We start from the raw sequence: 541,964 nt of genomic DNA on the forward strand, positions 1-541,964 counted from the left end.
CAAACGATTAATCGTGATTAGTCGCATACAAAACAAAAGTTTGAGTTTGCCTAATAAATGTGTGTGCACTTTGTGTAATTATTATGTATATATAAATACTCACAAATTAATGTATATATTTAAGAGAAATATGTGTTTCATGTACAAAATATTTTTATTTATATATAATATATAAAAATTATAATAAATACACATACTTGTAAATGTTACTTAAATATATACATTAATGTGTTTGTATTTATATATACATAATAATTACACACAGTACAAACAGTACATACATTAGGCAAACTCAAACTTTAATTTTATATGCGATTAATCACGATTAATCGTTTGACATTTCTATTTTGGACATACTTCTAATTTCGAAGTACAGTGAATTTCCGCACTAGTACGTTGACTCACCCACACATATCAAAACATTAGATTCATCCGCGCTGAGGACCCATGCCGACGCACACCCCATGTAAAGAAAATAATTCCGCAAATAACCACAATTGCAGGTTTCAAACAGACAAAGAGGCAAAACTTACGTAATGCAGTTTTAACCCTCTATGGTACCGTGTTGCCTCCAGGCAACACAGCCTATTTTTATTTATTTATTTATTTTTTTAGATAAAATGAGAAACCCATTTAATTGATCAGTGCTATCTCATTAAAGAAGAAGTCAAATACTAATAAATGAAATTACAAAAAAGTGGTCACATGACCCATAGGGGTCCACTGTGTTTCCACATTAAGGACATGTGCACGTCACATGACTCCTTATTTTCTCCAAGGAAAGGTGCGTTTTTCATTAATTTTCATCCATATAACTGCAGACAAAAAATCTTCAAAGAGTCACCTTCACTGGTTAGTAAAGAAGTATTTTCAAAAACTTTACAAAATATATCATCAGACATATCATAGGAAAAAACGACATGTTGCATGATGGTACAGTGTTGCCTGAAAGCAACATGTGGGTATGAAATCTTACTTTTTGTTAAATATGAGATTTTCAATACATCAAAAATGTGATAAATCAGTTTGTTTAAACTGATGTTTTAAATAAATTTACTTATTTTTTTCTGCATGAAAATATCAATGTTGCCTTGAGGCAACAAACTTAAAAATAAATAAATAATATGTTTATTTGTTACAAATTTTTATTGATATTGTTATAGTGTCCAATTTTAAGCAGGAAAAACATCATTATTTTTTCCTCATTAATATCATATTGTGTACCGTAGAGGGTTAAGTTGGTTTAAAAAAAATACTATTTCAGTCTTTCTACTTTAAAATATGTTTAATTCAGTGTTTAAATAGTTATTTATGCATATAATGTGACCCTGGATCACATTTATGTAATAAATTGAAATTGTTTGTTAGGATAGGACAATATTTGGCCAAGATACAGCTATTTGAAAATCTGAGGGTGCAGAAAAATCTAAATATTGAGAAAATCACCTTTAACGTTGTTCAAATGAAGTATTTAACAATGCATTTTACTAATCAAAAATTAGGTTTTGATATATTTATGTTAGGAAATTTACTAAATATCTTCATAAAAACATAATCTTTACTTAATGATTTTTGGCATAAAAGAAAAATTGATCATTTTGACCCATACAGTGTATTTTTGGCTATTGCTACAAATATACCTGTGCTGGTTTTGTGGTCCAAGGTCACACATTATAATTTAAACAGCTTTATATTTCATATAATATTAATAATGTGCTTTTCATATTTTTTAAGGAGCCATGTCCACTCACTTTTTTTTTTTTTTTTTTTTTTTTGGAAAACATACCAATTGAGTTTATTTGTGTTTTTGTGTGACATTCAGAGTTTTTTTTCCACCTGATGAAGTGGTTAACTGCTTTCTGGCCACTCTCAGTCTCTTTCTCTCTAATCGTGCCTTCACTCAGCGGCCGCTGAGCTTTAAATAAAGAGCTGATCAGATCATACGATGAGGTCAGTGGGACAGAGCGGAGGGAGGTGGGGGCTCGTCTGTATTGATCTGCTGTCTGTTAGACTTGTTCTACCGTCTAAACATTATTGATTACACTGTCCTCAAACACAAGCTCCCTGTTCAATTTTCATTTTAAAGCTATTTGTTCCTCTTTAGAAAGGCTTTAGTCCACTTGTAAGTCAATACACATGAAAGAAAAAGATAGTAACACATTGTTTTACATCATGTGCTGTGGATGTGTGTCTCTGTGTGTGAGTATATCTGTCTGAGCTTCAAAGAGAGTCAATGGATACGTTTTAAAAGAGCGCTGAAGCCACTAAGCCGTTTAATTCTTATTACTTAATCACTGAACCAGTAAAATACCTATATTTGTACATTATTTAAGGGTTACTATCTATTTAATAGAAATAAATGTTATGTAATATTGACCACCAGTACATATTTGTGACCCTGGACCACAAAACCAGTCATAAGTAGCATGGGTCAAAATTATAGATTTATCTTTTATGCCAAAAATCGTTAGGATTTTAAGTAAAGATCATGTTCCATGAAGATATTCTGTAAATTTCCTACTGTAAATATATTTAAAAAAGATTTAAAAAAAACAAAAAACTAATTTTTGATTAGTAATATACATAGCTAAGAACTTTAAAGGCAATTTTGTCCATTTTTTTTTTTTTTTTTTTTTTTTTTTTTTGCACCCTCAGATTTCAGATTTTCAAATAGTTTTATCTCTGCCAGATATTGCCTAATAAACCATATATCAGTGGAAAGCTTATTTATTCAGATGTATAAATTTCAGTTTTTAAACACGGACCCTTATGACTTGTTTTGTAGTCCAGGGTCACTTTTTCCAGCCAGCTGATACATACATTTGTACATATTTAATAATTCTTATTGCCACTGCATATTGGTATTATTACATTACACTGTAACCCTCTGCTGGTGCAATCACTAAACTGCACTTTGCTGTCTCTGAAAAACACTTCAAATATAAACCTTCAGAAGAATTAAAAACCTAAAAAAGCTCTGAAATTTAAATAAATAAAAATGGATAAACTGTACATTTTCAACAAGTAAAATTCTTAATCATATGTGTATAGGCTATATGTATGAATGTGTGTTTGTGTGTGTATATATATATATATATATATATATACATTAATGTATGCTTAAATGTGTATATTAATTTTTAAAAATATTCATATATTTTACATTAAAATATTATATTTTTATATATATTTTTTTTTAATATATATTATACAAATATATATTTTTAAATGTGAAACTTTTTTGGGGATACACTGTCATTTCTTTCCTTATTGATTATTGACAAATAAATGGATGAATTATATTTTTTCAATATAAGTCAAAAGTAATCGTGTGTCTGTATTTTTTAGTAGGAGGGAGAACAGAGATAATTACAAAAAATATATATATTTTTGAAATATCTGGTTAGTGTTTCAATAAATGCTCCTGATTGATTCGCTCTCATATGTTTGGATTAACACGTGCCTCACTGAGGGGGAGGAGCATCTGCAAGATGCTCGACCAGGATTGGTCAGGCGTCTCATTTAGCACCGCCTCTCTAAAGTCACTGGAGATGCTGTTACGTACTCACCATGCTTCTTCTACTAAAGTTTTTTTGTAGTTAATGTAATTAATCAACTCATCATTAAATCCATTTTCGATAATGAAACAAACGGATGTGATATACACAAAAGTAAGGCGGAATTGATGAAGTTATAATCGGTTATGAAACCCCCGCAGCAGCAGCTTGTGTAACCTGTCAACTCATCATTCATTCATTCGTTTTGTAACACAGCTTCGGGGAAACATTGTGTCTGTCAGTGTATGTTTACGACGCAAACTCTTACAAATTATTTTTATATATTATATATGATTATTGTATGTAATTTGTATGTTTACTGCGTTGAAAAGTGACGTGTTTCCTCGAAGAGAATGTCTGTAAGTAGCGACATGAGGTCCGTGTCTCGGGTCCGTGAGCTGTTGAAAGAGCTGATGTTGGGTCGTGAGGATCCGGACGGGTTTTTCTGTCTGTGCTTATCTATGCTTGGAGACACAGACACCCGAACACACTTTCTGGACCTTGTCGAACCCCTTTTATCTGGACATGAACGTCTACACAGTCAGCTGACTGCAATCTTTCTGGAGTACTTCTCTAAGGTGGTGTGGATTTAATATTTTATAGATAGATATATATATATAGATATGCATGAACTACCAGTCAAAAATTTTTGAACAGTAAGATTTTTAATGTTTTTTTTTTAATATATAAAACAAAAGTCTCTTCTGCTCACCAATCGTGCGTTTATTTGATCCAAAACACAGCAAAAACAGTAACATTTTGAAATATTTTACTATTTAAAATAACTGTTTTATATTTAAATATATTTTAAAATGTAATTTATTCTTGTTATTTCAAAGCTGGATTTTTAGCATCATTACTCCTGTCACATGATCCTTCAGAAATAATTCTAATAGTCTAATAATTTGCATTTTTTTGTTATTTTTTTTTTTTTTTTTTTTTTTTTTTTTTTTTTTTTGCATTTTTTATTATTTTTGCATATTTTATTTATTTTGCATATTTTATTATTTTTATTTAGCGTTTTTTATTATCATTATGTTGAAAACAGCCGAGCAGATTTTTTTTTAGGTTTCTTTGATGAATAGAAAGTTAAGAAGAACAGCATTTATCTGAATTGGAAATCTTTTGTAACATTATGAATGGCTTTATCATCACTTTTCACCAATTTAAAGCATCCTTGCTTAATAAAAGTATTAATTTCTGTAATTTCTTTACAATATATATATATATATATAAATTCTGACTCCAAGCTTTTGAATGCTGTAGTGTATTATGTTTCAAAAGCTTTTCTGATAAATGCTGATCTTTGGATCTTTTTGTTCATCAAAAAATGTACTTAACTGCTTTAAATATTGATAATGATAATAATTTAAAAAAATGTTTCTTGCAAATCAGCATATTAGAATGATTTCTGAAGAATCATGTGACAGGAAGGTTGGAGTAATGATGCTGAAATTTTAGCTTTGAACACAGGAATAAATTACATTTTAAAATACATTCAAATAGAATTGTGTATTCAGATTAAAATGCTTGTGACACAGTATATTAAAAACATATTTTGTATGTTACTTTTTCAGGATGAAGCAGATGAATTAGATTTGGCCTTGACACTCTCTGTTTATGAAACCAAACAAACCAAACCAGATCATCAGCGTCATGTGCCTCCCTGTTACAAAAGCTATGCCGACACAACTACAGAAACTTCAGGTGTTGATCAGGCAAATGTCAATGATGCTGTAGTACCAGAGAACCAGGCTGTTGCAAAATGGACACTAGATACTAATGTTCATAAAAACACATGTGCCATTAAAAACACAAATAAACACAATGACGATCTCAAGGTCACAAAGTCAACGAGGTCACAAAAGCGTCGTCAGCGTAAACAACAGCATTTGTTAAAAAGCCCATTGGGACCACGACCAGTTCTCCTCTGGTTCAGAAGGGACCTCCGCATGTGGGATAACCCTGCTCTGATTGGCTGCCTAGAGCTTGGTGCACCTATCATTCCTGTCTTCTTATGGAATGCAGTGGAGGAGGAGGGTCAAGGGGTTACTGTGGCAGCCGGTGGGGCGTCTAAATACTGGCTGCATCAGGCACTAGTGAGTCTGAACTGCTCTCTGGAGCAGCGTGGAAGCCACTTGGTGACCCTAAAGGCAGAGGCCTCATCTTTGATAGTGCTGCAAGAGCTGATCGCTGAGACGGGGGCAGCGTCAGTTGTGGCAACGGCCCTGTATGAGCCGTGGCTGAAGGAAAGAGATGATAGTGTGTGGGAGAAACTGGAGAAACAAGGTGTTAAGTGCCATATCTACCACTCATACTGCCTTAGAGACCCCTATACGGTCAGCACACGGGGCGTTGGACTACGAGGTGGGTAATGCAGTGCAGATAAGGGCTGATGAGGTGGAAATTTTGGGGATTAAAGGGATACCCCAAAATAAAAAATGCTGTCATTAATTACTCACCCTCATGTCGTTCCAAACCCATAAGACCTTTGTTCATATTCAGAAGACAAATTAAGATATTTTTGATGAAATCCAAGAGCTTAGTGACCCTGCATAGACAGTAATGCAACTGAAACGTTCAAGGCCCAGAAAGGTAGTACTGACATCATTAAAATAGTCCATGTGACAACAGTGGTTGAACCGTAATATTACGAAGCTGCGAGAATACTTTTTGTGAGAAAAGATAACAATTAACAATTCAACAATTTCTTCTCTTCCGTGTCAAAGGTCGAAGGTCTTACAGGTTTGGAACAACACAAGGGTAATTAATGACAGAATTTTCATTTTGGGGTGAACTAACCATTTAATTTTTTTTTGCAGTGGATTAGTAATTGTTCATAAATTCTTCTACAAAATGTAAAAAACTTTTGAATGTAACATGGACATTAATATACAGAGTACAGAGTGTTAAATTGTTAGATATTGCCATACTTCCCCAGTTAAATCCTTGACAGTAAGTTACAATGGTTAATTGTATCAGAATGTTCTGAAATGTTATGTTTAATTATGCAAATGACACATTTCTGAAATGTTATGTTTAAACTTGCAAATGAGGCATTGTCTAATTAAATTTGCACCAATTTGCATACATTTCCTGAACAGAAACCTGAATATTGGATAAAGCAGAGAGGGTTTTGAATATCTTTTTTTATCATTTCACAAATCAAAAAATAATGTCTAGGGCAATTAAACATTCACCGCAGACACCAGTAGCAGTGCCCTGACAGCCACTTACTATAACCTAGCATGATGGTGGCAACATTTGCATGGGCAAACACTATTAAAATCTTTTAAATTGCTAGTTTTTAAAGGTTTCTATTTGTTTGCAGGTATCGGTTCTGTCTCTCACTTCATGAGCTGCTGCCAGCAGAATCCTGGGAGTGGACTGACTGCTCCGCTGGATGCTCCCGCTGCCCTGCCTGCTCCCTCAACATGGCCACAGGGATGCCCACTTGTTGATCTGGGACTGGCACGCATGCCACGCAGGAAAGATGGCACAGAGGTGAAATATTCAAACCAACACTAATGCACAATGGTTATGTTCATCTTAATTTTGTAAAAGACATGTCAGTGTTATTTTAGTATCACTGAGATTCTATTATAGTATTTATTTAAATTTTGAATCTGTTTTTATTTTAATATTTTCATTTTAATTTAGTAAAAGTTTTAGTAATTTTGTTTTTTATATATCTATACACTGTTTTTTTTTTATTTATTTTTGTTTGTTTGTTTTAATTGTTTTAGTACATCAAGTTAAACTAAAAAAAATTTTATATTTTAGTTTATTTCAAGCAACAAAAGTGTTTTTAATAGTTTGAAATTTTAGTTTTAGTTTCAGCTTTAGTGTTAGATAACTATAATAACTCTGAACCAGGTCTAATATTTTAATTTTTAATATACTCATTTTTGCAGTTTGTGAAACTAAAAATTGTGAAGATTTATGATAATTATGTTAAGTAATTAATTTGACTATTTTTTAAAGTATTTCTTTTTATTATGATGGTACGCTTTATAATAAGGTTCCAACTGGTAACTATGTTTAATGCATTAACTAACATTAATTAACAATGTTACCTCAGGATTTTTTATTTGAATAATGTATTAATAAATGTTGGAATCAACATTAAATAAGATGCTTTAGTATTTTTCATTGTTAGTTTATGAATTCATACTGATGTTGAAATGTGTATCACAATTGTCCTGTAAAAAATCCTTTAATAAAAATTTGTTTACTATGATGAATTTTTTTTTTATTATGAAAGCATCAGAAAGACCTGTCTTTAAGTTATTGCATTCACACAGAGTGCCTTTTTCACACTTAAGCAATAGACAGAAATAAAAATGCAAGGTCTTCAGATGTGTTTTAAAAGATGAACACTGTTTTTTAGAATAGTGTGTCGTGCAAGACGCTGTAGAAGATGCAAGGTGTATTCAAAACAGTCAAAGAATTCCATCTAACTGGAAAAGTATGCAGTCAAATGCAAAAATGTTCTGAGTGAATTGTTTCTAAGACTGTATGTTGCCATTTTACCTAATCAAAGTGATGTTGTGATGTGGTATTCACAGATTGACTGGGCTGCAAACATTCGAAAATCATGGGACTTCAGTGAGGAAGCAGCTCAGGCTCATCTTGAGGCCTTCCTGCGAGATGGTAAGATATATTCCCGGGGCGTATGTTTTAATATTAGCAGCATTACAAGCCCATCCATCATTTTGCACTCATTAACTGACTTCACTGTAGGTGTGTACCGTTACGAGAAGGAGTCAAGTCGTGCGGATGAGCCCAACACCAGCTCTCTATCTCCTTATCTGCACTTTGGGCAGCTGAGTGCACGCAGCCTATTATGGGATGCCCGTGGAGCTCGCTGCAGACCTCCTAAATTCCAGCGCAAACTGGCCTGGAGGGACCTGGCGTACTGGCAGCTGTGTCTTTTCCCAGACCTGCCCTGGGAGTCCCTCAGGCCACCGTACAAGGCAAGATTCAAAAATTGCAAGATTTAAAATGCCACCCTGCATCATATTTGCTGACTGAAATCCAATACTGGTTTCTTACTAATTTTGGGGTGCTAATACATCCCGCAAAATGTGATGCATTTCATAGCATCTTTTCAACAACCATTTGTAAGGTGAAGAAGTCTTATATGGTTGTTTAATTAGCAGAAAAAATGCCACAGTTTTCCTGTCTTCCCCCTGAGCTAGGATAAAACTTTTCACATTTGAATGATTCTAAAGACATTATTTTATGCCCAATCTTTCTATTTGTCTTTAAAATCAAACCAATGTTGTGAGCGTCCTTTTTTGCAAATCAGACGTTTTTTTTAAAGTGCAAAATAATGTCTAAACAATATAATTTTTTTTCAATCAGAATGGAATTTTAGCTTCAGATTATGTGACTTGCTGCGGAGAGAAGTGCTATTTCTTGATCAGATTTATGATTTTTGTCGGATAATAAAACGTGAAAAATACCATAGATATACTGTCAATCAGAGACTTACACGCTAGCAACCACCCACAGCATCCAAGAATCTTGGTAGCAATTTTTATCATCAAGGTTACATTTGCATACTCAAATGTTGACCCATGTGCAGGCTCTGCGCTGGAGCTCAGATCATGTCCATCTGAAGGCATGGCAGCGTGGAAGGACAGGATATCCACTGGTAGATGCAGCAATGAGACAGCTGTGGCAAACTGGCTGGATGAACAACTACATGAGACACGTGGTGGCTTCCTTCCTCATTGCTTATCTGCATATTCCTTGGCAGGAAGGATACCGCTGGTTTCAGGTGAGACATGCAGAAGACACGAAATCTTTATTCTTCTAATGATTTAGTGATTTTTTTTTTTTTTGCAATTACGAGATTGTATCTCACAATTCTGACTTTTTCCTTATAATTGCAACTTTATGTCTTGCAGTTGCATTTATTAATTCTGAGAAAAGTCATAATTGTGAGATGGAAACAAGTTTACAAACTTAAACTGTGTGAAACACTACCAGTCAAAAGTTTTTGGACAGTATGATTTTTAATGTTTTTTTTTTATAGTATTTTTTTTAATATATTTTAAAATGTCATTTATTCTTGTGATTTCAAAGCTGATTTTTTTTGCATCGTTACTCCAGTCACATGATCCTTCAGAAGTCATTATAATATTCTAATTTGCTGCTTAAAAAAACATTTTTTTTAATAATTATTATGTTGAAAACAGATAAATGCTGAATCTTTGGATCTTTCCGTTCATCAAAGAATCCTAAAAAAAAATGTACTCAACTGTGTTAAATGTTGATAATAATAATAAAACATGTTCTTGGACAGCAAATCAGCATATTAGAATGAAGAGTGGAGTAATGATAAATTTAGATGAAAATTTAGCTTTGATCACAGGAATAAATTGCATTTTAAAATACATTCAAATAGAAAACAGTTATTTTAAATAGTAAAAATATTTCAAAAGTTTACTGTTTTTGCTGTACTTTGGATCAAATAAATGCAGGCTTGGTGAGAAGAGACTTCTTTAAAAAAAAAAAAACATTAAAAATCTTACTGTCAAAAATCTATTCTGAGATATAATCATGCAATTCTGAGAAAAGAAGTATATAGATTTATTAGTATATAGATATTTAGATTTTTATTTCTTGGCCAAAATAAGCTTCCATAACAATGTCATGCACAGCTAATGCAAAACCCCTTGCCGTAACTATAAACCTTCTGTGCATAACTCATCCTGCAATTCAAATTGTGTTTAATTGTGTCATATTTTTTCACATGAAATTATCAAATAGCATCCACTTGGGATTGGGCTATTTTGACTTTAGTCCAGTAAGAAACCACCTAACAAGGCATAGTAATCAGACAGAATACCTTAGACCAAATAGCAACACCCTGGCAACCACCTGCAACATTAGGTTTCTGATTTGTTCATAGATAACGTGCCAACTTTGACACAAAGGTCCTGTAATGACCATTCAACACAGCATTTCAACATGCTTTCTCTATTTAACAGGACACACTGGTAGATGCTGATGTTGCCATAGATGCCATGATGTGGCAGAATGGAGGAATGTGTGGACTGGATCACTGGAACTTCGTCATGCACCCTGTTGATGCAGCACTGACCTGTGACCCCTATGGCGCCTATGTGCGGCAATGGTGTCCTGAACTGAAGGCACTTCCTGATGACCTCATCCATAAACCCTGGAAGTGTCCAGCATCAATGCTGCGTAGAGCAGGTCTGTTATACTACTAATCTGTTCATGGTTATTGTGGACTGAAACAGATCAAATGACATACTGTCATAATATCACATGCAAATGGATCAAGGTCATTTTATAAAGTTTTGCTTGGAGTTTCATATTTATATTGAAAATGCAGGAGAATTCAGCTATAATGTGTTCCGCTCTATGTGCCTTTTTTGCATTTTATTGCACTTGGTGTCAAATAGGTTTAAAAAGTCATTTTCATGCTTTTTAAGCCAATGTTTGAATGATTTCAAACCATTTAAGCGCAATAAGACAAAAGAGAACTCAAATCACTGTTTCACACTCTCTTATGATGGAAAGTTTTAATCATGTAGGCACCTTATTTCCAGCAAAAATAACTATATCATAAAATAAAATTATTTATATCACAATATACAGTGGTGCGAAAAACTATTTGCCCCCTTCCTGATTTCTTATTCTTTTGCATGTTTGTCACACTTAAATGTTTCTGCTCATCAAAAACCGTTAACTATTAGTCAAAGATAACATAATTGAACACAAAATGCAGTTTTTAAATGAAGGTTTACGTTATTAAGGGAGAAAAAAAACTCCAAATCTACATGGCCCTGTGTGAAAAAGTGATTGCCCCCCTTGTTAAAAAATAACTTAACTGTGGTTTATCACACCTGAGTTCAATTTCTGTAGCCACCCACAGGCCTGATTACTGCCACACCTGTTTCAGTCAAGAAATCACTTAAATAGGAGCTACCTGACACAGAGAAGTAGACCAAAAGCGCCTCAAAAGCTAGACATCATACCAAGATCCAAAGAAATTCAGGAACAAATGAGAACAAAAGTAATTGAGATCTATCAGTCTGGTAAAGGTTATAAAGCCATTTCTAAAGCTTTGGGACTCCAGCGAACCACAGTGAGAGCCATTATCCACAAATGGCAAAAACATGGAACAGTGGTGAACCTTCCCAGGAGTGGCCGGCCGACCAAAATTACCCCAAGAGCGCAGAGACAACTCATCCGAGAGGCCACAAAAGACCCCAGGACAACATCTAAAGAACTGCAGGCCTCACTTGCCTCAATTAAGGTCAGTGTTCACGACTCCACCATAAGAAAGAGACGCAAAAATGGCCTGCATGGCATATTTCCAAGACGCAAACCACTGTTAAGCAAAAAGAACATTAAGGCTCGTCTCAATTTTGCTAAAAAACATCTCAATGATTGCCAAGACTTTTGGGAAAATACCTTGTGGACTGACAAGACAAAAGTTGAACTTTTTGGAAGGCGCGTGTCCCGTTACATCTGGCGTAAAAGTAACACAGCATTTCAGAAAAAGAACATCATACCAACAGTAAAATATGGTGGTGGTAGTGTGATGGTCTGGGGTTGTTTTGCTGCTTCAGGACCTGGAAGGCTTGCTGTGATAGATGGAACCATGAATTCTACTGTCTACCAAAAAATCCTGAAGGAGAATGTCCGGCCATCTGTTCGTCAACTCAAGCTGAAGCGATCTTGGGTGCTGCAGCAGGACAATGACCCAAAACACACCAGCAAATCCACCTCTGAACGGCTGAAGAAAAACAAAATGAAGACTTTGGAGTGGCCTAGTCAAAGTCCTGACCTGAATCCTACTGAGATGCTGTGGCATGACCTTAAAAAGGTGGTTCATGCTAGAAAACCCTCAAATAAAGCTGAATTACAACCAGGCCCAACCAGTTATTAGGTTCAGGGGGCAATTACTTTTTCACACAGGGCCATGTAGGTTTGGATTTTTTTTTTCTCGCTAAATAATAAAAACCATCATTTAAAAACTGCATTTTGTGTTTACTTGTGTTATCTTTGACTAATAGTTAAATGTGTTTGATGATCAGAAACATTTTCTGTGACAAACATGCAAAAGAATAAGAAATCAGGAAGGGGGCAAATAGTTTTTCACACCACTGTAAGTTTTTGAATTATATCGTCCACCCCATTCTCAATAAAATCAAGCCCTGTACATATTTTTTCCCTAACAAGACACTCTGTTTCACTTGGAAAGACGTCACATTATGCAGATAAAATATGTTAGCTTTAACTAAAAAATAAATCACACACATTATACTATCTAGCGTCACTTTCTGTTCACAGGTGTGGTTTTAGGCACCAGTTACCCAGAGCGGATCGTTGTTGACCTTGAGGAGCGACGTGCACAGTCTCTACAGGATGTTGCGGCGGTAAGAAGGCGTTTTAGGCAGTTTGTTGACCAGCGATCAGGCTGTGACATGGTGCCTGTTCCTGCAAGGCTGGTTCAAGAAGCTCTGGGCAGTATGGAGGATGTTGTGAGTCATGAAGGAACTGGCTTTCTCCTCCCAGTCATCACCCGCATGGAGTTTAAACACCAGTCGGAGGATCCAGACAGGCAAGATAACCCATACAACGCTGTGCTGAAGGGCTACATCAGCCGCAAACGGGATGAAACCGTTGCCTTCCTAAACGAGCGAGACTTCACAGCCAGCGTGATGTGTGAGAGCGCACAGCGTAGAGAGAGGTTAGAGAAGGACCGGTGTCTTCTGGAGGGCCTGCCTCAGCCCACAGTTTCACACAGCCGGGCGAGACGTACCCAAATCAGAGACCCTTACAGCAAAGTGCCTGGAGGTGTCGCTGTTCCCCACAGATAACAGCCTGACATGTTAAGGTTGTAATTTAGTACTGACCTGAATAATATAGTTTACATAAAAGACATTTACATATAGTCCACATGAGAAAATAGTTGAATTTATAAAAATTACCCGTTCAAAAGTTTACATACACTTGATTCTTAATACTGTGGTAGCATATTCTGTAGCTTCTGAAAGGCAGTACTAAATTAAGAAAATATGATATTTAGGCAAAATAAGAAAAATGTAAAGTTTATACCAATGCACACAATGCATTGTTTTTCCTTCTGGAGCATCAGTGAATGTTTGAACCTTCAGTTGTCCTTAGTGTGAAAAGATGGATCTCAAAATCATCCAGTCATTTTTGGAAAGGGTTCAAATACACAGAAATGCTGAAAAACTAAAGAATTTGTAGGACCTTGAAGGATTTTTCTGAAAAACAGCAGGCAGTTTAACTGTTCAGGTCAAACAAGGGACTACCACTAAACAAAAAAAAAAAAACACCAGCTGTGTATTAAGAATCAAGTGTATGTAAACTTTTGAACGGGGTCATTTTTATAAATTCAACTATTTTTTTCATGTGGTACTAAATTTTCTCAGTACTAAATAAATAACATGCAGTTTGTATGATCCCTCTTATTTTGATAAAATAACATTTTGCAGATTCTGCAAGGTGTATGTAAACTTTTGACCTCAACTGTACTTCTCTAAGTTCTTTTAATACATCTAGACATCAGAACAACATACTTTTGACATTATTTAGACTTATAAGCAACTACATTAGAAAAAGTATGGTCTGTTTTGATTTCAGTTAACTACAAATGCAGCATAAGCAAATTTCCTATCCTGTACAAACAAATCCATCATGATTTGGAAACTGTTAAATATTTAACATATTTATGACTTAACTTCGTTTTCTTTAAAGGTATTTTATAAAACAATAATACTTAAAATAATTAATTTGCAGGCACTGGGTTTTTATTTTGTAAATTAGATCCCTGTCAGAAGCACAACTGGCATCAAAAAGCAACATGTCTAATGCAATAAAACCATTTAAAGCAGACAAGTGTTTTAAATAGATGTTTAATGTTGTTAATTAATTATGTTAATCACTTTAAGTCAGTTACGAGTCGTTAAAACTAACACAGATTTCACCAGGTTTCATAGCTGTCCTCAGACTGGACATTGGGTGTTATTCGTACTTCCACATTTTATTTGTAGCTTATTCCAAGCAATGACAAGCTTTTACAGAAACAGTGTAACATCTACAAAAGAGATGAAACTGTTACATAATCTGTGTCTCTGTGGCTACATACAATAATTGGCTCAATCCAATCAGGTTTGCTTGTTGCTTTCCAAGCGAAGTGCATAATGTTGTGTCCATGTGGTCCCCTCCTGTGCCTGGGTGTGGGTGGATGGGAAAATGCAATTTAGGAGAATATCTAAACTAAGTCAACTTCTATAAACATTCCTTAATTGATTGTTTTTTAATTCTCATATGCATGTCCCATACACAACATGCCAGCAGCACGCTCTAGTCCTCTATAGATTTGATGTATCTTTCATAAGCAGCTTCATCCATCAGTCCATCCAGTTCCTCAGGAACAGATACAGTCATCTTCATCAGCCATCCTGTGAACAAAACACACTTATTGATGACAAAATATACATTTTTTGAGACTATTCCTTAAATCTGGTCACAAGAATGAAATTTACTTACCGTCAGGCCATCCAAGATGTAGATGAGTGTTTCTTCATGTGAACAAATTTGAGCAAGTGATGTAATGCTAAACTTCTCCAAATTTGTTCTGATGAAGAAACAAACTTATCTACATCTTGAATGGCTTGAGGGTGAGTACATATTCATTTTTGGGTGAACTGTTCCTTTAATTTATAAGATTCCAGGCTAGTTTGAGTCAAAATGAGTTTGATGTAATGTCTCACCATCTTTATAGCACGACTTGTTGACCAGTCCTGGGTTGTCCGCCAAGGCGTCATTGACATCCGTCACTTCCCCCGTCAGAGGAGAGTACAACTCACTCGCTGCTTTAACACTCTCCAGAGCACCAAATTCATCTACGGTACAGATATCACAAACAAAATCATAATTGTTCATAATGTTTGCTTAATTTACTGCTAACAAATAACTGTATTTTGTGCTCTTTACAGAACAAGTTTCTCAAAAGCAGTCAGAATAGTTACCAGACTGTGATAACTGTGTGCCAATTTCAGGGAGCCCACAGTAGACCACGTCCCCCAGTGCCTCCTAAGAACATTACATTAGAAACACATGACAATACATACTATATAGTCAAAAAAACACCTCTTCCTATAAAAATTAAGCCTTAATAACAAGTCTAACCTGTGCAAAATTACTGATGCCCACTGTTGCCACACCACTATCCACGCGAACCCACTCGTGTTTGTCTGTGAACTTCAATGCTGCAGAATGACAGAAAGTAAAACGAATTATAACTGTGCACATAAAGATATATTCAAATGTGCATGACTATAGCTCATTGCTAAAGTTGTTATCACTACCATAGCATTTGAAAATGATTGCAACGTCAGTACACTGATTCAAACTTTTACGCGAGTCGCCTGTAAACACTCATAAGTTTGAATACCTGCGCAAAATCGAGTGGTTGTGCTCAGGGGTCTTTTAAAGCATGTCCTCGTCAGCAGTCTAGCTGCAGTCACAGCGTTTCTGTTTGACAGTCGAGGCAGAGAGGAGGTCAAACTAACAGAAGCACATCGTAATATTGTGCACATCGCCATTATTCCACGTACGCAAACATTAATGGACACCGGCGCGCCTTGATGATGTCATTATTCGAATGGCCTGTGCGCGCCAAAGCGGTGCTTTGAATAGTAGGGAAAATGTATCTAGTGAATTTGTCTTATGTATGTCTATATCAGTATCTATTCCTTAAAATTGACAAATAACATGAGCATTAACGGTTTAGGCAACAACATCAAGATTTTGCGTTAAATATATGTGTATATTTATATGGTAAAGTGTCTATTTCTACATTTTGTAGCTGGGTACTATTTTAATCACATTATGGTTTTGTTAAATTCACATAAAAGTCCTTTTATAGTACAAATAAACAATGTAGTCTCTCGAATATATAAGAATTCATAAAACTTTAGGCCTACATATTGATGTTAACAAACATTTATTATTAAAAATTACAAATATTTTAAAAATAGCACTAATTGCCTAATGAAGTACAGCATGTCACCTTGTTTAAGTACGAGGAAGTAATCCGATTTTGACAAATTTGTAGCCATAGCTAAATAAATTATTTTTTACTTCAGTCGGCCTACCCATTTATCACAGGATTAGAAAGGATAATAACTATTTTAAGTATTTATAGCAGATCTCTTATCTGAAAGATTTATGGGTCTGTAAGTCAACAGTTGCGCCAGCTTGTTTAAGAATAGCAGGAAATATATTTGATCTGGAATTATACAATGAATTAGAATAAAGAAGAACAAATAATAAACTCTTAAATAGGCACCAAAGACATGTGTTGGTGTGAGGATCAAACCCGATTTTTCCCCGAAAATTATAATGACAGAAATTTCCTTAAAGTGTTCACCCTTTGAAAATCATTTTAAAACTTGCTTTAATAAATTCTTAAATAGTTTAAACAAATAGGCACCAAAGATATTTGTTTGCACTAGACGGATCAAAACCGTTTTTCCCCCCGAAAACTATAATGACAGAAATTTTCTTAAAGTGTTAACCCTTTGAAAATCATTTCAAAACAAGTTTCGTTAATAAACTCTTAAATAGTTTAAACTCTTAAATAGGCGCCAAAGTATTTGCTGGCACTAGATGGATCAAAACCGATTTTCCCGCCAAAAATTATAAAGACAGAAATTTTCTTAAAGTGTTAACCCTTCGAAAATCATTTCAAAACAACTTTCGTTAATAAACTCTTAAATAGTTTAAACTCTTAAATAGGCGCCAAAGTATTTGCTGGCACTAGATGGATCAAAACCGTTTTCCCCCCCGAAAATTATAATGACAGAAATGTTCTTAAAATGTCGACCCTTTGAAAATCATTCAATAATTCGTAATATAATTTAAAGAACTTTACCTTTAAAGATTGCGTTTGGCGCGCTAGCTAACAAAAGTCACGTTCGCCTCAGCACGTAACCATAGCAACAGCAGTCTATCTGTAACTGCAGCAGAGGATCTGTAACGGACGAAATGTAAGTAACGTTACTCTCATTATTTATATAGCATATTTCTATATCGCAAGTATATCTTATCACAAAACAGGGACACTACGGTTGAACAAATCTCGAGAGTGAAACCCCCTCCTCCCGCTTGAAAGTCACTGAATGGCTTTGAAAGGATGTAACGTAACGTTAGCGCAAATGAATTATCTTTAGCTGTGAAAATTTGTAGGTTTACTATTTCCCACCGGTGTTTCATCACCATTGTGACACTGAGCAAGACAATATCCCCATACTCGATAAAGATTAAAATATGAAAATAGATAATCATATCCATAGACTGTGTTGTAAACTGTCTAAACCGTTGTAAGCTTTAATTAAACATGTTTCCTGTGATTGTAATATCATCTGATCTATATGTCGTTCGTCCATCAGGTAGATGCGTGCTTGTGCGCTCTTACCTGCGCGCAGGTGCGCTCCGTCCTCCTGATGCCGCAGGTGCGCGCAGGTACATCATCCTCCTCTGACTGTACAGAAGATGGACGTTTATCCTTCACTACTCTGGGACAAATCACTGTAGTTTGTAAATCGTACCTCAGAGATTTTAACTTGATTGATTTTATAAGAATCTTTTCCTGAAGGAGAATTTCAATCGATCCTCCTAAAATGAAACTCGTCATTTCATGATCGTTGAAGGACGCCCGTCGCTCTGAGATGAACGAACAGCGGGACATTCAACTGTTTTCACTCTGTGTTTTCATTTTCAAGCTATTTGTTCTGCAAGGTGAGTATAATTTTAATTTTAAACCATTTTTACAAAATAATTTCCTTGAAATACCAATATTTATTTATACCTATACAGTAGTAAAATTGTGGTAATATTGTTTTAATCATAATGCATTCAACAAAAAGATTATGAAAGCTTCATACACTTTTTAAAGGAGATCCGAAATGAATTCATCAATGGTATATTGACAGAGAAATTGTTTACAACGGTACAATTTAGCATGGGAAGTTTGCTATTTATGTAATCTGTGAATTATATATTATATAAAACTATCTTAAGCCTTGAAAAACTTAAACATAAATACATTTTAAATAAGTTTTACATGTACTAAGCAGTATAGACTATACACTGCTTGTTATAGAGCAGCTCTCTAATGTATTTAGAAATTAATATTATATATTACATATAATTTTCTTTTTGGCAGGATTTATTTGCCAGGAATCAAACTCAGAAAATAAACTACCCAGGTATGTGCTTTTATGCATATCCAACCTCTTGTTTTAATGCTAATTTGGTGATGCTGATGGCTAGATGTATGATCATAATAGTTTTAGATTTTTAAACAGATTGCAGTTTGATTATACCTTTAAAAACTGCTGAACCCTATCAAACATCCGCTATTACAAGGAGAGAGACAGTGTCAAGTTCTACATGCAATCACTGATAAGATGTTAAGTGTTTGGTCTAATGTTTTGCAGTAACCATTAAACCAGTTCCTTGAGAATCATGCCGTCCATCAGCGTGACTGTGTCTGTATGGCATCTTAAGTGTTTCTGAACCTTTAGTCTCACAGTCGCCGCACTTTTAATACTGCTCTCTTTGTGCCACTTTTAAAAGGAGGGTTAATGCACTGCGGCAGAAACGGGATCTCTTCCGTGAAGAGGTGAGTATACCTAAGAGAAAGCGACAAGGGACAGAGTGGAGTAACCACACACACATACACACACACACTCACAAATACTGAGATACACTCTCAGTGCTGACAAAGCTGTCTTTGTGGAGTTTACACAAATGCTACAGCCACTGAAAGCTCCACTCCCAAATGTCTGCAGTGAAAACCATGTGAAGGAGCGCCAGGACAGGTTCACCAACGTGGCTTAGTGGCTAGATGTGGTACTGTTGCCACTATAAGACCCAAGGACTTGGCTAATTCTTATTACTGATAAGCTTTTTTCTTTGCAGCCCCTTAGCACAGTGCTGTCTGATTCAGCTCTCCCACGAAGAGTTCTTCATAATTATACAGCGAGAGATGCATCAACAGGTATTGTATACTGTGCACTCACAAATACATGCAATGAAATTATAGAAATTAATATTTCTTTTATTTACCAAGGGTGCTTTGATCAAAAGACATTTATAATGTTAAAAAAGATTTCTATTTCAGATAAATGCTGTTCCTCTAAACTTTCTGTTCATACTCAGCTGTTTTCAACATAGTAATAATAGTAAAAAAAATTTGAGCAGCAAATCAGAATATTAGAATGATTTCTGAAGGATCATGTAACATGGAGTAATGATGCTATAAATTCAGCTTTGAAATCACATGAATACATTACATTTTAAAATATATTCAAATAGAAAACTGTTATTTTAAATTGTAAAAATATTTTAGAATTGTACTGTTTTTGCTGTACTTTGGATCAAATAAATGCAGGCTTGGTGAGCAGAAGAGACTTCTTTAAAAAACTTTAAAAGTCTTACTGTCCAAAAACTTTGACTGGTAGTGCACTGTATGTACAGTTTCATCTTGAGTTTGCATGCTAGAAACATCAATTATGAAGTTATACTTCAATAAAACAATGTTTTGTGAAGGTACACCACTGTCAGCTTCATTGTGAATGAAGCTTTATATGGTTTAGTCATTTAAAGGCAAATTTGGTTGATTTATTTTAACCAATAATTAATACAATTTATATAACAAATATAGTTAACTAAAACCATAAAAATGTTAATTGAAGTGAATGCTTAAATAAAAATAAAAACTAAAAATATAAAAAACTATTAATATAAAAAACAACTAATAAAAACAACGAAAACACAAGCAAAATCACTCAAATTAAATGAAAATTAAAACAGAAAAATACAAATTAATTTAAAAAGAAAATCATAATAGTAAGTACTATTATGATTCTTTTAGTATCTCAATGATAGTAAAATATATTCAACAACTAGTGATTAATCTAATGGCTAGACATTTAATTCAAAGGTTTTGCTTAAGTCTGCATGAGTAAAAAACAAAAACAAAAGGAACAAGAAACTGTTTCTAGGCCAAAGGGTTCAAAAGAAGAATTAAATTCAAGCAGTTGGAGGACAGTAGAAGACCCCAAAATTGGTCAGTGAACTATACTGTATGGTTCTTTAGGTTGTTTTAGACTGCCAGGCAAAGGAACAAAAACACTGAAGCTATTCACCTTCAGTGCTTGGCCCATCTGCTTTATTATTAATGCTTTATGAAATTTGCCTCTTGTGTTTGTGTGTGTCGTAGAATATTGTGGGTGTCTTAATGGGGGCTGGTGCCAGGAGGAAGGACGCTGTGATTGTGCTCAGTTCCAGGGTCTCGGGGATCGCTGTCAAATTAGTAAGAAGCACACACACACGCACAAGTTATATTAAATTCAAAATGAAACTTGTCTCCATGTAATTATAGTAAGGTACGCTCTGATATTATCATCTGCCACCCAGTGCTGACCATTAAATGTGGATGAAGGAACCCTGAATTTAATTACTAGAATTCAAGTGACATTACTCACTGGTTCCAGTTAATCTACGTGACTATGTCTTACTGCATTTGGTAGCATTGGATTACAGTTGTGCTGGGAATAGATTGCTTGTCACAAAGAGCTCTGTATGTGTGTTTAATTAACCACGCACTATAAAGCCAGGCTTATTTGACCAACAGAATAACAGGTTACTACATATACAGTATTCATATAAGCCATACTGATTACATGCCCAATGGGGCATTGATTACATGGAGCACAAATATTGAACTAAATGGTTGAATAATCACTAACAAAAAAATAATAAGAATTACAGTACCTTGACACTCTTACCATGGATTTTTAGACATGGTTGCATGATAACACCATGTTTTGGGCATGTGCCGTGACAATATTATGTTTTTGGCCATATGTATTCTTTTATTCAACAAGGATGTATTAAATTAATCAAATTTGACACTTATAATGTTAAAATGTTTCTATTTCAAACAAATGCTCTTCATTTGAATTTTCTATCCATCAAAAAATCCTGAAAAAAAGTATAACAGTTTACAATAATTAATTCCACAGTAACAGTTTCCACAGAATATTAAGCACAACTGTTTTCAGCATTGATAATAACACGTAATATTTACTTGAGCAGCAAATCAGCATATTAGAATATTTCTAAAGGATCATGTGACACTGAAGACTGGAGTTCTATATTATTTCTACAGTATTATAAGCATTTACATCACAATATGATTTTTTTTTTTTTGTCAGTTCCCAACCATGGTCAGGACAGGGATGGGATTTGCCGTTCATGGGGTCAGCATCATTTTGAGACCTTTGATGGAATGTATTACTACTTCCCTGGAACCTGTTCATATATCCTGGCCAAAGACTGCCATGCCACAGAGCCCCAGTATACGGTTTGGGTAAGTTAAAGCTGCGCCAGAACTGTTTACTATGTGTTTTACTTCTGAAACTGCACACTAGTTTGTTTTTCTCTTTGACAGGTTCATAACAGTCGTTCATGTAGAGGTTCAGTGTATTCATGTCCACGTGGTCTGAGTCTGTTCTTCCCGAATGAAGAGGAAATCTATATTAGTGGTTATCAGGTGCTAAAGGGAGGACATAGGTGAGTTTTCTTGAGCAGCAAATCAGCATATTAGACTAGTTTCTGAAGGATCATGTGTTGCTGAAGACTGGAGTAATGATGCTGAAAATTTTGCTTTGCATCACAGAAATAAATTACATTTTAAAATATATTAAAATAGAAAACTGTTATTTAAATTATAATCATATTTAAAGGTATATCTGTTTAAACTGTATTTTTGATCAAATAAATGCACCCTTGGTAAGCAGAAGAGACGTCTTTGAAACCAATACTTTCTGAACAGTAGTGAATGTTGTAATTAAAGAAATTAAAGAATTCCATTTGATGTGTATGTTTTGTTCGAGAACATCTGAAACCTTGGCCACCTACGGGATGATAGCATGATGGTGCCAAAGTCTCAGGCACTTTAATATCAAACTGATCGAATTCTTGTTTTTTCTGTTTCTTGTGCGTGTTTTCAGACTGAGTCTGCCGCAGACAGTGCGTAATGTTTTCATCGAGCGCTTGGCTGACTACATCCTGGTGAAGAGCACGTTTGGCTTCTCTCTGGCGTGGGACGGGAGCTCTGGAGTCTACCTCAAAATGACCGAAGCACACAAAGGAAGGCCTTGTGGTCTGTGTGGAAACTATAATGATGACGGATCGGATGATCTCAGCAGCAGCCGCGGTGAGACAAACAGGCCCGGACACACACTCATCATCTCAGTCAGCAGCAAATTCAGGACAATTATATCAAAGCTGAGCAGAGCTGCATACTCAGTCTGAACACTGCCATCCCACTTTTGTCTATTTAGAGATGAGTTGTAAAAAAAAACAGTGCTAAAATATCAAGAATTTAAAATCTGTGTTGCAACAAGTGTATTTTAGTGTCTTTATTGCTTTGCGTTTTGTTTTGTCAGGTATAGTCTCTGACGACATTGCTGAATTTGGAAACAGCTGGGCTGTAGATTTGCCCCAAGAGAGACCCTGTCCTGAGGTTGATGATGATTTCCCTGGACCTTGCTCATCTGAGTCTGATATGGATGTACGCTTTGATGCACTACCTACTGGGTTTGAACTGAGCTAAATGGGTCTTAGTATATATGATAGTTTAAAACAAATGTTTTAAAAGCAGTCATGCATGCTTTAGTGTGAGTGTGCATTCTCAATGGTTTATAAAATCCTATTTTTGATTATTTAACTTAAAATGACTTTTAGAAACTATGTCTGTTTGTGTGTTATCTGAGCAGGATGCCATTGAGAAGTGCAGCGCGTTGCTTTTCTTTCCTTTCATCTCCTGCCATGAGAACATTGACCCAAATCCATTTGTCGCCAGCTGTGTTTCGGACATGTGTGTGTAAGTCAAGTGTGGTGCTTTGTCTAAATGGTGTAACTGAAGTTGAACCCTGCTGAAAAAAAAACAAGGTAAAGGTGGATTGCTGATCTTAGCTGGATTAAGCGGTTCTAACTGGTCTCAAAGCCAGACCAAGCTGGTGTTTAACTGGTCTCAAAACCACTCTAAAACCATCTAAACTTATAGGCCAAATTTGAGAGATCAGCTTAGACTAGTTTTGATTTTTTTTTTCCCATCAGTTTTATCTAAAGTGTTGTTTTAGTATTATTTAGTAATATTTATTTAGTAATTTTGTTTTTAGTTTTAATTTAATTTTTAGAGTTTTTTAATTTAAGTAATTTATAATGTTTTTTAATATTAATCAAATTTAGTTTTATTTCCATTTTTCAGCTGAAACCTATTTAACTTTAGTTGCCAAAGCAAGATTTTCATGATATTTTATTTTTATTTTAGCTTTATTTAGTTAACAAATATGTGAATCAATGAGTGTAAACATGAATGTTTTTAATAGTTTATTTTTAGTTAACATTAATAACACTGATATAAATCAAATTCTTAAACCTTCTTTTTAATGTTTTAGAAATTCTTTTGTAAATATTTGCTTAAAAATGTAAGAACATGATTGTTAGTTAACATTAAGTCAGATGACTAAATATAGCATACTAACAGTATTAATATTAACCTTTGTACTAGTAGTAATATTAAACCTTTCTGTTTCTACATTTAGGATTTTAATTAGATAAGCATTTCTCTCTCTCCCTCTCCCTTCCTGAATGTTTTTTTCCTCCCTAACTTATTTCCAGCATTCCACACCTCTCAATTCCAGCAGGATTATGTTAATTATAGTAATGAAAATACCTTGCATATGGCAACAGCCGCAGAAAGAGTATATGTGAATACATGTAGCCTGTACTATAGGTATGTGTGTAATGTGCATGTACGTATTTGTGCTTGTACTAGTCAGAGTGCGTGTGTGTGTGCGCAAGTGTGTATTGATTACAGTGTTGAAATAGCTGCTAGAGTTTATGAACAGATTGAGACTCAACTGTTGATTGAAGAGGTAGTAAGAGTATCAGATTGCAAGAGCATGTTGAACTTGCAGCTGTACTGCCCTTATAGTCTCATATCGTCATACTAAAACTATTGACCTTTCCCCACGTTCTTTTTTAGAACTATTTGTACTTTTATCTTTTTTGTGTTTATTAAATTTGAAATAATTAATGTATTGTTTACAGATCAGATGATCAGGAGACATTTTGTCGGACTCTGGTTGAGTACACCAGGGCCTGTTCTCATGTGGGATACCCCGTCAGAGAATGGAGGGACAGTTTTCCTACATGCTGTCAGTAGGCTTTCATATCATAAAGGAAATGCATGACATAAACTTTGCAGCTTTTGATGTGATATGTTTGTGTTTTTAGCGGACGGATGTGAGGATAGTTTTGTCCACAGAGACTGTATCAGCTGCTGCCCACCTACATGCACATTTGAGAAGGAGTGTTTGGGAACCAATCTACACTGTCTGGATGGATGCTACTGCCCAGATGGTAAGACCACTAATCAGATGCTTAAATTGGAATAAAGGTTGTAATATTGTGTATAGTGCATGTGAATAAGCAGTTTAGGGCACTTCAGAATGCATGTTGCAGTAACATTTTAACTTTAGATTTTAGTGACTTTTTTTAATAGTGAACTGCAGTTAACTTCTTTCTCTCTGGGTTTTCTCAGGTCTGATCTTACAGAATGGCACCTGTATAGCAGTGTCTCAGTGCCCCTGTGTGTACCATGGTACAGCATATCCACTTGGTCATGTATTGGAGCAAGGCTGCACTGTCTGGTTAGAAAAAAATCTAATTTTTACACTTTTACACACCTAAAACAACAAACAAAACATGTTTTTCTAATTTTTAACCTCTAGTTAGCCATAGTAGCCAATAATAGAAAACTGTTCCATTACAAATAAAGTTGTCATGTGTTACATTCATTGGTGAATCAATCTAATGTGAATTACATTTTCAGTGTCTGTATGGGAGGAGTGTGGAACTGCACCGAAAACAATTGCACTGGTAAATAAAAACCTTTGTACCCCTAATTTTTACAGAATAGCATACCAGGCATCTTTGTATTTTAAGTATTACACAACTGCTAAGTTCTTTTTACCACATTGTTTTGATATTGTGTACTACAGAGGCATTTGCATTCACTTTCTTGGCTAATGCTAAACTTTTTTAGCAAATGCAAAGATTTTCAGGCAAACACAAAAATTTTGCATTTTTTGGTGGAGTGCAAAAGTTTTTTGGTGGAGTGCAAAAACTTTTGTGAGTAAACGCAAAGTTTCTTGGGCAACTGCAAAAGTTTTTTGAGCAAACACAAAAGTTTTGCAACTGAACACAAAGTTATTGGGGAATGCAAAACTTTTGTGAGCAAACACAAAGCTTCTTGGGGGAATGCAATGTTTATGCTGACTTTTGTGTCTATGACTTTTACACAAAGTCTTTTTTTTTCCATCACCACGTTTCCTTAGGGGCTCCATGTCTTACAAAGTTCATGTGTTCTCAAAAATTATTTTGGAATTAAACTTTATTTTTAACCCCCAGCTGAATGCACAGTAATGGGTGACGCACATGTGACCACTTTCGATGGGCGAATCTTCATGCACATGGGCTCTTGCCAGTATGTGCTGGTGAAGAGCCGCGGCAGCACAAAGTTTACTGTCACACTACAGTACACAGGCTGTGGAGAGGTAACAAGAGTGTTTCTGAGTGTGTTTGTCATCAAAGATGTTTTGTATGTGTTTAATGGAGGCTCTCTCATCTCTCAGTCTCAGGAACACTCCTGTATCCATTCAGTTGCTCTGGTGGTGGATGAAGACGTCAACAGGCAGGTCACTCTCACCCGAGAGGGGGAAGTTGTTATTGGGGCCACTATGGCTGTCAATTTGCCTTACTCAGATGGTAAGGTTCTCAGTTTTACATCAGTATTGGGTTACTTTAATAGTAAATGTATTCGTTTGGTAGATGGCATATTTATTTAGATGAAAACAAGGCTGAGAGGGACAATCCTAACATCTAATTTTCTAATTCTTACCAAGGTTCATTTCCTTTTATTTCACATTTCTAGGTTCATATAATATGTGACACTGGACCACAAAACCAGTCATTAGGGTCAATTTTCCAAAATTGAGATTTATACATCATCTAAAAGCTGAATAAATATGCTTCCATTGATTTATGGTTTGTTAGAATAGGACAAATATTTGGCCAAGATACAACTATTTGAAAATCTGGAATCTGAGGGTGCAAAAAAATCTAAATATTGAGAAAATCGTCCTTTGAAGTTGTCCAAATGAAGTTCTTAGCAATGCATATTACTAATCAAAAATTATGTTTTGATATATTTACAGTAGGAAATTTACAAAATATCTTTTTTGACCTGTACAATGTATTGTTAGCTATTGCTACAAATATACCTGTGATACTTATGACTGGTTTTGTGGTCACGGGGCACATGTATGAGTTTAGTTAAAATGATGATAAAGAATAAAATATGGTAATTTATAATTAATAATAGTAAAAAGAATAGTAATAAAATTAAGAATGGTTAAGAAAAATAAAGAAAAGCTATTAGTAGAGCAACTAAGAAAATGGAAAGCAAAACAAATGAATAATTATTTAGAAAATGATTAAATAAAAATTAATTTGAATTAATTAAAAAATAACAAAAAATGTTACAATTACACATTTAAAAAATGAAAAAAAAATAATATTGAATTGAGATTTGTTAAATTGTATTTTCTGTTTGTTTTTTCTGTTTGTTTGTTAGACATGGTGAACGTTCGCCGACTGACGTCTATGTTTGTGGGTCTGCGGTCTGTTTTTGGCCTGAGGTTTCAGTATGATTGGCAAGGTGGACGAATCTACCTTCAGCTGGACAGCACCTGGATGGGCTCCACGCTTGGCCTCTGTGGAACTCTAAACGGAAACTTACGGGATGATTTCCTGTGAGAAACAGCTGATCCTCTAAATTTCTTTTTTTTTTTTTTAGCAAAACATTTTAAATTTCTCTCAGCATCTCTCTGGGTTGCATTATGCAGTCTCCCATATTAATGAGTGTGTGCTTGACATGAGTGTGTGCTTGGCTAGAAATGCCGAAGTCATGGGTTCAATTCTTAGGGAATGCATGAACTCATAAAATATGTATGTTAAATGCAATGTTAAGTCCTTCTAAATAAAGTGTCTGACAACTGCATAAATTTAAATGCCTGCTGTGCAATAAATGTGTTTTTATCATCCAGTTCTCCTGCCGGAATGATTGAAGGAACTCCACAGCTGCACGTCAATGCCTGGAAAGTGTCTTCAGCATGCATAAGCCCTGTCAACATACCCATTATCGACCCTTGTGAAATGAATCAACAAAATGGTACATATGTTATCCCTTTGCTTATCACAGTTAAAATATCCAAAGGTCCCAAAAGTCAACTTTGAGGTTACAAAAAACAGCAAAATATAGATGCAGATGCTTTTTAATTTTTTTTTTTTAATGTACAAAATTGCATTAACTTTTTAAAAATTCAACTTATTTAATTATTTCTCTGTATTTTCTTGTGAATTTCTGTATGCATGGTAAGTACCTAGAGCTCCTGGAAACCATGCCAAATTTTTTGTGTGTTTGCACACACTTGGCGAATAAAGCACATTCATGGCTTTAAATCAAGTTCAAATTAATTTATCTGTCTGTATGTTTGAATTTAATGTGTTATTTGATTTCCACAATTTCATGTGATGCTAAAAAGGTTTTTATTTCAGTGTTTTATTCTGCCCGGTGTGATGTGCTTTTGGAGGACGTGTTTGCACCCTGCCATGCCTATGTGAGTCCCAGCATGTACCACCAGCAGTGCCGCTACCAGGCCTGTCGATGTGGCAGTGCCTGCCTCTGCACTGCTCTGTCCCACTACGCATACATCTGCAACAAACATCACGTCACCATCAACTTCAGAGGACATGTCTCTGAGTGCGGTTCGTTGGTCATCCCTACATCTATCTGTTTGTCTGGCTATCTATCTGTCTATTGCACAAGTATGTTAATGAGGTAATCTGTGAATGCGTGTGTATGTAGGTATGGTGTGTTTAGGAGGGATGATGTATCACCCGTGCACATCAGCATGCGGGAAGACGTGTCAGTCAATCAGCAGTGGTGAAGTGTGTGATGGCGACTGTGCTGAAGGATGCAGCTGCAGCGAGGGAACATTCTACGATCATGCTCGGCAGCGCTGTGTGCAGCTGTATGTCTGAATGCACCAAACGCCAAACTGAATACTAGCATATAAAAGGGCATAGTTCCTCCTTTTCTAACTGGGTTTTGTTTCCTTTCAGCGCCCAGTGTCACTGTTATTTCATGGGTTCAGTCTTTCAGCCTGGTGAAGTGTCCTTCAGCTCATCTGGACCATGGTGAGTGTATGAACGTGGAGAATTTAAAATCTAAACACATAATTTCACAATATTTCACAATATTACTGTTTTTACTGTATTTTGATTATATAGAGTTAAAGTCAAAAGTTTACATACACCTTGCAGAATCTGCAAAATGTTATTTAACCAAAAAAAAAAGGGATCATGCAAAATGCATGTTATTTTTTATTTAGTACTGACTTGAATAAGATATTTCACATAAAAGACATTTACATAGAGTCCACAAGAGAAAATAATAGTTACTAAAAATGACTTTCACTCCCGGCTCTTAATGCATCGTTTTTCCTTCTGGAGCATCAGTGAGTGTTTGAACCTTCTGTAATAGTTGCATATGAGTCCCTCAGTTGTCCTCAGTGTGAAAAGATGGATCTCAAAATCATACAGTTATTGTCGGAAAGGGTTAGAATATGCAAAAATGCTGAAAAACCAAATAATTTGTGGGACCTCAAGGATTTTTCTAAAGAACAGCAGGCAGTTTAACTGTCACTACTGTCACAACTATTACAAAAAAACAAAAAACAAAACACAGCTGTGGATCATTCAGGTAAGGCAAGTATTAAGAATGAAATTAATGTAAACGTTTTATAAATTCAACTATTTATAACATTTTCCTGTGGACTACATGCAAATGTGTTTTATGTCAAATATCTTATTCTGGTCAATACTAAATAAAAAATATATATGCATTTTGTATGATCCTCTTATTTTGGTAAAATAATTAACATTTTGCAGATTCAGGTGTATGTGAACTTTTTGACTTCAACTGTAAATGCAGGCTTGGTGAGCACAGGAAACTAATTATCCATACATAAGAACATAACACATAATACATAAGAATGTGTCTTATTTATTTATAGTATTATTATATTTTTTATTTAACATGTATATCATTTTGTAATTTATTTTTGGATATTGCTGTTTGTTTAAATTTTATAATGATTTTTCTTTAGTCTCTGCACAAATGGTCGTATGGAGTGTGTGCCTGAAGAGAGAGGTAAACTTTCATTTTTTACTTTTTCTTTGCTCCATTTCTCCTATTCACACTAACCTCTATTTTCCCCAAGAAAAAGTGTTTTCATCTTAGAGGGTCAGCAGTACATTCCTCAGAGGTAACACATTGAGCGGACTGAATGCAGGACAGATCTGATCCTCAGATACACATGCACAAAGAAAGAGGGAGACTTAGGGAGTTGGAGATAGCAAATTCCACCTTTTGCTTTTTTTCTTGTCTATTTGACTTTTTTCCAGACTTTCTCAAATGACAAAATAGTAAGACATTGCTCATTTGCAAGATTTGGCTGTGATTTAAAATCTTCAACAGTATTCAGGTGGCTTCATTATTAATGTGTGTCCATTTTTGTTTTTCAATTCAATAAATTCCAACTATTTAGATTGAACTGATTGCTTGTTAAGCCTAATTCCTTTTGTTAAATATTAGTAGTGCAATCATCACTATTACTCATGCTAATGACTATAGATTTAAACACAGCCCTAACTCAAATTGCAAAACATAACTCTTTTCGCATTTTTTTAAAAGACACTTGACGTCATGTGTCTTGTTGAGGAGAGTGGATAATTTAGTCAGAATGAAGCCAGGAGTCATATCTAGAGACCAGAAAATCATAGAGTTTTTTTTTTTTTAAGAAAATGTCCCAGCAACTAAGAGTTTTAATGTTTTTTCTGCTCACCAGTCTCTTCTGCTCACCAAGCCTGCATTTATTTGATCCAAAGTACAGCAAAAACAATAGAATTTTAAAATATTTTTACTATTTAAAATAAATCTTTTCTGTTTTAATATATTTTAAAATGTAATTTATTTATGTGATTTCAAAGCTAAAATTTTAGCATTATTACTCCAGTCACATGATCCTTCAGAAATCATTCTGATTTTGCTGCTCAAAAAACATTTATTATTATTATTAGTTTGTTGAAAAGAGCTGAATAGATTTTTTTCAGTTTTCTTTGATGAACAGAAAGTTCAGAAAGCAGCATCTATCTAAAATAGAAATCTTTTGTTACATTAAAATGTCTTTATAATCACTTTTGAGCAATTTAAAGCATCCTTGCTAAATAAAAGTATTACTTTCTATAACTTTCTATAATATATTTCACAATATTACAGATTTTTTCAAATAAATGCAGGCTTTGTGAGCAGAAGAGATTTCTTTAAAAAACATTAAAAATCTTACTGTACAAAAACTTTTGAGTGGTAGTGTAAATAAAAACTACTTAAAAACTACTTTTGCTTGAACTAGCACCCCTTTAGTTTGCTATTATATTCTTTCTTTCAAAAATTCTCTTTCCATCCATTTTTTTAGAGCCTGAGAGAGGAGACTGTCCCAATGGAAAAGTCTACTATAGCTGTACAGGTCAGAGTGGCCGTGGACCTTCAGGTGTGGGCGTGGCCTGTGAGCTGACCTGCCGAAACCTGATGCTGAACCTGACCTGCCCTCCCATGACCCCGTGTGTACCAGGATGTGGATGTCCTGCTGGGTAATCACTGTTGTCTTTGCAATCGGAACAAATGTTTTGAAATGTATGGGTGTCCACTGACACCAGAGCATGTAATGTTACACCATCTTCTTTAATTGTTGCAGGCTAGTGGCTCATAATGGAGAATGCTATTACCCAGAGAACTGCCCCTGTGCATGGCTCGGTCTAGAGTATCTCCCTGGAGAGACAGTGGACACTCCGTGCTACCGCTGGTCAGTTTGTTTTTGTGCTTAGCTTACATAATACCTGTTAATGATTGATTCTTCAATTAATGGAACATTTTTGTTTCCGTCTGTGTCTTTCATGAGGGATCATACAAAATGCTTGTTATTGTTTATTTAGTACTGACATGAATATGATATTTCACATAAAATATGTCTATGTATAGTTCACAAGAGAAAGTAATAGCTGAATGTCTAAAAATTACCCGGTTCAAAAGTTTACGTCCCCTTGATTTCTAATACTTTGTTGTTATGTGAATGATCCACAGCTATGTTTTTTTGTTTAGTGATAGTTATTCATGAGTCCCTTGTTTGTCCTGAACAGTTAAACTGCTGCTGTTCTTCAGAAAAATCCTTTAGGTCCCACAAATTCTTTGGTTTTCCAGCATTTTTGTGTATTTGAACCTTTTCCAACAATGACTGTATGATTTTAAGATCCATCTTTTCACACTGAGGACAACTGAGGGATTCATATGCAACTATTACAGAAGGTTCAAACACTCAGTGATGCTCCGGAAGGAAAAACGATGCATTAAGAGCCAGGGGGTGAAAACTTTTTGAATTTGAAGATCAGGGTAAATTTAACTTATTTGTTATCTGGGAAACATGTAACTATATTCTGCCGCCTCTGAATGGCAGTACTAAATGAAAAAATATGATATTTAGGCAAAATAAGAAAAGCGTACACATCTCCATTCTGTTCAAAAGTTTTCTCTTTGCTCTTAATGCATGGCTTTTCCTTCTGGAGCATCGGTGAGCATTTGAACTATTATTTTCTCTTGTGGACTATATGTAAACATCTTTTATGTGAAATATCTTATTCAGGTCAGTACTATTTTGGTAAAATAATCAAAAGTTTCAATGATTCTGAAAGGGGGATTCTGAAAGGGGAAAGTTTTTTACCTCAACTGTAGAAAATGTAAAACATTAAATAAACGTTGCGTATATTTAATAATACTTTACTTGGTTTCTCTCTGTCTCTTTCCAGTGTGTGTCATCGTGGGTTCTTTAACTGCACGTATTCGCCATGTCCAGCGGTGTGCACCATTTACAGCGACCGACATTACCACACATTTGACGGGCTGGAGTATGATTATGTCAGCGACTGCCAGGTCTACCTGGTCAAGGTACTTCCTGAGCGTGCATGTTTGTGACTTTGGGTACACTAGAGAAAAAATTAAAAAGCCAGTGTGTTGACAGATGTGTTGACCAGACTTGAAAATCTGATATTTATCTATTAGAGACAAACCTGAAAGTTTGTGGTCAGAAGAAAATTCAAAAGAACAGCATTTTAAAAAAAAGAAATCTTTTGTAATCAATACAAATGTTTTTATTGTCGCTTTATACCAATTTATTGCACATAATACTTAAGTTTACAGACATTGCTGTATATTGCCCACCCTCCACTGTAGATATAACCATCAGTCTGACAGTTTTACCATGGTTTCTGGACATCTATCATAGTAATAGTGCTTTTTTGTGTGGGTAAGCTTAAATGTAAGAGTAAGCGTATCTTTGTGTACAAGTGCAGTAAAACGGTGACGATCGTTTGCCTTGTGCGCTGGTCTTAGGACCAAGTGGAGAGGCGCTTACCGGCTTGCCTTCAACAAAGGGTGTGTTTCACCAGTTGAACGTGTTGCACCTTTAAAGCGAAGAATTTTTAACGAAGGGCCAAAGAGTGTGTGCGTGTGTGTGCTCTCACACGTTGCGGACTTCAGTACGGACGGATAAAGTAGCAGGAAAAGAGATCTGCTTCTACCGCCTCTAATCTTGGGAAAATCAGAGGGGATTTTTAATTAGAACAGGGCTGTGGTAATGGAGCCAGAGTTAATGTCAGTCCCAGCACAGAAACTCAGCAAAGAGCCGCACATAACAAAGAGCAATCTGTTCCCTATCAGCCTACGCAATGCAACCTGCTACTGCCCTTAATGACTGAGAAAGTGTGTATGCATTTGTGCGTCGTTTGTGTGTGTGTGTGTGTGTGGATGCTTAAGATGCAGGTGAATAGACTTTGGTGTCTCCTAAAGGCCAGTGATTCTCTGAGGAGTCTACTGATCTACCCGGGGGACAGACTTTTCCATCACGACAAAAAGAAATGGCTTTAGTCGCACACACACACACACACACACATACACGCACACACTTATAACAACACACTAGGTTTTGTTACATTTAATATGATACTGCCAATGAGCTGATGCATGAGCAATGCACTAATTATTTAAATATGATGTGTCACTTTTAAATGTTAAATTATTTTCCTAAAGAGTGTGAACAAAGTGGCTCTGTGGCACTTTCAAAACATTGTTTGTTTGAGAGGTCTGACGTATCAGCTTCTTTTCAACCAATGGGATGAGACTGGGGCGGGATTAAGTTAAAAAGATTGGGGTCAGTATGATTTTTTTTTAAAAATGTTAAGTACTTACCAAGGCTGCATTTATTTGATCAAAAATAGAGTGATATTGTGAAATATTTTTATAATTAAAAAAAGAGTTGTTTTCTATTTGGATATATTTTAAAATTTAATCCTGTGATGCAAAGCTTAATTTTCAGCATTATTACTCCAGTCTCCAGTGTCACATGATCCTTCAGAAATCATTCTAATATGCTGATTTGCTCAAAAAACATTTCTTATTATTATCTATGTTGAAAACATAGTTTAAATTTCAAAAGAACACTATTTACTTAAAATAGATATCTTATTATAAATGTCTTTACTGTCACTTTTGATCAATTTAATGCATCCTTGCTGAATTAAAAAAAAAAATAAAAAAAAAATCTTACTGGGACCCACATTTTTGTAGTTTTGTTTAGTTGATGCTAGTGACACAAAAATCTCACACTTTGCCTTTGTGGTGGAGATGATAAATAAAGTGTCATGTATTGATTGCTTACTTGTGTTAATCTTGTTTCTAAATGTAGAGTATCGGTGATACAGAGGTGTCGATCATGGCTCAAAATAAAGATTGCTATGAAAGTGGGATTGTTTGCATGAAGTACCTGCTCATTTATGTTGGCCTTACTAAAATCTACTTCAGTGATAACTCTGGTAAACCTGTGAGTACAAAGACATAACCTCATCTTCAGCTGATTAATGCCACATTTGTCTATTGGTCCTAATTGTTTCTATGTTGTCTTTTAGTCTGTATTTACTGCACTCTGTGTTTGTCCTCCAGAGCTCATCTACTGTTGTGGGAAGAGGATATGAGTTCCAGCTTTGGGGTGCGGGATACTACACCGTGGTCCACTTTCCTGCTCAAGATCTGACTGTTTTGTGGGACCGCAAGACCACTGTGCATATACGTGCTGGACCCCAGTGGAAGGTCAGAGATTGTTCTCTCTAAACGAGCTGTGTAATTTTATACTGTGTTAACCGTATTTCTTACTATAATGTATTTGACTGTGTTTTTAGGGTCAGATGAGTGGTTTGTGTGGAAACTTTGACATGGTAACAGTAAATGACATGACCACAGCTGGACATATGGAGGTCAGTAACGCACAGGCCTTTGGAGACAGCTGGGCTGTTGGACAGGTATGACACTTACTGTGAGACTGGAGTACACTACATGTACAAAAATTTTGGGTCAGATTTTACTTAAAAGAAATTAGTATTTGTTTTTAGCAAGAATGCTTTCAATGGATCACAGTTTCCACAAAAAAATTAAGCAGCACAACTGTTTTTAACCCTCATATGAGTAATTAATATTTCCGAAACAGCAAATCAGCATAGTAGATTGCTTTCTGAAGGATCATGTGACACTAAAGACTTGAGTAATGATGCTGAAAATTCAGCTTTGCATCACAGGAATAAATTAAATTTTTAAATATATTAAAATAGAAACTGTTATTTTAAATTGTAATTTCACAATATAAGTCTACTTACTGTATTTTTGCATTAAACACATTAAAGTCTTATTTTAAATACATTTAAAAAAAATCACACTGACCCAAATTTCTGACCCTGGACCACAAAACCAGTCATAAGTAGCACAGGTACATTTGTAGCAATACCCAACAATACACTGTATGGGTCAAAATGATCAATCTTTCTTTTATGCAAAAATTCATTAGAATGTTAAGTAAAGATCATGTATTTTCAAGATATTTTGTACCGTATTATTTCCTACCGTAAATATATCAAAATGTAATTTTTGATTAGTGATATGCATTGCTAAGAACTTCATTTGTAGCTTGGCCAAATATTGTTCTATCCTAACAAACCATACATTAAGGCTTATTTGTCTATTATTTCAGCTTTCAGATGATGTATAAAACTCAATTTCAGAAAATTGACCTTTATGACAGGTTTTGACTCCAGGGTCATATTTTTGAATAGTAGTGTATTGTTAAACATTTTCATGTTAACCAATGTTTGTGCCATAGTTTTATTGTCAGTGTAAAATCATAGTAAACTGTACTGAGTTGCACTTCGAGTTTAGATTGACTAAACAGCTTTTAACGTGTTTATGTGTGTGCAGTGTGAGAGCGACTTTGTTGTTCGCAGACCGTGTGAAGGAGATCTCAGCCGGCAGCCGTATGCTAAGCGGGAATGCGGCCTCCTCTACAGTGACGTATTTGCTCCATGTCACAATGTGGTGAGCAGCTCTCTGGGGTTTAACAACACGTTTGGCCTACAGATAAAAAGGCCACGTCTTACCCACAGCCACACACAGACTGGCAGACGGCATCAGATAGAAACACAAACTGTTTGCGATGAACCATCTGACAGAAACTTTGAGATGGTTTGCCGTTCTAAATCTGGCCACTAGAGGGCTGCATAGGTTTGAAAAGCTAGAAAGTTCCACCAACACATTCAGGTGGAAGTCAATAGTCCTGAGTGTGTGTTGCATAACCAATTGTGTGTTTGTGACAGGCTAATTGGGATTTTAGATAGCCAGGTATTGTGCGTAACTAATCCTTGTGGTCCCTCAGGTGGATGTGACCTGGTTTTATAAGAACTGTCTAACGGACACCTGCAACTGCAACCGTGGGGGTGACTGTGAATGTCTGTGCACCAGTATTGCAGCATATGCACATAAATGCTGTCAAAATGGTGTCACTGTGAACTGGAGATCCCCCACCGTGTGTCGTGAGTACAAGCACATACATGAGAAAGCAAATGACCTTTTGACCCGTTTGTGCTGTCTGACATTGTAGGTTAATGGGTCAAAGATGAAAAGGAGTTTTTAAGCATCAAAACAGTAAAATTTGAATATAACTTTAATCTTTTGTTTCCTCATACATTAGAATGTGTCCTGTTTAATCAATGTTTTTTTATCTAAGCAAAAAAATAATGACTGTCATACATTTTTGCCATGATTTACAGAAGATGCCCACTAAAATGTCATTCAGTGTAACAACAGTTAATATACCATGAAATCTTGTCAGGCATATTTAGAACAAGAATCATTAGATGACAAAAAGAGTGCATGCAGCCCCCAAAAACTAATTAATAATTTTTTTTTCAACTTTGCCTCTATCCTTCAAGCCACTAGGTTTTACCAACTTGTCAAGAAGTTTTTAATCCTTTAAATATAATAAAATTTTGTATGATCACATTTTCTTGATCACAACGAAGGTCAGAATATTAAGTATGTTGTTTCATTTTCAAATAAATATATCTGTTACGCTTATTGATGGTGGAGCATTATCTCACCCATATTTTGGCATTTTATATTTACAAAAGTTTTTTAAAACATTAAAGCAGACACTATACTTACGTTTAATATTCTTTCTACGTATGTAAAATTTACATTTGTAAATTTAATTTGATGTGGATTCCAAAATTAGACATTTTGTCTTTGACCCTGATGTGCATAGACATACTAACATTTATAATGCAAAACTAACCCAGCATTCACTTTGTACTTTTTTAAAACAGCTCCTCTTTGCTTTCATGATCTGTTTATGTAATCAGACTTTGATTCTGTATTCTGTTTCAGTTGTAGATTTGTCTTATGAAAAAGTTAAATGTGCAGCTAATCCTGTTTTATGTTTTTCAAGCTGGTAATGTTGTATTAACACATTCAAACTATAATACAGCTTCATTGGGGCTAATATAAGATTATTTCATTTAACAGCATATGACTGTGAATATTACAACCAAGGTAAGAATGATTTACTGTATTCTGTTTATTTGCCTAGAATACTTCTGTAAGTCTAGAAGATTTTGCCCTAACCTTTTTATCTATGTATGCTTGTTTAGAGTTGGGAGAGGGTCCGTTCACTCTGTCCAGTGCAGAGCAGAATGACTCTGCATGTGTGTTTGGGGCAAACGTGAGCAGTGGTGAAGTGTTTCCCCTCCTGAAGACCAACGCTCAACCCAGCACCATTTTTCATTTCATGATTACAACTGGGCTATATAAGGACCGAGCTTCCAGTGAGCACATATTCTTAACTTCAACAGCAAAACAAAAAAGTGAAAGAAAAAAAGACTAAAACTAATATGCAATCAAACACGTTTAAATGCAAAATGTAAGGTGATCATATGTGACCCTGGACCACAAAACCAGTCATAAGTAGCATGGTATGTTTGTAGCAGTATCCAATATTACATTGTATGGGACAAAATTATTGATTTTTCTTTTATGCCAAAAAATCATTATATAAAGATTATGTTCAATGAAGATACTTTGTAAATTTTCTACCGTCAATATATTAAAACTTAATTTTTGATTAGTAGTATGCATTGCTAAAAACTTCATTTCGACACCTTTAAAGGTGTTTTTTTTAATATTTAGATTCCAGATTTTTAAGTAGTTCTATCTTGGCCAAATATTGTCCTATCCTAACAAACCATACATCAATGGAAATTCAGCTTTTAGATGATGTATAAATATCAAATTCCCTTATGACTGGTTTTGTGGTCTAGGGTTACATGCCTGTATCTTATTAAACGACTGAACTAAATCTACTATTTATACATGGTTTATCTCTACCATTTATTTATGTTAAATTTGGTATTTTGCACTGTTTCAGGACTTCCTGCTGTCTCACTGGAGTCTGCAGAGAGGCCAAACTACTTTCTGTGTGTTACTTGGAACCGTGGGTTACGTTTGGAACACTGGCAGCCTGGGGAAGAGTTCCGACGGAAGGCGACCTTTATTCACCACCAGGGCCTGTGGTTACCTGGTCAATCGTCCTTTGAGTTACACAGCCACAAGGGTGTTTTCCTCACTCTCTCTCATACACATGCACGTGCTCAGAACTACGACAACACGTACACCTTCAAAATCAGCAGCAGTTTTATCATTGAGGGTAAGACCGGTCTGCAAATATTTATATATCAAATATACTGTGCAAATATAATTTATCTTATCATCAGGCCCATATTACCTACTGTAGAATGGATATAAATATAGTGCAGTGCATTAAAAGGAGCAGACACACTTACTGGAAGTGTGGAGTTCTGCTGATGCATGTCATATAAGCCTATATTACACCAAAAATACACTCCTATAAAACATCAAGCTTGCCAACCCCATTTCCAGTGCTTTCTCTAATGTCTCCTATGTTTATGATGGTTGTGTTTCTGAAATTTAGAGAGCAGTTTTGTGATCCCCTACCGCTTGATGTGCGAGTGGAAATATCATACATGTGCCAGTCCATGTGTGAAAACATGCAACGACCCCGATGCCACACGCTGCCAGTTTTTACCTCCGTAAGATCATGTGCATAAGCTAATGTAATAACATATGTGACAGTTACACTACCAGTCAAAAGTTTTTGAACAGTAAGATTTGTAATGTTTTTAAAGAGTCTCTTCTGCTCACTAAGCCTGCATTTATTTGATCTAAAGTACAGCAAAAACAGTACAATTTTGATTAATTTATAGCATTGCTAAATAAAAGTATTCATTTCTATAATTTCTTTCCCCAAAACATACAAAAAAAATGATACTAACTCCAAGCTTTTGAATGGTAGTGTGTAATGTTACAAAAGCTTTTAATTTCAGATAAATGCTGGTCTTTGGATCTTTCTGTTCATCAAAGAATCCTGAAAAAATGTACTCAACTGTTTTAAATATTGATAATAATAATAATAATAATAAACTGTCATGATTAATATGTCATGATTGACATACATTGTCATTTTTCACTATAAAATCAAAAATAAGATATTTATTAAGTCTTTTGGACAGTGGTTCTCAACAAGGGGGGGCTTAGGATGACAAAAAGGGATTTAAATTGATAAATCGTTAATACATTAAAATAATCAAACTAATTTAAAATGCTAAAAAATACTTGAAATTTAGTTTAAAGCTGGAATGTATTTTCATATAATGTTATATAATATGAATAAAATATATAATATTTTATAAAAGTAAAATAACTTTATGTGTTTGTCATGAAAATCATGTCACAATGCAAAAGAAAATGTTAAAGAGGCTTCACATTCTTAATGACCAAGACATAATGTTATAAGACACACCCTCACAATTTCCTCAGAAAAAGTAATCTGAAAATCTGTTCTCTTTCACTCTCTGATCTGGTTTAGGGTTGAAGGTTGTTTTCCACGTTGTCCCAAGTCTATGCTGTTGGATGAAGTGACCAGGCGATGTGTCTACAAAGAAGACTGTACGTGCCATACAACCATAATTTGCATCACTTTCATCATCCTCTCTTTTGTCATGTGTCTTAGTACCTGTGCTGTTTCTGATGTGCTTGCAGGTGTGATACTATCCCCAACTCCGACTCCATACATGTTCGTGACCAGATCAAACAGAACCACAGCGGCTCCTACCGCTGCTCCTACAACTACAACCACAACAACTCCCTCCACAACGGCAACACCAAGCACATCTCCGAGCACAACTGCTAGTACTACAATCATAACTACACCTTTGGAAGCAGATGATTTAATTGGGAGCCCAACTACACCCACATTACCACCAACCACACGTTCTTCGACCTTGGCCATCACCACCTCCACTGAAACTCCCACAACTCCTTCTCCGCCAACCACAGAACCACCTCTAGTCAGCACGGCCCCGCCCACCACCACAGCCACGCCCACTACAGAGCCTGTAACAACAGTTTTTACCACTGTATTATCTACCACAGAGGTGTTGACCACACCCGAGCCTACCACTGAACCAGAGACGACTTCTCCGACAACCACCGTCCCGCCTGTTACAACCACCACTGTCATTACAACTGAAACGACAACTTCAGAACCAACAACAACCATGACCACGGAGACAACATCTGTCTCCACGACAACCGAGGAGCCCTCAACTACAGCAGCAGTACCAACGACCTCTGAGATAATGCCGTCACCCTCTCCTTCACCTGAGACTGCAGGAATAACAACAGTTCTTCCTCCGTTCCTTCTACCCACAGGGCCCTGCACGGTAAGAGTTTGTGTTAGGGTTGGTCATTCTTATTAAAAGTCCACTGAAGTGCTCTGAAACACACAGGCTTATTCTATGTGTTGATGTAATTTCAACTGAAACAGGAAGACAGGACCGTACATTTCCAGCAGCCCCGCCCCCTTTTTTAAATATCCAAAAGCGTTTCGTTTATATCACAGTATGGGACAGTCGTTGAGCTCAGAAAAGATGCATTTGACAGCCGCAATCTCATCCATATCTCATTATCTTTATATAAAATAGCATTTTGTGTAGAATTCAAATGTGTCCGATATATTTGGTGGCCTGCGGTGACCTGCGCATATGATCTGTCTGTGCTATCGTCTCTCTGGACCGGAGCAAAGTGTGTGCGTTTCGTGTGACACAACACGAAACCAGACCATTCGCCCCAACGGGAATGCATATTTACACAATTTTAATCATTCCCTATCCCCTACATAGTGCAGTATGTGCCATTAAACATACAGAAAATACAAATTCTGTAAACAAGTGATTGATTTCAGCCGCAGCTTCAGCATCTATTTAGAGTGAAGCGGGCGGGACGCATCGGATTCTAGAGACTATTTGATTGGACAGAAAGTTCAGATGTTAGAATCTGTCAGTTTTGAATGCTTATATCTTGTAAATGCGAATTTTGTCGTTGTTTTGGAGCACACTAGCTTACAGGTAACTTAGTGCAAATAGCCACTGCCTAAAATATATTGTATATATGGAATGGAACATTGTTTGTAGTGTTCAGTTCTGTTAATAGTTTTTGAATAAACAATGAATGAATAATAGCTGTATTACAATACATTTCATGGACAAGACATCTTTCTAATGTTGTTATTGTTAACTAAAACTATTAAAAATCACTTTTGTTAATTTAAATAAAGCTGAAATAAAAAAAACCTCAAATTCAAATGATAACTGAACATATAAAAATAAAAGCTAAATATTAATAAATACTACAATAATTATATAAATAATACTAAAATCACACTGTTGCATGCAGCAGTAAACACTGTGGCCAGTGTAGTTAAAGGGATAGTTCACCCTTAAAATAAAAATTCTGTAATTAATTACTCACCCTTATGTTGTTCCTAACCCGTAAGACCTTTGTTCGTCTTCGAAACACAAATTAAGATATTTTTCATAAAATTCAAGAGCTTTCTGACTCTGCATAGACAGCAATGCAACTACCACGTCCAAGGCCCGGTAAGGTAGGGTGGACATTTATAAAATAGTGGTAATAAATAGCAGAATTTTCATTTTTGGGTGAATTATCCCTTTAAATTGTCAAAAAAACACAAATCAGTCTTGATCTCATAGGTTGATTTTGTTTGAATTGGTTGAATCACTTACTAACTAAATAAGAGAATCGTTTGTTTACTCACTCCTTGAATTTGAAGTCATTAAAATGAACAAATGAAACTGAAAAATATCTACCTCATGAGACTCAAATTAAGAATCAAAGAATTGTCAAAATTTCATTCCTAGAATGCCCGTCTGCTCTAAGAAAAATATGTTTTGCCTCTGATGTTTTGAAAAATATATTTTGATTCATCTTCCCTGAGATAACAGTGATGGATTCAACAGTACTAAGTGAGACTTGACATCTTCCATATCCCTCCCTGACCTGGATTAACACACATGCTCATAAATATTCACATCTTCAAAATTAGTCATTAATCCACATAGAGTGAACACTACTACCAGTCTTAACTCATTGTTCTTGAGTCATTCCTGTCTACTTGCCAGGATGTTGATGCCCTGAGGGAAGAATCATGGGTTCAGATCTAGTACAGTGAATAACTGATTAATCTGTCATAATATAATTCAAGAACAGGCATCAAAAACGATAATTAATCAATGCATGCTACCTGAAATCATGCCAAGGTGCCTTAGTTTTTGGTGGTGAAGGGTTTATATGCTGTCTGTCTCATGAACATCTCTGTTTTGTTTCCATACAGCCTCCATATTCATTACGTGTGGATGAGTGCAGTGAGTACATCTGCTTTAATGGACAGCTGATGCTGCATAATTCCTCTCAGCACTGCAGATACAACATCAGCCAGCCACAATGCAACCTGCTGGGCACACCGATCCAGACCAATACAGACCCCTGCTGCCCACTGTGGCAGTGCCCGTGTAAGAAATACTGTACTCACATGACCTTTCAGATTAGCTCTAAATGGGAGGTGTTTGTATCTGTGGTATTTTAGTATTATTAATATAGTATTATAGTATTTATTGATATTTTAAATAAGCATTATATTTTATACTTTTAGTTTTCTTTTTTATTGTAAATAATTTTTAGTAATTTAGTAATTTTTTAGTGTATACAGTTGAGGTTAAAAGTTTGCATACACCTTGCAGGATCTGTGAAATGTTAATTATTTTACTAAAATAATAGGGATCATACAAAATGCATGTTATTTTTTATTTAGTACTGACCTGAATAAGATGTTTCACACAAAACCCGTTTACATATAGTCCATAAGAGAAAATAAGTTTATTTATAAAAATGGTTTATTTAGGTAATTTATAAAAATGACCCTGTTCAAAAGTTTACATATGCTTGATTCTTAATACTGTGTTGTTACCCGAATTATCCACATCTGTGTTTTTTTGTTTGTTTGTTTAGTGACAGTTGTTAATGAGTCCCTTGTTTGTCCTAAACAGTTAAACTGCCTGCTGTTTTTCAGAAAAATCATTCAGGTCCCACAAATTCTTTGTTTTTTTTCAGCATTTTTGTGTATTTGAACCCTTTCCAACAATGACTGTATGATTTTGAGATCCATCTATTCACACTGAGGACAACTGAGTGACTCATATGCAACTATTACAGAAGGTTCAAACACTCACTGATGCTCCGGAAGGAAACACAATGCATTAAGAGACAGGGGTGTAAACTTTTGAACAGAATGAAGATGTGTACATTTTTCTTATTTTGCCTAAATATCATATTTCTTTTATTTAGTACTGCCATTTAGAAGCTACAAAAGATCCTTACATGTTTCCTGTAAGACAAAATAAGTTAAATTTATCCTGATCTTCAAATTCAAGAAGTTTTCACCCCTGGCTCCTAATGCATTGTGTTTCATACTGAAGCAAAACTTCTGCACACACTTATAATAAACAAAACATTATGCATTGGAGTGAACAGTAATAAAATAATCTTTATAGTTATTATTCTTGGTGTAAACAGGCCTTCAGTTCTGTTTCATCTACTGAAAACAGTTTTTAATAGTTTGTCTTTAATAGTTAATTTATCATGTTATTGATTTTTAATGTTTGACTTTCTTTGTGTACCGTCAGGTCGCTGCTCTATAATCTCTGACCTGCGTGTGATCACATTTGACGGGAATAATGTGGCTCTGTATGATATTGGTTCTTATATTCTGGTCCACCTGCCCAGAGAAAAAATAGTCGGCCACATTGAGAAATGCCCAACCAGTGAGGTAAACCCATGCTAACATTCTACCAAGAAGAAATGTTCTTCTATAAATGCTTTTTACATTTTTTTAAATGTTTGACTTTTGTTTCCAGAGTGTAAACTACATCAGAAGACCTGTGAGTGTATTATTAGCTCATTTATGTTTAAATGTTATCTATTATTATTATCTTAATGAGGATCACAAGCTCATTTATTTTCTCTCTTAACATTAGACTCCCTCTGGTGGAACCTCTGGTCTGTGTTTTAAGAAGTTGAACATTACAACTCAATCGTACAGAATTATGGTCAACCGCTTGGACCGGAAGGTAACGCCTGCAAAATTTAACCTGTTTATTTGTGTTGTTCTAAACATAATTATTAAAGAAGTGTATTACTTGTTTTATAAAAAGGAATTATCACTGTTGTATACACTACTGTTCAAAAGTTTGGGGCAAGACTGCATTTAATCAAAAAGACAGCAAAAAATATGGAAGCCTGTTTCTGCAACTGAATAAAAAAATATGTAAATTAAAAAAAATGTTTTTGTAACTTTTTATCTCACAAGCCTTTTTTTCCTCAGAATTGCATGATATAAACTCGCAATTTTGACTTTTTTCTCAGAATTGTGTGATATAAACTATAAATTATAAAGTCAGAATTGTGAAAAATAAAGTCAGAATTGCGAGATAAAAACATGTTTTTTTCTTTGTGAATTTTTAGATATAAACTCTAGTAATGAAGTCCAGTTTTGAGGGGGGAAAACACTGATATGTTCTCAGAATTGCGAGTTTGCATCTTGCAATTTAGATTTTTATAACTTGCAATTGCGAGTTTATATCTCACAATTCTGAGAAAACATCAAAAGTCAAAGTTTGTAATATACAATTTTGAGAAAAAAAGTCAGAATTATGAGTTGCAATTATTTTTGAAAAATGTTTATTCAGTGGCAGAAACGGGCTTTCGTAAAAACAGTAATATTGTGAAATTTATTACAATTTAAATTATCTGGGGTTTCTTTTTGTATTTGAAAATGTAATTTATTCATGTGATGGCAAAACTGAATTTTTAGCAGCCATTATTTGAGTAGCCATTAAATAATATAAATTGTTTGCTAACTGAGCAGAATCCAAGAAAATGGCAGTTTAATCAGGTATTAAAAAAAAACATTTCTTTTATTTAAAAGTCAAAATGGTATCATAATTCATCCATCTTGTATCTCCACTTAGTCATGGCTTTTAAAAGTAATTTATGTTGTTGTGTAACAATGGTTTGACCTGACACAGGTGTCGGTGAATCAGATTACGGCCCGGCTTCCTCTCACCAGACAGAACCTCCATATTGATGACACCGGGACCATGTACATCATTAATACACCTGGTGGGATCAACATAAAGTGGTACCACAGCACTGGCATCATGGTTCTACAGTACACGGTTCCTGATAACACCTCCACTAGGGGGCTCTGTGGTCAGTGTTTTGTACTTTCGCATTTTGTAGACAACTACAACCATGAAATTAAACATGACCTTGTTTAGTTTCTTAATCAGTATCTTATTATGGACAAATCAGCAGTGCATGTTTGTGCTAAAGAAAAAAAAATGTTTTTATTATCTTTCATCAAAATGTAAACTTTTCTGCTGATGTAATCAGGTTTCATGGATGGAGAAAATATTTGTAAACAATATCATTCTGACTTTTCACAATATGTCCAAATCCAGATAAAAAATGTCCCACCGTGCCTTAATATTTATTTTGTTTCAATCCGAAATATGTCACATTCTGGAAGCTAAATATGTTTTTTCATGTTGCCCTAATAATTTAACAGCCTTCGGTCATTTGTGGTCATGTAAGGGTGTTTGATGTATTTTGTTACCATCGTATTTTGTTTTTTTTTTCAGGATGTTGTGATGGAAATCCAGCTGATGACCTGCGGCTGCCCAACGGTACAGTGGTCCGGGATGTTGAGGACATCCCAGTGTTTTTGCATGGATGGATGGTGGATACGTCAGAGGATACAGATTACTTCCGCAGAGTGGGAGACAACTGCACCACCGGCAACTGCTCCAAATGTTTCACCATGCTCAACCAGAGACCTTTCTCTAAATGTCACCATAAGGTACTACACACAAACTTGAATACATATTCATGTGTAGACATCCTATTTCCATCTATTGCTTTTAATAAGCTATTTGTAAATACTAGTGATTAACGTTAGCTATAAAATCTTATTTTGCTTGTTCACATTTTAAATAAATAATTACATTATCGTTGCATTTTTGATATATAATTTGGCCTGTATAATATAAATATTAAACTACCAGTCAAAATTTTTTTAAGACATTAATATTTTTTATATCTTCTGCTCACAAAGCCTGCATTTATTTGATCCACAGTACAGCAAAAACAGTAAAACTGTGAAATATTTTAACTATTTAAAATAGCTTCTGTTTGAAAATATTTAATTTATTCCTGTGATTTCAAAGCTAAATTTGTAGCATCATTACTCCAGTCACATGATCCTTCAGAAATCATTCTAATATGCTCAAAAATCATTTATTATTATTGTTATTATGTTGAAAACAGCTGAGTAGAATTTTTTTCATCAGGTTTCTCAGAGGAGCGGCATTTATCTGAAATAGAAATCTTTTGTAACATTATAAATGTCTTTATCATCACGCAAGCATCCTTGCTAAACAAAAGCATTCATTTCTATAATTTCTTAATTTCTTTTCTATAATTTTTTTACTTGGTGAGCAGACTTCTTTGAAAAACCTTTGACTGGTAGAGTGGATTAAAAAAATTAAATGTTGCCTTGACAAGTGAAAAAAAAAAAAGTTTAAATACTAAAAAATAGTAAAATCAAAGTAAATCAAAGCAAAATTTAACAAAGGGCCATAACAAAATTACTAAATCAAACAAATGAAACCTGAAATATACAATATAAGCTAATTCTAAATATTAATAAATACTATAGTAACATATAATAGTATATTTTTCCTTTAATTTAACATTTTGCTAATATTTTGGAGAAATTTAAAGAAATTTCATCCCCACTTCCTTGTGAAAGTTCATATTTGTGACTTGACCATTTTATATCGGATTATTTTTCCAAATGTTGTTTTGAAGGTTTCTCCAGAAAACTTCTGTGATAAGATATGGGCCGGCGACCTACATTATAAAGAGCATGAGTGTGACTTCCTGGCTGCTTATGTGGCCATTTGCTACACACATCAGATCTGCTTCAGCTGGAGGAAAAGCAACTTCTGCCGTGAGTGTGTTTATGGATACTGTACCACTCAGATGTTTGGACACATTTACATAAAAACCAATCTGCAGGCTTATGCATAAATGCTTAACCTATGACTAGTAGCATATTTATTCACTTTTGCATGTTTGTGTGTGTTTGCACATGCAGCACTCAAATGTCCTCCTGGTAAAGAATATAAACCCTGTGTGAATACATGTAAGACTCGAACGTGTCAAAACCGAGATTACTATGAGGAAAGCACCTGTTCTTCTATCAGAGAGGAGTGCGTTTGTAAAAGTGGTACCATCCTGCACCGAGCAGACTCTGCCTTTTGTGTCACCGAGGACCAATGCGGTGAGAATGCCACACTATACATTTGCGTGCATGCAATGTAAAGTGCTTTTGCAATAACGGCCTGTTATTTCCATGTGATCAGTGTGTACGGATAACGACGGTGCTCCACGCGCCCCGGGTGAGGTGTGGAATGGCTCTCTGCGTGGCTGCTGTTTGTTCAAGTGTCTGGAGAATGGTAGTGTGGTTCCTGTGGAGCCCGAGTGCAGTTATGAACCTGCTCCTCTGTGTGAGAGAGAGGGAGAGTATGCAGTCGATGTTCTGGAGGAAGGAGTCTGCTGTCCTAAGAAGATTTGTGGTATAAACACACATGGATGTATATTTCACAAATCATCAGAAGTATTATACAATCCTGGCACATGTGGTGTACTATTTTTGATGTACTATGAGCTGGAAAACATAGTTCTTTTTTTATTAATACTTTAATACTTTTACTCCACAGTTATGCATTAAATTACTCTGAAGTGACAGTAAAGACATTTATATAGTATCAGAAGATTTCAAATACATTCTGCTATTTTGAACATTCTGTTCATCAGACAGTTATAAGAAAAGTATCACGTTTTCCACAAACATATTGAGAAACACATTCAACATTGATTATAATAAGAAATGTTTCTTGAGCAACAAATGAGCATGTTAGATACTCAAGACCATGTGATACTGGGGCAATGATGCTGAAAACTCAGCTTTGCATCACAAGAATAAATTCTATTTTAAAATATATTGAAACAGAAAACAGTTATTTAAATTCTAATAATATTTCACAATATTACTGTTTATACTGTATTTTTAAAATTAAATCAAATCAAATGGTGAGCATATGAGACTTAAAATACATTTAAAAAATTGAATATAAATTGAATTTAGAGTTGTTTTCCAAACAAAGAGTATAAACTAAAAATAGGCATGTCTAATGCTTTTATCTTTGTGTGTAGAATGTAACCTCACCATCTGTCAGAGTGAAGTGCCCAGCTGTGAGAATGGAGACAAGCTGGTGATTGGCTACAGCGCTCTGTCCTGCTGTCCCGAATACAGATGTGGTAAGAGCTCATGTAATCCTCACTCTGATTGGCTGTTTATTTGATCAGTGGAGAAAGGTCAATCTTCTGATTGGTCTCTGTTAGAATGTGATCCGCTGGCATGCCAGAGTGTTCCTGCCCCCATCTGCAGAGAAGATCAATTCCTGGTGGAGGTCAGAGGGGCACACGCTTGCTGCTACAGCTACATGTGTGGTAATAATATATTATAAATACTTGAATACTACAGCTGACATTCTCATCTCTATGCTGACAATACCTTCATTTCTATATTAAATTATAATTAATAATAAAGTAATTGTCAGAAGGTTATGTTTTATTATTAAATAATATATAGAATTGAGGTCAAAAGTTTACATACACCTTGCAGAATCTACAAAATGTGTATTTTTTTTTTTACCAAAATAAGAGGGATGTTATTTTTTATTTAGTACTGACCTGAATATTTGACAGAAAAGGCATCCCTTGTTTGTCCTGAACAGTACAACTGCCTGCTGTTCTTCAGAAAAATCTGTCAATTCTTTGGTTTTTCAGCATTTTTGTGTATTTATACCCTTTCCGACAATGACTGTATGATTTTGAGTTCCATCTTTTCACACTGAGGACATCTGAGGGACTCATATGCAACTATTACAAAAGGTTCAAACACTCACTGATGCTTTAGAAGGAAACTTGATGCATTAAGAGCCAGGGATGTAAACATTCGAACAGAATAAAGATGTCAATTTTTCTTATTTTACCTAAATATCATAAATATCATATCATATTTAACAGCATAAGTTTTCACCCCATCTCTTAATGCATTGTGTTTCCTTCTGAAGCATCAGTGAGCGTTTGAACCTTCTATAATAGCTGCATATGAGTCCCTCAGTTGTCCTCAGTGTGAAAAGATGGATCTCAAATTCATACAGTCATTGTCGGTAAGGGTTCAAATACACAAAAATGCCTAAAACCAAAGAATTTGTGGGACCTGAAGGATTTTACTGTAGAAAAGTGGGCAGTTTAGCTGTTTAGGACAAACAAGGGACTCATTAACAACTAAAAAAAAACAGGATCATTCAGGTAACAACACAGTATTAAGAATCAAGTGTATGTACTTTTTTGAACAGGGTCATTTTTATTAATTCAGTTTATTCAACTGTTATTTTCTCTTGTGGACTATGTGTAAATGTCTTTTTTACTACTTTTTTATAAAACATAAAATTTTAAATAATTAAAGTATGTATATAGTATATATAAATCACACAAAGATTATAATGTAAAAAATATTTATTTTGCATATGTTTTCCAGTGTGCGAGTCCTGCATTGAACCTATACCAGTGTGTCTGCCTGGAGAGATACTGGCTGTGGATGTGAACACCACTAATCACTGCTGTCCACAGTATCATTGTGGTAGTTATAACAACACACAAGCAGTCACTGTACTAAAGTGCCCAGTTATTTTGTGTTTCGTAATGAAAGGAGAAACATGACGTGTCTTGATTTTTCAGTGTGTGATATGAGTCTGTGTCCTGAGCCCAGTGTGAGTTGTGCTCCTGGAGCTGTGCTGGTGAAGAGACCCGTGCCAGACAGCTGCTGCCCAGAGACACACTGCGGTAATTTTTACACATGTACACCTAGACAGTCACTTCCCTGTGACTTCTTTTTGTTTTTAAGATAATCAAGATAATTATACTTACTACAGAATAACCCTTACTCAAACTCTCAAATTCACCTTTTGACATTTTAAAAGGCATTATTTTGTCCCTTAATGCACCATTATTCCTTTTGTGGATGTTTATTATTTTTTTGTAGGTTTAGAACATTTCTGTAAACAGTTCTCTCCTAAATAAAGCCAAACTTAAACACACAGATACAGAAATATTACACTAAAAATTACAGTGCCTTTGCTGTGTATTTTGGAGATGAGTACAGTATAAATCACATGATCAGTACATTACCATTTCAAATTTTGGAGTCTGCTTTTTTTTTTTTTTTAAAGGAATTAATATTATTATTTAGTAAGGAAAAGTGACAGTAAAGAAATGTGTAATGTTACAGAAGATTCTTTTTATAAACTTTCTGAACATTAAATAATCCTGAAAGCACAACTCTTTGCAACATTTTAGCAAATCAGCATATTAGATTTCTGAAGGATCGTGTGGCGACTAGAGTAATGATGCTGAAAATTCAGCTTTGCATCACAAGAATGAATTCAATTTAAATATATATATATATTTAAATATAGAAAAGAATATTTCACAATACTACTGTATTTACTGTATTTTTTTTTATCAAATATATGCAGCCTTGGTGAGTAGAAGAGACTTTTATCAAAAAAATTAAAAAATCTTACCCACCCAAAACTTTTGAATGATCTTTTATGAATCAAAGTATCATGTAATTCTATTACTTTACAATGGTATTGTATACCAAAGTATTTTTTGTATACTTATTGTTACAATTGTAACATTTGTTCTTTTTAGAATGTCAGTGTCACAACGTTACACTTCCTGTCTGCACTGCGGTGAGTGTTCTAAAATGTATTCTGTTTGTGTGAATTCTGTGTATGTAGTGCATTTTGTTGCCATAGTAAATTCTCTTGTGACCAGTGCATTATACCATGACCTTTGTGTTAAAGGGTGAAGTGAGAGTGGAGGAACCAGACCCCGGCGGCCCGTGTGGATGCCCACTGCATCACTGCAGTAAGACTCAAAGAAACGCACACACTCAAAATGCCACACTATTCAATGAAACTAAAACGTGTTTATGTGTCTCTCTGTGTGTAGAGAAGGCAGAAGTCTGTCTGTTTCAGGGTGTGACGATATTGAACCCTGGCCAGTCTATGGTGCAATACTTTGAGGGGGAACTGTGTTACACAGTTCAGTGCCTCACACATAAAGACCCCAGCACTGGGTTCTATGCAATGGAGGTCACCACTGCCAACTGCTCTGAGAAGTGTGAACCTGTAAGTCAGATGAAAAATGAAATATTTCAGTATACAAATACGGACTTTGAGCTTGTCAGTCGTAACAGAGGTGATCTACATAGAGAGACAGTGGAAGACAGTCATGTAAAAATAAATTATAGATGGCTTTGGCTTCATGGCCCATTTATATGTACATTATAACATTATTTTCCCAATATTATGTGTGGGGTTTTTTTGTATTTAAAAATATATATATATATATTTTGTTTTACATTTGTGTTACTGTAGCATCAGGTTTATGTCCCATCATCCGATCCACATGTGTGCTGTGGCTCCTGCAAAAACAGCTCATGCTCATATCCCAGTGAAAACGGGACTACAGAAGTGTTTATGGTAATCTGCACTCACCGTTTGGTACTTTTTGCTAACCTTGTATAGCCTGACATATAAAATCATAGTCAGAAAAGTCAGAAAAATCAAATTTTTTGAAATGGAACAGTTTATTTAACCTATTTAAATCTGTTTGTTGTATTATCTTTGATACATCAGGCATTTATGGCTCATATAATATGATATAGTAGAACATGGAGCCCATTGTCGAGGAGGAAACACCTCAGTTTTATTCAAGAGCAAAAATATGCAATTTAGTGCAGTTGCTGATACTGATATGACCAAAAAGTAAGATGAATTTATGATAGCTTGTAATGTGAATCAGTGAGATCTTTATAACAGTATAGCAGACTACTGTAATAAATTTCATATAAATATTAGTTGTCACTCCATATCTTCCAATAATATGTCTTAGTAAGATAATATTTAAAGGAGTTCACTTCAAAAATTTACAGATAATTTACTCACCCCTCTATCATCCAAGATGTTCATTTCTTTCTTTCTTCAGTCGTGAAGAAACTGTTTTTTGAGGCAAGCATTTCAGGCCTTTTCTCCATATAGTGGATTCAATGGTGCCCGCGAGTTTGAACTTCCAAAATGCAGTTTAAATGCAGCTTCAGAGGGCTCTTATCTAGCGAAACGATTGGTTATTTTCTAAAAAAATGTACAATTTATGTACATTTTAACCTCAAATGCTCGTCTTTTCTAGCTCTGCGTGAACTCTTTGCATTCTAGTTTGATACATTTAGGGTATGTCAAAAAATTTCAACTTCAAAATCATCCTACATCGCTGCAGAAGTACTGACCCAGTGTCTACAAAGTGAACGCACAAGGAGGGTCAAACACCCTTTATAAACAAAAAAGCTAAAACAGCGATGTCGGACGATTTTGACGTTGGAGGAGAAAATGAGATGGGAGATTTTCGACATAACCTACCCGAAATGCACAGAGTTAGACAAGATGAGCATTTGAGGTTAAAAACATGTAGAAATTTTCAATTTTTTTGGAAAATAACTGATTCTTTCGCTAGATAAGACCCTTCTTCCTTGGTTGGGATCGTTTAGAGCCCTTAGAAGCTGCATTTAAACTGCATTTTAGAACTTCAAACTCACGGGCACCATAGAAGTCCACTATATGGAGAACATTGATTATTTTCCTCAAAAAACATAATTTCTTTACGACTGAAGAAAGAAAGACATAAATATCTCGGCTGATATTTGTTTCGGCTTCAATGTAATTTTTGATGCATCTAAATGTGATTTCTCTGAAAAATTATGAACCGAAGTTGCTTCAGTCCAGTAAGTGTTCATCTTGAAATATAACTAACAATCTAAAAGTTATTCTTATGTTAACTTTAGAACAATGAGTAAATAACCGCAACCTGAAGGGGGACATTTTTACAATTGTACTAAAGCTGCTACTTGCTAAAGAAGTATGAACTATATACAGATTTTGATTATGTGGAGAATTTCGAGTCCAGTAGGCTGTATAGGGTTAATTTGCCCTTGAAAGAAACTTCCTGCATTATTCACTGTATTTGTGAACATTTTCCCCTTTGAGGATGTGCACAAATGGATGTTTTGTCAGATTTTCTGGAGGCATTTTCTTTAGCAAATTTATCTACAAAAGTATTGCTACTGCAGGTCAAAAACTCTCACACAAAACCACATCATTGTTTTTGAGAAATACAAAAAGCCTCAACCTCATATGCATTAACCTGATAGTGTATTTTGATGTGGTTTGCAGGCAGGAAGCTCATGGGTGGCAAACTGCACACGCTTTGACTGTATGGAGACTGCGGTAGGCGCAGTAGTTTTGGCCTCTGGAGTGGTCTGTCCTCCTTTCAATGACACAGAATGTATTCAGGTCTGACTAAAATCAATACATTCCTTCTGCTTTTCTGTAACAGTTTGTGTTGTTGTTCTTCTGACCTCTGTCCTTTGCTTTGTTTCAGAATGGAGGCGTAGTTCAGACATATGTGGACGGTTGTTGTAAGACATGTAAGTATGTTTGTCTTGGGCTGGCTGTGCTTTCTGGGAATGCTGGGGGCTGTTTGGAACACTGGAGAAGCAGTGCTGGGCTTTACTAGCTGCTGGTTGCGTTGTGGTTAGATGCTCCCTGTTGTCCCGGGGAAAAAATGAGCGCTGCTGTACAGATCTAACGGGCCTCTTTCTTTCTTTTCTTTCAGTTTCAATTCAGTTTCATGTGCTTTTCCTTGTTTTCAATTCTCTCTACAATACAATGACTGTATACACCATGATCTAGGAAGAAATGTATAGATTTCAAAGGGTTTTTTGTGATGAAATACTAATGAAAGCCAGATTGATATACTATTCTCCTCTCTGCGTTCTTAACTTTATCTTTGTCTTTTGTTTAATCTGTGGATTTTGTGCTGTGGGATTGGTGTTTGTGGATTTTAACTGCCTCTTGTCAAATCTTGGTGCTTTACTTCCAGTATGAACAGGTTGAGATGAATAACCTTAGCAAAGCCTAATAATCAGTACAGTAATAATTTGTTTTTGAGTTATTGATATGGGTTTTTCAGTGGCCCATGGTTCAGTTTTTGATCAGCTTAATGATGTCAAATGATATTTATGCAAAATCTGGTTCTTACAGTTTTGTACAGTCAAAATACAGTCAATTTTGATATCTAGTCCTAAAAAAATGGAAATTAATAAAATTTGATAAAGTTATAGAAACATAATAAACATTTTCATAGTCAATATGAAATTTTGCTTGTTTTAGCTCTAAAATATTTAATAGGCTTAAAATTAAGTGAGTGAATTTGTTAATGAATTATTTTTAAAAATCCTTATCCAGTTGTCTTTAATAGCTACTACAAACAACATTAAAAAGTCATTGGAATTAATAAGTTAAACCATATGTTTTGCACATTTATTGGCTTGGGTTGCATTTTGTAAAAGCGCAAACCTAAGTAGATTGATATATTAGTCTATCACTAATAATAACAAAAGCATTTTATACATTTTTAATATATATTAATATACACTTTGTTCAAAAATTGGGGTCAGTAATCGTCTCTTATTCTCACCAAGGCTGCATTTATTAGATAAAAAAAATACAGTAAAACAGTAAAATTGTGAAATATTATTGCAATTGAGAATAACTGTTTTCTATTTTAATATAATAAAAACATTACATTTATTCCTGATGCAAAGCTGAATTTTCAGCATCATTCAGTGTCATATGATCCTTCAGAAATCAGTCTGATATTTAATTTAAATTATTATCAGTGTTTGAAAACTGTTCAAACTTTTTAATATCTATTAATATATTAATCATGATCCATTTTTAACATGATTCTTTGATTAGTAGAAAGTTGTAAAAAAGCATTTATTTGAAATAGAAATCTTTTGAAACATTATGAATGTCTTTACTATTACTTTTAATAAATTTAATGCATCCTTGCTGAATAAAAGTATATGTATCTTACTGTTCCCAAAACCTTTGAATGGTAGTGTATGTATTTTTTTGCATTACCTATAAACCAAGGAAAGCATTGGAAAATGCAGCATGAATCTGTTTTTAATAAACTCTTAGATAAGAACTGGTGGTCTTACTTATATTGGCATGGCATGCTAGAGGGATTCAGAGGTGATTTTGAGGAAAAACTCATCATGTCTGGCATGTGCCTTTGCTGGCTATGTGCTATATTTGCTTCCAACAAACTGGTATTTATTTTTTGTGTAAGCGGCGGGTCTGTGCATCTTTTTATGCTTGAGGGCGCAGGTTTGTGTGTGTGGTCGCATTGGTTTGGGGGCTCTTGCGTTTGTGCTACGTGCTGGAAGCTTTTCCGAGCGACTTCAACCATCGATTGTTATCGATTTGTGAGTTTGTGAACCTGCCCCTGTGTGTTTCTCAGGTGCTGGACTTGGTTTGTTGCCTTTTTCCGTTAGTCCAGTAACACCCACTGCTAGTACTAACTGTGATACAGGTACTCACTCATCTACTGAATTATCTTTATCTGTGTCTCATAACATTGTGTGTTTTTCAAAGAAAATATTTTACACTTATCTCTTTCAGTCTTGACTTTATTTTCTTTTAGTTTGAGTGAACTGATTGATTAAGTGTGTGAGACATTTGGCCTGTAATGGAAATTCTGTCATTATTTACTTATCCTCATGTTATTTCAAATCCTTGCACTAATCCTTTTTTTTTTTTTTTTTTGGAAAACAAAATTAATAGTTTTGAAGACTAAATATAATATGTTAATTTTTATTTTATTATATTTTCTTAAAATAAGCTTCAGGTTTTTCCTTTGATTTTACTAAATAAAAGTCTTTTTGGCTTTTTATTCCTTAAAAATATTTGTTTATTATTTTAATAATTTTTATTTTTTATTGTTTTGGGGGGGAGGGGCTTGACAACAATGAAAAAAACATCAGTATTGGTTTGGAATGACATAGGGGTGAGTTAATAATGGCAGATTGTTGTTATTTTTATTAACTGTTCCTTTAATACTCAAACTCATGAACATCCTGGTAACATTCAAAGATTCAGACACAAACACAGACACAACTGCACTTCATACACACTCATCCGCTGTCTCTCCCACCATCTCAGACACACAGCTGTGAAGTCTTGATTTATTTTTTCCTGAAACCCCCTGATAAATCTTCAAAACCTGTCCTCCGTTTGAACCTCCAGAATCCCTGTGTCAAAATTAATGAACCTGAAATTTATTACACTCACACACTGCCTTCAAAAGAGTTAAATGTCTTTCATTTTATCATTGTTATATGAACAAAAATTACATCTGGGTGAAAAGTTCAGCTCTCAATGGTACCACTCGATCATTGTCAGACAAATGTCACCATGGTAACTAACATGTCAATCAAGTGGAGCCCCCAAGGTGCAGCAATAATAGTCACTGAGCCTGCTGTTTTAATGTGTTTGGATGTGTGTGTGTATGTGTGTTTGAGTGTTACAGCCACATTTAGAAAGATTAAACTGTACTTGGTTTAGCTGTAAAACAGACCTCAGCTGACTATGTATCATAGATAAGTACGCTTGTGAAAATGTACTACTAAACATGTACTTTGTTAATAATGTTACTGCCCAAAATATCACATCAATTGTAAAATGCTGTATCAGTATGTTTAAAGTCAACATGAAATTACTTGCAGGATTATTTCACCTCCAGAATAAAAATTTCCTGATAATTTACTCATCCCCATGTCATCCAAGATGTTCATGTATTTCTTTCTTCAGGTTTTTGAGGAAAACATTACAGGATTATTCTCCATATAATGGACTTTAATGATGGCCAGTGGGTCAAAGCAGCTTCCAAGGGCTTAACATGATCCCAGTCGAGGAATAAGCGTCTTATCTAGCATAATGGGCTGTCATTTTCTAAAAAAAATGCCATTTTCTCTGGTAAAAAAAAAAAAAAAAAAAATTCAAACCTCATTTACTCATCCAACTTCAAATTGTCTGACATTGTTGTTTTACAGTATCTTTTTTTGTTAACTGTGTTTGACTTTCTTTGCACGTTTGCTTTGTAAAGCAAGTGTTTGTGTAGAGCAGTTTGAAGCTGCATGGAAACTGCAGTTTGGAGCTTGGACCCGTTGGCCACTAATGAAGTCCACTATATGGAGAAAAATCCTAGAATGTTTTCCTCAAAAACCTTCATTTCTTTTTGACTAAAGATAGAAAGACATGAGCATCTTGGATGACATGGGGTTGAGTAAATTATCAGGAAATTTTTAGTCTGAAAGTTTTATACAGATGGATAAAAAATAGACTAAAGAAATCTTAATGACATGTTTTCTAATTAAAAAAAATATATATATTTTAATATATTTAAAATGATTCATTTAATGTTTTAAAAAGTTTTTTTTATTTTTTTCAACACTGTCACATTACAGAAGTATATTGGCTTCTAAATATTGTTTCATGTTGACTTTAAACAACAAATTTCATGTTTGTGTTTATTTGTAAGTAACATAGCTTCTGTGTGTGTGTGTGTGTGTGTGTGTGTAGGCAAAGAAGATGGTAAAACCTGTAAGAGAGTCGCCATCAGGACCACCATCAGAAAAGATGACTGTAGAAGTAACGCACCTGTGAGTGTGAAAGAACACTATGAACACTACAAAAACTTTGATTCTTATTGTTTAAGTGATACATTCTATTCTCTTCTGTTCTTTTCTATTTTATTCTAGTTTTTTTTGTACAATACCAGTCAAAAGTTTTTGAACAATAAGATTTTTAATGTTTTTAAAGAAGTCGCTTCTGCTTACCAGATTTATTTGATCTAAAGTACAGCAAAAACAGTAACATTTTAAAATATATTTTTACTATTTAAAATAACTGTTTTCTATTTGAATATATTTTGAAATGTAATTTATTCCAGTGATTTCAAAGCTAAATTTTTCTGATCCTTTAGAAATCATTCTAATATTCTGATTTTGCTGCTTTATTATTGTTATTATTATGTTGAAAACAGGTGGGTAGATTTTTTTCAGGTTTCTTTGTGGAAAAGAAAGTTCAGAAGAACAGCATTTATTTGAAATAGAAATCTTTTGTAACATTATAAATGTCTTTATCATCACTTTTAATCAATTTAAAGCATTGCTAAATAGAAGTATACATTTCTATAATTTCTTTCCCCCAAAAAATTATACTCCAAGACTCCAAGCTTTTGAATGGTATAGTGTATAATGTTACAAAACTTTTTATTTCAGATAAATGCTGAATCTTTGAATCTTTCTATTCATCAAAGAATCCTGAAAAAATGTCCTCAGGTGTTTTAAATATTGATAATAAATAATAATAAATGTTTCTTGAACAGCAAATCAGCATATTAGAATGCAGGATCATGTGACCCTGAAAACTGGAATAATTATGCTGAAAATTTAGCTTTGATCACAGAAATAAATTACATTTTAAAACATATTCAAATAGAAAACAGTTATTTTAAATAGTAAAATTATTTTAAAATTTTACAGTTTGTGCTGTACTTTGGATCAAATAAATGCAGACTTGGTGAACAGAAAGAACAGTCTTTAAAAACATTAAAATCTTACTGTTCAAAAACTTTTGACTGATAGTGTAATTTGTGTTAATTTCTGTTCTCTATCCTGTTCTGTTCTATTATGTATGAAATACAGTAGAGTGTAATTCATCTTCTGGCGTGTCTACTGTTAACATCATCTTTCTTGATTTTTATCATCAGGTGACAGTGTACTCATGCGATGGAAAATGTCCGTCTGCCACCATCTTCAATTTCAACATTAACAGTCACGCACGTTTCTGCAAGTGCTGCCGTGAGAACGGCCTCCAAAACCGTATCATTCAGCTGTACTGCACTCGAAATGCCACGACGGTGGACTATTACTACCAGGAGCCGATGGACTGCTCATGCCAGTGGAACTGATTCCTTGCGGACTGTGTGCAGTAAAGTTAAGATCTCTAGCTTTACGCAAACAGGCCCGACTTCGACTGCATATACAGTACAGTATCGCAAACTACTAACACCATCGCTGTATCTGTTGTATCTTTGATATCTATAATTTATCTGTAAGTACAGTAGGTTAATCAAACAATTATTTGATCTGCTGTTAAATTGGTGTATTGTTTAGATTTTAGTATTAACATTTGTTAAATGATGGAATGACGCGGGGAAGAGTATTATTAGAATCAATATTTTCCATTAACATTTTAAATACATTTATACGATCTTAACTTTTAACCAAATGCTTTATTTAAATGACATCTTTGTGCTTTTTCTAACAAAAAATGCATTTCTTATTACATTTATTAATTACGGAGAAAATAAACAAGCTTGTCTTAAGCCCTGTTCACATTAAGACGATAATGATAAAGATAACTATATTAGCGTTGACACCAACACACAATTTCAACATTATGCTTATTATAAGCACACACTGTAGTTTTGTCGTTTGCTACTTTAAATGCTCAAGCTCTTCAAAATAGACTGGATTCTGATTGGCTGCCGTGTTGTTTCTCTGCAGTTGTCGTTATAGTTCAGGTTTTAATTTGTAACAATTTTTAGAACTTTATCGTTACAGTTATCGTTCTTTGTGTGAACAGGCCTTTAAGCAGGCCTTTGATATTTAAAGAGAAATCCCACACAGTTGCTTGACAGGTGCATCCATCACTCACAAGTTCTGTTGACACTTTCAGTGTGCTCTGTCTGTCTCTTAAAAAACGTAACGTGATGAACTTGAATTACCATACTATAGCCATAATGCCAAAAATATGATTTCTGCTGCAAGTGAATTAAATTGTATAAGTCTAAATATACTTAGCATATAGTATATTATCTATAAACCTGCATGTTATTGTCACATTTTTTTAAAATAATAAAATAAAAATACAAAAACCATATTTTTCCATATTCATTGTCCAAATCAATCATTTTAATGATTTACTAAGATTTTTTTTTTAATATTAGCCACAAATAAATCATATAGAAAAGCTTCATGTTTCACTATAAAAAACAAAACAAAACAAAACAAAACAAATCACTAAAAATCAATTGGCATTTAGGCATTCATCACCGGAAGTGTAGGATCTTCACCCTGATCTAATTCCAGCAGTGATTTATTAACTAGATCAGCCCACACATGACTTGAGTTATATCCTGCTGAGTTGTGTTTTGCTTTCAAGTCATGTAATTAAATGTTGGAGAAGTTCATTTCCTCCCTCGCAAACATCTGCTGAATCAGAATTTAAAGGAATGTTGCGATACAGTGAACTCTTCATTTCCACAGAGAATAACGTTGACTTATTATCGATTTATTTGTAAAAGCAGTAGTGCATTGACAATGAAAGTCCGACACTGTGATATTAAGTTTAAATAGCCTTTTTCGAAAGCTGAAGGAATAGAAATTTCATAAAGCTGTATAGCTTAAATAGCATTAATGTAAGTTCTTCAACAAAAAGCTACAAGCTGCACATTTTTGCTTTCACATTTGCCCCGGTGCAAGAGCTGTGTATACAACTTGTATTGACTCTGAAACATTCCAAACATTACATAATGTGTGTTAATGACTTATTCTTGATAGCTAATATAAATTGTTTTGAGTTTTACGCTCAGTGATGTAATGCATGTAGGAGTGTGGTGCTAGTGCGGGATTTTATTTTCTAAACTTTTAAAGTATTTCTGCGACTGACCCTGCGTGTCTCCCACGTGCTTGACAACCTGCTTATTTCGATTAGGTAAAAAAAAGAAAACTATGGGGTGGAGAGACTATCTGATCTGAATGAATGAGACGCAGAGCTGCTTTTGGGAAGAGGTGTGGTTCAATCCTCTAGTGTGTGGTTTTGTAATGTTGTAAGATGCTGGCATGGGCATCTGGAGTGGCAGGGGAGGCGTGTCCTTCAAGGAATGTGGGGTATTTTTTGTGTAAACTGAACTGAGCCAAATTTTTTGCTCTAAGATGCCACGGAGTGCTCTTATGACCACAAAGGCTGTTTTAGGATGCTGCTGAAGTTTGACTGACCATACTATTGTAGTGTAGGTTGTTATTACAGTGCAAGCTGCAAGGCTAAAGAGCTCAGTGTTTTGCTTTAAGGATATGGTGTCGTCTATAGACACTTTAATTATGGGATGGAGCTCCATGGACAAAGTTCTGGCATTGTTCTGGCAACTTCTGCACTTCTTTCAGGTAATAATTCATTCAAACTTATTCATTAGATTGCAATGCATCATCTTCCAGTTAAGGAAAATGCATTTATCTGTTGTAAATTGCTGTGAAGGAAAAAAGATACATGGCTTTCTGAGAAAAGTTGAAGAGTTATTTACGAAATGTTGTTTGTGTTAGAAGCTTTGATAACATAAACATGAAATCAGAAGTTCCTGTGCCATTATCATCAATGCATGTTGTTCAAAAGAGAAAATGTTTGTCTTTGCAATGTTTTATCACAATCCGGTAACTTGTTTCACATCTGAAATTATTTTTTAGGCCAGAAATGTCAATCATTAGCCAAATACTGAAGCTTTTTATCATTGTTTTAGACAGTGCAGCCTTTGCAAAGGCTGAAAAAGTAATTCAGTGACGACAAACTGAAATGTACTATTGCAATATTATGTTTTACCGTTGGAATGCTAGTCTCTTTTTTTGATCGCTTATCATCAAACGAATCACTCAGAAATGCAATACATGCAAAAAATGTTTGTGAACGTCATTTCATGTTGATTTAAAAGACAGCTGTCATATTAAAGCTTGATAGAAAGAGTTTAATCTGCACTCAACATAGATTTTTCTTTCCACTTGTTGTTCCACAGGCTTTCGGTCTTCAGTGTTCCAGAAGTCCATCTTCTGTTCATGTTCAGGTGGCGTTTCAGTGTTTTCCATCTCGGACAGATCATTTTTACACACTTTTATTGGGAAACAAGGTGAGAAGCAAACAGAGTCCCTCTTCACGTACTTTTAAAAATGAAGATTCTATGAAGAACTTCTAAAAGCCGGAGAATTTTTCCATTCCACAAAAGTTTCTTGAAAGTTCCAAAAAGTTCTTTAGATTATCAAAAGTTCTTCACGCTAATAAAAAATGGTTCTTTTTAGAAACTGTTTATTGAAAGGTTCTTTGGGGAAACCATAAATGCTCTTCTATGGCATCTCTGTGAGAACCCTCTTTGGAACTTTTATTTTTAAGAGTGTACATGATAATATGTTTAATTAATTGGGTTTCTCCCCCTCTGTCAGCTGTTGAGCAGTACTGCAGTGTGTGATAACGTGTGTGAGTGTGTGACGGAGTTCAGAGCACCGCAGACGTCTGAGATGCTGGAATTCAGTCTACAATCATACAATGACACAGAACTGCTGGATACCAAGACATTCCACTTTGGTAACACTAAAAACAGAAGCTCCAATGACACAAATGCACATATCGTTTTGTTTTTAAGTATAATTATATTCTTTGTTCTTGAGATTCTTTGTTTTGGCTGTGTTTTAATACTCTTTTGTTTTTAGTTCCTCTTCTGAGCTCTTCTTTATGCGTGAATGTCTCATCCACGACTGCCGTGTTCAGCTGGCCAACGTTAGATGATGGAAATGTCTTGGATGTGTGTTTGGATGAGCAGTGTTGGGTTACTTCCCATTTTCAGCCATTTCACCAGATGACGGGGTTACAGCCTGGACGTCATTACAGTGTCAATGTGACAAAGAAAACATTCATCCCTCGTCTCCAAATTAATGTTACACAAAGCCTACAACTTGCCATAAAGACAGGTATGTGCACAAACACATATGCTCAGTAGTGTATGTAAAGGTAAATGTCTTCAATTTAAAAAATTACAATATTTATGAATTAAACTGTCATGAGATTTTTAGTGAATAATTTACTTTCAGACTGTTTCTCAGACCAAGACTGTACATGTTGATAGGACAAATGGTTGCCCGGTTATAGCCATTTTTATGTTTTTCCCCTCTTATAGCACCACCAATTGGCCAAGCTAATATTTGTGCTAATTTTATGGTCATTATGAATATCATTTTGAATTTTTTGAGACCATATAATACATTTGATTAAATAAATCACATAAATCACTTTTGTTTTATGAAAAAGTGTCAGTTGTATTGATTTGGAAAGACAATCATTTTAAGAAGATAGATCTAAATAGTAGGGCTGTCAGTTGATTAAAAGGTTTAATCTAATTATTTACATGATGTGTCGATTAATTAATCACAAAATAAATTTGACTGTGAAAATACGCAAAAGATATGTTAAAAGAAAAAGTATCAAGTAGCCATTATAAATAGTAGCTTTAGAAAGAATTATTTATCATTATTAAATCATTGATTCACACGATTCGTTCAAAACGCGGATTCATTCGGAAACACTGCTGTACTCTGAGATGCACAACAGTTCAGCTATGGCTTTAAAGGTAATATATTCTCTGCAAAATTAAGCAAAAGCACAATATTGTGTTTAAAATATAACACAATATCAACTTCTTATTTACTGAACTGTCATAAACTCACATCTATTACAGCTTGTGATAGATCGGGACAAAATCAGCACTTCTGTCATATTGCTCTTGCTGCCCGTGTGATATGTGAAATATATAAAATATGAGACAAAACACATACAGGGGCATTTATTTTTTGCACTAATTTCTTACATTTCATGGTGCAACTGCATTCAACAGTCAACTATATGAAATATAAAATGTCATATGGGTCTGGCGGCGGGGCCAGTGCCTTAACTGCACCTTATTTTTTTTAAAACTGGCTAATTAAGTTAAAGTGTTAAACTGACAGCCCTAATAAAAACATATAAAGACACACATGAACACTTATAATGTAACTTCCTCCTGCAGGTCAGTGTCCCGTTGGCTGGCTTGCTGTGGGATGGAGCTGTTATAAGGTAAACCCAGGATTCATGTCATGGTCTGGAGCACAGCAAGCCTGTGAAAGCTCGACCCCAGGGTCACATCTGGCCAACATAAAGACAAAAGCAGAGTTTCTGTCCATCATATCCTTCTTAGAGTCCTATAACCATCTTCTGCTGTTGTGGACAGCTTTGAATGACCATAAGGTACATGGCAAACACGCATAGACACTGTTTGAATAGTTTTTTGTTGCATACTGAAACGTTTAATATCCACAGACAGAAGGTGACTTCCGCTGGGCGGATGGCTCTACCTACAACTTAAATATTGAAATGACATCATCGCTTGCTCCCAGTCAAACAGGCTGTGTTGCAATGCAGAAGAATGCGACCGGAGCGGGATACTTCTTCACCACTGTCCCGTGTTACCAGCAGCTCCCCTACATATGTCAAGAAGAATGTGAGTGTAGGAGATGCAGAGTGCAGTTACGCTCACTGAGATAAGTGGGGTATGATTTACACAAGCAGGACATGTTCCTCGATCAACATCTACTGTTGTTACTGGAAAAAGAGGTTGGGTTGGAGTCAGGATTCATTGGGTTGATAGGAATGTTGTTCCTGGACCAGCAAAGCATGTTGGTCCAGGAATATGTCCTGTTTTGATAAATCAAGCTGTGCGATAAGCATTGCCTGGTCAGGACTGAGCATTTTCAGAGAAACGCTCTAACAAATACTGTATAGCTTGGAGGTCGCTCTTTTATCGCTCTGGAGGTTTGGAGTTTGTAAGGTGTGGTGGAATACGATTAAAGATGTGCCAATTGGAAGTTCTTAGTCTCCATTTTCTCTCTATTTATTTGGATTTTTTGAAATATTTGAAATCTTGACAAGATGTTATTTGAGAGTTGTGTTTATATTAATTGTGTGTTTCTGTTACAGTGGTGCAGAACAGCAGTGAACGGCTGTATCTGGAGAGTGTGTGCGAGACAGAAGCAGCATTTATCTGGTCTAACGTATCTCACCTGGATTTATCTGCTGGATTTAAGCTTGCTCTACATTTAAAAGATAAATCAAAGGATGAAACCATCTCGTATATGGCACTCACAAACACTAAAGACACAGTGAGAGTACAAAATCTCTCTCCTGGCCACGTCTATCATTTCTCACTCGTTCTTACGCGCCCCAGCGGGGCGTCTCAAACACTTGGACCCATTTTTATTGTCAGTACAAGTGAGTCTCTACCTGTATAGTATCAAAATACATTAAAGTAATAGTTTACCCAGACATTAACTGTTTTGTTATTGTGTTGCAGAGCCAAATCCTCCTCGGAATCTCTCAGTGACAGCTGTCACATCCACTCAGATTGCATTGTATTGGACTGCCCCTGATTCTACCCATAGTGCTCAGTTTGAGCAATACATCCTGGACTGGGTGGATCTAGCCTCTGGCAGAGGCCATGCCATTCGCTTGGACAAGATGAATCAGAGCGCTGTGATTGGTGGGTTGAAGGCGTATCACGCTCACAGGATCACAGTTTTGTCTGTCACAGCTCAAGGTGTGGAAAGCTCTGACAGTTTGTCTGTGACTGTTATTACAGGTATGTTTGGCAACAAATTAAGTGTGTAGGAGATATTGAAGGGTGAAATCACTTTTGCGTACAATATATCTGTCCAAAACCATATTTCTTATCAACATATGGCTAATATTCAAACATATGGCTAATATGCAAACAAACTTACAGTGAGGGTAATGGGACATTTCTTCGAAGTATCTGGTTTTTAATAATGTTCACAAAACATTAGCCCGAAAACATAATTTATAGATCATTCATGGAACGCTTTTTTCCTGAAACATTTTTTGTTGGAAGTTTGTCTAATGTTTCTATTTTACTACTTGTACAAGTAACTTGTTTTAAATTTTATTACTAAAGAACAATTCCATAATGTTTGCAAAATAGATTGATTTGATAAAGATAAAAAAAAAAAAAATTAAGAATTGGGAGATATAAGGATATATCTCACAATTCTGACTTTATAAGACGCAATTACAAGTTATTAAAAAACATCAGCCCCACCCCCCCTTAAAATTGGACTTTCTAACTCACAATTGCGAGTTTGTATCTCAAAATTCGGAGAAAAAAGTCAAAATTGCAAGAAAGTAAGCCAGAATTGTGAGATACAAACTCGCAATTGTGAGAAAAACAATCAGATTTGCAAGATTAAAATTCACAATTCTGACTTTATAGCTCACAATTGTGAGTTTATACCATACAATTCTGATTTTATAACTTGCATTTGTGAGTTTATATTGTACAGTTCTGAGAAAAATGTCAGAATTGTGAGATAAAAGGTTGCAATTAATTTTTTTTATTAGTTTATTATTTTTTCACTGGCAGAAACAGTGTTCCATAATTTAATGTTCTGATGTTTGCATGTGAAATTTTTTTTTCTAAAACATTTTTTAAAAAAGTGATGTTTTGTTTAGAGAACATTCAGAAATAATGTTTTTAAGATAATAAGAATGTTACCAAAACAATCTTATAACATATTTATGTTAACTGTACCAACCACAGTTCAAATGATATCAACAGAATATATTAATTATATATCAAATATCAAAATATCAAATATATTAATTATATCATATATATGTGCAATTGTGCACATATATTTTTCATATTTTAATATTTTGATTAACTTAGCCATAATGTTTGCTTAATACTTTATCTGATGTTATTTAATGGCATTTAAAAAACACTAATAAACCTAATATGAACACTACATAACACTATGTAATCCTTAGCAAAAATTAAAATGATGAAATTTTTACATGGTACATTATGTGATGCCATAGTTCACTTGCCAAACAATTGATTTGTAGTGTTTTTTTTTTTTATTTAGACAAAAGCGTATAGAATTTTTTATATTAGCCATTTATAAGTATCAGACAAAATGTTAATAAAAAAAAACCATTTAAACGTATTAAAAGAAAGAAAGGAAAAAAAGGTTTGGCAAATTTCGTTTGTACCCTTTGCTAATTGCTCATGCAGATTATAATCAGCATTAATTCTGACATCTTATTTTGCATAATTACCTTATTAATTATTTATTTATTTTAATACTGAATGTAGTGATATAGCAATGTAGACAATGCATGCAAATTCTGAGTGAATTCCCCCTCAATTGGGTTTTAATCATTTGGGTTTTCACTTGGCAGGTTATTGAGATCCACATATGTTTTTTGTGTTGATGTGTGTGTATTTCAGAGGTTAGTCCTCCACGCATGGTCTCAGTTAACACTGTGGGCCTGGACAACATGACTGTGTGCTGGTGGCCTTTACTGGATGAGGAAGTTGATAAATATTACATCCGGCTCCTCCCACAAACAAATCAGGCTCAAACTAGAGAATTCTGGGTGAATGGCTCCACCTGCATCTCTCTTACACAGCTCAAACCAGGTGGGACATATGAAGTGGGCGTGGCTGCAGTGAAGGGCAGGAACATGAGTGTCCTGACAACCATACAACACACTCTAAGTATGATTCATTTCTGGTTTTATCTTTCATGTCTCCCCCATATCAGTTGATAATATGTATTTTTGATTCTTCTTTCAGAACCTGATAGCATCCATATAGCTATTCCATACACAGTTGGCACACACTCTGTGGAGCTCTTTGTGCAGATGCCCAGAAACAGCATTTATGACGGCATCACCGTTACTTACCAGAATAATCGATCCTGGACGCCAGTGTCCAAAGACAGTACCAAATTCTTAGTCGACAACCTGAGCCCAGGAACGCAGTATGACTTTAATGTGTTTGTGACCAGCAGAGACACAAGCAGTGAAGGCTTTGCTGTGCCACCTGTGAGGACCTGTGAGAAAACATTTAAGAAACTTGTACTCTTATTGCTAAAATAAGTTTTATACTGGTCAAAAGTGTAGAATTATTGGTCAGATTTTTTTATGTTTTTGAAAAACGTCTTTGGCGAGCATAAGATACTTCTTTCAAAAACATTCAAAAATCTTAATGATTCCAAATTTTTGCTGTGTGTAAAATATATATATATATATATATATATATATATTATAATAATAATAACCCTACTTTTACACATAACCTGATTACATTACATTACATATTTATTGCAGCAAATCCAGAAAATAATAATCTTGAAAACTAATGAAGCACTGAATTTGAATGTCTGTTTATTTACTGACAGGTTTGGCTCCTCCCACTTATGTGCGTGCTGGTTTTGTGACTGACAGCTCCATAGAGCTCCTGTGGGACGGGGCTGAGGGGGACGGCCACCATTATGAGGCACTGTGTATGAACTGCGCTGATACTGTCATGGTACGATCCTGTGTGTGAGTACACATCCTGTGTATGATGTCTGTGTTTCTATAAAATTTTTGTGGTAGTCAGATAGTAGCTTCTGGACTGAACAAGTGCAAATGTTGACCTCATACAGTGTAAAGTTTGATGAAAGAAATACATTTCCTAATTCCATTCCACCACCAGTGGGATCACCATTAGCATTTTTATGAAACAGAATATTTTGAAGTCAATATTTTATGTTGTCTATAAATAATAGATACTGAAATGAGGAGGAAATAGTTTGTTTACTACATTGTTGTGTGTGTCTTTCTAGGTGCAGAAAGTAATGGACACTAGAGTAGTTTTTAAAGATGTGATTGGAGGAAAGCTATGCAACTTTTCAGTCCGAAGCGAGAAAGAGTTTTTCAGAGACAGTCCAGCTGTGACCATCACTATCAGAGCAGGTACACATACATTTACACAAGCTCACCTACTTTGCCGTTCAAAAGTTTGGGGTCAGTGAAATTTTAATTTAATTTAATTTAATTTAATTTAATTTTATTTTATTTTATTTTATTTTCATTGAAAAATCACTTTAAAAATGTATTTAAAAAATTTAAATACTATGTGTAATATATTTTCTATTCATCATAAAAAAATCACAATTTCCAAAATCGTTCAAAAAGTTTTCAACACTAAGAAGAAATGGGAAGAAATGTTTATTGAGCAGCATATCAGCATATTAGAATGATTTCTAAAGGATCATGTGACACTGACAACTGAAGTAATGATGCTGAAAATTCAGGTGTGCATCACAGGAATAAATTACATTTTAAAATACATTCAAATGAAAAACAGCTATTTTAAAGTACAAAAATATTTCACAGTATTACTGTAGTTTTGATCAAATAAAGGCAGCTTTGGCGATTATAAGAGACCTCTTGCAAGGCATTAAATTATCTTGACCCAAAACTTTTGAATGGTAGTATACTTGCACTCACTAGCGCATTTTGACCAATACTTTTCAAAACGTTGTTTAAGATGTGCTGAGCATAGCTAGAAAAATGTATGACATTTCTGTTGATTTTCTGGAAATCACAGTTTTGTGTGTTTCATGACCATAGGAGCCTGTTCTAACTTTTACCTTTTAACCGATAACTTTGTGTTCAATTCCCTTGAGTGTTTTTGTAGCTCCCAGTCCGGTCACCTTGTTGCCAGTGCAGAGGACATCAGCGTCTCTCTGCGTGCGCTGGAGGGCCGGCCGGGGGGTCTGTGACTCATTCATCCTGTCCATCAGAAACTCAACCTTTATCCTGCAGACCAATCAAAGTGCGTCTGATGACAGGTGCGGATTTAGATCAGTTATCTACCCTGAAGTTTCATTTTTTATATGAAAGAGGTTTGAACTGTGGCTTTCTCTCTTTTTAGAACATATCACTTTGACAACCTGATGCCTGGAAGTGTGTATACTGTTGAAGTGAGCAGTGTTAGCGGAGACAGGCAAAGTCTACCTGCTACTGTAAATGCAAACACACGTGAGTGTGATTACAATTATAGATTAGTACTAAACTTACTGACTCACACAAATCCACATACAGTTGAGGTCAAAAGTATACAATCCCCCTTTCAGAATCTGCAAAATGCTAATTATTTTACCAAAATAAGAGGGATCATACAAACTGCATGTTGTTGTTTATTTAGTACTGACCTGAATAAGATATTTCACATAAAAGATGTTTAGTCTACACGAGAAAATAATAGTTGTAAAATAATAGTAATTTATAAAAATTACCCTGTTCAAAAGTTTACATACACTTGACTCGTAATACTATGTTGTTACCCGAATGATCCACATCTGTTTTTTTGTTTAGTGATAGTTTTTCATGAGTCCCTTGTTTCTCCTGAACAGTTAATCTGCCTGCTGTTCTTCAGAAAAATCCTTCAGGTCCCACAAATTCTTTGGTTTTGCAGCATTTTTGTGAATTTGAACCCTTTCCAACAGTGACTGTATGATTTTAAGATCCATCTTTTCACACTGAGGACAACTGAGGGACTCATATGCAACTATTACAGAAGGTTCAAACGCTCAGTGACACTCCAGAAGAAAAAAATAAGGCATGAAAACTTTTGAACAGAATGTGTACGTTTTTCTTATTTTGCCGAAATATCATATTTTGTTTCGTTTAGTGCTGCCCATTAGAGGCTACAGAAGATAGCTGCATGTTTCCCAGAAGACAAAATAAGTTAAATTTACTCTGATCTTCAAATTCAAAAAGTTTTCACCCCCCGGCTCTTAATGCATGCTGTTGTTGGTGTTTATTTAATCTGGAGCATCAGTAGTAGCCCATGAGGGTGAGTTATTAATGACAAAATTTTCATTTTTGGATGAACTATCCCTTTAAATGTCATCTCTATAGGCAGCTCAGCGGGAATTGGAACAGAGCCGTAAACTCATACACTTGTTTTTAAAATTGTCTTTTTTATACTTCAGTTCCAGAACCTCCTGACGAGCTCACTTTCATTGAACAGGAAGTGAGCAGCATGTATGTGATGTGGACACACCCACCGGGCAAAGTGGATGGTTACAGGGTAGGGTGACTTTTTGATCATCCAATCAGCTTCGAGATCCACATTGTGTAGGGATTTGGTAGTTGCGTATTATTTTAGTATTAGGTTTTTGCTTGTTTATTTGTTTTTAACAACTGACTTGGCTAGAAGGTTGATGCCGTTATGTGGAATGAATTACTACATGTTTGTGTGTATTCTAAACATGACTAGACTGGTGTTAGGGCCTTTACACACCTGTTAAAACTTTCATACTGACTGTCTCAGCTGAAATGTAGCCTAGCAACACCCTGTAGCCCCGTGTGCTCGGGTTTCTGCCTTTCTCATAATACATGAGCGCCAATCCTTCATTATACTGTAGCTTACAAAGATAAGGAAGGTATTTGAGTGTATGATGTAAAGATGCTTTTTGTACAATGTAAATCCCCTGGAATATCCTGGGCAAAAGTGACTTTGTAATGATCTTACAACTTCCATTGTCACCTTGTTTTAGATTGGCCTTGCTAGCGTTCTAGATCTTAATTTGACTAAGCTACTTACACAATTTGTTTATTTTATTTAAACTACTATTCACATGTTTGGGGTTGGTAAGATTTGTTCATGTTTTTTAAAGAAGTAGTTTTTATGCTTACCAAAGTTGTTCAAAAATACAGTAAAAAAAGCAATATTGTGAAACGTTTTACCATTTAAATATGAACTATTTTGTATTTTAATATATTTTAAAGTGTAATTTATTTTTTGACGCAAAGCTGAATTTTCAGCATCATTACTCCAGTCTTCACTGTCACATGATCCTTCAGAAATCATTGTAATATTTTGTAATATTTGTTTAAAACGGTTGTGCTGCTTAATATTTTTGTGCAAACCATGATACTTTGTTTTGAAAATTCAAAACAGTACTTGAAATAGAAATCTTTTGTAACATAAATTATTAAATTTAATGCGTTCTTCCTTATTTTATTTCTGTTGCTTACTTGTTTTCTTCTCATTCAATCCTCTTTAGCTTCGATATGGCCTTGCGGGTGACGTCCCTCTGCGGCGCCAGGTTGATCTTCATGGCAATAGTGTCAGGATTCATGACCTGACCCCAGGAAGTGATTACAGGTTTGAGATCCAGTCCTTCCTGGGGTCAGATTTCAGCCAGACCACATCCCAAAACATCTCAACTAGTAAGAATCTTCTAGTCAATATTTTTGAAGCAATGCCCCTGAATTATGTTCAAATACAAATACAAACACATATTAACAATTAAGGTCATTCTTGTTTTTCTCATCTAATTTTTGTATTCCAGGGCCAGCAGGTGTGTGTTCAATCTCAGTGTCTTACATCAACGGGACGTCCGCCACTGTGTCATGGGAACCAGTCGCTGGTCATTTTGATTTTTACAGAGTGATGATCAGTAATAGCTCTCAGATCTGGACATTAGATGTGAGTCCAGACTTGCAGAAAGTCACTGTCAATGGCCTGTGGAACGGCTGCTCCTACAACACCACTGTAAAACGATTCAGAAACAACAGCAGTGGAACTGCCGCCACAATCACAATACATACAGGTTAGACTGTTACCCACAATGCACTTTGCACAATTAAAGGTACTAATACCTGTAAAACTGACATTTGAAGCTTTCATTGAATCAGTCTGAATCAATTTGAATTGAACAAGACTGATTCACATTGCATTGAATTTATGAATATCTGAAATTCATTTAATTGAACTGTATTGAACCAAACTAAAATTAACTGTAAATGAAATTTAAATTCAGTTAATTGAACCAGGGTTGTTTAAGCATCATTGATACACTATTATAGTTTTGTTATATTTTTAAGTAGATTTTTTAAATTTAGTTTTCACTTTAATTTTAGTGAAAGTTTACTAATTTTATTGTCTTTTTTTGTTAGTTGTATTAGTTTCATTTTTTAAATTTCATTTATTTTTATTTATTAGTTTTAGTTGTTTTGGTACTTTAAATGAAAGTGAGAAAAAAAGCTGAAATAAAATAAGATTTTAAATATATTTTAAAGTATATTTAATAGTTAATAGTTTTTAAATATATTTTAAAATATAATTTTATTTAAGGAATGTTTTATAGGATAATAATGATAATAACCCTGAATTCAACTGAAATATTTATTTTATAAAATTATTTTTATAATTTTTTAATCTGAATTATCCTGTTAGTTTGGTTGCTTAGTTAAGTTTGGTTTGGTTTAGCTGCATTGAAGTGAACTGAATCAAACTGAATTGAACCAAAATTAATTGGAAACACTTGACAATAAGGTTCATTTGTTAATATTAGTTAACTACATTAGTTAACATGAACTAAGAATGAACAATACTTCTACAGCATTTATTAATCTTAGTTAATGTTAATTTCAGGATTTACTAATGCATTGTTAAAAAAAAAAAAAGGTGTTTTTGTTAACATTAGTTAATGCACTGTGAGCTAACATTAACTAGCAATGAACGACTGTATTTTTGTTAACTAAGCATTAAGAAAGATTAATAAATAGTGTAATAAATGTATTATTCATTGTTCATTCATGTTATTATAATGTTAACAAATGACACCTTATTGTAAAGTGTTACCAGTGAATCAATTTTTAAAATTACTTAGTACATATTATCAACGTTTTTACTGTTAAGCTTGTATTATGTCACTTTCTTGTTTACACTTGTAAAGCACTTTGAATTTCATTAAAGGTGCTATATAAATAATGTTTGGTTGAGTGATTGAGCAAAACTGAACCGTTCTGCACTAACTATAATATAACTAAAGTGTACTGAACTGAATGAAATTTTGAGCAGATGTCTGCCTATACTGTGTGCATGCATTTGCATGTTTATTTTTATTGTGCAAAACCAAAATCTGTGTGTTTCAGTCCCTGCCAGTCCTGAGGGGTTGCGAGTGATAAGCGTGTCACCTCGTGCTTTCTCACTCCACTGGTTGGCATCACCTGGATGTGATAAGAAATACCGGGTCCAACTGCATCCTGACCATGGCAATATCAACATCACCACCTCAGCAGACAGCAGCATCCAGGTATACACACACCCACACACACACACCTGAGTCACTGCTCTCCCGCAGCCGTATGCCAGGTGTCAGGTAGAAGAGTATCTGTGTCAGCTGGGCGGAGTGTGTGGAGGGAGGCTGGAGAACAAGGGAGAGAGTAAAAGAAAGAGAGAAGACCATTAATAGTGGTGGAAGGTATTTCTGATCACCCACATACCACTGGTTAGGTACCCCGTTCACCCATCCAGCAGCTCTCTCTTAGTGAGGGGCCATCATGCCATTTTGTCTGCCCCTGCTGGTTATTCTGTACACGGGCCTTGCTAACGTCCAGGTAGGCTTTAATTGCATATTTGCATTGCATGGGTTTTGCATTACATGACATGCACAATGCAGGCTTTTTAACCATGTAGCAAATTAAATAGTCAAGTTGTGTCATTCAGAAATTGAATTTGAAATGCATGTTGTAAAAAAAATTTTTTTTGAAGTTCTTTGAAGATTATTGGACTACATTTTACAAGAAAATACTATTTTGGCTATTCTAACCGCAGAATTTACATTCACATTTAATTTGGTGTGTTACTTGAAATTTCTTTGTAATTATTTGTGAAATTTACTAGCAATTTTTAAGTGAAATTTGTTTCAAAGTAAATTCTGCACAATTTTTGCTGTGCAGCAAATAGAAATGTTTAAAGAAATAAGTTAAAAAGGATGGTTGTAATCAATGTTTGAAATGCCATTATAGAATTTTTTTGATTTCTATTAACATTAAGAAAGTCAGAATTATTTCCCAGAATTAAATTTAACCCAAATGCTTTTAAATGAAGTTTTTATTTTATTTTATTTTATTTTATTTTAATCTTGGAATTGCAATTTTAGTAAAATCATCCTGTCCTTCAAATTCCATTTAAAATTCAAATCAATTTCAGTGATATGAATGATTTCAAAGGAAAATTCAAACACAGGAACTTAAAGGGTGAAAATTTTGTCATTTTCTGAAATGTTCAACCCTGCAAGGTTGATTTCTTCTGCTAAAACAAACAGAATGTGTTCTGTTAGAGACACAGGTGGTAGCTGGTGAGATGGTGAGACGCCACACGACCTTAGAGGAATTTTTGAACTGGCTTGCATTTCTTAGAATGAAGGAACACGACAATACTGGCACACAAACAAAGACTTGAGTGTGTGATAAATATCACTGTGTATTGACTGGTTTGTGCGGGACCGTGTGTTTGGAAAGCATTTCCATTTGACATTTTATTCACTAAGGCATTATTTTGTAGAACATTCATTAAAAGTTGCCATTTACTTAAATTTAGATGCTTTTTGTGAATTTTCTGCATCTTGGGATCGGCTAGTTAAACTGCACACTGACTCAGAAGGGTGAAATTAGTTCTGAGGAAAGCTTTGTCAGCAAATGCCACTTGGTTTATATAGTTGACATTTTAGTATTTATTGGTAGTGAAATTCATGTGGCTTATGCATATATACAGGTTATGTAATGCGTGTAAGCGTGAATTCGATTTTGCAGTCTTATCTTGTTTTACCTGGTGTTGTAAGGCTATTTTATCCTCAGATCTGATAAGACTATAGTCTTTCTGGAACAAATGGTGTGACATCACATACGGTAATTTAGCCTGTAACTCAACAAACCTTGTGTTTTGAACATGTGACACGTGACAGAAAACCACAAGAGATGCTTTTGTTCTATGATGTTTATGAACAAATGATTTCAAACTTTTGTCAACAATGCATATCATTTAAAGTGCATGCTAACGAATCATGCTATGATTTTTTGTGGGAGTGTCTGAGGTGCATGTATTATTAATGGTATATAGATGCTTTTGAAGGCAGTTTGATGCATGATGGTATTTTAGGGAAGTATTGCGATGTGTTTGATTAATGTTAGTCATTGTCTTCAGCCAGGCATAGCCAGTGCTATTAGAGTCACATTTATATATCCGATCAAATTCAAATTGGGGTTCGTTGATTATCTTGTGCTGACATTTACCTGAGGTTTATTGTATAGTGTATTATGCTTCAGTCTTCACAGAAGAGACGTGACTCAGCAAGCTTTGTCATGCCCTTAAAATGAGCCTTTGCTGGCTATATTATTTGTGACCCTGGACCACAAAACCAGTCAGAAGTTGCACGGGTGTATTTGTAGTTATAGCCAACAATACATTGTATACGTCAAATTTTTTACAGATTTTTCTTTAATGCCAAAAATCATCAGGATATTAAGTTTCATGAGGAATCATGTTTCATGAAGATATTTTGCGAATTTCCTACTGTAAATATATCTAAACTTTCTGTTTAGTAATATGGCAATTCTCAGAACTTCATTTGGACAACTTTAAGGCGATTTTCTCAATATTTTGATTTTTTTTGCACCCTCAGATTCCAGATTTTCAAATAGTTGTATCTCGGCCAAATATTGTCCTATCCTAACAAACCATACATCAATGGAAAGCTTATTTATATTCAGCTTTCATAGGTATGAATCTCAGTTTCAAAAAATGGACCCCATTGATTGGTTTTGTGGTCCAGGGTCACATTTTAAAAATGTATACTTTATTCAATAATATAAAATGCAATAATTAAATCAAAATAAGCTTTTTTTAATGTATTTCTAGAAAAAAAAATTATTTTTTTGAAAACCCTGAGCTTTAAGGTGCAAACTAAACACCATCAACAAAACACATAACAACAAAACATGATTTTATCATTGCGCAGGTCAGCTGCATATTTGTTTGGTATGGGATTTGTTTTGCATTACATGCATTATGCAGGCTTTTTAAACCATGTGAATGCTAATAAAATACCAAATTAAATTCTCAAGATTAGCAGAATTGTGTGCCATTTATAATTGCATTTAGAATTAAAATGGAATATTTTATTCAGTGTTCGAAATGCCACCTGCCAATTTTTTATAGATTTAATATGTGACCCTGGACCACAAAACCAGTCATTTTTTTTAAAATTGAGATTTATACATAATCTGAAAGATGAAAAAATAATCTTTGTTTGTTTGAATATTTGAATATCTGGAATGTGATGGTGCAACAAAAAAAAAATAAAAATTGGGAAAATCACCTTTTAAAGTTGTCCAAATGAAGTTCTTCACAATGCATATTACTAATCAAAAATTAAGTTTTGATATATTTATGGTAGGAAATTTACAAAATATCTTTATGGACTATGATCTTTACTTAATATCCTAATGATTTTTAGCATAAAAGGCATAAAAGAAGCCAATGTATTTTCGGCTATTTCTACAAAAATACCTGTGCTACTTAAGACTGGTTTTGTGGTGCAAGGTCACATACATTGTATCCTGTATATACATTGTGTATATTCTGTGTTTTAGGCTCAAGTGTCCAGTGTAACCCCTGGAACATCATACACTGTGACGGTCAATTCAGTGGCCTCGTCAGGGTTCAGCTCACCTGTCAGCCGAATACTCGTCACCACTAATGAGTCTTGTAAGTCTGTGTGTTGCATTCTTAAACCACTGTCCTCTTTAAATAAAAAATATGATTTCTCCATTATTTATGTGCATTTCCCCATAGCTCATATATATTTCTCTGGACTGCCTCCTGAGATTTTTACCAGTCAAGTAAAAGCATCAGATTATTTTCATGGAAACACTCTTTAAAATAAGAGCTACAAACGGAGGTTTTCACAGTGATGCTTTAGAAAAACTATTATGGGTTTCCCAAAAGCACCTTTCAGTGAAAAGTTCTTAAAAGAACCATTTTTTTCTTTTAATAATCTATAGAACCTTTTAGGAACAATAGAAAGATTCCATGAATGTTAAAAGCTCTTCATGGAACCACAGTGGCCAATAAATAAGTGCTGTTTTTAAGAAAAAAATGCCCCAAACTACAAATTTAAGATAGAAAATGTTATGCTGTAATATTACTGTGATATTATTATGAATACAGTAAGCATACATTACCATGTTATACATAAAAAGTACCATCCGACACCATCTCTGTACTACAGTTTTGTTTTGTAAGCGTAGAACCAGTGACGGAAATTGAAAGGCGAAACCCTTTGAGATGTTGTACATGAATCCATATGCATGTTGTTCCATTTGTGTTCCAGTGTGTGTGTGTGTGTGTGTGTATATTTATGTTTGCATAATTGATGCTGATTCCAGTTAGCAGGCTTTGATAGGTCGGTATCAGATTCCCAGGGTGCTTGTTGCTCGTCCCTCTGAGAATGGCATGGTCGGGTCACGCTTTCTGATGGCTTTATATTGTTATTCTCCTAAATGGCTAACACCTCCACAACAACGGATAGCTGTTAGCGACCCAAACGCCTTCTGAAAGACCTCTAAATTTGATAATGACCTGGATGATACCAAATCTAAGTCAGCGCAACAATATCCGTCCTGCTTCATTGCAGAAGAAGAGAATATAATGGCAGCATAAATGCAAGAAGTGACAATGAATTAAAATTAATTGTGTGTAAAAACTGTAAAAAAGTAACTGCTGTAATTAACCAATTAGATTTGAGCTGTCATAAAGTAGGATAACATGTTGAATGCATTTTTTATTATTATTATTATTTCTGTGTTTTTATTTATGTGTATGCAGTACCTGCAGCCCCCTCTAAGCCAGAAGGTGAGCGGGTCGGTTCCACTGGGATCCTGCTGTCCTGGCGGATGCCTCTCGACCCCTCAATTCACTCATTTGTCATCAGATATAAGGAGATGTGTCCATATCCTGACCCTACCTTCACTGAGGTCACCAAGACCCTAGACATCCCAGAAACCCTGCTGAACACACTCACCCCTGGAGCCACGTACAACATCAAGGTGCACGCTTGAGCCTTTCAGTTATTTATTTAAAAACAAAAATGAGGAAAAAGCACAAAAAATACATAATGGTCTTTGCCCACAGCATGGATTTTCTAATATTATTGGAACAGAATATCAAGCTTCCTAGAGTGTATGCATAACACATTTGACTACAATATGTTTTTCGGAAACTGTGAAAAGGAACTGAAGTACAATAACTTCTGCAAAGAGGTATCATATTATATAGCAGTATGCGGCAGCTGTGAGAAATATTATACACTACCGTTTAAAAATTAGGGGTTAGGATTGTGAAATACTATTACGATTTAAGAGAACTGTTTTTCTATTTGAATATTTTTTAATATGTCATTTATTATTTTGATGGTAAAGCTAAATTTTCAGTCTTCAGTGTTACATGATTCTTCAGAAATCCTTCTAATATGCTGATTTCTGTTCAAGAAACATTTCCTCTTATTATTAATGATTACCTAATATTTTTGAGAGAACTGATTTTTCAGCATTCTTTGATGAATAGGAAGTTCAAAAGAACAGCATTTTTGTAATATAAATTGTACAATAAAATATATTTATAATTGACATTTTACTAAATTTTGATGTAATCCTCAATAAAATATTCTCTGAGCTCATCACGATGCTTTCTAGTATTGCCAGACCCATTTTACCCGAAATTACATTACCCTTTAAAGGTTTGGGGTCAGTAAAAAATTTTTTCAAGGATGCATTAAATTAACCAAAACTGACAGTAAATGCATGTATGATTGTACCAACTTTTTTCAAATGTGAAAATAAGAAATGTTTCTTGAGCAGCAAATCATATTAGAATGATTTCTGAAAGATCATGTGAAACTGAAGATGTAATGAAGCTAAAAGTTCAGCTTTGAATCAGAGGATTTAATTACATTTTAAATATGTTAAAATAGAAAACAGTTGTTTTAAATTGCAATAATATTCCAGAATGTTGAAAACCTAATATATGTTTTAGAAAACTAAGATTTTTCAGGATTCTTTGGTGAATAGAAAGTTCAAAAGAACAGCATTTTTGTAATATAAATCTATTGTAACATTATAAAAGTCTTAACTGTCACTTTTGATCAATGTAATGCATCCTTGCTGAAAAAAACTATACATTTTTGAGTAAAGAAAAAAGTTTTTGAATGGTAGTGTACATATAAAATAACAGAATTACAAATGCATTGATAGCAAAAGCTACAATGTAATAAAATAATAATAATGTCAGTGAGCATAGTTGTAATAGAAGGAAACATTTGTTCAAGGAGCGAATTTGCAATAAAGGTTGAAAACAGACCCTAGTGAAAAATAAATATGCTAAAATGTGTTTAAAATACATTTATTTCATGCTAAGTATACTACAAATACATTTACATATTACATACAACTAAACTGTTTTACTTACAGTCTGCTAAATTGGAACAACTAATTTTATACTTAATGCACTTTAATTGTGCGAAAGTAGTGCTGAAGTCCAACTAAAGATATACTTAAGTATATTTGATTGTGCTAAAGTGGAACTATTGCAAGTGTACTTTAGCTAAATATTTTGCACTGAAAGGCCGATATTATTTAAAGATCATACAATCCTCATCAATAGTACCATTAAAACATATTTTAGGCTAAATATTAAGAAATGTACATTGTGCGCAAGTAGTACTTCAAATAAAGTTTAATTACAACTTTTTTATAATTTTTATACCAGTAAGTCTCGAGCGATATGTCAGCAAATGTGTTAATAGACTTGAACTATACTTAGTATAAAATAAACACATTTTAAATCTATTACTTTTTTACTAGGGGAGTTTGAAGCACTCGAAGAGACAAGACACTTTAATTTTAAAAAACTACCTTTAATCATGGCAGGTATAGGAGCACAAATGACTATGACAAAAATAAAAATGCCTCACAGTATGTGTCTTTTACCTTTTTTAAAGAAAAACAGATTGCAACTTCATTATGTATCATGATTCCACTATGAGAGTATAATGGCCAAAGAATATGAACGTGAACGTGTGTTTTCTTATAATATGCTTATAATCCAAAGCAGAATTGTCCTAGTGCACACTTCTAAACAAATTCAGATGTGACGTCATGAGAAAATTTGTTTCTTAAAGATTCCTGGTGAGAAATTCTAGAGATGTTAGATCCTCCTTTGTGTGTTTTCCGTAATTTAACGTCATTGTGGTGTATTGTGTCACCTCTAATGAAACAGCAGCCAGTAAAAAATTTCCTGAAAATGCTTTTCAACTCTATAGGGAAGGTCCAGCGTTCAGCAGACACTACTGGATTAACTGTCCATGGGAAAGTTGCCAGTGGCCTCTATTCCATTGATCCCACTCAATAATTTATCAGCCATGAATTATTCATCTCCTACAGAGAACTCTGGATCCACGAGGGATCTCTGTTTTCCCTCATTTGTCTCGTGAATTCATTGGCTGAGTACACCGTGAACTCTGAATTGACTCTCTGAGCTTTTGTGCGAGCGTGTGTTTGTACGTTTGACAGTATTTGATGGATCTCTTGTCTGGAGAAGATCATCTTGCATTGGAATCTTCATTCACAGTGTTTATATAACCACCTCTGCTAAGTCATGGTGATAAATCAAGCAGATGTTCTTATGCGGTGTGCATTGCTTTTAAAAGCTTTTCTTCTGTCTTTTTTCTACAGGTTGCAGCAATAAACAAAGCAGGAATTGGACCTTTTAGCCAGTCTCTGTACTACAAAACTGCAGAGGCCCGTAAGCAACATATATTTCACATAAGCTTTTTCAATGCCCTAGTGAGCCTCTTCGCTGTCTTCAAAGGCGGCATCTTAAGTAACTGATTCAAAATTCTCTTCATGGACAGCAGCTTTGTTAATGCTCACTCGTTTGTAAAACACTAATAGCACTCCTCCCGTGAAGTGCATTTTGATACTCTAATAAGCAAAAAATACACAAAGCATACCAGTATTGGGTGAAAATGTACAATTTAATTTAATGGAACATTTAAATAAAGAATAGAATTTATTTAAAATTAACATTTCCCTCAACATTACTAGTAATGTAACAGTATTATAGATATCGTGGTACCGCGATAGCAAAATCTCGATATCACCGTGGTCACATGACGATATGAAAAGATGGGTTTAAAGTTGTGTTTATGCTTTAACAGTATCTGTCAAACGAGCTAAAACCAAAAGCACAATATGGCTTAATCCCTTCATCATGTTTTCGCTGCACATTTCAAAGCGAAGTGATTAGATGCAAAGTGACAGTAAATATATGTAAGATTGTAGCAACTATTTTAAACAGTAAAAATAATAAATGTTTCTTGAGCAGCAAATCATAAGATTACAATAATTTCTCAAAGATCATGTGAAACTAAAGACTGGAGTATTGGTGCTGAAAACTCAGCTTTGCATCACAGGAATAATTTACATTTTAAAAAAATGGAAAATAGGAAAAAGTTATTTTATATTGTAATAATATTTCACAATATTACTGTTTTTACTGTATTTTTGACCAAATAAGTACAGTCTTCGTAAGCATAACAGACTAAAAAACAAAATATCTTACCGACCCCACATTTCTGAATGGTAGTGTAAATGCTATCTTAAATCTTCTGCTTCTAATATGTTGCCTAAAAGTGATGCATGCTGTAAGTGTGGTTGTATTTGCATACAGTATGCTTAAATGTATGTGTTCTGATTCATGTGTTTATGTTCAATCTCACAGCTCCTGGTCTGGTGTCAAACCTCACAGCATTTGCTGAGGATCACACATCGGTGTTAGTGACATGGTTTCTCCCTGTACGCATTAATGGTCTCATCACTAAGTTTGCTGTAAAAGTCAAACATGCTCGAACAGGCCAGACCGTTCGCACACTGGAGCTCAACGCAGAAGACATCATGAATGGAGCCCTGCCTCACTGCAACGTGTGTTTGTACTTGCATTAATGAATATTTTAATGGTATATGCATTGGTCTGCCAATCTTTACAGTTAGTTTCCAAATGTTTATGTGCACGTATGTGTCTTCTAGGATGCAGCAGACATCTTATCTCGTGGAACTCCAAGCCCGTCCGAGTCTTCGCAGTTGACCTCTGCTGTGTTGCCCACGGTTACGCTCTCAGCCGTACCGCCCGCCTCCATCTGGAGCGTTCCAATCAGTGTGAAGATTGATGAGCTCCGCCCCTACACTCCCTACGTGTTTGAAGTCTCCGCCTTTACCAGTGATGGGGAGGGACAGATCGCCAGCACTATGGTCCGCATGCCAGAGGCTGGTATGCTATCACACACACACACACACATTCTTAATTCTCAGATACTGTATATCTACGCTGCTGTTCACAAGATTGGCAGTAAGATTTTATTTATATTGCATTGTAAAGGTATTCATAGTGTATGTTGTAATTCATTATATCTTTTCATAGATGTAACCCTGGACCACAAAACCAGTCTTAAGTAGCATGGATATATTTGTAGCAATAGCCAAAAATACACTGTATGGGTCAAAATTATTGATTTTTCTTTTATGCCAAAAATCATTAGGATGTTAAGTAAAGATCATGTTCCATGAACATATTTTGTACATTTCCTACCATAAATATATAAAAACTTAATTTTTGATTAGTAATATGCATTGCTAAGAACTTCATTTGGACAAATATAAAGGTGATTTTCTCAATATTTAGATTTTTTTGCACCCTCGGATTTTCAAATAAATATTGTCTTATCCTAACAAATCATACATCAGTGGAAAGCTTATTTATTCAGCATTCAGGTGATGTATAATTCTTCATTTAAGACCCCTGCCTACTGATTCGGTGGTCCAGGGTCACAAATAATTGTAACCAAAGTTAAAATGCCTGATAGTATTTTCAGATTCTAAAAATTGGTGGTTTGTGATGTGTTTTAATGCATTATGGTTTCTGAAGGTGTAAAATATATATAGATAAGTATTATAAATGTGGTTACTTATGTGGTTATTTATGAGATCATACAATGCATTGCAATTTTTCAAAAAAAAAATTTTAATGAAAGTAATGCTTTTATTCAGCAAGGGTGCATTAAATGGATCAGAAGTTCTGTAAAAATATATTAGAATTTGCATATATTATCATATAAGAATGATTGCATATTAGAATTTTATTTTCTAAAGGGTCATGTGACACTGAAGATTAGAGTAATGGCTGCTGAAAATTCAGCTTTGCATCACAGGAATAAATTACATTTTAAAATTTATTTAAAAGACAAAACAGTTATTTTAAATTGTTTAATTTTAAGTCAAAATAATACAGTTTAACTTTATTTTAAATCAAATAAATGCAGCCTTGGTGAGCATAAGAAAATTTTAAGTCTATTCAAAAGTCTATTTACTTAAATGTCTCTGATGTGTTTGTGCATGATTCAGTAATACGTGTTATACATAATTTCTATTGCAAATGACATTTTAATGTTGTGTTATCTAAATAATTACAATTTTTACAATAATACAGAATCTCAATTTTCTGTAACAAATGTGACACAGGTATTTGTAGCAGTAGTCAAAAATACATTGTATGGGTCAAAATTATCGATTTTCTATGCCACAAATCATTCGGATATTAAATAAAGATCATGTTCCATGAAGAAATGTTTTAAATTTCCTACCGTAAATATATCAAAATTTAATTTTTAACCATACATCAATGAAAAGCTTATTTATTCACCTTTCAGAGGATGTATAAATATCAAAATATTGACCCTTATGACTGCTTTTGTGGTCCAGGTCACAAATCAAAAATGTTAAAAAAAAAAAAAAAATTTAAAAAAGTGTGAATGTGTGTTGCAGCCCCTGAAGACCCACCTCAAAACGTGGTTTTCAGAAACATCACTTCTAAATCTCTATCTCTGACTTGGGAGCCTCCGAAGATCACCACAGGACGGTTCAGTTACATCATCCAGCTTCATAGCTCTGAAGGTAACATTTGCTAACACCTCTTGACTATCAAACCAATGCCTTAACCTTTCATATTATCAGACAGACACCACACTGTGACAGGAGCTTTATATAACAAAAACTAGGGAGTATGTGAAGCTGTATGACCTTGCTTTTAGCACACATGCTCCTGACATGCTCCAGACTACTTAATGCAAAGCACATCCTTTCATTGTTTGTGTACTAATGTGGTGCATGTATGTGTGTATTTCAGGGTTAATTAGTGAGAACAGCACAATCGAACAGGCATTTATGTACACTGGACTGACTCCATACACACGATACTACATCCACGTGATGGCCAGATCAGCAGGGGCCATAGGACCGGCAGCAGTGATCAACATTACAACACTAGCAGAAGGTAAAAACATAAGTTTACTAGCTAACTAAATGAGGACTTACCCTTACCCAAATCGTATCTTCTAAAAAAGAGCGTTTCAGCTTTGCTAAGATATTTTTTGTTTTGTTTTGTTTTGTTTTGTTTTATTCAATGTCCCCATATTATCCCAAAGGGAGGTTTCATAAGATTTAGCCAGTTTCTGAGGACAAAATTACTTTGTTACTATAGTTAGATAAATCTAGTTTATTTTATTTTATTTTATTTTATACTTTATTGTTTATTTTATTGTTTATTTTATTTATTTATTGTATTTTGTTTTTAATTTAATTTAGTTGTATTTAATTTTATTCAATGTCCCCATATTATCCCAAAGAGAGGTTTTATGAGATTTAGCCAACTTCTGAGGACAAAATTACTTCTTTAATATAGCTAGATAAACCTATTTTATTTTATTTTATTTTATTTTATACTTTATTATTTTATACTTTATTATTTTATTTTTATTGTATTTTATTTTATTGTATTTTTTATTTTATTCAATTTAATTTATTTCATTTCATTTTTTATTTTATTTTATTTTATTTTATTTTTTTGATGTCCCCATATTATCCCAAAGGGAGGTTTTATAAGATTTAGCCAACTTCTGAGGACAAAAATTACTGCTTTACTATAGTTAGTTAAACCTGTTTTATTTTATTTTACACTTTATTTTTATTTTTTATTTTATTTATTGTATTTTATTATTTATTTTATTATTATTTATTACTATTTATTATTTTTTTTATTTAATTTAATTTAATTTTGTTTTATTTTATTTTATTTGTCCACATATTTTTATCAGGTTTTATTTTATCAGATTTAGCCAACATCTGAAGACAAAATTATTTCTTTACTATAGTTAGATAAACGTAACCTGTGGAATGTCATCTGCACTGTTGCTGATTTTGTCTTTCATTGGTTTTTATTTGTCACAGTGGATGTTTCAAACCTTCAGACATGATATAATATTAGAAAAAGTGAACCTGAGTGATCAAAGTATATACTTCAGCTGATTTTATTCAATAAAGACTGAAATAATAAACAAAACCCACATTCCCTGTATGAAATATCATACACAATAACCAACTGTAACTTAAAGAATCACTTTAGATACTGCTGATGTGGAATTTCTTTTGTTTTTCTCTCCATTTTCTTTCTGCATGACCCAGCTACACTTTAGTTGTGGTTCATGGATGAATTGCCACAAATTCGTCTTGTGTATTTTCCGCTACAATGGAGAATTAATGGTTTCTTCAGACATCCAGGCTGTCATCACATGACCTCCACCATGATTGATCGCTGGTGTCATGTGTTTTCGTAAACTGTGTCTGTGTATGCTTGATGGTGACATATTGGGAGCCATGTCATACAGAACAATTTAATTTTTGATTCATCTGCTTGGAGAAAGCGTTTGCGACTTCTGTAAGTGTTCAGACTCAGGGGTCAAAGTAAGTGAGTGTTATAAATGAGCTTTATATTTAGCTGGTCTGGTTGTAATTAAGTATGTCTGTGAAATCAGCTATCTCTAATTCTACCTTTAATTGGGTTAATTTAGCTGGAGGAAATAGCTTTTTCATACAGAGCCAATTGGTGCTGAATAAGAAAATGCTCATTAAATGTGTGGAAAAACAAGAAAGGTTATTTGTTCACTTAGGGTTGCTTTTATCTAAAATTAGATTTTGGTTCAAGGCCTCAAAGCATACAATGCTGGATATGGGTGATAAATAAAGGCCTGCATTTTTCTCAGGGCTGTAAAAATGGGAAAATATATCAGCTGTTCCCTGTAATGGACATTAATAATCCAACCCTGACTTTACATGGGCATACACTAGCCTTCAAGAGATTTTTTAAAAGAAATTGATACTTTTATTTAGCAAGGATGCACTAAATTGATCAAAAGTGACAATAAAAATATTTATAATGCTACAAAAAAAAATCTTTATTTCAAATGCTGTTCTTTTAGATTTTAAATTCATCAAAGAATCCTGAAAAAAAAAATTAATCACAGTTTGCTTAAATATATTAAGAATATTAAAAAGCAGCCTTATATTAACATTATTTCACAGAATTGCTGTAATAAAGCTGTTTTATTTACAAAAACTAAATCACAATTTAAATTAATTAAATTAAATTTTTAAGTATTTATGTAAATATTATAAATAGATTTTATAATATTTTTTTATTAAAATAATTAAATAAAAAGTAAACTGTGAAAAACAGAAGTTAAGTAACTGAACATTATATTTTATATTTTTTATTAGAAATAAATTTACCTGACTTTTCTAGTCTTTTTAATCATGTTTTGCTCTTAAGTTAATTTTAATTTAAAGTCATCATGCAGGCTTGGAACTGTACTGAGGCCCCTGGTAAATGGCAAAGCGTGTTGTTAACTATATGTGTTTGCATTTATTTCCATTATAGCCCCGAGTGCTGTGTCTCGTCTGACAGCAGAAGCTGTTGACTCCACCTCGGTCCGTCTGTCCTGGAGTCCCCCGAGCCAACCGAACGGACTAATCACACATTATCGGATTCTAGTGTTATACCGCAGTACCCTTGTACAGGACATCACCCTGCGAGGACAGGTAAAATGCACTAAACTCCACAAACACACATGTGTTGTATTTGGTTTAGCTTGAATATATATCTTTGTGTTACAGAACGCTCCACTTCGTCGTAATGCGAGGTCGCTTGACATCACCACAGCATCTGCTTTCGCTCTTACCTCACATGGAACATTTCCCGCTCTGGGTCGTGGTTTTACCAACACCGATACGACTGACACTGACCTTCCTCTGACCCCGAGCACCCCCCACACACCTCCACCCTGGCTCACAGTGACCCGCGACAGAACCGATGCATCTGTTCAGTCTGAGACTGAGGCTGTTACCGAGGAGCTTTCGACTGAACTTTCCGCTCTCACTCGAGGAACTGACCAACCACAATTGGTTAACCTAAGCCCCTCCCAGCCCCGTCGCTTCACTAGGGCGATCGCCACAGACTCCACCCAGCAGCAGACAAACCCCCCAACGAGGCCTGCCACCACTATTGGAATAGAAGGTAAATAACTCCTCCCCCTGACTCCACCCACTATAACCTCATTTTAAGGTTGTGATTTGGATACACAGTCAAATTAACAAATCATAATAAGTTATTTATACTATATTTCCATAAAGTTTAGGAGTCTCTATTTACACTAAGTGCAAATAGCCCGCCTATTTGCCTCCAACGTGTAATTTGGCTAATCAACACTGCAAAAGATGAGCACCAAATGTCAGCTCCAGTCGCACAGATGGTAAAGCACGTGCCATAGTCCTTTCGACGCAATTGACCGAGTTTGATTGCGCCTTTTGACAAACTTTTTTTTCTCCCTTTTCTAAACTCTAATCACATCGGAAAGGCATCCATTTTCAATGAAAAAAGTTGAAAATAAATTATCGGGTAGGGTTAGGGTAGGCGTAGGGAGGGATTTATTGTCCCAGTAAGGTGGCATCCATTTAATAATCTAAATGGAAATTATAATTTACACTCAATATGTTATTACTGCATACTCTTTTATAATGTAGTACAACATCCTAGTAATATGCATGCTAATAAGCAACTAGTTAATAGTGAGAATTGGTTCTTACCATAAAGTAATACCGGAGTTTATAATGTTGTTGTGCTAATTCTTAATTGAAGAATTTTTTAAAATCCCAATAAAAAAATTATTTTTAGTGATCATGGGCGCTGAAAAGGTGGGTAGTCACTGTTGCTCTCTGTTGCTTCTGCTTTCTGTATTGTGATTGGTTGTGCTTTTTGATTGACAGTCCTGCCTCCCACTGAGGAGACAGCAGACTTGTCGTCTAATAACATCATGTATGTGGTGAGAAGACTGAGTCCTTTCACCGAGTACACATTTAGCGTGACAGCAAGAAACATCATTGGAGAAGGTCCTTTCACAGAAGTTACAGTCAAGACAACTGAACAAGGTAAAATTGAAGTTCAAGTACAGTAGTTGTAACATACAACCCCTGTATAAAGTAACCCCAGTGTTTCCCAACAGTGCCCAGCTCTGTTCAGAATGTGTCCTATCAGAACATGACATCCACCTCTATACATGTTACTTGGGATCCACCGCTCAACCCTAACGGCAAGATTACTCACTACACTGTGTATGCAGAAAATCTCCTTACAAACCAGCAATTACGACAGATGACGAACACCACTACTGCAGTGCTCACAGGTAACACACTAAGTACACTACCATTCAAAAGTGTTTTTTTGTTTGTTTATTTGTGTTTTTTGTTAAAGAAATTAGTACAGTGGCACCAAAAAGGACACCAAAAATGAACAAATCTTTATTCTGTTCAAAAGTTTTCACCCCCGGCTCTTAATGCATCATGTTTCCTTATGAAGCATCAGTGAGCGTTTGAACCTTCTGTAATAGTTGCATATGAGTCCCTCTGAAAACATGGATCTCATACAGTCATACACTCTATGCTAAAAACTAAGAATTTTTCTGAACAACAGCGGGCAGTTTAACTGTTCAAACACGAGACTCATGAACAACTATCACTAAACAAAACAAACAAACAAACAAACAAACAAAAAAAAACAGCTGTGGATCATTCAGGTAACCACACAGTATTAGGAATCAAATGTACAAATGCACCAGGTCACATTTTCATAAATTCAACTATTATTTTCCCTTGTGTACTGTAAACGTCTTTTATGTGAAATATCTTATTCAGCTCAGTACTAAATAAAAAAAATAACATGATTTTGTATAATCCCTCTTATTTTGGTAAAATAAATAACATTTTGGAGATTCTGCAAGGTGTATGTAAACTTTTCACTTCAACTGTATATGCTCATATCCATAGGTCTGGAGAAGTACAGCAGTTACAAGGTGCGCGTGGCGGCGTCTACCGCCGTGGGGGAAAGTCCACTGACCGATGAAGACTACATCTTCGTTATGACACTAGAGGATGGTATTGAGCCAGTTATTTTTCATACCCTACAGAAGCACCCTTAAACCCTTGTGAAATCTCTTAGCATGCCTCCATGTGTCTTTCAGAGCCAGATTCACCCCCTCGGAATCTGTCCGTAGTGAAAACCACCTCCTCCACTGCAACCCTCACCTGGTCTCCACCAGAGAAACCCAACGGCATCATCCGCCAGTACAAGGTCTCTTACACCAACGGCACATACAGCAACACAGTCAACAGCACATCGCCCAGTGCCACACTGCGCTACCTGAAGCCGTACACACACTACAATGTGACTGTCCGGGCGTTTACACTACACGGACATGGGAACCAGATTTCTGATACTCTTCAGATGCTGTCAGGGGAGGATGGTGAGTCATTGTGTGTGCGTTCATGTTTAATTGAAAAACTAGAAGTTGCATAAAACTTTAATCCAACCTCATACTGAAATCCCACACTCTACCCCTTTCAAAGGGTTTCTACAATTAAGGCGCATTCACACATACAGCGATTAAAGCCTTGGTGCTGTTTGCTTTCTAGTAGACATTCCCACCCTCTTTAGTTACTGTTGCTATGTCCAAAAAACAATGCTGCTCTCACACTACACATCATGTTCTCACACAGTGATAAAAACATTGCGAAGCAAAGAGGAAACTGACAAGATGACGACTGAAGTTGATCTACTCTCCTGTCTGAATTGTTTGTCGGACAGGATGGTGGATTCGGCATTATGATTGGTCAGATCGCCTGTCAATCAAGCCGTTTGCGAACGGGTCAATTCTATCAGGCATCAAAATGTGAACTCTTGTTTTTAACCCAGTCGCTATCCACTCATTGCATCTCTACTTCAATTTGGATAAAGTGGAATGTAAATCACCCTCTCTCATTAATAAAGATGAGTGACTTTCAGATTTTTTGTTGCAGCAAACATACTTTTAATCAGCAAGAACACATTAAATGTATCAAAAGTGAATGTTACAAAAGTTTTCTATTTTAAATAAAATCTGTTCTTTTGAACATTTTTTTTAATCAAAGAATTCTAAAAAAGCATCACAGTTTGCACAAAAATAACTGTTTTCAACATTGATAATAATATGAAATATTCTTAAGTAGCAAATCAGCATTTTAGAGTGATTTTTGAAGGATCATGTGACACTGAAGACTGGAGTAATGGTGCTGCAAAATTCAGCTTTGCATCACAGAAATAAATTACATTTTAATATATATTCAAATAGAAAACAGGTATTTTAAATTGTAATAATATTTCACATTATTCTTGTTTTTACTATATTTTTAAACAAATAAATGCGGCCTTGGTGAGCATAACTTCTTTCAGAACCGTTTTACCGACCTCAAACTTCTGAGCGTTAGTGTGTGAATACACCTTTATTCATAAAATCTCACTTCCCAGCACACCTGCTCTTACATATTAAGCCATAGTGCTTATTCAGGTGATTCAAGTTTATATCTTTACCCTTTCTTTGTCTTCTACCTATAGTTTCCTGTCCTCTTTGTACTGTTAAATATGTAAAAAATTCAAAAACAGCAACAAATTGGCAAAAAAAAAGGACCATGGCCTGGTGGTTACTACACGAGCATTTTGAGTTATGGTACTCGTGTCTACTTCTTTTTATTATTTCAGCATATTGAGCTGGTTATGTGGGAAATGCAGATTCTAATCTCGTTCTCCCTCTCCACTGTTTCCAAAATAAATTTAATTAATTAAAAAGCCCACTTTATGTTCTAATATTATTTATCGCATGAATGGGAGAACTGTGTATTGAATATCAGCAGTTTGCAGGCTGATATATTTTTGCACTAAGTGCTGACTTCATCCTAATGTGCCGTTTAATTGTTTCTTTGCAGTACCTGGCAGCCCACCTTATGACTTGACCTATGAGAACATCGGTTCCAGCGAGGTCAACGTGTCATGGTCACCCCCGCTTCTCGCAAATGGCATCATCCTGTTCTACAACGTGGAATACTGGAACGCCACACACAGTCTGAACCAAACCACACATGTGCCTTATGTCATTCTGTCCAACCTGCGAAAATATGCACGCTACCGTGTCAGCGTACAGGCTGCCACACAGGTCGGCATGGGAAACCACACGAGCGAGATCCTGAACATCACCACACTGGAGGACGGTGAGTCTTTGGTTTTAACAAACGGACCTTGTGGTGTTTAATTAAGCTGTTTTTCCTTTTTAGTGTCAGTCTGGCTAAACATGCCGAAATCATCAAGGTCACACATCAACATTTTTTCTTTTTACAGCTTTTCGGTGATCTGCGTGCAAGAAATGGGTGTGCTTTGTTATTTTTAACTCTTTTTATTTCTTCCACAGAACATTTCTGAAAGCATTCTGGTGTTATGGATCAATTTAGCCTTTAAACCAAGTTTAATCTTTCTCAGGAGACAGAACCTGCCGACAAAGTTTGTGTTTGTTTCTCTGTGTTTGGTTGGTTAGTTTTTCCATTAGCAGCTGTCAGGAAGGACAAATGTGAATGCCACTCATGGCATGGGAGACATTCTCTTACATTTACTAACTCAAATCACTGTCATGTTCGAGAGTAAACTCCTTTTCCACAGTTTTGGGTCTATAATAGCTGTTTTTCCTAAATGACAGTACCCAGTTCCCCTCCAAAATTCTTAATCGCTAGGAAATTGTCTGATACTGAGGTAGAGTTGTCCTGGAAAGCTCCCGAGGAGGCCAACTCTGAGATTTTATACTACATAGTGAGAGTGTGGTAAGTAAAGATGATTTAAAATCTGTTTTTAGCAAAGACCTGGCTGTACTAGATTGAAACTATATTCATGTGTGTGTATTAGGAATCTGAGCTCTGAGTTTGTCGCTAATGTGACGGAAACGTCAGTGGTGGTGAGTGTGGATGGATTGGGTCAATATAATGCATCTGTGAGGAGCTGGACTCGACTCGGAGATGGAGGAATGCTGATTTACATCACATTTAGTACTATAGAATCAGGTAAATATGAACACATTTTGTTAGACAACATCTCTAATCATTATAAGCATGTTTCTAATGGTAATATCAGATAAATAAATTACAATACAGTAATAAATTAAATATTCAAATATATTCAAATAGTAATACGTTATCTGGAGTTGTGATCAAATGCTCAAATAAATACAGCCTTGGTGAGCATAAGAGAAAAGTGGTCAACCCTGAAATTTTGAAAGATTGAAAGAGTCTATTTTACTTATACTAAAAATATTAATAGAAATGAATAACAGGACATTTAACTTCTGTCTGGACATTTCAGTGCAGTCAGTTATAAGGCCTAGAGGCAGCTCACTAGGTTTTGAATATCACACAATATCATGAAACAGCATTGCCCTCATAGTTATAATGGTAAATAATTTCTCTGTTTTGCAGCCCCCTCTGACCCTCCACAAAATGTATCATATACACTCCTCACCACCACTACAGTGCGTCTCAGCTGGAGTCCTCCGAATGAACCCAACGGCATCATCCAATACTACACCATCTACTATATGCACAATTATACAGAGTATAACCAGGTATATACACTCACACAGATGAGTATTGATCTTTTTGGAGACACTAAACATGGTGGTGTTCTATTTTCTGTCTGTGACCCTGGACCACAAAACCAGTCATAAGTTGCACGGATATATTTTGCAGCAGTAGCCAACAATACATCGTATGGGTCAAAATGATTAATTTTTCTTTTATGCCAAAAATCATTAGGATATCAAGTAAAGATCATGTTCCATTAAGATATTTTGTAAATTTCCTACCATAAATATATCAAAACAAATTTTTGATTAGTAATATGCATTGCTAAGAACTTCATTTGGACAACTTTAAAGGTGATTTTGAATTAGTTGTCTCTCGGCCAAATAATGTCCTATCCTAACAAACCATACATCAATGGAAAGCTTTTTATTTATTCAGCTTTTAGATGATGTATAAATTCTTCTGAAAATGGATCCTTTTGTGGTCCAGGGTTACATTTAAATATATTTCAAAATGTAATTCATTCCTGCGATGCAAAGATGAATTCTCAGCACCATTACTCCAGTCGTGTCACATGATCCTTCAGAAATCATTCTTATATGCTGATTTGCTGATTATTATCATTCTAATATGCTGATTTCCTATTATTATCGCTGTTGAAAACTGTGATACTTGTTTCAGGATTCCTTGATGAATGCAAAGTTCAAAAGAAGTCTTTAGTGTCACGTCTGATCAGCCTGATCCAAAATCTTACTTTTTTTTAAAAAAAAAGAACATGTTTTAATGTGTTTTCTAATTAGCTGTTAACTAAATCGACTGGAAGCTTATCACACTTAATTAGCAGACAGTGTAGTCTTAACTGCAGTTTACTGTAGATATGAATTAAAAAGTTATTTACCTTTAAGGTAGCTTTTCTTGTGTTGATGTCCTCACTAGATAAAATACATTTGACAGGTTTTACAATTCCGATTAGTTGCACAGAAATCACAAAGAAATAAATAGACATGTTTTTGGACATGTATATTTTAAGGAATAGTTTCTCACAAAAATGAAAATTCTGTCATCATCGCCATCACCATCAAGTTGGTCCAAACTTGTTTGAGATTCTTTCTTCTGTTAAGCATAAAATAAGATGATCTAAAGAATGTTTGTAACCAAACAGTTGGCGGTAGCCATTGACTTCCATAGTATGGGGGGAAAAATATTGAAGACTGTGGCTACTGTTAGCTGTTTGGTTAGCAAAATGTTTAGTGATAGTTGTTCATAAGTCCTTTGTTTGTCCTGAACAGTTAAACTGCCTGCTGTTCTTCAGAAAAATCCTTTAGCTCCCACAAATTCTGTTTTTTCAGCATTTTGTGTAGTTGAACCCTTTCCAACGATGACTGTATTATTTTGAGATCCATCTTTTTACACTGAGGACAACTGAGGGACTCATATGCAACTATTACAGAAGGTTCAAACACTCACTGATGGTCAAGAAGAAAAAAAAACATGCATTAAGAGCCAGGGGGTGAAAACTTTTGAACAGAGTGGAGATGTGTACATTTTTTCTTATTTTGCCTAAATATCATATTTTTTTTTCATTTAGTTAATCCCTTCAGAGGCTACAGAAGATACGTACTGTACATGTTTCCCAGAAGACAAAATAAGTTTAATTTACCCTGATCTTCAAATTCATAAAGTTAATGCATCTTAATGCATTGTTGTTGTTGTTTTTTTTCTGGAGCATCAGTGAGCATTTGAACCTTCTGTAATAGTTTTAAATGAGTCCCTCAGTTGTCCTCAGTGTGAAAAGATGGATCTAAAAGTCATGTTGGAAAGGGTTCAGATACACAAAAATGCTGGAAAACCAACAAATTTGTGGGTCCCAAAGGATTTTTCTGAAGAACAGCGGGCAGTTTAACTGTTCAGGACAAACAAGGGACTCATGAACAACTATCACTAAAACAAAAACACACAGCTGTGGATCATTCAGGTAACAACACAGTATTAAGAATCAAAGGGACGTAAACTTTTGAAAGAGGTAATTTTCTCTTGTGGACTATGTAAACATCTTTTATGTGAAATATCTTATTCAGATCAGTACTAAATAAACATTAACGTGTATTTTGTATGATTCTTCTTATTTTTTTTAGACATTCAAACTTGAAATTAAATGCTGATTCAGTCAGGCAGTGAATGACCATGTTCTCTCTCTCTCTCTGTAGACGGTTCCCGGTTCAGAGCACTGGTTGGTGTTGTCTGATCTGAGGGCAGGACACGAGTACAGTGTATGGATGAGTTCCAGCACTTCTGTTGGTGATGGGGCAGTGTTCAGTCCCCATCTAAACTTCACCACCCTAGAGGACGGTCAGTCTCCTCACACACTCAGAGGAGAATCGCAGCTCTGCACCACTTTTCCAACTGATTACGCTCCAAAAAAATCACACTGAAACTCATAAACACACCCACATGCACGAACACAGCAAAGATTCAGCACATTTTGTGAAAGGAGACAACTTCCTTCAAGCTGCAAACTGGGATTGTTGAGGCCTCACCATGAGACCGAGCGCATCTGATCTCGAAGCCTTTTATTTGTCGGTCTCTAGACTATCCCAGCTTGCATTTCCTCTCACAGGATTTGTTGAAAATAGAAAATAGCGCGTTGATGTAAGTTTCTGGGTACATTATGTAACGTGTTATATATTTGTGTTCGAAAATATCGAAATGTGTCGATTTCACTTAAGAAATGTAGCAAAACCTCCTGTTTGAGAGCAACTGGGGACTTTTTTGCTTAAATCTTCTGCTTCTCAGATGTTTGACAGACAGATGTCTGCATTTCTCATGAAAGCAAATGATTTGAGAAGCTATTGAGGTTTTAATAGCTCTAAGTTTTTACTATATGTCAACAGTTGCCTCATTTGTGCTCTTCTAAAGTCTTTTAGGAGTAAAGAAAAAAATAATTGAGAACTACATTTGGTCTACTGAGCTATTAATGTGCAACCTTAAAACACTTAAATTAGTTATTTCATACTTTATATGTTTATATGAATATGTTGACTTGGTTTCAGAATTTATGTTAGAGTCACAAACAGTTTTGGTGTGATTTTGGGAAAAACGGTGCAGAGGTGACCTTCTGAGACAGATGAAGGTTTTTCTCCCCTGGTGTCTGAGATTTTGAAAGTGTTCTATATGAATAAATAACGCCATGGTCCTGTTTGGTTCTTTGTGAGTGATTGCGTCTGATCGGTTTGCAGTTACTGGAGAATCACCCAGCTTCGGCAGCTCAGTTCAGCCCAAAGCAATATCTCGGATACAGAACGTGCTCCAGACGGATTTTCCTACTAACACAATCAGCCTGTCTTGCTCTGCTTCTCTCTCCTTTCCTATATCTGTAATCTTGACTCTGGATTTTGCAGACGCGGTGCCGGAGTTTATTTACCATTTTTCATTTCCACAGACTCACAGATGTGTGTAATTGCTGAATATCATGTTCAAGTGTGTGCTGTATGTGTGCTTTTGTATTTTTAATGAATATTGTAATCTCTTATTTTAAGATCGATCATTTATCTTCACTGCTTTAATCATTAATCATTATAATTGTTGACTGGTTTGAATCACTGACTGGTTTGATGTTGCAGTGTGCTATTTATGTTTTATTTAAGCATAAATTTATAAATTAAATATTAATTAAAAGAATAATTAATAGGATAGAGCTTTGTACTGATGGGTGAATCTCAATTGTGTGGTCATATTTCACTCCAAGATTTTTTGAAGTATATTATATAAAAGTATAATATATATATATAATTTATATCAAGATGAGCATTTTTAAAAATATTTATTTATTTATTCCATAAAGTCAGTTTTTGGACCTTTATGGGCTTTTTTGTGTTTGTGCTTTTTTGACAATTAAGCTCATTCTCATTCCCAAAATTTCATTTTTATCATGATGAGTATTTAAAAAAATATATTATTTTTATTAACATTTATTTATTTATTTTTTGCATAAAGTCAGTTTTAGGACCTGCTTTTTTGACAATTAAGCTCATTCTTATTTCCCAAAATCTCATTTATATCATGATGAGTAATTTAAAATTTAAAAAAATATATTAACATTTATTTTTTTTATTTATTTTATTTTATTAAAGGTCATTTTCATTCCCGAAATCTCATTATTGTAATGTTAAAAAAGTTACCCTTACATATCAGCCTTCGGTCATTAAATTAAATTAATAAAGGAAATATTATCTTAAATATATATAGTACTTTAAAGTAAAACAAAAAAATAATAAGGCTAAATGTGCTTAACTGACATGACAACCTCTTAAAAGTCTTGTAATAAGCTTAATTTCTTTGTAAATGTAAATATATGTAGTTTTGAGGTGAAATATGTCCTGATATTGCAAGCTTTCATGAGATGAGCCCTAATTTTATTACTTTAGATTGGGGAACAAATTCTCATTGCACTTCATGGTTGCACTTTGGATGAACATCTTTCACTTAGACTGGAGTGATTTGTTCCCTGTTCTAAAGTGTATCTGTTGGCCATTCTTCACGTTATTAATTGCATATCTTCCACACCTTCCCCCTGCTGCAGTGCCGAGTGGTCCGGTGCACAACCTCACCGCTACGATCTACAGCTCTACGGCTGTAGTGATCAGCTGGGACCCTCCTCTAGAGCCCAACGGGAGAGTCTTCTACCAGCTGAGCCTCCAAGAGGCAGGAACAACCCACTCGTCCATCAACCGCACGGTCAACATCACCATCACCAAAACTACCACAGACAACATCTACCTCTTCACCAAGCTCAGGAAGTATTTTCCCTACATCATAAAAGTCACACCTGCAACCAGTGCAGGATCGGCTGTAAACCACACTGCGGTGCAAAACCTGCGAACAGATGAAGATGGTACGCATCGCTTTCTGTATTTTACTTGTGCATGTATATAAAGCATACTTATTGATTGAAAACTCTTGTGTGTCTGTTTTGACAGTTCCAAGTTCTTCTCCATTGCCTGGGGCTAGTAGGAATCTCTCCAGCACTTCCATCCATGTGTCGTGGTTCCCCCCAGTGGAGGCCAATGGAGAAATTATAGATTATGCTCTAGTTTTACAGGGTCCTGGGACTGTGAACAAAACCTATACCACTGAAACACATCTAATACTCTCAGAACTCACTTCATTTACACCTTACAATCTCTCCATCGCTGCGGTCACCCGCATAGGTGTTGGTCCCTCCGTGATTATTCCACTTCATACTGATGAAGCAGGTCAGAGACATTCCTTTATTGCTGTTCTAGGGGAACTGATCTGTTTAAAAGATTTTTAAAATTTAAATATTTAAATTTGAATTTGGAGTTTGTCTGATATTTGAATATTTAAAACAGAAAATTTGAAAATTTGTCTGTTGTTTAATGTTTGAAAATGTAAACTTTTGTTGAACTTTAAATCTTTAAGACATGGCTTTGAAATTTGTTTGATGTTTGAAATTTAAAAACTGAAATTTAAAGTAACACTTTTTGTTAGAAACTTTTTTATTAAATGTTAAAATGCAGACATCCATTTTGTTATATGCACCATGCATATTTATGCAATATAAGAAAACACTTTATACGATTTTTAATGTTTTTTAAAGAAGTCTCTTCTGCTTACCAAGCCTGCATTTATTTAATCCAAAGAATAGCAAAAAACAGTAACATTTTGAAATATTTTTACTATTTAAAACAGTTTTTTATTTTAATATATTTTACAGTGTAAGTTAAGCCTATCCTTGGATCTTTCTATTCATCAAATATTTAAAAAAAATGTACTCAGCTGTTTAAAATGTTGATAATTATAATAATAATAATAATAATAATAAATGTTTCTTGATTTTGCTGTACTTTGGATCAAATAATGCAGGCTTGGTGAGCAGAAGAGACTTCTTTAAAAAACATAAAAAAATCGTTCTGTTCAAAAACTTTTGACTGGTAGTGCAATTATATGAAGAGTTCAGATGCAAAAGCAGCTAAAAGTCGGTCTCGGTCAAAAATGAGATAATGATACTGAGTGAATGCGTTTGACACATAGTATACATCCATCAAATACTTTTACTTCAGACTCGCTAAATTCCAGCCTCAGCCCAATCAGAAGTACCAGTACTTACATAGAAACCTATACAAAGTAGCCAGAAAGAAATGCTAATTTTAAAGAAATACGTCAGATGGATATAGCTGGTTTTGCATCTGAACACTTCATATATAATTATACAAATTATATTACAAATGAAGAAAAAATATATACATTTTTAAATTAAGAAATAAAATAAAATAAAATATATATATATATATATATATATATATATATGTATGTATATATAGTATTGAATATATAATAAAATGTATGTAAAAACAATTTGCTAAATTGTAAAAAAAAAAAAAAAAAGGAAAAAAAGAATGTTTCAAAAGTGCACCAAGTTTATCCCAAGCCCCTGTAGTGGAGGTCTGTTGTTTTTTAACTGATGGGAGCCCAAGGGAAGACCCCTACTTATTAAGTCTTGCCCTAAAAAGTTAGAAATAAAGTCTGATATTTGAAATTTGTAATTTGAAATCTTAAGTCTGAAATTTAAAATCTGAAAATTCCACTTTGCAAATTCATAGAATTATAAACTTGCAAGCTTATTGTATCTAATGTGTCATGGCCTTTTTTTGTGTCCAGCCCCAATGTCTCCACCACGTGACCTGATTATTTTTAACCACACTGTGAATTCAGTGTGGCTTCAGTGGGAACCTAGTCCAGAACCCAATGGAATCGTCCAGCACTACGGATTCCGAATACTTGAACTGAACACATACACTTTCAGATATCAGGTAATACATTCATATGACTAAGTACACAGTATATGTAATTATGTTTTCACAGCTTTCTGTGTGTGTAAATTAAACTGCATATGCCTCTGTTTACCCAAGAACTCATCAGATGCATCCACACAAGCAGAACTGAGTGGCTTCAGACCTCATAATTCATACGAAATCAGTGTGTGTACGTTCACTAGAGCAGGAAATGGGGATCAGTACAGCCTGCCTGTCATATTCACCACCAATGAATCAGGTAATCCATTCATGTCACGTGATCCTTCAGAAATTATTCTCATATGCTCATTTGGTGTTCAGGAAACATTTATTATTGTTAATGTTAAAAAAAAGATGTTCTGAAATTCAAATCTGAATTTGATAGTTGAAATTTAAAAACCTTCCAAAACATTCAAAGAAGAAATAAAGCTACATCTGTGGTGTTGGTGTGTATGTTTCAGTGTCAGATGCTGTTGGGAATCTGACCTGCTCTGGATTGGATTGGAATTCAGTTTACATGGAATGGGAGCTTCCGATTCATCCTAATGGAGAGATTCTGTACTACCTTATACGCTCTGAAGATCTGGAGGAGGAGGCTCATCCTCTCACACTCACACACACGGTGGCACACACTTTCGTCGGCCTGTCACCTGACGTTTTCTATGTCATCAGCGTGGCTGCAGTTAATTCAGCCGGAATAGGGGAGGAAGCCAACTGCACCGCACACACTCCATCAGAGTCGGGTATGATGTCTTAAAGGAATAGTTTACTCAAAAATAAAAATTTACTAAAAGTTGTAGATGAGTTTGTTTCTTCATCACAACAGATTTAGAGAAATTACTTGCGTCACTTACTCCGCTGCAGTGAATGGGTGCCGTCAGAATGAGAGTCCAAACAACTGATAAAAACATCACAAAATTCCTCCAGTCCACCAGTTAATGTCTTGTGAAGTGAAAAACTTCATGTTTGTGAGAAACAAATCCATAATTAAGATGTTTTAACTTTAAACCGGCCAAAATACCCATAATCCATAATAATGCTTCCTCCACTGAAAAAGTTCATACCCCGTTGTCCTGTAACATCAAAATCCACCAACATACAGTATTTGTTCAGAACTGTTTTTGCTTGTAAACGGTGCTTGATCTGTGCATATTTGTCTCTTAATTCGGAGAAAATGACTTCTTCACTGGAGAAAGTGATATTATGAATAAAAGACTCATATTTTAGCTGAAAACAGTGGTTATAAAGTTAAAAATGTCTCAATTTCTTTATTTTGAACACTTCACAAGATGTTAATTGATGGACTGGAGTGGTGTGGATTACTTGTGATGTTTTTATCAGCTGTTTGGACTCTCATTCCGACGGCACCCATTCACTGTTGAGAATCCATTGGTGAGCAAGTGATGCAATGTTACATTTCTCCAAAGCTGTGTCAAAAACTTTGGCATATAACTAATTCTGCACCATTTGAGGTACAGGACATGATCATGCAGATTGTTTCTTTCTCTTTCTGCAGTTCCTGGTCCGCCCCATTCGTTGACCATAATGGACATTACCTCTGACAGTGTGTCTCTAAGCTGGCAGCGTCCCGTCCATGTTCCTGGTCTGTTGCAGGGTTATAATGTAAAGATTCAGCGACTGGCAAGAAATTGTGAGCCAAAGCAGCACATGGAGTCCTGCGTGGAGAGTGAGGATGTAGAGTGGGTTGAAGGAGAAACTAGAAGAGTCACACTTTCCCCTCTGCTAAAATATAGAGACTATCGTATCAGACTGGTGGCGTCCACCAGGGCAGGACCCGGAGAGCCCTCCAACTGGATTCACACGCAGACACTCGCAGGAAGTACGTTACACATGTGCATAAACGCATACAGTAAGAAAGAAAACTCACAAATGAGAGCTCTTTAATGTCTCATGTGTTTGTCCTAGACCTTCTAGAACTTCTCAGATGTTTCCCCTGAGAAAAAGTTCCTAGTCTCTTTTCTCAAGTTTTAGAAGAGATCTTAACAATGTCAGATCTCAATTGGAATTTAAACATTTTTCGTTTATTTTTTTTTACTATCCACTTTAATTTTGACTCTATACTCGCACTGTATGTCTACAATTCAGTTTTGTCTGTGTTATTGCTCCTAAGAAAATTCTGAGGTAAGGTTAGTACTTCAAATTAGGATATTAAGTACAGATCATGTTCAATGAAGATATTTTGTCAATTTTCTACAGTGAATATATCAAAACTTAATTTTTGGTTAATAATATGCATAGCTAAGAACTTCATTTGGACAACTTTAAAGGCGATTTTCTCAATATTTAGATTTTTTTGCACCCTCAGATTCCAGATTTCAAATAGTTGTCTCTCAACCAATATTGTCCGATCCTAACAAACCATACATCAATAGAAAGCTTATTTATTCAGCTTTCAGATGATGTATAAATCTCAATTTAAAAAAAATGTACCCTTATGAGGTATTTAAGAGTAAGGTATTTAAGGTATAGTTACCTAAAAACTAAAAAAAAAAAATCTAGAAAAATATTGTATAAATATATATTTATTGGCTAATATAAATAAATTAATAAATATATATATATATATATATATATATATATATATATAATGTAATAATTAATTTATAAAATGTATAAAAATTCATAATAATTAAAAATTATAAATATTACATTTTAAAAATTCTAAAAATATAAAATCTAGAAATATATTCTAGAAATGTATATAAAATTAAGAATATATATGTATATATATTAATGTTCAGTATAGTATATACTGAATTAAGATTTATACATGTATGGTTTGTTAAGATAGGATAATATTTAGCTGAGATACAACAATTTGAATATATGGAATCTGAGGGTGCAAGAAAATCAAAATATTGAGAAAATCACCTTTAAAGTTGTCCAAATGACGTTCTTAATAATGCATATTACTAATCAAAAATAAGTTTTGATATTTTTCCAGTAGGAATTTTACAAAAATATCTTCATGGAACATGATCTTTACTTAATATTCTAATGATTTTTGGCATAAAATAAAAATGTAGAATTTTGACCCATACAATGTATTTTTGGGTACTGCTGCAAATATACCCCAGCGACTTACGGCTGGTTTTGTGGTCCAGGGTCACAAATAGTACAGTATAGTTTATTCTGTTCAGTATAGTATAGTATATATAGTAATGTTCAGATTAGAAGAGAAAGCAAGACAGGAAAGTAATAATGCATGGCCGCACTGTGTTTGTAATATGCCATTTGTCTTTCAGTTCTGTTTGACACTGCTGTGAAATCTCTGCAATGTTCAGGGATCTTGTGAATCAGAGCTGCATTCTCACGATTTTAGTTCCATACTGAAAATTGATAGGCAATGTTACTGAAACGCTGCCCAATCCATTAGCTTTGATTCAAGAACTCTCAAGATGAACATTTTTTCCCACACATTTTGGAGCATTTACCTTTTGCAGAGAGCATTCTTTGGTCTGCGTGGGAGCAATATGAGAAGTGCAGCTTAGGAAACATTTATTTTCTTTCTCTTCCACTCTATCTTTTTATCTTAGACCCTGATGCCCCTCCTGGTGACATATCAGTGTTTCCTTCTGCCACTGGGTTAAAGATCGAGTGGGACGAACCATCGGTCATCTCGGGGCCCACCTCATACATCATTGACATCACTGCAGTGAGTTCATAAACTTGGGAAATCTTGTTCATCTATTGATTTTCTGAAAGGTTCTTCTTCAATTTGTCTTCGTACTCTTTCAGTTGGACGGTTCAGGATATAACATAAGCCTAGTGTGGTATTCAGAAGAGATCAGGGTGGTGGTTGTCGGAAACTTGACTGCATTTACCCTGTACTCTATTACCATCACCGCCTTCACGGGGGAGTTTTCCAATGCCCGCACAGACGGCAAAGCATCTGAACCAGTCCTCGCCAGAACCCTGGAGGACGGTGAGGATGTTTGTGCATGCTTGATTATCAGATATCCATTGAATGCATGCATGCATAACTTAATCGTGACATTCACGGTCATGTTTTCCCAGAGCCCAAAGATCCTCCCAAAAACGTGACATTGATGGTGATCCCAGAGGAAGTAACACGTGTTTATGTAACCTTCTCTCCACCGGATGAGCCAAATGGAAACATCAGTGCCTACCATGTCGCCATCTATCGTAACGGACAACTGGACTTCTACATTGATAGCCTGTCTGTGGTCAGCAACCCTAATAATACCATGACGGCCGTCATAGGTGGACTGAAGGGTGGATTCAATTACAGCATAAGGGTAGGAAACTAAAATCTGATAATTTTAAGGGTGTTCACACCAACTTTTTACTCCAAAGTGCATCTCCAGCTTCTTTCCATACATGCAAAGTATGTAAAGCTACATTTTTATACCTGATTTACCCCTAAATACTACATATTATAACCTTAACGGTACATAATAGTAACTAAAGTGTACATATTAAAAAACAGCTTTTGTACCTCTTTTCTGGTGTGTACTGAACTGTGGTATGTTTGCATCATCCGATACCACTGTGAGCACTAGCAGCAGCTATTTAAAACCGTATCTAGGTAACAACAGAGAAGGCAGCTCCAAAAATGGAAAGCAATATTTGCATCAGTCTTTTAATTCATGTTTTTATTCCTTTTGGTTTCAACACTAAAACTTCACCTGCACAAAGTGGTATTTATAGTTGTTTGGTGACTTCCACAGTTAGGCCAAATGCATTTGTTTTGTGCTTGTTGCAGATAGCAGCCATGAATGGAGCTGGTTTAGGACCAAGTTCAGAGGTTCAGGTTACCACAGGTGTGAAAGGTATGAGAAAACATAAGTCAGCTATACTAATTTGCTGAAGTGAATGTCATTTTAAGACTCTTATGGGTTTGTTTAGCACCACCCAAACCGAAGAAGATGCCACGGGCTGCTCTGAACAATGCAGGTGTCATTATTTCTACTTCCAGCACCATCACCATTGAGATGCCTGAATGTTTCTTCACTGATGACCATGGACCAATCCAAAAAGTCCAGGTCATTGTTTCTGAACCAGCAGGTATAAAGGAATGACATTTAACACTAGCAATAATGGCGGTAAACTTGTTAAGTTGACCAAAAATGACAGTAAAAACATTTATAATGTTACAAAAGATTTAGATTCCAAATAAATCATATTATTTTGAACTTTCTATTCATCAAGCAGTCTTGAAAAAAGTTTTGAACATTGATCAAAATAAGAAACGATTCTACAGTATAAGTCATTTTTAGTGACTGATGAAAATTTAGCTTTGCATCACAGGAATAAATGACATAAGAAAAATTTATTTAGAATAGAAAACTATGGAAGCCCGTTTCCACTATTGAATAAAAAGTGAAAAAAAAGTGTTGTTGTGACTTTATCTCACAATTCTGACTTTTTGTTTTCAGAATTGTGAAATATAAACTTGCAATTGCAAGTTATAAAGCCAAAATTGCATGAGGTAAACTTGCAACTGCAAGTTATGAAGTCAGAATTGTGAGATATAAACACATTTGTAAGAAATAAAGGCAGAATTGAGAGAATAAAAAACCTTGCAATTCTGACTTTTTTTCTCGCAGTTGTGAGTTTGTCCAGTTTTGGGGGAAAAAGAATTGTAATTGTTTGTTAGAAAGTCAGAATTGCTAGATAGTTTATATCTCGACTTTATTTCTCAAAGTTGTGTTTATATCACAATTCTGAGAAAGAAGTCATATTTGTGAGTTTGTATCTCACAATTCTGACTTCATAACTTACAATTGCGAGGTAATATCTTACAATTCTATGAAAAAAAAAGTCAGAATTGTGAGATAAGTCGCAACTACCTTTTTTTTAAATTTTTATTCAGTGGTGGAAACAGGCTTCCATAGAAAACGGTTATTTTAAATTGTAATTTTACAGTTTTTACAGTTTTAGATTTTTTTTCAAATAAATGCAGCCTTGGTAACCAAATGAGACTTCTTTCAAAACATTAGAAGTGTTTGTTATTTTGTTGTTCCAATATTGATGCAGTGATGGACTACGGTAATCTTTCCAACTGGAAGAGTGTTTTCCTCCACCCCTCCGCGCCGTACCTGACCGACGAGGGCTTCTTGAACCCAAAGTGCTCGGAGAACGCAGACCGCATGAGCACAAACACTAACACGTACGTTATAGGAGCAGATGAGGGCTGTCTGTCTGAAGATGCCAAGACACTTTGTAATGGACCTCTCAAACCCAAAACATACTATGTGTAAGAGACAAATGCACACACAATTGATCTGTGTTGTAAATGTTTTAATCCAGGAATCTTTTTAACCCATTTTTACGATTTATTTTTGTTTTGTAGGTTCAAATTTCGGGCAACAAACATCCGTGGGCAGTACACAGACTCAGAGTACTCAGATAGGGTCAGAACCGCAGGTATGGACACAAGTAGCACACGAAGACTGTTACAATATTAATGCACCCAGACCAGCTGTGATGTCTCACTCACATTTTCCCTCTTTCGCTTTCAGATTTTTATACTTTCAGTATTGCTTTTATATATATATATATATACTTTCAATATTTTTCACAGTGAGATAATGTAAAATAAATATATTAAAATGTATTTAAAATACATTTATTTCATGCTAAGTTTACTACGAATACATTTACATGTTATGCATATAATAAAAATACCCTGGAATTGCACATTTAGCATACTAAATGGATATATTTAAAGTCTGCTAAACTGTAACAACTAATTTTGTACTTAATGCACTTTAATTGTACAGAAGTAGTGCTAAAGTCCAACTAAAGATATACTTGCATATATTTGATTGTGCAAAAGTGGAACTGTTGCAACGGAACATATACTTTAGGTACACTTGAAATAAAATCAGTCTTTAAATGCAAAATATTTGAAGACCATACAATCCTCAAGAATGGTGACAATAAAATATATTTTAAGCTTAGTATTAAGAAATGCACATTGTGCACAAATAGTACTCCAAATAAATGTAATTACATTTTTTATAAATAAAATAACAATTCTGACCCAAAAATAACAGTTCTGTCATTAGTTGTATGGACAACTAATTTTTTATTATTTTGGAACTTAGCAGCCCCAGTCCTTATTCATTTTCATTATATTACATAAAAAAAAAATAATAATATATATATATATATATACATATATGTTATTTTTTACTTCTTTTTACTTTTTATTATACACAGTTTCCCCTGAATTTCAAATAGAAACAATTTTAAATTGTATTATGATATTTTGGATAATATTTCTCCTTTTTATGCACACTACCATTTCTTCTGACTTATTTCAGGACACATAAAATTGATCAAAAACTTGTTACAAAAGAAAAAAAAAGTTTTCAAATAAATTATTTTGAACTTTATATTCATCATGGTTTCCACAAAAATATGAAGCAGCACAGCTATCCTCAACACTGGCAATAATAAGAAATGTTTCCTGAGCAGCAAATCAGCATATTAGAATGATTTCTGAAGGATCATGTGACACTCAAGACTGGAGTAATGATGCTGGAAATTCCAAAACATTGTACAAATATTTGACCATTTTACTGTTTATACTGCCTTTCTGATCAAATAAATGTAGCTTTGGTAAGCATTTCTTCAAGACATTTCTTTTAAATCCATTAAAAATGAACTTATGTTCTTATATATGTAGCTTCTATAATTCTGGGCTTCTAGAACAACACATTTCAATGTGAACAAGTACTGCTTCTGCTGTGTATAAATATCGACTTTTATTTCAGATGACCGCCTGTTGACCAGAGACGAGCAGATCATTCTTGGAGTCCTGCTGTCATTTTTCCTGGCATTGTTTTTAATTCTGATTATATATGGATCTGTGAAGTAAGTTGAGTGTTGTTGTAAATAGGTATTCAACAACATACCCAAATAGTATTTCCAAAAAAAAGACTCACTTTCTCCAATCCCAGGATCCACCGCAGGCAGAAGGAAGGTGGGACGTACTCGCCACGTGAGGCTGAGATCATCGAGACAAAGTTCAAGCTGGATCAGCTCATTGCAGTGGCCGACCTGGAGCTCAAAGAGGAGAAGATTAACCGGTGAGGCATCGTACACATACAGTATACTGTACATGAGCAGTGGCCTTTAGTTATCTGTTTATATGCCATTTTGTCTTCTGCTCTCTCTCCCTATTTCACTCATTGACTCACTCACTCTTTCATCCTTTCATTCATTCACTCTCACTAATCCATTCAAACACTTGCACTATCCTCTGTTCTCAGGTATTCCTCCTTTTTCTTTAGAAGGAAGGAGATTTTTGTCATCCAGTAAGTAGACGGAGATGTTGGTGTTCAGATGATGCATGATCCCATATGTAGTATCAGTCGTTTTAAAGATTAAACGTTTTATTTTCCCAGTTGCATGTTGTGTTGTTAGTACCTGGCGTTGAATCTGATGTATTATGAATGAATATGCCACACTAAATTATCTGCCTTGCCATAATTTGGGGCTGTTCAGTTTCATAATGCTGCTCTGCTTTGTGTATTTGCGCCTGAAAGATCACATAGAGTGAATATCCGATTCGTTTTATGTTTGTGTGTCTTCCTCTAATTAGATCGTGTAGTGAACTTCACATAGATTCATTTCTTATTTATCACTGGAAGTGAAAAAGTAACCTAATTTTTCAGTACAAGCCCAATTTCATAATAATTCTCTACTGTCTAATGTTCCAGGCTGCTAAGTTACAGGAAATCTCTCAAGTAAGTGAAGGAGGCTTGATGGATCGATTGATATTTTATTCCTTTTCTCATAACCACCTGCTCTCAAGTGGTGTTCTTTAGAAATAATGCTTGCTGTAGTGGTAATAATGCTAAAGATGATGATTACTTTTGGGTTTGTGGGTATTTTCATGCTCCGTTTATCTCTCTCTAACACATTTGCAGGCCAATTAGTAAGAAATCATTTCTTCAGCATGTGGAAGATCTTTGTGCCAACGACAATGCCAAGTTTCAAGAGGAGTTTGCTGTAAGTTTTAGCATAAAATGTGTGAAGGTGGGTGAGAGAGACAGAAAGTACTAGTGAACTGTAAAATGAGTTTCAGTGACACCTCATTCTGATTGGACACGTAGAGTTATGTGCTCAGTGGCGTATGACTTTGCTGAATATTTTCCATGGCTGATTGATTTTCTTCATGGTTTGCTTTATAATTGGACATTTTCTATGTTTCAGGAGCTGCCGAAGCTGCTTCAGGATCTGGCCACATCGGACGCTGACCTGCCGTGGAATCGCGCCAAAAATCGTTTTACAAACATTAAACCCTGTACGAAAAAACTGAATTCTGTCATTGTTTACTAGCTCTCGTGTAGTTTCAAACCTGTATGACTTAAGGACATAAAACCACCTCAGAAGTGTCCCATATGACTTCCATTCAAAAGTAAAATACAGTAAAAACAGGAAAATTGTGAAATTATATTTTAATTTAAAATACCTGTTTGCTTTTTGAATCTAATTTAACATAGAATTTATTCCTGTGATGCAAAGCTTAATTTTCAGCATCATTACTCCAGTCTTCAGTGTCACATGATCCTTCAGAAATCATTCTAATATGCTGATTTGCTACTGAAGAAGCATTTCTTGATACAATTAGACATATTTTATAAAAAGTAACAAACAAAAGAATAAAAGTAATAATTCTCCACTTTTTTAAGCTTTTTTGTCATTTGGAGTGCAATATGTTTAATACAAGGAAAAGGGCAGTTCTGTTATTCAGAATGTTTTTATTTCTGTTCCAAAAAAAGTCATGCAGGTTCTGAGCGAGATCACGGTGAGAACATATTTTTTTAAAACATACCAGGGTTTCTTTATATAAACATTGTTAACACATATTTTGTCTTTTTTTTTAGATAACAACAACCGAGTGAAGTTACTGTCTGAGCCAGGAATGCCAGGGTCTGACTACATCAATGCCAGCTTCGTCTCTGTAAGCGCTCAAAATCAGCCCACATATCAGCTGCCTTTCTCTTTTATACTGCGGCACAACTTTAATTGAATCGGCCTATGCTCCTGTTCTGTGTCTTGTCTCTGTGTCTCAGGGCTATCTGTGTCCTAATGAGTTTATAGCCACTCAGGGTCCTCTGCCTAGCACCGTCGCAGACTTCTGGAGGATGATATGGGAGACGGGCACCAAAACCATCGTCATGCTCACTCAGTGCTTTGAGAAGGGCCGGGTATGTATGTGTGTGTTTAAACAAAACAATATAGCCAATAAGATGTTTTTATATACTCTTATATGTGATTCTGGACCACAAAACCAGTCTTAAGTAGCATGGGTATACTGTATTTGTAGCGATAGCCAAAAATACATTGTATGGGTCAAAATTATCAGTCTTTTTTTATGCCCAAAAAAATTTGGATATTAAGTAAAGATCATGTTCCATGAAGATATGCTGTAAATTTCCTACCGTAAATATATAAAAACATATTTTTTTATTAGTAATATGCATTGCTAAGAACTTAATTTGAACAACTTTAAATGTGATTTTCTCAATATTTTGATCACAGATTTTCAAATAGTTGTATCTTGAACAAGATTGAACAATCTTTATGATGATGCATAAATCTCAGTTTCAAAAAATTGGCCCTTAAGACTGGTTTTGTGGTCCATGGTCACATCCCTCACAAAATCTTAAAAATACACTCCAAGGTTTTATAGTCAGTGGTCAGTTGCATAAGCTATTTTTAGTAGTCTTAAAATGTTAGTGATCTAATTTTTTTTTCTTCAAGACTGGTCAAGACTCTAATATGAGTCTTATTTTGAGATATTCTCACATAGTTTTCTGAGGGACTCGTATGCAACTATTACAGAAGGTTCAAACACACACTGATGCTTCAGAAGGAAACAATGCATTAAGAGACGGGGGTGAAAACTTTTGAAATTTAAAGATCAGGGTAAATTTAACATTTGTCATCTTCTGGGAAACATGTAAGTATCTTCTATAGCTTCTGAAAATACGATATTTAGGCAAAATAGGAAAAATGTACACATCTGCATTCTGTTCAAAAGTTTTCACCCCCTGGCTCGTTTTTTTCTTCTGAAGCATCAGTGAGCAATTGAACCTTTTGTAATAGTTGCATATGAGTCCCTCAGTTGCTGGAAAGATGGATCAAATACACAAAAATGCTAAAAAAAACAAAAAACAAAAAACAAAGAATTTGTGAAACTTGAAGGATTTTCCTGAAGAACAACAGGCAGTTCTGAATGGGGTAAATTGGTAAATTCAACTATTATTTAATACTATGTAAACGTCTTTTATGTGAAATATTTTATTCATGTCAGTGCTGAATAAAAAAATCATGCATTTTGTATGATCCCTCTTAGTTTGGTAAAACAATTAACATTTTGCAGATTCTGACTTTTGACCTCAACTGTATATGCGTTATAGTAATAAACTGTAAATATGATGTGGCTGTATGTTTCAGATCCGCTGTCATCAGTACTGGCCAGAGGACAATAAACCGGTCACTGTTTTTGCTGACATTATAATCACTAAACTCACAGAGGACGTGCATCCTGATTGGACGGTCCGGGCGCTCAGAGTGGAGAGGGTAAAACAGTTTACAGTGACATACATTATCATTTTTATTGTTGTAATTTAGGTCAACTACTGTCAGCAGAGCAATAGTTGAAGAGAATTTTGTTGTTTATTGCTAGCTAGCTGCATTTACTTGTTCAGTTGAATGGCCAGTTTAATTTAAAGAAACCTCTTCTTAATGCCACGGAAATGTATGTATCATGGATCCACAAGCTTGCATGTGCTGATTGTGTAGTCTGGTTTGCATATGCATACTTGAGTATGTCTGTGGCCTTATATGAGTCCAAAAATGCACAATAACCCATACAGATGGATAGATAATTAGTCCCCAAAGACACATTCAGCCCTTCCTCTCTCTCTTTCTCTCTCCAGCATGGAAGCTACATGATTGTTCATCATTTTAACTACACCTCATGGCCAGAACATGGCGTTCCGGAGTCCAGCTCCACACTCATCCAGTTTGTGAAAGCAGTTCGCTCACACAGAGGCCATGACAACACAACCATCGTGGTCCACTGCAGGTGCGTATATCTGCTTGTTAGATTACATTGCATGGCTGTGTATGAGTTTGAGTTGCATGGAAGTCAATTTTTGCCTCAGAGTAAAAGAAAAAGTTAATTGCAACTCCATATCTTACAATTGTGACTTTTTTTGCAGTTGATGGTTGTGATTGTGTATTGCACAATGTAACCTTTATTTTATTTTATTCTACTAATGGAGTTACTAATACTTATTATTTTGTCACATTATTTTAAACTCTCACAATTACCTATTTTATTTTATTTTATTTTATCTGATGCAAAACAGGCTTCCATAGGACTGGCCAGTGTTATTATAGTAGCATCAAGATACTATTATAGTTTTTCATGATCTTAGTTTTACATATATGTAAATATTACTGACCTGTGTGTGATATCTGTTTGTGCAGTGCTGGTGTTGGCAGGACTGGAGTGTTTGTAGCCCTGGATCATCTCATTCAGCATGTGAGGGATCATGATTTTGTGGATATATATGGCCTGGTCGCAGAGCTGCGCAGTGAGAGGATGTGCATGGTGCAAAACCTGGTAAACCTATTTAGATTTCCCTTTATATTTCTAAAATAGTTCCATCTCTGTAGACTTGTGTGAGATGATCATGTTCTCCTGCTCAGATGTTTGCATCTGCCTCTCTCTCAGGCTCAGTACATGTTTCTGCATCAAAGCACTCTGGATCTGCTATCTGCAAAAGGAAACAGTCAGTCCATATGGTTTGTAAATTACTCCGCTCTGGAGAAGATGGACTCGCTGGATGCAATGGAGGGTAAAATACATCCTACAGTCAATGACTTATGCAGTGCAGTGAAGGCTGCTGGTTAAAGATCTCTGTCATTCTTCTGTTTAGTCTTGATGGACACTAAAATATTTTGTCATGTTTGTTCTCTCAGGTGATGTAGAATTGGAATGGGAAGAGACGACTATGTAACAAGGACATTGTTTCCTATCAGTCTGATGGTTATGAGAAGACACGGGACACTCATTAAAAATCCAGACGCTGGGACTTTGGACCCTGGGGCCAAACACGCTAAGCAAAGGATAAACGAGGAATACAAGTGCTTCAGAAGCAAACTCGAATATTCTTGCCTAAATAGATTGTCTCTGTCTCTTAGCCTCTCACTTGCATCCACCAGACAATCTCATCCATCAAGTTTTTTTCTAAAGTTCTTGTCCAACTTTTGTAATTATTTTATCTCTAGGCACACCACCTACTCATGGACTCAAAATGGAACAGACACCAAAAATACGTATGTTTCTTAAGGAAGTGGGAATAGTACGAAATTACAGGGTTTTTATGTCCTGCAGTCAAATGTATTATTAATGTAATTATTAAGGATGAGAGTCAGAAGGATTTGGTTTTTTAAATGATTCTTTTAGTCATTTTTCATTATTTGGACAAATTATGAGACTATTTTAAACAGAACAGTACTTTGCATTCACATAGTCTATAGAACATATCCCTCCTTATAGTCTTCCTTACAAAATTCCTTAAAAAATTATACCCATAACAATGCGTCCACAACTCCACATTTCATCTCCACTCCTCCATTTTGAACATTTTTTAATTTTTTTATTGCTCATCTGGAAAAATCGCTCTGAAATAGAGTCTAATGATACTCACTTTAAGTCCAAGTTATGCGGACTACACTATTCTTTTTTTTAAGGCCCGTTCACACCAAGAATTAAATTATTATTATAACTATATTAGTGTGCACACCAGCGGACTTTACCATTCTGGGGTGCGTTTCCCGTACAACGACATAACTCTGATTAACCTCCATAGTACAATGCACTGTTGTGGAGATGAACTAGCTACACACGACTGTTTCCCGAATACGGTCGCATCTCTGTGGTTTGAACCACACTTGTTCAACAATGAACGGCCGTTGTTAATGACGTCACACGCTGTGGTGGAGTAATATCTTCTGCTATTTAACTGATTTGAGATCTCTAAAATGCAACTATATAGAACATGGCACCTGATGACTGATTTACTATTTTTTGTTCCCTGTCATTTCGCTTTATTTTATGTTTGATTCATCGCAGGTTCCCTCTTACGTCATACTCCGGCGTTCCCTTAGGCATGTGTGCACATGCGCACTATTCAAAAACGGCACTAACAGAGGACGCGCAAAAATACATAGATTAAAATGCATTTATATTTAGATAGAATGGAAGATATAGATTGTACTGCATGTTAGCTTGCTTATTTGTTGAGCCCATGTGTCTTACTAACAAGGAACTATGCTTCTAACCACAGGTCGTGAGTTGTAGTTCCAACCATGTAAATTTCTGACGCTGTTTGCGAATGTTCGTTTGAACTATGGTTCCGAGAAACACCGAATTGTTGAACTATGTTGGTAACGACGGACCTTGCGACCATAGTTGGCTGACTGTGCTTTTGGGAAACGCACCCCTGTTTAAAATAAGCTGCAGTAAAATGTAGTCTGTCGCTAGGGTTGCCAGGTTTTCACAACAAAACCCGCCCAGTTAAAAAAAAAAAAACTCGTTCCGCGGGGTAAAATTAACATTACAGGGGATAAATATGACGTTACTGAGGTTGCTTCAATTTGCGGACATGAAAAACTACCCACGGTAACTGGCCAGATTTCGCGGGAAAACCGCAGATTTGGCAACATGCTCAAGCTCTGTAAAGTCGGATGGATTCAGATGGGCTGTCAGTGTTTATTGTTCATCAGCTGGAAATAATCAAGCTGAAAGTGGTTTTAACAATATCATTTATTAGTTTAAAAACCTAATTGTTAGCTAAAGTTTTAGTTATCGTGTAAACTTTTAAAACTAACTTATCCTCCTTATTTGTAAATGTTATGGGTCTGGCTTCCGGTCTCATCCACATCCAGCTGTTTTAGCTGTACAAAATAGCTCGTTTTACTGCTTGATATTGCAAATTGGTTTGTCTTACCGGATTATTTTAATGTATTATCTTAATTATGAACACTGGTTTGTAGTGCAGACAGTTTTATCGTTTACTACACGTCGTTATTCTTCTCGTTATTTCCGGAAGTCTCACCCATAGGCTTGCTTACGCTTGGAAGAATAAGGTGGATAGTTATAGTTCTTGGTGTGAACGGGACAATATGCTAGTCTAGACAGTTGAAGAGGTATGACATGAGTGATAATTTACCCGCAATGGGAGAATACTGCACTTACTGTTTCATACGTACATAAGTAAATGTAACTTGTATATCTATGGCGAATATTTTTGTAATCAAGAAAGAGTGTTTTATCACAGCATTTCCTTACATTCATCTCTGAATGATGCTTTGTCATTTATTCAGTTGGAATGCTATTTTTTTGCTATCCACCTTCTATCAACTTATCTTAAAGCTGATGCAGAGTGAGGTAACGCATACCTTATATATGTTCATTCTTTTGTAAATAACTTGACAAGTCGTTGATTTGTCTTGTATTGCTGTATCCATTTGTTCGTGTTACAGAGGAACTGAGTGAGAGGAAATCTGTCATCTCACAAGATTGTAAAGCTCTACTTATCTTTTGCATAAATTATTATGAAGCCAAATGAGTGTTAGGAGGTGACATGCGGTTTTGTTGTGTGTATATTTGGAAATCAACAGTATTTGTGTTTTGAAATAAATATTGTTTTTCTTCTGAAGATTACTGCAGATATTGTGACTGTCATGATTTTCACTGAATAGTAACTTATCATGATCTGTTCTTCACAAAGCTATTGTATAACTTCAGAAAAGTACTTTTTAATATATGTTTGTGATAGAATAGAGCTTTTTTTGAGTCATTTTGATACTTTACAGCCTCAGTCCTCGTTCGCTTTGTATACTTGAAAACACTGACCTGGATATTTGTCAAAAATGCACCTTTTGTGATAAAAGAATGAAAGGTTTGGAATGATGTGATGGTGAGTAAAAGTTTTTTTCTCTTTAAATGCTTAGATTAATTGAAATTGAGATATTGAAAAAATATTTTAAAAAAAAAGAACTGTTAACATAAGTTTCTGAAATATCTGATTGTTGAAATCATTACAGGAGCTCAAATTCATTGGCATTCACAGGCATTCCAGAGTGCACGGACTGTCATTCTCTGTGTTTCTTTGAAGAGTGAGAGCGCATCCAGTGTGAAAGCAGCAATTCAGGACCCTGGAGAGCAGCACTGAAGCTTTCAGCCGAAACAACGGGAAGAAGCTGGGAGAACACAAGGTCCTTCTTGAGAGTAACATTCAGGTAAGGGGATGTTTGGGCGTTAAAACAAAGCAATAACCTATGAGACACTGCATCTTACCAGGATTTTACCTTGAGTGAGAAGTGTCATTAGGTGTAAAATGAAGTGCAGCAACAGCTACAGTATATTAAATGTTCAAAGAAGTCTCTTTTGCTCACCAAGCTTGTACTTCTTTGATCCAACGTACAGCAAAAGCAGTAAAATATTTTTACTATTTAAAATCACTGTTTTCTATATCAATATATTTTAAAATTGTATTTATTCCTGTGATTTCAAAACAGATTTTTAGCATCATTACTGCAGTCACATGATCCTTCAGAAATCTAATATTCTGCTTTGCTGCTCAAAAAAAAAAAAAAAAAAACATTTATTATTATTATGTTGAAAACAGCTGAGTAGAATTTTTTTCAGGTTTAGGGAATAGAAAGTTTAATGAATAGTAATTCAGAAGAACAGCATTTATCTGAAATAAATGTCTTTATCATCACTTTTGATCAATTTAAAGCATCATTGCTAAATAAAACTATTCATTTTTGTAACTTCCTTCCTAAAAAAAATACTGACTTTTCATACTGACTGACTTCAATACTGACTGAAAAAATCTTTTTATTTCAGATAAATGTTGATCTTTAGACCTTTTTATTCATCAAAGGATCCTGAAAAAAATGTACTCAGTTGTTTTAAATATTGATAGTAATAAAAAATGTTTACTGAACAGCAAATCAGCATATTAGAATGATTTCTGAAGGATCATGGGATACTGAAAACTGGAGAAATTTTGCTAAAAAAAAGTATAAATTAAAATAGAAAGTTATTTTAAATTGTAAAAATATTTAACAATATTACTGTTTTACAGGTTTGATGGTCAGAAGAGAATGTAAAAAAAACATTAAAATAATAGTGTGTGTGTATATATATATATATATATATATATATATAAAATTTATTTTTGTTACATTTTTCTTCAAATTGCTTATTGGGTGGCAGTGTTCTCATACTTGGATGCAACTCCGACTGATCTAATTTCTAATTGTGCTTTTGATAAATGGAGTTGTTACTGTTTGTTCTCGTAAATAAATTCTAGTGTTTAGAATTAGTACTGATTAGTGAGCCAACACTTGAATGTCAAGTTTAATCAATATGCCAGTAGCATTTAATGGATCCAGTCACATTTGAGAAGGTCTAGCCGAACAATAGATTTACTATAAGTAACAGGCTGCTGATCACTGTCTTTTAATATCATTGTGATATTTAAGTCGATCGGTACTGAAACACAAACACACACACACAAGATCTCGTCAGTTTTCTGCACGTTTAATGATTGTTGAGATATGATTAAGTGACATTGCATATACAGGATATGAATGTGAGCGTATCAAGTGTCTTTACACTATATAAAACTTCATAATAGTGCTCAATACAAATATAGATCGTAAAAACCTATTGGATGGGACCATTGCTTTGACCACCACAAGGTCATATTTTAATGTTATACATGAAAATCAGCATTTTCTTTTTCTTCATAAATATCTGTAGCTTTTTAAAGTGAACTTCTGGAAATTTGAGTCCAAGAAGTTCATCTTAGATTGAAACCATCGACTCAAAGATGGAGTTTATGGTGCATTTTCACAAAAATGCAGTGCAGTTTCACAACTTCACAGTCAGAATACGGCCCCTCGCTGGGTTTAAATGTGTCGCTATGTTCTTGGAAACAAATATGCCGCTACGTACTAATTTAACCTAGCAAATGACAGCTTCTGACTCGACGTGGTGCATGGTAGAGGAGCGTTCGTGAATTGAACAGTCCCATAAACATGTCAGAGCAGGTGTGCACGAAGAAAAGACGGTATTTGATCAGCGCATCGTCTTAATGAATAAACAGCTGTGCAAACTATACAATAAAGCTTTTCATTCTCCTACTCTGTATGAATAAATAGATTTATAAATACATTTTTTTGCTGCTTTTCCGTAATTTCCGTGTCTAAGCACAGAATGACATCATTTCCAATAATGCCTTGGAAAAAAAACAGATATGTAGATACTTGTAATTAAAAACAAAGAAAATAGAAACAAACATTAGTGTTGTACATCTGAGATAAAAGCTCTTTATAGATATCTGCACATAAACATATGAATCTCTTATGACATGCAATGCAGAAAACATGAATTCTAAGTGGCAAACACAAACATAACCCACCAGATCATTTTTTAAAACACAAATGCTTTGTCTGAACATAATAATTTAATAAACATTGTAAGTGATACTTTTTAAAAATATACAATTTATCAGTCATAGCCTTGTAGTATACAACATTTGATATTTTCTCAGAGGTTTGATGTGCACCTGGTTTTCACATGAAGCTACCTGAGCACCAGGCTTGATCACAGTAACACGCTACAGAGTCGCTCTATAGGACCGGACACAATAAAAAGGTTGATTCGAGATGATTAGCTGAGTTCAAGCCGACCCCTGGCTCTAGTTGGTAAACTATCCCACCACCCTCTTTCAAAATTCTCCATTTTTTGCATTGTTTTGCTGTAAAAAGTTGTTTTAAACAAAACGCATTAGCAAAGTAAGAAAAAAAATGTCCATACACTTTGATTACATTAAAACTTTAAAGAAATAGTTCAACCAAAAATTAAAATATGCTGAAAATGTACTCACCCTCAGGCCGTTTGTTTCTTCATCTGAACAGATTTGGAGAAATTCAGCATTGCATCATTTGATCACATCTCGTGAAGTGAAAAGCTGCATGTTTATAAGAAACAAATCCATCATTAAAAGCTTTTTAACTTTGAAACTGTGAAAAAGTCTATCCCCGTTGTCCTCTAATATCAAAACACATTTGTTTACAACTGTTTTAGACCATTTACACTTGTAAACAGTGCTTGATCTGTGCATATTTCCCTCTTGATTCAGATTAGATTATTTTTCCTTTGAGAAATTATGAATTAAAGTGCTTTAATGAAGGCTTTTTGTTTTCCAACAAACATGCAGCTTTTGGCTTCATAAGATGTTAATTGATGTACTGGAGTTACTTATGGATTATTACAATGTTTTTTTCAGCTGTTTGGACTCTCATTCTGACGGCACCCATTCACTACAGAGGATCCTCTGATGATGTAATACTACATTTCTCCAAATCTGATGAAGAAACAAACTGATCTACATCTTGGATGTCCTGAGGGTGAGTACATATTAAGCAAAATGTCATTTTTGGGTCAACTGTTCCTTTAATTTATACTTATTTATAAATATTAACAGATCAATACTTGATGCACATTCAATGTGAATGTATATGAAAACTATCAAATGAAAAATGTCTATCTGAATGAAAATGAACACAGGATTCTTTAAAATGTTTGTCAATGCTGTAAATAAAAGTTATTATAAATGTAGATTTTCAAACATTTTGTTAAGTAAAAACCCCTGTTAGGTTTAACCTCAGAATTTGTGGACAATAATGATTTCTATTTCTAGCAAGTACTACATGGAATTGGGTTGCGGCACAGATCAGCAATTCACATTGAGTCAAAATGTGCTTTTTAAAGGACATTAGGATACTTTTGTAAAAGGCACAAGTCAGGAGCCGGGCATCCAAACGTTTTAAAGGGTTTATGGAGCTCAGTCAACACCCTCATTAGGTACATGGTGCACGGCTCTCGAGATCAAGCGCTTCCTCCACACAGGATGGCAGCGTCCTAAATTTCTCAGAAGCTGACACTGGGACTCTTGACAGGATAAGACAGTAAGTAGATGATGCCAAATACAGACAAAACCTACAGCTTTTATCTTGGAAGTTGGAAATTCTTTAGTGGCCACGTCCTGACCTAAATTTCTTCCGAAACCATTGATTCAGGACATTCACAACACAGCTGGAATAATTCACTGAGGGATGATTTGATTTGCAGGAATAAAGTCATTTTCAGTAGGAGTTGGCAATTTGAATAAAGAGCAAAATTGAGCTTAATTTATGCAAATGTGCATTAGAGGTCACATGATCTGCCTTTTGATAAAGTTAAGTAACTTAAGGGTGCAATTGCTGCATCTAAACTAACTCAGGGGGTGTTCGCTTATCTAACCTAGTTATTTTACTTTCGCATTTGTTCTTTTTTAGAAATGCTGTGAGGTATGATTTATATTCAAACACTGGAATTGGATTTCCTTTTCAGGTAAGACCTTTGAAAGAGGGTGGTGATTTTCTATTCCCATACAAAACACAATGTGAACATTTATATAATCGCAAACATTATTTTATGGTGGCGTCTAGAAACAGATTCATCTTCACGTCACTCCCTCTACACTACATCCATCTATTGTAGTTCAGGTTCGGGGCAACACACGACATGGGCATTTTAAGGAGAAATCAAAATATATAAACGTTTCATTTGAATACGGGGACGTGGTGAACACACAAAAAAGATCTGAGAAAAAAAAATCCCTCTTAAAAAAATACTATACATCTACTCACTTTAAATACACACTTTAAGGCCATGAGGACCTAACAATTCTAAGTGTAGCTTCTTTTGAGCGACGTGAGCCTAACAGTTCAGAACGGGCTGCTTGTGCTATCGTGTCTTCAGAAAGAGTGTACATGATAGTTTAGTTTTAAAGCAATAGTTCACGTAAATATGAAAATCTGTCATGGTTTATTCACCCTCATGTTGCTTTACATTTGTATGCTGTTATTTTTTCAACAGAACACAAAAATAATTTTTAAAGAATGTTTACACAGCTCTTTTTCCATGTAGTCAGAGTTAAAACTATTAAAAACTATTTTTGTAAACTGAAATAAAGCTAAAAAAATAAATATTAGATGAAATATTGTCTGCCTTGTCAACTAACTGAAATAAAGTTCAAGTAGAAGTGCTAAAACTAATACTACGAAAGACAAAAACCTAAATTTAAGCTAAATACTGGGTTCGTACAAGGTGCTTAAAGTGACTTTTTAAAACTTAAGTCCTGGAAAACCTTTGAAAATAGCAGTATTCCTAAAGAGTGAATTATTAAAAAACAGTGTATCTATGACATAAGTGTTTAATTTAGTCAGTAAAAGCACATATCTTTTCATGCAAAATTCACACAATTAAAAAAACTCATACCTTTTTTGCTTATTTCAAATAATGTCAGAACAATCGAAAACTACTACTAAACAAGTAGTAGTACTGACAGTGTCGAGTAAACATGGCTGAAGACGCAAAAAGAGGAACAGATGAACCAAATCAACCAAATCATTTACACTGGAGCCGCTCCAACTGATTCAAACTCGTGACTTCGATCATTAATTTCAAGCAATTCACTAGCAAAAACCAGATCAAATTAAAAGAGACATTCATTTTCGAATTCCGACATCGCTTGTAAGTTAACGATTTTAAAAAGGGTGAAACTGAGCTTTTTGAAACTCAGAATCAGTTAAACCATTGCATCACAAAATGATTTACTGTATCGATGCGTTCCAATCGGATTGCGTATTACGAATCATTTGATTTTGATCGGAATGTCATGTATTGTTAATTATTTGATTCAGATCATAACGGGTTTGTGAATCATTTCTCAAATTAAATGATTCAAATTAAATGATTCGCGAGACGCGGTTTGAAGTCCCGATCAAAATCAAATGATTCGCAATATGCAATCTAAGTCAAATGATTCGCGCTTCGAGCTTTGAGAACTGGTCTGAATGGTCTTGATGGTTCAAGAATCGTTATTGAGATCGGAACTTCAGAGCATGGATCGTGAATCATCTGATTTAGATCGAAACTTTAGAGCCGGTTCGTGAATCATTCGTTTTAGATCTGAACTTTGGAGCACGGATAGTGAATCATTTGATTCAGATCAGGACTTTGGTGCGGGTTTGTGAATCATTTGTTTCGGATCAGGATTTCAGAGCGATTTCGCAAATGTTTTTTTTTTCCTGATTTTTTTCCTTTAACAGTAGAAAACATCATACCATTAGGGCAGTACAGCTATTAAAAAAGAAAGAAAAAGTATACACAAATACAAATCCCTTAAGAAAATTAACTATGGTTTTACTATAGTAAAAGTGTAGTATACTTAATATTTTTGTAGTATACTACTAATTTGTATGTGCTTCACTTTATGTTAGCCATTTTTTATTAGTATATTTTTCTTTTTTAGAATTTGAAATGGAAGACATTGTTTAGTAAGTGGTGTCTCTAATTAAACAAAAATCAAAAAAGTAGTGCTTGAAAAGTCCTTGAAAGTCCTGAAATTTCATTTTACAGTATCTGTACTAACCCTGTAAATAGAATATTTAAACAAATAATAAAAATGACAGCACATAAGAAAAGTATTATTAAAACTTGAACTAAAATTTAAATGAAGGCAAAAAGTAAAATAGGAAATGTAAAATATGAGTAAATATTAAAATAGTATAGAAATAATACTAAATGCTTATATAAAAAAAACAACAACAAAAACAACAGTGGCCAGTTCACACTTCATAAACTGCGAAATATCCTAATCTTAACAAGTGTTTTTGTCTACTTTTTATTTACTTTCCAGTTAAAATATCTAATAATCAAAACAAATAAATTTACTTGAAGCAACACTAAATAAAATAGTAAGTTAAGACTTTGCATTAATAGACATAGACACTGTGCACCTTTATTTATTTATTTTTATAATGCTTAGTGTTTCTGTGAAAGTCATTTTAGTATCTCCGTGAACAAATTTTACGTACATAAATTTTCACCTTATATATGGCTTCAGAGGACTTCAGAGCCCACAAATTGTGCTTTTTATGGTGTTGTTCTCACTATAAATTGTCTTTGTACTGAAAAAAGCTGTGTGAAGATTATTTAAAATATTTTGTGTTCTGTTAAAAAATAGCATGTGGGTTTGGAACAACATGAGGGTGATGAAATAAAGACAGAATGTTCTTTTTAGGTGAACTGTCCCTTTAACAGGTGTAAACTGGTCTGTGTATGTGTGTATTGGTCAGACTAGGCTGCGCGTCCCGCTGGAGTACCTGCGTTGGCTCAGCAGGTGGCGTGGCGGCGGAGGGGTCGGGGGGCAAAACTGATGCGGGTGGTGATAAGGAGGCGGTGGGGGGGGAAGGGGCGGCTGCTGCTGCTTGCCTCCCTCCCTTGACCTGGTGGGCGTGGAGACGGCCGATTGGATGAGGCGATGGGCGGGGTTGTGGCTGAGGAACGCCTCCACGTGGCCACGCCCAGCAGAGTCCACGACGATCACCTTCACGATCTGCTGGCACTGGATCAGGGTTTCGGGGGAGATGGTGAGGGCGGAGCCAGGGGCGGGGCTAGGCAGGACGGCCAGGTGTTGCTGAGCGCTGGGTGGGGCCAGAGGAGAGCTGAGTTGGTACGTTTGGAGCCTGTTGTGAATTGACACCTAGTTTAGAAACAGCCAGAAGCAGGAAGCGTTATCAGCCTGGCCTGCTGCACTCTCACGGCCCTCTGGTGCGGAAACACACGACAAGGCCATGCCACAGAGCATGCAGGCGGCAAAACACGACACATCTACGTACATACAGTGCGGTCGGAGTGGGTGAAAGGGGGCAACACTGACTTCCTACTGCTGTGATTTAGACTTGTACAATGTAAAATGCATAATATTATTAGTATATAAATAACACTGCCCTGCATCTTATTTGCTGAATGAAATCCAATACGTGTTTCCAATTTTAAAGTGCTGATTCCAAAAATAGTGGCTGGTTTGCTCTAGCATGTCATGCTTCCTCATAAAATACAATGCATTTCGTAACATTTTGCTTTTGACAACCATGACTCCTGCTTTCGTCTCAGAAAGGGTAGAATTATTTATTCTCAGCCAATTTTCACGTATGAATGATTCTGAAAAACAAAAGTTTTTGAACAGTAAGATTTTTAATATTTTTAAAGAAGTCAGCTCACCAAGCCTGCATTTATTTTATCCAAAATACAGTAAAAATAGTAAAATTGTGAAATATACCTTTCGAAAGCTTAAAGTAAAAAATAAATAAAATTATAAAAAACTTATGTTACAAAATATTTCTATTTCAGATAATAGCTGTTCTTCTGATTTTTTTTTTATTTGTCAAAGAAACTTGAAAAAAATCTACTTAGCTGTTTTCAGCATAATAATAATAATAATAATAAATGTTTTTTAAACAGCAAATCAGAATATTAGAATGATTTCTGAAGGATCGTGTGACACTGAAGACTGGAGTAATGATGCTGAAAATTCAGCTTTGAAATCACAGGAATAAATTACAGTTTAAAATATATTCAAATAGAAAACATTATTTCAAATAGTAAAAATATTTCAAAATTGTACTGCTTTTGCTGTACTTTGGATCAAATTAATGCAGATTTAGTGAGCAGAAAAGACTTTTTAAAAAAACATTAAAAATCTTACTGTTTAAAAACTTTTGACTTGTAATATATATAGCTTATTTTATAACATTCTTTGACATTAAATGGAGTATGTGAACACATTTCTCACTCCTTTGAAGACTGTAATCTAAATTTGATATATATATATATATATATATATAAATTTAAAAAAGCAAACATACTATATATATGATGGAAAGTAATATTAGTAAGTGTTAGTTTTTTTTGTAAATCAGAAGAATTTTATATTCAAGAAAAGTATTTTCTGTCTATTTCTGAATTTATCTAATAATATTTTAAAATATTATTTTTGAAAATATCTAATAATAATAGACTGTATCTTTAATATAAATTGCAAAACTCAGAGTGTATTTTGTCTTACTGCAATATCAGATTTTTTTCTCCAAAAATGAATTTTCTTCTTCCATCTTTTATTTGTTTTAGATAGTGAAAAACAAGTGCAAAAAATCTGCCAGAGCATGCCGGCAAAACACAGCATGACTACGTACATACAGCCGGTCAGAGTGGGTGAAAGCAAGCGACGCTGACTTCCTACTTAAACTGCCGTAATTTGGATAATTAACCGCTATCTTATGCATTTCCTTTTATTACCATGCTGCTAATCAGACTGTTATATTTTTATCCGTCTGTAAGAAGCATTAAAGTGCCCCTCGAGGGCCTCGACGCTTGGCAGCGAGGGTCCTTATTGCATGCTGGGTAATTTGCACCTTGTCTTGATAGACCTTGTTTGCATGTGTATACGTGTTATGTGTTTGGCATCCCGTGAAAGCGCATTCGTGTAGCCTGTCTGTCCACAGTAACCACAGCTCGGTCCTTTCATTTCGGCTCTTTTTAATGAAGTATTTGAATTTTAATGACTACCAGTGCAAGAGATATTGAAAGTACTGCCAATGGACGTGCAATGGCAATTTTATCGTTGTTATTCCACAAGCAATAACATTTTTTTCCTCTGGTAGGCAAGTGTATTTTGAAATGCAATTTGCAAGCCGTTTTTACACTATCATTCAAAGGTCTCTCATGCTTACAAGACTGGATTTGTTTGATCAAAAATACAGTAAAATTATGAAATATTATTACAATTTAAAGTATATCATTTCTATTTAAATATATTGTAAAATTTAATTTATTCCTGAGATGGCAAACTGAATTTTCAACATCATTACTCTAGTCTTCATGATCCTTCAGAAATCACTCTAATATGCTTTTTTTGCTGCTTAACAAACATTTATTATTTTCATTATTTATTTTCATGATTCTTTGATGAATAGGAAGTTCAAAATAACAACATTTATTTAAAATAGAAATATTTAGTAACATTATAAATCTCTTTGCTGTCACTTTTGGTTATATTAAAGCATCTCTACTTAAAAATATTAAAAAATGTAAAAAATATCACTGACCCCAGATTTTACATCTGAGTGTAACATCAAAAAAATGTGGCCTTAATTTGTTCACTGCATCAATGTTTGCACTGATGCTATCTGCAAAAAATCCAGTGCACTGCAGTCACAACATGAGCCACAATATTTCCTTTAAACGCAAAGGCTGTATGTGTGAATGTGCTTGTCAGTGTGTGACTTGAATACCCTGTTAATATCATTTCCACTACATTTAAAGTATTTCACCCCACAACAACAGCAGCTGTATGCAGCATTAAAACACAGCAGTCAGCAAAAGCCCGAGTGAGAGGCCATAGATTACAGATCACAGCGAGGGGCGGTGGATGGTGTTTTCTGGGGGTTGGCAGTGCTGCTATTGCTCTGCACCAGTGGTGTGTGATTGCAGTGAAGACACCGAGGGCGGGCGTCTCCATTCTGACGGACAGCGGGGTCAGAGTGAGCTCAGGGGTCAAAGGGTAAAGGGCAGGGAGTTTGGGGGCCGGTGGGGAGGTTATCTCTGATTCTGCAAGGAGATAGTGATGATAACTAAATAGACGATTTAAAACTACAATACGTGCTCTCACCACCTACAATGTTCCCCAAAAATCTGGAAACACGCTTTAAACTGGTACAATATCAGCATAAATATATATACAATACAATATCAGCTTCACTTATTATTATGGATTCTGATGGCACCCATTCACTGCAGAGGAGCAATTGGTGAGCAAGTGATGTAAAGCTACACATAGAAACAAATTCATCTACATCTTGGATGTCCTGAAAGATGGATGTCCTTTTAAGAATTTTTACTATTTCTTTAGTAAAACATACAGTTGAAGTCAAAAGTTTACATGCATCTTGCAGAATCTGCAAAATGTTAATTATTTTACCAAAATAAGAGGGATCATGAAAACGCATGCATTTTTTTTTTTTTATTTAGTAATGACCTGAATAAGAAATTTCACATAAAAGATGTTTACATACAAGAGAACAAGATGTTTACACAAGAGAAAATAACAGTTAAATTCAAAAGTTTACATACACTTGATTCTTAATACTGTGTTGTTACCTGAATGATCCACAGCTGTTTTTTTTTTTTATTTTGTTTAGTGATAGTTGTTCATGAGTTCCTTGTTTATCTTGAACATTTAAACTGCCCACTGTTCTTCAAATCCTTCAGGTCCCACAATTTCTGTGTTGTTGTTGTTTTTTTAGCATTTTTGTGTATTTGAACCCTTTCCAACAATGACTGTATGATTTTGAGATCCATCTTTTCACACTGAGGACAACTGAGGGACTCATATAACTATTACAGAAGGTTCAAATGCTCACTGATGCTCCAGAAGGAAAAAGAATGCATTAAGAGCCAGGGGTTTAAACTTTTGTACAGAATGAAGATGTGTACATTTTTCTTATTTTGTCTAAATATCACATTTTCATTCCATTTAGTACTGCCCTGCAGAAGCTACAGAAGATACTTATGTTTCCTATTTTGCAAAATAAGAAAATGTATACATCTTCATTCTTTTCAAAAGTTTACACCCCCCGAATCTTGATGCATCGTTTTTCCTTCTGGAGCGTCAGTGAGCGTTTGAACCTTCTGCAATAGTTGCATATGAGTCCCTCAGTTGTCCTCAGTGTGAAAAGATGGATCTCAAAATCATACATTCTTTGTGGGAAAGGGTTCAAAGACACAGAAATGCTGGAAGACCAAAGAATTTGTGGAACCTGAAGGATTTTCCTGAAGAACAGCAGGCAGTTTAACTTTTCAGGACAAACAAGGGACTCACTAAACAAAAAAAACACAGCTGTGGATCATTCAGGTAACAACACAGTATTAAGAATCAAGTATATGTACATTTTTGAATGGGGTCATTTTTATAAATTCAACTATTATTTTCTCTTGTGGACTATATGTAAATGTCTTTTATGTGAAATATCTTATTCAGGTCAGTACTAAATAAAAAAAAATAACATGCATTTTGTATGATCCCTCTTATTTTGGTAAAATAATTAACATTTTGCAGATTCTGCAAGGTGTGTGTAAGCTTTTGACTTGAATCCCTTATCAATGCAAAGACATCACAAAAAGATTTATGCTGATATTATCCAAAACGTGTAGGGCATTCCCAAACGTTTGGAGGACACTGTACATACATGCACACAGAATCTGAACATAATTTTGCACTGCACTCACACCACGATTTACTGATACAAACCTCTACCGTGTTGCTTCCCGTTTTCTCATAAAAATCATCCCCTGCAATCCACACGAATACACAAGACATCAAAAACAGGCTTATTGTTGTGTATGTAAGCGCGTGCAAGTATGTGTGTGTACCTGAAGCAGAACTAGGTCCAGCGTGGATGTCTAGTTGTGTGCCGTTCTTGTTAGTTTGATTTCTCACAACCTGTTGTCTTTCTAGTTCCCCTGAGAACCACATACATAATTCACTTTAATGACGGCCACAACATTACCCACAAGCGTGGCATTCAAACCACTGAGGAATATAGAGAATTCATTATATTTCAAGTTAACCTTTTGGTAATGATAATGAATTAAAATGTTCGGAATGATGTATAAATTACTTATAATGCTAATAAACAGATAATAGAACAGAAAATAAAAAGAGGAAAACATGCATTGTTCTGTTATATACAAAATGCTTTTTCAATTATATTTAACTGTAAACACTTTGCATGTTGCTATGTGTTTGCTAGGGTGTTCTTAGTGGTTGCTAAATGGGGTTTTTTTACTGGACCAAGTCAAAAGTCTCTAGATTTTCTGATTTTTTTCGGAGTTTTTTAGACAAAACATGGAAAAAACCCAATGGTTTCAAAAACCCAGGGATTTTTTTACATTCAAATTTTTAATACATGTGACTATCACTAAAGTGTGTGAACACTTAGGTAAATGAGCATGCCGTTACATGCAAAGACACTCACATTCAATCCGTATTTGTTCCATCTCTGCTACCTCTGCGATGCTCTCTCTTAGGTCCTCTACAAACTTGAGCAGCTCCTCTGCACTCTGAGAACAGAAACTCACCACCTGTTTCTTCTCCGACGAGAACGGAGACAATATCGTGATTCCATGAGGGTAATCTGTGACAGAAAACACACACTGTATGACACTGGAAATACTGAGATCTCCTTTATTCTTTAAAAAATGTGATTTCTCAAAAAAAATAAAAAGTTAAATTGCCATCAAAGATGATAATAATTTTATTTTTGATAAACATACATAATAATGGCAGCATGTACACTTGACAGTCAGACATTTCTTTTTTGAAAATTATTGCATCAGATTATTGCATGCATTGATTTTTATTTAATACATTATATTTTCATAATTTAAGTTGTCACTAATCAATACAAAGTCATTATTAAAATGACAAAAAATGACTTTGCCTTTTGGAAGGCTTTGGGAATATTATTAAACATTATTATATTTTTATTATTAAAAAAAGAAAGTAAGATATATCTATCTGAATTTGGGTTAAAACCTAAGAAAATGAAAAATTTGCATTTTTATTGGAATATTAGAATATAAATCTTTTCTAACAATTTAAGTATTTGCTATTACTTTTTATCAATTTAACACAACATTGGTGAATAAAAGTATTGATTTTTTTCAATAAAGAAAGAATACAAATTTACTAACCCCAAACTTTTGAACGGTAGTGCATATTGTTAGAAAAGATTTCTATATTAAATAAATTCATTTCTTTTAACTTTTTTTTCATCAAAGAACCCTGAAAAAAGTATCACAGGTTCCAAAAAAAATTGTTTCCAACATTTACGATAGAATGATTTCTGAAGGATCATGTGACACTGAAGACTGGAGTAATGATGCTGAAAATTCAGCTTTATTCATATTAATAAATTAGATGTTAATGTAAATTAAAAAAGAAAAATTGTATTTTAAATTGTAAAGATATTTCACAATATTACATTTTTTCCTGTATTTTTAATCAAATAAACGCAGCATTGATGAGCATAAGAAACCTCTTTAAAAAAAAAATCTTACTGATCCCAAACTTTTGAACAGCAGTGTATGTAATTTTGTGTGTTTGTGTTCTTACACTCATTCTCAAACAGATGAAACTGCATTCCCAGTAAGCCCATGGCCTTGCAGAACGTGTATGTGGCAGCAGTCTTCTTCTTAGGACATAGTTTGAGGATCTAACATTACATAACAAAGATAAGAATAAACAAAGGAATTTTTTATTTACAGTTGTCTGTGTATACATGTTTTTATGTATGAACACACGTGTTTCTCTCACCACTATCAGGTCATTGAAGAGGAACACCTCCCTCTGATGTGAGGCCTGTTTCTGCGGTTTATTCACATCGGTGACCTCATAGAGTCGACTGCAGCACACCAGCCTACGGTGAGGAACTGACAGTATCTGAAGAAGAAAGAGAGAGATCAAATTTCAGGTGAATTCAATTCAGAAGGTGCATTTTCCATCAGCACAGGAAATGAAAAGAGGGATGTCGGATGCAGCATGGGCTGAGGAATGAAATTAATATTTCATACAGAGGTAGAATGTTTTGCAGTGCTGTCATGTGAAATCTGAAATTATAGCACCAAACTAATGAGCACTTTTAGTCTCCAGTTTCCTGTTTTTTTAGCTCCCGCACTGATAAATTCATTCACACAGCTGTTAGCATACAGAGGTGGGAAAAATTAATGACCAGAAACTGTAATGTGAATGTCACTTGTTTTTGCTTCGAGCACAGTTTATTTTTACCTCATCATGTTAATCAAACTTGAGACTGGAAAGTTTTTGGGGTAATACAAGTTAAAACTTATTTTAAACTTCAGTTTATTTTAAACCTTCTGTGAATTTTTATATGAATTATCATTCTGTTGAATAGAACAATAGAATTATAAAAATTGTTATTATTAGAATCATTATGTATATTTTTTAGTGAATCAAAAGCATAAGGTAAGTGTTTTAATGAATCTGGAACAAATGATTCTTTAGAGCCAGTTCTTAATTCTTTGGAGTGAATCAGAAACATTCAGTGCAATCAGTGTTGTCTGATTCTGGAACAAATTAATTGAGCTTTTAAATTTGAGCTTTTTTTTAGTGAATCAAAAACATTCATTGTAATCAGAGTAGTCTAATTCACAAACACAAATGATTCTTATAAGCTGGTTCTTTTTAGTGAATCAAAAACATATAGCACAACCAGTGTTGTTTGATTCTGGAACAAATTATTCTTCAAATTATTATTATTATTATTTTTAAGTGAATCAAAAACATTTGTTGTAACCAGTGGAGTCTAATTCACAAACAAATTACTCTTATTGTACTTACCCAGTGTTGTCTGATTGTGGAACGAATGATTCTTATGAGCCAGTTCTTTTTAGTGAATCAAAAACATTTAGTGCAACCAGTGTTGTCTAAATCTGGAACAAATGATTCTTCTTGGTGTTTTTTTTTTTTTTTAGTGAATCAAAAACAGTGTAGTCTAACTCACAAACAAATTACCCCTATAAGCGATTCTTTTTAGTGAATCAAAAACACGCAACACAACCAGTGTTGTCTGATTATGGAGTGAATCATACTTCTTATGAGTCGGTTCTTTTTAGGTCATCAAAAACATTCAGCGCAACCAGTGTTGTCTGATTTTGGAAAAAAAAAAAATGATTCTTTTGAACTGTTTTTTTTTTTTTTTAAGTGAATCAAAAACATTCAGCGTAACCAGTGTTGTTTGATTCACAAACAAATGACTCTTATAAGCCAGGTTCTTTTTACTGAACCAAAAACATACTGCGTAATCAGTGTTGTCTGATTGTGGAACAAGTGATTCTTATGAGCCAGTTCTTTTTAGTGAATCAGAAGCATGCAACACAACCAATGTTGTCTGATTCTGGAACAAATGATTCTTTTGATGAGTTTGTTTTTTTTTGTGAATCAAAAACATTTATTGTAAACTGTGTAGTCTGATTCACAAATGAATGACTCATATAAGCCGGTTCTTTTTAGTGAATCAAAACATACAGCACAACCAGTGTTGTCTGATTCGCAAACAAATTACTCTTACAAGCCGGTTCTTTTTAGTGAATCAAAAACATACTGCACAATCAGTGTTGTCTGATTGTGGAACGAGTGATTCTTATAAGCCGGATCTTTTTAGTGAATCAAAAACATTTATCGTAACCAGTTTATTCTAGTTCACAAACAAATAACTCTTATAAGCTGGGTTTTTTAGTGAATCAAAAACATACAGCACAACCAGTGTTGTCTGATTCTAGAACAAATGATTCTTTGAGCTGTTTTTTAGTGAATCAAAAGCATTGATCATAACCAGTATAGTCTAGTTCACAAACAAATAACTCTATAAGCTGGTTCTTTTTAGTGAGTCAAAAACATACAGCACAACCAGTTGTGGAACCAGTTGTGGAACAAATGATTCTTATGAGTCGGTTCTTTTTAGTGAATCAACTGACTCTGACTCTTGAACTCCGGATCTTTTTAATGATTCAAAAACATTATGCAACCGTTGTAGTCCAGTTCACGGACCAATGAGTCTATCTGAGTGAATCAAAAACATATAGCTTACAGCTAGCTGTGAGACTTAAATCTGTGGCTATTTGTTCATATAACACTATGTGGTTAAAGATGTACATTTCACATTTGGTCAGCAGTATTTTATAAATAATGAATGAAATATGTAACTGCACCTTTTTCAAAAATGTAAACAATCTCATCTTTTGGCAGTGCAATTGCACTTTTTTCCCCTAAATATGAATTCCTTAAAACTGTTAAGAAACTTGAATCATTAAGAAGAATCTCTAGTCATTAGTTTATAGCACAAACAGTTCAGAATAAGTTCAATGCTTAGTGTTAGAGGTTTCACCTGCACTAGTGTGAGTGATAGTAATGCTGATCTTTGGCTCAGCAAGCCCCACTAATAAGTGTAATTTTGAGAAGCCAGTTGTTCGGTCAGATATCTCACTGTCTCTAATCACCTTTTCAAATCTGTAACAAGCGCAAACGGAACCGAAAGGTGATGCACTTTTCACATTTAAGTGACCTTTGTGTATAATTGGTAGAGAACTGACTCACCGTCTTCATTCCGAGAATGCTTTGCTCCACTCTGGTAACATAGGTCACATGATCTTCATTGGAGCGCAGCTCCCTCTGCTGAATCCGCTCGTAAATCCCGGCTAGCATTTCCCGTGGAATGTCTGCACCATCGTCCACTCCTGAAGATTAATTCAGTTATAACTTTTTTTAACTTTTTACTCTAAAATACTGTGTACTTGAATGTGCATAAATTGCTTCTGTAATAGGAAAGAATCTTTTGTTATATAGAAGTATATTTAAAACCTATGGAAAGGTAATTGCTACTTTTTGAACTCGTAATTCTGATATTTTCGAACAATTCAGACTTTCTTCGCAGTGTTTGCGAAATGTAAACTCGGAATTCTGAGAAAAAAATCTAAATTATAAACTTCAGAATTATAAACTCAGTTCATACTCTTTTTGCTGAATTGTGAGTTTATATCCTGCAATTGCTAGTTATTAATTTTGAAGTATTAACTAAAATAGAAATTTAAACTAAATTTTTGGTGAAATTAGTTATGAAATTTAAACTTAGAATTCAGAAAAAAGTCAGATTTATAAACTTTTCAATTTAAATTTTGCAATTCAACTAAGTTTACATTTCGCAATTGCGAGTTGATAATTATGAAATGTTAACTCAGAATTCTGAGGGAAAAGTCAGAATTATGAACTCAGTTAAATACTTTTTTTTCTGAATTGCAAGCTTATATTTTGCAATTGCTAGTTATTCATTTTGCAGTATTTTGCAGAATTTTTTTTCTGAAATTGAAATTTAAGTCAGATTTATAAACTTGCAATTCAAACTGTTTTCTCAGAGTTCCAAGATTATTCATTCTGAAATTTAAACTAAAAATTCTACGGAAAAAAGTCAAAATTATGACTTTTGATATAATTATGAAAATTATATCTTGCAAATGTAAGTATAAATGGGCAATTCTTACTTTTTTTTTTTTTAATTTAAACGTTTTGAAATTTGAGAAAAAATCTGAATTCTAAAGTCACAATCAAGACTTTTTTTTTCTCAGAAGTTTTTTCTCAGAGTTTATAATTCGCAATTGAAGGTTATTAATTGTGAAATGTTATTTCAGAATTCTGTGGAAAAAAATCGGAATTTTAAACTCACTATTGAATTTTTTTTCTCATAATTGAGTTTATATTGTACAATTGCAAATTATTAATTTTGAATTATGAACTCTGAAATCAGAATTGAATTAAAGTTTACATTTGAATTCAGAAATCTGAACTACAAATTGTGAAATCTATACTTAGAATTCAGAGAAAAAGACAGATTTATAAACTTTTCTAAGAATTATTTTCTTAGAGTTGCAAGTTTATATTTGCAATTGCGAGTTATTAATTGTGAAATTTAAACTCAGAATTCTGAGAAAAATCTGAATCTTTTATTTTTAGAGTTTTTTTTTTAGTTTATTATCTGCAATTGACTTTCAATTGTGAGATGTCAACTCGCCGTTAGAAAATATTATTTATATTTTATTCCATGGAAAAAATACGCTTCCATAAAAAGCAGATGCGTCACTGTGTGCATTTTCTAAAGTGAAGATTTATTTGGTTTATGGAAAAGTCCCATCATAAACCAGAGCTCGACTAATAGCATGCTCTGATTTTGTTCCAATCCCCATGTCTTTACATCTCACTTTAAAGTACGGCTCTCTTATGCCGTATGTGTTTGCTATATCCGCAGAAAGTAGGCAACAGATCAAAAACTATTTGATCAGAAACCAGGAATCCGTCCAAGACACACACACACGCGCACGCACGCTGCCTACGCTCCTAGGAGATAATCAAAATGTCTCTTTTGATATGAAAAAAAATGCAAATTTAAACATGAAGATGGAAAGCTGATTAAAATTGGCAAGATTTAAAATCAAATATCCGATCTCTGACCTCAAAAAACATCAACAGGCTCCGCTTTTAATTAACAACACATAAACACACCTCGTAGGTTGCGTATGAAGTCTTCCAGCAGCATCTTGCGTTCTGGTTTGATGTTGGGACTGTACATATCTGTGTTTAGCAGCACGATGGCGAAGGCCAGGATGAAGATAGTGTCGGGGTTATGAAACTGCTGCACCACGTCAGGGTTACACATACAATACCTCTGACTAAAAGAGAAACAACATTAATGCGCATAATAATGAATGTTGTGAACCCAAAGGATAAAATTACCATAGTTAATCTGGATAATTGGGTGTGTGTCTGATTCTCACCTGAATGCTTCAATAAGTCTCTCAACTTTTTGAGCTTCTCCTTGCACTCGTACATGAGCCTGAAACTTCCTCAAAGCTTCGTCCAACTCCAGCATAGAGAAATCCATCTCATCCACCACACAGCTGAGAGAGAGACACCACATAAAACTCATAAATGTGCTCCGTTTAAATTAAGAGCCCAATTTATGAGGCTCCAGCACTGTAAGAAATGAAAATGTGCCGTTATTACCTTCAGTAGCTGGTTCTTAAATTATAACCCCCATCTTGAATATGCGTTTATATTCATGTGTTGGTTAATTTAAGATAATGTAGTCAGATTAATTCACTCTAATCTTAATGTCTCCATTTCAAAACGAGAATATCATTTTAGAGCTTGTTGATTATTACCTGAGTTTAATATTTGTGACAATATTTTTTCATTTAAATGTACATTATGGAAGTGACAATTCAGACTTTTTTGCCTAATTGTGCAAAACTTCTGTATAATCTTAATAATTCCTTACATATTTTTGGGTAAATAGCATATTTGTACATACATTTTGTGTATTCTGTCAACTGTGTCTAACATATGTTATTTGTAAATAACGTGTTTAATTTAATTAATTATTATTATTATATTATAAAAGCAATAAAAGATTAATAATATATTTTCATGTATTTTATGTTTATTTAATTAAACCATACTACTTTTTTTTGCTATATTTATAAATTTAGTAACATGTAAATATATACTGTATTTAATTATATTTTGTACCTACATTTCGTCTTGTTTCATTTTTTTCTATTATGTTCATACATCATAAATTCAGTTATTTATTACTTTTTTAACATTAAAATAATATGTACTTGAATGTGAATAAATTGCCTCTGTAATAGGAAATACATACATTCAAAGTACGTTCAAAATCTATGAAAAGATCATTTCTTTTTTGGAACTCTGAATTCTGACTTTTTTACTCAGAATTTAAAAATTTGGAATTTTGAATGCTAACTTGGAATTCTAAAAATTCTAAACTCACAATTGAGACTTTTTTCTCAGAATTCTGAGTTTACATTTGAGAATTGGGAGTTGTAAATTGTCTGTTGTGTTTCTGTTTTATTTTTTATGGTCTGTGTCTTGTTTTTGTTGTTCCAGTGCATCAGAAGCTTCTTTTCTCACCAGGACAAATATAGTTAGCAATAAATCTCATTCTAATTTTATGCAGAGCAGTTTTAAATTCAGCTAGTATTATTAATCATTTTTCAGGGCTTTATTATAAGTGTTTTAAATAATTTGGGACTTTTTGCCTCATCAGACCAAGGATGTGTAATTGTCTGCAAAATGACTATGATACAGAGAAAAGTATATTGCACAAAACAGTATGAAGACACAACTCACTCTAACACATCTCTGTTGAACTGCCTCTTGCTGTTACCCAGGAACTCTCCAATCATCTGCCGACTCAAACCCTTCCTCTGCAACAGGAAGTGAGCCACACCGATGGCCGTGTCGGGAATAAAGCCCCTGGATATCAGGAACTGGATGCCTTTGTCCGGATTTCTGTAGGAAAATCAAGAAAGATGTAGGTGAGCACTAAATGATTTTTCTCAAGAATAATATTCATTAGGAAAAATAGCTAATGTTACATTATGTAATGATATAACATACTGCATGTACTTTTTTTTTTTTACATTTTCATATTTGTTTATTTACTGTATATTATCATTTAAAGGTTTGGAACCATTAAGATTTTTTTTTACCTTTTTGTTTTCAATTTGCATTCAGTTTAGGCCTGTAAAAGTTATTATGAATAGTTTCTAGGAAAAATAAACCACAGAAGAGGTCTGTGTGCTTGCACTCAGGTTCACGTGCGTATACGAGTGTTAAGAGAGATATTCATAGCCACAAACATACAGTATTTACATGCAGATTATTCTTTCCACGTCAGTTAACATCTTGCCGACATTCTGTTACAGAGACGCCACATCGTCCATATGTGCATCATAGCATCTATATCAGCAGCCCACAGGCAATAAAAACAGGACTGAGCAGCTTATATTTATGTATGTTCACTCTTCAAAAGCCTGGGGCCAGTAATTTTTTTTTAAAGAAATTAATTCAGTAAGGATGCATTAAATTGTTCAAAAGTGACAGTAATGACATTTATGTTACAAAAGAATTCTATTTCAAATACATTTTTTTAATGAAAAATTCAGCTTTGCATTAGAGGAATAAATTAATATTAATAAAATTAATTAATAAATATATTTTATCATTTATATGAAAACAGAAAACAGTTGTTTTATATTGTAATAATATTTCACAATTTTACTGTTTTTTTTTTTTTTCCTTTTTTACTCAGTCCATGACATTTGAGGCATAAAATGAAGGCAGTAATGACATTTAAACACCTTCTTCTTAGAGATTAAGATTAAATGTAACATTTTTATAGCCTACAAGTCTAGACAGTTGAACAAATTAAAGAACAACAACAAAAACTGACAGTTAAATATATTTATACAGTTTGCCACTTAAAATTGCTACCGATTATGTTAATCACAGAAACCCACATACCGACCTCAAACCTATTTCTCTCATTAAAATAAATAAATGTTTAGGGCACTGGAGGCACTGTTTTTTGTTTGGGGGAATTCTACAATTGCAAAACACTGAAATCATAAAGATACAGTAGCAAAACAGCCTGTTTAATTTGGAAAATGGTCACATAAAACTAAATTCAGATTTTTAGTACAAGACACTTTCAGAAAAATGGGAAATGAAAAAGTGCAGCTTGGAACAGAGTGATCACAGGACATTTCTTTATTGTAAGTGGATTTATAGTAAATAATAAGTGTTGAATATCTGACCCTGGACCATAAAACCAGTCTTAAGTAGCACGGCTATATTTGTAGCAATAGCCAAAAACACATTGTATGGGTCAAAATGATAGATTTTTCTTTTAAGCCAAAAATCAGTAGGATATTAAGTAAAGATCATGTTCCATGGAGGTATTTATAAAATGTCCTAACGTAAATATATCAAAACTTAATTTTTGATTAGTAATATGCATTGCTGAGAACTTCATTTGGGCAACTTTAAAGGCGATTTTCTCAATATTTTGACTTTTTTGCAACCTCAGATTCCAGATTTTCAAATGTATGTGTCTCGGCCAAATACTGTCCTATCCTAACAAACCACTAAAAAAAAAAATTGACCCTTATGACTGGTTTTGTGGTCCAGGGTCACATATGTCATAATGGAGTTTATTTGCAATAAAAAATGATCATTTACAATAATACTGATATCTCCTTCTTTGTATTTGTCCGTTTCTTTCTTTCTTTAGCACTGGACTTCAAGATGACATCACTGAGTTGTGTATTATATCCAACACGCTTCACAGGTCACGTCTGACCTTATACCGGCGAGCGCACATGGAACAGTGCACGCACACACGTGCAACACCCCAAACATGGTACACGCCACTTACTCATTGTGAGCAAATAGCTGAAAAAACTAAATTCCCCACATACATCTTCACAGAAACCTTGTAAAAACAACAGTGTCCCTTAGTCATAGCCTGAGTAAAACTGTGTGTGTGTGTGAAGATCACCTGGTTACCATGGCAACCGTGGTGCTACTCACGTCAAGCATGTCAAAGTGAATCTGATCTGAGATTTCAATTGAGTGCTGATGCACTCTGAAGCCTCCGAGGATTGGCTTTATTCTCTGTGTGTGTGTCTGAAAGAGCTACACACAAAATGGAGCAGAGAAAGAGCCTCACAATCATCCCTGAGGGAGTATAATATAGTCTTCTTGAGTACGTGTGTATGTATACATGAGCAAGCATGTGTGTTTTTGTCCGAGTGTATCAGCAGGTATAATGAAAATGCACTCAACTCTTTAATCATGGTCAAACTGACCCAGCAAACAAAAGCTCTTTTCTTAGAGTTAGTAATTTGAACAATTCTGTAATGCGTTTGTTTGTTCGAAAGGCCTATAAAACCCTTCAACTATAAACTTCTTTTAGTACTTTCAAATAAGGCTTTGACAAGCCAAATTTAAAGTTTACTTTGAAAAACTTTGCATTTCCAGTTAAATATGACAGTTATATGCATTTTCTCTAATTGAATACTACTTACTTACATTCACATTGTAATTCTGCGTCCTCACATTCAGAAATTGAATTGGGATTTAAAAGACGAACAAGTCTGAAATCTAGAGACAGACTAACTCAAAGTAATGAAAGAAAAATCTCTAATGAAGCAATTTTTCTCATAAAGATGGCAAGATTTGGAGTATTGCTTTTTTTAACTATTGACTGAAATAAAATATAAATATTAGTGACTGAAATAAAATATAAATATTAGTTAAAAAACGTAAACATAAAACTTATTAGTAATGTTGCTCTGGCAGCTAAATGAATTTTAAAGTACTAAAATTACTAAAACTGAAATAAAAATTAATAAATGATCATGTAAATGAATAGAAATATAAAAAAACAAGTATGAATAAAATGTCAAAACAACAACAACATCAAAAGAAACTAAAATAAAAATGAAAATGACTGAAGTTCTAAAATGACTAAAACTGAAAGAAAAAAACTTGTCAAAGCACCAAAAAAAAAAAAAAAAATACTAAAAATGAAACTAAAATTAAAACTTAACATAAATTAAAAGTTTATTCATTATTACAGAAGGTTCAAATGCTCACTGATGCTTTATAAGGAAAAAACAATGCATTAACACCCAGGGGGTGAAAACTTTTGAACAGAATGAAGATGTGTGCATTTTTCTTATTTTGCCTAAATATCATTATTTTTTTCATTTAGTACTGCCCTTCAGAGGCTACAGAAGATAGTTACATGTTTCCCAGAAGACAAAATAAGTTAATTTTACCCTGATCAGTGAGCGTTTGAACCTTCTGTAATATTTGCATATGAGTCCCTCAGTTGTCCTCTGTGTGAAAAGATGGATCTCAGAATCATACAGTCATTGTTGGAAAGAGTTCAAAGACACAAAAATGCTGGAAAACCAAAGAATTTGTTGGAACCTGAAGGATTTTTCTGAAGAACAGCAGGCAGTTTAACTGTTCAGGACAAACAAGGGACTCATGAATAACTATCACTAAACAAACAAACAGCGGTGGATCATTCAAGTAACAACAGAGTATTAAGAATCATTTGAACGGGGTATTTTTTATAAATGTAACTATTATTTTGTATGTGAAATATCTTATTCAGGTCAGTACTAAATAAACAATAACATGCATTTTGTATGATCCCTTCTATTTTGGTAAAATAATTAACATTTTGCAGATTGTTAGCAAAAACATAGCAAAACCTGTGACATCCACAAAAAAGCTGCTGTAAGTATTAAGATTTGACCTTTAACTTTTGTACTCACACATTAAAGAGGTTGAGTCCAATGCGGTAAAGGCGTTTGCGTGCAATATCCGTCGAGAGTGTGCCGCAGGGCGTGTCCTGGCAATGTGGGCGGGGCAAAGACAAAATCATCGTCTCACACGCTGACGTCGAGGTGCTGCTGCTACTGACGGGCTCTGAGCTGTTTTCCGCCGTCTCTGGCGCATTCTGATTGGTCTGTTTCCCCTCAAGTCCCGCCCCTGCTGTCGGTTCGTCCGTTCCGGTTGGCTGTTGGTTCTCTTTCTCTTCTTCACTGGGTGGCGGAGCTGGAAACTCCGGTTCCACCATGGCCGACGATGCCGACTGGCCTGCGTTCTGTCCCCCCGTTTGGGGTTCCGAGCTGGTGTCCTTGGCTACGCCGTTACCAAGGGAAACTGACTCCAGCATTGAGGAGGAGAGGCGAAAGTTGTGGTTATCAATTTGAACAGTCACGTCCCTGAAAGCCATCATGAGTTTACTGGCGCTGCGGGGCATGTTCTCCCCACAGCCGCTCTGCGTGGTGTCCTGTAGGGTAGTGGAACCTGTCAGGAGCCCCTCGGGATGGGATCCAGAGGGAGGGGCCGCAATGGATTTCTCTCCTTCCCCATCTCGAACAGAACTCCAGCTGCTCAGAGCCTCGTCGATTGACCGTGCTAATGACTGAACCTGGCAGATAGAATAGAATAACAAATGTTAATAAAATAGAACAACATATTTGAATAGTACAGGACAGAAAATAGAACTGAATACAACAGAGAAGAACAACATATTTAAATAGAACTGTATATACGTAATAGAATACAATAGAATGTAACAGAATAGAATAGAACAGAGTAGAACACATTTGAATTAAATAGAATAGAATAAAACATAACAGAATACAACATATCTGAATTGAATAGAATAAAATAAAACTAATTACAACAGAACAGAATCCAACAGAAAACAACAATATATTTAAACTGAATAAAAAAGAACCACATCAAATGGACCCAAACACAACAGAATAGATTTCTGGATAGGATGGGATACAATAGAACAAGATGTTTAAATAGAATAAAAAAGAACATAATATAACTAAATACAGCAGAACAGAACAACCTTTTTGAATAGAATTGAATAGAATGGAATACAACAGAAAAGAACAACGTTTGAATAGAACAGCATATTTGAATAGAATGAAATACAATAGAAGAGAACATAACAACATGCTTGCGTAGAACAGGATAGAACAGAAGAGAACAGAACAGAATATAACAACATATTTTAACTGACTAGAACAGAATAAAATTAAACACAACAGAACAGAATCCAACAGAAAAAAACAACATATTTAAACTGCATAAAAAAGAACCAAATAGAATGTAACCAAATACAACAGAATAGAACAGCATATTTGAATAGAACAGAACAGAGCAACGTATTTGAATAGAATGGAATACAATAGAAGGGAACAATAGAAAAATGTATTAGAATTGAATAGAATTATTATAATAGAACAGAACAACATATTTGAATAGATTTGAATAGAATGGAATACGTAGAAGAGAACAGAATAGAACAACATTCACTGAATAGAATGGAATACAATAGAAAAAACATATTTGAATAGAATAGAACTGAACTGAATTAATATAATAGAACAGAACAACATATTTGAATAGAATTTAATAGAATGGAATACGTAGAAGAGAACAGAATAGAACAACGTATTTGAATAGAATGGAATACAATAGAAGGGAACAATAGAAAAACGTATTTGAATAGAATAGAATTGAATAGAATTAATATAATAGAACAACATATTTGAATAGAATTGAATTAATATAATAGAACACAACATATTTGAATAGAATTGAATAGAATGGAATACAACAGAAGGGAAAAATAGGAAAACTTATTTAAACAGAATAGAATTGAATTAATATAATAGAACAGAACAACATATTTGAATAGAATTGAATAGAATGTAATGCATAGAAGAGAACTGAATAGAACAACATATTTGAATAAAATGGAATACAACAGAAGGGAAAAATAGGAAAACTTACTTAAATAGAATAGAATTGAATTAATATAATAGAACAGAACAACATATTTGAATAGAATTGAATAGAATGTAATGCATAGAAGAGAACAGAATAGAACAATGTATTTGAATAGAATGGAATACAATAGAACAGAACAGAGCAACATATTTGAATAGAACATGATGTAACAATATATTTCAATAGAATAGAACAGAATAAAAGAAAATATAACAGAAAAGAACAACGTATTTAAATTGAGTAGAAAAGTACCAAATCAAATAGAACTGAATCCTACAGAACAGAATAACATATTTAATATATATAACATATTTAATAGAATTAAATAGAATGGAATGCAATAGATTCAAACAGTAAAATAGAATGAATAAAACAGCATAGTTTACGTACTTGAACTTAACAAAGACTGTAATAGAAATATACTGAACGGATAGCACAGAATTCATGCTGTATCATGTAAGTTGAAGGTGTAACTTTACCTGTTCAGTGAATGTGTCCTCCAGGTGTGTGAGTGTGGTTGTAGTGGTCACTGGCAGTGAGGTGGAGTGTGTGAGTGGGATGCCCATAAGTGAACAACCCTCCATCAGCGCACGTTCAGCAGAGAACCCGTCCCTCTGTACCCGAACCCTACGCACTGACATGCGCCGTGGGATCCCGCTCTCCAGAACCGAGTTCCGGATCTTCTGGAAGTTCTTACTGAGCTGGTACTGACGAAACGCCGTCTGGATCTTACAGGCCGCACGCCGGGAAATCAGAGGACCGCCATACTTCTGCTCCAGTTCCTCTATCTGCAGATAAATAGATAGATACAAAAATCATCATTTCATGCTCTTCATATGTAAGATTGATTTTGCACAGATGCATGTCCGTTGGGTACCTGTTTTTGTTTGAGATCAGGAGAGAGCTCATATTCTGGAGGATGTGAGCAGGGCGGTGTGTCATGCTGGGAGTCTTTTTTCTCATCTTTCCGTTCTTCTCCTGCAGCAGGAATCGAGCTGCGGTTTCAAATGACACAAGTGAGCAGTGGCTGACCCAGATTCACCGTCTTTTAATCTAGACTGATCAGAACCCACTGCGCACTCAGGACTAATTAACTCTGCTTAATTACTACATGCAGGCTTTCACAGATTTCAGATTCAACACAGCCTTCATGGAAAATGAGGTAATCAAATGAAGATTTCTGATCATTTTTACAAATAATCATTTAATTCTCAGAATCTGTTCATCAAATGATACAACAAAAATTGAAATAAATTAAAATAAATTACCATTAAAATATTTTCTGATCACCAAGACTGCATTTATTTGATCAAAGTACAGCAAAAACAGAAATATTTTTACTATTTAAAATAACTGTTGAATATACTTTAAAATGTAATTTATTCCTGTTATCAAACCTACATTTTCAGCATCATCACTCCAGTTTTCAGTGTCACATGATCCTTCAGAAATCATTCTGATATCCTGATTTGCTGTTCAAGAAGCATTTATTATTATTATTATTATTATTATCAATATTTAAAACAAATTCTTTGATGAACAGAAAAATCCAAAAATCAGCATTTATCTGAAATAAAAAGTTTTGTAACATTATATACTGTACCATTCAAAAGCTTGGATTTTTATTTATTTATTTATTTATTTTTTTTGGAAAAGAAATTATAGAAATTGATCAAAAATTAAGATTTATAATGTTACAAAAAACTCTATTTCCGATAAATGCTGATCTTCTGAACTTTCTATTCATTAAAAAAACCTGAAAAAATTCTACTCCGCTGTTTTCAACAAAATAAGAAGAAATGTTTTTGAGCAGCAAATTAGAATATTAGAATAATTTCTGAAGGATCATGTGACTGGAGTAATGATGATCAAAATTCCGATTTGAAATCACACAACATTTGAACAACAATCTGAATAGAATTGAATAGAATGGAATACAATAGAACAGAACAGAACAACATCTGAATAGAACAGAATATTTGAATAGAATATTTGAACAGAATATAACATCATATTTAAACTGAAGAGAACAGAATAAAATAAAATACAACAGAATAGAATCCAACAGAAAATAACAACATATTTAAACTGAATAGAAAAGAACCAAAAAGAATGGAACCAAATGAAACAGAATAGAACAACATATTTCAATAGAACTGAATGCAACAGAACAACATATTTATTTGAATAGAATGGAATGGAATACAATAGAAACAGAATAACATATTTGAATAAAACAGAAGAGAACAGAACAGAATATAACAACATATTTGAATTCAAAAGCTTAGAGTTTGAAGGATTTCTGAAGGATCATGTGACTGGAGAAATGATGCTAAAAATTCAGACTTGAAATCACAGAAATAAATTACATTTTTTAAATATAATCTAATAGAAAACACTTATTTTAAATAGTAAAAATATTTCAAAATTGTACTGTTTTTGCTGTACTTTAGATCAAATAAGTGCAGGCTTGGTGAGCAGAAGAGACTTCTTTAAAAACATTACAAATATTACTGTTCAAAAACTTTTGACTGGTAGTGAATTTCACTAAAAAAGTGTAATTATTTGTATATATATAATAATAATAATATAATTTAAAATATGAATATGTTTTTGATTACACAAGTAGTACATTTAGAAATTTCAATGGATATGTTTTGTATAAATTCCAAACACCAAAGTCTAAATCAAGCCAAATTTCAGAGGTTAGCACCCCACACAATCTTACGTAAGCCCATACATGACAAAGCCATTTTCCTCTTATGTTGAGCTCATGAAAAAGCATTTCTGAGTGGAAAGCAGATGTTTAAATCATGAGAGATGTCTCAAAGTATGTTTCTTCTGCTTAACAACACAGCTCAACCCCATTTCCATTTTCTCCAGGTTCTCCCTCAGTGTAGACACGGGTTTACAACACACACAAGCACACTGCTGACTGCATTCACTGTCAGCACATTAGCTGCTACCCTGGAGTAAAGGCCACTTAAGCTCTGTAAGCATTCATACACGAGGAGCAGGGTTTTCCATCTTTCATGCGCCAAGTACTGCTCGCCTCTGAGGAACGACAACAAATGCAGCAGAACCTCAAAAGAAAGTGAAAACAGTCGCCAGTGCACAGATCATTAGGTCGCTACGCAATTGATCCGAGAACCCAAACTGAAATGTGATATCACGCCTTATGTGAGAGAGAGAGAGAGTGTGTGTGTGAAGTGATGCAGGTAGCAGAGTTTGATGTCATTTCCTGTGTTTATGAGTCAAGCTGTTTAAAAACAGATTACGCATCAAGTATCAGTTTTCAACATCAAGTAGAAACCCAAGCAGTCGATTTCTGTAAATTAAAGGAGAAACTACTGCATGCGTATATTTTCTTGATTTTTCCATTTTCTCTCTCACTAACCCCCTTTCCTCCTAATCATTTGGGAAATAACTGGCACACAATCACAACAGGCTCTCTGCAAAAATTAAACTGCTCTCTCCTGTTCATCAGTAAAATTGGCATCGATAAAACTTCATTATTGGTGCTTACTCAGGCTTACGGTTAGTGATTTAAACAAACCTCTAACCCTAAGCGTTAAACTTTGTTCACCACTAAACTTCCACCATTTGAGCTACGGATATCACTTACTCACCAACCAGAACTTCCTAGCAACTGCATAGAAAAATGCTAAAAATATTCAGAATAAGTTTTGCACAGCCAAGCTCCACTTACAGTTTCCTCCTCGCTGTAAATAATACAATTTATACAGAAAAAGACTAAAGATATTTAGTTAACTGTAACAATGTACAAAATTAGAATAGACATTCTGCAGAAATAAAGCTCATCTTTAATGTTTAACACAAAAATTGGAAAATATGATTCTGAGTTTTCTATTAGGGTCAAAAAATAATGAGCACTTTCTGTTTTATCAGTTTGCTGCAAAGATGAGGTCATGATTTGTTCAAATGTAGACATAAAAGCATGTAAATAATGTCATTTCTACAGGAAAAATACTTGGTTAACTAACAATGTACCATGAAAAAAATGTAAAATTTAACATGGTATTATGTGTAATATATATATATATATTTTGCAAGTAATGTAATTTCTACAGAAAAATACTATAAAAATGCTAAACAAAATATACGATATACTATAAAACTGTAACTATATTCTGTGAAATTTTTGTTTCTATTGTTAAAAACAATAAATTACCATATAGTTTATGGTGGAAAAATAGTAGGATTTTCCCAGAAGACATCTACATGACACATATGACTATATTTTGTATAAATTATTTCGTTTTTTATTTATTTTGTATTTGTTTTATTTTATTTTATTTTATTTATTTTTTCATGTTTTTGTCAAGTGGATTTTGGTATATATATAGTTGGGATATTCCCAGAAGACCATACATGACACATCACATCTGATTAATTTTGGTTCTTATTTATTTTATTTTTTTATTTATATATTTTTTTTTGTGTTTTTGTCAAGTGGATTTTGGTAGTTGGGATATTCTCAGAAGACTATACATGACACATCACATCTGATTAATTTTGTATAAATAATTTTGTTTCTTATTTATTTTATTTTATTTTATTATTTTATTTTTAATTTTTTGGGTTTTTTTGTCAAGTGGATTTTAGTAGTTTAAGTAGTACATGACATCACATATGATTATATTTTTTGTATAAATCATTTAGTGTCTTATTGTTTTTCTTTGTGTGTGTGTGTGTGTGTTTTTCAGGTGGATTTTGCTAGTTTAAGTAGCTTGGTAATTTAACATTACTTAACATTAACATTTCATCACTTGATGAAAAATACAATTTAACAGAATATTTTTTAAACCGTATTACAGGTGAAAACAAAATGTACTCTTGACTGCATGCTTATCTTGGTTCTTCCTTTCCTATATTTTTGTCCTTTTTCAACCATTCGGCATAATTGGCACGAAACTAAAATAGATTTTCTGCAGAAATAAAGCTCCTCTTTAATGTTTGCCACATAAAATTGGAAAATTTGATTCCGAGTTTTCTGTTAGGGTCAAATAATAACGAGCACTTTCTGCTTTATCAGTTTGCTGCAAAGATGAGGTCATAATTTGGACATAAAGCATAGATTTTCTGTTGTTAAAAACTGATTTTGTTATGTGGTGTTTAATTAAGAATAGCTTTTAAGACTTGGTTTTGTTGGCAGCATAAAATATGCAGTAAACAAAGCTCAGATGGTTTGAAGTTCCCAAAATAGTGAACCGCCAAATTCGCACACACACACACAAACTCTCTCTCCACCTGAGTGACGGTGCTTATCCATGCCGAGAGTTTTCCAGTCTATCAGACAGAGGACGGACCAGGGTTAAACTACACCTGCAGCATGCACTAACTCTCTTTCTCACAAACACACACACACACACTTACACTCCGCTAGCTTGAATCCCATCACCCAGAATGCCTCAGGCCAAGAGAACAGGGGCCGCAAACAGAAAACCACTACCGTTCAAGGATGGAATACCTAACCAATGCGGACAGCTGTGGTAAACAAGTAGATTCACACTCTCCTTACTGCATCACTTGCTCATATTGTGCGTTTTGTTTGTTTGGCATGTAGAGACTAACTCTCTTCTGATTGGTTCATTACAGAAGGTGTCATTCTCACCTGGAGCAGGTTAGAGAGTCTCCTTCCGGGGCTTCTGGTGCGGGACAGCAGAACTGGTGCAGGACGGTCTGACTCCTGTAAAGGTTCGAAACCACATTACTGCAATTAAATGCAATGCAATACTATTTACAGCTGTAGCTTAGTGTGGCGGTTCTCAGCTGGTTTTACTTCAGAATTCACTCAAAAAGTACTTAGGCATAAATGTAATATTTATGTATTTGAATTGCATATAAAATGTCCATCCATTTGGATTACACAGTTTCAGTATAAACTAATTAATAAACTTAATGTGTGATGCATATTTGTCAGACATACATTTGAACAGTTTTTTTTTAAGAAGTCTCTTCTTTACTACAAGCCTGCATTTATTTGATTCAAAGTACAGCAAAAAAATTGTAATTTTTTTACTATTTAAAATAACTGTTTTCTATTTGAATATATTTTAAAATGTAATTCATTTCTGTGATTTCAAAGCTGAATTTTTAGCATCATTACTCCAGTCATATGATCCTTCAGAAATCATTTTAATATTCTGATTTGCTGCTCAAAAGGAGGATCATGTGACAGTGAAGACTGGAGTAATGATGTTGAAAATTTAGCTTTGATCACAGGTATAAATTACATTTTAACATATATTCAAATAGAAAGCAGTTATTTTAAATAGTAAAAATATTTCAAAATATTACTGCTTTTGCTATATTGTGGATCAAATAAATGCTGGCTTGGTGAGCAAAAGAGACTTCTTTAAAAAACAAAAAAGGTTACTGTTCAAAAACTTTTGACTGGTAATATATTTTTGATTAGAACTGTTTTTTGCTTGAAAACTGGTAGTGTAAATATATCAGAATGCATTCATTCAGATTGCTTAGAATCTGAAAAAAATTGTTCATTGCGAAATCAATTCAAAAAGTATGAACTGCTCTCGACAGCCAAAAATTCACTGTAGAAAACATATTATGGTTGGCACAAACCATGTCCTTGATGCAAGTGAACCTGCACTTAATGTAGTCTGAGTCATATTTCCCTTTACCTTACATATGGTTTGTTGCATTTAATTTTTTAAATGTTATCATATGTTTTGCAGATTATTACATGCATAACAGACCTGTAGTTTCACCAGTTAAGAACCGCTTCTAAATAACGCTTCAATAAAGTTCTAAATGAAGTCTTAACAGTTCACTTTGGCAATCACAAAGCAATGGCTGCTCACAAATCCTTCTTGATTTCTGGTAATTCTCAAGTATTTTAAATACTTCAATCTCTAATTAAGGAGTCTAGGGACATTCAAAGCTCAAGATGAGTTTTCTTTGAGCCTCCATTGTTGACAGCACATCAAATATGTTTGCTTCACACTCAAGCGTAACATGAGAATGTGAAGTGCTATTAATATAATCATATTTGCATATCACTTCCTTGCAGTCCTGCTATTGTTATTATTATGCAATATTCATTATTAATATAATATTCTGTTGTGTATGTAAAATTCCCAGCTGCTCTCTTAGTTAAAAAAGTGCAGTGCTACTATGGGGATATTATAGAAATCAATACTTTTATTTAGCAATGATGCTTTAAATTGATTAAAGGTGATGATAAAGATATTTATAATGTTAAAGAAAATTCTATTTCCGATAAATGCTGTTCTTCTGAAGGACTGAGTACTGAAATAATAATGCTGAAAATTTATCTTTGATCACAGGAATAAATTACATTTTAAAATATATTCAAATAAAAAACTGTTATTTTAAATAGTAAAAATATTTAACATTTTTACTGTTTTTTCTGTACTTTGGATCAAATAAATGCAGGCTTGGTGAGCAGAAGAGACTTCTTTAAAAAAAAACATTAGAAATCTTACTGTTCAAAAACTTTTGACTGGTAATATATTTTTGATTAGAACTGTTTTTTGCTTGAAAACGGTGTTTGATCTGTTCATATTCCTCTACTGATTCAGACAAGATGAACTGTAAGCACTGTAAAAAGCAATATTATGTATAGAGGACTTGCATTTTTAATTTCAGAAGACTTTGATGTACTGGAGTGGTGTGGATTACTTCTGGATTATTGTGATGTTTTAATCAGCTGTTTGGACTCTCATTCTGACAGCACCCATTCACTGCAGAGCATTCATGGGTAAGCAAGTGATGCAATGCTAAATTTCTCCAAATCTGTTCAGAAACAAACTCATCTACATCCTAAAGGTGAGTCATTTTCTTAGCATATGTTCATTTTTAGTGAACTGTTATTGCAAACACTCGCTCCACTCGCTAATAAAGATGCAACAGTCTCGAATTATACCTGTCATAACCACACATGTTGATGATAGTGATGTGAGATTAACTTTAATGAGTTGCGTGCATGAGCATAATTGGGCCTTAAAACTCATCGGCAATGAGCATCTCACACTTCCAGTAGAACTAAACGTACTCTGCCATATAAAAATACAAGCACACAACAAGGTAACACTCTCAGACTCAGAACTAAGTGTTTTGTACCCTAAAGGACAAGATAATGCTACCATTAAACAAATCAGAGCAGAATGTATCATTCCAGTTTTGCTTGTGGGGTTCACACACACACACAAACACACACACATACACAGAGGGAGTACTCTACAAATGCAGCATGAGATGTGCACTGAAGCAGATGAGCAGTCGTAATAGACGACACACACACACACACTCACTCAATCTCTCATTCTTTCTCTCTCTTACTGTGGATTAGATTCCAGCTGGCGGATCAACTTCACATGCACTATGGGAATGTCACTTAAAGCCTCACTTTACGCATAAATCCATGTGCGTGCGTGTGTTTGCATGCCAACAGAGTGTTTTAAGTGCTTTTTAAAATGCATTCTTGCTGCAAAATAATCAGGTGCATTAAAAAGCTGTTTCTTAAGACCTTCTGCCCTGGACAGAGTGAACTATTCTGAATCATTTTTCTTGCATTTTAGAGTGTTGCATTTAAGCATTAATAGATGACAACCCCACATGATCTCCAAAACAGCATGCAAAATTATTTTAGAAATACAAATCATCATGCATTTTGTGATTGGGGAATTATTGATGTGCAATTGCATATTCACTGTGGCCTACATAGAGTGAATTCCTCTGTTATGTAATCCTGATGGCGCATGTAATCTGCCTCAGCATCTCACCCATCTCATGTTTTCCTAGAGAAAAAGACTGATATGTTGAGCTTGTGTGATGAGAACTCACTCGGATGCCCGTGGGAGTCCCACGGCTCGGCACAAGGTGGCAGGTGTCTGTGGGACCAGGGACCGACAGCAGGGGTCCTGAGCATCATTATCGTCTTCATCAGCAGAGTCCGGACTGGCATTGCTGGGTCCCGCAGGCACAAGCTGCATGTCCAGAGGGGAATGATGCTGCTGCTGCTGTTGCTGCTGCTGCTGCTGCTGCTGAGTTTGAACCGGGGGCGTCCCGGATCTGTTGGTTCGGGGCAGGCTGGAGGTCCGGGGGGGCGGAGGCGGATGATAGCGGGGAGGGTGCCGGTGATGGCTGCTGGAGTCCCGGAGCTGCCGATTCTCAACCGCTAGATCCTCCAGCCGGCGCTCGAGTATGTCTATCCGGTATCGTTGGGTTTGGATCAGACTCTGTTGGTTCTGCACGATGGCGGTGAGCTCCTTCAGATAGAGCACCGCCTGCAGAGGGTTCTCCAGGAGGCTCGACATCCCGGTGCGACGCTCCTCTTAAAAAAGCCGAGAATTGATCCGATCCAAACGGGGCGTCTCGGTGCCAGTATCCCTGACCAGTTGCACGGGTTGATATTTAAATGGCTGAACCGAGAGAGAGAGAGACAGAAAGAGCGAGAGACCCACGCCTCTGCCTCCACCTCCGTGCCCAGAGCGCGCATGTAGGGATGCGCGGAGTGGTGCTGATGCGAGGATGTCAAAACACAGGATTGAAGGGGGCGGGGCCGCGTTCGCGAGTGACGTCAGCGGCACGCAATGAGGCGCAATAACAGAGTTTGCTTAGTTTATCTCGTAAATATATAAATGATAAGAAATCTAGATATTACTTTGTTTATATGTTTATCTTAACCGTTCATTAAGATTTGTTTTTGATCATTAATAATTAATTATGAATTGTATGTACCTCGACATGGATCATTAGTTTGTATGCCATTTAATCTGCAATAAAAAATAAATAAATAACATCTCTATGTATGAAACATCCATAGTGTCTTATTGCTACATATTTAGATTTCTGTTGCTTAGTTACCATATGAATGTTCTTTCTCCTTTATTGTCAGAGTACATTTTTAGCATGACTGTTTCTTGGTGAAAAATCAAAAAAAAAAAAAAAAAAAAAAAATAATAATAATAATAGAGAAAAGGTAATGATGGGAACAAAACACCGTCATAATTCTCTATATAGTCTACATGGAATATACAATACAAAGACAAGTGACTTTTGAAAGTTGTTTATATTTATAATTATTGTAATGTCCTTGTAGCCTATGCAAAATTACAGAAATATACACAAGGACACTCTATTAAAAAAGCAGTATTTTAAAAATACATTTATCTTATACTAAATGTAGTTCAAATATATTAAAGTATTTACTGACATAATAATCAAGACTTACTAATATAAAAATTATAGGCCTAATTAAATTTTATTTGGAGTACTACTTGTGCACAAGGCGTATTTCTTAATATTAAGCCTAAAATGTGTTTTAATGTCACTATTAATTATAATAATATTGGTGTTTAAATGCAAAATATTACCTGAAGTATATTGCAATAGTTCCACTTTAGCACTATCAAATATACTTCAGTGTGTGTTTAGTTGGACTTCAGCACTACTTCTGTACAAGTTGTTCTAATTTAGCAGACGTACAAGTTTAGTACACCAAAAGTACATTTGCAGGGTATTTTTATTAAGCACATAAATATGTAAATATATTTGTAGTATACATAGCAAAAAATAAATTGTATTTCAAATATTTATTTTTATATTCATTTTCTTTTCTTTTTTTTTTTATCAGAGTTAAAGTAAAAGATCAAGAGTCTAGAATCAATAATATAGCAGTTCATGCAAATATTATTTGTGACCCTGGACCACAAAACTAGTCATAAGGGTAATTTTTTTAAAATTAAAATTTATACATCATCTGAAAGCTGAATAAATTCTATTCCATTTCCACTGATGCATGGTTTGTTAGGACAGGACAATATTTGAGATACAACTATTTGAAAATCTTGAATCTGAGGGTGCAAAAAAATCAAAATATTGAGAAAGTCACCTTTAATGTTGTCCAAATGAAGTTCTTAGCAATGCATATTACTAATCAGAAACTATATTCATTTTTTTTTACATTTTTAGCATTTAATCGACATTTAATAAACATTTTAGTAATTTCTAAAATATCGGTATGTAGATAAGTATATCTGTTTTTTGTTTTGTTTTTATTATTTATTCTACGTTCTTTTCCCTGTTGTTACGCGCCGACGTCAAGCGTCACGTGACCTGAGAGTGCGGAAGTTTTGATCCTGAAAGACCGAGCGTCTTCAAGCTGCTAAACGTTTGTGCTTTTTGACGTATAAATGGTCAGGTAAGGGGTTTCCTTTTCATTTTAAATCCTTTTTATATCTATGATATTTCATAGATATTTTCTAGATATACATTTGAGTTTGTGGCCGCTGTGTTTTCTCTATCGGAGATAGCAGGATGATCGCGTTGTGTATATAAAATGAAAAATCGTGGTCTTAATCCGATGATTTGTTTCAGATAACTGTCATATTATTATTATTATACTCTCTTCTTAAAGGATTTGCATCGTGACACAAGACACAATAGTGTTTATTCAACTTTATCCGACTGTGTGTGCGAGTCATCATGTGACTGTCATTCGGTTGAGCTTCTGTTTAGGTTGGATCAATGTTTCATGCTGCTGTATTAGATTGAAGTCTCCTAGATTGGATCTAGATACGTGACCATGTATCTGTGATGACAGTGGACAAAAAACAAATCCCAGAGGATATGAAATTTGCATTTCTATACTTCAGTGCAGTGCATTTGAATGTCATAGTCAAGTATAACACGCCAAATATCAGTTTATCTTGGCAAATTATAACACTAGATAGTTGAGACTGAGTAAAGACTTTAATATTTCATAATGTGCTTATACAGATTGAATGTTTTTTTGCTTTGTGTCTGTGTATATGTGTAGGATGACTCAGAAACGTTACCTGGAGGGACAGGTGTACTCTGTACCGCTCATCCAGCCGGATTTGAGGAGAGAAGAGGCTGTGCATCAGATCACTGATGCGTTACAGTACCTGGAAACCATATCAACAGACATCTTTGCTAGGTAAGCACACAGTTATACAAACTTTTTGTAGAGTGCTTTTGTGTAGATCAGAGTTAAAGTAAAAGATCAAGAGTCTAGAATCAATAATGTAGCAGTTTGTGCAAATATTATATGTGACCCCCGGACCACAAAACCAGTCATAAGGGTAATTTTTTTTAAAAATAAGATTTATACATCATCTGAAAGCTGAATAAATTCTGTCCCATTTCCATTAATGTATGGTTTGTTAGGACAGGACAATATTTGAAATACAACTATTTGAAAATCTGGAATCTGAGGGTGCAAAAAAATCAAAATATTGAAAAAGTCACCTTTAAAGTTGTCCAAATGAAGTTCTTAGCAATGCATATTACTAATTAGAAAGTAAGTTTTGATATATTTATGGTTTACAAAATATCTTCATGGATCATAATCTTTACTTAATATCCTAATGATTTTTAGCATAAAAGAAATATTGATAATTTTGACCTATACAATGTATTGTTGTCTATTGCTACAAATATACCTGTGCTACTTATTGTTGACTGGTTTTGTGGTCCAGGGTCACATATGTGAGGGCATGTTTTGGCATATATTTAGCTGAAAATACATTTATTTTAGCAACATATTTTATATGTGACAAAAAGTATATTTTTAATTTATTAGTTAATTTTTAAGAATTTTTTTTTTTTTACAGAAGTTAATACTTTTATTTAGCAAAGATGTATTCAAAAGCAACAGTAAAATATTTCTAATGTTACAAAAGATTTCTATTTCAAAAGCTGCAATTATGTGACACTAAATACTGGTGAAATTACTGATAAAGATTACAGGAATAAATTACATTTTAAAATGTATTAAAACAGCAATTTCAAATAGCAAAAATATTACTGTTTTTACAGCATTTTTGATAAATGCATCCTTGATGAGCATAAGAAAAAATTAAAGTAACAATTAAAAAATGAATGTCTCAAACAATATTTCAGTTGGTAGAAATAACACAATTTCAGTGCATAACACTTGGCAAATAATATGTAAGGCATAAAAACACATGTACATGATCAACAAACATAACAATGTGGCACTGGTCCTTTAAGGTAAGTGACAGTTCAGTCCTCTGGCCCCAAACCTCCTCACACCGGCCCTGGGCCGTCCTTATTGTTGCGCCTGTCTATTGAAGGAGAGAGCATGATTAGACCGTGTCAAAATAACAAAGGAGAGAAACACAATAAAAGGTGTGTGTTTTGCATGAGATGCAGTTGTGAGGGAGTGAGTGCTCAAATATGCTAATTCCAGCTGAACAGGCTGGAAAACCATCCACAGCGTTACCATGACAACATGGCACGTAGGGGTCCAGGGAACATGTGTGTGTGTGTGTGTGTGTGTGTGTGTGTGTGTGGTGAAGCAGTGCGTTTCTAGGTCAGCTCCATTAAGCCTCTCCTTCCCCCCTTCTCTTTTAGTCATTCTTCTGTCATTTTTTTCCCCCTCGTTTCTAATGGAGGGTCTTTTCAGACAGCGTGTAGTGCCATAGGCTAGAAAGGAGCACACTGACTCAGTAGTGATGATAGGACTGTACACATGCACAATTACGCTCTCATTCCCACTGCATTTTGTTGATGTTTTCAGGCTGGCATACTGTAGCTGCCTCCTGCAATCAAGCAATCTTTTTTTTCCTGTTTGCAATGTTTGTCCACAGAAACGGTGTAGAATGGAGAAACGAAAGAGATATGTGGCTGGTAAACACAGATGGCTTCCAATAGGTGTAATAAAAAAACATTATAATATCTAGCCAAGACAAATGGCATTGGCGTAGAGCCACCAAGGTCACAGTGTACTTGCTGTTTCATCTGCTAATGTGCTGCAGTACACCATTATTCAGCATGATGACTGGAAAAGTTTGTTTCTCATGCGTCCAGGTTCATCTGTCACAACTATGCTCACCAAGGCTGCATTTATTTGATTAAAAATACACTAAAAACTGTAAAATTGTGAAATATTATTACAATTTGAAATAACTGTTTTCTGTTTGAATATATTTTAAAATGTAATTTTTTCCTGTGATGCAAAGCTGAATTTTCAACATCATTACTACGGTTTTTAGTGTCACATGATCTGGCAAATCATGTCTTTAATGTCACTTTTAATTAATTTAATAAATTCTTGCTGACTAAAACTAATTATAAAATAAAAAGTATTTCTTTCTTTCAAAAATAAATCTTACTGACAAACATTTAAAATTGTAAAATGCATATATATTACATATAATATGTGTATTACAAGTCTTTCTGGAAGAAGAGAATGTAATATCAGTGGGTTTTTCTTGGTTAAATAAAGAAAATAATGGTAACACTTTACATTTATAGGTTTCATTTTTAAAAAAAATTAACTATATTAGTTAACATGAACAGTATACCTTTTATTAATCTTAATATTAAGTTGAAAACTTACTAATACATTCTTAAAATTTTAAGTTGTATCTGTTAACATTAGTTAATGTACTGCAAATTAATATGTACATGAGCATTTTTATTAACTAACATTAAGAAAGATTAATAAATGCTCAATAAATGTTTATTGTTAATGTTAATTAATGCATTAACTAATGTTAACAAATGAGATCTTATTGCAAAGTATTACTGAAATAATATACTGTTTTAAAAAAAAGCAGTGATGCACTTATTTCTTATAGCATATTAAACACACAAAATTGCAAAATTACAAAATTAAATTTGTACTTAATGCAGTGTTAATGTAGAATTCACTCAGAAATAGCTGAAAAACAGAATGTTTATTTGTCAAGGTCATAAGTAGATTAAAATTTACATTTCTGAATTTGAAAATGTCAGTGTTGATCATGTAAAAATAGTTAACCATCAATCAAATGTACTGGTTTAAACTGGATTAATTGTGAAACAGTTTTAATCCGCAACAGATTAGTTGAAAAAGGCCTGAATTTCAGGTAAAAGTTCTGCTCTAAATGTATTCACCTGTATTCTGCAGCGATAGTTTGACTTGCTTTGGTTTTGACAGGGTTTCTCAGAGCGTGGAGAAGAACCGTGCACACCTTCAGTCCGTCACAGACCGGATCAAACTGGCTCAGGCCAGAGTCCAGAAGATCAAAGGAAGCAAGAAAGCCACAAAGGTGATGCAGATGATTCAGACACATAGAGAATCTGACAGTCAGTCACACAGCGTAGAAGAGAAACTTATTCTGCAATAAATGCCTGGAGCAAAAAGGGAATATGAGTGTAGGATGGGCTTGAGCTAATGGTTAAAACATATCAAGAAATGTCAGAGGCATATTTTGGCTGAATACCAAAAAGTAATGCTTTTTTCAATTAAGAATATTTTTAGGAATTTTCTTCCTGTAAAAATTGTACTGTAAGTCACTTTGAGTTAAAGCATCAACTAAATGACTAATTAGTAATTTTTGGTTATATGTCTGTGTTTGTGTAGGTGTTCTCCAGTGCCAAATACCCCGCTCCAGAAAAACTCCAGGAATATTCGTCCATCTTTACGGGTGCAGTAGATCCCGCCTCCCAAAAGCGACCTCGCTTTAAAGTTCAGAGCAAACTCCACCCACTGGATGACAAGGCGCTACAGGTGACCAAATTCAGTCATTTGTTTTTTAGTTTCTTCTCCTGCTCCCGCTATATTTCTTTATCTGCTCACTTTCAAGTGTATATGGCTCATATTTTGTTAAAAAAATACATAATGAGAGGAAGTGAGGAAAAAAATGCACATAATGAGAGATATTATAATGATTCATTTTATTTTGTTTATTATTTAATTTTTAAAATGTGAATGAAATTAACGTTTTTAAATGTGTATTAATTTGTGCATTTAAAAAGTGATTTATTTCCTTTTTTTATTGCTATTGTAATGTTAAAATATCAATTTATTAATTCAAACATAAAAATAAATATTTTTTTTTAAATTGATGAATAGATAAATTAATAGACATATTTAAAACTGTTTATTTAATTAATGTTTTAAAATGTAGTTAAAATAATGAATACATAATTTTTTTAATTAAAAAAAATCACATATTTAAATTAATATATTTATTAATGCATTTAAAAAGTTTAATGTATATTAAATAGTTAAAATAGTTTGTTAAAAATGCTTTATATAAAATGTATATAAAAAGATTTTCAGTAAGTTTCTTATTGGCATGAAGGCTGCATTTATTTGATTAAAAATACAGAAAAAAATAGTAATATTGCGAAATATTATTGCAATTTAAAATAATGGTTTTCTATTTTAATATACTTTAAAATATAATTTATTTCTTTGATGTAAAGCTGAATTTTCTTCCTTCATTAGTCATATGATCCTTCAGAAATCATTCGAATATGCTGATTTATTATCAATGTTTAAAACAGTTGTGCTGTTTAGTATTTTTTTTTTGGAACCTGTGAATTTTTTTTCAGGATTCTTTTATGAATAAAACTTTAATATGAACAGCATTTTAATTAAAAAAATCACATATTTATATTAATATATTTATTAACACATTTAAAACAGTTTATTTCATTTATATAAAATAATATTAAAATTATATTAATATGAAACAAGTTAATTTTTTATATTAAATTTAATTTTGAAAACCAGGTCGTTTTTCGTTGTTGATGTGTCACATGCTTTATCCATTTGCTTTTTCCAAGTTAAAAGATGCCATTGGACAGTTCTTTCATGAGGGAAACCAGCTTTCAGCTCAGTTTAATCAGCCACATAAGCACATAACAATTGTTAATTGAGGATATTTGTGAAAATATCAGCATCAAATTCTCTTTATGAGAAGTTCTTTGTAGTGTCATGACTTTAATAACTAGGCTTGTAATGTCAAATTACAGTGTAAACCCATCAGCGCAAATTTACATTAAAAAAATATAAATGTGTTTTAAAGGAGAAGCTGATGTATTTGCCAGTATGCGTAAACACTAAGAAGCGCTCTGAGGATGAGACAGAGGAGGGTTTGGGAAGTTTGCCGAGAAATGTCAACTCAGTGAGCTCCTTATTGCTGTTCAACACAACAGAGAACCTGTGAGTACACAAACACCTACACATATTGACTGAATGCCGCACTGCCGACGCAACCTTATTAACGCTCATATAATCGTCGCTCTGTGTGTTTGTGTTTTTTAGCTATAAGAAATATGTGTTTCTCGACCCACTGGCGGGAGCCGTGACTAAAACGCACACCACGTTAGAGACGGAAAAGGAAGATAAACCGTTTGATGCACCGCTGTCGATCACCAAGAGAGAGCAGCTGGAGAGACAGGTGAGCCATTTAGTCACTCCTATAATGAAGCCATACATTGAAAACAGGATGCAAGTTCAGCTGATGTGTCTGTCACGCTTCCTTTTCAGACTGCAGAGAATTATTTCTATGTGCCAGATCTGGGGCAGGTGCCTGAGATCGATGTGCCATCTTACCTGCCTGACTTACCTGGTATCGCTGATGACCTCATGTACAGCGCTGACCTCGGCCCGGGGTTCGCACCATCCGTTCCTGCCAGTAACAGCATCCCTGAACTTCCTTCGTTTGGCACGGAGCAAGATGAATCGAGTGGATCTGGTGGGATCATTATTAAGAATAATTCCTGGCAGATATATTTTTTATTTATTTGAGAAATTAATTTGTAATTATGTAATATTGAAATATACAATTCATGTATCTTTATATAATCATAAAATATTTAATTATAAAATTATATAATCGTAATTATAAAATTATATACAGTGCTGTTCAAAAGTCTGGGTTCAGTGAGATTTTCTTATGGTCATCAAGACTGCATTTATTTGATCAAAAATACAGAAAAAAACAAATATTATTGCAGTTTAAAAAATAGTTTTTCATTTTAATATACTTTAAAATATTTATTTCTGTGATGTAAAGCTGAATTTTCTTCAGTCATTAGTCACATGATCCTTTAGAAATCATTCTAATATGTTCAAGAATGTGTTAAATTGATAAAAAGTGATAGAAAAGACTTGCACTGTTAGAAAAGATGTCTACTTAAAATAAATGCTGTACCTTTTATTCGTCTAAAAAATTCTATGACAGGTTCCAAAAAAATATTAAGCAGCACAGCTGTTTCCAACATTGATAATAAATCAGCATATTAGAATGATTTCTGAAGGATCATGTGGAACTGAAGATGCTGAGTATTGATGCTGAAAATTCAGCTTTTCATCAGAGAAATAAATTATATTTTGAAGTATATTAAAATACAAAACCATGTTTTTAAATTGTAATAATAATTTCATAATATTACAGTTTTTTGGTCAAATAAATGCAGAAGAGATTCCTATATATAACATTCAAAATCTTACCCAATCTTATCCTTTTGAATAGCAGTGTATGTATATAAAATTTAAAAAATGTAAAAATACAAAAAAACTCCTTAAAAATGTAAAATGAATAAAAAACATACAATATTATTTAATAATATTTCAATTCTTATTTGTTTTTGTTTTAAGACTCTCATTTCAGGCTTGAGGCTCCGCCCCCTCCGCCGCCACCACCCCCTCCTCCACCAGAGCCAACTCAGTTATCAGTCCCGCCCCCTGGAACTTCTCCTGCTCCGCCCCCTCCACCCCCACCTCCACCTATCACAGCAGACAGCACTGATGCCACGTCAAGTCAAGCCCCTCCCGGAGGTAAAAGATTCATTTTCAGAATTATCATCTTGAGAGTCCTTTTAGCGCATTATTATATATTACATTATTCTTTTATTGCTTGCAAGGCAAACGACTGTGGTGTCATTGCAGGTTGCATTTATTTAGTGAAAAATACATTAAAATTATTACAATTTAAAATAACTGTTTTCTATTTCATTTCTTGATATTATCAGTGTTGAACTTGCTGATTGAAGGAATTAATTTCCACTTTTTTTCGTGTTTGTGTGTATCAGGTATGGTAAAAGGCGCCCCTACTGAGGTGTTACAGCCGTCGGACGGGCGAGCCAGTTTGCTGGAGTCAATCCGAAACGCAGGCGGTATCGGCAAAGCAAACCTGCGCAATGTAAAAGAGCGCAAGATGGAGAAGAAAAAACAGAAGGAGCAAGAGCAAGGTCAGGCGCCACCAGTGTTTACACTCTGCACTAAAAACATACTGTCAGACAGGGTCAATTAGAGGGTGTTAACATTAGCTAAACTGCTATTAGGGGAAGAAACTTGTTAGTAGTGTTTACTAATGGAAGCATTAAAAAAGCCAAGTCATGTGGAGACTTTGGACCAGTGACTACATAGACTCACCATCCAGACTGTATGTAAAAATGTACATGCAGCTATTTTGCAAGATGAGCATATTAAGAGTACAAGAGTATTCATTTTTAAAACAAGAGGAATTCATTGTTTCAGTATCGCTGATATAAGGAAGAGTGCTGTGGTATTTGGAAAGGTCAAAAGAGAAATTTACTTTCATTAAATCTGCCCTATTAAGCCTTTTTAAGTCTGCTTGACATTTGCTCTGAAATCGACTGACTCTGGACTCACAAAGTCTCAGGTATTTCAAATTCTGCATTGATATATTATCAATGGATAAACTTTGTGGTCTTTTGAATTTGCCATCTCTGAGAGGTAATTACTAATGATTTAGCGCTTGGGCGAGAGTAAATGCCACACTTAAGATTTGAAAGAATGCAATTTAATAATCTTTTCTGCTTGTTATTCTCCTGAAATATGCACTTTTTGCTGGAGGAAATAACAAAGGCAGTCATAGGAAACTAGTTTTCTGTCTTTTGAGGAACACAAAAGGAGGTGTTTAGAAGAAAATCCAAACTGCTGTTTTCTTTTCAATTAAAGCTAATGCGACAGATGCTGTGGAGTCTGCAAAAAGATCAAAATAAGCACAATAAATGTGCTCCATATGACTTTTGCATAAAATATGCTAGCATTCAAAACTTTTGGTTTGATAACATTTTTTAATGTATATGAAACAAGTCTCTTAAAAATACAGAAAAAAGTATAATATTGTGAAATATTATTACAATTTAAAAGAACAGCTTTCTATTTGAATATATTTTAAAATGTAATTTATTCCTGTGATGCAAAGCTGAATTTTCAGCATCATTACTTCAGTCTTCAGTGTCACATGATCCCTCAGAAATCATTCTAATATGGACAGGATTCTATCATGAATAGAAAAGATCAGCATTTATCTGAAATAAAAAGCTTTTGTGACGTTTAGCGTTCTGGCATTCAAAACTTTTGATTTGGTAGCATTTTTTAATGTTCATGAATGATGAAAGAAGTCTCTTATGCTCACCAAAGCTGCCTTTCTTGATCAAAAATACAGAAAAAACTGTAATATTGTGAAATATTATTACGATTTAAAAGAACAGTTTTCTATTTGAATATATTTTAAAATGTAATTTACTCCTGTGATACAAAGCTGAATTTTCAGCATCATTACTCCAGTCTCTAGCATCACATGATCGTTCAGAAATCACTCTAATATACCGATTTCCTGCTTATTATCAATGTTAAAAACTTGTGCTGCTTCAAATTTTTGTAGAAGCTGTGATACATTTTTTTCAGGATTCTTTGATGAATAGAATGTTTAAAAAGAGCATTTATTTGAAATAGAATGCTTTTGTAACATTATAATGTCTTCACTGTTACTTTTGATTAATTTATTGCATCATTGTAGTTATTTTTCCTGTCACATAACCAGACAATTGTCTTTTTTCCAGTTGGGGCAGCGGTGAGCGGTGGCGACTTGATGTCTGACCTCTTCAACAAATTGGCCATGCGCAGGAAAGGTGCGTTTGAAACCTTCATTTTAATGCCTCGGTCTCGAGTGCTTTCATCCCACCTGATGCATTTTTCATTGTGAATATTTGACAGGTATTTCTGGCAAGGGCCCAGCAGGCGGAGACTCATCCGAAGCACCTGCCAACTCCGGCGGCGCGTTCGCCAGGATGTCAGATGTGATCCCGCCCCTTCCAGCGCCACAGCAATCGGCCGCAGACGACGAAGATGACTGGGAGGCGTAACCATGGTGACCCAGAGTTGAGTGCAAAACTCAAGATTCACGAGTTGAAATACTCATAGACAGGGTCTGGAGATATCGTCTCTCTAAGGAGAGCTGTGAAGTGTCGAGTGAGACGTTTGGTCTCTTGTTTTGTATCCTGAAGGTCAGTGAATTAACATAAGTGTAAGATGATGTGTTCTATATGTCATTAAAACCTGTATAGTTTGAAAGATTATATTATTAAAGTCAACATGACATTGAAATTCAGTGTTTACATTCTCCATTCACATTTTTGCATCGGTGCAAATTATTTCAAAATGTAATAACATTAATATTTTTATAATATTATGTTATACTACTACAATGATACAATTATACTGTAAAATAAAAAATAAATATACAGTACCAGTCAGAATTTTTTTAACAGTAAGATTTTTAATGTATTTTTAAGTCTCTTCTGTTCACCAAGCCTGCATTTATTTGATCCAAATTGCAACAAAAATAGTGAAATTTTGAAATATTTTTACAATTTAAAATAAGGTTTCTATCTGAATATATTTTAAAATGTAATTTTTTCCTGTTTTCAATGCTGAATTTTAGCTGAATTTCATTACTCCAGTCATGTGATCCTTCAGAAATCATTCTAATATTCTGAAAAACATTTTGTTATTATTATTATGTTGAAAATTGAGTAGAATTTTTTCAGTGTTTTCAGTGGTTTTTTCATTTTTTCCCAAGTTAAACTATTTTAAATATTGATGATAATAATAAAAAATTGTTTCTTGAACAGCAAATCAGCATATTAGAATGATTTCTGAAGGATCATGTGACACTGAAGACTGGAGCAATGATGCTGAAAATTTTGCTTTGATCACAGGAATAAATTACATTTTAAAATGTATTTAAATAGAAATAAGTTATTTTAAATAGTAAAAATATTTCACAATATTACTGCTTTTGCTGTACTTTGAATCAAATAAATGCAGGCTTGGTGAGCAGAAGAGACTTCTTTAAAAAAACATTAAAAATCTTAATGGTCAAAAACTTTTGACTGCTAGTGTATTTAAATAAAATCAAATAGATGCAAATAATTTATCTCATCCATTTAATTATGTATGGCTGGTAGTGTATAATAAGTATTAAAAAAATCACAGAATTAATAAATGCTACTAATATTTCTGGCTTTCAAATGTTAAACTATAGAGCTTTAACCTTGTCAACAATTAAAAAAATAAAAATCAGTAACAAAATACAAAAATTCATATAAATATGGGGGAAAAAAAATCCCATTTTTGATGCATACTGTACATAGTATGCATAGAATTCCTGGATGACCTACAGTATACAGTGGGGTACATGGTATCCCATAAAGCATTGTGCTTAACTAGAGCTATTTCCATCATGATGAATAAACTGGAAGTGATACTGTCATTTTTAGACTAGCAAAAGTTAAGACATTTTAACAAAAAAGTTGGATTAAAAAGTCAACTTGACTCTAAATTCAGCCTATTTGCATACTTCAGTTGTGTTTGATAATTTGTGCACAATTTATTAAAAATTCTCAAAAACGTCTTTGTAATCATTCATCAAATTTTGTAACTTCAACCATTTTTAAAATGACTTTCCTTTTCATCTGATGTCATGTATTTCACACAAGCATGTTGTTTTATGTTGACTTTAATAATTAATTGCACTTTTTGATGAACATTTTTCACTTCTCATGCACATTCAAAATAATGTGACATCATGAAGTTGATGGTGAAATAACTAATGTTCCATAAGGAAGAAAAGAATGTAAAAAACAAGTTGTATTTTTTGATATTTTGTGTTTTACATGCTCTAAAACATCTCTGTTATTAGTAGCATTAGCACAAAAAATAAACTCTAATCTACTATGATTGTTTTAACCCATCTGAGCAAGTCTGTTGGCTTCACATTTCAGATTACAAACACAGAAACCAATCCAGTCTTGTAAAATCAGCTTTATTTAAATGAAACTCAAGAACAGAATTAAAAACACATGCAGAACCTGGGGACAGAGGCGACAGAACTCCGCCTCAATAATTCACAAGGCCAGAGTAGTCAAACAAACATCCATAATGCAGGACACACCATAGTATTTTTACACACGCGGCTCGGTCCCGACGAGTCGATGGCCTCAGACCGGCGGTCTCTGTCGCTTCTCCAGGAAGAACTGCGGAATCAAATAAAGGATCAGACAGGGAGCATACGGCTAACAAATCATCCTCCTCATCCTGTCATCCTCGACTTCCTGTCATTAGAACAGACCTGCTTACAGAGAGCACAGCTGGAGAACGTCTGTCTCATTAAATTGGCACGCAGCTGGAGAGACGCTCTCAGTCGCACTTCACACGCTCCTGTCTATCACTCTACCACAATGACATTCTGTCTATTTTAGAAATGAAGCTGAATGTGTCAGGCAAATGATCAGCTAAAGAAAAAAAAATGTTTTTCCCCTTTTTAATATGATTATACAATCATAACTATTATTATTCAAAATAATATTTTTTTTCTTAAATAAAATTACAACAATAATTTTAAATTATAAAATAATTTCTATTTATAAAATTAATTAAATAAAAATAATAAATGCACACTGTGTGTGGACATTTAAACAAAAACTGGATTGAAAATGCGAAATATTTAATTCTGAGATAACAGGATACTCGCGGCAACATAAAGATCATTTGACCAAAAAAATTATTTAAATTTTAAAGGGGTCATCGGATGCCCATTTTCCACAAGTTGATATGATTCTTTAGGGTCTTAATGAAAAGTCTATGATATACTTTGGTTAAAAAGTCTCAGTGGTTGTGTAAAACAACACCGTTTTACCTTGTCAAAATGAGCTCTGCAAAAATCAACCCATTCTGATAGATTGTTCCTTTAAATGCAAATGAGCTCTGCTCGCCCCGCCCCTCTCTACTCTCTGTGGAGTGACAAGCCTGTTTACTTTAGCCGCATTTAGTGCATTTAGCTGCGAAACTTGCTAACTAGCACGATATTAGAAAAGGTGATTGCAGAGATTCATAAAAAAAAAAAAACAACCTTATACTCACTTCTGCTGTAGGTGAAGCTGGATCATGAATGATTTGAGTGAACATAGACGCATTCATGTATATCAGCAGCTCAGATGTCAATGACAACCACTATGTTCGTTATTACATCCAGCAACACAACACCTCAATCGCTCAATCTGAGATATTCTTGTCTAACTTACATCCCTGCTCCTGCATCGAAACAATGGAGGTCGGACTGTTACAGCTGATTAGGGCAGGTCTGAGGTAAGACGCTCATGTCAATCAACTATCGTGGGAGCGGCCTCTGTGGGTGTGACGCCACACCGACAGGAATTTTTCTGGAAAGAAATTCCATATTATTCCCTCCGGGCCGCTAATGTGTTATTTTGCCAACATTTCGTGGTCTATGCATACTACCTAGCTTGATTTCCGTTAGTTAGGGTGACCATATGTCCTCTTTTCCCCGGACATGACCTCTTTTTGGCCGGGATTTCTATCACCCAAAATATCCGGGATTCTGCTTTTTGTATTAAAGCCCTATGCTGGACGGTTTTCTTGATCCTGCTTCCGCTGAATATAATTTTTACACATCAGGGAACCGCTATCGTATGCGTGTATGAGTGGCTATTCACTTTCTATTTCGCAATCACACTTACTCTGTATAAAGGGAGCACATCTTACAAGATCAGATATGAGCACATTAAATCCTCCAGCATGATTTGTCAGTCATCTCTTCTTACTCTTGTCTTGACCCACGATTAGTTAAATCTGATTCCTGCATTTTGTGTTGGATGCAGGGTTGCCAAATCTGCATTTTTTTTGCACGGAATTGCTTATTTTAAACTGTTGCGAATGGTTGATTTTTCTCCCGTAGGTTAAATGTTTGAAATATTGCATAAATTACCTTTGACTGAAATGCTTGTATTGAAACATTTTGCATTCTACCTGTGATAAAACTAGTGCAAGATATTAAGTTTTGTGATGGCCACCGGTAGGAAGCATTTTAGCTGTATTTATGATCAGTCTGCACAAGGGTGTCTGTAAAATATACATTTTATGTATGGAAATTAAATATTTTGAGTTTTGATGTGGGATATGGTCATTGTGCTACTTTTGGAGCTTTTTAATAATAATAATTAAGATTACAAAGAATGGCCTGCCAGAGATCCAAAGGTCCATCACTTGGCAAAGCCGAATATTCTTCAGTTTTATGCAAAACAGAAATACGACAAATAGAATATCAGATCAGATCTCTGTCATATAAATAAAAATGCAAAATGCAAATGCTTTTTTGCACAGTTGTATTTGACACATGAAAACTGTAACAATCTGTATCTTACAAGGTAACACAATGTAACCTTGCTTTCACTTGAAATGTGTCCCCACATTAAGTCCTTTAATTTAAGGGGTATTGGACCTGGAAAGTCCTTGAAAGGTCCTTGAATTTGAAGTTAACCAAGGTGTGGCAACCCTGATTATTGCATGCTGTTTCACGTTCAATTTTTTAAAAAGCAGGCAGTGCATACTACATACTGCACAGTATGCTTACCTTCCTGGCACTGGCGAAGGCTGGACCAAATGTCGTGTGCGTATGTGTGCTGGATCGAATCCATTCTGGAAGTTTCTGGAGCGTGCCTGGTCGGGCGTATCGGTGGTCACACAGCACAATACATGCGTAATCGCCACGATGACGGATCGCACGACCTGTGTGGGATGAGAGGTCCAAAATAAATGTGAGAAACTGAGCTTTTACTCTGCTTGCATACTAGTCTTATATGGAATAAAGGATAAAGGTACTATGCTAGTATGCTATTCTGAATATTTGTTTGGCCTTCGTTAAACACAGCATTGAATTACAGGAGTACGGGGCTCCGCCTACCAATAGATTGATTGACAGCTTTCATGCACAGATTCTCAATCAACGCCTTCCCAGGACTTTTACCACCAATGTGAGGCTGAAACAGAAGGGGGAGAGTTAGAATTGGTGGATTGTCCCCACAAGTTTCCATATGCACCATTTTGTAGGAAGTTTCACCATGTGCTTGTCCAGGTATGCCATCTTTTCCTGCAGCTCTGGTGACTTTATGTTGGGATATGGCATTCCAACCATGACGATACATCTAAACACAGATGCAAAGTGTTTCATTCAATGATTAAATACAAACTTGCTTTTATAGATGAAAAAAGACAAGGGCCTTTTATATATTATTGTTCATTCATTTCTAGCATATTACTGATTACATAGTAATTTAGATTTTGTGATTTTGTTTTAGATTTTAGTTTTAGATTTAGTGATTTTGTTGATTTTTAGTTTTTTGTTAGTTTTATTTTTTTTTATTATTTTTTTTTAGTAGTTTATTTTATTTTTGTATTTTTAATTATTTAAATTTAACATTTTATTTATCAGTCTATGTATTTCCATTGTTATTATTTTTTGTTTGTTTGTTTTAGTGATTTTAATACTTCAACTTAAACTAAAAAATGTTGCCTTGGCATTACTCATTTATTTATTTTTCCAAAAACAATTTTATTAATATTTATTCTTATTTATAATAATAATAATAATAATAATAATGATAATAAAAATATATTTTTATTATAATTTTATAACAGGAAAAAAGTTAATTGAAAAAACTATATATGATATTGAAAATAAATAAATAAATAAATAAATAAATAAACAAACATGATTAGTTGCCAAGGCAACATTTTTTAGTTTAAGTTGAAATATTTTAAATCACTAAAACAAATGGAAATAAATTAAAAAATATATTAAAACTACAAAAATAAAATAAACTACTAAAATAAATAAAACAACAACAACAAAATTACTTAAACTAAAATAAAAATGAAAGATTTAGGGATGCAGCGAAATTTCAGCCTTTGAAAATTATGGGCTTGTGTTTTTTAATGTAGTATGACTAAAATGACTGAGTTAAATTAAACTGTCTTTACAAAATGACTTTGCATTATTTAATAAAATAAGAAATATTTTTTACAAAGCATTTTCGGTTTCATTTTTTTGGCCAAGTGCATTCAGAATTTTTGATTTCAGTTTTGGCATAGAATTTTCATTTCGGTGCTTCCCTAGTGTTTTTTAATAGTCTTACTTTTAGTTAATGATAATAACACTAGCATGCATTATGCAGTGACAAACATTTCAAATTATAGTAATATATGCTATATTGTATATGCAAAATATACAATATAGCACATACAGTTTATGGCACATTTTTGAGTATTTATCCATACTGCAAAAACAATATGCAATGCGATTCTGAACAGTATTTACCTGCCCAGGTCATCAGAGAAGTTGATTCCTTCACTCATTTTCCCTCCAACTACAGAGAACAGCAGCGCCCCTGTCTGGCCACTTCCGCCATTACTGCAGTGCTGTGTTAACATAAACCACAACACGACATTTGCTGTTAATATAAACCGACAGACCTGTTGTAATTTACTCGTAAGTATAGTAATATTCACACACCTGTATACACTTGGAATAGTCACTGAGCACCTGCTCAACCTGACTAGCTTTTTTCGGCTCCTGGAAAATCTAAAACACACAAACATCAACTTAACTTGAGCATAAACTGACTAAGCATGGCAATGCCGGCGTTTTTGTACCTTCTTCTTAGACTGTAGCCGCTGAAGGATGCCAGTACTCTCCCAGTGTCCCAGAATCCTCTTCTCATATTCGTAGGAGGGGAAGAAACAGACCACGCCCCCCGGCACTATGTTACAGAGATTTGATAGAACGCGGCCTGTCTCCTCCATCTGATATAGGTAACATGTTATAAGTAAAATGTTAATTATTTTACCAAAATAAGAGGGATCATACAAAATGCATGTTATTTTTTATTTAGTACTGACCTGAATAAGATACTTCACATAAAAGATGTTTACACATAGTCTACAAGAAAAAATAATAGTTGAATTTATAAAAATTACCCCGTTCAAAAGTTTACATACGCTTGATTCTTAATATTGTGTTGTTACCTGAATGATCCATAGCTGTGCTTTTTTTGTTTAGTGATCATTGTTCCTGAGTCCCTTGTTTGTCCTGAACAGTTAAACTTCCTGCTGTTTTTCAGAAAAATCGCTCAGGTCCCACCAATTTTTTGGTTTTCCAGCATTTTTGTGTATTTGAACCCTTTCCAACAATGACTGTGTGATTTTGAGATCCATCTTTTCACACTGAGGACAACTGAGGGACTCATATGCAACTATTACAGAAGTTTCAAACCCTCACTGATGCTCCAGAAGGAAAAACCATGTATTAACAGCTAGGGGGTGAAAACTTTTGAAATTTGAAAATAAGGGTAAATTTAACTCATATTGTCTTCTGGGAATCTTCTGCCTCTGAAGGGCAGTACTAAATGAAAAAATATGATATTTAGGCAAAATAAGAAAAATGTACACATCTCCATTCTGTTCAAAAAGTTTTCACCCCCAGCTCTTAATGCATGGTTTTTCCTTCTGGAGCATCAGTGAGCGTTTGAACCTTCTGTAATAGTTGCATATGAGTCCCTCAGCTGTCCTAAGTGTGAAAAGATGAATCTCAAAATCATACAGTCATTTTCGGAAAGGGTTCAAATGCACAAAAATGCTGGAAAACCGAAGAATTTGAGGGATTTGAAGGATTTTTCTGAAGAACAGTAGGCAGTTAAACTGTTCAGGACAAACAAGGACTTTTAAACAGGGTCATTTTTATAAATTCAACTATTATTTTCTCTTGTGGACTATATGTAAATGTCTTTTATGAATATCTTAAAAAAAATCTTACTCAGGTCAGTACTAAATAAAAAAGAACACATTTTATATGATATTCATTTCAATGAAGATATTCAGACAAATGAAGATATTCATTTTTTTGCCATGATTATGAATATAAGACTTTCTGCTCCAATTTAAGAAATTTTAAATGACAAATTAAGACTTTTTAAGTGTAAATCTGATGGTCATAATTTAAGATCAGTAGATTTTTGTTGTGTTTGCATGCAACCATCTGTGGTAGTTTTAAAATGCTCATGTAAGTTTTACCATCTGTGGTGTGTCTCTAGTTTGAAAAGTGAACTCCAACCGTTGTCCTGAGGGGCCGGCGCAAAGGACTATGGGTAGGATGTTCTCAGGGGGTATGACATGACCTGAAGCCATTATGCAAGAGTTACACACATAATTAGCAACACTGCAAAAACAAAATAATGGCAAGAAGAAATGTGCACAGTATTGTAAACTCACCACATGAGAAATCTAAAATACGGTCTTCTGGGACGCCGGCGGAAAATAGAAGCTGCTCTTTAAAATCAGCAACCTGCAAAGCAAAGTCTTGCTTTCAGCATGCTGTTTAACACGCTGAGAGTCTTTAATATGTCCGTTTAAGGTTATGTAACTGAGACAGCTGTGTCACTGTGTCCAACAGTGCTTTTGAAGTTTGTGTGTGTGTGTGTGTTTGTGCACTGACGGGCTGCATGGTTCCCCCGGCGATGATCACGGCCCTGCACTCCTGGACGATCTGTGCGAAGTGAACTGCGGCGTTTAGCAAGAGAAACTTCAGGCTGCTCTGAGAAAGACATGCTGGAGGAAGACAGGAGAATTATGTGTGAGACAATTTCATGTGTATTCATATGTGTGTGCATGTGATCAAATACTCACTGACCCTGCTTTTGTATCACGACTCGTCCGTCTTTGTTGGCGTTGGTGAGGGCAAACAGGAAACTTTCAACCAGCATCATTGGAGAAGCCATGATTGGTTTGTCTTCTACTGCCACCTGCTGCTCTGAAACATCTAGAAGATCAAAATCACACTGCTTTCATGCAAAACCAGTGTGTATAAGTAAGTGTGACTTAATGTTGACTGAGACATGATTGTACCTGTAGGCTTGTTCTGAAGCGTCTGCAGGAAGCGTCCGAGTCCTTCTGTGCGACGATTTTCTTTGTTTTTAGAGCTGGAGTGTATGTTTACACCACTGCCTTCGTATTTCTCCACAAATCCACATAGCTACACACAATACACAGATTATCAGCGTGTATTTGTGTGAATTTTTTTTAAAACAGAGTCATAAATGTGTTGTTGTATGCACCTTTTGGCTGATCATGCTCTTCTCGAAATATTTCTGAACCTTTAAAAGACAGATTAAATCACATTAAGAACTCTACCAATGTAAAATTGTATAATTAAATCTGAAACAAAATAAGTTTAAGAAGTTAAAATAGAACTGAAATACAAATAAAGCTAAATAGAAATTTAAGTGAAATGCATTCAAAAAATTTAAATTAGTATATAAATAATACATTAAAACACATGTAGTAGTACATTAAAATAACCACACACACAGAAATAATAATGATAATTTTAGGAATTTTTTGATGAAAAACAAAATCTCAGATGACAATGAGAAATGTTGCACTGGAACTGAAATAAAATTTGAAATATTAAAATATTTGTAGTAATTTACTAAAATTGCTAACATTTAAATAAAATTACAGCTAAATTGAAATATTTGTAATAAATAGTAAATAAAAATGAATTAAAAAAATACTTATGAAATATATACTGAAAAATGAAAAGAAGAGCTAATTTAAAATATTAATATATAATAGTATATAAATCTATAAATAACACTGAGTCAGTAGTCAGTGTAGTACATTAATATAAAACACACACATATGAATAATTTTATTTATATATATATATATATATATATATATATACTTTTTTTAATTAAACTAAAATAAAATAGAAGTATTTGATTAAAAACTAAAACTCAAAATGAGAAATGTTGCACTGGTAGCTATCTGAAATAGAAATATGCTTAAGTTAAATTACTAAAACTAAAATAAAAATAAATTACAGCTAAATATAAATATTTGAAAAATAAAAATTAATTAAAAACTTAAGAATAAAAATAATATGTAAATAATAATAAACACAGATAGATAGAATAATAATCAGTAAATTTGGTGTAGCGTTGTTATCATTAAGTAAAACAATTAAAACTAAAAATAAAGCTGAAATAGAACAAAATAGAAATATTTAAAGTAAAAAGCTCAAATCACAATGAGAAATGTTGCACTGGTAGCTATATGAAATAAAATTGGTACTAATATTTAAATAAAAATATTTACTTATTTACTAATATTTAAATAAAAATAAAGCTAAATTAAAACATTTAAATATTCAAAATATTAATATATAATATAGTAGTATATAAATAACACTGAATCAGTGTAGTACATTAAAATAAACACACACACACAATAATAATAATTTGAACTAACAGTATTAAAACTAAAACTATTCAAATTTTGTAAATTAAAATAAATCTGAAATTAAATAAAATAGAAATATATGATGAAAAAAAAACCTGAATGACAAATGTTGCACTGGTAGCTATCAGAAATAAAATATGTTTAAGTTGAATTATTAAAACTGAAATAAAAATCAATTAAAGCTAAACAGAAATATTTAAAAAATAATAAAATAGAAAAACTGAAAAATAAAAATATAATGCAAAAATAATAAATGGTAATTAAAAATGTTAACAAATAATATAATAGTATATAAATAATACTGAGTCAGTGTAGTACCTTAAATAGGTTTATGTTATCAACATGAGCCTTAAACAGGAAGTCATTGATAGTCAGCAGCTCGCTTCCTGTTGTGTAAAGGAATTCAAAATCCAAAGAACATTTTTAAAAATACTTCATGAAGGATGAAAACACTTTTTGTACTCTGCGTGCAGGTTGTGTTTGTTTACCTGGTTGACAGGACTGAGTGTTCGGATTCTGACCCACTTTACCTATTACAGGAAATCATAGCAATAAATCAGCCAGATAAAATGAGATAGAACAAGATAAAATACACGAACAAAACAATATGCCACAAAGCTGACCTCCAAGTGTGCGCACAAGACCCTCCAGCACAAACAGGATCTGTTTGATGTACATCAGATTTTTGGCCTTCAATCGACTTCTGCAACCATTTGACATGATTTACATTAAATCACAATAATGAAAAATCACAAACCTGATATCTAAAACTACTTTAGTAGCTGGAAGACATAAATTTGATTCACTGAATGACCTTTTATGATGCTTTATGTTTCTTGAGCAGCAAATCAGCATATTAGAATGATTTCTAAAGGATCATGTGACACTGAAGACTGGAGTAATGATGCTGAAAATTCAGCATTGCATCACAGGAATAAATTACAATTTCAAATATATTAAAATAGAAAATAGGTGTTTTAAATTATAAAATATTTTACAATATTTACAGCATTTTTGATTCAATAAATGCAGCTTTGGCTGCACAACAGACTCTCATAAACAGTTTTGACAGCATCAGATCAATTCATTTTCATTGTGTGAACATTCTTTAAAAGTTCTCTTTTTGTGTTCCACAGAAGGTGTGAAAACAATATGAAGGTGAGTAAATAAACTTTATCCTAAATTAGATGTGTTGTATTTGTACCTGTAGCGCTCACAGTACTGAGAGAGCTGTGAATGAGCCCTGCAGAGCTGAAACATAAGAAACACACATCAGTTAACTAGTCTGAATACACTAATCAGTGAGTAAGTGTGTTTGTGTACCTGTGCTCCACTGATTTCTGTGCTGTGTATGGCTGAGATTGTGTCAGTCAAATTATGAGCCTCATCTATAATGACAATCTGATCCTTTAGTTTGATCCCCGACGCCTTACGGGTGGACGCATGGAGCAGCGACTGATACGGCAACACTACCACCTGAGAAAGAGAGAGAAAGACTGAATGCACAGGGTTGTATATGAGCAAGAGCGTTCTGCATCAGGTGTGTGTGTACCTGTGCTGCAGGTATGGCCATCCGTGTGCTGTAGTAAGGACACGTGTGTGTCTCCCGGCCGTGCTGCAGGAGCTGCTCCACGTCTCGCACCTTCACCAGGACCTCGTCCCTCATCGCCATCAAATTTTCAAAGCCTGAGAAGGGACATGTTGCCTTAGCAACGCCACGACGGCGTTTCGTCTCAGAGTCTGACGCCTTTTCTCGCTTCTCTGCAGACGGAGGTTAAAACTTCAACATGCTATACTTGCCTGATTATGTTATCATTGAAATTTGGCAGAGATTGTAATGAGGTTTCTGACCGTGTTTGTTTTTCTGCATTTCTAAACAGCGGTCGTTCATCATTTGGACGTTTCCGAGCCGGACGACCTCTGGATTAATGCACAGGTTCTATAAACGACAACATGACATACATCATCTAATTGGCCGTTTAGTGATACATAGGAATTTACTGTTAAAAACTGGCCTAGCATTGTGGCAGGACTAATTTTCTACAAAAAAATTTAAAAATCTGAAATTTAAAAGTTCATTTAAAAAATGCAAAAGCATAATTCTTGTAATAGAGACTCACAATAAAATTGTCATATTAAATATATCATACTAAAACTGATAATAGGATAATCATATCAATATATACTACTGTTCAAAGTTTGGACTTTGGTAAGATTTTTTTTTCAGTAATTAATTATTTTATTCAGTAAGGATGCATTAAACTACAGAAGCCCATTTCCGCTACTGAATAATAATAATAATAAAAAAAGGTTATTGTGACATTTCATCTCACAGTTCTAACAGATATTAATTTAGTATTTCACAATAGATTGTGAGAAATAAAGCCAGAATTGCGAGATAAAAACTCACAATTTTGACTTTTTTTCTCAGAATTGAGATATAAACTTTGAGAGGGAAAAAATACTGAGGAAAAAAGAGGCATTTGTGAATTTATATATAAAAAAAAGTCAGAATTGTAGATGAAAAGTCGAAAAAGTTTTTTTTTTTTTTTTTTTTTTTTTAATTCAGTGGTGGAAATTGGCTTCCATATTAAACTGATCAAAAGTGACTGATTTATTATTTTTTGGTTACAAAACATTTATATTTAAAATAAATGCTCTTTTGAATTTTGAAAAGTTACACTGTTAAGTAGCACAACTGTTTTCAACCTTGATAATAATAATAAATAGTTCTTGAGCAGCAAATCAGTCCATCCATTTTGATTGCATTTATTCTGTTTTATAGTATTTTATGATCTCAGTGTTATTTTAGTATTATTTATCTATTATTATAGTATTCATATTTAAATTATTATTATTATTATTATTTACTTTTTAGGTTTCATTTTACTTTTTGTTCGAGTTTTAGCAGTTATGTGCTTTTTTAATTTTTAGATTTTAGAATTTCTATTTCTAATTTATTAAGCATTAACTAGTTTTAGTTAACAGTATACAACACTTCTTTTATGAATGTCTTCTGTTGATTTTCTCTATCTAATTTTTTTTTTTTTTTTTTTTTTTTTTAAATTCAGTGCTGGAAATTGGCTTCCATATTAAACTGATCAAAAGCGACTGAATTAATTTTTATTTTTTTGGTTACAAAACATTTATATTTAAAATAAATGCTCTTTTGAATTTTGAAAAGTTACGCTGTTAAGCAGCACAACTGTTTTCAACCTTGATAATAATAATAAATAGTTCTTGAGCAGCAAATCAGTATATAAGAATGATTTCTGAAGGTCATGTGACACTAAAGACTGGAGTAACTATGCTGAAAATTGGATTAAATTACATTTAAAATATATTTGGATAGAAATAGATTTTTTAAATTATAATAATATTTAACAATATTACTGTTTTTACTGCATTTTTGATGAGCCTTGGTGAGCATAAGAGTCTTATTTCAGAAACATTAAAAAGTGAAGTTTTTTTTAATTAATAGTGATAAAAGAATCACAATAACAATTGTGTGTGCATGTTTACCTGTCTGGATCCCAGGTTGACCAAGCGGACAGCGGCCCCGTATGGACTCTTCTGCACCTCGTGCACAAACTGAGCCAGCTGAGAGTGAGTTCGGCTACAGTAATAAATCTAAAGATGTAAAAAAAACATTGTTAAACATACACAAACACCTTGTTCACCAATGCAGCGTGGAATGTTTTAACATGCACCTTAGTGACATGATCCTCCTCTAGATCTTCATCATCATCCTCATCACACAGCCTGTGGAGGAAACGCTATGAGAACTCCAGTGTGGAAAAGACATCCACAAAGTTCATCCACAAACACAATCAATACCTGCTCTTGGGCGTGGCCTCATCATCACTCTCATATTCTGCTACAATAAGCCCCTCCTCCTCTGGACTGTGTATCTCTGACTCCGCCCCCTCTTTGCTGAGCTGCAGTAATTTCACAGCCTCATCTTCTTCACTGGCCTGTTAAAGGTACAGTAAGCAACCTGATACTTTTACTGGGTAAATGTAATAGCTTATATGAGCCAATGGAATAGCTATTTATTTGTGATTTGTGAAAAATCTTTCAATATTCCTTCTTCATTTTTTAAGCTTAAATTTTCTAAATAATTAAACCTTCTTTTTAGGTTTAACTGGGAAGAAAACATTAACACACTCACTTTTCTCTTCATGGCATATCTGAGCTGGGCATTGTGTCGGATCATCTCCAGTCTCTCCTCTCGCTTCTTCCGTTTCAGTTCTTCATCCTAAATGAAAATATGGACAGGGATGATATTTTTAATCATTTTACACAGGGGTTTTCAATCTTTCAGATGCCCCCATATGATATCCCTTATGCAATGGACACCCATCCTAAAATGAAAAGGCAGCTAGACAATTTAATATATCAAGAATACCCAATTTATAAATAATTTTAAATTAAATTAATTAATAAATAAAATTTACAAAAGTAACATAACAAAATACAAAAAAAAAAGAAAAAAAAAAGTAAATATCTAAAATTAATTAAATAAGAAGAATAAAATTAATTAAATAAAAGAATAATTCAATTGCTAAAAATACTCATTTGTATTTCTGCACACTTTCAAAAAAAATTACAAAAGCAACATAACAAAATTACTAAAAAAAAAAGCAATAAATAAATAAATCATTAAAATGTATTCTATATGCAATACTCAGTCCAGTATACAGTGGGAAACTTTATAGTAGATATTTTTATAATAAAATATTTGATTTAAAATAATCAAATATTTTCATAAAAAATATTTAAATCAAAATGTTTATTTAAATTATACCTTATCATTTAGTTATTTTTATTTTAATTTATTTATTAAATAAATGTAATATTATTTTGAAAATCTTTTTTTTTTTACATTACATTATTGTATACAATTTTTTACTCACTATAGTACTTATTTATTTGATTTTTATTTTAAGATTTTTTAAATCTTATTTGTATAATTTATTTATTAGTAATTTTGCATTTGCAATGTGTAGGACCCCCATTCTACGAAGAAAACAAATAGCAGCTAAATATTTTAATACATAATTGATAAATATTTAATAATTATGTATAAATAATTAAATTAAATATCATTTGTGAACATTACTAAGAAAACATTTTTTACATTACATCATTACTTTTTTATACTTACTATTATAATGTTAGATATTACTTATTTTGTTTATTTATTTATTTATTTTACTTATTTGAATATTTTTTAAAGAAACTGATTTTTTTATTTATTTCTTTATTTGTAATTTACACTGCTTTCCTCCATTTTCACTTTTTTTTTTCACCTAGGACCATAATAAAAACCCCTGCTTAGAAACACATGACTTGATGATCTGAGGAACTGTAAGAGGTACGTAACTATTAGCTCTCATACCTTTAACTTATTCACCATGTCTCTCTCTGCTTTCTTCTGCACAAACTCAGACACCCAGTCTGGCTCTGATGGTTGGCTGCTGTTGTTCTCCTCCTTCACAGCATCACACTTCTTCTCCGGTCCATCCAGAAGTCTAGCAGCCTCCTGTTTCTTCTGCTCCTCATAGTCTCTCAGCCATGTCAGGGCACCACATATAAGACTCAGAGACTTTCCCTGCAAGATCAAACACATGAAAGCACAAACATCCACTGTTTTCTTACCCAAGACAGTGAGATGAACAGATCTCATGCTCAGACTCACCGTGCCAGTGGGACTCTCGAATATACCGACTTTCCCCTGATCCAGAGCAGTGTAAAGGGCCTCCATGAAGCTCTCCTGGATAGAATAGGGCTGGTAAGGAAAAGGAAACCGACTAGTCTTGCTCTCCATGTCATGTAATCCGGATCAGGTCCAATTCTCTCATACACAGTTCAACACTGCATTTAGCCGAGTCACACTGGCGATAAACACCTCACAGTGTCAACGAAACATGACTAAAGTTCATATCTAAATCTGTCGCTTTTCCCGTGTAATTATAGTGAGATCACAGATGGCTATATAGACATATCACGTTACTTCTCATTAAAGAAAAACCCGTTCTGACAGCGTAAACTTCCTCGAACAACCGCGCCAGTCTTCTGTCTCAGCCAATAAAAACGAGGGAAAACTTCTTAGCGGATAGGGAGCAGCGTCAAATTTCGCTCTTTCATGAAAAACGAAATAAGAAACTCCAGATATTCAACCTTTCTAGAAAGTCCTCTGCTAATGTTCAAGAACTATCATTCTTGTATTGAAACATCAGTAATGCTTTCTGTTTGTTTTTATTCTGTTACCTTTAATTTATTTTTATTTCCGTTTTAGTTTTTAGAATTTATATTTATAATTTATGAAGTATTACGTTTTTAACCAGTTTTTACACTTCTTTCTTGAATGTCTTATTGATTTTCTCTATCTATGTCTGTCTGTCAGTAATGTTTTCTGTTTAATATTTTTATTGTATTTATTGTTTTATAGTATTTTATGATCTCAGTGTTATTTAAGTATTATTTATCTATTATTATAGTATTCATATTTAAATTATTATTATTATTATTTACTTTTTAGGTTTCATTTTACTTTTTGTTTGAGTTTTAGCAGTTTTGTTATGTGCTTTTTTAATTTTTAGCTTTTAGAATTTCTATTTATAATTTATTAAGCATTAACTAGTTTTAGTTAACAGTATACAACACTTCTTTTATTAATGCCGTCTGTTGATTTTCTATTTCTATCCATCTATCTATCTATTTAAATATATATATATATATATATACATATATAAATTTTTATATAATACATATTTTAGTTTACGTGCATTTGAAAGTGTGCAGCATGTTGATTTTCTATTGCTATCCATCTATCTATCTATTTAAATATATATATATATATATATATATATATACATTTTTATATAATACATATTTTAGTTTACGTGCATTTGAAAGTGTGCAGCATGTTGATTTTCTATTGCTATCCATCTATCTATCTATTTAAATATATATATATATATATATATATATATATATACATTTTTATATAATACATATTTTAGTTTACGTGCATTTGAAAGTGTGCAGCATGTTGATTTTCTATTTCTATCCATCTATCTATCTATCTATTTAAATATATATATATATATATATAAATACATATATAAATTTTTATATAATACATATTTTAGTTTACGTGCATTTGAAAGTGTGCAGCATAAATACAATTATGTTTTAATATACACATTTGTATTCTTTTTATTATAATATACACCATTAACAACACTAAGTACAGAGTATACAGTGTGAAAAATAAATAACAGTATAAACAGGCTACAGGTACATGCTTTAAATATTGTTAAAAGATATATAAAAGGTGTGTACAGCACATTGTTGATTAATTATTAATTTATTATTCTGGATTTTTTTTAATTCATAAATGCAATTTTTGGGGTGTGAATCCATACGTCCAATTTTTCTGGTAGAATATAATTCATATGCTTTGTTTTTAATAATTTTAATAGTTACTTTCAATATTTAAGCTTTTACTGTTTGTATTATATATGTCTTGTTTTATTTTATATATTTTAGTTGTTGTTCCATTCTTGTTACAAAATCATTTACGTTGTTCGGCATGAATAAACACGCAAATTTGTAATCTGACTATAAAACGTGTCAAACCAGTTTTCGTTATTGACTGTAGTTCACGTTTTAGCGACGGCCCCTAAGGGTGCAGTCCGTTCTAGACGCTGCCATCTCCTCTCTCTAGCAGCTCTGGAAAGTTCGCGGAGTCGCGTCAGTTTCCAGCGGCGGGCCGAACGTTATATAAACGCCTGTCGAGGCTTGTCTGCGGACTCAGAAACTACATTTAACAAGCACGAACCGTCAAAGTCGCGCTGTGGAGCACCAAATCCATTCCTGATAGCGAAATAAATTCCGTTTAGCCCTGCAGACGTCGAGTCTCCAGTGATTGTTGTGAAGGAAAGACCTGAGAGACGCTCTGTGAGGAGAGGGGATCTATTCTTTGGGCTGTTTCGAAGGAAATATTCATATTAAATCAAAGATGACCGCAGAAGAGGTGGTGAATGAAGGCTGTAGCATCCCCATGGAGGGTGAAGACATCACCCCGAAGAAAGATGGAGGTGTTTTAAAGGTAAATACTGCAGTGCTATGAGCCGCATAGACTCCATGAGGGAGGTGTGACCGACTGAATGCATGCTACAGACAATATTTATCTCTGTTAGCTCGCTTTACTGCAGCTGCATGCATTAAATTGTGAATAAATGTGTTTAAATTGTTTAACTAAACGTTGCTAACTCGTTTCAAACACAGCCTGTTGCTAATCTTGCAGCATTGCTAGATCTTTCTAGCGAGCCTGTCCGTCTTAAAGGGACAGCTCGCCAACCAAAATGACAGTTTTATTCTAATTTAGTTATTTTTGGATGTTTAACTTAAGTTTTGTGACTTTCTTTTTTATGTGGAACACAAAATTAGATGTTGCGGTTGGCAGCTATGGTCACCATGCACTTAGATTACATCTTGGCTCATACAATGAAAGCGAATGGTGTTGATATTGATATTGTCGTTTTATTTTATCAGACAAAAAATAAAGTCATTCAGGTTTGGTACAACATGAGAGCGAATAAATGATTAGAGAAATCTTACTTTTAAGTGAACACTACTTTTCAAGTGTGTTGCAATGTTGTAGTTTTATTTGTACAGATTAATCACATGTAATGTCAGGTAAACATTAAAATCCATTTTGTATTTGCATGCAAGTGACACGTTTGTGTAATGAAATGAATGGCAACTTATTTAGTATGCACATGTAATTTCTGGAAACTTCTCTCAGGTTGGTGTTTTCAGATAGAAAGTGATTCAAACAGGAATGACTTGTTTGGGATAATTGAAGACTTTCAGTGTAATGATTTTGAGAAATCTGTCCTTAATCTGAGCTGCAATTATAATGCGCAATAAGGCACACCTATGCAATTTTAAAGCAATTTGCTATATACAGATTCATTCGTTTGTTGTTTTTGAGGATTATGTCAGAAATGTAAGCACTGGGCGTGAACATTTTTCTGCCTGCGGCCTTTGAAGATTGACAGATCACAGGTGTAATGCAGTGCGACCTACAGGTTGATGATTAATCTCTTTCTCTCTTCTACAGATGGTCAAGAAGGAGGGTACAGGAACCGAGTTGCCTATGACCGGTGATAAAGTATTTGTACACTATGTCGGAACGCTGCTTGATGGCACGCAGTTCGACTCCAGCCGTGATCGAGGAGAGAAGTTCTCCTTTGAGCTGGGCAAAGGTGGGTGCTGTGAGAGTGAAGTGGATTGAATGTTTGTCTGCCCTCTCTGACATTTAAACAGGTTGGTGACGCTGTAGTTTTATATGGATATAACACCTGTTGTGATTGGTTAAAGTAGCAATTTGAAGCAAGTAGTGACAGATAATGATTTCTTATGTCAGCGATGATACGTTTTTGTAGGCTAACCTGGAAGTTATCATCACCCTGGTTCCCTCGATGAAAACCCAATAGGATTTTTGTGTTGGCTTTTAGACTCTTGCACAAAACAAGCACTGTGAACTTAAGAATTTTAAACTCTAAATACAATGATAGAAGTATAAGAGCTAAACAAAGGCTATAAATCTAATATAAACTACGTCACAGTTTGAGTTACAATACTTAGCAAAATTGTAATTATAAACATGATGAAGCTGTGAAAGCAATTAGTGAGTAGATGAGTTTTCCTGTTTGTGTGATGTTTAACATCCTGACAAGCTCTGTAGTCCCATTTAGACACCTCTTAGTAGCTGCTTTTTTCATATAAAAACCTAGGAGGGTATTATTGTTTAATTTTATGCAATAGAGTAAAATGTGAAAATATCTTGAGCTTGTGTAAAAAACCCATTGACTTCACGACGATTGAACCAGGCATGCTGAAATGCTTGTTTACAGGTTTTGATTTACAACATACGTCAGGAATGCACGATATTGGATTTTTGCCAATATCCAATATGCTGATATTTTTTTTTACTTATTTTGTCTGATAGCCAATTCTGATACCGATCTATTTCCTTTTGTTTGGAAACCACACTAACTCGCTCCTGTGCAGAAGTTGTATGCAAATAATTTTTATTTTTGGTTAGTTTTTAACAATAACTTACTTGTTAGAATTAAATAAACAATAATAAAGTTCCTTTATAAAGACAGTACATTGAAGCTTTGAAAATAACTATAAATAAACTATATATTAATCACTGCATTTACCTTAACATTTAGCACTGCTGCACGTGCTATTACGGTTTACTCTGTCACACACCGAATACATTCTCAGAGTAAATGCAGTGATCCAAAACATTAAATCTAATCATCATTCAGGCAAAACTTTGCTTCAAGAATGAGACACATTGCTGATGTGATCTAATTGCTAGCACACTGTGAGCATGTGTGGATTATTTCTTTTTGTCGGCAAGACATATCGGCATAATTTTTCATACCGGGCCGATGCCGATATTTACATTTAAAGCCATTATCGGCTGATTCCGATATCAGTCTGATAATATCATGCATCCCTAGTCATCCCTATTGTTTTGTACATTCGAGTCAAACAAATAATCAAAATATTTTGGATTTGGTTCTGTACATCAGCTGTTGATTTAGATGGAGGCAGATGAATGTGAGGTTGGACTAAATGATTGGAGAAGTCAGTCGTTTCTTTGGAACATCAACATGTTGATTCAAAATTATGAGGTAAAAAAAAAATGATGCGTGCATGAATTCTTTATAGTGTGCTTTTAGAAAATACGGTTAAAGGAGAAGTTTACTTCCAGAATGAAAATTTCCTGATAATTTACTGACCCTTTTCTTTTGTGTCTTTTTTCAGTCAAAAAGAAATGAAAGTTTTTGAGGAAAATATTCCAGGATTTTTCTCCATATAGTGGATTTCAATGGGAGCCAATGGGTTGAAGGTCCAAATTGCAGTTTCAGTGCAGCTTTAAAGGGCTCTACACCATCCCAGCTGAGGAATAAGGTTCTTATCTAACGAAAAATTTCTGTACTTTTTAACCACAAGTGCTCATCTTGCACTAGCTCTACGATGCTCGTCTTCATGCATTGTGTAATCACATTGGAAAAGTTGTGTGGTTAGTTCTTCGTTTGTGTACTTTGGTTAAAAAAGGTAGGGTAGGGTGAAAAACTCCATCTCATTTTCTGCTCCAACTTCAAAATGGTCCAACATCGTTGCTTTACCTTTTTTGTAAAAGGTGTTTGACTATATTTGCACAATAGGTTGATACTTGCACCTACACCACACATACATGATTACATAACCTGTGAGGTCGAGTCAGTGTATGTCGAGTTAAAAAGTATAGAAATTTGTAGTTTTCTTAGAAAATGACCGATCGTTTCGCTAGATAAGACCCATGTTCCTCGGCTGGGATCGTTTGGACCCCTTTGAAGCTGCATTGAAACTGCAATTGGACCTTCAACCCATTTGGGAACCATTGAAGTCCATTATATGGAGAAAGATCCTGGAATGTTTTCCTCAAAAGCCTTAATTTTTTTTCGACTGAAGAAAGACATTAACGTCTTGAATGGCATGGGGTGAATAAATTATCAGATCTTGAATTTAACCATGTGTACTGTGGATATTGCAGGGCATGATGCAGTTAAAAAAAATTCATAATGGATAAAACATTGTCTAGCATGCAAATCAACCATTATAAACCATTATTTTCTCTGGCTGACAGGTCAGGTGATCAAAGCCTGGGACATCGGTGTGGCCACGATGAAGATTGGTGAGATCTGCCAATTGATTTGCAAACCTGAGTATGCCTATGGAGCTGCTGGCAGCCCACCCAAAATCCCACCTAACGCTACCCTTGTGTTTCAGGTGAGGTGCCGATGCATGCAAACAAGATATTCCAAATCTTGCAAGAAGTTTGTTTATTGAAACATCCATTTGTTTGTCTGGTAGGTGGAGTTGTTTGAGTTTCGTGGGGAGGACATCACAGATGAGGAAGATGGTGGAATAATTCGCAGGATTATCACTAAGGGGGAGGGTTACACAAAGCCTAACGAGGGTGCATCTGTGGAAGGTAAAACACTGTTGATTTTCTGCAAAGGTCCACTAAATGACAAAAGCAAACGTTATCAGAAGCCAAAGTAATTTGAAGAAATAGCTGACCCAGAAATTGCTTTCTCCAGTGAACGATTTCTTGATCACTCAGTGTTACTGCATCCTTTGCAGTACTTAATCTTTCTATTTCTTTGGCTTAGTGTGGTTGGAGGGCAGTCACGAGGAGCGTGTTTTCGATGAGCGTGAGCTAAAGTTTGAGGTGGGAGATGGAGAGAGTTTGGGTCTGCCTCCAGGTGTGGAGAAAGCCCTGCAGGCTATGGAGCAGGGAGAAGAAGCACTCTTCACCATCAAACCAAAGTAAACACATGTTCCATTGACCTGCATGGAGTGTCTGTTGATATCAATGTTTTATGTCCGTTTATTTATGTGTGTGCATCATTTTCAGGTATGGCTTTGGAGCTTCTGGCAGTGACAAATTCAACATTCCACCTAATGCTACGCTGCAGTACAAAATCATACTGAAAGCATTTGAGAAGGTCAGTGTGTCTTCCTAAATAAAAGCAATGCACAGCAGAATTCGCTTCTGCATTACTCAGGAAAAAACAGTGTATGTTTTTTTGAGGTTTACATTTTAGGGAACTTCTGGGTATGTAATATAACATTAGTTGTGTCTTGATATAAGGTCATTGAATACATCCCTATACCTTTATTTAAAAACAAAAAACACCTTAAAAAAAAACATGCCTTAAGATTAATTAGTCTGAAAATGGTCAGTTATGCAGGAATTGTCATTGTCATGAGTGGATATGAGCTTAAGATGTTGTGTTCTCTCACACAGGCCAAAGAATCCTGGGAGATGAACGCGACTGAGAAACTAGAACAGAGTGTCATCGTCAAAGAGAAAGGAACTCAGTATTTTAAGGTAGCAGAAATGTTATGTACACTGACATTTATCCACTACATCCCATTTTAATCTAGTAGTACACTGATTTATATAAACAAATGTTTCGTGTGCACAGGAGGGGAAATACAAGCAGGCATCCATGCAGTACAAGCGCATTGTGTCCTGGTTGGAGCACGAGTCCAGTATGCTGCCTGACGAGGAAGAGAAAGCCAAAACTCTGCGATTGGCTGCTCATCTCAACCTAGCTATGTGTTACCTAAAGCTGCACGAGCCAAACCCTGCCCTAGAGAACTGTGACAAGGTAGGAAATTATTAAGTAATGCACGGTCATGCTTACACAGTCATATTTAAAGTCTGTAAAAGTTAAGTTGAGATTTATTAAACATGTTGATAAATTATACTAATTTTGTCTTTATTTAAAACGGTTAATGAGCAAAAATGACGAAAATTATAATTTATTATTATTTTTTTTAATCTTATGCTTTTTTTCCCCCCAATTTTATTACTTATTATTCAATATATTCTGTATGTTTGTGTATGTATATATGTGTCAATTTAATATGTCAATTTAATAGCATACAAAAACTGCTATTAGACAGTTGCTCTTTATTGATTTTCAGTTGGGTAGTATGAGATTTATTAAACGTTAATAAATGATTATTCAGATCCTTTAAATATTTAAAATGGTAAATGAGCAAAAATCATTAATGTGTTTTTTTTTTTTTTTTTTTTTTTTTTTTTTTTTTTTTTTTTTTAAATTAGCATTTATGGACTACCAGTCAAAAGTTTTTGAACAGTAAGATATTTAATATTTAAGTCTCTTCTGCTCACCAAGCCTGCATTTATTTGATCTAAAGTACAGTAAAACATTAAAATTGTTAGTATTTAAAAAAACTGTTTTGTATTTGAATATTAAATGTAATGTATTCCTTTGATTTCAAAGCTGAATTTTTAGCAGCATTACTCCAGTCACATGATCCTTCAGAAATCATTCTAATATTCTGATTTGCTGCTTAATAATAATAATAATAGCATTTATTATTATGTTAAAAACAGCTGAGTAGAATTTTTGAATTTATATAGAAATTTCAGAAGAACAGCATTTATCTTAAATAGAAATCTTTTGTAATATTATAAATGTTTTTATCATCACTTTTGATCAATTTAAGACATCCTTGCTAAATAAAAGTATTAATTCTATAATTTCTTTCCCCCCCAAAAAATTATATATTATATAATTTAAAAATATCAAATATATATATACTGACTCAAAGCTTTTGAATGGTGTATACTGTTATTTTATTTCAGGTAAATGCTGATTTTTGGATCTTTCTAGTCATCAAAAAAAATCCTGAAAAAATGTACTCAACAGTTTTAAATATTGATAATAATACAAAAATGTTTCTTGAACACCAAATCAGCATATTAGAATGATTTCTGAAGGATCATGTGACACTGAAGACTGGAGTAATGATGCTGAAATTTTAACTTTGATCACAGGAATAAATTACATTTTAAAATGTATTCAAATAGAAAACAATTATTTAAAATAGTAAAAATATTTCAAATTTTACTGTTTTTGCTGTACTTTGGATCAAATAAATCCAGGCTTGGTGAGCAGAAGAGACTTATTTAAAAACATTAAAAATCTTTTGCCTGGTAGTGTATATTATTGAATATATTCTGTTTTTGTTTAAAAAAAAGACCTTTATTTTGTCCTGCCAAACTGTTCTCATTTCTCCTGGTTTCTTTCTACTTTTTTTGCATAGGCACTGGAGCTGGATGCAAATAACGAGAAGGCGTTGTTTAGGCGAGGAGAAGCACTGGTTGTCATGAAGGAGTTCGACAAGGCGAGAGCAGACTTCCAGCGCGTTGCTCAGTTGTATCCAGCCAATAAGGCTGCGAAGAGTCAGATCATGCTCTGCCAGAAACATATCAAAGAGCAACACGAGAAGGACAAACGCCTCTATGCCAACATGTTCCAGAAGTTTGCAGAGAGAGACGCCAAAGTAAGAGTCTACGGTTACTAGCTCTTAGTCACCGCACAAAAGATTTACCCGCCGGATATCTGTTGTCTTCGATCTAATGTGGTCTGTGTTTTTATTTTCCAGAAAGAGGCGGAGCAAGAAAAGGAACAGGACAAGAAAGAAAACGGTAGTGCAATGGAAATAGATGAAAATGGAGCCCAGGAACAAACCGCAGCATAATAGCGTGCTTGCGTGTGCGTTTGTATTATTTACTGTCTTTTGTGTTATGTTGGGTTTTTTTTGTTGTTTTTTTTTAAAGAGGTTTTTTTTTTTTTTTTTTTTTTTTTTTTGTACCTTCTATAATATCTGTCCCCCTGAAGCGACTGTGTTTGTGCGAGTGAGGACGCGTACTTGCTTCGATTTCTAATCTAATGTAGCAAGTGGTTTGCTTTTGTACCGCGGCCAGATCCTTGCGGCCAGGTGTGCACTTGCGTATGATTGCACATGTATATGAATGTTTATGTGTGATACTGTAAGGCAGCTAGTCGGCTTGGCCGTGTTCATTGCTGCATCTCTCCGAGAGATGGTGGAAATAAAGCGGACTGGCTCTCAGCCTGTAGCCTGTACCGCAGCCTCTCGCGTCGGCAGCAAATCCGTCGCTGATCCTTAGAAACTTTTGAGTCGCACTGCTGTAAAATAAAGCGCTTTTCTGTCCTGTCACTAAACTTTACTGAAAGTGCATGAAAGGGCAAAAAAGACTGTTTTGATTTCTTTGATTTTGTAAACATGATTTGTTTTTTCCTTTTTTAAGAAGATCTTTCCACTGTTAAAATTCTTCACGTTTAATGTTTCACAACTGGAAGCATTTTGATCTCTGCTGAAGTCTTACAAGCATTTTAGAGGAGAAACAACGCACCTTTCCTGTGAAGAATCATCTAGTTTCTGCTTCACTCATTTTTTGTGTGCAGCCTTTTCGGTGAGATTGTTCTAGTGGATATTATCAATATGAGGCTTTGCCATTTTAAAATGCAAAGCGAGAACATGAACTTAGACCTACAGTCTCTTTGTTTTTGCAGTTTTGTCCCTTGTCTCTTCATCATCTTGTGGACAAGATTTCCCCATGATTTCTCCATAATCGCGCTCGCACACTGTAATCTGATGGTGAACTGTCATGGCAGAAGAGGGCTCCGTGTGAGCTCGAGCAGGACAGAAGTACTGTCGTGTGGTTTGCGTGGGTTAAAGCGAGGCATACAGATAGTTCTGTTCCCATGTCCTTGATGCACCTCTGATGTTTACTAGAACAATAAAACAAACTCAAGATCCTCTTGCTGTAGTGTCTCTTTTGTAGCATTTAGAGCAAAAATTGATCATAAAAATCAATTATGAGCCAGTGAAACTCATAAAAGGAAATGGATGCATTAGATTAATCAGTACTACTGCAGTTAGCTAAAATACAGAAAAACTACAGAAATGCTAGGCTAATAAACAGTACATACATATATACACTACCAGTGAAATGTTTTTGAACAGTAATGTTTCTTAAAGAAGTCTCTTCTGCTCACCAAGCCTGCATTTATTTGACACAGAGTACAGCAAAAAATCAAATTTAGAAATGTTTTTATTATTTTAAAATAACTGTTTTCTATTTTAATATATTTTAAAACTTAATTTATTCCTGTGTTCAAATCTTCCGCATCATTACTCCAATCTTCAGTGTCACATGGTCCTTCAGAAATCATTCTAATATGCATTTTTATTACTATTATTATCAATATTTTAAACCGTCGAGTACATTTTTGAATAAAAAAGAAATGAAAAGCTTTTGTAACATTACATACTATACTGTTTAAAAGCTTGGCGTCAGTATAATTTTTTTTTTTTTGTAAATAGAATCATTTCTGAACAATCATGTGACTGGAGTAATGATGCTAAAAATTCAGCTTTGAAATCACAAGAATAAATTGTTTTAAAATATATTCAAATAGAAAACAGTTATTTTAAATAGTAAAAATATTTCAAAATTGTACTGTTTTTGCTGTACTTCGGATCAAATAAATGCAGGCTTGGGGAGCAGAAGAGTCTTCTTTTTTTTTTTAAAAAAAAACATTTTTTATTTATTTATTTTTCAGTGTAATAACGAAGACTTTAATTTGTTTTCTTAACTGCCATTTCATTTCAAGATCCATGGTGTTCATGGTCTTGGGCAACCTGGATAATTAAGATCATTTTAAAAGTGATGTATAGACCTGGAAAAGTAATAAAAGTTATTATAAAAAAATTAAATAATTGACATTTTTTGTAATAAATATACTTTTCTTATTTATTTAAATTAATACATTGTACAATTAAAATAGAAATTGTAAATTATAATTTCAAAAACATTCCTGTAATCACAAATGACTGGGAAAAATTGTACACCCTGAAGAACATTACTGAAAGTATTATTTTAATATACTACCACTTATAGTTTATGCAAATCAAAGTAATTTGAAAATAAGCAGCTTTGTCATTACAGTAGACACATCAGAAATATCCCGTCAAGATATTGTGTTGGACAGTAGGGGGGAGCTTTGGAGCCAGAGGTTGAAGACCACTGCATTAGGCCAACTTCTTTTTTTTTTTGTGTCTGTAAAACCTTTACCAGGTTTTACACTAAATGCCATAATCATGCAGACAGCTTGCATTAGATATAGAAGGAGAATGCAAATTTAGAAAGCAGAAGCTGTTAAATCAGTAAATGTGTTGGCCAAGTTATACTTAAAGTCAGTGGTTCTAAAAGAGTAAACGTGCCAAGAATGCATGATATCATGATATATAACATACAGTGCAACTGCAGGGTACGAGTGCACCCTGATATTCTTATCTGTGGTGATAAGAATAAACAGTGTGTACTGTAAGTAGAGCCTAGCAGCAATGAAAAAAAAGAATGGAGTGAATAAAGCAAGGAAATGCAAGTTGTTTTCAAAGCGCATCTGCATGGAACTTGTAAATTCGTTCACACCGCCATCTGCTGGTGCTGGCGACACACATGCAAGACACCTGAGAAGACATCTTACAGAAAAGATCCTTACTAGGAGACTTATGTGGATACTGTTGTATATGGATGCAGTTAGATCCATATAACACTTGTTGTTGATGAAAAACATTTCAATGGTCATGTCTGTGTGGATCACATTGTGCAAATATTGACTAAATCAAACCATATACAGAGTGAATGAAATCACCTACATTGCAACCATCAGCCAACAAAGAGGATTCTCTAAGGGTTGGGTTTAGGATCATCATTAGCACAAGTCGATGAAAAGTCCCCACCCTCATAAACAAATTGTGTGTGTGCATGAAAGCTCAGGTTGCTCCAAGGCATTATCAGTATAAAAAAATCAGTCTTTACTGATATATCTGTGAAATGAGAGCTTATTTGACTGTTTTCTCAATGTAAGTATGAAGATGATATATAAACATTGTCCTTATATTTAAAGACAAATACATATAACATGCAAAATAACACAATGTTTGACCTAAATATGTAAACCAGTAGTGCTAATACTCCTTTTGATATGCATAAAAAAGCAAGGTAAGCTGAGGAGTTAAATGTTGTAAAGTACGATCACACAACCTAAATCAAACTGCTATATTTGGACATTAATGAAAGTGTAAAGCGTCTCTAACCAAGTGTAATTTTATGTCACTGGCTTTGAAAACTTGAGATCTTCCCTCATGTCTGCCTGCAGCGTGTCACTTGGTAACACAATGGTCATTGGGGATGGTAAAGTCCCCAGGCAGATATGTTTATCAGTGATATATCTAGTAAGCACATCTCTCTCTTTCTCACATTCAAATGTGTGGCCCATGCCATATCTGCTGGAAATGCCATTGACACTGAAGACAAATAAACCTGCATGCAAAACAACCTGCAGCAACAGTAGCAGGTCATACAGGTTTATCCAGATCAGCCGCACAGCACAACACATCCAAACATATTTCTCTAAACCCTCTAAAGGCTTTCAGGAGACAATCCCATTTTTTTTTTGTGAATTAACTTTTTTAAAAAGAAAAAAAGAAAAGAAAACCATATATATCTATATATCTATCTATGATAAGATATAGATAAAATGTTAAATAAGACTAACTATTGATATTGATTTATTTATTAAATGAACATGTCCTGAATGTATATACTGTGTATATATTCCCCCAAATTGTCCAAAAGTATATGAATAAATAAAAAAAAAGAAAAAAAAAATGAATTACTTTATGGGGTGTTTTTAAAAGGCAAAATTAAATTTTGCACGTTATAGACATTTTATTTATTGAACCAATATGTCCTGTATATGGGGATATATAATAAATAAATAAAAAATAAATAAATTAGGGTGTGTTTTAAAATGCTAAATTAAATGATATATATAAATTAAATATTGATATGTTGATTTTTGTATTAAATAAATATGTCCTATATATGGGGGAATATATATATATATATATATATATACATTGTACAAATTGTAAAAAATAAATAAATAAATAAATTACATTAAGGGGTGTTTTTATAATGTTATTAAATGTAAGGATAGCTTATGTTTTTAAATTGTTTGTTTATTTTTTTGTTTATTTAAGTTGTTTAAAAAAATTAAATGTAAAAAATCTAATACTAAAATGCTAAATAAGATTATATATATTAAATATTGATATGTTGATTTATTTATTAAATGAATTAAATGTCCTATATAAGGGGTGTATATATATATATATATATATATATGTGTGACCCTGGATCACAAAACCAGTCATAAGGGTCATTTTTTCAAAATTGAGATTTATACATCATATGAAAGCTGAATGAATAAACTTTTTATTGATATATAGTTTGTTAGGCATGTTTGTATATGACAATATTTGGCCGAGATACAACCATTTAAAAATCAGGAATCTGAGGGTGCAAAAAAAATCAAAATATTGAGAAAATCACCTTTAAAGTTCTTCAAATAATGTTCGTAACTAATCAAAAATTAAGTTTTCATACATTTACAGTAGGAATTTTACAAAATAACTTAATGGAACATGATCTTTACTTAATTTCCTAATGATTTTTGCCATAAAAGAAAAATCAATAATTTTGACCCATACAATGTATTTTTGGCTATTGCTACAAATAAACCCCAGCGACTTAAGACTGGTTTTGTGGTCCAGGGTCCATATATATATATATATATATATATATATATATATGTAGATGTATGTATATTCCCCCAAATTGTCAAAAATTAAATATATATATAAAAATAAATAAATAAATTACGTTAAAGGGTGTTGTTATTACATGTAAGGATAGCTTGTGTTTTAAATGTTTTTTTAATGTTGTCATTCTTTATTGCAAACGCATCACAATATATATATATATATATATTTATATACATAATACATATAAAAAAAGTACATAAAGAACAAATGTTAATGTATAGACTTAATATAGTACACATAAAAAGAAATAAAAATACCAACTATTATAAATAAATGACACAAAATAAAAAAATATAAAATCTCGACAAAATATAGGACATTTTTTAACTAAACTAATGAAAAAGACACAGGTTTACGTTTAAGTAATTTGGAGTTGACCGAAGACTAAAAAAAAGAAGCTCGGATATCTTGTAGTCTAGTATTTACTTTTTTATTTTGCAATTATGTACATATTAATACAAATATATACATCTCACAAGAGAAGTAGAAAAAGGGTATACAGAGAGAATAATAATAAAAAAAAAAACACAAAAGAACAAGTGCATGTACAAGAGTAAAAAGGATCTATGCCAGGGATAAAAGAAAAATTAAAATTAAAACATTTAATTAACCAAATTAAATTGACACAGTGCTTCGTAAGTCTTTTTAGCTTTTCTGTTTCTCTAGTATTTACATCTGTTGTACCTGTTCAGGAGCAGTGACGTCACGCGGAGGGCGTGGCTTAGTCAACCTGTGCGCGCACTGATGTCTGAGGGACGCTTACAGACGCTGAATCAGAGTGAAGGAAATGTGAACCGGTGTGACGAAAGACCGAGTTTTTCCACTGGGTTTGAAACCAGGAAAGCGCGCGTCTATGATTTTTACAGCGGTTTTCAACTTCTGTGATCCATACGGAGCCTGAAGCACTTGAAGATGATGCTCAACTTTTTCCCGGTGCGGAAATTCAAGCGCAACGGCAGATATATCGTGGTCGGGGCGGTGCTGATGGTCGTGTTACTGGCGGCTTATCTGGAGTTCATGGCCACGACCGAATGGAGCAGCACTGGTGAGTGACATCCGATGCCCTGTCCACTAATTACTGGTGATTTTATGCATTCGTTATGCTAATGCTAGCATAATAAAGTCATGGTGATGCTTTACAATAATAGTTAACAGATTAAGTTGTCTGTCATAAACGGTCAACAACATTTTTATAGCATTTATCGAAGTAGGTCAGGGATTTCAAAACTTTTGTTGTCAGCCGAAACTATTTGACCCCAAATTTACCTCAGGAAAGTTTGAGTTAAAATCTTGTAAGTTATACAGTTTTCTGTCAGTGGTCACATGACATGCAGGTAAACAGATATAATATTTAATATTTTTATTGCTAACTGTTATTTTTTGTTTTATTCTATTTGTATTTTGTACTATTTTCATGACTTAATTATTAGATTTTCATCAGCACAACACAAATACTGGAAAACTTAAACTAGGTTGTAAAAGTTAATACCAGTCAAATGTTTTTGAACAGTAAGTCTTTTCTGTTCACCAAGCCTGCATTTGTTTGATCCAATATACAACAGTACAATTTTGAAATATTTTTACTATTTATAATAACTGCTTTCTATTTGAATACGTTTTTATTCCTGTGATCAAAGCTAAATTATCGGCATCATTACTCCAGTCTTCAGTGTCACACGATCCTTCAGAAATCAGTCTAATATGCTGATTTGCTCTTCCAGAAACATTTTTTTATTATCATTATCATTATCAGAAATTATAGAAATTAGTACTTTAATTTAGCAAGGATTGCTTAAATTGATTGAAAGTGTTGTTAAAGACATTTATACATGTTATGGAAGATTTGTATTTCAGATAAATGCTGTTCCTCTGGACTTTAGATTCATCAAAGAAACCTGAAAAAATTCTACTAATAATAAATGTTTTTTGAGCAGCAATTCAGAATATTAGAACGATTTCTGAAGGATCATGTGACTGGAGTAATTATGCTAAAAATTCAGCTTTGGTTACAGGAATAAATTACATTTTAAAATATTTTCAAATAGAAAACAGTTATTTTAATAGTAAAAATATTTCAAAATTTTGTTTTTGATGTACTCGGTGAGCAGACTTTAAAAAACATTAAAAATCATACTTTTTAAAAACTTTTGACTGGTAGTGTACACTGTTAATTCATGTGTGTTTATAATAAATTATTTATACAATTTGAACAGTGTATTAACATTTGTGGAAATAACATTAACTTGGATATTAAATGCTGTAAAAGTATTGTTCATTTGTAGTCCGTGATTTTTGCCTTTATTGAATATTATCCATTAGATTATTAATTCCATTCCATTCTCTAATTCTGTTTATTTCAAACACTTCTACATTCCGTTCTCTTTTTAAACTAGTGATTCTATTTACAGTCAATTAAATCAGCTAATTACATTCCACTCTACCTATTTCCTATAATATTACATTCTACTACCAAATATTTTCTAGATCCATCCATTCCGTTTTGTAATTCTATTTTTAGTTTGACCAACTTGTAATTGCATTCTGTTTACTTGGAAGTCTGTTCTACTAATTACATAATTTTCTTTTCTGTTGAATCAGGAGTTTGATTGCGTGAGTCTTTAAATAGTCACTAATTTTATGTAAGGCAGGGAGGGACAAGCTAGATTTGAAATTTGCCATTTATTGGCTTAGTAAGTTTGCTCTTAAAGGAATAGTTTACCCAAAAATAAATAAAAAAAAGGATGAAAATCACCCTTAGGCTATCCCAGATGTAGATGAGTTTGTTTCTTCATCAGAACAGATTTGGAGAAATTTAGCATTGGATCCCTTGCTCACCAATTAATCCTCAAGTGAATGGGTGCCGTCAGAATGAGAGTCCAAACATCTGATAAAAACATCACAATAATCCAGAAGTAATCCACACCACTCCAGTTCATCAATGAACGTCTTATCAAGTCAAAAGCTGCATGTTTGTAATAATTTGGATGAAACTATTCCTTTAAGAAAAGTTTGTCTTTGTGAATTGCTTCTATTATTATTACGCACAATGCAATACGATATACAATACATTATGCAAACAGTACAGCACAATTAATTTTATGCAATGACAGAATGCATTGTGTGCATGCAAACGTCAGGCTGGGTGTTTCTGTCCTGCCGGTCTAGTTAGTTTCTTTACACCAGTTCAAAATCAGGGTGTTTCCTTCTCATTCCCATAGTGACTCACAATGTCTCCTCTTCTTTTCTTTTATCTGCTGACTCAGAGACCTTGAAATAACATTTTTTAAAGTTTTCTCATTGGTCCCGAATTACAAAGGTTGCACAAAGAGAAGCTTATGCTGACATCTTAGGGGAAACCTGAGAGACGTCAGGTGAGCTCTGACCTGCAGAAGGGGTTTGTCATCTTGTCCGCAGTCAGTATCAGGTCAGAGGAACAGCACCAATGTCACACCACCTGGACAACAGCCTGCTAAGATTACATTTGAGTAATAAACTCTCACTGCCCTGTAAGCGAAATCAGATTAAAAACAACAGCTGCCCAGTTGAGCTTTGAGGAGGAAGCTTAAATGTAATGAAGTTCCTCCTGTATTTTTTAGAGCAGTCCAGGGGTGAATGTGTGACCTGCACATGGCATTGACACGCTCTTGTGAGTCCGTTGGCCATGAATTCAGATGCATGCCATTCCTCTGTGAACCTGCATATATTTTGCATGCTGACATTACACTTTACTTTTTTTATTTTTTATCCTGGGTTAATGTTATTTGCATATTGTTGTTAATAACATTAATTGGACATGCACAGCACACAAACCTTTTCTTCTATTAAATGTCATCATGTAAATATATTGTTCAACTTAACACATTAAGGCCTGGTTTCAAAGACGTGCTTAGCTTAAGCCAGGACTAGGTTTTAGTTACATTAACAATTTAACTAGAGAGAAAAGAATGCCACTCACACTGACACTGATGATTTTATGATGTAAAAGCAAGATATTTTCATCTGAGACAGCTCAGACATGCATTTTAGTCGGGAACTAGCCTTGTCTGTGAAAGGGGAGGGGGGTGGGGGGAAAGAGTTTTTCTCCCAACTATGAAAAAAAAAAAAAGAAAGAAAAAGTTGTGAAAAGAGTGACTTTTAAACTCACAATTCTGACTTTTTTAACTTGCAAATCAGAAGTTACTTATATCTCTTAATTCTGAGTCTTTTTCTAAGAATTGTAAGAAAAAAAGTCAGAATTGTGAGAGAAAAATAAAATCCCATCATTCTGTCTTTTTTGTCTCCACCACAAAATTGTCAGAAGAAAAGTCTGATTTGTGACATAATGTCAGATTTGTGAAAAAAAGACTAATAGTGAGATTTCTTTTATTCCATGGTGGAAATAGGCTTTTGTACAATGCAATTATGAGCAATTATGAGTTTGTTTATTATGTCAAAGCTGTTGGTAGGTTCTCAGTTTTAAAAATTTGTAGTAGCCAGCAGTGTTGGGTATAACACATTACAAGTGACCCGAGTTATTAGGGATGTAACAATATCAAAATTTTACAATTTTATAGTATTGCGATATGAAGTCCACAATGTAATATTTATTGCGATATTAAAAAAAAAAAAAGACAAATGGAAGACTTGGAAAAAAAGCCTATTGTTACTTTTGATATTGTTCAGATAGGCCTTTTTGAAATTATATTTAATGCAAATTTATCAGCCTGTGATGGATAAAATACTTAGTTTTTTAGCCAGAATTGTTTTTAATATTTTCTTATTTTTTTCTATTATACCACACCTGATTAGCAAGGCCAGATTTTCCACCAGTTAGTCATAGTGACATTGTTTTTATACCTCACTGTATTATATAGCCACAATTAGGTCACTACACTTGCCTGTGCTGCACGTGTTTGTATATTTTCAGATTCATTTTCTAAATTCAACTATCACTGTAGTATAGCTTTTATTTTACAAAAACATGTCTCCCTGCAAATCTAGTGAAATGCTATACAGTAGTCAACATTTGAAGTGGATCAAAACCTTTCATTAAATTTGTCCTAAAACCAAAAAGAATACCCGTTCTTGTCTTAGGACAACTTTGATGAACTTTTTTTGATCCACTTCAAATGTTGACTACTGTAATCATCTGCCGTGAAAATAAAGCACAACTGGTGGCCGTTGCGTTTTCAAACGTGCGCTGAACTCAGCACATGCAATAAATGAGTTTACTACATTCACTGAGGCGCGGAAAACACAGAATCACAAGCTGATCGTGTGAACGACGTGCGTGCTTCACTTTGAAACATGCAGCGAACCAGACTTGATGAAGGGATTGAACCATATTGTGCTTTTGGTTTAAGGTCGTTTGACAGATACTGTGCCAAAGCATAACGGCCAAAAACACAACTTTTATGTTAGAAGGTTAGAATATTTTAAAAATCTACACTTTTTACCTGGAAGACCTATATTGTTTCATATGGTCATGTGACCACGATAATATCAAGGGAGTTTTGCTATCACAATACCTTGATATTGATAATATCGTTACATCCCTACGAATTATATAATCAGATTACTTTTTTAAGTAACTAGTAACAGCACATTACTTTTGAATAAAAATCTAAATTGCTTTCCAAATAAGTAACGCCAGTAACTTTTTCTCATTTATTCGCTGACGCCTCTCCTGTCCCCATGTTGAGAGAAATCGAGAGTAATTGCAGAGGCAGAGGCATTTCCTTCAGCCTGAGGCTTATTCCTTTCACTTTGGTGTGAAAGGGCCCTAACAGTTGCCAAAAATATAAAATTCATTTTTTTTTGTTATTAAAAATAAATAAGCAAGCCCAGCTCAGGCGACAAAAAGTAGCACAAAAGTAATGTAATGCATTACTTTCCATAAAACGTAAGTAATGCAATTAGTTACTGTTTTATGGAGTAATGCAATATTGTAATGTATTACTTTAAAAGTAACTTTCATCAACACTGGTAGCCAAATATTAATCTAAAAAGAAAATTCGATCATTTACCATCATGTTGCTCCAAACTTGTATGTATTTCGTTTTTCACAAAGATATTGTGAAGAATGTTGGTAACCAAGTGGATTTAGGTCCCATCAACTTGCATTGTATTTTTTTGTAAATACAGAAGAACAAAATGCATACAAGTTTAGAACAACATGATGGTGAGTAAATACAGGATAAAAAGCTTTCTGTATTCTTTTTCAATATTATCTACTTGTTTTCTTTTTAATATAAATAAAACTTGCATACTACATTAGGCTATTTGAGACTTGTCAGACCACTTACATATTATTGCTCTTATGTTTGATTACTTCTAATGGCCTCATTTGTAAGTCGCTTTGGATAAAAGCATCTGCTTAATGACTTAATGGAATGCAATAGAATGTCATTTTAAAGAAGTTCACTTCTAGAACAAAAATGTACTGATAATTTACTCACCCCTTGTTATCCAAGATGCTCATGTCTTTCTTTCTTCAGGCGATTAGAAATTATGTTTCTTGAGGAAATAATTTTAGGAATTATTTCCATAGTGTGGTCTTCAATGGTGCCCCCAAGTTTGAACTTCCAAAATGCAGTTTAAATGCAGCTTCAAATTGCTCTAAACGATCCCAGTCTAAGAAGAAGGGTCTTAGCTAGCAAAATGTCATTTTCAAAACAAATTGACAATTTCTATATATATTTTAACCTCAAATGCTCGTCTTGTCTGGGTCTGCGTGTTTTTTTTTCCGGGTCAGTACAGTCAATACAGTTAGGGTATCTCGAAAAACACCCATCTCGTTTTCTTCTCCAACTTTAAAATCATCCTACATCGCTGCAAAAGTGCCGACCTAGTGAACATACAAAGAACATCAAATACGCTATACAAAAAAAAGGTAAAACAGCAATGTAGGAAGAGTTTTTCGACCTATTCCAGCTGTATAGACCCAGATTACACAGACTATGCATGCGCATTGCAGAGACGAGACAAGAAGAGCATTTAAGGTTAAAAAGTATATAAATTGTCAATTTGTCGATTGTTTCGCTAGATAAGACCCTTCTTTCTCGGCTGGGATTGTTTAGAGTTGAATTCCACTATATGGAGAAAAATTCTGAAATGTTTTTCTCAAGAAACATACTTTCTTATCAACGGAAGAAAGAAAGACATGAACATCTTAGATGACAAGGGGTTGAGTAAATTATCTGTACGTTTTTGTTCTGGAAGTGAACTTCTCCTTTAATTTCTGTGCAAGCTCTAATGAATGGGCGAGTCGTGCCGTTCTCTCTTTTTTAAAATGAGTTTTATGTCTTAGTACAATGTCTTCGGGAGAAGATGCACCGTCAAAAGCTCTTGCAAATTCTGTCGTTTTGAGTGTTGACAGCCAGCTACTGCTTTCAGCTTTCGTTTTCAAGAGCTGTTGTTGCTCATCCATGTGGCCTAGTCTAAATTTTGTGTGTGTGTGTTAGTTTAATCCCACTGGGGTGTCAGTGTGAAGTGACAGACCCTTGTGACTGACCCTTGACCCTTTTTGGCACAAGCTCTGGATTTTTAGATTATGCTAAAATTTCCTTGTAGTTTCCTTCTGTAGAGGATCATCAAAGAGCAGGTGCATGACGCAGAAATGGATTGAGACTACAGTAATGCATGTCTCACTCTCTCTCCCATGCTGCACTGGACACAAAGGCTTTTATTTTCTTTTAAACAAACTTGACATTCCTCCAGAGGCTACCAGTGACCTCTAGGGAGGACATTTAAAGAAAGGATTTAGAAAATGGAGAAGGCAAAGAAGGAAATTTTGGTTGCTTGCTAAAAACAGACTTTGAACATGCACATGACATGCAGAAATCCTGAGGGTCTCATTTGTTCTCACGTACACACTAAGAAAAGTTCAAACACAGCACAGTGTGCAAATACACCTGAGGACACGGAGCATAATAGTTTGCCCACGCTGGCCCTCCCCGCAGTGTGTGTTTAGTGGCACTGGGGGTCAGATGACCCTTTCTTCTGTAAGGAGCGGTGTCATTTCCTGTACTCCTTGTTGCTATGGCACCGATGTGCAAGGTTAAGCACACTTGCACAACTCTGTACACACACACACACACACACACACAGTCTTTTGCAGGGAGTGTATGTGTATTCTTCAACATGTAGAAATTTGCTGTAAATGTTTGCAGAGATCTAACGTTTTTAATGTACGTATTGTGTGTGTGCATCATCTGTTTGACAAACTTACAACATACTCTTTGCCCCTGTTGAGCAGGATGTTTGTCAAAAGACAATTGATGAATGACACGTCAAAATTCTAATTTTTCGTAACTGGATACTTGAAAGAAACTTGAATAACTGGTTTTCCTCTTTTGACTAAAGGGAAAACGTGTATACAAGACACATTCATGGGTGTATAAATGATGAAATGTGAGTCTGTTATTATTATATTAGCAATGTGTTGTGTGTGTTTTTATAAAACGTCCTCTTGGGATGTCCTCAAGGTATAATGTTTTTATTCTTAAAACTGTTAGTTGTGCTTTTGTAATGCACTTTCTTATGTTCATTCATGTTTGTTTCACGCTTTAACTGGTGCTAAAAATGAAGATATGTTCAGTTCACACGCCTTTTGATCTGAGACGGCTACAGCGATCTGTCACGCCACATTATAGACCAAACCACATTTTTCCAAAACTATTTGAATTTTTGGTTGCTTGTATTTTGGTTGCATTAAAGAATGCGTTTATATTTTTTTAAAATGCACAAAATTCCTTTTAGAACTGGGATTAGGATTAGTTAGAGTAATCATAGTTCTGACCTTGGACCACAAAACCAGTCATAAAGGTTAATTTAATATGCTTTCCATTGATGTATGGTTTGTTAGGATAGGACAATATTTGGTCAAGACACAACTGTTTGAATATATAGAATCTGAGGGTGCAAAAAAATCGCCTTTAAAGTTGTCCAAATGAAGTTGTTAGCAAAGCATATCACTAATTAACATTTAAATTTTGATATATTTACAGTAGGAAATGAACAAACATGATCTTTACTTAATATCCTAATGATTTTTGGCATAAAAGAAAAATCAATATTTTTGACCCAAATTTTTTTTTTTTTTTGGCAATTGCTACGGATATACCCATGCTACTTAAGACTGATTTTGTGGTCCAGGATCACAATTGACTTAATTGACTTAAACAACGTAAGTGAGTTCTATGTCCTAAGCCTTGCTGGCATGTAAATCAACATCAGGAAATGATCTTCTGTTTTATATAGAGTTATATAATGATCAAGGAAGCATGTTTGTGACAAAAAAAAAAAAAAAAAAAAAAACAAACTAAATAATAATGAACCTGTTTTGTATTTCGGGGAATTCCATAAGTGGTATTGCATTTTATAAATGGATCAACACGGACGCTGGACACCTGGTTTAAAATCAATTGCCTATAATGTGTAAATCATATTTTTGAATTAATCTAATTAGGGAAGACATTGAAAGTGTGTTTGGTGTGATTGACAGTGTTTAAGGTAATTGTTTTCCATCCTGTTAAAGATTAATGTGAACATGGAATCAGTTTCATTGTTTCTGGAGAAATCCTAAACCGTCAATGGCAATCTAATGGCACTGTCCTGGATCTTGGTCAGGTGTAATTAATTAATTGGCTACTTGACTAAATATTTACTCTCTTACTCTTTCAGGTGTAACCTTCCACAGTGAAAGCATCGCCTGGGCAAAAGCTGCTGCTCGACGTGCGGTAAAAACTCATAATCTCCTGAAACTTTACTCACCCCCAGGCTCTCCAAGATGTAGATGACTTTGTTTCTTCCTTGGAACAAATAATACAGCCAAAATTGTACTTGTAAGGATGTGTGTACTATTGCTACTATTATTAGTGTAGCATGGCGATGTCAAAATTAGCCTAATATCATTTCAAACATAGGCTTATCCTCATGTTAGCTGTAATGGGTAACAAGCTATGGTATAAGTCAAGCTACCAATCACACTAGGTAACATTCTAATCGCTAACATAGCAGATTCATGGAAAAATACATGGGTTATCATCTTTTTTTGTCATGACTAATTTATTGATGACTCAGCATTATCTGTATTAAAGAAGTCCAAAACAAAGATTCACATATAATGTACTCACCCCCTTGTCATCCAAGATGTTCATGTCTTTCTTTCTTCATTTGTAAAGATATTGTGTTTTTTGAGGAAAACATTTGTACATTTTTCTCCATATAATGGACTGATATGGTGCCCTGATTTTGAACTTCCAAAATGCAGTTTAAATGCAGTTTCAAACGATCCCAGATGCCGTTGTAAATGATCCCAGCCGAGGAAGAAGGGTCTTATCTAGCAAAACGATTGGTTATTTTAATTTTTAAAAAAATACGGTTTAAATACTTTTTAATCTCAAATGCTCGTCTTGCCTTTATCTCCCTGAACTCTGTGTATTCTGACTCAAGACAGTTAGGGTATGTCGAAAAACAATTGTATTTTCTCCATCAAATCATTTCAAAATCATCCGACCCAGTCTTTGCAAAGTGAACATGCGAAGGAGATCAAACACCCTCAACAACAAAGGTAAAACAGCGATATAGGACGATTTTGAAGTTGAGGGAGAACATACCCTAACTGTCATGAACCGGAACAAAAACAGTGCAGGCAGAGTAAGACGAGATGAGCGTTTGGCATTTAAAAAATATATAAATTGTATTATTGTTATTAAAATAACTGATTGTTACGCAAGATAAAACCCTTCTTTCTCAGCTGGGATCGTTTACAACCACATTTGGGATCGTTTGAAGCCACATTTAAAGTGCATTTTGGAAGTTCAAAATCTGGGCACCATATCAGTCCATTATATGAAGAAAAATGCTGAAATGTTTTCCTCAAAAAACATAATTTCTTTACGACTGAAGAAAGAGAGACACGAACATCTTGAATGACAAGCGGGTGAGAACATTATATGTGAATCTTTGTTTTGGAGGTGAACTTCTCCTTTAAACAGGTTAGAATGCTCACAAATGGATGCTCTGCAGTAAATGGGTCCCGTCAGAATGAGAGTCCAAACAGCTCACTCCACACCACTACAGTCCATCAATTAAAATGAGAAGACAGCTTTGCACATTATAAGACATTAGCTGATGGACTCTGACGGCACCCATTCACTGCAAAGAATCCATTGGTGAGTATGTGATGAAATTCTAAAATCTGTCCTGATGAAGAAACAAACTCATCTACACCTTGAACAATCTGAAGTTAACTAAATTCCTGATATTTTCATTTTTGAGCGAACTGTTTCTTTAAGTACACTGCATTGTGGGATACAGTGTTCCGTGCAATATCCTCTGATTGTATGCTGTAAATTTTGGCAAATGTAGTAGGTCATTTCGGTATTCCATGCATGGAGAACACATACATACTGCGGAAATAAAAATGTCAGCATGATCTATGATGTTCAGAAATGTTGTCTAGATAATTGCTGAGTAGATTTTGAAACATGAATGAAATCCAAAATGCTGCTGGAATGCAGATGCATGAAAACAAATTCTGTGTGTTTTATGTGTGTAGGCTCACATCTCTGAAGATAACATCTCTGATAATAAACATGACATCTGGACACCAAAAAAACACTCAACAGACCTGGAGGGTGGAGGTAATGACAGAAACACACATGGATGGTATTATCATAGTGTCCAAAAATACACTTTTAATATAATGCACAGTGTTTCCCCTAGGATCATGGCCTTGGGAGGGGGGGTGGGGGGGGTGGGGTTGTGGTGTTATGGGTGGTGCGGCAAAACACTCACACAAACACTTCATAGTGTTTATATGTTTCTTTTAATTGCAGTATACCAATATATTATAATGTCTGAACAATTACTGTACAATAACTAAACAACTGTACACTGAACTAAACACTAAACATCAGATTTATTTTAATATGTTAATTATCCACAAAGTGTGCAGCTTTTGTCACTGCAGTGTATCTTTCTGGGCTTCTGAAAGAACATTTCCAGAGCATCTTGGTATGGATAGTCTGAAACTTCTGGCCCATTTATTGAGATCCGCATGCAGGCTGCAAGATGGTCCCCTTGCAGCCTATTGCGAATGTCTGTTTTGACATCTATCTATCTGTCTGTCTGTCTGTCTATATAACTAACTAGCTAGCTATTAATTAAGCAATTTATTTATCAATTCGTTCATTCATGCATGTGTGTATTTACTTACTTACCAAGATCAGTCTTGTACAGCCAGGGGGAGTATTTCCCCTCTGACAGCCAAGCTGGGTCAAAACCTGTCGTTCTGTGGTGGCTAGACTTTTGCTGCTTGTCAGGGGCAGGACATGCAGCACTTGGGCTCTTTTCTGTACTTTGATTCGGAGTAGGAAAGCTACACCGGCTGCTGCTCGCAGCAGAACACGTGCTGTCATCGTCACCACCTTGGGAGCGTTTAAAAAAACGCGGATATTTTTGCCTGCTGCGACATACTCTCCGACGCGCGGTCTCTGTCCGCTGGTGGGTGTGTGTGTGCGCGCGCATCGGGGCGGAACTCCGCCGTGCGCGATACGGAGGACAATTGTAAACGCGCAAACGTTGAGACAGAAATTACATGCCATCGTATAAATAACATAATGCTATTTAGTTTAATAAAAGAAAAAAGCACAGACCTGTTATATATAAATTACTTCTGTCGTTATTCGACGAAAATAAAATAAAATTAACTTGACCTTCAAGGGGGGCGGGGGGTGCCGTTGGGGGGCGGGGCGCCCCCCTAATATAATGGTAGGGGAAACACTGATGCATACCCAAAAACATGGTATTTCTATGGTATATACCTAAGAAACCAGCACCATGGTGTTTTTTTTTTTTTTTTTTTTTTTTGTTAGTGTAACAGTTTGTAATATTTCTGTCACTCAGAGCTCTGTATGCATGATTTGTCAATGTGCATATGCTGTAAGTATCACTGAAAGTGGTATTAAGCCACATGACTATGTCACCCACGGCTCTTTCTGTGTATCTTCAGCAAGAGTTTTGCCGTCTTGTTAAATTTAGCAAGACTCTGTCTCTGGTGTCACTGTACTATTTTAAACACGACACATGAGCTGTACATTTTTGCTCATTTTATATGTTTGTAGGTGATTAAAAGAATATTTGTGGCACTTACTGACTTATTACAAGCCAACAGTAATGCACTTACAATGGAAGTCTATGGGGAAAGATACTCCACATGAACTTGTATTTTTATTAAAGTGCTTATATTAACTCTTACGTACAAAAATAAAGTTTTCTGAATCACCCTTTTGGAGATAAAACTACAGTTATATGCGAATGATTGTAACTAGTACATACAGACAATCGCATCTCTTTACACTATCTATTACCTGCTTTACACAATCATGATAGGAGTTCAGATATTGGATTTTATTTTGCATAAACAGTTGGTGATTTTATCACACTTTTGAAATAGTATTTTAATGTTCTAGAGCCGTTGCTTTCCCCCATAGACTTCCACTGTAAGTATGATGGGTGAAATATCTTTGAATGATATGGATTATTCTAAAGTTAAAAAGAAATGTATATATAAATGTGTGTTGTATGTTTGCCACAGTATAAAGGACTGGCGAATCTTCACGTCTTTGAGGACTGGTGTGGCTCATCTACAGCTCAACTACGGAAGAATATACATTATCCACTGTATCCTCACGTAGGTGTTACATCTGTATAGATGACATATCATTTGGTAAATATTTCTCGAGCAGTAAATCAGCATATTAAAATGATTTCTGAATTCATGTGACACTGAAGACTGGAGTAATGATGCTAAAACTTCAGCTTTGCATCACAGGAATAAATTACATTTTAAAATATATTCAAATAGAAAGCTGTTATTTTAAATTGTAATAATAGTTCGCAATATTAATGTTTTTACTGTATTTTTGCTTCTGGGACATTTAAAAAAAAATGAAAGGGGTTTAATGGCTTTTAGTCCATATCTGTTAGATTTGATGACATTTCTTCTAAAACTTGACAAAATAAGCACATATACACATTTCTTGCTTTTGGGGGGATTTTAATAAATTTGAACAGATAAACTGAACTAAATACTGCTAGAAAAGGCCTAGGTTGTATAAGTTGTATATAAAAAAAAAAGTAGTAATGAATTTAGTAGTAATTTAGGAAAAAAAAAAAAAAAAAATGTACACATCTTCATTCTGTTCAAAAGTTTTCACCCCCAGCTGAAAACATTGTGTGTTTTGTTTTTTTTGTTTTTTGTATTGATTTTCCTTCGGAAGCCTCAGTGAACATTTGAACCTTCTGTAATAGTTGCATACGAGTCCCTCAGTTGTCCTTAGTGTGAAAAGATGGATCTCAAAATCATACAGTCATTGTTGGAAAGGGTTCAAATACACAAAATTGCTATATATAAGAATATATGGGACCTGAAGGATTTTTCTGAAGAACAGCGGACAGTTAACAATAGGACAAATTCAGGACGAATAAGGGACTCATGAACAACTATCACTAAACAAAAAAACAGCTGTGGATAATTTAAGTAACAACACAGCATTAAGAATCAAGTGTATGTAAGCTTTTGAACGAGGTCATTTTTATAAATTCTACTGTTATTTTCTCTTGTGGACTATATGTAAATATCTTTTATGTGAAATCTCTTATTCAGGTCAGTATTAAATAAAAAATAACATGCATATTGTATGATCCCTCTTATTTTGGTAAAATAATTAATGTTTTGTAGATTCTGCAAGGGTATGTAAACTTCTGACCTCAACTATATGTATATAAAGAGTTCAGATGCAAAAGCCTCTAAATCCATCTGACGTATTTCTTTAAAATTATAAATGTCTTTCTGGCTACTTTGTATAGGTTTCTATGTAAGTACTGGTACTTCTGATTGGGCTGAGGCTGTAATTTAGCGAGTTTAAAGTAGCCATTGTGTTTGAATTGTATTTGATATGTTTTTATCTCTGTAGACTCGTACAACTGTGAAGAAACTTGCTGTGTCACCCACCTGGACCAATTATGGACTCAGGATATTTGGATACATACATCCTTATACTGATGGTCTGTCGGTCTTTCTTACACAAACACACACATTCTGATTGTTTGCCACTGCCCTGCTGTTAATCCTCCCCTTTGTTGGCAGGTGACTTTCTGTTTGCAGTGGCATCTGATGATAACAGTGAGTTCTGGCTCAGTGATGATGACAATCCCGCCAATTTGAAGCTCCGCGCTTATGTTGGAAAGGTTTGTGCGACCAGTGGCAACTGTACAGTTTCTTTTACGTAGATACGTGAAATGCATGCACTTCATTTTGCGTGGTTCCTCCATTTTTAGACAGGCAGAGAATGGACTGCCCCAGGGGAATATGGGAAATACGCCAGTCAGATATCAGATCTCATTCCGTAAGTGAATGCTGTGTTTGTGTTTCATAATGCTTCAGGGAAGTGCTCACACATCTCTCCATGTTATGACAACATACCGCAATGATGAATATCTATTTTTACATTTAGCATGTGTAGATTCATAAGCTGCTGCTTGTGTCCTGGTTTTGGTCATGGCACACAGTGGGAAGTCATTAGATGTGTTTGTCTGTTATAGTATGTCGTGTGTGTCTCTAACTGTTGGTCAAGATTACATTTCAGTAACGTACACTTCAAATCAAACACACAACACAAGACTGATCCAGCTATGTGTGTCTGAATGTTCAACAGTAAACAAACATGTGATTTTAAATTGTGGTTTCAGTATCAGAAATATTGTTGTAGGCAGTATGGATCAAATCCAACAAGATTTGATTGGCTAACACGTTAAATCTGAGAAAGTTACAAAAACACTTGATCGGAAATGCTGAATCTCTGAATCTTTTTAAATATTTTTATTAAAATAATATGTGTTAACATTATTAAAATATGATAGTAGTATAATATATCATTAAAGTATATCATCATATACTGGGATTTTTTTTTATAATGGTTGCATATATGTATATAAGTTTTAGTAATAGTTATGTGTGTTTGTCTTTTTTATTACTTAAAAAAACACCATGTTGTTCCAAACATTATTATTATTAGTTTCTTTCTTCTGTTGATCACAAAATAAGATATTTTGAAGAATTTGTGTAACGGTTGACGGTAGCCATTGACTTCCATAGTATGGAAAAAAAAATACTATGGAAGTCAATGGCTGCCGACAAATGTTTTGTTACACAAATTCTTTAAAATTCTTCATCTTTACGTGGAGAAAAATGACATGACAACATGTATTTAATTATTTAATGAATGAATGAAATTAATTATTTGTAATGTAGTATATAATGTATAAAATAAATAATGTACAAATATTTTGTTTAAATAGAATAGTTTATGTATTTCTATTTTGTTTTTTAGTTCCTTTCTTATTCCTAATTGTATTTTAAATGACACTACCAGTCAAAAGTTTTTGAACAGTAAGATTTATAATTCTTTTTAAGGAACGCTTACTAAGCCTGCATTTATTTGACCCAAAATAGAACAAAAGCAGTAATACTGTGAAATAATTTTACTATTTAAAATACCTGCTTTCTATTTCAATATGCATTAAAATGTAATGTATTTCTGTGATCAAAGCTACATTTTCAGCACATGATCCTTCATAAAACATTCTACTATGCTGATTTCCAATATGCGGAAACATTTATTATTATTGTTGTTGTTATTGTTGTTGTCAATATTCAAAACAGTCAAGTACTTTCTTTGGTGAATAGAAAGATCCAAAGATCAGCATTTATTTGAGAAAAATAAAATAAAATATGTATTTATTTATTTATTTATTTATTGGAAAAGAAACTAGCAAGGATGCTTTCTGCATCAAAAATTTGATCAAAAGTGATGATAAAGACATTTATAATGTTACAAGAAATTTCTCTTTTAGATAAATGCTGTTCTTCTGAACTTTCTATTCATCAAAGAAACATAACATAATATTTAATTTAACATAATAATGATAATAATAAACGTTTTTTTGAGCAGCAAATCAGAATATTAAAATGTTTCTGAAGGATCATGTGGCTGGAGTAATGAAATTCAGCTTTGAAGTCACAGGAATAAATTACATTTTAAAATATATTCAAATAGAAAACAGTTATTCTAAATGGTGAACATATTTCAAAATTTTACTGTTTTTGTTGTACTTTGGATCAAATAAATGCAGGTTTGGTGAGCAGAAGATACTTCTCTAAAAACATTATAAATCTTACTGTTCAAAATCTTTTGACTAGTAGTGTATTATTTTTATTATTTTGCTGTGTCTTTATGGTAAAGCATAATGAGAGCATTTTTTGAAGTCACTATAAACAAAAAAGGTTTTAATTGATTTATTAGTAAAGTAAATATGGTAAATTTCATGTAAAACCTTTGCATTAGTTTTATATAAATGTTTCAAAGATCTAATGGTGTTCAAGCAAAATTTGTAAAATTTCATTTTTTCTGTTGTGTGTGTTTTACAGTATGCAAAAGAGCAATAAATATTTCTTTGAGCTTATCCACAAACAAAACGACCAAGGAACGGATCACGTGGAGGTTGCGGTGAGTGTGTTTATTGAGGGTGTTTGTGTGCAGTTGTTGTACACTGTTATGACAGTGTCTTTCTTTACTTACAGTGGCAACTGAAACAGATCGGGAACAGATTTTCAATCATCGATTCCAAGTTCATCTCCCTCTACACCAGTGAGTGTGTGTTATTTTGGGATGTGGTTGCAGAAATGTCAGGGTAGTGTTAGGATGCCCAGAATAGCTGCTCCTGTCCACACACACGCCCTCAAATAGAGCTAATGATGGGGTAGTCGCCACTGCACAAAGTATGTGTGTTGTCATCTTACTGCTTTAGCTGAAGTTTGTCAATACAGGCCTTTGTACTCATTTCTGTGTAAATATATGCTTATGTAGTTCTAGTGAGAAACTGTGTGTTTGTTGATATGTGTTTGCATTAGTTATGTAAAACTAAAATTGAGAATAATTTTTGTTAATTTAAAAACAGCTGAAATGAAACAAATATTAGATGACAAATTTTGACTTGGTAGTGAACTGAAATAAAATAAGCTTTTTAAAGTATTAAAATTACTTAAACTGAAATAAATATAAATTTAAGCTAAATGGGAATATATATTTTAGAAACAATATAAATAATAAAATCCAAATACTAAATTAAACTAAAACTAAATTTAAAATGAAAACTGAAAATATAAAAAATAAAGCTATTAATAAATATTTAGAAACATTTAAAAAATATTGACAGTATGCAGTGTGTATTGTTTCAAACTGTAGTACCACAGTTAGTAACATTTCATGTCATGTGACAATGTAGCATACTTCTGTTTGAAAAGTTTATTTTACATGTAACATTTTACATACTTTTAAAAATATTTAGTCATATCAGAAATGTTGCTTTTTTTTTTTTTTTTTTTTTGCAACTTTTAGCAGTTTAAAAAGTCTACATACTATTTAGTATGCTAGTGTGCTTTCTAAACTGATGACCTAATGTCAGTTTACCCAGTAAAACCAGTTCTGCTGTAGAAGGCCTGATTATCTCTGTGTGTGTGTGTGTGTGTGTGTGTGTGTGTGCTTGCACGCAGATGAGTCTTCTCTGAAGACACCAGATGTCAGTCACATTCCTCAGACCATTGCCAGTCATGTGACTCCACACCAGAGGTTGCCTCAGGCTCCACCCCATGGAGCAGACATGCTAAGAGCAGACCCACGTGACTCGTTTCATCAGGGTGAGAAATTCAGACACAAATGCATATTTACTCAACACCCTTTCATAGTCAAAATAAACATAAATACCAACAATGCAGACATGCTGAGCCAATAAACACTGCACTTAACCCTCAGGGCGTTCCAAACGCATATGCTAATATTTTTCAGTGAAAGAATATTTAAATAACTTTCTATATATTAATGGTTCATGGTGACCATGTCTGTCAAAATGGTCCAAAATTGACAATGTGTACATATAACTGTACACAGAATTTATGTGTACAGGTTTGAATGTAGAATTTTTCAATTAAGCAGACCTGGCAGATGATAAGAGTTATGTTATAATAAATAAATCACTTACTTGCAGTATTTCACTGGTTTCCCTCTCTAGTTTTGTAAAGTACTGATTTTCAGACAAAATCTACAGCAGGTCTTAAAGTAGCATGCATATGTGTATGAACACTTCTAAAAACATTGCAATATATGCAGACAGAACATGAATTCTGCGCCACCTTGTGGCAAAAGGGACATTTGCACAGTGGATCTTTTTGACTTGAGGGAATATTTTTGTTATTTCTGCTGCAATTATGACAAAGCTGCTTGTTTTGAAACTACCTTTAATTAATCGAAACTGGAAATGTTACAATTAATTAAATTAAATTAAATGCAATCCATTTTGTAAGAACTGTATGTTATTCAATACTTACTGATTTTATGTATATTTAGAATTTTAATTTTGGTTTGGAGTTAGATTTACTAAAATAATAATGTATTAATTTAAATGTATTAATTTATAGAATGAATACAATTAAGTATTAATATATTTAACTGTGCATGTTGTTGTTATTATTATTGTTAATAATAATACATGATTGTTTTTCTTATTTGTGTGTATTTGTACATGTAGTTCCATTATTGGACAGGGTACGTTTGCAGGGAGTTTTACCAGACTGTATGTATAACCCCAGCTACATCATAAAGGGATATCCTCTAATGCGCTACCAGGGCTTGCAGTTTGTAAGTGCTTACACACACATACATGGTTATAAAACTAAGAGTAATTGTTTTATTGCATTCCTATATAAAGCAATGAATGTTGTTGTGCCTATGCGTGCATGATCTCGATTAATCTAATCTGATGCAGGTGCACCTGACGTACGTGTATCCTAATGACTACACACGGCTCACACACATGGAGAGCGATAACAAATGTTTCTACCGTGGGAATCCATACTACCTGGACAGGTAGAAGCACAAATACTTTTTGAAAAACGTCTCTTGTGCTCACCAAGGCTGGATTTATTTGATTTAAAAAATACAGTAAAACAGTGAAATATTGTATTGATTAAAATAGCTGTTTTCTATTTGAATGTACAGTTGAAACCAGAAATTTGCATACACCTTGTAGAATCTGCAATATGTTCATTATTTTACCAAAATAAGAGGCATCATACAAAATGCATGTTATGTTTAAATTTAGTACTGACCTGAATAAGATATTTCACAGAAAAGACATTTACATATTTTCCATAACATAAAATAATAGTTAAATTTATAGAAATTACCCTGTTTAAAAGTTTACACATGCTTGATTAAAACTGTGTTTTTACCTGAATGATCCACAGCTGTGTTTTTTTGTTTAGTAATTGTTGTTCAGGAGTCCCTTGTTTATCCAGAACAGTTAAACTGCCCGCTGTTCTTCAAAAAAATACTTCAGGTCCTACAAATATTTTGGTTTTTCAGATTTTTGTGTATTTTAACTCTTTCCAGCAATGACTGTATGATTTTGAGATCCATCTTTTCACACTGAGGAAAACTGAAGGACTCACATGCAACTATTACAGAAGGTTAAAACGCTCACTGATGCTTCAGAAGGAAAAACGATGCATTAAGAGCCGGGGGTAAAACTTTTGAACAGAATGAAGATGTGTACATTTTTCTTATTTTGCCTAAACATTGTATTTTTTTTCATTTAGTGCTGCGCTTCAGACGCTACAGAAGATACTTACATGTTTTCCAGAGAACAAAATAAGTTAAATTTACCCTGATCTTCGAATTCAAAAAGTTTTCACCCCCTGGCTCTTAATGCATTGTGTTTCCCTTTGAAGCATCACTGAGCGTCTTTTATGTGAAATATCTCATTCAGGTCAGTACTAAATAAAAAATAACATGCATTTTGTATGATCCCTTTTATTTTGGAAAAACAATTAACATATTGCAGGTTCTGCAAGGTGTATGTAAACGTCTGGTTTCAACTGTATTTGGAAATATAATTTATTCCTGTGACGCAAACGTGAATTTACAGCAGTCATTACTCCAGTCTTTAGTCACATGATCCTTCAGTAATGTTTATAATATGCTGCCTTATTTGAACATCATTTGAAATAGAAATCTTTTGTAAAATTATAAATGTTGACTATCATTTTTGATCAATTTAATGCATCCTTGCTGAATCAAAGCTCATTGCGCACCTTGTGTATTATAATATCAAATCAAATAATTTTCTTTTTAGATATGGATTCTCAAACTACATTCAGCTGGATATGCCTGAAAATGAGGAGTCAGCCATCAAATACAGAGGTACAGCAAACAATGAATGCCTTTGTGGTGGTTTTAAATTTGAAGATAACATTAAAACAACATTCACAGTGCATTTAATGTCCCTAGGAAATAATGAGCAGGGCTTAATTTTATGAAACTTTGAAAAACAACCATTATTTATAAAAATGCATAATGATGAATTGTGTGTAATATCGGGTACATTTATTACAGTATGGTCAGTTATGCTGTCTTCAACTCTCTTGCATTAAAATATGCATCAGTTTGATGGTTCAGAACTTGTTCATTCCCTATTTTAAAACACTTAATGTTTGTCTTTGTCTTTCTGTAGGAGATGGCATGCTAGGAAGAGCCAGGAATCTGGGCAGAGATGAAGATGAGGGCTTTCAGAAAGCTGGAAAGTATGAGGAGAAGAAGCAGATAAAAGCTGTGGAGAGGAACGAAGATCTCCCGGATTATGAAGACAATTTTGAAGATTACAGAATGGACAGACGCCGCAATCTGTTCTCTGTTCGGAAACATGGCCGAATCAGAAAAAGAAGGGAAGGGGTGGACTTAAACAACGGAATTCAACAGATGGACCAAGACAACCAACCTAAGGAAATCCAAAAACCACCTGGAGAACCAGAAAAGCACCCAGAGGAACCACAGCAGCAACCAAAAAAGAAGAGGAAAAGAAGACGTTCAGAACAAAACCTACAGGATCAACACAACCTCCAAAACTTACCGTCTGAGGTTAAGAACTATGACCTTGGAAAAGAAAAAGACTCAGTGCGGTTTCAGAATAAGGTTATGGAGAAGATACCTGACCGGCAGCTTCCAGGACCAGCTCAGAGAGAAGATCGCTTGAGGTCAGAGGTGAAACAACAAGTGGACCAATCGCTTAATCGGGATGGTGCAATTGAGCTCCATCTGCATAAAGCCAGACACAGAAATAGTAGTGATGGAAATCCAAATCTTGTTGCAGTTGGAGACAGAAATATTCCCATGGAGAACATACGAGAAGCTAATGAGTTGAAGCAGAGATCAGTGACCAACCCTGCCATGTTTGACGAGGTCCAGAAGGAACATCATGACCTTGTGAATCTCACAGTTAATCGAAAGGTCAATCTAGGAGAAAATGTGGATAAGGCACCCAAGAACTCAGTGAATGAGGTGAAAGTAAAGAAGGTGAAGCTGAAGAACACTGCAGATGAGCTGCCATCCTTAAATGGGAATGAAGTCAAACCAGAACCGATGAAGAGGCTCAGACACCCAAAGTATAAAGCAAACGAAGCCGTGCATGTTTTGCAGGACAACCCTGAAAAAGCTGTAGTAGATGACAGCGTTATCATCAAGCACAAAAATGTGGCTCAGCATGTCCAAATGACCCAAAAACCACACCAAAACTCATTGTATAATGAGACCAATGAGCGTAAGCCACTGGTTATTGAGGCTCCAGCTAACAGCCATGTGGGTCGTGTGAATGAAGCCGGAAAGGAAAAGGAGATTCGGCATAATGCGATACATATAGAAGAGGTTGAAGATGGAGGAGATGAAGAAGACACCTGGGTGAATCAGGGTTTTTCGGAGGAAGAAGACTATGACCTCATCAACCGGGCTGTGTTTGATGTGGATGTCAAGTGGTCTCAGACGTTCCAGGTTAAACCCTTAGATCTGGAAACCTTGCGCTCCGACTGGATTGATCTGAAGTGTAATGTGTCTGGAAACCTGCTGCTTGAGGAGTCAGAAGCGTTTTCTGTTGTGGAAGCTTTCATGAAGAAGCTAAACAAGAAATATCCAAGGTAGGCTGTTATAATGAATCAAATATTCAGATAATTCAGCAGTTTATTCACACTATGGGCTGTGTTTGGAATGGAATACTAGCACACTGAATAATACAGTTTATAAAGCATATTGTCTGCGATTTTCTTACAAATATAATGTGAAACCTGCATCAAATGGGTAACATTTATTATTGGTTTGTTCAAAAGGACCACATATTGCATGGTATACACTACTGATCAAAAGAAAATTACTAAGAAATACTTTTTGAGCAGCAGATCAACATTAAAATGATTTCTGAAGAATCATGTGACACTGAAGACTGAAGTAATGATGCTGAAAATTCAGCTTTGCGAAAAACCTAGGACTAATTCGCAAAAGGAGGTTTTTTACCCAAAAAAGACACTTGAGTTTGCGACTGACAGTTTAGGAGTTATGAGTGATTTCGTACCTTTGATTGCTGTAGCGCCCCTGTCAGGCCGATTGGGGCTCACGTCTCTACAACTTACGGTTTGGTCTGCATAATCAGTTTTACGTGGAGATTCTGATTTTTGACATGCTGATCAAAAATATTAGTTAATAGTATTTTCACATTGCATTTGGATTAGAGTATGCGACACTGTATGCTCTGGTCCTGTAGTATTGCATACTAGAAAATCATCTGTGCACAGTAAAAATACTATGGTATTATGCCATTCTGAACATTTTAATTCATCTTTGACAATAATTGGTATTTGTGTGTAGGCAGTTCTCTCTACAGCGTATTGTGAACATTGAGAAGAAGCCTGATTATAATCGTGGCAGCAGATATCTCCTGGAACTGGACTTGCTGGAGGCTTCAGGACGCCACCTGCGTCTAGTTCAGTACATCTTTGTGAAAAGAACTGAAGTTCGGGGTTTTCAGAAACAACAAAAGACTCAAGATGCAGAACTTAAGCTTTGCAATCCTTATAGCTTCTACTGGAAACCGACTGCTACTGTTCACTTCATCATCCCAGGTAAGAGATGCTTTCTTACTAATCCTGGTGAAGAAAACAATTAAATATCTTGCATGAAATATCTTAATAAGGCACTATCTGTGTTTGTGTGTCTGCAGTGAAGAACCAGGCCCGTTGGGTGCAGCAGTTTATTTCAGACATGGAGAAGATTTACAGCACCACTGGAGATCAAAACTTCAACGTTATCATTACTGACTATGAAAGCACTGATATGAACATAGAACAAGCACTACAAAACTCTTATTTGCCCAGGTACACTTAAAAGTTTACAAATTCACACTTAGTAGAGTGATCCTTCATAAGTTAGGTTTCAGGATGATATGGCACATCATCATCACATGCTTCTGTAGCTATCATATTTCTTTCTAAACATGTGGTAAAGTCACTTTACTATAGCTTTGTAAAATAAGACCCCAGTTTGAGTCGCTTTCTATTGTGTATCCCATTTCAGGTATCAGTACCTCAGGTTGAGTGGAAACTTTGAGAGATCAGCAGGACTGCAGGCAGGAATAGACCTTATTACTGTAAGTTTCAGATTCAGTATCACACACCAGACACTTGATGAATTTCTAAAGTTTGTTCAAAACTTGCCATGATCTTTAGTGAAAATGAAGGCAGTCAATTGTCACTCAGTTGCAGTTTATAAATGTCTCTTTCTTTCTCAGGATGATCACAGCATTGTGTTTCTTTGTGATCTGCACATTCATTTTCCACCTGGCTTTACTGACACTGTGAGAAAACACTGTGTGGAAAAACACATGGCCTTTGCTCCAATAGTCATGAGGCTGAACTGTGGCGCTACACCTCTGGAACCTGATGGTACAGTCTTACAAGATAACCTGATGACGTAGAATTAGATTGCTGTATACACATACACTATTGTTCAAAAGTTTGGGGTCAATACGATTTTTTTATGTTTTTGAAAGAAATCTGAATTTCACTGAATTACTTCAGGGTCACATGATCCTTCAGAAATCATTCTAATATGCTGAAGAATATACTTCAGTGCTCAAGAAACATTTCTTATTATTATCAGTGTTGAAAACTGTTGTGCTGGTAATGTGCAGGTTATTGGGAGGTCAATGGCTTTGGTCTTCTGGGCATTTATAAGTCAGACCTGGACTCCATTGGGGGCATGAACACCAAAGAATTCACTGACCGCTGGGGCGGAGAGGACTGGGAACTACTGGACAGGTCAGTCATGAGACAATATACTAATATCACATTATTACAGTTGATACAAGTTATTCTTTATTCTTTTTTTAATGTTAAAATGGATGATGCAGATTAATTAACGTTAGTAAACAAGTCTACTATGTAAATGGGCCAGATTTAGCCATTCAGGCTCATTTTCATCTGCAGTCCCTGGCAGATTGATGGTAAAAAACCAAAGTCCACAAGTACTCAGAAAACAGGTATTCCAGCAAAAATAGTCACAGATCAAAGAGGAGAAAGGGAAAAAAATGACAAACAAACATACAAAACCAGAAGCAAGCAAGAAACCACTTCTTCAAATTATGACGACATGTTTGATTATCCGTTAACCACCCTTTTGTCGATTCAGAGAAAGAAGCGAGAGATGTAGTTAATTTTAAAAACATTAATCATTTATTAGCTTGATCTCAGTATTTTTTTATACTGTGCATTTTGATGTAATTGAATTTTTTTTAGATTTACTTTTTTATAAAAATAAAGCTAAATGTGTGTGTGTGTGTGTGTGTGTGTGTGTGTGTGTATATATATATATATATATATATATATATATACACTACCGTTCAAAAGTTTGGGGTCAGTACATTTTTATTGTTTCTTTTTTTTTTTTTTAAGAAATTAATACTTTTATTCACCAAGGATGTATTAAGTTAATAATTAAAAGTTTATTAAAAGTTAATAATAAATAATTTACATTGTTATAAAATATTTATATTTTGAATAAACACTGTACTTTTTAAACTTGTTATTCATGAAAGAATCCTGAAAAAAAAAAAATCACAGGTTCCAAAAAATATTTGGCAGCACAACTGTTGATATTATCCAACATTGATCATTCTAATAATAAATCCGCATATTAGAATGATTTCTGAAGGATCATGTGACACTTAAGACTGGAGTAACAGCTGATAAAAATTCAGCATTTCATCACAGGAATAAATTCTATTTTAAAGTATGTTAAAATAAAAAACATTATTTTATATTGTAAAAACATTTTTGCAATATTACTGTTTTTTTTCTATCTTTTTAATCAAATAAATGCAGCCTTGATGAGCATAAGAGACTTCTTTAAAGACTATTACAAGTCTTACTGACCCCAAACTTTTGAACGGTAGTGTGTGTGTGTATATATATATATATATATATACACACACACAATTTTATTACATTTTTATTTTTAATCACTTTGAATTGCCATCAAATACAGTATGAAATGTTCTATATAAATCTACTTTCTATAAAAGTTCTGTGAAAAACCTTTGTGCATCAATTTAAAAAAAAAAAATTAAATCAATTTAAAATTTAAAAATGTCCATGTCAAACCGTCTTAAACTATCAAATTTGAAGCTTGGGAGTAAAGACTTAAGTTTGGTCTCATTTTAATGAAGAAAAAAATGTTTTTTTTAGAAATGAAACAAAAAATAGAGGTTTTACTTTATTAAAAAATGATTTATGAGCAAATTTTTATAGAAAATGTATATTTTATAAAACATTTTGAACTCCAAAATTGCTATAAAATCAAAGTTATAAAACTACACAAGCTGTGTTCCCAAATTTGAGGTTGATATCTCAAAAAATAAGCTTTTAGTAAAATTTTGTTTTTGGCGCATTACTAATCTTTTCCCATTAGATGCCAGTAAAGCTCTGCTGGCATATACAGCGGTGAAATTTGTGATTCGCAGTACAGTATAATTTCTCTCTCTCAAACATTACACAGACAAACACACAATTTTTTTTTAGTACACACACGCAAACCACACTCTGACATCCATACCAGCACACTCACTCAATTATTGTATAATTTATCCAGTTGGCTCTAAAATGTGAAAACAGAAAGAATGAAAAAAGTGAGTATTTGTTTTATAGGCCAAACCTGAAAAAATGGCACCATTTGGTAGAAGAAAATTTTGAAGCCTTGCCAACAAAATGAAAGCCTGATAACAAAGACTGCATTGTTTTATAGTTACATTTTAATGGGTTTTAATGGGGACATTTTTGTCCCTTCTGTGTACCTAGTGTAACATAGATTTATTAAAGGAAATGAGGGTGAAATATTAACATTCTAATAAAAATACACACTTGTGCCAAAATTTATGGTAAAATGATTAATAAATGATTAATAAAAAACAAGACTGACAAACAAAAATGTCCATACGGACACACAAGGGTTAATAATGGTTATTTAAAGAATATTGCCTGTAATAATTCAGCTTTTTGTGTCGGCCTGAATTTTAATATCCTTAATGCATCCCAAAATGCAAAACAAACATTATTTGGTGTTTGAAGTGCTTTTTTGTTTTCTGTGGTCTCAAGGATTCTTCAGGGTGGGCTGGAGGTTGAACGAATCTACTTGAGGAACTTCTTCCATTACTTTCACTCAAAACGTGGAATGTGGAACCGGCAGATTCTGCGCAACACGTAACCACGTCAACGGTCTCGCCGCTGCTGAGCAACGGTTATCACGGCACTTTAAACCTCAGGACATTCCAGGTGTGTTCCAGATCACATCTGACTGAAGGTGAATTTGAGGTGATCATTTAGTGGAGAAACACACAGAGACTCAGGACAAGGACATCTGTGATGTTTAGGTTGAAGATGAGCTGTGTAACACTTGGTGCATCTAAACCTCTCCGGATCATTTTCAAAAGTTGGAATGTTTCTAAAAGCTAGCTCTGCTATCAAAAGGAGGAAAAAAACTTGATGCAGATCGCTGATGGCTACAGCATGCTATGTTGTCGTCGTCACTTCCAGGTCAATAATATGTCTTCATTTGCATCTTGCTGAGTATTCTGTTCTGACAGACAGAAATGTGACATTAAATGAGATGTATAAACTGAGAAACTGTGTATTTATTCAGGTAGGTACAGTAAGTGTCTTGGGTGAGGGTTTGACTTTGCACACTGTTGGATGTTTTATGCTGTGTGACTTCTTAGGGACTCTGTGAATCGGTGGCCAAAACCAAAAAGATGTGCAATATTCACAAAGCATGTTGGTCTAAGTAAATTAATTGATTCAGGTTAAAAATGCTATTCTGTTATCAATTCAATCTCACAAACCCTGTCAAGAACATGTCGGAGTCATCCTCAAAATACAGAAGAAATTATATTTTGTTTAAAAAAGAAAAAAGAAAAATAAGCACATTTTACTACCAAATTCTCATTGTTATGCACAAAATAGACTTTAAGTTGAATGTGTGCATACATCATAGTAGCATTTGTCTTAATGTTGAATTAAATATATAAAATAGTTAGTATAGATGTGCTTAATTGTCATTAAATATACTGTCACAATACCTTCATTAAAGGCTTAATTATCTTTATACAAAATGTAATTTATTTTAAAGTGGGTATGAAATGACCTAGCCATGTTTTTGGTGATATTGCCATTTTGTAGTGATATTGAAGGTTTCAAAGATCTGCTCTTTTGTACAAAAGAATGTGATTTTCCAGCATTATGTACCTGAGCAGGCAGTTTTCCTGTGTTCATGACACATTCCAGTGAGTAAACCTGTTTTAGACTGATTCAACCCTGTACAGTATTATTTAAAACTATTTAATATTCATCAAACACACAATCCGTTTCAGTTCTTTCCTATAGGGCTCTTATCTGAGTTTGCACTCTGATGAATTACAGGCAAAATTTTCTCAATGAAGCTGACACCAGACATTCTCGCTCATAAGTGCCTTCTGCTGTATTTGGAGGAAATCAAATGGAAATATCTACTGTGCACTCTGTTTTGTGTAAGGATTTGGCACTGTTTTTACAGAAATTCTTTTTTAATGGTTACACATGCTCTAAATGTTACTGCCTTACAGTTTGTTTTGGTGGGCTTTTTTGTAAAAAAAAAAATGGTCGTAATACATTGTAGATCTGACAGTCAATAATGTGTTACTTTAAAAAAATCTAGTTGTTTTATATTTATTTATTTTTCCACATTTTGTAGGCAGCAAAATGCAAATGAACTCATTTATGCAGATCACCAACAACCTTAAAATAAAATGTTTCTACAGATTTGTTCAGTGTTTTGATTTGTTATATCATCAATATCAGTTTACTCTCTGACTATCTCCGACTACCTTTTGATGTTTATTTTTCTCTTCATCTTCTGTCTCTCGGCATGTTAGCTTCATCATTATTCTGTTCCATCACTCCATTGTTATGCCTTCTGTCTGTTGTGCCAGACTCTTGAAATAGCTGCTTATAAATAAGGGTCATTGCTGAAATAAATAACCAGACCAAGACCTAGAAAAACTTTTCTCAGTATCGCAATTTTAAAATTGATATTTCAAGGTCAAAACTTACAAGCATTTGCTTTAAAATGGAAAAATATGGTGTGACTTGGATAAGCCTTTAAACATTCAGTATTGTATTTGTCAAGTCTTCATGTAGAGCATTTATAAATTGTGGAGAATGTTTAAAAAAAAGTAAAAACTCACCACTTTAAATGAGACACTGCATTTAATATATCCACCTTGTACCTTAAAACCCGTTGCCGCCGTTTGTTTTTAATGTCCGCGGGTTGAAGCGACCCCAATAACGTCATATTTAGCCCCTGAAATACAAATTTACCAGGGGAACCCTGCCAAAAAACATGCATTTTATCCACTAGAACGAGAATTTTAACAGGGACCCCCATTGAAAAGCAATTGAGCTAGTTTTGGGCAGGGTTGCCAGGTTTTCACAACAAAACCGGCCTAATGGCTCCCCCGTTCAAAATCGCGTTACGGGTATACATTTTTTTTGTCAGGCTACCCTGGTAAATTCGCATTTCAGGGGCTAAATATGGCATTATTGGGGTTCTTCAACCCCGGACAGCAAGAACAACCTGCGGCAACAGTATTAAAGAAGCTGCGGACTTGGCAACATTGGTTTTGGGCTAGTTTTGTTGTGAAAACCTGGCAACCCATACCTTATTTTCGTTGTAGGAGTGGACGTGGCCATTTGTAAACTTTATGGGTCTGGCTTCAGTCTCACTGGCATCCAGCTATTTTTAGCTGTACAAAACAGTTTGTTTTGCTGCTTGATATTGCAAATTGGTGTCTTACCATATTATTTTAATGTATTATCTTAATTATGAACACACTGGTTTGTAGTGCAAACAGTTTTACCGTTTACTGCACGTTCTTATTCTTCTCGTTTTTTCCCTTTAGTGAACCGGAAGTCTCGCCTATAGGTTTACTTACGTGTTTTAGAATGTTTTCCAACTGTAATTAATAAATAAATAAATAAAAATGTCACGTACATCTAAATACAGCACCTAATTCCAGAGCGTCTACAAAGTTATATGAGGGCTGTCCATCTGTTGCTGTGAGCTTGTAAAGGGTTAAAATAAGAACAGGAGACTCTGGCTTCCCTCTGAGCATGTTTAAATTCTACAAATGCCTTTTAATTTTATACGTAGGGCTATATTTAGTGAAGGCTCACATCTGTGCATTTATGTGGAGTCGTGTATACGTGCATCCTCAGGTCTACAGTCAGCTGAGCTTACTGCATTGTTTGTGCAAAGTACAAAGATAGACACTCATTATCTAACTCAGATGTTTAAAATGTGACGTTTAAAGGAGGGCTGAAGTCTGTTTGTACATTCAGAATGGAATATTAGCTTATGTCTAACTGCATGGTATTGAGTAGATACAGCCTGCATTATAAACTACATATACAGAAACTACATATAATGCATGCATGCAGTTAACAAATTATTACTTTTATTCATAAAGGATGCATTACGTTGATCAAAAGTGACAGTGAAAACATTTATAATGTTACAGAAAATTCTATTTCAGGAATCAGTATATTAGAATGATTTCGGAAGCATCATGTGACACTGAAGAATGGAGTAATGATGCTGAAAATTCAGCTTTGCATCAGAGGAATAAATTACATTTTAAACTATATTTTAATAAAAAGCAGTTATTTGAAACTGTAAACATATTACAGTTTTTTTTACTGTATTTTTGATTAAATAAATGCAAGCTAACTGAGCAGAAGACCTCTTCAGAAACCTTAAAAAATTCTTACAGACCACAAATTTGTAAACAATCTATTTGGCATCTTAAATTTCAAAATGCAAATGTACTATATATTCTCGAAATATTAAGCTTTCTGTGTCATACTCATGCTGTGAAAAATTCTTTTCTCCACCACAGTACATCCACACCATTGTTCATGCTGTGCGCTTGCCAAACCAGACCAGTCTCTTTTGTCAGCCTCAGACAGGTGTTGACCAAAAAAATCACTGCCGGAGACACTGACTTCTCATGTCCTTGAGCACAAACACTCCTCAGTCACACAGTGTGAATAATCTGAATAAGTCAGTTGTCATCTGTTAGTGGTGAACGTGACCTCACCACCCTGATATGTAAGACGAGCCCAAACTGTCAATCACACAAGGTTATGAAGTTCTCTCCATCCAGTGTGTGTTAAAAATATCGTTACATATTGAATCACACAATTTTAGCACAATTAAAATTTTATTTACCTTAAATGGGTCAGTAGTATACATTGACGTAACATTAAACATACAGTTACAAATTTTCTTTTGAGATTTGTATTAATGCATATGGTTTATTTTTTACTGGTGACTCGTTTCAGGCGATTTTCTTTATTTTGACATTACCCGTCACTAATAACAAACACACAGGCATACATATACACAATTATAAACACTTTTATATACAATCCTATTACTGTCCTCCACCAGCAGCATCGAACATCTTCTTCCTGCCCTCCATACCAGACATGGCCTCAACGTTCTTACGCCAGTCACCCACCTCCGTCGACATAACCTGATAAAAAAAGCAGCGTGCAGTTATTGAAAATTGAAAAACTGAATCTCTGACGAATTTTAGGACAATTAATCTTTTTGTTTTTTCAGCAAAATAGGCATATTTGGCCCAATTTCATTAATGTAATGTGTTCTGTTTATTACCAAAAAAATTACATGACCAAAGTATCAAATTAACCTGAATCTAATTATAATCACCTTTAGGAATAACTGGAATTAGAGAAAAAAAGTAAAATGTCTAAAATGGATGCATTACAGTTGAGATTTAAGAGGGACAATGAGCTTAACTGTCATGAAAGTAGTGTCTCAATACAAAAAAAAAATAATAATAATAATAAAATTATATGTATATATATATATATATGAAGAGGGTTTTTTGCATTTATTTTTATTTTTTATATAAAGTAAAAATAAAAAAAATACAGCTAACACAATAAATACATGATAATAAAAAACATGATTTTTTAAAATAAAAAAAAGTTATGTTTTTGCAAATAAACTCTTCATATATAGATAAAATATTTTGCGTTATATATATTTATACTAATATATACAGTATGTATTTATTTGGATTTTTCACTATGGTATACAAAATAAAAAAAAGGTAACTGCCACTTTTTATCTCACAATTCTGACTTGAGAAAAAGTTTCTCACAATTCCATATTTAAATCGGGTAAATCTTAATAATCAGAGTTTACGTCTCACAATTCCAACTTCTCAAAATTGCAAGTTAACAACTTTTGATTTTTGAATTGTGATATAATAAGAGTCACAATTGCTTTTTTTTATCCCATGTGTAATTTGACTTGTTTTGGTGAGATTTCACACATTAGTGACCGTGTGAGAGCATGCATGTGTACCTTCTCTTGTTTAATGTCTTCTTTCTTCACAGATTTGAGGTTGGCTCTAAGATCCATGGAGCCCTTGTGTTTGGAGCCCAGCAGCGCCCTCATCATCTCATCTGCAGACACGCGTACCTTCCTCAGGGCAGGTTTCTTGAACTTCCCTCCTAAATCTTGCACCTTCAGCTTCAGCTCATGGATCTATTACAGACACAGACACTGTGTTCATTACAGAAACTGTCATTAGTGTAAGTTTAAAAAATGTACATTTTATTTACTCACATCTCTATTGTTTTTATTCACTTTGGCCTCAAAGTCATATCTCTCCTCATCCACTACGTCGATTTTAGCGTGGAGTTGCCGACACAGTTTCTGCACACATAGAAAATAATTGTTATTATTTTTACAAAATGACTATTAGTACTATTTAACATGTTATTTATAATTTGTGATTTCATGATTTAAGTCATCAAATCACTAAAATAACACAAATATGCAAGTTGTGAGGTGACTGAAAAAAATGTAATTAAAAAAATTAATTTAAATTGAGGTTCACCTTTCTCTAGATTTCAGCTTCATGAGAAACATAAATTCATTCAAGTGTGTTAAAACAGCAATATAAGCAGGGGTGCACATTAGTTTTTCAGCCTGGTTCTACCTGGAGATTTGGTTTGGTCCAACACAACACCTAGTGTGACCCATTAAATATAACTATGAAAAAAAATGAATAATAGTGATAATAATATTATTGCACCTTATTTCATTATACATATATACATACAAAAACTTCTTTAAATATATACATATATGTGTGTGTGTATTTATATATATATGTATATATAAATACACACACACATATATGTATATATTTAAAGTTTTTGTACATAAAATAAATATAGTATACATACATGTAAACATAATTATTTTTAATGCAGTTAATAGTGATTAATCGTTTTGCAGCCCTAGTTTTTTTTTTAAATAAAATAATAAAGTGTGATAATGCTATTATAGTTTAAAATAATATAGGAAGTTTTAAATAAAAATACAATTATTTTATAGTAAGCCTAAAAATAAAAAGCTAATATTTACTTTTTTCCCTTTCCCTTTTTTTATATGAATTTTCATCATTTTCTAACTTAAAATCAGCAAGTTTTCATTTTGGCAGGTTGACGTCAAGTTTATGCGCTGCCAATTAAAAAGTATCAGTGAATGAAATGTTAAAATTTAAAACGGCAGTGGATAGCCTAGATTTATGCTTCAGTTCGAAATATAAATTTTTATACAGTAATACAGCGTGTCTGTCTAAAATGGTACTTGTGCATTAACAGCTGTCAACCATGTTGGTATGCAAATGAGCGGTCTGAACGTATTTACACAGCGCATTTTTAATTTTGTGCACCGCTAAATATCCACCTTTTTCTTCAACGCGGAAGTAAGCTTATGGATGAGACCTCCTGGTTCATTAGCCGCTATAGGGAAATAATGAGAAATATAACAACGTGTAGTAAATGGTAAAACAGTTTGCACTACAAACCAGTGTGTTCATAATTAAGATAATACATTAAAATAATATGGCAAGACACATCAATTTGCAATATCAAGCAGCAAAACGAGCTGTTTTGTACAGCTCAAAATACCCCACAATTTAATTTAATTTATTATTAATTTATTTTATTTTATTTTACTCTTGATTTTATTATTTTAAGTAAATATATGATAATTATTACATTTTCCTAAAATTACAAAAAAAAAACATAATTTTAACTCACTTGCTTTTACTAATTTGTCAGTGTGTGTACAGTACATGTTAATAAATGTGTCTTTCACTAACCTGCAGCTCATCCATTGGGAGGCCGGTTATCTGAAGAGGCGGAAGTTTCTCGCTCAGATATTTCACCTTCTCCTCATCGCGACTGACCGTCTCCTGTTCCAACTCCTCCATGGCTCTTTGAAGCAAAAGGATCTAAGAAAACAATGTAAATAGCCATTCTGTAGTTTTAAACAATAACAAAAAACACAATCTACCACATGCACATTTACTGAGTTCTCAAAGTATAGAAAATGCACACACACACACAACTATCATACCTTTAGGGAGAGTTTTCGAGATGCAGAAATCTTCGACTTCGGCTAAAAAATAATCAAAATTTTTATGCATTATATGCTGAGATGAATGTATATTTCACAAAGTCGTAATCACAATATTCTGTCGAATACCTTGGCTTGCACCCGGGGGGGCAATGGAGCAGGAGCCTTTTGATGATAAACAAAATTAAAGTAAAAATTAGCATTAAAAATACACATAAATTATTGTATAATGTAATTAAAGCTTGTATCCTTTTAACAAATTATTACTATAATTTCAGTCTTTAAAGTTGGATATACTGTAGACTATTTACTTACATCGCTGGAGATGTTATGTTAATTGATGATTGCAAAGAAAAAAGAGAAGAAATAATATTAATAAAACACCAGAACACACAAAGATGTTTGTTCGAGCCATGTTCACGAAAAATAATGCATAAAACACTTACTCGTCCGCCATTGTGAAACCTGTAAAATCAAAAATATGAAAACCAAAATTAAAATAAACAACTATGAGTAGTTGCAATCACCATACTAAACATGCATGAGAGATGTCTAGGAAAGTAGTAGCTGACACGGAGATGTGTGTTACCTGAGGTGTTGCCTGTGGGTCAAGACAGCTACTGAAAGCACAAAGGACAGAGACAATTGTTTTTATGTGTGACAGGCAGCAGCTTTGTAATTTTAGCTCACAGAGACAGGAATGAGAATGAATGGGCAGCTGTCCTCAACATATCAGAGCACAGTGTGTGTGGGTGTGTGTGTGTGTGTCCTACGCCACAAGGACAAAGCAATTCAAAGCCTAATACAGTATAGGACTCAAAATACATTTTATATGCATCTAAAAATGCAGTGTAGCTGAAAAAAGGCACATCCTATAATGGGACATTGTGAAATCAAACAGGTAAGTATATAAAAGGAACAGCCAGACATGCATATGTTAATTACAGGACAGGGCGGGTCATTAAATCTTCACCTCTTTAGAGCAAATATATTACAATCAAATAACAAGACATTGCATAAAGCAAACATCTCCAGCCATTAATCATAGGTCAGAACAATCAGCACCTGTTCACCCTCACATGTTTATAAGCAAACCTCACTTACATAAATACTAAATTTAAACACCATTTGCCCACCAACCCAGGACCTGAAATATTATCCCAGTGTTTTAAACACATACTTTACCTCAATTGGATGACCTGAATTTACTCTCAGGTCATCCAAGATGTACATGAGTTTGTTTCCTCATCAGATTTAGAGAAATTTAGCATTACATCACATGCTCAGCAATGGATCCTCTGCAGTGGAGCGAATGGGTGCCATCAGAATGAGAGTCCAAACAGCTGATAAAAGCATCACAATACTTCACAAGTAATCAACAAGTAATCACAAGTGGAAAGTGCTGTGTTTTTGTAAGAAACAAATTCATTAAAAAGGCATTTTGACTTTAAAAGACATTTAAACCATTGCTTGTGGCCAAAACATGAGTTCATCATAAAAAAATCTATCCCCTGTTGTCCTCTCACATCAAAATCCACCAACTGAATCAACACTGAACTGACTTGAGCTGAATAGTGACTCCTCCTAGAGCTTTAACTCTACAAACTCCAAACTCACCTCGGATCTTCAGACAGATAGATCTATCTATCCTAGCAACTAGAATCATGCTAGTAGCTTGCTAATCGTGCTATAAACATGCTAACAACATGCTAATCATGTTAAAATCATGCTAGCAACATGCTAGTAACTGGCAAATCATGCTAGAAACATGTTAATAACATGCTAATCATGTTAAAAACAGACTAGCAACATGCTAGTAACTTAATCATTTTGGAAACATGCTGATGACATGCTAATCATGTTACACTCATGCTAGCAACATGCTAGTAACTGGCTAATCATGCGAGTAACATGCTAATGGCATGCTAATCATGTTAAAATCATGCTAAAAACATGTTAATCATGTTAGCAATGTGCTAGTAACTTGCTAATCATGCACAACATGCTAGTAATATGCTAATCATGCTAGAAACATGCTAGTAATATGCTAATCATGTTAGAATCATCCTGACAACATGCTAGTAACTTGTTAATAATGCTAACAACATGCTAGTAACTTGCTAATCATGCTAGAAACATGCTAGCAACATGCTAACAACTTGCCAATCATGCTAGAAACATGTTAGCAACTTACTAAGTAACTAGCTAAGTAGCTAGTAACTTACTAACCATTATCATTATCTATCTGAGACTGTATTACCTTCAAAACATTCAAACTTTACCTTTTTAAAATTACTTTAAACTTCAAACTATTTCAGACTGAAAACCATCAACCTTAAAACTTTTTAAAACTTTTAAACCCTTTAAAATTTTTAAACCTTTTAAACTTTTTAAACTTCCTGCTCCAGCTTTCTCAAGCCAACTTAAAGTTTGTCTTGACAAACTTTTTTATCTTGTTATTACTAGAGCGCTAATGTGACCTGACTAAATCCTTGACTCTTGATTGTTTAATATACATTCAGGTCATGAGATCTGGCAAAACTTGCATGGAGGTTATTTATTTACCAAAAGTCTTTTGGGTTTCATTGAGAAAGAACTTTGTGTTGAAGGTGTATGATCTATTTATTCAGTAACCTTTCCACATGGAGAGCATGTATCGCTCTGCCGCTTCGCCCGTCTGTCTGGCACTGACTGACTGGTAGGCTCTAAGGGTGAATGATTTCAGCAGCTTGGGTGTCAGGAATATCTCTCACACATCCCCTGGCATATTTGATCCAATATTAGCGCATTTCCACCTGAGGCAGCTCAATGAGGTGAAAACCCCTCTGATCCGAGGCTTCATTTAAAACTAAGCCGATATTTACGAGATATCGAATTGATCCTTAGAACAGAAGCACATAAACATGCTACTTATCCCGCTGACACACACATATAAACTGCGTACACACAAATGATGCCACTCAGTCATACAAAAATAGTCTTTGATGACAGTCAGGTGTGGATTTTATGTAACATGATGCCTGCTTATGTAAGGGTTAATGTTAGACACAAAGTGGGTGGTTTCTGTAATGCAGTAGGCCTAAAAGAGTGTTACACCAAGAACAATAACTATAAAGATAACTATAATGATAACTAGGTTAACATTCACACCAACAGATGAGATAACATCCTGTTTATAATAAGCGTGCACTTCATTTGTGTCGTCTGCTGCTGTAAATGCTCAAGCTCTTTAAGCAGAATGGATTCTGATTGGCTGTTAATGTATTTTTTTAGAATATTATATTAGTTCTTGTAATTTATTATCAAAGATGTAATGTTTTAAAATGTGAGGTAAACCAAATAAAGTTGCTCAAAAGGCTATGGTCCAACTAATAATATTTTTAAATATATACACACAATATTTACCAGATTTTAAGATTTCAAACGTTTTTTTAAGAATTCTCTTCTGCTCACCAAGCCTGCATTTATTTGATCTAAAATATAGCAAAAGCAGTAATATTGAGAAATATTTTTACTATTTAAAATAACTGCTTTCTAGTTGAGTATATTTTAAAATGTAATTTATTCCTGTGATCAAAGCTAAATTTTCAGCATCATTACTCCAGTCTTCAGTGTCACATGATCTTCAGAAATCATTCTAATATGCTGATTTGTTGTTCAAGAAACATTTATTATAATTGTTATTATTATTATCAATATTTAAAACATTTGAGTACATTCTTTTCAGGATTCCTTGATGAATGGAAAGATCCAAAGATCAGCATTTATCTGAAATAAAAAGCTTTTGTAACGTTATACACTTTACCATTCAAAAGCTTGGAGCCAGTATATTTTTTCTTAATACGTTTAACAAGGATGCTTTAAACTGATCAAAAGTGATGATAAAGACATTTATAATGTTACAAAAAATTTCTATTTTAGATAAATGCTGTTCTTCTGAACTTCTGAATTCATCAAAGAAACCTGAAAAAATTCTACTCTGCTGTTTTCAACATAATAATAATAATAAATGTTTTTTTTGAGCAGGAAATCAGAATATTAGAATGATTTCTGAAGGATCGTGTGACTGGAGTAATGATGCTTAAATTCAGCTTTGAAATCACAGAAATAATTCTATTTTAAAATATATTGAAATAGAAAACAGTTATTTTAAATAGTAAAAATATTTCTAATTTTTTACAGTTTTTTGTGCTTTGGATCAAATTAATGCAGGCTTGGTGAGCAGAAGAGACTTATTTAAAAAACATTTAATATCTTGAAGTTCAAAAACATTTGACTAGTGTAAGTGTTTCATACTTTATCCAGTGTGTTAAAACATAATATTAACATAAGCTACACATATTTGAATGACCCACTTATTAGAAAGTGCAAGTACGCCTACTTGCAAAAGCATGTTTACACATGCTACACAGGAGGATAGCAGTGGATCACCCAGTAGGGTAGCAGTGTGTAATAATAGTAGACTAATAACAAACCTGGCTGCACTATCCACTGGCTTATTCGGCTCTAAATGAAATGGGATTAGTCTTTAAGACTCTGACTTTTAATCCTCGACACAAAAGTTTTGTGCTTATTTGTGCAGTTATTTTATTAAGATTTAAAACAGATATTGCATAATGGCCAAAACTTTCGATTAAACTTACAATTCATAAAAATCAGCATGCATATGGCTGAAACACACGTGTGAATGGTGTGAATGTCCGTGACCCGGATGTGCTCTGACGTTCCCGCCCCTCCCACCTGCGCTAGCGATGCGCCTGATCCTGCGCGAGTCGTTAGATCTGACAGACGAATTTATTTTGGAAATTAGCCGTGTAAACATCAACGTTTTGATATGATTGCGATCAAAATGCCTCATAGAATCGACGCTGCGCCTTCCTGAGATCTAATTATGACAGAAGACGCGTTTTAATCAGCGCGAGGATCGATGGGAGAGACTTTAATGTCAGATTGAACCGCTAAGGTGAAACTCTGGTGAGCTGACAGGATCAAAAAACACTAAAATAATCACATTTGACTCAACGGTTTATAAGCGTATCATTCAATCAGTGAGCCTTTGTGTCTTGTGTAATACTGCTGTGATGTATAAAAATGTAAATGCAGCTGAACTGCGTAACGTTACTGCCTCAGATACAGAGATATGCATATTTAACGAATTATTAACGAATAGTTTAAATGATAAATGGTTTTGGTGTTCTGAAGTAATATAATACTAAGGTAATTTTATATATGCTAACCTCAAGGTGAACCCAGAGATATACGTAATTTAATTATTTGAATACTTTAATTATTAGACTATATCAACATTATGCAAAGAGCATGTTTTCATGTCTAATAGTGTTATGGTTTTAGATATATGCGTACATTATGTGTAATTTAATTGTTTGTACTGGGGAATGTGTGGGGAATTTGATTAATCTGGTTAATATGTACCTGTAACCTTTGACTAAATATTTTAAGTAAATAAGTACTTAAAAATCAAATCTAAAAATGTAAATTGTATTTACAGGTTGGGATCAGTAGGATTTTTAATGTTTTTTTTTGTTTTGTTTTTTTTTTAAAGAAGATTCTTATGCTCCTCGAAGCAGCATTTATTTGATTTAAAAAAATCAGAAAAAAAGTAATATTGTAAAAGTATTAGTTCAGTGTAAAATAACTGTTTGCTATGATAATATATTTTAAAATATAATTTATTCCTTTGATGCAAAGCTGAATTTTTAGCATTATTACTCCAATCTTTAGTGTCACATGATCCTTTAGAAATCATTCTAATATTAGTTAAATAATTAATTATCAATGTTTTAAACAGTTGTGCTGCTTAATATTTTGTTGGAACCTGTGATACTTTATTTAAGATTCTTTAATACATAAAAAGTTAAAAAGGACAGCATTTTGTTTAAAATAGAAATCTTTTGTAACAATATACACTGCCATTTAAAGTTTTGTGGTCAGTAATTTTTTTTTCTTTCTTTTTTATTAAAGAAATTAATACTTTTATTCAGCATGGATGTTAAATTGATTAAAAGTGATAGCAGAAACGTATATATTTATATATACTTATATATTTTTAGATTTATATTATGAATAAATGCTGTTCTTTTTAACGTTTAATTAATCAAAAATCCTGATAAAAAAATCACAGGTTCCAACAAAAGTATTAAGCAGCACAAATGTTTCCAACATTGTTAATAAAAGTAATAAATCAGCATATTAGAATGGTTTCTGAAGGACCATGTGACACTGAAGACTGGAGTAATAGCTGATGAAAATCAGCTTTGCATCATAGGAATAAATTAAATTTTAAAATGTATTAAAATAGAAATCCATTATTTTAAACTGCAATAATAATATAATCACAATAATAATGTTTTTTTGATCAAGTACATGCAGCCTTGATGAGCATAAGAGAATTCTTTAAAAGGAAGGGCTAATAGGGCTAATTATTTATGTGAGTGTGTGTTTATTTTATATAAGGCTTTCTATCTGCATCTGTAATCTCTGGCCCTTCTGTCCATACTTCAATCTGTCAAAGCCACCTGTTATGATCACCTGTTTCAAGCATGTTTGGATGTGGGTCAGGTTGTTTAGTGTCTTGTTTTTTGTTTTTGTTTTTAGGTGCCATGATCCAGTGTGCAAACTGTTTGTTTATGTTTATGTATATTTAAATAGATGAATAATGCCTGGGAAGCTAAAGGCGAAGATTGTTGCCGGGCGGCACCTGCCTGTCATGGACCGCGCCAGCGATCTCACAGACGCCTTTGTGGAGGTCAGTCAAGCATCAGTCTGTTAATAACATCACTTGATCTACTATGCACATTAGATTAAAAATGCTGCTGAAGTAGGAAATCCATTGTTTTATCATAGAGCAGCACTTACGAAGTTTCGTTCTACAGGTGAAGTTTGGAAACACAACATTTAAAACGGATGTGTACCCCAAATCCCTGAATCCTCAGTGGAATTCAGAGTGGTTCAAATTTGAGGTAAGGCCTTTCTACTACTGCTGCTTTAGTTTGGATTTATATGGAGTTTATTTACTAGGCTTATCTGTCTTTTACCCATTAGGTGGATGATGAGGATTTGCAGGATGAGCCTTTGCAGATAACTGTTCTCGACCATGACACATACAGCGCTAATGATGCGATAGGAAAGGTGTATATCGACATTGATCCATTGCTCTGCAGTGAAGCTGCTACTGTCATCTCTGGCTGGCTTCCCATCTATGACACTATACATGGTACGTATCTGAAAGCAAATTTATGTTCTATTATATTGAGGAGTGCTGATTTATTTTGTTCCAATCGTATGCTTGTGTTTAGGTATAAGAGGGGAAATCAACGTGCTGGTGAAGGTGGATCTCTTCAACGACCTGAACCGCTTCAGACAGTCTTCATGTGGGGTTAAATTCTTTTGTAGTAAGTATCTGGATCATCTGCTTCCATTTCCTCCAGTACTTTTCTTTTCGTTATCCCCTCTGACGATCTGACAATCTGTTTCCTCCACTTTCACCCTGCTCTTCTCTCCTTCCTGTCGTTATTTTGTCATTCTTAGTGAATTTTCACTCACATTCGGGTTCTTTCTTGCTTTTTCTTCAGCAACCTCCATTCCCCGATGTTACCGGGCCGTTATGGTACATGGCTTTGTGGAAGAGCTTGTGGTGAATGAGGATCCAGAGTACCAGTGGATTGATCGTATCAGAACCCCTCGAGCTTCCAACGAGGCCAGACAGAGACTCATCTTTCTCATGTCAGGTACTAATACGCAAAGAGTGTGCAAAAATGAACTGAAAATCTATGTAGATGTCATGCAATTAAAGATGTCTTGCATTAAATGTTTGGATATGTTGCTAGTGGTGCTAGTGTTTTTCAAGGAATTGAGTGGTTGGTTATCAATTTATAATGGCTAATCGACATATTTTTACTCGGCAAAGATGCATTAAATTGGTTGATTTAAGTGTTGAAAAAAGAAATCCAAAAAAAATATTTATTTTAAATTTAATTTGTATTTATTTATATTTAAATTTATTTTTATGCACCAGATCAGCTTATTTTTAAGGAATCATGTAACACTGAACACTGGAGTAATGGCTGCTGAAAATTCAGCTTGGCCATCACAGGATTATATTACATTTAAAAATGTTTTTTAAGTAGAAACCAGTTTATTTAAATTGCAATAATATTTCATAGTATTACTGTTTTAACTGTATTTTTAATCAAAGAAATGCAGTCTTGGTGAGCATAGTAGACTTTTTTTAAAAACATAAGCCAAACTAGATCTAGGACTTTTAGATGGCACGATATAGGCTTATTGATCTACACTAAGTGTACTTTCAGTTGCTTTGGATAGGATCATCTGCTAAAAGATGACTTACTAGAAGACTACTGTCTCTGGAGACATATGCTTGTGCAATCTGGGACCCTCCTGACAATATTTTCTTGGCTCATGTTCTGTATGTGTGAATGCATTTGTGTTTCTGTTATAGGTGAATTGCAGAGGAAGATTGGTCTTAAGGTCCTGGAGATGGGAGGGAATGCAGTGGTGGGCTACCTACAGTGTTTTGACCTGGAAGGAGAATCAGGCCTTGTGGTTCGTGCCATCGGAACAGCCTGCACGCTTGAGAAAATCAGCACGCTCCCTGCCACAGCCACACACCCCAGCAACTCCTCTCCATCGAAAGACATGAAAGAGTGAGTATCACCTACACACACAAACCGCCTCTGCCTCAAATGAAGGATAAAATGACAGTGTGTGTGTGCGTGAATGTGCATGTCTGCATCGTTTTAAAAGAGATTTGGAAATTGAATTTTGAATTGAGTTAGAAATTACAGTGTGATATAAATAGAAATAGAAATCACAATGCATCCATGCATTTTTACGTCTCTTTAATAAAGAGTTCAAAAATTTGGAGTCTATAAGATTTTTTGTAGAAATTTCTTCTGCTCACCAAGGCTACATTTATATCATGAAAAATACAGTAAAAACAGTAATATTATGAATTTTATTTGAATATATATTTAAAATGTAATTTATTTCTGTGATGCAAAGCTGAATTTTCAGCATCATTACTTCAGTCTTCAGTATCACATTATCTTTCTGAAACCATGCTAATATGTCAAGTTGGTGTGCAGGAAACGTTTCATTATTATTTTGTTTCAGAATGAATAGAAAGTTCAAAAGAACAGCATTTATTTGAAATTGTCATGTTTACTGACTCCAAACTTTTGAATGATAGTGTATCATGTTTTACATTTGCATCTATTTTTAGCAGACATTTTTATCCAGGGAGATTTATTATTTTTAAAATAATCTGTTAAAATGATCTAACATTTTTTTGGTTTTATTAAACAGGCATTACCTGAAAAAGAAGAAAATGCTGTACAATTATTCTGTTTTCTGTTCATATATCGAGTATGAGGGTGTGTGTTTGTATTTGTTTTATGAGTTGCTGTTTTATAAGTTCTACAGAAATTCATTCTCAACACACAAACATACCACACCTCAATCTTGTTCTCCCCTGCATGTCCTCTATCTCCCTCTTGCTCTTACTGTCTTTTTCTTTGGCCTTCCTGCATGCTGCATTTCTCCTGCACCAGCATGTTTTTGCGTTAGACGGCTTAAAGTTTAAAAGCTGTTTTGATGTGCATTTCCAAACTACAGTAGGCGTTTTTTGCATCCGGAGTGCTGCCTTGAGTCTGTTGTGTTTTGTGTTTGTGTTGTTTTGTCCTGTGCCCTCTAGGGAGCAAAGAATGTTTGAATGGCTGTGACCTGCCTAACTAGACAGCATTTTTGGCACTGTCTAGGTAGTCAGCTCACTAGGTTTTGAGAGACAGCGAAAATGGACTTTTCACGCCGTCGGTTCTCCACGCAGTCTGCCTTGGGTGTGTGCGCGTGCATGTTTGTGTATGTTATTGTTATATGTCTGTTTGCATTCCCTGTGAATGTACAGTACACAGTGTGTGCTCGTGTGTTTGAAATGTGTGAAATATGCGTGAATGTGTGTGTAGCTCTCCGCAGGCTGCTCCTTCCACTCTCGGATGTCGCTCCACACACAGCAGTCCAGTTCACAGTGCAAGCAGTCGTCTTTCTCAGGGCTTCTCCGTTTCCGTGCCAACACTGCTGTTCGCCGGTATGAAACCCAGACACAGGAGCTCAGAAGCCCCCAGAGCCAGGCAGTGTAGGCAGGTACCCCACGACCCCCATGACCCTGTCACGACCCTGCCACGGACCTCTCACCCCGTTCTTCATTGGCAGACAGCTATGACATCACCAGCCCCCCTCCCCTTCAGCTGCCAAAGCAACCTCGTTTACAGCTTAAAATGCCTCTGACCAATCAGTAAGCTGCATTCAGCTGTCACTCAAGAAGTTTATGCAATCAGAGGTTTCGGTTGGCTTCTGTGTTTTTAAGTTGTGCGCGTGTACCTTTATTTTAGGCAGGGTTGTTGAGTTTTACATTTTGGCCTTGTGAAGGCAATAGTCGACCCTTGTTATCAAAGCGTTGTGCTTTGGTTGGCTGAAACGCGCTTCTTGTTCATCTCATTTGCGTCCTGCCTTACTTTTTATTTTTCATCGTATTCAGTTTTGTTTTTCCATTTACTTTTCCCTGCCCGCTACCATCAAGAGCTTTCCTGTCTCTTCTGGACATCCTCACATGCTCTACCCTTTCAGCAGCAAGCAGACAACACTCTTTCTGTCCTTCTTTCTTTCTCAAAGTCTCTATTCCTCCTTCTCCACACATACAAACACACGCACATCCTCAGACATACACACACGGGCACAGTCCTCATGTATGACCCTGTGAGTCCGTGTGTGTTGATGGAGTGTGTTCCTCCTTGCTCTGACAGGCCAGGGTTTGGGGAGGAGGCCCCAGGCGTCCCGTTATCCTCAGGACCCCCAACCCCTCTGAGAGCACAAACCTTCTCCTCCTTCTCCCCCTCCAAGTCCTACAGTCGCCAGTCCTCCTCCTCTGACACCGAGCTCAGCCTAACCCCCAAAACCGGTAAGATACCCGACCCCACCTGACCTCTGGCACTCTACCAGACTCTCTGTCTCTCTCCACAGACCTTGATTTGAATCAATATCAGCATGCTGACCCCATTGTAAAGGCCGAGAGGCAGAGGGTGCAGGGCACAGTGTCTCTGTTTATTTTGGTCTAGTTTTATGTTTATTTAATTTATGTTTGTTGTGTTGTCCTTCCATTATTACTTTATCTGTGTGTGAGATGTTTATTTTTATTTGACTCAAGGCTGTGATTTTATGTTTTGTACAATTGGAATCTGCGAAGAATATCAACTCTACCATGCATTGCTTATGTGAATCAGCCCCTTTTGAAGAGCTTATTGTTTTTCATTTTTTATTTTCTTTCCAGGGATGCAAACTATTTGCTTCTCTTCAAAATCCACAGTCTGTTATACAAAATAGGTCACTTATTCTGTTTCATGCTGAACCTAGGAGCAAGGTTAAATTATTAAAGGGATAGTTCACCCAAAATGTAATGATCTGTTATTGTTTACCTTTGTTCATGTTGTTTTAAACCTGTATGACTTTGTTTTTCTTCTATGAAACGTAAAAGAAGATATTTTGAGAACTGTTGTCAGTGTTCTTCATCCATGCAGTGGAAATCGATGGGGTTCACTGTTGTTTAGTTCCCAACATTCTTCACAATATATTTTTTTGTGTTCCAAAGAAGAAATAAAGTCAAATGTGACCCTGGACCACAAAACCAAAATACACTGTATGGGTCAAAATTATTGATTTTTTTTCTTTTATGCCAAACATGCTGTATAAATCTCAATTTTAAAAAAATGACCCTTATGACTGGTTTTGTGGTCCAGGGTCACAAATAGGTTTGGAATGGCATGAGGATGAGCAAATGATGACAGAATTATAATTTTTTGGGTAAACTATCCCTTTAACATGAGGCCTCTGAAGAGATATTTTTGTGAAGTAGATGTAAGGTTAATATTTTTCTGTTTATTTTATTTTGCTTGGGAGATCATGGGCTTGACTACCGCTGTGCTAGCACAAATAGTCTGTGTAAATGTATGTGCTGAGCACTTGAATAGCAAATATTAAGTGTGGCTTTTCCTTGAAGACACTCCGATTTGTTCAGCACTGTCAATTTTGTTTTTTATTGTTATAGTGACTATAAAGATTGACATGCCAATATGCACAAGAAATATAAGGGCACGGTATAATGTATAAAACTGAAACACTTCAGTTTCATATTTTACCTTTCTCTCTCCCTCATGTATTATGCACCCTTCATATATTTTACACCTAAAAAAATCTTTTTAATTGATGAAATGTTGCTGTCCAAGTTCAGCTTATTGTTTTGTTTTTATGTGTAAAACAGAAATAAACCCTTTTTTAACCTATTGTACCTAAATTTAGAATTAAATTTTCCAAATTTCAAAATAAGACTAAAAAAGGGACTTCTGAGGGATAATCCACCAAAAAAATGAAAGTGCTGACATTTCTTACTCAACCGCAAAGCTTTAAGCTAAAGGAAAATTACCACAAATTTTGTAGTCCAAATGACTTGTGGCCACTATTCTGAAGTCATAAGCTTGGATGGATTACAAAAGTTTTACTGACAGAAACTTTATTTTTGGATAAACTACAGCTTATACCTTCAACCTTTTGGAATTAAAACCCTAGGAAAACCATTTTATTTACCTCTCATCAGTTTGCATCCCTATCTGTTGTGTTGTTCAGTCACCCCTTATTATTTTTCTCATATGATATCTTCATACCTGTCCTCCCCAAACTTCTCTCTCATTCTTTTTCTGTCAGTGGGGATATTTCTGTGTCCCAGTTCTCCCGCCCTTGAGTCTGAATCATCTCCCCTCCCCTCTGCCCATCTGCCCCGTCACTTACGGTCAGGGATGGCCTCCAGGAGTACAACTCCTCCCCCACTTCATGTCAGCCAATCAGATTCAGCCATGCTGAGAAAGAGCGTGTCTTTCAGTGAGGAACTGCTGCTGGCGGTCTCTGGTAGGACACACCCACTGCTCCCCCCATGACATTTGACCCTTGGTGCAGTGACTGCATCCAGTGTGACCACGCCAACCCCTATGCTGCCCCCTGGCAGAATATCATGCCCTTCACTGCATAAATCGTACTAACAAATGGATTTTTTTCCCGTTTGTCTATATTTTTCAGCAAATGCACTTTCAGTGCATGTCATGATAGAGCGGTGTGGTTTAATGTCCTCTTAGCTGTCTGATTTAACAAAACCCTACTTGCATGAGTACTTTCAGCCTGACTGCAGGTTAAATTTCTCTGCCAATGGAAGAGGAAACTAGAAAAAAAAAAACCCAGACCAGTGGCCCTCTGTCGTCTCTTATTGGCTGGTTCCATAAAATCTAATTTCTTAGTGCCTGGGCTCTGAGCTTGTGTGTTTGAAACTATATTAATTGTGTTTTAATTTGTCAAAAAGTGATGTAGTTGCCCAGCTAGTGAATGAGTAGAGTATATTTTTGCCTGCGAAGTCTCTAAATGTTTAAAATGTGTTCATATGTGCATTACTTTAGTGGTTTATGCAACTAATGCCACTGTTACATTTTTAAAATAAACATATCCAATTCGAGTTTAGATGTGTACTAAGATTACACTGTCTTTATATTAGACTGTTGCTCTAAAAAGGCTATGCCCACCAAATGAAAAAAGACGGCATTGATAATAGTAAATGTTTTTTTAGCATCAAATCGGCATAATATTATGGTTTCTGAAGAATTGTGTGACACTAAAGACTACAGTAATGGCTGCTGAAAATTCAGTTTTGTCATTACGGGAATAAATTATACTCTAAAATGTATTAAAATATAAAGCAGCTAAATTTGTGATCATATTTCACAATATTACTTTTTTTTTTACAGTATTTTTGATCAAGCAAACGCAGCCTTAGTGAACATAAGAGATTTCTTTAAAAAAATCTTACTGAACTTTTGAGCAGTAGTGTATATTAAACCATTTTTAAATGCACATAAGTTCCATATTGAGGTATTCTGGTGAATACTCTATTTTCAAAAGGTCGTATATACCTATAGTTATTAGAGTATTCCTGTATGCATGTTAGTTTTCTACTTTGACAACCGCATACAACTGCACAATAAATAATTAAATGTAGCACTCAAAAGTTTGTACTTGTATATGGTATATGATGTGTTGTTGAGTCTTTTATTTCCCCCAAATTTCTCTTTTCTCCCTCATGAACAGGAATGGGAAGTGGCGGCAGTGCAGGAAAGGAGGCGGGGCCTCTTAAAGCTCTTCTGAGGCAGCAGACCCAATCAGCACTGGAGCAGAGAGTAAGAAAAAGACACATTCACATGCATTTTATATATTCACAATCAAGCTTATGCACAAAATTGGAACTGGTGATTATGAGAATTATGTTTCTGGATTTTCAGGGGGTTTCATCATCCTCTGAAGCGTTTGTTAGAACAGGGGTATGTCTGAAGAGAGGGCATGCCGAATGTTTTCTGATTGTAGAATCTTTCATGTTTCCCAAACTCTTCCCTGTTTGAGAATTTTGAACTGGAAGCCCTGCATCTCTTCTACTGTCCTAATGACTTCATTATCAAACCAATGACACATTAATATTGTGACTATTGGTTTGGGCGCAATGTGATTATGCACCCATTTCCATGGAGAATGTTCTAGGACCTTTGACAGGTGCTAGGAAGCTCTCATGTCTACCTGTACATCAAAGTTTTGCTGTGATCTTGGTCCAGGGGTAAAATGTCTTGTGAAATAATGAAACGAATGTAAATGAAGAACCAGAGAACTTGAAGTCTGTGTCTTCATATTTGTATGGATGAAAAAGAAACATGTACTGGTAACAATTTTGTTGAGGCTCTTAGTCAGGACAGTATATCACAATGGTAAGTTATACGAAAAAAATCTTATTACCACTTGTTAAACCACTTACATTGGTCCTGATGTACTGCACTTCACGGAGTTGTTACCCAGTAAAAGAGCCTATCTCCTCCAGTGTCTGAATCTCTGTATCTCTGCATGAGTCTTGTGTTGCATTTGCTGAATATTGATAGTGTAATGGCATGACCCACAGGTTTCAATTTCTGTGCTGTCAAATCTTCATTTTTGTTTGAGGATTTCAGTACAGAAGATCACCTGTCTTCATGACATTTGCTAGAATGCCAGTGGGTCATCTGTGTCACATCTGTATTATCCCTTCATCACTGTTCTGTGTGTTTCAGGAATACCCATTCTTCACATTGACCGCCTTTCCTCCTGGTTTTCTCCTTCACGTGGGAGGTGTGGTCAGTGCACGCTCAGTAAAGCTTCTGGATCGAATCCACAACCCAGGTAAGACGGCAAATAATACGCAAGCACAGACATAAACAAATACACCAAATATATGATACATTAACACAATTTAGAACAACATGAAATATAACTTCAAACAACTTCACTGTAGTAAGAACATAAACCAATCAGAAGGTGCATTTATGAGGTAGTTTGGCAGTGTGCATGTTGTCGATAAGGCTTTGGTTGTATTTTCAATTTCAGTTCTATGTACAGTGTATGTTTTGCATCACATGCACCATTTCTTGGCCTTAATGTTTGGTCCTCTCCAGCATATGATGCTCTATTACTCTTATTTGCTTATAGATGAAGCATCCATTTCTCCTGAGCATTGTTTTTTCCTGTAGCATTTTTGCGCTATTAGCACATGCACAAAAAGTTTTGTAAACATGCGTATACCCTTTCTAGTCTGTGCTAATAATGCATTATAGGAATGTAAATATTGGCATTAGTACAATGTGATACAACCTTTAAAATATTGTATTGTGTAATATATTAATGTCCATCTCTAATGGAAAAGTGGCAGGTTTTGGCAAGCTTCGCTGCGCTTTCCTGGGGATTTTAATGCACAGCTAGAAAACACAAATGCTATGTGAATTTATAATTGTTTTTGATGCATCCTTTGTAAAAATGCATCAAGCTAACAATACATATTATAATATGTAAGTAATACTAATAAATAATAATTATTTCATTTTTAATTTATTTTATTTGTTGAAGTTATCATTTTTTTAAATTAAAATAACTGTAAAAAAAGGTAATATTATGAAGTATAAATACAATTAAAAAAACTGATTTAGTTGAATTTGAATTTTGAATTTTGAATTTGAAGTTGAATTTTCGTCAGCCATTACTAAATGATCTTCCAAAAATCCTTATAAAATTCAGATTTGCTGCTTAATTATTGGTGGTGCTCAGTTATTATTAGTGGTTCTTATTACTATCAATGTTAAAAACATGTTTTGGTGCTTAATAGATTTTTTAGGATTCTACTTTGTATGCATATATAATACACTATTTGAGCTGTAAAAATGCCAAATTCAGACCCTCAGTCTATAAGGACTTCGATTTTTCCCTTTGTATTTAGCATATTTTTTGAAAATAATTATGAATCAGATAATAAAATAGACCAAAAATCGTGACCAAATTTTAAATTTCATAAAAAAAAAAATTGTTAGAGCGAACTTTTACATTCCTGTTGCATGAATTATTATTATTATTTTTTTTTTCTGATTTTTTTTCCTCATAATATTTCTAATTCTCATTCCTTGTCCATCCTAAGACTTCTATCCTCACTTTGACCCATAACTCTTTTTGTGACTTGCATGGATTCAGGCTTTAAGCTAACCAAGCTAAGCCATTACCCACTAATTTACATTTTGCGTGCTGACATGTTTCCAAATAAGGTATCACACAGAGAGGTTGTTATTTTGTGTAGTGGAGTGTAATTAAAGGGAGAAAACTTCAGTTAAGCTCCGAACTACAGCTCAGAGGGTGTCTGTTGTTTTGTTTTCTTAATTGTAATTTATAGATAACTGCAAACACACACAGACAACCACAGTTGTTATTCCACAACATACAAATGAAACACATCTACTACTACGTCCTCGTACGAATGATTTATTAGTGTATGTGAGTGTGTGTGTGTGTGTGTGTGTGTGTGTGTGTGTGTGTGTGTGTGTGCATTAATTAAAGCATGGTTTGGTTGAAGGAGCCGCTCATGTAGTTTTTATTGTAGATGTGCTGGTTTAGAGCCTCTGACATAGTGCTGCTGCATGCTTTTTTCTCTATCTCTTTCTCTCACTTCTTCTTTAACTTCTTTCCCCCTCATTCTCTCTCCCAGACCTCTATATTCTTCCTCTCTGTCCACCTCTTCTCTTTCGCTCTCGTTCTCGTGGTCACCCTCTCAGATAACTCTTGTCTGACTTTGCAGTTCCTGTGGAGTGGTGTTGTCCAGTGTTGTGTTCTTGTTTGTAGTTGGTGTTTGGTTTTCTTTTTCTTTTCTACTCTCTTTCTCTCTCTCTTTCTCTCTTTTTCTCTCCGCTCCTTTAACCGATCTACTAATGTGGCGATTTGGCTCAGCCTTGGGTAACACCAGATCATACAAACTGCTAGACTGGAATAGTTTCACTGCAGGTACTACCCTACCCTCAGTCCTGCTTTTCACACACAAATACACACATACACACACACATATGCAGCCCTTGGCAGCTCAGCTGTTGCAAAGCTAATGATTAACGCATATTATCATTTTTGAATTTTAAATATTCTTCTTTATCATTGTGATCATTCTTAAAGGGATAGTTCTCCCAATAATAAAATTCTGTTGCCATTTACTCACCCTCATGTTTTTCTAAACCCGTATGATTTTATTAGTTCTGAGGAACATAAAAAGAAGTTTACCTGCTATCCTTTTTTAAATGAAAAGCACAGTTTGTAAAGACCTTCCACAACACGTTTCGTGTTGACGTCACCAAACACTTTGTTCTTGCATATCTTGTAACTCAATCTGCGGTAGATGGGAAAGTTATCAGCAAATAAGATCTTCAGTGCCTGTCTGTGCACCACAAATAGTTCAGTATGAATTCAGAAGACTTGTAATGTAGCACTTATGAGATGTTTGTACTACTTGTTTGGACTCATGTGTGTAGGGGTCTAAGCGCATAACATTGAAACCCTATTGTTATTGTTAGAATGGCCAAGGATCAGCAACCTCCACATAAAACTGATCGGGCAGACCAAACCGTAAGTCGTAAGTTAGAGGGATAGTAGTACTTAAACCATCTACAATGTCACCAAAACTCACCCCAATCGACCTGACGGTGGTGCTACAGAGATAAGAAGAGTGAAATACGCCCATAACTCCTAAACGGTTCATCGCAGGCTCAAGGATTCGTCCATCACCAAAATTTTCTGGTGTTTTGCATTTCTTTGGAAAGCCTACTTTTGTGAACTAGTCCTAGGTTTTTCACCCGATCGGAACCAAAACAGTGCAGAAAGATTCTCTGGAGAGCATCAAAATGTTTGAAAGGGGCAGGGCTGCCTTCACTAAAACGGCTATAACTTTTGAACAGAATGAGATATCTTTGCCAAACTCAACACATATGAGCTGAATCTGAGGTCACATGAAAAAAGCCGTGGAGCTTGGCCACTTGGTGGCGCTACAAGAGGGAAAAAACAGGGCATAACTACCCAACCGTTTGTCATATTGACGTGAAAATTGGTATGCACAGTCTTGGTCCAAAGTGCCACAAGTGTCTATAAGGACATTTACATATCTCAAAAACATTAATGCCAAACGCAGATGACTTTTGAGCACCTATTATACAAGCTTAACGGAGATCGATCAGAACGAAAATCGTGGGCCTGTTTGTCTCACGGCTTTAAAGGTCTGTAAGAAATTTGAAAGAAATCGGCCACTGGGGGCAATATTACATTTTTCAAGGGCATAAACTTTGCCTCTAGAACCACTGCTGTCAATCAAACCGTTTTTTGAAATGATTGAGAAAATGTAAAAAACCTACTTTTGCAAAACTAGGTTTTTGCTCAATATGACAAAAAAAACTACAGTGAAATTTTCTGGAAACTCTAGGTCCATAATTATAAAAAAAAAAAATGTTGAAATTTACCCTTTGGGAAGCTATAACAGGGTCATTTAAAAAAGGGGCCTGTCCAAATATATTTAAAAGCCTATAAAGGCTAAACAAAAACTCAAAACTTCACAAAACATGATGAGCACATGCGAAAGGTGATTCTAAACAAACATGCAAATTTTTAGGGAGATTGGAGCACAGCTGCCACTATAACAGTCATAAGCGTTAATTACCAGGATTTGCAAAAAAAAAAAGCTTTTTTAATTGATTTTATTGATTTAGATGGTTACAGGCTTGCTAAATAATATGTAATGTTATTTTTCATATGTGCTTAAATACGTGCTTGAACCCCGGTAATCGCTGCTTTTAGCTTTATTTCTTGTTTTGTCCCTTGAGCCTTATTTCTCTGAAAAAGAGCAGCATGAACATTTTTCCATGCAACGCAAAAGGAGACTTTTGAAACTACAAGAGGGTCAGTAAATGGCTAATTGTAATATTAGAGTGTAATTTTCCCTTAATACATGTTGATTTTTTTTTTTATTCAATGCATATTCACAATAAGAAAAATTAGATTTGTCAAGAGTGATTACAAATACATTTGAAGATGAATAAAGTGTGTAAACGCAATCATTTATTCTTTACACATACAATCTCAAGAATACACATAATTTCAAGCCTTTTCTCAGTAGTGTGTGTTGCATGAGCTGCCATGCGCTGTGCTTCTGTATGAACGTGTGTGTCTGACAGCTGCTGCATGTTTTAGCTGAATGCGTGGCTGTTCTCTGCTCTGGCTGATCATTCCTTGATCCGCTCTGACTGCGCTTCACCTGACCCCTTACCCAGCGTCCACTGCTCCCTGATCACATGACCACTTGATCTGTCAATCCAATGAAGTGGACTTAGGCAATGTTTTACTTTCAGTCATGAAAAGTCTCATGACTTTTGTGCCCTTGGCGGTGCTGCTGCCTCTGTGGTCATTGTTGCTTCCCTCTATTGAAGTAATAAGGATTCATACATTATGGATTAGGTTTGTGTAAGCTGATGTCATATGTTCTCTGATGATATTGATTTGTAGTCATTGTCTGGGGTTGTACATGTCGGTATGGGACATTAGCTTTCTTGACTGGATATTTCTCCCTCTTATTTTTGCAACTTTTAGTGTTTTTTTGACTATGGATGTGGCAAAAAGTTTAACAATTATTTTGATTTTGGCTGGTCTTTCTGATATAAGAATATACACAAGATATACAGACCGTTTGTCAGAAATATTGAGATAATTGAAAAACAAAAGCAATCAAATGCTTGGGTAGTTTAGAAGAAAGTTCACTTTGGACTTTTAATGCCAAATTACGAGTCTACGAGTGATTTGAATCATCTTATAGCCGTGGTAAGGTGAGCATCAGGCCATCATTTCTTATTTTTGCACTTTCTTCTGCTTCTGATCTCTTTTCCGCTGTGCACTTCTCTTTTTAACATCACCGTTATTAATCAAACTCCCTCCTGCTGTTGGCTGTTTATCCAGGATAGGATGGAGTTTGTCCTCTATTGGGAAGCATGACTGCACTAGCAGAGGAATGCTCTGCCTAATGTTGTAGATTAGTTCATGAAAGCTGTCAGTCAGGAGAATGGCAAATCACACCACTGTCCTCTTCGTCCTCACCATCATCATCGTCTTCCTCATTCCCCTCAGCCCTCTCCTAGTTTGTGGTAAACAGGCAGGGGAGTTTGCTCTCATAAAAACCCCTTGCTCTCAGAGAGCGTGAGCACCTGTGCGTGCATGAGTGTGAGTGTGTGTGTGTGTGTGTGTGTGTGTGTGTGAGAGAGAGAGAGAGAGAGAGAGAGAAAAGCTCAGGTACTAGCCTTGTTTGCATTAGCGCATGGTTTGCTCCATCTGAGGACATTTTAATATTTGTCACTGTTAAAAATATATATATACATCTAAATTAATAAAATGGTTCTGATGATGATTTAAAGGAGAAATTCACTTCCAGAACAAAAATTTACAGATAATTTACTCACCCCCTTGTTCCTTGAATTGTTTCTTGAGGAAAACATTTCAGGAATCATCTCCATATAGTGGACTTCAATGGTGCCCTCAAGTTTGAGTTTCCTAAAATGCAGTTTAAATGCAGCTTCAAATATTAAAATAATAAAAAAAAATGTACTAAAAATAGTAAATATTTGATTTACCTCCGTCATGTGACTATTAATCAACATCAGAGAACCATGAATTTGCACATGTGTTGTTAAATATTCTAATGTTAATTTAAATATTTTTGGTCAAAGTGGTTCAGCTGACAAAAACGCTTTGGGAATTCCTGATACAGTAATAATAAACAAATAAATACTTAATAAACAAACATGATTGTGAGTTGTGTCAGATTTCGGAGCATCAAGAAACCAGCTAACAGGGCTAGTATGCTGCTAAAGTGAGAGGGGGGTGTTTATGTGCCAGTGGTGTGCGTGATGATGTAAATATGTTTGTTTCAGACGAGCCCGAGACACGGGATGCGTGGTGGGAGGAGATCCGTCAGGAAATAAAGTCTCATGCCAAAGCTCTCGGCTGCCACGCTGTGGTGGGGTACAGCGAGTCCACCAGCATCTGGTACTTAAACACACACAATCCACAACTTTAAGGGTGTTTTCAATTAAAACTCAATTCAATTTTTAGTTGCTTTGGCTGTATTTGAAATAACATTAAAGGATTAATTCAATTCCCAGAATAAAAACTTACAATTTACTCATCCACATTTCATCCCAGATGTTCATGTCTTCAGTTGAAAAGAAATTAAGGTTCCTCAAGAAAACATTCCAGGATTTTTCTCCATATAGTGGACTTCGATGGTGGCCAACAGGTTGGAGGTCCAAATTGCAGTTTCAGTGCAGCTTCAAAGGGCTCTACACAATCTCAGCCATGGAATAAGGGTCTTGTCTAACTAAACGATCGTCATTTTTTAAAAAAAAAAAATATATATATATATTACAAAGTGGACATCCAAGGTAAGTTAAAAGCTTGAGTTTTTCGCCCTACCATACCTTTATGAACTGAAGTACACAAACGAAGAACTAACCACACGTGACTTTTCCAGCATGATTACGCAATGTGTGAAAACGCACGTGCGCATTGCAGAGCTAGTGCAAGATGAGCATTTGTGGTTAAAAAGTATCTAAAGTTTTATTTTCTTTTTAGAAAATGGCCAAACATTTCACTAGACCCTTATTCCTCGTCTGAGATCGTGTAGAGCCCTTTGAAGCTGCACTGAAACTGCAATTTGGACCTTTAACCTGTTGGCCACCATCAAAGTCCACTATATGGTGAAAAATCCTGTTCATTTTGTGTTTCTGGTTGCACTAATTGCACATTATCTTCTACATACTGGATGTAACAGATTCAGGTCTGCACCAAAAGCATGTGAAAACACCCTCAAATACAACTTTCTCATTTTGTCCTGTCATTCAGCCATCATGAGAGGCCCTTATTATGTGCTCTTTGTGTTTGCAGTGAGGAGGTGTGTATTCTATCAGCGTCAGGCACCGCGGCGATCCTCAGCTCCCGGTTCATGCAGGACGCCCCACTGGAAACCGAACACAGGTTGTCACGGCAACCGCTTTGTGTCTTTTCTACAGGGTCTGAGAGGGTCGAGGGGGATATGGGTAGTTCAGCCTCGCTAGGGTAGGTTAATGACACACACATACACATACACACACACACCTTTGGCCCCCTGCTAAGGGACTCTTAAAAGAATAGTTCACCCAAAACTTAAAAAAAATGTGATTATTGACCCTCCCCTCATGTCGTATCAAACTTCACAATATGTGTACCAAGAAAATAATCCATAATTAATAATTCAACTTGTTTTCTTGCTATATCCTCAGGTTTATAAAGTCATATAATGACTTCAAAGACAGCATAAAATGACCATTCACCTCATATGTTGTCCAAATTATTGTTATAGATCTTATTGTGAACATGAAATATTTTTTTTGATAATCTGTAGCACTTGGATGTATGTCATAATATATAAAAGTCTGTCACTACTTGGATTTTGTGGCGATTAGAACAATAAATTTGTCATTATTCACTGAATTTTTCCTTAATGCAGTACAGTAGCTCTTAAAGTCGGCATTAAACAGAAATTGTGACATATCTGACTGAAATGGCTTCTCGGACAAGGAGAAGAATACAGGAAAATTGTATGTATGTATGTACATACACATTTTTTTTTTTAAATTGATTACATTGTTGTCATTTGCTGCAGTCTTATGTGAAAAAATGTTTGCGGAAGGGGAGGTTAATATTTTTTTAATAAAAATTACAAGGGCATATGAATTTAAAAAATGATATGGACAGATAAATAATTTTAATAAACACTACGATATTGTCAGTTTGGATTTTATGGTGAAATTAAAAGCCGATAGATTTGGAACAACGCAAGTGTAAGTAAATCATAAATTTAATTTTGGGTGAACTTTTCCTTTAATCTCAATACTAAACAATACTAATTTAATTGGTGTGTGTGTGTCTGTGTATGTGCTGAGGATGTTTTTTTTTACAGCTACTAACCAAATTAAGTCCTGAGGGCTAAAACATTTGCCTGTCTTTGCATATGTATGTTTTATTTTCAAAAATAATACCGTCTTTACAAATTTGTATGCTTACGTAATAACTGTATTCAGTTTTAGCTCATGTGGGTGCTTGGGTCTGTGTGTGTGCCCTTGTGTTATTGTTTATGTACTAATTACAGTGTTTATTTCTGTAAGATTTGAGGAGGTGGTGTCCCCTGGCTGTGGGTTTTGTCACATACCGTACGATGAGTTGAATATACCGTTTCCTGCTCAGCTCACCTATTGCTACTGCTGTCGCCGCTACAAAGTGCCCGACGTCCTCTTCACCACGATCGACCTGCCTAATGAAGCCAACGTCACCGGGAAGGGCTGCCTGATTCAGGCCAGGTAGAACATGCACAGAACATGTAGCGTACTACATATGTCAGTGAATTCATAAAAACAGACATTTTGCTTTTTGTCCATAGTGAATAATTTTTTTCTTCACTGGATTAATTAATTTAAATGAAGGCCAAGTCAAGTCCATTGCATTGTTGGATACAGTATTTCTTACAGTGTTCTCCAATCAGAAGGTCATCCAGGTATTCTTTGCATCCCGCTGTAGGCTGTGCCGGACTAAAAAGAAAGCCCAGGGAGAAGGGAACGCCACGTCCATTAGCAATCTTCTGCCTTTTCTAGAGTACGAACTCCACACACAGCTGATGAACAAACTAAAGCTACGAGGCATGAACGCTTTGTTTGGTCTTCGTATCCAAATCAGTGTGGGAGAGACCATGCTGCTAGGACTAGCGGTCAGTGTGCAATTACCAATAAGTGCATTTAATGTACTTTATTAAATATAACTGTATGTGCTGCTGTTTTCATGCTAATAGCTGTTGATTGTTGCATCCAGTCTGCTACAGGAGTTTATCTGACAGCTTTACCCAGTCCTGGAGGAATCCAGATTGCAGGAAAAACTCCTAGCGACATCACATATGAACAGCATATCTCCAATATGCAGAAAAAAATCAATGACACCATTGCTAAAAACAAAGAATTGTATGAAATCAACCCTCCAGTAAGTTTTTAATGTTTTTGTTTTATTTTATCCAGCTGTTCCTCTTTCAAAAACAAAGCTAAAAGTTTTTTATTTTGTTATTTTATTTTTTTCCAGCTGTTCCTCTTCCAAAAACACTGCTAAAACATTGTTTTTTAATTTAATTTCTTTCTTTTTTTTTATTTATTCCTCTTTCAAAAACACAGCTAAAACAGATTTTTTTATTTAATTAAAATAAAGTAAAATTGTATTTTATTTTATCTACCTGTCCGTCTTTCAAAAACACAGCTAAAACATAGATTTTTAAAGTACATTTTAATTTTTTTATTTAATTTAATTTTTTATTTTAATTTATTTTATTATTTTATTTTATTGTATCTACCTGTTCCTCTTCAAAACAGCTAAAACATATATATTTTTTAATTTCATTAAAATAAATTTTAATTTAATTTAATTTTATATTTTATTATTTTATTTTATCTATCTGTTTCTCTTTCAAATGCACGGCTAAAACATTTTTTCCCTATCGTAGGAGGTTGTCGAAGAGATCATTGGCTCGCCGATCCCTGAGCCCCGTCAGAGGTCTCGTCTCTTTCGTTCTCACTCAGAAAGTTCAGACGAGGTGTCAGAACTAGACCTATCCCACGGGAAGAAGGATGCCTTTGTGTTGGAGGTAGGGTGGCTTGTTCTGGAGGTTGATTCAAGAGATGGACATAGAGATGCTGAAAATGCATTTTGCAGAGAGAAGAATCTTTCTAATGTGTTAATACTCTTCTAGATTGATGACACAGATGCTGTGGAAGATATACATGCACTTCTGACTGATTCCCCAACGCCAGCGGGTACACACGTCTACCATACCACTGTTTGAATCTATTCTTTGTTTACTGAATTATATATTCACCCGTGTGTATGTACATTCTTTTGTCTTCTATTCAGGATTCTACAGCTGCAACACTGAAATTATGCCTGGGATTCAGAACTGGACTTCAGCTATACAGGTACCATTCATCTCAGTGAACCTGTTTATTTCCTGAAAACTGTAGATGGTGTGTTTAGGTCTTCAAGAATTCAGGACTCGGCAGAAACCAACAGTATTTTAACCCTTAAAGACCTAGGACAATTTCGGGGCACCTGATACGTCTGCAATTTTCTTTGTTTTTTCAGACCTATTCTAGCAGTCAGCATCAAGTGCTATATATCATTGTAAACAGGAGAACTTGAAGTTTCAGTCTAGCTAATTTAAATTTTCCTTTGGTCCTCTCTAAGAATGAATGAATTTCCAAAATTTTAAGAAAATCGCAAGCAATCGCAATTGGAGGTTTTTTACTGTGCACTCAAACAGAAACTCATGAAGTTTGAATTTTCTTCTTTAGAAAGTTGTATTTGGGTGTTTTACACTTCAAAATAAAATTTCATCTACATATAACATTCCCCAAGCAAGTTATAGCCATTTATTACAATGTTGGTATAGGCGCTTTTCAGTAAAAAAAGACGTCTATTTAGTTTATTGACAATATAGATGTGTTCAAAAATGTTTAGGAAGTAAAGTAAATGGAAACAGTATTATGTAATAAGAAAACACAAGTAAAAAATAAAAATAAAAGGTGAGTTTTGTTTTTCAGAGAAATATATTTTCAGAGTATGAACAACAAACGCGAACAGTGCAGCAAGTAGCGAAAACAACTGCACAAATGGTCTTGTGCAACAAATATACAAACAGTGCAAATGATTCACAAACTACAGACAAAATGAGAGAAAATATACAGAGTGCAACAGAAAAAATAGTGCTAATGATCTTTAAAAACTATATGAGAAGAATTACCATAATATAACAGTCAAATTGATTGATTCACTGGCTGTATTCGCGTTTTACCGGGACAACGCGTAGCGACGTGAAAACAAATTCCAGCGCATTATCGGATATGTACTGCTGTTTCGTCCTTGCTTTTGTTTTGTTTTGTGTCAAAGTGCTCAGTCGCGTGTTTTTCTATGCTTTTTCAGAGGGTGCTGTCATGCAAATGTGCTATTTTGTGTTTGTTTTCATGCACGCACGACGTACTTTACTTTCACTTTGAATTTGTTCAAATTTCCATAGAAACATGCTAATTGGTGGGTCAGAAGTCCAAAAACGTTGTTTATTGGTTGAATAGATGACAGTTTGAACCAATCTGGGCACGGGGGTGGGACTAAGCGTCAACAGTCGTTCCTGCTTGGCTGAGAGGAACGAAATGCATTGGTTTCTCTGACGAATCAATGCGATCAAAAAGTGATGTAATGAGACAAACGTGATACATATAAGCAGCATTTTTATATATATTAACAATGAAGACAGTTACTGTTGCCCTAATATTTGCAGATACATAAAGCTAGTTTGAGAGCTCATCGTTGTTTGGTGTGTAATCAAACATATTTTTCTTCAGATGTTTACCTCCGTGAGAGTCTTCCGCCTTAACAATGTCAACTTAACCAATCAGGGACTGAATAAGATTTTTACTGACCTCTGTGAGAATCTGCTAAAGGTGAATACATTTTTCTTATTTTCCAAATATATTGATCTATGTGCTTGGATGTCACTGCACTTACTGGTTTGTATCTGCGCTCTGTAGAGTTTGTACTTCAAACTGCGGTCGATGGTCCCCTGTTGTCTTTGTCACTTGAACTTTACCGTGGCCATACCTGAAGATGAGCTCATACAGGTGAGAACACACCTGACCTTAATTCCCTATTTGTTAAATGTTTAAAACATTCGGTTTGTGATCTTATTACTTTTAAACAACCAAAACGAACGTAAGAGCAAGGCCCCTAAGGTCTGTTTGTCCTGTTTGGATTCATTTTCATTCATTTACCTCTATCCCACGTGATTGGTCAGTGTTGTTTAATTGGCAGGTGGCGGTGACAGCTGTGGCAATGAGCTTTGACAAAGAGCAACCTTTGGAGAATGGCAAACAAAGTGGGGAAAAGACACTGATTAAGGGTGAGCATGTGCTGTATGTACAGTATGTTCATGTAAGACACACCTCTTTGAAAAGCAGATCCTCAGTGTCTCAAGTTAATTGTTCTTTGCAGCCATAACCGAAAATGACGAGCAGCTTCAGTTCAATCTGGAGCTCAATGCTGAAACATCATCTCCCAATCCTCTCAGCTCCCCCAAAGGTAAACCCTAGTGAATCCTGACCTTGAACTTCACCCGATATCCCATACAGTCTTTTATAGCCCTTTAAGCCTATGTTTGCCATAATCCTTTAATGGTAATGCCAGATGCATTATTATTGTTAATCAAAACTAAAATATATTTTCGGTACTTGAAATAAAATAAATGTCAGCTGAAATAAATTTTTCTATCTAGTTCTCATTTATATTAAGTACAGTTTGATGTACTGTAATAACTAAAGCTGAAATAATAAAAACAATATAGACATGCAGTATACATGATAAGTTAAAAAATGGCAGTAACAACAGAAAATATAAAAATAAATAAACATTCAAAATATTAATAAAAAACTGTAATTATGCTGTACCAACACTGGATAAATAATGGTCTATATCTTAAAGATTTTAAACAGTTAGATATTCAATATTGGTCAATACTTATAAGGTTTTTTTTTATTGTGCATAAGTTTCCTGTACCAAAATCAAATGCATTTATTTATTTATTTATTTATTTTTATTTAAAAAAAAACATTTTCTGACGTTAAAAAAAAGAATATATAATTTTTTTCGGTTTCATATAAACTGCTAATATACTACAAGTCAGAGGTTTTTGAATAGTAAGATTTTTAATGTTTTTTAAAGAAGTCTCTTCTGCTCACCAAGCCTGCATTTATTTAATCCAAAGTACAGCAAAAAACGTAATTTTTTTTTTTTTACTATTTCTAATAACTGTTTTCTATTTTAATATATTTTAAAATGTAGTTTATTCCTGTGATCAAAGCTAAATTTTCAGCATCATTACTCCACTCCTCAGTGTCACATGAACCTTCAGATATCATTCTAATATGCTGATTTGCTGTTCAAAAATCATTTTTTTTAATTATTGTTAGTATCAGTATTTAAAACAGTTGAGTACATTTGTACAAGATTCTTTGATCCAAAGATCAGCATTTATTCATCAAATAAACCTGAAATTCTACCCATCTGTTTTCAACATAATAAATGTTTTTTAAACAGCAAATCAGAATATTATAATGATTTCTGAAGGATCATGTGACTGGAGTAATGATGCTAAAAATGCAGCTTTGCATCACAGGAATAAATTACATTTTAAAATATATTCAAATAGAAAACAGTTATTTTAATAAAAATATATATATATATATATTTTGGTAATGGTAATGTACTGGTAATGTATAATAATAAACAATAATAAATATGTGTGTGTGTATATATGTATTTATTATTATTTTTTTTAATCGTAAAAAATACAATGTTTTGATATCTACATTGGTTCTTCAAAATATTAAGAAAAATCCTGTTTTCTTTGGTGTGGTCGCTTTAACACAGCATTGATTTCCTGTGTTTGTCTCAGGTCTATCAGAGGTTGGCAGCCATCCGTCAGCCAGAGGTCAGTACCTGATCCATTGCTGAGAGTTCGGGAGGCAGCAGGGTGTTTTTTTTCCTTTTGATTTCTGCTCCTTTTGTGTGTGACAGTTTGAAGTGCTGCAGCACACACCCCAGCATCATCCATTTTACCCCTTTTTTCTTTTTTTTTCTTTCTTTCTTTCTGTGTCTTGTTTCCTCTTCTCTTTGTCCCTCTGTTGTGTCGTCATGTCTGTGTACTTGTCCGCGGGATTTGTGACCGCATGTGCACATATTTCTGTGTGTGTTTTTGTGTGTGTGTGTGTGTGTGAATGTCTGTCTATATATATGTGTGTGTGTCCAGCCCCCTCAGTTGATTACAGTTCCTTTGCAGACAGATGCAGCTCCTGGATAGAGCAGCTAAAACTGAAAGCTCACACCATAAGACGCGGATCGGTTAAAACAAGTAGGAGCATACATGCAAACTCGCTTACAGAACCAAACACATACACAATCACATAGACCCTAGTTGGAGTAGTCTGCATATTGAAAAGGATCTTTAACTTCAAGATGAAATCAGAATGGACCCAATTTATCTAATAAACTACCTTAGTAATTTTTTTAAAATAGATTTTCTTGGTCTTATTATGCTCATTTTATAGATGCACATTATATCAAATTGCACTAAAATAATTGTAATAGTAACATAATATATTATAATAATATTTTTGGGGAAAACACTAGAAATTTGATGTTTATCATTTTTGTAAGCTAAATGAAAAATAATTTATACTGACATGTTGTCTTCTAATTCTCCTTATGCATTAAAAATCAAATGTGTTACATTTAAAATGGCATCTACTCTGACTACAGTCTATACTCCTACATGCATCCTTACACACACATACTCCCATGTCCTGCATCCAAAAGCGGACGAGTCTTGCTGCCATACGCCGATCCGATCAAACTTGATTGACAGAGTGTGAAAGTTGAGGTTGAGTCCTAGTGAGGAACCAAGATAAAAACTGTCATTCTTTGTTGTGCCTCAGCAATTTCATATATGAGCTTGTTGATGTGATGAGTATAAATAAATCACAGGTCAACTCTGTCATGGACCTATGCGGAGTCGCATATGATGCATTAATGCATCATAAGTATGGCTGTACAGGTTGTACAGTCTAGGGCTGGGCGTTACAGCAAAAATTGCTGTTTTTATAATATATCTAAACCAAAAAGATTCAAAGCATTTAATGTAAAAGCTAAGACGCGTTTAATAAAAAAGTCGAAACATTTTTCCATACTGTTTTTAACTAAATGAGCACAAAAATGATTAAGAATCTTATTAAATAATGTTATTTTTTTTATGAACCATTATATCAGAGCATTCTCACAGCCTTGGAAAACCTGGAAATTGAAAACTTTAAAAGCGTTTATTGATTTTCTATTTCTGGAAAGTCACTGAAGTTTCTATAATTTAAATTATATTTTAAAAATTACAAATTTAAATAATACTAATCTTCGTAAAATTAATTAATAGTAATAAAAAATCTTTAAAAAATTAACTATTATTATTATTATTATTATTAATAATAAATATTAATAATCCTATCATTTCATTTTTAAACAACTTCATGTAATTATGATATAGTGATGAGAATTTCTAAATTTGTCCTAAATTGTTATGTTATGCTCCATTGTGAAATATTTTTTTGGATTAAAAGTTAGTTTTTGTGAGTTTTTATCATATAAAATATTAATAGAAATAACAATAACAGTAATAACAATAATAAATTATATAAGTATTATTGATGTTTTTAATTTTTGTAATATTAATGCTGTAAAAAATACTACTAATAATATTAAAATCAATTCAAATTATTAATAGTAATGACATTTACAAAAAATATTTTTTATTTTATATTAATATTAGATATTTTAGATTATAGTAATGAAATATTTAAAATATTTAAATAATAATAAATTAATTGCAAGTGTTAACATTATTAATATAGAAATTCTATAGAGATTCTTAATATGTTTTGGAGTAAAAGTTACTTTGTGTGAGTGTCATTTTTATAAAATACTATTAATGGCTTTAGTTTAACTTAAGTTATGGAAAAATTATGGACATTGATTGCTCAGAAAGTGTGGAAACCCTGATAACAACACAGCAGTATTTGCATACAGATTATTTTTACCAAAATTCATGTAAATGAATGTAACAAAACTGATTCTAATGTTCAAAGTACAATATTGCTTTGATAAAATGATTGCAGTGTTCACTATGTTGCTTTATTGTATGCCATCAACAAAATAATCACATTAATATTGGATATATCGCCCAGCCCTGATTGAGTCCACTGACAGATAGTTGGAGCGATGTTTGGGAGCTGCATGCGCATTAGCGCTCTGTGCAACAGTTGTGATGCAGCGTCATGAATGATGTATTACAGCTTTGAGTTTTCCAGCTCTTTCACACTCTTGATGGAAAAAGTGTCCCTCCTCAAAGCTCATCATCCTGTGATTTATCAAGGCCGACTGAACATGCGTGCATTCATTCTTTCTCTCCTCCTCTGTCTCTGTATTTGCATGCTGTTTATTTGCATGGTGCAGTGCCGTTGCTTGCTTTGATCACATGCCGCTGATCTGCAACACACAAACACACATGTCCTTTTTCCTCGGTCACACTGTTTGTCTCGTCACATCCGTTGGTCTTGTACAGCGCCCTCTGAAGGCCATGTCTGGTATCTTCCCACCCCCCTCTTTCTTTTCTCTCTTCTCTTTCTCTACCCCTCTCCCTCTCTCTTGCTCTCTAACACTCAACAGCATCATCTCTGGAGAAGGCCAGCCCGTTGCCTGAAGGCCGCTCTCGTTCTCTTCGGTCGAATCGCTCCTACTCAGGCAGTTCTGTGGCAGTGGTCAAAATGACCCCGCTCTCTTTCATTCCTGGAGCTAAGATCATCAAATACCTCGGCATCATCAACATGTTCTTCATTAGAGAGACCACCTCGCTCAGAGAGGTAGCAGTCTCACTGTTTTATTACCGTAAATACCCATTCAGACTCATTCACGTTACACGCATCAAGAAATGGGCTAATACATAATAATAAATTAAACTTTAAACTGAATATTAAGTTTAAAATCAGAATTAGCTTTATTCACCAGGTGTGCGAAAACACACAAGGAAATTTTTTTTTTTTTTTTTTTCTTTTTCTTTTAAAGGTGCTCCTGGTACATACATACATACATATATATATATATATATATATATATATATATATATATATATATATATATATATATATATATATAGTAGTAATAAGTAAGTTATATAAGTTACATAGTAATAATAAGTTATATAATGATAATAATAAGTGTTATTGATGTGTAATTTAATGCTATTATAAAATTAAACATTTTGATAATAATAATATTCTAATTCATTTGAATTATTAATGGTAATAACAATTACAAAAATCTTAATTTAATATTAAAAATACATATTTAATAATATTGTTATGAAATATTTTCAATATTTAAATAATAGTAATATTAAATTAATTGCAAGTGTTGACATTAATAGTATAGAACTTATTACTATTAATAGTTTAATAATATTTTAAAAATGTATAATATTAATGCAATTAAAATAAAATAACAGATATATATATATATATATATATAGTATTGCTGATGTTTAGTTTTTGTAATACTAATGCTATCAAAAAAATATTTCTAATATTACTAATATTAAAATTTATTTGAATTACTGATATTCATGAAAATGACAATATTTAAATAATAATACTATTAAATTAACTACAAATGTGTTAACATTCATTATTGTTATTATTACTGCGAATAGTATTAAATGGTGTTGAATAGTATTAAAAAGTAAATATTTTTATTAATAATAATAATATTTCAATTAAAATAAATTAGATATTAATAGTAATGAAAATTATAAAAAAATATTTTAAATTAATATTACTTAGATATTTTTTAATATTATTGCTATGAAATATATATATATATATATATATATATATATATATATATATATATATATATAGTCAATATTATATTATAATAATATTAAATAATAATATTAATATTAAATTAGAAGTATTAACATCAATAGTATAGAAATGTATTATTATTACTCGTTTAATAATAATACATGTGTGTGCTATTAAAATTATTAATATAATGTAAGAAATATGCTTTATTTTAAATATTTTAATATTCATATTTTTACAGTTACAATTGTTAACATTAATGAGAATGTTGGCATTAATAATATTAATTATTGCTAATAGCACACATGAAGGTATTAAAACAATAATAATAATACATATAAGTAATATGTATTGTTGATTTTTAATTTTTGCAATATTAATGGCATTAAAAAGTAAATATTTTAATATTAATAATATTCAAATGAATTTGAATTATTAATAGTAATGAAAATTACAAAAAAATATTACTTTAAGTTAATATTAATATTAGATATTTTATAATATTGGTATAAAATATGTAAAAGATTTAAACAATAATATTAAATTGTTTAGCAGTATTAACATTAGTATAGAAGTTATTATTACTATTAATAGTTTAATAATACATATTTGTGTGTGCTATTGAAATTATTAATATTAAGTATTTTACTAATATTCATATTTTTACAGTTACAATTGTTAACATTAATGAAAATATTGGTATTAATATTTATAATTGTTAATAGTACACTTGAAAGTGTTATTACTTATAATGTAATATTAAATATTTTAATAATATTAATGTTTTTAAAAGTAATTACAATTAGTAAATCGTAATTAATTTTATGTTCTTTGTAATATAATTTATTATTATGGTCAAATTGCATTATTTTTTTTTCTTTTTTAGGAGGGAGGTGTGAGTGGGTTTCTGCATACGTTTATTGCTGAAGTATTTGCGATGGTTCGCGCCCACGTCGCTGCTCTTGGAGGAAATGCAGTCGTGTCCTACAGCATGAAAGAGTGTGTGTTCATGGAGAACCCTAACAAAAACCAGGTAAATACATGCACACAGACTCATACACACTCAACCCATCACGTTTGACCATTTATGCTCATATTGTACGTCCTTCACAGGCGCAGTGCCTAATCAACGTCAGTGGGGACGCTGTTATTTTTGTCCGGGAATCTGAACTTGAGTCGACTTCGGTACAGCCACAATCAGCCACCACACAGACCTCCAACGGTGGGGAAGGAACGTGAACCAACATACACACTGACAAACTCTCAAGTAAACTAGTCTTACCATGAACCATGCCATTTCAAGCAGTGTCGCGCTAAAATCTACCAACCAAAAAAAAAAAAAAATCTCCAAAAAGAACCAAAAATCTAGACCTGATTGGTTCTCCCAAGTGTCATATTTTAGACCCTTTAAATGGCCAATATTTAGTTTTATTTTAGAATAATGTTTTAAAATCCCTCCGTCAGAAGCCTTTCAAAAAGGTTGTCTGCCATGTTTCTATGTGTTGGCCATTGTTGTTCACATTCCATGTTGTCCATAAGTGGCGGAGGCAGCTACCAAATTCAAAAGGTCTATAAAATTTGTCTTTGTGTTTGCAAAGAGTGTGTAAACGTGTCAACGACTCTCTAAATGGCCATGTTTTTTTATTTAAACAAAGGAATAAACTACTGATGCACTCACATGGACATCCAGTTCAGGATTTTAAATACTGGCTTCAAATACGACACTTCCTGTCATGTCCTACTGATCTCATGTCAAATGCTGGAAATGTTTGTTTGCTTTCATGTGCCACAATGTATGCTTTTTTTTTTTTTAAATTCATAATGTTTGGGTCGGACTTGTGCAAGGCCGCTCTGGTTCTCTTGCATGTGCAATGCCAGTTAATCATTAAGAGAAAGAGATATTTTAAAGCAGAGTTGTCATTCACCATGGACTGACACTTGAATGTACAGATGACAGGTCTGGATATGAGGTAGGCTCTGCTCATGTGTTGACTGACTTTTAATGCTATTATTTTGTATATGTGTTTGCCTGAGGACAAATCAAAATTGCACATTAATAAGATATAATTGAATAAAACTATTATTGCTCTGGTCTGTTTAGTCCTTGTTAAATTCTTCCTTATTTTAATGAGTATAAAATGGATTTCTCAAGTTAATTTGATTTCTTTTGATGTCTTTTGAAGTCTCTTCTGCTCACCAAGCTTGCATTTAATTGATTCAAAATACAGCAAAAGCAGTAATACTGTGAAATATTTGTACTATATAAAATAACTGCTTTCTATTTGAATATATTTTCAAATGTAATGTATCCCTGTGATTTCAAAGCTACATTTTCAGCATCGTTTTGATTTGAGCAGCAAATCAGAATATTAGAATGTTCTGAAGGATCATGTGACTGGAGTAATGAGGAAAAATTCAGTTTTGAAATCACAGAAATATATATATATATATATATATATATTTATATGTATTTATATATATGTATATATATATATTTATATATTTATATATATTTATATATTTATATGTATTTATATATATATATTTGTATATATATTTATATGTATATTTATATATATATATTTATATTTATATATATACACTACCGTTCAAAAGTTTGGGGTCAGTACATTTTTTTTTTTTTTTTTTTTTTTTTTTTTTAAGAAATTAATACTTTTATTCACCAAGGATGTATTAAGTTAATAATTAAAAGTTTATTAAAAGTTAATAATAAATAATTTACATTGTTATAAAATATTTATATTTTGAATAAACACTGTACTTTTTAAACTTGTTATTCATGAAAGAATCCTAAAAAAAAAAAAAATCACAGGTTCCAAAAAATATTTGGCAGTGCAGCTGTTGATATTATCCAACATTGATCATTCTAATAATAAATCCGCATATTAGAATGATTTCTGAAGGATCATGTGACACTTAAGACTGGAGTAACAGCTGATAAAAATTCAGCTTTTCATCACAGGAATAAATTCTATTTTAAAGTATGTTAAAATAAAAAACATTATTTTATATTGTAAAAACATTTTGCAATATTACTGTTTTTTTTTCTATATTTTTAATCAAATAAATGCAGCCTTGATGAGCATGAGAGACTTCTTTAAAGACTATTACAAGTCTTACTGACCCCAAACGTTTGAACGGTAGTGTATATATATATATATATATTTATATATATTTTTATATTTATATATTTATATTTATATATATATATATATATATTTTTATTTTTTTTTTTTTTTTTTACTGAATTGCTGTATGCTTTACTTTGGATCAAATAAATGCTGGCTTGGTAAGCGGAAGAGACTTCTTTAAAAAAAACATTTAAACATTCTTACTGTCCTAAAACAAAGTTTTTATTTCTCTTTCGTCAGATACGACATCAAAGCCAGGAAGACACTAAATATTTATTCCAGTCTGAGCCGCTAGTAGTCGCCAGACATTAAAAAAACGCATTTCCTAATTCTGAGTGTCAGCGCCCTAATTTGACGTATACACAATATATCGGTATTTAAAAAGTCTCCAGATTTCTAAGAAATTAAACAATCTTAAAATAAAATAATAATAAAAATAAAATATTAGATGAGCGTGGCTGAAATAATCGAATCCTACTATGACGAGGGCTTCGCTTATAAATAGTAATTAGATCCAGGTACGTGCACAACCTACTTAATATTCATTAGCTGAGTCCTAGTTCAGTCACCCGTAACGCCTATTTCCAGCATCTGCCTGTCAGCCAATCGGCTGCTCTGACGAACGAGCGTCTGTTGACGTAATACATATTCATGAAAGTCAAACGTTCATCGAGTAAGAATCGCCAGTCCTCTAACGTCCACTTACCAACGTATACCAGTGAGCCAATCAATTTCACTTCCCGAGCGTGGCGTAATTAATATTCATGAGCGTGGGCTTAGCCATAGTAGGATTCGGTTGGCGAACAGCGCGCTTCTGTGTTCCTGCACGTCAGACGTGTCGCTCAGTCAGTCCTGTGCAGTCAAACCTCCCTGATCTCCATCTTGAGGAGATTCCCGCTCCATCTGTTTCCTTTAGGAGTTTACTAAACGAAAAATGGGAGAAATAAGGCTGCCGAGGCACATGTTCCTGTGGTGTTTGTCTGCTATTTATATGTTTGCCTTCGCGTCTGTTTACGTGCAGATTCCAGGTGAGTTTGTGAAGATTTGTTTAACTTCTGCCTGCAGAAAGAGTTCAGATGTGAAACATGCAGTAAAAATCTTTTAGACGTACATTTTAAATAGATTTATTCATATATGAGTACATTAGGTGATAGTTTGTTCAAATCTACAGGCTGTTTATTTCAGTACTATAGTACTGTAATTTTTTAATGGACCCATATTACAGTAAATATGTGTTGCAGAGCTGTGTGCAAAACATCTCAGAGCATGTTGACGCCTGTTTAGAAACATCCAGACTGTAAAATCAGAGATGCTATGTTAAAATCTAGGACAGATTTTTACAGTCTTTCACTTAAGAGGAAATGCATTTCATATGTGTATATAGAAAATAACAGAATTTTTTGTATATGTGTTTTATATATGACTATGGTAATCATTCAGTGCATTGTGTAGTCTGGGAGCACGTAAAAACCTGAGTCCTGAAACTTGGAAATAACTTTTTATGATTCTGAAAGATGTTACTTTATGACACTGAATCAATCACATGTCAGATTTTGCTCTATTTTTAGGTTAAAAAGCTCACAAAACTATGTGAATTATTTCTCTCTTTAGGTCTGTATGGGAATGAAGGTGTGCTGCCGGCACGGTGGCAGCTGCGGGTGTCTGGCAAGAGTGTTGTTGAGCAGCTGAAGGATTTTCCCACCCTGCTGTGGTTCGGTCCTCGTCTGGGTTTGGACACGCAGCAGTGCATGGAGCTGCTGAGTCTGACCGGAACTCTGCTCAGTTTAATGACTCTGGCTCTGCCGGTGCTCAGAGACTGCAGAGTCTTCCTGGTGCTCTGGATACTCTATCTGTCCCTTTACCAGGTATTGATACAACTAGTGGTTGACCAATATGCGGATGTGGTTTTCACTGACTGATGTAATATAGAGAACCGTAGCTGACAGGAAAAAAAACAGTTAAACATAAATGAGTATCTGAAAAGGCTCCTGGGTTTGATTTTTGGATTTCAGGAGTAACAAACTCCTTGTATCAGGTTATTGGCTGATGCTAATAATCTCAATAATGGCCAAATATAGGTTTTTTACTTATTAATTGTGCACTTGATATTGCGACCTTATTTGATGTTTTGCCAATAAACAGAAATGTGAAAAGTTATATAGTTTATATATATACACATATACACACACACAATAATTACGATAATTATTTTTAATACATAAATATTTTAAAATATATGTATTATCACATTTTACATTTGCATAATACATACATATTTTAATTAGATATTTTTACAAGGATTTTAAGTAATCTAGTCTCAGTTGCTATAAAATATATTTTAATAAATATTAAAAAATGTATAAATATATATTATTTTATGTTAGGTAATTTAGTCTCGTATAATTTATAAAATATTATGTAATACAGTATTATATATTATGGAATATAATGTAGTATATTCATAAACTATCTTTAAACTGTGTTGTATGTAAAACCTAATATAAAATTCTCAAAATAAAAAAATTACAATTGTTTTGTATCATTTATATATAAAATATATAATATAGCATCTATTTTGATAACATACATAATGCTGAATATTTTATATATATATGTATTTATAATATTCAACATTTAGTAATAAGTATATATAATAAAAATATATAAGCAATTTAGTCTAAATTGCTATCCTTAAACTATTTTATCATATATAAAATATGTAAAATAGTATTATATTATGAAATATAATGTAGTATATTCATAAGCTGTTATTAAACTGTTTTGTATGTAAAATGCAATATCAAATTCTCAAAAGAAAAAAAATAATTACAACTATTTTGTATCATTTATACATAAAATAGTGTGTAATATAACATCTAATATAGTAACATAATAATAAATATAATAATTAAAAAATAATAAAATAGTAATAATAAATATTAGATATAAAATATCTATCAAAAATAAATGTATAATAATAATTAAAAATGTATATTATTTCAGTTTAAGTAATTTAGTCCCAGTTGCTGTCTTTAAACTGTATTATGTTGTATAAAATATTATAGTATACAGTATTATATTATGTAATATAATGCAAGCTATCTTTAAACTGTATTTTGCATAAAAAGGGATTCAAAATATGATTTTAGAAATTAATGTAAAAGGTACTGAAATGCAATGCTTCTTTCTGCTTATTCCTGTAGGTGGGGCAAGTTTTCTTATACTTTCAGTGGTGAGTATTAGATTTTCTGTCAGTGTGTGTTGCTGTAGTTATACGCATTCACAAATGCTCTTATCCTCTAAATTATGTCCATTATATTAGAGTCTATAGCTTTGTTTACCTGCTTTATAACCGTAGTAAAAATACGTTAATCTGCTTTCATAACACATGAAATGACTTCACATCACATCACAAACCAGAATTCAAATATGTGTCAAACATCTTGATCTCAGGGATAACCTCTTGCTGGAGACGGGATTCTTGGCCATTCTTATCGCTCCCATGAAAATGCCCTGGTCTTCGAAGGTGCGTCTGCATGACAACGTGACTTTCTGGCTGGTACGCTGGCTGTTGTTTCGCCTGATGTTTGCGTCGGGTGTCGTCAAACTGACCAGCCGCTGTCCCACCTGGTGGGGCCTGACAGGTGAGGAATCAGCGGAGGTTTATAGAATATATCATTTATATCAAAATTCAAAGATTCGTTCAAAGATTCATCCAGTAGTGAAACAAGTGAAGTATTTATGAATCATTGAATCATTCGTTCAAACCACTTTTTCACAATATTATAAATTGGTGTATTAAATGTATTATATTTTAAATGCATATATTATATATTAAAATGTTAAATAATTCATTCAAATTAATTAAACACTTTTAAATAGACTGCAAAAATGAATATTTGTCACACATTATTTTGTTTAGCTCAGAATCGTGGGAGAATTGTGATCTCTATTTGAGACGATTAATATTTAAATATATTTAAATAAAAATAATTAAATATATATAACATACATAAATAAATATAAGTAATTAAATGTATATAAATAAACTATTTATTTTGTTGTTTTTTTTTTTATTATTTGCAGTACTTGTATTATCATATAATCATTAGCTTTAGTTTATTTATTTTCCACATTTTCTTTTAGTTTAGGTACTAAACCCTATGGAAGTTTTGACAGTGCTGCCACTATGCATATGTATTGCTTTTATTGCGTCTAAAAATAAGGTTGAGAATAAGACACTGCCGTTCAAAAGTTTGGGATCAGTCATTTCTTTTCTTTTTTTTTTTATTATTATTAATTTTTTTATATTAATTTTTTTTTTAATGCTCATCAAGGCTGTATTTATTTGACCAGAAATACAGAAAAGACAGTAATACTGTGAAATATTATTGCGATTTCTAATATTGGTTTCCTACTTTAATATGTTTTAAAATATAATTTATTTCTGTGACACAGCGCTGAATTTTCAGCATCATTACTCAAGTCTTTAGTGTCATATGATCCTTTAGAAATAATTCTAATATGCTAATTTATTATCAGTGTTAAACTGTTGTGCTGCTTAATATTTTTTTGGACCCTGTGATATATGATGAATAAAAAGTTAAAAAGAACAGCATTTATTCAAAATAGAAATCTTTTCTAACAAAATAAGTCTTTACTATCACTTTTAACACATCCTTGCTGAATAAAAGTATTAATTTCTTTAAAAAAAAAAAGAAAAGAAAAAATTTACTGACCCCCAAATTTTGAATAGTAGTATATATTGTAAAATCATTTTTTAAAGTATGAGTAAATATTGTTCTTTTTAACTTTTTATTTGACAAAGAATACTGAAAAAAGGATCATATGTCCCAAAATATAAATTAGCAGAACTGTATCAAACATTGATTATAAATCAGCATGTTAGAATGATTTCTGAAGGATAATGTGACACTAATTACTGTAGTAATGATGCTGAAATTTCAGCTTTGCTTCATAGGAATAAATTATATTTTAAAGTCTATTAAAACAGAAAACTTATTTTAAATTGCAATAATATTTCAAAAAATGACAGTTTTATCTGTATGTTTTTTAATCAAATAGATACAGCATTCATGAGCATAAGAAACGTCTTTAAAAAATATTACAAATCTTACTGATCCCAGCTTTTGAACAGTAGATAGTGTACGTGTCAAATTATTCATGTCAATTCACTGTCTATTTCCTGTTATCATCTCATCAGCTTTGACCTATCACTATGAGACCCAGTGTATCCCGACCCCGCTGGCCTGGTTTGCTCATCAGCTGCCGGTGTGGTTCCAGAAACTCAGTGTGGTGGGAACATTTGTTATCGAGATCGCTGTTCCCTTCATGTTCTTCAGCCCCATACGAAGACACAGACTCATCGCCTTCTACTTGCAGGTGAGCACGTATGCTTGTGTTTGATCAGAAATAGAGAAGCTGCCATAAGTTTGTGCATTAATGTGACGTCTTGGTGTTTTACAGGTCCTGCTTCAAGTGTTTATCGTCCTGTCTGGGAATTATAACTTCTTTAATATTCTCACCATCACCCTGTGCCTGTCACTGCTGGATGACCAACATGTGAACTTCTGGCTCCGAAGACCCACACCAAAGACCGAGAGCAGTATGGACACACCAAGTTGTTTTTAAAAGAAATCTCTTCATTTATTTGTTTAAAAATACAGTAAAAACGATAAAATTGTGAAATAATATTACAATTTAAAATAACTGTTCCCTATTTGAATATGTTTTAAAATGTAATTTATTTATGTGATATAAAGCTGAATTTTTGAGCTTCATTACTCCTTCACTGTCACATGATCCTTCAGAAATCATTCTAATATGCTGGTTTGCTGCAGTTGTGCTACTTCATATTTTTATATATTTTAATGGCTGATTTCAGTGAAGACAAAAATAGTACATGATGATGGAAACATATGTGTGCCCTGTTAGGATGATATATAAAAGCCAGTTCCAAATGGCCATGACTCATTCTTTTTATTGTTATTTTCCAGCATTGTTCCAGACTCTTTTCTCTGGACTGGCTTTGATGTTAGAGATCGGCACATACGCTGTGCTTGGCTACTGGACCGTCAAATACTTTGACCTGCAGGTGGACTGGGAAAAGAAGAGCGTCTCCTCCAAAACAGGTGAAGCTCTCGACTTGCCTTACTCAGTTCACTTGTCCTTCAGTTAGATTAATCTTTTTTTGTTTCCTCAGCATTTACGTATTTTGAGTTCAATGGCTTTCTGAAGACTGTTACGGTGCCCAGTATCTGGATTGGTGTGCTGTCTCTCACGTGGGAGATTATTTCCTCCATGTTTAAGTGAGTGGTGTGGATCAGTTTGCGTATTTGTTGGCTCAGTATGTCCATTAGATGGCATACTGGTAGAGCAGATGTTTTTGTTTCAGGTGTGCATGTGTGAGAGGAGTGTTGTGGCGTCTCTGGAGCACAATCCAGTGGGCAGTCATGGCTGCGGCTACGGTCTCCATGTTTGCTATCAGTCTGGTCAGTAAACTTCCTGTCTGTGCTATTTTAGTGTTGTTAATATGTGACCCTGGACCACAAAACCAGTCTTAAGTAGCACGAGTATATTTGTAGCAGTAGCCAAAAAGACGTTGTATAGATCAAAATGATCGATTTTTCTTTTATGCCAAACATCATTAGGGTATTAAGTAAAGATCATGTTGGGTGAAGATATTTTGTAAATTTCCTACATTAAATATTTTAAAACTTAATTTTTGATTAGTAATATGCATTGCTAAGAACTTCATTTGGACAACTTTGAAGGTGATTTTCTCAATATTTAGATTTTTTTCACCATCAGATTCCAGATTTTCAAATAGTTGGCCAAATATTGTCCTGTCCTAACAAACCATACATCAATGAAAAGCTTTAAAAAAAACACAACTCTTATGACTGGTTTTGTGGTCCAGGGTCATATATGCTTTTAAAGTGTTTATTAATATTGTGAATCAGCTTTTTTATGTTTTCTGTTTTCAAAAAAGTTTTTGTCATTATATGTTTTTAGTTTATTATTATTATTTTTTTTAAATATGTTTATTTAATTTCAATTCATTTAATTTTATTTTTAGCTTTAGTATTTAAAATAAAAACTAATAATAAGTGTGTATGCAGGTTCCTTACACCTACATAGAGTACGATGCCCACAGTAACCTCTGGCCTGGGATCCGGACAGCATTTGAGGTGACCGACCGTTACCAGCTGGTCAACTCGTATGGATTATTCCGGAGGATGACCGGGGTCGGAGGTCGTCCAGAAGTGGTGATTGAGGGCAGCATGGATCGCAACACATGGACGGTCAGTTTACAAGTTTTTGATGAAGTACATAGTGTCCGAATTGCAGCATTGATTTGTATGTGAATGATACAGATGAAATATGAGCTTGTAACTGAAAAGTTATAGGTTTGAAAATGGAATCAATGAAATATCATCTAACCAGGATTCATAAAGCACCAAAATTCCAAAAATATTAACTTCTCAGAATTTTTTAAAAGAATGTATCTACATGCAACAGCTTCAACTTGTCAAGGTGAAAGTAATCATTCAGTTGGTTAAATTAAAACTAGCAACATTTACATGCACACATAATCTGTTAGTAATTGAAAAATGTTTTTAAAAATTTGAAAAATCAGTTCCTGTAAATATATTTTCTGTAACTCTGTTTGGTGTGTTAATATTTTTTGCAGGAGATTGAGTTCATGTATAAGCCAGGGAACATGAGCGCAGCGCCCCCTGTGGTGACTCCGCACCAGCCCAGGCTGGACTGGCAGATGTGGTTTGCTGCTCTGGGGCCGCACACACAGAGCCCCTGGTTCAGCAGCCTCCTTCACAGACTCCTGCAGGGCAAACGAGACGGTGAGACAACTGTGTGTTTGTTTGTGAATGTATGTGTATTAAATGCATCCAGTGCATCAGTCTGAACAAGATGCAATGTGTTATACTACACTGTGTAAATATTCTGTCTATGTGTTGAGCAGTGATCAGACTCATTCAGACAGATGAGTCTCAGTATCCGTTCAGCAAACAGCCTCCTGCGTACCTCCGAGCTCACCGCTATAAATACTGGTTCAGTGAGCCCAAAGAAGACGGGTGAGTGCCAATTTATTTTATTTTTTATTTTATTTTTTATGTAATTTAATTTAATTTTATTTTATTTTTAATATTATTTTATCTTTTAAAAAGGAAAAATGTTGCCTTGGCAACTGTCTGAAAGAAAATTTATATTTTTTTTTTTTTTTTAGTTAATGTTTTTACTTATTAGTTTTAATGTATTCCGTATTAGTTCATTTAGCGCTTGTCTCAAAGTAAATGTGGCTCAAAAGTTCTAGTATTTTTTTTAATACATATATGTTTTTTTTATATTTCTTTTCTCAGTTAACATTAATTTTAATTCAAATTTTAATTGTATTTTTTTCAAAAGTGAACATAAATGTTTAGCCTTATTGGTTGCATTTTGGTTGTGTGTTAAGGTCATACCCCCAGCGATGGTGGAGACGGGTTTACGTGGAAGAGTTCTATCCCATGGTGCACCTTGGTGACTCTTACCTTGAACAAATGCTGGTTCAGCATGGTTTAAAGGTAAGAAATGTGTCTGCTGTCAAAAGTGAAAGTGCAATTAAATTGGGACACATTTTGAATGTCAGTAACCTCAGAGGAGAACAAACAGACATAAAGTTCACCGTCTGTTATCTGCAGGGTAGTTTGATTCAACAGTGTTTCTGAATCATTTTCATTGAGCTTATTTAAAAAAAGTGCTGTGCTTGTTTGTAGGACTGCATAGTTTGACCATAATGTTGTAATTAATAATGTTGTAATTTCAATATGGCTATAATAATAACAATTCTAGTTTAAATAAATGTAGTTAAGTTTACTAAATAAAAACAAAATAAGAACTATTACTATTGTAATATTTCACTGTAAAATAAAAAAATTAAGAAAAATATAATAATAAATTGCTACATCTCAGTTTCAGATATTCAGTTAATTTTGCAGCCTTATATGATTAGGTATTATAAAGTCTAATATATTAATAACAATAATACTTGAATATGTAAGATAAAAGTAGTGGATATTAAAAATAAATTGGCTTCATTATTGTTGCTATTAATGGAATATGATTTGCTTCTGTCAGTGTATTTTATATGAGGAAATTAAAACAGATTATTTACTAATTAATTAATTTTATTTTTGAGTGAAGATGCAAAAAAAAAACATGCCGCTTTAATGTTTTGTAATATTTTTAATAAACATGCACTGGCGTAAGTGTTTACAAAGATTTAACAATTGTACTAGTTGTGCTAAAGCATAGTACCTCACAATTTACAATAAAATTACTAGCATGCTGTTGTGATTAGCAAATTTCTAATGTGTTGCTAGCTTGTTTTTAACATGATTAGCATGTTACTAACGTGTTACTAGCATGATTAACGTTACTATCATGTTTCTAGTATGCTTCTAGCATAATTAACATGTTGTTAGCATGTTTCTAATGTGAACAAGTTACTAGCATGTTGTTAGCATGAATCTAGCATGATTAGCATGTTGTTTAGCATGATTAACAAGTTACTAGTATGTTGCTAGCATAATTATAAAATGATTAGCATGTTACTAGCATGTTGTTACCATGTTTAAGAAGTTACTACCAAGTTTCTAACATGATTAGCATGTTGTTATCATGTTGTAAGCGTGATTAGCAAGTTGCTAGCATGTTAACATGATTCTAACATTATTAACAAGTTATTGGCATGTTGGTAGCATGTTTCCAGCATGATTAGCATGATTCTAACATGATTGGCGAATCACTAGCATGTTGGTAGCATGAATCTAGCATAAGCATGTTGCTAGCATGTTGTTAGCATGATTAGCAAGTTACTAGTATGTTGCTAGCATGATTATAACATGATAAGCATGTTACTAGCATGTTGTTAACATGATTAGGGAATTACTAGTGTGTTGTTACCATGATTATAACATGATTAGCATGTTGTTAGCATGTTACTAGCATGTTGTTAGCATGATTCTAGTGTGATTAGCATTCTACTAGCAGGTTGCTAGCATAATTAGCAAGTTACTAGTATGTTGCTAGCATGATTATAACATGATTAGCATGTTACTAGCATGTTGTTAACATGATTAGAGAATTACTAGCATGTTTGCTAGCTTATTAACAAGTTACTAACATGTTGTTAGCATAATTCTAACATGATTAGCAAGCTACTAGCATGTTGCTAGCATGATTAGCAAGTTACTAGTGTGTAGCTGGGCATGATTATAACATGATTAGCATGTTACTAGCATGTCAAAATGAGCATGATTAACATGTTGTTAACATGCTTGCAGCATATTAGCAAGTTACTAGCAGGTTGTTAGCATGATTGACAAGTTACTAGTATGTTGCTAGCATGATTATAACATGATTAGCATGTTACTAGCATGTTAAAATGAGCATGATTAACATGTTAACATGTTTCCAGCATATTAGCAAGTTACTAGCATGTTTTTAGCATGATTCTAGTATGATTAGTATGCTACTAGCAGGTTGTTGGCATGATTGACAAGTTACTAGCATGTTGTTAAGATGAGCATGATTAACATGTTGTTAGCATGTTTCCAACATATTAGCAAGTTACTAGCATGTTGTTAGCATGATTCTACCATGATTAGCATTCTACTAGCAGGTTGCTAGCATGATTAGCAAGTTACTAGTATGTTGCTAGCATGATTATAACATGATTAGCATGTTACTAGCATGTTGTTAGCATGATTCTACCATGATTAGCATTCTACTAGCAGGTTGCTAGCATGATTAGCAAGTTACTAGTATGTTGCTAGCATGATTATAACATGATTAGCATGTTACTAGCATGTTGTTAACATGATTAGGAAATTACTAACATGTTGCTTACATTAACAAGTTACTAGCATGTTGCTAGCATGTTTCTAAATGATTAGCAAGCTACTAGCATTTTGCTAGCATGATTAGCAAGTTACTAGTGTGTTGTTAGCATGATTATAACATGATTAGCATGTTGTTAAGATGAGCATAATTAACGTGTTGTTGGCATGTTTCCAGCATATTAGCAAGTTACTTGCATGTTTTTAGCATGATTAGCATGTTACTAGCATGTTGTTAGCATGATTGGGAAATTACTAGCATGCTTCTAGCATGATTAGCACAATTCTAACATGATTAGCAAGTTACTAGCATGTTGCTAACATGTTTTGCTAGTAACTTGCTAATAATAAAATTTTGGTTTTAATTTCAGATTTTCAATTAATTGTGCAGCCTTATCTGAATACATATTGTGAAGTCTAATATATTAATAATAAATACTAGAATTTATTGAAGTAAGATAAAAGTAGTGGAGTTTAAATGAAAATAAATTTACTTCCTTGTTATTTCTATTAGTTATATTAATTGCTTTTGTCAGTATATTTTATATGAGGAAATGAAATGAAAATGAAAATTTATTTTATTGTTTTTTTTTGAGAAATTTTCAAAGGTATTCTAAATGTCCATTACTATCCTATGATGTTTTTAGTGGTTGATCACAAATAGTCATATGTTGATTAAGGAAGATTTAATCATCTTTTTTATACTGAACAGCATCTAAATCTCTTGATCTGGTTATCTGTGACCCTCTTCCTTTGTTTGTCCATCAGGATAAGGCTCCTCCAAGGCGCAGCTCGAAAGCTTGGCTCCCGCAATTATTGCGCCGTGTTGGTGAACGTGCACGTGAGATTCCAGCTCCTCTCCTGCTCTGGACTCTCTTCAGCTCAGCAGCGACCGTGTGCCTCCTCAACTCTCTGCTGTCACGTGCACATCATCAGCAACACGAACCGCTCCAGAACAAACACGCAGATAAACAGCGCGCAGAACGGACCGACTCCAAAGTGACAGAAGAGGAGAAGAAACACGAAGAGCAGAAAGAGGAAGATGAAAAGGAGCAGGAAGAGAATGCAACAAGTGAAGAAGAACAGGAAGAAGAAATCGAAGAAGAAGAGAATACAGAGGACATGGAAGAGGACAGCCTCAGGAAAAGGAAGTGAGGTCTTTTTCAGGCTTTAAATGAAACTCTGGACTTTAACACCAGCTCAGGGTAATGTCATCTACCGCAAAACATCAGCACTTACAGCTTCATAGTGTCAAAACATTGACTTTTCTGTTTTCCCAGGCAGTTTTGAGAGAGAGTAGACAGTGTAGTGACGCATTCACGTGTTCCAGTAGTGTCCTGGATTTGCCTTCCAGTTTAGTTCAGCTAAACACGATCAAAACAAGGGATTTTGTTGTCTGGCCTTCGATTGCTTTGACAGGTAAATGCAAAACAAGGTAGGTTATTGTTTTTCCCAGTGCGCACTAACTGTTTTATATTTTTTTAACAAACACCCAGGATGTCTTCCACCATGAGACCTAAACAACTGTAAATCTGTACATTCAAATGCACATGCTGGGCCTCATTAAATGGAAAAGTGAAATTTATGTATTTAAAATCATATTTACATAAATTACACATTGAATCGAATGCAACAAAATATTTGTTCGATTATTTTTGTTTGTGTTTTATGAATGAAGCCCAGTATGTGCTGCGCCTTACGATATACCAAGAGTATCAGAGAAATCTAGGTTTCAGAAAATATTTTAAATAGTTTTCCATTTTGCCTGTCATCTTGTATAGGTGGTGTTATTCGACAAGAAATGGTTTATCAGACTGTAACTGGTTACGGTCTGTGATATTTGTGTATTGTGTTGTATTGTAATAACATATTTCACCACTGTGATGTAGTATTTGTATGTGTATTGTGTTAATATGAGAGAAGATGCACCAAAAAAACACTCAGCTTTAATGTTTTGTAATATTTTTAATAAACATAGAAAAATATACACTGGCACAAGTACTATTATTTCCAAAGAAATTTACATTTTCTAAAACAATTTAAAGTTAAATTTATTTTAACATAAACTTATGTACGAATACATAAGATTTAGTCTAATACAGTAATAGCAATGAATATATAAGATCAAGACTTGGATATTAATAATTAATATTTTGTTTTGTTTTTTACGTTGTAAGATATATGTTAGGTATTTGAATTGATTTCCACAGTTTATTTTATATCAAGAAATTAAGACATTTTATTTACAGCCTGTTCACTTTTTTATTTTTATTTAATTTATTTAATAATTGTATAATTTTAAGAAAATTCAAAAGTGCCAAGGCTGGTTTAAAATTTTTCCAGAAGTTTTTTTTTTTTTTGTCGTCCAGCCATTTTTATTGCCCACAGAGTAAAAACTATTTTATTTTATTTTATTTTATTTTACTTTATTTTATTTTAAGAAAATACCAAAGTGCCAAGATTTCAGTGGTTTGTAATTGGTAGGTTTTTTGTTTTGTTTTGTTTTGTTTTGTTTACCCATTTTTATTGCCCCCAAAGCAAAAACTATAACTATAGGTGATTTGAGGTGTCATTCATGTTTAAGTGTCTGACTGAAATGGGACAGATTTGTGGACAGATTATATAAATTTATTTTCACAGTTTATTTTATATAGAGAAATTAAGACTTTTATTTTATTTTATTTTATTTTATTTTATTTTATTTTATTTTATTTATTTTAAGAAAATACCAGAGTGCCAAGATGTCAGTGATTTGTAATTGGTAAAAGTTTTTTTTGTTCACCTATTTTTAATACACACAGAGCAAAAACTATAACTATACATGATTTGAGGTGTCATTCTTTTCTGAGTGTCTGACTGAAATGGGATAGATTTGTGGACAGGTTATATGAATTTATTTCCACTGTTTATTTTATATCAAGAAATTAAGACTTATTTTATTTTATTTCTCTGAAGAACATTCCAAAGTGCCAAGATGTCGGTGGTTTTTAATTGGCTTATGTTTTTTTAACTAATTTCTATTGCCCACAGAGCAAATACCATAAGTATACATGATTTGATGTGTCATTCATGTTTGTGAATCTCGCTGAAATGGGTCAGATTCGTAGAATTAGTTGACATTCACCAGTGCAGTATCCCGGGGCAGTACTTATCAATGAGAGACTGATAATACGACCTTAGACTCTCCACGTCCGGTAGTTCAGTGCTCTTTGTGTACAAATCAAACTTGCTGTCAGAGAAAAGACAAACAGACTCATGTTATTGATCAGTGAGAGGTCAGACCTTCAGTATGTGGGTCATACAGACACTTAAATAAGATCTTAAGACATACTTAAACTCTTTGACCCAGGGTAGCATCTGCAGGTCTTTCTCGTTGCATAAGTGCATGTAGTCTCCGTTGGAATGCCAGGGGTAGAAGGAGTGGAAGCGGATCATGTAAAGACCCTGTTGGAATTTGGGAGTGTTGTGTATAAATGAAATCACATTGTTTGTGTATGTGTGTTTTAGTTGTTTGCGTTTCAGGTGAGCTGTGTGACATTACCTCCTCAGGGATGGTGCATTTGTTGAACTTCATTACCCGGTATAGATACTCTAGAATAGAGCAAGAACAGTTTTCATTTGGTCACTTCAGCAGCAAAAATTCAAAAGTCTGAGGTCAGTAAGAAATGTTTTTGAAATTGCTTTTTTTATTTTTTTAAATCAAGGCACTTATTTGAACAAAAATACAGGAAGAACAGTAATATTGTGAAATATTACGATTTAAAATACTTTTTTTTACAATTTAAAATGTTTTTTAATGTAACTGTTTTTGAGCAGCAAATCAGAATATTAGAACAATTTCTGAGGGATCGTGTAACTGGGGTAATGATGCTAAAAATTCAGCTTTAAAATCACAGGAATAAATTACATTTTAAAGTATATTCGAATAGAAAACAGTTATTTTAAAAAATAAAAATATTTCACAATTTTACTATTTTGGCTGTACTTTGGATCAAATAAATACAGGCTTGGTGAGCAGAAGAGGCTTCTTTTAAAAACATTAAAAATCTTACTGTTCAAAAACTTTTGACTTGTAGTGTATTTTAAAATGTCATTTATTCCTGTGATGCAAAGCTAAATTTTCAGCTTCTCACTCCAGTCTAAAGTGTCACATGATTCTTCAGAAATCAGGCTAATAATATGTTAAAAATTGTTGTACTGCTTAATACTTTTGTGGAAACCGTAATACATTTTTTGATGAACAGAAAGCTCAAAATAGCAGCGTTTATTTTAGATTAACATGTAAATGTTTTCACTGTCACTTTAGACACAGTTTAATGCTTCCTTGCTTCCTTGACAAAAACAATTCTTTCAATGAGACATTAGATGCAAAGATCACTCAAATCACTCACCATCATGTCCCCAAGACATCAGGATATTATCAAGTCCACATTGTGGCTCATAAATCCCAAACTCTGTGCTGCAATGAGAGAAACATGCAAACACCACATAGTTAGTTAGAATGCGATTCGATGCATTTTTTTAATTTTTTAAATAGTTGAAATAAAGCTTAAATAAATACTAGATGGGGAGCGGGGAACTTTAGAAATGTTATTTGCAACTAACTGAAATAAAATGTTTAATCTGGAGTATAAAAACTACTAGAACTGACATGAACATAAATATTTTTTAAAATCCCAAAACTAAACATAGAATAAACATACATTTGATATAAATATCAAAAACTAATATAAAATTGTATCAAAATATAAACCAAAAAAAAATCACTATAATATTATTTAAATAATATAGATGATAGAAAGGTGTGGTGCTGTACTTGAGTGTAGGGTTCTTCTCATCTGGATTGGCTTCAAATGATGAGTTTCTAAACACTATTGAATTCTGAAACTTGCATCCCACTGGAAATGTGTCTCCAACTACAGCCCACTTAAACACACATATACATTCTGTATATTATTTATCCCGTGCGACCATTGTCGTGCGTTTTTTTCTTTTTTTTTTTTAAATAAACTGTGGTTGGATGCATTTGTCTCTCACCTGTGGCTCCCCATACAAGGCCATGATTTTTCCAACATCATGGATCAGACCTACTAGCTGAAACCAGTCTGCAGATGGTTAAAAAGAGAGATTTTAACATTTGACCAAATATAAATAGCTTTCACATTTAGAAGCCTTGCAGGTCTGTATGTATTGATCAGAAACTTCACCAAAACAACTTCAGGTACGTGTTATTGTAAAACACAGTCTTATCTAAGTACACCAAGGTGACGTCTGTAACCTTTGTCCCCACTGATCTCTCACCTTTATCAGGATGCTCCCTGCGGATTCCCTCGGCGGTCTGGAATGCATGGAAAGAGTTTGGGAAGTCAACGTCAGGGTCGGATTCATCAACAAGCTCATCCAGGGCATCGATGTTCTCCATCATGGTCATGCTAAAGTGATTGCAGTTCGCCCATTCCTGGTGCTGAAGGTCAGAGGTGAGAGGTCATGTTAAGTGTTTGTGCTTGTCTGGGTCATCACAGAGCTCCCTGATTTTTTTTTTTTTACTCCAGAGAAATGTGCAGTTTAACTACAGTAGAATAAACCATACTAGGCAAGGAAAGCTTGCAATATATGATAATGTACTGATATAGAATTTATGCATTTCCTTTAGTAAAAGCAAAATCCAAATTTCAGTGTGTGTTTGTTTTTTTGTTTGTTTGTTTGTTTTTATAAATCAGTTGTTAGCACAGACCTGTTACCTGAATGGACATGCACACAAAATTGTATTATTATTTATTATTGTTTTTTTGTCTGGTTTTGATACAGAGCTTAATTTTAAAAAGTACTTAATGAAATAAATAAAAAACATAACATTTTAGTATTTATTTTTATATATGTAAACTATATGAAAAAAAAAGTTTTATACTGATACAGAATTTATGCATTTCCTTCAGTAAAAGCAGAATTAAAATTTTTTTAATGAGTTGTTAGCACAGACCTGTTACCTGAATGGACATGCACAGTATTTTTTTTTTTTTTTTATTATTATTTTATTTTATTTTATTTTTTGTTTTGTTTTAGTTTCAGTATTTATTTTTATATATGTAAACTATATGTGTAAAGTGTGAAATTTTTTTTTTTTTTTTAATTTTCAAAAATCATGCACTTTATTATGTTTTTAGTATGTTAGTTAGCTATATTATTATTATTTTTTTTTATTTTTTTTTTTATTTTTTTGTTATTTTTACTTAATTAAAATAACCCAACCTCAGTTTGATTGAGATTCATTGAAATGCACAATAAAAAAATATTTTTGAAAATTGTTAAAAACAGAGTTATGATAGACCAACCTTCTGTTTGACAAAGTCCAGTGTTTGGTGCGTGTGCATCAGCTTGTATGTATTAAACACACGGTCAAAGAGAGCTCCACTCTGTGTTAGAAATGTACACACATCAATAATAAGAGGGTTTTATTAAAAGAAATGATGCAAGAACATATGGATTAAAAATATTCATAGCTCCATGTTTTACCTCAAAGTTTCTGAATTCTGATTTGTCTTTCTCCTGACATTCGGGGCGATATGCCAGAGAGGGATCCGGACCCTATTAGTTAAAGTTTGCATGTAAGAGATACAACTAATAATGCTGAACATTGCAAAATAATCAAAAAGGATCAAACTCATTCATGTGTAATGCCTACAATTTTACACACCATTGTGGAAATTATGAAGCATGCATGTAAATAATTGTCTGAATGTCAGGTACGTACCAGGTTCACCACCCTCATGATTCAGCTGAGATTGTGTTGTTGAGGATGAAGGAGGATGTTGTGTGTTTGGCGTGTGTCTGACTGCTCTATTTATCAGTGCTGCACGTATGGGGTCTCTGAACTGTAGTAGGACAACCTAGTAACACTTTAACTTTCTCCTCTTTACTTTCTCTCTTAGGCTTCCACGGGTCTGTCAGTGTGTAAATGTGTATTTTGGAGTGCTCAACACTGGCATATCTTGGCCCAAATACATACTGTATCCTACAGTGACTAAGGGATTTTAATTTAATAGTAATTTAGAGAATATTACATTACAAGTGTATGTTAATTTATTACTATACAGAGGGTTAATAAAGGTTAGGCATCAGTCAACATAGTAATTCAAAGTAAAAATATGTATTGAATTTTTTGCTAATTTCTGAATAATATTGTCTTTTGTAAAGGTTAGGATTAGTTTTGGGTTGACTGATTCCAGTAGCTTTGATTTTGTAGTTTCTAATTATCTCTGTTATCTAATTATATCTCTAGACTGTTTTATCTGTGCTTCGCTGTTTTATCTGAACGAACAGAGACTTCAGACTGGCATCATGATAAGAGTTATTCTTTGAATTTGACTTTGTAAATACTGAACTGTCTGTTAGTCTCTGGTGCCGAGAAGCATAACAGCACATTTTGGGTAATTTGGAGTTTACCATTTATATTTTGGGAGTTGATTTAAAGACTATTTTGTGTGTGTGTGTGTGTGTGTGTGTGTGTGTGTGTGTGTGTGTGTGTGTGTGTGTGTGTGTGTGTGTGTGTGTACAGTACTAGATTCCACCTCAGATTTTATTGGCTGATCGTTTGTGGGCGAGCCTGTGACGTGTTTGGTTTATAGCATTTGCGCCCGATTCACAAGTTTAAAGCTAACTTCTGAAACACACACTCATTCTGACCTCTACAACATTTCATTCTTTCCTCATCTTTGGCAGGATTTTTATTTTTGTTGACATATTTGGTTGTGCAGGGCTCTTAAAGGGATAGTTCACCCAAAAATTAAATTTCTGTCATTAATTACTCACCCTTATGTCGTTCCAAACCCGTAAGACCTTCATTCATCTTCAGAACACAAATTAAGATATTTTTGAAATCCAAGGTCGAAATGTCAAGGTTTTTGGTACATTTCTGGACCTTAAACGTGATAGGACCCTTGTTGTCTGTGGAGGGTCAGAAAGCTCTTGGATTTCATCAACAATATCTTATTTTGTTTTCTGAAGACGAACGAAGGTCTTACGGGTTTGGAACAACATGAGTGTGAATATTTAATGACAGAATTTTCATTTCTTACTGAACTATCCCTTTAATTAAATTTTATTATTAAATGGCCCAGTTAGCCCCTGCTGGTAGATACTATAACTACACCGTCTACCTCTCAAAGCATCTTTTTCTATTAACAGCCATTCATAATATTCAAACTGCATTTTTTTCCCCATTATATTATAGTAGATGTTTGATTGGAAATAACTTGGTAGCAAAAGTTGACAAAAGAACACAATGTATTATACATATTAATGTATTTCATATTTTTCTTGTAACTTCACCATTTTTTGTGTAATGTTTCAGGTTAGCAGCCAGCAGATGGCAGTCTAACATTAAACTCTCCTGAGTGGATGTCACACAAGGAGAATGTAAGAAGGGGTTTGAGGTAAGAGAGAGACATGTGACTAAATAATGTCTTTTATAGGCCCTGCTTCCAAGTAAAAAACACTAAATGTGACCCTGGACCACAAAACCATTCTTATGTAGCATGGATATATTTGTAGCAATAGTCAACAATACATTGTATGGGTCAAAATTATCGATTTTTCTTTTATGCCAAAAATCATTAGGATATTAAGTAAAGATCATGTTTCATGAAAATATTGTGTAAATTTTCTACCGTAAATATACTGAAACTTAATATTTGATTAGTAATATGCATTGCTAAAAACTTCATTTGGACAACTTCAAACCTTTAAAGTTTTTCTCAATATGTTTTTTTTTTTTTTTGCACCCTCAGATTCCAGAATTTCAAATAGTTGTATCTCACCTAAATATTGTCCTATCTTAACAAACCATACATTAATGAAAAGCGTATTTATCTCAATTTAGAAAAATTGACTCTTAAGACTGGTTTCGTGGTCCAGGGTCACATATGTCAAATTAATAACAGTATGTCTTAAAACTCAGTACAGTAACAATAGGCAAAAATACCCTGATTGCCTACTAAATAATACTTTTATTTAGCAAGGATGCTTTAATAAGATCAAAAATGATAGTAAATGCATTTAAAATTTATAATTTAAAAAAAAAAAGTTTTTTTTGTTACTTACTATTGATCAAAAATCCTGAAAAAAAAATTTTCCATTAAAAAAAATGTTAAGTAGCACAGCTGTTTTTAGCACTGGTAGCAATAATAATAAAAATAATAATAATAATAATAAATGTTTCTTGAGCAATTTAGCATATTAGACTGATTTCTGAAGGATCATGTGACACTGAAGACTAGAGTAATGATGCTAAAAATGTAGCTTTGATCACAGGAATAAATTAGATTTTAAAATATATTCAAGGCAAAGAATGTTAATAATATTTCATAATATTTCTGTTTTTATAAATGCAAATGCAGCTTTGGTAAGACTTCTTTTAGAAACAATAAAAATGTTTAATGAAAGCAGTAAGCCAGTCTAGTCCATGTAGTACATTGATTTTTACCACAGTTAAGGTTTTTTACTCCAGCATCGGTGTAATTGTTTTTTGGGTCATGATAATATCACTTGTGTCACTCTGACTCAGAAGGTCACAGTGGTAATGATCTGTTCATGTATGTGTTTGTATTCTGCCCACATGACACTTACAAACAAAACAATAACCATTTGAATTTGTTCTGTTTATTGAAACAGATAAATCATACTAAAATACACAGCATTGACACATAACTACAAACATCCAGTCATTATACACTTGCAAAATATGTACACAAGCTTTTGTTAACTTAGAATTAAATAACATCTCTTCCATTCAAGTCAATGGCATTAAAGAAAGTGATCGATCATGTCGCTTTTAAAGTGCTTTATGTTTAATAGTAACATTTGACCTATATGTGAACATAAGGATAGCAGACATTCCACCGCTGACACTATGACAAACTGAATGTGTGTGAGAGTGTGTGTTTGTTTGGCCAGAGGGTTGCGTTTATATTTGTCGCCCATGTTTTATTTGTATTTGTGATTTTATGTTGCGAGACTGGCATGCGCAACGTACACCATCAGACAGTGTTGAAAGTTTGAGAGCTTTATGGATGAAGATTTGACGTTTTAAAAGTTTAAATGGGGATATACAGTGGTCCCAAAAGGTATGTGAACACTTAAAGTGGCTGTGTGTAATTTTTCGAAGTGAAAATACTTTCTCCAGTTCTACTGTAAAGTGCAGAGACGGCACAAGTAAGACTTTCATTTTCCAGAAGAGTGTAAACAGTGTGGGTCTGTGACGCTTGTAACATTACTCTGTTGGTTTGGGCGGCCCAAAAAGTTGACATTGGCTCAGCCAAAGGTGTGAGTTTGGGGGCGGGACTATCTGTTTGGCCAGCCAATGGCTGATGGGGGGAGAGTTCCGGAAACCTGTTTGAAAACAGTTACTATTATGCTGACAAAATATCAAACCGAATGGTATCGGCAAGAAAATACTGAGCTTTTCTCAGAACTAACTACACATTCTAAGCCATTTTTGAAATTTTAAACAACTTGTGTAGCTCTTTTAATTTCATTTGAATTCAATTTAAGTTATTCACTGAAAAAATAGCCATATGGGGCCTTTAGATGCAACATGTCATTGTGACACCAATAATCACTGAATTACAAAAAACCCAAATGCATTTTGTCTTCAATTCAAACAATAGTGTTTTTAACTGATTTCTTTTTGTGCTAGCTTTCTTTTAAGTAAACACCATGCATTTAGATTCATAAATAACTGCAGCTTAAGTGTCCATATACAGGATGTTTACTCTTAAGGTGTTCACATTGAAGCTCTGTTCGGCTTTAGGTGGCTCAGTCAAAGACGATTTGTCCTGGCTTAGAGAATGAGAGATGGTGTGGGATTACTGTGAAGATAATGAAGGTTCAAGTCGCTTCACTACAGAAGGACATGAAGTTTCAAAAAAACAGCTTAGGTGGGAAATATTAAGACTTTCACTTGAATTTGACCTTTAGAAAAGGACAACTGATTATTAAAGTGGGACACATAATGTTTACTATTTATTCTTTTCCCTGAGATCCACTAAGTTGTTTTTTAGTAGTGTTTTCTATTGGCTCCAAAGTCACATTACTTTAAGACATTAAAGAGGACAATACATGCTGAAATTAAAGCTTCAGACGTACACTACCAATCAAAAGTATTTGAACAGTAAGATTTTTTTTTTTTTTTTTTTTTAAAGAATTCTCTTCTGCTCATCAAGCCTGCATTTATTTGATCCAAAGCACAGCAAAACAGTAAGTTTGTGAAATATTTTTACTATTAAAAAACTGCTTTCTATTTGAATATATTTTAAATTGTAATTTATTCCTGTGATTAAAGCTAAATTTTCAGCATCATTACAACAGTCTATAGTGTCACATGATCCTTCAGAAATCTAATATGCTAACATTCTATCTAACATTCTAATATTCAAATCTAACATTCTAATATGTTGATGTACTGTTCAAGAAACACTTTTGAACAGTTGAACATTTTTTTTCAAGCAGCAAATCTGAATATTAAAATGATTTCTGAAGGATCATGTGACTGAAGTAAATTCAGCGTTGAAATCACAAATGAATTACATTTTAAAATGTATTCAAATAGAAAACAGTTATTTTGAATAGCAAAAATATTTCACAATTTTTGCAGTATTTTGGATCAAATAAATACATTAAAAATCTTACTGTTCAAAAACTTTTGACTGGTAGTGTATCTGCAGAGCCGTAGATGCTACACACAGTCAGGAACGGCACAGGGTTTCTCAAACTTTCCCTCATTTACACTTATTGTTATTTCTTTTGGCATTTATTTTTCTGGGATTTTCTAACATCTTCCTTACTACTATGAAAAGCAAGGCCAAGTTTCTGACAATTTAAATAGAAGCTTGCATGTTAATGTTGGCGATCATACCGTATGTTAATGTTAGATGACATCAGAGTTGTAGAAGTTCATAACGAGTTGTTTCTGTGGCTCAGTTGCAATAAATGCTTGTTTAGGTGAAGAAGCTTAGAGTTCTTAAAGTTACAGTAAGCACATTGAACTCTTTTATTTCAATTTGATTTCTCAAGACAGGACGCCTGTGAAGTGATTACGCCAGTTGTTGCCCGCTGGTGTCTGTGGTCTTCTATTGTCACATTTTTGGATAGGGTTTCACATTGTGTTTACTCATAGTCTTATCCATAACTATGTGGACTTCTGGGATTGATCGGCGCGTCTTGCCGTCCGCTTTGTCCGTTCAGCTGGTAGAGACGGTGGCTGAGGTTTTGTACCTGGCAGGTGCCGAGGATGCATCCCACACGCATCAGCTGACCGCGTGACCCTCTGAAGACATGTCGTCGTTCCCGCAAATGGTCCCTGTTTTGATTGGCCGGCATGTTGGTCTGTTTCGGCAGGGGTCCTTTATGCAGGAGGGCCCTCCAGACCGCACGGCGCTCTCTTGCCCCGGCACTCAAAGCTGTTGAAGGAATGGTGATGGTTTCCATAGTGATACCACCCCGTGTTTCTGGAAGCTTCCCGGGTTTGCTGGGAAAACTCGATCTGGTGAGAGAAAGAGGAATAATCTGGTTGACACCAGTGGAGCCCAAGCATGTGCATTCAGACATTCACATAGAAGCTGACGTGGTTTAAGTATTAAATTAGAGCCATGGCAGCATTAGGACCATTTTAGGTGGAGTATGTGAAGCCTGTTATTAATCAAGCATTTCTCTGGCTGTAGTCCGAGTTATTTGCGGCATGCACTAATATTCCCTCTCTCTGGGACACAGACTCCCTCATCTGCTTCCCTGTCTTCAGTCTGGCTCCTCAGGAGACATCGGAGCAATCGGTTTTTGTTAGAATATCGGTAAAAATTAAAGAGAGGCGATGTAAAATTGACAGACTGAGGTCTCTGCACTGTTGGAGGGATTCTGTGGCTGTTTGGCACTATATTTTCTATTAATTTAGTTGTTTTATATGTAAACTAGATTTAAAAAAGTTTTGTCAAGACAAACGTTTTAGTTTGCTTGAGTAAGCTTGACCAGACCTTTTGAAAAAGTTTTAAAAGTTTGATGATTTTCAGTCTAAAATAGATTGAAGATTAAAGTATATACAATACAGTGTCAGATAGATGTTGCTAGCATGTTTTTATCATGATTAGCAAGTTACTAGCATGTTGCTAGCATGTTTCTATCATGATTAGCAAGCTACTAGCATGATTCTAGTTACTAGGCTTGGCAAGCGATAGATAGATAGGTAGGTAGTATGTTGCTAGCATGTTTTTAGCATGATTAGCAAGTTACTAGCATGTTGTTAGCATAATTAAGTTGCTAGCAAGTTGCTAGCATGTTTCTAACATGTTTATATCATGATTAGCATGTTACTTGCATGTATTTAGCATGATTGTCAAGTTATTAGCATATTGCTAGCATGATTAGCATGTTGTTAGCATGTTTTAGCATGATTAGCAAGTTACGAGCATGATTCTAGTTAGGCTTGGCAAGCGATATATAGATAGATAGATAGTATGTTGCTAGCATGTTTTTTAACATGATTAGCAAGTTACTAGCATGTTGCTAGCATGATTAGCAAGTTACGAGCATGATTCTAGTTGTTAGGCTTGGCAAGCGATATATAGATAGATAGATAGTATGTTGCTAGCATGTTTTTTAGCATGATTAACAAGTTACTAGCATGTTGCTAGCATGTTTTTAGCATGATTTACAAGTTACTAGCATGTTGTTAGCATGTTTTTACCATGATTGTTAGCCTGTTTCTAGCATAATTAGCCTGTTTTTAGCATGGTTAGTAAGTTACTAACATGTTGCTAGAATGTTTCTAGCATGATTAACATGTTTTAGCATGGTTAGCATGGTGTTAACATTTTAGCATGTTGCTAGCATGTTTCTAGCATGATTAGCAAGTTACTAGCATGTTGCTAGCATGTTTCTATCATGATTAGCAAGCTACTAGCATGATTCTAGTTGCTAGGCTTGGCAAGCGATAGATAGATAGGTTGGTAGGTAGTATGTTGCTAGCATGTTACTAGCATGTTGTTAGCATGATTGGCAAGTTATTAGCATATTGCTAGCATGATTAGCATGTTGTTAGCATGTTTTAGCATGATTAGCATTTGTTTGCATGTTTATATCGTGATTAGCAAGTTACGAGCATGATTCTAGTTGTTAGGCTTGGCAAGCGATAGATAGATAGTATGTTGCTAGCATGTTTTTAACATGATTAACAAGTTACTAGCATGTTGCTAGCATGTTAGCATGTTTTTAACATGATTAACAAGTTACTAGCATGTTGTTAGCATGTTTCTACCATGATTGTTAGCCTGTTTCTAACATAATCAGCCTGTTTTTAGCATGGTTAGCAAGTTGCTAGCATGTTGTTAGCATGTTTCTACCATGATTGTTAGCCTGTTTCTAGCATGATTAGCATGGTTTAGCATGGTTAGCATTGTGTTAACATATTTTAGCATGTTGCTAACATGTTTCTATCATGATTATCAAGTTGTTAACATGTTTAAGCATGATTAGCAAGTTACTAGCATAATTAGCATGTTGTTAGCATGTTTTTAGCATGATTAGCAAGTTACTAGCATGTTTCTAACATGATTAGCAAACTACTAGCACGATTCTTGTTGCTAGGCTTAGCAAGTGACAGATAGATAGATAGATAGATAGATAGATAGATAGATAGATGGATAGATTGATAGAAAGACCAATTGTAATTTGTTTCAAAGTTAATCTTGCATGATTTTTTAAAGTGTAATGGCACATTAATTGCCTAAATAATATTATTTTCCGAATTAATTCGAAACATCTGCCATTGTTCAGTCAGACAGGTTGTCCCGTGGCGTCAGTTGAGCCAGACACTCACATGTCAGACCCGCTTAAACACTGTTGTCTTGTGCTTTGTGTTTTCTGGCTCATAAATAAACTGGCACTAACACCCATCATGTACCTGGCAGAGATCTACATCCCTGCCAAACCTGCAGGTGAGGGAGATTATTTGAGATTTTCTTTTTAGGAAATGTCTCCTGAATTGTTAGCTGTTTGTACAGCATTTGAATTTGTTACATTTTATTGATGTGTTTATTTAAATGTTATGTATTTATGTTTATGAATATTCAATGCTGACATAATAACACTAATAGCAAATGTTACTAAGCATGACACCTCAGTATCTGTATATATGTTTGAATGTAATTTTCAGTGGGTGTTATAAGCTGTGTGTTTATGTTGTGCATTAATGTGGGATATAGGGTAATACTTTAAATCTAATCTGAATCAGAATGTTTCTGAACAGGATTAGTCTGGACTGGCAGTTTCACAAAGTTTCAAAAACACTTCCGATCACTGTCTCTCAGCTGTTTCTGGTCATAAGGAGCATTTAATGGTTATAACATTGGTCCACTGTAAACCTTTGTTTAGCGCTTGGTTTGAAGCCTGTGATACTACATCTTTTAAATTTTTTTTTAAATTTTAGATTTATAATTTTTTGCAGCAAAAATGCATTAAATTAATCAAAAGAGACAGTGAAAACATTTATTATAATGTTATTATAAAGATTTCCATTACAAATAAATGCTGTTATTTTGAATTTTCTATTCACCAAAGACCCTTGAAAAACAAATGCATCATGGTTTCCACAAAAATAATAAGCAGCACAGTTTTTACCATTGATAATAATAAGAAATGTTTCTTGAACAGCAAATCTGCATATTAGATTGATTCTTGGGGATCATGTGACACTGAAGACTGGTGTAATGATGATAAAAATTCAGCTTTGCATCACGGAAAGAAATTACATTTGAATATATGAAGATGGAAAGCAGTTATTTTATAATATTTCACAATATTACTGTATATTTACTCTATTTTGGTTAAATAAATGCAGGCTCGAAGGGCATACAAGATTTCTTTCAGAAACAATCAAAAAATAAAAAAACAGTACTTGCAATTTATGTTGCTTGCAAAAATTAAATAATTAAATAAATAAATAAATTCTGTTGTATAAAGAATCTTTTAGGTGCCAAATGTAGGGCCCTATGAAATCTGTTTTATTTTTCCCATTTTTTCCACTTTGTTTCAATGGTTAAATAAAAAAATAATCAAAAAGCATGTCTAATTAATTGAAATTATGAAACTTACACAATTTAACAATTTAATGAAAGTTTAACAAAAATTAAATTAAGGCTGGATTCCATTTTAATGGTTTCATTGAATTTTAATCAAAAGCATTGCTAATTATTTTTATAAATGTATATATTATTTTATTTCTTTCTTTTCTTCAGAAATACTGTTGTGTATTTACATTTTTTCTGGCAAAAAAAAAAAAAAAAAAAAATATATATATATATATTAAAATATTCTGGTAAATATTCCTTTAAAATATTTTTTTAATAATAATTTTATTATTAGTAGCAGTACTTCTATCATTACATTAAGTAGTATATTTCTGTCATAGTTTCTTCAAGTTAAACCAAATGTTTATTTTGACAGGTTGCTGTAAAGACCTTTAAGTTTCTGTACGTATAAGATATGATGGTAGTTTTTCTCAAAATAAACGGTAAAATACTCATGAAGTGACTCTCAGGGCAGTTCTAGAGATTATGTTTGTGTTCATGTACTCATATATTGAGATGGCAGAGGTTGAAAACACTGTGAACGTCAAGTGTGCTTTGAAACCACATATCTGCGAAATTCATTCACACAGAGCCAATGTCACGTTTTGATTTATGTGTACTGACCTACTTTTGATTTATTCATCCAAAATTTGGAAAATTTCATGGCATTCCGCATTCTACAGTAAATTCCATTTTTAAGACTCTATTCCGAGATTCTGTCCGCATCATGAAAATCATAGGGCCTACAAATGGAGTAGTTATACTTATAGCAGTTATAGTAGTTTCTGCTAAACTTGAGTTGAAGTGAAATGTTATTGAAGTAGATCATTTATTACATGCCAAACTCGTTTCAGCTCCACGAGCACCACTGCGGGCAGCTCCTGAATAGGTGGCATTACGTGGTGTGTTGGAGCAGTTTTAATGAGTCTGGTAGCAGAACCGGAGATGTGGAACCGTCGGGGCTCAGGGTCAGTACAGGTCTCTGTGTGTGTCTATGTGTTTGCTTGTACATATCATTGAATGTGAGCCAGAGTCAAAAAGACTAAACAAGCCCGGAATTATTAGAGTTTCCAAAACACACTCCTCATTTAACATGCACTACACACACTGCTTACCAACAAAACACACAGCTTTTCCTCTTGTGAAGGTCACCATCAGACTAAATGCAGGCAAGCATTTCCTGAACAACACAAATGCACACCTACGTCATTAAGAACTTTGTTTTAGGTTAATTATTTTGTGGCTCAGAACTCTCGTCTAAAGTTCTGTCTGTCTGTCATTTTAGCATTCTGTTTGTTTTGATATTCTATCATTCTGTTTATTGTTCCATCTATAAACCCACAAACTTAAAGACTTTTGACCTATTTTTAAACTTTCAACAACTCTTTGTCAAGCCAGCATTCAAAATCTATATTGACAAACTTTTTCTATTCAGAAATTTAAACTTACATTTAAAAAAAGTTCTTAATTTTTTTTTATTTTTTTTTAAATGTCAGTTATTTTCAGTTGTGCATTCTTAAATTTAAATTTAAAAATCCAAGTCTGCATCCTGTTTGATGCCACATTTAATTTTAAATTTAAATTTAATTCAAATTCAGGAGTTCTTTTATCAGAACTTTTTCCTTTGATCTAGTTTCAAGTTCCGTAATTCTTTCATACCTGCACTTTGTAATTAGTTTCCTTTGCATTACAGTGATGAAATTCGGCTTCTTATCTTGATTAGTTTGACAGATTTTGTTGCAGTTGTGCACACGATTAGATAAAAAAAGCTCCTATGGATCATAAACGTATTTTGAATTGAAATCAGGCCAGAGAGCAGCAGCCAGGCACAGTTACTCAATCACCACGTCCCAGCATAAGCCCTTCTAAGCCTCTGCCCCAAGCTAAAGTCCTACTGTTTCACTGCTCCATTCATGCAATTCAGTCTAGATTACACACACACACACACAGAGGTCTGTGACTATGGAAGACAGCGAGTATACAGGGTGAAGAGTCTCTTGGATTGTAGAGGAAGAAGAGGAGATGTATTGTGATGTTTTATTCTGAAGACTAGAAAGAGGAAGTCTGGAAGTTTCAGGTTGAGAGCGTTCCCACATTAGTGCCCTGCATGGGGCCTGAGAGAGTGATGTTAGCATGCACAAATATCCATCTTAATCACACAAACTGTTAGGAATGATGTTGCAATCCATTCACTGAGAGGCACATTTTTAAAAACAGTACTAGAGGGGCTAATTTGGTGGGAAAACTGCTTAAATCCACCTTACGTAAATTCATTGTGCCCTTATGTGAGTGTGTGCGCAATAGAGGATTTAATTTCCAGTTGAACATTAAAGTCCTAAATCAGTCTGTGTTTGTGACCTCACACCGTCTGTTTGACCTTTTCTCACATTAGGCACACAATGCGTGCTCAGATTTATTCTGTAAGCTTGTTTCAATTTTGAAGGCCATGGGCTCATTGTTCAGTGGAAGGAATTGCCTCAACCCACCAGAAGGGGGAGCCGCTGAGATGGTGTTCAATCAGAAGTGACATCATTACAAGATCCCAAACCAGCAGGTGAGCTGACCCTTAAAAGGTATGGGGATATAGTCCAAAAGCTACTTGCATGTTCATTTTGCAACATTTTTATTATATTATCTATTGTTTTACCATTTAAAACCTACATTTTGTGAAATGTTTTGCTTTAAGTGTGCTTGTATAGAATTAATTCCACTTAATTTAATACTTTAATGAAATTTCGGAGTAATGCAATTTAATCCAAGTTTTGCAGGTACATAAACTGTGTTGAAGGCATGACTGCTGCATCTTGCAGGTCAGAATTAGAAATAGCCTGGTCCACATCATGACTAAGCAGTCACGATGGGGAAATCCGAGAAAGTACGTTACAGGTGGCACGTCTCTCTTGCGCTCTCTGTGCCAAATGCAGACAGTCAAGTGACACATACTATCTCATGGAGAACTACAGGTCACACCCACACGCGCATGCACATGTTTGGCAAGCCATTTTAACATGTATTGTGTAACTAACCATATTTTTGTGAGTAGTTTTTGGTAACACTTTATTTTAAGTTTTCCTTGTTACGCATGTTACATGTACTTACTATTATAATAACAATAATTATGCATAATTACATTCAAGTAACCCTAAGCCTAACCCTAACCATATAGTAAGTACGTGTAGTCAATTAATATAACTCAGTGCTTATGTATAATTACACTATAACAACAACGCCTTAAAGTGTAACTTTTTTTTTTTTTGTTTTTAGTATCTTCATTTACACTAGTAAAGTAACTCAATGACTAGTATAATTTTCAGTTTCACCAGTCCCCATTTTCCAGATACTAATACGTACATACTACCTACCTACCTTTGCTACTAGTTACTATATCAAAAGGATTTAGTATCTATTCAAGTTTTACCAATGTTTATTTATGAGAAAGTAGTATCGTAGGGTTAATTCAGGATAATTTGGCCATTTAGCCCAGACATCTCATTGGAAACAAGTGTCCCAATTTACCTCAGTTCACACCACCTGGTAAGTAGTAGTCGCAATTGCTATAACAACTATTGAATAGTTGAAATTGAAAGAAAAAGATGAAAATTCACTATTAGATTATGTCAAAGCCATTTAAAGGATTACTATTAAATATGGTGTTAACACTTTACAGTAAGGTTTACAATTAGTTAACTACTTGCATAACTAATGCATTACTAAAATCACAAGTTGTGTTTGTTACAATGAATGACTGTTAAAGATTAATAAATTGTGTAATAAATGTTCATTCATGTTAGTTAATACATTAACTAATGTTAACAAATGACACCTTATTGTAAAGTGTTACTATGGTGATCTAACAATAGATACTAGTAATGAATGTTAAAATGGCTTGCCATGAACATACATATTTAAACTTTAACTTGGTAATCTGTGATGTTTGCATTTTGTCTGTTTATATAAGAGTAATGGTAACACAGTTTACAGGAAGGTTTTATTTGTTTCCATTAGGTAACCTGAATTAACAATAAACCATACATCTACAATATTTATTATTCCTAAATGTTATTGTTATTCCTAATTTCAATATTTGATTTTAAAAATGCTTTAGTAACAGTTGTATCTGTTAAATTAGTTCATGCACTGTGAACTATCATGAGCAACTGTAGTTTACCAACTAACATTATTGAAGATGTATAGATATGTAAATAAATTTCTAAGCATGGTAACGTATTAATTAGTGCTTACGATTTTGGTACCAGATTCATTTGCATATTTCCAAAGCTTAGTGATCGTAATATTAAATAGAGGATATCGATCATAGTGTATATAAATGTGAAGCATGGCGTCAGAAGTGACCGGGCGGCGCCGGTGTCCCGCGCGTCTCTCACCTGTTGCGCAGCGGCAATGCGAGTGTTTGCAGAGGCAGCAGAAACACACAAACGAGCAGCAGGGATTTCATGACAGCAGTGTGTTATCCTCTAAAGTCCCAATGAATTAAGTTGAGATGATGTTCCTCAGTTCAGATAGAGACGCGCAGCTGTGGATGAGAGAAGAGGAGAGAGTCGTTTACTTACAAAGCTCGTAAAGTTATAACGAAAAGCTACTTTAAAAGAGAAAAGAAACGTATTCACTGCTTACTTTAAAAGACAAACTAATATTGAGAGGATACCGATGTATCCCGTTCATTTCATATTATCACACGTGTGTAAGACTTGAAATCGCGGATTTTTAAAAACCTCCTGTGCGTGATGGACTTTGATTTATTTGGCTGGAGAAACTCTCAGCAGTGACTCAGAAAACTCGAGTCTCTCATGGATGGAGCAGATGCTTAAATACTCAGAGGGAGGAGACACGGATAACTGACACTCCACATGCTGCACTTGGTACAGTTATCTTGAATCAGTATCCTCCTTACAGCAGCTAATTATTATATAGCACGGTTGATGACAGTGTGTTTTCTATTAATAGTTCTAAGACTCCACACCTCGCTTTTTGTCATCCTTTTTTTTAAAGAAAGCCCATCCTTTGCTATTTTCTACCATAGCAAATGAGTGAAGGCGTGGCCAATATGCTAATGTAAACATAATAATAGATGTGTATAACGGTATTGATACGATTTTTGATTAACTATATTAATTATTCAAGAGCTGATAGAACAATAGAAAGCTAAAACTATAGAAAAAATAACAGTATGATAGAATTATAGATAGAATGATCTATCTGTTGTAGATAGGTGGAACAACAGACCGATATAAAACAATACAACGATAGATAAAATGACAGAATGATAGATAGTGAGATAGATCGGACGACAGATAGAACAACAGAATGATAGATAGATGAATAGAACGACAGAATGATAGTGAGATAGATCAAACGATAGATAAAATGATGGATAGATACACAGATACAAACGACCGATAGATAGATCGAATGACAGATAGATAGGTAAAATTACAGAATGATAGATAGATACATAGAACGATAGATGGAACGACAGATAGATAGATAGAACGACAGATAGATAGAATGACAGAATGATAGATAAAATGACAGAATGATAGATAGATATAGATAGATCGAACGACAGATAGATAGAATGACAGAATGATAGATAGATATAGATAGATCGAACGACAGATAGATAGAATGAATGACAGAATGATAGATAAAATGACAGAATGATAGATAGATAGATAGATAGATAGATAGAATGACAGAATGACAGATAGATAGAATGACAGAATGATAGATAGATAGAATGACAGAATGATAGATAGATAGAATGACAGAATGATAGATAGATATAGATAGATCGAACGACAGATAGATAAAATGACAGAATGATAGATAGATAAAGATAGATCAATAGATGGATAGATAGATAATGACAGATAAATAGAACGACAGAATGATTGATAGATAGATAGATAGATAGGATGAACGACAGATAGATAAAATGACAGAATGATTGATAGATAGATAAATAGATATAGACGAGATAGATAGACAGACAGACAGATAGATAAAATGCTAGATAAATAGAACAACAGAATGATAGATAGATCGATAGATAGATAGAACGACAGATAGATAGATAAAATGACAGAATGATAGATAGATAGATAGATAGATAATGACAGATAAATAGAATGACAGAATGATTGATAGATATAGATAGATAGATCGAACGACAGATAGATAAAATGACAGAATGATAGATCGATGGATGGATAGATAATGACAGATAAATAGAACGACAGAATGATAGATAGATAGATAGATAGATAGATAGATAGATAGGATGAACGGCAGATAGATAAAATGACAGAATGATAGATAGATAGGAAGATAAATAGATATAGATGATATAGATAGATAGACAGACAGATAAAATGATAGATAAATAGAACAGAATGATAGATAGATCGATAGACAGATTGAACGACAGATAGATAGATAAAACGACAGATCGAATGACCGATAGATCGAACAACAGATACATAGATAAAATGACAGAATGATAGAGAGATAGACAGACAGACAGACAGATAGATAGATAGATAGATAGACAGATAGATAGATCAAATGACAGATAGATAAAATGACAGAATGATAGATAGATAGATAGATAGATAATGACAGATAAATAGAATGACAGAATGATTGATAGATATAGATAGATAGATCGAACGACAGATAGATAAAATGACAGAATGATAGATCGATGGATGGATAGATAATGACAGATAAATAGAACGACAGAATGATAGATAGATAGATAGATAGGATGAACGGCAGATAGATAAAATGACAGAATGATAGATAGATAGGAAGATAAATAGATATAGATGATATAGATAGATAGACAGACAGATAAAATGATAGATAAATAGAACAGAATGATAGATAGATCGATAGACAGATTGAACGACAGATAGATAGATAAAATGACAGATCGAATGACCGATAGATCGAACAACAGATACATAGATAAAATGACAGAATGATAGAGAGATAGACAGACAGACAGACAGATAGATAGATAGACAGATAGATAGATCAAATGACAGATAGATAAAATTACAGAATGATAGATAGATCGAACGACAGACAGATAGATAGATAGATAAAATGACAGAATGATAGACAGATAAAATGACAGAATGATAGACAGATAGATAGATAAAGTGACAGAATGATACATAGAATGACAGAACAACACGATAGATAGAGCGGCAGGACGATAGATAAAACAGTAGATTGACAGAATGGCGAAATTATAGAATGACAGAGCGACAGAATGATAGAACAAGATAAAATTATAGAACGATGATAGATAGAACAACAGAACAATATATAAAATTACAAGATAGATAGATTGATGATAGTACAACAGAATGATAGAACGACAGGTAAAATGGTAGAATGATAGAACGACAGAACAATAGATAAAACTACAGGATAAAACAACAAAATGATAGAAAGATAACAAAATCTATCTGAATGATATATGATAGAACAATAGATAGATATAAATAAAAATATATTATAAATATATAAATATATTTTTAATACAAAATACAACACTGATTGATTCCTTTATTGGTAGGATAACTTAAAACATACTGGTCTTTTTTTATTCAAGTACATACTTGTATAAATGAGCATGAGACTCTTGTAAGAACACTCGTTCTCGAGGGAATATTGTTTCAAGCGTACAGCTTATGTCTAGCCTTCAACAATGTGTCATGATATAAAAATATAATTGTACCATCAGGTGTGACATAGTGGCTTAATTTAAAGGTCAAAGACTATAACAGAAGTGTGTGTGTTTGCGTTTATAGAGCTCACTGTGTCCTGTGCCCTTTTAAAGAGGATTTTAGAGAGTATTAAGAAACTAGAGTTAATGTTAATGAGAGTCAGTCACAGATGAGACTCCAGGAGTGTGTGACTGATGGTGTCTCTGTTGTGAATCGTTTAAGGTCATTTTACAGTTATACTTTGACCTTAGTGTGATTTTTGGGGCAATGCAATTGTCTAAATTGTATAACACCAATGTTTTTGATTGTTCTGCATGATCATGTTTTTATAGCTTTAGCAGCATAAAGGTCAAGTTTGTTTTTATGTCAGTGTTTTCAGAGACACGTCTGTATGTTTAAAAGTTTAGGACGTTTATTGCATTTCAGTCTCATAAATGATGCCATAAACTTGGGTGTCTCGTTATTTGGAAAAGTTATTTTATTGGTTTCATTTACTAATGAATTTTGTGAATATTATGTTCTCAACCTATTGTTAGTTCAAAACCATATGATTCTTTCTTCTGTGGAAATATTGGAAAAGTTTTGTGTATTTGCATTGTTGTTTGTTACTCTTGTGACTTGCGATTGTCATTTACTTTCAGGACACATGTAGATTTACACTCTCTTTTTCATGCAATATAAATAATTAGCATTAGCCCTTGAACTGGTTCGGTTTCTGCAGACGCCTCGTGAGCTAGAGTATGTGTGTTGTTCTGCGTCATGGGTCAGACAGCAACAGGATACGATTGCATTCATGCCTCAGTTCTCTCAGACAGAGCTGCCTGCTTGTGTGTAAGTGTATATTTGTGTGTCTGTCCATGTGTCTCTCCTCTCTTCATTATTATGCACTATTATAATACGAAACTCAACACTGTATTACTATAATCCTATTAAAAACACATTGTAGAATTCAACTGGTTTACTGTTGCAGATTAAATTCAGATGAGAGCTACATTCATCTCTGATCCGTCTAAATCGGATCAGTTTATGGAGCATTTTTGTTTTTGTTTTTTTGTTTTTTTAAGCAGAGGTGCACAAATCTTATATATTTTAGGACATTATTTGATAGATTAATTATCTAGAATAAAAAAAATAATAAAAATTGTGACACCCATGAATTTTACAAGAATTTACATCAATTTGGATCATTTCTGCTACATTTTTAATAATAACAACAACAATATTCACCCGTTTTCTTTTTTTTAACAAATATTGCAGTGTTGACCGCATTCATCAAGCTCAACCATTTAACCCTATTACCAAAGCTATTAATTAATTAATTTTTATTTATTTATTTAGCAGAAAATAGTTTATCAGTAATAACAAATCATCATTTGCTTACAAACTATATTGATTTATTCCAGTTTAGACCATGAAACTTATTCTAGTATACATATTTTTAATTTTTAGTTGATTTTTATTATAAATGTTTTTGTGTAGGTCTATGTTAAATTATTAAAAAATATGTATGCACCCATTTTTCTTTTTTTTTCTTTTTTTTTTTTTAACAAATATTGCAGTGCAGACTGCATTCTTTAAGTTCAACCATTTAACCGTGTTACCAAATTTAACTATTAATTAACATATTTTATTTATTTGTTTTTCAGAAAATTGTTTATCAATAAACAAATCAACATTTGCTTCCAAACTATATTTATTTATTTCAATTTAGACTGAATTTGGAACCATGTATGTTAAATAATTTAAAAAAAAAAAAAAAAAAAAATATATATATATATATATATATTTCTTTTTAGATAATTTTTAAATTATATAAAATTTAAATTATTTTTTTTAAACAAATATTGCAGTGGTAACAGGGTTAAATGGTTAAGCTTGATGAATGCAGTCAACAAAGTTAACAATCAATTATTTATTTATTTTTATTTATTTATTTTGTAGAAAATGGACATTTATCAATAATAACAAATCAACATTTGTTTCCAACCTATATTTATTTATTCTGATTTAGACTAAAATTTGGAACCATGTTAACTTATAATTCGTTTTTTAAGATAAATAGTTGAAAAAAAAACTCACCCATTAATTTTTTGTTTAATTTTTTAAACAAATAATATTGCAGTGTTTACTGCATTTATCACGCTCAACTATTTAACTCTGTTACCAAAGTTAACAATTATTTATTTATTTATTTATTTTGCAGAAAATTGCAGAAGTTTATCAATAACAATAAATCAATATTTTCTTCTGAACTAGCTATATTTATTTAAATATAGACTGAATTTGGATTCATGTTAACTCATTCTAGTGTATGTATTTTTATTTAATTTTTCAGAGTTATTATTATTATTATTTTATGTATGTTCATTGCTAGAATAAAAACAAACAAAAGGTTTTAAAATGTATTTAGACAGGCCTTAGTTTTGGTTACAGGTTGCAAACATCACAAAAATCATATAAAATGAATACTCAAACAATATTTATAGGAATAGTTTGACCTTCTGAAGAAGATTAAAATTTTTACAGTGTTTTAGAGACCTTTTTAGGCTCTTTACAGAGTCACTGAGACACTGAAATTACTGTAGTATTTTACTGGAATAAGAAACTACTGTACTTTACTGTACCACCCACTCTCTCACCCCGTTCCCTCCTCCAATCTCAGCCCATCAGCAGGTGCCCTGAAAGATAAATCAACCAATCACGTTGGTGCACTTATGAGATGTTTCAATGGTCAAGGTCTTTATTTCAACTTCTTATCCAAACACTGCCTTACAAGGTTTCACAATGTAGTGCTAACAGCCCTTTGGAGTCAAGTCATTTGATTAAATATGTGTGCGAGTGTGTTTAATGTCCATAAGTCTAGTGTTCAGCAGATTTTAGGGCACTAGGAGTGTGTTGGTGCTGTGGTGGATGATGAAAGTCTTTTTCAACGACAGTTTCCCTTTGCTTCCCCCTGCTGGAGCAACACATTTATGTTCACTCAGTGCTTTGACACACAGTCTGCATTTGGAATTGCATGGTAACATACTACTCATACTGTTTACTAAGAGTAGTATATATCAGACCAAACCTGTGAAAAGTACAGCATCAAGCATATGTGTTGTTCCAGGAGTGTTTAAAATACTAGTATACTGTTTCTGTAGCACATAGTATTTTTACTATACAGCGGAGCACACTAGGCTGTATCCCATAATGCAGTGTGCTTCACCTGTCTTTTGTTGACTCATTATTTCACAGAATTTTTGAAAGTGAACTGATTTTTACAAAAACATGCACTGCAAATGCAAAATAACAGATCAGTGGGTTAATTATTCACTCACTGGAATTAAAAACAAGTAATGTGGTCATGTTACACCAGTCTAGTATGCTACTGTTTGAAACATTGTGCAAAATCATGGCATACTATTTTTTAAGCAGTATACAGTTTATACGATGTATATAGTGTATAATAGTATACTATTTTGTGTGTTTGAGAAATGTACAAGTCTGTCATCCCCAAATTCAGTTCCTTCTTACTTTGCACAGGATAAAAAAGACAAAGTAATAAATACACTGATGCATGACAATGGCTAAATGTAATGTGATGTGTGTGTGTGTGTGTATGAGAGAGAGAGTGAGTGAGAGAGTGCATAAACGGATCTAATTCCTCTTGGGAACCAGTCGGACAAGCTTTCCAATGTGTGTATTCATGTGTATATTTCTAATATCCTCAGGGCTGTTCATTTATGAATGCTCAGGATCGAGGAGAAACATCTGATCTCTCTCTTTATCCTCATATTCCCCTCTCTTCCAACAAGCAGGAACACAAACCAGCACTAAACCAATACAAGACCATCAACAGTATATTATAGCTACTAATATTATATCACAGTATCATTCTAGCGGGGTTTGGAATTAATCGTTGTAATTAAGTTCAAGTCAGAAAATGTATGTGTGTGAAATGATGTTTGTGAATGATTCAGAACCATTTGTCATCATAAGGTACCTCAGGTAAGGTGCTGGCAGAAGCAGAGCATGTCCTAAACCAGGGGTGCTCAGTCCTGTTCCTGGAGATCTACCTTCCTGCAGAGTTTAGTTCCAACCCTGACCAAACACACCTGTCTGTAATTATCAAGTGCTCCTTCAGATCCTAATTAGTTGGTTCAGGTGTGTTCGATCAGGGTTGGAGCTGAACTCTGCAGGAAGGTAGATCTCCAGGAGCAAGATTGAGCACCCCTGTCCTAAACAGACATGACGGGACGCGACCAGGGTTGCCAGGTTGTCACAACAAAATTGTTCCAAAACACATTCCAGTGGAGAAAGATCACGGAGTCGCTTCAACCCGCGGCAACAGTGTTAAAGTCATAGATATGTATAGGTACATACATACATTGTGGTATTGTGTCGCATCTGATTAGGACATGACGTAGTGTTTGTGGTTAATTTAAAAATGCACCGTTCAAATGCTCTAATGTTTGTAAAGAAGCCTCTTATGGCCACCAAAGCTGCATTTATTTGATTTTAAATTATGAAAACAGCATTGTGGAAAATTGTGGACAATTTAACATAATAAAAATAATATGTGTTCTGTTTTAAATATATTTTAAAATGTTATTTATTCCTGTAAGGCAAAGCCGATATTTTACAATAGATATGTATACAGTAGGTACATATCTAGCTTACATATCTATGGTTAAAGTAGCCGAATTCAGTTGGGAAAACGCGGACTTGGCAACACTGGACATGACTGTCGGTTCTCAATGGAAGTGAAGACGTGGAAGTGGAAGTGCGGCCAATCAGGGCATTTGATTAATATGTAGGTATGTGCATCGGGATTTCAGACCAATGAGATTTCACAGTGGGCGGGGCTACATAAGTACGAGTCGTGTGATCGACAAACGCACTTTTTCTTGTTGCAGTCGCAACTGGTTAGGATAAAAACTTAGGAGAAAAACAAGGAAAAGTCTTTACTTTTGTCATATTATCAGGTCTTACCTGATTAGGACATGATGTAGTGTTTGTGATTCATTCAAAAATACACGCTTCAAAAGCTTGAGGTCGGTATGTTTGTAAAAGAAGTCTCTTACGCTCACCAAAGCTGCATTAATTTGACTGAAAACGTTGAAAATATAGTAAAATTTTATGTTTTATTATATGTTTTCTATTTTAATATATTTTAAAATGTCATTTATTCCTGTGAGGCAAAGCTGATATTTGACCGTAGATATGTATAGATACATGTCTATGTTATGTACATTCTATATAAACTACATATCTATGGTTAAAGTAGCCGAATTCGGCGGGGAAAACGCGGATTTGGCAACACTGGGCGCATCGCGAATTGTTCGTTCATCTGTCGGTTCTCAATGGAAGTGAAGACGCCATGCGGCCAATCAGGGCATTTGATTAATATTCAGGTATGTGCTGCCGGATTTCAGACCAATGAGATTTCACAGTGGGCGGAGCTACAGAAACAGGAGTCATGTGATCGATAAACATCGAAAATAGTTTCTATTTTTAAAATAGTGACCCCCAAACTTTTGAATGACAGTGTATCTTTTTTTCTTCTCTCTCTCTTTTTTCATTGGTTGTGGCAGATGAACACACCAAGAGAGAATGCAGCCATAATTTCCAAAGTACAGTTGAAAGTCCCCAGTGCGGATTCCCAAGAATTGCATCCTGTTGAAAGAGCATGTGGCCACGGGCCAAAAGAAAATTGCCCACGTTCACAGTTGGCACTGAAATGCCACTAATAGGCGGGGCCAGCTGCGCTGTCCAATCAGAGCTCAGTCTGACTTTGATTGACACATTCTGCTTCTACTGGGTTGAAACATCAAGGGGATTCTTCATGTAACATCAAAAAAGGAACCGTCCTAAATAGTGCACTTGCTGTGGCCTTTGCTTGCACATGTCCATTAGAGTGTCCCATTTGTAAATTTTATGCTTCACAGGCTCTCACATGTATATTCTTTGCATTTCCATGTGTTTGTGAGTCAGTGTGTGAGCACGGTGAAGAGCTCGTCGATCTGCGCCGTCTCTGAGGGCTCCAGCAGTCTGAACGTGTGGCTGAAGGTGATGAAGTGTGTGAAGAGTGTGTTGAGGTGCGGGTGTAACTCCACAGCGATGGCCTCCTTGTAGTGAGAACTGAACAGGTGAGCCAGTGTACGGAAGAGCATCACAAAGATCTTCTGAATCAGGAACATGAATCCAGAAGGGAACGATGAACCTAAACACAAACACACAGTCACTTCTGTGTTCAGATCATTTAGGTTAAGGCAATTTCTGATTGTGAGAACTTCATACCGGCCTTGGTGGGAAACACACGCTCATCTGTGAGTATCTCCTGGATGTAGGATAAGGCGTAGTCGATGTAGATCGGAGCTGAACACTTCAGTTTCTTCCCCTGATCGTCCGTCCATTCATACATACTAAAAACAAAAATTGCAATTGTAACTATGAATCAATTATACAGTTGCATTTTTGTACTATTCCTGGTCCCCGCTGTTGTTTGTTTTGTGACAACAAAGCTACTTGTTATGTAATTATTCTTAAGGGATTTTTTAAAAAATTTATCTAAAATAATATATTTGTTGACTGTCATCATGGATCTTGATGCCTGCATGCATCCGCGTGCATGACTGGACTGATGAATCATATTAAAATAAACCAGCAATAAGAACCACAACAGTAGTGCAAATTTCCTCCACTTAAATTGTTTATAAAAATATATATAATTACAATAGATTATTATATAATTATATTACTACAATAATTATATATTTATATAAATACAGTAATACTAAGTATAATTACACTACCAGTCAAAAGTTTTAGATTTTTAATGTTTTTAATGTCTCTTCTGCTCACCAAGCTTCTATTTATTTGATCCAAAGTACTGCAAAAGCAGTAATATTGTGAAATATTTTTACTATTTAAAATAACTGCTTTGTATTTGAATATATTATAAAATGTAATTTATTCCTGTGATCAAATCTACATTTTCAGCATCATTACTCCAGTCTTCAGTGTCACGTGATCCTTCAGAAATCATTTTAATATGCTGATTTGCTGTTCAAGAAACATTTTTATTATTATGATTATCAATAATATTATTCAATATATAATTATATTAAATAATATATAATTATTTAATATGTAATTATCAAAATGTATCTGAAATAAAAAAGCTTTTGTAACACACTATACCATTCAAAAGCTTGGAGTCAGTGTAATTTTTTATTTTTATTTTTTGGGAAAGAAATTATAGAAATGAATACTTTTACTTAACAAGAAAATTAAATAAATTAGGACTGTCAAACAATTAATCACAATTGATTGCAAACAAAATAAAAGTTTGAGTTTGCCTAATATCTGCGTGTGTACTGTGTGTAATTATGTATATATAAATACACACAAATTAATGGATATATTTAAGAGAAAAAATGATAATAAATACATATACTTGTAAATATTTCTTAAATATATACATGATAATTACACTCACGGCACACACACATATATTAGGCAAACTCAAACTTTTATTTTGTATCCGATTAATCGCAATTAATGGTTTGACAGCCCTACTATAAACTGATCAAAACTGATAGTAAATAAATGTTTTTTGAGCAGCAAATCAGAATATTAGAATGATTTCTGAAGGATCATTTGACTGGAGCAATGAGGCAAAAATTTCAGCTTTGAAATCACAGGAATAAATTACATTTAAAAATATATTAAAATAAAAAACTGTTATTTTAAATAGTAAATATATATCAGAATTGTACTGTTTTTGCTGTACTTTGAATCAAATAAATATAAGCTTGGTGAGCAAAACATTTAAAGCCTTACTGTCCAAAAACATTTGACTGGTAGTGTATATTACAATAATACCATAATAAACTACAGTTGCTTTGTCAATATTTTGTAAGGCGTACATATGTCTCATCTTCCTCCTTTATTTGAGTTGTGAATTAAGTTTGTCACTTTTAACTAGCTGTAATAAAGTGTGTTTGTTTTGCTCACAGGTTTCCTGCACACTTGGCTGCCGGACACGTTGTCGTTGAGCAACACTCAGACAGAGCGCTGAAGAAGAGAGTAGTGTGCTGGAAAAACGACACCGCTGGAAGAGACAGTAAGATGAGTTAACACACATTACGCACACAGAGCTTAACAAAGCCACAGACCAAGCTATCTGATGCATGGTGCTTTTGTCTCAAACTTTTTTCTTTGTACATACTATTTTTGCTGTGCATTGTTTTATTCTGTTATTCTCTAAGTAGGTGGTTCCAGGTGAGAGTAAGTTAAGCTACAGGCCAGCCTTTATTCAAATGTACAGATAAGTGAGCCAAGCCCAGCACATTCCCATCATTCCTTTATGCGTTACTGAACATAATACATATGTTAAGACATTTTTGACATGTTTCCGTCTCTAGTGTATTGTTTCAGCCCTGAATTGCTCATTCAGACAGTACTTTTGAGTGTGTCATCATTTTTTTGATTACTGGGTGTTTAACTGTAAATGGCATTATGTGCTCTCTGACTCGTGTGTATTTAATTTAGCTGCTCACTAAGCCTGCATTTATTTGATCCAAAGAACAGCAAAACAGTATAATTTTGAAATATTTTTACTATTTAAAATAACTGTTTTCTATTTTAATATATTTTAAAAATGTAATTTATTCCTGTGATTTCAAAGCTGAATTTTTAGCATCATCACAGCCTTCAAAAATTTCTTTCCAAAACAAACAAAAAAAATTACAAAAGCTTTTTATTTCATATAAATGATGATCAAAGAATCCTGAAAAAATGTACTCAACTGTTTTAAATATCGATAATAATAATGATGATAATAATAATGTAATAAAAATGTTTCTTGAGCAGCAAATCAGCATATTAGAATAATTTCTGAAGAATCATGTGATACTGAAGACTGGAGTAATGATGCTGAAAATTCAGCTTTGATCACAGGAAGAAATTACATTTTAAAATATATTCAAATAGAAAGCAGTTATTTTAAAAAGTAAAAATATTTCACAATATTACTGCTTTTGCTGTATTCTGGATCAAATAAATGCAGGCTTGGTGAGCAGAAGAGACTTTTTAAAAAAACATTAAAAATCTATTCTATATCTATCTATCTATCTTTCTATCTATCTATATATTTATATATATATATATATATATATATAATATTTCATTTCAGTGAATTTCACAGTAATAAAAACTGTAGTGGTAGGATTTGGGTTTGGGTTAGTTTAGTATTTATTTATTTCTGGCATTAATTTTTTAATATTTTGTTTGTGTGTTTGAATACTCACTGTTTGTTGCTATCCACTCTTGCTGGTCTATGCCATGTGGCAGGGCAGAAAGGGTCAGAAGGTCGAGATCAGTGATGCGTCTGGACAGGAAGTGATCTTTCAGGTAAGGTTTGACCTCAGCAGATGGAATTATATGTTGACTGTTATGCTTTCTGTCAACAAACACAGTCAACAGAATATTCAATGAGAATCTAGCGAACCAATTTATTACATTATGATAAAAGCCCTTTTTTAGATATAAAATTCATTAATGAATTGTGCACAGTATAACCAGGAACAAAGGGTCAAACCAAGTTATATTAAATGTTTATACATTTGGTAGATGCTTTTATCCAAAGCGACTTACAAAAGAGAAACAAAAGCAATTCTTTAAGGACTAGATTAACTAGATTAAAAATCAAGATAGAGGAGAAATGCAGAAAAAATATCTCATTTAAAATATGCTGGTGTATCAACAGCTTTGCGATGTGAAATTCTTTTGCCGTGAGCTTGTCTGCTAGTTAATTTGTGTTCAAATAGTTATGTTCCTGAGCAAATAGCAAACGTTTTTGCGAACACACAGTGTGTGACGTTACACAAGGACACACAGGGATTTAGTTTAGTTTGTCATGTGTGCACATGGGGCTGGTCGATTACTGTATGTGCTGAAGGAGGCTGTGTTCGCTTATTTGTGTTTTCCGACAGCATTAGTGAGCAATCATCATGTACTTTCTAGAAAGAGTGCTGCTTTCTACTGTAGACAGCGCTTATAATTTTCATTCATGCAAATGAGAAAAACCACACACGCTGACCTGGAGCGCGCGAGTGTGTGAATACAAAGAAAACAGACCTCTGAATTCAGCCTTGAAATAACTGATAGTGTGTGTTTGTGTGTGGAGGGAGGTTGAGACGGTGGCCTTGTCCTAACAGGCTGCGAGGTGGAATATCTTCCATATGGTCGCCCCAAAAAGCACTGGGATAGTTATGCCGCACATAAGCAATGCGCAGATGTTATTGCATTTTTGTCTATTACACAAACAGAGGTACTTCTGTTTGCTCATTACTCACTAATGTAAGCATCACCTTTAAAACATTTTAAAACAGATTTTCATCACACCCCATTGCATGATTTCATCTAAATTAATCACTCTGATGAGAAATACTATGTTTACAAAGCCTTTAGTTGACACTTGAGGAGATTTACAATGACTTTGTAAATTTTTTCTTTACACACACTACCAGTCAAACGTTTTTGAACAGTAAGATTTTGAATGTTTTTAAGGAAGTCTCATCTGCTCAACAAGCCTGCATTTATTTGATCTGAAGTACAGCAAAAATAGTAAAGTTTTGAAATATTTTTACTATTTAAAATAACTCTTTTCTATCTTAATGTATTTTAAAATGTAATTTATTCCTGTGATTTCAAAGCTGAATTTTTAGCATCATTACTTCAGTCACATTATCCTTCGGAAGTCAAATGATTATCAAAATTAATTATTATTATTATTATTATTATTATTATACTGAAAACAGCTGAGTAGAATTTTTTCAAGTTTCTTTGATGAATAGGAAGTTCATCACAGCACTGATCTGAAATAGAAATCTTTTGTAACATTACAAATGTCTTTGTCATCACTTTTGCTCAATTTAAAGCATCCTTGCTAAATGAAAGTGTTAATTTGTATACATTCTTTCCCAAATTCTGATTTCTAAAGGATCATGGGACACTGAAGACTGAAGTAATGATGCTGAAAATTTTGCTTTTGATCATAGGAATAAATTACATATTAAAATATATTCAAATAGAAAGTAGTTAATTTAAATAGTAAAAATATTTCAAAATTTTACTGTACTGTACTAAATAAATGCAGGGTTACTGTTTAAAAACTTTTGACTGCCAGTATATATATATAGCTTTGTTTGTTTGCCGTTTTCCATTTTTAATGCACGTTTTATGGCTGTTGTCATAAATATTACATAACTTTTTTGTACATTTTAGTTTAGTGTAGGTGTAAGATGTGCATGAGTGTAAACTAAAAAAAAATTTGAATAGTTAGTTATTGTTGGTATTTCCTTGATGTGAGGTTAGATTCTGTTAGATAAAGCTCATGTTAGACACAACAGTTAATGTACATGGAAATACATATAACAGTATTACCACTACTGTACCACAGTACTTAAATGGCTATTTCATGTATTTAATGCTTACTTTTAGCCAACATTTTATAAGCAAGCAATGCATTTTTGTCTCCAAATGACCAGATGCACTCCTACACGGTTGTGCGGTATGTAAATACACGGGCCACGGCAGGTGTGTTTACCCATAAACCCTTATGCAGAGGGTCCATGTTTTCACACACAAACACACATGGACTTATGGAAGTTTCCTTTAACTTTGAGCCTCTTTTTCAACACGAAGCTCAACTGAAACTACTGATATGCTAACACACATTCTCTCTCTCTGAGGATATGCTGGCGCTTATCTCTTCAGCAGACATTTGTCTGATGTGTGCATACTTTATTTTACTGCCTATCTAGTGTGTGTGTAAAGTATATACTCACACTTTGAACAGGCTGATATTGGTGTAGTTTGCCTTCAGAGTGCTGACATCCTCTTCATCAGAGCTGCTGTAACTCTGACATCCCCCCATATCCAAGATGCTTTTACCCATTAAAGGTTCTCAGAAAAACACAAGCCTCATTCAGACTCAAACACACTGATGCACCTGTCACGGAAACAAACACAAACACACCCCATGTCGTCTTCATCTACGTGTCGTCCAATCCTGTGGTCTACATCCAGACTTTTGCTCTATCCAGCGTTCTGTATGGTTTCTTGCTGGTAAATGTGTGTTTGTGTTCTCTCCGCTGTTCTTTGTGCGTCCTGCACTTCAGGCTGTGTCTCAGTGTCTCCGGTGAAGCAGACAGACAGGTTCCACCAGTAGTGAAAAATATTTACTCTCTTACACACACACAAAGCCACGCCCACTTCCCTAAGGTGCCCCGCCTCCTCTCACCTGAGGCTCCGCCCTCTTGTGCCTCCAGGGCAGCTTTCACTTTCAGTGCACTTCACACAGGATTTTTGTCATTCCCAGTCATGGAATTTTCAGTGTTTTGTTTCATTCCTGTGGTTTCATGTTCATGATGACATAAGGCCAAACATCAGGTATGATGAACCCAAATTTGTATTTGGATTTTAAAATACATTTAAAAATGCATGATTTGTACTACTTATATATAGAGGTAACACTTTATAATAAGGTCACATTCTGTTCACCAAGCTTGCATTTATTTGATCCAAAATACAGTAAAAGTGTTAATATTGTTAAAAAATTTTACTATTTAAAGTAATTGCTTTCTATTTGAATATATTTTAAAGTGTAATTTATTCCTGCGATCAAAGCTGAATTTTCAGCAACATCACTGCAGTGTCACATGATCCTTCAGAAATCATTCTAATATGCTGACTTGCTGTTTTAAGATACTATTATTTTTATTATTATTATTATAATTATCAATATTTAAAACAGTTGAGTACATTCTTTCAGGATTCTTTGATGAATAGAAAGATCCAAAGATCAGCTGAGTAGAATTTATTTTATTTTTTTTATAGAAATTTTAGAAAATTAAGAAGACCATTTATCTAAAATAAATAGCTCTTGTAACATTGTACCATTTAAAAGAGTCAGTATAATATTTTATTTAATTAATTTTTGAGGAAAAGAAATTGTAGAAATTAATACTTTTATTTAGCAAAAAATGCTTTAAATTGATCAGAAGTGATGATAAATTTATAATTTTACAAACAATTTCTATTTCAGATATATGCTGTTCTTCTGAACTTTGTTTATTAACAAAATCTGAAAAAAAAAAAAAAAATATATATATATATATATATATAGTATATATATACTCAGCTGTGTCAACAAAAATAATAATGTGTTTTAAGCAGCAAATCAGAATATTAGAAGGATTTCTGAAGCATCATGTGACTGGAGTAACGATGCTAAAATTTAGCTTTGAAATCAGGAATAAATTACATTTTAAAATATATATAAAATAGAAAACAGTTATTTTTAAATAGTAAAAATATTTCAGAATTTTACTGTTTCTGCTGTACTTTTGATCAAATAAATGCAGGCTTGGTGAGCAGAAAAGTCCAACTTAAAAAAACAAAAAAAATCTTACTGTTCAAAAACTTTTGACAGGTAGTGTACATAGATTTAATTTGGAAGGGGAGTAAAAGATGTTCACGCCTAAACAAACATTTGACACACAAACCCATTTGAAATATTTATTTGTTTGATATCTGATTTTAAAGCCTAACTCTGACAACAGATGACAGGTACAGTATTGCATTATACCAAAAAAAAAAAAAAAAAAAAAAAAACAAACAAACAAAAAAAAAGTAAAACGAAAAAGAAACCACCAGCATCAGTATACATTAAAAAGGCATTTGACTAAATGACAAAACAGACCTGTGTTCCAGTTTCACACCATGGACAGATGCTCAAGGCAGAACATACCACAAAATATCGTACCAGTTCATAACATACAGTATGCATTTGTGTTTTGGGGTACATGAATACATACAAGAGCTGAAAAGAAAACAACCCTGTGGAAACATGGATTTCACATTGCAAAGTTGTGATGAATCTATTTATTCAGCTGTAAAACTTTATGGTGGTGTGGAGGAAGTTTATGAGACTCTGATTTCAAGAACGTGAGAATTAGAATCACAAATTGTGGCATTGGCATATTACATCACAGTTTTGATAAAAACCGTTCCCTTCTCGTATATGTTCTGCTAATGCATCGACAAACGATAAATCATTAACAGCAGCAAAACTCGCTAAACCCGTTTACGGTATCTGACAGCTAGGTTGACCTAAACATCTAGACATCCGGGGAGAAAAATGTCTGGACTAGTTTACACAGAAAAATGGTTAATAAAGAGCTGTATGTACGCGGAAGACGAGATAAAAGGGGTTAGTATCCTACCTTTTATTTCTAGTCAAGACCTCACTGCTATTCCACAACTAAGTGGCAGTATTGAAGTGTTTAACCACAAATATGAACGATGAGAAATGAGAAAGAATTCAATCTTTATAGAATAGAACCCTGTTATTCATAACGGGAGAAAGACGAAATATTAAAGAAAACATTTGGCAAAAAAATAAAATAATATTAATATGAAAATAAAAATAAACATATAAAATATGAGTTACATTCAAGCACGGAGCCTGGTACCGACCGGTCGACATTTCTCTGGAGCTTCGCTCTTAGTCTCGTAACACAAACACACTCGCACATGCTAACATCTGCGATTTTAGCTACACAACAAACGGCTTGTAAACTCAAAAATGCACATAGACCAAATACTGACCGAGGGCTCTCGTTATCGTCGTCGTACCGCCACTAACATCCCATTTGGTATCAAAATCAAGTTTTTAAAAGTGCAAAACAAACTGAAAACACACCGAGCCTCTTCGACATTCACACACACTCGCTCTCACAAACAGTTTGTGTGCCTGTGTGCACATTTCAAAGCTACATTACTAATAAAAAAGAAAACGAACCCAAGAAATTATTCGTACTATTATTGCTATCTCTCTAGATTCAAACGGACACTGCAGCGTTCTAGTGTTTCGCTAGTAGTTAGTCATAAAAAATATAATATTAAGTGTACATATCGTAAAGAATACACGTCGACAGTTATTACTAAGACCTGACTGTGATATAGGAAGATGTGAGTAAAGATATGAGTGCACACGTTAAACAATGATGTGTCGTTCTCTGATTTTTCAAGGCACACTCGCCCTCGGGTTTTCACACAACGCGCTGACACACGACGCTCACCTGAGTTCGTTCTGATACCAACCACAGACACAATAAGAATCAAACGGCCTTACATAAACTTGTTAAAAAGGATAGTTCACTTAATAACGTAAATACGTAAAAACATTGTTTACTCACCCTCATCATACCGTAGACTTTTTCATGCGTGGACCATAAAAGAAGTTGGTCCATACGACTTGTGCGCTATATTTCAAGTCTTCCAATAACTTAGTTAATGCACCAGGTTTTAAAGGGATATTTCACCCCAAAATTTTAAATATCCTCATGTCGTTTCAAACTCCTAAGACCTCGTTTATCTTCGGAACACAAATTAAGTACACTGTAAAAAACAATTTGTTGAGTCAACTTAAAATAATTTGTAACCTGGCTGCCTTAAAATTTTAAGTTCAGTCAACTCAAAAAAAGTGACAACTTAGATATTTGAGTTGAATCAACTTAAAATTTTAAGGCAGCTGGGTTACTTACCTATCTGTTAAGTTTAGCAAACACAAATATCTAAGTTGATACTTCGTACAACTTAACATTTCAAGTTGACTAAACTTATTTTAGTTGACTGAGCTTAAAATTTTGAGGCAGCAGGGTAACAAATTATTTTAAGTTGACTCAACAAATTGTGTTTTTTAGTTTTTACAGTGTAGTTATTTTTGTTTTCTTTGCGCATAAAATGCTTTCTCGTAGCTTCGTAAAATTACGGTTGAACCTCTGATGTAACATGGACTATTTTAATGTATTTTAAAAGTTCTTACCATGTTTCTGGACCTGGAAAAAATATGCTGTCTATGCAGGGTCAGAAAGCTATTGGATTTCATCAAAAATCCAAATTTCGAAGATAAACGATGGTCTTATGGGTTTGAAACGACATGCCAAAATTTTTATTGTTGGCTGAACTCTACCTTTAAGCAAATGATGTTATTGTTTCTGGTGTTTTGACCAATCGGGATGCAGGAAGTTTGAATAAATGTAAATGAGATTTAAATGCTACGATGGCAGGAATTTTTTCCACAATACTTCAGTCCATTTTTAGTCATAATGACTAACTTTATGGTTCTAAAGTCATTCATGTTTGGAACAACATGATGGTGAGTAAATATTTACTTTTAAGTGAACTATCCCTTTTATATGGAAGCTTGTTTCTGCCACAGAAAAAAAAAAATTAAGGTAATTGTGACTTTTTCCTCACAACTCTGACTTTTTTCCCCTCAGAACTGCAAGTTTATGTCTCGCAATTATAAACTCATTTTTTTGCATCTTGCAATTCTGAGTTTATATCTCACAATTTTTATCTGGACATTTATCTCACAATTTTGACTTATTTTTTGCAATTCTGAGGAAAAAAAAAATCTGATAAATATATAAATAAATGCTGTCAAATTGATTAAATCGCATTCATAATAAAAAATTTGTTTACATAATGTCTGTGTACTGTGTATTTATATGTATAATAATATAATATATGTATGTCTATAATCTAAATCATATATATGTGCATGCATATATATATATATATATATATATACATATACATACACATACATACATGTAAATATTTCATAAATATATACATACATGTGTGTATTTATATATACACATATAAATATACACAGTACACACACATATGTAAACAAACTTTTATTTTGGATGCAATTAGTCACGATTAATTGATTTGACAGCACTTATATATAATATATATAAGATATAATATATACCTTTTTATTTCTTTTATCTAGTGGTGAAAACAAGCTTCCATTCTTCTATATAAAAACAGCTTACAACAAAACAGAAATATTGAGACCTGCTCTCTATTGATTTTGCTCATATATATGTGTTTGTGTGGATGGTGGCGGAGCTGGAAACATAAATGCTGTGGAAACATAAGTGCAAACAAATCAGTACTGAAATTAAATCAGTACCGGGCCCAAGGGCTACAGCAAACAGAGATATCAATCAAGACAGAACACACACACACACACACACACACACACACACAATCTCTTGCCTTGTTCTAAGTGGAAAATACTGGTTGAGAAACATAAAAATAACACTATAAATCACGCCTGTCAATGTACTGAGAATATTTACGCATACATGAGAATTCATCTGCGGATGTGCATTATATTCTAGTTTCACAACGCTCAACAAACACACACACACTGTAGTGGGGCTGCTCTCACAGGGTTCAAAGGTCAGTGTTCCCAACAGTGAAGATGTCTTCATTCGGGAAGACAGAGATCATCTAGAGTACCGCTCATGCTCAAACCAAAAAGACCCATGTAACTATACGGCAGACCAGTGGAAAGAGCGAATGCCAGAGGGAGAGGAAACGTTTGAAACCACAGCCTTTAACATTTGATGGGTGGAGTAACAGCTGTCAAGGGGACGGAGTCGAGCGGTGGGTGAAATGCTGTTACATTGGTCCGTTACTACTGGAGTCGCCCCTGTAGAACAAGACAGAGTTATATTTAGAGACTTTAAGTACACGTCCGGTAAATTCTTATGGAAAAACACTCACTTCTGCTCCTTGGGCGACTGAGTACCAGTGATGCTTCCTGTTGCTATGACATCTGTTGCCATGCCACCTGTTGCTCTGGCATTAGTGTCACTGAAAGACAGTGGAGGGAGCATCATCGTGCACATTTTGTTATATACAGCATTAAGTCAATATGCAAATTGTTAACAAATAGTGCACAGATGGAATGCAAGAAAGTGTATTAGATGTTTTACCTGATGAAGACTGCTTTCTCATTTTTTGCATCTACACTGAGTTTAACGTTCTCCTTGGCATTGGCCGTGGCGACGCTCTCTGTGATGATGTTGGTTCGGTCTTCCTCTTCCTCACTGTCTGAGCCACTGGAGCTGCTGTCGGACGCCACCAGAGGAGCCTTCCTCGCCCCACACACACTCCACACACACGCTGATGAGCCTTTAACTTACAGATGACACATGACCCGGTGTTAAGGTACCATTTCAAGAGCATTTAGAAAAAATAATAATAATAAAAAAAATAAATAAAAAGTACCTAATAATTTATTATTATTATTAATAACACCAGATATTTATAAGTATTTACAAGGTAAATAATAACAATAATAACATGATTTTCAATTGTATTACTACTAAAAGTAAAAATATTTATAATTTACAACACCAAATTTATATAAGCATCTTGTATAGAAAATTAATATTCTTATGGCTAATAGCATTTAGAGGGAGAAAATAAATTATTAAATTAAAACATTACATTTTTTATTATTATTATTATTATTAGTGATAAAAATAATAACAATGATGTAATATTTATTTAAACGGAAAATCTAATTATATTATTATTATGTTGTTGTTACTAAAATTACTACTAATAATGCTAAACTATTAGAATTTTCAATTCTTGAATAAAAAAAAATTACGTAATTTTATTATTATTAATAGTAGTAGTATTAGTTGTAGTAACAATATATAAATGATAATAATAATAATAATAGTAGTAGTAGTAATAATACTTAATAATAGTAATAATAATAATGTTTAAAAATAATACAATTTATTATTAATAATTATAATTAATTATTACTACTACTACTAATAACAAAAATATTATTATATTATTAATAAATATATTATTATCAAATATTCACAAAGTAATAATAATAATTATTATAATTATTATTATTAACAACACTTTTATAAGCATCTTGCACAGAACTTAATTTTCTTATAGCAAATACAATTTATTACAAACTGTCATTAAATAAAATAAACATTTATTTTTATGCAAAAAAAGAAAGATGCTTATAAAAGTTTGGTAACACTTTACAGTGCTAATGCAGCATGTTTATTAATACAATCATTAATGATGTAAGTCACTTACTTTCTTCATTTTGATTCTGTTTGTTTGGATTTTCCGAGTCCACGGGTGAACTACATCTGGGTCCTGCATCTGAACTGCAGAACATGAGAACATTTAGCACGTTTAGTGTCAACATGACATGAAAACACAGAATCAACTCAAACACAGTCTCCCCCTCACCAGCAGAAGGGCTGGAAGTCCGTGAAAGTCGCCCATCCCTTCTCTTCCGTCTCACTGAGCTGGGCGGTAGAGCTTCCCCACACGCTGGATCCCGTATCCATAGCGATACTTGCAAAATCCCGACAGCTGAAGTCATCTTCAAAACTCGCTATCCATCCAGGACCTGATGGGTGATAATCATTTTCTGAGTCAGTTATTATATCGGATCATGTGAAATTACTAGATCTCGACTGTGTAAACGTACTCTGCGGATCGATGGATTGCTTGTCCATGTCCAGATTCTTAGTATTTTCCGGAGTTTGTTTAGTCTCTGGAAACCACTCCATGTCAGGTGAGCCCAGACGTCTGCGAGAGCCACCATCTGCCTCGCTCTTCTGAGTGTTTGTCACCAGTCCAAACCTACCCAAGACAAACAACAGTCAGAGCAATGGCAGTTTTGTGTGTGAATGCAAATGTCTGTGTTTTTTTATGAACCTGCTTCTGGCTTTGACTTGTGTTGCATAGTTGATTTCTTTATCCTCCCAAATATCCTCCTCCTCCTCAGCATCTTCAAACGGCCGGATTCGCTCCTTCGTGCGAGTCTCAAAGATGGCAGAGCTCGCCTGAGAGATCAGAGAAGCGGGAAGGGTTAGAAAGAGTGAGAATGAAGCTGAAAAACTGGGGGAAAAACAACAACAACAGAATTATATAATACTCACCCCCTCATCCACCAGGTTAAAGTTAATCTCTGTGATTCGATCAAACGTAGCACTGCACAAAAAACAGAGACACAGAAACTTAAATTTAAACCTGAATCAATAAACATTATATTACTACTGAACCAATACTATGAAAAAACACAACAACAGAAAAAGTAATTGAATAATAGATGATCCAAATGGAGATTACTTAAATTTTTCTAGACTATATTTTAATGGTTACATTAAAAAAATATTTATATATATCTAACTGATTGAAATCATGAAATTTGCAGAATTTAACAGCAATTTATTAAAAGTTTAACAAAAAATTACATTTTTAAGGCCCTATGGAATATATTTTATTATTTTTCTCAAATTCAGTTTTGTTTGTGAATCTGTTTTCCATTAGTTTTCTGGATTCTATTTTAATTGCTTCATTACATTTTAATAATCAAAAGCATGTTTAATGAATTTATAAAGGATAATTAGATTTGATAAAGAATTAATTTATTATAGGCTATTTATGTCTTTTTCTTCAGAAATACTGTGTTGTGTATTTACAATTTTCTGGTAAATAAATTCTGGTAAATATTTTTTTCGGGTAAAAATTTCTTAAACATTGTTTTAATAATATTTTTATTATTATTAAGTAATATACAAATTTATTTCTGACTGTCAAGTTAAACCGAACTTTTATTTTGACGGGATGCTGTGAAGACCTTTAGGGTCTTCATTATATGACGATAGTTTCCACAAAAGAAATGGTAAAATGTGTTCATGTACTCATATATTGAGGCGGCAAAGGCTGAAAACACCGCGAGCATCACGTGTTTGTGTGTAGTAAACAAAGCTGCGCGTCTGCGCCATTCACTAACACAGACACGCAGAAATACGGCTCTTACTAAAATGCATTCTTAAAGTACCGACACTAGTAAAATGCCGAATCGTACCATTTTTAAAAGCAGGGCATTGCGATACTTTTTAAGTACTGGTATATCATGCAACACTAAATTACATTAGACTAAAATTTTAATAAAATTAAATTAATTTAAATTCAATTGCTAGACATCATGTATAAAGTGTGTATGAAGCACCAAATGTAAATATTTTTTTTCCAATTATGGTAGACTTTTGCAAACAAAAAAGTAATAAAAATGCTGTTTTAAAATGTTTTAAAGATTTTTATCCAATTATATCAAACATCTAAATTAACTTCATATTTTTACAAATTTTAATCATTAATAATTAGTTTAATAATTAAATCTCTAAAACTAAACCTGATGCTGCTGTCATGCTCTCCAAATTCATCGTCATTCAGTCCAAACTGATCAACAAAGTTCGCCGTCATCTGCTGGATCTGATAGTCTGAGAACACCTGTGTTAAGAGCAAGATGTTTATTAAAGATGATTTGCGGATTGTAAACTTCGATGTAAAAATACTTCCTCCGACTGTCTTTGTGTGAAATCTCACCAGGTCTGCTGTGTTCTTCTTGTTGGTTTCTGTTAGCGTTTCATTTACAAACTGCTCCCAGCGTGCATTATAGTCCTCTGGTAGCTCTGTCATACACAAGCATACCAAATATTTGCAGACAAAGAATGTGTACATACCAGTCAAAAATTTATAAAAATAATAAAAATGTTTCTTGAACAGCAAATCAGCATATTAGACTGATTTCTGAAGGATCATGTGACACAGGACTGGAGTAATGATGCTGAAAATTTAGCTTTGATCACAGGAATAAATTACATTTTAAAATATATTACAATAGAAAACAGTTATTTTGAATAGCAAAAATATTTAACATTTTTTACTGCTTTTGCTGTACTTTGGATCAAACAAATGCAGGCTTGGTGAGCAGAAGAGATTTTTAAAAAAACCTTAAAAATCTTACTGTTCAAAAACTTTTGACTGTTAGTGTATATATATATATATATATATATATATATATATATATACACACACAAAACACTCCCAGTGTGAAAGTCAGCTACCTTTTATTAGCTGTGCGATTTGAGTCTGTTCCTGTTCTCTCTCTGCATTCTGCACCACTGTGTTGGCAATCCTGGTCAGATGACCCATATAGCCTTTTCTCATGCCTCCAGCTTCCCTATAACACACACACACACACACACACACACACACAGTTGCTTGTATTACTTTCCATGTAATATACAAATACTCAACCAGTATATTGACATATTGACTTCTCAGATCACAGAAAGTACATTTAAAATTGTACATTTAAAAAAGTCCTTACTGTGTTTTGTCATTTTCATCCCAAGCATCCAAAATCCTCTGAACCAGCCTGCAGTCCTTCAGTAGCTGCACACACAATCATATCAGAGTGACATACTGCATGATGCATTTCACAAGATGCATTTTCAAATGTAATTTATTTCTGTGATTTCAAAGCAAATTTTTAGTGTCATTACTCCACATAATTATAAAAAATATTGACTGGTAATGTATATATGACTACATGGTTTACATATGCTATATAACTATATATGACTATACACAAATAATAAGAGAATACATGATTAAAAATAAGTAAGGGTCTTACTCACATGCTTTATCAGGTCACAGCGTGAGAACATGTCAGATTTGTCCAAGTTTTGTGTGTCTTGTGTTTCCAGCTGTATCTGATCTGGACTGTCGTGTGTTTTCCCATTATGTGTCGTCTGGTTAAGGATAGCAGAGACACAGTGCTCCACTTGGAGGTGTAGAAAGTTGTTCCAGGAGAATTTAAAAAACAAATCCTACAGAGAAAGATTAAGAAAGAACATTAAGAAGTCTCTTATGCTCACAGTCACCAAGGCTGTTTATTTGACCAATATATTAAAAACAGTAAAACTGTTAAGTATTTTTACAATTTGAAATTTTAATATATTCTAAAATGTAATTTATTCCTGTGATCAAAGCTGAATTTTCAGCATCATTACTCCAGTCTTTAGTCAACATGATCCTTCAGAAATCATTCTAATATGCTGATTTGCTGTTCAAGAAACATTTGTTATTATGAATGCTGAAAACAGTGGTGCTGCTTAATATCTGTGAAGATTCGTGATACTTTTTTGCCTTGTCTGATAAATAGAAAGTTCAAAAGAACATTTATTTAAAATATAAATCATTTGCAACATTATAAAAGTTTTACTGTCACTTTTGATTGATTTAATGCATCCTTGCTGAAAAAAGTACTTTTTAATATTGATTAATTAATTTAAAAATATTAATAAATAAATAAACCAAATTTCTTGCAATACAAAAATTGAACTAATAGCAATAGCTTGAAAATACTTTCTGAAGTGTCTTAATATCAAGAAAGATTAAAATATAAAATCTTAAATAAAAAAAAAAAAACCTGACAGGATCTAAAAAGAAAACATTTTCCTTGTTTATTTTTTTTGACTAGACTAAGAATGACTAATACCAGCAGCAGGTTGGTCATGTTCAGCTGGCAGAGCTCGTTGTGGATTCTGGGAGCTCTGGTGTACAAGAGAGCAGCCATCAATCTGGATGCGTGCAGCCGCGCGTTGCCAAACGGCTCCTCCAGAATGCCCATCGTGGTCAACATCACACATTTCTGAGCACAGAGACAGTCAGAAACAGCCTTAATCTTTCATTTTGTTTTTAAGACTTGTGATAAAACTGGAGGAGCAGACCAACCTTGGGTGGGTTTAACAGCAGGTGGTGAAAGTGCTTTAGATGTGGTTGGATGCCCATTAAAATGCTGTTGTTTACAGTGTAAGACTTTTCCAATCCCTGAGAGCACGGGTCAATCACCTGCTCAACACTGTTATGCATAAACACGCACGCTTTAGTAAACACACAGTGAATGTGTGTGATGAAATATGCTTGTGTGTCAAATGTTTGTGTTACTCACCCTGGTCTACGAGTTTCCAACAGCGTGAGTAAAACTTGCGTTCCATTGACAATGCACACTTCACTCTTTTCGCCTTCAAACATGTTTTTCAACAGGGCCTCGACGTTCTGCTGTCTGAAATACACACATACAGCAGACGGATTTAGCATTACATCACTTGCTCAACAATTAGGGTTGGCGATAAGGCCAGCAAATGATCACGCTAATTTTTCTCACGTCAGTCGATATCGATAATTATCACAACAAATGTCACATTTTTTTAAAATCAAGACGGTTAATTGTGGCTTTAATTTACTCTTTATGGTCAGAACATGAAAACACGTCATGTTTTTTTCATTCTTTCCAGTCATTTTTCCTTAACAAAATAAATATCATAATAGAAAAAAAATATTTTTTTAGTTCTGCATGTTTTAATGAGTAATATTGTTTCAAATCAAGAAACAGCTTTGTGTTGCCTGATAATATTTATAATAATATAACATTTTGTCTCTTAGAAATACACATTTTATAGTAGCTTGAGTAAAGATGCAGATGTAGATTTATGTTCATTATCAAAATCAGTAATATCTATAAAAATTGTAGCAACCTCATTTTTATATGGTGAAATTTAATTATTGTGTTTGAGGGTTTTTTTAATTAACCACTGCTATTCAATAGCATACATTTAGATCATGATAATAACAATAAAATCACAAATATAGCACCTCAATACCACGGTAAAAATGTAATATGGTTTCTAGGTATTTGTATAAAAAACTAGTCTAAATACATTTAGTATAAATGCATAAATGCTATAGCTTAAGAACAAAAAATACTGCAATTTTATTCCATGACATTAATCTTTCAATACATTTAATACATGTCTACATGACTAATATAATAAAATTTGACACGAATACCCACATTTCTGACACAATACCACTGTGCAGTTGCTGCTACTACAGCAAATCTATGGTAATCTGGTTATCGTTATCATTTATAGAGGAAATTTATATTGCACGAAAATTATCATTATCGATTTATTGCCCAGCCTTATCACCAGTTGATCATCTGCAGTGAATGGGTGCTGTCAGAATGAGAGTCCAAACATCTGATAAAAATATCACAATAATCCACAAGTAATCCACACCAATCCAGTTAAATCAATTAACATCTTTTGAAGTGAAAAGCTGCATGTTTGTAATAAACAAATCCATCATTTAGGCATAAACTTAACAATCTTGAAAACGTGGTCTTTTCTGAATTAGGAGAAAAATATGCATGAAACAACAAAAACATATCCAAAATATATAGCTGAATTTTTAGGTTTCAAAAGTCTAGTCAAGTGGATTACTTGTGGATTACTGTGATGTTTCTATCAGCTGTTTGGACTTTTGTTCTGACGGCACCCATTCACTGCAGAGGATCCATTGGTAAGCAAGTGACATACTGCTCTGTTCTGATGAAGAAACAAACTCTACATTTTGGATCTTGGATTATTTGAACTATTTCTGAACTATTTCTAGATAAAGTCTGGTCCACACTGCCGTTTTTTTCTGACAGACAGCCGCCCACTTAGACAGCAAGACACCGTCTAGCCGATATGAAAAGTGACCAGGCACAGTTTGCAGTTGAAGTGCTGACACACACACACACACACACACTCACAGCTCTAGTGTTGTGAGCAGAGGGTCGGCCTCTGACGACTCCTGCAGCAGACTGGCCTGATCTCTGCTCAGACGGATGATGTCACACAGCGCCTGAGATGCGTTTGACTGCGTCTGTGAACACACAAACACATATGCATTTAAATACATTTGTAAGATGGAATCAAATGTTTTGGTTGCATATGAACTTTACCAGTACCAAAATTAAAAACCTACCATCACTACTACTTTTCATCAGTGTTTCACTCTAGGTATTAAAAGATTCCTGATAATTTACTTAACCCATGTCATCCAAGACGTTCATGTCTTTCTTTCTTCAGTCAAAAAGAAATGAAGGTTTTTGAGGAAAACATTCCAGGATTGTTCTCCACACTCCATCAACGAGCTGAAGGTCCAAATTGTAGTTTCAGTGCAGCTTCAAAGGGCTCTACACAATCCCAGCCGAGGAATAAGGGTCTTATCTAGCGAAACGTTCGGCCATTTTCTAAAAAGAAAATTATATACTTTCAGCCTTACCCTGAAGTTGGTTCACCCTGTGTGCTTTGGTTCAAAAAGGTAGGGTAGGGCAAAAAACTCCTAATTTTCTTCTCCAACTTCAAAATCATCTGACATCATTGTTTTTGCTTTTTTGTAAAGGCCGTCTGACTTTCTTTGCAAATTCACTGTGTAAACACTGGGTTGGTACTTCCACCCACGTCATGCATGACCTTTCCAACATAATGTGTGATGCAGAGCAATTGGTAATAAAAAAATAAATAAAAGGTTTTATTTTTTTTTTTTTTTTTTACAGTTGACAGATTATTTCACTAGATGAGACCCTTATTCCTTGACTGGGATCATGTAGAGTCCTTTGAAGCTGCATTGAAACTGCAATTTGGACCTTCAACCTGTTGATCCCCATTGAAGTCCACAATATGGAGTAAAATCCTGGAATGTTTTCCTCAAAAACCTTCATTTCTTTCTAACTGAAGAAAGACAGACATGAACATCTTGGATGACATGGAGGTAAGTAAATGATCAGGAAATGTTTATTCTGGAAATGAACTAATCATTTAAACTTTGTTGTGAAAATGTAAACGAGTAAGGACTGACCTCACTGTCACTGCGAGGGTGTATCAGCTCAATGAGTCTCTGGATCAGCTTCTCTTCATTCAGCCACTAAAAAATAAAAGACAGGAAACATCAGAACAAATGCACACACACACATACATGTGTTTCTTTAGTTTAGAGCACTTTTATGTCCCAGGGGTTGATCTTCACTCAATATAAAGATTGCAAATGTTTCTTTTTGTCATTAAGGTTGCATGGTTGCTTGGAGTCCGTATATTTTTTTATTTTTCAACATCATAATAATAATAAATAAAGAAATAAAAAAATAAAATAATAATAATAAATGTCTTTGAGCAGCAAATTAGTATATTAGAATGATTTCTGAATGATCATGTGACTGGAGTAATGATGCTAAAAATTCAGCTTCGAAATCACAGGAATAAATTACATTTTAAATTATATTCAAATAGAAAGCAGTTATTTTAAATAGCAAAAATATTTCAAAATTGTACTATTTTTGCTGTACATTGAATCAAATAAATGCAGGCTTGGTGAGCAGAAGAGACTTCTTTAAAAAGCATTAAAAATCTTACTGTTCAAAAATGTTTGACTGGTAGTGTATATAAAAAAACTAGAACTAATAAAAAGGGAAAAAGAACATAGTAAAATTAATTATATTTAACAGAAAATGGGAATATAATACAAAAATAAGACTGAATCAAATATTGATTAACTATTCAGACAGGCTAATAAAACCTATGTGCAGATTTTATTGTTTTTTTTTTTGAGATTGTAAAAAAAAAACAATAAAAAAATAATAGAAAAAAAATTTAACACTTTAAATATAAATTCAATAAACATAATAAATATAAATATGAATTATTCAACTCCAATAAACTATTCTACTATTTTTGATTAACAGTGATAATAAAAAATGTTTCTTGGGCAGGAAATCAGCCTATCAGAAAAATGTGTGTAAAGGGTCACGTGACACTGAAGACTGGAGTAATGATGCTGAAAATTCAGCTTTGCATCACAGGAATATATTATATTCAAATAGAAAACAGCTCTTTTAAATTGTAATAATATTTCACAGTATTACAGTTTTTATTGTATTTTCTGATTAAATAAATTAAGCCTTGGTGAGCATAAAAGTCTTCTTTCAAAAGCAATATAAAATTGAACAGTAGTGGATAAGTATTATGTAGTAGTGTCTATTTAGGATGTATAAAATGCTATTAAATGAGCCTAAGTAATACCTAAAATGGCATTTCCAATACTTTGATTTCCACCACAGTATGCTGTTAAACACACTATATATTCTGAGATGTGCTGAAAGCATTAATGACTTTGAATGTTAATGTCATTTTTTTTTCTGTGATGAATATTTGACATTGTTAGTAGACAAATTAAATAAACAGTGAGAGAACAAGTGTGAGGTTTTTTTTCACAGCGCCAAAGTGTCCATTATAAAAACACCTATAAATGAATCAGCAGATCGTGTGCACTCACAGTAAGCACTTCCTGTCTGAGACAAACAGGCTCCACGCTGCTAATGAGACGCAGCACCAGATCCATCATGGCTGACGTGTCCAAATGTTTCAACACCTGACCTATGAAATCCTCCTTGCTCTTTAGGAAACTGATCACCTAATAAATAATAGGAGTGAACAAAGAGCTGATTGAAAAAATCATGCAGAAAAACAGATTTGCAAATGAAAAAGAGACATGATGGCCTACCTGCTCTGTCTTGCGGGTGATGAGGCTGCCGAAGGTCTTGCTGAAGAAGGAGGCCAGTAGAGGGTTCAACGGAGTCTTCTGCTCTAGGAAACTATAGAGTGTGTTCAGCAGAGACTCGTCCCCACCAACTTTATCATTGATGAGGGACACATCGCATGTCAACAGCTCACATGCTACATTAGCAAACCTGCATTATAGACAGAGAGAAAAGGATGATATGTAATGCAAATAAATTCAGTATACAATGCAAAATGAATTGCAAACAAGTCTACATTTATCTTATATGTGACCCAGGACAACAAAACCAGTCAGAAGGGTCAATTTTTTTAAGGGAAAGCGAAATTGAGATTTATACATCATAAATAAGCTTTCCATTGATGTATGGTTTCTTTAAGATAGGGCAATATTTGTCTGAGATACAACTATTTGAAAATCTGGAATCTGCAAAAAAAAAAAAATTAAATATTGAGAAAAATCACCTTTAAAGTTGTTGAAATTAAGTTCTTACCCATGCACATTACTAATCAAAAATTACATTTTGTTATATTTACGGTACAACAAAATATCTTCATGGAACATGATCTTTACTTAATATCCTAATGATTTTGGCATAAAAGGAAAATCGATAATTTTGACCCACACAATGTATTTTTGGCTATTGCTACAAATATCCCCGTGCTACTTAAGACTGGTTTTGCTGTTCAGGGTCACACAATGAAATTCAGATATTTAGAAACTTGAAATGTGTTTTATCCATTGGCAAGTTTGTCTGTAAATTAGCAAATGGACAAAATAGAATTAACACTGGTGTTTATTATCTAAGTGCATGTGCAAATATCATTGTTTAATGGTCAAATTATGCCTGTCCAGTGAATCCTAGAGGGCCAAATGAGTATTGTTATAGTTAACTAACACTATTATTAGTTGTTTCCAGTAACTAAAATAAAGCGGAAATAAAAAAGAAATAAAAGTATAACCAAAGAAGTAAAAGTAAACTTACTATAACTGAAATAAAAAAAATAACAAAGCAAACAGAAATCTATACACTATCAGTCATAAAAAGACTCTTCTGCTCACCAAGCCTGCATTTTTGATCCAAAGTATAGCAAAGACAGTATAAAACTTTGAAATATTTTTACTATTTAAAATAACTGTTTTTTATTTTAATATATTTTAAAAAGTAATTTATTCCTGTGATCAAAGCTGAATTTTCAGTATCATTACTCCAGTCTTCAGTGTCACATGACCCTTCAAAAATCATTCTAATATGCTTTTTTTTTAATTATACTATTATCATTATCAATATTTAAAACAATTGAGTACATTTTTTCAGGATTCTTTGATGAATAGAAAGATCCAAAGATCAGCATTTATCTGAAATAAAAAGCTTTTGTAACATTATACACTATACCATTCGAAAGCTTGGAGTCAGTATATATATAATTTTTTTTTTTATTTTGGAAATAAATTATAGAAATTAATATTTTTTTATTTAGCAAGGATGCTTTAAATTAATTAAAAGTGATGATAAAGGCATTTATAATGTTACAAAAGATTTCTATTTCAGATAAATGCTGTTCTTCTGAACTTTCTATACATCAAAGAAACTTTCAACATAATAATAATAATAACAATAAATGTTTTTTTTAGCAGCAAATCAGAATATTAGAATCATTACTGAAGGATCATGTGACTGGAGTAATGATGCTAAAAATTCAGCTTTGAAATCACAGGAATAAATTACTTTTTAATGTATATTTAAATTAAAAAAGTTATTTTAAATAGTAAAAATATTTCTAAATTTTACCGCTTTTGCTGTGCTTTGGATCAAATTAATGCAAGCTCGGTAAGCAGAAGAGACTTCTTTAAAAACATAAAAAATCTTGGGTGGTAGTGTATATAAAAAAAACTAAAACTATTAAAAAGGGAAAAAAGTAAATAGCAAAGTTACTTAAAATTACTTAAATTAAAATGAACAGAAACTGGGAATATAATATAAAAATAAAACTGCACCAAATATTAATTAATTATTCAGACTGCCTAATAAATGTACATAAAATTTAAATGTACATAAATCAATCAATCAATATTTCAAAATGGCCAAATACCTGTAAAATGAATTAGCTAGCTACATGATCTATAACTGGCCAAATATCAGCTATTTAATCATCCTGTCCAATCTCAAAATGGCCAAATATTGGTCAATTCATTGGACTGATCAATATTTTTTTCTCCACCACAGGCAAAGTTTCAAATCATTTTATTTTAGAGCTGCTCAGAAAGTAATCCAGACCGTCTTTCCACTCACTTGTAGCGCAGTTTCTCCTCCCGGTCAGCAGGGGGCTCGTGCGTGACGAGGTTGAGGAGCTCCAGCATGCTGCTGTCCCGTGTGAGAAAGAGGAGGAGGCGCTGATTCTGGGCCTTGCACTCCTGAAGCACATCTTCTTCATCCAGCAGCTCCTGTAGGGTCACGTCCTCCTTCTCCAAGAGCTTCTCAATCTGAGAGGAGTTGTGCAGGTCGAACTTCCAGAACATGACTGCAGCTTACAGACGAAAGAGAGAGAGTGCCTGAGACAGAAAGAGAGAGGGAGTTACTCAAGCATATCAGAAAAACAAAGCAAGATGGTGTTGCACACAGTTTGCCAGTCAATGACTTATAACACTCTACGTTAGTCAAAAAAGTCGATGTAGAAAATGCACACCGTATCAGAAGAAATCAGTGTATAAATAATGCATGCAAAAAAAACACCTACAGTATAAATAAAACACATTTAGAGCAGCACATACAGCAGCTATTAAACATTAGCAAGTCAGCTGTAATTACACTCTTGACAACAGCTTGAGAATCAATTGCATCAGTCAATTAAAGACTATTAGCTGATCTGATTTCATTTGCCTTAAGGTTGGTCTGTCCCTGGACTTGTATACCACACAAAATCTTACATGGTGTATGATTATGTGTATAATACTAAAGTTGACCATGATAATAATGCTGTTATTGTTTATAACACAGCCCTGCATCTCAAACAAAAATGCCCTAGGCCTAATATTGCCTAATTTGATGATACAGAGTTTAAAATATCAATAAGAACTTTCCATGACAAAATAAGAGGAGATTTTTCAAATCGTATATACAGTTGAGGTCAAAAGTTTACACACAACTTATTAATTATTTTACCAAAATAAGAGGGATCATACAAAATGCATGTTATTTTTTATTTAGTACTGACCTGAATAAGATATTTCACATAACATGACCCTGTTCACAAGTTTACATACGCTTGATTCTTAATACTGTGTTGTTACCTGAATGATCCACAGCTGTTTTTTTTTGTTTAGTGATAGTTCCTCATGAGACCCTTTTTTTGTCCTCAACAGTTAAGCTGCCCGCTGAAATCCTTTAGGTCCCACAAATTCTTTGGTTTTTCAGCATTTTTGTGTATTTGAACACTTTCCAAAAATGACTGCAATACAGAAGGTTCAAACGCTCACTGATGCTCCAGAAGGAAAAACTATGCATTAAGAGTCAGGGGGTGTAAACTTTTGAACAGAATGAAGATGTGTACATTTTTCTTATTTTGCTTGAAAGTATTTTTTTTTATTATTTAGTACTGCCCTTTAGGAACTACAGAAGATACTTACATGTTTCCCAAAAGACAAAATAAGTTAAATTTACCCTGATCTTCTAATTTAACATGTTTTCACTTCCGGCTCTTAATGCATCGTTTTTCCTTCTGAAGCGTCAGTGAGCATTTTAACCCTTTTGTAATAGTCGCATATGAGTCCCTCAGTTGTCCTCAGTGTGAAAAGATGGATCCCAAAATCATACAGTCATTGTTGGAAAGGGTTCAAATACACAAAAATATTGAAAAACCAAAGAATTTGTGGGACCTGAAGGATTTTTCTGAAGAACAACACGCAGTTTAACTGTTCAGCACCAACAAGGGACTCATTAACAACTATCACTAAACAAAAAAACCCAGCTGTGGATCATTCAGGTAACAACACAGTATTAAGAATCAAGTGAATGTTAACTTTTGAACAGAGTCATTTTTATAAATTCAACTATTATTTTCTCATGTGGACTATATATAAACATCTTTTATGTGAAATATCTTACTCAGGACAGTACTAAATAAAAAATAAGATTATCCCTCTTATTTTGGTAAAATAATTAACATTTAACTTCTGACCTCAACTGTATTTTCATAGCTTTATTCAGCATTGTTGCACTTATCAACATAATAAAAGCAATTTTCGTTCTCAAAGGTTTTAGCTTTAAAGACAAAGATAACTATTTAAAATGTATAATTTAACTTACAGTCTGTAAAGGAGTGGGGAATACATCCAAAAACTCTATTCAATGTCAAAGAACTTCACATAAAAGTTTAAATAGAGCTTTTTCACTATATCTGTAATTTAATGTTGCTGCTTGATGTAGCAAAACACTCTCAGGTGTAGCAGAAAACATCTGGGTCATTCCAACCTTGAAATCATGCAAAGAAATTACGTTTTTTTGAGAAAAACATTCCAGAAAGTGGACTTCAATGGTGGCCAACAGGTTAAAGGTCCAAATTGCAGTTTCAAGGCAGCTTTAAAGGGCTCTACACAATTTCAGCTGAGGAATAAGGGTCCTACCTAATGAAACGATCAGTCATTTTCTGAAAAAAAAAAAAAAAAAAAAAAATTATATACTTTTTAACCACAAATGTTCATGTTGCACTAGCTCTAAATGCATAATTATGTTACACAGCTTTTCATGTCTGTACTTCGGTTCAAAAAAGCAGGGTAGGGCGAAAAGCTCCATCTCATTTTTTCCTCTAACTTCAAAACCATCCGACATTGTTTTACCCTTTTTTTTGTAAAGCGCATTTGACTTTCTTTGCACGTTTGTTTTGTAAACGCCTATGTCACATGTGCATGATTACACTAGCGCGAGATGAGCATTTGTGGTTAAAAAGTATATAAATTCGTATTTTTCTTAAAAAAATTATTGATCATTTTGCTATATAAGACCCTTATTCCTCGGTTGGGATCGTGTAGAGCCCTTTGAAGCTGCACTGAGGCTACAATTTGGACCTTTAACCTGTTAACCACCATATGGAGAAAAATCCCAGAATGTGTTCCTCAAAAACCTTAATTTCTTTTCAACTGAAGAAAGAAAGACACGAACATCTTGGATGACATGAAGGTGAGTAAATTATCAGGAAATTTTCATTCTGGAAGTGAGCTTCTCCTTTAAGTCATGATAATAATAAATTACCTTCAGTCAGATGGTGTGTCTCCTTAGTTGGGATGCAGAGACCAGTTTACACACATTGGTTTACTAGACTGAGTGGTCAGTGGTCATACAACCCATCCATCCACAAGGCTGCCTTACATTACATCACAGGCACCTGTAGGGACAAAGACAAGTCATCAAAACATGACTAAGACCAGCGAGCTGCAATTAAGCCACATTACAGTTCTGTAATACCACTAGGACTCAAGCTGAATAAGCTGTTGTTTAAACACACATGAATGTGTTCACACACACACACACACACACACACACACACACTGACAGCAGCATGTTCCTTTTTAGTCTTTTAATGGGATTAATCAGCGGATATGAGGTCAGCTGCCAACCTAAACTACATCATGTCACAGACCATTACTGCACAGCCGAGCATAACTGTAACATTTATATGTGCTATATAAATCACCATCGTTTTTAATGTTATTACCTTTTTATGACGTCCAGCACTAGATATCACACAGCAGATAGATAGATAGATAGATAGATAGATCATTTAAATATATGTTGATATTTACCTAATGGTAGAACTTTCAAAGTGAGATTTTAACAAAATATCAGTGCTGGTACTACTAGATCTTAGTGCTGCGTTTGACACTGTCAATCATAACATTCTTCTAGAGAGACTAGAAAACTGGGTTGGGCTTTCTGGGATGGCTCTCAACTGGTTCAGGTCATACTTAGAAGGGAGAGGTTATTATGTGAATATAGGAGAGCATAAGTCTAAGTGGACGTCCATGACATGCGGAGTCCCTCAAGGCTCAATTCTTGCGCCGCTCTTGTTTAGCCTGTATATGCTCCCACTGAGTCAAATAATGAGAAAGAACCAAATTGCCTATCACAGCTATGCTGATGATACCCAGATTTACCTAGCCTTATCGCCAAATGACTACAGCCCCATTGATTCCCTCTGCCAATGCACTGATGAAATTAACAGTTGGATGTGCCAGAACTTCCTTCAGTTAAACAAGGAGAAAACTGAAGTCATTGCATTTGGAAGCAAAGAGGAAGTTCTTAAAGTGAATGCATACCTTGATGCTAGGGGTCAAACAACTAAAAACCAAGTCAGGAATCTTAGTGTGATTCTGGAGTCAGACCTTAGTTTCAGTAGTCATGTCAAAGCAGTAACTAAATCAGCAAACTATCATTTAAAAAACATTGCAAGAATTAGATGTTTTGTTTCCAGTCAAGACTTGGAGAAACTTGTTCATGCCTTTATCACAAGCAGGGTGGATTACTGTAATGGTCTCCTCACCGGCCTTCCCAAGAAAACCATTAGACAGCTGCAGCTCGTCAGAACGCTGCTGACAGGATTCTGACTAGAACCAGAAAATCTGAGCATATCACACCAGTCCTCAGGTCCCTACACTGGCTTCCAGTTATATTTAGAATTGATTTTAAAGTACTTTTACTCATTTATAAATCACTCAATGGCCTAGGACCTAAATACATTGCAGATATGCTCACTGAATATAAACCTAACAGACCACTCAGATCATTAGGAGTCAGTTAGAAATACCAAGGGTTCACACAAAACAAGGGGAATCCGCTTTTAGCTATTATGCTGCCCGCAGTTGGAACCAGCTTCCAGAAGAGATCAAATGTGCTAAAACATTAGCTACATTTAAATCTAGACTCAAAACTCATCTGTTTAGCTGTGCATTTACTAAACGAGCACTGTGCTTCGTCCGAACTGATTGCATTATGTAGAATCATTTTCTGTTTTTAACTGTCTTAAACTTATTTTAAATCAATTTTTAAATCATTATATCAATCAGTTTTTACATTTTACATTTTTTGTTTTATTGTTGTGATCATTGTTTTTATGATTGTTCTACTTCCTTTTTTGTGATTGTTAGGGGCCAAGCACCGAAGGTGCGATGGCATCTATTGTATCCGTTAGAATTCTTCTTATTATTATTCTGCTTCTTCTTCTTCCGCTCTGGAAGTCTATGGCAGCCCATAGAACCGATTGCGGGAAAGTTGTGAAATTTGGCACACTGATAGAGGACAGTCCCATCATTAACCATAGGAAATTTGGAGTCTCTCACTCAAACTCTCTAGCGCCACCACCTGTCCAAAATTTCAATAATTTTTTGCTAATAACTTTTGAACTGTAAGCCACAGAATGAAAACTCTTTTTTCCCCTGAATCCTTGGCTCATGCCGAGTTGATTGAAGTCCAAAATTCAAAAATCTTAAGGTTTAGTTTTTTTTTAGATAATTTTTTGTTCGAACTCGTCCTAGACGGTTTGTCTGATTTTCACCAAAATTGGCTCAGATCATCTTCAGACCATGCTGGCAAAAAGTTATGGATTTCGTGTCGATACACAAAACGGTTTTCATTTAGCGCATCAACGAATTTGCTGGAAAGATGCCAAGTTACATCTGAGGCTGTATTTCTGCATTGCTTTGACATATTGACACCAAATTTTATACGCGCCATTGTCACCTCACGCTGACCACGCCACATCAATTTGGTAATGGCGCCACCTATTGGTCAGAAGTAATACACCATTCATTAAACATTAATAATGAAATTTCCAAAAATGCTAATAACGTCTGATTGCATTAGCCTATTGTAATGAAACTGGTCTCAAAACATTCCTTGGGTCATGCCGACAACACGCATGCCAATTATACCACAGTTGGCCGAATTTCCTGTCCGCCATTTTGACTAATGTACAAAACCTACTTTTTCAAACTCCTCTTAGACCGTTGGTCCGATTATCACCAAATTTGACTCAAATCATCTTCAGACTGTCCTGACTCAAACTTATGGATTTTGTGTTGATAGACGAAACTGTTTTTGTACAGCGCCACTACACATTTGTGGCACGATGCCAAAATAACTCTGAGGCTGTATCTTTGTAAAGCTTTGAGATGATGACACCAAACTTCTTGTGTGTGTCATTGTCACTTCACACTGAACACATCACATCAATTTGAAAACAGCACCACCTGTTGGTCAAACGTGATAAGCCATTAAATAATATTATTATTGGTTGTATTTATGATTTTTCAGCCATTTCAACTGATATCATCCTAAAATGGCTTTAATTATTTATTGTTGTAGTCGGTCTGTTGTTTCTTGCCATACTTAGCTCCTCATTCTGCCTCTTTTGTGCTTGGCTCCACAATTCCTTTTATGTAAAGCACTTTGAATTACCTCTGTGTATGAAATGTGCTATATAAATAAACTTGCCTTGCCTTGCCATTATGAACACCAGACAGCAAATACTGAAGAACTGATATCACGTGTTTTGCTGAAAGCAGGAATACTGCAGAGATCAACACGTGTGTGATCAAATCATACAGTCCACCCATCACACACGTCACGCCCACACTTACGTGTGTGACAGGGCGTTCAATGACATTCTGACGACTGTACAATTCTCATTCGCATACTATTTTTCGTTAAAATACACACGAAACGTCTTTATGATAACCAAATTCAAGATCAATGTCAGACAGACACACAACGGCCTCGCTCAATGTCACTGTCCGCGATCCACCAATCAGAACACAGAGGCGAGACTCGAACCACCAATCAGAACGCTAAAAAAATTTGCATGCCTGATTACTGGATGTTGCATAGCATTATAAATGCTTCCACTGCCAAAAGCCTTCAAATCGTACCAAGCGTATTTGCATAAACAAAAGTGAACATACTCCGGAGCCCAAAAAGCATGTCAAAGCAATATTACGACGTGCAGCTATTTTATCTGCTTTATCAGAGCATATGAAGACTGTAAATGAGCGTACACTTCAAGGTGAAAGGCATTTAACATAATCATGGGTTGTTTAACCGTTGCTCGTATGTCACGTGAGTCCATATGCAGGTCATAAACGCTTCTGGTCTGTTCTTAAGAGACGATCGACTAGGATATATACGCAGTGAAACAGTGATAAATAACATTACTACGAACAAATAAACTGCTGTGAACTTACCAGTTCCACTTGGAGATATTACACAAACAGCAATCTGTGATCAGAGCTGTTCTGTAGGCTGTCAGAGGGGAAATGTGATATTTGGTTGGCGTTGCATCGTCCTCCATCCATAGATCCCCCGATATACTTCCTCCTTCAGCAGCCCTGCTTCAGCACTGGCCCCTTCAGAGCTTTAAACTGTGAGCAGAAAAAGATTTTGACATTATTTCTCAAGTCAAAATGGCCGACCAGGAGACGCGGACGCGCTTGCTGTGTGTGTGAACGCGCTTGGGCGATAGGTTCGATTTATCATGTATTGGTTTAGTTTTATGGGAAGACGGAAGCGCTGCATATAAACATATATCCTTTCTTATATATAACAACATAACATTATTATATCCTCCATGATAAATAAATAAATAAATAAATAAATAAATATAAAACATTATATATTTTGTAAAATATTTTGTAAAATTGTATTTAAGAAAAAGAAGACAAATATATACATCAAATATAAATCATATATATAGTCAAATTAACATTATATATAATGTAAAACATTTTGTATAAAAATAATCATCAATTTTATTTATTTTAAGAAAAATAAGACATATACAAACATATACATCAAATATAAATTATATATAATGTTAAATATTTTGTATAAAAATAAGTATATCAATTTTTTATTTTAAGAAAAATAAGACAAATATATAAACATATATCCTTTCTTATATATAACAACATAAAATTATTATATCCTCCATGATAAATAAATAAATATAAAACATTATATATAAAGTAAAATATTTTGTATAAAAATTGTATTTAAGAAAAAGAAGACAAATATACAAATATAAATAAATCATATATATAGTCAAATTAACATTATATATAATGTAAAACATTTTGTATAAAAATAATCATCAATTTTATTTATTTTAAGAAAAATAAGACATATGCAAACATATGCATCAAATATAAAGTAAAATATTTTGTATAAAAATTGTATTTAAGAAAAAGAAGACAAATATATACATCAAATATAAATCATATATATAGTCAAATTAACATTAAATATAATGTAAAACATTTTGTATAAAAATAATCATATCAATTTTATTTATTTTAAGAAAAATAAGACATATATAAACATATACATCAAATATAAATTATATATAATGTTAAATATTTTGTATAAAAATATCAATTTTTTATTTTAGGAAAATAAGACAAATATACAAACATATACATCAAATATAAATCATACATATAGTCAGATTAACAATATATATAATGTTAAATATTTTGTATAAAAATAAGTATATCAATTTGTTATTTTAGGAAAATAAGACAAATATACAAACATACATCAAATATAAATCATACATATAGTCAAATTAACATTATATATAATGTTAAATATTTTGTATAAAAATAAGTATATCAGTTTTATTTATTTTAAGAAAAATAAGATAAATATACAAACATATACACCATATATAAATAATGTTTAGTTAAAATGAACAAAAAATCTATTATCTTAAATATTTTGTATAAAAATAAGTATATCATAATTTTATTTATCTTAAAAAAATACAACAAACATACATCAAATATAAATCTATTTTCCCATGTTTTATAAGGATATAGTCTCAACTGTTATAAATATTAACATATTACTAGTAGAATATATTATAGTGCATTCGTTGGCCAACAATATATTATGCAGTTATTGTAATTTTGTTTTTTCAAAGTTTAACATTTATCCATTTTTTTCTTCATGGATAATTTGCACATAATAATTGCACATAAACAAAAAATGAAACATATATTTTTAAATATATAAATATGTATAATTTTTAAATAAAATATATTACAAATATATTTTAAAATATTTTAATGATTTTTAATCAAAAAAGACAACAGTCATCAGGAATTAAAATCCAGTTATCTAAACTCTGAGGTTTATTTGAAGCATCATATGACACTAAAAAAGAAAATAACACAAATAAATGAACGACATAAAGATGTTAACACTGTTTCGTGTCCAAAAAAAAAGACACATGATTGTTTATCAATCACACTGTGGCGCAGGAGAGCAAGCGAGCGCGCGCGCTGTGCTCGTACACGCGCCGGAGTCACTGACTCGGCGGCGCGCACGTGACGTCACGCAGCCGGCTTTCCTCTCTCTCTCTCCGCTCCTCCTCGCGCAGCTGCTGCACCGGTCTGCAGACATGGCGAACGTCGCAGACACTAAACTCTACGACATCCTCGGAGTATCTCCGTCAGCCACCGAAAACGAGCTCAAAAAGGTAGAGACGGTTCTTTCCGCCCCGCGCATCGTATCGTAACGAAAGCAAAGATGCGGGTGACGCGGGATGCTGCGTGTTGGGGTAGCCACTGGTGTGTTTTTCGGGTTGCATGCTGCTGGGATCCTCCACTGTGGCCTTTCTTCTGGTCCGGAAATGATTTTGGGAACAATTATGAAACGTACATAGTCAAATAACGTAGTTTGTTTACTATTTGTATTGCGGTACGCGCCGTTACGCTAAGAGCATCAGCCAGGTGCTGCAGACAGCTGAAGGTGCTTCTTGCAGTCCAAGAGCATTACAGTGCAAGGAGATGCTTAGCTTACCAGCTGCTGTGCTAAACCTTAGCTCGTATCTCTCATGCAATGAGTCAGAGATGGTTAATGCAATGCCAGGGTTTTGTTTTAGCCATTTCCTCGATGCGAAAGCTCGTATTTGTGTTCAGTCCTTTGTTAGAAGGTGATCAGGCTCTGGCCTTGATGCTCAAGTTGGCTTCTTGTTGTTGTTTTTGATTGTGTGCTGTGCACACAAAGGATTTCAAAAAGCACAGCCAGACCTAAAATAATGTAGGATGTGTGGAGTTATCACACAATAGATACATGAAAGAACTGGCAATGTGAATTCAAAGCCACTAGGGCCAAGAAAAGGCACAATCCATGTAATGTGCTTAGTGAAAAATAGCCTGATAGAGCTCTGAAATCAGCTTCCTTTGATCAGTCAGATGTGGGGGAAATTGGGGTCTTCGCCTTAGTGCTCACAGTTGGGCTTTTCAATGAGGCATGGCATTCGTTTAATATGTGACCCTGGACCACAAAACCAGTCATAAGTAGCACGGGTATGTTTGTAGCAATAGCCAAAAATACATTGTATGGGTCAAAATTATTTTGGCATTTTTCTTTTATGCCAAAAATCATTAGGATATTAAGTAAAGATCATGTTCCATGAAGATATTTTGTAAATTTCTTACCGTAAATATTAACACTTAATTTTTGATGCGTAATATGCATTGCTACAAACTTCATTTGGACAACTTTAAAGGCAATTTTCACAAACCATACATCAGTGGAAAGCTTATTTCAGATTATGTATAAATCTAATTTGTACAAATAAAAAAAAATTGACCCTTATGACTGGTTTTGTGGTCCAGGGTCAACAAAATATATAAAGTATACAAATATATATAAAGTAAACATTTTTAAAACTGTGTTTTAAATGACTTTTAACTAATAAATTACTAATATACAACTAATTAAATGACTTAAATTGATTGATGATTGATTTCTCTTTTATGGCAAAAATCATTAGGTAACTAAGTAAAGATCATGTTCCATTAAGATATTTTGTAAAATTCCCACTGTAAATGTATGAAAACTTAATTTTTGATTAGTAATTTACATTGTTAAGAACATTATTTGAAGAACTTTAAAGGTGATTTTCTCAATATTTTGATTTTTTTGCACCCTCAGATTCATGATTTTAAATAGTTGTATCTCGGCCAAATATTGTCCTATCCTAACAAACCATACATCAATGAAAAGCTTATTTATTCAGCTTTCATATGATGTATAAATCTTTTTGAAAAAATGACCCTTACGACTGGTTTTGTGATCCAGGGTCACATATTAATTTAAATGTACTCCAATAATCTTTCATTTACAACTTTGATAAATAGTTGTATAGTACATGCATTTTAACTTAAAACCTATGCTAAAAATGTCCATGTTATTTATCAAATTTCCAGAAACAATTTTTTTTACAGTTTATTAAAAAAATGTACTGCCAACTAGTAGGGCTCAAAATAAAAGTTTGTTTACCTAATTTATATATGTGTGTGTACTGTGTATATTTATTATGTGTATATAAATACACACAAATGCATGTATGTATTTAAGAAAAAATTTATATATACAAATTATATACACTAATTAGTGATTCATTATTTTTATTTTCAGGCGTACCGGAAATTAGCAAAAGAGTACCACCCTGATAAAAATCCTAATGCTGGTGACAAGGTGAGTTCTCATTTTATCCAAATATAAATTTTGAAAGCCATTAACATGATGGTAATAGTAATTCGACCTGTTTGATTTAGTTCAAGGAGATCAGTTTTGCGTACGAGGTACTGACTAACCCGGAGAAGAAGGACTTGTATGATCGGTATGGGGAACAGGGCTTGCGTGAGGGTGGCGGTGGTGGAGCCGGAATGGAGGACATCTTCTCTCACATCTTTGGCGGAGGCCTGTTTGGCTTTATGGGCGGCCAGAGCAGCAGGAGCCGGAACGGCGGCCGACGGAGAGGAGAGGACATGATACATCCATTGAAGTGAGTGAATATTAAAACTCTGAATATAAAAAGACCCTGGGAATAAAAAAATAAAGTAGCTGAAGAAGGAAAACAGTTTATGCATGGCCGATTTTAAAGGAATAGTTCACCTAAAAATGAAACCCTCAAGTCATTACAGCCTGTATGAGGTTCTTTCTTCTGTTGAGTGCAAAAGAATATATGTTTGTAACCAAAAAGCTGACGGTAGCCATTGACTTCTATAGTGGGTTTTTTTTCATACTATGGAAGTCAATGGCTACCGTCAACTTGACGGTGAGTCAAATGATGACAGAATTTTCATTTTTGGGTGAACTATCCCTGTAAGTCAACATGAAATCAAAATTGATCTTATTTATCTGTAATACCAAATTTACACTGCAAATGTGGCATAGATGGGCTTCTTAAAGGGATAGTTTACCCAAAAATGAAAATTCTGTCATTAATTTCTCACCCTCATGTTGTTCCAAAGCCGTAAGACCTTTGTTCATCTTCAGAACACAAACTAAGATGTTTTTGATGAAATCAGAGAGCTTTCTGACCCTGCATAGACAGCAGGAAAACTTTTAAGTTTAAGGCCAAGAAAGGTAGTAAGGACATCTTACAGGTTTGGAATGACATAACGGTGATATGACATTTTTGGGTGAACTTTCCCTTTAAGTGACATTTACACAAACTGCTTAATGCTGTTGGGAGATGGCATAAATGCAATTACACAGCAAACCCAGTTGTATTCTTTCATGCAATGGGCTGAGGTGGTTTGAAACTGGCATAAATTATTCTGGTTTTTATGCAGAATTATGTCTTTATATAATTTTTTTTAGCAGCTTTAACCCTAAAGATGTCTTTGTGCATGATTTATCTGTACACGTTATTCAAAAGTGTGGTTAGATGTGCTGTAAAATGCATGAAAATGTTTGTTAAACATGATTTTGAAACTTTCTTTTTAAATACCTGATATAGAGTGTCTTTGGAAGATCTGTACAATGGAAAAACAACCAAACTACAGCTAAGCAAGAACGTTCTCTGCAGTGCTTGCAATGGGTGAGTGCGTGAGCAGGACTTTATACACCATCTTCGAAGGTTATAACAATTAAAGGATTCATTCTCTTTGCTTCCAGAATAAAAATTTCCTGATCGTTTCTTCACTCCCATGTCATCCAGCATGTTCGTGTCTTTCTTTCTTCAGTCGAAAAGAAATTAAGGTTTTTAAGGAAAACACTCCAGGACTTTTCTCCATATAGTGGACTTTAAAAGTCCAAATTGCAGTTTTAATGCAGCTTCAAATGACTGTACACGATCCCAACCAAGGAATAAGGGTCTTATCTAGCAAAACGATTGGTCGTTTAAAAAACAAAAAAAAAAAAAAAAAAAAATTATATAGTTTTTAACCACAAATGCTCATCTTGCACTAGCTTGACTTTCATGCATTACATAATTGCATTGGAAATGTCACACATGAGGTGGGCGGAAGTACCGAACCAGTGTTTACAAAGCAAAACAATGATGTCGGATGATTTTGAAGTTGAAAATGACTGTTTTGCTAGATAAGACCCTTATTCCTCTGCTGGGATTGTGTAGAGCCCTTTGAAGCTGTATTAAAACTGCAATTTGGACCTTCAACCCGTTGACCACCATTGAATTCCACTATATGGAGAAAAATCTTGGATTGTTTTCCTCAAAAGCCTTAATTTCTTTTCAACTGAAGAAAGAAATAAACATCTAGGATGACATGGGAGTGAGTAAATTACCAGGAAATTTTTACTCTTGAAGTGAACTAATCCTTTAAATACAGCAAAATACCTTTCTTTGTCTAAATAAACAACTTTTTCCTCAGTCAAGGGGGTAAAACGGGGGCCGTGCAGAAGTGTGCCACGTGTCGGGGCCGTGGCATGCGGATCATGATCAGACAGCTGGCTCCTGGCATGGTACAGCAGATGCAATCCGTGTGCACTGACTGCAATGGAGAGGGTGAGATTTCATTCATTTTCATTTCATGAACTTGATTTGTGATGGTCTGATGGTCTTCAATGCATGGTTGCGTTTTTAGGGGAAGTGATTCATGAGAAAGACCGCTGTAAAGAGTGCGAGGGCCGTAAGGTGTGTAAAGAGGTGAAGGTCTTGGAGGTGCACGTGGATAAAGGAATGAGACACGGACAGAAGATCACATTCAGCGGAGAGGCAGACCAGTCGCCCAACACAGAGCCTGGAGACATTATACTTGTGCTGCAGGAGAAAGAACATGAGGTAACACACACACACACACAGACAAATGTTTACTTGGCTATCTAAATAGGGACATTACATAGACTTCAGTTGTTTTTATATGTTGACCCTAGTTGTAAGAAGCACGGGTATATTTGTAGCAATAGCCAATAATACACTGTATGGGTCAAAATGATCGATTTTTCTTTTATGCCATAAATCATTAGGATATTAAGTAGAGATCATGTTCCATGAAGATATTTTGTAAATTTTCTACCGTAAAAAAAAAAGAACTTAGACAACTTTAAAGGTGATTTTCTCAATATTGTTTTTTTTTTGGCACCCTCAGATGTACAAATAGTTGTATCTCGGCCAAATATTGTCCTGCCCTAACAAACCATACATCAATGGAAAGCTTATTTATTCAGGAAACAGATCATGTATAAATCTGAAATTGACCCTTATGACTGGTTTTGTGGTCCAGGGTCACATAAACAGATAGTTAAACATTTTCTAACCTAAACCTACCCCTAACAGAAAACTTTAAGTATTGTTACAATTTAAAAAAAAAAAAAACTTTTACTTTATTTTGAAACCTCTCAAAGGGAGGTTTTTGGAGATTTTTGTCAGGTTTTGCTCACTTTTGGGTTCAAATTTGTCCCCAAAATGGTTAAGTAGGTACACACACACACTGGGAATATAGTAGCACACTAACTAACTAACTAACTACCTAACAACTATTGTAATTATAGATTAATTTATTGGTTATTTTGCCCAGCTCTTCCTTAGATAACTATAAATGTATTTTGTGCAAAAATGGCATAAAATATAAAGGTTATAATAAAATTGATACATTTGTATTAAGTAATAATTTAAATGATTTATTTTAGTTTAATTGATTTAAATCTTAATATATTAAATATTTATATTTTTTAAATATTTGTAATATGATTTTTTTTGTTTTTACAGTAAAATTACTACTCATAAAAGCATCATTAGTTGGCTTGCATACAGGATTTTCAGTTATGAATTAAATTAAAATTTTATGTTGAGTCATGAACATTTTGATAAATAATTTTGATTTTTTTTTTTTTTTTTTCTTTTCCTGTTGCACTTTAATTTACATAAACGCATATGCTCTTAAAGGGACATACCACTCAAAAATGAAAATGATGTCTTTATTTACTCAGCTGTATGAGATCTTTCTTCTGTTGAACACAAAAGAAGTTATTTTGAAGAATGTTGGTAACCAAACAGTTGACGGTAGCCATTAAATTGTATAGTATTTTTTTTCCATACTATGGAAGCTAATGGCTACAATCAACTTGAGGCTGAGTAAATGATGTCAGTTTTCATTTGTGGTGAACGATCCCTTTAGGCATATTTGTAGAAGGGCAGCAAACAGTATCTAATTACTTTTTGGCAGTTAGGATGTTGCTTTATCCACCTTATTTTTCTCTTAAGAGTGGGCACGGTCGTTTGTAAATTGAATGTGTCTGGCTTCTAGTCTCATCTGCGTCCAGCTATTTTTAGCTGTACAAAACAGCTCATTTTGCTGCTTGTGTATTATCTTAATTATGAACACACTGGTTTGTAGTACAAACAGTTTCACCCTTTACTGCACGTCGCTATTCTTCTCGTTAGTTCACTGCAGCGGCTTATGAACAGGAAGTCTCACTCGTTACCAGAAAACAGATCACTTCCACATTTAAAAATAAGGCGGATAAAAATATAACATTAAAATGGAAGGACATGTGTTTTTCCACTACTTTTAAAGCAGTAATACAAATTATGTCTTTGTTTACAGGAGTTTCGTCGTGATGGAAACGATCTGCACATGGGCCACAGGATTGGCCTGGTGGAGGCGCTGTGTGGATTTCAGTTCATGCTCACGCACCTCGACGGACGACATCTCGTCATCAAATATCCCCCTGGCAAAGTCATAGAGCCAGGTAAGCACAATGTTTTGTCAACGTTTTATGTTTTTGTAGAACATGCTGTAGGAAATGTTGTTGTGTCTCTTGTCAGGTTCTATAAGGGTCGTTCGAGGGGAAGGAATGCCTCAGTACAGAAACCCATTTGAGAAAGGAGATCTGTACATCAAGTTTGACGTCCAGTTTCCTGAGAACGGGTGGATCAGCACGGAGAAACTAACGGTGAGTTTCAACAGTCTGCAGTGCTGCTTAAAGGGATCATTCACTCAAAAATTAAAATTCTGTCTTCATTTACTTAACCTGACGGTAGCCATTAACTTCCAGAGTATGGAAAAATATACTATGTAATTGGCTACCGACAACTGTTCTGTTACCAACATTCTTCAAAATAACTTCTTTTGTGTTAAATAAAATGATTAAAAATGTTCTAAATAAAGCTGAAATAAAATATAAATATTAGATTAAACAGAACTTACTGATTTTTTTTTAAGTTGGTGGATTAAAATGACTAAAACCAAAACTAATTAAAAGCTAAATAGAAAAATTGAAAAACTAATAAAAACAACAAATTTACTGAAATTAAATAAAAACTGAAAATACAAAAATAAAAGCAATTCAAAACATTAATAGTAGTTAATAGTTTATAAATAATGGTAAAAATAAAAACACTGCTTTTTAAAAGTATGCAAATATTGGATAAAATTATGCATTTTTATCTTAGAAGTTGGTTTATACGTCTCTGCATTTTTATTTTTATTTTTTTCATCTTATTGCCTAGGAAATATTTCTCATTTTAAATCAGTTTAACATGATGTACTAAAAAAAAAAAAAAAACTACAACTGAAATAAAAATGAATAAAAACTATATGGACACATAAAAAAACAACAAATAAAATAACAAACAAATAAAAATGGTCTAAAATATAAAAGTTAGAATAAAATTGATAATATAATAGAATAAATGTATTTTAATATTTAAATTATTATAATTTTTAATATATTAAATATTTTAAAAATATTTGTAAGGTTTTTTATATGTATATTCACAGTAAAATTATTACTTATAAAAGCATCATTACTTGTGTTGCATACAGGATTTTCAGTTATAGTTAATGAATTTAAATTTTATTGAACCATGAACATTTTAATAAATGATTGTGCTTTTGTGCATAAAAAAACAAAAACATAAAAGTGGAAAAAAAACCCAAAAACAACAAACTTGAACTGAAATTAAAATGAAAAAATAAATAAAAACTAATGCAATAAAACTAATAAAATAAAACTACAATAATAACTATAATAGCACTAAAATAACGCTGGAGTGTACCTGACTTTGGCTGAAGTGCCCTATTTCTTGCGCATGTCTGTTCACGCAGGAGTTGGAGGATCTGTTGCCGTCACGTACAGAGGTTCCTGTCATCGCAGCTGATGCGGAGGAAGTTGATCTGCAGGACTTTGACATGAGTCAGGGATCGTCTGGTGGTCACCGCCGCGAAGCGTACAACGACAGCTCCGACGAAGAAGGTGGTCCGCACGGTCCGGGGGTGCAGTGCGCTCACCAGTAGTCCCACAGTCCTTTACAAGTTTTTTTGGGGGAATTAATACAATTCCCCTTTTTCGGACAGATTCAATCCCCACCCTCCACGATCATCATATAGTGAACCGAACATACACACACACACACACACACACACACTTGCAGTATATATAGACATACTTACACTGCATATTTACTGCAATCTTACCTATGAGTACACTCATTCACGCACTGTTTTAAAGAAAAGACAAGCATAACTAAAGGCGAAGCAAAATAATTTATTCATCACTACTTCATTTCCATCGTAGACTTTCACAGTATATACTGTATGCTCTCTGAATATATAAAACTCAATGTCTGTGAGGAGACAGACGGTTGTTTAAGTTATAATTAACACGCACGCACAAATTTGTTAAAGACTGAGGCATTGTGGAGTTTCCTGGAGTTCAATAAAATGTTCAAACGTGTTTCATTATATACTTGCCAGTTATTCAGGCACTGTCAGTCATCTTGTACTGTTGTGCTGGTTTATATTCAACGGCAGGACAGAATAGCATGCATGTGGGCGACACGCTCTCTACTGAGATTAATACGAAGCAAACCAAACCCAGAAGTGTTTTAATGTGCTTACTGTCTATGATCAAGGTGTACAAGTCATGCAACTTATTTTTTGCCAAAGAAACCACAGTCTTCTTAAAAGATCAGCAGCCAATGTGTGCATGCATTGTAAGCACTATTATAAACCTATAGGGGGCGGCATTTATCATTGGCAATTAGGAAAGTGTTTGAACCGTGAATATGAGTTGCTATCGTTCAAACACAGTTTCTTTTGTGCTCATACATCAATAAAGTGGATGAATGTTTTGACCGTGTGCTGTATGTTTGTAGAAATGGGTCTGAGTACGCACTAGCGTCCTTCTTCGGTTTCTGTCATGCGTTGAGCTGTGGGCGCAAGGAGCTCTTTAAACCCAGCTGTGTTTCTGTAACAACAAAACACTGATAGATTAGTACAACTTTCATTTTCTAAAGAGACCTTTATTTTGTTTCAAACTCATCGTTTTCTTTCTCCATAAATGGAGAAATTTAACATATTGTTAACGCTGTTATTTTGAAATCACCACAGGTTGTTTCGTATGGAAGCCCATTTCTGTCATGTTAGAAAAAATGATGCTTTGTTAAATCAAATTATGACATAAAAGGGCAAAAAAGCGAGATGCCAAGTCATAATTATGAGATAAATAGGTAGAAATTATGAAATAGAATTATAAAATAAAAAATATTGTACAAATGATTTGTGCATTTCAACTTTTTCATCTCTTAATTATGACAGGTAATTTTGACAGTTTATTTCCTAAATATGTTTTAGTATGTCAATGTCCACTTTTTATCTTCATCATATTTTTCACTTGTGTCACAATTTCAACTTTTTATCTCATAATTACAATTTGTCAATTTTGACTTGTCATAATTTGACAATTTTATGTCTTAATTTAGAATTTTATCATAGTTTTCACTGGGTATACCAATGTTGACTTTTTGTCTCATAATTATGATTTGTCAATTTCAGCTTGTCATAATTTCACAATTTTGTCTTAATTTCAACTTTTAACAGAATTTTGAATTGGTATATTAATTTTGACGTTTTTTCTCATAATTATGATTTGCCAATTTCAATTTGTCGTAATTTGCCAATTCATTTTAATTTTGACTTTTATCATATTTTTTTCTTATGTTGAATTAGTATGTCCATTTTTGCTTTTTATCTTATTTATAATTGGTCATATTTTGACAATTTTATGTTTTTATTTTGAAGACCATAATTTTCACTGTCAGTTTTTGCTTTTTTTTTCTCACTGTGATTTGTCAATTTTGACTTGTCATAATTGGACAATTTTGTCAACTTTTTCAAAATTGTGAAAAATTATTAGAATTTTATGTATGAAAAAATTTATGAATTTTAGTATGACACTTTTGTTGCCTTATCTCATGATTTGTCAAATTTGACTTGTAATTTGACAGGTTTGTTTTAATGTTGACTTAATTTTGACTTCTTTTGATGTGTCATTTTTTTGTTTTTTATCTCATTATGATTTGTCAATTTCGACTTATCATATTTATAATTCTGACTTAGTATGTCAATTTTAGTATGTTTTATCTCTTAATTATGATTCGTCAATTTCGACTTGTCATAATTTGACAATTTTCTGTCTTAATTTTGACTTTTACTATTATTTTGACTTAGTATGTCAATTTTGACTTTTATCTCAATTATAATTTGTCAGTTTCGACTTCATAATTTGACAGTTTTGTCTTAATTTTGACTTTTTGAAGTATGTCAGTTGGGACTTTTTATCTCATAATCATGATTTGACAATTTCGACTTGTCATAATTTGACATTCTGTGTCTTAAATTTGACTTTTATCACAATTTTGACTTTTTATCTCATAATTATGATTTACCAAATCATGCTTTTTTTCTTATGTGGCAGAAATAGGTTTCCACAGGTTTCAAGTCCCACAAAACAAAACAAAAACAAACAAAAAAACACACACATGGGACTTAGGGTGATCACTGTCAGAATTAACTATTTCAGCAAAAGTGCGTATACATTACCTCTCCCGTCTGGTCTGGAGAATGCAGGAGCGTTCTCTCCTCATCTGCTGAAGTTTCTCTCTTACTAAAGTTTTCTGTTGATGCTCATCCTCCTAGAACATTCAATCAACATTTACATCATGTCCACATTGAGGTGTCTGAAAGTATGTGCACATTAATGTGTGTGTACCTGTCGTAGTGTGTCGGTCAGATGTCTGAGTGTGTCTTCCTGCGTCAAACCCAACAGATCTTCATCTGCCTTCCGACTCTGAACGATGGCCAGTCGCTCTTGAACCTGAACAGAAGGAAACATAATTCACTCATAATTTTTCCCTGCCCTTAAAGTAAATTTAAAATAAAACAGACCCTACTTACTTATTTAGTTCAAATTTCTGGTATTGTTGTGCACAATTCATCGTTGCATGTTATTCCAATAATTTCAATCTTTTCTTTTTCAAATCAATATTCAGTTTTACCCAAAAATGTCATATTATGAAAGTAAGCTGGGTTATGAATTTGAAAAAGGCCCAAAAGCAAAGTATATGGCCTTTTAAACTAAATATTTCACATATAAAACACATGAATGCCCATTTCCAACAAGCTTGCACTGGTAAATCTTATTTATGACATAAAAAGTAAACATGATGTGATGAAGTCACATTTATGAGATCAAAACAAAACAATACACACTAAGTGATTATTATGACGAGTCAAAATTATGAGATAAAAGCAATAATTCTGACAAAGTCAAAATTAGAATAAAAAGTCATAATTATGAGATAAAGTCAGTTATGAAGTCTTTATAACAAGAATTCAACATATTCTGACTTTATCTTAAAATTGTTATAATTCCAAGATTTTGATATAATTATGACTGTATATCTCATAATTTTGTCTTTGTCTCAAAATTAGACTGACTTTATCTCATAATTTCAACAAATTTGGCTTTATCTCAAAATTGTTTTGTCATAATTCTAAGTTTTTGACAATTATTTCATAATTTGACTATATCTCATAATTTTGACTCTCAAAATTACATTTCTCATAATTTCAGTTTATCTAAAATTGTGAAAATTACACTCACTCTATCTCATAATTTCAATTATTTCAAAATTGTTGTCATAATTTCAAGTTTTTGACATTATTATGACCCTATATCTCATAATTTTGACTTTATCTCAAAATTAGACTGACTTTATCTCATAATTTCAATTTATCTAGCCATAATTCCAACTTTTTGACATAATTATGATTTTACATCTCATAATTTTGACTTTATGATAAAATTACACTTTCTCATCATTTCAATTTACCTAAACTTTTACCTTTCAACTTTTTGATATAATTATGACTCATAATTTTGACTTCAGATCAAAATTACACTGACTTCATCTTATAACTTAAATTAACTAAAATTTTTGACAATTATCTCATAATTTGACTATATCTCATAATTTTGACTCAAAATTACATTGACTTTCTCATAATTTCAATTTATCTTAAATTTTTAAAATTACACTGACTCTATCTCTTTAATAAAGTCTTAATATCTCTTTGACATAATTATGACTTTGTATCTCATAATTTTGACTTTAGCTCAAAATTACACTGACTTTATCTTATAATTTCAATTAACTAAAATTTTGACTTTATCTAAAAATTGTTTTGTCATAATTTCAAGTTTTTTTTACCTAATTCTGACTATATCTCAATTTTAACTTTATCTCAAAATTTAGACTTTATTTCATAATTTCAACTTTTTATATCATAATTAAGTACGATTTTGTCATAATTATGATTTAGCTAAGCATTTTTTTTTCGTGTGGCAGTGTGCTTTCATAAACACACCACACATTTTAAAGATGGCCCAGAAATGTCATACAGCATGAGTTTTCTCACTCTGAGCAGTTGTCTGTCTCGGTCTCGTTGCCAGCGTCGCTCTGCTCTCCTCTGGATGTCTACTAGGCAGCGCATCGTGGCCTCCCGCTGCAGCTGCTGCTCCTCACCCGCTCTCTCACAGAGCTCCTCGTTCCTCTGCCCCTGAAGCGATGCCTCCATCTCATGGGACCCGAATGTTTGTGTAGGTTCCCTGTCTGGGAAATGAACACTTGCTGGTGCCGTGTTGCTGTCTGTTGTGTCAGTGTTTTGTAGCAGCCGTGGAGCAGCAGGTGGTGTTTGCTCGACCTGCTGGGTGTCACTGAATGTAAACTCTCCATCTCTTATGCCCTCCTGACATCAAAATAAAATAATAAAATAAAATACTATTTTATAAGAAAATGCTACTATAAATATTATATTATAGTAATGTAAAAAATAATTTAGTGCATGATTAGCACATTGGGGGCACTTCAGATAACAAAAAAAGGTTGATAACCTCTGATTTAACAATTCCTAATATCACATATTATTCATTACAGATAATATGCACATAGCAGAGAACACAGGACACTTTATTATGGGCCAAAAGGGAAGCTAAAGATGGACCAGAGGTAATTTGAAGTGATTGTCTTACTGTGATGAAGCTTGAATGGACTTCTTGGATCTGTGTCTTTCCTTTCACACTGTCTGTGTGATCTGAATGTGTTTCTTCATATTGTTCACTTGGCTGCAGCGAGACGGAGCTTATGTTTTCCTGCTGTGTGTAAATGTGCACATCATGTGGAGTTGTGTCCACATCTGTATCCTCATGCACTGCAATAGAGACAGCCTCTACTTCCTGTTGAGCCGAGGTCACTTCCTGCAGAATGAACAGTTTGAGCTGATTTAAGACAGAGTGCATGTGTTTGTGTGTATGAACAAACCTGAATGTGATTCTTTCCGTGGGCTGGTTTGCTCCAGGCCAATGTGATCAGAGAGTTTTGTTTCTCCACTGTAATCTCCTGAGGGTCTCCTTTGTTCTCTGTTTGTCTGTCTCTGTCTCCATCTCTCGTCTCCATCATGCTTTCTTCATCTCTTGGGTCTCTGACACACAAGATCTCTAAATATGGAGTGTCTTCTGGATCTAAAGCCATGCCACAGCCTTCAAACATAAAAATGCAAAACAAATGCATTTATCACAAAAATATCAAGCAGCATAACTGTTTTTAACATTGATAAGAAATGTTTCCTGAGCAGGAAATGAGTAAGTTAGAATGATTTCTGAAGGATCAAGTGACACTGAAGACTGGAGTAGTGATGCTAAAAAAATTCAGCTTGCATCGCAGGAATAAATTACATTTTACAATATATTAAAATAGAAAACAATTATTTTAAATTGTAATAATATTTTACATTTTTTACTGTATTTTTAATCATATAAATGCAGCTTTGGTGATCATAAGAAAAAATACAGATCAAACCCAAAACTTTTGAATGGCAGTGTACATGCATATATGACATGCATATAAAACACTTTCTTGCATCCCTGTTTAATGCTTCATCTTTAAGGCATTATATTAATGGCCTGGCATATGAATGTTTGTCATTTACCAGTGCAGAGTTCTTGTTTTTCACCATCTGACGGATCCTCCTGTTCCTGCTCAGTCCTTTCTCTCTCCTAAAAGAGACAGAAAACAGCTACTCATGTTGTATTCCTTTCAATTGAATATTCAGATAATCTCTGTAAGCGACACTTCTTCAATGGTTTCCTGAACTTTCTGTATATCGAGCCATTTCTCACTAGATAGAGTTCTTGAGTTGGCAACAAGGTTTTCTGGATATTATAAAAATTCTTTATGTTACACTAGTATAAGTTCTTCAGATCACTGCATACGCTGTTAAAAATAAAGGTTCTTTTCGGCACTGATGATTCCATTCTAAAACCTTGGAATCTTTCTGTTGCACAAAAGTTTCCTTATAGTGGAAAAAGATTCTTTAGATCTTTAGATCCTTTAGCTCTTTAGATTATTAAAATGTTTTTCACAATAAAAAGTGTTCTGTTTCAGAACTGTTCACTGAAAGGTTCTTTGTGAAACCAAAAATGGTTCTTCTATGACATTGCTGTGAAAACCCCCTTCTGAAACCTTCATGTTTTAAGAGTGTAGGTTCTTCAGATCTCTGCGTAGACTGTAGGTATCATCTGTTAAAGGAGAAGTTCATTTCTAGAATGAAAATTTTCTGATAATTTACTTACTCTTATGTCCTCACGTTCATGTCTTTCTTTCTTCAACTGTAAAGAAATGAAGGTTTTTGAGGAAAACATTACAGGATTTTTCTCCATATAGTAGACTTCAATGGTGGCCTGAGTTTGAACTTCCAAAATACAGTTTAAATGCAGCTTCAAAGGGCTCTAAATTATCCCAGCCGAGAAATAAGGGTCTTATCTAGCAAAACGATCTTTGCGACTGAAGAAAGAAAGACATGAACATCTTGAAAGACATGGGGGTGAGTAAATTATCAGGAACTTGTGGGTGCAAAAGTGAGGCCTTGCTAAAGATCTAGTCCATAAATGATTTTCTAAATGATCATGAAACACAAAGGATCTAATATGGTGAAGAATCTAAAAGCATGATTTATGACTGATAATGTGTAAGTGTGGAAGTAATTTGTCATTACAGTGTTAGCATTCACTGTGCTGGTGCCTCTGCTGGCATGCGCTGGTACACGTGACTGCAAAACTTCATGGAGGTTGTGGAAACTGGGTCTGTGAAATTCACTCTCATATTTGCGAAGCAAAGTCCAAAGACCCTCAGGTTCCTGAGAAGTGAAAGACATTATTCACACAATAAACATCATCTGCTCTGCGCACTGTCATGATGCATTCAGAATGTTTGTTTTACTTACTTATTCTCTAACTTTATTATAATACTTGTGTTTTCTGTTTTAACTTTAAATTAGATTTGACAAATACACATTTTATACTGTGGTGCTGTTCAAAATGCAATCCTTGCTTGCTGTATACTATAATGTGTGTGAGATTCACCAAATCTGGCAGAGAGTTTAAAACAGTCCAGGCCTCATCTTCATGTGCTTGTGTCAGCTGGGTCAGCAAATGAGTGGCACATTCCCCCCATGACACATCTATCCCAGAACACCCTGGGGCGAACGGTCCAGTATAAGAACCATGTGCTTCCTGTAGAGAGACTTTAATCTGCTGCAGGCTCCACACACAGCTCTGATCCACCTCGTTTCCATGAACCACATCTGAAAGATAGACACATATACACACTTTAATGAAAACCAGAAGCATATTTTACTGGTGATGTGCTTGTAAGTTACTAGTCACTTCAGTAAGTTCACCTAAAAATGAACTCATATCATATTAGTTTGTAAAAACATGAGGGTGAGTAAATGATGATAGGATAATCCTTTTTAAGTGATCTATCACTTTCTGTAGTGGTGTTTGTGTTTTTATATGTAGTTGATGTTGTTAACTGTTGTTTTTCTGAATGTTTTCCTCGAGGTCACTCAGGGAAAGCCTGTGCAAGATCTCCACCAATCGTTTCCGCTCCTGCTCCTGGCACATAACCAAAAACTGCAGCACAGCCTGATGGGTACAAAATAAATAATCTGTAATTAAAGTGTACATAACACAAGCATATTAGGCAAATATTTCTGCCTTCAAGTCTCACATGAATCTACATATTTAAGACATTAAATACTTTTATTTAGCAAGGATGCGTAAAATTGACAGTAAAAAGATTTATAATGTTGCAAACAATTTCTATTTCAAATAAATGCTGTTCTTTTGAACTTTCTTTTCATCATAAATACCTGAAGAAAATGTATTGTGGTTTTCACAACTGTTTTCAACACTGATAATACAATAAATGCTTTTTGAACAGCAAATCTGCATATTAGAATGATTTCTGAAGGATCATGTGACACTAAAGACTGGAGTAATGATGCTGAAAATTCAGCTTTGCATCACAGAAATAAATTACATTTTATGTAAATATATTTAAATAGAAAACTGTTCTTTTAAATTGTAATAATATTTCACAATATTACTATTTTTTACTATATTTTTTTAACAAACAAATAGTCTCTTATGCCTTGGTGAGCACCAAACATGCTAATTTAATTCCAACCAAAATCCCTTGAATTTATAACATAACACACTGCAACTTCTGAACGCACAAATTTGGAGGAGTGTCATGTATATGTGCAGACGCAGTACCTGTTGTGCACAATTTCCTGTTTTCCAGCCCTGCTGTTTTTTAGCAGTGGAATCCAGATTTTGCTGAAGCCAGATCCTGGTGAGATCCTGACTGACTGAACCTCTCAAATAAGGCCTAGAGCACACAGAAATGATTTTAATTCAAGCTTACACACCTTGGAGTGAAAGTAAACAGACTTCGGAGTGAAAGTAGGTGGATGTGTCAGCATGTAATATTTTAAATACAGATGATGTGTCCACTTCCCATATTTAACACGCTCACCATCTGTCCCAGTGCTGTCTGGCGACCAGCAGCGCAGTGTAGGACTGATTCTCTCTCTCGGCTCTCCTCACAGCAACACACATACTGAGATATATAACACGCAGAGCTTTCTGTCCCAATCTGCAGGAGCAATAAATCACAACATCTGCAACCATTAGCATATGTTTAGTGTTACAGATTGATATTGGCATTAAAAGGTCATGCTTAACTTGCATTCTCAGATGCATAAACTGTCTTCACCTGTAGTTCATTTTCTTCAGGTCATCACATGTCTGGCCTAAATCAGCTTTATGTGAAATATTTGAGACCTACTACTGATGCTTTAAGCCAATCACATGCATTTATGAGAATTCATCAACCGATGAATACATTACAATGACCTGTTCATGAGTGCGCTGATTGATTCCTTCTCATCTTGATAATGTGACTCCAGTTCCAACAGGAAGATGAAAGCGGACCAAGCCTGTTCCCTCGGTTTAGACGACCAAGCCTGATCTCTAGGTTTAACACTCTCAGGACAGCCTCTCAAGACCACAGAACCACAGCTCCTGCCATATTCATCAAATATAATTAAGTAATAATGTATTTGGTAATGCTTTAATTGAAGCTTTTATATACAGTTGAGGTCAAAAGTGTAAGAATCTGCAAGATGTTAATTATTTTACCAAAAGAGGGATCATACAAAATACATGTTATTTTTTATATAGTTCTGACCTGAATAAGATATTTCACATAAAAGATATTTACAGTCGACAAGAGAAAATAATAGTTGAATTTATAAAAAAATGACCCTGTTTACATACACTTTATTCTTAATACTGCGTTGTTACCTGAATGATCCACAGCTGTGTTTGTTTGTTTAGTGATAGTTGTTCATGAGTCCCTTGTTTGTCCTGAACAGTTAAACTGCCTGCTGTTCTTCAGAAAAATCTTTTAGGTCCCACAAATTCTTTGGTTTTTCAGCAATATCATGTTTTTTTTCATGTAGTACTGCCCTTTAGAAGCTACGCAAGATACTTACATGTTTCCCAGAAGACAAAATAAGTTAAATTTACACTGATTTTCAAATTCCAAGAGTTTTCACCCCCTGCTCTTAATGCATTGTGTTTCCTTCTGGAGCATTAGTGAGCATTTGAACCTTCTGTAATAATTGTATATCTGAGATTATGAGTCCCTCAGTTGTCCTCAGTGTGAAAAGATGGATCTTAAAATCATAAAGTCATTGTTGGAAAGGATTTAAATACACAAAAATGCTGAAAAACGAAGAATTTGTTGGACCTAAAGGATTTTTCTGAAGAACAGCAGGCAGTTCAACTGTTCAGGACAAACAAGGGACTCATAAACAACTCACTAAACAAAAAGGTGTATGCAAACTTCTGACCTCAACTGTATAGAATGCATATGAAAGTATTTTGGTAACACTTTACAATAATTCCCATTAGTTAACATTAATTTTAACATTAGTTAAAGCATTAACTAACAATGAGCAGTACATTTATTACAATATTCATTAATCTTTGTTACTGTTAGACAGTTAATAAAGTGTTACTTACAATATATTTTCATAATTATATTTGAGTTTAAACACCAAATACAGTATATAATAGCAGACTCTGCATTTACAGATGCACAACTAACTAGTAGTACCTGTAGCACCGGAGGGCCCCAGGAAGCCCACACACCTGAACCCAGTCTCTGTGTCTGAATGCCAGCTCTACACACGCTCCTAATTCACACACACATTCTGTCTGATCCCACACTGACATTGAGTCCCACCAAACAACACCTGTAATGTTGTGCAAAAAGAAACTGTTAAACTATTCTGTGAAAGGAAGCATTATGATCTCAGAGTATCTATTACCATACTCATCCTGTAACATCTCTCTGTACAGCTGCTCTCTGATGATCTCATATTTATAGTACAGGAGCTGGAGGATGTCGGTAGTGCTGGGACAGATCCTGACCGGTCGCATGATGCCAGCGTTCCTCTGAGAAAGAGACGGTAGGACACTCCACATGCCATCAAGAACGAGTCTGAACAGAAAGCAGGAGGAGTATATGGTGAATTTGTTCAAATGGGATTGTGAGCAGCTGAATGAATGAGTGTGTGTTTAAAAAACCTGGTGTAAAGTCTCTTGGCTCTGTTCTGAAGATACAAGATACTAAACTGCTCTGGATCCTGCTCCTAGAACAAAATAATACAAAGTGTGCACACATATATTTAGCAGACACCTTTCTCTAAAGCAATTAACAAACAAGTGAATGACCCATGATTAAGGTAAAACGATGATTAACTAAAAACATACTGTCTGAATACTCAGTTCTGATTGGCTGGCAGGTATGCATTAAACCCATTTAATATTAAGTCAGTTGTTCCAAATCACCGTTCTAAATTAATGTGCCATACAAAACAGCTTGTTTTGCTGCTTGATATTGTAAATAGGTGTGTCTTATGTATTATATATTATTTTAATGTATTATGTTAATTATGAACACACTGGTTTGTAGTGCAAACAGTTTTACCGTTTACTGCACATTATTATTCTTCTCGTTATAGTGACTAATGAATCGGAAGTCTCACTCATAGGCTTACTTCCACATGGAAGAAGAAGGTGGATACTTTGTTCAAATAAATGTGGTCATGCTGCACTGTTTCATCTCTGTGTCTGATTTGAAGCAGGCAGAGGCTTCCAGTCAAATATTGTGCTGCAAATATCATTAACAGCTTTAACTTCTCAGTACTGGCAAACAACCTTGGTATAAGCAGAATAATGCATGGCTAGCTGTGCATTAAATGATTTTAATGCACAACATGAAGGCCACCTGACACAAAGCAGACAGTAATATAATATACTATAATATAAAAATATGACTTTGGTTTTCTACCTGTTGTCTGGAGCTGAAGTTGATTGTTGAGGATTGTGTATTTTGTTTAGGATTGATTCTACCAGCCTTCAACATCTGGAGATCCCAGAACAGCTACAGAAAATACAAGCCACTCATATTGTTTAATTTAGAATAAATTAATTAATTAGTATAACTTTACAATTTATATAATATAATTTCACAATTTGTGACCATGGACCACAAAACCAGTCATAAGGGTTAATTTTTCAAAATTGAGATTTATACATCCCATGAATGCTGAATAAACAAGCTTTTAATTGATGCATGGTTTGTTAGGACAGGATAATATTTGGCAACTATTTGAAAATATGAAATCTAAGGGTGCAAAAAAAAAAAAATGAGGCTCTTAGCAATGCATATTACTAATCAGAAACTAAGTTTTAATATATTTATGGTAGGAAATTTACAAAATATCTTGATGTAACATGATCTTTACTTAATAACCAAATGATTTTTTGGCATAAAAGAAAAATCGATCATTTTGACCCATATAATGTATTGTTGTTGGCTATTGCTACAAATATACCCATGCTACTTAAGACTGGTTTTGTGGTCCAGTGTCATATTTGACATGATTTTTAAATGTAATCACTCAAAATACCCAAAACAAAGATAAATACTGTAGCTGACAAGGCAAAGGTTCACTGTAAGGATAAAACCCATAGAAAATGTTCTGGCAGAAAATTACAAGTGTTTTTTTTTTGTTGTTGTTTTCTTTCATTTAATTTCATATATCATTTAATCCTAAAAAGCAGCACAATGATATGTGCAATTGAAAAATACCTGTGAACATTTCTTCATATCAACATGGCACATTGTGACACATTTTCTGACTGTTTAGAGCATTTATTTTCAGTCTAAATTCTCAATTCATTGTCAGATTAGTTCAAATCAAAAATCTAAATACATATATATATATATAACATGTATGTATTGTAATATATATATTCTTAATTTAGATTATGAAGTAATGTGGCAAAGTATTACAGTGAAATACAGATGGAATTAAATTAAATAAATACCTGTTCTCTATTCTCACGCTGTTTCTCCATCGCTAGCAGAACATGCACAACTCCTCTGGCTGAACATGACAAGACTCCACTTTGACCTCTGACCTGAAACATTACAAAGCATTTCTTTCTGGTTCCTCTTTTCTGTCTCATTCATGAGATTCTGACACAGCAAGTCTTGTTCACCTGTGAAATGGCCCTCTTTGTCTCGTCCAGGCTGGCGGTGATGAGAAAGACGTTGCTATAGAGCGAACAGATCATGTCCACACCAACCTCATCATCCTCATGTACACCAATCGACTCGCACACCAACTGCAAACACTCTTCCATCCTAAAAAAGACAAAAGCACTCAATGTAAGCTCAGTTGCATTGTCTCAAATGCCTTTGAATAAAAAAAAAATATACATTTAAACAAATCATGAAACGAGTTCTTGCTGTGCATCATGATCAAATTCAAATATAACAGCTAGTTCTACCTAACACAATTCAAACAGGAAAAGGGAAAGTGTCTCACCTGTTCGATGAGATTATCTTCATGAATCATGCAAGATAGCAACAAAGCCACGTCTGTTGCTGAGGAAACTGCTAAGAGTCAGATTACAAAAGACGTTCAGCTCAGTGCTGAGCACATTCTTCCTCAGACAAATCATGACACTAAATCAGCAACAATACTTAAGCAAACAAACACCAAAAAGCCTGGCTGAATCCTATATAGACAGTTATGACAGACTTTACATTTTTGGTTCAATTTTACCATTTAGGATTTATATTGAGTTAAAAGAACATGTACGCTGTATATCAGTGTTTCTGCAAGAAATTGAATTTGCATGATTTTTTTTAAAACAGCAACCAAATCTTGTAAGACTATAAACAATATATTTATTAAAATTATACAACTACTTATTTTGTCTGCTGTTAATGTCAATTAAATTCAGGACCATTTTTAATGCATGTATATTCAGCAAAAACATCAGCAAAATTGGTTTGCTTTTTTATACAATTTTATTTCACATCCAGGTGACTCACATCCCCAAACGGTTCCTATTCAAATGCAAATAGTGTAAAACAAATAAAAGCAACTGGTAGAAAAAAGTATTGCACTTTTTTTTTTTTTAAATGTCACTGTTTTCATTAAAAGGGTAATGCGAATAAACCATTTTAGATGCAAAACAAGAACAAACACAGGCTGAGTAAAAGTAGGACTTTTTGTGTAATTGTGACACAAAGTACCCATAAATAAGAAAAAAAAATTATGATTTACACCAAAAAAAGACAGTTTACACATCCAGAGAGTGCCAATGCATCTGATGAATATAAAAAATGACATACATAACTCAAAATAATTACGTGAAGGCACTGTTCAATTTAGCCTTTATTTATAACATACTGCTTATAATACTATGTATTTAAAGAGAGTAACAAAATACCAGTGCAACAGCAAAAAATGAAGGCCCTATCAAAAAAGGGCAGATATAACAATGCAGATTTGCAGTTCAAAATAGTTAACAGTGTCCTATAATCACTCAGAAACACTTACACACAGTAGCACCAATGAAACAACTCAACAACTAAATGCAGTATACAGTAGAAGACTGTTTATGTTGTTTGAGATATAAAGCAACAATTAAATATGCTTTTTAAAGTCAACATAAAACTCCATTCGCAATTTGGGGAAGCCTATTCTGAGATTTTATCTCACAGTTCTATTTTTATCAGAATCCTGAGAGTTTGAATGGTGAGATAAAAAGCACACGGAAACAAGCATCCATAGTAATTTGATGTATTTCTGAATTCAACGGGATATTATATATATATATATTTTTTAATATTAAAAACATTTTTTGAAATAGGATGTACTGATGAATCTTACAGAATAAGACCAGGAATACGAATGAAAAAGAAATGAAGCAAATTCTGAGTTCATGCTGACTTGAAGAGCTTGTTGTGGTTCATCAGATATCAAGATTAACTGAGTTGATTCCACGTGATGTTTGGTGAAATTTTCGGGTCTTTCTGAGATTCTCAAGGATAATTTTTGGGCATTTCTCAGGGGCGATGCAGTGGGCATTGTGTTCCACCAGGCCAGCTGGACACTGGCATCCCGGCACACAGGGTTTGAAGCAGTGAGCCTCGATCACGCCAAGCGGCACGTCTTTATTAAAACACGTCTTAGGACACGGCGGCCCGCATTCATCAAACACATAACCGCGGTCCAACGGACAACCCACGGCTTTGGGGATGAGAAAGAGAAAGGATAGTTATACTAAAGCAGAACAAATTACTTAAATTTCCCCTTATGCAAAGAAAATACATGTCCTTATGTGTTAACCGTATTATATATTCAATTATTTAATGCATACTGCTAATACATTACCAGTCAAAAGTTTTTGAACAGTAAGTTTTTTAATGTTTTTATAGAAGTCTCTTCTGCTCACTAACCCTGTATTTATTTGATTCAAAGTACTGCAAAAACAGTAAAATTTTGAAATGTTTTTACTATTTAAAATAACTGTTTTCTACTTATATATATTTTTTAAATGTAATTTATTCCTGTGATGCAAAGCTGTTTTTTCAGCATCATTACTCCAGTCACATGATCCTTCAGAAATAATTTAAATATGCTGATTTGCAGCTCAAGAAACATGATTTATTATTATTATTATTATTATTATTATTATTATTATCAAGGCCTAAATTTAAATTTGTTTCAGGATTGTTTGATGAAAAGAAAGATCCAAAGATTCAGCATTTATCTGAAATAAAAAGCTTTTGTAATGTTATACACTATACCATTCAAATACTATACCTATACTTTACCAAATACTATGCATTATACACTATATCATTTTGTTTTTCTTTTTGTTTTTTTTGGGAAAAGACATCACAGAAATGAATACTTTTTATTTAGCAAGGATGCTTTAAATTGATCAAACGTGATGATAATACAAAATATTTCTATTTCAGATAAATGCTGTGCTGAACTTTCTATTCATCAAAGAAACTTGAAAAATTCATCTCTGCTGATTTTTACATAATAATAGTTTTTTGAGCAGCAAATTAGAATAGTGGAATGATTTCTGAAGGTACATGTGACTGGAGTAACGATCCTAAAAATTCATCTTTGAAATCACAGGAATAAATTACATTTTAAAATATATTTAAATAGAAAGCAATAAAAAGAAATATTTCACAATTGTACTGTTTGTGCTGTACTTTGGATCAAATAAATGCAGGCTTTGTGAGCAGAAGAGACTTCTTTAAAAACATTAAAAATCTTACTGTTCAGAAACTTTTGACTGGTAGTGTATATAGCATTTTATATTAATATTTTATAATATATTGAATAATACACCAGGAATTGCTGCTTTTTTTAATTATTAAAAATAAGTGACAATATACACCACAGATCAAAAGTTTTAAAACGGTAAGATTTAAAAAGAAATGTATTGGGGGGTGCTTTCTGTTTGAAAAATTTAAGTGATAATTTATTCCTGTGATGTAAAGCTGAATTTTCAGCATCATTGCCTCAGTCTTCAGTGTCACATGACCCACAAAAATCATTCCAATATGCTGATTTGCTGTTCAAGAAACATTTCTGATTATCACCAATGTTGAAAACAGCAATTTAGGACTATTTTTAGGATTCTTCAGTGAATATCATTTGAAACAGAATATTCCTCTATTGTTTTATTTCATAGGGGTCAGCTGTACAGCTCTACAGAAGACAAATGTCATTATCAAGCTCAATTTAGTTCAATAATGATTAAATTATTTATTCAATAACTGTCAATGTTGCAATGTTCATCATAAAACAAATTCAATTTAGCTATAAAGCAGCTCTACAGAAAACAACAGTATCATTATTCAGTCTAGGTCAGTGTTGATTCGATTCAGTTTAAATAACACTATCAACACTGCAACATTCATCAATTACAAAATGACGGGAAAAAATAAAAATATTTTAAAGTGAACATACTGTTCTGTAAGTGTGTATCTCACTCACCGCAGAGTGTTGGCGATCTCCACTGCAGGATAACTCCAGCCTCACGGCACTCAGACGTGTAAGCCTCCAACACTTCACACAAACACTCGTCCATATTGGATCCACAGGCACACAGATCATACACGCATGAAGCATAGAACATCTCGGGTGGCACCAGCTTATGACAGCGCTTAAACACGGGGGACTTCAGCACTGCACAGCGAGCGTTCGCAGTCTTACGGGCCGAGTAACCAGCTTTATTACATGGATTAATATTTTTTACGTCAGGACACTGAAGACTTGAATTTCCACTGCCCACCTGCAAGTGGATCAAAGTATATATAGTTTAACATTTATCTGAAATACATTATTAATTAATAACACAGGCAAAGACAGCATGGAGATGTTTTAGTGTTTCAACCTTCCAGTTGTTTCCAAACACTGCTTCAGAGGTGGTGATTTGTCCGTTGCGTAGTTTCATGTCGTCCTGAGAATAGTTATTGAAGTTGCCGCATAAGCCACACATCTTCTTCTTGTAGGTACCAGGAACACTGACTTCCAGATGAGAACGCCCATTCCACAACACCTTACATCACAATTCATTAAAAAATATTAAAAATGAATGAAAATTAATGTGGGCTATCCATATAGATAATCTGGTCTAGGAAGAATTAGATGAGAAATGTTTGAATTCACACTTAAATCTCAGACTTTGGTATATAGGCCAATTTAAGCACAATTTGAGACATTAAAGCTCTTCTGAAATTTCAAGATTCCCTTTTGTTCTCATTAGAAAAAAATCAAATAAGCAAGAAACTTCTGTAAGGATCTCTGTTTGCTCTCTATATAATCGCATTGAAATGCCAGTAAGGCATAACTGGACTAGATAGTAAAGTTCATAGACAAACTTTAAGTTGGCTTGAAAAAGCCTAGCCAAAAAGTTTTAAAAGTTTGACTGTTTTCAGTTTAAAATACTTTTCATCTTAAAATAATCTGAAAGATTAAAGTCAGAATGTTTTGAAGGCAATACAGTATATTAAAAAAACAAACAGATTTTGGGTTTGCTAGGCTACCTGGGGTGGTTGCTAGGGTACTTGGGGTGATTGCTAGGGCGGTTGCTAGGCTACCTGGGGTGGTTGCTAGGGTGTTGCTGTGTGGTTGCTAGGGTACTTGGGGTGATTGCTAGGGCGGTTGCTAGGGTATCTGGGGTGGTTGCTAGGGTGTTGCTATGTGGTTGCTAGGGTACTTGGGTTGGTTGCTAGGGTGTTTTTATTTGGTTGCTATGGTACTTGGGAAGTGTTGCTATGCGGTTGCTAGGGTGTTGCCACGGTACCTGGGGTGCTTGCGGTCGCTAGGGTACCTGGATTAGTCGCTAGGGTGTTGCTATACAGTTGCTAAGGTACTCTGGGTGGTTGCTAAGGTGTTACTAGCATATTGTTACCATGATTAACAAGTTACTAACGTGTTGCTAGCATGTTTCTAGCATGATTAACATGTTGTTAACATGATTAGCAAGTTACTAGCATGTTGCTAGCATGTTTTTAACATGTTAGCATGTTTTAGCATTATTAACAAGTTACTAACGTGTTGCTAGCATGTTTCTAGCATGATTAACATGTTGTTAACATGATTAGCAAGTTACTAGCATGTTGCTAGCATGTTTTTAACATTTTTAACATGTTACTAACATGTTAGCATGTTTTAGCATGATTACATGCTAAAACATGCAAGTTACTAACGTGTTGCTAGCATGTTTCTACCATGATTAACATGTTGTTAACATGATTAGCAAGTTACTAGCATGTTGCTAGCATGTTTTTAACATGTTTAACATGTTACTAACATGTTAGCATGTTTTAGCATGATTAACATGTTACTAACATGCTAGCATATTTTAACATGATTAACATGTTACTAACATGCTTCTAACATGATTAACAAGTTACTAACGTGTTGCTAGCATGTTTCTAGCATGATTAACATGTTGTTAACATGATTAGCAAGTTACTAGCATTTTGCCAGCATGCTTTTAACACGTTTAACATGTTACTAACATGTTAGCATGTTTTAGCATGATTAACAAGTTACTAGCATGTTGCCAGCATAACGTTACTAACATGTTAGCATGTTTTAGCATGATTAACAAGTTACTAGCAAGTTGCTAGCATATTTTAACATGATTAACATGTTACTAACATGCTTCTAACATGATTAGCAAGTTACTAGCATGTTTCTAGCATGATTAGCATGTTACTAGCATGATTAGCAAGTTATTAACATGTTTCTAGCATGCTTAGCATGTTACTAGCATGTTTCTAGCATGCTTAGCATGTTACTAGCATGTTTCTAGCATGCTTAGCATGTTACTAACATGTTTCTAGCATGATTAACATGTTACTAGCATGCTGCAAGCATGATTAACAAGTTATTAGCATGTTGCTAGCATGTTTTAGCATGTTTAACATGTTGCTAGCATGTTTTTAGCATGATTAGCATGTTACTAGCATGTTGCTACCACGATTAACAAGTTGCTAACTTGATTAGCATGTTATTAGCATGTTGCTAGCATGATTAGCAAGTTATTAGCATGTTGCTAACATGTTTTTAGCATAAGCAGCATGTTACTAGCATGATTCTAGCATAAAATCTTGTTTATGATGTTTTTTTCCTACAAGAGACTGAACACAGAGTGAATTTATATAGAAGCTGTACCTTCAGCCCAACATTGGTGTTCAGGAGGATGGTGTTGGTCTTGCGCTCCAGGTAAACATACGGTTCTTTAAGAAACGGCAGAGAGACTGGCTCATAATCAACCTGATGCATAAAAAACAAAAAGAGGAAGAAGAATTAGCAATAAGCAAAGCTGTGAATATTATAGATAAAAGTGTCTAAAGAAAAGTTTAAGGTAAAAACAACTGTTAATTTGGCTTAGGGTATCCCAATTTTGATTTGATGAAAGTTTAAGCTGACGAAATGTGAGTCAATTAAAAGCTAATAAATTAAAAATAAATAATAAAAAAAATATATAAAATAAAATGAAATAAAATTGCTAAAAAGATTTACCTGTATGTCATTTGACCATTAACCAACATAAATGTAATGTAAACAAGCACATATGTTCAAAAATAGTTTGAAATCTACAAAATAAAATGTGCATGGTATGCAATGAAAATGATTAAACACCCCTGTAGAATATATTACCTTGACAATCCAGTCCTGAAGCAGCTGTACCACAGTATCTCCAATTAACACGGTCACTTCTTTAGTCCAAGACACTCCCTTACGTCCCCGGTCCTCATTAGACACATGAACACTGAAACATAAACACAAGTGGCTGTTCAGACTATGCACACATGGACTACACTTTTTAAGTATCTGTATGTTGCTAGCTTTCACTTTTGGGTGAATTATCCCTCTAATGCACAAGACACACTACTGATCAAACATCCGGTGTCAGTCTCATGCTAACTCATTTGATCAAAAAATACAGTAAAAACAGTAATATTGTGAAATGTTATTACAATTTAAAATAACTGTTTTCTATTTGATTATATCATATATTTTAAAACATAATTTATTTCTGTGATGCAAAGCTGAATTTTCAGCATAATTACTCCAGTCTTCAGTGTCACATGATCCGTCAGAAATCATTCTAATATGCTGATCTGCTGCTCAAGAAACAATTCTTATTATTATCAATGAAAACTGTGATATATGATTTGTGGACTGTGATATATCAGAGCAAAAAGTTCAGTAGAAGAGCATTTATTTAAAAGATTTGTTTTGTAACATTATTAATGTTTTTACTGTCACTTTTAAACAATTTTAATGCATCCCTGCTGAATAAAACTATTAATTTTTTTTTTTTTTTTAAATCTGACTGACCACAACCTTTAAACAGTAGTGTAGGAGTGGGCAATATGACCAAAATAAGTAATTTTATTTTCTTAGTAACGATATACAGTGCCCTCCACTAATATTGGCACCCTTGGTAAATATGAGCAAGGGCGGCTATGAAAATAAATCTGCTTTGTTTATCTTTTTGATCTTACATTAAAAAAATTCACAAAATGCTAACCTTTCATTGAAGCAAAACAATTAAAATTGGGGGGAAACTTACGTTATGAAATAAATATTTTTCTCTAACGCATGGTGGGCACAATTATTGGCACCCTTAGAAATAATAATGAGTAAAATATCTCTGAAGTATATTCCCATTCATATTTGCATTTATTTAGCACACCAGAATGGCTAGGAGTATGATATTGTCCAGCCATGACTTTCTGTTTCACAGGAATATAAATATGAGGAGCACAAAGGCCAAATTCCCTTAATCATCCATCACAAGGAATAAAACCAAATAATATAGTTCTGATGTGCAGAACAAGATTGTTGAGCTTCACAAAATAGAAAGTGGCTGTAAGAAATAAGCCAAAGCATTGAAAAGTCCCATTTCCACCATCAAGGCAATAATTAAGAATTTCAATCAACTAAAGATGTTACAAATCTAAATGGAAAAAGATGTGTGTCTATATCATCCTAATGCATGGTGAGGAGGAGAGTTTAAGTGTCCAAAGACTCTCCAAGTATCACATCAGGAGAATTGCAGAGATTAATTGAGTCTTGGGGTAAAAAGAAAAATCCTCCTTGCTCATCCAAAAACAAACTCCAGCGTATTTAGTTGTCAGACACGACTTAAATTTCAAATGGGACTGGCTTCTTTGGTCAGATGAAACTAAAAAAGAGCTTTCTGGCAGCAAACCCACCAGATGGTTTTGGTACAGAAAGTACCCCATTCCCACATTTAAATATACTGCTGGATCTTTAATGTTGTGGTCTTATTTTCCTGCCAGAGGTCCTGGACATCTTGTTCAGATACATGGCATCATGGATTCTAGCAAATACCAACAGATAAAAAATCTAAACCTGACTGCATCTGTTAGAAGTTCTATAATGAGCTGTGGTTGGATCCTCCATCAGGTCAATGATCCAAATCAAACATCAAAATCTACACAAAAATGTGTCACTGAGCATAAAATGAAGCTTCTGCCATGGCCGTCCCAGTTAGAAAATGAGTGAAGTGAACTGAAGAGAAAAAGCACCAGCATGGAGCTGGGAAACTGAAGGATCTGAAGAGTTTCTGTATGAAGGAATGGTCTCTAATCTTATGTCAGGTGTTCTCCAAACTCTTCAGGCAATAAAGGAGAAAACTCAGAGCTGTTATCTTGAATAAAGGACGTTACAATAATTGGGTGCCAATAATTGCGGTCAACATGAACTAGAGAAAAACATTTATTTCATAATGAGATTTCCCCCCTGCTTTCCATTGTTTTGCTTCAAGAATTTTGTGAATTTTTTGAACGAAAGATTAAAAGGATAAACAATGCAGATTTATTTTCACAGCCACCTTCGCTCATATTTACCAAGGGTGCCAATATTAGTGGAGGGCACTGTATATCACAATATACTTATTTTTGCTTTAAATAAGGTCATCAAAATTTTTGATACCATTGAAATTTCATAATTCTTTTCTAAAACTAAACCTAACACCAGCCTAAATTTTAAAAAAGCTCAATGAAGACAAGTAAACAGCCAGCATTAAATAAGAATAAGAAACTAATTACAAGCAAATCGTTGAACAAATAAGAAATGCTCCATATATTGTATTAAAAAATTCTAATGAATAAAAAATGCACTTCTTCACTGTGTAAATTTAATATACATTTCTTCTTATTAAAGTTACAAAAGTGATTTAGTCAAAAGCAGTGAGAGATTTTCTCTCTTTTGTTGCCAGGAATATTAAACTGGCATCACTTTAGGAGCTGCCCAGATTCAATATACTGTTACATGTGTTTTATTTCTTAGCTGTTTGCTTTCACTTAAGACCTAAATTACTGTGTTTATGAGAACACTTGCAAAGATGGCTATTTTGATACATACAGTTGTGGATATTTAATCATGGCAAAAAGTTGCAAAAATAATTCTCTCTCTGACAGCACTTGCATATTGCGAAATGAGTTCTCTTTTGCAGCTGATTGTGTTTCAATGACTTTAAATCACTTGTTTCAAAACCACAATGCTTAAAAAAGCATTTCGTGACCACATCGTGATAATCCGAAATCTCTATCAGTTGACATATTTCTACCAGTTCGCTGTGATTACCAGTATATCGCCCACCCCTAAGTCTAGATATGAGTGAGGCAATATACTGAGCACCTGAAGTCTCCGCCCTCACAGTCCCGAGCCAGAACATATGTGCACGTCCCCTGGAAGTTCACCATCTTTCCATCAAACGTTCGGTAATGAGGGTCTCCAAACACAACACAGGTGGCGGGGTGAGGAATGCAGTGAGGACAACACATTCCCGGTACCTGAACTGGCGTTTCATCCTGTAAACACACAAATGTGCTATATATTCAACTCAGTTATACTTTATAAGCCCAAAATGTCATCACTATCCAAAAATATCCTCACCAATATAGTAAAACTTCTCAAACACCGATTTGTGAGTTATATACAGTAATCTCAAAGGTGTCATGTTATCTTACCGAGGCACACGTGAGTGATGGGCATCTCTGGGTTTGGCAGTGCACGTCTCCATACACACAGGAGCAGGATGTACACTCGTCCACCTCCCAGTGGTCATTGTGGTTGTACCGCTGTTTGTCGTACACACAGTGTTCATGAGCTTCTTTGGCGTAAAATACAGATATGATGGCTGTGCATTCAGGACAGCACTTCTCAGTGTTCTTCACTTTGATCGATCCATCCGGACATTCAAGAGGAGGACACTCCTGCAGATCACACTTGATATGCCCTTGCTAACACACACACACACACACACACATATATATGTATATATATATATATATATTAGGGCTGGCAAACGATTAATCGTGATTAATCACATACAAAATAAAATATTTGAGTTTGCCAAATATATATGTGTGTAATGTGTGTTATTATTATGTATATATAAATACACACAAATCAAAGTATATATTTAAGAGACATGTTATTTATGTACAAAATATTTTTATTTATAATATAAATTCTATAAATATTAAAATAAATACATATACATATATATATATTTCTTAAATATATACATGAATGTGCTTGTATTTATATATGCATAATAATTACACACTGTACACACACATATATTAGGCAAACTCAAATATATATTAATTTAAAATGTGCTTCATTCTCCATTAACATTATGTTTTTTTTTAGAGCTATTGGTTTCATGTTTCATAAAAAATAACATAAAACAGTCAAAATTTTAGTACAGGTTTTAAATCTGTAACAAGCTTTTGTTATTTTTATTATGTCTTGTTTTTCTTTTTTTAAATATTTATATATACAGGGTATCTACAAGATTTTGAAGCTAATATTTAGGACATTTTAAGACCTGTACAAATAAAATTAATACCATATGAGCGGGATAGGGCAATGTCTAACATATTAAACTGTAAAATGACTGTAAAAACCCTGATTTACGGTTCAGATACAGTTTTTCACAAAAACAAAAAGTTTTATAAAATAATAAACTTCACATTTCAGCCTTTAAGCCATTTATGGATGAGTCAAAAGTTTCAATTAATATATGAAGACCCCTTGAAATCATAATTAAGAATTTCTTGTACCATAACTAAATTTAAGACTTTTAAAGGACCTTTTTAAGTTGTTTTTATTATAGTTTTAGTTTATTTTAGTACTTTGAAATGTGCTTAAAGCTTCATTAAAATGTAATAGATATGTCTCCAGAGCTTTTGGTGCAGATGAGTGTCTTTATGGTTCATTTGGTTGATATGAGTGTTGTTTCCTTTTAAAAAGCATCAAAACAACAATTTGCTGATAAAACCTACTTAACTTGAAGTTTGATTTGAGATGTTCCATTAAGAATAACAAAACGGTTAAATGTTTAGTTTAAGTTTTAATTTTGTTTAATTTTTTAAAATCTTCTATTTAGCTTTATACTATTTTTAATTCACTTTTAGGTTCATATGCATGTTTAATATCTGAGTTTGATTCATTTGTTTGATGTGAGAGTTTTCATGTTAAAAAGCATCAAATTAACATATTTCAGGAAAATGACTTCAAAAATAAAAAAAGATGCAAAATAACATAAAACAATTATTTGTTTGTTTCTCCTAAACTGGTTCCTGCCAATTAAATGTTTTCCTCACATTACAGATGCAGGTGACGCACTCGTTCTCCTTGTCTGTCCATCTCCGGCCGTTTGGCACACGGGTTTGATCGCCCTCTAATACGCACTCTGAGACGCACACACATACAGATGAGCACACATGTACAATGAGAACCAACACTACATTATTTCTGACAGAGAAACTCTGTACCATCACAGATGGGGCAGCAGGAATCCGGCGGTGTGTGCTGATCAGCTGGAGGGCAGCTGAGAGGAGGACAGCCCCGATGGATACACGTCCACGTCAAATCCTATGCAAACTCATACATTATCACTCATACATCAGATCAACACACACTGCTTTATAAAACAATAGTGTGTGTGTTTGAATACCTTGCACTGACAGGTAAAACAGGGATCATCTGTGGCCAGCACTTCATTACCGATCAGTGTAGCTGTGCAATTACTGAGGGGCTCTGAAACACAAACCACATGAATAAAACAATCATCCTGTAAGAACATTTATTTTAAAATGATCTGGAGGAGCTCAACTATAATTTAAAATTAGGACAGGCATGTGTTGGGTTAATAATGCTGTTGGATTCTTATTTTGATATTAAATACATCCAATTGTGTAATTTCTGTAATGCGACTATTTAAGTGCCTTGCACTGCAATTTTGCATTTCCCACTCAATCAAATAATCTTTAAAAGATCTTAAAATTATCTTGATTTAGAAGACATGCCACATTTAATTTGACATAAATTAAAGGTTGCCATAAGTATGATTTGTTCATTGTTTCATTGTTGTGAAGTTTGAGTCAAAGTTTGACTTTTGTATTAGTGTAGAAGAACATGATGAAAATTAGAATTAATTAGAAATAAGGGCACTGAATAAATTTAACTTACATACATCAAAACATGTTTTTTATCATCTGAAATGAAATTAAAAATAAAATGAAAATATAAATAATAGAAATGAAGAAAGAAAAATTAAATATAACAATGAAACTGATCAGTTATTTTAGAACTATTTATATAATATTACAGTATTCATTAATACTTCAAATTAGCAATTATTTTTCTATTTTCAGTTTCATTTTATTGTTATTGTAGTTTTATGTTCATTATTTAGTTTCTGTTTGTTTACTTTTGTCATATTTATTAATGTTTTATAATGCTTATGTGTATATTTAGGGTTTTTTAATATTTCTATTTAGCTTTATTTTTATTTCAGCTTTAGTCTAATTAATTTAGCAATTAATAAATTCCATTTTATAGTGCAACAATTTCAACTTGCACTCATTGAACTAATTTTTGCTTTTTAAGTTTCAGCTGTTATTTATTTGTATTTAATTTTAGCTTTATTGCAATTACAGAAACCATTTCAATTTATTTCAATAAAAAATTCATAACATTAGTTAATGCATTAGTTATCATTAGCAATAATGGACAATACTTTTACAGCATGCAGGTTAATGTTAATTTCTATTTTTTTTTTATATTTCAAATTGTGTAAATTAACATAAAGGTATTATGAACAAACATAATTTATAACATATATGCCTTTGTTCATTTTTAATTTACCAATCAATTTAATATGTGAGAAGAAAGAGACTATAGAGTGATACAAGAAACAGAAAACTAGCACAGCAATGTTAAACATTTGCTGACAGCAGTGTTTATACTAACGTGCACAGACAGGGCAGCAGGAGTCAGATTCGCTGTATTGAATGTTGTGTTTAGGACAGTCCACCAGACTCGGGCACTGCTTCCTGTAACAGCGCATGTGCTGTCCTCCGTCTGGCATCACCTATGACACACACACACACTGTAAGGCGAGCAAACCCACATATGCACACAACGTGTTCTGATGAGCCGTACCTCACAGGTGCAGATCTCACACGGGTTATCAGAGGGATGGAAACTCTCTCCAGGGCTGTACACACGGCCATTATACACACAGTCTGACAGAAGAAAAATACATCTCAAACTAAAGACTTTCAAAACAAAACTATGCATGCTCAAAACAGTTTGTAGGGATTGTAGGTATACCTGCACACACCGGGCAACATTCGCCTGGCACGCTGATCTGGTTTACACAGGTGGACAGACAGTGGACCTTCGAACATGTGGTCACTCCATTCACACACATGCAGGACATGCAGGGACTGCTGGATGCAAACCAGGTACTGCCTTCAAGGTGCTCGACGCCATCATAAATACAGCCTGAGAGAGAAAGACAGCTCTAGTAGCACTTATTTTAAAGTCAAAGTATGATGTTTTCAATGATTATTCAATATTAGATATACTAATAGTATTTACAATATTTTAGATTTAATAATTTTTTATATATTATATATATATATGTTATATGTATATGTTTTCATTAGCTGTATAAATATATTTACAATTAAATAATACAAAAATAATACAATAAAACAATAAAAATCTAACACAAATAATAAAGTAATAATAAAAAAATTGTTTAAATAATGTAAATAAAAATAATAATACAATATATTAAATTCACTTTTAATAAATAAAGTACCTCAAAACAAAATGATTCATTCATTAATCTTCAATCTTCGAGATTTGGATGACACAACTATGACTACATTATATATGACTGCAAATAAACATTTTTTTAAATTGAAATGAAGGGGGGGGGTGCAAATAATACAGGAAAATGTTCAAAAACCTTACACAAAACACAAAAATGTAAAAATGCTGCCTTGACTAATAACTGAAAGTATTAAAATTACTTAAACTAAAATTTAAATTAAAAAATAAACCTAATTAAATTTATTATTATACAATATTACAATATATAACTATAATTATGTTATATTATATAACATTAATACATGTTAAAAACAATGGTAGAATATGGGACTACTGATGTAAACTTTTTGTTTTTATATATACAGTGAGCAGAACAATTGCAACATAAGGGTAAAAAAGTGTAGACACACACTGACCTTTGCACTGTGGGCAGCACTGTCCCGGCAGGGTGATGGGGTTATGGCAGGAAACCGTGGGACAGGTGACCGGGCTGCAACTAATAGAGCCGCTCTGACACACGCAGCGCTTGCAGGGGTCTGAGGGGGCGTAAAACGTCTGTGTGTTTCCGTATATCTGCCCTTCAAACAGACAGCGGTCACACACCGGACAGCAGCCCGTAGTGTCCCCCGGATGTGTGCACTGCTGAGGACACTCCCTCCTGTCGCATAACTGGGCTCCGTCCTGAAAAATCACATACATGTACAGACTGAAAATGATGTACTGTGTTGAAATGATTTTATCAGATGGTAATACCATGATATTTTGGTATACAGTATAACACGTTACCATATTCATGATATTTGTATGGTAATACACAAGAAAATGCACATTGAAAATGCTCTAAAACATGATACTACAACGGTATTTTACTTTTTATTTAATTATTTTTGTTATGCATTTTTATTTTATTATTTAATATTTTCGTTATTTTTATTTTTTAATATTTGATTTTATTGCTGACAGTGGAAAAACACTTAATTGAAATGACACTTTTTTTGTTAATGCACTATTGCTAATAGCAAAAAACAATCATTCAAAATCAAAATCACTCTTCACAACTGTTTTTGTTTTATTATTTTATTGTTGAAAGTGGTTAAGTTATGTTTTGACTTGCAACTGCTGTACTATAGTACAGTAATAGTATCTATTGGTAATGCTGTATAATTGATTTAATTAACTATTATACAGTAGGCCATGTTACTTTTTGATTACCATATTTATGTACAATGATATTTGCATCATACTCAAGAGAGAACACGATAGCACATAGTGTCAGGGTTCCAGAGAGAGAGAGAGAGAGAGTTGTGGGTTAACTGAATTAAGTATTTATTGATAAATGGAAGAAGAGAAACAAAGAAGGTTCAGTTCAAACATAAGATCATGACCTAAAACAAACAAACAAAAACAAAACCGATTAAACTTAGCTTCAGGAATTAAGTACTGCTGGAGGTGGTGGTAATCAGGGTTTTCAGGCTGGAAGACAGGCTGATGAAGATTCACAAGAGCAAGGAGCATTGAGTCCGGTATCTAACGAGTAGATCTGACAACTGACAGAGAAAGTCCTGGGTATTTATAGAGGTGAGCAGTGATTGAGTGCGTGGCCGGTGATCAGAAGGCTGGTGATTGTGAACGAGTGGGTGTGGTGAAGGAATCTGACGGTCCGGGTGTGGTACTGACAGTACACCCTCCTCCATGGGCAGCTCCCGATGCCCGAAAGTGATGGCGAGGGCGGCCCCTAGGTCTGGGTGCAGGTCTTTCTGGGTGTTGTTGATGGAATTCGGAGAGTAGCGTAGGATCTAAGATATCCTTGCGTGGAATCCAAGACCTCTCCTCAGGACCATAGCCTTCCCAGTCTATGAGGTATTCGATCTGGCCCCCTCGCCGTCGGGAATCTAATATCTCCTTTACCCGATAGATGGATGGGTCTTCCAGGATCTCCGGAGGAGGAGGTACCTCGGTGCCGTCAGATTCTGTGGAGGGAGGAAGAGGAGGATTAGTGGCAGGTTTAAGGAGGGAAACATGGAATGCAGGGTGTATGCGGTAGTGAGAAGGGAGCTGGAGCTGGTAGGTGACGGGGTTAAGTTGCCTCTGGATGGGAAATGGCCCGATGTACCGCGGACTGAGTTTCTTGCAGGGCAGCCGGAGGTGGATGTCCTTGGTGGAGAGCCAGACTAACTCTCCAGGTTGAAAGGTGGGAGCTGGACGACGTCGGACATCCGCAAAGATCTTGTGACTCCGGACTGCGTGCTGGAGGTGTACATGGGCCGAGTCCCAGACCCTCTCACTCTCCCGGAACCAGTGGTCGACGGCTGGGACGTTACTGGGCTCTCCTGACCAGGGGAACAGAGCGGGTTGATAGCCCAGAACACATTGAAACGGAGTGAGGCCGGTGGTGGATTGTCTCAATGAGTTCTGGGCGTATTCAGCCCAAGGAAGGTAACGGCTCCAGTCGTGCTGATTGGAAGAGCAATAGGCCCGGAGGTATCGTCCGAGTTCTTGAATCATCCGCTCAGTCTGCCCGTTAGTTTGAGGGTGGTAACCGGATGACAGGCTGACGGATATCTGGAGATTTCTGAAGAAGGCGTGCCAGACACGAGAGATGAACTATGGCCCCCTGTCAGACACAATATCTTCAGGTAGGCCGTAGTACCGGAAAATGAAATGAAGGAGGGCTTCAGCTGTTTCCATGGCCGTTGGTAAGCAACTCAGGGGTATGAATTTGCAGGACTTGGAAAACCTGTCTACGATGACTAGGATGTAGGTATAGTTGTTAGATAACGGTAAGTCTGTGACAAAATCAATGCCTATATGGGACCAAGGACGAGTAGGTATGGGTAATGGCACGAGTTTTCCACATGGTAACTGGCGAGGTGTGTTGGTCATGGCACAGACTGAGCAGGCACGGACATGTTGGGATACCTCGCTGGCCATTTGTGGCCACCAGAACCGAGAACGAAGGAGTGAGAGGGTCCTCTTGCTGCCTGGATGTCCAGAGCCCGGAGAGGAGTGAACGGAGTCCAAAAGGGCTGAGCGCATGGATGATGGAACGTACAGTTTGTCTTCTGGACCTCCCAGCGGAACTGGCTCCAGGGAAGTAGATTCCTGGAGCTGGCGATCGAGGTCCCAGATGATGGGGCAAAGGAAGTGCTCTGGAGGAAGGATGGGATCGGAGGTGGTCGGCAGGTCTGGCTGATGGAGGCGTGATAAGGCGTCGCCTTAACATTCTTGTGGCCAGGACGATAGGTGATGGTGAAACGAAATCTAGAGAAGAAGAGGGCCCACCGAGCCTGGCGAGGGTTCAGTCGCTTTGCCTCTCTGATGTACTCCAAGTTACGGTGATCAGTGATTACGGAGAACGGATGTCTAGCGCCCTCGAGCCAATGTCTCCATTCCTCCAGAGCCAGCAGTTCCCGGTTGCCGATGTCGTAGTTTTGTTCCGCCGGGGAGAACTTCCGAGAAAAGAAGGCGCATGGATGAAGTTTAGGAGGCTCTCCAGAGTATTGTGAGAGTACGGCTCCCGCTCCGATGGTGGAGGCATCCACCTCCACGATGAAGGGCTCTTGTGGATCGGGGAGGACTAGAGCAGGAGCCGTACAGAAGGCAGATTTTAAGGAGGCAAAGGCTTGTGAGGCGGAGGGAGTCCAGGTAAGGGTCTTCGGTTTCTCCTTCAGAGGGTTGGTGAGGGTGGCAGAAAGAAGGCTGAACTGGCTGATGAAGCGGCGGTAGAAATTGGCGAAGCCCAGGAAACGCTGTAGCTCTTTAACAGAGGTAGGTTGGGGCCAGTCCCGGATGGCTGCGACCTTGCTAGTATCCATGCTGATCCCGTCAGGGCCGATGACGTACCCGAGGAACTGGATGGTGTTTTGGTGGAACTCGCATTTCTCTGCCTTGAGGTAAAGGTGGTGTTGTCTCAGCTTCAGAAGGACCTGCGCAACGTGGTGGCGGTGTTCGGCCAGGTTCCGGGAATAAATCAGAATGTCGTCGATGTACACTACAACGAACTGATGGAGGAATTCCCGGAACACCTCGTTCATGAAGCTCTGGAAGACAGAGGGCGCGTTGACTAGCCCGTACGGCATAACCCGGTAATGGTAGTGGCCAGCAGGGGTGATGAAAGCGGTCTTCCATTCGTCTCCAGAGTGAATGCGGACGAGGTTGTAAGCGCTGCGAAGGTCCAACTTGGAGAAGATGCGAGCCCCACGCAGTTCCTCCAGGGCAGCTGGGACCAAGGGAAGAGGATAAGGAAATTTGATGGTCTGGGAATTGAGGACACGATAGTCAATGCAAGGTCGCAGGCCTCCGTCCTTCTCCACAAAGAAGAAACTGGAGGCGGCTGGCGAGGTGGAAGGGACGATGAAACCTTGTTGGAGAGCCTCCTTAATGTACTCCTCCATGGCCTTCTGCTCCGGGATGGACAACGGGTAGATCTTACCCTTAGGTAATTTCGCTCCAGGCAGCAAGTCGATGGCGCAGTCCCATGGCCTGTGTGGTGGGAGTTTGGTGGCAGCCTGCTTGCTGAACACGTCCTGGAACGCCCGGTAGTCTTCGGGTATGGAGGTGCTCTTGTAGGATTCGGGACTCTCCACTAGGGTGGATTGCAGTTGCAGGTTGGGACTGGGAAGGTTTTGAAGGCAGGATTTATGGCACTCGGGACTCCACCGGAGGATATCACATCTAGTCCAGTCCACCATCGGGGAGTGTTTGACGAGCCATGGGCGTCCCAGGATGATATCCACTGTGGCACCCTCCAACACCAGAAAGGAGATTTCCTCTGAGTGGAAGTTGCCGATTCGGAGTTGACAGACTGGAGATCGATGTTTTATGCGGCCGGGTCCCAGGGGCTCACCTCTGATGGTGTTGATACGGTATTGTGGTTCTTGAGGAAGAGCAGGGAGGTTCAAATCCTTTAAGGTGTTGAGCGAGATGAAGTTCCCCGAGGCACCAGAGTCGACGAGGGCTTTGACTGTGAAGATAGAATTTTTTATCAATAGCCGGACTGATAACTGAGACATGCTGATCACATCGGGAAAGACTTGCATGATACTCACAAAAGGTCTGGGAGGGCGAACTGGACAGGAGTTCAGGGCATGACCATTTTCCCCACAGTACAAGCAGAGCACTTGGGACACACGGCGGAATCTTTCGGTTGCAGAGAGATGATATGAATCAGTTTGCATGGGCTCTGGTGTTGAAGGGATTTTCTCAGGGTTGGGCGAGGCGGCAAGTGAACCGTGAGATTCAGGGACACATGCTGACAGACGTTGAGCAATTTGAACAGTCTTTTGCATGAGGGCTTCCAGACCAATTGCATCGTCGAAAATCACCAGCTGCTGTCTAATGCCGATGTTCAGGCCCTGGCGATACGCTGAGCAGAGCGCTGGCTTGTTCCATCCACTAAGGGTCGCCACAGTGTGAAAACGGAGGGTATAATCACTCACTGAAGAAGAACCTTGGCGGAGACGGTACAATTCATCTGAAGGAGACAGTTTTCCGGTGGCTTTTCCAAATACTTCTTTGAAATGTTTGACGAAGGAGGTGGGACTACCAATAATGGGATTTTCCGCTTGCCACAGTGCGTCCGCCCAATCCAGCGCTCTGCCCGACAGCAGACTGGTGATGAAAGCAGTTTTAGATCGCTCCGTCGGGAAACGCTGAGGTTGCATCTCAAAATACAAGGTGCACTGAAGCAGGAAGCCGTTACATTTAGCCGCCTCGCCCTAATAACAAGCAGGTAAGGCCATGGGACTTCCAGAGGCAAGCGGGGTAGTACTCGGTTGAAACTGGTGAAGTGATAGGAGAGGATCCGAAGAGGGGCGAACAGACATGATGAGGGAATCTGTTTTCTTTGGTCAGATCTTCTGTCAGGGTTCCAGAGAGAGAGAGAGAGTTGTGGGTTAACTGAATTAAGTATTTATTGATAAATGGAAGAAGACATAAAACATAACAAACAAAAACAAAACCGATTAAACTTAGCTTCAGGAATTAAGTACTGCTGGAGGTGGTGGTAATCAGGGTTTTCAGGCTGGAAGACAGGCTGATGAAGATTCACAAGAGCAAGGAGCATTGAGTCCGGTATCTAACGAGTAGATCTGACAACTGACAGAGAAAGTCCTGGGTATTTATAGAGGTGAGCAGTGATTGAGTGCAGGTGCCGGTGATCAGAAGGCTGGTGATTGTGAACGAGTGGGTGTGGTGAAGGAATCTGACGGTCCGGGTGTGGTACTGACACATAGTATATGCCCAAAAAACATGGTATTACAACATGACATTTTTATTTTGTATGTAATTTAAATTTAGTTCATTTTATATTTAATTTTGTTATTTAATATTTTATTTTAGTTTTTTTAAATGCTGCCAGTGGGAAAACATGGTATTACAACATGGTATTTTAATTTTATATTTTATTGTAGTTTATTTTATTTTATGTTTTTGTTTAGTTTTTTATTGATGACAGTGGAGAAAACATGGTATTACAACATGATATTTTTATGTTTATTGTATTGTAATTAATTTTGTTATTTTTTATTTTATTTTAGTTTTTTTATTATTATTATTCACAGTGGGAAAAATGGTATTTTATTATTTATATTATAAATTTTATATTAAATATAAATTTTGTTATTTTTTTATTTCAGTTTTTTTAAATAGTTGACATAGGGAAAACATGGCTTTACAACATGGTATTTTAATTTTAGATTTTATTAGAGTTTATTTTCTATTCAATTTTTGGTATATTGAGGTAAACACAGTATTTTAATTTTATTGTAATGTATTTTATTTTATAATGTGTTTTATTTTTATTGATGACAGTGGTGAAAACAGGGTACAACATGATATTTTTTATGTTTTATTGTATTGTATTTTACTTTATGTTATTTTATACATTGTTTTAGATTTTTATTGTTGACAGTGGGGAAAAAAGATGGCATTACAACCCGGTATTTTGCGTTATATTTTATTGCATTGCATTTAATTTCATGTTTTGTTTTGTTTTTGATAGTGTGGAAAAACATGTTATTACAACCTGGTATTTTATTTTATATTTTGTTGTATTTTATTTTATGTTATTTTAAATTAAGTTTAATTTTACTTTTTATTGTTGACATTGGAAGGGGCATGGTATTACACCGGCACTTTGTTAATGCATTTTTGTTACTAGCAAAAATTCATAAATTAATCTGGCACCCTATTTCACAACAGTGTAGAAGCTGTTGACATTGTAGTTACTATGGTAAATTTACACATATACATTGCCTCACCTGGCCTAAGCACGTGGGACAGCACTCGCCTGGAAGACGCACAGGTTGCCTGCAAGGTGCCTCTGGACAGGACACGGGTGTGCATGACACACTTCCATTCTACACACATACACAACACAGTATTTGTGATGTAAAACTGTAGTAGCAACATGAGCGAAACTTCCCCCACAAGACTTTGTTTTTTAATTAGATTAGGCTCAGAATAATGATAAACTATGATAACAGATTGATGTGTATTTGTGTACCATGCAAGTACAGTCCTGACACTGGTTGGTGGGATCAGGGAAGCGTTCTCCATTTCCACAATCACGACCGTGGTACAGACAGCCATCACACGCAGGACAGCACTGGTCTGGCCGAGGAGTAGGGTTACTACATCCTGGGTTGTGACATCCCATCTTGCTGCAGGTCACGTGACCATTCCTGCACATGCAACGACCGCAGGGATCAGCAGGGTCTGAGAACTCCTGACCGTTCTGATACTCCTGGCCATCATACATGCAGCCTAAAACACAGAATACAACTCACTATATAGATGTACTTCAGTCTTCACTGTCACCTGATCCTTTAGAAATCATTTTAATATGCTGATACTAGGGCTGTCACTAAAAATTATTCTGTTAATCGAGTAATCAGTCGATTATTCTGACGATTAATCGAGTAATCAGATGATTATAATTTTTTTGTACTAATAAGAACAGACCTAATTGAACAATAGCCTTTAAAATCCCTTAAAATACATATACAATAGAAAAAATTAGTTTATTAAATAAAGTATCAAAAGCAAGTAATCATATGGTTTTATTGAACAAAACTGTTAAAATACATAATGTATTATAAACAACAGAGCTAATGTACATTATGCATTATAACAAATGACTGCAGAAGGCGCCAATGGCCTGAAGATTGTTTTACACTTTACTAAGCGATCTAATCCTTGTTTAATATTGACCAAACAACATTTAATTCAAATATCCACCTAATCTTTAATATTTGGCCATTTCTGTAAAACAAAAAAGCTATAACCACTGTAACTTCATGAATATGTGGACATCAAAATGTGTAAACTCAAAGTAAGGGTTTAAACGTTTATTTTGAAATCGCGATAACAGTTATCATGTTTATAAAGGATACTGGTGTATTCTCCTGTGTTTACGTAGGTTTATAAATGATTTACCTTACAAATCTGATGAAATGGCACATGCTGCGTTCCCAGATGAATGTTATAATAAACACAAACTCACAACAATATGCAGAGATGGAGTTTGAGATGCTCTACACATGTAAATGATAACTGTTTATGTGGAGCAGCATTTACTGTGAACACACGTACGTAACCTACATGCATGGAAATCACTAAAGTGCATATATTAAACCTGCATGGCATAAATGTATTAAATTGAATTGTAGCGTTTGTGATTTCAGAACAGAATTATGTATTAAGTATGATTTTTAAATGGGTTTAATATATCATCCAGCCTTGGAAAACAGTCTATTACTACGCTTAATGGATTCTCGTCCGCGGAATGCACCACTTCTGGTATTTTGCCGTTTACTCGACACAAATTTTTTAAAATCGAGTAATCAAACTGAATCATGGAATTGAATTGAGGAATCGTGACAGCCCTAGCTGATACTCATATATGCATATATAAATATATAAACTGCTGTCTATATATCAGTATTTGTTGATGAAACCTTATTTAAACTATTGCATGCTCTTCATGATGTTTGTATGAAATGTCTCACCATCACAAGTGCGACAGCACTCTTGAATTACGGGGTGAGGGCAGACAGCAGAAGGGCAGGGCCTGCGGCGGCAGCTCTCCACCCCATTGGTGCAGGAGCATGATTGACAGCTGTCACCAGGATGGTGGAACTGCTGCAAGTGAGTATATTGCCGTCCTTCAATAGTGCAGTCAGAAGAGTGTGCTGTAGGAAATTAGATTTTACTTAATACACTTGGAAATATAAATGGGAGGTGCAATAACATATCACATCATGGTAGAATTACAATAATTTTGAGTTGCAGACTAGCAAATAGCATGTGAACAGTTTAGAGTATAATCTCTAAATTGTAGGGCCCTATGAAATCCATTTTATTTTTTCCCAAATTCCATTTTTTTTTTTCCAAATTCATTTTTTTCCGTTTAAATTTTTCTCAACTCATTTTTAATGGGAAATTCAATTTCATTAATCAAAGAGCATGTCTAATTAATTTAAATCATGAAACACATACATTTCACATCAATTTAATAAAGGTTTAACAAAAATGACATGTTTAGGGACCTATGAATTTTTTTAATTTTTTGTACCATATGTTTTAATGTTATCAAATTCTGTGTTTTCGCAAGTCTAATTATTTGAATGCATACTTAATTTATTCAAAATTATTCTTAAAATAGCCTTATGATTTTTTTACCCTTAGAAATTCTGTGCTGTGTATTTAAAATGTTCTGGTTATCAAATGAAGGCATGAAATATTAATTTCATTTATCTTTTAATTATTGAAAATTAAGCAAACTTTTTTTTGGCAAACAAAGGGGAATTTACTATTAAAATTAAAAGATGGAAGAAATATAAAAATAATGTTTATTTAATTCATTTTAGCAGTAGTAGTAGTGGTAGTAGCAGTAATATATTTCTGGCACAATGTCTTCAAGTTAACCCGGATTTTTATTTTGACAGGTTGCTGTGTCTACCTTTACATTTCTGTGTGTATGATATGACGCTAGTTTTCCTAAAATGGAACGGTCACATGCTGAAATCACCACGAGAGTCACGCACGCTTCAGTGTGTGTAGTAAACAAAACCGCTCATCTGCTCCATTCATTAAAACAGAGACATGAAGAACATAATATTTACAGATACTAGTCCATATTGCGGTTTGCTTCAAGTGTAATGTCCTACTTTTGAATAATTCATTCAAACTTTGACAAATTCCATGACATTCCACGTTATTCAGTAAATTCTGTTTTTAAGACAGGATTCCACGATTCCGTCTGCTTTTTCCGCATCGTGGAAATCATAGGGCCCTAAAATTGTCATTATGCAAACTTAGCAATTCAGACATGATGTGACTGAAGTATGAAAGCAGAAGTGCGACCTGGACACTGGGCGCAGCACTCTCCTGATGGGACAAATGCACCAGCACAATTCGCTGGTGGACATCGCGTCATCAGACACTGGACGTTACCATTCTACAGACAACACACAGATACTTGACACAGATCTCCAGTATGTACAGATCAGATGTGTGTGGAATGGATGCACACTACCGTTCAAAAGTTGGGGTCAGTATGATTTTTCTTTAAAAGAAATTAATACTTTTATTCATAAAGGATGTATTGAATTAATCAAATGTGACAAAAGGTGTCCACAAAATTAAATGCATCATGGTTTCCACAAAAACAAAAAGCAGCGAAACTATATTTAGGTTTATATAATATGTATTATATTTAAAAATGTTTTCTGGAGGATCATGTGACACTGAAGACTGGAGTAATGATCCTGAAAATGTAGCTCTGCGTCACAGGAATAAATTACATTTTGAAATATATTCAAATAAAAACACTATTTTAAATTTCACAATAAAAACTCACAAGCCCCAAATGTGTGAATGGTAGTGCATGAGAAAGAATCACTTACCGTACAACGGCAAGTCCTGCATTTGTCTGTTGGATGAGGAAATTCTATTCCATTTGGATAGTCATTACCCACATATCTACATCCTGAAGGAAAGGCAGATGAGCTTTATAAGTGACTGGTTTGCATATACACATAGGAAAGTGCTTCCACATTCTTTTAGCTACGTACTATTCTTTGTGTCTATTTTTATCTATTTATATTTAGTTACGGTCAGAATGTTGGTAACCGAAAAGTTTCATTTCCCATCGTCTTCCATTGTAGGAACAAAAAATACATTTGAAGTCAACAGGAACCGAAACAGTTTGGTAACCAACATTCTTCAGAATATCTTTTATTATGTTTCACAGAAGAGGGAAATCATACAGGTTTGGAGCAACATGAGAGTGAGTAAATGATTACAGAATTAAAATTTTGTGATGTACTATCCCTTTAAGAGGTTTTCTGTCACATGATGTAACAAAAATACTTTTAAAAAACAAAATATGGGGGCAAACGTGCCCCTAATAAAATGCTATTATATTCTGGGCTTTTTATAAAAGTTGATGTAGATGGAAGTTTTATTGTTAAGATGTAATAGTATATGTAATTGTAAAAGTGGTCAGGAAAAATACACCCTATTAAAGGTAAAACCTGAAAATAAATACACACTAAGTTTGATGCTTATGACTCTCACCATTACAGTTGTTTTGGCAGCACGTCCCCGGCCGGGGATTGTTACAGTTCGGCCTCGGACACTCACGATTGCCACAGTTCACATTTCCCTCACTGCAAACACAATCCTCACATGGATTCGAAGGATTTGGAAATGTATCTCCATGAGCAATGACGCGGTTATCGTATTCACATGGATTCACTTGAAAAAGAAGAAAACAAGGGGAGACAATAACTGACAGTGTGCACAATTAATATCAAGTTATCTGAGGTTTGTTTATTGAATGCGCACCTGGACACTGGGGGCAGCAGTCTCCAGGAGGAGTGTATGCATTACCACACGTCTGTTGGGGACATGATGCTGAAGCACATCTTGTGTGACCATCCTACAAACACGCACACACATTCATGTATATAATCTAGCTGACAATTACGAAAGTACTTTTAAGTTTGTAAACTACTTTTTTAACAAAATGTTTAATCTGCATGATTTCTGAAGGATTATGTGACACTGAAGACTGGTGTAATGATGCTGAAAATTCAGCTTTGCATCACAGGAATAAATTACATTTTAAAATACAATACAATAGAAAATTGTTATTTAAATTGCAAAAAAATATTAGCTAATATTACTGTTTTTACTGTATTTTTAATTAAATAAATGCAGTTTTGGTGAGTTTAAGAGACTTAATTAAAAACATTTAAAAATCACTAGCAGTTTACAACCTTTTAAAAGAGAAGTCCACTTCCAAAATGAAGATTCACATATAGTGAGAAAAATGCTGAAATGTTTTCCTCAAAAAACATAATTTATTTACTTGGATGACAAGGGGGTGAGTACATTATATGTGAATCTTTGTTTCGGAAGTGGACTTCTCCTTTAACAAGAACAGCACTGAAACATTTCAATAGTTTCTTATACAAATCCTGAGTCCCATTAAAGTTTGGTATTAAACACTGGTAAAATGTCAAATCAAGTATTTCCAATAGCATGTACCTGACAGGTGCACGTCCTACAGGGATCATCCGGGTCCTGGAATGTTTGGCCATTTTCATACATGCGTTGATTGTACTGGCACTGCCCACAGGACCCATGACCTGTCATACAATTATCAACATCTAAACAACTTGCTGGACTTGTCTGTGACTGAGTATTCTGCAGCTCTGTTCCAAACCCTAGCGAGATGCGTTCCTAGACAGCAATTGTACACATTATGGGAACATTCCACATGTTTTGAAACAGCAGACAGTATGTGAAATGTTTTTATACCTATTTTAGTCAGTTCTGAGAACAGGACTAAGACACTTATTTTAATTAAAAAGCAGATATTTCATACAGATATTAAAATAAATGTGCATACAATTATACATATATTTCGATATGCTTTTTTTGATATTTTCACCACTGACTTAATAGCTTAGCAATCACTCTAACATCAAACATCAAAGTGTTTCTTTCAGTGTGATTCAAATCAGTCAGGATTTGGCTAGGATGCTGCCGTACAAGGTAACTGCCTATGTATGTAGACACAGAGTCATTGGCTTTGGAACAGTGCTTCTGTCTCTTTTTTTCTGTCTCTTTCTCCCTCTCTTTCTCTTACTTGTGGGGTTGGGGGGGCAGGGCGCGGGGTTTGTCTGGGGACAGTTGCTACTACACGTCACCTGTCCGCCATTACAAGAACATCTTTGGTCAGCCTCAGCCCACGTGGCTCCTTCCTCATACTGAATACCATTCCACAGACATCCTACATACATGGACACAGAATGAACAAATATACACTATTGTTCAAAAGCTTCATGTGAATTAGCATTACATTATAAAAATACATTATCTTTTTCAGTAATACCAGAGATGGCTTGAAAAACAAATATAAACCATATACTGTTGCGGTTGTGTGTTAATTCTCTTCACATTTCATCAGTCATATCATTTTTTCTACATTATTTATTCTCACTTTTTGAATACTACGATTATCGTAAGTATCGGTATATTACAATATCCTTATTTTCGAGGAACTCTTTTATGCTCACTAAGGCTACATTTAGTTGATTAAAAAAACAATAAAAACTGTGATACTGTGAAATAATGTTACAGTTTTAAATACCTGTTTTCTATTTGAATATATTTTAAAATGTAATTTCTTTTTGCGATGCAAAGCTGAATTTTCAGCATCATTAATCCAGTCTTCAGTGTCACATGATCCTTCATAAAACATTCTAATATGCTATCTTTATTTTTATCATCATTAGTTGAAAACAGATGTTTTGCTTAATATTTTTGTGAAAACAGTCCTACATTTTTTCAGGACTCTTTGATGAATAGAAAGCTCAGAAAAACAGCATTTATTTAAAATAATTTTTTTAACCATATATATATCTTTATTGTTCCTTTCGATCCATTTAAAGCATCCTTGCAGAATAAAAGTATTAACTTGTTTCTAAATAAAATCTTACTGACTCTAAACATTTGAATGGTACTGTGTCTTTCTTTCTTCAGTCACTAAGAAATTATGTTTCTTGAGGAAAAGAAAATCAGGAATTATCTCCATATAATGGACTTCAATGACGTCCCCAAATTTGAACTTCCAAAATGCAGTTTAAATGCAGCTTCAAATGGCTCTAAACGATCGCAGCCGAGGAAGAAAGGTCCTATCAAGCAAAACGATCTGTCATTTTCAAAACAAATTGACAATTAATATACTTTATAACCTCAAATGCTCGTCTTGTCTAAGTCTGCGTGAACTTTGTTTTACATCGCTGCAGAAGTACTGACCCAGTGTTTACAAAGTGAACATGCAAAGAAAGTCAAATGCCCTTTACAAAAAAATGGTAAAACAGCGATGCAGGACAATTTTGACAATGAAGAAGAAAACGAGACGGGAGTTTTTCGACCTACCCTAACTGTATTGATCTGGATAACACAGACTACGTATACGAGACAAGACAAGCATTTGAAGTTATAAAGTATATAAACTGTCAATTTGTTTTGAAATGACCGATCGTTTCACTAGGTAAGACCCTTCTTCCTCGGCTGGGATCATTTATAGCCCTTTGCAGCTGCTATTAAACTGAATTTTGTAAGTTCAAACTTGGGGGCACCATTGAAGTCCACTATATGGAGAAAATGGACCTTTATCGCACCGGAATTGAACACCGGAAGCGCTTGTCGAAGCAGTGTATCGATTCTTCCGGTTATGTATATATTATTCAATATGCTGTAATCACTACTTGAATAAAAGCCTGTTAAAATGAGCATCTGCAGGTTGATTTCAAAATCCGGACATTTTCAGAGACAGGCAAAGAAATGATGATGATGATTACTGTGCACATAATTTTCCAAACGCAACGGAACTTGTAGTTTTAATCCAACGTACCGATCTGAGAAACCCATGGCTCATAAACATGCGTGATTTCACCACACTGCGTCAGTGTGTGCAGTGTGTGTGAGACCTGATGAATAACATCAGAATCAACATATTTATTTATTTATTTGTATTAAATTCTTTATTCTGTCATTTTTCATTCACAGTCTTTTCACTGTATGTAATTCACGTTTATGCCAAAAATTCTTAAAAAATACTCAAATCATGCTGTCAACACGTTATACTGTCTAGATTAATTAGCTAAAATGTTCAACATTGTTATTTCTTTAAGACGACGCCCGCGCATTCATTCATCTCAACCTTTTTTGGGCCAGCGCCCCCCCTAGCCATTATCCAGGTCCCTCAACGCCCCCGTCAAATAAAACATAGTCTAATAGTCCTCACTGAATATTAAAGTTGATTGTTATTATTTTGTGTTTATAATGAGGACTGTTGGTATATTTACAGTAATTCATTTATGGGGTCATTGTGATTTTAAAGAAATTACTTTAATTCAAGGATACATTGAATTGCAAAGAAACAAAAAAAAAAAAACAGTGAAGTACTTTTGTACAGTAATTTATTTTAAAGTAAGTGTAATAACATTCATTTACAGAGTTTTTAAGCGTGTTGGTGATTATCATTGCTACAGCTTCAGTGTTGCGATGCTGATATACCTTGTTGCCCCAAATTTAAAATGACTAAATAAAATTCTTGTTTAGAACATATCCACATGGACATTTTACAGAAGAGATTTTAGTTTGTTCTTCCATTCTTGGAACATCCTTTTTACTGCTGTGATATGTTTGGATGTTTTCAATTAGCTTTCTGTGAAATATAATAATAATTTATCCCTTAGTTTTAGAAAATACCCTGTTTTTTGAGAGTATACTGAATTCCCCTTTTTTCCTGGCATAGTGGACTTGGTTATTTTGGTGAAAATGGAAGAAATGTAAACCATACTTTACTATATTTCATACATTTTGTGAGAATATTTCAAAGTTTGCTTACAAATGCTTTAAAGAAAACTTCAAACTATCCTATTTCTAGAAAAGTTGGGACGTTTTGTAAAATTATAAAATTTGTGATTTGTAATTCTATTTAACTTTTATTTCATTGACAAAAGTACAAAGAAAAGATTTCCAGAGTTTTCACTCACCAACTTGTAATGTTTTAAAATATGTCCAAATAGGATTTTTTTTCCCAAATGGTAGATGTACTGTTTTTACTGTGTTTGTTAAACAAACAAATGCAACCCTTTTATCCATTAACAAATCTTACTGACCTTTATTTTTTTAATGGTAGTGTATATTATAGGCTATATTTTATTTATAATATATATAGGCCTATTTTAAAAGCACGCATTTTAACCCAAATATAACAGCCAACATTATCCCACACATAATTAAAAAAAAAGAAAAAAATGTTATTGAATGCCACATGACATTCATCTTATTTGATTTGACTGGACTTCAAAAACCATTATCATTACAAGAAGCAAAAAGGCCACGTGCATATAATATAGTCTATATTTGTGAGAAAAAAAAAACATATCGTGTCTAAATGTTTGCTATTGTTTTGACGGGAAATGTGGCAGCTGCGCTACAGAAAGTCAAGTGAACACTTAAGTAAAAAGTCGTTGCTAAAGAAATTACACACTGTTTAGTCTAGAAGCGGGAGTATTGGTGTAAACTAGCAGCGAACGGCGCGACACGTAATCTCGTTATAATCAGTCGTTCAGTAACTGCGCTTACCGGATATAGGAAGTGAGATAAAGGTCCATTCCTGAAATGCTTTCCTCAAGTACATAATTTCTTATTGACTGAAGAAGGAAAGACATGAACATCTTGGATGACAAGGGGGTGAGTAAATTAAATTATCTGTAAATTTTTGTTCTGAAAGTGGGCTTTTCCTTTAATGCAGTATGTACTGCAGAATGTCTTACCTCCACACACTGGACAGCAGGTGTTAGGAGGGGCTGGAGTAGGAACTGCACAACTCAAGGCTGGGCATCTTTCCTGATGACATCTCACATTACCATTCTAACAAAATAACAATATAATGTTACACAAGAATCAATGGCTTCAGTAACATCAGTGAGTTTTGGTGTCAAATTTGATTATGCACATATGCATATTCATTGTCCTATTCCTGACATAAAGCTAACATTAGAGTTTATAAGAACATATGTGACCCTGGACCACAAAACGAGTCTTAAGTCGCTGGGGTATATTTGTAGCAATAGCCAAAAATACATTGTATAGGTCAAAATTATAGATTTTTCTTTTATGCCAAAAACCATTAGGAAATTAAGTAAAGATCATGTTCCATGAAGATATTTTGTAAATTTCCTACTGTAAATATATCAAAACTTAATTTTTGATTAGTAATATGCATTGCAAAGAACTTAATTTGGACAACTTTAAAGGTGATTTTCTCAATATTTTGATTTTTTTGCACCCTCAGATTCCATATACTTAAATAGTTGTATCTCGGCCAAATATTGTCCTATCCTAACAAACCATACATCGATGGAAAGCTTATTTATTAAGCTTTCAGATGATGCATAAAGCTCAATTTCGAAAAAATTGACACTTATGACTGGTTTCGCGGTCCTTGGTCACATATAGTATGCATATAGGGCTAGGTTTTGACAAATTTCACGGTTCGGTTTGATTCTGATTCACGAACTTGCGATTCGATTCGGTTTCCTATTCAATATTGATTATTTTAGATATATATATTAGGTACATATGACAAATATTCTCAGGAAAAAAATCTCTCAACTAACGTTAATGCTGTAAAATATACATGAGAGTCAGTTGGTACTACATTTGCTATAATATAGAAAATTCGCCAATTCGTTTTTTGAAATATAACGTTAAACGTTTAACGTTAAATGGTGACTATCAGAGCAATTTGACTAATTTATTTAAACAAACACTAAAGAACAGTAATAAAAATTATAATAAATATGTTATATGATAAGTATATGTAGCAAAATGCTGCTTTATAGAGATAATTTAGCTGACTAACGAGTTTACGGTCATCGAATACTGTTTTTTTTCCTAAGGTAAATAAGACGTTACGTGACATGTTGTTTACAAGCTGTTATATCGACGTCCTTCCACGGTTAAAATACTGATTAAGCAATTACGTGAGACGGAATAAGGATTTCGGTGAGTTTACTCTTTCTTTTAACATACTTTAACATGTTTATTCACATTTGATCAGTTCAGGCTGCCGCTTCTCTCGAACTGAGGCGCCACAGCGATTTGTCACTCCACATTAAACAGCGCCAAAATGGTATTTATTGTTTGAATATCGTAATAAAATGGACAGAATTGGAAATCTTAGGCTTTGTTTCATATCAAAAATAAAAATAAAATGCGCTAAAATGTTCCATTCATTAACTGAATACAGGCTAGACGAATCGATTCCGTTTCGTAAAAATGAGAATTGATTTAAATCGAGAAATGGATATTTTTTTATCCAGCTAAAAATACAAATATGACAGTTATATATTAATTTAAACATGTCAACTTTTAAAAAATCAGCATATTTTATCAACACAGTATGTCTTTAATTAACAGGCTAGATGAATCGATTCTTGGGAATCAATTCTTAGGAATTGATATTGTTTCGTAAAAATGAGAATCGATTTAAATCAAGAAATCGATATTTTTTTTTACCCAGCCCATTTGGAATTTACCCAATTTTTTGTTTTTAACTTATAGTTTTTATCTTTTGATGAAAATATCCTTCAAATTTACTCAATATTTTGTCTTGACATGCTTGCATTTAGCCAAAAATGCAGTTATGACATTTATATATTAACTTAATTTAATTTAATTTAATTTAAAAAATACGGTCACAAAAACAAAACCAAAAAAAAAACTGCATTAAGAACCATTTTTATCTGTAACTTTGTTGATTAGCATTGCTTTAAACTGGATTGACAATAGCTTTTTTCACTCTTTCACCTGGCATGAACACTGAATGCATGGACCGCCACCGGGAGGCCTGAACTCTTGTCCATTTTCGTAAACGCTTCCTTCATATTCACAAGCTGCAATACAGTAAAAACACATGTATTGTGTTGCATATTATAGAAAGACAGAAAGAAAGATCTGTCTTAAAATAAAGGTGTTTGCATGCTTATTTACTGTTGCAACTCGGACGGCACTGGTCATGTGGTTTTGTTGGGTGCTCGCATCTCTGAGGTGAACATGAAGTTGATGCCGATTCACACGTCACTTGTCCACCCTGCAGCATAATATATATCCACACATACACACATAAATACATTCACATAATCATATATATAGTAAACACTTTTGTAAACACTCACCGAGCACTGACATCTTAAACGTGGATCCTGTTTAGACGTAAAGACTTGACCGTCTACGTACACCTCGCCCTCATATCTGCACTCCTCACATCTGAACACCAACAAACAGAACTGATTAATAAAAGTCAAATACAGAAAGTCAAAAGCGTGATGAAACATTAATACCGTGCACAACATTCTCCTTGTCTCTGGACTGGATTATGACAGGAAGGTGGTGGGCAGGGTTGTAACTGAACGCAATTAATATTCCCATTCTGAAAAAGAAATAATTTGTTACAATCTTCTTCTAGAAAGTAATTACTTTTTTACGTCGGAAAACCATTTTATCCGAATCAATTTATGATTTATGCATTCAGGGTAAAAATTTTGTCAGTTCTAGGGAATAAATAAATAAATAAATAAATAAATAAATAAATACATTTACATATCAGTGACAGTGAAGCATAGCAGGTTCTAAACAAAAAATAAAAATACAGAAAAATTTAAATAAAATAAAATAAAAAATACATATAAATGACAGTAAAGCAGTATATATATAAAAAAAAAATTTAATTAATTAATTTAATTTACATAACAATGACCGTGAAGCATAGCAGATTCTAAACAAAAAATAAAAATACTGAAAAACCTAAAATAAAATAAAAAATACATATCAATGACAGTGAAGTAGTATATAAACAAAAATATAAGTACTGAAATACTTTTGTATAAAATAAAACAATGTAATAAAATCAATCAATAAATAATTAAATTAAATGTACATGTCAATGACAGTGAAGCATAGTAGATTCTAAACAAAAAATTAAAATACTGAAAAAATTAAAATAAAATAAAATAATACATATCAATGACAGTGAAGCAATATATAAACAAAATTACAAGTATTAAAATACTTTTGTATAAAATAAAATAAAATAATAAAATAAATACATTTACATACGTACATACATTTCATACAAATTACATATTAATGACTATATTTGTATATATATATATATATATATAAACTTGCATATACATATCAAAGACAGTGAAGCAGTATATAAACAAAAAGTATTGAAATACATTTGTATAAAATAAAATAAAACAAAATAAAAATTAAATTAAATTTACATATCAATGACAGTGAAGCATAGCAGATTCTAAACAAAAATAAAAATATTTAAAAACTTAAAACAAAATAAATGAAATATTAATGACAGTAAAGCAGTATATACTGCTAAAAAAAAAAAAAAAAAAAAAAATTATGTCAATGACAGTGAAGCATAGCAGATTCTAATTAAAAAAAAAATGTAAATAAAATAAAAATAAAAAATATCAATGACAGTGAAGCGGTATATAAACAAAAAATTGTAATAAAATAAAATAATTAAATGAATATATGTAGAAATTCTAAACAAACTAAAGTTACCTTACCTCACATGTACACGTGGGATCACATGGAGATCCTTGCGGCAGTGTCATCCTGTTCGGGATGTCTATTCCATTAACACTGCAACCTATGAGAAATTAATGCAACAAAGTAATATAAAGTATAATAAGCCATTTACTAGATACTTTTTTCTAAAGCAACATAGTCCTAGCCTGTCCATAAATGTTTGAGGTTATAACTTGTAGATCTATCGTGGCTTTCCTGCTTTCTGACAAGCCTGTTTTTCTTGGAATAACATACAATATGTATCAAAACTTTGATTACATGTTCTCAACTGTTCTGTACTTTTTAAATGTTTTAAACAGTTTTAACGTATCATGTTTAAAAGGTTAAACACACCATCACAGACAGAGCAGCAGGATCCAAGAGGAGGAGAGGCTGGGTTCCTACAGTGGATATCACAGCGCTCACTCTCACACTGAACCTGACCCTCCTATAGAGAGACAAAGAGTTTACATTTAAGGAATAAAACACTGATAGTCCAAAAACAGCTTGGTAACAGGTGAAGACCAACCGTGCATGTACAAGTCGTGCAGGGGTCATTAGAAAGCTTCCACTGAGAGCCGTGCAGGTGCCGCACACTGTCCTGGACACAACCTTCATATCAAGACAAAAGACTCTTATGATAAGTATGAGCTCCTAAAGACAATCTTAAATCACTTGTCATTAAAATGGACTAAAATGTCAAAAAAGCTCACAACACACTTACTTCGACACCTGGGACAGCACTGTCTACCTTCAGTCTCCACCAAATTACAGGGAAGTTTAGGACACGACTCGGTGTCACAGACTATATTCCCTGACTATAAGAAAAACAAACACACAATCTTCTTAATTAGTGCCGATTTTATAGGTAAAAATGTAAATAACTTACTATTTAACTTTATTAAATGATACACAAACTTACGAAAGGCTACAAACCACCAGAGTAGAGGACGTTTTTGGTAAATGTTAGAATACATGTACAAGATGCACTTTAAATAGTTGAAAACCTTAAATCTTTTTGTATGTGGACAATAATGAGGGTAAAGCCTTACAGTGGCGTTATTGTTAACTAAAACTGTTGAAATTGTTAATTGAAAAAAGCTGAAATAAAAAATATAAATACTACATGAAAAACTTAAAACCTAAATTAAAAGAAAAAAAAAATGAATTAAAAACAAAAATTAGATGTGTTGCCTTGGCAACTAATTAAAATACAATAAATTTAAGTTGTTTTATTCAAAATGATTTACACTGCATTTAGGGTAAAATGTTTATTAGTTCATGCAGTCTAAGAAACAAAATAAAATAAAACAGAATAACTTAACTAAAACTGTTAAAAATTGTTAATAAATAAAAGCAGAAATAAAAAATATAAATACTACATGAAAAACTTATAACATAAAAAACTAAAAAAACTTAAACAAAAAAATTAAAGAAACAAAAATTAGACATACTGCCTTGGCAACTAACTAAAACTAAATAAATTGAAGTTGCATTATCTAAGAAATAAAATTAAAATAAAATCTAATAAAATAAAAATGTTATGTACAGTGGTGTTATTGTTAACTAAAATCTTTTCAAATTGTTAATGAAAAACTTGAATAAAAAAATATAAATACTACATGAAATAGGGTAATTTAGGGTAAACATTATATCAGTTCATGCATTCCCTGAAAAATTAAATAAATAAAATAAAAATGTACAGTGGTGTTATTGTTAAATAAAACTGTTTAAAACTTAACCATAAAAGCTAAAAAAAAAAATGTAAAACAAAAAGCTAAAAAATAAATGTAAAAAAAATAAATGTAAAAAAAATAATATAATATAATATAATATAATATAATATAATATAACAGCACTAAATTAAATTTAAACTTTTTCACTAAAACTGAAACAATTTAAAAACTCAAAATATGAAAATAAAAGCTAATTCAAAATATAAATAAATATTACAACAGTATTTAAAGTAAAACACCAAAATAACACTTGTTATATAATACAATTATTGTCGCAAAAAATAATAAGTAAAGTAATATGTCACATTTTGGATTTGCAACATAATACAACATTATTTTTTATTAATTTTATCATATATTTTGTAAATCTACACAAAGGCCTACATGTTGCATACGACACTTTAAGTAACACTAGCATCACAAGTAAGTGGTGGGATGCAACTATAAAACCATATTACGTTTCAGTAATGTAGAAATGCATACTGGCATCTCACAGGCTTACATTGCACACACAGCGTTTGCAGGGATCACGGGAGGGTTGAACAGAGACGCCGTCGAGGATAACCTGCCCCTCGAAGTTACAGCGGGAACAATCTCTGCAGCAAGAGCCGAACGGCGGCCTCACGCCATCCTGACACGTCTGTGGACACTGCTGCACATCAACGCACGCCTGATTCCCAGCCTGATGAGCAAAACACAATACGTGCAATCAAGCATGAGGTCATTTCATCCACTAACTAGCTGTAGGTGAGAGAGAAGCACCTGACAAGTACAGGTCTGGCAGCCATCAACTGTGCTGTAAGAGCCGTTGTACGGCCGACCGTCCACACTGCATGCTGCAAAGAACAGGATAAAATAGACGCAGTCACAAATAAGTGGTAGCAGTCAAATGAAAGAGCTCATATGTGCTTGTGATTGTACCAGAGCAGGTAGGACAGCACTCTCCAGGTCTCCTGTAGGAGGTTGGACACGTGGTGGGCTGACAGTGCACGGGGTCGCATCTCACCTGACTGTTCTGCAAATGAACACGTGCAATCCAGGTTAACATGATCCAAGCTGTTTGGTTGAGCAATTTGCATTGACCTGTTTAACCCTCTGATGTTGTTTAGTTATTTTAAACTGGAAAAAAAGTTTGGAAAGATTGGGCTACTTAATAAGAATGGTACGCAACTCTGTGACCTTTATGTCAATCACTATGTGACACCCCCAAAAAGCTAAAAGGTTGAAAAAAAAAAAGTAGTCAAAAATGACCACCATAGGAAATGAATGGGAAATAAGCAAAAATACAGAGATGTTTTGTGTGTACAACTTACAAATCAGCCACCGTACAGAAAAAAAAGCTAAATTTAAGCAATTATGCCTGAAAACAATGCTCAGTAACAAAGGAATACACAGCACTGAATATATATGGCTATTTATATATTTATTTTTATTTACATAATTTTTTATTGCCATAACAGTCCAGGCATCTAATTGCTACACATAATAGATGATTTTCTTACATTTTTTTTCCAGCAAGTTGGAACAAATCTGCCTCAATTCGATGGATTATTTTTTAACTTAAATACAACATTTTTTAACAAAAATACAACACAAGTGTGACTTCCAAATAAACAATACCAGATGGTTAAAATTCAGCTCTTATTCATTTTAGTTTAGTACTTTAGTAATTTATTTGATACTGTAAAACAAACCTTAAAGAGCCGTGTGCATTAGCATAAACATGCCAGTAATATTTTAGTATCATTGATGTACTGTTATAGGATTTGTTAATATTTTGGATTAGGTTTTATTTTTATATTTTATTATATTTATTATATTTTATTTTCACTTTAATATTAGTTCATATGTTAATATTTTTTGTGTGTTTTGTAATTTTTATTAGATTTTGTTGCAATTTGTATTAATTTTATTTTTAAAAAAAATTTGTTTATTAGTTTATTTTTTTATTAGTTTTGGTTATTTAAATATTTTAGTTATTTACTTATTTAACCTACACAAAAATAAGAAATGTTGCCTTAGCAAGAAGCTGACATAAGTTTTTTTTTTTTAGATTTTATTATTATTATTATTATTATTTTAATATTTAAGTTATTTTTTGTGGTTTTAGTTTTAGTTAACTGTAATGAGACTGAAGCACGCATAACACAACTCACATAACTTTTGCAAAACAGATGCAGAACTTTACCCACTTTTTTATTATACTGTAGTTTAGAGACATTTTTTAAATTGACCGCAGTAAGAAAATTTACAGTATACATTGAGTGGCATATGCATGGTTTGTACTCATCTTTAACTCCAACCAAGTGAAGTACAGTACCACTGACTGAGGTCAGCTGACATTCTGGTCATTATTGGCTGACTATTGTGATATTTTGACAGATTCTGTGAATGGTTTAACATAAGATTTGATAGTTTTGACTAATGAGCCTACTTTCCCATAACTGATATGAAAATTACTAAAGCTTCTAAATTATGAACATGATTAAAAACATGCACCAACTTCTACATACCTTGTGTCATTTGAATGATATTTTATGTTTTTTCAGCAAATAAAAGGCCTTTTGGTATAATTCTGAATATATGCAAAATGGCAAGACGTAAGATTCTCTAATAGCTTATAATGTTAATCAATGAGATTTAATGTGGACAACTTTAGAGGCGATTTTCTCAATATTTAGATTTTTTTGCACCCTCAGACTTTCAAATAGTTGTATCTCGGCCAAATATTGTCCTATCCTAACAAACTATTCATCAATGGAAAGCGTATTTATTCAGGCAAAAAACTGACCCTTATGACTGGTTTTGTGGTCCAGGGTCACAAAGGTGATTTTTCTGACTATTATTTCATATGTCAGAGTTATGTCATATGTCATTATTAAAATAAAAAAAACTTTACATACATTGACTGTTTTTTACCACAGGTACATCTGCAAAACATACATTAACTGTCCTAATTATTGAAATGTCTTCTGCCATTTCAGTTTGACCTTATTTAGCCTTTACATTCAACTAAAAATGTACACATAATCTGTATGCTTTGGTTTATTCTGACTGACAGCATATTTAATTTAGTTAACTATAATCTTTACAGATTAATTTTAACACTAAAATATCTCTTTTGGAACATTTGGATATGAATAATGAGATTATTAATCCCTTTGTGCAACTTTTGTGCAACAGATTTCTGTGTTTTACTTTCAAATGCAATTTCTTCCCTGCATGGACAGCAAAAACACACACACACACACACACAAAGTAGACTCACAGAGCAGGTGCACTGGAGGCAAGGGTTTGATCTCGAAACAAAAACATCACCATTCTCATGGAACTCACCCTCGTATTCACATCCTGAAGATTAACATGGAAGACAAAACAAATACACCTTTTATAGTTAACATACAAGTACTTAGGAGTAGCGTTTAAATACTACAGTATATGAAAGTGTCACTCATTCAGTGGTATAAATGAAAGCACAGTGTGTGTAGAGATGCATTGTGGGTACTTGTTTGGCAGACAGGGCAGCACGTTTCCTGAGGAGCAGGCGGTTGCTGGCAGGACTGTGATGGACATGGATTCACATTACACTCTACTCTTCCATGCTATGAAATAAACACAAATACACACACAATGTCACAGTTGCACAATACATGCCAAGGAAATGAATTCAGATCAAAGAACAAATCTTTTTGATTTCATACATCACATGTACAACGGTTGCAGTCGTCTGGGTCGAAGACATCACCATTACTATAGATATTGCCATGAAAGCTGCATTCTGCAATCAGAGACACACACAAGGTGTACTGCAGTGGAACGAAACCCCTATAGAACAATCTACGAGATAAGCATTGCAGATGAACCACAGTGGGTAAAAAAAAGAGGGTGTGTGTGTGTGTTTTTCTGCATGCATATTTTCTGCCCACATCAGATCCAATCTTATCTACAATATGAACTATGAAGATGTCTGTGAGTATTCATGTGTGACTCCAGACTGTTTTGGAAACTGATGTCTGCAAACGAGTAGTTTAATGCATTCTCACGTCAAGTGGGGTCAGTGGGGTCAGTGGGGTCTTTTGAATTTCATGCTTCTTTCAACATCATATATGTCACATATAACATATCTATATATATCTATATCTATACGTATATATATATATAGTTATTTAGTTATTTTTTTTTGTCACACACACACACACACACACACACACACACACACACATACCACGCCCTGCGAAAGAATTCATACCCATCCTTTTTTTTACAGCTTATTTTGCAGCCTTATGTTAAACTTCTTAAATAACATTTTTTTCCACATCAATCTACTCTCCATACTCCATAATGACAAAAAAATTAACAACTTTGCACATTTATTAGAAATAAAAAACTGAAATGATTCCATTGCATAAGTATTCATACCCTTTTCTGGGACACTTAAAATTAGCTCAGGAGCATTCATATCACTTAGATGTTACTACATTTCGAGTGGAGTTAACATGTGGCAAATTCATTTGAATTATTATGATTTTGAAAGGCCTCTCAATAAAACGTCTAACAGCTGAAAATGCATATTAGAGCAAAAACCAAGCCCTGAGGTCAAAAGAACAACCTGTAGAACTCAGAGACATGAGTGCATCATGCACAGATCTGAGGAAGAGTTCAGAAAAACATTCTGCTGCATTGAAGGTTTACAGAAGCATGTAGCCTCCATTATCCATAATGGAAGATGGTTGGAACAACTAGGACTGGCCTCCTGGCCAAATTGAGCAACTGATGGAGAAGAGCCTTGGTTAGACTGACCAAAACGCTGATGGTCACTCTAGTTGAGCTCCATCATCATATATGCAGATACAGCAACACTCTACCAATCCGGTCTTTATGGCGTGGCATGTGAGACCAAACCCAGGAACCCAGGCACCGTGGTGCTGTTTTTTAGTGGCAGGGACAGAGGACTTGTCAGAGTAGAAGGAAAGATCAATGCAAAACATTGAGATAGCCTTAATGAAAACCCAGTCCAGAGAATTCAGAACCACAAACTGAGCAGAAGGTTCACCTCCAACAGGGCAATGATCCTAAGCACACAGCAAGAATGGCGTATAGACAACTCAGTGAATGTCTTTGAGTGGCCCAGCCACAGCCTTGGCTTAATCCCAAACCAAACCAAACAAACATTTCTGGAGAAACCATAAAGTGTCTGCCAGCCCCTATCCGAGTTGACAGAGCTTGAGACGTGACAAGGTAAGAAGAAGAATGGCAGATAATCCAAATGCAGATGCAGAAGCTTGTTGCATCATACCCAAAAAGACTTGAGGCTGTAAAGGTGCTTTAAATAAGCACCATGTTAAGGGTATGAATACCAGTGTTGGGGAGTAACTAGTTACATGTAACGGAATTACGTAATTTAATTACAAAATAAATGTCATTGTAATTAGTTACAGTTACTGAGAAAAAATATGTAACTAAATTACAGTTACTTTTGAAAAATGCCAGTGATTACAAAGGGGATCACATCTGAATTTTTTCACACACCCACCCCCACTTACAGATTTAACTGACTTCTTTTAAATTGCATTGACTGCTCTAAAATGAGATGCCAATGTTTCAGGAGTTTAGGACACAGAATAGGACACATGCTTATTCGATAACTATTTTATTTCCTATTTTTGGTTTATGCATAAACTTTATTTTTTTAAGATTGTTTTTTTCCAAGGCATTGTTAGATACTAGTGTTTTCTGTCATAACTATGCAATCATTTGATTTCAAACCCAGTATCATAGCTATTAAACTACTTCTTGTTATGATGTTATTTATGTTATGATCTTGTTATGACATATAGTGCAACTGCGCTCACTATGACCCGAGTCCTATCACAATAAAAGGCCCAAAAATATAAGTAAAAAAAAAAAATTCTGAATTTGTGGTGGCTGTGCTTTAAATTAAATTATTACACAGCTCAGACTCATTCGGGGTAACTTAAGTCAGTGCTATATGCTTGATCATTTTTCTTGGCGGAAGCTTTGCGTTTGGTTAGCTAATAAAATATTAAAGCTTAATTCAATATTATGTAGACAATTGCTTAATTCTGTCATCCTGGTATCATGGACTTGCTTTATTGTTTCATACAAACGCAGCTGCTGCCTTTTTTTTTTGTACATTGTAATGGATTATAAAATAACTAACAAACTAGTACTACTACTTAATTATTTATGTGGTGAAATGTTGTGTAAGAAAACTGGTATGACTGCACTGTCCCTAAAATGTCTAGTTTGAACTTGCCGTTTGCTAGCAACTGATTTCTTCATGGAAGCTTTGCGTTCAAATATTTCAACTCAGATCAGTGTTTTGTGTCTAATAATTTTGACACGAAACATCTAAATAATCCATCAAGCAGCTGTGTAATAAGTGAGATAATGTATATTCAGCCAGTTGTTATCGCAAAATAAAGATGTATGTAATCCCTTACTTATTATAATCTTAATTCAAGTGATAAAGGATTTTGAATATCTGACAGTAATCAGTGTTGAATGCTACTGTAAGGTTAACTCTGCCTGGTTTAAATGTTTCAAAATGATTAACAGTTGAAAATATTAGAAATTTAGAAAAGTAATCACAAAGTAATTAAAAGTAATGTTACATTACTTTAATAAAGTAATTGAAAAGTTACACTACTTTTTACATTTTAAATCAAGTAACTTGTAATCTGTAACCTATTACATTTCCAAAGTAACCTTCCCAACACTGATGAATACTTATGCAATGTGCTTATTTCAGGTTTTTAATTTTAGTAAATTTGCAAAGTTCACAAAGTTCACAAATCTGTGCAATGACAGTGTAGACTGATATGGGAAAAAAGCTATTTAAAGCAGTTTAACATAAGGCTGCAACATAAAACGTGAAAAAATTGCAGTTGTAAGTAGCACAGGTATATTTGTAGCAATAGTCAACAATAGTACAGTAATATGCATTGCTAAGAACTTCATTTGGATAACTTTAAAGGCAGTTTTCTCAATATTTAGATTTTTGGCACCCTCAGATTTGAGATTTTCAAATATATCTCGGCCAAACATTGTCCTATCCTAACAAACCATACATTCATGAAAAGCTTATTTATTCAGCTTTCGTATGATGTATAAATCTCAGTTTCAAAAAAATTTAACCTTATGAATGATTTTGTGGTCCAGGGTCACATTATATATATTTTTCATATGGACAACTTTAAAGGCGATTTTTCTCAATATTTCGATTTTTTTTGCACCCTCAGATTTCAGATTTTTAAATAGTTGTATCTCAGTCAAATACTGTCTATATATATATATATATATATATATATATATACACTACCGTTCAAAAGTTTGGGGTCAGTACATTTTTATTGTTTCTTTTTTTTTTTTTTTTTTTTTTAATACTTTTATTAATACTTTTATTCACCAAGGATGTATTAAGTTAATAATTAAAAGTTTATTAAAAGTTAATAATAAATAATTTACATTGTTATAAAATATTTAGATTTTGAATAAACACTGTAATTTTTAAACTTGTTATTCATGAAAGAATCCTGAAAAAAAAAAAAAAAATCACAGGTTCCAAAAAATATTTGGCAGCACAACTGTTGATATTATCCAACATTGATCATTCTAATAATAAATCCGCATATTAGAATGATTTCTGAAGGATCATGTGACACTTAAGACTGGAGTAACAGCTGATAAAAATTCAGCTTTTCATCACAGGAATAAATTCTATTTTAAAGTATGTTAAAATAAAAAACATTATTTTATATTGTAAAAACATTTGCAATATTACTGTTTTTTTTTCTATATTTTTAATCAAATAAATGCAGCCTTGATGAGCATAAGAGACTTCTTTAAAGACTATTACAAGTCTTACTGACCCCAAACTTTTAAACGGTAGTGTATATATAATAGTATATACGATTATAAAATATAACGTTCATATTAAATTATTTAAATATAAGCAATACTGCTTTAATTAATATATTTTACATTACATATTAATAATTAATATAATTAATATTATTTTATACATACATATATATATATATATATATATGTATGTATGTATATTTTTTGTGACAGCTGCAGTGTCACAAAGTGTCACACATAATATGTGTAAATATGTGTATTATAAACAAAATATTGCCATTACTATTGCTATTACTAACTTTAAGCAGATAATACTTTCAGTAAACAAGACGGAAGTAAGACAGAGATTGTAGAAGAAGACTGATTTAAACAGCTGCTGGATTGTCTTCAGTTCTGAATCTGTAATTTATTCTGTCTAAACATACACATTCAATTAGAGAGCAAGAATGGAAAAGAGATAAGTAAAGTAAGAGAGAGGGGAAATAAATAACTTTTTATTGCATTTACAAGTCTGTTTCACTGACAGGACATTTGCACATAGCATGTGTGATAAGTACACACACACACACTAAATCATCACACCTTCTTGTGCCAAAAATGACTCATTTTACTGTATAAATCACACTGTCGTACAACAAACCATAAAAGCAAAACAGAATATGTAGTAGAATATGGGTGCAACAGTGCAAATCAGTTCTGAAACACTTGGCATCACTCCACCACTACAAATAGATGCAGACTACAGGCCTGCAGATGCTTTTAATAATGCTACAAACAAACTTACCCACAAAAAAAGAAAAAACACTCTGATTACAGGACTTCAAGGAAAACCGCTCTCTATGAAGAATAAACAAATTTGTGCACTGTGGTTCATTATGTTCATTTATGGTGTGCATTTAAACTTCCCTGATCTATGGTTTGATGATTGGCTTGCTGATTAAAGCTTAGACGGTTAATGAGTATGTTGCAATTAATAATTGTGCGTTTTGATTCCTAATGTTGATGTAACGGATATTAGATTACTCACCACTCGAGCGGTCGCACTGAACTCTCCCATGGGTGCAGAAACAGACGGTGCGGCTGTCAGGAGACCAGCGGGACCCTTCATCTTTCTGTTGTCCTTCCCACACACACTTCTGTTTCGAACACTCACAGGTTTCCAGATATTCAACTCTCGCCCGCAGGGCCGTGTTCTACATACAGAAAAAACAATATCTTCACTACCTTTCTGGGCTTTGAACGTGTTAGTTGTGTTGCTGTCTATGCAGGGTCAGACAGCTCTTGGATTTCTTCAGAAATATCTTAATTTGTGTTCTAACCATGAATTTCGATTCAAAGTATGGCAAAGTCAAATTTTGAAATGTTTTTACTGTTTAAAATAACTGTTTTCTATTTGAATATATTTTAAAATGTAATTTATTCCCAATGTACCTGACTTTTCAGCATGTCCAGCAGGGCCCTGATGCTATACAGATTGTTCTCCAGTTTGCTAAGACGCGTGTCTGGATCAAGAAGGTTTGCTGTAGCTGATACTATTTCATCTCCACGGTGAGCCTGATCTTGCATCATGTCCAGGTCATCCATTGCAGGCATGGTAGGAATGACTGCGTCCGGAAGGGAGTCTATAATAACCACAACACACAAACGCATGCGAACACACAGGTTAGAAAAGGTTCAAAAACACACTTAATGTCAGAAGAAGCCGTGTGACCTTTGTTTTCTGCTCTTTTTGTGTGTGTGTTTTTTCAAATGTTTTTTATTGTTTTCATGCCTGTTACATTGTCACAGAACCACGGACGCTTCTCATATGCCCTGGTAGAGAGTTCAGCAGTCTGCCAACCACCCTGAAACCATTAGAAAACACATACAGTCAGCTTTGTGGCCTTGAACACAGTGAACTCTGTAACCATAGAGACCCATTGCAAAGTCATGACAGTAAGGTCGTTAAACAGATGAGCAATGACAACACCAGAACAATCACCTCTGTAGAATGCTTTAAAGAAACAGTACACCCATTCATCTATGTATATATTTTTATCCGTAAATCCGTAAATACACCATCTGGTTTCAAAATGCATCTTTGCTCACCATTTAAAAGTTGCTGTACATTCTGATTGAAAAAAAATATTGTGCAAACAACATGTATGTAAATAGCAAATGCTTCATGCACCAGCTGAGCTACTTTTATTGAGATAAATGTGCACCTGGACCACAAAACCAGTCGTAAGTAGCATGAGTATATTTTAGCAATAGCCAACAATACATTGTACGGGTCAAAATTATAGATTTTTCTTTTATGCCAAAAATCATTAGGATGTTAAGTAAAGATTAAGTTCCATGAAAATATTTTGTAAATTTCCTACTGTAAATATATCAAAACTTAATTTTTGATTAGTGATATGCATTGCTAAGAACTTCATTTGAACAACTTTAAAGGGGATTTTCACAGTATTTTGATTTTTTGCACTCTCAGATTCCAGATTTTCAAATAGTTGCATCTCGGCCAAATATTGTCCTAACAAACCATACATCAATGGAATGCTTATTTATTCAGCTTTCAGATGATATAAATCTTAGTTTCAGAAAACTGACCCTTATGACTGATTTTGTGGTCCATGGTGACAAATGGTACTGCTAAAGGATTGCTTATGCCAGGTTATATAGCTTCAGAAAACTGAGGAAAAACCAGAGAAAATTTGTTACTGTTAATAATACAGTAAAAATACAGAAATATTGTGAAATATTATTACAATGTAAAATAACTGTTTTCTATTTGAATGTATTTCAAAATGTTATTTATTTTTACGATCCAAATCTGAATTTTCAGCATCATTACTCCACTCTTCAGTGTCACATAATCCTTCAGAAATCATTCTAATATGCTGATTTGGTGTTTAATCATTATTAGTGTTCAAATATTATTAGTGCTTATTATCAATGTTGAAAACATTTATGATAGTCCCCAAAATACTTTGGCATGTAGTGGACAATTAAAAATAAATGCGGATGATTTTGCATTAGATAATAAAATATCAAATTAATTAACATTTAAAGACAAATTGCACAATTTTAAAGAAAAAATAGTAGCTTGTGACACTTAAATGATACAATATTGTTGAAAATTAAGACAAAGAATTATTCGGAAACATTGTGGTTGTGAAATGTTACTGTGAGATGTCCAAACATTATTTTTTGAAGTTGTAAATAAAACAATTTATTTGATTTTTTTTTTTTTTTACAAGAAAATACTATTTCATTCATTATACTTCATAAAAGTTCATATTTAATTTGATGTGTTACTTTTACTGTTCCTTTGCAATCATTTGTGAAATTTACTAGCAATTTCTGAGTGAAAATTGTTATAAAGTAATTTCTCCACCAAATTTTTATAGTGTAGGTAATGTGACAAATTTTACCGATATTATTCTGGACACCTGTGTGAACTTGAGGAGAACAGGGCTGCAACAATAAATCGGATAGATTCTGAGATTTTCCGAATGCAGCGCGATTCTCTTTGGAATCGATTCTGAGCTTAGTTTTTAACAGCAGATGGTGCTCTAATCTAGTTTTTAGCCGCACACTCAAACGCTCACGAAGAAGAGCGCTTTGGCTAAGTCATGTAATTGCACCCCGGCTCAGAATGCTTTTGACGCAAGATTAATGTAAACACAGCCCAGCTAACACCCTTGTAATTCGCTTCTACCTTTTCGAACTTTATGAATGATTATTTTAGGTTCAAGTGTGTGTAAGGAACATGTGATGCCAAAACTATGCTAAGAATCATGATGAAAATCTCAAAATGGATGAAGAATCATTTCTCAATTCAATATTAATTTTGCCAGCCCCATTGGGATCAGTTCATTAGAAGTCAAGAAATTATAAAATGGGTAATTTATAGGTGTCCTAATACTTTTATACGCTAGCATGTATGTGTTTGTATCAATAAAACTCACGTTGAACTTGCTGGATTTTTTTCCTGCTGTGCTGGAGAAGGTAACCTGCAGATCTTGTGGGAAGTCCAGACTTAAGATTCGTCCCCCTTCTTTCAGTTTGAGCACCACAACATCCTGGCAGTCCACATACAGCACCACCTGCCTGGGCTCCACACTCAGGGCCATCCTCACCCAACCTCTACCCGTGAACGGACTCCCGCCCGGCACCTTCAACACCTCATTCCGATTGCCGTCCGGTGACCGGAACTCCAGCTGCAGCCAGTCTGCCTTGGTGTTAGAGACGAGCTCCAGCAGGGGGCCTTCGGCAGAGGAGGTGAAGGAGATGAGGGTGGCCTCCGAGCCTTTGTTCTGAAGGCCCACCAGGTGCAAACCCAGGATGCCCTGTGAGGTGTTGAAGAGGTAGTCCAAAACTTTCTGGGGTAGTTTGAGATGAGGCGTTTTGGAACGGAAACGCCAAGCCGGCGTTTCTGGGTCACGACCTTTGACCTTACGCACCCCGTGGGGAGAGCGAGTGACATTAAGAGCTTCCAAGAGGTTGATTACTAATAGAAAAAAACATGCAGAATGACATCAGCAATGACATCAGTGACATTAACAAGCTAGTAATTATTTAGTACCGTGAAATATATCAAGTGCTCTGGTATTACTAGTACATGATACAGTTTCATAACTGTCCCATGAAAGAAGTTTTAAATAAATATGGTTTTTGAAAAGAAGTCTCTTATTTTCACCAAGGTAGCATTTATTTGATTAAAAAGGTAATAATGTGAAATATTAATTTAAATGATCTGTATTGTATTTGAATATGTTTTAAATCAAAATTTATTCCTGTGATACAAAGTTACATTTTCAGCATCTTTACTCCAGCCTTTAATGTCACATAATCCTTTAGGAATCATTCTTATATGCTGATTTGCTGCTCAAGCACACACACACAAGAACACACTCTTAATCTATATCTCAGGTATTTCTGTATGAAATCAGACTGAAATGATAAGAGATAGGAAGTTAAAAAAGCCAGACAGAGACGGAAAGACAAGATAGAAAAGAAAGGTTATGTGCAAGTGAAGATGGTCCTTTGAAAATGAAAAAAAAAAAAAAAAAAAAAAAAAAAAAAACTCAGCAGGCAAGCAGAGACACAGATAACACAAGAAGAAGCGTTTGTGTGCTCATTGTGTTTGTGTGTGTTTTTACTACAGGTAAAAGACAGGTAAATCTAAAATCAGAATCAAAATCTTTCTTTGGGAACATTCTTGAAGTCAAAATGCTTTGGAAATTGAGGAATGTGGAAACATTTTTTGACGCAAAAGATCTTCATTGAAGAGTTGGGTTGGTCTGTAATAATTACAATTGTGAGTAAATAATTATAAAAATTATGTAAAATTTCAACTGATTATTCTAATTCAAAAATGTATTGAGGGGTAAAGTTAGTCTGATAATCATGATTAAATAAGAAATGTAGCATTTTTATAGTTGTTATTCTAATGCAAAACGTTTTCATTTATAGTGGGATTACTTTGTAATAATCATAAACGTCTTTAGAACAATAAAAGTCAATACCATGTTCTAATTTAGATGTTTCTGACTAGCTATATAGGAACAAACTGTTAAAACAAATACAAACAAAAATTCACTTATTCAACATTAATATTTTAGGTACGAGTTTATGCATAGGCTATTTATAAGAGTCATTTCTTTCGTTTCCTTTTTCATTTAAATAAATAAATAAATCAGCTTTTGTGCAGTTCACTTTAACAGTCCTGCTGTGACAAGTTAGTGATTTTTAAATGTATAAATCTTCTATGTAGTCTTAAACAATTATAAATAAATAAACATTAATAAATACATTTATTTATTTAGTGTGTGTTTCTTTTGGAATGTCCAACTGAGCGCATCAATGATACAATGTAGCGGCGGCGGCACACATCAATGCAACAATGTATCATGTGTTTGATTGACAGCTGTTCTCACCGGTCTCGTCGCTGCGCGGGTGATTCGCGTCCTGATGAGTTTGAACAGAGTCACAAACATTCCAGAGAACAAGCAAACTCATGAAAACACCTCCAACTGAAACCTTCAGCTCCATTCTCACCAGACCAATTTAGTTCTGCCTCAAAGTCTTCAGAAGGAAAAATACCGTTTTCATTATTCAGAGAAAACGAAGGAGAAAATGACTGTAAATATTAAAATACGTTAAAAGAAAAAAAAAATCCATACATGAAGCGAGATTTCGGATGAAGAGCTGGATGAGTCTTCTGTTCTGGTCTCGTATGACAGCGACCCTCAGACATGAAACATCTGGACTTGTTTTCGGTTGTTTAGCTGGAGGGGGTTCGAGGTTTTCCTGTCGCCTCCAAACAAAACAAGGCAAAGTTTCGGTCTTTTCCGTCCTCCACGATTCAAATGAATGCTGTAAATGAGAGTCGCAGGAGACGCCAGCTCTCTCCTCTGCTCCCCTAATCGCGATCCTCCTTCTCTGCAGCCAATAGAAAAGAAAAACTACAGACTTTCAGGTTAAACATTGACTTCCGGGACGTTCACTCGTCAACTTTTAGTGAAGAACACAAAACTCATTTTCGTTTCATTAACACATAATGTCTTATACAAAGATTGCTCAACAGATTACGTCTTTTCAAAAACGATTAAATATGAATTATGGCAACATATGATATCACATAGGCATTAAAAATTAAAATATATATTAAGTTATACACATGTGAACTTATAAATGAATAAGAATCTATACTCTTACACTGGCTGTACCATGGTACAATGATGGTCCGTTTCAATACCATGGTATATATCAAAATACCATAGAATATACAAAAATGGCATTCAAAAACAAACAAATGAATTTATATAAACTAACAATCTTTCTATTTCTAGTTTTTTTCAGGACTAAAAATGGCATAATGATGGATTTAATAATGAAACACGTTGCTTTTTTACCTCCTAAAATGTTAATTGATGGACTGTAGTGGTGTGGATTATTGTGATGTTTTTATCAGCTGTTTGGACTCTGATTCTGACGGCACCCATTCACTGCAGAGGATCCATTTTTCGTTTTTTTTTTTTTTTTTTCGAAACTATTTTTTTAAACTAGATCAAGTCATTTTGGGGGCTTCATCGAAATCATTTATATCGGTGTACGTCACTGGTGTAAAAGACCACTCAGATGACCTTTGCCTCTGATGTATTATTGGCTAAAACGAGGACACTGTTTCAGCCTCCTAATCTCTACCTGTCTTAATTACAGTGTGCTTCCAAGTCAACTCTATTAGTGTGTCTCTGTCAGGGTTTATTAAAGCATATAAGGTATACACTAGGACGGGACAAAAATAGGCCAGATTACCACACAAGACACAGGCTGTTACACTTTACAATCAGGATCCTGAAAACATTTGTGAGACATACGCTACTAGTCAAAGGTTTTTGGACAGTAAGATTTTTTATGTTTTTTAAAGAATTATCTTCTGCTTACCAAGCCTGCATTTATTTGATCCAAAATCTAGCAAAGGCAGTAATATTGTAAAATGTTTTTACTATTCAAAATAGCTGCTTTCTGTTTTAATATATTTTAAAATGTAATTTATTCCCATGATCAAAGCTAAATTTTCAGCATCATTACTCCAATCTTCAGTGTCACATGATCCTTTAGAAATCATTCTAATATGCTGATTTTCTGTTCAAGAAATGATAGAAATTAATACTTTTGTTTAGCAAGGATGCTTTAAACTGATCAAAAGTGATGATAAAGACATTTATAATGTTAGAAAATATTTATATTTCAGATAAATGCTGTTCTTCTGAACTTTCTATTCATCAAAGAAACCTGAAAAAAATTCTACTCAGGTGTTTTCAAAAAAAAAAAAAAAAAAAAAAAAAAAAAAATATATATATATATATATATATAGCAGCAAATCAGAATATTAGAATGATTTCTGAAGGATCGTGTGACTGGAGTAATGATGCTGAAAATTCAGCTTTAAAATCACAGTTTTAAATAAATTACATTTTAAAATAAATTACAATAGAAAACAGCTATTTTAAATAGTACAAATATTTAATATTAATATATTTGGTGAGCAGAAGAGACTCCTTTAAAAAACATTAAAAACCTAAAAACTTTTGACTGGTAGCGTATCTGTCTCATTAGCAATTATCAATAATGAATAACGTAAGGTGAGTTAAACAATATTCAAGCAATCTATCTATCTATCTATCTATCTATCTATCTATCTATCTGTCTGATAGATATCTGTGTAATCTGTGTAACTTTCAAAGTCTGAGACCGCTAGAGAAAATTTTAGTTTTCAAATTTATTTTACATTTTTTCTTTAAAAAATACATTATAAATATAAGTTAATTGAAAGTTAAAATGAAAATTAAGATGAATTTGACTTATGTTCACATTTGATTAGAGATATTTGAGAAATAGTGCAGATATAAATATTTATAATAGTTACTGCAATGTCAGTTATATTCATAAGTTTCTCAGACTTTTGTACGCCATTGCATTTGTTTGATCATAGAGTATCTCCACGCTGCTTATGACACAGTTTTACTTAAAGGTTACTACTGGCCATCTTAGAATATTGTTATCTGATTGGCCAGTAGTGAAGCGATGCTATTGGTTAGACCTGGGACCTAGACCCATCAGAGGTATTTGTTTTGACCTCTTAGCTTGGCTCTGATCCAGTGAGCCTGAAAGCTAAACCTTGGACTAATCCACTGCTCACCAACTGATCCAAACACTGACATGTGGTGGACTCTCATACGTTCTTTTACACAGTTGGATGGTAATAATGTAACTTTGGATAGAAAATCTGGACATCTGGACCTGAAGAACAGTTAGATGGGACAGGTAGGTTAACATGCTTTTTTGTATTAGTCTCAAATACAAAACTGCATAATCAAAATAATAAGAGAACAAATCATGAATGCCAGGTTTTGTGAGCTCAAATGGTCCTGAAGTCTATTTCTGACTTGTCTTTAGTTCTGTATGAGAGAGAGATGCTTTAACTGACTTGTGTAATAGTCTTGTATAACTGGAAGCAAACCAAACAACCAAACATTGCTTTAGATGATCATTTTAGCATAAGTGTTTGTCTTGAAATTAATTCAATGGTGGAAACATAATAGTTTGTAAAACTATTATACAAATGCGTGATTATTTTTCAGGTCTTGAATACACCTTTAATCCTCTTCTGTTGCTTAAAACAAGTCACGAGGGCTCCAAAATATTCCAGTTATAAGCCAAATCCTGAAATATAAAGACGCAAAGTCAATTTGTATTGATTCAATTTGATAGAGCTAAATTCTGTTGATAATGTGAAATATTAGAAAATGTTTAATATTTTATAAATATAACAATAATTCCAAAGAAATTTCAAATAAGGGAAGGATAACACTTGAATGAATTTGCATTTAAAAAAAGGAAAATGCTACATGTCGTACCCAGTATTATTTTTATATAATTGAGATACTATTATAATTCTTATTACTATTTTGAAACAAATTTTATTTCTAGTTTTTTTATTTTCATTTGAGTAATTTTGTTGTGTATTTTTGTGATTTTTAGTAGTTTTTATTTGAGTATATCACATTAAACTAAATTAAAATAAAGAAATTAAAATTAAATGAGTTGTCTTAATAGCTGAAATAAAAGTTTTTATATTTTATAGGTAACACTTTACAATAAGGTTTCATTAGTTAATGTTAGTTAATGTATTAACTAATATGAACAAACAATGAACTACATTTATTACAGTATTCTTTAGTTCATGTTAAGTTACAGTGTTAACTAATGTCAACAAGCACAACTTTTGATTTTAATAATGCATTAGTAAATGTTGAAATTAACATTTAAATAAGATTAATAAATGCTGTAGAAGTACTGTTCATTCTTAGTTCATGTTAACAAAAGCAGTTAACAAATGCTAACTAATGAACGTTATTGTAAAGTGTTACCATTTTATTTTTTTTACGCAACATAAGTTAAGTTTTAGTTAGCTATACAACCCTGATCATACTTAACAATGCTCTCTCATACCTTTATTGTCCAATTTTATAATATTGTACTACATATTTAAAATATTAAAGACACAGAGACATTGTATAGAGCAAGGTATTGCCAAATTAAATATTCTCTTGATGACATGAATGAGAATTGTTTAACGTAGCTTGTATATGTGCGTCTTGATGTGTAAGTAAGAGTGTGTTTGGGTGTTTGCACGTAAGACAGCTTATCTGTCTGCCGAGAACCTCCTAACGGGATTTACAGGTCTTAAATGAGCGGGTCTGTTTGCTGAAAACATGTATAGGTCATATATATGCTCCCAGTCAAAAGTTTTTGAACAGTGAGATTTTTAATGTTTTTTTTTTAAGACATCTCTTCTGCTCAACAAGCCTGTTTTTATCTGATACGAAGTACAGCAAAAACAGTATTTTTTAAAAATATTTTTACTATTTAAAATAACTGTTTTCTATTTGAATATTTTTTTAAATGTAATTTATTTCTTTGATTTCAAAGCTGAATTTTAAGCATCATTACTCCAGTCACATGAACCTTAAGAAATCATTCTAATATTCTGATTTGCTGCTCAAAAAAAATGTTGAAAACAGCTGAGTTGAATTTTTTCCAGGTTTCATTGATGAATAGAAGTTGAGAAGAACACCATTTATCTGAAATAGAAATCTTTTGTAACATAAATGTCTTTATCATCACTTCTGATCAATCTAAAGCATCCTTGCTAAACAAAAATATGAATTTGTGTCATTTTTTGTGATTTTTAACATACCTGTTTTTTATCCTGTCAGTGAGAGATGGTTTTGAGGTTGATCTTCAGTCAGCAGCAACTGTGGACGATTCTAACATTCTGCCAGCTATATTCTGCGGTCAGCCGGCATTCTGTAATTGGTATAAAACACAAACACAGAGACAGACCACACACAAAAAACAAACACACACAAACTTGACGTGCATGCATCCATACAACTTTAACTGGCCAACAGCAACATGTGTTAAATATTAAGTTCAGCAGGCAAATACAGTTCTAAAAGAATTTTTTTTCAGTTTAAGCAGGGAATTACGGAATTAAGGAATTCCAATTCGTGCACCACGGAAAATTAAGAACAAATCGGCATCCAGGCAACAATCCGGTCAGGTTAATCTGTCAGAGCTGTGCTGAACAACAGGCTCCTTGTAATGCAGACCTAATCTAATAATTGACATAATTAAAACATTTATTATCAACCAGACAACATTTTACATTACAGCAGAATGTAATAAGAAATATCCACCTTTTTCCTCAACACGGAAGTAAGCCTATGGGTGAGACTTCTGGTTCATTAGCAGCAATAGGGAGAAAGCGAGAAGAATAACAACGTTCAGTAAACAGTAAAACTACACTACAAACCAGTGTGTTCATAATTAAGAAAATACATTAAAATAATATGGTAAAAAACACCCATTTGCAATATCAAGCAGCAAAACAAGCTGTTTTGTATAGCTAAAAATAGCTGGACGCGGATGAGACCAGAAGTTAGACCCATAAAATGTACAGATGGCTGCGCCCACTCTTGAAGAAAAAGGTGGATAAAGAAAATGTTGTTTAAATAAATGTGATGTGTCTATTTTTGCCAGCCAGCAATTGTGAAGGTGGGCATGACCTGTTTGGCAAAGTCAAAGAGAACAGCCCGATGGGAACTTTTATTGCCAACCTCAGTTTCACCACACACCCATCATCCAATCATATGCGCTTAAAACTTTCTGGAAAAGACGCTGATTGGTTTTATCTGGAGGGAAGAACCATTAGACTGAACTCATCGTCAACTAGGATTATTGATAGAGAGGTAACATTAAAAAAAAAAAGTATGCTCATATTCTGTCTTGATTTTGTTTCATTTATTAATTTGATTTGTCTATAATGATATTACAGATTCACGGCTCCATTTTAACAGCAACTGTAAGGTGTTACGAACATAAAACCCTACAGGTAAGTTTAACATCCTGTGACATACAACAGAATCCTCTTTAAAAAATTGGATTTATCTATAAAATGTATAGTTGTCAAATAAAAGTAATGTCACTGTCAGGCTGAACACAGGATCATGGTAGAGGTTCTGAACGAGAACGACAACAAACCAGAGTTCCTACAAAGCTCAATTCGTCCTCTGCAGCTCAGTGAGGTAAAACACAACACAATTCATTTTCTTTGTTTGTAGTGTAATGACATACGCAATTGTTCAAAAATTTGGGGTCAGTACCCATTTTTTTTTTTTTTCTTTCTTACTTTCAATTATTTTTATTCACCATGGATGCATTAACCCTCTGGTTGTGTTCGGGTCAAATTGACCTGGAAAAGTGAAAAAAAACTGGTTAATGTTATCACATTGGACTCAAACTTACTGACTTTGTTCACACAGGGTGTAAGTACTTCTCTGAATTTTTTTTTCAAATTTTCATCATTTTTTGTGGGTTTTATTTCACCTAGTCACACTTGTGGTGTTCCCGGTCAAAAATAACCGGACTCCAAACAACTGCTTGTAAATCTGTCATTTTGGTATATTATCACAAAATATTGGAATAAATCTTTTTGTCAACTTGTTTTCTTTCATTTAAGACTGGTTTTGTGTTTTTATTTGCATCTGATTAATCGTAGGCCTCATTTTTCTGAGAGAAGGTACCTTGTTTCTAGAGTTAATCTTTTTTTTTTTAATGAATAATTTTCACAATATGAGATAAAAATTATGAAAATTTGCACTGTGTATCACACTAGTGTGCTTTAATGTTTAATCTGGAACTTTGCTTTTAAATGCTTTTATTTTGTACAAAATTGCAAAAAGTCACACTTGTGGTGTTCCCGGTCAAAAATGACCGGACTTGAAAACAACTGCTTATAAATCTCTCATTATGCTATATTATCACCAAATATTGGATTCAATCTGGTTTTGTGTTTCTATTTGCATCTGATTAATCGTAGGCCTAATTTATCTGAAAGTAGGCAAAAACTGTACTAAATAACACAAAGACACACTTATGGTGTTCCCAGTCAAAAATGACCGGACTCCAAACGAGGTACCTACTCTCAGATAAAAGAGGTTTACGATTAATCAGATGCAAATAGAAACACAAAACCAGTCCTAAATGAAAGAAAACAAGTTGACAAAAAGAATGAATCGAGTATTTGGTGATAATATAGCATAATGACAGATTTATAAGCAATTGTTTGGAGTCCGGTCTTTTTTGACCAGGAACACAACAGGAATCCGAACACAACCAGAGGGTTAAACTGATAAAAAAGTGACAGTGAAGATGTATAAAGATGACACCTATTTCAAATAAATGAATATGAAGCAGCACAATTGCTTTCAATATTCATAACAATAATAAAAAATCCTTCTTGAACAGCAAATCAGCATATTAGAATGATTTCTGAAGCATCATGTGACACTGAAGACTGGAGTAATGATGCTGAAAATTCAGCTTTGCATCACAGGAATAAAATACATTTTACAATATATTAAAACAAAAACAGTTATTTGAAATTGTAATAATATTTCACAATATTACTGATTTTACTCTTAAGTCTTACAAATCCCTGTACTTTTGAACAGTATATTGCATATATCTGTATACATTTAAAACATTTTGCCATATTTTACTCCACTCTTGAGATTTTCTCTCATCTTCTGCTGTTTGTTTGATGTGTTTGCTCAGTTGACAGCGGTAAACTCTGTAGTGTTTACAGTCCAGGCCACAGATGCTGATGGAGACACACTCACATATTTCATTGATGAAACATCAGTAGGTGAACCAAACATCTCATCAGATCTAAAAAACCACAGTAGAAACCTTCTAGTCCTACTTCAGCCTCATTTAACTTAAAGGGATACTTCACCCAAAAACGACGATCATTTAACCATCCTAAAGTTGTTCCAAAGCTGCATGAGTTTCTTTCTTCTGTTAAACACAAAAGAAGATATTTTGAAGAATGTTGGTAACCAAACAGTTGTCCAACAAACTATCAAAATATTTGCCTTTATGTTGAAAAGAAGAAAGAAATTCATACAGGCTTGGAACAACCTGAAGGTGAGTAAATAATGACAGAACTTTCACTTTTGGGTGAACTGTCTCTTTAATTTTTTCTTATGGTAATAAATCAAAATAAATGAATAATCTGTGGACATGTGTTTGTATATTTCCAGCCTGATGCCAGGTATTTTCGAGTGGACTTACCCAACAGTGGCAAAGTGATTCTCAACAAGTCACTGGACTATGAGATCAAAACTCAGCTCCGACTGACTATTTATGCAGTGGTAAAATACAAACAGAAAAATTAAAAAATTAGAAAAACTGAACTGTTGATTTACTCAGATGCTGATGTGGTTTTAGGAGACGAACACAGATGAGCACTACAACGCAACAGCAACAATAATCATCAATGTGACAGATGGGGATGACCAATACCCACAATTCCAGCCTTGCACTCTTCTCTCAGCCAATCTAAGCAAGCGCATATGTGCCAGTCCTCTGTACACCGCCAACATCACAGAGAACGAGCAGGTAAACCCTGTGAATATACAGACGTCTCAAGTCAATTATGTTCACCAATGCTGCATTTATTTGAAATACAGTAAAATCAGTAATATTGTGAAATATTATTACAATGTAACAGAACTGTTTTCTATTTAAATATATTTTAAAATGTAATTTATTCTTGTGATGCAAAGCTGAATTTTCAGCCTCATTACTTCAGTCTTCAGTGTCACATGATCCTTCAGAAATCATTCTCATATGCTGATTTGAAGCTCAAAGAAACATTTCTAATTATTATCTTATTATTAGTGTTGAAAACAGTTGAGCAGGATTCTTTGATGAACAAAAAGTTCAAAATACCAACATTTATTGGAATTAGAATTTTTTTTGTACTATTATAAAAGTCTTTACTGTCTTTTACATGCTTAAAAAAATCTTACTGACCCTTGGAAGTGTACATGGAAGTGATTCCTTCTTATCATCTGTTCATTTGTCACCCAGGACGTTGTCTTGGATTTCTTTCCGGGTCCAATTCAAGCAGTGGATGGTGATGAGGGTCTCAGAACGCCAGTAAAATACACCATCCTGTCAGGTGCTTCTCTTTCTGTGCCACTGATGCAAACTCCTGGAATAAAAAACAAATTTTGATTAAATATATGTGTATCTGCTCTAATACAGGGGCAGATAATGGCAGATTTGTCATTGACAGCCATTCTGGAGAGGTGAGGTTAACAAGATGTGTGGAGAACAGACTGCTGATCCCGACGCTGAGACTGCGTGTTATGGTGCGCCTGACAGTGAAGATTAAAAAAAAAAAAAAAAAAAAAAAAAAAAAAAAAGAAAGAAAAATAAAATTAAAATAAAATAAATACATAAAAATACATTTAAAAAAGTAAAATAGTTAAATAAAAATATATTTATTTTTATTTATTATTTATTACATTTATTATATTATAAAAATAAATGTATTGTTACATTTATTGTAATATATAAAAATAATAATAATTAAATATATATAAAAAAAGAAAGAAATGCTGTTTTCTTTTTGAAAGCATTGTGATGTTTCTGCTCAGGCAGCTCAGACGGATGACCCTCTGAAGTATGCAGTAGCTACAGTTCTGGTGAGGGTCCTAGCAGAAAACAGGTTTCCACCGCAGTTTAACCGTTCAACGTACAGAGGCTTTGTCAGCGAAAGCACAAGTCCTGCCTCACTCGTCATGACGTATGCCAACAAATTACTTATCCTGGAGGCCACAGATCAAGACTTCACTGGCGTATGTGACTCAACTAGATCATTACAAAACCACACAGTCTATACGACCACACAGCAGTAACACCCCAATTTCAACATCACAAAGACACTGGTTTGACATCCAATGGATGAAATATGGAGTTTTGTCTCTGTTTAAGCCTTAGAAACTGTGTTTGTTTTATGTTTGTGGGTTAAAGGGCTTCAATCCCAGACTGCAGTATTCTCTAAACTCCCAACACAACAGTTCTCGGCTCTTTTACATTACACAAGAAGGATTGCTCATCGCTAAAACCAGCTGGCTACACCCCGGCCACAAATATTTCCTAGAGGTATGACATTAAGACTACATATATACATTTTATATTCAAAACTGTAAATACAAATATGTACATTAGAACGTGTTTTACAAGTACTATTTCGGTCTTTCTACTTCAGCATTTCACATTTACTTCAATGTTTTAATTGCCATCTCTTTGTATTATTATTACTAATTTCCAAGTGAAAATTGTTCAGCCACTACTACTTATTCTCAAAAATGTCTGAAATAAGACCACTGATGACTGTGTTACAGGTTCTAGCCACTGACCTGGAATCAGGAGATATTGTTAAAGCTGCATTGCATGTGGAAGTTCTTCAGAAAGGCCAACCAGGTACTACAAAGTCTTAGATCTCTAGATTATATCTTATAAAATCTTTTTACATATACAAAATGTGTGAGCACTGTTTGTGCAAAGCTTGCCACAACATACACTACCGGTCAAAAGTTTCTGAAAGATCAACTGACGTTGAAGACTGGAGTAATGATGCTGAAAATTCAGCTTTGCATCAGAATTTAGTTTTAAAATATATTGAAACAGGAATAAGTTGTTTTAAATTGTAATAATATTTCACAATTGTACTACTTTTACTGTATTTTTGATTAAAGAAATGCCGCCTTGGTGAGCATAAACATTGGTGAGCATAAACAAACTTTTGTCAACATTTTTAAAAGATTTTTTTTTTTTTTTTTTTACTTTTGACCGGTACTGTATAATAAATATTAAAAAAAATAAAAAATTAAATAAACAATGCTTAATTAAATAACCAAACATTAAATAACCAAACATGTAATAAATAATAATCAAGTATATTCTATAAGTTCCACAGGGTCCTTTGGGGGTGGGGCATGTGTATAGCAGTGAGGCAGTGGGCAGGGCAGAGGGCGTGGCAGGGGTGTGTCTGATCCTGCTGGCCATTACCTTATTTACACTGGTGCGGTGCATACGGATGATCAGAGAGAAGCGGGATCATGTCACCTGGAGCAGTGTGGCTGACAGCAGACACCCTAATGTGGTAAGACAAAATATATCCATGCAACCTGCAGATAAGATAAGAAACTGAACAATCCATAACAACTTCAACTTTTAACCTCTCACAATACCGTTAAAAAATTTGGGGTGTGAAGATTTTTTAATGTTTCTGTCAAAAACAGTAAAATTGTGAAATATTATTAGAATTTTAAATTACTGTTGTCTATGTGAATACATTTTCAAATGTAATTTATTCCTCTGATGCAAAGCTGAATTTTCAGAATTACTCTTCAGGGTCTCATGATCCTTCAGAAATCATTCTGATATGAAAATTTGCTGTTTACAATTTACAGTTTGGAATAATTAATAATGATTTCTGAAGCATCATGTGACACTGGAGACTGGAGTAATGATGCTGAAATTCAGCTTTGCATCACAGGAATAAATTACATTTAAAATATGTTTCAATAGAAAAACAGTAATATAATTTTGTAACATTTTAGAATTATTTAAAATGTGTTAATTGTCGATTTTGACACTTAAAAATATTAATTTCTTTTAAAACTTTTGATAGTTTGTAAAAAATACACAAAAACCAGAAATAATATTTTTAGACTTTTTAACAATTTTAAATACTTAAACAAGTTTTAAAATGAACCTTTTTCAATTTCTTAATATTCCATGTCTAGTGTCTGAGATGGTTCCGGATGGTGAGTTAATGTCACTCTATACCTCCTTAGTGAACCTAAAAAATTAAAACAGAAGTTTCTTAAAGCATACACTCTTAAAAATAAAGGTGCTTTAAAAGGTTTTTCACAGTGATGCCATAGAAGAACCATTTTTGGTTCCACAAAGAACCATTCAGTCAAAGGTTTTTTAAAGAACATCCCTTTCTAACCTTTTTAGAATCTGAAGAACCTTCTTTCGCCACCAGGAACCTTTTGTGAAACAGAAAGGTTCTTTATGGAACCGTTTAGACAAAAAACGTTCTTCTATGGCATCATGAAGCACCTTTATTTTTAAGATTGTAGAATGACATTTTGTTACTAAACCAAGATTGTCTGTTAAAGCAGAGTCACTCATTTATGGAGTGTTAGATCAGACACTGCTTGATGCAGTATCCCAGACCTTTTAACTTTGAAAGTGCACTAAGCAGTCTTTGTTTAATTCTGGTAAATACAACAGCGGTCTTGGACTTTATACACCTACCAGTGTACATGCAGCATCACACAAACACAAAACATCTAATAACTTTAGTCTTCAGTGTCCCATGATCCTTTAAAAATCATTCTAATATGCTGATTTGCTACTCGAGAAATTTTTATCATGCTTATTATACACTGTAGATGCATTCACTGTTGAATTGTAGAGTGCATCATTTTAAACCTTCTTAAATGAGGTCAAAACTACTCAGTGCACCTTCAAATTTCCCATAGCATCCCTTGTGCATTTGTGCTTTTAAACAGTAGAAATGTGTTTTCACAGAAGCAACTGTAAATCCAGCTGACGGACAGTTTTTATCTAACAGATGAACCAGAGCCGACCGATGACCCTAGAGGAGGAAACATTCTCATATCACAACGAGGCATTCAGCGAGTATGACTACTCCACCTCACCTTTTTACGGCAAACGGGGCATCTACACCAAAATAGAAGAACCACTGCCATCATCATCTGTGAACTTACCATCAATTACCTTCAACAAATCCTTACGGGAACCAAGACGCAATTATTTGGCACTGAGGCCTAATGGGAAACCCGTGAACAGATTCAACAATAAAACAGTGACATTTAACGACTACGTTGTGGTTCGGGAATGTGACGAGGAGTTTGAAGAAAATACGGAGACTACATTCACAACAGAGGTGGAGATTTGTACCGATTTGGAAGAAATAGATTGTGAATTAGTAAATGATGATTCAGATCTCCCAGAAGAATTTGAAATACAATCACAAAGAATCACTTTATACTGTGATGACATACACACTGAGTCAGAAATGCTCAACAGAGACTACGAGATAAATATTACAGACCACACAGAAGTAAAAATTGACTTGGAAGATGCAGATCCACTGGAAGTAAGGCACGAAAAAATAGCTGGAAAACACATATTCAAGTCTGATATACAAAGAATACGAAAACACTCAACTGAAAGTCAAGAAAGAGATCATACAGTAACACAAAACCCAGCATCAGAAGATGCTGCACAAGCAGAATTCTCCATTTTTCGAGAAGAGCCATATATCATTAATCCTAAAGCCTTGATTTCAAACGCTGACAAACCCGTCTATTCAGAAAGCTTTACATCAGATGCTACCAGACAATCGGATTATCTTAATTTAGATCCTCAAATTTCAGTAGCTGAAAGTTCATTACAAAACATTCATGATGTAAGTAGCTTACAAACACATCTAAGCATATTAACATTTGATTCAGATCAGTACAATGGATCAGAACAATGTCTGGAAGTAGAGGCTGACAACACTGCAAGCTCAAACACATATTATGTTAACGAGGACATTGCAACAAATTTAGATGACAGCAGTCCAGAAGAGGAGTCTGTATCTAATCTAGACACAAGTAGTCAACATCTGAACTCTCTTCAAGACATACAGATTGAATGTTACGACACAGACACAGATGAAACTAATGATGGAAGATGATATTAGGAGATTGATAAAAGCACCAACTGAGCCTTTGGAAAATGGGAAAAGACTCAGATATAGCATCTTCAGGGAAATAGAGGATTTGCACGTATGTCACCATTTGGTCAGTTACCCAGATGCGCGGCCATATTGGCGATACTCGGATGTAAACAACAGCATAGTACGGTTAATGTACTACTGAATACGTTGTACCGCTAATTTACGCTGTCTTAACCACGGACAAAACGAGTGGAAGCTGCTAAATCATATAAAGAAGGACTTTGTAAGCAGAAAAGGGCGCAATATTTTGACAAACTTAAGTTGATAGGTAGTAAAGATATGAGAAGTATCAATTAAGGTATTAGCCTAATATTTCACCCACCTGACCGGAAGTGATAAGAACAAACACGAATGTTGTCAAGATTCTTGCTCTAGAAATCCTGGTTCAGTTTGGCCAACCATAAATGCCTTTTGTTCCTGTTTTTTGCAGTCTTCTGCTTGATTTGTTCACTTTTGGCAGTTTATAGTAGTCCAAGTGTTTTTCCCGGTCCTACCGATTAGTACAGCCCAAAACATGACAATAATTGATCATTTTCAGTCAGCAGCAGTAATTAGCAAAACATGCCAGTTTCGTTTGGTTCAGCGGCATTGTTTACGTTAAGTTTAGCCGATTGATGACGTGTCGTGAAAACACTATACTTCGAGCTATGGGCTTTAAACTAACTTCTAACAACAAGTTTTAAAGTTTTCCAGGTAAGCTGTTCTTCACTGATGGTTTTCAGACATCCTGTGCTCGTCCTGCATTATATAATGTGCATTATTGCACACTGACGTGCTTCCTTTGTATTGAAATTGCACTTTGCATTGCAAAGTACCATCTCAAATAAAATCTACTGATGACAAACAATATGGTGTAGACAGTCTTCTAAAATTTAACTTATGTGGGACTTAATGTCAAAGTAATCGAAAAAAAACAGGTGCAATATGTTTTTTTAGATTAGAATCTGTGCAAAAACAAGAAACCCCACAAATGGAAACCCGATTGAAAATGTGATTCATTATCATCAATTTTATTGAGAAACACTCTCAGCTATAAGACAGTATTTACAATACCTGACAACAGCATATTGAATAGAGTTCACATTCAATTATAAACATATATACACAAATTATATACGAATGTAAGGAGAGGAGGTCATTTTCAGTCACGTACGAATTGCAGAGGGGAAGAAAGGTGAGAAACCAAAATAAAGTCTCACATAATAACATCAAAAGAGTTTGAAGGTTGAGGGGAAAAGGCACTTGAGGAAAGAATAGCTTTAGTTTGTTGTTTCAGTCTATTAATGAGAGTACTAACACTTCATAAAGCTCTCACTGACAGGCCGTAGTGGGTGGAAATAGTCCTTCAAGAAGGGGTTTTGTTCATATAAATTAACACCCAATCAGTCAGTCTTTTTCAAATCAAACTGACTGGCAAAACAAGCCTTGGCATTCTGATCCACCATGAAATTATGCAACATCCTTACTGCATTATACTACGAAGTGTCATGTCTAATATCACACATCCTCTGGCTAAATGGAGATAAATACATGTAGTGGTTTCAAGACATTTTATATTATGTAGAAAAGTAGTTTACATTAGGATATTCTTTTTTATCTACCTAAAAAAAAGTGTTTGTATAATGTGCAGTGTAAAAACACTAGTGGGCGGTTATTGCTGTATGCCGTGTCGGGTTACACATATGCCATTATATGCTGCATTATACGGCCGCATTTTAGTGCATTATAGACCATCAGACAAACCTCTACACAACACTTTGACAAGCTTCACAAGCTGACCTGAATACTATTTCATCAGTGCATTTGAAATCACACCAGAATCCAATGGTGATGAGTGTTAATCTACAAAAAAATGCTGTGGAGGAACAGAAATGTTTTGTAAACACAGTAATGTTTCACAATGTGGTATGCTTGAAATCATAAAATAAATTATTGTTCGTTTTGCATTTTTCATGTGCAAAGGTTTCAAAATTAAAACTCATCGTGTCGGACAAGAGCTTCTCCGAAATCTGTCGCTTGGCTCCCGACAAATAAGTCATACTTATCCACAATTTCCTGCTTTGTGAGGTGTCCGTCCTATCATAGAAATAAAAGAAGATATTCAAGTAGATGTCAAAAAAAAAAATCATACAAACAACAATGGCTACAAGGCTAGAAAATGATGTGAACATTTAAATTTGTCAGCAGTTTGTGCTTCATATACAGTTATAGTCAAATGTTTACATACACCTTGCAGAATCTGTAAAATATTATTTTACCAAATTATTTTTTTATTTAGTCGTTTTTCCTTCTGAAGCATCAGTGAGCATTTGAACCTTCTGTAATAGTTGCATACGAGTCCCTCAGTTGTCCTCAGTGTGAAAAGATGGATCTCAAAAATCACACAGTCATTGTTGGAAAGGGTTCAAATACACAACAATGCTGAAAAACCAAAGATTTTGTGGGATCTGAAGGATTTTTATGAAGAACAGTGGGCAGTTTAACTGTTCAGGACAAACAAGGAACTCATGAACAACTATCACTAAACAAAAAAAACATAGCTGTTAATCATTCGGGTAACATGGTATTAAGAATCAAGCGTATGTATACTTTTTAACGGGGTAATTTTTATAAATTCAACTATTATTATAAAAAAACAACATGCATTTTGTATGATCCCTCTTGTTTTGGTAAAATAATTAACATATTGCAGATTCTGCAAGGTGTATGTAAACTTCAACTGTATAACAAATCTGACACACAAACAACAAAATTCTGGTAACATGCTCATTTAGGAAATTAAATTAGTGAAAATGAAATTAGTATCTGTAGCTCAAACAGGTGTTTGATGGGTCTTGGGTTTAATTCCCAGGGAATGCATGAACTGATCAAAATGTGTATTATAAATACAATGCAGGTCACATTGGAAAAAGGCACCTGCCAAATGCATACATTTAAAATTAACATTGTCATAATTTACAGTTATATTCACAATAATGTAATTTCAGTTCCAAATGATTTCTTTTTTTTAATGGACCACTAAAGGAGATGTTCAGCAGATTGACCTGAAAACTGTTTTTCATGTACTTACAATCTACTTTTTTTCTATTGTATTGAAAAGGTGAGGATATTTTGGTGAGTACAATTTGCTAGAATGCTCAGTTTTGGTTGAACCGTTAATTTAATTCCAGCCGTTATGCAAAGATCTCATTTTTTTGTAATGGAACTTCACTTACTTTAGAAAAATTTCATTTTTAGAAACTGGGGGTATAGAAAATTTGAACTTTTACATACGATTGTTAAATATGTAATGCATTTACCTTATCTACATCAGACTCATACACCAGGTGTTTGGCTTCAGCCTCTGCATGGTCGTAGTCAGAGGGCAAGATCCAGTCACGGGTCTCATCCTTATCCATACGGCCGTCTTTGTTTTTATCCCTGAACTCTGTAAACTGTTCTCTTTCTGTTTTCACCCACTCTGGTTCATTTGCATCACCGTCCTGACTGTACATATCACCTGAAATACACAAACAGACAAGGTGAGACAAAATCCATACACTGACTGAACACAAAACAAATGATTTCTGTCCATTCAGGTCTCTCTTAAATACACACAAACACACGTGAAAAAAAGAAAACAACTGACTTACCAATATATTCATCCAGGTCGATGAAACCATCTCCATTTTTATCAATGTCCTCCATGGTCTCCTGAAAACCAAACACGGACAAACATTCACAATTGCTGATATAGTACTTGTGTACAAGACTGTAAATGGTTGTGCTCCAACAGTTTTTAAAAGACTTCCAATAATAGGACGGTATAGAAGAGCGGGTATAAGATATTTTGAAGTATCATTGTGTGTTAAGAGAATACTTAGTCTGCTGTTTTTTATTATGTTTACATCAACCTGCCAAGGGACTAAGGACAAAAATTAGCTAATTCTGGCTAAATCTGGCAAATTTTACATGTATAATTAATGTGTACTGTCCATCATTAAACAAACAAACAATTGGCATTCTGTATGTCTGATTGTCAAGACGTACCAGCACTATAATATCTTTCATATAGTCAAATTCCTCTGGGTGAAGAAATGCTGTAAACTCTTCCTTATTGGCCCTCATGTCACCATCACGGACAGCCATCTTGAAACGGCGCTCATCTCTAGCCATCATCTGCTTGTAGTTAAAACCGTCCTCGGGATCTGCTTCATCTAAACACAAAAACACATTACATCAGTCTGAATTTTTAGCTTTTTATAATAAATAAGATTTTTTTTCCTTCTGTCCTGACATAAACCTGTTGTTTTGAGGTCAGACATTGACTACGGAGTCTTAAAAAACTAATTTGAATTCAATACTTGAAAAATGAGAGCGTAGCTGGATTTCTGTGCATTTAAATGAGACTTAACTACTGAATGAATCAATAAACAGATTATACATACCAAGGATGTAGCCGTAGGTAGCATTCTTGTATTCCTCCCAGGAGACATAAGAGTCTGAGTTGAGATCATGAGCCTGCCACTGCCGGTCCACATCATCATAGATCCATCGCTTCTGAGCGTGCTTAATCCACCGTTTCATCTCATCAATGGTCACAAATCCGTCGTGATCCTCGTCAATCTTTTCTACAATCTTACTGTAGATACAGAGAGGGAGTAAGTGAGCTGGAGAGCTTTCTCAAGTGAAAAGTTCATCAAAATGTGTTGTATGTGTATGTGTGTGTGTGTGTGTGTGTGTGTGTGTGTTTTTACCCCAGTCTCTCTTTGCTCTCCTCTGGCGTGAGCTGGTCGAAGGTCTTCGCCTCATCTTGCCCAAGAAAAGCCTCATGGTCATAGTCGAAGTTCTCCTCATCGTCGTGCTCCTTTTTGCTGAGGGGGGCATCATGCTGAACGCGGTCCTTCTTCTCCATGGGTTTGCTGGAGGACTGAAGAACGCAGAGGGCGACAACCAACAACAGCGGCAGCAGGTCCATCTTCTCGTACACTTTTTTTTAACAGGGTCAAAAGCAGAACCAATAGGAATATATTAATGTAAACAGACACAATATTGTTACAACTAATTATAATTTTCCATCATGCTTCTTGTATACATAGTGTTAGCTTTTATTTTATGTAACAGGAAACTTCCAAGTGCAATGAGTAAAACACACACACACACACACACACAGTCTGGTTCCTTGTGGGGACTCTCCATAGGTGCAATGGTTTTTATACTCTCCACACTGTATTTTCTATCCCCTTACCCTAACCCTACCCCTAAACCTAACCCTTACAGAAAACTTTCTGCATTTTTAGTTTCTCAAAAAAACTCATTCTGTATGATTTATAAGCTTTTGTACCCATGGGGACCTCAAGCCAGTCCCCACAATGTCAAAAATTTCAGGTTTTACTATCCTTGTGGGGACATTTGGTCCCCACAATGTAGCAAAAACAAGTACACACACACACACATGTCTGGTTTATTATCTTTGTGGAGACTCTCCATAGGCGCAATGGTTTGTATACTGTCCACACTGTATTTTCTATCCCCTTACCCTAACCCCTACCCCTAAACCTATCCCTTACAGAAAACTTTCTGCATTTTTACTTTCTCAAAAAACCTCATTCTGTATGATTTATAAGCTTTTGTGCCCATGGGGACCGCAGGCTGGTCCCCACAATGTCACAAATTTTAGGTTTTACTATCCTTGTGGGGACATTTGGTCCCCACAATGTAGCAAAAACAAGTACACACACACACACACACACACACACACACACACACACACACACACACACACACACACACACACACACATACATACATACATACATACATATATACACACATACACATACACATACATACATACATACATACACACACACACACATACACACATACATACATACACACATACATACATACATACATACATACATACACATACAGACACACACACACACACACACACACACACACACACACACACACACACACACACACACACATTTTTGCTAGTGCAATAAAGTTTACATACTTAACTTATAGTTTCTATTTTTTTTAAATATTGTATTCTTTTATTTAATAAACATCCCCAATATTTAGACACGCAAACAACATTTAAATTCCTCACATTAAGCCTCATTCAAACACCCGCAACTCCAAAACGACATAAATGAAACCGTGAAACGTAACACTGTAAATATATGCATATATGCGTTAACTGTTCTATGTTTTAATGCAAAATTGCAACTTTACCTGGTAAATTTTGTAGCGTTTCACAATGCCGGGATGATCTCACTAACTCCGGACGTCAAACTAGTTTGGGAGACGCTTCCTTTGGATGGCCCTCTCAACTGACCAATCAGATTAGAGGTAACGCTCAGACCTCATTTAACGGACCAATCAAATTGAGGGTTGCACTCGGGACCGCCCATGCAGACGTCGTCTGAGCCGCTTGGCGATTGGTCCACTTCAATCCAAACGTGATTATGTCATTGGTTTAGAACTGCCACGTCCTCAAGGCTGCTATTCACATCTTTCTGCAGAGTAGTTTGTGTAATAATTAGTTGATTATAGCCACGTTTTATTTACACAAATGCAGAAGTTGCTCAAAGTTTTGTGCCATTTAAAAATGCGTTTATTTCGATCCTACAAGAAACTTAAAGGAGGAGTGCCTTAAAACTCTAAATTGCTTGAATATCATTTAACTCACCTTAAGTTATTCATTACTGATGATAGCTAATGAGACTACCAGTCAAAAGTTTTTAATGTTTTTTTAAAGAAGTCTCTATTGTTCACCAAGCCTGCATTTATCTGATCCAAAATACAGCAAAAATATTTTTCCTATTTAAAGTAACTGTTTTCTATTTGAATATATTTTAAAATGTCATTTATTCCTGAGATCAAAGCTAAATTTTCAATATCATTACTCCATTTTTTTTGTGTCACGTGATCCTTCAGAAATCATTCTAATATGTTGATTTGCTGTTCAAGAAACATGAATAGAAAGATCCAAAGATCAGCATTTATCTGAAATATAAAGCTTTTGAATCATTATACACTATACCATTCAAAAGCTGGGAGTCAGTATTTTTTTTATAAAGAAATTCTATAAATGTATACTTTTATTTAGCAAGGATGCTTTAAATTGATCAAATCTAATAATAAAGACGTTTATAATGTTACAAAATATTTCTATTTCAGATAAATGCTGTTCTTCTGAACTTTCTATTCATCAAAGAAACCTGAAAAATTCTACTCAGCTGTTTTCAACAATAATGTAATATATAATATATATTAAATAATAATCATAATAATAATAATAAATGTTTTTTTTTTATCAATATATTTATTATTTTTGCATCAACCATTAACAGAATCAGTTCAATATACATGTAAACATACTTTTCTAACCACCCTTCACCCCAGTCCCACCCTCACTAGACAGAACACTTAAATGGACATTATTGTGAGGCACTGACCTGATGTGTAAAATAAGAGGAGAGAAATAAAAAAATTAACAATAACAGTGATAATAAATAAAAGATTAAAGTACAGAAGAGTTACATTATCACATCAGCATTTTCAGTCAATGTAACATCCAATATAAATTTGCCCCAAATCTTTTCAAACATTGATGACTTTTTTTTCAGATTAAACATTATTTTTTCAACAGGAACATAAGACGAAAGTTCCCTAAGCCATACAATATGACTTGGTGGTTCTACTGATTTCCATTGTATAGCTATGCATTTCTTTGCTGCTATCAGAGCCATCTTAACTAAGCGTAAATTCTTCCTTTGATCAAGTTGAAGAACTGATTCATCCCCCAATAACATAAATCTCGGATCAGGTGGAAGCTTGACATTAATAATTTTGTTAATAGTTTGTATTATATTTCTCCAGTAGGTTTTTAGTTCTGAACACATCCAAAACATATGTAATAATGTACCCACCTCTGTTTTACATCTAGGGCAGCATTCTGAATATGAATCACTTATCTTGTGTAATCTTTCAGGTGTATAATATACCCTATGTAAAATATTGAACTGTATTAATCTATGTCTACTATTAAATGAAAATGTTAAGGCACTTTTACAGATAAGTTCCCAAGTATCTTGATCAAAAGTGCATTCCAGATCTTTTTCCCATTTAAGTCTTGAAGATGAAACGTCCTCCCCATACAAGTCAGTGAAACTGGTATACATATAAGACACAAAACCTTTGGATTCTTTTTTCTCTCTTATAATACTCTCTATAGGGAGTGAAGAGAGGGGCCTTAAATGACCTCCCTGTACTGTATTAATATAATGTCTCACCTGAAAATATTTAAAAAAATGTTTAACAGGAAGAGAAAACTTTGACCTTAATTGTTCAAATGTCATTAGTGTGCCCTCATCATAGAAATCTCCAAACACCTGTATTCCCTTTTTATACCAATATTGTGTTATTCCATCTCTTAATGCCTCAGGAAGAGATGGGTTGCAGTGAAATTGAGTATGGTTATATAATGAAAGTAGCCAATTATATTTTTTCCTGATCGCAAACCCCAGTTTGCAAGTGTGCCTAATGAATGGGTTATTAACTGCCTTTATAACACAAGTCAGAGGGATGAATAAGGCCTTATCTAGAGGTATTTCCCCTGCATGATATTTTTCAATTTGTATCCATGCAGGTGAAAATGTACTGTTCTTCTGCCAATACCATACCGCTCTCATTTGTGCTGCCCAGAAATAAAACAAAAAATCTGGAAGTTGTAATCCACCTTTTTTGGATGTCATCTGTAATGTCTTAAGTTTAACCCTTGGAGTTTTTTTTATTCCAAATACATTTTCTAATTGAACTATTGAGATTATTAAACAACTTTTGTGGGACAGAAATGGGAAGGGTCTGAAATAAATATAAAAATTTAGGAAGAATGTTCATTTTTATGCAATTTATCCTGCCAGTTAGTGATAATGGTAATGAATTCCATCTTTCCAACTTCGAAGGAATATTTAGTCCTAAATAAACAATCTTTTCGGAGTTCCATAAAAAAGGGATGTTATTTAAAGGCATTTTCTTCGCAGCCAATTTCAATGGCATCATAACACTTTTATTAATATTAATTTTATAACCAGATATGTCCCTAAAGTTTTCCAACAGTTGAGATAAATTAGGTAGAGATGAATCAGGATTAGTTAGATATAGCATCACATCATCCGCGTACAATGATATTTTGTGTATACAACCTCCTATCTCCAGCCCAAAGATTGATTCATGTGCCCGTATTGCTATGGCCAGGGGTTCCACCACTAGCGCGAAAAGTAGCGGGGAGAGAGGAATAATAAATGTTTTTTTGCAGCAAATCATAATTTTATAATGATTTCTGAAGGATCATGTGACTGGAGTAATGATGCTAAAAAATAATTACAATTTGAAATATATTTAAGTAGAAAACAGTTATTTTAAATAGTAAAAATATTTCAAAATTGTACTGTTTTTGCTGTACTTTGGATCAAATAAATGCAGGCTCTGTGAGCAGAGACAAAAAAACTTACTGTTCAAAAACTTTTGACTGGCAGTATAGATAGATTAATAATGTCTAATTATGTTTGAAGAGGTTTAACAGAAGTTAAAAACAAAACGTCTTAGTGCATAGATCTAAAAGTGAGCAAATTATACAAATCTATGCCTCATAAATTTAACATTTTTTATTTTGCCTTGTTTTAACATCATATTTTACTCCTGACAATACTGTGGAAATACAAAAATGGGCCCTAAAAGTATTTTAAAACTTAAAAGGGATTGAAATGTTTAAATTGGCCCTCCTGCATCACATCATAAGCCAAAACATTATTAACAGTTTTAAAAATTATTGACAGCAGTTTCAGGCACCTTTTGAAACTTTTGCATGCCACATTACATTAAAATGAACCATTATTGTTATTTTTATTATTTCAGCAGGATACCGAATTTACATTTGGTCTTTTGTTAAATGCTGTAATATATTTTAAGTCATAATCAGACTTTCTGCAGATATGAACAAGTGAAATTTAGGATTTTTTAAGATGTTTTTTTAATACCACCTTATATGAAAACTAAGACCTAAACCTCTAATGGAGATACATATGATATTAAATACATGTATGTACTATTTAATGTGCTTAATGTAAAAAGAAAACCACATTTCGTCGCTGTCATAAATTATATTTATTACTACAATATACAGGGGATTTCTCACATCAGCAGATAATATTCCACACAAAATATCCCCATAAGATTTTTGGTGGCGTAAACAGTTTATTCTGAAGCAGTATTTTGCTGCTCTATCAGCTTTTACATACTTAAATTTGCATTTTATTTAATTATAAAGGCCTATATTTTTAACTTTTGAAAGTTATGCATCACCTTTCATGTCAAATTATTGCAATTTATCAGTAAATTCTATAGGGCTGTTACCAGTCAGATTAATTAATGTACACTGCAAAATTAAAAATGAAATAACTGATGTTGAGATTAATGTTTTAAACAGATATGTAATGTACAAGTAAGAAATGTTGGGGGGAAAATGCATACTTTTAAACATACTAAACTACCAGGAGGTGGCGGTAAGTCACTTCTGCTGTGATCCTTGTTTGAAACCTTTTTTTTTTTGTTGGTGAAATAGTACAGAACCGTAAATTTTGCATCTAAAATCTAAGTAACTTAATAACTAATTGACTAACTACTTGTTTATTGAACTAAAATCAATGTAACATTTGCAGTCGAGATAATATTCAGCAAAACAGCTCCCTTGGTATGTCACTGAAGTAATGTTATATCATGTTATAAATAAACTTTACATTCTGAATTTTTACCTCAGTGTGTTTCTTCTGAGTTTCTTTATGTGTGCTTACGCTCATTTGTTTTGAAGTCTCTCACAAACAGACAGGCAGCACGACTTTGATACCAGAAATACACTATCCATTATCCATATTAAGGCCTGTTATTAGGAAAACGTTATTTTAAAGGGTCATGAAACCCCCCTGTTTCAGCACTGGTTAGTTCTCACCACAGTAAAAAAAAAAAAATGCTGCAAAAGTGGGCTTGGTGCCAGTGTTGCCAGGTCCGTGGTTTTCCCGCAGAATTGGGCTATTTTAACACTGTTGCCGCGGGTTGTTTATCATGTTCGGTGTTGAAGCTACCTTAAAGGGGTTTAAAGTCAGTGTTGGGAAGGTTACTTTGGAAATGTAATAGGTTACAGATTACAAGTTACTTGATTTAAAATGTAATAAGTAGTGTAACTTTTCAATTACTTTATTAAAGTAATGTAACTTATTACTTTTAATTACTTTGTGATTACTTTTCTAAATTTCTAATATTTTCAACTGTTAATCATTTTAAAACATTTAAACCAGGCAGAGTTAACCTTACAGTAGTGTTCAACACTGATTACTGTCAGATATTCAAAATCCTTTATCACTTGAATTAGATTATAATAAGTAAGGGATAACATGCATCTTTATTTTGCGATAACAACTGGCTGAATGTACATTATCTCACTTATTACACAGCTGCTTGATGGATTATTTAGATGTTTCGTGTCAAAATTATTAGACACAAAACACTGATCTGAGTTGAAATATTTGAACGCAAAGCTTCCATGAAGAAATCAGTTGTTAGCAAACGGCAAGTTCAAACTAGACATTTTAGGGATACAGTGCAGTCATACCAGTTTTCTTACACAACATTTCACCACATAAATAATTAAGTAGTAGTACTAGTTTGTTAGTTATTTTATAATCCATTACAATGTACAAAAAAAAAAAAAAAAAAAGGCAGCAGCTGCGTTTGTATGAAACAATAGAGCAAGTCCATGATACCAGGATGACAGAATTAAGCAATTGTCTACATAATATTGAATTAAGCTTTAATATTTTATTAGCTAACCAAACACAAAGCTTCCGCCAAGAAAAATGATCAAGCATATAGCACTGACTTAAGTTACCCCGAATGAGTCTGAGCTGTGTAATAATTTAATTTAAAGCACAGCCATCACAAATTCAGATAAAGTTTATGCATAAACCAAAAATAGGAAATAAAACATTTATCGAATAAGCATGTGTCCTATTCTGTGTCCTAAACTCCTGAAACATTGGCGTCTCATTTTAGAGCAGTCAATGCAATTTAAAAGAAGTCAGTTAAATCTGTAAGTGGGGGTGGGTGTGTGAAAAAATTCAGATGTGATCCCCTTTGTAATCACTGGCATTTTTCAAAAGTAACTGTAATTTAGTTACATATTTTTTTCTCAGTAACTGTAACTAATTACAATTACATTTATTTTGTAATTAAATTACGTAATTCCGTTACATGTAACTAGTTACTCCCCAACACTGTTTAAAGTTCACCTTTTAATGTTGTTTGAACATTAATGTGTGTTGGCAGTGCATGTACAAATCTACCCTATAATGATAAAAATCCATGCAGTGGTTTTTAATTAATCTGTAAAAATAACATTCCCTTTTTCAAATCGAGCCATTCTCAGATGCCTGTCATTGTGGCGTCACACCCACAAAGGCCACTCCCACGATAGTTGACTGACATGAGCGTCTTACCTCAGATCAGCTGTAACAGTCCAACCTCCATGTTTTGATGCCAGAGCAGGGATGTAAGGATATCTCAGATTGAGTGATTGAGGTGTTGTGTTGCTGGATGTAATAATGAACATAGTGGTCATCATTTACTCCCAACATCTAAGCCTCTGAAGATGCAGTGGATTACGTTTGTTTGTGAAGGGAATGCGCCTCCCGATCAACCCATATCTGTTTATGTTCGAGCGATTCATTCGTGATCCAGCTTCACTTACTGCAGAAGTGAGCATAAGGTTTTTTTTATGAATCTTTGCAATCACCTTTCCTAATAACGTGCTAGTTAGCAAGTTTAGCGGCTAAACGCGGCTAAAGTAAACAGGCTTGTCATTCCACAGAGAGAAGAGAGGGGTGGAGCAAACAGAGCTCTTTTGCATTTAAAGGAACAATCCATCAGAATGGGATGATTTTTGCAGAGCTTATTTTGATGAGGTAAAAAGGGTGTTGTTTTACACTACCATTGAGAATTTTTAACCAAAGGTTAGACTTTTCATTAAGACCCTAAATAATCACATCAACTTGTAGCCCCTTGATTGCTCATTTTACCAGGGGAACCTCACAAAAAAACGTGTATTTTACCCCCGGAGTGCGATGTTTAATTTGATGTCAAATTTTGGGCTAGTTTTGGATAGCAATTGGGAGGGTTTTGTTGCGAAAACCTGGCAATCTTGCGTGGTGCGCTGCGGAGCGGGAAGAGGGCAGTGAGTCAACTTCGGGTTCAGACCAAGCGGCAACTTCCCGGGCTCCCTCTTGAAGCTAACACGGAAGTAACTAAAACTCCAAAGGGAGTCGATCCCATAGACTCCCCATGTTAAAACGCCCAACTTTACAGCAGAAAAAAAAATGTTTACAGTCTGGTTCAAAAAGTGGTTTTGGTCTATATAGCTAATTTTGCCCTTCATGTCAACTGTGAGAGGGGGAATTTTTTTTAATAACTCATCCGTTTAAATTATATTAAGCCTTAAAGTTCTGCATAATTTAGGGTGTGGCCACTTGAGTGACAGGTGGATTGCCGCTGCTGTCAGCACCGTCGCAGCTAGGCGGGCGTGGTTTCAGCAACCAGCTCCACCCACATCCCGCCTCTTTCGATTTTCGATTATCCAGGAGTGACGTGCAGTGACGCAATTCCAAGATGGCGACGGCTGATTCCCGCCCACTAAGAGCTTCAAAAATGCTCTTCAGAAACCTCCAGGTGACGTCACGGACACTACGTCCATATTTTTTACAGTCTATGGTTCAGACAGTTTCATTTCACTCCCATTGAGTTTACAGCACAAATAAATGCACAAACATTTGCACTCTGCATCGAAAACATATGAATGTGCTGTTGCACCTCTATTAACTTTTAAGGCTTATTTTGCAGCATTTATATAATCCTTTTGCTGGGTTGCTTCAAGGAGTTCTAAAAACCGCAATTACACTCACTCTATGAATGAATCGCATTTGTGCCGAACTTTTACAAAACAAAAACACTGTCCTTCAATCCATAAACGTTTTTATGAGTTTATATACCGTCATAGCAAATCAACACACGCTATCGTGAATAATTAAGCGAAGTGTCCTTTCATAGAATAGGAACACTTAGCCTCATGAATAATTAATAGACACCAACACGTCACAAACTGTGACGTCAACACAATGTCATTTTTAAACCTGCATAAAAGCTCAAAATTAACCAGATTTCTTCAACAATTAAAATTAATGGATGCTAACATCATCTATGATGTGCAACATCAACACCTCTGCTAAAATCTCAGAAAAAGTAGTCTGGGGTTTCATGACCCTTTAAGACTTTTTAAGGACTCGTAGACACCCTGTATAATATACAAGTCATATACTGCTAACACAGACATGACATGCAGAATAGTGACATACAAATTGGCACCTTTATGGATCATTATGTTTCAGTGATATTGTCATGAAAGACAAAACACAGCCATTGTAAATGTATTTCCTACCAGGACTTCTTTTGATTATTATAGAAAGAAAGAACAAACCAAAACACACAGATTTGAAGATTTTATGACAAGAATGTACAAAATACAAATTCTGCAAACATCAGCAGAAACGGATGACACACTGATTTGATTATTCAGTGAAATTGGCCAACATCTTTCCCCACAGCCACCACTCATGTTTGCTTCCTTCCGTTTTTCCTTTCGTTTTCACCACGCCTCTGCCAAATCCAGAATGTTTCGGTTGTGTCACAAAAGAGTTTTGTAATGAGTGTCAGGCGGCTTGTAGCTGTGACCCCTGATCAACCGGTGGGGCGGCAAGGGCCGCAACCTCTTTTCTGGGGGTCAGCGATGCGAAAAGTGTGTCCAGGATTCCTAAGACTTGCAGAAGCTCCTGCTGGAGTTCTGCTTCCCGACCCAACACCTCCATAAGACGCTGCAGCAACCGCTCCACTACAGGTGACTGGGGAATAACCTCCCGATACAGATCTACAAACACACATTAGTAGAAAATTTTAGAAAAACAGAGAAAAACAATCCTATTTCGCAAACAGTAGTTCACTTCTTCATTCTCACTTGCTCACGTGCACATGATACAGTATGAAACTCACCAAGAACAATATCCCCCACCATGAGCAGAGGCCGAGAAAAGCGTGGGTCAAAGATGTGCCTAAAAAAAAAAAAAAAAAAACACACACACACACACACACACACACACACACACACACACACACACACAAACACACACACACACACCCTTTCACTTAATTCCAAAATCATTTAATTCCAAGTCATTACCAAAAAAATTAATGCATTGTGGTTTCGATGCAAGAAAATGTGGTCAGGACTCCCATGACATGTTCACACTTAGAAATGTAATCTCCTGTTCTGGGTAAGTGGCCCAGTGTTGTTTTGTGTGACCCAAACTCTAAAGCTCAGCACATCCTAAGAACCTGACTAAGAATTTCCCAGTGGTTTAATCATTCCAAGAAGTTCAGTTTTTGTCAGAAGGATTTAATGGAATGCATTTCACAGAATATTAAAAGTGCTGAAACTCTTAAGTGAAAATCCCATACAGCCTTTCAATAATATGCATAAACACAAAATATATTTTTTCTTTTAAGTAACAAAAAAGAAAAATTAATTAGTATTATTAATCAGAACAACAATTAAATTAGTAATATATAAATATATTTAACGTAAGTATGTGTGAACTGAATTAGCAAATTTATATATATATATATATATATATATATATATATATATATATATTTTTTTTTTTTTTTTTTTTTTTTTAATTGTTTTTGTTATTTCTGTATTTTAATGTTCTATTTCTACCATTAAATTTCCTTTTGTAAAACATTTGTATTGTAGAGTTTTATGACAATTAAGCACATTTTCAGTAAATTCTCATTAATAAAAAATATAGTTTAACATCAGTTATCAGTGAGAATGAGAACAAAACTCAAAACATGATATGCACTTAAATGTCAAAATCATCAAAATGCAGTAAATAAATAATAATAATAAAAAAATTGAAGTTAAATATAACCCTTTCACCCATAAACATTATGAGAAATCCGAGCAGATTGGAAAATTTTGTCATCTTGGAAAATTATGTAATATTTCCTGCGTTGATGAATTTCAAGTCCCCCCGAACCATTTTTGATTTGGCTGTACTACATTAGTATATTTAATTTTTTTTTTCTTTAATTCTTAAGCGTTCATAAATTTCCCCCTCCAACTATATATGAGCCATCATAGTTTTGTATGGGAGTCTGAGGTCATAAGACTACATACGTGTCGGAATAAGACGCAAGAGAGTTACTCACTTGAGAAGGAAGTTGAGGATCTTGGTTAAGCTCTCTTCATTTCGTCCTGCGAGAGCATTTTTCAGAGTTCCTCTGCGGTTGATCTCTATGATGACTGCTACGGTCACCTCTGGTTTATTGGTGCGTGTCCACATCTGTCAGACATGCACAAATATATACTGATGTGTTCATCTGAACAGTCATATCATACATCAAACTCCATTACATCCACACCAGTGTGTGTTTACCTGCAGAGCTGTGTCCAGAGCTTTGGAAACCTCAAAGCTTTTCAGCTGTTTGTCATATTTCTGCAGATACTGCTTCACTGGTTTACTGACCAAGAAGTCATCCTAAAAGAGACATGAAAAATCTGTAAGACACAACTGAAGAAAACAATGCAGGAAAAATCAAGCATACAAACAGTCTCGTATTAAAATACTGTACATGCCTCAGTAAACATACATACATAGAGTACATATTGTACATAATTGTATGAACACCATGATTTATATAGCTTATATATGAATATAGCTGCCGAATAGCTATATTAGATACTAATTTTAGCTGTAATGTTAGCAAATAGGAAATTTAATTCAAATAATTACAATTCTTGATTCATTCTGAAAAGGCAAACAAAAAATATTATAATAAATTAAAAATAATCTGTTTGGCCACATACTTCTTGTGAAATGTTAGCAAATAACATTTAATTTAAGTAAATAAATTCATCAAATAAAAATAAAGATCATGTTTTGGCACAAGGTTCTTGTGAAATGTTAGCAAATAAGAAATGCAATTAGTTAAAATATACTGATTTATTAATTAAATAAAAATTAAATAAAAAATAAATTAAAAGTAAATAAAATAAATAAATAAAATAAAAGCACATATTTGGGCACAAAGTTCTTGTGAAATGCTTCAAATAAGAAATACAATTAATTAATTTACTGAAAAAAGTAAATAAAATAATACAATTATTAAATTAAATTGATAATTAATTCAATTAATTCATTTCACATGTTTGGGCACAAATTAATTGTGAAATGTTAGCAAATAAATGCCATTAATTAAAATTATTTAATTAATTATTACAAATTATTACATTTATTAATTTAAAAAGTAAATAAAATAAATAATCAATTAATTAATTAATTGACTGATTCATTCAGAAAAAATAAAAAAGTAAAATAAAGTGAAGTAAAAGCAAAAACAAACAAAACTAAACAAAAAAAAAGTTTGTGTGAAATGTAAGCAAATAAGAAACGTAATTAAAAAATGGATTCATTTACTCAAGAAAAAAGCAAAATAAAATAAAATAAAATAAAAATCACATGTATGGGCACAAATTTAAGAAATAAGCAAGTAAGAAAATAAGAAATTTAATTAGTTAAAATTCACTGATTCATACATCCAGAAAAAAAGGTAAACAAAATAAAATAAATAATAAAATGAAATAATAAAATTTAAAAAATAAAAAAAATAAAATAATTACCTGTCTGGGCACAAAGTTCTTCCCCTTGACAAAGACCCGGTATGACGGACCCCTTCGCCTTCGACTAGTTAACGTCTCTTTGTCTTTTTTGTGTCTCCTGTGCCTGATACTCAACACACCATTGGTCATCCCCACAGCAACCACTTCATCTTCAGGCTAAAGGAGAACCACAATAAACATCACTTCAATTCAAGCGCAAATGAAAAACAACATTTATAAATTCATATAAACAGATTTCTTTGTGTGAATGAACTAAACGTACCGCAATAGCCATACTAAGGATGGACGCATCACAGTCGAAATTATGCACAACCTTATAAGAGGAGTTATACACTTTGATGTGCCTAAAATGAAAAGCAACCAAAATAAATAAATCCAACTTTCTCACAAATATGCACTTTATAGCATTCCTTTACACATGCAAACATACCTGTCCAGGGATCCTGTTAGCAGTTTGTTGTCTACAGAACTCAGACATGCACACGTAACTGTTTTGTGATGATTCTTAAGAGAAACAAGTTCCTGTCCACCTTTCAACAGGTCCCAAATTTTCACATAGCGCCCTCCTGTAACACACACACACACTTATTTCAACCAGGAGCCACATTCAAGATGCCATAAAATAGCACATTAGTTGAAAACTACAGTAATGCTGTAGTCCAAGCATATTTCTGAATTACGATCTATGAGAATAAAAGGTTGCAGGGTGTTCTAAGCATTACTAATCAACCACCGATGGGTTAAATTACAAGTGTTGTTCACCTGTGGACACCAGCAGGGCTTCTGACGGGTACAACAGCACACACTCCACAGGATGGCCGTGTTGCATGGTCATCACACTGCTCCCTGACCGCACGTCAAACACTTTCACTGTGTGGTCATACGAACCTGCAATGGAGACAGCAATCATGCAAACATCAACTACTGGACAAAACATAACTTTTATGATCATATTTAGCAATTTAACTTTGAAGTTGGTAAAATTTTGATGCTTTTGAAGTCTCTTTTGCTCACCAAGGCCGCATTTATTTGATCAAAAATACAGTGAAAACTGCAATATTGTGAAATATTATTGCAATTTAAAAACAACGGTTTTCTATTTGATTATATTTTAAAATATAATTTATTTCTGTGAAGCAAAGCTAAATTTTCAGCATCATTACTCCAGTCTTCAGTGTCACATGATCCTTCAGAAATCATTCTAATACGCTGATTTGCTGTTCAAGAAACATTTTTGATTATTTCCAATGTTGAAAACAATTTAATACTTTTGTGGAAATTGATATTTATGTAGAACTCTTTATGATTACAGTTCAAAACAACATTTATAGAAATCCACTGTAAATGTCTTCACTGACACTTATAGTCAATTTAATTCAATGTCTTACAAATGTAGTTTTACCCTCACAGACTTGCTGCTAATATGAAAAAAAAGAAAGAATTTAAAGTGGTGTGTATTTATGTGCATATTAATTCAATTTAAAACATACAGATCTGGCTAAGCCAAAATCCAGTGAATAGAGGTAAAGATGAGAATTAAAGTGGTTACCTGTGACAAACAGATCTGGGTTGAGTTTGCTGGGGGCGAGAGCTCTGATATAGTCTGTGTGTTCAATTATCGAGCTGAGCTCAGCACCACTGGGAACGTCCCATATGCGGCACGACAAGTCATCGGACCCCGACACCACACGTAACCCGTCAGACAGGAACGAGGTCATGTGTACCGCCCTGCACATGTGAAAGATACACTTCAGACAACAGAACTGCCTATAGATCTGCTTTACAAGAGTAAAAGATGTGATTTGAGACATTATTAATTAGGAATTATTTCATACTTGGTGTGTCCCTTGAACTGTCTAAGAGCCACTCGGCCGCTGACGTCAAACAGCCGGATGAGTCCTTCTTCACTTCCTGCCACTAAAAGCTTCCCGTCGCCTCTGAAGCTCCCTCCATACGCTGTATCCCGAAAACGCGTGAACGTCTGAATGGGCTCTTGAGAGTGAGGTCCATATATGTGGACCTGATGCAAAACATTATAATATCAGCATATTGCATGCATGAAAGCAACATGCTTTTTTTATCCAAAGTACAGCACAAACAGTAAAATTTTGAAATATTTTTACTATTTAAAATAACTGTTTTCTATTTTAATATATTTTAAAATGTAATTTAATCCTTTGATTTCAAAGTTGAATTTTTAGCATTATTACTCCAGTCACATGATCCTTCAGAAATCATTCTAATATTCTGATTTGCTGTTCAAAAAAACATTTATTATTACTATGTTTAAAACAGCTGAGAAGAATTTTCTGATGTTTCTTTGATGAAAAGAAAGTTCAGAAGAACAGCATTTATCTGAAACAGAAATCTTTTGTAACATTATCATGTCTTCATCCTCACTTTTAATCAATTTAAAACATCCTTGGTAAATAATAAGTATTAATTTCTATAATTAATATGGATATATTAGAAAAATATGTTTATATATGTAATATTAATTACATGAATAAAAATATATACACATGTATATGTATATATATATACACACACACACACATGTAAATATAAAAAAAATTTTTTTTTAAATGTATGTATATATATATATATATATGGCATGTGAGTGTATTTATATATACACTCAATAAATATACACAGCACATATATTTATTATCTAAATAAAAACGTCTTTTGGAAGCAATTAATCACAATTAATTGTTTGACAGCACTAATTTATATGTATTTTTAATGTTTTAAAGTCTCTTCTGCTCACCAAGCCTGTATTTATTCGATCCAAAGTACAGCAAAAACTGTAAAATTTTGATATATTTTTACTTTTCAAAATAACTGCTTTCTACTTGAATATATTTTGAAATGTAATTTATTCCTGTGATTTCAAAGCCTGTATAAATGTACTCACTCTGGTGGAGGCTGTAACGGCATAATTGTGAGGTGGAAGAGGAGAAAAGTCGATCTTTGTTACAGCACCAAACTCTTTAATTTGCACAGGATGCTGAAATACAAAACGGAGTCTGTCAGTGTAAATACTGAAAATGTTGACCAATCAAAACACCGAAGATATAGACTTTCCATTGGACATGCAAATTCAAAAAAAGTGTCAATGACTTCTCAAACCTTGTAATTTCTCCAGTAGAGCGTATCCTCTGTTACTTTCTCTCCTAGTTTGGGAAGGAACTGAACTTTGGTGGGTTTAAATGAAGCCATCTCAGATAAAGCAGGTTCACTCTGAGGACCTGCAATATCACAACACTTCTGGTGACTTAACCATTCATACAGTCCTAAGACATACAACACAATCCATAAGGTATTGGTACATTACACAAAATAAAGAAAAAGCACAGGTTCACAGACAATGGAATTCGTATATAGTACTGTATGCAATGCATTGCAATTTAATACCGTTTTGAAAATCGTACATAAAGGGTTTTGTTTACTAAATTTTCAATATACATGACATTTGGTTATCAAAAAATAATTTACAAATTCACAAACGTAAACGTTCAGTAACACATTTGTCTTTCCGATATATTTTTTATAAATGGACAGTCACATTGGGAAGCTACAGTCACATTTATTTAAACATGTAGCTTTTTTAAAATTAATTCCAGATGAAACATATAATATCCTTAAGATCGCGCTTAAAATTATTAGTCCCTGTGTAAATCATTTTCTACAACTAATAACGCATGCCTTCATCAACCTCACACTTACAGTCTGATGACAGGAGTTTACCTCTTGTAGGTTAGTTTGCAATAAACCGCGTCTTTAATTAAAGTATTATGAGGTATGTCTTACCTTATTGTGGTTTCCACCCGTTTTTAACCTGATTTTTGGATGATATTTCTTTACGCTACAGATTAGAAAACATGAGCAACATCACGTTGATTCTACAGCCACATGGAGGCCGCCATTGCGTGACGTCAAATTTCCGGTTTTGAACTAACTTTATTGCACACGTGATCTTCGACAGACAGTAGCTATTTTGCTGTCTTCCTTGAATGTTAAAAACAAAGTATACATAAATGTACATATACATGCAGCAGTAATTAATCAAATGAGTTTTCTTTGCTTTCTCATTGAAGACATTTTCCAAACAGGTGTTGATTTGAAGAAGAAGCTTAAGGCACATATTAAGGCACATTTTAACAAAATTAAAAAGGTGTATGAAACATAAAATAGTTGTTCCATTATTACATATGTTAAAATCATACATCTTACAATAATACGTTTTTTTTTTTTTTTTTTTTTTTAAATATCAGCCCAAATATTTACACATTGATATAAAAAGGGGAAATCATTTTACGGTAGGAGCCTACATTGCCATTTACTACTGTACATTTCTGTTGGTTTAAATGATGGTTTTAATATGTAGAGAAAGTATAATTTTCCTCAAGGAAACATCTCCCAATATAGATCTTGTCTGAGATCATTTTGACATTAAATTTGACAGATAGGGTTGTCAATATATTCTCTGAAAAAATATATTGGGCTAATGATATCTTGATATATCATATACATGACTTGATTGATTGATTGATTTTTTTTTAACTGTAACCCCAATAGTGTCAGAGGAAGTGCTGAAAGGTTACAGCGGTAAATGTGTGAACAGGAATCTACAGCATGTTTATTTGTGACCTAAATGAAAGAGGATGAGTTTATTGTACACATTGGCATACATCTGGACTTGATTTCCTGTAAAAAAAAAAAAAAAAAAAAAAAAAAGGTCTTTTTTTTTATATGAATGTTTTTTTTTTTACAAAATAAACATAAAATAGCTTTTACCATTATAGTCAATAAAAAATGATTTTTTAGGAAAATCAGACAAATAAGTTTCTACGCTTTCTTATTGATATTTTCCAAACAGGATGCATTTCCTGAAGATAATATCTTGACTAGAGCCTCGAAACTTCACCTTTAGAATGCATAATTTGCAACAAAAAAAATTATTTTGTTTATTTATTTATTTTTGAATATAAATTTTTGTTTGTTTGTTTGATTGTTTGTTTTTTAATACTTATATAGTTATTATAGTCCTTGGAATAAATACATACATATGTCAACCTACAGTAAAAACATTTTTTGTAAATAGATAGATAGATAGATAGATAGATAGATAGATAGATAGATAGATAGATAGATAGATACATATATAGATAGACAGAATGACAGAACGATAGATAGATAGATAGATAGATAGATAGATAGATAGATACATATATAGATAGATAGATAGATAGATAGATAGATAGATAGAATGACAGAAAGATAGATAGATAGATAGATAGATAGATAGATAGATAGATAGATACATATATAGATAGATAGAATGACAGAACGACAGAACGATAGAACGATAGATGGATAGATAGATAGATAGATGGATAGATAGATAGATAGATAGATAGATAGATAGATAGACAGATAGATAGACAGATAAATAGATAGATAGATAGATGATAGATAGAACGATAGATAGATAGATAGAACGATAGATAGATAAAACGATAGATAGACAGACAGATAGACAGATAGATAGAAGATCAAATTTATTTATTGCATTCAATTAAACAAAAACATAGCTGCCAAAAAGAGATTTTCTTATAAGATATATTGGGGCAATGATATGATGGACTGTTCTTCTTTTTCTTTTTTTGAGAACTATTATACTAATATTGTCAGAGGAAGTGTTGAGAGGTTACACAGATAGATGTGTGAACAGCTACATGCACATTTATTTGTGACCCAAATGAAAGAATACTCAGAGAAAAATACATTTCTTAACTTTTTTATTTAATGACATTGTCCAAACAGAATATATTTCCTGAAGATAATATCTTGAACGACAGAACGATAGATAGAATGATTCAAATCAACAAAAGCAGAGCTGTGACTAAGAGATTTTTTGATAAGATATACTGTGGCAATGATAAGATGGCTTTTTTTAACTATAACCCTAAAATTGTCAGAGGAAATGTTGAGAGGTTACAGAGATAGATGTGTGTACAGGAATCTACAGCATGTTTATTTGCGACCCAAATGAAAGAGTACAGCGAGAAAAAGAAGTTTCTTAATTTATTTTATTTAGTGACATTTTCCAAAACAGAATTTATATTTTCCTATCTTCATATCTTGACAGGAGCCTGGAAACCTCATCTAATATGAATGTATATTTTTACAATAAAAAATTGTACAAACAATAAAAAGTTTTTTTTAGTTAGTTATTATAGTCACTGGAATAAAAATGTCAACTTAAAGTAAAACTTACAGTTAAAACAAAATGATTAATGATTAAAAAAGATACGATAGAACAATAGATAGAACGATAGATAGAACGATAGATAGATAGATAGATAGATAGATAGATAAATAGATAGAATATAAATAGATAGATAGATAGTTATTATAGTCATTGGAATAAATATATGTCATCTTAAAATAGAACAACAGAATGACAGAATGATAGATAGATAGATAGATAGGTAGACAGACAGACAGATAGATAGATAGATAGATAGATAGATAGATAGATAGATAGATAGATAGATAGATAGATAGATAGATAGATAGATAGAATATAAATAGATAGATAGTTATTATAGTTACTGGAATAAATATGTCAACTTAAAATAGAACAACAGAATGACAGAACGATAGATAGATAGATAGATAGATAGATAGATAGACAGACAGATAGAATGAAAGAACGATAGATAGATAGAATGATAGCTAGAACGATAGATAGATAGATTGAGATACAGATAGAAGACCAAATTTCCAGTTTAATTTATTGTGATTTTACAGTAGTGCATTTCTATTTAATATTGTACATTTCTGCCTATATTATTATTTTAATATGTACAGAAAGTATAATGAATAAGTTTAGTTCAACATTCAATTAAACAAAAACAGAGCTGCGAAAAAGAGCTTTTCTAATAAGATATACTGTGCCAAATATATGATGACTTCATCATATGATGATGATGATTTTTTTTTAACTATAACTCTAATAATGTCAGAGGAAGTGTTGAAAGGTTACAGAGGTAAATGTGTGAACAGGAATCTACAGCATGTTTATTTGTGACCCGAATGAAAGTCTACAGCGAGAAAAATAAGTTTTTTCGCTTTTCCTTATCCACCTTTTTCTTATGCGGAAATAAGCCTATGGGTGAGACTTCCGGTTCATTATCCGTTATAGGAAAATAACGAGAAGAATAACAACATGCAGTAAATGGTAAAACTGTTTGCACTACAAACCAGTGTGTTCATAATTAATATAATACATTAAAATAAAATGGTAAGACCACCAATTTGCAATATCAAGCGGCAAAACGAGTTGTTTTGTACAGATAAAAATAGCTGGACGCAGATGAGACCAAAAGCCAGACCCATAAAATTTACAAATGTCTGTGCCCACTTTTACAGGAAGAAAAAAGTGGATATGAATGCATGATATGATGGCTTGATTTATTGATTTATTTATTTTAACTATAACCCCAATATTGTCAGAGGAATTGAGGCTACAGAAGTAAATGTGTGAACAGGAATGTACAGCATGTTTATTTGTGACCCAAATGAAAGGTTACGTCCAGAGTTGAGTGGCCTTATTGGGTACTTTCATGCTCATGATATTTAGACAAGGGGACAGGCCATCTCTGGCTTTCTAGAAATTAACAGGGTATTTGACTTTTCAGAATGTCTTCCGCAGCATTTGTCCTAGTGAAACAGAAACATCAAGTTTAGCATTAATTAGTCAAATAGCATTTTTCAGAGCAGAAGTACCTACGTGTCCTTTGGTGCTTTCAGGACGTGGGCACATACACCGAGGGAAGAATCACAGACTGAGTTCCTCATAAAGCGCTACAAAAAAAAGCAACTTTGCACCTTTGGGCTGAAAGCGCTTGACTGTATAAAAGTGCCCCAAATTGGGTTTCAATGCGCCTCCCTAATTTTAGCTATTAGTGAGAGAGAAAAGTGTGTCAAGGCAAAGAAATGTGTCATTTCCATCAAAATTTACACTTGAAGAAATTTCACGGCTTGGCGAGTGAATTTTAATAACACCTAATGACTGATATCTTGTGTGAGCCTCTGCGCTACTAAGGAAAGTGTTGCGTCTCTGACGTCAGGGGGGCCTGCCAGAATGATGTCAGCCCTTTTCCCTTTTACACATGCCTATAAGGAATCAGTGTAACACGCACAGGTTCACCAACTCACAAACATACACACAATGCAATAAAAGGTCCACGTTTGGTCTCCTGAAATACCCAAAACTGCCAGCCGCCCACATCAGAGATGGTTTCCCCTTGCGCGGCATACAGAAGTGCAGTGTTTAGATCATTTGCAAAGCAAAGTCTGAACAGAGGAACTGCTGTAGTACACATTTACACTGCGTTAACCACAAATATTTATCAGTTGTTTTATCTCTCTTAAACTCATCACATTTGGTTTCTGTCACACATTTATTTGAAGGGGAAATTCAGACCCGATATTTTATCTAGAATTCAGACAGACTGACCAAGAAAAAGAGTCCTCTGAATTAGGACCATTGCAGGCAAATTATATAGAACTTTTTTTTTTGACGCTCACAGAAACTTATTGAATTTTACATTCTTGCTTGATGTTTGTAACTCTCTCACTTCTCTATTTCTGTCACTAATAGAGTTTATATTTGCACTTGTGGTTAAAGATCCGGTCATGTCCTCGTTGACTGATTTGTATCGAAGACAAGAACAAAAATTTTGCAAGAACAAAATGGAATAACTTTTCTTATCTCACTTTCTTCTTCCAACCCATTATTATGTTCTCTCTTGTTCCCGATTTAAGCTAATACAGAAATAATTAAGGCTCTGAAAAGCATCCCACAAATTAATAAAATGCATTATTTTTTAGTTATTGTTTAGGAAAAGAATGAACAAGATCTGTCCATTCACACACAGCTGAGCGTTATGACAATTTATAAAATGAATGAACTAAATATCTCAAAGGCAAGTGTTGTTGAATATATGTGACCCTGGACCACAAAACCACTTTTAAGTAGCACTGGACAAAAACACATTATATGGGTCAAGATTTTTCTTTTATGTCAAAAATCATTAGGATATTAAGTAGAGATCACGTTCCATGAAGATATTTTGTACATTTCCTACCGTAAATATATCTAAACTTCGTTTTTGATTAGGAACATACATTGTTAAGAACTTTTTCAATATTTTGATTTTTTGCACCCTCACATTCCAGATTTTCAAATAGTCATATCTCAGCCAAATATTATCCCATCCCAGCAAACCATACATCAATGGAAAGCTTATTATTTAGGTTTATACATCTAAAAAACTGAACCGTATGGCTGTTTTTATGGTCCATGGTCACATATAGCAAATATAAAGTGTCGTTTTAAAGATAAACGCTTTGAAAATAAAAACATAATAAAAAATCTGTGACAGATGGAAAGTTACAATCAACATAATTATTTAATTATACAATTGATTTCAATAGATTCTAGTCTTTATTGTGACAAAATATTTAATTTCTGACACTGCAGTACATGTGGACATTGTTTACCAGACATATTACAAGGCATAGTAAATATCATAAAGGGGAGAGACCTGTTTCCTCATTTTAAGGAACTTTATGATTCACTTTGTTTTGTTAACCTATGCATATAGTAGTATAGATATTTCAGCAGTTTATAATGTTACTGAAAAGGCATACAAAATCATTAGAAACTGAAACAGCTAGTAAATTTCACGGTTAACAAGCAGATATACAAAAAAGTAACACGTTAAACACATGTGACATTTTGACGTAAAAGGACGGGAATAGTATTTACATACTTCAGTGTGGTCTCTAACAACTGCGTCAAGACAACATCTCTCCAATAATCTGTTATTTACAACATTATCCGAATAGCCTATTAAGATCGCACGATTCTAACTTGTGAAACCGGTCTATAATGGGAGTGATGACAGAGAGGGGAAGAGAGTCCAACTCTTAGTAATTTAGCAGAGAATAACCGAGCGCGTCTTTAGTAGTAATTTTAACACTTGTTCATTCTGAGCTCGAGGGGGACTCCTTCAAGAATGCATTCGCCGGATACGTGGGTGTCGTGTGGGAATGTATGGAATAAAAGCGCAGGCACAAACCCCACAGAGAGCACACGCGGCGACGCGACGCACACGAACGCACTTGAGATTTCACTGCGCTGAGTTTGACGCGCCAGAGCAACAGCGGCGAAGGTAAGACGTGCATTACGCGCTAAACATCTGCACAACTATACTCATATATCCCATCATTTTCTTTTTACTTCAGATGACATGTATTCAAATCTAAAAAACAAGTTTTTTAAATAAATATTGGGATCAATTTAATAGTTTTGTACAATACTTAGAAAAGTTCATATGTCTTCAGTGTGACATATTCCATATTTTATACAACATTTCGGCAAATTAAGATATTCTACAAAGTAGGCGCCTATATTAATCTGGAGATGTAGAATATTTGTACTTTTAAAACGTAATTTGGAACATTTATAATAACTAAATAACTGAAAATAAAACATACATTTCTTTAAATTGATATGTTAATATAAATGTATTTTTGGGCCATGGCCATCTGTAGATGCCCTCCTCTTAATAAGGGCAATGATTGATTATTGTACATTTTATGATTTATGACTGATATTTTTATAATGAATATAGATTAATTTCAGTATGAGGTAATGATCATGCTACATTAATGATTGATGAATGTATTAATCTGCTTTTATTCACTTTTTTGTATTTTAGTTTTGAAAGTGACTAGGAAATCAATTAATGTTTACACATTGAATGTTTTGTGAATTCTTTTTTCAGATGGTTTGGTCAATGAGGTTCATCCTTCTCTGTTTGTCTATAGTGCGGATGTCTGCACTTGACTTTTTCCCTGAGAAATGTGAGTGTACTGACCACATCATTATTTAAGCATGAGTGCAAACAAACAGTTTTGATATCATAGTGGGGATTCCCCGACTTCAGGGTTTCTACCCTGAAAAGTATCCACTGGACATATAATATAATATAATACAATATAATATAATATAATATTTTGAGTTTGAATACATATATTGAGTCCATTTGATGGTGCTTTCACTATGTTAGGTTTTATAGCCACAGATATTTGTGACCCTGGACCACAAAACCAGTCATAAGAGTCAATTTTTTGAAACCGAGATTTATACATCATCTGTAGCTGAATATATAAGATTTCCATTGATGTATGTTTTGTTATGATAGGACCAAATTTGGCTGAGATACAGCTATGTGATAATCTGGAATCTGAGGGTGCAAAAAAAAAAAAAAAAAATCACCGTTAAAATTGTCCAAATGAAGTTTTTAGTTTTAGCTCTTGTTATATTTACAATAGAATATTTACAAATATTTTCATGGAACATGATCTTTACTTAATATCCTAACGATTTTTGGCATAAAAGAAAAATCGATCATTCTGACCCATATAATGTATTTTTGTCTACTGCTACAAATATACTCATGCCCACAGGGTCACACTTTCTACAAACATACGCACAGATTCAGAGCGAGGTCTGGCACCCATTCTGTGTTGTGAATTGTTTTTCTTTATGCAGTTGCAATTGGTGAGAGACACACAAACGTCACCCTGACCTGTAGAACAGACAAAGACAACATCGAATGGAAACGTGAGGACACAGTTTTATCGCAATCAGATTGTGAAAAAATCAGCGGGCGGGATTTGACCGTGATTGACCTGGAGGAAGACCTAACCGGGAATTACACCTGCTGGAGTGGTACGGATCTTCAAGACTACACCTATCTCCTGCTCGACAAGTCTAAAGAAGCTACAGGTGAGAACATCTGCTGAACACTCTGCTTAATATCTAACATTCCTATCAAGATTTGATGAATGATTAATTAAGGTTTGCCATACACTCTTAAAAAAAAGGCTTCAAAAGGGGGTTTTCACAGCAATGCCATAGACGAACCATTTTTGGTTCCCCAAAGAACTTTTCAGTGAACAGTTCCTAGAAGACCCATTTTTCCTTACACTCCTAAAATAAAGGGGTTTTTGCAGTGATGCCATGAATGAACTATTTTTGGTTCCCCAAAGAATTCCTGAAAAACAAAACAATTTTTATTTAGTGTAAGGATCATTTTAATAATCTAAAGAACCTTTTTTATGAAATGGAAAGATTCCACAGGTGTTGAAGGTTCTTCATGGAACCGTCAATGCCAATAAAGAAGCTCTATTTTTAAAAGTGTAGTGTTAAGAACATTTCAGTAATGGAGTGTCTATTTACACTAAGCGCAAATAGCCCGCCTTGTTGGCAGAGGCTATTTACCCTAACTCTGGCCATAAATGTGTGGTTGGTCAACATTATAAAAGACAGATATCAAGAAACATTTCCAGTGGCATACCTGTAGGTCGTAAAGCACATAGTGGTGACTTTTTGACGCGATCCACCCAAGTTTGAATCCGCCTTTTGCCGAACTTCTTCTTCCTTTTCACATCACATATGTGACACTGGACCACAAAACCAGTCATAAGGGTAATTTTTTTGAAATTGAGATTTATACGAATAATAACGGAATAAATAAGGTTTGTCAAGATAGGACAATATTTGGCTGAGACATGGCAATTTGAAAATCGGTGGGAAATTGACAAAATATCTTCATGGAACATGATCTTTACTTGATATCCCAATGATTTTTGGCATAAAAAAAAATCTATAATTTTGACCTATTGACCTGGCTATTGCTACCTAAGACTGGTTTTGTGGTTCAGGGTCACATATCAGATTGGAAAGGCATTTATTTTCAGTCAAATAAAGGAAATAATCAGAAAGTGGAAAATAAAGCACCTCATGGGTGTTTAGCAGTAAGGGTTAGAGGTAGGTTTAAAGAGGGCTTTCTTGTCACAATGCGGCATCCATTTAATAATTTTTTAAAAAATTATCGTTTACACTTAATACATTATTATTGCATATGATGTTTTATAATGTACTGCAATACTGAGGTGCAAATATCTGCCACTTGCACTTAGTATAAATAGCATCTAACTAATAACATATTATAGCAAAGAAAATACTATTTCTGCTAATTTATGTTGTCTAAACCACGGGAAAAAACATGTGGAAGCCGCTAAATCATATAGAGAAGGACTTAGTAAGCAGGAAAGGGTGCAATATTTTGACAAACTAAAGTTAATAGGTGGTAAAGATATAAACAAGCAGTATTAATTAAGATAATAGGCTAATATTTCACCTACCTGACTGGAAATGATAAGAACAAACACAAATGTTTTCAAGATTCTTGCCCTGAAAATCCTGGTTCAGTTTGGCCAACCACAAATGACAGTTTTTTGCACTCTTCTCTTTGATTTGTTATAACTTTTGGCAGTCTATAGTACTCCAAATGTTTTTTCTGGCATTGTTTTACATTCAGTGCCACCAATATGCCAGTATTTGCACTTAGTTCCTTGCAAATATGTGGCATCATGATAATCATTAACCATGGCATAAGTTAAACATCCGATATTGCATTAATACATTACACATTAAAACACTGTCCACAATGTTTCAAACCACAAAACCACAGTATTTTAATTATAGCTGAATGAGAGGCTGTGTATACAGAGTTAAGAAGACATAGTCAAATAAAAAACTCAGTGATACTTACTAATGGTGTCCTCACAGTCACAAACAGCAATAGGTAACTATACTGTATATAAACTGCGGGCATCAGGAATCCGCTATTAATATGCAGGGCAATAAAATCACTTTTGAATGTGGGCTCACTTTTTACTTTCACTTTCGAGATTCGCAGTCGCACATACTCTGTGTATAGTGTTTTCATGACGCGTCATCAATCGGCCATATTGGCGGCACTGAATGTAAACAATGCCACTGAACCGAACTGAACTTGCACATTTAGCTAATTATTGCTGCTGAAAATAGTCAATTATTGTCATGTTTTGAGCTGTACTAATCGGTCAGACCGGGAAAAACACTTGGAGTACTATAGATTGCTAAATGTTGTAACAAATCAAGGAGAAGAGTGAAAAAACTGTCTGAAAAAACAAAACGCATTTGTGGTTGGCCAAAACTGAATCAGGATTTCAAGGGCAAGAATCTTGACAACAGTCATGTTTGTTCTTATCATTTCCAGTCAGGTAGGTGAAATATTAGACTAATATCTTAATTAATACTGCTCATAAGTATCTATACTTCCTATTAACTTTAGTTTGTCAAAATATTGCACCCTTTCCTGCTTACTAAGTCCTTCTCTATATGATTTAACAGCTTCCACATGTTTTTTTCCATGGTTTAGATAGCATAAATTTACAGAGTAACGTAACATCCAAGTATCGCCAATATGGCCAAACATCGGGGTCAAATCGGGGATTCGATGAAAAGAAAAGATTCTTTGTGGAACCCAGAAAAACATTATTTTTAATAGTGTAGGTGCAATGTTATGATGCTGTGAAACTAGTTTCCTAAAAAAATGACTTTATTAAAAATCTGCCTGTTGAGTCATTGACTGTCTGGGCCACAAAGCAGGAAGGCAGTATTCAAGCATCCGGCTCAGCCTTTCAGTGTACTTCTTCCTTTTCAGCTTCTAAAATCAACTGCACAGCTGAAACATTTTCCTGCACTGAAAAAATCAAATGCGCCTGGACCTCAGATGAATTTACCACTTTCAGACTTCGTAATACAAGGTATCAGAAATACAGACACACCCACACATGCAATTACATTTATGTTATCATTGACGCAATCAAGCATGCTTGTTTTATCTATTTAGGGATAATGGTGACTGGGTGTCACAGTCCGTGGCTGGGGAATTTTTTTTTCTCCCACATTCCACCAATTCATACTCTGAAGAGTCCGAGCGGCTGCTGATAACAGGGGAGGCAGTTTCCACATGCTGCTATATGAAAACTGACCACAGCTTTTTTTTACGAGACATCGGTGAGTATGTTGGTTAAAGGAAATTTACTCATCCTACTCATCAAGTTATTCTAAACCTGTATAAGTTTCTTTCTTCTGTTGAACACAAATAAAGGTATTTTGATGAATGTTGGCAGCCAAAGAGTTGACGGTAGCCATTGACTTTCATAGTATTTTTTCCATACTAAGGGCGTCAATGGCTACCGTCAACTATTTGGCTACAAACAATTTTCAAAATATCTTTTTCTCAGAAGAATGAAACTAATACAGGTTTGGAACAACTTGAGGGTGAGTAAATTCTGACCAAAATCTCATTTTTGCTAACTATCCATTCAAAATAAAATAAAATAAAATATTGAATTATTTTTAACTTAATTTAATTTAATAAATGAAAACAAATATTAACTATAGCATATCATTAACAGAAACTGTGAGAAACTGTAGTTTAAAGTGGACATCGGATGCCCGGATGCAAAATACTTTGGTTAAAATTCCTCAGTAGTCATGTAAAACAACACACTTTTTACCTTATCAAAAACAGCTCTGTTCATGGTGAGCTGTTTCGGTGCATATCTCTTTAAATGCTAATGAGCTACTGCTCACTCCGCCCCCTCTTCTATTTTTTTTGTGTATTTAGTGGCGCATTTCCATCAAAAACAAAACTAATCCACTGCGTCATCAGTAGCTCTGATGTCAGGAGAAAGTAAAGACTCTTATGTTCACTTTAACGTCCAACTACCAAACAAGTGCACTGCTAATATGGGACAGTCCGTCAGCAGTGTGGGCGGGGCTTGAGCAGTATGACATCATAATGCTCTAAAAAAATCAAAACGGCTTGATAATTGAGATGGTTTACGTTTTTAGATTTAGGTTTTGGACTTTTATCATTGTAGGGCCGTTGTGTTCACATACTGCTAAGACGAATTTATATGTGATAATCACGCAAAAAATAATTTTGCATTTGATGTCCCATTTGAGAACTGTTTTTTTTCAGTCTTGATTGTTTATTTTAAATAATATTAATATTAATCATTAATATACGTTTGCTGAGGCCCTCTAGTGCGCACTGGCTCCCTGGTTAAAAACCACAGATCTAAAGCACATCATTGTTGACTGAATGTGTTTTCTCTGTTTTTTCTAGTTAAACCAGCAGTTTCAAGCATTTCAATCTGCAATATATCAAATCAGGGGACTGACAAGCAAATCATAGAATTGGTGGTGACCCCTCCCTCAACATGGCCACAGCCCCACAGTTTCTTTCCTCTGAAGCATCAAATCGAGTACGAGATACGACACGACGGCAAGGTACGACATGCTTCTCTCCTGCACACACAAACGGTTCACTAAAAATTCAATGGAAAAATACATCCCAAACCTATACAACTTTCTTTCTTCCATGGAAAGATGCTGTCAAGCTGTGAAAATACCATAGAAAAAAACCTAGAAGTACAAAAATGTAGTCCATGTTACATAAGACATTCAAGTAAAACATTCAACTATACTAAAATTCAAGTCATGTTACTCACTGAAAGTCAATGCTTTTATTTTAGGATGAACTGTCCCTTTAAGAAAGTTACAGTATTTAATTATTGTTTTCTGCTTCTGTATTTTCTCAGCTCCAGACTAAAGACTGGGAGGAGGGCACAAAGTTCCAAGTAGAGGGCTCCATCACGAAACTAAGGGTCCGCTGCAGAGACCTGCTGCTCCTTTCTCAGTGGAGCGAGTGGACTCCGTGGAAAAATGTAAATTAGCGATTTAAACCTCCCTTCCTCCTGAACCCTTTATTTATATCTTCTGTCCCATTTTCCAATTCCTTATTTATTCTTTGTATATGTGTTTATGTATGAATGATCACGTTGTTGGTTACATATGACTGTTACATACTGATTGTTTGTACCATGTCTCTGTCCTATTAAAAACCTTTGCTCTTCTATTCTGTCTCTCAATTCTTTCGATTAAGCAATTTCTCAGTTGCAATCATGGTGTGATTCACTGACCTTTACTGACAGGAATCTATGTGAAACCTTAAAACAATCTCTGAATGTTGGCTTGCTTTCCCCAGACAAAAATGGTGTAGGGTTAGATTTACAATTAACATGCAATTAAAATGAATATGTACTGCAGATGTACATTACCGTTTAAAACGGTTTGGGGTCTGTATGATTTTGTTAATTAACATTTTTAGAATCATTTATTGATTTGTTTGATCAAAAATAAAGTAAAACTGTCATTTTGTGAAATATTATTACAACTGAAGAGTTCATTTGCAAAAACAGATGTTTTTAACAATTCGTAAAAATCATGTTTTTTCATTGTGCATTGCTATTATTCTCAGTCAAACTGTAGTTGGGTTATTCTGATATAACGTAAAAATAACTAAAAAATACAGTTAACTAACACAATAAAACACAATAAAAACATGATAACACAATAAAAAACATGATTTCTGAACTTAAACTATTCTAAATCGTATTCATTCCTGTGTTGGAAAAATGTCTTTACCATTCACTGATCAATGTACTGCATCCATGCTGTGTCAAAGCAAGCATGCTAAAAGTAAAAAGGTAAACCCCAAACTTTTGAACAGTATTGTATATATGGGAGAGAAGCTCAGATATCTGTGTGTGTTGTTACAACAGAATGCACATGATTTCTTCTTGTCCATATAGGTGTCCAGCAGGAAAAAAAGAGTCCGTACCAAAGGACATAAAAAGGAAGGAACAAGAAAACAACCAGGAAACAAAAAGAAAAACAGACGAAAAAATTGTCAGAAAAAATGCAAACATTTAAATTGGGCACGTCTTTGATTTTCTGAAAGTATTTTTTTATGCTGATTGAAAAATTGTAAATAAAGACTGAGCTGACTGAGCATGTTTATGAAACTTTTAGTCAACAGCAGGAGGCAGCAGTGAGGAAGGAGGGGATGCTACCTCCTTTTGGGAGCTTTATGGAATTATCAGTTTTTATTTTTATAAAGATATATAAAGAAATAAAATATTATATTTTCAAAAATATTTATTGGTGTAGTTGTTATTTCCACTTACATCTCTGTTCTTTCTAAGTGCACTCATTTACTTGCGTGTCCTCTTGGTTTTCTCTCTGCTTCTCATCTTTTATGTCCGAGTCTTGTTGCATCAGGCTCTGATTTTGATTGGCAGAATGAGCCATGATAAACAGCCAGTGGTTATTGTCCCGCTCAGCTTTATGGGAGTCCAAGAAGGTGTGAGCAGTGAGTTCGTACTCTTTACCAAACGGAGTCCTAAACAAAAAACACAAACAAACCAAATACATGAATAAATACTAGAAATGATTCTACACAAAATTAACATTAAACTAAACAGGCCTGTTCGTGAGCTCAAGCAGGCATTTTTCTATATATAAAATAATATTTAAAATAATATATTAATAAAATACAAAACAAAGCGTATATATACTTTTTTTTAAATGATTTAAAATAATAATGTTGCATCTACACTACCGTTCAGAAGTTTGGAATCAGAAAGATTTTTAATGTTTGTTTGTCTTTTGTTTGTTTTTTAAAGAAGAAGTCTCTTATGTTTATCAAAGTTGCATTTATTTGATAAAAAATACAAAAAATAAACAGAAATATTCTGAGATATTAATGCAATTTAAAATAATGGTTTACTATTTTAATATACTTTAAAAAATAATTTATTCCTGTGATGCAAAGCTGAATTACTCTTATTATTAATTGTTCATTGTTCAGTGTCACATGATCCTTCAGAAAACATTCTAATATACTAAATTATTATCAATGTCGGAAACAATTGTGATGCTTAGTATTTTTTTGGAACGTGCAATACTTTTTTCAGGATTCTTTGATGAATATAAGAACAACATTTATTTAAAAAAGAAATATTTTGTAATAATATACAATATTGTTCAAATGTTTGGTAATTGGTTAATTTGAAATTTTTTTTTTAGCAAGAATGTGTTAAATTAATAAAAAGTGACGCTAAAGATTATTTTGAATAAATGCTGTTTTTTAAAACTTTTTATTTATCAAAGAATCCTGAAAAAAAATCACAGGTTTCAAAAAATATTACTTTTAATATTAATTATTATACATTTAATATTAATTTCCAACATAATAAATCAGCAAATCGTTCATCAATTAGAACGATTTCTGAAGGATCATGCAACACTGAAGACTGGAGTAACCATGCTGAAAATTAAGCTTTGCATCACAGGAATAAATAATATTTTAAAATATATTATTTTACATTGAAATCATATTTCACAATATTACTGTTTTCTCAGCATTTTGATCAAATAAATACAGCCTTAATGAGCACAAGAAACTGCTTTGAAAAAACATTAAAATCTTACTGATCCCAAATGGCAGCGTATATACATTTGGCTGTTTCCTGATCGCTTAAACTGAATCACTTACTCTTACAAATATGAAATATATTACCATAGGATGTGATTGCCCAGGGCAGCCAGACATTGATTGGTCTTACAGTGGGAAATCAAAACCTTGCAGTTCACCTGCCAAAACAAAGCATTGACTCCACATTAAGGTATTAAGTAATAGCAACAAGTACATCTGTAAAAGATTTAAAGTGTGTAAACCTGAACAGGGTATCCTTCATTTTCAATCCTTTCTTGGGGGTCAAAGTAAATCACCTTCCACCAGCACAGGAAATCAAACTCCTCTAGTAAGCTCAACTCCTGCAGTCGAGACTTCTTAGCACACTTCAGAAATGTTCTGTGATCACTGGCAAGGAACAGCTATGTGGAGGCCAACAGATCACAAGTTGACACTCAGCAATTACTGTACATAAAACTGTGTGTACACGTGCCATTTGCTTGTTTACCTCTCCGGCAAAGCCTGCGGTCGTTCTCAGGGCAAAGCTTTGATCGTATCTGAGCACCTCTCCATCTGAGGTCCCATCAACACTGAATCACAGACCGCAGATGATAAAACAGTTTAGCAGCTGTGTGTGTGTGACTGAGTGAGGTTGAATGTGCATGTGCGGTACCTTGTAATGATAAAGGCGTTTCTAACACAAGGGGTCATGCTGTGGGCTCCTCCTACGTGGAGGGGCCCGAGAAGGCGGGGGACTGAATTCGTGTCAGACTGTGATGCGATATTACTGCTGTCGGCAATGATGCTGAGGACACTGGAGCCACGCTGCTCGTGCTCTCCACCTCCAGAGTTCACCAGCATGACTGTGTCTCCGAAGTGCAAAAAGCCATCCGGCGACACTGATAAACTCACCTGAACAAAAAACAGAAACATATACATACACCGCTGTTCAAAACTTTGGGATCAGTTAGATTTTTTAAGCTTTTTAAAGAAATCTTTTCTGCTTATCAAGACTGCTTTTATTTGATTAAAAATACAGAAAAAAACTGTAATATTGTGAAATATTATTGCCATTTAAAATTGTGTTTTTCTATTTTAATATACTTTAAAATGTAATTAATTCCTGTGATGCAAAGCTGAATTTTCAGCATCATTACTTCAGTCTTCAGTGTAACATGATCCTCCAGAAATCATTCTAATATGCTGATTTATTACCAATGTTGGAAACAGTTGTGCTACCTTATATTTTTTTTAGAACCCATCACACTTTTTTAGGATTATTTGATGAATAAAACATTAAAAAGAACAGCATTTATTTAAAATATAATTTTTTTGTAATATATACTACGTTTGGGGTCAGTAAATTTTTTCTTTCTTTCTTCCTTTGAAAGAAAGTAATACTTTTATTCAGCAAGGATGTGTTAAATTGATAAAAAGTGTTATATTGTTAGAAAAAAAATCGATTTTGAATAAATGTTGCTCTTTTTTTACTTTTTATTCATCAAAGAATTGTGAAAAAGTATCACAGCTTCTAAAAAAATATTAAGCAGCAAAAATGGTTTCCAATATTGATAATAAAGCAGTATATTAGAATGATTTCTGAAGGATCATGTAACACTGAAGACTGCAGTAACGATGCTGAAAATTCAGCTTTGCATCACAGGAATAAATTATGTTTTAAAGTATATTTAAATAGTAAACCATTATTTTAAACTGCAAACTATTTCGTAATATTACCATTTTTTTCTGTATTTCTGATTAAATAAATGCAACTTTGATTAGCATTAGAGACTTCTTTAAAAAACATAAAAAATCTTTCTGATACTCTATATCAATCTATCTATATAAATTTTTTTCATATACCAAAATATATTTAAAAATGTATTTCAGGGACAAGAAAATACATTTGTGAATAGAATAGCCTACCAGAGTTCAAAACTAGATTTACAGTGATTTAATATATTTTTAAATAAATGTTCCTTGCTGTTTTCTATTCCTTTTTATTCATATTTTGCTCCTAGCTAATGGGTTTTATGTTTATGTGTTATACTAAAGTTATAACATATTACGTTTTTCTTAAAATATGACATGAATGTTTTTTCTTGGATTGGAATATATGGAGGGAAAATATTATATATATATATATATATATATATATATATATATATATTTTTTTTTTTTTTACATTTTTAAACTATACTTCCAAAAGAGTGTGCATGTATATATGTCTGAAAAATATATATGAACATCTTTTGAAATAGATCTTTTGAAAATATATTTTTTGGCTATTTTTGTATATTCTGTAAATTATGCAAACTTGCAAATTATGGCATTTTGCAGATTAATATTATAGTAATATTTTATCTGATAACCCGTTCATCTTGCAACATTCTTGAAAACACACTCATATGCGACCCTGGATCACAAAACCAGTCTTAAGTAGCACGGGTATATTGGTAGCAATAGCCAATTATACATTATTGATTTTATCAATTATCGATTTTCCTGTTATGCCAAAAATCAGTAGGATATTAAGTAAAGATCATGGTTCGTGAAGATATTTTGTAAATTTCCTACCATAAATATATCAAAGCTTAATTTTTGATTAGTGTGCATTAATATGTTTAATATGCATTACTAAAAACTTCATTTGGACAACTTTAAAAGGGGATTTTCTCAATATATATATATATATATATATATATATATATATACACATACATATATATATTTCTTTTTTTTTTTTTTTTTGCACCCTTAGATTCCAGATTTTAAAATATTTGTATCTCAGCCAAATATTGTCTTATCCTAACAATGATGTATAAATCTCAATTCCAAAAAAATTATGTCAATAGGTTTTGTGGTCCAGGGTCACATATATCAAGAAAAACAAATACTTACTGGTTTCAGGATGTTTTGTCTAATAGCTCCTTCTTTCTGAACTGTGAGTTCGCCTCTGTCTTTTTGCAGGATGAAGTCCTTAAGAGTTTCCTGCAGAGACACTTTTCATTTACTCACATGTCGTGCTCTCTGTCGGTACTTTACACCAACAAACGTAAGATACGTCAAAACAACAAACCTCTTCTAAAGTCACGTCTTCTTTCCAGTTGCCCACACGGACGCGCGGATTATAGGTCCGGACATGAGCCATTTCACAACCGCCGTAAAGCCAGACAGACAGAGAACTGGGAAAATGTAATTTATAATGCAAAAGGAAACTAAACGCCACTACAAGAACTGTTACCATGGATGCGTAAAACAACACATGAGCGCTACTGCGCTTGCGTGTGTTACGTCTCCAAGGTAACAAGTTCTTTCTTTTGCCGCCAGTTTCAGAATCGCGCTATTTACGACTTTTTTTTTTTGTGCATTTAAAAATCATTTGAAAATGTATTCACATTTTAAAGCAATTGAAAAAAGCGAAAACTCTCTAAATGAATTCCGATATTAGTATAGAACTATATATTAAGGTGATTTACCACCTTAAATTTAATTTTTTGTAGTTAATCTTAAATGTAATTAATATTTTAACTACAAATTAATAATTTTAAACACATATTTTTAGTAGTACTGCCTCCCCTGTCATTTTCAAGGTGTATGTCATTGAGGTGCATGTCTTTAATAAAAACAAATAAAAAAAATCCCTAACAAATCCTTTATTCTTTTATATACAATAGGCTGTGTTTATAGAAATTCCTAGATTAAATGAACACATCAGTCAGACACACACAAATTAGCAGAAATTCAATTATGAGAAATGATCTTACAATCATGATTCAGTAAGACTAATGTATTATGTCTTCATACCAATGTCTTTTATATGAAATTGCATTTTATTGGCCTTTCTAATTAAATTAGAAGCTCGCTCTTCATACTTTCACTGGAATCAATATGTGTTTGATGTCTATGATGAATCTTGCAGCATTATCAATTATGAAACCAAATCACTTTCACAATATGTATGCGGAGAAAAAAAGCAGTGGAGATTTTAGATAAACTACATTAGAAGAAAGCCTCATTTGAACTTGAGAGACTATGTGTGTAAGTGCGGTTAAGTGCTTTTCACGTCAATAACGGAACTGACAGATCATAAATAGATAATAAACGTTTATGAGAGCTGTGCTCTAAAATATTAAAACTGCATTGGGAAAAGCAGCAAGAAGCAGAAGTATTGCTGATATTATTAAAGAAAAACTCTCACTCCAATACCACTGTCATGATCCACATGCTTTCTATATGACTTCCTGCTTGTTTAACTGGCAGAAAAAACGACACATAAGACACAATCCCACTGAATAACCAAAACCAGCTTTATGAAGAGACAAAGGTATATTTTCACAGTCAAAGGTGCCCTGAAAAAGGAGAAATCCCAATCCAGAAATGCATTCATACAGTCACAGGATGAAAAACAAGGCTATTTCTACAAGAACACAAAAAATATCAGTCAAAATCATGTCAAAACTTTTCCAACATTGCCTCCTTGAAATAGGACATCTCTTTCAATTGTCTTTACATTACAGTATTCAGCTGTTAAAAGCATTGCCAAGGCTTGCTACTGTATGCATTTGCTCTGAGCATGGTTGCTATAACGTTCTGGGTGGTTGCTAGGTGGTCGCTTACTGGCCTGTGGTCATAAATGTGATCATTTAGAAAATGAATAGCACGGATTGAGGTATCATTCATTCTGTAGTCCGTAGCACAAGCGGTGCAAGATGAATTACAACACTGATCATAAATCAAACTGTATGTAAAAATCCCATCAGTTCCAATCAGAAACTCTTCTACCTGAGCAAATCACTCATTAATCAGCCGCGGCGGACAGAAGTAGGGCTCGGAAAGCTTCAGGCTCGATAAAAGAGAACAAACACTCCTTTCTCTCGATCTCTCCCCTCCCGCACTCACTCAGTCCCATCACAGCCCATTAGAAGTTTAGTGCTGTTGTTCAGCAAATTGAAAATGTGTGCCGGTATTGATCCACCATCATGCATCCATTCTAGATCTCTGGAGGCTCGTTTTCCTTTTCTTTTAAGCTTTTGTGAGGGAGGATATTACGTTTTAGTAGCACGGTTTTAGTAGTGATTGTTTTCACCACAAATTCAGGTCAGTAATGAAGATTAAGCATTGAACAAAAACAAAGATTCGCATCACTCAAACATCAGCATTTCCTCCAAAGAGGGAACATTTAGCAGATCTAAAAGGCAGTTGCATGTAAACTTGCAACTAATAATGGATTTTGCAAGCATTTAAAGGGAGAGAGAGAACAGAGGTGCGGGAGAGAGAAACGTGCCGCTGTACGAGCAAGTGGGTGCCGTCTCAGGTTTCAGCAGAATTACATTAGACTAATGGGAACTCCCCAATATCCGTCAACAAAGAGGGCATACCGGAACGTCCTGAAGCCATAAACTGCCGAATAAGCGTTTAAATGAGAACCTCAAACAAAACTAAAGGTAGGGAAACTCCAAAAAGGCCCACTGAAGGTTTCAGGAAATGCCATCTATTTTGCATAGGTTTTACACTGGGTCTGCCATGCTCGTCAAACTGAGTTCATAGAGAATTCATGCGTTCATTAAAATCTTGATAGTATTATCTATTAAACACGTATTGCACCATTCAATGTAGCCTCAGGCGTGTCATGTGACTGCATGTACGTTACACTGTGCTGATTGGAATAACGATGATGAGGATGAGGATGATGGTGGCAGTGATGCTGAGGGCGGCGATACGGAACGCCTGGTTCCTGCTGCAACGGGTGTACGAATGCGAACGCCGCAGGAGCGTGTCGGAGGCCGGCGTGTAAATCTCGTCCGTCCAGAACTCCAAAGACTCAGGGGCCTACAAACGTATATAGAAAATATGTGCAGTAATGCAATCCGTTAAGACTGATTTAATGTTTAGGGTTCCAAAGAACCCAATGATGCATATGTAAAAACAATAATTTTGAATAGTTTATCCAAACATGAAAATTTGCTGAACATGTGCACTCTCAGCCTATACAAGATGCAGATGAGTTTGTTTCTTTATCAGAACAGATTTGGAGAAATTTAGCATTCACTTGTTCATCAATGGATCATCTGCAGTGATGGGTGCCGTCAGAATGAGAAACCAAACAGCTGGTAAAAACATCACAATAATCCACAAGTAATCCACATGACTCCAGTACATTACTTAATGTCTTATAAAGTTGCTGCTGTTGGCCAAACTATGAGTGTATAATCCATAATAACACTTCCTCCAGTGAAAAAGTCCCTACTGCCCTCTCATATTAAAATCCAATGACATATGTGACCCTGAATCACAAAACCAGTCATATGGGTATATTTTTATACATAATCTGAAAGTAGAATAAATAAGATTTCCATTGACGTATGCTTTGTTAGGACAGGACAATATTTGGCTGAGATACAATTATTTGAAAATCTGGAATCTGAGCGCAAAAAAATCAAAGTATTGAGAGAATTGCCTTTTAAAGTTGCCCATATTAAGTTCTTCGCAATGCATATTACTAATCAAAAATTATGTTTTGATATAGTTACAGTAGGCAATTCACAAAATATCTTAATGGAACATGATCTTTACTTAATATCCTAATGATTTTTGGCAAAAAAGAAAAATTTATCAATTTGACCCATACAATGTGTTTTTTTATTTTACTTGAAATATACCCACGCTACTTAAGACTGGTTTTCTAGTCCAGGGTCACATATTCATTTTGTACTGTTTACACTTGTAATTGGTGCTTAATCTGTGCACATTTCTTTCCTGATTCATTTGAGACAACTTTTTCACTGGAAGAAGTGTCATTATGGATAGAGGACTCAATTTGAAGTTAAAAACATCTTGACTGATTTGTCTATTAAAAGTCATGTGGATAACTTGTTTTTATCAGGCTCTTGATCAGGTAAACTGTTACTTTAGCACAGATTTATAAAATTTGTTATGCAAACCTCATCAAAAGCCTTATAGGTACATACTAATTATGTAAGCCCTTTATTGCCATCCAATATATACATTTTATTCCATTTTGTAGAAAAATACAGATTTATGAGGTGACAGTGTTTTCACTTGAAACATTACATTTGGAGGTGTTACCTGAAGATCCAGAGGTGTTAAGTCCGACTGGCTCCAGGTCACTTTGGGGCGTTCAGTCATATGCTGGGTAGTACTCTGGACAGATGTGCGGCGTGGTGCATTGTGGGTCTCAGGTGGCATGAGGTGAAAGCTCGTCACCTCCTGCACTACGGAGCCGTCTCTTTTATGCACTCCACCTAAATGTTCTGACTGAGGAGTAAAACAAAGTTTATATTATGACCAAGTATTTCCTCTAATATCTATCCATACACATATAGTTTAAGAGACCAGTAGTCAAAATCAGTGCTGTCAAATCGATTAATCGCATCCAAAATAAAAGTTTGTGTTCACATAATACATGTGTGTTTACATACACTTGATTGGTGGCAGGGAAAAGTTTACATGCACTTGATTCTTAATACTGTGTTGTTACCTGAATGATCCACAGCTGTGTTTTTTTTTGTGTGTTTAGTGATAGTTGTTCATGAGTCCCTTGTTTGTCCTAAACAGTTAAACTGCCTGCTGTTCTTCAGAAAAATCCTTCAGGTCCCACAAAATCTTTGTTTTTCAGCATTTTTGTTTATTTGAACCTTTTCCAACAAGGACTGTATTATTTTGAGATCCATCTTTTCACACTGAGGACAACTGAGGCATTTTCAAATTCAAAAGTTTTAATGTATCATTTTTCTTGTGGAGCATCAGTAACCTCAGTTATATACATATAAATATACACAGTACAAAAACATATATTATGTATACACAAACATTTATTTTGGATGCGATGAATCAATTTAACAACACTGGTCAAAACGCATACATGTTCTGAATTCCATATTTCTAAAGTCAAACTAAAAAATTTAAATGAATTTATTTTTTTTTTTTTTTGGTTTAATGACAGCAGCACTCAAGCTGCATGAAATCCACAAGTTTGCATAAAACTTGTTGATCATGTTCATGTTCATGAGGATCTTGTGCTTCAATACAGTGTAGCAGGGATGACGTAATTTTTTTAGGCTATTATCCTGGTTCCCTCGACAAAAACCCAAACTATTTATTTCCATTAGCTTTGGGATTAACGCAGACAATAAACTCTGTGACCAGCAAAAGTGTATAATTCTTACAAGATAATCTGAAGAAAAGGACCTTAATATTTTAATGTGACACTGGACCATGAAACCATTCATAAGTGTACATTTTTTGAAAATTGAGATTTATACATTATCTGAAAGCTGAATAAATAAGCTTGATGTATGGTTTGTTAGAATAGGACAACTTCTGTCTGAGATACAACTATTTGAAAATCTGGAATCTGAGGGTGCAAAAAAAAATCTAAATATTGAAAAATCTCCTTTAAAGTTGTCCAAATGAAGTTCTTAGCAATGCATATCACTAATCAAAAATTAAGTTTTGATATATTTATGGTAGGAAATTTACAAAATGTCTTCATGGAACATGATCTTTACTTAACATCCTAATGATTTTTGAAATAAAAGAAAAATTGATAATTCTGACCCATACAGTGTATTGTTGGCCATTGCTACAAATATACCCGTGCTACTTACGACTGGTTTTGTGGTCCAGGGTCACAAGATTTCAGGCATTTTTATAATTTTAACCACATATCTCTTTAAAACCCTGCCTAAATGTGCAAAATGACTGACAAGCAAACAACATTTCTGACGGACTATTTTTCTGATTAGATCCTTTCTTATTGGCAAATGACTCTTATTTTGTTTACAGAGGTTGAATTCAGAATAACATACTAGCATACTATTACTATTTTTGGTGACATACTGTATCTTTATGTGGCAGAAAAAAGAGTAGTATGCTACCATATCATGTGGACACTTTATGTGGAAGAATCTGAAATATGATTTTATATGCAGATATTTTTTATCCTGTTACCTTAACAGCCTGTACATGTGGCTCCTTGCTAAAGCTGATGCTCCACTCCCTGGGGGCTTCTGACCCGCTGCTCTCCGTGTAGCTCCTGGAGGTCCTGCGTACAAACAGACGCCTGCGTTTCGCCGCTGCCTCGTTGACGCCCTCTGTCCCTGGATTGGTCCTCGGGGACCCATGCTGTAGCTGCAAGCTAGGCCGTGGCGTGAGCTGTGGCTGTATGTGCACTTGATGCACGTGTGGGCATGCAACCTGCTCTCGCTCTTCCAGACGGTTCAGCGTGGAAAGCACGAGGGCCAGCTGCTCACGTAGCTCTGAGATCGGCTCGAGCTGTTGCTCTAGTTCTGTGACCCGTTGAAGCAGGCGCCCCACGCCCCATCTCACGCCCTCTTCAGGTGCCTCCAAGGAGTGAAACAACCTCCGTAACTTTCCCAAGCGTTCACGCCTCTCTGGGAGCCCAGCTCCGCCCCCTTCTTGGGCTCCGCCTCCTTCCCCTGGCAGCACTGCCATGGAGCCACACATGCTAATGTCGTCTAAGAAACGGAAGATGGCGCTGATGTCGTCCTCGCCGATGTCTGGGTTGTCGATGGAGAGTTTATCGGCAAGCATGAGGCTTCGTAAAGCGCGTCGATCCGCAGGCTCCGTTTGGGTGCCTACACTAACCATGCCTTCAATGCTCGGGGACCAATCGTACCATGCGTCCAAACTCATGCCGCTCAGCCGCTTGAAGGTATCCCGCACCGTATTGACGATGCGAGGATCGAAACCGGGAATGTCGAAGCTTGATCCGTCGATGCTGAGCTTAACAGATCCTGGCTTTCTTAAGCCAGACTTCTCTAAGACAGACCGCTCTGATCTGGGTTTCTGCAGGCCGGTCGTTTCAGTCTCAGGTCTTTCATCCGCCGTCCTGCTGTCGATGTCCAAGCTGTGGCTTTTGATTTGAAGAACAGGGGTTTGCTTTTGGTTGGAGACTGAAGGGCCGAAGTAGGTGGACGCCTGGAGCTCATCCAAACTTTCGTGCTTCGCCTGACGCCACTGCGTCTGAGGGTCGTAGGGGTTCGCGGCATCATCGTACGACTGCGTGTCGGGCATGTGTGCTTCCGGTTCTGGTACGTTTGCATAAGTGTACGAATGGTCATGCACATGTGATGCTGGGTTGTTGTGGTCGTAAGTTGCAGGATCTGGATAGGGGTTCTTCTGAGGAGCATAAAGCAGATCCTCACCATCCGACCTCGGTCCATCTGGGCTTATATCCGATTGGCCATCGCCTTCTACGGAAATGAGTGGAATTTTGCGGAGCCCTTCTTTAAAGGCACTCCTCTTCTGCGAGCAAGAACGAGCGACACGGGTTCCCTGATTGGTTGCTGACGTCTTGCCAGCCTCCTGATTGACTGCGTCCCCAGAATGTGCGTTCTGCATGCTGTCCTGGTTGAGCATGTGTGAGTGAGGCTGAGCGACCAACGCGGAGGTGGTCTGAGTGTGTGAAGCCTCAGTGTTATGACTGAACGCTTCACAAGGGAGGTTCTCATATTTACAGTCCTCAGAGGCGGTCCCTCCTCCTGTGACGGGTAAGGCGGCAGGCCAGTCGTAACGCACAAATCCCTTCCCACAGACCTGACAGGGCGTCAGAGACTGAAAGTTATGTTGCGTGTATGTAGGAGCCATGCGGGTGTGCATGAGGAGGTTGAACAGGGAGACGACATCGGCGGCCGCCGAGAGCCGGTTGCTGCAGGGCGGGTGAAGCCGCTCTCGGAAGAGGGTAGCAGGGAAGCAGGGGTCTCTACAGGCGGTGGAATATAAGAGACTCCGTAACTCTAGAAGAGGCTGCAGGCTGAAGCGTCCACTTAGATAGACGCAAATATCTGCGTACGACACGCTCCCACGGCATGCACCTAACACTTCTAGGATCTCCAACAATACAAGTGGGTCTTCAGGATTTTCAGCCATTTGAACTAGATTTGATCTCAATGCACACTACAGAAAATTAAGCTCACTGTCCTTTCCTTTTCCCTCTTCAGCACATGCAGCTCTGCAAAAGAGGGCACACAGCTGTAAAACCAGGTCAGCCAGACTAGGATTTCCACAAAAATTACTTTTGCATTGACTTCAATGTAAATCCCATGCAAGTGCAAAAAAGGAAAGTGCAATAAAAAAAACAAGCGGTTACCTCTAGCGGCTGAGAGCAAAGCTATTCATTGCTGACCTTATTCAAAGCCTTAATATAGCCACTGATCGGAGCATTTGAAAAGAGCTGAAACCATTAGTGATGGTGTGAAATCGTCCGTCTCTGCTGATCAGGGTCCCACCTGAGAGGCTCTTGTAGGTAAAGCGGCGGTCAGTGGTCAGACAGCGGTCAATCTCATGGTTAGTGCAGAAAAGCAGGTCGTTTGGAGTCTCCAGGGATGCCATGAATCCCGGTTCTCATTCCTCAGGAGCTGATCAAAATGCCCCGCACATGAGAAACAGCGTGGAGAGTTTCTGCTTCACATGTGACAGGAGTGTTGCATCCTCTAGTTGGTGTGTTTGCACACGGAGCTGCTGTGGTGAAAGTCACGCATGACGTTGGTGACTGTTCTAATGTGGGACAATAAACATATAATAGAAGAAATGCATTGTAAAGTACAAGGAAATGCATAGAAGAAAATTCTAATCCATAAAATGTAATATATTTTATTTATAAAAACAGATTAAAAAACACATTTAAAAAATATACATAGGTTATAGTAGAATAATATAATAACTCAATAAATATAAAATATAAAATAAAATAAAATAAAATAAAATAAGTATCTATTTACAAAAATTACTATGACATATATATATATATTTTTTTACATTTCTCTGCATTTTATTTATTTATTTATTTTTTGAACTGGTTAACTGTTTATAAAACAAATCAAAAAACACAAAAAAAATGCATTTGCCTTTGGAGTTCTCCTTCACTTTCTCTCACTTTGCTTTGATGCATGTATATCTATCTATCTATCTATCTATCTATCTATCTATCTATCTATCTATCTATATATATATATATATATATATATTTTTTTTTTTTTTAAATAGAGTAAACAACCCAGTGACTTACATGTTAAATCATGAGATAAAAAGTTACAATCACAATCATATTCAATTCCTGAATCTATCGAAGAGTAATTTATTTTTATATACAAACCTTTGTTTAAAAATATTAAGACAAGGTACAGATGTACATACGTTTAAGCATATGACATTTCTTGAGTAAAATCTTAAGAAATAACATGAAAACGGAAGCCAACCTGTACCATCTGAAGATTTATCTTGATGTAGACTCTCCCAAATGCATGCAAATCTTGAGTAAAATCTTAAGATATAACATGAAAACGGAAGCCCATCTGTACCATCTAAAGATTTATCTTGATGCAGACTCTCTCAAATGCATGCAAATTACAGATATACATACATTTAAGTATATGCCACTTCTTGAGTAAAATCTTAAGAAATAACATGACAACAGAAGCCCACTGTACCATCTGAAGATTTCTCTTGATGCACAGACTCTCCCAAATGCATGCAAACTATAGATATACATACATTTAAGTATATGACATTTCTTGAGTAAAATCCTAAGAAATAACATGACAAGCCCACCTGTACCATCTGACGATCTGTCTTGATGCACACAGACTCTCCTGAACTCAAGCAGCCCAGCATCTGCTCTGCACACTGAAGTGAATGAAGAGAGGTTTATAGACTCTAACACACTTCCTGTCTCTTTGTTTTAATATAGCCTACAGCTACATTAAAGTGATCAAACCTTTTAAAAGTGTAATGGAGCTCGTTCACTTCAGACGTCAGATAGTCTGTACTATTAAGACTCATCAGGAACTCAAAGTTCTTTATCTCTAATTGATGAGCATCTGAAATACATCAGATTTAAGATGACTTCACAGAGTACGAGTCTATTGTAAAGTTTGTTGAGTTGTATAGTTTGTTTATTTGTCTCAGGCTCAAAATAATTCATTATAAAGACCACTAGGGGGCAACAAAGTTCGTGTTATATCAAATAGCATGCGAACAGGAAAAAAAATATTTTGAGGGGTAAAATACTGACTAATAAGCAAGATGAAAAATGTCACATGATCGTGCAATAATGGGCAATTAAATTATAATAATTATGTCTGCAGTGATGCGTTTTGATAATAGGCACTGACATAGACAGGATACACGTCAGTGATTTTTTTAGTAATTAAAAAAAATTAAAACTTGTATACTTTTACCACAAATGCTCCTCTTGCACTAGCTCTGCAATGCGGTCTGCTACTTCACGCATGAGGTAATCACGTTGGAAAGCTGACGCACGCTTAGTTCTTTGTCAGTGTACTTCCGTTCAAAAAGGTAGGGTAGGATTAAAAATCTGTCTTATTTTCTCCTCCAACTTCAAAATTGTCGACACTGTTTTACCTTTTATTTTGTAAAGGGCATTTGACTTTCTTTGCACATTCACTTTGTAAACACTGGGTAGGTACTTCCGCCTACGTCATGCGTGACCTTTCCAACGTGATTACGTTAGGAGAAGTCCACTTCCAGAACAACAATTTACAAATGACTTACTCACCCCCTTGTCATCCACGTTCATGTCTCTCTCTTCAGTCGTAAAGAAATTATGTTTTTTGAGGAAAACATTTCAGGATTTTTCTCCATATAATGGACTGATATGGTGCCCTGATTTTGAACTTCCAAAATGTAGTTTAAATACGGCTTCAAATGATCCCAGCTGAAGAAGAACGGTCTTATCTAGCAAAACGATCGGTTATTTACATTAAAAAAAAATACTATTTAAATACTTCTTAATCTCAACCGCTCGTCTTGCCTTGCAGTCCTTGAACTCTGTGTGTTCTGGCTCAAGACAGTTAGGGTATGTCGAAAAATTCTGACTATATTTTCTCCCTTAACCTTAAAAAATCATTTCAAAATCATCCTACATCACTGCAGAAATTCCAAACCAGTCTTTGGAAAGTGAACATGCAAAAAAGATCAAACACCCTTAACAAAAAAGGTAAAACAGCCTTCAATTTTGAAGTTGAGGGAGAACATGAGATGGGAGTTTTTCGACATACCCTAACTGTCATGAACAGGAGCAAAAACAGTCCAGGCAGAGTAAGACAAGACAAGCGTTTGGCATTAAAAAGTATATAAATTGTATTATTTTTATTAAAATAACCGATCGTTATGCTAGATTAGACCCTTCTTCCTCGGCTGGGATCGTTTACAACCGCATTTGGGATCGTTTGAAGCCACATTTAAACTGCATTTTGGAAATTCAAAATCGGGGCACCATATCAGTCCATTATATGGGGAAAAATGCTGAAATGTTTTCCTCAAAAAACAATTTCTTTACGACTGAAGAAAGAAAGACTTGAACATCGTGGATGACAAGGGGGCGAGTAAATTATTTGTAAATTGTTCTGGAAGTGGAACTTTCCTTTAATGCCTGAAGTCAAGCTAGGGCAAGATGAGCGTTTGTTGTTAAAAAGTATATAAATGTAATTTTTTCTCTGCTAGATAAGACCCTTATTCCTTGATGTACTAAAATTGAAATAAAAAATAAAAACTATACATATTTTAAAAATACAACTATTAAAAATGGAAAAAAGTCAACAAAATAACTAAAAAAACAGTAATCTAATTTAACATCTAAACAATATATAGTTCAGATGCAAAAGCCTCTAAGTGCTGTTTGAAATTTTCTTCTAAAATTAGTGTTTTTTTTTACTCCTATGTTTATGTTTATTTTAATGGCAATGAAAAGAACCTATTTATGTCCATTAAAGTGAAATTACTGAACATATGTGTGTGTGTGTGTGTGTGTGTGTGTGTGCGTGTGAGTGCATAACCCCTCACAATGAAAAACATTTATTTTTATATTTTTAAGTGACTTTGTTAAAATTACAGTAAAGGAAATGTTTTGATGGGTGTGCCTTTGCATGCTTTAATATGATTTCACAGTCTCTGATCTTTGTTGGCTCGATCTGTTTGGGTTTGTTGGTGAGTCATACTGTCACTTATTATGAGAAAGAAACATTTTTTCACAATGTGTCACTGTTGTGTTTGAGAAACAGAGCTCACACAAAATCAAAGGCAAGAGATAGAGGCTGTTCATAATTATACCACCACTTTCCCAAAACTCAGTTTAGGCAAATTTGAGCCTAATTGAGACCAAATTACAACAAACAGGAAGAAGGGGGAACAACGGAAGGTGAAAATGACACAAACAAGATTAAGGAAACTGAGAGGTTGTAAACGGTCACATAATGGAGTGACACTGTGATTATGGGAAACGGGATAAAGTTTTGGGTATCAGCCCCTTCACAATGACTCTTATCAGCCTGTTGAGTGAAGAATGTTTAAACAGATGCATACAAACACACTTCATCCTGGATACTCGAAAAAACACATTCCACTACAAGATTCATGAATAATTTGGCTTTTATTTGAGCCGTATGCACCGATGTGGGTAAATCAATCAACCCTATTCACAAATCAAAAACAAAACATTAGAAAAGTTCAGAACAATTCATATCAAGCAGTACTGCGAGTACAACAAAGCGAACAAATGGTTAATCCTTAAAATCTATTATGAACGATAAAAAAATATAAAAAGTTAGACTTGAAGGCCTTTTCAAATGGGCTTGGAATGCTAAACCAACCCTGTTCTCTCATTACTCGTGACTGAACCAGTGATACAGCTGCACTAAGAAAAAGAGTGAATTCCAGTCAATCAGAGACGTGAAGAGGTTGTGTGCCTGACGCTGTGATCTAACTGGCTCTTAGCTGATGAGGTCATGTTCAAGACAGTGCTTTGGGACAGACATCATGCAACACAAATATACTGGCAGTTTCCCAGGCAACCGGACCCTCACACAATCTCCCGGGTTTTCCGGATGGCACAGCACAGCATCATGCTAAAGATCATGCCGAAGATCTGCGCACATGGAGAACACATACATTTGTACGTGACTATTCACTTTTTCAAAAAAGCATTACAATCATGGTAATCAATCAGCAATAAACATCCATGCACGCTCAATCGAATGTTTTGGGTTGGTAAGATGTTTTGTATTTTTGAAAGAATGCTCACCAAGGCTGCATTTATTTGATGCAGTAAAAAGAGTAATATTCTGAAATATTATTATAATTTAAAAGAACTGTTTTCAGTTTAAATGCATTTTAAATATGTAATTCACTCCTGTGATCAAAGCTAAATTTTCAGCATCATTACTCCAGTCTTCAGTGTCACATGATCCTAATATGCTGATTTGCTGCTCAAGAAACATTTCTGATTATCATCAATGCTGAAAACACTTGTGCTGATTAGTATTTTTGTTGAAACAGTCATTTTTTTTGTCTTTTCCTAAACAAAGTTCAAAAGAACTGCACTGATTTGAAATTTAAATCTTTTGTAACATTATAAAGGTCTTTACTTTCACTTTTGATCAACTTGATCCATCCTTGCTAAATAAAAGCATTCATTTCTTTAAAAAAAAACCAAACTTTTGAATGGTAATGAGTATATATAAATAAAATTAGGCATTTTTAAATAAAAAAAATATATAAATGTATATACACTAACAGTAAAAAATATAAATGTATATACACTAACAGTAAAAAGTTTTTGAACAGTAAGATTTATCTTTGTTTTTTTTTTTTTAAAGAAGTCTCTTCTGCTCACCAAGCCTGTATTTATATGATCCAAAGTACAGCAAAAACAGTAACATTTTAAAATACTTTTACTATTTAAAGTATCGGTTTTCTATTTGTATATATTTTAAAATTTAATTTATTCCTGTGATTTCGAAGCTGAATTATTAGCATTACACTGACTCCAAGCTTTTGAATGGTATAGTGTATAATGTTATAAAAGCTTTTTATTTCAGATAAATGTCAAAGAATCCTTAAAAAAAAAAAAAAAAAAAAAATGTCCTCAACTGTTTTAAATATTGATAATAATAATAAAAATGTTTCTTGAATAGCAAATCAGCATATTAGAATGATTTCTGAAGGATCATGTGAGACTAAAGACTTGAGTAATGATGCTGAAAAGGTAGCTTTGATCACAGGAAAAAATTACATTTTACAATATATTCAAATACAACACAGTTATTATAAACCGTAAAAATATTTCACAATTTTACTGCTTTTGCTCTACTTTGGATCAAATAAATGCAGGCTTGGTGAGCAGAAGAGACTAAGTAAAAAAACATTCAAAATCTTACTGTTCACAAACATTTGACTGGTAGTTTATGAAATATATATACATTTATATTAAATAATTTACCATGATCACTCCAATGCCGATTCCAACGCCTCCAATAATATGAAGTTTGGAGTTAAAGACTTCATCAATGGCATCAGGGCAGCTCTGAACACACAAAACAAGATTTGGAACAGGTACAAAAGGATTTATGGACTTACGGTTTATCAGTGTTGTTTTATGCTATCTTTTCATCTGTCCTAATGATTAAACTGAGAATGAATGTCTTTGTTTGGTGGAAAACATATGTCTGATATAAAACAGGGTTGAGTCAACACTTCATCAGTTTACTTAAACTCTGCTGGATCTTATTTCCCTCCACTTAGGCAATGCAAAAACAGATCAACTTTTCACAATTTTGTAAACATTTACTATGCTGTGATGACCTCTTACTTGAACTTCTACTGGTAGAGTAAACAGTGTGTTTCACTGACTCATTCAAGCTGAGCTGTACGCAGGGCACTCCAGGTTAAAAACATTCCAGTGCATCGAATCAGAGCTAAACTGGAGTAAAAGCACTTCACAATCAGACTTGCTGCCTAGAAGGATCTGGTCCAGTACGGTCAACTGTTAACCACTGACTGATATTTGATGGAAGTGCTAGTGTATTCTTACAACTGTGTGTCCACCAAAAACATGGACATGAAACTTATAAACTGAATAACAATTTTAAGAAGTTATGATGTGCCTTGGCACATACCAGATTTATCACTTCATTCATGAAAAAAATATTGTCATATGATATATATACAAACAGAAACTTAAAGGTCTTCACAGCAACCCGTCAAAATAAAAGTTTCTTCACAGTTTCAAGAAGAAACTGTGACAGAAATATATTACTTAATGCAATGATAATACTACTAATACTACTAATAAAATTATCAATAAAAAAAACATTTTTAAGGGATATTTAGCAGAGAAATGTATTTAAAAATTATTTCTAAAAAAAAAAAAAAAAAAAAAAAAAAAAAATCAAAATCAGAAATGCTTTTAATTTTAAAACTATTTATTGAAAGCATTAAAATAGAACCCAGAAAATGAATGGAATTTGGCAAAAATTAGACTGAATTTGAGAAAAAAAAAACTAATTTTATAGGGCCTTAAACAAGTTATTTTTGTTAAACCTTTAATAAATTGCTGTTCAATTGTGTAAGTTCCATGATTGTGATTATTTAGACATGCTTTTTGATTAATATTTTTTAATTTACCCAATAAAAAATTCAAATGGAAAAAATTAAATCTAAAAAAATGAAATGGAAAAAACATGATTTGGGAAAAAAAAAAACAATTTGCGAAAAAATAAAAAAAGATTTCATAGGGCTCTATGAAATAATTTTCATTAAGTGAAAAAAACTAAAGTAAAATATGAGTATAAAATACAAAAATAAAAAAAAGGTAAAAAATTAAATGAAAATTAGAAATGCTAAAAAAAAAAGCTAAAACTGACATAAAAATAAATGTAAATATTTAAAAATATATTTTGAATAGTCAATATTTAAAACATAAAATAAATGACAAGAAGACAAATGTACGCTACTAAAACTTTAAAATGAAAACAAAAAATTAAAAACAAAAGCTAATTCAAAGCATTAATTAATAGTAACAGTATATAGGAAGATACTAAAATAACATTAAATAAATCGTTTAAGTTTGACTTGAGGGTACTCTGTTATATGAAGGACTGCATAAATACTACATAAAGTTCATAATTTCTATTTCTGATTTTTTTTTCTAATATTTAATTTGCATATTCATGTATTTAGATTACATTTATTCTTTTACTTAATTTCTTGCATTTATCTTTTACATGCAATTCTGTATTTCTCCACTCACTTTTATTTTATTATTATTTTTAATCATAGGCTTCAAAATCTACATGGATTTTGTCCAATGATTCATTACAAAACTCATTAATCAGTGGCATCTACATATTAAATATAAACACTGTTACCTTTGTAATGAGAATATCGAGGGCCCCTTTTTTTTCCGGGCAGGTCTCTTCATCCCTGATGTTTCCTGACGGTCCACAGCAGTTAAGCTGAGAGATGAGGAACAGATGTCTTTAAAAATTAGCAAGGCTTCAGAGTCAACGAGCTAGGAATAATTAGTGTTTGAGGGACCATCTGATGCACAGAGCACATAAAAACAGCAAGCGCTTTCTGTAGATGTTTACAATCTCCCGGGCTGTTACGAGCAAAGCAGTTGGCGTTCGCAAGACTCACAGTATTAAATCTTTGAAAGAAAGAAACAAGATCTTACTCCATGCTGGATGAGACGGAGTGTTTCTTTCAGAGCAGGTTGTTTGTTTTCTTGGTAATTATTGTACGTTTCCTTGTAGAAATTCGTTATATCTTCAGTAACCTATGAGCACAAACATAGTAAAATGAATTAGGTGCATCAGTCTGTGTGTTTGCGTAAGCACTGAGCATTCGGGACGCCCACCTTGGTCTGGTTAGAAAAGCCCCAAATTCCAGCAGCCACCTCGACCGCAAAGATGACCAACAGAAAGGAGAAGAACTGTGGGAAAAACACAACAGCAGTCAACAACTCACGGCTGATAACATCAGAATAATACAAAGTGATATTTGAGAATATTATAATGTAGGGGATTACCAGTCCCAGCATGCAAGGGGACTCCTGGATGGCACCACAACATCCAAAAAACCCGACGACCATCATCAGCCCACCGACCGCAATGAGGATATACACACCTACAACACACACGCTTCACTTTAACCGGCTGATCATCACATGCAGCAACACAAAAGGCAAATTACTGACCTGTAAAGAAAACATAAGGCGAGTTGTCTCCTTCAAACAAGCTTTTCGTCTTGGGATCAAACCTCAGCCAGATTCCAATAGCCAAGACTCCTGTACCTGCAATCTGCAATAGAACAACAAAAGATTGTGAATAAATCACCCTGAAATACATACAATTTAGGGGTCAATTAAAAATAAAATAAAATAATTTGAAAGCATTTAAAGAAAGTTTTTGTCAAAACCCTTGTTATTCTTAATTTTGAAATCGATTTTCATTTTTACACTAGACACATATATCGGTTCAAAACATCAGTTATCGGTATCTGCCCTAAAAAAAAAAAAAAAAACACTCACATCGGTCGACCCCTACTGCAAATACACACAAATCAAAATTATTTCTTTAATATTCGGAAGAAACCACTAGGATGTAGGGATGCAAGATATTATCGAACCGATATTGGAATCTGGCGATAATGGCTTTTACAGGAGAAGTCCACTTCCAACACAAAGATTCACATATAATGTACTCACCCCCTTGTCATCCAAGATGTTCATGTATTTCTTTCTTCAGTCATAAAGAAATTGTTTTTTAAAGGAAAAAAAAAAAAAATCAGCATTTTACTGATATGGTGCCCCGATTTTGAACTTCCAGAATGCAGTTTAAATGCGGCTTCAAACGATCCCAAATGCAGTTGTAAACAATCCCAGCCGAGGAAAAAGGGTCTTATCTAGCAAAATGATTGCTTATTTTCATAAAAATCATACAATTTATATACTTCTCAATGCCAAACGCTCGTCTCGTCTTACTCTGTCTGGACTGTTTTGCTCCTGTTCATGACAGTTAGGGTATGTCGAAAAACTCCCATCTCATGTTCTCCCTCAACTTCAAAATCGTCCTATATCGCTATTTTAACTTTTTGTTAAGGGTGTTTGATCTTCTTTGCATGTTCATTTTGCAAAGACTGGGTCGGTACTTCTGCCGCGATGTAGGATGATTTTGAAATGATTTTTGAAGTTGAGGGAGAAAATACGATTGGACTTTTTCGACATACCCTAACTGTCTTGAGCCAGAGTACACAGAGTTTAATGAGAGCAAGGCAAGACAAGCGTTAGAAAATAAAAAGTATTTAAATTGTATTTTTTAAATTAAAATAACCGATCGTTTCGGTAGATAAGACCCTTCTTCCTCGGCTGGGATCGTTTACAACCGCATTTGGGATCGTTTGAAGCCGCATTTAAACTGCTTAATAATTCCCACACAGGAGAAACACGGTGCCGTTTCCAAACAAAATGAAACATATCGGTATTGGTATCAACTATCGGCCAAAATGAGTTGATTTTTTTTTTTTTTTTTTTTAAATCAACAAAAATCTAACATCGTGCATTCTTAAAATAAAGAGCAGAAGTTGTTGGCTTGATTTAAAGAGGTCTAAATGTCATCCGTTTACATTCCCATTTATCTAAAAGGCAGTCACTTGGCTGGCAAAACACAACCTGCTTGCTGCCAGTTTTGCTTATGGGTCTTGGCCTAGTTTTTTTTTTAATTTATTTAGTTTTTTAGAGCCATGAATGTTTATATAAACCCAAAAGTCCACATAGATAATTACTGCCACAGGAAAATTACACCCTGACATCCCTGATAACACAGTCCCATTTATTTTATATCATTATTTTATTTTATTTAAAGAAGCATATTTTCTGTTCTCTGTGCAATCATCTAAAAAAAAACTTGCTGTAAAGTTAAAATAAAAATATTATTATTATTGTCGATATTAAGCATTTTTATGGTTACTGGTATCGGTCATTTTTTTTAAAAACGATTTGCCGATAAAAAAATTTAAAAGCATTTAAATAAAGTTTTTGCCAGAGCCCTTGTTATTCTTAATTCTGACATTGATTTTCAAGTTTACACCAGACATATCAGTTATCGGTATTGGCCCTGAAAAACACATATTGGACGACCAAATACACAAATCAAAATTATTTCTTTAACATTAGGAAGAAAACAGCTAAAACATCAGAAATTGCACTAAAAGAAGAGCAGAGGAAAGGATGTTGACTTGATTTAAAGAGGTCTAAATCCATCCGTTTACATTCCCATTTATCTGAAATGCAGTCACTTGGCTGGCAAAAAAACGACCTGCTTGCTGCCAACTTTACTTATGGGTCTTGGCCTAGATTTGTATTTATTTATTTATGCTTTTATAGCCACGAATGAGTTTATATAAAGCCATAAATGCCACGTAGATAGTTACTGCCACAGGAAAATTACATCCTGATAACCCTGATCACACAGTCCAATTTATTTTATATTATTATTTTATTTTATTTTATTTAAATAAGTACATTTCCTGTTCTCTGTGCAAGCACCTTGAAAAACCGGCTTTAAAGTTAAAATAAAGCTATTATTATTATTATTATTAGGGTCGACCAATTATCAGTGCCGATATTAAGCATTTTATATTGCTGCCAGCTTTGCTTATGTGTCTTGGCCTAGATTTGTATTTATTTATTTATGCTTTTATAGCCATGAATGAGTTTATATAAAGCCACAAATGCCACGTAGATAATTACTCCCACAGGAAAATACATCCTGACAACCCTGATCACACAGTCCCACACTCTTCACTAGCAACTATTTATTATCTAAATGTACTAAATTAAAATACATTAAAATGAAAATAAACGATAATTAAATAAAAATACATCAGTAAAAAGTCTTCATTTAATAGGATTATTGTATTATTTAATATATTATATTATTTTATTTTATTAAGATAAGTATATTTCCTGTTCTCTGTGCAAGCAACTTGGAAAAACTTGCTTTAAGTTTAAAATAAAGCTATTATTATTATTCTAATTATTATTATTATTATCATTATTAGGGGTCGACCGATTATCAGTGCCGATATTAAGCATTTTCATGGTTATAAAAATAAAATAAAATAAGATAATTTAAAACCATTTAAAGAATGTTTTTGCCAAAGCCCTTGTTGTTCTTAATTTTGACATTAATTTTCATTTTTACAGCAGACATATATACATATATATATATATATATATATATAGGTTATTGGTCTATTTGATCCGTAGTAACCATATTGGCCCTGAAAAACACGGTCGACCCCTAAATATTACTATAAAAACAAATAAAATTATTAAATATAAAACTATATAGAAATAAAAAAAAGATATATTAATATATATAAAAAAAGATACAAATAGTAAAACATCTACTACTGAATATGGGTGGCCTGAAAAAAAGAAAAGAAATATAAAATACATCAAATAAAATACTATAAAATAGTAATATATGTAATATTTTCTAAAAAATATATGCTTTTAAAGTTTTTAAGCAATGCATATTACTAATCAAAACTTAATTTTTGATATATTCATGGTAGGAAATTTACAAAATATCTTCATGGAACATGATCTTTACTTAATATTCTAATGATTTATGGCATAAAAGAAAAATCTGTAATTTTGACCCATACAATGTATTGTTGGCTATTGCTACAAATAATCCAGTGCTACTTATGACTGGTTTTGTGGTCTAGGGTCACATATAAAAAATTAAAATAAAAGTAAAATTAAAACAATTTAAAAAAAAGTAAAAGTAAAACATCTACTACAATAGAATTAAATATTTAGGATGTATAGGTAACTTGCAAACCATTTTTCTGTCAGCATACATGCCTATTTTTTACCAACAGGTGTGCACTGACAGCTTGACCGCTTTGTTTGTTTCTTTATACAAAAACAACAGGACACTGCAGGTGCATGAATTGTGTAATAATGTGTGCAAGCTTAGTAAAACTCAATAGGCTCAGAGGCCTATCTTTTCATCTTTTCTAAAACCAGCAGGCAGTATTACATGACAGAATCCAAATAAAACTGGCAGAAGTTTTGTCAATCTGTTAGACATGTGATGCTATATACAGGATGTATGCATGTTTATCAGCTGTTCCGGCAAACCCGCATGCCTCGTTTTACTTCCTCCATCCAGAGATAAAACAACCTCCGTCACATGGAAAAAAACGGCTTGCTTCCTTTTTAACACTAAAAATATTGCGGTGTGTGCAACTCATTTGATCAGATTCAACATCTGTTGGTTTGACCCAAAATAACCGCAGATTAATAATGTCAAACCAGCTTAGTGTGTTCAAGGGCACCATGATATTTTGCTTCAAAGTTATCCACAAAAAACACAGATGCATCACACATGCTAAAACTACGATTATGTCACATGACTTATTTTGCTTTCTATTCACGTCCTGCTCACTAAGCTGAGCGCAACGGTTTCATGTTCACAAGGTTCACGTCCTGCTCTTTGATTCATTCTCTCTGACCCAGATCTTTTGTTTATAAATCCGAAGGTTGACAAATCTGCTCCAAATCTCCATGCCAATGCTTAGCCAAACAAACACCCTTAAAACAACCCCACTTCACCCTCTCACCCCATTCCACACACAAACTCCACATAAAAACACAACACTAACACTCAGAAATAAACACTGACGTGCTATTTTCACACAATCACACACAAAAACACTAATATGAAACTGCACCTACCCATAAGAAAAGGTTGAAGGTAAACAAGGCGTATTTAATACATTTTGAACATCCATCGACACCCATTTTATTGTTGTCTAAGTCACTTTTGCTTTCAGGGAAACAAACCGTATATGTTCACCTGCACAAACGCAGCTAAATAGATCAGTTTCTAAAAGTTTGCTCACAGACGTCGGTGTTTGTTCGTTACACGCTTCCTCCCTTTGTTTAAGAATGTGAAATGGAAAAATATCTGCGTTGCACAATATTCAGGGTGTCAGTGGGAGGAGTTCACAGGTATGTGGGAGGCAACATGTTGTAGTTTCAGTATGAGTCGGCAGGTGACTTCGCACTGCATTCTGTTCTAGAGCTCTAGCTGGGTCATATTTCACACCAAAAACAAAAGAAATGCATTTTGGATTACAAAAATGAAAAATGTTTTGCAACATTTTCATGATAATTAGCACATTTACCCCTGAATTCCCATTACCTTATTACACAAAAATAATAACAATAAAATATTTTGTTTTGAAAAAAAAAAAAAAAAAGTAATTCTCATGAGTATGATGTAATGAAAAAAAAATTTAACAAAAATTATTATTATTATTATTATTTTAAATATTAATTAATTCATTTATTTTTTTAATTAGCATGAATTTAATTCAGTACAACACATACTACCATGGTGTATAAATGCTTCACAGTATTTATATAAATAATATATAATTATATATAACATATATATTACATTATTTTTTCATGTTATGATAAAAAGAGTTTAGGGGTAAATGTGCTTAATTTTCCTCAAAATGTCATAAAAAACATTTTTTCCACAAAAATATATTTTATATATATATATTGTTTTTCTCTTTCATTACCATCTAGTAAACTATTAGTTGTCACATGTGTATTATATTTAACACACACATACAATTTTTATATTAAATATAATTTAAATATGTAATATATATTTATATATAACATAAATTATACATAATTTTATATATATATATATATATATATATACATACATACAGATTATGTAAACACAAACTTTTATTTTGAAAGCGATATATATACATGCATACATACGGACACAAAAATGATATAGAAATATGTAATATATATTTATATTTATTTATATATAATATAAATAATATTCAAATATATATATATATATACTTTTTGTCTGTTTACACATATATACATAAAAATATACACAGTACATATATACACTGCATTTTGGATGCAATCAATTGATTTAATTTCTATATTATATATTACTTTATGCACTTTACAGTGATGAGAATGAGGCTTTTTTACATTATAGTAATGTCCATTGGAGGGTGAATGTTTCATTATACTGAAAATATTAATGTTTAAAAATAGGCTTCAAATGTCCTTATGTAAACTATAATGTAAACTGTAAAAAACATATACATTTTTTTCAATGCCACACATATCACAAACAGTGAAATGAACTCATCAAATAATTAATTGTTAAATTGAATGTAAATATATTTTTGTCCTATCTTGTTTAAACACATTATGTCACAAATACGATATGTTTAAATCTCTGGTCACTAAATAAATCGGTAGTTTAGTCTCTATCCAGGCAGGGAAGACAGTGGAGGAGCCCGTGGAGAGCATGAATGCCTCATTATTGCAATGGTTCAATAGACCTGCAGGCTCTGTGTGCGTGTGTGTGTGTGTGTGTGAGCTCAGAGGAGGTGTTAAGTAATGCTGATATTAAGTAATATTTACACAGTGCAAATGAAAGACACCAAATCCAACACACACACAAAACACAATTTCATAATGTGCACATTATTCCCCATCAAAACCCACAACAAATGCAGTTTACAGTGAGTTTGTCCATGAGATTATCATGCTCTATAAATAGACTCGCAGATTAAAGACAATCTAGGACGTGTGTTCGCATAAACCCTCGGGCTGGACACACACACACATGCACCATACGGCTCTGGGTTGCATTCACTGCGTTGAAGAATTAGTGATTCATGCAGTGAATTGGTTCAATTCTATGAACTGGTTCAAAAATTCACATCTAGTCTGTTGTTTCACCACAGTGTTTAAGGGGATTTTTCCCCCAGTTTAATGTGGATAGAGACAGAAATAAGCTATTCGTAGGCCGGCTCTCTCATAATGTGTAAACACTACGGAAAGATCAAATCATTGATCTGTTTGCAGAGCTCCAGACTGTGAATAAAAGGCCACACTCTGTAGCCATTTTCCCACTGATGCAATTACATTTCATTTAAGATGAGAGTATAAATATTCTCAGTTCTTTTTGATTATACATACGCTGTAGTTCGATGAACTCTGGCTTGAAACTGAACATCCGAATGCGAAAACAGTGCAGTATGGTGCGATCTGTATTGCCAAAAAAAAAAACAGCGGCGCAAACCCAACTGGATTTAGGCCCAAAACATACTGTGCAAGCCTGATTGCGTGTTGTTGTTTTCCTGAAATATAACATGTTAGGCCACAATTCACAATGAAAACTGCTTTTGCATGCTATATAATTTAGGTAACATGCATTTAAGTATGCATATTTGGAATTGCAATACCATTTTGTGACAATAATATAATTATTTTAAATTTTTAAAGCAGTTTTGTGTAAAAACATCTTAAATGTTAGAACAAATATTGAGTAAAAAAGCAGATTTCAGAAAGTGTGATTGATATAATGTTCTATGTTTAGCATGCCAATAAAAATGAAATTAAAGGTCGGGTGCATTGCATTGTGGGATATGTTATTACACATAGTGTGCTCTGGTAGCATACAGTGCATTTTAGCATGCAGTAAGTCATCCAGGCAATCTAGGCAAATAGAGTGCATTAGTGTCTGCACTTTTTTAAGTATTTCCCATTCATTTTTGAAACATTTTTGTTAAGCAGTTAAAAGCATGACAATATTTATTAATATTTGAAGCAAAAAAAGTATTTAAAAATCAGCATGCTTTGCTCTCTGTTTGGTGCAGTTTCATTTGCAAAATCATAGGTAATGTACACTACCAGTCAAAAGTTTTTTAACAGTAAGATTTTTAATGTCGTCCCTTCCAAGCCCACATTTACTTGATCTGAATTACAGCAAAAACAATAAAATTCTGAAACATTTTTACTATTTAAAATAACTGCTTTCTATTTGAATATATTTTAAAATGTATTTATTTCTGTGATTTCAAAGCTGAATTTTTAGCATCATTACTCCAGTCACATGATCCTTCAGAAATCATTCCAAAATTCTGATTTGCTGCTCAGAAACATTTATTATTATATTTGCTACCTTGAAAACAGCTGAGTAGATTTTTTTCAGGTTTCTTTGATGAATAGAAAGCTCAGAAGAACAGCATTTATCTGAAATAGAAATCTTTTGTACCATTATAAATGTCTTAATGATCACTTCTGAGCAATTTAAAGCATCCTTGCTAATTAAAATTATTAATTTATATAATCCTTACTAATCCCCCCAATTTTACTCCCAGAACCAGACTGTTGCGCACCATAAAATTTACAAAATACCGTCTTCTACATAACAATTCGAATTCGAGACTGAACACTTCGGCGAATCGGTTCGAAAGATTCATTTAAAAGAACCGGTTCAAAAGAATGATTTGTTCACGAATCAGAACGCGCCTGTCCAGCCGTGAGAGGGAACAGCTGACACACACAAACACGAACAGAGGGGACTCAAAGGAAACACTATCAAAATTCAATGCTTGTCCCACCACATACACACACTGACTCTCACAAACACACACAGTATTTTAACTACACGTCCGGGGTCCTGAAATCCGAGCTGCAAACCTTCAAATTGGGTCAGCCAAATGGTCGCAATACCGTTGCATTGCTTCACACAGTCGTCCGTGCGTCATTAATTACAACCTAAACTAATTAAGAATCTAAACGGGACGCTGTGCACACGCATTCATCAATGAATCTTTGAGGGAAATCGCGAGTTCATCATAAAACACGCCGACCTTTGCACACATCAGTTATTTCTCACTCACCCAGAATATGAAATTGAAGACGAACATCAGATACTTGACGCACATCTCTCCTCCGGTCAGCGCCGCCATCACAGCAGTCTGTCCTCCTCACACACACAATACTGAATGAAAGAGTAAAGATCCGTCCGTGTCCCGGCGTCTCGCGCGTGCGGCTGTGTGTGACTTTACGCGCGTGTAGGGAGCGCGCGCACGAAAAACTCACGACGGACACAAACTCACTCCCTCATTCCTTCTACCAAAGATCAACTTTGCAGCCGTTCGCTCGGTGAGGCAACAATCGAACGTGCCAAGGGTCGAACACTTTTTTTTGTGCATCGACCCAGTTGCTATTTTTGGAGGTTTCCTGAAAATCGCGCATATGCTTTATTTAGCTATGCTTGTTGGGGTTTATCTAGGTATCTTTTTTTCCCAATTTATTTTTAAAATCCACTCGGTCTTTATTCCCTGGGAATTACGTCATGATGGAATGACGTCACCACAGGCAAAGCAGAGCCCGGAGGTTTCTTCCACTGATCTGTGGATTCTTCCAGGCGTTTTTAAATGTTGCATAAGATATGTCCTGTGAACTTTATTATTTATAGATATGCGGGTGTTACAGCGCCTGTCCGCTTTCTGTAAATGAAGATTAATTGAAAATGAATGCGCTCTTGCAGCGAAAATGTCCTTTTCTTCATTTTATATGATGCATTGTTCAATCTCACATTCCTGACCTTGTACTCTTCTTAACTTTTAATTGAACCAGACTCAATTCACATGTTATAAATAAGAAAAACATCAAGTGAAGCACCACAGCTGCTCGCATTGACTCGCAATTCCCACACACATGAATTCATAATCAAGAATTACATCATTATCATCATATGCATCCACACGTTCTATATCTGATGGATAGGGATCTAGAATGTACAAATATATATAGTATACACTACCAGTCAAAAGTTTTTGAACAGTAAGATTTTTGTTTTTAAAGAAGTCTCTTCTGTTCACCAAGCTTGCATTTATTTGATCCGAAGTACAGCAAAAACAGTAAAATTCTGAAATATTTTTACTATTTAAAAGAATTGTTTTCTGTTTGAATATATTTTAAAATATAATTTATTTCTGTGATCAAAGCTACATTTTCAGCATCATTACTGGAGTCTTCAGTGTCACAAGATCCTTCAGACATCATTCTAAAATGCTGATTTGCTGTTTAACAATTTTTTATTATTATCAATATTTAAAACAGTTGAGTATATATTTTTAGGATTCTTTGATGAATAGAAAGATCCAAAGATCAGCAATTATCTGGAAAAAAAGAGCTTTTGTATTGTAAAATTATTATTATACCAAATATTATATGAAATATTATATGAAAATGTTACAAAAGATTTCTATTTTAGATAAATGCTGTTCTTCTGAACTTTCTATTCATCAAAGAAACCTGAAAAAAATTCTACTCTGCTGTTTTCAACATAATAATAATAATAATAATAATCCCAAAATATGCTAATACAGTGTTTGTTTTTTATTCTGATTTGCTGTTTTTTTCACCAGCAAATCAAAATATTATAATGATTTATGAAGGATCATGCGACAGGTGTAATGATATTAAAAATTCAGCTTTGAAATTATAGGAATAAATTACATTTAAAAATATATTCAAATAGAAAACAGTTATTTTAAATAGTAAAAATATTTCAAAAATTTTTGCTGTACTTTTGGATCAAATAAATGTAGGCTTGATGAGCAGAAGGGACTTCTTTAAAAATGTGTGTGTGTGTACTTGTTTTTGCTACATTGTGGGGACCAAATGGGGGGCACAAGGATAGTAAAACCTGAAAGTTTTGACATTGTGGGGACTGGCTTGAGGTCCCCATGGGTACAAAAGCTTATAAATCATACAGAATGAGTTTTTTTGAGAAACTAAAAATGCAGAAAGTTTTCTGTAAGGGTTAGGTTTAGGGGTAGGGTTAGGGCAAGGGGATAGAAAATACAGTGTGGAGAGTATAAAAACCATTGCACCTATGGAGAGTCCCCACAAGGATAATAAACCAGACATGTGTGTGTGTGTGTGTGTGTGTATATATATATATATATATATATAGTGGTAGGGGTGGGTTATTCGTGTTTCTAATTAATTTTACATCAAAACAAGTCCTCATTTACACTGCATAATTGTGAAGGAGAGTGAAAGATCAAAAGCATGTCCTTTCTTTCTCTCTCTATCTAGGCCTATTAACATTTTATTGACATCAAAGACAGAGTATCCCTCAACTCTACTGTATTCTGCCAAAAATAAAACATAATACATCTCTCTGTAGTGAAAACACTGTCTTTTCTGAATCACGAAAGAAACATGCACAAAACAAGCACCGTTTACAAGTTCAAACAGTCCAGAACAGTTCTGATGTGAAAGGATAACAGGGATGGACTTTTTCACTGAAGGAAGCATTATTATGTATTATGGACACATATTTTGTCCAGAAGCAACAGTTTCAAGTTAAAATGCCTTAATGATGGATTTGTTTCTTACAAACACATAGCTTTTCACTTTATAAGATGTTAACTGATGGACTGGAGTGGTGTGGATTACTTATGGATTATTGTGATGTATTTATCAGCTGTTTGGACTCTCATTCTGACGGCACCCATTCACTGCAAAGGATTCATTGGTGAGCAAGTGATGTTAGGCCAAGTTTCTCCAAATCTGTTTTGATGCAAAAACAAACTCATCTACATCTTGTAGACCTGAGGTTGAGTACATTTTGAGAAAAAAAAAAGGGGGTCCTTTAACGTCAGTTTTCCTGTTCAGTCTGTTTTATGTTAATATACTGTATTAGCATATTTTTAGGTTTTTGTTTAAATTACTTTTCAGTACAGTGTTGTGACACAACTTAATCAAACGTTCTTTACGATCTGGATTCTGAAGCAAGGATATGATTTAGGACATGAACACCATGTTTTTGCCAGCAAGTTCAGGGTCAACAACAAAAGGTAGCTTGAAAAAAACTATATTAATTATGAACGCATGTGTTAAGAGTTCATGTGAACATGCTCAGAATACGCCATTGCACTAAAGTTTTTCCAGCAGTTAATCAATCAGTTTCAGAGACATGTTACATCATAGAGGCTGCGAACCCCCTGCATATGCTGTGGTTTGTGTAAGTGTGCGTGTGTGTGCTGTTTGGCTTGGCACTAATATCCTCTGTTGGTTTGTCTTATCTGTCTTCACTGCCAGACTAATCCTTCAGTTCCTCCAATGCCCAGACTTCCTCCTATTGTCCTCTCTTAATGAGTATGAAAACGGAAGTCACACCATCCCTCCCTTTCTCGTTCTTATAAAGCGTTTCTTCCCTTCTAAACTGGGTTCCAGTCATGTCTTCAGGATTGTGAGACACTGGACAGAGAAGACCAAAGCACTTCAGAGAACCTGTCGCTGTGAGCCTGCAGCTGAGCAGAGGTCAGATGTCAAAGGTAACAGGTGTCACATTGTCAGAACACTGTCCTGAATGTGCATTTGTTTCTGTGATTATTTCAAATCCTTGTCTGAAGCCGTGTACATCTGTTTGGTTGTTTAAAACATATGTTTGGCTATTTAAACATGCATGGAAATATACAGTGCATGTTTGTGAATACATAATGCTCACTTTTCCCATTCTAAACTCATGCTCAAGAATAACAGCATTCTTTCTGTGGCGTCTATGTGGAATACATGACCCGTATTAAACTCTCTGACAGATTTGTAGGTGCTTAGAGATTTCTGCTTTGTTTTGCACGTCCAGCTGAACTTTTGTATTGGCTCATGCTATTATTTTTTACTAAATGAAACCCCCACAGGCTCACTTCATTATATTGTTGATGGCCAGCAATTGTGCACCCTTTACTTTTTTTAAAATATTGCAATGCAGCACTGCAATATTTTTTCTAAATATTGCAATGCAGTATCTACTGTATGCTTTCTAGGGTTTTCTGGATGGTTGAGGTGATTACAAACTGGGCTAAGTCTCTTATGATTTCTTTCTCTTTCTTTAATCAGATGGAACTGTGCAGATGGAAAGGATGGAGCAGAATCCTGTGGGTTTTCATCTTGAATTTTTCAGGTTAGTTTAGAGTTTTTTTTTTTTTTTTTTCTTTTTGAGCATACAAGACTTCAGATACACTACCACTCAAAAATTTTTTATTTTTTAAAGACGTTCTGCCCAAGCCTGCATTTATTTGATCCAGAATACAGCAAAAGCAGTAATATTGTGAAATATTTTTACTAATTAAAATAACTGCTTTCTGTTTGAATATATTTTAAATTGTAATTTATTTCTGTGATCAAAGCTGAAATTTCAGCATCATTACTCCAGAAATTGTCTACTTCAGAAATCATTCTAATATGCTGATTTGCTGCTCAAGAACTACTTTTTATTATTATTATTATTATCAATATTTAAAACAGTTGAGTACATTTTTTTCAGGATTCTTTGATCAATAGAAAGATCCGAAGATATATATATAATTTTTTTCTTTCTTTTGAAAGAAATTATAAAAATTAATACTTTTATTTAGCAAGGATGCTTTTAATTGATCAAAAGTGATAAAAAAGACATTTAGAATGTTACAAAAGATTTCTATTTTAGATAAATGCTGTTTTTCTGAACTTTCTATTAATCAAAGAAACTTTAAAAACTGTACTCAGCTGTTTCAACATAATAATAATAATAATAATAATAATAATAATAATAATAAATGTTTTTCGAGCAGCAAATCATTATATTAGAAAGATTTCTGAAGGATCATATGACTGGAGTGATGATGATAAAAATTAGCTTTGAAATCAGGAATAAATTACATTTTAAAATATATTCAAATAGAAAGCAGTTATTTTAAATAGTTAAAATATTTTTAAAATTTATTGTTTATGCTGTATTTTAGATCAAATAAATGCAGGCTTGGTGAGCAGAAGATACTTAATAAATGCTCTTTTTTAAATTTTCTATTCATGAACAAATCCTGAAAAAAAAAAGATATGAAAGTTTTGACAAAGATATTAAGCTGCACATTTTAAACATTGTAATAATAATAATAAATGTAATTCTTGAGCACTAAAACAGCATATTAGAATGATTTCTGAAGTATTATTTGATCTGAAAATTCAGCTTTACCATCACAGGAATAAATTAAATTCTAAAACACATTAAAATACTAAGCAGTTATTTTAAATTGTAATAATATTTCATAATATTACTGCTTTTACTGTATTTGGATCAAATAAATGCAAAACATTAGTTGTTGCTTTGATTAAAATCTAGCTTGCAAGTGCTTGACTCTTTTTACCTCCTTTGTTTTGTAGGTTTTGTGTCAGTCGAGGGGTCCGGTCGCTGTAGTCTGTTTAGCCGGCAGCATATACAAACATTTGACGGTGTGATTTATGAGTTCCCTGGAGACTGCAGCTATATGCTGGCGGGAGACTGCCAACACAGAAGCTTCTCCATTCTGGGTAAAAGCCAGTCACACATACACACAAACACAGTTTCTCATGAATTAAACAAGCTATGGCAAAGTTTGTACATTGTCAGGATGATAAAATGTCTTCTTTTGTGTGTGTGTTTACGTCTAGGTGATTTCTCTCATGGAAAGAGGAAAGGAGTGACTTTGTTTCTGGGAGAATTCTTCGAGCTTCACCTCTCTGTTGATGGGACGCTGTCACAAGGAGCAGAGAGGTGCAAATTGCAAATTTCCTAGTCAAAATATTTAAAAAACTGAAAAAATTGGAATGTGAAAAAATGAAGATTCTACACTGAAAAAAAACACACTGATCTAAAATGTAAACAATTTTCATTAAGAAACTGCTAGTAAATTTCATAAATAATTACAAAGAAGTAACCAACATGCTGCATTAAACATGAATTTATGAATTTATGCTGGTTAAAGTAGTTAAGCAGCCTGGTTTGTGGCACCAAAGCACGACTACTTATTTCAGCAGGATAGAGCATATATAAAAAATACTTCTGAAATTTTTTCCTCCAGGCTCCCATTGCCGTATGCATCGAGCTCTGTGTTTGCAGGGTATGAGCTGGGATACATTCGATTATGGAGCGAAGAGTTTGGGTTCTCCATCCGTATAGACTCCTCGCGTAACATCCAATTAACGCTTGCCAAGCAGCACAGCAACCGTACGTGCGGCCTTTGTGGAAACTACAATTATTTGGTAGAGGATGAATACACAGCACAAGAAGGTAAGATACAAATGCTGGAAATAACACAGAAACATACCTCTCACACTCTCTTTCGGTAAGATCATGTGTTAAAAGCAGCGCACAGGATGCTGATTATTATGAGCTGGGGAAATAGGTGGCGTCGGTGTTCATCCTGAAGACAAAACATTAGAAAGTTTCAGTAGAAAGCTCGTTGTTTTAGAGCCTTGCGTGTGTTTAAGGGGTTTAGTATGTTAGTGGCCTGTCATCGTTCTGTGTTACAGCTTTTGTAGTTGATGGTGCACTTATCAGCTGTGTTTAGACTTATAACATTATCATTTACGTAAGCCAAACACATGATAAAGAGAGCCAGAGATGTGTTTGTGTATGGAGAGCTGAAAGATAACATGTTTGTACAGGTGCAGCCTAAGAAGAATGTGTTCTAATAAATAAAAAGTGTATAGTTGGCATTTTGACATAATTGTCTTGACAGTTAAGCACATTTTCCACCCAATTCTAAAGACTATAATATGTATATAAAAAAAGAATAATCTGTTACTTTAATGTGTCTGGATGACTTATTTATTTTTGAGTTTTCCTGTCCAAATTAGCTTAAATTGATTGTTTAAAAAATATTTTAAAAATTAAATAGTCTACAATTAAAATAATTTAAAAAAAGACAATAAAAAAAACATATTTTTACATTATGGCAATGAGAATAATAATATTTTTTTTTTTAGTACTGCACTGTATTGATTAACTATATAATTATATAATATATAAAATATAAAGAAATAAAGTATAAATACATTTTTATTTTAAAATTACAAACACACACACACAAAAATCTGCTAGAAATATTAAAATATTGTATTAAAATAAAATATTGTATTAAAAAAAATTATTATTATTAATTTCACTGCCATAATTAATGTGAAGAAAGTTTTCATTATTTTGTTTTTTATTATTTTCTTCTTTATGTTCAATATTTATTATATATACATATATATATATATATATATATAACAATACAAAATATTTAATTATTATTCTCATTGCCATTTTGTAAAATATGTTCATTATTATTGTCTTTTTTATTTTTTAAATTGTATTAAAGTATTTTTTTTTTATATTTTTAAAACAATTTATGCAAATTGACAGGAAAAAATTATAAATCATCCAATATATATGAAAATTTGAAATGTATTTATAATTCGTCTTTTTTATTTTTTAAATGATAGAGTATTTTATTTTTAAAACAATCAAAATATACTCATTTTGAGAAGAAAAAATGAATAAATCATCCAATATATATGTAATATTAAAATGTATATTTATAATTATAAATATATGTATTTATAATTATATGTATTTATAATTCAATTATTTATAATTATCAATTTATACTTATTTTGACAGGAAAAAAAAATTATAAATCATCCATATATAATTATCTGTCTATCTATCTATCTATCTATCTATCTATCTATCTATATATATATAATAGTTATATTTTCTATGCAAATGAATAATAAACTATGACCAGAACATGTTCTTGCCCAGCTTCATGAGCTTTATTCATAGATTTATAAATGTGTGTGTTTTAGGTTTTCTGACAGATGATCCATATGACTTTGCAAACTCCTGGGCCATGAAAGGAGCAGATGAACCCTGTAAACGCGTCATTCCCCCCTCTCAGAGCTGCAACGGCACCGGAGAATCAGCTAAAGTCAGACGCTCACCTGCAAAACAAAAACAACTTTCTTCGTTCCTTATCATACAGATTTCTCTGTTTCTGAGCATATATGTGTGTGTTTCAGGATCAGATGTCACGGTGTGAGGCCATGCGCAGCTCTACGCTCTACCTGCGCTGTGCCCACCTTGTGGACCCGGCTGCGTTTGTGTCCGTGTGTGAGTCTGACGCCTGTCACTGCAGTACAGGAGATGACTGTGTGTGCCAGGCCATGCTGGAATACGCCCGTACCTGCGCCAGTCGTGGCATAACACTGTCCAATTGGCACATACAGAGCCAGTGCTGTGAGTCATACATATATACTCACTTTCACAATTGTATAAATACATTTCACAGTCTGATATTGACTATGTGTAAATGTATGTTTCTATGTGCTCAGCCCCTAAGTGTCCTATTGGCATGGAGTACAGCGACTGCACCCCGACCTGCTCCACTTCCTGTCAGAACGTAAACATCCAGGAAGTCTGCAAGGAGGAGTGTGTTGACGGGTGCAACTGTCCAGGTGAGAGAGATTCTGATCAACCAATCTAGAGGAAATGAGTGTATATATATACTAACAGTCAAAAGTTTTTGAACAGTGCGATTTTTAATGTTTTTAAAGAAGTCTCTTCTGCTCACCAAGCCTGCATTTGTTTGATTCAAAGTACAGGAAAAACAGTAACATTTTTGAATATTTTTACTATTTAAAAAAGTGTTTTCCATTCGCATTTATTTTATTATGTAATTTATTCCTGTGATTTTAAAGCTGAATTTTTAGCATCATTACTTCAGTCACGTGATTCTTCAGAAATCATTCTAATATTCTAATTTGTTGTTAAAAAAAATTATTATTATTATTATTATGTTGAAAACAGCTAGAATAGAAAAAAGGTTTTCATGTTTCCTTGATGAATAGAAAGTTCAGGAGAACAGCATTTATCTGAAATAGAAATCTTTTGTAACATGTCTTTATCATCACTAAAATAATTTTAAAACAATCAATTTATGCTCATTATAAATCATCCAATATATATGTAATTTTAAAATGTATTTATAATTATATTGTCTTTTTTATTTTTTAAATTTAAGAGTATTTTATTTTCAAAATATGTTTAAAACAATCAATTTATACTCATTTTGAGAAGAAAAATGAATAAATCATCCAATATACATGTAATTTTAAAATGTATTCATAATTATAAAATGTATTTATAATTTATTTAATAATTTAATTAATAAATTATATTAAATATCTAGCTGAAAACAGAAATTTTGTTTTAGGTTTCTTTGATGAATAAAAAGATCAGAAGCATTTATCTGAAATAGAAATCTTTTGTAACATTATAAATGTATTTATCATCACTTTTTATCAATTTAAAGCATCCTTGCTAAATAAAAGTATTCATTTTTATAATTTCTTTTAAAAGCTTTTCATTTCAGATAAATGCTGATCTTTGGATCTTTCTATTTATCAAAGAATCCTGTCAAAAATGTATTAAACTGTTTTAAATATTAATAATAATAATAATAATAAATGTCTTGGACAGCAAATCAGCATATTAGAATGATTTCTGAAGGATCATGTGACACTGAAGACTGGAGTAATGATGATAAAAATAGCTTTGATCACAGAAATAAATTACATTTTAAAATATTTTCAAATATAAAGCAGTTGTTTTAAATAGTAAAAATATTTCAAAATTGTACTGTTTTTGCTGTACTTCGGATCAAATAAATGCAGGCTTAGTGAGCAGAAGAGACTTCTTTAAAAAACTTTACAAGTCTGGTAGTGTAAATTCATCATGTTCACTGACAGATACTAACCTTGAATGGTTATTTTTGTAGTCTGCTCAGTTTTCATGCTCAGTGTTGAATGTGTGAAATGTATGTGTCAGCGGGTAAGGTGCTGGATGGAGATCGCTGTGTTGACGTCTCTCAGTGCTCCTGCACACATGCTGGACGCCGCTACCCTCCTGCTTCCTCCATATCGCAGGACTGCAACACATGGTGGGACACACACACACAAACACATATGCGCACATTACAAAACAATGCATTTGAATATGTGTGGCTGCTATATTTGTACACATTCACATTTAAACTTAACTTACCTTAACTTTTAGCATCTGTCGCCATGGATCATGGGAATGCACCAATGAAGAATGCCCTGGTAAATGTGAATTTGTATCTTTTAATCATTTAAATGCAGTTTTATGTCGACATTAAATATTTTTAATGCCACAGTGTTATTTTTTTTATTATTGATATATATATATATATATATTATATAGACATTGTTTTCTAATTGTTTTTTTGCTCTGTCTCTCCTTAGGGGAGTGTCTGGTGACAGGACAGTCCCATTATAAGACCTTTGACAATAAATTCTTCACCTTCAGTGGTATTTGTCAGTATCTGCTGGCTAAAGACTGCCAGAGCAACTCTTTTTCTGTCATCATTGAGACTGCACAGGTCTGAAATCTTCCTTACACTACTATACACTTGTGCTTGCTTGTTAGGCTGTGTCTTTATTGGTGATTTTTCTGTTTAAGTGTGCCGATGACCAAGATGCTGTCTGCACACGGTCAATTACACTGAGGTTCCACGATCTGGCCAATCAGACGGTTCGTCTCAAGCATGGGGGCGTGGTCTCTGTGGAGGGAATGGACGTGCAGACACCCCTAATTAATGGTCTGTCAGCATGAAATGCACAGAATGCATGTAGAGAACATACAGATGCCTGTTTCTTTAAATAAAAGGACAGTTGTAATGTAATAATAGAGGTGTACAAATCATAGCACTGAATAAAAGTAATGTGTTTGTGTGTAGGTGCGTTAAGAGTTCACAATACTGTGTTGTCATCTGTGAGGCTGCGTTATGGTGATGATCTACATCTGGACTGGGACGGCAGAGGACGTGTTTTGCTCAGGGTAAGTGTAATGTGGCTAAACCAGCTTAACATGGTCACGCTCAACCAGCTATAAGCAGGTTAAAGGAAATACTGTAAATGAAAATAAATGAAAAATGTGCCATAATCAGTGTTGTTATTGTTATGTAAAACTAAAAATTAAAACTTAAACTGTTAAAACATTAGAAAAACCTTTAAAATTTAATTTATAAACGCTGATATAGAATAAAATATAAATCTTTAGATTAAAAACATTAAAAAATGAAACAAAAATGATACATTTTGCCTTGCCAGCTAACTGAAATAACCAAGTTCAAGTACAAAAATGACTAAAACTACAATAAAAATAAATTAAAGCTAAATTAAAGTATAAATATTAAAATGAAAAAAGTGCCAAAAATGCAAACTAAAATAAAAATATAAATATTATAATTGCTCAGGGTAAGTGTGTCCTCCTGGAAAAACCAGGCTATACCAACTTAACATTGTCAAGCTCAACCAGATCTAACCAGGTTAAAGAAAAAAATGTGTCATCAGTGTTTTTATTATTATCTAAAACTAAAAATTAAAACATAAGCTGTAAAAAAAAAAAAAAAAAAAAAAAAGATTAAATATATTTTTAAAATATAAATATGACAAACGTTTACCCAATAAATTAAAAATGTGTCGTCAGTGCTGTTGTTGTTCACTAAAACAAAAAATTAAAACCTAAACTGTTAAAAAAAAAAACAAAATTAATTAAAATATCATTTAAAAATGCTGAAACTTTAAAAAAAAAATATACATTTTGCCTTGCCAATTAAAAATAAACATTGAAAATTTTAAAAAAGAATAAAAAAATAACAAAGCTGAAATAACCAAGTACAAAAATGTACTAAAATAAAAAAGTATAAATTAAAGCTAAATTAAAATATAAAAAATAAAAAATGACATAAAAATTTTATGACATAAAAATTAAAAATGTGTCATCATCAGTGTTGTTATTGTTATCTAAAACTAAAAATGAAAGATTAAACGGTTAAAAAACATTAAAAAAAATAATTTATAAAATGCTGAAATAGAATAAAATATTTATTTTAGATTAAAAACATAAAAACTTTAAAAGAAGATTCAAAATTTTGCCTTGCTAACTAACTTAAAAAATAAAAATGACAAAAGCACCAAAAATGTAAACTAAAATTAAAAATAAAAATGAAAATATAAAATAAAAGGTAATTCAAAATATTAATAATTACTATAATATTAAAATAAATATATTACAAAAATAATCTTACTTTTTAATCTTACTTAGACTTACTTTTTTCCATAAAATAGAAAAAGAAAATTCTGACAGCACTATTCTACAGAAAAAAATGTATATTGACTGATGCCGTCAAGCTCCTTAAATGATATAAAAAGCACCTTGAATGTGATGCACATTACTTGTGTGCTGTATTTCAAGTCTTCTTAAGCCATATAATTGCTTTGTGTGAAGAAAAAAATATGTAATTGGAATATATATTGTATGAAGCACTTAACAATGATATATTTTCTTATCATTTTATTAAGCTTGATGGCCTTTGTTTTAATTTATTTTTAATTGCATGGAAAAGAGCAGCATGAACATTCTGCCAAACATCTTCTTTCAATCACCTAAACCAGTTTGATTTAGCTAATGACCAGTTTCGACCATCCAGAAAACCTGTAAAACAATCCGCTACCTTAAACTGCTTTTAGCTGAAATTTCCAGCAGTCTGGATCAGATGTCGTGTGTCTGAGAATGCTGGGAGTTTTCGGCGCTGAAATACTTCCCATGTATATATAATAGAGTCTATGTGTGAAATGCAGAATCTGGGACGTATCAAATACTCCCGTGCTGCAAACCTGATATGTGAGCATATGTGTGTGTGTTTGCAGCTAAACCCAGCCTATGCTGGGAAAACGTGCGGTCTGTGCGGTAATTATAATGGTAACCAAGGAGACGACTTCTTAACAGTGGGCGGGCTGGTGGAGACGCGCGTTGAAGGATTCGGCAACGCATGGAAGATGAACGCAGACTGTGACAATGTTCAATTGCAACCCTCAGATCCCTGCATTTTAAACCCTAAGAGAGGTATAAACACTCACATGCTCATCCAGATCTCTATATGATCTCTATATGAACAAATATTTAAAATCAGTGGCACACCATGTGAATTTTACACTCAATTAATAATGGTCACAGCCCTATAAAGATGCATATTTATAGTTGCCTGCAAATATGATGTCATGATTTATATATGCACTGAACACCAGACCAGCAACAAAGAAACAAAGACCAGCAGGTAACATGCTGTATGTGTGTCGACAGTACGTTTTGCAGAAGAGGCCTGTGCCGTGCTGCTCTCCACAAAGTTTGAGCCATGTCATTTTGTGGTCAACCCTGAGCCTTATGTGAAAAACTGCCGCTTTGACGTCTGCTCCTGCGCAGATGGCCAAGAGTGTCTGTGCGAAGCTGTTCGCAGCTATGCAGCCGCCTGCGCAGCCAAGGGAGTGCTAGTCAACTGGAGGGGACAGGGATACTGTGGTACATCTCATTCTGTCTGTTTAAATGCCATACAACATATTTTCTTCAAAAATGTTCCTTAGTATTTCATCTTATTTTTCAGTACAAATATTTCATTCTGAAATTGAGATACATTTACTTGAGAAGAGAAGATGCTATGTCTTGTTTTCTGAAAAATACATAAAATTTAAGTATGTTTTTGCTTACAAGAAAAAATTGTAATAAATAACTTTTATTAATTGTTTATTATTTTATATTATTATTTATTAATAATTTATTTATTATAAATTACTTATTTTATTAATTAATTAATTTAAAATGATTTATTTTAGAATTTGTGCATATGTGTATATAACACATTTTTGTTAATTTATGTATATTTAATATTACATTTTATATGAAGAATGTATAATTTCTAATGTTATTTTTTAATGTCTAAAATTATTTATTTTAGAATTTGTGCATATATATATTTTGTGTATATAACACATGTTTTTGTTAATTTAATTTCTCCCCCTAATTTGAATATATAAAACAATGTTTGTAGCAATTAAACATTTTCTCTTTAATAAAACAAAAACTAAAAAAAGCATTTTATTTCAGTTGAAAAAGCAATATTTCTAAGGTTCAGTTAGGTTAACTTGAAATACTAAAATAAAACTAAACAAATCCAAAAATAAAAATTACATATTACAAATAACAAAAATGCAGATATATTTTGGTTAAGTTAACTTGAACTGCTAAAATAAATAAAACTGAATAAACCATTAAATAAAAAGTAAATATTACAGAAAAAAACATACAGATATATTTTAAAAATAAACACAACAGAAGTAATAAAACTAACATCTAAAACAAAATATTAAAATTACATTAAATACAAAAATAAAATTCAAATTCAAAATATTAACAAAAAATTGTTTATTCAGTTATAATAAGTTTTCCCTAATTTAATTATATATATGTATCATATAATTATTAAAAACACATTTAAATAATTTTCCCCTAATTTTAATATATATTTTTAAACGTTTTTTTTACCCTTACCCCATTAGCAGATTGGCAGTTATTTCCTATTTTAAATATATTTTGTAATTTTTGAAATTAAGTTTTGTTTTTCTTATCCTAATTTTTTTTTTTTAGAAAACAATTCAAAACAATTCAGAAAACAAAACAGACTCATTATGGCTTCTAAAGTAAATGCATGTTGATTTTTAAACAGCTGAATATAAACTGTTATTTAAAATATAAAAATGCATAAACGTTTACATAACAAAAGTGTACGTGTGTTTGTGTGTGTGTGTGTGTTTGGGCAGAACTGACCTGTCCGAACGACCAGATGTATGAGGTGTGTGGGACCGTGTGTAATCAGACGTGCCGCTCTCTGTCGCTGCCTGACGGCGACTGCGTTGGCTTCTGTGAGGAAGGCTGTTTCTGCCCCAGAGGACTCTTCCTCAGCGACTCGGGCGAGTGTGTGCCCCCCGAACACTGCTCGTGCCACCGTAACGGAGAGATATTTGAGCCCAACGACATGATTGGTGACCATCACTCCATCTGGTTAGCAGGAAAACACATTCATTTACACAGTAATTTATGTGTGTGTTTATTGTTTTCAATGTCAGTGTTAATATTATTCTGTGTTAATGTTTTCTTGTAGTGTATGTGAGAGAGGATCAATGCAATGCACTTCTAATGAAGCCACTGGGTCTACTCTGTCTGACCTCTTCTTTGACGAACATTCTTCTTCAAGAGGTATTCCTCCTCACTCTCATATCTCTTTGCACTTCTAATGGAGCACAATTGCACTTGAACACATCAGAGACACACAAGTAGACAGAATATTGTCAAGTGGCTGAGATGAGTGTGTGTGTGTTTCACCTGTAGGGCGGCGCTCTATCTCTTGTCCTCCTCCGCTGCAGCGGTTTGAGTGTGAGAATGCGAGGGATGTTGGGATAGAGTGCGCCAAGACCTGCCAGAATTTGGACCTGGAGTGTGTCAGTCAGGGATGTGTTTCTGGCTGTATGTGTCCACCTGGAACGGTAGGTGTGAGAGTAAATGCTAGGAAACACTGCGATGAACCATTTGACATTTCTCTCAGCAATATGGATTAGGGTTGGGTATTAACACAAATTTCTCAATTCGATTTTGATTCACAAGGTTGTAATTTGATTCGATTTCCGTTTCTATTTAATATAAATTACATGTACATGCCAAATTTTCTCAAGGTAAAAAATATTTTGTCTTCTGGGAAACATGCAAGTATCTTCTGTAGCTTCTGAAGCGCAGTACTAAATGAAAAAAAATATGATATTTAGGCAAAATAAGAAAAATGTACACATCTTCATTCTGTTCAAAAGTTTTCACCCCCCCAGCTCTTAATACATTGTTTTTCCTTCTGAAGCATTTGAACCTTTGTAATAGTTGCATATGAGTCCCTCAGTTGTCCTCAGTGTGAAAAGATGGATTTCAAAATCATACAGTCATTGTTGGAAAAGGTTCAAATACACAAAAATGCTGAAAAACCAAAGAATTTGTGGGACCTAAAAGATTTTTCTGAAGAACAACAGGAACGCACATCTTTTAATATCCAAACAAGTTCAGCTGAAAGAATCCGATGGGATGCATAAAAAGTTGATATGCAACTTTGTAATATATTATAAAAGACTCAGGATTGATTTTTATGGCTGCTTGCAGATTCGACACAAAAAAGAATGCATTCCACAAGACCAGTGCCCTTGTTACCATAACAACCGTCCCTACGCCTCAGGACAGAGCATTAATGTGGACTGCAACACCTGGTAAATCAGCCAATCACGGCTCATCCTGACACTGTAATGTCATTTTGTTAAGTATAAACATTCAGATTATTCTATTACAATTGCATTTGCCTTTGTGTCCCAGTGTTTGCGAGAAGCGTCAGTGGAAGTGCACGCAGCGTGTGTGTGACGGTGTGTGTCGTGTGATTGGAGAGACACACTACATCAGCTTTGATGGATTGAAGTTCTCGTTTCCTGGACCTTGTCAATACGTACTAGCTCAGGTAAAGCCAATGTCCTCACTTTCTCACTCTCTTTCCTCATCTGTCCTTCATATTGATCTGTTTTCCCTCTTTCTTCTGTCTGTGCGTGCAGGATTACTGTAACGGGTTGGAGGGCACGTTTAGGGTTCTGGTGGAGAACTCGGCTTGTGGGATCGCAGGCTACCGCTGCAGTAAAAGCATCACAGTGTTGTATATGGGAGGACTGATTGTCATGGAACACAATGAGGTAAAATAAACTCTTCATCACTTTTCATCTTTACATCATGTGTGAAGTAGATGCATACAGACCGTCTTTTTTGTTGTTTTCTTTCCTTCTGTAGGTGAGGATGAAGAGGCCCGTGTTGAAAGAGATAGGGGTTGAGATTGTGCGGTCTGGACAGTATTACATCATCCTTCTGGGTAAACACATCTCCATCACCTGGGACACAGGAACCCGAATCTCAATGCAGATCAATGGACAGTACAGGGTAATACATACACACACACATGAAAACACACATCTGCCTAGATATTCAAATAAGCATATACCATAGACTTTTTCATTTTTAATGAAATAAACAGTTATGTATGAATAATTTTAGCATATCCCCAATATGAGTTTTTGTCATATTTAGCGAGAGTTAACCTTAATAAAATCATTTTTTAATTAAAATTTAAATTATGAGTATTTATGAATCAAATAAATATATAAATAAAAAATATTTATGATTCATTTCATCTCCTCAAAGTAAATTCTTGTCGGATCTATTAGTAGAACACAAAAAATTAAGTTAAAAAAGGATTTATAAATCAAATTATTTGTGAATCATTTTTATCTTTGAAGTTAGTTTTTGACATTTATGAATGAAAAGAATTTATACATTTAATAAATTTAAAAAATTACAATTCATAAAAAAAGGTATACATTAAAAAAAAAAATTATCTTTGAGCATGTCCTTAAAGGTGAGTTCTTGCCATATTTACCAATTTAACTCTATAAAGTAAAAACAATTAGAATTAGAAAGGATTTATCAACTCACAGATTTTACTAGTTAAATAAAATATAAATAAATAAAGTAAAAACATATATAGTTTTATATATTTTGGCACATCCCCAAAGTGATATGTCATTTTTAGCAAAAAATTAACCCTAATAAAAGTAATTTTAAGAGTTAAAAATTAATTTATGAATTACAATTTTTAGAGTATTCATGGTTCAAATTTTATAAATAAAAAATAATTTATATATATATATATATATATATATATATATATATATATATTTTTTTTTACCTTTGAGCATGTCCTCAAAAGTGAGTTTTTGCCGTATTTGGTAAGTTAACTCTATAAAGAACAAAAAATAGATTTAGAAATGATTTATCAACTTTGGGTTACTTGGGTTTTTGTCAGATTTTACTAGTTAAAAAAAAAAGGTTAAAAATGATTTACAAATAAGAATGTAACAATATTTGTATATATTTGGACATGTCCCAACATGAAATGTCATATTTAGCAAAAACTTAACCGTAATAAAAATCATTTCTAGAGTTCAATAATAATTTCTGAATCAAAATGTATAAATTAAATATGATTTAGAAATTATTTTTACATTTGAACATGTCCACAAAGTCACATTCAGCAGAAGGTAATTCTAATAAAAGTATATATGTCACTTAAGTCATATCTAGCAAAACGTTAACCCTAATATAATTATTTAGAGTTCAAAAATCATTTATAAATTTATAATGTATGAATTAAATATAATTTGAGTTATTTTGACCTTTTAACATGTTCCCAAAATGATTTAACCACAGTAACCAAAAAAAAGAAAAGAATGAAAGAATATATATATATATATATATATATATATATATATAGCTAAAGTTTTTGAATAAAAAAGATTCCGGAATAATTTTGACCTTTGAGCATGTGTTCAAAACTGTTTTTGCCATATTTAGCAAAGTTAACTCTAAAAAGTAATAATATTTTAGGATTCAGAAATGATATATAAATCCAAATTTATGTTTAAAATATGATTCAGTTAAAAAATTATTTATGAATAAAAACTCCCCAAAGTGATATGCCATATCTGGTAAAAAGTTAACTCTACTAAAAATAATTTAAAAAAATTAAAATAAAAAAATCATTTATTAAGAGTTAAAAAATCATTTATTAATTAAAATGTATAAAAAAATATAATTATAAAATTATTTTTACCTTTGAATATGTTACCCAAGTGGAACAAACCCATGTTGTTCACATAGTTAAGTGAAACACACACACACAAACACACACATTCTCTGCTTACACAAATTGCTTATCTAAGGGTTTACAGTTGAGACATTAAGAATAAGCTTAAAACTAGTTTATATGTGTGTGTGTTTCAGGGTAAAGTCTGTGGCCTTTGTGGAAATTTTGACGGTAATCAGAATAATGATCTGCTGAGCAGCAGTAATCAAATGGAGGTGGACGCTGCAGATTTCGGAAACTCCTGGAAAGTTCGACCCAGCTGTGCTGATGCTGTTCCGGTGAGTTCATGGCCATGACCAAGAGTGTGTTCCTACAGTGACTAAGAACATAAAGGCACAAAATCACCTCAAATTACATATTTTGACATCTGTTTTCAGGTTGTGTCTCAGTGCAGTACAGACATGGTGAAGCTGGTGACGGTGGAGCAGTCCTGCCGTGTGCTCACCAGTACCATCTTCAGGGAGTGCAATAGTGTGGTTGGTAACATTTATACTCAACAGTCACAATTAAATGACAATAATACATTGCCATATGCTCATTACTCCTATTGCTTACATTTTTTACTGACATCTCTGACTGTTTCAGGTGGACCCAGAGCCATACTGGGACATCTGTACTCATGACACATGCTCGTGTCCGTCTGTGGGTGATTGTGCATGTTTCTGTAACACTATTGCCGCGTACGCTCACGAGTGTGCTCAGAAGGGACTGGTGGTGAACTGGAGGTCCAACGACTTGTGCCGTAAGCTTCATTAGTCATTTAGGGCAAAATAATGCTTCCTGAAATAAGTCGCATTGTATAAGAGTGTGTTGTAACTGTTTACTTGCAGCACTGAGCTGTGAGGAGTTAAATAAGGACGCAGGGGTGGAGTGCGAGTGGAAATATAACGCCTGTGGAAGTGCCTGCCCTCCCACCTGCCAGCACCCCGAGCCTCTGAACTGTCCCGTCACATGTGTGGAGGGATGCCATGCCGTCTGCCCACCAGGTAGCGCCAATTCACACATAGTCACAAGTTAAATTGACTTCATAGACTTGCAGTTCACTTTCATTCGCACATTCACACATTCTGTCTGCTTCCATCCCTCAGGGCAAGTTTTAGATGAGGTGCTGAGGAAGTGTGTGGAGCCGTCACAGTGCCAGGTGTGCGTGCATAATGGAGAGAGGATCTCTCATGGAAAACAGTTCATCCTTAACCATGACGATCCTCGTCTGTGCCAGATATGGTACGCCATGTTCTGTTTATAATCTCTAGCGCTCATTATTGTATGCAGTGTGTGGGAGAGTCTCACAAAGAAAAGTTTTAATCTCAAATTTGAATGGAAAAAATATTACATAAAAGACAAAATTACAATTTTCTTGTTGTTAGGACCATTACATTTCTTTTGCATTTCTACATTATTTTCATGATTTCATCACAAATTCTCATTTCTGTAAAGCAAACATATTATTCAATATCATTCTCTGGATTGATGAATTGTGAAGCATGATGTTTAAAAAATGTGCAATTTAAAAATTTATTTATTATATAATATTATATGTATATTTGAGTATAATGTTTATTAATATTTATTCATATTTTCAATTTTCATTTTAGTTCCAGTTAAATTTAATTCCAGCTTTAGTAATTTTATTATGTGCTTTTGTCATTTGTATTAGTTTTATTTTATTTTTTTATATTTTATTTTATTTTATCTTATCTGATACACAGATACATTTATATATATATATATATATATATATATATATATGTATATATAATTTTATATTTTCCACATTGCAATAATGAGAATTGTGGGGGGGAAATGTGCCTAACTGTCATGAAAATAACTGTGAACATGATATATTTTTTCTAAATTATTTCTATTTATTATTATTATTAATTAATATTTTTGTCTAAATAATTAATATTTATTTTATCATTTAAATGTGAGTGTACATTTTTTTAATATAGAATTTTTTTTTCACATTACAGTAATAATAATTGTGGGGCTAAAATGTGCCTAATTGTCTTGGAAATTAACTGTAGCTGTATACTTTTTTTCAATATATAAAAAGATTTTTTTCCAAACTATTCATATTTATTATTAATTAATATAATTTTTCTAAATTATTATTATTTATTTTAAATTTAAATGTGTTTACAATTTTTTTGTTAATATAACATTTTATATTTTCCACATTATAATAATAAGATTTGTGGGGGGGGAAATGTGTTTAATTGTCATGAATATAAATGTAAACATGATTATTGTTTTTGTAATATATACAAATATATATATTTTTCTAAATTACTAATATTTATTATTATTAATTATTAATATTTTGTCTAAATTATTCATATTTATTTTATAATTTAAATGTGTGTGTACCATTTTTTTATATTTTATATTTTCCACATGACAATAATGAGAATTGCGATAGGATAATGCGCCTAATTGTCAAGAAAATAACATTGTATAATTTTTATAACGTGTAAAAATCTATTATTTTTTTTCTAAATTCATCCATTTAAGTACAATATTCTCACGTTTATGTTTTCAGTCACTGTGAGAGCAACACGCTGACGTGCGGCCCGTGTCCTGCAACTGGTTTCGCCACCACACTAGCACCAACCACTGTCGACAACACCCCTACGCCGCTCCCGTTTTCCACCCCGGTGCCAGCCGACGCCTGCGACAGAGCGATGGACCTGGCCTTCCTCGTGGATGGCTCATCTGCCCTAAGTGAAGAAGACTTCAACTTGGTCAAGCTCTTCATCCTCCGTGTGGTTGAGCGTTTCCGCATGGGTTCAGCCCACACCCGCGCCACGGTCCTGCTCTTCCACTCCGGCGTGAAAAGTTACGACATGCAAGTGCAAAAGTGGATCTTCAAGAAGATGGTGCGCGAGCTGCGTTACAGCGGAGGTGATGTTGCATTCATGGACGAGGCTATTAAATATCTAGCGGTCTACATTTATGATAAAAACAAGCGTGAGCATGCGGGCCGCGTCGCTATTTTATTGACGGCGAGCGCGAATCCGCGGCCCATGCGTAGTACTCAACGTCTGCTGCGGAAGAAAGACATCACCATCCTCACAGTGGCGCTAGGGCCTGACGTCAACATGGCACAGGTGAATGAAATCACAAAAGCAACGCCCAGCAGTCGCTCATATGTGGTGAGCAGCGTGACAGAGCTGGACGACGAAGCTCTGGCTATCACGGAGTACCTCTGCACTTTGGGAAAGGATCCTGAACCTCCAAAGAAACCCTCTACCGCAAAACCCAGCACCACTTCGGTCACTCTAACAACTACCGCCACCTCAAAACTCACCGCTGCTACGATTCCACCAACCGCTGCTATTGCAAACACATTTCCCAGCATCCCCAGTCCTGGGACAACACTTCCTCCACCTTCTGTAACAACGTACGAGCTCGTCTTCCTGTTGGAAAGCTCTGATGCAGTTGGCGAGGAGGGCTTTAATAAAACACGTGATGCTTTGGTTGATGTCATTGCTTCGCTTGATGAAAACGAGACGGAGAATTTCCGCATCACGGTGATGCAGTATTCCTTCACGGTTACTGTGGTAATCAGCCGCATGGAGCTGCAGCGCAGGGAGCAGGTGTTGCAAAGAATGCGACAATTGCGTTGGACCAAAGGTGCGGAGGTCAACACAGGCCATGCCATTCGTTCCATATACGAGACGGTTACTACAGACACTCCCAGTAATACACCAGGCCAGATGGTGTTCCTCATAACCCAGAGCCCTCCGACAGACGTCATTCAGCGGCCACCGAGCTCTGCTCGTAAGAAGGTGTATCCCATTGGGATCGGGCAAAAGATTCACTATGAGGATCTGGCGCAGTTGAGCTTCCCGGATGAACCGATCATGCTGGACAATCCCTCTGATCTGAGGAGACTGCGGCCCATGCTGATCAATATTAGTAAAACCATCAGAAGGCCTGTGCTGCCCACACTACCACCCAGAGCCACACTGCCCCCTTCAGGTCAGATACAACAATGCTGCTTTTTTTTTTTTTTTTTTGCATATTGTCATATTCTAGGGGTGCACGATTTAGGGGAAAATAACTAACTGTGGAAAAAAAGCTCCAGGTTTGCTGTTCTTGTTTGTAGGGCTACACAATTTGGCCAGTATATTGTTATATATAAATGCAAATGTAAAACAATAATTAATAATATTTATTTTCATTTATTATTACTAAAATAAAATATTTTATATATAACAATAAATTTAGTAAAAATAAATGATACATAGTAATATAATAAAATAGTGATTTAGTAAAAAAAAAAAAAGTTTATCAATATATGGATGAATAAATAGATAGATAAAATAACATTTATTTTACAACTGTAAAACTGAGACTTTTCTTATTTGCAGAGCTACACAATTTGGCCATAATATAATATAATATAATATACAGCTGCAAAAATTAGACTTAACTGTAACAATGTAGTAATAAATAAACAAATAAATAGACACATAAATTAATTATATAATATATATATATTTTTTTTATAATACAGTACAATATAATATATCATTTTATGTTACAACTGTAAAAGTCAGACTTTTGTAACAATGTAACAATACATAAAGTAATAAATAAAAAAAATAGATAAATACATAGATAAATAATATAATATTTTATTTTAACTCTAAAAATTTGAATTTTCTTATTTGTAGGGCTACATAATTTGGCCAAAATATTGTTATATATCAATATAAATGTAAAATAAAAATGTATGATATTTATGATTATTTTATTATTACTAAGTTTAAATATTATTAATATTTGAATATATTAATGAAACAATAAATGTAGTAATAAATAAATTGATGAATAAATAAATAAATAAATAACAATAATACTCAAAGACCCAATTACTTTTTTAGGATTTATATATATATATATATATATATATATATATATAATGCAGATGGAGTTGTAAGTACGTTAAATAGTTACTTTATTTATTTATTTATTTATTTATTTATTTTTCACACTTTTACAATTAGGCTACTGCATATATCCAGGTTTTCCAAGACTGGGGGAACCCTGCTTCTTTAAAAGAAAAAAAAAAAGGTGAATTAACATAAGAAATATCTTGATTTTTAGTTTAGTCGTTTAGTTTAGATTTTTAGATGTTTTGTCTTATTTTAACTAATTTTAAGTCAACTCAAGACCATCAGTTTGCTGAGGCCTGGATCCCAGAGAACCACTGCATTAAACCATAATGATTTCAGTTTTATTTAATTGTGTAGCCCTGCTACAATCTTTTAATTAAATTGCTTTTATTTTCATTGCTGTCTATTCCGCACACTGTCTTTTTCATCTCTATTCTCATATTTTTACTGACAATACGTGTGACTGCTGTAATTTCACTGAATGAAAACTAAAGGAACAGTGAGGCAGCAGAGAGAAAGTGACTGCTGTGGAACAATGAAATGATGTGATTCTCTTAATTAGTGTGGAAATTGGCTGGCAAATAATGCAGAAACATGCTGTTAAACACAAAATGATCAAAAATGACTGGATTTGGATCAGTCAGTGGCAGTGGAGTAGCGCTACTGCTATACCCTGTCAGACGTACTACTCCTAAATGACATATACACTAATGTATTAACACCTCTCTCTAATTACAATGACATTTCAGATGACATATTAAATTATCGTACACATTTTTAGCCATTAAGTACACCTTTCAACCATTCTGGAATAACATATTCTGTGTGTTTTCTCAGTGCCGTGTTCAAAGCCCATGGACGTCTTGTTCCTTCTAAGAGCCTCTTCTGATAACCAGTTTGAAGACTTGAAAACATTTGTGAGAACCTTTATAAAGAGCACAAATATTGGTAAGTCTCCATTTTTTGTTTTTAATTTTGTGTATACATTATAATTGTTATTTCTAGTGAGTTGTACTCATGTGTGTTGCAGGTCGCAATGACACACAGGTGGCGGTGATAGTGTACGGGGCGAAATCAGCAGTTGCAGTCACATGGAGGGATGAACAGACAAAAGACAACCTTTTCAAGCTTCTAGAAACCCTACACAGCAAATCAGACAACACACCCAGACTGGGTAAACATGCAGCTAAGTCTCAGCAGGTACAGTACAGCCTGACAGTTAAAATATACGCCACGCTACACACATGTGGGTGTTCCTTCCTCTGTCTCCGCAGGAGCTGCTCTGCGATTGGCCGTGCAGACAGCCGTTTCCTCCACCAGCGGGGGACGGATGGGCATTCCTAAAGCTGTGGTTATGGTGGTGACTGACAGGTCAATAGACTCGGTGCAAGAGGCAGCAAACGAGGCTCTGACCGCTGGTGGGTGAAACTGTTTTACCGCTTTATCATAACACTCTTTTAAGTGGAGTTTAAAGGAGCAGTTCACTTCCAGAATGAGAATTTCCTAATCATTTATTCATCCCAAGTCATTCAAGATGTCTCTCTTTCTTCAGTCGAAAAGAAATTAAGTTTCTTTGAGGAATACATTTCAGGATTTTTCTCCATATCGTGGACTTCAATGTTGGCTAACGGGTTGAAGGTTCAAATTGCAGTTTCAGTGCAGCCTCAAAGAGCTCTACAAGATCCCAGCCAAGGAATAAGAGTCTTTTATAGCAAAACGATTGGCCATTTTCTAAGAAAAATACACATTTATATATGCTTAACCACAAATGCTCATCTTGCACTAGCTGATGAAAGTGAAATGAAGGTGAATGAAAGTGCATTTTTGAACAAAGCTAGTGAGTCAGTGATTCATGATTACCCATTCATAAAGACTTGCTTCATTCCTTAATAAATCAGCCACTCAAATGAATCAATTGAATGAATGGATTCAGTGCTAAAATCTGTGACTTACTTAGTTTCAAAATGTATAATTTAATTGATTTAAATCATTAAATTTTATTTAAAAATTGTATATTTAAAACATTAATCTCAACATGAATTTATGAATTTAATTGCACTCATGCCACCTCTGAGCCTCATTAAACCTCTGAAAATGTACCTACAAGCTACTTTTGTGTTCTTCTGTGCCACCTCTGTAGTTCAAATTAATTTTTATTGAAGAAAAAGTTCACTTCCAGAACAAAAATTTACAGATAATGTACTCACCCCTTTGTCGTCCAAAATGTTCATGTCTTTCCTTCTTCAGTCATAAAGAAATTATGTTTTTTTGAGGAAAACATTTCAAGAATGTTCTCCATATAGTGGTCTTCTATGGTGCCTGCAAATTTGAATTTTCAAAATGCAGTTTAAATGCAGCTTCAAAAGGCTCTAAACGATCCCAGCTGAGAAAAAAGGGTCTTATCTAGCAAAACAACTGGTTATTTTCTAAAAAAAGGGACAATTTATATACTTTTAACCTCAAATGCTCGTCTTGTCTAGCTCTGCGCGTACTCTGTGTATTCTGGTTCACACAGAGCTAAACAAGATAAGCATTTGAGCTTAAAAAGTATATAAATTGTCATTTTTGATAGAAAATAAGACCCTTTTAAGACCCTTTTTCCTTTAGAGCCCTTTAAAGCTGCATTTAAACTGCATTTTGGACGTTCAAACTCACAGGCACCATAGAAGTCCACTATATGGAGAGAAATCCTGAAACGTTTTCCTCAAAAAACATAATTTCGTTACGACTGAAGAAAGAAAGACATGAACATCTTGGATGACAAGGGGGTGAGTACATTATCTGTAAATTTTTGTTTTGGAAGCAAACATCTTCTTTAATACTAATTTCATATGACTGGTAATGTATTTGTCTTATTCTACTTTTTATTACATTGTTTTAATTAGAAATTTAAATATTTTTAATATATATATATACATATATACAAATTCATAAAATATAAAAATAATTTTTTGACACTGATAATACTTTTACTAAAATTAGAAAAATTATATTACAAAGGTAAAAAGAAAATGCCCCTGTAAATCACTTTAAGGAGTCAAATATCACTTCGTATTAAGAAGGCTAATTTTTGGTCAGAATTTTTTAATTTGATCAGAAGGTGCCCCTATTTTTTTTTTTTTTAATTAGAAGGACAAGAAAAAATGCTCTTAAACTTTTAGTCAAAAGATTTTTTTTTTGTTTTAACCCCTGTATCTCGACCTTATGTATTACATTGTATGCACGTACAATGTAGGCAGAACTACTTGAGTCAGTGTTTACAATGCGAATGTGCAAAGAAAGTCGAACGCCTTTTAAAAAAGGTCAAACGATGTCGGACGATTTTGAAGTTGGAGGAGAAAATGAGATGGAGTCTTTCACTATACCCTACCTTTTTGGTTAAAAAGTATATAAATTTGTTTAAAATCATTTAGCTAGATACCCTTAGATACCCTTATTCCTCAGCTGGGATTGTGTAGAGCACTTTGAAACTGTATTGAAACTACAATTTGAACCTTCAACCCATTGAAGTCCATTATATGGAGAAAAATCCTAAAATGTTTTCCTCAATAAAACAAGCCTGTTAACAGTAATGCATTTATAATTAAAGCCTATGGGGCAAAATATTCCAGATTTAACTAATGTCATGATGTTTTTGAAAACATAAGCCTTTTATGAGAATAAAAAAATCATGAAGTTGCCAGAATAAAGTTGTAGCATTATTATAGTAAAGTCATAATATTATGAGAATAAAGTCTTAAAGGAACGTAACATCAAAGTGAAGCAGAGTCAGCCACCGGTTGCTACCTTAGATTGCACAAAAGAGGCAATTTCCTGAATGTCTGTCTTGTTCCATCTCATGAATAAATTCAATTTCCTACATAACTGCTCCATTCTCCTCATACTAATGACAACTTGGTGCTAGTGCAGCAATAGACCAAGGATTTCTTTGTTGGTAAATCCTACACTACAATGTAACTAAATGCACCACATCCATTTTTGCTCTGTGCTCTACTCCTATCATAACCTTTTCTCATAATATTGTGATTTTTCTAGAAATACCTACTTTATTTACACAACATTACACCTTTAAACTTCTCATTTTATGATTTTATTAGAACATTACAACGTGTTTTTTTGCATACAGGTGTGTCAGTGTTTCCTATTGGACTGGGTAGCCAGTATGACCAGACTGAATTGAGCACACTCGCGGGACAGCATGCTCAGGACAACATCATTCGTCTCAGCAGCACAGAGTATTTGCTCGCCATGGCTGCGCTCGACCAATCATTCACAGACAAACTCTGCCGGGGTGAGACTCAGTTGTACACACTCACATACACACACATAACAATAAAACAGGAATACTGTAGCAGTTTGATTATGATGGTGATAATGATTATGATGGTGATGATAATGTCCCTCAGCGGGTCCTCCTGGAGTGTGTGTGGATGATGAAGGGAATGAGCGGAAGGTGAGCTGTGTTTCAGCAGGATGCAAAATTCCCATCATTCCATCCAAGACCTCAACTTATTTACATCAGCTTCTAATTTTCTACCATTCAACCAAAAACAATCTGTCTTTCACTGGATCTTGGGATCCATAATATTTTCACTGAACCAGACATTATGGGCCATTAACTTCATCCCTTAAAAAAACCTTTAAGCAACAGCTGCTCACTAACGGCTCATTTAATGTAAGGCTAGTAACATATTTTATGCAAGTACGCAAACAGGAATGCTTGGCCAATGCAATACAAGCATGCATACTTCACATGCATTTTTGGGTGATGATGGCAGTAGCTAACCTCTAAACTCAAGGGGGCGATAGAGTTACATTTAAATGTTTACACTGTTAAAGCTCAATGTTATGTTATTCAGGCGTTTAGCTATAAATGTCAACCAACTTGCTTTTAAAGAGTCTTCCTGTCCTTAAAAAGAAAAATGCATACACTGACACCCTATAGCCCCTATAGCTACATTTCAGAATGGAATAAATGCATAGTTTGCATAGAAGTGTTTGCATCCACTTGCATAAAGTATGTTTTAACCTACCTAGGGATGCACAATTTGGGGGGAAAACAATCTAACAGTGATTTTCCTGAAATTCCAATTCACAGTTGAGGTCAAAAGTTTTTATACACCTTGCAGAATCTGCAAAATTTAAATATTTTACCAAAATAAGAGGGATCATACAAAATGCATGTTATTGTTTATTTAGTACTGATCTGAATAAGATATTTTACATAAAAGACGTTACAAGAAAATAATAGTTGAATTTATAAAAATGACCCTTTACCCTGCTTCAAATTCAAAAAGTTTTCAACCCCGGATCTTAATGCATTGTGTTTCCTTCTGGAGCATCAGTAAGCATTTGAACCTTCTGTAATAGTTGCATACGAGTCCCTCAGTTGTCCTCAGTGTGAAAAGATGGATCTCAACATCATACAGTCATTGTTGGAAAGGGTTCAAATACACAAAAATGCTGGAAAAACAAAGAAATTTGTTGGACCTGACGGATTTTTCTGAAGTTTAACTGTTCAGGACAAACAAGGGACTCATGGACAACTATCACTAAACAAAACACAGATGTGGATCATTCAGGTAACAACACACTATTAAGAATCAAGTGTATGTTACCTTTTGAACGGGGTCATTTTTATAAATTCAACAATTATTTTCTCTTGTGGACTATATGTAAACGTCTCCATGTCAGTACTGAATAAAAAATAACATGCATTTTGTATGATCCCTCTTACTTTAGTAAAACAATTAACTTTTTTCAGATTCTCCAAAGTGTATGTAAACTTTTGACTTCAACTGTATAATGCTATAAAAAGTTCCAGGTTTGCTGTGCTTGTTTGTAGGACTACACGATTTGGCCAAAAATGGTGTGAATTTATATTATTATGACTATAAAATAATAATAATTGTATTGTTAAATAAAATACTTATTTTATTACAATATTATACCTAGATTAAATAAGAAATATTATTTTCATGACTGTAAAATAAAAAATTAAGTATTTAAGAAAAATATAATCATTTTATATTTTTATACAGTACAACTGTAAAATTACAATACTATTAATTTTGGCTGTCTTCACTTATTCATTTTCAAATGTTACATCATCAAGCTTGCATTTTGAAAGTTTCTAAGCACTTTACAACTTTGCAAAGATTTTTAGACAACTTTAAAGGTTTTCAAGGTTTTCAGATTTTCAAATAGTTGTATCATGGCCAAATATTGTCCTATCTAACAAACTCACAAAGACTAACAAAGACTCCTGATGTTCTAGTTTGTGCATCTGAATATCTTTTTTGATTATTTCTTTCCATCAGCCCGGTGAGACGTGGTTGTTGTCAGACGGCTGTCACTCAGTGCTGTGCAACCCATCAGGCACCGTAACAGTGCAGAGCCACCGTATCAACTGTGAAAAGATGGAGCCCCCCGTCTGCCAAAGCAACCTCCCAGCCCTCCGCTACAATCACACCTGCGGCTGTACCTGGATCTGCCCCTGTACGAGCACACACCTCTCACTAATCTCACACTCAGCACCAGTATATCACACAGTGCAATGCACCACACCTTTCCTGTGTTAAGTAATATCACCTGCGGGTTTCAACAGTATTTTTCTTAAATTCATTATGTGATTGGACTGCCAAAAGTAGTCGTTTTCATTGAAACTTGGCTTAAAAATGCTAAATAATTAGTTGAAACGGAATTACTGAATGCATGAATTTTAAACTTCTAACTTCAACATGCATACTTTAATTCTTACAGGTAGTTGCATGGGAAGCTCCACTAGCCACGTTGTTTCATTTTCGGGTGCGGCTTTGAAACTGAGAGCTGCTTGCTCCTATGTGCTGCTGCGTACTGGAGGGGCGGAGCTAGTGTTGCATACGGCTGCCTGTCAAAGCTCGCCCAATCAGATCTGCATGAAGAGTCTGGAGATGAGGGAGGGCGGGACGAGTGTGGTGCTACGGGATGACATGAAGGTTGGTACATTGCAAAAGCATGCTAAGTGAAAGGGTTCACTAAGTTCGCAGAGAGGGTCAACATGTTCTCTGTATTGCAGGTGACTGTGGACGGTGTGATTACCGCCGTCCCATTCAGAAGTGAGGGAGTGACTGTGACTCAAATTGGTGCAATATTGCACCAGCTGAGATCAGAGCAGCATGGTTTCACACTCACCTTCACTCCCCACAGCAATGAGTTCATGGTCAATATGGACATCGCCATGAAACCCAACACCACTGGCTTATGTGGTAAATACACTTCCTGTAAAGAGATAGTTCACCTAAAAATAAAAATGACCCCAAGTCATTGTAGGTGTATATGACTTTTCTCCGTGCTAAAATGTCCTGTCTCTTCCAAGCTTTATAATAGCAGTGAATGGGTGTTGAGATTTTGAAGACCAGTAAAGTGCATCCATCTATCATAAAAGTGCTCTACAGAGCTCTGGGGGTTAATAATGGCCTTCGGAAGTGAATCGACGTGTTTGTGTAAGAAAAATATGAAAATATTTATTGGACTTCAAAATCTCAATACCCATTCACTGCCATTACAAATTGTGGAAGAGCCAGGGCATTTTTTTAATATAACTCTGATTGTAATCGTCTGAAAGAGAAGAAAGTCATATACACCTAGGTTAGCTTGGGGGTGAGTAAATCTTGGGGTAATTTTCATTTTTGGATGAACTATCCCTTTAAGCTTATGACTAATTTTTGGAGTTTGATTGCTTAAGAGAGTATTGTTGTGTGCTTTTCAAAATTAATTATTTTAAATTTCATTTAAATTTATAAAAGTGATTTAAGATAGCATGCAAAATGGTCAAATTCAAATTAAGAATTCTTGAGTTATAAAATGGGAAATGAAATTCAAAGAAATTCATATATCCGCTTTGTAGATTTGAAAATTTGTTAATACGTTTTTATTTATTCATAATCATATGGAGTATTTATGTACAGAGCCAACTACAGAAATTTGTATTTAATTCAATAGTTAAAATGCATATTTATTTAGAATTATAGAATTATATTTGACTTAATAAATGAAAGAACATATTAGAAGTTTAATTCAATTGTTAAATGTTATATATAGTTATAGAATTATATTTGAATTTAATAGAATATATATAATATTGTATTTTATACAGTACTAGTCAAAATTTATCGAACAGTAAGATTTTTTTTTTTTTCTTCTGGTCACCAAGCCTGCATTTATTTGATCCAAAGTACAGCAAAAACAGTCAAATTCAGACATATTTTTAGAATTTAAAATAACTATTTTTTATTTGAATATATTATATTAATTGTTTATAATTATTCCTGTAATCAAAGCTAAATTTTCAGCGTCATTACTCCAGTCTTCAGTGTCACATGATCCTTCAGACATCATTCTAATATGCTGATTTGCTGTTCAAAAAAACATTTTTTATTATTACTATTATTATCAATATTTAAAATTCAGGATTCTTTGAATAGAAAGATCCAAAAATCAGCATATATCTGAAATAAAAAGCTTTTGTAACACTTTTTGTATACACTATACCATTCAAAAGCCAGTATAAGCCAGTATTTTTATTATTTTTTTTGTAAAAAAAATTATAAAAGTTAATACTTTTATTTAGCAAGGATGCTTTAAATTGATTAAAAGTGATTTATAATGTTACAAAACATTTTCATTTCAGATAAATTATGTTCTTCTTTCTATTGATCAAAGAAATTACATTTTAAAATATATTCAAATAGAAAACTTGTTTTAAATCGTAAAAACATTTCGAAATTGTACTGTTTTTGCTGTGCTTTGGATCAAATAAATGCAGGCTTGGTGAGCAGAAGAGACTTCTTTCAAAAACATTAAAAACTTTTGACTGGTAGTGTATGTGTGTGATGTACATAACTGGTCTGTCTCTCTCTCAGGTTCCTGCTCTGATGATCAGACGGGTCTGTTGTTATCTGACGGCAGTGTGACCACAGACCCCGACGTGTATCTGAAGGGATGGGCTCTGGGCGAGTGCGTCCAGCACCAGGTGGTTGAGTCGTGTGCCGCGGGTGTGGCGAAGGGCTGCGACGTGTTAAGTTCTGAGGTGTTCAGCCGTTGTCACGCGCTGGTCCCCCCCGCAGGACTATGTGCAGATCTGTCGGACCGTGGCCTGCCAGCCTAACGCGGTCTGCGACCTTGTTACTGCGTACAGCAGCGTGTGCCGTCAACAGGGAGTGTGTGTGGACTGGAGGACGCCCACCCTCTGCCGTGAGTCTTCTGTGATTAATGAGTCATGAAGTGAAGCCGCAAGGACCCTGCTTGACTTCAGTGAGATGGGGGTACTTTGATCAGCGTGACTGAGAAAGAACAAACAGGAGTTACTACAGATCTGTGTGCAGTAATGAAAGTCTCAAGCTTTTAATGTGGAAGCATACATCTAGTGGCTATGAAATAGTCGCCCCAAAAATGAAAATGACGGCAGTCACTTTATGCTGTTACGAGCACAAAAAGAGACACATTTACTCAACTCTTACACTGCCATTCAAAAGTTTGGGATCAGTAAGATTCGTTAAGATGTATTTTAAAGAAGTCTCTTATGCTAATCAAAGTTTCATTTATTTGATTAAAAATACAGAAAGAAGTAATATTATGAAATATTATTGCAATTTAAAATAACAGTTTTCTGTTGGAATATATTTTAAAATAGAATTTATTTCTGTGATGCAAAGCTGAATTTTCAGCATCATTACTCCAGTCTTTAGTGTCACATGATCCTTCAGAAATCATTCTAATATACATCACAGGAATAATTCTATTTTAAAGTATATTAAAATAGAAAACCACTATTTTAAATTGCAATAATATTTTACAATATCCGCATTTTTTTCTGTATTTTTAATCAAGTAAACGGAACCTTGATAAGCAGAAAAGACTTCTTAAAAAACATTAAAAATCTTACTGATCCCAAACTTTTGAATGGCAGTGACTCCAAACTCCAAAAAGCATAATAAAACAGTTTTGTTAGTCATTAATCAATGATAATTGTATTATTTCTATATTATTATAGTATTTATTATTATTTAGATTTTTTAAATATTTTCTTTATTTATACTGATTATGTAATCTAAAAACTTTTGGGATTTTGTCAATTCATTTGGTTTTTTTTATATTTCTATTTTTGCTTACATTTTTTTTATTTCTGTTTTAGTTTTAGTAATTTTAGTACTTTATCTGAACGATTTTTTTAAGGTTTTCATTTTCATTAACAATAACACTGCTCTTTAGAAGATTAAAAAAGAAAAAATAGAATGAGAAAAAAATAGATAAATAAATAAATAATAATAAAATAATAATAATATATATATATAATACACAGGTCCATTTTTTTTTTACACCTGAAAGCTGAACGCATAAGCTTTCCATTGATGTATGGTTTGTTAGGATAAGATAATATTTGGCTGAGATACAACTATTTGAAAAATCTGGAATCTGCGGGTGCAAAAATATCTAAATATTGAGAAAATCACCTTGTCCAAATGAAGTTCTTAGCAGTGCATATTACTAATCAAAAATCAAGTTTTGATACATCTATGGTAGGAAATTCACAAAATATCTTCATGAAACATGATCTTTACTTAATATCCTAATGATTTTTGGCCTAACAATAATTTTGACCCATACAATGTATTGTTGGCTATTGCTACAAATATACCCGTGCTATGTCATTAATAATTTTGTGTTCTACACTTGTGATTCAAATGCTTGATTTTCACATTTTATTTTCTGTGTGTAGCCATGACATGCTCAGACTCAATGGAATATGCTGCCTTGTCGAACCGGATGTTTGGAGCAGTGCGGACGGAGCCAGTTCAGTCGTGGTGACATGATGGGTGATGGTTTAATGAAGGGCAATGGATCAGTGTGCTTGAACACTCCCACAGAGGGCTGTTTCTGCCCTGAAGGGTCTGTGTTAATGGGAGATAAGTGTGTAAGCAAAGAGACCTGCAGCCAGTGTGAGGACCAGCATGGGAAAACCCATAAGGTATATTGATTTTACTATTTATTAGACATCATTCCATTATAATAGTGCTACTGCCACCACTTTATAAAACCAATAAGCCTCTGTCAGTTTCATAATGTTGGTGTGTGATTCAGTTTATGGAAAGCTGGAATCCTGAGGAAAACCCCTGTCTTCTGTGCGTGTGTCTGGATCAGCAGCGCATTAACTGCACAGCGTTACCCTGCACAAACGCTAAAGGTAAAGACACAGTGTGTATACGCTCTCTCTCTCTATCGTGCACTATACGATTAACAGCCCCATTTCTTGAAGTGGTTTCTCAGTGTGTGTTGTCATGGCAACTGTTGCTGTGCTACAGCCCCAGAGTGTGGACAATGTGAGGTTCTCCGGGAGAAGACGGGATCTAAGTGCTGCCCTGAATATGAGTGTGGTGAGCTGAGAATACACATCAAACACAGAGAATACAAAAATAATGTGCTTTTATACAATTAACTTGTCCATAATGTACATTCTACTTACTGTATTTGCACACACACATGCATATATACAACATAAATAATTCTAATAATAAATCAGCATATTAGAATGATTTCTAAAGGATCATGTGACACTGAATACTGGACTAATGATGCTGAAAATTCAGCTTTGATCACAGGAATAAATTAGATTTTAATGTATATTAAAATACAAAAATGTTATTTAACATCGTAATAATATTTCACATTATTATATTTTTTTCTGCATTTTTGATCAAATAAATGCAGCCTTGATAAGCATTTTAAAAACTTTAAAAAACATAAAAATTTTAATGATCCCAAACTTTTGAACGTATACATATATTGAAAAACAGGCTGAAATGACAATTTATTATTGCTGCTTAATTACCAAATTTGCAAGAGCTCATATTAGAGATTGTAGCATTTATAAAAAGTAAAAATTTGTATTTTTAATAAATACTTTTATCATACACTGAACTATTTTTAATGATTAAATGAAATTAGTAATCAGTAATTACTTGAAATCAGGAAACGCATATAATTTAACAACAATTTATTTAACAAAAATAGATAAAATAAAAATAGATCGTTTTTCTAGATTCTTTTAAATGTTTTTTATAGATTTATTTTTTTTTTTTTTATTAAAATATTTTTTTCATTTAATAATTATTTATTTTTTTGTTTAATATTCAATATGATTTAATAAATTCAAATGATTTAATAAAACTTGAACAATTTATGACATTTTTACAATAATAGAGCCATATAATATTTTATTTTTTCAGAAATTCTGTGTTGTCTGTTATATATTTTGTGCTCGAATATGTGTACAAAACCATGCCACACAGAGACACAAAGAATATACATTTAAATAACAGTCTTTTTGTGCTTTCATATTCACAGATATTAGCCCTACTTTTGATTTATTCATCCAAAATTTGTAACTTATACTGTAAATTCCATATTTATGACTAGATTCCATGTTTTCCGCATTGCGGAAATCATAGGGCCCTAAATATGTTATGCTTTCACAATCTAAAATCACAGGACCACAAAACCAGTCATAAGGGACAATTTTTTGAAACTGAGATTTATACATCACTGAAAAGCTAAAAATAAATAAGCTTTCCATCGATGTATGGTTTGTTAGGACAAGACAATATTTGGCTGAGATACAACTATTTGAATATTTGAATCTAAATATTGAGAAAATCGCCTTTAAAGTTGTCCAAATGAAGTTCTTAGCAATGCATATCACTAATCAAAAATTAAGTTTTGGTTTAATTACAGTAGGAAATTTACAAAATATCTTAATGGAACATGATCTTTACTTAACATTCTAATGATTTTTGGCATAAAAGAAAAATGTATCATTTTGACCCATACAATGTATTTTTGGCTATTGCTACAAATATACCCATGCTACTCATGACTGGTTTTGTGGTCCAGTGTCACATATAGTGTTGTTAATACTGTGTGTGTTTCTAGTGTGTGACCCGAACTGTAAGCGGCCAGATCCCCCTCACTGCGATCACGGGCTCAGTGTCGTCCTCACAAACCCTGGAGACTGTCTGCCAGTTTATCAGTGTGGTGAGAGCACACACACCTACATGCTCACATACTCTCATTCGTTTCACAAAGATGGTTTTCAATCACATCAATCTCTTCCACCGCCCTCTGTCAGTTTGCAAAAAGGATCAGTGTCCTGTGACAACAAAACCATCCTGCCCTGCATACAAGAAGCTGTCTGTCATTCCGTCGGAGTGCTGCGATTCGTACGAATGTGTGTGCGACTGTCAAAACATCACCCGCACATGCCCCCCGGGTTACATCACGAAGACCACCACCAATGACTGCGACTGCATAGAGGTCACCTGCACGCCCGATAAGGTTGGCACGCTTTTGTGCTCTCGCTGCGTGTGTGTTATTCACTTGCCCTTGAAGCTCCATGTCCGGATGAGTGTACTCTGCAATCAGCATGTAATCGACTATTTATATGTGCAGGTGTGTGTGGTGGACGCTGTGGTGTACCAGGTGGGCAGCAGGTGGGATGAGAAGTGTAAAACCTGCACCTGCACAGAGCAAGCAGACAGACAGACTGGCCTGCACATCGCTCAGTGTGTGGACCCCGTCTGCAACCAGATCTGTCCTCTGGTGCGTCCTACACAACTTCTACCCTTCTGTTTTGAAAAATAACACCGCCCTGCATCATATTTGCTGGATTGAGTCCAATATTTGTTTTTTACTAACTTTTTGAGACCGCTTTTGTTATTTTAATAAGTGCATTAAAGGATTAGTTCACTTCCAGAATAAACATTTCCTGCTCATTTACTTACCCCCATGTCATCCAAGATGTTCATGTCTTTCTTTCTTTAGTCGAAAAGAAATTAGGGTTTTTGAGGAAAACATTCCAGGATTTTTCTCCACAAAACGGACTTTAATGGGGATCAACGGGTTGCAGGTCCAAATTGCAGTTTCAGTACACCTTCAAAGTGCTCTACACGATCCCAGCCGAGGAATAAGGGTCTTATCTAGTAAAAACAATCGATCATTTTCACAAAAAAAAAAAATTAAAATGTTATATTTTTAACCACAAATGCTCATCTTGCACTAGCTCAGCATTGCACATCTACAACTTACAAATCATTTTGGAAAATTCACAGGCAAAAGATAAGGTAGGACGAAAAACTCTCTCATTATCTCCTCCAACTTCAAAATCATCTGATATCGTTGTTTCACCTTTTTTTGTAAAGGGCGTTTGACTTTGCATGTTTGTTTGTAAACACTGGGTCTGTATTTCCGCCTACGTTACATGATTACATAATGTGTGAGGTCAAGCTAGTGCATGACGACCATTTGTGGTTAAAAAGTATAAAAAAAAAATATTTTTTTTTAGAAAATGACTGATCGTTTCGCTAGATAAGACCCTTATTCCTCAACTGGGATTGTGCAGAGCTCTTTGAAGCTGCAATGAAACTGCAATTTGGACCTTCAACCTGTTGATCCCCACTTAAGTCCACTATATGGAGAAAAATCCTAGAATGTTTTCCTCAAAAACCTTCATTTCTTTTAAACTGAAGAAAGAAAGACATGAACATCTTGGATGTCACTGGGGTAAGTAAATTATCAGGAAATTTTTATTCTGGAAGTGAACTAATCATTTAATGATGATACATATACTGTACAGAATTTGAAAATATTCATTTTTATTTTTGTGAAATGTGAAGTAATGTTTTTATTAATAGTTTATTAATATAACATTCTCAAATTAGATATTAGGCACATTAGCATATTATTTTTTGCATATTAGCATATTATTTTTTAAGGTGTAGGGCTGTGTATTAATTTGAATTTTTATGGATTTTATTCATTTTTATAAGCACTAAATATATTATAATGATCATAAGTCACTTTAAAATATAAGTAGTGGCATTTACAATGCATTTAAAATGCATTGTGACATACTGTATATTCATCTGTACTTGATTTCATTAGTTTCAGGCTATGATATTATGACAGATTTTTCACAAGGCAAGCAACATTATTATGCATACTTTCATAGAGGATTTGTACTAACTCCTAACCTCAGGTATTACATTTTTCTGCATTTTTTTTTTTTTTTGCACTACTGAATGCACAAAAACCATTAGTAGTTTCATTCAAAGTCGCAAAGAAATGGAAGTAAACACATCTTTTCTTCCATTAGATTATTAGAAAACAAAAAATGAAGGGTGGGGACTTGGTTTTATCCATCAGTTGTTCATTAAATTTTGAGATGTGGGTGTTGCACTCTAAAATGGGATAAATAAGTAAGAATAAGACAGGCTTTATGTGGACTAAATGATTGGAGAAATCCGGAAAACATCACCAGACAGAAGTCGTATAAGGGAAGATTGAGTTATTTTGATTCAACATTAACAAACAAGTTCAAAAATAAGAATATTCATGTATGAATCATTCACAATAAGACCAAGACCAACAAGCATTTAAAAAACAGACAGGGTGAATTTTCATTTTATGCTGACTTTAAAGAAATAGTTCACTCAGAAATGAAAATTACTCACCCTCAAGCCATCCTAAGATATATATAACTTTCTTCTTTCAGACGAATACAGTCGGAGTTATATTATACTGTGCATACACGAGGGAGTGGCATTCCAGCGGATCACACAGGAAGTAGGCGAAAGTAGTGACGAACACAGAAACGCAGTGGAGAGAGCAAAACAAAACACCGGTCACAAATCAGTAGTGCAAAAGAAGGTTTTGTAAAGAAAAATGTTGGCGGATTTCGATATAAGCAAAGAGGAGACTGGTTTTCCTTTGCTGTAAACAAAACTTGGTTGTTGCAAGACTAGCATATTCTCACCAGAGCTTACACTACATCCTACGTCATCCGCCAGAATGCCACTCTTACGTTACACACGCAGAAGTTAGAGATTACGGTTTATAAAGGTTTAAATTAATTTGCTTTATAAGGCCTTTATTAATTACTTTTTATGATGGATGGATGCACTTTATTGGACTTCAAAATCTCAATACTCATTCACTGCCTGAAGCTTGAAAGAGCCAGGACATTTTTTAATATTGTACTGGTCTGAAAGAAGAAACTCATATACACCTAGGATGGCTTAACGATGAGTAACTCATGGGGTGATTTTCATTTTTGGGTGAACTATCCCTTTAAGGCAAGTCTGTCAACTTGGTGGTCTATTTCCAGTCATGCAAGTTTAGCTCTGAACAACGTGAATGGAAAAGACCAACAAATCAGGAATAAATTCTGACAACAATCATATTGTGCTGCTTTGTAATCACAGAAATACCGTATTTCTCATGCTGGTCTAGCTAGTGAATATGCACATTCAAGAGTAAACAAAGCTCTTAATTACAATGCAGGACTACAGCCAACATATAGAGTGTTATCATTTCTCCCATTGTTTTCTATACGAGTGGACCGTCTCCCCATATAATGTCTCTTATAATACCTCAAATTATGCAGGATGTTGAATGAGCTATTATTCTTTTGTAGATTTACTAAAAAATTGCGTTATTTTACACATAAATTGTCTCCCATATCGTGATCAAAATATCATAAACTCTTTTGATTGAGTCCGTAATTAACCACCAAGAACATCATAGCGAACCAAACCTGTCTGGCAACTTTGCAACCCAATAACCAGGCAGCTACTCAGAAAATGTAAAAATCTACTTAATATAATTTCCGCCACCCCTTGGTGACATTAACAAAAGGAAACAGTGAAGAAAAGCTATTACATTTTGATGAAAGAAGCAAATAGGTTTTCCTTTACAATAACAGGCAGCGATGAATCATGCACAATAAGTCTGTGGACATTTATAGCTAAATAAAAAGGGCCGGTTATGACTTCACATTGATTTTGTGGATTTTGTAGGGAACAACATACTCTCACTCAGAGGGCGAGTGCTGCGGTCACTGCCGTAAATCCAGCTGTGTGGAAGGAGGACATTTGAGACAGGCGAGTATTTAGTGTCTTTTTCCTCCTACTCTCTGTCTTTGTTTGATTACTCTACATTTAGATCTGAAAGACGTTTCATTTTTGCAGGTGGGAGAGCAGTGGGTGTCTCCGCACGACAGATGTGTGTGGAGCGAATGTGTACAGGTCAATGAGGAAGTGTTCATCCAGCATATAAACGTGTCCTGCCACCTTATGGACACACCAACCTGTCCACTGGGCACTGAGCTCCAGTGCAACACAGTAGATGACTGCTGCCCGAGCTGCCACTGTGGTACAAAGAGTTCAAAATTAACTTAAAGTTGACACTTTTTTAGCTTTTGCATTAGTTGGGTTTCTGGCATATCTGCCATCTCAGAAAAGCTGAAAATACAACACACAGCCAGTTTGTTATGGGCTGTCTGAGTCTGAAACTGTTTCTACGTAGATAGCTAGCTATTTAAATAAGACCAGCAATTTATGTGTCTTGTGTTGACACACCCCACAGAAGAAAGGGGCGGGGTTAGTAGTAGCTCATTATCATTTAAGGAGACATGCAACAAAACGGCTCATTTTGAGACGTTTTTGACAAGGTAAAAAGGGTGTTGTTTCACACAACTATTAAGGAATTTTAAGGAAAGTATGTTTTCAAGAAGACCCTGAAGAATCATAACACCTTGTTGGAAATGGGCATCCGATGTCCCCTTTAATAACTTAATGTCACACTTACCAATAATAGATGAACTGATCAAATTTTATTATAAATATTTATGGACTGCAATGAAACCATGTGACCCTGGACCACAAAACCAGTCAAGGGTTAATTTTTTTACATTTAGATTTATACATCATCTGAAAACTGAATAAATGAGCTTTCCATTGATGTATGGTTTGTTAGGATAGGAAAATATTTGGCAAAATAAAAGCTAAATATGGAGAAAATCTCCTTTAAAGTTGTCCAAATTAAGTTCCTAGCAGTGCATATTAGTAATCAAAAATGAAGTTTTGATATATTTGTGGTAGGAAATTTACAAATTATCTTCATTGAACATGATCTTTACTTAATATCCTAATAATTTTTTGGCATAAAAGAAAAATCTATAATTTTGACCCAGACATTGTAATTTTGGCTATTGCTACAAATATACCCGTGCTGCTTAAGACTGTTTTGTGGTCCAGGGTCACATATTTTACAAAACTTAATTTTATTTATTTTTTTCATTTGAATATTTTTACATTTTTTAATTACATTTATTAATATTTTAATATTTATTAAAATATGACAGTGCAGTTTTTTAGCTGACTTTCTTTGCATATTGGTGACAAAAAATGCTAAATACTAGTGCTTCACAGTCTTACTCTCTTAAAAGGAAAGAACTCAAGACATTTGAAGGGTTAAATCTTTGCCTATTCCTTTAGGTGAGGGTTGTATAATCATATAAATCTTCTTTAGTTGGCAACAATTATATATGCACAATTGGTTAATACTGATAAACAAAAGCCAATATTGTATATATTAAATATAAATTAAGTTTTATCTCAATTGAGTTTTATTTAAACAATTTAAAATAAGGGTTTAATACAATTCTTTATATATATATATATATATATATATATATAGTTATTTATTGCCTTATAAGCAGCAAATGCAAACTTGTAGAAATCTAAAAATAAAAACGTAATAAAACATCAATAAATAAAGAGCATTACGTACAATAATCGGATACATTTTTTTCTTCCAGTGATAGAATGTAGCTCTCATATATGCTCTTTCAGATTAATATTTCAAAAAAAAAAAATCCTTAAAATAAATAATTTTCCTAAAAATGTCCATTAATGAAATTTCTGTCAAAATCTGATTATTGGTAATATTACTAAAACCCTGAAGAGGTTTTATTCACTCACCAAATCCCATTTGGTGTTTGAAGTGTTAAGTTTGGACCCTGCACACACACACACACACACACACACACACACACACACAACTCTATTGCTACACTCTGTCATCTTTCCATATACATTAATGTTAGTTTTTTTTCTTTCTGCAGTTCCAATGGATGTCTGTGTGATGAATCAAACTGTTATTGCGGTAAAGATGTTGAGTTAACATACAGAATACTAATGTGCCGTGTGCAGATGTCTTGGTGCATAACAGATTGACTTTGGGGTGTCTTGCTCTGTGTGTGTGAGTAGGCTGGAGAGCGAGTAATGCTGGATGTGTGCACACACTGCGAGTGTGTGAGAGATAAGAGGAGTTATCGGCTCTCTTGCAGGAAGATGAGCTGCTCCCCCTGCTCAGAGGTAAAACCCTTTACTCTGAAGATTATTAAAGGGCTAGTTCACCCAAAAAAGGACAATTCTCTCATCATTTACTCACCCTCATGTCATTTAAAAAGCTGTATGACTTTCTTTCATCCACAGAGCACAAAAGGAGATGTTTTGCCCATGTTTAGAGAAAAAAAAAATACAATAAGAGGCGCATAACTTTTCAAAAAATAGCTTTTTAATTTCATTCTCATTTTTATGTTCTATATGCTGCACCTAGATGTGTCACGTTTGACGTACATAAAGAGAAAGACAGTCATTATATATGACATGAGGATGAGTAAACGATAACAGAATCTTCATTTCTATGGAAACAGTCTCTTAAAAGGACTGTCAACCCTGTATGTATGAATACAGTCACATGTGTGTTTTGTTCTTACAGGGATATACACTGGAGCCGATACCTAATGCATGCTGCGGCCGTTGTGTAGCAACTGCATGTAGCATCCAACGACCTGACGGACAGCTGGTCTCTCTGAAAGTAATAAATATGTGCAGACATGAGTCAGTGTCACAACAGCCACACAAATATTTAACAGCACAACATTTTCAACATTGATAATAATAAGAAATGTTTCCTGAGCGGCAGCAAATCAACAAATTAGAATGATTTCTGAAGGATCATGGATGCTGGAAATTCAGCTTTGCATCACAGAAATAAATTATATTTTAAAATATATTCAAATAGAAAACAGTTTTTTTAAATTGTAATAATATTTCACAATTTTATGTTTTTACTGCATTTTTTAAAATCAAATAAATGCCATTTTGAGAAAATAACAACCCCAAACCTAAGAATAGTAGTCTATCAGGCCATTGCTTATCAGTCACTGAAGAAACCTACAGGAAAAAAGTTATCTGCAGGCTACATTTAAAAATCAACTCCTGACGCTTGAGAAATCATATGAAACTATCTAGTTAGGTAGTTTGAGAACCTGTGCTGTAAATGCTCCAGATGTTCTATTGATTTTCAGATAGTGTCATAAATGTGTACATATTCGTGTGTGTTCAGGCAAATACAACGCGTACAGATGGCTGCACTAAACACACATGCAGTGTGAATAAGGATGGAGAACTGGTGCTGGAGACGCTTGTGACAACATGTCCTCCGTTTGACCACAAACGCTGTCTGGAACATGGGGTACATGCACACACACACACTTTACTTTCCTAATCCTAGAACAAAGATTGCATGACAAACTATTCCTATTCCTATTCTCTTCCATATCTGCTATTCCTAATCCTTAATCTACCAAACCCTAAACAACAATCCAGGAGCATATTGTACTTCTAATAAACCACTATAATTGTGTCGCATAATAACAAAAGTGAAACAATGTATTCTTTATCCACAGGGTAAAATAAGCCAGATTGGAGTCACCTGCTGTGAAATGTGTAAGAACAACCAACAAAAGCATCATTTATACATCCTGCTCACTTTATAAACTCCATGTCTGCACGATTAATTGAAATAAAACCAAATTTGCGATATGGATTAGTAAGATTATCAAATTACAAAGACGCCGCTTAGTTAAATAAACATATGCACAGGTATTTAAGAGTGGAACGCGTCGCTGTGTTGATTCAGCGTCTCAGAGCTGCTATGGTTCGCTGTAAGTGATATATGGCACAAACTCCATTTTAGGGCTGTCACAATTCCTTGATTCATTTAGAATACTCGATTTTAAAGCTCCACTACATGTGGCTCCACACAATCTATAATTTACATGTGTGGAGCATCTCAAATTCCATCTCTGCATATTGTTGCAAGTTTGAGTTTATTATAACGTTTATCTGGGAACGCAACGTGTGCCATTTCATCAGATTTGTAAGGTAAATCGTGTGCCATTTCATCAGATTTGTAAGATAAATCATTTTAAATCTACACAAACACAGGAGAATAAATCAGTATCTTTCTCAATATGCTAAATATTCATTGCAATTTCAAAATAGAAGCTCAAAGCCTCACCCTTGGTGAGTTTACATGTTTTGTTGTCCTCATATTCAAAAAATGACAATGGCTGTAGGATTTCTGCTGTAAAGAAATAGCCAAATATTACAGATTAAGTTGAACTAAATGTTGTGTAGTCAATTTTAAACAAAGATTAGATTGCGCTGTAAAGTGTAAAAACAATCGTCAGTCCGTTGGCGCCCTCTGCAGTTATTTGTTTTAAGGCATAATGTACATTAGTGCTATTGTTTATAATATACAGTATATTTTAACAGTTTTGTTCAATAAAACGGCATTATTACTTGCTTTTGATATTTTACTTGAACTATTATTGCTATAACTATCATTGCTATTATACATGTATCTGAAGTCATTTTAAAAGCTATCATTTCCTTGGGTCTATTTTATTTAATACAAAAATGTTAATTATAATGATTCGATTACTCGATTAATCGGCAGAATAATCTACCAAGTACTCAATTACTAAAATAATTGTTAGTGACAGCCCTACTTCATTTCTGCTCTGAGTTTGGGTCGCTTTAACTTACTAGATTTGTAATGAGAAGTGCTTATCAACAAAAGAGAAGCTTTAAGTCAAGTCATTTAAATACAAATCAGAGGCATCCGTCAAAGTAAATGCTTAAAGTTCATTTTTTAAAAAAAATTAAGAATTTAATAATTTGTTATTTAGTGATTTTTATATTTCACTATTATTATTGCATAGCAATACTGATATATAATCACACTGACTTATAATCAAATTTTGCCCCAAAAATAGGCACATCAAACCCATTGCCATTTTTATCAGAAACAAAAAATTCAAAAATATTGCATTCTTGCCTGAAATACTCCTGCAGCCCTACTCCATCCAAACTGATCTGAACACGAAGTGTGCATATGTCTGTTTAGGTACGGAGCCAGAGTGCAGCAGGACTGTGGGTTTGCTGGATTACATTAGAGTGGATGACTGCCAATCAGAAGAGAAGATAGAACTCACTTACTGCGAGGTAAGTCGATGCATTTTTATATTTTATTGCATGAAGTTATGTACATATTGTTTATCTGTCTTTTTCTCTCACCCACAGGGAAAGTGTGACAGCAAGTCTATGTACTCTCTGGACAAGCACAAGGTCGAGAGCGAGTGTGTGTGCTGCTCGGCTACAGGCACCGTGCCCATGAATGTTCCCTTGCGCTGCGCTAACGGCACACAAACGCACCACCAAGTCCTTGCCGTCACCGGGTGCGACTGCATGTCACACGCCTGTCCGACCGACTGAAAGCAAACACGCAGAGCTGATAAAATAACATATAAGTGAATACTTTCACATACGCATCCACAGCCGGTATGTTACTCAGTGGAATTTTTGACCACTGATAATTAAGCACTTTATCATACATTTCAACATATAAAGCATTAAGTCACATCATTAATTAATAAACACTTATTTTAAGATTACTGCTTTGCCAATATGCAACTGTCTATACAAATATATTCTTGATCATGAATAACTATTGTGTGGTTGTAGTTTATGGGTGTTTATTAGACTGACCTACAATAAAGAACGAGGCTAAACAAGTACTCGACTTGTGCCACTCGGTGGTGCTCTGGACACTTGAACTCATTTGTGTGAGAGCGTTCATGTGCACGGAGAATACTGATCAGTCAATTAGTTGTGAAGGGTGTTGAAGGGTACAATTCACACATGTGGAGGACATGAGTCACACATCAAATACTTGTTATTCACTTGTCGGCTTTATTAAATATTAAGTAATATAAAGAAAAACACTTTTTAACATTAGATTAAAAAGCTTTGGGTTCATCGTAACAACCAAATGATAAAACAATTTGTTATGTGCAGAAAAGGATTAATCTCAATTCCAGCTGCCATGACCTTAATAATAACTGCACAATCATCTGGAAATCATGTTGGAAAGTGTGTTCATTAAACCCAATGAGCCACTGCATTATTATGATGTGTTTTAAAGGTAATTATGAAAGTGCATGACTGGTCCATGCATCCTCTAGTGGGATTTAATACACTATTAGTGATCAGATTGCTCAAATTGCTGGCTAAATGATTGCTTTAGTTTCCTCATTTACGACCATTTAATGTTTTCTCTTAAGTAAACTGACTGAATAAGCAATGTGAAACACACAAAAGTGAGTGTGCTAAGGCTGGTAACTGCTAACGCATAACTGCAGGTTCAGTTCTGTGAAGAAGTGACCCACGAAAATGTCAGTGTGCTCTTGGACAAAGCACATAACCCCAGGTTTATCCAAGCAGACAATAGGCTACAAATCAGTTTGGACATAAAAAGCATAAGCTAAACAGAGACAATTACCAACCCAGTTTAAATGTCAACAGCGTTTATTTATTCCCAAGTATATCATAACTCTTTATCTTAATAGACTGAATTCACTATTCATATATATAATTACATTTAATTATCATATTTAATTAAAAACATAATTTCATTATATAATGCATATAGGATTATATTCACCAAAAAAATTACTCACCCTCATGTCTTTCAACACCATGACTTTCTTCCATAAAACACAATTTAGCTGAATCTTGAGGTTCTCTTTCCCATACATTGAAAGTAAATGGTTACCAGGGCTGCCAAGCTCTAAAAGAGACAATAAAGCGCCATGTGTCATAAACGTAGTCTATACGACTCATGCGCTATATTCAATGTCTTCCTCTGCAGTATTCAAATCAAATTGCATATGCATATTCAAATATGGTACGTGAAGATGACTTCATGCCACCAGTCAGTTCCCACATGTTCCCTACTATACAGTATGCAAAAAGCAATTCACAAGTAGCAGGTCACAATATGCTGCATTTCAACAGTAGTAGTCGGATAATCCCTGGATGCTAGATAGAAGTATAAACCCACTATATCATAAAGCTATCCACCATAATTTTTGCCATTTATAAATTGTATGGGTCTGGCTTCTGGTCTCTAGCGTGAATACTATTTTGGCTGTAGCTCGTTTTACTGTTTGATAGTGCAAATAAGGTGTGTCTTACCATATTAATTTAATGTATTATCTTAATTATGTACACACTGGTTTGTAGTGCAAACAGTTTTACCATTTACTGCACATATTTTTAATATTTATATGAATGTCCGAGACTTCCACTACATTAGCTGCTGTAGGGAAATAGCCAGAAGAATAACACAGAAAACTGTTTGCACCACAAACCAGTGTGTTCATAATTTAGATAATACATTAAAATAATATGGTAAGAAACACCAGTTTTCAACATCAAGCAGCAAGTGTATTAAGTACTAGTTTTTCCTTATTTACTTGTAAATTATTTTCACAGTTGTTTATAGTACAACAACAGGTCAAGGACCTGCGTGTCTAAAGAATGTCCTTCAAGAGCGGTTGAGAAGAAAAATATTCATTAAATACAGACTCTTCAAAAAGCTTCGTAAACAAACTGAATAAAGGAGTCATCTCTTTCATGAACGAACCGAATGAATGATTACAGTTTTTTTCAGCTGCTAACATCCTTTTGTCCAATCTCTAGTCACATTTTCAAAACTCTAAACACAATTAGCACAACATCCGCCTGTTGTGACCATACCATTAACGCAATTTGTGTTGTTTTCACACAATATGCAATCAATTATCATGTTTCTAAAATGCTTACATTTTCTTTTCATACAATGCTTACCCAAAACCAAAATCATGGATCTTTTTAGTCTTATTTACAAATGTTTAAACACAGCATGTCAGAAATGAAGACCTACTGTTCCGAACCTTAAATATAGTATTAAGCTTCTACTTCTGCAACAACAACAGCTCAAAAGTACTGAAAAAATTCTCTCTATATAAAATACTGTAACAACTGATTAGCACCTTTAAGTAAAAAGATCACTGAAATATTTAGAAAAGCTGATTCCATTCTCAGTTTGAGGAATAGTCAGGTGTTAAAGCTCTTTCCATTACATTAACAACATAGAGTAAAAAAGACCTCCTTGATTTGGTTTTGTGGATGCAGAACAACACAAAAAAATCAAAATAATGCCTGGCAGAGGGAGAGGAGTAGTTCAGAAAAACAGGAGAAGAGTTAGGAGAGAGGAGTAAGAATGTGTTGAACTGTGCATTTTTATGTTTGTTTGTTTGTTTTTTTTTCCCCCTTTACACATGTGAAACCTATGAAAGCTTATTTCTGCCAAAGAATATAAAGGGTAATTTGACTTTTGTATCTTACAATTCAGATTTTTTTTTTTTTTTTTTGCAATTGTGAATTTACAGTTTCTCAAAATTCTGATAAAGTCTGAATTGCAAGATGTAAACTCACAATTCCAGTAGAAGTCTGAATTGTGAGATCAAAAGATTACTGTTTTTATTTTATTTTTCTTATACTGTGACGGAAACAAGTTTGCATAGTAACCAAAGGCCATGTATGTTGGATTTTCTCTTGTACATTCTATAAAGTGACTCATTGACTCATTCAATAGTATGCTGCCAAGAACAAACACATTCAACACTTACAAATGTTAAACGGGTTACAGCTGAAGGTAAACTGAAGGCTAAATTACAGAAAAAAATATTAATTTTTATATTGTCTGTTATATGCAGGTAGAACTGAAACATGACAAGCAATGCAGTTTTTGTAAAGCCATCAGTTGTTAGTATTTTGACAGTCACTGTACTATGATTGACTGTATGTTTCTGTTGGATAGAAACTAGTGGTAATGTTTTGACTGAATGACTCTATTTTGAATCAGGTTTGCTGTGTTTTGAAAGAGTTAGTACATGTAGAAAAGGGTATTCGGCATTTTGAAATGTAGAGTTTGTATTCATTTAACAAAATGTGGTTTTGGCCACAAAATGTACTGTTTGGTTAATTGTGTGATGT

General features: G+C 34.1%; 26 protein-coding genes and 2 long non-coding RNA genes across 67 annotated transcripts; 14 read left to right on the forward strand and 14 right to left on the reverse strand.

Moving 5' to 3' along the window:
• Positions 1 to 3,553: 3,553 nt before the first annotated feature.
• Positions 3,554 to 14,374, forward strand: si:ch1073-390k14.1 (deoxyribodipyrimidine photo-lyase). The gene is made up of 9 exons (XM_051134803.1): positions 3,554 to 3,800; positions 3,890 to 4,135; positions 5,135 to 5,924; positions 6,889 to 7,061; positions 8,126 to 8,210; positions 8,301 to 8,533; positions 9,148 to 9,342; positions 10,559 to 10,784; positions 12,894 to 14,374. The coding sequence occupies exons 2-9, from the start codon at positions 3,911 to 3,913 to the stop codon at positions 13,421 to 13,423; spliced, it is 2,457 nt and encodes an 818-aa protein (XP_050990760.1). The 5' UTR covers positions 3,554 to 3,800; positions 3,890 to 3,910; the 3' UTR covers positions 13,424 to 14,374.
• A 95-nt stretch (positions 14,375 to 14,469) lies between these two features.
• gcsha (glycine cleavage system protein H (aminomethyl carrier), a) lies at positions 14,470 to 16,223 on the reverse strand. The gene is made up of 5 exons (XM_051134816.1): positions 16,030 to 16,223; positions 15,765 to 15,844; positions 15,605 to 15,668; positions 15,347 to 15,478; positions 14,470 to 15,034 (listed from the first exon to the last, which is right to left on the reverse strand). The coding sequence occupies exons 1-5, from the start codon at positions 16,178 to 16,180 to the stop codon at positions 14,937 to 14,939; spliced, it is 525 nt and encodes a 174-aa protein (XP_050990773.1). The 5' UTR covers positions 16,181 to 16,223; the 3' UTR covers positions 14,470 to 14,936.
• A 74-nt stretch (positions 16,224 to 16,297) lies between these two features.
• otogl (otogelin-like) lies at positions 16,298 to 60,805 on the forward strand. 4 transcript variants are annotated; one of them, XM_051134794.1, is made up of 59 exons: positions 16,298 to 18,176; positions 18,290 to 18,377; positions 18,805 to 18,847; positions 19,218 to 19,263; positions 19,563 to 19,641; positions 20,866 to 20,958; positions 21,863 to 22,017; positions 22,099 to 22,220; positions 22,661 to 22,866; positions 23,099 to 23,223; positions 23,429 to 23,535; positions 24,768 to 24,874; positions 24,954 to 25,079; positions 25,261 to 25,369; positions 25,552 to 25,598; positions 26,130 to 26,275; positions 26,354 to 26,486; positions 27,355 to 27,532; positions 27,827 to 27,951; positions 28,338 to 28,547; positions 28,648 to 28,813; positions 28,905 to 28,979; positions 29,951 to 29,994; positions 31,319 to 31,493; positions 31,598 to 31,705; positions 32,703 to 32,841; positions 34,637 to 34,771; positions 34,891 to 35,037; positions 35,127 to 35,246; positions 36,193 to 36,309; positions 36,647 to 36,803; positions 37,795 to 37,821; positions 37,920 to 38,093; positions 38,693 to 38,971; positions 39,257 to 39,374; positions 40,211 to 40,290; positions 40,384 to 41,066; positions 43,037 to 43,214; positions 44,385 to 44,527; positions 44,616 to 44,639; positions 44,736 to 44,828; positions 45,786 to 45,969; positions 46,401 to 46,618; positions 47,629 to 47,770; positions 47,918 to 48,103; positions 48,186 to 48,398; positions 49,039 to 49,143; positions 49,228 to 49,335; positions 50,432 to 50,533; positions 50,632 to 50,736; positions 51,607 to 51,647; positions 51,762 to 51,825; positions 51,910 to 52,088; positions 52,338 to 52,442; positions 54,186 to 54,305; positions 54,394 to 54,439; positions 56,323 to 56,394; positions 58,443 to 58,522; positions 59,635 to 60,805. In XM_051134794.1, the coding sequence occupies exons 2-59, from the start codon at positions 18,308 to 18,310 to the stop codon at positions 59,833 to 59,835; spliced, it is 7,680 nt and encodes a 2,559-aa protein (XP_050990751.1). In that variant the 5' UTR covers positions 16,298 to 18,176; positions 18,290 to 18,307; the 3' UTR covers positions 59,836 to 60,805. The 4 variants fall into 4 exon arrangements, with proteins under 4 accessions (XP_050990751.1, XP_050990750.1, XP_050990752.1 ...); XM_051134793.1 differs by having other exon boundaries at positions 16,298 to 18,101; positions 18,235 to 18,377; XM_051134795.1 differs by lacking the exon at positions 56,323 to 56,394 and having other exon boundaries at positions 16,298 to 18,377.
• A 1,087-nt stretch (positions 60,806 to 61,892) lies between these two features.
• ptprq (protein tyrosine phosphatase receptor type Q) lies at positions 61,893 to 114,177 on the forward strand. The gene is made up of 58 exons (XM_051135510.1): positions 61,893 to 62,092; positions 62,713 to 62,823; positions 63,134 to 63,275; positions 63,401 to 63,658; positions 64,750 to 64,967; positions 65,040 to 65,220; positions 65,697 to 65,987; positions 66,070 to 66,354; positions 68,023 to 68,292; positions 68,371 to 68,631; positions 68,978 to 69,108; positions 69,407 to 69,536; positions 70,264 to 70,417; positions 70,501 to 70,607; positions 71,564 to 71,661; positions 72,641 to 72,806; positions 72,929 to 73,189; positions 74,517 to 74,677; positions 78,018 to 78,132; positions 79,252 to 79,472; positions 82,155 to 82,224; positions 83,203 to 83,402; positions 83,508 to 83,748; positions 85,299 to 85,427; positions 85,660 to 85,806; positions 88,246 to 88,406; positions 88,482 to 88,881; positions 89,631 to 89,792; positions 89,867 to 90,046; positions 90,687 to 90,794; positions 90,881 to 91,162; positions 92,658 to 92,939; positions 98,872 to 99,183; positions 99,269 to 99,544; positions 100,971 to 101,122; positions 101,222 to 101,363; positions 101,566 to 101,847; positions 102,621 to 102,944; positions 104,662 to 104,780; positions 104,864 to 105,050; positions 105,143 to 105,384; positions 105,852 to 105,918; positions 105,995 to 106,153; positions 107,126 to 107,345; positions 107,442 to 107,515; positions 108,871 to 108,970; positions 109,057 to 109,185; positions 109,369 to 109,413; positions 109,819 to 109,845; positions 110,029 to 110,110; positions 110,315 to 110,405; positions 110,989 to 111,065; positions 111,178 to 111,312; positions 112,565 to 112,690; positions 113,050 to 113,198; positions 113,606 to 113,741; positions 113,853 to 113,976; positions 114,101 to 114,177. The coding sequence occupies exons 1-58, from the start codon at positions 62,003 to 62,005 to the stop codon at positions 114,136 to 114,138; spliced, it is 9,828 nt and encodes a 3,275-aa protein (XP_050991467.1). The 5' UTR covers positions 61,893 to 62,002; the 3' UTR covers positions 114,139 to 114,177.
• A 4,551-nt stretch (positions 114,178 to 118,728) lies between these two features.
• On the reverse strand, positions 118,729 to 153,669 carry iqsec3b (IQ motif and Sec7 domain ArfGEF 3b). Of its 7 annotated transcripts, XR_007829708.1 has the most exons (17): positions 152,773 to 153,669; positions 149,558 to 149,632; positions 144,800 to 144,917; positions 144,402 to 144,710; positions 141,879 to 142,540; positions 137,875 to 138,036; positions 136,497 to 136,619; positions 136,225 to 136,391; positions 134,269 to 134,408; positions 131,470 to 131,595; positions 131,269 to 131,368; positions 130,130 to 130,288; positions 129,525 to 129,614; positions 129,403 to 129,443; positions 124,418 to 124,797; positions 120,091 to 120,174; positions 118,729 to 119,961 (listed from the first exon to the last, which is right to left on the reverse strand). XR_007829708.1 is itself a non-coding variant. In XM_051135242.1 (16 exons), the coding sequence occupies exons 1-16, from the start codon at positions 153,243 to 153,245 to the stop codon at positions 120,153 to 120,155; spliced, it is 3,147 nt and encodes a 1,048-aa protein (XP_050991199.1). In that variant the 5' UTR covers positions 153,246 to 153,669; the 3' UTR covers positions 118,729 to 120,152. The 7 variants fall into 7 exon arrangements, 5 of the variants coding, with proteins under 5 accessions (XP_050991199.1, XP_050991198.1, XP_050991201.1 ...); XR_007829707.1 differs by having other exon boundaries at positions 120,091 to 124,797; XM_051135242.1 differs by having other exon boundaries at positions 118,729 to 120,174.
• A 1,364-nt stretch (positions 153,670 to 155,033) lies between these two features.
• wash1 (WAS protein family homolog 1) lies at positions 155,034 to 166,763 on the forward strand. The gene is made up of 11 exons (XM_051135432.1): positions 155,034 to 155,131; positions 155,750 to 155,890; positions 158,900 to 159,011; positions 159,326 to 159,472; positions 160,779 to 160,915; positions 161,018 to 161,153; positions 161,243 to 161,450; positions 162,356 to 162,535; positions 162,790 to 162,948; positions 164,572 to 164,640; positions 164,726 to 166,763. The coding sequence occupies exons 1-11, from the start codon at positions 155,124 to 155,126 to the stop codon at positions 164,872 to 164,874; spliced, it is 1,446 nt and encodes a 481-aa protein (XP_050991389.1). The 5' UTR covers positions 155,034 to 155,123; the 3' UTR covers positions 164,875 to 166,763.
• Positions 166,764 to 166,791: 28 nt separating this feature from the next.
• Positions 166,792 to 181,657, reverse strand: ddx11 (DEAD/H (Asp-Glu-Ala-Asp/His) box helicase 11). 2 transcript variants are annotated; one of them, XM_051135431.1, is made up of 26 exons: positions 180,867 to 181,655; positions 180,567 to 180,779; positions 179,337 to 179,423; positions 179,003 to 179,139; positions 178,876 to 178,927; positions 178,688 to 178,795; positions 177,017 to 177,104; positions 176,718 to 176,926; positions 176,489 to 176,641; positions 176,370 to 176,416; positions 175,789 to 175,868; positions 175,654 to 175,695; positions 175,484 to 175,551; positions 173,977 to 174,015; positions 173,768 to 173,894; positions 173,553 to 173,681; positions 173,358 to 173,470; positions 173,135 to 173,207; positions 172,937 to 173,040; positions 171,521 to 171,670; positions 171,381 to 171,449; positions 171,186 to 171,286; positions 169,929 to 170,013; positions 169,773 to 169,848; positions 169,443 to 169,597; positions 166,792 to 167,046 (listed from the first exon to the last, which is right to left on the reverse strand). In XM_051135431.1, the coding sequence occupies exons 1-26, from the start codon at positions 180,993 to 180,995 to the stop codon at positions 167,011 to 167,013; spliced, it is 2,670 nt and encodes an 889-aa protein (XP_050991388.1). In that variant the 5' UTR covers positions 180,996 to 181,655; the 3' UTR covers positions 166,792 to 167,010. The 2 variants fall into 2 exon arrangements, with proteins under 2 accessions (XP_050991388.1, XP_050991387.1); XM_051135430.1 differs by having other exon boundaries at positions 180,567 to 181,657.
• LOC127180994 (uncharacterized) lies at positions 173,612 to 176,686 on the forward strand. The gene is made up of 3 exons (XR_007829718.1): positions 173,612 to 173,729; positions 176,302 to 176,323; positions 176,579 to 176,686. It is a non-coding gene; the product is annotated as an uncharacterized LOC127180994 (long non-coding RNA).
• On the forward strand, positions 179,032 to 180,780 carry LOC127180993 (uncharacterized). The gene is made up of 3 exons (XR_007829717.1): positions 179,032 to 179,148; positions 180,482 to 180,542; positions 180,668 to 180,780. It is a non-coding gene; the product is annotated as an uncharacterized LOC127180993 (long non-coding RNA).
• Positions 181,658 to 182,862: 1,205 nt separating the features above from the next.
• On the forward strand, positions 182,863 to 191,413 carry fkbp4 (FKBP prolyl isomerase 4). Its single transcript, XM_051135476.1, has 10 exons — positions 182,863 to 183,284; positions 184,302 to 184,446; positions 186,891 to 187,033; positions 187,118 to 187,238; positions 187,420 to 187,576; positions 187,665 to 187,755; positions 188,058 to 188,141; positions 188,239 to 188,424; positions 189,893 to 190,132; positions 190,235 to 191,413. The coding sequence occupies exons 1-10, from the start codon at positions 183,195 to 183,197 to the stop codon at positions 190,328 to 190,330; spliced, it is 1,353 nt and encodes a 450-aa protein (XP_050991433.1). The 5' UTR covers positions 182,863 to 183,194; the 3' UTR covers positions 190,331 to 191,413.
• Positions 191,414 to 196,074: 4,661 nt separating this feature from the next.
• On the forward strand, positions 196,075 to 224,587 carry b4galnt3b (beta-1,4-N-acetyl-galactosaminyl transferase 3b). The gene is made up of 20 exons (XM_051135805.1): positions 196,075 to 196,376; positions 204,995 to 205,050; positions 206,874 to 206,958; positions 208,914 to 209,009; positions 210,295 to 210,385; positions 210,468 to 210,568; positions 210,659 to 210,726; positions 212,808 to 212,886; positions 212,961 to 213,027; positions 213,933 to 214,076; positions 214,964 to 215,073; positions 215,201 to 215,301; positions 216,569 to 216,636; positions 216,947 to 218,399; positions 219,124 to 219,377; positions 219,476 to 219,629; positions 219,829 to 219,901; positions 220,043 to 220,196; positions 220,445 to 220,571; positions 222,903 to 224,587. The coding sequence occupies exons 3-20, from the start codon at positions 206,911 to 206,913 to the stop codon at positions 223,009 to 223,011; spliced, it is 3,297 nt and encodes a 1,098-aa protein (XP_050991762.1). The 5' UTR covers positions 196,075 to 196,376; positions 204,995 to 205,050; positions 206,874 to 206,910; the 3' UTR covers positions 223,012 to 224,587.
• Positions 224,588 to 227,050: 2,463 nt separating this feature from the next.
• On the reverse strand, positions 227,051 to 230,991 carry tnni1c (troponin I, skeletal, slow c). Its single transcript, XM_051135311.1, has 8 exons — positions 230,894 to 230,991; positions 230,747 to 230,769; positions 230,434 to 230,469; positions 230,305 to 230,346; positions 230,048 to 230,179; positions 228,499 to 228,588; positions 228,235 to 228,417; positions 227,051 to 227,374 (listed from the first exon to the last, which is right to left on the reverse strand). Exons 5-8 carry the CDS (start codon positions 230,156 to 230,158, stop codon positions 227,273 to 227,275), a joined length of 486 nt encoding a protein of 161 aa, XP_050991268.1. The 5' UTR covers positions 230,159 to 230,179; positions 230,305 to 230,346; positions 230,434 to 230,469; positions 230,747 to 230,769; positions 230,894 to 230,991; the 3' UTR covers positions 227,051 to 227,272.
• A 4,046-nt stretch (positions 230,992 to 235,037) lies between these two features.
• On the forward strand, positions 235,038 to 265,452 carry c2cd5 (C2 calcium dependent domain containing 5). Of its 17 annotated transcripts, XM_051135084.1 has the most exons (30): positions 235,038 to 235,278; positions 236,974 to 237,070; positions 237,198 to 237,284; positions 237,367 to 237,538; positions 237,621 to 237,716; positions 237,897 to 238,052; positions 238,784 to 238,988; positions 240,306 to 240,479; positions 241,143 to 241,297; positions 243,094 to 243,294; positions 244,519 to 244,607; positions 245,520 to 245,628; positions 247,711 to 247,764; positions 251,712 to 251,826; positions 252,724 to 252,894; positions 253,983 to 254,174; positions 254,392 to 254,578; positions 254,680 to 254,844; positions 255,356 to 255,496; positions 255,602 to 255,665; positions 255,763 to 255,824; positions 257,247 to 257,345; positions 257,433 to 257,522; positions 257,713 to 257,800; positions 257,893 to 257,979; positions 259,352 to 259,387; positions 259,706 to 259,807; positions 262,168 to 262,361; positions 264,247 to 264,393; positions 264,474 to 265,452. In XM_051135084.1, exons 2-30 carry the CDS (start codon positions 236,981 to 236,983, stop codon positions 264,597 to 264,599), a joined length of 3,654 nt encoding a protein of 1,217 aa, XP_050991041.1. In that variant the 5' UTR covers positions 235,038 to 235,278; positions 236,974 to 236,980; the 3' UTR covers positions 264,600 to 265,452. The 17 variants fall into 17 exon arrangements, with proteins under 17 accessions (XP_050991041.1, XP_050991025.1, XP_050991024.1 ...); XM_051135068.1 differs by lacking the exon at positions 247,711 to 247,764 and having other exon boundaries at positions 236,920 to 237,070; XM_051135067.1 differs by lacking the exon at positions 247,711 to 247,764.
• A 1,824-nt stretch (positions 265,453 to 267,276) lies between these two features.
• lmf2a (lipase maturation factor 2a) lies at positions 267,277 to 279,421 on the forward strand. Its single transcript, XM_051135424.1, has 14 exons — positions 267,277 to 267,540; positions 268,124 to 268,377; positions 269,716 to 269,744; positions 269,966 to 270,156; positions 271,737 to 271,915; positions 272,000 to 272,138; positions 272,530 to 272,664; positions 272,736 to 272,841; positions 272,928 to 273,024; positions 273,655 to 273,837; positions 274,227 to 274,395; positions 274,518 to 274,629; positions 275,010 to 275,118; positions 278,203 to 279,421. The coding sequence occupies exons 1-14, from the start codon at positions 267,447 to 267,449 to the stop codon at positions 278,587 to 278,589; spliced, it is 2,184 nt and encodes a 727-aa protein (XP_050991381.1). The 5' UTR covers positions 267,277 to 267,446; the 3' UTR covers positions 278,590 to 279,421.
• Positions 279,422 to 279,780: 359 nt separating this feature from the next.
• On the reverse strand, positions 279,781 to 284,276 carry miox (myo-inositol oxygenase). Its single transcript, XM_051135428.1, has 10 exons — positions 284,186 to 284,276; positions 283,948 to 284,019; positions 283,767 to 283,847; positions 282,736 to 282,898; positions 282,472 to 282,539; positions 282,251 to 282,360; positions 281,826 to 281,893; positions 280,976 to 281,025; positions 280,766 to 280,878; positions 279,781 to 280,663 (listed from the first exon to the last, which is right to left on the reverse strand). Exons 1-10 carry the CDS (start codon positions 284,201 to 284,203, stop codon positions 280,555 to 280,557), a joined length of 852 nt encoding a protein of 283 aa, XP_050991385.1. The 5' UTR covers positions 284,204 to 284,276; the 3' UTR covers positions 279,781 to 280,554.
• A 2,819-nt stretch (positions 284,277 to 287,095) lies between these two features.
• adm2b (adrenomedullin 2b) lies at positions 287,096 to 298,553 on the reverse strand. The gene is made up of 3 exons (XM_051135429.1): positions 298,182 to 298,553; positions 297,932 to 298,080; positions 287,096 to 289,972 (listed from the first exon to the last, which is right to left on the reverse strand). Exons 2-3 carry the CDS (start codon positions 298,000 to 298,002, stop codon positions 289,609 to 289,611), a joined length of 435 nt encoding a protein of 144 aa, XP_050991386.1. The 5' UTR covers positions 298,003 to 298,080; positions 298,182 to 298,553; the 3' UTR covers positions 287,096 to 289,608.
• Positions 298,554 to 305,780: 7,227 nt separating this feature from the next.
• On the reverse strand, positions 305,781 to 338,960 carry ppp6r2b (protein phosphatase 6, regulatory subunit 2b). 4 transcript variants are annotated; one of them, XM_051135422.1, is made up of 25 exons: positions 338,711 to 338,960; positions 334,728 to 334,860; positions 331,773 to 332,032; positions 329,465 to 329,651; positions 329,237 to 329,374; positions 327,767 to 327,832; positions 326,676 to 326,788; positions 325,029 to 325,142; positions 324,812 to 324,938; positions 324,576 to 324,728; positions 323,713 to 323,904; positions 323,403 to 323,467; positions 323,137 to 323,252; positions 322,616 to 322,701; positions 322,422 to 322,519; positions 321,163 to 321,214; positions 320,939 to 321,066; positions 320,709 to 320,863; positions 320,465 to 320,627; positions 320,306 to 320,379; positions 319,162 to 319,366; positions 310,603 to 310,754; positions 309,308 to 309,404; positions 307,589 to 307,713; positions 305,781 to 307,511 (listed from the first exon to the last, which is right to left on the reverse strand). In XM_051135422.1, the coding sequence occupies exons 3-25, from the start codon at positions 331,997 to 331,999 to the stop codon at positions 307,279 to 307,281; spliced, it is 3,066 nt and encodes a 1,021-aa protein (XP_050991379.1). In that variant the 5' UTR covers positions 332,000 to 332,032; positions 334,728 to 334,860; positions 338,711 to 338,960; the 3' UTR covers positions 305,781 to 307,278. The 4 variants fall into 4 exon arrangements, with proteins under 4 accessions (XP_050991379.1, XP_050991378.1, XP_050991377.1 ...); XM_051135421.1 differs by lacking the exons at positions 305,781 to 307,511; positions 307,589 to 307,713; positions 309,308 to 309,404; positions 310,603 to 310,754 and adding exons at positions 314,862 to 318,875; positions 318,950 to 319,039; XM_051135420.1 differs by lacking the exons at positions 305,781 to 307,511; positions 307,589 to 307,713; positions 309,308 to 309,404; positions 310,603 to 310,754 and adding exons at positions 314,862 to 318,875; positions 318,950 to 319,039; positions 334,103 to 334,125 and having other exon boundaries at positions 322,422 to 322,701.
• Positions 338,961 to 340,837: 1,877 nt separating this feature from the next.
• dnaja2b (DnaJ heat shock protein family (Hsp40) member A2b) lies at positions 340,838 to 349,860 on the forward strand. The gene is made up of 9 exons (XM_051135425.1): positions 340,838 to 341,004; positions 342,954 to 343,013; positions 343,094 to 343,323; positions 344,284 to 344,364; positions 345,158 to 345,291; positions 345,371 to 345,567; positions 347,333 to 347,477; positions 347,554 to 347,681; positions 348,836 to 349,860. Exons 1-9 carry the CDS (start codon positions 340,927 to 340,929, stop codon positions 349,022 to 349,024), a joined length of 1,242 nt encoding a protein of 413 aa, XP_050991382.1. The 5' UTR covers positions 340,838 to 340,926; the 3' UTR covers positions 349,025 to 349,860.
• On the reverse strand, positions 349,857 to 360,605 carry LOC127180984 (uncharacterized). Its single transcript, XM_051135423.1, has 18 exons — positions 360,542 to 360,605; positions 360,069 to 360,133; positions 359,810 to 359,982; positions 359,596 to 359,734; positions 358,329 to 358,496; positions 357,949 to 358,068; positions 357,687 to 357,801; positions 356,942 to 357,053; positions 356,490 to 356,710; positions 356,123 to 356,263; positions 355,701 to 355,736; positions 355,058 to 355,124; positions 354,391 to 354,608; positions 354,102 to 354,326; positions 353,489 to 353,818; positions 351,780 to 351,884; positions 351,611 to 351,702; positions 349,857 to 349,976 (listed from the first exon to the last, which is right to left on the reverse strand). The coding sequence occupies exons 3-18, from the start codon at positions 359,964 to 359,966 to the stop codon at positions 349,904 to 349,906; spliced, it is 2,319 nt and encodes a 772-aa protein (XP_050991380.1). The 5' UTR covers positions 359,967 to 359,982; positions 360,069 to 360,133; positions 360,542 to 360,605; the 3' UTR covers positions 349,857 to 349,903.
• A 1,272-nt stretch (positions 360,606 to 361,877) lies between these two features.
• kcp (kielin cysteine rich BMP regulator) lies at positions 361,878 to 417,759 on the reverse strand. 2 transcript variants are annotated; one of them, XR_007829716.1, is made up of 47 exons: positions 417,626 to 417,759; positions 413,043 to 413,301; positions 412,797 to 412,944; positions 410,826 to 411,367; positions 408,644 to 408,716; positions 408,304 to 408,494; positions 407,900 to 408,065; positions 402,690 to 402,766; positions 402,494 to 402,590; positions 402,257 to 402,339; positions 399,910 to 400,003; positions 399,751 to 399,824; positions 399,491 to 399,670; positions 397,977 to 398,070; positions 397,782 to 397,864; positions 397,607 to 397,700; positions 397,252 to 397,334; positions 396,001 to 396,089; positions 395,836 to 395,926; positions 395,651 to 395,750; positions 395,468 to 395,553; positions 393,430 to 393,526; positions 389,724 to 389,867; positions 389,120 to 389,220; positions 388,415 to 388,508; positions 388,145 to 388,324; positions 387,472 to 387,554; positions 386,930 to 387,023; positions 385,573 to 385,755; positions 384,069 to 384,328; positions 383,824 to 383,922; positions 376,981 to 377,245; positions 376,055 to 376,228; positions 375,884 to 375,966; positions 375,692 to 375,812; positions 374,394 to 374,476; positions 374,212 to 374,311; positions 374,041 to 374,129; positions 372,397 to 372,669; positions 372,065 to 372,237; positions 369,050 to 369,161; positions 368,561 to 368,662; positions 366,270 to 366,434; positions 365,870 to 366,167; positions 362,381 to 362,451; positions 362,052 to 362,196; positions 361,878 to 361,970 (listed from the first exon to the last, which is right to left on the reverse strand). XR_007829716.1 is itself a non-coding variant. In XM_051135412.1 (45 exons), exons 3-45 carry the CDS (start codon positions 412,909 to 412,911, stop codon positions 363,819 to 363,821), a joined length of 6,063 nt encoding a protein of 2,020 aa, XP_050991369.1. In that variant the 5' UTR covers positions 412,912 to 412,944; positions 413,043 to 413,301; positions 417,626 to 417,759; the 3' UTR covers positions 362,859 to 363,818. The 2 variants fall into 2 exon arrangements, 1 of the variants encoding a protein (XP_050991369.1); XM_051135412.1 differs by lacking the exons at positions 361,878 to 361,970; positions 362,052 to 362,196; positions 362,381 to 362,451 and adding an exon at positions 362,859 to 364,096.
• Positions 415,659 to 427,523, forward strand: LOC127180982 (cadherin-related family member 5). Of its 5 annotated transcripts, none has more exons than XM_051135413.1 (16): positions 415,659 to 415,689; positions 417,645 to 417,744; positions 418,471 to 418,679; positions 418,766 to 418,822; positions 418,923 to 419,015; positions 420,547 to 420,633; positions 421,035 to 421,145; positions 421,222 to 421,392; positions 421,867 to 421,957; positions 422,044 to 422,150; positions 422,439 to 422,639; positions 422,815 to 422,946; positions 423,189 to 423,267; positions 423,756 to 423,949; positions 424,596 to 424,616; positions 425,435 to 427,523. In XM_051135413.1, the coding sequence occupies exons 2-16, from the start codon at positions 417,651 to 417,653 to the stop codon at positions 426,566 to 426,568; spliced, it is 2,781 nt and encodes a 926-aa protein (XP_050991370.1). In that variant the 5' UTR covers positions 415,659 to 415,689; positions 417,645 to 417,650; the 3' UTR covers positions 426,569 to 427,523. The 5 variants fall into 5 exon arrangements, with proteins under 5 accessions (XP_050991370.1, XP_050991371.1, XP_050991375.1 ...); XM_051135415.1 differs by having other exon boundaries at positions 415,671 to 415,689; positions 417,645 to 417,722; XM_051135414.1 differs by lacking the exon at positions 424,596 to 424,616.
• A 69-nt stretch (positions 427,524 to 427,592) lies between these two features.
• calub (calumenin b) lies at positions 427,593 to 432,925 on the reverse strand. Its single transcript, XM_051135427.1, has 7 exons — positions 432,836 to 432,925; positions 431,347 to 431,578; positions 431,038 to 431,231; positions 430,640 to 430,806; positions 430,243 to 430,303; positions 429,910 to 430,109; positions 427,593 to 428,686 (listed from the first exon to the last, which is right to left on the reverse strand). Exons 2-7 carry the CDS (start codon positions 431,565 to 431,567, stop codon positions 428,582 to 428,584), a joined length of 948 nt encoding a protein of 315 aa, XP_050991384.1. The 5' UTR covers positions 431,568 to 431,578; positions 432,836 to 432,925; the 3' UTR covers positions 427,593 to 428,581.
• Positions 432,926 to 441,194: 8,269 nt separating this feature from the next.
• On the reverse strand, positions 441,195 to 448,404 carry utp15 (UTP15 small subunit processome component). The gene is made up of 13 exons (XM_051134319.1): positions 448,260 to 448,404; positions 447,579 to 447,697; positions 447,364 to 447,456; positions 446,282 to 446,466; positions 445,996 to 446,174; positions 445,209 to 445,334; positions 444,877 to 445,012; positions 444,709 to 444,790; positions 444,447 to 444,602; positions 443,203 to 443,304; positions 442,976 to 443,109; positions 441,755 to 441,813; positions 441,195 to 441,632 (listed from the first exon to the last, which is right to left on the reverse strand). The coding sequence occupies exons 2-13, from the start codon at positions 447,666 to 447,668 to the stop codon at positions 441,418 to 441,420; spliced, it is 1,557 nt and encodes a 518-aa protein (XP_050990276.1). The 5' UTR covers positions 447,669 to 447,697; positions 448,260 to 448,404; the 3' UTR covers positions 441,195 to 441,417.
• A 4,925-nt stretch (positions 448,405 to 453,329) lies between these two features.
• si:dkey-88e18.2 (interleukin-12 subunit beta) lies at positions 453,330 to 462,438 on the forward strand. 3 transcript variants are annotated; one of them, XM_051135728.1, is made up of 8 exons: positions 453,330 to 454,696; positions 455,312 to 455,390; positions 456,082 to 456,318; positions 459,086 to 459,188; positions 459,275 to 459,441; positions 460,562 to 460,725; positions 461,037 to 461,162; positions 462,090 to 462,438. In XM_051135728.1, exons 2-8 carry the CDS (start codon positions 455,312 to 455,314, stop codon positions 462,225 to 462,227), a joined length of 1,014 nt encoding a protein of 337 aa, XP_050991685.1. In that variant the 5' UTR covers positions 453,330 to 454,696; the 3' UTR covers positions 462,228 to 462,438. The 3 variants fall into 3 exon arrangements, with proteins under 3 accessions (XP_050991685.1, XP_050991684.1, XP_050991686.1); XM_051135727.1 differs by lacking the exon at positions 453,330 to 454,696 and having other exon boundaries at positions 454,753 to 455,390; XM_051135729.1 differs by lacking the exons at positions 453,330 to 454,696; positions 462,090 to 462,438 and having other exon boundaries at positions 454,754 to 455,390; positions 461,037 to 461,676.
• On the reverse strand, positions 455,392 to 467,001 carry cfap161 (cilia and flagella associated protein 161). 3 transcript variants are annotated; one of them, XM_051135731.1, is made up of 8 exons: positions 466,833 to 467,001; positions 466,655 to 466,744; positions 464,427 to 464,665; positions 464,262 to 464,343; positions 464,017 to 464,175; positions 463,859 to 463,932; positions 462,465 to 462,679; positions 455,392 to 456,118 (listed from the first exon to the last, which is right to left on the reverse strand). In XM_051135731.1, the coding sequence occupies exons 1-7, from the start codon at positions 466,998 to 467,000 to the stop codon at positions 462,478 to 462,480; spliced, it is 1,014 nt and encodes a 337-aa protein (XP_050991688.1). In that variant the 5' UTR covers position 467,001; the 3' UTR covers positions 455,392 to 456,118; positions 462,465 to 462,477. The 3 variants fall into 3 exon arrangements, with proteins under 3 accessions (XP_050991688.1, XP_050991689.1, XP_050991687.1); XM_051135732.1 differs by lacking the exon at positions 455,392 to 456,118 and adding an exon at positions 461,998 to 462,073; XM_051135730.1 differs by lacking the exon at positions 455,392 to 456,118 and having other exon boundaries at positions 462,393 to 462,679.
• A 1,973-nt stretch (positions 467,002 to 468,974) lies between these two features.
• si:dkey-88e18.8 (major intrinsically disordered Notch2-binding receptor 1) lies at positions 468,975 to 476,579 on the reverse strand. The gene is made up of 6 exons (XM_051134505.1): positions 476,514 to 476,579; positions 476,348 to 476,422; positions 474,888 to 475,294; positions 472,727 to 474,749; positions 470,843 to 471,031; positions 468,975 to 469,585 (listed from the first exon to the last, which is right to left on the reverse strand). Exons 4-6 carry the CDS (start codon positions 474,665 to 474,667, stop codon positions 469,403 to 469,405), a joined length of 2,313 nt encoding a protein of 770 aa, XP_050990462.1. The 5' UTR covers positions 474,668 to 474,749; positions 474,888 to 475,294; positions 476,348 to 476,422; positions 476,514 to 476,579; the 3' UTR covers positions 468,975 to 469,402.
• A 2,588-nt stretch (positions 476,580 to 479,167) lies between these two features.
• Positions 479,168 to 492,740, reverse strand: cd9a (CD9 molecule a). 2 transcript variants are annotated; one of them, XM_051135634.1, is made up of 8 exons: positions 492,359 to 492,740; positions 483,792 to 483,894; positions 483,624 to 483,721; positions 483,453 to 483,527; positions 483,270 to 483,371; positions 482,962 to 483,048; positions 481,035 to 481,118; positions 479,168 to 479,681 (listed from the first exon to the last, which is right to left on the reverse strand). In XM_051135634.1, the coding sequence occupies exons 1-8, from the start codon at positions 492,425 to 492,427 to the stop codon at positions 479,616 to 479,618; spliced, it is 684 nt and encodes a 227-aa protein (XP_050991591.1). In that variant the 5' UTR covers positions 492,428 to 492,740; the 3' UTR covers positions 479,168 to 479,615. The 2 variants fall into 2 exon arrangements, with proteins under 2 accessions (XP_050991591.1, XP_050991592.1); XM_051135635.1 differs by lacking the exon at positions 492,359 to 492,740 and adding an exon at positions 488,346 to 488,585.
• Positions 492,741 to 495,697: 2,957 nt separating this feature from the next.
• Positions 495,698 to 538,699, forward strand: vwf (von Willebrand factor). The gene is given in 54 exon segments (XM_051135151.1): positions 495,698 to 495,814; positions 496,377 to 496,440; positions 497,679 to 497,825; positions 497,946 to 498,048; positions 498,356 to 498,564; positions 500,130 to 500,251; positions 500,343 to 500,559; positions 500,655 to 500,777; positions 502,150 to 502,261; positions 502,378 to 502,424; positions 502,587 to 502,723; positions 502,804 to 502,942; positions 503,081 to 503,181; positions 505,056 to 505,251; positions 505,489 to 505,704; positions 507,000 to 507,240; positions 507,341 to 507,435; positions 507,568 to 507,722; positions 508,378 to 508,481; positions 508,585 to 508,723; positions 508,815 to 508,949; positions 509,044 to 509,190; positions 511,090 to 511,230; positions 511,330 to 511,428; positions 511,538 to 511,694; positions 511,783 to 511,938; positions 512,041 to 512,176; positions 513,495 to 514,936; positions 516,694 to 516,804; positions 516,887 to 517,030; positions 517,131 to 517,274; positions 519,983 to 520,147; positions 520,263 to 520,309; positions 522,177 to 522,354; positions 522,619 to 522,833; positions 522,914 to 523,103; positions 524,760 to 524,953; positions 524,955 to 525,090; positions 526,616 to 526,650; positions 526,652 to 526,864; positions 526,978 to 527,080; positions 527,199 to 527,270; positions 528,826 to 528,927; positions 529,022 to 529,227; positions 529,342 to 529,491; positions 532,746 to 532,829; positions 532,917 to 533,100; positions 534,854 to 534,894; positions 534,999 to 535,106; positions 535,513 to 535,611; positions 536,143 to 536,271; positions 536,486 to 536,525; positions 537,991 to 538,088; positions 538,167 to 538,699. Coding segments are annotated over 54 exon segments (8,469 nt in total). The 5' UTR covers positions 495,698 to 495,805; the 3' UTR covers positions 538,359 to 538,699.
• The last annotated feature ends 3,265 nt before the right edge of the window (positions 538,700 to 541,964 follow it).

The sequence above is a fragment of the Labeo rohita genome, chromosome 18, assembly GCF_022985175.1.
Source record: "Labeo rohita strain BAU-BD-2019 chromosome 18, IGBB_LRoh.1.0, whole genome shotgun sequence".
In the NCBI taxonomy this organism is placed as follows: Eukaryota; Metazoa; Chordata; class Actinopteri; order Cypriniformes; family Cyprinidae; genus Labeo; species Labeo rohita.

What these genes read in the sequence shown, in the direction of transcription:
- si:ch1073-390k14.1 (XM_051134803.1), top strand. Translation starts at nt 3,911, where the DNA reads ATGTCTGTAAGTAGCGACATGAGGTCCGTGTCTCGGGTCCGTGAGCTG. An exon ending in TTCTGGAGTACTTCTCTAAG is followed by an intron (nt 4,136 to 5,134) that starts GTGGTGTGGATT and finishes TTACTTTTTCAG; the next exon opens with GATGAAGCAGATGAATTAGA. An exon ending in GCAGGAAAGATGGCACAGAG is followed by an intron (nt 7,062 to 8,125) that starts GTGAAATATTCA and finishes TGGTATTCACAG; the next exon opens with ATTGACTGGGCTGCAAACAT.
- gcsha (XM_051134816.1), bottom strand. Translation starts at nt 16,180, where the DNA reads ATGGCGATGTGCACAATATTACGATGTGCTTCTGTTAGTTTGACCTCC. An exon ending in GCATCAGTAATTTTGCACAG is followed by an intron (nt 15,669 to 15,764) that starts GTTAGACTTGTT and finishes TAATGTTCTTAG; the next exon opens with GAGGCACTGGGGGACGTGGT. An exon ending in CAAGTCGTGCTATAAAGATG is followed by an intron (nt 15,035 to 15,346) that starts GTGAGACATTAC and finishes TTTTGTTCACAG; the next exon opens with GATGGCTGATGAAGATGACT.
- otogl (XM_051134794.1), top strand. Translation starts at nt 18,308, where the DNA reads ATGAACGAACAGCGGGACATTCAACTGTTTTCACTCTGTGTTTTCATT. An exon ending in AGCGAGAGATGCATCAACAG is followed by an intron (nt 19,642 to 20,865) that starts GTATTGTATACT and finishes TGTGTGTCGTAG; the next exon opens with AATATTGTGGGTGTCTTAAT. An exon ending in TAGTACTAACTGTGATACAG is followed by an intron (nt 56,395 to 58,442) that starts GTACTCACTCAT and finishes GTGTGTGTGTAG; the next exon opens with GCAAAGAAGATGGTAAAACC.
- ptprq (XM_051135510.1), top strand. Translation starts at nt 62,003, where the DNA reads ATGGTGTCGTCTATAGACACTTTAATTATGGGATGGAGCTCCATGGAC. An exon ending in GCAAAGTGGATGGTTACAGG is followed by an intron (nt 71,662 to 72,640) that starts GTAGGGTGACTT and finishes AATCCTCTTTAG; the next exon opens with CTTCGATATGGCCTTGCGGG. An exon ending in AGATAGGGTCAGAACCGCAG is followed by an intron (nt 107,516 to 108,870) that starts GTATGGACACAA and finishes CTTTTATTTCAG; the next exon opens with ATGACCGCCTGTTGACCAGA.
- iqsec3b (XM_051135241.1), bottom strand. Translation starts at nt 153,245, where the DNA reads ATGTCGAGCCTCCTGGAGAACCCTCTGCAGGCGGTGCTCTATCTGAAG. An exon ending in TTCAACAGAGATGTGTTAGA is followed by an intron (nt 136,620 to 137,874) that starts GTGAGTTGTGTC and finishes TCTCTCTCTCAG; the next exon opens with CTGTGTGGTGGATGAGATGG. An exon ending in CGGGAAGCAACACGGTAGAG is followed by an intron (nt 124,798 to 129,402) that starts GTTTGTATCAGT and finishes TTTCTAAACTAG; the next exon opens with GTGTCAATTCACAACAGGCT.
- wash1 (XM_051135432.1), top strand. An exon ending in GAGAGCAGCTGGAGAGACAG is followed by an intron (nt 161,154 to 161,242) that starts GTGAGCCATTTA and finishes CTTCCTTTTCAG; the next exon opens with ACTGCAGAGAATTATTTCTA. An exon ending in AGATGAATCGAGTGGATCTG is followed by an intron (nt 161,451 to 162,355) that starts GTGGGATCATTA and finishes TTTTGTTTTAAG; the next exon opens with ACTCTCATTTCAGGCTTGAG.
- ddx11 (XM_051135430.1), bottom strand. Translation starts at nt 180,995, where the DNA reads ATGGAGAGCAAGACTAGTCGGTTTCCTTTTCCTTACCAGCCCTATTCT. An exon ending in TGGCCATACCTGCAGCACAG is followed by an intron (nt 176,642 to 176,717) that starts GTACACACACAC and finishes TCTCTTTCTCAG; the next exon opens with GTGGTAGTGTTGCCGTATCA. An exon ending in CCGGGGGAACCATGCAGCCC is followed by an intron (nt 173,208 to 173,357) that starts GTCAGTGCACAA and finishes TTTGCTTTGCAG; the next exon opens with GTTGCTGATTTTAAAGAGCA.
- fkbp4 (XM_051135476.1), top strand. Translation starts at nt 183,195, where the DNA reads ATGACCGCAGAAGAGGTGGTGAATGAAGGCTGTAGCATCCCCATGGAG. An exon ending in CTCCTTTGAGCTGGGCAAAG is followed by an intron (nt 184,447 to 186,890) that starts GTGGGTGCTGTG and finishes TCTGGCTGACAG; the next exon opens with GTCAGGTGATCAAAGCCTGG. An exon ending in AAGGAACTCAGTATTTTAAG is followed by an intron (nt 188,142 to 188,238) that starts GTAGCAGAAATG and finishes TCGTGTGCACAG; the next exon opens with GAGGGGAAATACAAGCAGGC.
- b4galnt3b (XM_051135805.1), top strand. Translation starts at nt 206,911, where the DNA reads ATGACATCTGGACACCAAAAAAACACTCAACAGACCTGGAGGGTGGAG. An exon ending in CGGATCACGTGGAGGTTGCG is followed by an intron (nt 212,887 to 212,960) that starts GTGAGTGTGTTT and finishes CTTTACTTACAG; the next exon opens with TGGCAACTGAAACAGATCGG. An exon ending in TGTTCACTTCATCATCCCAG is followed by an intron (nt 219,378 to 219,475) that starts GTAAGAGATGCT and finishes GTGTGTCTGCAG; the next exon opens with TGAAGAACCAGGCCCGTTGG.
- tnni1c (XM_051135311.1), bottom strand. Translation starts at nt 230,158, where the DNA reads ATGGAGGAGTTGGAACAGGAGACGGTCAGTCGCGATGAGGAGAAGGTG. An exon ending in TCCCAATGGATGAGCTGCAG is followed by an intron (nt 228,589 to 230,047) that starts GTTAGTGAAAGA and finishes CTATGTGTGCAG; the next exon opens with AAACTGTGTCGGCAACTCCA. An exon ending in AAGACATTAAACAAGAGAAG is followed by an intron (nt 227,375 to 228,234) that starts GTACACATGCAT and finishes TTTTTTTATCAG; the next exon opens with GTTATGTCGACGGAGGTGGG.
- c2cd5 (XM_051135084.1), top strand. Translation starts at nt 236,981, where the DNA reads ATGCCTGGGAAGCTAAAGGCGAAGATTGTTGCCGGGCGGCACCTGCCT. An exon ending in GGCTGCCTGATTCAGGCCAG is followed by an intron (nt 254,175 to 254,391) that starts GTAGAACATGCA and finishes ATCCCGCTGTAG; the next exon opens with GCTGTGCCGGACTAAAAAGA. An exon ending in CTGAAGATGAGCTCATACAG is followed by an intron (nt 257,523 to 257,712) that starts GTGAGAACACAC and finishes TTTAATTGGCAG; the next exon opens with GTGGCGGTGACAGCTGTGGC.
- lmf2a (XM_051135424.1), top strand. Translation starts at nt 267,447, where the DNA reads ATGGGAGAAATAAGGCTGCCGAGGCACATGTTCCTGTGGTGTTTGTCT. An exon ending in CACCTGGTGGGGCCTGACAG is followed by an intron (nt 270,157 to 271,736) that starts GTGAGGAATCAG and finishes TCATCTCATCAG; the next exon opens with CTTTGACCTATCACTATGAG. An exon ending in GAGCGTCTCCTCCAAAACAG is followed by an intron (nt 272,665 to 272,735) that starts GTGAAGCTCTCG and finishes TTGTTTCCTCAG; the next exon opens with CATTTACGTATTTTGAGTTC.
- miox (XM_051135428.1), bottom strand. An exon ending in GAGAAGAACCCTACACTCAA is followed by an intron (nt 281,894 to 282,250) that starts GTACAGCACCAC and finishes CTCTCATTGCAG; the next exon opens with CACAGAGTTTGGGATTTATG. An exon ending in CCCTGGGTCAAAGAGTTTAA is followed by an intron (nt 280,664 to 280,765) that starts GTATGTCTTAAG and finishes TTTCTCTGACAG; the next exon opens with CAAGTTTGATTTGTACACAA.
- adm2b (XM_051135429.1), bottom strand. Translation starts at nt 298,002, where the DNA reads ATGAAATCCCTGCTGCTCGTTTGTGTGTTTCTGCTGCCTCTGCAAACA. An exon ending in GCATTGCCGCTGCGCAACAG is followed by an intron (nt 289,973 to 297,931) that starts GTGAGAGACGCG and finishes TTCTCTCACCAG; the next exon opens with ATCGAGTTTTCCCAGCAAAC.
- ppp6r2b (XM_051135422.1), bottom strand. Translation starts at nt 331,999, where the DNA reads ATGTTCTGGAAGTTCGACCTGCACAACTCCTCTCAGATTGAGAAGCTC. An exon ending in GAGGAGAAACTGCGCTACAA is followed by an intron (nt 329,652 to 331,772) that starts GTGAGTGGAAAG and finishes TCTATAATGCAG; the next exon opens with GTTTGCTAATGTAGCATGTG. An exon ending in TGCTGTTAAACCCACCCAAG is followed by an intron (nt 324,729 to 324,811) that starts GTTGGTCTGCTC and finishes CTCTGTGCTCAG; the next exon opens with AAATGTGTGATGTTGACCAC.
- dnaja2b (XM_051135425.1), top strand. Translation starts at nt 340,927, where the DNA reads ATGGCGAACGTCGCAGACACTAAACTCTACGACATCCTCGGAGTATCT. An exon ending in CCGAAAACGAGCTCAAAAAG is followed by an intron (nt 341,005 to 342,953) that starts GTAGAGACGGTT and finishes TTTTATTTTCAG; the next exon opens with GCGTACCGGAAATTAGCAAA. An exon ending in TCAGCACGGAGAAACTAACG is followed by an intron (nt 347,682 to 348,835) that starts GTGAGTTTCAAC and finishes CTGTTCACGCAG; the next exon opens with GAGTTGGAGGATCTGTTGCC.
- LOC127180984 (XM_051135423.1), bottom strand. Translation starts at nt 359,966, where the DNA reads ATGTGGAGTGTCCTACCGTCTCTTTCTCAGAGGAACGCTGGCATCATG. An exon ending in ACGGAAAGAATCACATTCAG is followed by an intron (nt 354,327 to 354,390) that starts GTTTGTTCATAC and finishes TTCATTCTGCAG; the next exon opens with GAAGTGACCTCGGCTCAACA. An exon ending in TCCATTCAAGCTTCATCACA is followed by an intron (nt 353,819 to 354,101) that starts GTAAGACAATCA and finishes TTTTGATGTCAG; the next exon opens with GAGGGCATAAGAGATGGAGA.
- kcp (XM_051135412.1), bottom strand. Translation starts at nt 412,911, where the DNA reads ATGGAGCTGAAGGTTTCAGTTGGAGGTGTTTTCATGAGTTTGCTTGTT. An exon ending in GCAAACGCTGTGTGTGCAAT is followed by an intron (nt 398,071 to 399,490) that starts GTAAGCCTGTGA and finishes TTTTTCTTATAG; the next exon opens with TCAGGGAATATAGTCTGTGA. An exon ending in CTGCTGCCCTGTCTGTGCAC is followed by an intron (nt 374,477 to 375,691) that starts GTTAGTATAAAC and finishes TTTGTGTTTCAG; the next exon opens with AGCCCCTCAGTAATTGCACA.
- LOC127180982 (XM_051135413.1), top strand. Translation starts at nt 417,651, where the DNA reads ATGGTTTTGAGGTTGATCTTCAGTCAGCAGCAACTGTGGACGATTCTA. An exon ending in GCCACAAATATTTCCTAGAG is followed by an intron (nt 422,947 to 423,188) that starts GTATGACATTAA and finishes ACTGTGTTACAG; the next exon opens with GTTCTAGCCACTGACCTGGA. An exon ending in TCTTCAGAAAGGCCAACCAG is followed by an intron (nt 423,268 to 423,755) that starts GTACTACAAAGT and finishes ATATTCTATAAG; the next exon opens with TTCCACAGGGTCCTTTGGGG.
- calub (XM_051135427.1), bottom strand. Translation starts at nt 431,567, where the DNA reads ATGGACCTGCTGCCGCTGTTGTTGGTTGTCGCCCTCTGCGTTCTTCAG. An exon ending in GAGAGCAAAGAGAGACTGGG is followed by an intron (nt 431,232 to 431,346) that starts GTAAAAACACAC and finishes CTGTATCTACAG; the next exon opens with TAAGATTGTAGAAAAGATTG. An exon ending in TACCTACGGCTACATCCTTG is followed by an intron (nt 430,807 to 431,037) that starts GTATGTATAATC and finishes TTTTGTGTTTAG; the next exon opens with ATGAAGCAGATCCCGAGGAC.
- utp15 (XM_051134319.1), bottom strand. Translation starts at nt 447,668, where the DNA reads ATGGCTTCATTTAAACCCACCAAAGTTCAGTTCCTTCCCAAACTAGGA. An exon ending in ATCCTCAACTTCCTTCTCAA is followed by an intron (nt 441,814 to 442,975) that starts GTGAGTAACTCT and finishes TTTTTTTTTTAG; the next exon opens with GCACATCTTTGACCCACGCT. An exon ending in GGTGGGGGATATTGTTCTTG is followed by an intron (nt 441,633 to 441,754) that starts GTGAGTTTCATA and finishes GTGTGTTTGTAG; the next exon opens with ATCTGTATCGGGAGGTTATT.
- si:dkey-88e18.2 (XM_051135727.1), top strand. Translation starts at nt 455,288, where the DNA reads ATGTTTTGTGAATTCTTTTTTCAGATGGTTTGGTCAATGAGGTTCATC. An exon ending in TTCAGACTTCGTAATACAAG is followed by an intron (nt 459,189 to 459,274) that starts GTATCAGAAATA and finishes TTATCTATTTAG; the next exon opens with GGATAATGGTGACTGGGTGT. An exon ending in AGTGGACTCCGTGGAAAAAT is followed by an intron (nt 461,163 to 462,089) that starts GTAAATTAGCGA and finishes TTGTCCATATAG; the next exon opens with GTGTCCAGCAGGAAAAAAAG.
- cfap161 (XM_051135731.1), bottom strand. Translation starts at nt 467,000, where the DNA reads ATGGTAACAGTTCTTGTAGTGGCGTTTAGTTTCCTTTTGCATTATAAA. An exon ending in ATGAAGGATACCCTGTTCAG is followed by an intron (nt 463,933 to 464,016) that starts GTTTACACACTT and finishes TTGTTTTGGCAG; the next exon opens with GTGAACTGCAAGGTTTTGAT. An exon ending in CTGGGCAATCACATCCTATG is followed by an intron (nt 462,680 to 463,858) that starts GTAATATATTTC and finishes TTTTTTGTTTAG; the next exon opens with GACTCCGTTTGGTAAAGAGT.
- si:dkey-88e18.8 (XM_051134505.1), bottom strand. Translation starts at nt 474,667, where the DNA reads ATGGCTGAAAATCCTGAAGACCCACTTGTATTGTTGGAGATCCTAGAA. An exon ending in CACATGTACAGGCTGTTAAG is followed by an intron (nt 471,032 to 472,726) that starts GTAACAGGATAA and finishes TTTACTCCTCAG; the next exon opens with TCAGAACATTTAGGTGGAGT. An exon ending in TAACACCTCTGGATCTTCAG is followed by an intron (nt 469,586 to 470,842) that starts GTAACACCTCCA and finishes ATACGTTTGTAG; the next exon opens with GCCCCTGAGTCTTTGGAGTT.
- cd9a (XM_051135634.1), bottom strand. Translation starts at nt 492,427, where the DNA reads ATGGCGGCGCTGACCGGAGGAGAGATGTGCGTCAAGTATCTGATGTTC. An exon ending in TCTTCAATTTCATATTCTGG is followed by an intron (nt 483,895 to 492,358) that starts GTGAGTGAGAAA and finishes GTTCTATTGCAG; the next exon opens with ATTGCAGGTACAGGAGTCTT. An exon ending in GCTTTTCTAACCAGACCAAG is followed by an intron (nt 483,372 to 483,452) that starts GTGGGCGTCCCG and finishes TTGTGCTCATAG; the next exon opens with GTTACTGAAGATATAACGAA.